Below are 467,052 nucleotides of genomic sequence, written 5' to 3' on the forward strand. Positions count from 1 at the left end.
TTTTTGAAGTACTTCCTCCTCTCGTGTAAATCATGAGTTTGGTGTGAAGGCACTTTCCAATTCACAGCCATGTCCTCATGCCTGGTCAAGAGTTTTGTGCGTCATGTCTCAGTGCCCTGGGCGCCTCTTTACCGACGGGATCTGAGACAGGCACTGACTCTACAGCTTCACACTATCAGTCATGTTACGGCTGCATGACAGACGCACCAGAAGTACCGATCAGAAGAAATGAAAACATGAGTGAAATGAGGGTGAAGATTACGAGGACGCTAATTTTAGTCTGATTCCTGTTGTCTGCTTTTTTGTTTGTTTCATTTGTCTTGCGGTTTTTTGACTTTACTAACATTAGGTTTGTTTATCATAATTACAGTCATCACCTCACTACTTACTGCTTATCCATGATTATGTCATGGAGTCCAGACATCCTTCCTCCCAGCAATGATGGCTCCCAGGTCAAAAGGGGGGAAAAAGTTCCTCCAGTGGGTTCAGGCCTGGAAAACATCCTGAGCAGAGGCCTCAACACGTCTACTTACCCCTTTCGATTTGGATGAGACTGACTTCAACCACCCTGTGCGCGAAACTCGTTTCAGACACTTTTAGCCACAATTTTTCCAGTTTTCCGTATAAATAGCATAGGTGAAAATCTCAAATTACATCTCAAGAACTTTCTTCTTTGGCTCAGATCTTTTCCCCCCAATTCATCGACCAAGAAATTTGAATTCCTTCACTTGAGTCAGTATCCAACATCTAAACTGAAAGAGTTATCCGCCTTTTATTTGTTTGAGTTTTAAATTGTATACATTTATTCTGGAAAGATTGTGCCGTCTCACAAACTTGGCTTTTACCTGTTTGTGAGACGGCACCTGTCCAAAAATGCTCAGATCTTCCAGTGTGGACTCAACCCAACGGCTGAAGTTGAGACAGAGGGAAGATTTTACCAGGACTTCAGCAACTCCTTCATTCATAAAATCCCAATCTCTAAAAGAAAAACTAAAACTTCATGTCCCTTTAAGAGAGATGTGTAGTTAAAGATTGAGGTTCTGAAGAGTTTGACCGAGACTCTTCTAAAAATACACTGGAAGAAGTCAAACTAATCTTATCCCAGCCAATCACCAGCAGTTGGGGAACAATTTATCCAGCTTCCTTTGTTTAAAATGTAAGTTTTTTCAGAAACGCTGGAAATAAGTGGCATTTAACTCAAGCAATCTAAGCATGGTACACTCCTCTTTATGAAAACACATGGCCTCAACCACCTCTGTGCTTGTTCACTCATTTTGAGAACTTCAGTTGTTCAATTGCTTTCAACTGGTGCTGACAAGTTGGCGCAGAACGCATTGACCTTGACCTCCTGGGCAGGTAAACATGGACTACATGGTTCTCAGCTGCATAGCTAATTATCAGCAACTCTGTGAACAGGGAGAGCACCAACATCTCTCTTACTATTTCAATTATTATTATTATTATTATTATTATTATTATTATTATTATTATTATTATTATTATTATTGCCCCAGACTGTTTAAAAATCCCAATATAACAGCTGCAGTGGACTTGTTTTTCTATTAGTTTGCTGTGAGTTAAACTATACATGGCAAAGCTTGGCTTAAAGTAATTTAGGACTTATAGAGAGAGGTGACCGTTCTAGGAAAGCATTCCCATGTGTATTACTGAACTGATGTGTTTTGGGGGCTTTATAATTACTGGTAATACAAGCATGAGCAAAAAAAAAAAGTGGGTGAGTAATTTAATGCTGCTCTTTTTGTTGAAGTGTTTATGTATTAAGGCTTCCGTGACAGTAATGAAAAGGTATGTAATGGTATGTATTGTTTGCAGTGATTAATACGCAGATGGACCTCGGGGTAACACAGCAGCAGAAAAAGTGATGACTCAAGCATGGAAACAGCAGGATTCAGCAGCACGGCGCGACTTTTAGGCTAACCTGACATTCTGCTTTGCATTGTTAGGTTGTGACAGGTACTTTCCTGCTTATGCTGTTGCTTTTTATTGAAATTACAAACAAGATCCTGCTTATTTACAGAACATGTGTGAAAGTCATGTTAAAAATGGCTTTTCTGCCTGGTTAAGGATGACTAGCTCTGTGCAAAGCTCCACCGAAAGATTGTTTTTTTTTTTATTATTTGGCTACACGTCTTGAACAAGTTAGTTTTTAAATCAAAGGTAACCTCGCTAAATGCAACAAGGAATTGTGAAATAAAGATTTTAATAAGGAAAAAGGTAAAAGATGAAAATTACTTCTATAATGTTATTTTCAGAGACAAATTATTTTGTCTTTTCTTTTTTTACAGACTTATTTCAATTAAGCCACATTGGGGAATTTTTTAAGTATGACCAGCCTATTTAAAATTATATATTTAGTTTGTAAACCTAAAAATTTAGTTACAAATGTGCTATTTAGTTAGTGAATGAAATATATTGTTCCAACCAGGTAATTATAGATTACATTTTTTGAGCTTTGCTAGCTAAATAATTAGCTTGCCAACTAAATATTTAGTTTGAAACTGTGACAGTGTCAAACTAAATGATCTGGTGAAATTATGACTTTGAAAAATGAGCCCCTTCTCTTATGAAAGGCTAAATAATCCAAAATATTACTGTTAATTTTTGACTTACAAATTTCACCCAGTATGACTTGGCAGTAGATTTATTTTGATTTCCTGGTAAACAGCAGATATAAAGTTTTCATCAAATAGTTGTCTGTGTCCTATTATTATATATTTTCTTCCATTTGAAAATCAAATGTTTGTTTTTTTTATTATTATTTTTAAAATGAGTTTTATTTGCAGCATGTGAGACAAGCCAGAATAAATCTGCTAAAGAGTAGCTACTTTTCCACCTCACTGTGACTTTAAAACTGCAGTGGTGGGAAAAACTCCCTCATTATTGATTGATGTCGACACAATGCCGCATGTTGGATGGCGAACGCCGTCAGATTTAACCAGCAGCTTCAACGCCTCTTCATATTTAATGCCACAGCAGCACCTTCAGTTTACGCTTTGGTTCCTCTCCCCAAGAAAGAACAGAGCAGGCGGCTGAATGTGTAAACAACTCTGTCTGTTTTCTCTGTCTCAGCTGCTTTGATGTGACCCAAAGGTGATGCCACTGGGATTGACAACACGCACCTACAGGGCTTTTGGATTTGGAATAAATCACCGAGACAGGCCCGACCCTCCTGGTGCTCCGCTTCTGGACACTAATATATCTCCCATATAGCTCCCTGCCCCAGTCACTCCGCTCAGATGAGAAAATACGACGAGGTGCCTCGGGGAAATGAATTGCATGCATGCAATTTACTAATACATGGGAGAAATAACAGCTCATAAATGTCGGTAGGTAAGGCAAAGATGGCGTAGATTTGACAGCAATTAATTTATTCCCAACAATCCGCTGCTTGTAATGTAGGATGAAAATGTGAGACTCTCTGAGCTCTATCAAAAACTGAAATGTCAAAACACCTTCATGTGACACACACGCACACACACTACGAGGGGGGAGATGTTTGATCATACCTAGATTAAAAAGAGACCATCAACCGCAAATTGCAACAACGGGGTCGATTTAAGGTGAGAAACATAAAAATAAATAGTTGCCTGACGATTTTTAATGGTTTCAAAGAGTCGAATCTGAACACAAACTCAGGCATAACAACTAAACTGACGGCGCCTGCCCTAAAACGAGGCGAACCTTTACTCTTTTGTTATGATTGATTAGTTTTTGCGAGGAACACTCGCAGCAGGGGACGGCGTATTGACTCACACCTGGATTATTGCAGAACCGTTTGGCAGATTATTAAAAGGCTGCATCACATCCTATTTCACGGGTAAATAAAGGATCAAGAAGACATTAGAGACTACTTCTCATATTTAATCAACTTACAGCTGAACAATATTTGTGCACACGACAAATAATAAAATGCTTAATTTCCAGAGCATGCTAAAGTATTTATGCTGGGAATCACGTGACCTCTCAAAATATCTCTCTTTTTCATATTTTATGCCTCCTGCGTAATTTAAAGGAGAGAATTAGAGCATAAAATTACTCCGCTGTCTGTTGAGGAGGGGGAACTGCGGTCACACAAACACTCAAACACGACATGCAGCGCGTTCCCTTCTATCAGCACAAGATGATGCCAATAAAAGGGCATTCTGCTTGTTACAACAGTGCACAACATGTCAGAGGTATTCTTTTTACTGCAGATATGTTATATTTTCTCATATTAATTATTCAAACCCAAACATAACCTGACCTATATTGTAACTTTTTGAATTAGGCCATCCGGAGCCCCAACTTCATTATTAAAGATACATTGTCAAATTTCCAGTGGAAAAACCAAAGATGCTAGTCGGCAATAATGTGAAGCGTTTGGTTGGTGAAACGCCATGAAAGATTTTTCCACTGTATTATGTGTTGTCCAGGCACATGTTACCATTTTATAGCACAATCATGTCACTATGTTGCATTTAGTTGTTGTAAAAACACTTTTTGTGTATATATATCAAACATAATTTCAAAGAAATTTGCAATTTGATACCTTGAAATCGGGCCTCTGTCTCTTTAAGAACCAGTTAAAGACTAGATGTTTACTAATGGCTGCTGCCACTAGTCTGGAGGAGCTGTGGAGCTGCGAAGCTCAGCCGGAGGCAGCATCTCCATGGTGGAGTTTTGATTAGAGGCAGCAGATGGAAGCAGACATTCAGACATGCTTCAATGGTTGCCACGGGATATTTAAGGATTTCTCAAACAAGCATGAAAGAATCAAAGAAACACTTCCTGTATGTTTTTCATGAGAAAATAACATTATAATGTGATATAAAGCCTAAAAAAGAAAGTATGGAAAATTAAAATGTAAGTGAATTGTTACATTTTTATTATATTTTGATAGACATCTGTCTCGTTTCTTACCAAATCTGTTTGAGATGTGCATAATACAAATTTCAAACACCCAAGTCCATCATGTCTGTTTTTGGTGGTGCTGGTTTAAAGGGATTTTAGCTGGACTCTCCTTGTACTCAGTGCAACAGATTTCCCACAAAACCACTCTGGATCCCAGTATTGTTTCTTTATGAAAACACTTCACACGTACTCATTGATCAAAAAAAACTAACAGTGACAGATATAGATCAGACGGGATGTTATACAATATCCACTTTGTCTGTTTCTCCAAATAAAAGGTTTTAAACGTGAGAAACTGAGTGTTTCAGGCATGCCTGACATTATAAAAATCACACCAAGAGCTTCTGACTTCCAGCTCACACTCCGCTCCGAGAAAAGTCACAGTCTGCCGCATCACTACTCACAACAAATCCAAATTATAATCACAACTGAGAGGAGATACATTTTCACGCGTGTACTCTCTCTGCGATCTGGACGGCACAAGGACAGCCTTGCTGCATGACAAATGATGCAGTGGCTGCGTGGACACGCTCAAGCACCGAAACCTTAATATTCCTCTTTTGTGCTTCTTTTATGTCAAAAGAGGCGACATGACTGCAGCCGGCTCACTGTGCACTGCAAGAGCACATGAGTGGGGAAACCATTATAATGGATGGAGGAGGGAAGCTGTGCCTCTACTTCAAGCAAACTGGGATTCTGTTTCATTTCTTCACTTAATAAAAATAAAGGTTTGGCACTGCAGTGGGTAGTAGGGAAGCTCCCGTATAAATGAAGCACTCTGAGTCGTGAATATCCTTCTTTGCCCCCGCAAACACAGGCTCACATTAAAGCTAAACGCTGATGCGTTGCAGCTTTATATGGTAAAAAGGAGACCAATTGCATTGACCTCGACAAGGGAGGTTGCTTCTCAGCCTCCCAGAGGTTCTGTCGACCAATCACACGGCAGCATAAGAGCATGTAAAACATGCATGAGTAGCTTGTAACATCGTGGGGGAGAGTTTACAGAGCCAGCCCCGACGTCTCTTATGTAACGCTAACAGGATACACCGTTTGAATCTGACAAGACTTCAGCTGAATCACAACTCCACCTCTGCTGTTTTATCAACATTCACTCCACCGCTCCGCTCCGCCTGCTTCTGCTTTAATGGGAGAAAACTGAACGTTAAAATGCAGCTCTTTGTTAAAGACCAGCATGCATCCTCCGGTCCTCGCTCTGGTGTTTAGAGACATGCATTACCCACACATCATTGATTTTAAGCTGCATTTGAATTGTTTAAATCTTTATGTGTTGATAATTTAAGGCCTTCATTATCCTTCACACATAAATGTAAAAAAATAAAATAAAAGCAGAAAGGAGATTTTTGTGATTGAGATTTGTGTGGTTCAGTTCCAGAGGTGGAATATGATCACATCACTCAAACTCTTTCAAAAAGTAATTTGGGCAGTTTTCTAATTACTTCATGTGATCTGTGCTGATTCTGTTTGAGGGCATTTTGGCTCAAGGACCTGATGAGAGAATCACAGTGCAGGAACGTCGGCTGTTATTTGGAAGTCAACCGTGGTGCAGCTCTTCTAAAGCTCTTAGCCTGAAGGGAAGGTTAAGGATTTTGGAAGTGAAGCTCCGTTAAACAGGTTTAAACAATTAATGTTACCTGCAGTCATTATCTATCTAAGCGTCTTCATTTAGTATAAATCCAGATTAGATTTTCATGGAAGCTGAAGCTAATGGCTACTGCAGACTGAAACAGGTTTCCACCATCTGAGGGATCCCAGCCCAAAATATATAATGTCCACAATGCAATTTTAATCTTTAAAATCATTGCCATGTTTACATTCAGAGGGAATTAGCAATAAAGATGATGATACTTTATATAATCCTTGGAAACAGGATGCGTGCGCAGCCAATTATCTTCCTGTGTGAAACGAACTGAGAATGAAACGTGTCGTTTCTGGCCAAACTAGGTGATGTGAAAGTAAAGCCAGTAAAATAACTTTCATTTAGAACGGTGTGATAGTTTTACTTTTTTGCATTCTTTGATTTCCTGTGTAAATATTCATCTGTTTCACTATTGGAAAAATTTTGCCACAAAATTTACATAACCAGCGTTTGCATGAACCACATTGATATCCGAGCACTGAGTTGCTTTCAGATGGTAGACGTCTTCGTTAAACCATCAGATTGATTCATCCTCCTCTGTGCTAATCTGGAGTTTGCCGTAAATGAAAATGCAAAGAGATTCATCTATTGTCGGAACGATATAAAGGTTTGGGTGATTGTTTTTCAGGTGTTTTCATGTAGCAATCCTTGTAAGATGTGATGTATTTACATTTTATTTCCAGCAGCCACTGGGTCCGGTGACCATAAGGTTTCCTCCCGGCAGATTCCCATTGTAGCATGTTGAGAGTCTGAGCCAAAGAATGGATTTGGGCCCTTGGGCAGGTAGCCTGCAAGCTCCTGGTGTTTTTCTTTGAGGAATGAATGGAAAAACCTGCAGGCAGCCTGTTGGCTGGAATAATTCTGACTCCCTAAAAAAAAAAAAAAGATTAAATAAACAAACAGATCCAGTGGACAAACCTACACATACGTCTACTATTGCGATTTCATGCCAGATTAACAGAAATTACTGGCTAGCTGTGAATTGGAATTAAAATTATTTAGCTGTTTTTTACATTTCTAACATTTGTTTTCAAAGTCTTGATTCTGCAGCACAGAGAAATGTTCGCTCATTCTTTAAAAGTCAGCAACGTTTTAGCTGCATCCATTTATCACCTAATAAACTTGGACTGGCTTCTCTATACCTGCTTAAAATGTGTCTCTCCACAGCACGACACAGAATGTCGTCAGAGGGCCAAAAACCATGATAAGAAAACAACATCAGCAGCCAGTTCCACGTTCTCCTGGTTGATTTGATTGTTTAACCATTTTTGTTTTCTGACATTCATCTTGAGTAGCCAAAAATCTTACTGGTTTTATACAAAATGGTAACATAGTGAAGTGGTATCGTTTGCACTTCACTAAACTAAACAGGTCAAAACAAACAACATCAAAACGAAGAAACAAAAATTAGGATTATTAATCTAATTTTCAAACTCACCTATTTCTGCAGATCACTAAATTATCTGCAAAAATTAAATCCATCCATCCATCCATCCATCCATCCATCCATCCATCCATCCATCCATCCATCCATCCATCCATCCATCCATCCATTTTCTTCCACTTATCCGGGGTCGGGTCGCAGGGGCAGCAGCTTCAGAAGGGAGGCCCAGACTTCCCTCTCCCCAGCCACTTCTTCCAGCTCCTCCGGGGGAATCCCAAGGCGTTCCCAGGCCAGCCGAGAGACGTAATCCCTCCAGCGTGTCCTGGGTCTTCCCCGAGGCCTCCTCCCGGTGGGACGTGCCCGGAACACCTCACCAGGGAGGCGTCCAGGAGGCATCCTTACCAGATGCCCGAGCCACCTCAACTGGCTCCTCTCAACGTGGAGGAGCAGCGGCTCTACTCTGAGTCCCTCCCGGATGACCGAGCTTCTCACCCTATCTCTAAGGGAGAGCCCAGCCACCCTGCGAAGGAAACCCATTTCGGCCGCTTGTACCCGTGATCTCGTTCTTTCGGTCATGACCCAAAGCTCATGACCATAGATGAGGGTGGGAACGTAGATCGACCGGTAAATCGAGAGCTTCGCTTTTTGGCTCAGCTCTCTCTTCACCACGACGGACCGGTACAGCGCCCGCTTCACAGTAGACGCTGCCCCAATCCGCCTGTCGATCTCCCGCTCCCTTCTTCCCTCATTCGTGAACAAGATCCCCAGATACTTAAACTCCTCCACTTGAGGCAGGACGACCCCCCTGACCCGGAGAAGGCACTCTACCCTTTTCCGGCTCAAGACCATGGCCTCGGATTTGGAGGCACTGAGCCTCATCCCGGCCGCGTCACACTCGGCTGCGAACCGCTCCAGTGAGAGCTGCAGATCACGTTCCGATGAAGCCAACAGGACCACATCATCCGCAAAAAGCAGAGATGCGATCCTAAGGCCACCAAAACGGATCCCCTCAACACCTCGGCTGCGCCTAAAAATTCTGTCCATAAAAGTAATGAACAGAATCGGTGACAAAGGGCAGCCTTGGCGGAGTCCAACTCTCACCGGAAACGAGCCCGACTTACTGCCGGCAATGCGGACCAGACTCTGACACCGGTCATACAGGGACCTGAAAACCCGTATCAAAGGGCCCGGTACCCCATACTCCCGGAGTACCCCCCACAGGGCCCCCTGAGGGACACGGTCGAACGCCTTCTCCAAGTCCACAAAACACATGTAGACTGGTTGGGCGAACTCCCATGCACCCTCCAGGACCCCGCTGAGGGTGTAGAGCTGGTCCAGTGTTCCACGACCAGGACAAAAACCACACTGCTCTTCCTGAATCCGAGGTTCGACTATCCGACGGACCCTCCTCTCCAGGACCCCTGAATAGACCTTACCAGGGAGGCTTAAGAGTGTGATCCCCCTGTAATTGGAGCACACCCTCCGGTCCCCCTTTTTAAACAGGGGGACCACCACCCCAGTCTGCCAGTCCAGGGGAACTGCCCCCGATGTCCATGCGATATTGCAGAGTCGCGTTAGCCAACACAACCCCACAACATCCAGAGCCTTAAGGAACTCCGGGCGGATCTCATCCACCCCCGGGGACCTGCCACCGAGGAGCTTTTTGACCACCTCGGCGACCTCATCCCCAGATTGGAGAGCCCAGCCCAGAGTCCCCATGCTCAGCTTCCTCAACAGAAGGCATGTTGGTGGGATTGAGGAAGTCTTCGAAGTATTCCGCCCACCGGCCCACAACGTCCCGAGTCCGAGTTGAGGTCAGCAGCGCACCATCCCCACTATAAACAGTGCTGCAATGCTTCCCCCTCCTGAGACGCCGGATGGTGGACCAGAATCGCCTCGAAGCCGTACGGAAGTCTGTCTCCATGGCCTCTCCAAACTCCTCCCACGCCCGAGTTTTTGCCTCAGCGACAACCCGAGCCGCATGCCGTTTCGCCCACCGGTACCCATCAGCTGCTTCTGGAGTCCCACAGGCCAAAAAGGCCCGGTAGGACTCCTTCTTCAGCTTGACAGCATCCCTCACCGAAGGTGTCCACCAACGGGTTCGAGGGTTGCCGCCGCGACAGGCACCAACAACCTTGCGGCCGCAGCTCCGATAGGCCGCCTCGGCAATGGAGGTACGGAACATGGTCCACTCAGACTCAATGTCCCCCACCTCCCCCGGAACGTGTTCGAAGTTCTGCCGGAGATGAGAGTTAAAGCTCTGTCTCACAGGGGACTCCGCCAGACGTTCCCAGCAGACCCTCACTACACGTTTGGGCCTGCCAGGTCTGACCGGCTTCCTCCCCCACCACCGGAGCCAATTCGTCACCAGGTAGTGGTCAGTGGACAGCTCCGCACCTCTCTTCACCCGAGTGTCCAAGACATACGGCCGCAAATCCGATGAGACGATGACAAAGTCATTCATCGAACTGCGGCCTAGGGCGTCCTGGTGCCAAGTGCACATATGGACGCCCTTGTGAACATGGTGTTCGTGATGGACAATCCGTGACGAGCACAGAAGTCCAACAACAGAACACCGCTTGGGTTCAGATCGGGGGGGCCGTTCCTCCCAACCACGCCTCTCCAGGTCTCACTGTCATTGCCCACGTGAGCGTTGAAGTCTCCCAGTAGAACAAGGGAGTCCCCAGGAGGGGCACTCTCCAGTACCCCCTCTAAGAACTCCAAGAAGGGTGGGTAATCTGAACTGCCGTTCGGCCCGTAAGCACAAACAACAGTCAGAACCCGTCCCCCCACCCGTAGGCGGAGGGAGGCTACCCTCTCGTTCACCGGGGTGAACCCCAACGTACAGGCGCCCAAATGGGGGGCAACTCACCGTGGGCAACTCCAGAGTGGAAGTACGTCCAGCCCCTCTCAAGGAGACTGGTTCCAGAACCAGAGCCATGCGTCAAGGTGAGGCCGACTATTTCTAGCCGGAACCTCTCAGCCTCGCACACTAGCTCCAGTTCCTTCCCCACCAGAGAGGTGACGTTCCACGTCCCAAGAGCCAGCTTCTGCAGCCGAGGATCAGACCGCCAGGGTCCCCTCCCTCGGCTACCGCCCGTAACACATTGCATCCGACCCCTTTGGCCCCTCGGACAGGTGGTGAGCCCATCGGAAGGGGGACCCACGTCTCCTCTTCGGGTTGAGCCCGGCCGGGCTCCGTGGGTAAAAGCCCAGCCACCAGGCGCTCGCCATCGTGCCCCACCTCCAGGCCTGGCTCCAGAGTGGGGCCCCGGTGACCCGCGTCCGGGCGAGGGAAAACGCAGTCCAAAGTTTGCATTCATCATAGGGGTCTTCGGGCTGCACTTTGTCTGGTTCCTCACCTAGGACCTGTCTGCCTTGGGTGACCCTACCAGGGGCATAAAGCCCCAGACAGCATAGCTCCTAGGATCATTGGGACACTCAAACCCCTCCACCACGATAAGGTGGCAGCCCAAGGAGAGGCAAACTGCGGTACAAAAACAAACGGTACAATACAAAAAAAAGGAAAACCCTCAATTTGGTAGTACCTGGTGATGCAATCGATGACATCACACACATGTTAACAGGAAGTGCGGGTCCGGCCCCGCCCATGCAGCTGTTTGGGCTGTAGCATCTCAACAGACAAACAATGGTGAGTATAAAAGAAATAAACACATCATTTACCAGAAACGCTCCTTGTAAAAAAACAACATTCATATTTATCAAATGGTTTAGTTTGCTTTAAAAAAAAACGTATTCTTGGATGTAAACTGCAACATAATGCTACCACAGACAAACTTGGGATAGAGAGTGAAGCAAAGACATGACAGCGATGTTTAAATGAAAGCTTTACGACCAACGACAGAAAGATTACAAGAAGTAAACAAACAGATTTAGCCACTTTGACACAAACCTTCACAGACCAAACGTCACAGCAGAGATGTAACATTGAAGCTCTTGATTGGACTGGATTTTATTTAGATGTAGCATATGTCATATTTTATTGTGACTTCCTGACAGATGTGCAGAATCACAAACAGGACGCTGAATATAAAATACAAAAGAGTTGTTTTTTTTGTTTGTTTTTTGTTTTTTTTACTATGTTTCCAATGAGAAACGGCTCGATTGATAGAGGAGTTTCTGAGTTTGTGGTTCTGCAGCATCTGGAGGAGGAGAGGATAATTAGACTGGGACGAGGGGAAGTGATGGTGCAATTTATCAAGCCGCGTATGGAGAGGAGAATGGCTTGAAGTCAATCCCAATGAAATTAATTGAAATTTGTAGTTGCTACGTAACAGAAGTTTGTGAATGTTTTTACGTGGCATGGTACCTGTCATCGCTTCGGGAAAAACACAAACTCCAGTGACAGTTTTTCTCTGATTACATTAACGAAGTGCAACATTAACAGAGAAGTCTATGACTGTGATTAAATTTGCGGACTTTTTTTTTTTCCCAAGATTTCAGCAAAAATGTGTGGAAATCACACTGAACCGCTACGGCGATTAGTCTAAGTGCTAATCAATGTCAACTATAATTACAGAATGCTGCAGTTTCTGTTGGTGGCTTGATAAACTGTTTTCCCCTGTCTGCCCACACACATCACATTTTATTTTGTGTGTTGCCATGGAGGGATGTAAAAAAAAAAAAAAAAAAAAAGAAAAGAAACTGGGCTGTTCCTTATGAGAGGCGGAGGGCCGTCTCCAGGGAGAGTTTGCAACACACATGATTATCATCCATCTGTTCAATTAGCCGTCAGCTTTCTCAGAAAGCAGTGAAAAGACTGCGAGAAAGAAACCCGCTGATGGAAGTCAGGAGATGAGCAGCGGCTTTATGTACGTGTGCAGGCATGGCCTATAAAAGTGAACACAAAACGAAGAGAGAGAGAAAAAAAGAGAGATCGGACTCATTTCCGATTAGAGCCTCACAAAATATGCATAATATCGATATCTCGCCTCTGACAAGTGATAAGGATAATGAGCTTTTCTCCCTCCTCTTCTGGCTTCAAGGAAATCCCATTCTCTGTAGTACAGATGTAAGTCTCATTATCTGACCTGAGTTTCCTCACTTCAATTCCCACCGTCTGTGCTCACTAAGCGCATCAGGCTGATTAAAGAACGTTTCTAGAAGACTAAGCCCGTTTTATGCACGGGGTCCGGCGTTATCACGCCTCACTCGGGCCCTTGAGTCCTCAGGTTCTCTGCCTGACGTAAACGTGCAGGCTGGGCGGCAAAGCGATGATGCACACCACTTTAGTGGAGCGACGCTGAACAAACATCTTCAGCAGCATCTGGGTTATCACCGAAGCCTCACAGAAAGTATTCACAACCGTTTTTCACACCTTGTAACATTAGAGCCAAAACTGTTGTTTTGTTTTACTTGGATTGCGAAAAGACCAACGTAAACCTCTGAATAGTGAAGTAAAAGAAAAAATTGTTTTGTTTTTCTTAAGTTTTAACAAAGAAAAATCTCCAAGTGTTGCATGCATTGGCATTTCTTCCACAAATTTCAAAAGTTTGATGTTATATTTATACAGTCTGGTTCTTATTTGGTTTATTCGTTCTTATACTTTACCCAGCTCATTTTGTTCTGATGCCATGTCGAATAACAATGAAGATAATCTCAATATGGATCTGAAATGTCCTGATTCAAATTGATATGCAGCAGCTACAAGTAAGTACATTTTATTTATAGAGCAAAAGCAATAAAAACAGAGACATTCATCATACATTTCTTACAAAGATGATTTTTTTTTTGTTAAAAATTATGTTTTACGTCATTCTGGTCTAAACTCAGTTAAATACAATGAAGATTATAGATGTAATATAAGAACGAATGTTTTGCTATGTGTTGTAGTTTGCATTATGAGAGACAAAATATCCACAGTGAGATGAACATTTTACTACATTTAGATCATAATGGATGAGTCATGCTTTTTTTTAGAGTGGTTTTTCTGTGTGGCTGAACAACAAAAAAAAACAAGTCGGGAAGCAAATTTAGTTTTCAAGTCATCCATTTTCCTTCTTCCAAGAAAAAGAAAAATGCTGTCTGAGATCTTGTTTGATGGAGTCAGTGCGCCGTCTTCTTCCGGGTTCCTCGGGGGCAGTGGGAACGGTGTCGGGTCAAATCAGCATCAACGGCAGCCTGGGACCAGCGTGCATCATGCAGCCCGGCGGCTCCAAAATGCATGCAGCGATGCACTTTATTTATCCAGCATGTATGCATATTCATTTGTTATATTTAAGCGTTTTGCATACGCCACCTGAGTATTTCCAGACAGAGCGTGAGACATTTTGACCTTAACGCAGGAACATCGCTTTCAGTGCGTCTTCAGTTCTGCAAGATAATTAAATTCATCCACTTTTCGAATCTGGAAATGATGCCAGTGTTTGTGCTTCTGCAGGAGTCTGCGTTTGGTCTTTGGTGCAGAAATGTTTGAATTTTCCTTTATTACAACAACGCCAGCTGCTTGATGCACAGCGTCGTCCGTCGTGAATAATTTAATCAGTTACCTCTACGACTTGGGTGGAAATCTTCTGTTGGTAACACAAAGGAAAAGACCAAAAGTTTCACCCAGCAGTAAGAGTTTGCGATGTGGAGCCGCACTTTAAGACAGAGTTTTCCACAATTTCAGCAGTAGGAGCTTTATAAGACGGATGAAGCAGAAAATGTACCATGAGGCTGAAAAGACATAAAATTAACCCTGAATAACAGAAAACACGGAAGAATTGTTTATGATATTATATTTTGAAATTTGTAAAGTGCATGATTTTAAGGTGAAAAGAAAATAATTTATTAATGCAAATTAAAATCTAAAGAGTGTGGCATGCATGTTCAGTCCTCCCCTGAGTCAATACTTTGCTAAACCTACAATTATTGCAAAACTAAATAATCGCCAACTAATTTAGTAAGTGATTAATCGTCAAGTAGAGTATCCAGCTTCAAAAAACAAAAGAAACAAAATATTCAAAGAAGTAATTAAGCCAAAACTGTATGGGGGGAAAAAAATATAGATTTTGCATTTAAGAAAAACAATCTGCCTGTAGATATGTTCTACCTAAAACTCATCATGTGTTAGTTTTAGCTTCACCTGGTTCAAATTTTGTAAAATCTTCTTTTAAGCACATTTTGTTGTCCAAATATTAGTCAGTTAATCCAAAAACTAGCTTTATTACACTGTAATAAGTAAAGCAGAAAGAGCTTTTCACATGTTGATGCTAGAAGTTTATTTAGCTGCAGACGCCTCCATTGCTACCAGTGATCAACTGTTCACTAACAGAAATGAAATATTTATAAGAAATTGAATGGTTTGATTATTTATATTTTTGATGTATTTCTAATATTAGATTAAATTTAAGCTAAAGCGGTTAGAATGTGCCTACACCTTAAAATTGATTAGCTGTCAAAATAATCAGTAGGTTACCGCAATAATCATTAGTTGCAGCCCTCATATAAAGTTTCATTTTTGTCATGAAAGAAAAAAACAATTCAACCATATATCGTCATCTTCAATTTCCTGCACTACTTTCTGTTGCTCCATCACATAAAATCCGTCTAAAATACCCCAAAGTTTCTGGATCAAAATATGAAAAAAAAATGAACAGGTACATCTGAGACACATACAAGGCGAGGAAAGTTTTGTTATCAATTAGCTTTATCATCTCGCATGCTGCTTTAATCCTGTTGAACCGAGAACTGATCATCCAAGCCGTGTTCCTCTGAGATAATCGCAGGAAAGGCTGCAAAGTTTGCAGAGATAACTGGAGTTTTGTCACCCGGCCATCAGCTTCCGTCTTGTCCCCAAAGTGTCCCCTGAAAAATGCTTTTTCGGCTGTTATAAATACAGGATGTTATGTGTCAACTGCATCCCTTCAACGCCGTCCTTCAGCAGATTTTGGTCCGATCAGCAAAATCCGCATGCAGAGGAAAACAGGCAGCAATCAATTTCTCCATCTGTCATCCTTATCAGCTCCAGCACATCCTCGCTTTTTTATGCATTGCAGCTATCTTTGCATTGTCAAATGTAGCTTTCTACACTTAAAAAAATAGTGGGTTTTTTTTTATATTTCTTTTTGACAACAACTTTATAAGACAGGTTGTTACCAGGAGGTGGAAGCTGATAACCCCCCCTCCCCTCCCCCCGGCATGCTCAGAGGGTATTATTCAAACTCATGCAGGCAAAGAGCCAGCAGAGATAGGCTGCTGAACAGTCAGGATTTCAAACGGGAATATGAGATCAACATGACAGGATCATGTTTGTGTGATCGCAGGTGCAGATTTATTAATCTGCGGCTGTTGACTGAGGTTTATTTTCTGTTAGTCGACTTATATTCCAGCAGCACGCTTCAATCAGATTGCAGCTTATCAGAGGGAACAGGCTGCGCGGAGCTATCTTCAGACGCTGCAGCAGGCGAGGCTCTCCAGCCACGTGTCGCTCGATAGCCACATTAGCCACATGATTATTGCGGGCCCGCTGACACCGCCTCGGCTTTGAGCCGGCCCCACCTCGCAGGCTTGTTAAATATCTAATTGAAAAGCAGATGTCTCTCTCACACAAGCATGAAAGGAGATTGATCTCAAGGTGATTCTGCGCGCCCCCCTGCTGTGATAGTGTAAAAATAAACAACTTGAACTTTAGTAGTTTTCCATCCGAGCGCCGTCAAACAGAGCCAAATCAAACACTGTTTTCTTTTTTGTTGCTCTTGATCTTTTACAAAGAGAAAGGCGCTCCTCCTATATGTTTTACATCTCTCCGTTTTTCTGCTGTTTTGCCACAGGTTAGGAGGGATAATCCTTTAAGTGCCATGACACAGTTTTCACATCTTTGCCCACAATATTTATAATAGATCTCAGTGCTGCCTGCAGCTGGAATTCATTCGCACAGACGGAGTAATTTTGTCTTGTATGTGTCTCGATAATGGCCCCTGCGATGAGCCCCATGTCACTGCCCACCCTCTCGCTGATAGCCCACTGTCCACTCACCAGCTCTCTCATTTTCTCAGTGCAGGCCTTTGAAACCCAGAGACTGAAATTAAAGATCTGCAGATATAATACCTCGCTTGCAGCACTTTGGTATTCTTTCTCTGACTTGCTCAGCAGTTAAAAGTCCTCAGATTCAGCTTTACAAAGTTGCCTTTATGAACTTGTGTGCATGAAATACCACGAAATATGAAAGTGTAACCTTTGCGTTCTAGTTGTACAGCACAGAAAACAATGTCCTTTGCAGCAGTACAACCACAAACTGTAGTGAGTTTTAGTGGGATTTTATGTGATGGTAAAACAAAAGGTAGTGCATAACTGGAGATATGAACATTATATTTGAAATTGTGAAAGTTGGTTATCCAATCATCTCTGACCAGATTCCCTGTTCCTACAGAAGGAAGCAACCCCCTTACCATGATACCGCCACTACCTAAAGAAAGTGTAACAGGTATGTAGCCTACCTGAGTGAAACACTATCTGATAAATGTGTCCATTGCTTGTAAATGAGCTCAAGTTCAGTCAAACTGCATGAAAAATGTGATTGCTGCAGGTTCTGCAATGATGAGAATCTTTCCATTTTAGTTGGAAGGTGAGTTTCTGCACCATTGTCTATTTAGCTCCTTGCATCTTCCCATCAGTTCTGAACATCTTTATGTCACTGCAACTGATCCCCCTAAATTTATACAGTTTTGTAAATAAACTGTATAAATTTGACCTTATGGTTAATATGTTCATCTTTCTGTGAAAATTGTGACGTTTTCTTTTAAACTTATAAACAATATTTGGCCTAAAATTGTCTCAGTGCTGCCCTCTCTGGGTTGAACTTTGGCTACTGCAGTTGAATTTTCCTATTGGGTACAAATGATGCGTCACAGTCCTGTGTCGTATATCGAACCATCTCGCACAGACACAGTGCAGTGTCAATGCAAACCAAACCAGCTGAAAAAGTAACAAATGTTACAGCTTTGATCCCCGATTGAACCGAGTCTGCCTGACTACCGGGTGTGAGAACAGAGGTGAACCAGAGGTGACCTGCATGTTTTAGGTGAGAACCTTTGGGACTCCATTGATCTTTGCAGCTCTGACTGTTTCCTGTCTTCATCCTGTTTGGAAAAATTCTTCCATCCCTGTTTCAAGTCCTTTGCAGCATCTAACTTGTTGTTGTTGTTGTTTTTAAATTACTTTATATTCAGCTAATTCCATCTCCCCAATCTCTCTCTCAGTGAAGATGAAACATCCCCACAGCATGATGCTGCCACCACCACGTTCCACAATGAGATGTTGTGCTCAGGGGTGTAGTGATAGACTGCACAGTCCTCTGTGGCTCTGAATTGCACTTTGCATGCCAAGAACCACTTCAGAATGATGCACATATTTGTGTTGATCTACCAGCATTCTAATTTGTTTCAGCACTTCTGCAAGGCCCTGAAGACGGGAAAATGTTTCTTCTCTGCTGGTTTCTAATAAAACTTAAATGATTCGCTTCGGTGGGCAAAAAGCAACTTCTGTTGCTCCTAAATCTGTTGAGTTTCCACAGATTAGAATCTTGCTTAAATGACACGATAAAATATCTTTCCTGTCTGCTGGTGCATTTCCCAAAAGCTTAATTTAAGAGCTATTGATTGAATCTGGAGACACATTTGATGGCTTTTAGAATTGTTAATATTGATGGCACCGGAGATTACTATATTGAAATTCGCGAGAATACAAGAAGCAAAATTACTTTCCGTCTCCTGCCATGCTATTAAAAGCACTAAATTGTATTTATGGAGAGCAGGTATGGCTCGTCTTCCTGCTATGTGTTTGAATCAGTACAAGGTCTCATTTAAAACGTCAAAAGGCGTCTCTGATTGATGCTCAGCATTGATTAGAATGATGCCAACTGTCTCCTGCTCTAACTATTGTCCTCTGACATGTTTGAGGAAGCTTTGACTTCGGCGTATGATGACTCGGTAGATTCAAATTAACACACAGATGGATTTCCTCGGTGTGTGCGAGATTGTTTTATATGGACAATTTCTATTTCATTCAAATATGAAGGGATGTACGAATATATTAAAACGTCTATAGAAGACAACATACTGGATTCGTTTAGTCCAAGTTGAAATGACAGAACAGTTGTGAATCTCTACGTATGTGGAGAAACTTACTGTTGTTTAAACACTCATGTTTTCAACTTGACTTGTTCCTCAATCCTCAGCTGTATCATACATGCTTTTTGCATTTTGTTTTTGCTATGAAAGCAAGAATGTGATTAGAACATAAAGGGGAAAGAAGTGATTTCAGAACTACTGGGAATAAAGACAGAGCACAGCGACGTATGCATAGTGCCGGCAGAAAACTGTGTTTAATACTAAAAGCCGTAGCTGGAAGCAACACTGAAGCAGGGTTATGGAATAAACCGTGTGAATGCCACACATATAATAATAATCAAGGCCAACTGTGCCGTGAAGCAGCTCATCAACTCCACAGCACACCAAAGTTGTTGTAAGTCTATTGGCGATACGTTCCCAGCTTTAGAAGGCTAATATGGAAATATTAGGTTCTGTGTTGCTTTTTGTGTCAAACATGGAGCAACTGTAACCTTGTTAAAGTCGTCGCTGAGGCGTTTAAGGACTGAATTATGGGTTTAGTACAGTGCAGGAGAGCAAAAACAAAGAGTTAGTCACAGTTCTTGCCTCATAGATAGATAGATAGATAGATAGATAGATAGATAGATAGATAGATAGATAGATAGATAGATAGATAGATAGATAGATAGATAGATAGATAGATAGATAGATAGATAGATAGATAGATAGATAGATAGATAGATAGATAGATAGATAGATAGATAGATAGATAGATAGATAGATAGATAGATAGAAAGTAGGGCTGTGTAATAATATTGATTTTGCGATATATTTGATATTTTCTTTCCTAGAAAAAAATTTATATTCATCCTCAAGTATCGTAACATCCGACTGTCACCTTGTTCACTCACTGCTTGCTTCACCAGGAGAGTGATTAGGTCATCAGGTTTAGAGTGATTCCTTCAGATGTTAAGTGTCAAGGTTAAAAAGGTATCAAACTATTCAGAGCAGGGTGCTTGGTGCACTTTATTTACTTTATTTACAAATGCATGTTTGCACTGTTTCAATTTAAAAAAAACATTTTTTCTCACTTCTTCTTTGATTTATTTTGTCCAGCTGTCGACTTTAAGTCTGTGTCCAGCCAGAGCCAGGTGTTGTGTAGTTGGTGCTTTTAATCAGTTTTCAGTTAAATTAATTCAGTCCAACTCTATAACAGTCACAAAATGTCACCAAAATCACTCTGTCCCTCAAAAATTTTTCAGAAAATTGCAAAAGTGTATTGAATTGTATCGTTTGCTGAATATCGCAATATATATCGTATTGTGAGCAGAATAACGTGTATCGTATCGTGAGATTATTGTATCACTACAGCCCTAATAGATAGTAAAGAAAGTAACTTTCCTTCACACTGTGCACATCACAGGCTGCAGAAAGCCATATAGCACTGCTGGCCTTATATGTGTGTGTGTGTGTGTGTGGGCGCGTGGGTGTGTGTGATCTTACACATTTTTCCAACAGATACTAAGATGTGAGGACTCACTGCTGCTTGTGATTTATATATTTTACCCTCTATTGTGTACCTGGCTTACCTACAGGTAAATAACGCTCCAGGTTTGCCTTTTTATGCATCTGATACTCAAAGATATGTGACATTATCCCCAACTAAACCATTCTGAAAAGGATTTTTTTGGAGGTTTTAAAAATATCAAAAGGCATGAGAAGCACAATCAAGAGAAGCTGTACATCTGCTCAGTTTAAGTATTCTAGTATTGACCAAATAATAATGATAAACTGATACTTTAATAGTCAGATGTTCTGCTTACAGTGATAAAGATTCAGTTATCATAGCATGGCAGGTGTTTGGAGAGGCTGACTTAGCAGGGGCACCTGGCCTTATTGTTTAATTGATTCAGCTGGTATTCATTTAGCCACTTGGGAGTTCTGATAGACCGACTGTGTATCACTGAACTTCAGCCAGAGATAATGATGTCTCGGCAAAACCTAACTTCTGTCCTTATGCTTTGTCTATTGTTACTCAAGAGAGAAATTGTACATAATGTACCCTTAAATATAATTCTATGTTAAAAATATCCTTTGCTTTGAACATGTCATGGAAGATTTGATTTAAAAAAAGAAGAAACATAAAGAGGATGGTGCTGTTATAAACATGTCAGGAGAGGAATATCCAGAGAAAAAGCCAAAGTAACCATGGTAACTCTGGTGGAGCTGCAGTGATTTACTACTCAGGTGGGGTAACAATTAGCTGTGCAGTCCACCAAACTAACTTTAATTAAAGAGTGACAAAAATAATGTGACTGTTGATTGAAATGCATAGAAATCCTGTTTAAAGTTTGTAGCAATCCATGAAACCTGATGGGAAGATGGATGGTGCTAAATACAAGTCAGTGTCAAAAGATAACCTGGTCAATGCTGCAACAGACTACAGGGTTTACCTCCCAGTAGAAAGACAACACTAACATACAGCCTGAACTGGAACATGCACAAGATGGACAGTAGGTGTCGCTAGAACACCTGCTTTTGTTCTCTGGATAAAAAAAGCCCTTCTGGACGGCTAACGATCCAGATAACAAACAAAACGAATGTATTTGCCTCCAAAGCCTCAGATACAAAGTGTAAAACTTCACTTGCTTCCATTTTGTTTAGGTTTATCATGATAAATCAATGACACCCTTCCTCATTATGTCTTCTTTGATCACCAACACCAGGATGTTTAAAATACAGTCCAAAATGTTTCCACTTGAGCTTCTGACCCCCAAAATGTTTGTGCACATCACTGAGCCTGAGCTACAATGCAATAGGTCAAAAGCATATCCATGTTTCTGAACAGCCTAGTCAAAGTCCAGACCAAGATCTGCACTATTGAAGATTTTACTTCTATGTCAACATTGATGTGATTCATGTGATATTCAATATTTTACACCATCAAATCTGAATGAAATTACAAAGACATACGTATTGTGACAAACACGCGGGTTAAAGGGACAGTTACTGATTTTTATTTTCGCTCCTCCTTCTGCCACGTTTTCTGAAACACATCTTTAGATCCGCAAACAAACAAACAAAGCTAAAAGCTGTTTGGAAACAACTTCTTAATGAAAGACATACTTCGATATTTTATTCCACACTTCAATCAAAAAATAACTAACGTAACGGTTTTGACCACATCCACCAACATGATCATTTATAAAATAATTCTTTCTTTTTTCCATCATCTTCAATTTTGAAACCAGATGTTTTCAACTCGGTCATATAAACAAACCTTCACTGGCTTAAAAGATCATTTTAATACTCTGCATTTATTTTGAAGTGGCATTTTTCTTTCATTTTTTTTTTTATCAAGACAAAGCCTTTAGTGTCACTCCTTTGTGATAAATTTATGCAAATAAGCTGCTGGTAAATAAATAATGAAATGTAAATGGAAGTTAATAGGCACCAACAGAAAGCATGTGTCTCTCAGCTAACTCTTCTAATGATGCATTCCTTTGAAATACAGAAGCGAAATCCGACGCCGCAGGCAGTAGTCGGGAATAGCCTGGGCACGATGCAGTCTGCATTTCAAATGGTCCAATCTGGGTTCTCCTACATTTTGCTTTGCATTTATTTACATAGTCCAAGAAAATAAAAACATTCCGTAAAAACCCATTCCCCTCGCTTGTCATCACCCATTTCTCCCCCGTCTTTATTGGTTTATCACTTCTGTTTGCAAGTATCAGCATGCGATCGCGCTTGCACGTCAAAATAACAGAAATGGCAACCTGCCATAAACAGTAAACACATTCTTCGCTTATTTGTTATTTACAAGCCGCGCGTTAAGTGTGCGGCGTTGTGGGATCGTTCCCCCAACAGAAGGCCGGGTTTAATGATCCTGGCTGAGGTGACAAGGGAAATGATAGACAACGTGATTACTTCAACAAGTAATTTGGTTAACTCGATGCTGAATCATCAAGCGTCCTGAGTGGAGGATTGAGACGCAGCAACAAGGCTGCAGATGGTCGTGTCACCTTTAGATGTTCTCCGTAAAGTCCGGATGACGCAGCCGACTTGGTCTGTGTTGCAACTTCTTTGACCTTCAGCTCCTCAGATATTTTAGAGGTGTGGATTTTATTAGCAGGGATTTTTGTAGCATCCTGGGTTCAAATCCCAACACGGCGTCTTTAATCCATCTGTAGTTTATTTTAAATGTGAAATTGATGTATTTTAGTGTTCAGCTACATGTAGCTTTGTTGAGAAATAAATTCAGTTTTGGCCTCATCTGACAAGAAAACCTTTTTTTTCCACATCTTTGTTGTTGTTCCCATGACTTATGACACTTTAAATGGGCTTTAAAATGTTTTCTTTTAGTAATGGCTTTCTATTTGCCATTCTTTCCTAAAGGTCAGATTTTTTGAGTGCACAACAAATAGTTTTCATGTTGACAGATTCACCAGCTCGACTCCCATCTGCAGTGTGTCTGGAAAGCATTCACGTTTTCCACATTTTGTTATTTTCCAACATTATTCCAAATAGTGTTGAATTATTCTTTTGCCTCTTTTCACAAAAAATACCCCAATGTTGGATAAAGTTCTGTTTTTGTTTTATTTTAAACAAATGCATTAAAAACAGAAAACCAAAAAATAACATAGCCTCGTTTTCTAAGACATGGTGATATTTAGTCCCAGAGACTTGGAAAAAATTCCCTGAAGTGACGAGACAAAAGTCGAGATTCTTGAAAGGTGTGGATCTTTTACACCTTGCGTAAATTTAATACAAACTTTCAGGACAATAACATCAAGCAAACAGTCGAGCATGGTGGATGTAGTGAATCGATCCAGATGTGATTTCCTGTAGTTGGGCGTATGGATCCATAAATTCTGATTTCTGGAAGACAATTCTGACAGAGAATGTCTGACGATTGTTTTGTGACCTTAAGCTGAAGCTCACCTGGGCTGTGAAGGAGAATAATGAGCCAAATGATTGAGAACTGGACTTCTGAATGACTTGACAAAAGAGGAAAGGTTTTGAAGAGCACCAATTCAGATGTTGCTGCATGTCTGAAAAGTTGCTGAATTAGTCTAAAAAACACCTTCACAGCCAGTTATTTGGTTATAGTTCTTGGGTTCATTCACTCCAGCCCAGTTTAGTCCGCTTTAATCAAACTCTAGCTTCTTTGCCTAGAAAGCCTGGTTTGTTTGGGGAGGTGTGAATGTGCAATTGAACTAACTATAGTGCAAGGCATTCTGGGTAAATCCAGCCAAAGCCAACCTGTGTGTGTAGCGCTGGCGGTAGAAATAGCTCGTGATCTTTTGCCAAAGACAAAAGAGAAATCTTACAATCGTTAAAATTGGAAGGCACTCCATTTTGTTTGCATTTTGTGAAGGAAGACGTTGCGCTCAGTGTCGCCTTCAGAGGTTTTGGCTTTGATTCGTTCTTGACCCAAACAGGTTTTTCAAACGGTTCGGTTTGTTTAACAGCTCAGTGTGAAATGTTGCATTTTTGGTCTCCAATTGTATCGAGTCTACCGGACTGTCAGGTGTGAAAACACAATCAGGCCAGTTTGAAAAGAATCCCCTCCCCTCTTAATGTTAAATCTTCTTTCAAAAACATCTTTTTGAATTTTGTTTGTGGACAAATACATTTTCACAGCATCATCTGCTAAACTGTGGTTTTGAATGTTGGCTGTATGTATCCTCTCCTCTCCAGTCCTCAGTTCATCAGAACGCATTTTCATCAAAATACTAAGAAAACGTCAAGCTTCAGACATGAAGAATTGTCATCACACATTGGAAAGGTGCAAAATCTGAACCGTCAGCAAATGAGGCCGTTTCTATTTCCAAATGAAAGTCATTGGATTGAAGGCAAATCATCCTTGGCATGCTCACATGGACATAAATGACAATAACCTATCAGCCGCTACTTTCGGAGCAACGCTTCTATTAAACCTTTCCTATTTTTAGCAGCGAAGAGTGAAATAAATGTGGCTTATTGGCATCAGGACGGTGCTGTAATCATGAAAGCGGGAGTGATTTAGTGTTGCCTTATAAACGCCATCTGAATGGTAATTTAGTTAACCTATGTGGGAAGCCTGATAGCTTCAATCTGAGGGCAGCAACGTTCACATTTTAACAGGCAGACAGCCAGTCAAAGTGGATTCAGCCTATCGGGGCTGCAGCGGGGTGAAGTGGCTTTAAAATGAGCGAGCTGATAGATGGTTAAAACCATGTAACTTAGCAAGTGCTGCCATGCATGTGATCCATCTCATTATCCCCAGAGTTGAGATTTTATCCTGCTGCCGCTGCAAAAGTGTCTTTTTTTTTTGTGCTGAGATGTATCTGCTGGATCCACATTGGCAGAGATAATGCAACCACACACTTCTGCACAGTTTCAGCGAGAGCGCCGAGACGGTGAACCCGCGGAGGAAAGGATTCGTGCAGCTTTTGATGTTGGAAATCAAAAACAATATGTAAAGGGGAGAGTCTTGTGCACAAGAAATGCATTGCATTCGCATTTCTTTAGCTTATGTAATATTTAGAATGACAAAGGCGAAATTATTACTTCTCTGTCAAGATGAAAATACCATAATCCTGTCCTTATTTTGCATATATAGTGGAATATATTGTTTTGACATTTGCGGGCTGCATGCGTTCTCCGTCTTTTATAGTAAACGCGAGCGGAAACAATGTAACTGCCTACATTCCCAGAGATTGGTTTGCTCTTTGTTGGAGCTGGTGGCATTTTTTAAAAGGCTTCCTAAAGAGACCAATTATTTGAAATCTTCCTTATCTATCCAGTAACGTGGGCTGACGTAAATTCACATCACAGAGTGTGTTTGTGTGTGACTGGAAAAGATCAAGATTCAAACACAAAAGGACAGGAAAAACAGCTGAATACACACATTTTGATGATTTACCATTTACATGTCATATCTGTTTGCAGAGCCTTTCAACAGGAGAGTGTATGAACTTTTTTCTCTTTTGTTTGTTTACAGCTGTAAACCTCAGACAAGAATAATGTACAGCAATGAAATGAAAGGAAAAAGGTCCACAAATATGGGTTGCAACGCTTTTATAAATAAAAATCAAAGTGTGATGTGTACATATTGACCCTTTTTAGAACCAGATTTTTCTAAAATAACAGTTGGAACAGTTTTTCATCGTCTCCATTTGCTTTGTTTGTTTTTTTTCCTCCTTGAAACTGAATTTTCTTTCATGTCTGAATGTCAGTTTTCAGATTTGGCTACAGATGCTTAACTGGATTTAGGTGAAGACATTCCCTGAAACAGAAAAGGCATTTATCTAACTGTACGTTCGGTTACCTTGCCCTGCTGGAGTATGAACCATCCCTCAAGTCCTTCTTCTACAGGATTGTCCTTTATTTCACACAATTCATCTTACCGGCTTCTGTTCCTGTTACAGAACATTCCAACAGAATGATGCTGCCATCACCACGTTGCACCACTGGGATTATGTTTGCAATGATGTGACATATTAGGTTTCCTCCACAAATATTGTTTTACGTTTTGGTCATAGCTGACCAGAGTTTGCACATGTCTTTTTGTGCTTGTATAAGAAAAAGTCCCCATCTGGGTTACTGTGATTGGATATTTTTATTTATCCAATCACAGTTTTATCGCACATTGCAGCCACCTTGGACTCCATAAAAAGCTAAATGACAAGAAACTTGACTAAGCAAAGCTGATTTACATGAACTTCTCTAAAGATAAATCCCTGAATGGTTTCACTGAAGTCCAACCAGCCAAGAAAAGGGATTTTATTGCAAAACAAATGCCCCTCCAGAGTGAGGGCATTGAAGACAGTCCACTGCTCCCGGAGCATTAGCGTCAGAGACCAGAGACGTCTCGTAAAAATGCTAAATAGTCTCGGCTTTGGTGGTTTAGAGGTTTTTGTCTCCGATCAGGCAGAAAGTACAGCTGCATACAGGCACCCAGAACCCTATTAAAGGTTAAACTTATTTCCGATTCATTTCACTTTATTGCGGAATTATTTATCCTGGAAGGGACAGTTTAGGAAATGTCACCAAATATGGTCATTAAACCCAACAAATGATGCATTGCATATTTCACAAGGCCGATTGCTGAACTGGTGGTTAAATTTGCATAGTCGCCTTGCAGGAGGACAAATTCTAGGCAGAGGGGGCAAAGGTCAGACGAATTATGCATTTACCTCATAAGTGATCGTGTTTTAAGGTTTTTATCTTTAGCTCCAGAGGTTCTGTCCGTATGATTTGTCCAACACGGAGCGATCATCCGTCAAAGCTGTTGGGAAAACTTGCATTTCTACATTTTATGAACCTTTTTCAGGACCCACTGAGACTTTAATGCTCCAGGATTTACTGTTTTCTAATTGGGATTCATGCTAGAAAAACCCAGAGAGCCAATTTTGCTTCTTTGACTTGTTTCTGAAGAGAAAGAAAGTTCACTGTTGAAAAAGCAGTGTACGGAGAAGCTGCCCTTCTTAATCTGGGACCTTTATCTGAGTGTGTTCACTGTAAAACAGATTAGCTGCCTCATGCGGTGCAGCACTGTGAGGGTTTTCCTTGCTGAGCTGGTTTGTGTCTCTTTGGCAGGTTGAATGGGTCGCCACAGACCTATCTGAAGTGTGCTGCGTGATTAATATCGGGACAGACGAGTTATTATTTTTGCATTTTTAAGCTAATTCCCCGGCTTGCGGGGATGCGACTCCAGCTTCGAGTCCAATAATGAGCTGCACAGATTTCCGGGAGCTGCAGAATTTATTACTTTTGTTCCAGTTCTTATCGCTGCAACATATTTGTAATAATCTGTGTGCCTGTCTGAACCAAATTCGAAGATCTCCTTTGCCTAAGTGATTACTAAGATAATTATCGACCCCTCTGAATCAAGATGCTGTTTTAAAATGATCCATAATTTCTTTATTAAAGTATAATTGCACATTATTAAGCGCTGAGGGGACTCAGTTAGCAGAGGTCCAGCTAAGCTTTCTTTTTCTTGTTTCCTGGTGTTAATTTGATGCATTCAGCTCGAATACTTGCACGTTGGATCATCCTGTAGCGTCTCCTCGGACTATGTGGGAAGGAAGGAACTGAAAGGCTTTGTTTTTGGTTTAATCTGTGTCCTATGATTATCGTAGATAGATTGTGCCTGAAACAAGCAGTAAATGTGGGCTACTTTTGTTATTTTTCTGGGGACAGCTTGGAGAACAGCTGCTGCTCCTCAGCATCAATAAGAGTCAGCTCAGGGCGGTGGCAGTTGGACCTCCAGGGCCGCTGTCCGACACGTTCTAGATGTCACCCCGGGTCAGCACACCTGAATCAAATGTTTGGTTTATTACCTGGCCTCTGGAAAACTTCAAGACAAGTTGAGGAGGTAATTTGTCCATTTAAATCAGGTGTGTTGGAACAAGGACGCATCGTAAACTTGCAGGACGCCGACCTTTAACGGCCCGTTGTAGGGAATTCAGTCATCTGATCAGGAGACTTTCTGCAGACCTTCTCAGGGTTTTCTGCTCATAATCCCACAAAGAAAAGATTACAGAACAGACCTAGAATGTGCCGAGGGAACGTCTATGCGCCTTTTTACAAGAAAAAGCTGTAAGATTCCACTTAACACTTAGATTTCATTTACCAGAATGCTGGCGGTTTCTGTCGTCCTTTCAATGTATACAGTGAAGTTCTTGTAAAGCTGCAGGGCTGCTGGTTCTGTAATGATCCAACGGCTCTTTTAAAAGGCTTTCAGTGTGATTCAGGTCAGGTCTCCCGCTGGCCATTCTATTGTTTTCCTTTCAGCCCTCCTTTTGTGCCGTCAGATCCACATCTGAGTCATTTAATTTATGTGCCTAAAGACCTAAAACCAATGCCTTCACACTTCTTCCTGATGCTTGGTAACAGAATTTACTGCGAAACACGTCAGAATCGTCTCCCGTTTCTTTGATGTCTGCAGCTCTGCAGCGTCATTCTGCAAAGCCCAGTCTGGTCAAAATGACAATCCTCCAAATCCTTGACTGTTTTCTGTCTGCGTCTAAAACTCTACTTCACCGCTCTGCAATTCATTTCGTAATCTGGCCATCACTCCATTTGCACAGATTCATAAATTAGTACAAATTCATCTACAAAACTATAATTTATGAAGCTCCTTCATACCTTCACTCACTCATCAATATTTCCAACAACACCTGCATTCTGCGCTCTAATAACTTCATCAGCATGATCGTCCCAACACTCCATACATGATTAGGTCAATCCTCATTTAATTTCGCTGCACCCAATAATTGGAACAACCTGCAAAGAACATTAAAGCTCACAACCTCAAGTTCAATATCCACTTTTATCAACTCAGGAAAAATCTGCAGCATGTGATCGACACACCTGCTTTTAAAAATAGTTGACTTATCACATGTACATTTAGTCAGTGTGACTATGGTTGTATGATTTTTGTTTTCTGTTATTCTGTTTTCTTCCTGAACATGTCTTTGATGAAAATAAGTATTTGTTCTAAACCAACTTACCTGGTAAAATAATGATTAAATCACCACTAATATTGCTACTTTTCTAAATAAGTGTCATTTTTTTCTTATCAGGCTTATTGTCTCATTGTTTTCACAATAACGTCAACACTTTTCTGATCCTGTGTTTGTTCTAACTTTAATTATCTTGACATTGAACTCTATTGTCAAACTGGTGGAGGCTTTGACATTAATATGTTTGTAAGAGGAAAAAACGAGCATTTGGATGTAATCTGACGGCTCCTTTGTCTTTAATTAGCCTCCTTTCAGCTTAAGTCAATCTCAAATTTTCTAATGCCATTGTCTTACTGCGTAAGCTATGAGTGAACATTCTCATAAAATATTTTCTGTAACCTCATTGTTTCAGTTGAAAGCAGATATTTACACATGATACATAAGAAGATAAGCATTTTTCTGCCTTTCCACACATTTTCTACTAGACTGAGATCAGGACATTGTGATAAACGCTCCAGAACAACGACTGTGTTGTCTTTTAGCCACTTTGTAGCTAATTTGTTGGTGTGCTCTGCATCATCTGTGATTTGGCAGAACCATTTTTCCTGAGCTTTAACGTCCTGGCGTCTGTTTCCTAGCAGCTTGAGGGACTACAGCTGAAAACTAACCTCCACAGGTAACTCTGGGGTGTTTGAAATATGCTGGCATCTATGGTACTGCTAAAGGTTTGGATAACTATGCTAGATATTGTTATTCCAGCTAGAAAACCTACAGTTCAACAAACTGTACCCATCAGTCAGGATAGTGCAAAAACAACTGAAGACAGATGGAATAATACGAACCAACAACAGAGTTTGAGGGTGCTACTAAATTCTCTCAGGACTCTGATATTAGTAATTGTTTATTTGAAATGGTACACCTTTATTCTTACTGTAAAAATATGAAACAAAGTTAATTGCAGTTGGGTTTTGTGCTTGTTTCAAACGAAATAATCATTTGGCCCAATAAAAATCAGACCAATATTTGTTTGTTAGCATTAAAACTGTTTCCTTGTCCATCTCCAGATGGACATTGTTATGCAGGAAGGCTCCTTCAGATCCACAGCAGCACAGGTCTGAGCCTTGAGCTCTGGCACTGTCAGTAGTTCAGAGTCTGTGTATCAAATTTCATCAGCCTGCCTGTAAATCAATCACCTCAGCCGCTCGATGAAGGGGGCATCAGAGTTAAAGCACAAAAGGCAAGGGGCACACCCAAAGTTTGTTAACCTGTTATCTTTCACAAGAGGTTTGGTCAAGCATGGAAGCTGTTTTTCTCCTCCTTCCTCAGCGGATATTTGACTCATGCAGCTCCAGTTGTATCCCGGAGCACCTGGCCCTCATGGGGGGGCTTCGCTCGGGGGCACACTTCAGGAAGTTGACCTTCGAGGAGAGGATTCTATCTTCCCTTCCTCTTCACATTCAAATTCTCCATGTCTTTTCGATTTACCGTTCCCTGTCTCTCGGCGTTGCTGCAGCTCTGACCTTTCAAGGTTTGCAACATAAAATGATTATCTTCCAAATGATAAAATGCAGCAAAAGGAAATTGACAGTATTAATTTATACTGTATATTTTATTCCGAGCTGTGAGAAACAGCCTTGCTATCTTCCGTGACATCCGTGGATTTCCATTTCCTGTATGCGCCTTGTCAATAGACGGTAATACATTTTGGCTGCGAACGGCACTCTGTTGACGTGATTACATTTGTTTAAACCATTTCTTTGGGAAAAGCTTTTGGAAATTTTTCTCTTCAACACTTTGCATTTGACAAAACGGAATGTCAAGTCTTGAGTTTATCTCTGTGATTCTTGTGCGAATGTTTGTTCAAAATGCATTTAGCTGGATTGCTGGTGTGGCACATAACTCACCGATGGGGTGCAGCTTTTCACGCTGCTTTTTCTGTCTGTTTTTCAGAAAACTTTACTCATTCTTTTTTGTAAGAGAAGGTTATTTTTCTTCCATTTTTCATCAGGTTAGTATGTGGGGTTTTTTGTGGAAAAATATGGGATTTTTAGGGTTGATTATCTAAATATATACACCACCTTGCAAAAGGATGTATACCTCATTTATTACAAGTAGAAATTTCAGAGCGTTGATTGGGATTTGTATGAAAGACAAACAATCTAACAAATAATAGTAAACTATACACGTTTTTGGCATTTAAAAGACGTTTTGAAAAGCATCTTGTGATTTGTTTGAAGTCCCTATGAGAAAGTATAACCAGTTACTTTCAGATGTCACATAATTAATATTGATTAGAAAACAACTAGGACTGTATACACCAATGTGCTTAACAGTTAGGTCGGAAATAAAATTATGAAGAAGTTTAAAGGTTTAGTTTATAAACAAGTTCCCAGGATTTCAACATGTAAAGATGATGGCACAGCTGCAAATCCACCATGGCTGAGCAGATATAGAGACAAGCCAAGAGATTTAACATCTACAGCACAAACAATATTCCGTACTTGTAGATCTCCTATCGTCGCCCCATCAGAAAGTCAGGCGGACGGCTGACTGGACTGTTGACCGCACCACGCTAGCTCGCCTTTCCAGGCAGAGTAATAATGGCTCCACTGACTGCAGCCTCTCTGGGTCTGCTTAGCATGCACTCTCTCTCCAACAAGGGTCCACTTATGGTCTTGTGAACGACTATAAATTAGATTTTCTCTGCTTGACCAGGACTTGACAGCAACCTGCAGACACTGAGGAGCTCAACCTCAGCTCTCCACCTGGATTTGTGTACATGTGCCAAGCTCGCGCCTCCGGACATGAAGGTGACCTGGTGATACTTTACCACAAGAAGAAGTAGAAGGTGTCCTCTCTCCATGACTCTCCTCACCAGACATTTGAATCCATTGCACTGAAGGTTCATGGTACTTTTCTCTGTATTTTAGCTGCCGGCCACAAAAACCTGAGTTTTTAAATGAATTTTTAAAAAAGGGAGCACCTCATGCTCCCTGTCTTCAAATGTAATTTTGCTTGGTAACTTTAATATTCACATGGACAATACCGACAACTCTCTCAGAAAGGACTTCACATTCGGTTTGGACAGCCATGGTTTGAAGCAATATGCAGACTACCATGCACACTCAATAGCTCATATCCTAGATCTAGTTTCTTGTGCTGGTGTAATCCCTTCGTTCTTCTTTTGTTTGATCAGAAGCTTGTTTCCTTCCAGGCTAACTTGCCACTCTTCAAAATTGTTCCATCACATTTAGAACATTGATCTCCCGACTCTCTCTTCTGCTATTAACAACCGTCTCCTCAGAGAAAAGGTAACTATCTGTGATGAACAGGTATCTCATTACAATAAAAGCCTTCTGGACATGTTGGGCCCTCCAAACACCAGACGCCCGCTCTCACTCTGCCCCCTGGTACACACCAGAACTACATCTGCTCAAATGTGAGGGCCGCCGTCTGGAGTGGCTCACGAGGGAATCTGGACTTACTATTCAAAATCACCTGTTGAAATACAAAAACACCAAACCTGTTTATCATGCCTCCCTGATTCAATCTAATGAAAATTCACGTTTTCTACATTTAGTAATGCTCTCCAGCCCTCTGACACTTTTCCCCTCATGAATTCCACTACCGTCTGCAATAAATTTATGAACTTTTGTTTACCTCAAAAATTGAAAAGATTCACCTGCAACTGTCTTATTCTTGCAACACAACTGTGTACCCCTCTCCATCTTCTTCTCCCTCACTTCACAGCTTCAGTCTCCCATCCACCAGTGAAATATCCTCAGTCCATAAATCTAAACCTCCACCTCTACTTTGGTCCCTCTGCCTACGAACTTTGTTTTCCCTCAGTCTTGCCTCTTATTACTGACATCATCCATTCCTCCTTCAGCTCTGGTTCAGTTCCTGCATAATTTAAATGTCATTTTATCAATACTTAAGAAACTTGGTTTAGTCCCCATTGATGTTAATAATTTGACCAATTTCCAACATCCCATTTCTAAAGTATTCCCAATCCCAAACCCAGACAGCAGTGGTATGCCCCAGGGCACTTTCCTGGGGCCACTCCTCTTTATTATTTACCTTCTCGCTCCTGGGAACCAGTTTCCATCGCTACGCTGATGACACCCAACTCTACGTCTCCACCAGACAATTTGTCCTCCTTCTCCCTTCTTGGCAGTTTGGTTCTCTCATCAGCTCCTCAAACTTAATCAAAATAAAATTTAAATACTTCATATCGGCCCAAAATCCACATTCGTTGACAACGCCACTGTCCTCCCCTTCCCACAGATCAAGTTGGGGATTTCCTTGGAGGGCCAAAGTTTAATTGGCCAAGTTAAAAAGCAAAATAAACCAAGCTCAAACACCAGACTGCAGCTATGCTAACACAACTATCAGAATATGAAGGTTGTTCTTCGCACTTTCAATTAAATCTTAAATGTAATATTAAATATTACAAACAATGTTTGTTCTTCATCATAATTTTATGTTACTTATCTATTGATCATCACTTGTCATTCGTTCATTTAGTTTTTTGTAATGCTGTTTGTAATTCAGTCTTTCCTTTAACTTTACATTTCCTGACGTAGTCTGAATATAGCCAAGATGAGATTTGTCTGTGTGGAAAGTTAACACCTTGGGTGTTTACAGAATAAGTTCATTTCCTGTCTACTTGCAGATGTTTCTGCAAGCCTGCAACACACCCATTACAAACATGTCCCACACACGGACGTGTATATAAACAGGATGCTTTGAACTATTTTAGAGATGCCCAGACACACACATTTGGTGTGTTTCAAGTCCTTGTTAATAAGTAAATAATGAAGAGACTCTTCATTATTTACAAATTAAAATATTTTAATTTGTTTGTGCTTAAACCACAACATCAAATTTAATAGCGTTCTCATTCTTGAGAAACAAATAAAAATTGAAGTTACAGATTTATGGCGTGTGTTAGCCGTGCAGATGGAGAAGCGTGAGCACGCTAAGAAAAATAAAAAAGCGGCGCTGGAAAGTTGAGTGATTAAAAAACAGAAAGATCTCCAGGAAACACACCACAAACACTTCTGTATTTCATATGTTGCTCTGTTTGCAGCTCTTTTTAATCCTTTGTTCACAATATGTTATGTTGTTGATGCAAAGCAATCTTGAAAGTCTCGAAAGGCAGTTATAAATAAAATTTGTAATAATTACTAACCTGTCACACAAAAAGTTTGCGGTTGTGACGTAAAATAATGTGAAGCAGTTCAAGTCTTCTGAATGTTTTTAGAACTAGCTTGAACATTAAGCATGTTAACCCTGACCATCTGTAGTAATCAGAAGAACCACCGTCCACAAGAGGGAAGTGTTACCACATTCATTTACCTCCCAACTTTACGGCCTTGATCCTGTCCGGATGCATCAGGAGAACAGGATGAAATGCCTGAGTAGGAAAATAAGGAAATGTGGGTGACATACATTTAGTCAGATGGCTCAAGAGGTAAAATATATCTCCACCCATGCACACACGCTCATAATGACTCATTTTTCTGGCAGGAAAATCATTAGAAGAGCAGTCATCTCTTCCTCTGCATTTAATTTACAAAATTCTTACTTTGCTTCGAATATGTAACGGGTCGGATCATAACTCAGCCCCCCCCCCCTTCCCGACTTATTTATTCAGCTTGTGGTTCACATGAACTCTGGCTGTGGTTGCTGCAGGCGCCATTGAGGGGATCTGTGGTGCGTCCCTGCTCACACAAAAATGTACACTTTGTCAATTACTTAATTGATTTGCAGTAAGTGGTGTAATGATTCATGGAGCTGTCATGTGAATGTTCTATTGAATCGGAAAGGGAAGTTTGCAAAATATGAGGCGGTGTAGAGGCTTTAAAAAAATATTGGTAAACAAGCTTTGTGTGAGATTTCAACAGGGCAAAAAAAGTGAGAAGGATGTGCCTTCAATCTGAATTGTTTCCTTTTAATACTGTGAGAAACTCACTAAATCGTAAAATACAGAAGCAAGCGTTTTCTCTGGTCACTTTTGCAAATTAAACTTTCTGAACAGCAAATTTTAGCCTTTGGTTTTGATTTGCATCTCTGCTTTTTGTTTTTTTTTAAACTGAGAAACTAAACCACAAGATAAGAGACGTGGTTCTATGTATGTTTAGGGGATTTTAGCCTCATAAGCAGTGGTGGTTTCTGCATAAATGTGGCCCTGGGCGAGGCCCTCATTCTGGCTCATTAACCCCCAAAAGCCCACCTCAAACGTAAGATTTAAACATTATGTAATCAGTGGAGAATAATTAATTACATAGTGTAATTTAAGGCTTTTTAATCAAACACAGTGCTAGTCTGACAAGAAAAAAGCATTAAAACAGAAATATTTGAAAGTTTATACATGCAAAATGTGATTATTTTGCGTTTTTTCCCGCTTTAAACCTTTTGTAATTTTGATTGTTTCATACCCAGTTATTTCAGTCATTATGTCCATGTCAAACAACAACACTGTTAAGTTCATCTTAGCACATCTGCAACTTCGATTTTTCTTTTTACACAAACCTCCCAAAATGAATAGTCTTTTTCTCACACAATATCTGCACAATCACCCATTTTCCATTTCATAGTTTCCCATTTTAATTATTATACATGTATATTTTTCACTCATTACTAATTTATTCAAATAAAAAGAATTAAAATTCTGAAATCTCATATTTAATTTATATATTTCATCTAGAAACTTTGAATTTCATTCTATTTCAATTTATTTAGCTTTTTTTCTCTGCGTAGGCCAACCAATTTCATAAAATATGCCAGAAAATAAAACAAAAAACACACAAAACAAAGTGTCCTGGTTTATATTATTAGATTCGTTTAACATTACATTAGAGTACAGCTACATAAATCGGAAGAGTGTAGTAGTAAAATTACAGAATCATTTTAAACTGTGGTTGTTGGGGGTTATGAAACGTTTCCAAGGCAGGTACCAATGCACAGTCGGTATGAAATGTTATGCGACTGACGACGGTTAATTTTCAAGCCTAAAAAAAGGTGTAAAATAACCAAAACTAAAAGGCATAAAATGATGAACGGGTAAATTAACATGGATCCTTTCTCTACTTACATTGAAGCCAAACAGGGACACTCAGTCCCCAGTGGGCAAGTAAACAATATCAAATTCATTTTGGGTGCTTGTGACGCCCCTAGAATGTGCTGCCCTGGGTGTGTGCCACGGCAACACATCCTCTTACCAAAAACCACAACAGCTAACATCTTCACCTTCACCTTACAATGTCATTAATTCCTATTCAATCACTCAATGTGCAGCCTGAAGTTGGGGCTCCGTTGCTCGCTGTAATATTTTTGCAGGACAGTCCAGGCTCCTCCCCAGCACCAACGTCACCCGATCCCTAACAAAGCGTCTGCGATAGTCGGCAACACATTGTGGTGGCAGATCTGCGGGGCGCTGCGCAAAGCGGGACCAGCGACGCTGCATTTCATGTCCCCAGAAATATTCCGGGAGACGTGCGGAAGAGCGCATAGAGATCTGTAGAGTCACTGCAACTTCACCGGCCGGCTGTGCTGCGCTGCTCTCTCCCTCCCCACAGTCTGCTGCTCAAGGCTGCTGCGGACCGGAGGAATTTGGAACTTGCGGGAACTGAAACTGGAAAGCGTGATCCGTTAGGTGCACTGTCAGTTTTCGGAGGAAGTTATTATTATTAATTTTTTTTTTTTTTAAATAAACGGCCACGTACTTGGAGTTGCCTTCCCAGTGTTGGAAACTTCCCAACGCAGCATCGATCGAGGTCCTCCCGCCCACTTTACCTCTGATCCACAATACAGGAAGGCGGAGAGAGAGAGAGAGAAGGAGAGAGAGAGAGAAACAGAGAGAGAGAGAGAGAGAGTTGAGCAGCCGCAGCGGTGGATGGAGCAACAAAGGCTGGATGGTTAAACTACAAGAGTCCCTCTGAGGAGAACTCAACAGCGCTTTCTGTCGTCGCCTGATATTTTCTTAACTGGAACTCTGTATCAGCTTGGATCTCATTCCGGGGACCCCATCCAGAGCAAACTCTCCAGAGCCAACCCAGCGGGGGGGGGAATTCGTCGCAGACGTGAAATTGATGCTTTGGCACGGAGAGCCGCGCCGCCGAAAACGTAGTTTTGCGAAAGTCTCCAGTAGCCCAGTGAGGGAGAGGTAGACCAGTCTGCGGCCGAAGTGGGATTTGCAGAAGTTGCATGCGTGTTCTTTGTCGCCTCGAGTGAGTCCCGTCCGCCCGCTCTCAGGTTATCAGAAGAGACCCACCGGGATAGTTGAGGTGCCATGGAGCTGTTCGCGGGGATGTTGGCATTCCTGTTGTGGCTGCAGGTCCAAGGTAAGCCGCAGTAATCCACAGACACCAGCAGGGAACCTGCTGCCTTGTTTCACCATGACCTCCCGTCTCTGCGCGTGTGTGCAGGATGATTGCTCTTAATCACTTGGAGGTGCGAATCGATTTGATTGCATGTTTTGGCAACAAGGTGTTGAAGACTAGTGAGGTGAAAATTGAAAAGTGTTTTTTTTTTTTTTCTTCTTTTTGTCTCTCTCTGTCTCAGAAACCAGCCCTTTTCAAAATAAAAACGGCTGCAGAATACTTATTGGGCTGCCAAATAATGAACTTACCAGGACAGCAGGCAGATGGCGATATGTGCGAGTCATGCAGGCCCAGGCATCCTTAAGTTTCCCAATAATTCATTTTAATGGCCACTGGGCGACATGCAGTGCAGTGGAATGATAATTGAAACGTGTTATTCTTGCCTCCTATTCAGCAGTTAATCGCAAACAATCAAGATTAGATCAAATGAGGGGAATCTTGGGGGGTAATTTTTGGTATGTTGGATTTTTGTATCCACAAAGTTTTTAAATGGGGGTCAAATGGGGGGCAGTAATAGTCCTGAAGTGACCTGTCAAAGGCCAAAAGGCAGAATACGTTTCAGGTGTTTTATGATGCTGCTGTCGCATAGAAGGAGGTGGGAAGCAGATCCAGGAGTGAATGAAGGGGATTTAAAGATGGCACACACAAATAGGAGAGAATAAATAAATAAACAGTGGGAAATACTTTTAAAAATTCAGTATCTAACAAACTCACGCTACAGATGAAGATGAACCACTCAAACAATGATTTCCATTTGTCTTTAAGTTTTCTCTTGTCTGCTAAATTGCTTTTTTTCTCTAGGGACCACAAAAAAAAAAAAAAAAAAAACATGTTCCAAAATACAGGTTGCAGATATAATACCAAATCCAAATGCAAATTTTCACCCAACACCATGGTGGGTGGCAACACTGTTTTCAGGAAAAGAATGACTCGTATTCAGTTGACGTTTGTCTTCCAATCTGATTGATGCCAGTTCTGGAGAAAGCAACTTTGATAAGACAAAGTGCTAAACCAGTTAATTTGTTGTAGCACATTCCATGCATTTCAATTTAATCGATTTTAAATAACATTTCTGAGCAGATATTATAGAAATGTAATTTCTAAACACATTTAGAGAATCAGTTAAATTCCAAAAACAATGTAAATTTAAATCAATGTTCAGCTAAATGTGATCTTCTGGTTTGCCCTCTGTCTTTAAAAATTAGTTTGTAAATATAACAACTTTAAATCTCTTTTAAGAAGTTGTCAGAATAAAATGTGCTGTTCATTAGCAATGGCTGCCTTACAGTTAAGAAGCTCAGCTAGCTTGGGAGATTGACTTTAGCATTAGCCCTGTTGCTAAACTAGATAAATAAAAACTCAAATCCTTGCTCAAACACAGAATTATTTTCAGCCACAAATCTTTAGTCCTTAACTTTTACTTAATTGATATATTAGTTCATACAGCTCATAATAAACATATTAAAAACGCCCTCAGGATTAAGAAGCTTAACTTGCTAGCCAGTATGAGTTTTGCATTAGCACTGTCACTAAGGTAGCTAAAAATTGGTTGGATACAAAGTTAAACTCTTTCTCCAACAAAAATAACAGAACTTTTTCTGAGATTTCATATTCATATGTAGTATTACAACCTATTTAAACATATTAACCTTAGCAAATGAATTATAACATCTTCCCTAAATTTATCAACATGTTTAGTCAGGCTTTATCACCTAAACAAAACATGTTTGAATTTGATAATTCAGCTTTGTTGTAGAGCATTTATGTATGTTTTAAGGCGGGGATAGCTGATAAGTGGATGACTAAAGTGATATTTTGACATTGATCATCTTGACATTAATGCTGCACAAAGTGACTCTGATTATTTCCACACATGCCTAATAGGCCCATCAGACTCATTGGAAGGAGTGTCATTATTCAGGTTGTATTGACAGGCTCTAATTGGAAAACAAAACAGGCCCACGAGGAGACATGTGCGTACGTGTTTGTGGTCCATTATGCTTAAGGGGGCATTTAAGGCTTAGTCGAAAGTTTTACCGGTTTGTTTACACGTCTGGAGCTTCAATTTCAAGTAAGAAAAGGAAGAGGGTCAAGTGTGGTCAAGAAATATCAGATGTTGTTTTGATCGGCACTGATGGGTTGATTTCCCCCCCGATTGGCTGCTGTTTGTACGTGAGGTTTCCATTATCCCCGTTGCATGTCTAATAAATTGTTCCTTTTGGGATATTTTACCTCGTTCAGCTCCCTTTTCTGTAGCTTGAGAACAACCGAGATTCTGACCTTGTTGGCGGCGAGGCTTCTTGTGGGGTCATGTGTTTAAGTCTGATTGAATACTTTGATCAAACGCGCTGTCTGATTTATATTGAGATGATCCCTTTGCTTGTGGAGAAGATCAGGATTAGCTGGGTCTCTTGGGATTCGCGGTGGAAATCGTTTGAAGCTGTTCAATCAAGTGTGCAGGAAATGTCTTAAAAAGTGCCCTCCAAGCATCCTGGAAATTTCCTATTCAAGTAAAGCAGGAGCTGGTATTGAGGCATAATTAAGACGCTGTATAAATACGCTTCATGTTTATATCCTTCTCTTTATTTGATACCAAAGCAGCTAAATAATTAATGTCTGCAGACATCTTTGTGGAGAGAAGAGACTTTAATTTCTTTTGCTACATGAGTTGGTAGGACCCGTTTCTTTTGACATGCAAACACAAGAATTCGGTCTTTCACCCTGAGGTTAAAGGGCGATACCATAAATGCCCGCCTGTCTTTGATGGCCTAATTGATATACAGCATGTTTCAGGCTCTTCCCCCCCAAACCCCCTTATTTTTTTTAAACCAAAGCACAAACAAGTGAGAGAAGGTCGAGGCAAATGAATGTATAGCACCACAGAGAAGCCTGTTGCAGTTATCCACGGGTTGGGAGGCATTTGTGCTTGTCATGGTAATAGCCATTTGTGGAAAACAAAACGGGTCCAAATTCGTAAACAGAGAAATGTTCAGAGCTGCCTGCCAAATAGACTGTCAAATGGAAGGAACAGTGAACATAATAGATCTGTGAATAACAGCAGCAGCTCCGGTCTGCATTCTTATATCAGTGCTCGGTCTCTCCAGGATTCCAGGCTGATATTTAATTGGATGTGAATTGAGTTAGCAACCAGGTGTCTGTTTTTTATGACTTGGCTCCTTTGGAGGGTCATGCTGGTCTTCTAGCCTATATTGATGTAGGTTTGAGCAGTGGTGTAAAAGTATTCTCTGACTTATATTATTCATATTAGAAAGGCTTCACATTTGGGAAATCAAAGTGAATTGCTGAAGTATTCATAGCGCTTCAGCGTTTTCTCATTTTGTCAACCACAAACTTTAATGTATTTCAGTGGGCCTGAAACGAGTGGAGAGCTGTGAATTGAAATGCAAATAATGTTTAGTTTTCAAATCATGTTACAGAAGTAAATTAGAAAAGAGTGTGGTGTGTGTCCTCCTGCAGTCAGCTCCTTGTAGAGACAACATTCCCTCTGGCTGAAGTTGGAAGGGTTTTGGGGTATGTCTCTACCAGCTTTCAACATCTGGAAACTGATTCCCCCCACAGTCTTCTTTGCCAAAAAGGTCAAGCTCAGTCAGATGTGATGGATCGTTGCATAAATAGAGCCTCTGTTGGATTTAGGTCTGGACTTTGACTGAGCCATTCCATCACAGGAAAAGCTTTAATCTAAACCATTCGTTTTATCTCTGGCTGGATGATTAGAGTTGTGGTGAACTTCCAACCCAAATCTTAACTCTTTTTCAGCCTGTAAAAAGTTTTTGGTCCCAATCCCTTAAAAAAAAAAAAAAAAAAAAAAAAAGCAACACGGTGGTGGCAGCAGCATGCAGGCATGATGGTTGATGTTACCACCAACATAATGTTGTCACCATTTTTACAATGTGATGGTAGCAGCACTGTCCCCTATTATGAAGCTGTAAAAGCATCATGAGAGTATGACGCTCTTACCATATTTTGTTAGAAAGAGCCAAAATAAAGGTTGATAATTGATGTCAACTGAGCAGAGGACTTTTTGAGACATTCAACGCTTCTGCCAAAAGTCAACATTAACCCATCTGGTCTTCAAGATGCTGCTGATGTTCTCTAACAAACTTACGTTTTGTTATGTAAGAGTTTAAATGACTCATAAGAAGGTAGGGCATTTATAAAACAATCATTTTTTCCCCCTCTAATTCAAAATTAGGCACTGATTTATGTTGGTCTATCTCAGGGAATGCCAGTTAAACAAGTTAAAGTTTGTGGTAGTGGTACGAACATGTGAAAAAGCAACAAGATTTTTAAGAATAGTTGTTTATAACCGTCTTTTAGTAGTTAGCTAATAAATGTAGCGCTTCTTTACTATCAGGACTAAAAAATAGGTATTGGCGATATTAGTCATTTTTTAACATTGGTATCGGTTGGATTTGCATGTTTATTAACAAACGATATTTATGTTCACCTGGTTGCTATTTGTTTCTGGAGGGGTGGGAAACTGGAAAGGGTGGTAAAATATACAATATTGGTAAATATTGGTCATCGGCCATAACAGTGATAACATCTGTGAATTTTACAGTTCGATATAGCGATTAGGGATGGCCGTAAATATGCTGTTATTCAGTATGAAAACGGATTTATCTGTAGCTTTGTACCTACCTGCTCGTCAGGTTGTGAATTGAGTTTGCTGCAGACTGCGGCAGTTTGTTCAACATGTTTCCTGCTCTTTCTTTCTTTCTCTCTCGCTCTCTCTCAAATTAGTTCCTCTAGCTGGAAGCTTCACCACACATCTGCATTTATTTTCATGTCACTAACCCCTAAACTGTTTGCTCGTTTCGATTTCCATGCGATGTCCCATAAAAGCTGTAAGTCGACGTCTGATGTTTCCTGCTGGATTTGCCGATTCGCTGCTCTGTTGTCGGAAGCGATGAAGAATCGGGCAGCTTGATTTCTGGGCTTGTTGTTGAAAGCCCGACACACAGCACTTAACTTTGACTTGTGACAAATGGTCACATGCTGTGGTGCAGCAACTGTTTGTTTTTTGTAATCTCATTTGAAGCGTATAAAGCACTTTTGTGTTGGGAATGTCACACAGTACAGTTGGATGGATCGATTGAGAGCAGAGGGACTTTGAGGACAGTTAAAAGCTCTTTTTGGAAAAGGGAAAAAATAGATGTTTGGTGATGAGTGCTGAACCAATGTAGGGCTTCTTTAGTTCTCCAAGTGTTGGAAACACTCGTGTACTTCTCCTACATAAGTAATTCCCTTACTTTTTTTTCCTTTGATGAAGGTTCTGTCCAGCACATCTGAACAAATCTCCCCTGGTTGGGTTTGGATATGGTCACTATTTAAAAAAAAAAAAAGAGGCCCAACATGTTTTTTGTATCTTTTTTCCGTATCAAACCCTTCGAGGAGACCTCGTGCCTTTTTGCTGGGAAGGAGGCCGTTCCCATCAGGATTTGGAAAGTGTTTCATCCGTGCTTAAAGATGGACGCTTAAAAGAACTTGGACCTGAAATTTGCCAGCAAAATGGGCGCCGCCTCATCTGGAGCCACCAAATGAGAGCCTCCTGTCGAGTCCTGCCACATTTATTATCCTTCCCTGTTATTTATTAACTAACCGTTTCGGGCGGCTGGTGTGTTTACCCACCTGTGAAAAACTAGCAAAACAGCGTCTCCCTTTGATTCGCTCATATAATCCCTATACTATAGTATTCACACCCCTTGAACTTGCTCACATTTTGCTCCCTTTCAACCACAAAGTTCAGCATATTTAATAAAGTTCTGTTCAGATCTTTTGCACACATAGACACCGAGATTTTTACTCACTTTGCTTTTCAAAATAATTCATTCTCAGTCGACATTTCCAAGCCTTACCACCGACTTTTAATTGAATTTAGACTTTGACTGGGCCAGTTGATCACATGAATGAGCTTTGACCTGGTTTGGGATGTTGAGCCAGGTCTTTTGTTATCGTCATGAGGTTATTTTTCATGTAACATCCCCATGGCATGACTATGCCACTACCATGTTTTACAGTAAGGATGGCTGAGATTCTCCAGCCTGACCTGTGGATCTCTGTAGTTCCATCACTTTACATTTATGAGCCACTTCATTTTCCATCACATAAGATCCCAATGCCAGACATAGAAGTTTGTGGTTCTCACAAACTTTATTATCTGTGGTATTTCCCTCAGATTTCATCATAGTTCAACTATACAGTTGAATTTAGAAAATAAAGTCATTCCAGTTGACTTTTTAACTTTAATTCCCATGTCAGCCCTCACGCTTCAGTCACATTTTCACTCCCTAACGTGATACGAACTTGGCCCGTTTTGTATTTTTCTTCGCATGAGTGGAAGTTAATTGTGTAATTGCAGCATGCGGCACACCTGCATGCATCCATCTGCACTTGTTGTTTCTCCAATCATGTGCTCAGGGTTCCCCTTTAATTTGTCACCTACATGCATGTCATGGAGGGAGCACTGCTGGCCTAAGTCACATTATAATTAGCGTTTTCACTTAGTTTATGTTTTATCCTCTTTGCAGAGGAAATTCTAATTGGTTCTCCGTGGCGTTTTTGTTTTCCTCTTGGATGATATCATGAAATAAAGTGTCTCTCTGCGCATTGTTGGGCCTTGATGGCTTTTAGTTTGAATGCAAATTGCTTTGATCCTCGGCCCTTTGGGGAGACTCCCTTTGGTCCCCACTGAGGAGATGGATGGGTGAGAGTGCTGTGAGTCCTGGGAGACTAGCTGGAGGGAAGCTGACAGAAGATTAAGCTTCGCTTTTGCTGCTGGAGCTAATGGAGGCACTTGGCCACTCAAACTTCATCTCGCACAGCATTTAGCTCATTGTGGTTCTACTGTCAGCTCTTTGGCAAATCCCCCTCAGAACACTGCATGAAGTGTCTCTGTAAAGCTCCGATTTCCTTTATTCTGTCTGTGGTGATTGTAGACATGGAGTGGCTGTTCATTAATTACAGGAGCTGTGTTTCCTCTCTTTTAAGTTTTATTCTATACACTGAATTAGTTGATCAAAGAGGGACCTCTTTTCTTTTCGAGTTCATGATTCTCATCATCGCTTACCCCTGTGGTCTCTGCATGAAGACTGCGTATCACAAAATAGATGAATAAAGCATGGCGAGGAGCACTGGGCCTAAATAATGGAAAGGTTATCACAAAATGGAGCTTTCCTTGCATGTGGAGGACTGAATGAATGTTAAATTAAGATGGTTTTCTTCTCCTGTCAAAGTCGGCTTAGAAAAACACACATTTCAAAAATGTTTGAAATGTGAATTTGACATCATAATCAGTGAAATACATTATCAGGGTCTGGGGTTATTTAAAAATAGATAAAAATCACCCAACATTTTGCATGTAAACCAAGAAATTTTGTTTGACAGCCTTCCGAAAGAAACACTATGTTCACAGTGGAACATGGTGGTGGCAGCATTATGCTTTGGGCTTAGTTGACAGCAAACTAAAAAAAGCCAGTTTATGCCCCCAAACCTTCTGGCAGCTGAAGCTGAAGAAGCATTTTATTTTTCAGCATCATTTTGTTTCACAAAAGAAACAAAAAGCTTCACCAGAATAAATACAGTCACATTTTGAGACGAATCATTTAGTCTACAACTAAATCCTACAGATAAATGTAGGCTGTAGGTCCTGAAATGGGGCCTGTTGGCAAGAAATGTCTTCAAAATCTGGGGCATTTGGAGAGAGTGTGATAAAAAATTAATGTGTGTGATTTTAGTTAACTCTTACCAAGGAAAACCCAATGCTTCAATTGGACACTTGTTTTGGTTTGAGGGTGTGTGTAAGCCTGTCACAATAAGCAATAAGTCACTAAATTGCATCATGAATAAAGATTAGCTGGATAATTTCCATTTGGACAACAATCGTTAAAGAGATGTTGAAATCCGGCATTTTGAAAACGCTGTAAACATTTGACACCCAGTAAGAAGTTGTTAGTTTGCACTCCCCCCCCCCAAGAGTCCAAACTGGGATATTTCCTGTTTTCCCTGTCTAAGCTGAATGATTAATATTTTTGAAAACACATTCCTGGTTACAGAGACTTCATAATTCATTTGGATAATTGTCGTTTCGGTTGCTTTGTTTATTTATTTAGGATATTTAAAAGGTTTGCCAGATCCAGTGTTTAATGTTCTCTAAAGTTTTCTTTATGTCTTTGAGAGGGTGTGCTTGCATTAATATGCCGTTATTATTATTATTATTATATCAGTTGAAAATGGTCACAAAGTGGCAATATTATCATCTATCGCAATCATTTCTGGGACAATTTATTGTCCGGCAAAATGTGTTATGATGAGAGGTGTGTGTGCACAAATGCAACCAGATTATAGCTCATATTTTATTGTTGAAGTACTCCCTCGAAACGACTCGTTTTGTCGGTTTGGACAGAATTTATGTCCCATTTAATGTGTTTGGATGACTCACCATGGTGTTCCTCACAAAAAACCTGGTATTTTAAAGCTCTTTTGAGGTTCATTTAGCTGGTCGTTGTTTCTATGTCTGACAATGAAGTGGCACGAATCCGATCACTTGACACTGGGTGTAGCTATTTTAGGGTGCTGGGGAAGTTTCATCGAGTATCAGCAGTAAAGTTTCTCCCGGACGCTGGTCTTCTAAGGTTACCAAACCTTTTAGTCACTACATAGAGTTTGGTATCAAATCCTGCATTTGCGTTTGGCTCTCGGTCTGTGCGACGTCCTCTCCTGCTCCCTTTCCATCACCTCAGACAGCCATCATGTCAGATCAGGAAGGAACAACACATCTATCAGCAAGTTACAGCTGCAATCCTACACCCTAAATCCTCAGAATTTCTCCTGTGTTTCAATTCAAATCGCAGCATCAGCAAAGAAAATCAATGGAAGGGCTCAAATACAACCCAGAGCCTTTCTGATCGAGTCTCTTCCTTATTTAGCTGATCCTTGTCAGGAGATTAAACGGTTAAATTCTTGCTCTGCTCTTGAGAACTGGAAATGGATCGACTAACTGTTCTCGCTTTGTCTCTTTCTTCCCATCAGTCAGATAGTTAGACGTCTAATAACGGATCAGACTTACTGTGATTCTTGAGCAGATGCAGGTCTCTGATGGGAATGTAAATATTGCGTGTTGGAGTGCTCGTCACAGTTGGCGGCGTTCTCATCAGATCAACTCGTCGTCTTACCATTAACTTGTTCAGTTTCCCTCTTCAGTTACTATAGTTACTACTTGGTCATTTCCACTAAAAGCATTTTCTTCCTTTTCAGAAAAGCCGCATCCATCTCTTTATTTTTCCAAGCTGCCGTGCAAGAAGAGCGCAGCCTTTCACTGCAACGTTTTTTTTTTTTTTTTTTCCTTCTTTTTCCATGCAGTCGTCTTGTATTTTCTGCTTGGCTGCTTTAAGGAGAAGAAGCCATAGGGGTGTACCATTCTTTGCTCATTGTCTCAGAGTTTACAACTAGGACATTTAGTCACGAGCTGATCAGGGATCGAGAGAGGGGATAATTCCCAGCCTTCTCACTCTGAAGCTGTATGCCTTAAAGTACTGGGTATCTAGTAATTGCTGCTCCCACCTTTCACTGTGACAGCCTGAAAAAGTCAGTTTATAGGGACGAGCCGGGCCGATGTGCCCCCATTAAGGAGCAAAGAGGTACTGGGAAGCATTTTGAGGGCATCCCGCAGCGTCTGAGTATAGAGGGGGGGAATTGGATCCTGTACGGTCTTCTCTGCTCTGTTTTGCACCGAGCCAAAAGCATTAAATTTGTAATTAGCGTGACAGGAAACATTGCACGTTCTGTTAACTCGGTATGATCGGTTCTTCACATCCTGGGCAGCTCTCCGTCTCTCTCGCAGCTTCATTTTAAAACCAGACGAACCAGTTGGTGTCGCTTTGCCGTGATTTATTTGTTTTTTGTTTCTTTTTCCGTTGTTTGTCTCTGTTAGATTTTATGCTGACTTTTGCAGTGTGTTGACGAGAGCTGGCCTGAAGCTCTGCCTCAACTCTCTTCAGTCAAACTGATAAATCAGCTCAGCTGGCTGACAAAGTAGACCAGCTTAGGCTGTAAATTAAACATTAGATACAAGATGCTTCCTGGGAACAATAACCACTCTGTACTTTGCCTCTGTTTTATGGTTTTTGATATTAAATCATTTTACGGTGAAATAACAGGAAATTACTGGCAGCGGAGTTATTTTACAGTCAATCTGTTGTAATGTATTTCAGCAGGATATTATTGTATATTGGATTACAGCTGGAAAACTAAATCCTTTACACAATGTTATAGCATCAAGCAGAATTTAAATGTTTTTTTTTCAGTGTGTTAATGTATTTTTGGCAGCAGCAGCACCACTATAAGTAGCCAAGTCTTGTTAAAACAAGCTGAATTACCGCTGCTTTATAAACTGAGGTTGATAAAAATGAATTTCTTTCAAGCTACTTTCCTCTTTCATTTAGGGGCAACATCAAAATGACAGAGCAGCCTGTCTTGTGACTTACTGGCAACACTGGGTTACACTAGCATTGAAGAAACATGCAACATTTAAAAAAAAGGAAAGACAAAATATGATTTGTTATAAGCCTGCAAAATGCATTGCAAACTCGCTATTGTAATATCACACACAATATACATATTGGGGAAAAACCGCCATGCTACTTGACACGTTATTGGTTTGCGTTTGCAGGAATGCCATTCCTGCGCTAATTATGCCAAACTTAGCATTTTTGCCAGCGTTTCCCAGTAGTCATCCGAGTAGAAATAAAAAGTATTTCACAACCTGTAAGTTGTTTGTGTGGCAGCATTTTGAGTACCTGGTAATGAAAAGATTTAAAAAATCAGACAGAATTTCAAGCAATGTGAGAAAATCGCTACGATTCGCTAAGGCACACAAGTTAGCGCCTGTTTCAGAGGACCGTATCTGCTCTAAACTTTAATTCTCCTCAGATTTTTTTTAGAATTCAGTTCAAATTTATTAAAGCTATTATCCTATTTGTGAAAAGACACACAAAATACATTTTTTAATGCTTTTTGGTGTTAAAATGTGGAAGAAAAACCATAAAAAAATGGTCAAAGTTAAAACCTTGACTAGAATATTCTGCACTGATGGAAAATAGTTTGATTTATGTAACTTCTGCATAGAAAAATTGGACTTCTTAAAGTTATAGTTTATCTCCATTTCTCAAGGTCACAATGTCATGAAGCATCACATCTCATCAGCTAGATGTAGCTCAACAAACACAGTGCTTTGTCAGTGACTAAACTGGATTGGAATGCATTCATTTTTTGCTAGATATCCATTAGATCGAAAAGCTTGTACATAACTGGATTTAAGTAGAATAACATAAACTGAATTACACAGTAGTTTTTTTATGAATTTGTTCATCTTTGGATTATAATTAGATTGAATTATAAAACATCTGTACCTTTCCTGCATTGCATGAAGCAGTTGCTTCAGAAAGTAATCTTGCCCTGCGCCCACTGCGATGCACTCATTGTGTCAGAGCTTCGCTAATCTAACATGACAGTAAATAAAACATGAGCAAGTGAACTGTAAACATAATGGAACAAACAAAGACCAACTCGGTGTGACAGGAAAATGTATACACGTGTTATTTATTGTTCTGGTTTAAATGATTACAGAGTATAAATTTACATGTAAATGATGAGTTTTTAATTGTACTTTGCTGTGGATATGAAATGCAATAAGATGTTGTCATTACATTCCACACCAAATTTGCTGTGATGCATTTTCTTTTTTCTTTTTTTTTTTTTTGTTTATACAAGTCTAACATGAACAATGACATAAATATTTGCAATCCGGTAACAATAGATGTTGTACGGATATACAAGAAGTTTTATTTATGAACTGCACATTTTTGAAATGAGGCTTTCAGTGAATCAAATTACAGGTTTTTTTAAACATAATTAATAGGAAGTTTACTTTAATATATTTACATAAATTGGCCAATTTTCCATTGGGTGGTTTTGATTGATGATCTACACTAATACATTTTTAGATTTTATTTTCCAGATACATAAACTTTCATGTTTCTTTTTATATGCCAAAGATTCAAACTCACAACTGGAATGTCACTCACATTTTTAGTCAAATTAAACCATAAATTGATATCATTCTGGATCTTCCTGACATGTTACACATTTGTAAATTGAAGCTGGTTATTTGATGAATCCTAACCGCACTATTTATGTCAAAGATTTTAGAGAACATATTTTAAAAATTCATACTGATCAATGTCATTGCAAGCCTTCAGACTCCATCACTGGACATCTTCTCATCTGAAGTTGAGCTCAAATTTAATCATAACTTGCAGGACATTTCTAAATGGAAAATTTGAGCATTTCTAAAATTTAGCATCGTTTTAGTCTGTGGCTACGAAAAATGTTTCCAGTTAAAGTGTTCCTGAAATTTCCATCATGGTGCCACATAAGTGAAGCTCTCCCAAGTCTCAGAGCTTATCTCCTTCACAAAAAAAAAAAAAAAATCCTTTCATTTCCCTCGTTTACTTTCTACAAATCTTGGTTGTGCACCTACCACCTTCTATCTTTCTTCTCTCCCCCCCCCGCCTCCTCTCTCCGGTTTCCTCGCTCTCCCTTTGAGGATGGCGCGCGCCGAGTGTTGGCTTGGATAGCACTTGATACAAAAGGGGGTTTGTTTCATGAAATGTTTCCTTTTTTAATGAGCGATGGTGTTCGCTCATTTAATATTCCGCACCGATATCTCTCCGGGAGCTGACTGCGCTTCAAAGCAACTGCGTGGTTGTAAACGGGAGTGGGTGACGGGGGTTCTTCAGCAGCGGTTGAATGAAAGAGTTGGGGGTGATGGGGGGGGTTTATAAAACACAAACACAGGTTTATTTATTCTCCCTGACATATAGCTAAGCTTCCAGCGAGCTGCAGCTCGGTGCAAAGCTCCTTAGTGCCCCCGCCCTGTGCAGGCAAACTAGAAAAATATGAGTGATAACAGGTCAGCTCATATTTTTCTCAGCGTGTCTCGCTGCTCCTTGTTTGGATCAACTTTACACACAATTCCTCAGTATAAATAAGAGTTCAGTTGTTTACATATCAATACATATCCTGTTCTTCCACAGGATATGTATCACACCCGGTTTTCTCCGTTAGTGGTGTATGAATTTATAAAAGCACCTCACGTTGGAAAACTTTGATCTTTTTTTAATGTATTTTTGTTCTCAAACTTTGCTCTAAGACAAATGGAGATGAGTGTGGAGGTGGCCTGCGGTGCAGAACTTATCCCATCACTTTGGTAATGTGGTAGACCGTGACGCTCTCTGCCTAATACGGGGAGTCGTTCAGCAGACTGGCACCCAGAACTCATATCCAGGTAAAATTTCTTCCACCAGTGATTTGTCACCCTTGTCATTCTCCCGCCAGTCTGTCTGACACGCTGTCACATTGGTCCACGGAACAAGATGTTTCAATTTCCCAGTGAAGCTTGAATAATTTACTACTGCCTTTGGCTTCCATTGAACTGTGTCTGATCTCCTCTTCTAGTGTTGTTTTGTACTTAGAATGACCTCTGACTTTTAAGGAAGAAATTAAAAGTCTGAATCCCAGCCTGTAAATTGATGTTTCTGCTTTCTCGCTTGCTTGTTATTTAGTTATTATTTGAATCTTCATACAGTTTGGAGTTAAAAATAGTGCAACCATCAGAACTTTGTGCATCTCCTGCTGACATCAGTTGAAGGTATCTTCCTGCGTCTACTCAACAACTTTTTTTTAATGTTTCAGCTTGCATGCACCAAGCATCCTGCATACTGTGCAAAACAAGGTGAAAGAACACATTTTTTATTTCTCATATTTAAAGTAGAAGCACAATAAACACTGTGTAACTCGGACCTTAGTAGAAAATATGCCCACTTACATGTAAAAGTAGAATCAACCAGTTCTGCTGCAGTTTAATGCTAAATTGTTTTAGAGACTGGCAGTCTGGAAAGCAGACGGTTCCAGCAGACATCGTCCTGACCCGTGTGCAGCCTTGAGTCGTAATGTAATCAGTGCTTCAAGTAAAATGTTAATATTTCAAAGCAGTTCACAATTTGTTATGTTATATTTTATCTTTTGCAAGGACAAATTCTTTTCTACTCCAGCAAAAGAATGTCAAAGTTGAGGCTAATTCACTGTTTATCACCAAATGTTGAATAGACAGGGATCATGCATAGCATTATGACCACTGAAAATTTGTTTTCCTTTAAATTATATGGCTAGTAATTTGTTAGGATTTTAATTTGACATGCTGACCCACTGCATCCTTTCATTGCTGTTGCCTCTTAGGACAATTTGCCGTGGTTGAAAGCAAAATGGTTCAGGGATGATTTGAAGAACACGACAATAAATTTAAGATGTTCACTTGGATTCCAAATTTCTCCAATCCAGATCCAGTTGGACGTCTCTGTTCAGATCTGGAGAAACAGGTTTTGCATTTGGGTGCACACACTTCCTGGTTGCACATCAAGGAAATTCCCTGAGTTGTACTTGGGAGGAGACAGTCATGCTTGGGTGTTGGATAATAAAATCTTTGTTGAAGGTCAAAGACAGATATAGGTAATAGTTGACCGCAATCTTATTACCAGCTGGCATTGGCATTTTGTCTTGGCTACTTTGCTGCTTTTCCCTAAAGGTAAATATTTTCAAATCCAGACTGGATGCGTATGAAATGCCTCCTCCGACCCCCCGTTCATTTCAGTCTACGTCTCCTCTTCACATTACGTCTTCCAGCTCAACAACTTCTGCCAGGGGTTTCCACATGGGGGCCTCCACTCTGGCAGCAGCTTTCTTGGCTTTGGGGTTAGCGAGTAGAATGAACCAATCAGCAATCTGGAAAGGGGCTTTGATACCAGTAAAGGAATCACAAGGGGCCATTTTGTAGTTCACAACAGTTGTAAGCTCAACCATTCAACTTGCCAAATGTCACGTCAGGCCAGAGAGGCAGAAAGTTGGGGAGAGCTGAGAAACCACCCCCCCCGTCCTTCAGCCCCCCTAAGGTTTTTGTTTTTTTTGCCCTGTAATAAACGGGCAAACACCCACTCACCCATTAGCTCATGGTCTGGCAGCCGTTTCAGGAGTCTGCTTTTTTTACCCTGGTTTTCTTCTCTCTTCACATAGGTAACATACAAATATTTACCTCTGAAGATTGGATATGCTGCTCTAAATTGTTCCCAGGACTGAGGAGCGTTTTGGTCAGAAATATGAACAAAAGCGTTGGAAATGTGTCAGAAACTGATGAAGTCCCTGCTCTTTTACAGCCTGCAGACTCATATCCCTCAGGGTTGAGTTTCATATCTTTTTGCTGAAAAGACCTAAGTATTGCCTCGTCCTTTCCAAGATGCATGGGGGTGAAATGGCGAGGAAAATAACATCCAAAACATAAAAAAGAAAGAAAAAAAAACGAACTTGAGATGTAAGATTTACATGCAGACCTTGCGGGGATGGGAGTGAACAGCAGTCACGCTGTTCTTGAATAAGGCTATGTTCCAGGGGTGAGTCTGCTTTGACTTGAAATAGTGTTTTTGGCTGACGTTCTGTTTAGGCACATTTGGGGCCTGCTCTCTGGAAGAAAAGACTCAAGCAAGTAAAAGTTCATTCAATTTTTTACAGCTCATTAGGTCTTTTTGTTTCCACACGGGGGGGCCCTGAACTCTTTAAAACCTCCCCACGTTCTCTATTAAATCTATCTTCAAGCAAATTAATGGCTCATTGAATAATTGTGAGAATGCTATTATGCATTAAATAAGGGAATTTGGAATGAAATGGGAAGATCTTCTTGCCATATTAATTAAAGGATTCTTTATTCAGAGTGTTATGCTCCATTTTAAATCAAGTTAGTTGAAGTCGGGACGTAACTGGGTTCCCAGATCTGGATGTAGGAGGATATTGGCCTCTGGACTGGAGTCATATTTTTGAAACTTCTTTTACGTATGCAAATAAGAATAGACAGATCTATTTACACCTATTTTAACAGACATTTCCTTCATCTTGGGAGATCGGTGATCGGCTTCAAACGTTTGAAAATCAACCACCGTCCCCTTTTTCTCTGCTATGAGAGAGTGACTGACTGACAGACCCGCCCACCAGGTCATGTCTGCACTTGTGCCGTTAACAATAGTCACTGCTGGCAACTTGGTGACTTTCTTGCTGTATTTAGCAACTTTTCAGATCAAAAAATTGACAGGTCAGGCTTTTAAACGATTGGTGAACGGCCAGAAAACTGCATCTCCTAATCAAAATGACATTTGTGTTTGTTTAGCTTTCCTCATCTTGACTTTCCCATGTTGTTTTTACCAGCTGACTGGCAATGTGCAGCCAAATTGGTCTTTAAAAAAAAAAAAAAAAAATGAGGTGAAAGTGTAACTACCGATACCCAGAAGTGGCAGCACAGGCCTCTGCTGTTGAAGAAAACTTGGTCACTTTGGTGTGTCATTTCTGTTATAACTTAGGAATGGCATAATATAAAATGTGGAAGGCACAACCTTTAAGAACATTGGCATTCCTTTGCTGACAGGTAAAGGCCGAATAGAACCTGTCATGCCTGAATGCGAGTGGCTGAAATATACCAAAAATCAAGAAGGTTGTCATAATGTTTGATGGTTTTTTTCAGGTAAATGACTTACACTTTGTTGGAAAGGTAAAAGTGCCTGACCTTGCTCAACTGCGGCTTTACCGGTACCAAAAGAAAGAAAAATGTAGCAAAAGTGGTTGGCATGAAACTGCATTGCCAAGGATGTGCTACATCTCTGCTGTTTGTGAGATTTAAAGAGACAACTCGTGTTCGAGTTGGTGATGCTCAAGAGACGGTCGTGCAAATGAGGGGAATGACTGCTGATGTCAGTGCTGGAGAGTCGAAGGGTTAATCCCATTGGGTTGTTTGCTGCTATGCTCGTGTAATTCTGGAGGAAGTTTTTCTGACCGGATTCCAGGTCAGTTTGTTTGTTGTGCGCCGCACTTTGCTGTCTCCCCCCATCCTCTCTTTTCATTCTCACACTACTGATGCTTTGTGACTGCCGTCGGGTGTGTGTGTGTTTATTTTTGCTGGGAAGACTCGGGAAAGGATGCACTGAGGCATAAACGCACACGTGTGTGTGTGTGTGGGCATGTGCACGCGCATGACTGTGAGCACAAATGCACACGGCTGCGCGCCGGCTCGAGGCCGAGGCAGCGCCGCGTTGCCGGCCCTGCTCCCCCCCGATCCTGACCCACTTTCTTTTTCCCCGCTCGTCACTCCCTCTTTAATTGCCGCGCAGCACACTGAGGCCATCTGCTCGGCTGAGGCCTGTCGCCATGGAGATGCTGGGAGGCTTTACGGATTTGCTGTGAACTGACCAACAGGGAAATGGAGGTCAGGGAATGGGGGGAGGGTGTTGGACAGTTGTAGGGGTCCTAGAGCTGTAGTGTTGACTTTGCACTAGTGCAGCTGAAACACACACAGAAGTACACCCAAAAAGCATTATTGTTATTATATTATTATTATTTTCCAGACAGATTTTCCAAATTCCATCCCTTATTGTAGCCTGACATGAAATTTAATAACACTGGGAGCAAGCTGCTAATTCCTGCACCAAAAAACTGAAAAGTTTCATTGTCAGCAATAATTTCATTGTCTGTATGTAAGTGAAACTTCTTTGCGACTCCCAAGGACAAAACCCAGCTTCCTTAATTCAACCAATTACACCGTAGGTTTTTGCCAACAGAACAGTTTTAGACAAAAGGCTATTTGTCTGTGTTAAGATTACAGTGTTGCCAGATGTATATTTAGCGTCATCTCATCTGCCTGCTCCAATCACGCTGAGCTGTGTTCCTTTATCCTTTCGAATGCCTTTGTATATTTTGCTGCTCGTGCCTATTTCCTTTTCAATGACACGCCTGAGCGGGGAAGCTAGGTTTCCAATTAACACTCAGGCGTATTTCATTGCCTTGGACTGCACAGTTAGGTCACCACACTTTCATCAAGCCTGCATTGTGTGTTGTTGAGGCAGACAGATATTCCATTCCTGCTTTGCGTGATTATTTGAGCAAATAGCTAAATGTGGTATTTTACTCTTGGAGAATGTTTTCCTTAAATGTCTCTAATGGAGTCTGGATATTGACCTCTTGGCACACGAGCAGCGCCGGGCTTTGGGAAACACTTTTTATATTTACTCCTCTTTTAAAGGTCAATATTGGTAGCTGTCATTTCTGAAGTGCCATTTATAGGTCAATACCTTATTAGTAATCAGGTGGAGTTTGGATCGATGCAGCTCCTGTCCTGTCTGTGTCACCGAAGTGCCAACATTACGACTTGTAAATTAATAGCTATTCCAATCGCCTGTGACACATTAAGAGAAAGCGTGGAGCTTAGTGGTGCTCATTTAGGAAATGTTTTGGCTACTGATCAATTTAAATGATCTAATTAGAGGTTTGTGTTTCACTTTCCTTCTGTTCTGACAACAAATAAATACCACTGATTCCAAAGTTGAGGTTAGCAGAATATAAATGTATCGTTTTCATTCATGAAAACGATACAGGAACATAAAATGAAATGAAAACGATATACCTGTTTTTATTTAATACAGAAAAGCAATGAGTATGTTCCTGCTTAATACAAATACAGTACATTAAGCTCGCAAGATGAGACAAAACTGTTGATTACGTAAGACTGGGGCGAGCAATATATTTGGAACAATGTTCAGAAATCATTTGGTGTAGAATCAGTCAGTCGAAGAGTTTTAGATTTTAATGTACCAGTAATCTAACACTGAAAGAAAGCACTGAGTTTATAATATTAATGTTGTGGGCCAATAATGTCTTCAAACCAACAACTCTAGAGGTCCACTGGACACATGGCTGTCATGGACCTGTGTTTGTAGATTTCTCAACGGAACGTTACTTTAAATTAAATGTGGAAAATCTGCCGATTCATGTATTTTTTTCATATAAAGAAAGAAAACGCAGTTTGAGAAACTGAAAAAACAATGCTGCTGCTCACGCTATTGGAGCGGCGTTCATTTTACTTGCCATTGATTGGCTTTATTCCAAAGACTTGAAATAATAAAGAACGTAAATGTTAGCTTCTCCGCTAGTGCCAAGATGGCCTCCACTTCACATATTAGTGAATAATAAGGTAAATTTGTTGTTTGCATGATTAAAATGGGGCAGGTGTAAGCATTTTCAGAAGGGGTCACGAATGTTCGTAGGTTTCAGCTGTACAAAATGCTCCCAGTAAGCACATTTGGATGGTATTTTAGTTAAATATAAACCTTTTTCCAAAAAGTTCGTGACAGTATATCATCTGGGACACTGGTTGGAGAGCTTACCTCAGCTTCGTACTGAATAGCTAAGAAATTGGAAAAGGCTGCTATTTTTGTGTGATGAATGAACTGCTAATATAGTCAACCTGTCATGGAAGCCAGACTAAACTATGATGGCAGGTGTCCACCTTTTCTGTGTGTTTCTGTGTGTTTCTGTGCTTATAGTGTGTCTTTTTTTTTTACTAGACTGCCTAACAGAAGTCAGGTTGTCAGAATACGCTGACTTTGATGCCGTCAACATCTGCATAGATGTCTCCGACAGCGTTTTATGTTCCTCCATCACCCACCGGTGATGGAGTAATACAGGAGGCAGTGACAGCGGAAAAGGTAGCCCTGTCAATTTAGACTCCAGTGAGCACTTGATCTCTGAGCTGCCTGAATGTACAGTCAGAGCTGAAGTTAACAAGACAATGTACCCAATACCTGTAATTGGACCGAGCCCTTTTTGGTACTTTAAAAAAAAAAAAAAAATGGTGAGATCCGTCTGTCAGCTTGCACTTCAGTCAAGGTCGTGATGTTGCTAGCCGGGTGTGTTGTGTTCGCCATGGCGCCCTTGGTCCGATCACAGCTTAGCCAGCATCTGCTGTGCAGAGGTGGGGTGAAAAGGGCTGCACACTTCGGATGGTGCACTGGATTATGTGCTTGGAGAGATTAATCAAATCGTATGATGCCTTGCAATAAAATGGTTACCAAGTTTACTTTCATCCAGGCGGTTTAGCCAACATTTTCACCTCAAGATGGTTTGAAGGGTATTTTCTGGGTCTCTGCTGTCACTGCCAAAGGACAGCACAAATATGGTTTGATAAATATGGGCTCAGGGACTGAACTGTCCTTCAGTCAGATTCTATCAGGGAAATGCAATGTTGATCTGTTTCCTTCGGAGCTAGAAATTATCATAGCTTGAAGAACTTTGAGAGAGTTACATGAAACGAATAAGTATTTTTACTAAATTTAACAACTGATTACAAATTGCACAAGCTACAACTAGTGGGCTAAGATGGAGAGTTGGCAGATGGCTCCCCTCTTCATCCAGGCAGATATCCAACACAGATATCCCCAAAACACCATGGTCTCCAGCAGTAACACTTACTTACTGTAAACTCACAAGGTAGGGATTGGGACCAATGACATGTGGTGAAGTCAGAAAGATCTTGTGATATTTCATAGATAAATCAAAAGTTTCTGTGGCATCTTAAATGCCCCTGAAACAGTCATGCTGCTCAGACCCGTGGTGCCTTTGGGAAATTAAAATCGGTGTGTACTTGTTAATTATCCACTATCACCTCCTTCGTTTTGAGAAAGCCTGTAATAAACTAACTTTGGCTTGGATATGAGGAATTTGGCATTTGATTTAAACATACCATGATGAAGTTTTAATGTTTAGAAGGTGTTGAAGTTGTGTAACCTCGGTGTTAATCACTGCAGTCACATGTCAGAACTGGAAAAAACAACTTAGCCAAACAAGTGTCTTAACACGCCTATGCTAGTAAAGTGTAAGTGATCAGGTAAGTTAAATCATTTATGGTCTAAAAAAAGCCTTAAATTCAACTTTGAGAAAACTCATAAAATGAAGTAGCATTTATTTTGGAGAGGTTATTACACATTAAAAACCTCTTGTGGGCCGATTTTAACTACAGTAACAAAGTGAGGGATGTCAAAGGGGTGCAATGAGATTTCGCAGCACGAGATCTGCTGATATTTTGGAAATATTTCTTGTTAAAGTGACGTCTATTTTGCATACAAGTGCTTTCACGTTTGTATTGGCATGTGACTTCATTTAATGTGAGTTTAGGCTATTAGTGTAAGCTTAGTACACTAATACTGAGCTTAGAGGACACGCCTCTCAGAGGTGGGTCCAAGCACCTCTGACCCTCTTATTTTAAAGCAAGAAAGCAGATTAAGACTTATCATTTGGTTACATAAGCACTGAAGATTCCTCCAACATTTAAAAAATGTTTGTTTGGGAACAATTTGAATATTTTGTGCAACAAATATCTGAACAATATGTAAGGACGGTTACTGCTAAGTATTGCTAAAATCTCATCTAATTCTCGGGAACCCATTATCATGTCTTGCAAGCTGGACGTTTTGTTTCATTTCATTTTAAAGGCGTCCTTTCAACCTAACGCTGATTGGTTAACTTGCTTAGCAACAGCCCTCTCAAACAGGTACTTAGATTCACATAATCAGGCAAAGTGGTAGTTTTACAAGGCAAACCAATAGTCTATCTCTGTATACAGATAACCCAAGAAAATCCCTAAAACACTGTTGTATTCATGTAAGCAAAAATTGTAAACACTAAGTTAGCAATTAATGAAAAAAAACTGTCTGTATAATTGCTGGCTTTGACATCATCCACCTGCAGGTTCTTGTCAGAATCCGTGTTGGTTAAGGGTCCTTATATTAGCCGGTGCAACAGAAGTAAATGTTTCTCTTGGACAGCAGCAGAAGGAAGGGTTGTTCACTATTCAGCAGAAAGGCAATCAACTCAACCACTCAATGGAATATTTATTTATTTACCCTCCCGAAGCCACTTTGGTCTGCAAAATCCCCGGAGAGGAAAACGCATTAAGCCACATACTGTATTTACTTGTGTCTGCTTGAAGCTGATGTACGAGGGCAGGCCAGAGATGGAGAATAGGAAATTGATCATCAGTGAATGAGTGTCAGGGGAATCTTGACATCCACAACCGTTTTTCACGCTTTGAGCTCAGAGAATCCCTGAGGCAGGGAGTTGCCACCTTCAGAGAATACAGCTACTTACCAAGTAGATTAGGACTTTGTTGTTAGTTCAGGCAGACGCACTTCAGTGGTGTGCTGTGTTTGATTGTACAAGATAATTGACTCGCCGACATCCGAGTAGTGAACCCTGCTACGTCTCCTGATGCGTTTTCACTCACAAATGAAGAGTAAGAGCATTCCCATGCAAGGTAAAAACAACAAAACATTCACTAAAGTTACAATCGCACTAAAAGCATGTGCGTGCAAATTATTTGGTTGAATTGTTGCCCTAAGATTCTTTGCACAACCGAATGATTTGCAACAGTGCATGCACAAATTGCTGACCTAGAAATTCTCTGCATTTACAGTTAGCCAACTTAAGAAAAAAAAATAAAAATCACAATTTTATTTGCTAACATTTTCAGCTGCAAGACATTTTCTTTGTTTTAGAAAATGTTTAAATAGATTTTGGCATCCTCAATGGACCAGAAGTTCAAACATAAGAGAAAGATGTCCTCAATAAAACTGGACCTTTAAATACCAACAGGAAGTGGTTCTATTTTAGAACAAAGAAAAAGGCACAGCGTTGTATTAACAGCTGATTAAACACTGTGCTCTTAGAGAAACCTCATAGTCAGCCATTTGTTAGGCAGTATTCTTGGCAGATCTAGTAAATGGGACAGTCTCAGCACTAATCCCTTCAGCAAAAGTGTGTTTTATGTACTATGAACCCAGAGAATCTCTAACATTCATGAAGAAAAGTCCTCAGGTGAATAGTTAAGAAACATTCAAGCTGAGGGATATAAAAAACGTAATTTTCCAGGCTGCATTAAGATAATATGATGATTGATGTCTGGTGTTTGGAGGGTGAGCAGTTACTAGGTGCTTTTAAAGGGCCAACACTACACAAAGCTTTAGGCAAAGCTAATTATAAACCATCAACTCCAGTTCAAATAATATCTGCGCTTGAAAGACTACAAGCACCAATGTAATTTTTAGATAATGTTTATATGTTCTATAACAGCCTTTGATATTGTATTTATGTCTAGTTCTCTACTGTCCGTGTTTTTATTTTGTTCCTGCATGTAAAGTTGTTGTGGAAAAATGAGGGAGAACGAGAGGAGAGGAAATGGAACTGCTCCCCCTTCAAAATAAGAGCATGAATATAAACGTTTAACTGTTTGAAGACATCACAGCAGTCGAAAACCGAAACTTCAACACAGACATTGAATTTTATTCAGCTGAAAGTTTAGAAAACATCCATATAAATTAGTGCTACATAATTTATCTGGAAGTATTAATGTAGGGGACGCTAAGCTAATGTTTTCAGAGTTTGCAAAAACACTAAACAAAAAATTAGCTCAGGAATTAGCGCATTAGTGTGCCAACTTCTGGCATTGCTGTACATAAGAATGATATTTTTTAAAAATCCTGCGGTCAGAATGCATTTGGAAGTTATCAACAGAGAAGATTGCGCTTATTTACACGGAAATGGAGGTCGGAGGAGGTTTGCCACCAATGAACTTCCTGTTTGAATCATACGGAAACTCTAACATGAATCCAATGGTTCACTCAAACCTCTGTAATATTCTACTTGTTACTCATAAAGCTTTACTTCAATATCCCAAACTGCCCCCTTATCTGAAAAATACATGAAAAAAAATCTAGCTTAAATATACATGTAACATAAATTTAATCCATGATTGAAAGGATTTTTTTTTATGTGCCTTTGATGCTCGGCTTTCCCACACACCTCAAACAAAGCTGTGATCTTACAAATCTGTCAAAATCTTAGTAGTGGATCAATGAAAACTACCATTAGAGGCTGTGTCATACTTTGAATTGAGGGTGTTTTTTAAGGGATAGAGAACAGGATCTCCCAGGCATGAATGAGCCCTTTGTGCTTCATGTGTGGACTCATTTGTTTGGCTCATCATGCAGAGACGGTATTGAATTTTATGTGGTGGATGTGAAAGTAGACTTTTATGAATAATGAGAGGATTACTGGCTTTGCTGTTTCATGATGATGCAAGTTTATTTTAATCCACACAATTGTCGACTATTTCTCTGTCTTTGCTGAGCCTAAAACGTGATCCCACAAGTTTCGGGGCTGAATGTGTCGACTGCTTCTCAGCTTGCCAAGTTTTATTGTAAATCAAATCCGGTTCCCGTCTGATTTCTCTGGTTAAATTAAGGTATAATTAAAAATTTAAATCCTTCGCTCTTAATTAATTCTTATGCTTTGCCTTTGTACAATTTCTGAAGTTGAAAATGAACATCATTGTGTTTCTTCTTTTTTTTTTTTTTTTTTCTTGGAAATGCAGCCATAGGCAGCAGGGAAGACTTTTTTAGCTAGTTAATTTAGAGGATTCATTAGATTTAGTTAATTAATATTCTTGGCTTGTTTCGTCTTTCAGATTATTCAGCGCCCTGGCTTCCACCTTAAATATATGATTAATATTTATGGAGACTGTCAAGAGCTGTCAGCCTCATATGAATCAACAAGGCTTCAAAACTGAAGAGCCAACTGATGTGCTTATAAATCAAAGGGTTAGCAGGGGAAAATCCCACAAAGATGACTAAAAAGAATCCCATTAGAAATGTGTAACCTTTCTGCAGGCACACATTCGGTGATTTATTAGTTAAAAGCTGTTTACGCTCCCTTCCTTTCCATTAAATGTTTTAAATATTGGAGGAAATGAATATGTCAACGAGAGTGAATGAGCCCAGGCAGCATGACCACAACTCATGCATTACAATGGAGATTGTGCAGGCTTCTCTTTCATGCAAATGCGCCTCCGACACATATACACAAACGTATGTGCGCACATCTGTGGGTTACTACTGTAATTTCCAGTTCTCTGGAGCATCTTGCATGTGCAGAAGTATTTTTAGCAACAAGAAGCGCTCTGATTGTCTAACACAATGTGTCAGGACGACGGCGCGCTAAAAGATTCAGTCAGATGGTCCTCAACGATTTGCCCAGAGCCCCTGCAGAAGGGATGCGTTTGTCGCCAGCGCTGGGAGGGGGTCACGTGCTGACCCCATTGTCTGCACGAGTAAGTGCAGTGCGCCGCATCAGTGTGAAGCCTCCCTGCACATAATGAGAGACTGACTTATCCCAGCGCTTATAGCTAATTGATTGATTTCTCTGGCACAAATACGCCAGGCTGAAAATTTTCTTCTCATATCCACTCAAGTCCGTCAGAGAAGAAAAGGAGCGAGTTGAGAAATGAAAATGGACTCCTTCTTTGAAAACGGAAATATTTAATATTTGTTTCCCTGGAAAGGAACCTAGATGCTTTATTAGTCTTCGCCTTTCCACCCCCACTCTTGCCTGGGAGAAAGCTGCGTGCCACGGCAGTGCCGGGGAAAAGCACTTTGCAGTAAGAAAAACACATGGCTCCTTTGTAAACACAGAGGTTAATGTCTTATTTACAAGCTGCAGCCTTGCGGTTGACACGTTTGCACAAACGCCTCACTGTCTTTTTCGAGTCGGCGCAGGCAAGGGTGATCGAAGACGAGCCGCCTCCCGTGCCATGTGCTACCGCTATGAGAGTCTGGTAGACCCCCTCTGAACTTTCAGATCCTGCAGCTGACCTGCTTCCTTCCCTGGTACATTAACTCCAGCAGCCTTGCCGCTTCACAGGAGCAGATGTTGCCCGGAGAAAACAAAGCTAACAGTTCACCAGGTTAATCAGTCTCATCGAGAAGTCTGCCTCTGTTGCCAGGTGTGTCACCCCAAAGTTCACTTTGCCTCACTTTTGTTGCTGCTCTTTGACCCTGGTTTTTCACACCATTCAAGAATCTGATGGAATCTGTTTCAGGTGGAAAGTGCACGCATGTTTCCAAATCATTCACTTTTCACATTTTGTCACGAACCCCAATGTATTTTATTAGGATTTATTATGGATCAAAGTGAAGCAGCAAATTGAAAATTATAACTTTTCAAAGTCAATGTGGCTGCAGGTCTTTTGGAGTATCTTACCTCTAATGATCCACACCAGAAATACAGACAGAAATTTTTATCTCTTTCTTCTTTTGTAAAATAGCTCAGGGTCAGCCCAATTGTAGAGACAGTTGTTAATAACATCAGATTTTAAGTATTGATATAGATTCCTACTTTGATTTCTTTCCCAACTTCTAAAACATTACTTTACTTTTATCTTGGCCATTTCGTTGCCTCTTTGAACACTTTAAGGTCATCATTCTGCTCTAAAGTGATCCTCCATCCCAGTCTCAAGTATTCAGCAGCCTTTAATGAGTTTCAGTACAGCCTTGCATTAAGACTATCCCCCTAATTGACCTTTGGCAAACTCACAAAGTTAGATTTCTCTGTAGAGGCCAATTTTGTGGATTGCTAATAGTTGTTCTGCCATCAGATTTAGGTCCTAATGTTGGAGTCTAGGGACATTCGCACCATCCCTGTTTAGTCCACTTTAATCAAACTCCAGTTGGTTTGGATGGAAAGTCTGGTTCATTTGAATGAATGTGCAATCAAACAGACCGAAAAAGCAAACTCTGTTCCGCCTAAAGCCTTAGTCTTGGTCCGGTTGGTGTGATTTCTGGGGCGGTTCGATTCATATGTGATTGCCAAGTGGACTGGAGACCACTACAAAAGTAAGAAGTGGATGACAACACAGCAGGGAATTCTGGGTAAATACAACCAAAACAAACAAGTGAGTCTACAAGTGTATCAGTAGCGGGAGAAATGGTTTGTGGTCTTTTACCAAAGACAGAAGAGAAATCCCAACACCGCTAACATCTGACTCCACCTTTGTGTACATTTCGTGAAGAAGGAAGTTGCTTATTTCTTCTTCAGAGAGTTTTGTGTCGTTTCCTTCAGTGGTTCTTGGTGCAGCGCTACCACAGACGACTGGGCAAACAGGTTTTTCTAAGGTTTTGGTTCGTTTGATACAGTGCAGTGTGAAAGCGATCTGCACCAACAGAAAATGTAACAAAGTTACAATTTTCAAACTGACACCTGACTATCAGGTGTGGTTATTTCCCTGATTAATGCTCTGCTTGCGCAGCCTTCCAGTTTAAGTGTACTGCCATCTCCTTTGTGGGTTGGAGTTGTGCAATACTTTCTATTTTCAGATAAAGTATTGCTCACAGAGTTTTCAAAAGCTTGGTTTATTGTATATTTAGTACCAAACCTTCCCTTCAGTTTGTTCACAACTTTCTCCCTGACTTCTCTGCTGAGTTCCTTGGTCTTCATGATGCTGTTTGTTCACTGATGTTTTCAAAAACCTCACAATGGACATCACTTACCAACTCAGTGACATCTGCACGACACTGGTTGGAGTAAAGGTGGTTGAAAACAAATGCTTGCCACACTTTTAAGATTTTCAGTGGCAAGAAAAAAAATTAAACCATAAGATTTTAGTTCTACTTCACAATTGTGCTCTACTTTATGCTCATCTGTCATTGCACCGTGGTTCAAGAAGTACAACTGCTTTTGCAAGGCACAGTATATCTCCCTCCTTCCAAAATGGCAAGAAAGTGAAATAAACAAGGATGTTGAAAGTTCTGAGGTCTCGGATGACGTGAAGATTTTTATTTATGGAAGGAAATGGCAAAGTGGTCATGACATAGCTCAAACAGTTTTCCTTTTGTTTTGACTAAAGCAGTCACCGAATCCTGCTGGCTGTCTCCGAGGGCCAACTTCAGCAAGATGACAGCAGCAGAATAACAGCGCAGCCAAAGAGGAATCTCAGAACACCTTGAGTTTGTTTCAGCTATGCTCCATCTGTGTTATTACATCGTGTCAAAACTTGTTTCTGGTGACTTTTTTTTTCGTGTTGTATTTAACTTGATTTCACATTGTATACCAACTTCAGTTCACACAATTGTTCTGAGAATGTTTAAAAACTCACAAGGGTTCTCAACTTATTTTGGCTGAAGCAGCGAGTGCTTATTTTTTCTCCTGTGCTGATTCGTTCTGTTCCCGCTGTAACTCAGACAGTAGTGCTGCCTTTGACAGAGCAAGGCTAGAGATGTACATCAACATGCCAGGCAGATTTCCTTTTATATCATCTCTTGGCAGCATATTGCCTTTGTCTGCAACCAAAAGGGAGAAGTTTTTTTTTTTTTTTTTGGTTTCCAGGGATCAAACAGAACCAACGTTTGGCACACTTAGCTCATTTTAAACTGGATTTTAAACCTTTTAAAATCATTGTCCCATAACATTTTATTACTCCAAATGATCATAAGAAATGTTTAACCTGGTAGTGAAATTGTTCAGTATTTCATTCCTCTAGCTTCATGTGTATTTGTGTGCTTAAGGTTCCTCTCCTGAATGCATCCCTGAGATGGTTAATGGCTGTGTCTTTTTGCTGCAGTGCTGCAAGCTGACTGTAACGTGATGGCATTTGTTCTGTCTGCCCAAGGCCCGGTCTGTCATTGTGTATCAGCCCAGCCAGTGGCCATGACTCACGCATGAACCCTCTGGGTATCAGAGCTCACTGAGAAGACACAATATTTTATAGTTGGAACAGAAGGAGGGGGAAAAAAAGCAAAAGAAAAGCGGGGGCAGCATTTCAGCGGAGGGCGTGGCACAGCGTGGACGGAGCTGATGAGTTTGTGTTGAGGGCTGTTGTCTCATCCAAACAGCAGGGGATTCAGAGAGGTTTATCCAGATGTGAAACTGTCCTGTTTCTGAGCGCAAGGTTGTGCTAAAAGCTTTCATTACTTGGATAGATTTAGAGAATCTGCATGTGTGTCTGGCTTTGTTCAGTGTCTTTCAAAAGTATTGGTACCGCTTCATCTTTTTCACTTGGTTGTGACAGACCAACATGAGGCGGTGCATAAATATGAGGTCAAAGGAAAAATGATACACCATGTATAATAATAAGAGCTTCAGTATGTAACTTTTATAAAAATATATATTTTTTACATATCTGCTAAAACTTTAATTATGTTGTGACAGCATAAGATGTGACAGATAACCTATGAAAACAAAACATCCTCTGCCTTCTCCCTGTGGTCCTACAGTCAGCTGCAGGAATGCACCACTTCTAATCAGAAACTGCCAATCAGAGCCAGGAGGTGGGCCTTAGCGTCGTCAATCACACTCGTGTGCACGCGCCTGCAGGCTTAAGATTGCTGGTGGTGGAGAAATGTGGTAAATCTCAGTCAAACTGTAAACCAAAGCCCAATTGCAAATCTGTAACAAAACATGAAAACTGACGCCTTCTATCTACTTAGAGTTTCAAATTTGGTGTAGAAAATGTGCACAAACTTTCGCCTCTCTGTGTGTAAAGTTGACAGTGACACATCCCAAAACAGCTGTAAATGCTTCACCTCACAAATGGAACTTATTAAATTTACATACTTACTGATTTCGCTTTAACAAATGAATGCCACACTTTATTTGTTAAAGCGAAATGTGGAAAATCATGTAAAGTTATACTCTACTTTGTGTTTGTCTATCATCTAAAATCCCACTATCATCAACCAAAGTTTGTGCCATGTTTGCTTTTGCAAAGCAGTGCGGCTGATCACTGTGCTCCGTCTGTCACATTGCAGCTGCACGCTTTTACTTTGAATTACTTGTGAGGTTTTCTTTAAGCATGTGTAGACTTGAGCCAGCGAGTGATTTAACTCCGTCCCTGCTGTCAGTAGATGCATGTGCCGGCATCAGCAGTGATGGGCGTCCGCGCTCCCAGGGACAAGCCTGCAGACTACATCTGTAGGGGACTGCATACAACTGTCATGCAGGCTGTGACCACATGACAGCTGTTGACCAAAAAATATCTGTTTCGTACAACTTTGAGGGGGGAAAAAATAGTTTATCTGGTGACAGCAGGAGCCCAGGCTGCAGAGCAGGGCTTCTATCTGCTGCTGAGACAAGTCAAACGGATTTGTTGGCGTTACGTTTTTTTCTCGCCACCGCTCCTGTCAGGTTCAAAGCCTCCGTGTGGGCTGCCTCAGTCTTTAAACGTGGGTTGTGCACCGATGTGTCATGCCTCTATCACCGCTGATCAGAGCAGCAGCCAATAAATACCCGCCGCCGCTGCAGAGCCGTTTGATCTGGGGACTAAATGTGGATTTTAGTCCCGAATCAATCTAGTGATTTAGTGTCCCTTAGTGGTGACAACACAAGCCAGATGTTGGTGTTAACAGACTGTTTTATTCTGTGGGAAAAAACCTTATATTCCTCTTTGCATCCAGCTATTGTTTCCTGTTTTTGCAAGCCGAGCTATTCTTTGTGCTCCATTGTTGGGTTAGATTCCAGCAAACATAAACTTTTACGACTGTGGCTTCATTCCCTTTCATAATATGGAAATTAAGAAGAGCAAAAGCAGCGGTTACTCAATTTAAAATGTCACAATTACTTTTAAACTTGGCCACTCTCACATATTTGGCGATATTCCTCTTCACGTACCCCCCTGCTGCTCTCTGTGATAGCTTCATCTGACACACTGACGCCTTTTCAGAATCATATCCATCAATAGATGTCAGGCCCGAACCCCCACATCTACCACCATTGCCTCCCCCGCTCCCTGACAAAAACACTGGGTCGTTGTATAACACCATCTATCATCCCGGAGCCTTTGTTCAGCATCCTGTCTGATACGGGGGCCAGCAGCCAGTGTGAGGGTGGCATCCTGCTTGACAGGCCAGCACAGATGCTAAATGACAGTGACACAAAGAGGGGGCCCTCCACACAGGTCCTGACAGGGCTGTTTTCCATACAGAAGAGGCTTGACTCGACTTAAAGGCCCAAACTGAAATGTAGATTATAGCTCGACTCTTCAAGCCCCTTTGGGTTACTTTTCCACTTCCAGATTCACCTCAGTGGGAAACAATTAAATGTTTATTTAACACTCACTGGGGTTTTTTTTTTCTGTCTTTGAATTGGTTGGAGTCATCATTTCCAAAATGACATTAGTTCCAGTATCCTATGGTAGAAACAGTCTTTATTAGAATGTACCAACCTTTTGGCCCCGACTGCTGAAGTGTCCTTGAGCTCGAAACTGAACCATTGTGTGTCCCTTTTTCCAAGTCACTCGATCAGAGCATTTGTCAAATGCCTTCAAGAGTAAGAAGATTACATTATTCACCACAGTGTTTCGGTTTACCTTGTTTCCATTTTTCTCTGATGCCCTGAAGGAAAACTGCTCCTCTACACCCTTTTGTTAAAACGCTGAATATAAAGTAGTCTCATATCTGCAGTCACATCTGTTGTCGCTGTGTCGATACCAAGACACATCTCCTTGCGGTAGTCGGATTACGCAGCCCTTGCAAAGTTGTCTTTCTTGCTTAGGTGTGTCAAAGCTGGCTTTTTTCATTTGTATCAGTACTGTTCATGCTTGTGCAGTACACTGTATCATCTGAAGACTGTAAGCTTACAGGATTAGACTTTATAGTTTTCACACTCAGACGCTTGCTGAGCTAAAAAGAAACTAGCTCCGGTTTTTGTTCTAACCTGTTCTTGGGTCAAATATAGATCGATCCAGACGTGGGTCGATTTAACAAGACGTAGTCTGGTGATGCTTTTTAACCAAGATGTGTTGGGTTTTAAACTGAAAATTGGTAAACTGGATTAAATCTAACAAAGAGTGGTTGAAAAGAGGAGCCAGCTACATTAAAAAGTTGCTATTTTAGTCAAATTAACCTCATAATATCATAGCAGCTATTAAAACTAATTTAATCAAACAAAATGAATGACTAACCAAATATTTGGTCAAGATTTGAGCATTGAATTTAGCTTGTGCTAACCAATTAGCACGGAAAGACTAACAATGGTTAATGAACAAAATGTTAAGTAAACCTTCTCTACTGTGAATTTATCAGTTGCATTGTTGATGTTATCACTACTATATGTCTTACTGTATCCACTCAAAGTGTATCATCAGTGAAGAACAGTAAGAACGTTTTCTCCTTTCAAGGTTAAAGTTAGAGGAACTATACCAGTTATATACCATTCTTACAAGAGTTTTCACACGACACAGTCTTAATGTTTGGCATAATTAAACAAAATTAATGACTAACCAACTATTTGGTTGAGTCTGCTGTTTGATGTGAATTAAACAGCAGCTTTAGATACCATTACTGTACAGCATAAATTTACCGTCTTATTTTAGCGACTGGAAGAGTCTTGGAAAAATTAGTTCAATTTTTTTAATTCTCCCAAAATATATAGTGGTTTGTGAAGAATGATAAAAGCACATTTTCCTCGGTTTTTCAATTAAAGAAACAATAATAGATGTAAAACCAGAGTGTTCACCAGCCTTCATGTTTCTGAAATGTTGTGCAAAGTCTCCAAGATGTTTGGCAAGTTTGCTTTTTGGACACACCAAAATCCTCTGTTGTGTCCTGGTGATCAGACATTCATTTAACTGATCAAAAGCGAATCCGTTTACTTTCCCAGTGTTTTACAAACATGTGGCCTGCAAGCTAGTTTATTAGTGGGTTAATTTCAAAGCACTTTGGACTCAACTTTGATGTCCAGTCAGCCCCTTTGTGTGGGATTCATCAGCGAGACGAAAAACACTGCCTTTATTTGCCTCTAGTGAAATGAGTGAAAATGAAATGCGGAGTATTTATAGATCTGAGGTAGCTCTGCGAGGATGTGCCTCTTTGAATCCATCAGCCGAAAGAATACACATGAAAGCAAAGAGCAAAGGACGTGCAGAGTGGTACTATCAAATGTGACAGAATATCCACATGGAGCCGGCGTGTTTATGGATGTCTGGTATTTCTTGAACGGGGGTCAGTGGGATATCTGAAAATCACATTTTACAAATTTATGTGTGTTAAGAGTGGGTGATTTGTTGAGAAAATTCTCTGAGCCGCTGATGCAAAACTCAACCGGAGTTTGAAACCAGGAGTATATGACTTAGAGGTGTCACCAGAAGGAAAAATCAAAAAGTCTGGTCAAAAGGTGAAAAAGGAGACAAATGATGACCTGCAGGTGGTGAATAACATGGAGATAACACTTAACCAAAACCTGAGTCTTTCTCAAAACTTAATGAATGATTATAGATAATCTAATCGTCTCTGTCAACAGGCATTTCTCAGCTACAGCTAAATGGGATCCTGCTACATTCCTCTCAACATTTCCAAACACTCTAAAAGCTGCTCCATTATCCACACAGCCACAGGGCCTCAAAAAACATTTTATGACAAGTTCAAATAAACACAGACTTTTCACGTTTCTCCATAATGACAGTCATTTCATAAACAATGCAGTGGTTTTCTGTTTGTTGATATGACAAATTTTCTTTGTTTATTACCTGGTTCATGTTCACTCCGAATTCTTGAGGAAAAAAAAACAGAAATACTCCAGAAAAAAAAAGGTTATCGACCCTGGGCTCAAACTCTACAATGGCTGCTGTTGTGTAAAAGTACAGATGGCACACACAGAGTATTATTTTTTTCATTTGTTTTTATTTATTTAAATATTAGTAATTAGTATTTCTTCAGGTGATTTTTAGACATCTTAGATGAACTTTTTTGTCTCCGTTTTTACCTTGGATTATTCATTTAATCTTCATTTTAGCATTTTTTTTTGAGTTTGTTTAAAAAGCACTTAGGTTGCATTTTGTTATTGCTAAAACATTTTAAAATAAATTTTTTGTAACTGCTATGATTGAACAATGCACATATTAGGTTTTACTGATCAGTACCAATTTATGGTTTTGTTTTTGACGTCTTATCTGCCCATTTTAAGCTATATTTCACCCAAAAAAGACAAAAAATAAGCTAAGCTAAAAAAGATATGGGCGGTTTCAACTTACTAAGTATAATTGACTGATTTCCATCTCCTTCTAGTTGATTGGTACGTCTCTAATACAAACAAAATCAGTTAATCACATGCAAACAAACTCATTTCCTTGACAGCTGTGAACTAAACACAGCCTTTTCAGGCTAGAGTTTGTCATTTCTGATTATATTGTTGTTCCCAACTAAAATTGATTTAAGAAAGAAGGTAACAAATGAACTGCAGCTTCTTGTTGACCAATCTTATCCGGTCTGAGAATGACCACTTAGCGCCACTCATAGAATCAAAGCACCAAGCTTTTTCTCGAACAGATGAAAATGACAACCAGAGCTAAATATCTTCCTATCCAAAGGCTTGCATTCACAAAACAGGTTGTTTTAACTCACCACACGCCGAGACATTCCTTTCACTGAGACTTGAATTGGTTTAACTACATCTTGAAAAGACAGACTTGCATGTGCGTTGGTGGAATGTCAGACTACTGACTTTTTCTTCTTTGACAACACGGCGGTGCCCTTTTTAACAGCAGCATTTTGATACCATCTCAGGGTATAAGTCAGCTCCATTTCTACTCAAAAGGGTCCTTCACATTTGCCATTAAAGATATGGATTTTAGTATGCAGCGAAGACATCCGGTATCTCTGAGAGAGAGGAAAAAAAAAGCCTCAGTATCTCCAGAGCAGGAACGGAGTGTCAACTTTATCTTTTAGGAGACCAAATGTCTGACATTTACTTCATCATTAGCCACTTCTATCTAACTTTGTGAACTTTGGGGTTAATGCACTTGAAAACTGGATACTGTGATCTTGCTATAAAAATGTTGAGAAACTAACATAAAAGGCTGTTCTTATCCAGTTCACCACAAGAAAGGGTTGCTCATCAAAAAGGGGCTTAGCTTTCTCCTTTGGGTTCAATTCAGCTGTTTTGTTCCCCAACCTCCTTTTTTTAATAGCAGAGTTTCTACACAAAGGTATATACTTTTCCAGAAAAGCAATGGATGGATGGATGGAAGACTAATTGGACTGAAAACATGGATAGAAGGCAGAATGGATGGATGCAAGTGAATGGATGGACAGAAGCCTAAATGGACAGAAGAAAATCAATGGAAGGTTAAAGGAATTGATTAACAAATAAAAAAATGTAATACCTGGGAATGAATGTGTTGAAAAAGAAGAAGAATAGATGAACAAGTGAGCAGATCAATGGAAGACCAAATGGATTGAAGGAAGGATGAATTGAATTGAAAAAAAGGATAGATGGATGAAGAAATTAATGAATGGAAGACCAGGGGAATGAATGGCTTGAAAATGGACGTATGTATGTATGTATGTATGTATGTATGTATGTATGGATGGATGGATGGATGGATGGATGGATGGATGGATACAAAAGTAGAAACACTCTTCCATTCTATTTTCTTTTTCTGAATTTTTCCAAACTTGGTTATTTAAGTCAAATTCCCAACTTTTCCCGGCTGCAGCCTGAACCCAGATCACCTGATCCGCCTGGTGTAACTTCATCCCTCCGTCTGCCTCGTTGTTCTTTATTGCAGAGCTGAAATTTCACCCTCCTCAGAGACCTCACTCCCTCGTTCATTTTTTTATACGCTGCTGCCGGGCGTTTCATTCACATTTAAAGAAACGTTTCTGAACAATTGGAGAGATGATTAATTGAAATCCTTTTCATAAAATGAAGCATGCATTCTCTTTCAGAAAGCGATGACTTTCTTTGCCTAAATTACCATCATGGAAGCCTAATAAGGGGCAGGTGAGACGCAGCCGAATCACCTGCTGCTGAGCACAAGCTGTTTCCTGTGACAGCTTCATCTTGGAGACCGTATTCTCCAAGGGCCCGAAGCCTGCGCAGGGATCACTGAGAGCGTTTAAGATTACATGTCCGCTGGCAGGGAGCAGCAGAATAGGTGAAAATAATTGGCCTCGTCACCAGCCGCCCCTCCAACCCCTTCCCGCCGTGACGACAGACAGAGTGGCACGGCGAGGCGTAAGAGGAGCCCCACCTCGCGACGCCCACACCAGCTACTCGTCTAATCAGCGGCAACGCTCTTACCCGGCTTCTGTGGCGTATAATCAAGAGAGGGAACCCTTCTGCCCCCCCACTGATTGGGTGTAAAAGAGGTTGCAGACCTAGTTTCATGCAATTAGCGGAGGAATGCCAGATGCTAATGGAGCTCAGAAGTGTTGGCAAAGCATTACGACGGGATTGTTGGGGCAAGGGGAGGTAAAGAAAAAAGAGGTCATTTGCCCACAGGAAGAGCAGCGCAGTGTAGAATATGAGACAATAAACCGGAATGGACGTTTGGGAAATTAGCCGTGCTTTTTGGTTGCGGGACTTATCGAGACGGGGCATTGTGGGAATGCGAGATGGTTTGGGATAACAAGATAAATATTATTGAAGTAATGCAGATGGCGAGGCACAGGGGGAAGACTCGGGAGGGAAACAATACTGAATGGGTATTTCTGTGGTAATTACTCACTAATTTGTGTTGACGGCAAACGCGGGGTTGATTCTTTCTGGAGACTTTGGGCCCGTTCTGATTGGTGACAACAGAGGGGAGGAGACCTTTTGTGTTCTGGCAAAACAGCTCAAAAGGGACAAAAGGAATTAACCATGGCAGATTTAAATGTCACGTTTGAATATGTGACCCGAATATACCAAAGAGAAGCGTTTTTATGATGGTTTAAAGGGCAGCGCCATACTTCAGACAAGCTACGTGTTAGGAAGGCAGAAACGTTCTGTGGAATTTATCACTACTGGAGGTATTTTGCTCAGGTTTTGCATTCGCATTACCAGGTCACCCTGATGAAATTGCTGAATTATTACTCTAAACTAAATTAACTGCAGGTTTTCTGTGTTTACGATGCGTTCGTCAGATCGGTGGCTCTCGTTTAGTGTCCTTCAGGCTCCATCATAATTCCACTGACATTTTTCATTTTTCAACAAGTATTTCCAAGCACAATTACTTTGTTAGCAAAGAAAAAAACATGTATGCCCTGCTTTTACCTTGCATTACATAGCAACATGTGAGGCAACACTTTCTTGGATTTCTCAAAGTGACCATTGGGACAATATGATGGAAAATTGCTTTAATTTTGGCCCTTCAACTTGTTAAAATCTTGAAATACATTGGTAACCCTAGCAGGTCAGTGAAAAATCATTGGTATTCATAATGGCAGTAAGACAGAGGGAGGGAGCACTGCAGAGCTCACCAGCACTTCCTGTGTATCGTGAAATGTAGCACAGTAGACCACAGGATTTGTGAAGAAATTATTTGTGAAGAATCCAGCTTTTCAGGGAGTTTTTTTTTATTTTCGTAGGGGATATCTAAAATATTCTAAAGAAAATGCAGCTGGGAGGCTGAAGTACATTGACACAAAGCTACTAATTAGGTTCCTCTGAGCGTATTAATGCATGTCAAGGTGTTTTTGATGACTGAATAGGTTGTTCTGGGTGTTTTTTGGTGATGTTCGCCAATAGCAAAAATGTTAAAAATGTTGATTTGTTTTTGTTTTAAAGTTTTTTTTCTGCTTTTAATTGTTGAATTAAAATACATTTTACACTTGAGTTTATTTGATTTATAGTCTTCGATGGTCATTTGGAGTTGGCAGACAAATGCACATGAGAAATCTAGAAATAAGCTAATTGGTTGGATGCTTCGTTTACCTCCACTAAAACAGTATTTTGATCTTTGCTCAAGCCAGTAGGTAACAATTGGATCAAGACCATTTCTTAATTGGTGTTCTCTGGCTAGCTTCTAATTTTTGGAGTGCTTTGCTTTTTCTAACATCCGGAATGAGTTAATATCACAAAAAATGTTTTAATTACACTTTTTTGCTTCCAAAATGTTATTTTTTTTCAAGGTTTTTCATTAAAACGTTAAACTTAAGAGGAAGAAAAGGAATGAAAAGAAATGTTCAAACCCTTTCAGCTCATATGTATAGAGAGACTGTTTTCTTTACCTGTTTGTGAATGCTAAGATGTTCAATCCGCAGCAACATAAAACCTACAAAAAAAGGTGCATATTTGTTTGAAATGTAGGAGTTGTCTTGGATCACATGCTTAAACACCCTAATAGTTAATTTGGAGTCCATAAAGAGGAAGCCGTGCAATGGGAAGGCTTTGCAGAAAATGAGGTGCAACATAAGGCAGCACACAGCAAGTTCAGATGTAGCACGTTCATCTCTCGCTCCGCTTGGCTGTATTCCTGTTAGTGAACCAATTAGACACACAAACCATCACAGACCACCCAAAAGCACATGCTTAAATTGGGAGATTATTGTAATTGCAACTTATGCTGGTAGTTATAGGGGATTGTAAGTCATAGATCCGAGTAAATCTGCTCTGCAGAAAGATCTTAACGGTTCCTCCTTGCTGTCTCTCGGGTGTTCTGCCATATTTTTCCCCTTTGTTTGCCCTTCCCTGCTCAAGAACACAGCGCTGCCAAAGTGTCACCAGGGTTTTTAAATAAATAATCACAAAACGCATTTATCAGATGACAGCTCTGCCTTCTCTTCAGCCCTCAGTGCGCAGCCGTGCACCCGTGCACGCACTCACATTCTTCTCCAGGAAGTTCAGGTTTGAGCTCTGACAGGCAGGACAAGTCCCTGCCTGCACCTACAACGACAAACTGTGTCTTAGCCACTGTTGAAACAAGGGCATGTAATACCATGGGCTCGGCCCGCTGAATGGGGCTGTTGTTTGGCGGTTGCCATGTGACTTTTCTGTGTGTGAATCATTCTTGGTATTCATCAACATGTACAGTTTACACATCGCTTGACGTCTTGGAGAGATCAGGGAAGATAGTTGGACTCTGGAGAACTGTCACGCATCTGAAGCTTCACTCTGCAAAAACAGAGTCGCTAAAGTATTAACACACTTTTTAGATATTTTTTCATATAAAAACTTCGATGTATTGGGACTTTAGATGATGTACCAGCACAAAGTAGTTCACAGAGATGCAGAAAATAAATCAGTTCTGTAAAAAATGCTCAAAAATTTATTATAAAATAAGTTTAAGTTGCACATCTTTGCTGCTACTGTTTGCAACTATACAGCATATACTTGCAATGCATGTCCACTTGTCCATTGTATATGCTTTGAATAAATTTTAAATATTTTTTTAATAAGAAGAAGTCTTAAAGGTTAGGTAACCTAATAACTTAACTTAAAGAATTTCTGCCCAAACCCATTTTCATGTCAATATAAACTGATTTGATACAACATGGAACCTTATGTGATTGTTTTAAATACGTTATCAATTTGTTTACACTGTCTTCTATTCTCGTCATTCACAGAATTTAAACAGAAAAACTGGTTTCTGAATCGAAAATTGTTTCTGAATCAAATCGCAACCCTAAAAACTGGATCAAATCGAATCGCTGGACACTGAAAGATTCATATCTCTAGTAGGTAATAATTTGAAATAGTTTTCACAAATCTAACCTTTGCTTTTAATGATCTCTGACTGGATCTCTGGCACAGCTTCACTGTTTTTAGTTCGATTTATTGATTTATTAGCCATTCGCACATTATGATAAGGATGCGACAATATGAAAATGTGAACCGATATTAATATCCAATATTTATATTGCTTTTATGGCTTTTATGTGTGACTGCTACGTGATTAATACATTCCCATCAGTTTCAATAGATAATCATGTGTTGACAGGTTTGAAATTATGCCGTCTATCCTTCATCTTCCACCTTACAGCTACGCTCTGTTTTGTATTTGTCTGGTGAATAAAACAGGACGGGAGAAAAGGGATTGTAAAGTAACAAAATGTGCAAAAAATATAGGCGTCAATGAGGCCGAGAAAACGCGTGGTTGACCTTGGTGCAGTTGTTGGGTCTCCATGTGTGGTTCTGACCGCCCTGCAGGCGCAGGCAGCTCCTGAGTGGCTGTCAAACCCTGAATCTTGTTTGCACCAAGCGGCGACGGAGACGTCTCGAGCTGGCAGCTGCTCCTGCGGGGTTTCCAGGCGCCTCGTATTGGCTGTGTCGTGGTTAGAAAATGTGTAGAAATTATACGTGACTCTGGCCAGAGCGTAAGCTGCGGCAGGGGCGGCCACACCCAACTTGCCCACATGTCTGCACTGAACCAAAAAAAGGAAGAGAGAGAAAGAAAGAGCACCGTGGCTGACATCAGCTCCGGCCTGAGCAGTTTAACCGGTCTGTGGAAAGGAGACGTAATCCAGAAAAGCCGTTAAAGTCCTCCACAGGTGGCTTGGACTGGTGTGTGTGTGTGTGCATTTGTGTGTGTTTTTGGGTTGGGGGTGGGGGCTATTTGTACAGTGTCTATTGCCATTAGGGATTTGTTTGTTTTGTGGGAGAAGTTGTTGACGCTGTTATTTAGACTCTGTGAAATCTGAGGATTACTGAGGCCGACTTTGCACAAGTGGACCCTGCCATGGCTAAGTCTGTCACAAAAGTGATGCATTATGGAGAGGGCAGTGATGCATCCTTATTTCTGATTCACTGTCATGAGGAAGCGGGGCCTGCTCTGAGTAGTAATCCCGCTGAAAGTCATTACGGTCCTTCCAGGTGAAGGAAAACAAAGCAAGCGAAATAATGGAGCGTAGCCACAAAGACGGGGCTTAAACTGCTCGTGAGAAAATAGCATTTTTATTATTTAACAAGTTTCACAAGAATATGTTATGACAATAAATGATTTAGAGGGTGATGGATGCTGAAAAAAAAGTGGAATAACATTAACAGTATCTAATTTAACCAGAGTTCATGCATCCATCAGGTATATTGAGTCTGAAGAAAATGCTCAGTTTATTCATGTTGTTATTATGAGCTAACCGTCAGGCCAGTTTGAATATATCATTTAAAATTGCTTTATTTAGTCATTATTATTCCACCCACATGGCCATATTGTTCACATGTTCTTAACGCTCCAGATAACAATACATTTGTCGAAAAATGTTTTTCATATGCTGTATAGTATGAAGTATAGATCGCGCCAGTCAAAAACTGCATCATGTAGAGGAAACAAAAGCATATATAAGTCAAAACTATGAGAAAAAGTGAGATGTTAGTCCGGAAAATGCAGTATTTGATGTGACAATATAATATGAGAGAGAACAAAATCAAGCTCCTCTGCCTCCTCCCCACAGCAGAGCCTGTTCTGGATGCTAAGGCTAGTTAGCATAGCCACTGACATGCAGTTTTCCTGCAGAGGTAAGTTGTTTTTCCACTATTAGCACACTGAGGGAAAATTAAATATTTTCATAAAAGTTGCCAACTGCAGGTTTAACGTTTTTTTTTTGTTGTTCATACATTTGAAAAGTACATTAAAGTGCATCTCTTATTTAATCTTAAGACATTTCTAACTTTTAGAGACCACAACTGCACACAAGTATCTAAATCACGCAAATACTTGAGACCTCTTCTAAAAACACTCATGACTGCCTACTTTAATAGTTCAAACACCAAATATACCTTGATGTGCATAATATATGGATGATTTAGACTGCCTCAGAAACTAACATCTCCACTCCGAGGTACAGTCAATCAGCGCCAAGGAGAATAAAAACCGCTCTTTGATTGGCTGCTTTTCAAATGCCGGCCAATTAAATGTTTAGTGGTATTTTGTTTTGAATATTTCAGATTCACTCTATGAAAAAATATACAAATAGGCCGACTTTCCAGGAATAATTTGGAGTTACATTCTACATAAAAATACTCGGATATGCGGGGATCCATTGTACTGCCTGGTCTTCATCTGCAGAGTGTGTTTTTTTATTTTTTCTCTGTGCTCCAGGCTCTCTGGCTTCTTCCAGAAACATGTGTGTTAGGTCAGCTGACCTCTAATTGTTCTTGGGTGCAAGCATGTGTGTTTGTGGTTGTGTTGGACCAATAATGGATTGGAGAGCTGTCCAGGATGTACCTGGCCTCTAACTTAATTGCCTCACAAAAAAAAAAAAAAAAAGGGCTGTCAAAGTCCAGTCCTCGAGGGCCGGTGTCCTGTAGATGTGTCTCGGCCTTAATACACCTGAATCAAATAATTGGGTCATTAGCAGGACTCTGTTGCACTTGACTGTACTCTGTGGAGTTATTTCAACCATGTGAACAGCGGCGCGTGTGAAAGTTGCAGGACTGACGCTCAACAACCCTTACTTAGAAAACGTCTGCTGTTAGACCGGTGTTCCTTGTCTCGTTTATAAATCATTATTTCACTTTGTTAATAAACTTCATTGCAATCATTTCTATTTATTGAAACATATTTTTTATTCCAGCTTATTCACCAGTCGTAAAGTTCTTGTTCTCGCTTTAGTGACTCAATCAAAGACCGCCTTATTTCATGCGGGTTTTTGTAAGTTAATGAACGGTGAGAGATAAAAGCAGAAATGAAATAACAACTGGACAGATGTCCTTGTCTTTGCTGTCATTAAACAGTCTTGCTACGACTCAGCGAGTTTGCTTTATGTCTTTGAAAATGATTGTACCGTGTGCTGTTTGCTCATGCTTTTTACACCCACCTTAAAGCGCTCTGTTTCTTCTCAATGGCACATCTGCCTGCTGCTTCTATGAAACAGGTGCCAAGTCTGGGAAGCAGGTGTGTTGTCGAACATGACCCAAGTATTAACATGAAGCGTCCTCGTTTATCAGACAGAATGCAGCATTCACCCGCCGATGACTGCGCACCCTTTCAGCCTTGCATTATAGTCTAAAAAACCCTCTGAGAACTCAATGAATGCCTCTTGCACTCTGTGGAAAACTCGTACAAAGACGAGCTTTAGGGGGGAAAAAAGCAGAAAAAGTTTGTTGAATTAGTTTTTTTTGTTTCTACCAGGTAACATTTCGCCTCCAGTTTGAAGAGTCCTTATTTAGATTTGTACATTTTGTCATCTGTAGTCAAAAGCGGTCACATTTTTTGACAAGTGCTTAGCAGATTTGGCTCAAGAGAAAAACAAACAGGAAACAGGCGCTTCGCAGCCAGCACTCATTTACAAAGTTTGAGCTCATGAATTCTACCAATTTACTCATATGTTATGTTTTACTTGTGTCTGTGCTTCAGTTAGGCTACCCACAATCCTTTGCTGCGTCACCATCACTGTCATATAACCAAACATTTACCAAATGACCAACCATCTCCACTCCCCGTCCAGAAACAGGCAATAAGATGAAAATGAATATCAGCTGTTAGTGTTTTATTTATGAAACCTATACAGATCTGTTATAATACAGACCGATACTGATGTTGGTGCTGATATATCGTGCATCCTTAGTCATAATCTTCCTGTAGGATTTAGATTTAAGGTTGACTTTGTGTCTGGCGAACCATTAATGAACATTTGTGATAAGAAAAAACTTTTTTTTTTTTTCTTTAGATCACTCAAAACAACTGGCATGGTATGTTTAATGGCTGCTATGGAGAATTTGTGGTCCTAAGATGTCTTTTTTTCTGTGTTGGCAAGATAAATGTTGCCCCTAGCCAAGCCTAGCATCACGTTATGTGGTGGGGGTTGTTCAGGGCACCGCCAGATATTTTAAAGAAAATCACATCCTGTTTTTCCACCAGTGAAACCTGTGAAGGCTTTCCACATCTTGAAGAGGAGTACCAAGAAATTTCTTGTGTCTGTTTATCCCAAGTTCTCAGGTTTAATCACCAAAAATGATTTTTCCATGTGAATGGGAGGTAAGAAGGTTAAAGAGAAAGTAAGAGCTTAAGGAAGTACATAATTCAGACTAGATCGTCCAGTTGGGGACAATCTAGTCTGATAAAGTGTGGAGGAAGTGTTTTTTCTACATTTGCAGAAAGTTCCAGCGCGAGTTTACATTAGCATAAATAGGAAGGGTTCAGCAGTTAAATGTCAAACACATCCATTTTCCATTTGTTTTTTTCCAGCAGCTCATGTCGGAAAAGATGGAGCCACATAAATGTGTTTAACATCATTATGCAACAAATGGTCTATAGCAAGCTATTTATCCATTTTTTTACGGCCTTACACTATTAAAAGACACCATTAAATAGACTCACTATTTGTCCAAGCCTTGGTGGTTCAGGGACCCTGTCACACAGGACATTTTGTTACTGTATTTTGCACATATTTTCTCTTATTTAGATCAGGAAAATTCAAAATCAACTTCCTCCCCAGCAGTGCAAGGACCACCACTGCACAGCTGCAGAAGCAGGCCTTGTTTACCATCAACAGCCCTCTCTGCCATGACTCGATGCTTTGTGAGAACATTTGGGCCCTGATTGCTATGGATACCTCCCAACACCTGTTTACACAACATTTGAGAATAAAATGGCATATGGTGCAACACCGGAGCAAAACTTTCGTGGTAAGCTGGTGCTTGTGTTAATTCTTCTCCTCCATTGTCTATTAATTCTGAAAATGTGCGTGAAGACGGTAGGACGTAGACTTTAATCTGAACGTAATGTGGCACATTTCAAAATAATTGCATGCAAATTAATATATTTTGCATGATGGTCCTTCACTGTCCTTTAATTAGTATAATTAAATCAGTCAAATGCGGTCTCATCATGGCTCTATAAATACGCTGCCGCGGTTTTATGCGGCTGCTCCTCCAGGATGTTTTCTGCTGCTTTGGTTCTATAATGCGGTTCTAAGCTGTGCACTGATGCTCGTATGAAAATTTGATGCACTACACGCTTGGCTCTCCCCCCGTCGCTGCGCTGAGGCAAAAACACGCCGTCTCACTCCCGCACGCCCATTTGATCTGGCATCCCAGCTGTTTCTCTGCTCTCCGTCCTCTCCTTAAAGCTCCCCGGCCCCCTTTTCTCCGTCTCCCCCCCCCCGCGTCCCCTCAAAAGTCAGAAACACATATTATAGGCTTATGTTTGCTTCTATAGCAGTGCGGCGGTGTTCCCGGGTTCCTGAAGGGGCATGTGTGAGGATTGTGTCTCTTCTTCATGAAAAATTTACCCTCCGCTGACCTTTTAGGTGTCATGAATCGCAGGAGCCACTGCAACTTCAGTGTGCTTTTAAGAAACTACCTGGGGAAATCTGCTCCACTGTCCTAAAATGTATTTGCCCTGTTGTGCTCTCCTCTCCTCCTTTGCCAGTTTTTTTTTTTTTTTGTCTTTTAATCCCTCCTATTGATTCCAGTAGCTCTACCGGCTCACTTTCAACGGCAAGACTAAAATTAAACCAGAACACAACACGGTTCTTCCTCGACTGAAATAAAAACACATACTCCCGCTTCTCCTGGTAAACTGTCTGCGAAGTCTTTTTGAAACGACTTTGTAAAGTTCCCCCTCAAACGTTCGCTGTGCTGCACAGCAATTCCTTCATCTGGAACTTTATTGTTTACAGTGTGGGCGTTGTACATTCACAGGGAAGAGCGCAGTACCTAGCTAAACGCATAAAAGCAAATAGAAGCGCCGTCTGATTTAGTGATTCTCAGAGGAATGGAAGCGCTCGGCTCTGTCTTTTTACGTTCTCGTCCCACTGTTTGTCTATTTTTACGTCTCTCTTTCTCCCCCTGCATTGTCTTTTAAACTCCTTCACTCTGTCATCATGTCCTCTCTTTACTCACCTCAATCCATCACCTAGAGGTGAGAGGAAATTAAAACATAGATACATTTTCCTTCGTTAAAAATTAGAGTGTTGTTCTTTTTGTTTCCTCTTGGTGGCCTTGCACACTAAAACCTGCTGCTGACTTGTTTTTTTAACAGAAATACGTGGTTTGCGCTGTCGCTGAAGTTAGTTTTAGCTAGATAGGAATAATATAAGGAGCCTTTTTTGGGTTATACAAACTCCTGATCAGATTTCACTCAATGTCTCCTACAGGAGCAGGTAAATGCTGTTATTATAATATGTTCATGTGAATAGTTCCCATTAATGACTTCATGCTAATGATATTGTTAGTCCTTTTTCTGACTAACAGCAGTAAGCAAATAGCACTGCAATTACCACAAGCTGGTGCCAATTTCTAAAAGCTGAATTTTAAACCAGTTGGCTTTCATAAAATATGAAAGATTATGACCCACCCAAAGAAAACTCCAAGCAACCTCCTGGTAGATTTTAATTATCGGAGAGACTAAGCCACATTTATTTACATTAGACTCAGAGTAGATTATAAGAAAAATCACTTAAATAAAGATCACTGATAGATGCTTGTTGTGAAACATCCTATGCCAGACTGCTTCAGTTTGCACCTGACGTTTGTTTCCACCTGGCCTTTGTCTTCCCGCAGAATTATACTTGATTCTCATCTCCCTTCGCTAATCCACTTGGGTTTTCTCCTATTGAACTGGATTTCTCTGGTAGAATTTCAACCAAGCCTATCAGCAAACAAAAAGGGGGAGTTGTGAATGTTAACGTTGATTTTCTGCACTTTTTTAGAATTTTTGTTTGCCTTATTTGGCAAAGACAATAAAATGCAAAACGTCGGGAAACCCCGTGCCTCCAGTAAACACTCCCTCTGAAACAAGCAATGCGCAGAACGAGGGGCTCGTTTTTACCAAAACTAGAAAAGTGTAAAAATGTGAAGGGAAGCCATGACTGTAACTGACCAGGGTTTATGCTCCACCTGTTACTTTCCCTCTGTAACTTTGGGAAGGATAAAGTGGGGTTAGAAAATGGATAATTGAATAAAAATCTTATGAGTAACTCTTTGGTATTCTTAACAAAAACCACGAGTAAATTTTCGTTCCTTCTGTCCTGGTTAAAACTATGTTACATTAAAATAAACCAGGCCTGGACCAGGCTTTGTACCAAGCACTAGGTTAGCAAAATATCTTAAAATTGACTGATTTGAACTCAGCAGTTTTAGATTGCAGATGATCCATGCAGGGGAGGCCACAGCCAGTGTAAACATGTACAGCAAGTCTCGGGGCGGTTGTCTCAGCAATGTCAGTCAAGGACATTGTTGTCTCAGTGCAAGGACACACGCAAACGCACGTCTTAGCATGCAACAATGCTGAAGCGCTGTTTTATTCTGGCTCTCACTGTGTCGTACATATTGAATATTTTGGCAGGATAAAATTTAAATGTGCTTCCCTGTTGTATTTATTCATTAGAGTAAGGAGGAGGACAAATGGGTCAATGAATTCTAAACAGAGGACCCTTATTGTTAGATATTTCATCTTGTTTGTGTTTTATCTTAAGGGTTTTTTTGTTCCATTAAGATTTTTCTAACTAACAAATGAAAGACGATAAACACTAAAAGTATTTTATGCAATCTAAGTTCCTTTCTCTTCAGAAATGTCATGTTTGTTTTGTTTTTCTTTTCAGACAGTAGCTTGGTCAAGGACGTTTGTTTTATTTCCAAAGACAAACTGCAACAGTTATGTGAGCGAAGCGAAAACAAAAAGACCCCCCCCACAATGAGAGCACCTCAGTTTACAGCTCGCTGCTCCAAAAAGGTTGAAATATGTGGGAGGCACTGAAGTGTCAGGCAAGTGCTTGTCAGAAACTTGTCTAATTACTTTAAGTGTCACTGCGACTAAAATAAAAATGTCAGCTCAGTCTGTGTCAAATTGCTGCCTCAGATGCAGGATGGATTCCAAACACCGCAGCTTTACATAATTGATGGCTCACTTCTACTTTTAGGGGCATCCACCGAGCCAAAGCAAGCTCGGAACCGCACTGCATCTCCCAGAGTTCGCTTGTGAAAACCGTGTCGGAGCCCAACACTTGAGAATCTTTTAGCGCTGCCTCACTAACTCAGTTGAGGCCTCTGTTGATTAAAATGCAATAATAATTTTGGCATTCTAATCATCTGTATAGCATTTAATAAGAAAGGCTTTCATGCTTTATGAGTTAGAAATTAATGTCTTGGGAGTTACTTGGAAGGTTTTAGAAAGTCAAGATTCCTCAGATTTTCCTTTTCAGCTGCCAAAATTATATTAGCACCTCTCTTAACTACGGTCATTTTCAATTCGCTTTACAGCTGAAATTTGACAATGTGACCAAGTAAAACTTTAAATGTAGCTTACTGAGGAGCAGAAAAGTTTTGTCAGAAATGTAAATGTGACAGGAAATCTACATTTACATTAACAGGAAGCAAAAAGGAGCTTTGTTTGCTAGATATATATTTTTTGCATAGACAGATATGTTCATTTGGTACATGCTAGCTTGGGACATGTTAGCTCAAAAACTATTAGCTTGGTACATACATGTTAGCTTGGTAGCATGCTACATGTTAGCTGGAAATAAATTAGCTTAGTACATCCTTGCTTGGTTTATTTCAGCCTGCTAGCTCAGTGCTTGCTACCTTGATACATGCTCCTTTAAACCTGACTATATACGGTCAGAGCAATATTTAAAAAGTGACAAAACGAGATTAGATAAGGATGATTCTGTCTGGAAGAGCATTGGGGCCACTGAAATAAAGGATTCTGACTTCGTTTTTATTTCTTTTTTCAGAAAAAGTCCCAATTTTGGGGTAGAAAAAAAACAGATTTTGTTTGTAGTGTCACCAAGCAGAGTGAGGAAGACTAAGAGAAGGAGGAAATTGCCAGCATTATGAGAAGGGTGCTGCTTTTATATTGCTTCTTTTTAAAACAGAACCATACACATTTACTGACCACCCAATTGTTACCCAATCCTCTGCAGTCCATCCTCTTTGCTAATTGTCTTTGTGGCTCTTTCTCTAATTGGTTTATGTTGCCAGACCAAGAAGCAGTGCAGACTGACTGACTGCTAATCCCCTGACAGACAGACAGACATGCTCAGTTTAATAAATAACCTCCCAACAAAAGAGCCAAAAGATAAATGTTATAAACTTTAAAGAAATCCAGCACTTCTCCAGTGGATGTAAAAGACCAGTTCGAGGTGGATGATGCATCAAGCAGCTAGAACAGACAATAATATTTATGTTTAGACGTAATTTCTTTTTTAATTTATGACTGTGATTTGTCCCGTCTTGCACCTTTCACGACAACGCCTGCTTCCTCCTTATCGCACTTGATTTCATTAAGTGAAGTGTGACAAACTTGAACGTGTGAATATTTCCTGCAAAGCCTGAATATTTCCTGTGAAGCCGGTGCGGACATCCAATACTCCGACGGGGATGTGAATCTGCATAGCAACAGTTCCTGTGCCATATTTTATCTTGTTTGCAGCTATTAGGTGTCATTTCCCATGAAGTGTCTTTTTGTTTTTTGGTTTTTAAAAAGGCAGGTTGAGAAGAACTTTGGAGCAAAGAGAGAAATCTGTTGTTCATGCTGTAACACGAAGACGAATTCATAGTGTGGGAATTGATCTCTATTTAAAGCTGCTCTCAAACTGCTGGGGCTGTGACGGCTTCTCCTTGCGGGGATTTTGCCAACCTTTCTGCATAAATGTACAATTTTCTCATGCTTGCCTTTGTAGACTTGGGCGGTGTGAGCATTTGGAATCACTGTGGGGCTCTATTTCAGAAAACCTGAAGGAGCTCTCTTTATGTACGGCGGCGACATGCAGCTCTTGGTGTAAAGAGTTGAAAAAGCGGGACAAACCAACAACCCTCGCAACACAAAGGAACCCCTTTTAAAATGTCTCCGTTTAGAGGGGAGAATTATCACCAAACTACCAGCAGAAAGCTCTGTAGTGCGTTTTGAGACCTGCAAATGGTCTAGTTTGGAGTGAAATGGCCCATAGAAGTGATCTGAATAATAAGTCTAACAGAAAAGCAATCTCCTTGCACACACGGATCGGCCCGAACCCCCTTGTTTGGATTGATTTGTGGAACAAGTTCCCTAGAGTTTGAGTGCTTTGTTGTCTGCAATCACAGCTCTGACTCATTTTAAGGTGTGCATGGTAAATCATGTCTGGGCAGGTATGTGACGTTGTTTGTGCTCTTCTTGAATTGACACACAAGCAGCTGGCGGCGTGAGCTGCAACTCTTACATCCTGACAGGGAGACAGAGAGGATCCTTCAGGTGCTCACTGGAGCGAATCACGCAGCGCGGCTGAAAGTCGAGAGCCATCAGCAGAGTTCAGCATTGTCTCACACTTCCAGTCTGATTGGTTTCTGCGGTTTATTATAACAAGGAAAAGAAAAAAAAAACAAAAACCAAGACAGTACTAACAACCTTGGAGTTGTGTCTCGTCACAGTTCACCAGCCAAGCGCGGTCGAGCCAGCTGAGCTGCGGGAAGGGAAGGGAAAGAGCGTCACCTCGGCCTGCACGGGCCTGCTCGTCCTGCAGGGGAGTGGCTGAACGTTAACAAAGCGGCCAAGGAGCAGCCGCGGTTTTTGTCCTTCATCCGGCTAATCAGCCGAGGAGTCGGACACAGACCCGGCCGCCCTCGGATCCCTCTAACAAACGGTCAATAAGGATCGGAGTGCATCCCGCTGCTGGATGTGGCGCTTTCTGCTTGGCTGGTCTAACGGATAGAGGACGGGCGCGGCCTTGTCACGGGGCTCTCCTTTAACTAGGTCACAACAAGTTTCATTTTAGTGCAGCCAAGCGAGATCTGCTTGTAGCCAGAAAATGGCTATATTAATATTTAACAGTTTTTTTTTTTATTCCTGTTTTTGTTCCCTGTCTCCACAACAACAGGATTAAAAGGGAGAGACATTTGTATTCAGAAAGTGGATTGCATTACAAAACTATAAGCAAAATTACCATAAGCATGATAATTGCTCACTGTTTGGGGAAAAGGAAGACAATACTTTATTAATTGCTGCACATCAGCGATGTTCCCACCTCTCTGCAAATGAAAGTCTTTGATCATCGCTGGAACGAAGAAAAAAAAAACATACATTTAAATCCACATTCATCTGCAGTATGGCAGTTTGTTGCTTAATCTTGTCTGATTAGCAGCAATAAGGTGATGTTTTAACAAAGTGGGGTTAATTCAGAGTGGGTCATGATTTATACATTTGATGGTGAAATATTTCCCCTTCTGTTCAACGGACAAATCTTCTGCCAGCTGTCGCTTTCTTTCCCCTTCTAACAATTACCGCCGATAGAAAATTCAAAGAAGAGATGCAATTAAAAGCAGTCAGATTTTGCATTATTTATTATTCAACATCACATATTGGATCGTGTAAAATGCTTTCATCCCCATCCTTCATATTAGCATGATTAGGAACAACATAAACGGAAAGGGAACTGATTATCCTAAAACATTCAAGCCCGTGAAAATATTGAGGGAAAAAAAAAAAAAGCCTCCTTTGCCTCAAGCATGTGCGGCTCCATGGACACGGATCCATCTATTATGTATGAAGGGTCGGCTGTGTCGCTGTGTTGCACGTGAGGACACGGCGCAAGGGCCCCGACTCTGCAGAGATCTTTCAGCACAAGACGAGCCGTCATCAATCTGGGTTTTTTTTTTCCAAAGCGGTGATCTGTCTGAATTGTTTGAATGAATATTGTACATATTTCGTGTTTGTCACAGATTAAACCACAACAACAAATTCTGTTGGACGATAAATTGTCCCAAACGTTATTGTGATAAATGATAATATTATTTTGAGACCATTGTCAAGTGATGGAATGGTAATAATAGCGTAATAATTCAAGAACATGCTCTAAATATCCAAAACAAACAGAAATAACAAATACAATGAATTGTTCAGGCTCTGTAAACAAAACAAAACTGAAGAGTTTCTCATCCAGTTTTTAGTAGAAAGAGAGAGAAAAAAACGATAAATAGTTTTAATTTATCATGCAATTGATTGATTTATTTCTTATTGCGACAGGCCTAATCATAACCATCATCACAACATGATTTTGTTCTATGTAAAATCACAAAAGACGGTTTTGCTGTAATGTTTGGTTGTTAATGACGTTCGATATTTTCAAAGGAAAATATTTGGCCACTTGGATGGACTTTTCTGTCGAAGGAAAACCAACTGTTACCAGTTGAAATAACGGAAAATAAATAAATTGGAGAGTAGCAGAAGAAGAAAGTGAGGATTAGTGGTCAGTTAGTCCTGAGACCAACAACAGAGACGGGCAGAATCAGGTTTCACTGTTATTTTCAGCAGGGAGAGGCATCTAAATGCCACTTTTTTAAAAAAAATAGAGAATTATGTATTATTTTCATTCCTCTTCACAGTTCTGCGCTACTTTGTCTCCGTCCATCACATACAAAAAAGTTCAAGGGCTTTGAAAACTCATTCAAGGCGGCATGTTCTCTATAATTTAACAAACCCCAACAATCTTCAGTCGCCCACTCACGCCATTAACATGCGTCTTGGGTGATTCACTGACAAAGAGACAGATCCAGGCAAGCCGGGTTGGTTCTGGCTGATACCGGCGCATCTGGACAGAGATTGTTTGGGTCTCTGGGGGGTTTCTCTGCCCGTGGGCACGTTACCAGAGGAAGGAGTTCTTCTTGTGCTCACACCTTTACTTAAAGCTTCCTGCTGGAGATGAGATCATCTTAGGCATTTAGTAACTCCAGGTGTAAACAGAAGCTGACATTCACACCTTCATCACACTGTGTCTGTTTGCAGCTCAGCACTTCTTCACTCCATCTTTTTTTCACTGAAGTACTACAGTGCTTTTCTTTTTTCTTTTTCCATGGATACAGTCCAGTGTCGCACTTTGAATCACTGTTTGGAAAGACTCGTCAAAACTCCTGGATGTTCTCCCCCCTTTTTGTTTTCACGTCCTCCAGTCCTCCTCCTCTCCTCCAGAGCGTTTGCAGTGCTGGTCTGCAGTTAGTGGTTCATTTATAATCAGTTCCTGCTCCTTTGACTGCCAAAGTGCTGGCTCAGGTCCAGGGGAAAGAAGTGGAGATACAGTAGCACCAACTGTTTGTTTATCCAGGGAGAACAGCTTCACGTCGAGGAACAGGAGGTGGTTTTTCAGAGACCAGTCTAAACAACTAAAACGTTGTAATCACTGTGTTTATGTTGCACAGTATTGCATCTGTTTTTCTTAGTTTGTGGGAGAACGATAAAAATCTGAGCTCCTATATGGCTGCGGTGTTGAAGCAGGAGGTGCATGAGCTTGTTGAGCCGTTTGTTTTCCTGCCATGTCGTCCCGTGACTTTGCGTTCGTGAACGCATCCCGACGGACCACACATCTGCCGTTTCATAGTTCCCGTATAAATCCTGTTTTCAATCACAAACACTAGTCAGACTTTGGCACTGCTGGCTGGCAGTGCAAACACAGGTTGTTTTTTTTACTGCAGCCTTTATAATCTCAACTGGGGATATGAAGGGATCCGACTGCAGAAAAAGAAATAGGACGGATCATCTGATGTCTCTAGATAAACGTTCTCTACTTGGTGTTGAAATGTGGAATATGTGCAGACGTTTAAAGCAAGGTTAAGTTAAAAAAAACAAAATCCCAACCTTGAGAAGCATATGTTCTGCATCCACACCAGCTCTGTTTAGTCCGCTTTAATCAAACTGTAGTTTGTTTGTCTAGAATGTCCGTTTCGTTTGGAGAAATGCTCAATCGAACTCTGACCCGGATCACAAAAATGAACTCTGGCCCCCCTGTAACAGAAACCTGGTCTATGTTCAGTTGAACTGAACTCTGATGCGGTTTGAATGCATCTATAAACACCAAATGGACCAGAGACCGCTCAAAGGGCAGGAAGAAGAGTCCAGCGCAGGGCATTCTGGGTAAATATAACCAAAACAAATGCATGACTCCGGGAAAAATGGCTCTTACTGAAAACAAAAGAAAAATCCTACGACTAAAATCTGATGCTACTCCATTTTTGTTTATGTTTCATAAAGAGGGAAGTTGAACTCATGTCTTCTTCAGATGTTTTTGTGTTGTTTCCTTCAGTGGTTCTTGGTGCAGCGCCACCACAGGTGAGAAGGGGAACAAAGGGTGTTTCAAAGGGTTTGGTTGGTTTGACCCCTGAGTAGTGTGAAAGACAACCACACCAGCTGAAAATGTAACAAATGTGGCAGTTTTGGTCCCCAATCAAACCGAGCCTACCGGACTACAAAGTTTGAAAACACCCTTAAATTCAGCCCAACCTGTTTCTAGGTGAGCGAATCCACAAGAAGAATACAGCTGCTGAAAGAAAGTCACAAGTATCTGTAATTGACACAAACCGTGGAAGGGACACAGAAAAGTGCTTCATCCTAAATACATCAATGTAATTAGCCTGGCAGCTAATGCACTATGCACTCGACAATTATAAATAACTTAAATCAAGATTAAATACATGGTCAAGCTCACTAGGGACACACCTGCCACAGCTGACTAGCTTTTATTTCACTCCAGGTTTTGCCGTGACTCGTGTCGCTACATGTGTCGAATCCCATTCCAGCATCTATTCACAACACAACACCACGAGCACACAAACGCTGCCTTGTCAGTCGTCCAGACACCCGCGCTGGGCTCATTTGTGCTCAAACATTTCCGACCGGCCCTTTGAGTGCATGAATCTGTTAGTGTAGGAGTGGAGGGAACACTTGCGATCTGTGAAGGGCACAGCGAGGATGGGAAATTTTCAGCCAAGCTATCATTTCCCAGCAACAGATGTTCACTATCTAATGCAGCATGGCTGAAAAGAAAACATTCACAATCCCGCTGACTGAGAGTGTTAGCTGCAGCAGACGAGCTACAAGATGGAATGTGGATTTTAGTAAATGTTTGCTGCATATGAAATAAACGGGAGTGGTTATTCTTTCATTTAAAACTGCAAAACATTTTTTGTTTTAAAATACATTTGAAATTCTTTCTAAGCTTTTCTTACAAATCCTATTGCTTGAAAAACTTTTGAAATACTGGCAAACAAACAAAGAAGATAAACGAAGACTTTGAGTCTACAACTTTATTCCGTGCTTGCCTCCGATTCCTCTTGCCAAACACATTCCATATCCCAACAGCGGTCAAAGAGCAGCTGCAAGCGGAGATGTGACCTCACACTTCACCCTTCCTCTGGCAAAGTCACTTTCACAGCAGCTCGAAATGCTTCTGTCAACTCAGTGTCTCCACAACTTCATTAAAGATGTAGATGTGATATATAACACATAGAGGAAAAGCATGCACGCTTCAGCAGCACAGAGCATATTGGCTGCTATTCACCGAGACAAAAGGTGTCTTTATAGTCAATCACTGAAGGATTTCTGTTTTATCTGTTTTAATTAAACACACCGACAGTTCCTTATCAGTCTTTTTAGCGAACAATGAAATTATGACATAAAACTGTAAGAACGTGGAAATGAGCTTGTCTCCCTCCGACAGTCTTTGTTTGACGTTGTGTCTCTTTTTTTAAGTCTGTGATTTTGTTTTCTCGGGGGAAATGTGAAGAAGACATAAACCGTACTGCTCTGATAACAACGAAGCGTAGATTGCTGCTGTGCTCACCGACTCTGATCTAGGAAACCATGCAGGTGACCGAAGTGGGGAGGAGGGGTCGGTTTCAGAAAGTCAAGCGAAAGCACGGATAGCGGTGTGTGTGACACGTAGTTCGAGATATCTTTTTGGCAAAAGTCAGCCGACCAATGAGCTGTAGCTGTGGCATTAGGTTTCTTTTTTCTTTTTTTTTTTAGATTTTGTGAGATACCGTGTGAAAGTAGAACATTTCTCCTCTGCAAACCCGAGAGTGAGAAGCAGCGGGGAAGACATCGGTTAGGCATCGCAGGAGAAGACATCTAAACTTACTAATCTCCAAATTCGGGCCAAAGTAAAATGTGAAACGTCCATTTCTGGGTTCTGACTCCGCACACCGCCTGCACCCTCCCTGCTTCTTCAGACACTTATTTCAGAGATTAAAAAAATGTGGCTGAGACACTATTCATTTTGTGATTCGGATAACATGTTTGGAGAGGCTTCAAGTGAACTTCAAACATCCCTTTAATGATCTGTAATCCTTTGGCAAATCTTCAGTGGGCAGCCTCTTCCGGAGTTATTTTTAACAGAAAGTGGATGAAATTTGGTCTGAAGCTATAACAAAAATAGGGATTTAAGGATTTTTTTTTCTCACTGTCAGACATTAAATTTGACTAAATATTTCCTGTTTCGGGCTGCACAGTGGCGCAGTTGGTAGAGCTGTTGCCTTGCAGCAAGAAGGTTCTGGGTTCGATTCCCGGCCCTGTTCTTTCTGCATGGAGTTTGCATGTTCTCCCTGTGCATGGTGGGTTTTCTCCGGGTACTCCGGTTTCCTCCCACAGTCCAAAAACATGACTGTCAGGTTAATTGGCCTCTCCAAATTGTCCCTAGGTGTGAGAGTGTGTGTGCATGGTTGTGTGTCTCTGTGTTGCCCTGCGACAGACTGGCGACCTGTCCAGGGTGACCCCGCCTCTCGCCCAGAACGTTAGCTGGAGAGGCACCAGCAACCCTCCCAACGACACTGAGGGACAAGGGTGAAAGAAAATGGATGGATGGATGGATTTCCTGTTTCAGGTCCATTTGGATTGTCAGCTTTAATTTTACTTGCTAGGGCTATGCATTATTTTTCAAATTAATAGCTTTAAGCTTGTCATAACAAATTTTCAAGGATGGTAATATGTCTCCAAAATTCAGATAAATAACATTGTTACTTTGAGACCATTTTCGACTATGTTGATAATAGAATAGCAAAGTAAATTTGCTCTCATCAAAAAACATCAAAAAATTAAGAAAAATAAAACAAAAACCACACACAATCAAAACCATAACATAACATTGATCATTAAGTAAATTCCCTTCCAAAAAATAATAATCGCCAAAATGAAAATGATCAAGCTCTTTTTAAATCAACCTCAAAACAAGATGTGGAGACGTTTGCTGAAACTGGTCAGGCAGTTTCGTTATCCAAAGTGAAACTTGGACTGAAAGGCCAACCAGCTGGGAGGACGTCAACGTCCACGAGACAAAATTAAAAGGCGGATTACAGTTTGAAAATGCCCCTTTGGGACGTATCGTGTGATCTGCTGAAACGAAAATTAAAGGGTTTGTTGATAATGAGCATCATTACATGAATTCACCATTTCATCTGTGATGTATAGAGTTGTTATGTTGGTGTTTTGTTGCTAGAGGGATTGTGTGAAACAGATGGAGTCATAAGGAAGTAATTTTCTGTAAATATTCAGGAAACATCTCAATACATCAGCAAAATGGGATTTTAAAATTAGCTTACAACTAAATTAAACTGGACAACACATTCAAATGATACAGGAGATACCAAATACTAAGGAAATGTATGCAAAGTTTGGAATTTAAAGATTTTTCTCCTGAGTTTTGTCCATTCAAATATCAGTTTCAAGTTTCCTTTTTCTGATGTGATGTAATCGAAATGCAGGCGAAAGGAAGTAGAATTACCTATGAGGTATTTGCAAGCCAAAGCAGCGCTGTCGGGGGTGGGAAAAAAAAGGAGTAGTCCAGGTTGAGTCTTAATGGAGCCATTGATCCAATGCCAGTGGAGGACACACCCAATAGGGGACTGGCTCACAGCGAGGAGACAGGTGTTCGCTCGATATCTGTCCCACTTCTCTGACCTTAAAGCTTTTAATCAGCTCTGCCAGGGAGCTTGTCAATCCTGTCAAACAATGAGCAGGCCACAGTCTATACACAGCGAGGGAGGGCAACTCGAGGGTAAGAGCTTTAAACAATACTCCCGAAGCAGGAAGGGAAGAAAAAAACAACAACCGTGTGTACAGTGTGCATCATATACGACTGGGCTGCAGCAAGATGCTGTCATGTAGGGAGATTCAGCAATGGTCAGCATTTTAGAAATGTTTAGGTATCAAACAGTGCAAGTTGCTGGTGGCTGTAAAACTCTAGCTCTGACTTACAAACTGTCACTTAGACAGTCTGCACAGAAACCTGAAAATAAATGCAACTTTTATTGCAGTGGCTATGAAAATCCAGACTTTCGTGTAAGCACATCTTTCAGACTCCACTGTTAAGAAAAAATTGACTAAAGTCATAATTAACACAAATATGGCCATCCCTGCTTAAAGGGGTTTGTCTAATAGGACGGTATTTTGTCTACTTAGATTCAATGCATGAACAGACAATTCCTCTCTACACTGTCCAAAGTAACCACTCATTTATTTTAAATAGATTTTTTCAAGATCCTTGTTCTTTTCATTATATTGGCATCACTCTTGATACACTAACACTATTAGCTAACTGGGTTGATTTGATTATACTCTTGAATCTCCATCCTGTTGAATAACCCAATGAGGACCCACTTATTAGATATATATTGAACATAGGTACAAGTCCCAGCAGTGTTTAGCAAATAGAACAATGAAAATTTATGCCTGATTGCATTGAAGGTAGTGTCTTATGGTTGCTATGGTAACTTTAGTTCGTTTACTAAGAAAGTCCAGTTCGTTTGGGGAGGTGTGAATGTGTAATATGGTGTAAAAAAGCGAGCTCTCGGTTCGGATGAAGCAAACTCTGGTTCAAATCCCTACATGAACGCCAAGGCTGTTCCAAAAGCAGACTACACCATACTGCATTGCATTCTGGGTAAATACAACCAGAACAAGCATGCATGTCTAGCGCTAGCGGGAGAAATGGCTCCTGGTCTTTTGCCAAAATCTGACACCGGTCAGATAAAGGCTCCATTTGTGTTGCGCTCATGTCTTCTTCATGTAGTTTAATCCAGTGGTCACCAAACTGAAGTACATTGGGAAAGCAAACCACACCGGCTGAAAGTGAAACAAATGTTTCCATTTTGGTCCCCAACAGAACCGAGCCTACCGGACTATTGGGTGTAGAAACACCTGTATTGCGTTTAGACGCCACTCCCTCCCCATTTACTATGTGCGCTGGCAAGATAAATATTGGTGCCGGTCCAAACAAGTGAAAATCAAAAGAAAGGTATTGCTTCAGCTGTATTTTAAAGGCTTCAGCTGTTAGTGGCCCAAACGGTTGTGCTACGTGTGATTTAACAGAAAAAGTCATATCTTGGGAATTCTCCACCACTGAATAAATAAACTCAAATTAAAGGTCAAATTTTACTAAAACTGTCACTGTGAGCTACTGCTAATACAATTAAAGATGGAATGGGTTTATTTTAAAGACTTTCTACCCATCTTTACAAGGATAGCCAATAAATGTGGAGGCCGCTATAAAAAGCCTGAATGAGCTGCTGAATCTCCCTGCGACTGCCTGCTTACTTCTTCCTGCCGCTGATCAATAGGCGCACGCTATCAGCGTCTGTCAGCCGTACTTTTCCGTCTTTGTTTCGTCAAAGCCCCACGAGTGATAATTTGTTCCATTCTCGCCGGCTAACTTCACAGCGCCTTCTCCTGCTTTTCAAGTCTTAATCTGTGAGGTTCAACTACAGAATATCTTTTTTTTTTTTTTTTATGTGGAGGGTAATTACGGCGCTGGTTTGATTGCAGCTATTAGCTCAAGCTGTCAGACGAGTAGTCACACAGCAGTCACACAGTTACAATTTGACCACAGTCAGATTGCATTGAGCCACATAATTATCTCCAGTGTTTTCTGGCGGTGCGATTTGGTATTCATTTACACATTTTAATGCACAGATGTCTAGTAAAAGGCTGCTAATCCCAATTATCGGACATACGTCTCGTCTGCGCCTGTAGTGAATGGAGGTGTTTATTGTCACTCTTGAACTCTCAAACACACGCAGTGCATTTACAGGAAGGAAAAGAAGTAAATATTATTTTCCTGGCTAGGTAATGTCATGTTTAGCAGAATGGGTTTATTGCATCATGCTGTTCAGTTAAGCGCAAAAGTGTGCAATGTTCGGAAGTTACTTTTATTTAAAGGGCAGAAAGCCATTTTTTGTTGTTTTTAGCTTGCAGCTTATTTTCAGGAAGAGATCAGAAACAATGTTGTCTGAGTGCAATAGCTTGGAGATTTAACAAACCGACACCCTGCAGAGAGATTTAAAAGCTATTTGTGGTGAGCCAATGTAATTGTAGCAGTGGGTGAATTATCTCTTGGGAAAAAAAAAAAGTTGTTCCAGTTCTGACCAGCATTTTTACTCTTACACCTATAGAATTCAGAGCAACATGTGGGGGAAGGGCAGCACTACTGCACTACATCCAGCCAGATAGATCTCCAGTCAGCCCAGCACTTTCTCTGGTATCTCATTTAAGGGAAGTGAAACTGAGACATGATGAAAAACTTAGGTGTGTATTTTTTTTAAAAAAACCTCTGTAAACGTTGACATCAGTAACCACCACATTCTTATTCCCGACTTCTGTTTTGCGTCAAGACCACCCAGTGTGAAGTTTTCGAACAAGGCTTAAAAAACAAACCTTTCGCTGTTTTGAATCGAAACAGTTAATCCGAGCTGCTTCTCTTTGTAGCCATGTTTTTGGGATCAACTGGGTTTTCTTTCTTTTTGTGTTTTTGCTAAATTGCTTCTCTATTCCAGCTTTCCATTTCCAAATACATTGTTTGACATCTAAGGACTAATGGAGGCTGGAGTGACTCGCACCACCCTACTTGGTTTCCAGCGTCTTCCCTCCCCCCGCCGCCACTTCACTGTGGCTTTGTGGTTCACGATGCCATGCCAATTGCTTCTCTCCTAAAACACCAGTTGCAAACTGCGCAGTGCTGTTATTCCATTCGCTCTTTTAAAGCTCTCCATCAATAATGTCACAATAAGACGACAGGGAGTTACAGAAGCCGGAAAATAATCCTCCATAAAATTATTCCTGCTAACATTATTATTAAGTGTCTTACTTCCGCGACTGTTCTCTAATTGCCGGTTGTTTTGCGTACAAGAGTCGCGCTGCGTGATGTCACGTATACGCTTGATGTACAGAAAGCGTGGAAGCTTGCAGAGTTGTGAGAATGTGTTTTATGGGATGAAGCTCAAAGGCTGGTGGGAAAGACAATACTTGATCCCAGCTGGAAAGCACATGCAGCAGAATATGACCGTAATCCTGAGATGTGGTGAGCATTCCAACCCTCGTATGTATGTGGAACATGGAGCCTGGCTCCCCTCGGAAAGAACGGGCTGTGGTCGTGGTTACGGAAATGGTTCAGCCCGGGTCTCGGAGTTCTGCCGAGAACCGCTGGATTTCATAAACGCTTATGATCCAAACACACATTAAAAGCACGGGGAACTGTGACAAAGACAAGAGTCCAGAATTCATCCCGAAGCTCGTGCTTTTCCCAGGCAGCCATTTTGCATTTGCTGCAAAATCTCGCGCCTATTTACAGTTTATTTGTCGTCGATGCGAAAAGTTTACATACTTTTATCAAAATATGTGGGTTTTATGGTGAAAAGAATGGACTGAAGCTGTTTGTACTGTCATAATTTGACCTGTAACATGTTCAATTCAATATAAATTGTAGGGAAAATAAAAACAGTGTTCACTCTGTTTAGGTTGAAGCCCATCATCATGGCATATCTTGCTTTTCTTTGCATCACACTAGTCACATGATCAACAACCAGCTGTTTCCACTGTGCAAACCACAAAGAAGACGGCAACAGGAAGTAGAGGATAATGGCGAGGCATGTTTTATTGGCTTATTGCGTGAAGTCAGTAAAATTATGTGTGATTTCAACTGTTTTTCTTATTTAATGGAGACACTGCAATTACAAAATTGTGTTTTTCCCACCATTACTGAATGTTGACAAAACAACACTCATGTTGGAATGGAATTATAATTCTTTCCACTTTGACTAAAGCCACATTATATGCTACAACTGCTTACCTTACAATGTTTCTTCTCATCTCTCCTTCAACTTTTTGTTGTTTTTTTTTTGTCTCCTGACTGATACCTTTAGATACTCCCTCTGATTCTTTTCCTTTCCGTCTGTCACTGGAAGCTCTCTGTAGATCTGGAATTATTTTGTTTATTTCACTAAAATTGAGTCGTATTCAGATTAAAGGTGGAAAAAGTTCTGAAATGGTCGACGTTATATCTCATTTATTTACCGAACAAAAACCAAAAAGAGGGTTTGCAGACATTTTATAACCGCTGTAAGTCCTTTGATTCAGTTTCCTCTTTGGATTTAAGAGTATAGAGAATTCATTGCATAATGATGGTGGAAAAAAAATATCTTTTAGTGACTGCAGAGCAAATGTCACAGTTAAACCACTGCGGGTAACGCTTATTAAAATGTACATGCATTACCAATGTGAAAAATAATTTACATAACAAGATAAGATAACACGTTAAGGGGGGGTTAGGGTAGCATATCTAACATTATCAGCTTTAGCAAAGACACACATTCATTCCTCCAGTGGTGACATCAGGATACTAATCCATGCCTTAATGATGAGACTTCAGGGCAAAATTCCTAATCGTGTTTGTCTGTGTTTAACCCTTTGTAGGCATGCACATCATTTAGCTTTTACCAGGATAGATGTGTCGTTTGTACGAAGTCTGACGTGAAATAAAGTACGGTAAAAAAAAAGTTAAAGAGCAGCTTTTGTGGTATTTCTTTTGCAGAAATGTGCAGTGCTCTCTGCGGCCCCTGGTGATCATGACTCAGACACATACTAAGTGTGCTTGTTAATTGATAGCAGACAGGGGCTTCAGCCCACTGCCCACTCCAGCTGGAGTGTGAATTCCCTCCCCTGTATGTTAATGGATCTGCTGTACCAATGCCCCGTGCCATGCTGGAGAAAAATAACTCTTGCCTCTGCATTCCCTTTTCTATCGAGCTACAGTTATGGATGCACTTTGATGAAAGCCATTTCTGCGCTTCTTTTCCCTCCATGCATTCATTTAACTGTATGATATGTGCAACATTCATTAATTCAAAGAAATCTATTGAGGCCATACCTCAGAGCTGAATTTTCTTTAATCAAATATTGATTGTTTAGACTCTTCTACGGTTTAATAAAGCAGCGGTCATGCAGCAGTGCTTTTCACCATGCTTATAGTGGAGCTATTTATCCAGAATGCCTTCCACTCTCCATTCTGCATGCCTGTGAGATATCCGCTGGCCTTTCTGGAGGGAAAAAAAACCTCCACCAGTAAAGGTTGATAGGGGTCAGACACCAAAAACGATACTCTGCGCTCTCACCGAGTATTTGTAAAGGTCACCTTGCATGCTGTTTACAGATTTACACTCATTTTGTGCGGTTTTTACTCTGCATCAATTACCCGTGTCTGTCGTGAAACGCACAGCCAATGATTGATCATCCAGTTTCAGCTGAATAGTTGTTTGATTTTTTTGAAATCTTAATGTTTTATTATGTATCCAACACAAGTGCTTGGCATAATCATATGGAAATATCCAGTGTTTGTACTCTATGCAAGACTTATCTTTACTTGTGGACAATGGAACAGATGGTGTGAGAGAGGGATTTGTCATGCATGACTGTCCAGGGCCAGACTCTTTCTCAGCACTTTTTGGCAGGACTTTACATGCATTTCATGGCGTATTTACTGAGTGCTTAGCGGAGGTATAGGGTACTGCTGTGGTTCTGGCTCAAGACGCAGCCAGCCCCCGTTCCGATACACCCCACCAGCGTTTCTATGGATAATCCTCCGTGCTTTATTGTCCTGCACTTATTCACTTAAGATGGTTCATACTTGTGAAAAACAGGACGTTAAAAAACGGCATTGATGCCGACTAATGCAACCAAATCGACAGCTGTTACAATCAGCCATCAAACAACAGGTTTTCAGACGTGATGCGCCTGGTGGAAGTCAGAGTTTTTGAATTTTGTGACATTCCAACCATAAACTTCAAGGTGTTTAAATAAGACTTTATGCATGAACCAATATAAAGTAAATACATGATAATTGTTGTTCTGACCTAACAATTATTGGTGTTTCACATACATAAAATGCATGATTAGTTTGTGGGATAAGTTGACAAATAAGTTAATAAGTAAGTTAAATAGGCATGAATGCCTTTGCAACTTAGGAGAATGAAAAGTGTTTCAAAGCCTAACATCAGGTGGAAAAAAATATAATATGCCTGTAAAGTAAATGGAGAAATGTTACATTTTTGGCCTTTTCTGAGATAACAACAATAAGTTTATCTTTAAGACTATTTCTGACTGGCAAAGATCTGGGAGGTCTTTCTGCCTCTCCTGCGCCTTTATTTTGGAGCTGCATTACTCTGACGTTCTCTCACCTGTGTCCAAAGCGTATGTGGACATGGCCTCTTTGTCACCCTGTGCTAATACAGAAATATCCACAGGAGGTTTGTTGCCTGCAGCAACGTCTCTCCTCTGCTTTAATATCCTGAGTGCTGTAATCTGCTCTCCACAGCTGACCCTCCGTGTGCCACTCTCGCTGCTAACTCCTCCTCCTTAACTCCCCCCGAAAATCCTCTACATCATATTTATGTAACCCCGCCCGTTAACTCCTCGCCACTCCGCACCTTCAACTGCTGCCAACAGGGTTCGTCCTGTCTGGAGCCATAATGCATCACTGCGATGAGCGCCTGTGGCCCTCGTCTTTTTTTTTTTTTTTTTTTTTTTTTTATTGATCGGGCCCTTTGCTATTAAGACATCCTGCAGACGCTCCCCGTTTGAAAGCCCGGGGAAACTTTTGCATTATTGAAAAATAACCCGCGCACATCAACGTGTGCGTTGAACCCATTCGGCGGCCGTGATGCTTTGTTGACTAATCGTCTCATCTGTGTAAGTGCTCCCTGGTGTTTTGGCTCTGGGTCGTTCTGATAAAGCGTGTTATTACATGGCTGTTATTGCTCTCACGCCGCACCGACGTTTTATTCCTTCAGCTCACATCACCTGGCTCAGTTTCTGGCTTTTTCCCTTTGATTTTCAGTGACACACACACACACACAAACACACACAACTGTAAGGATTACAGTCACTCATTGGCCAGGTGGGGGACTATCCCTGCCTTTCACTCATACCCAGATCTCTGTTTACTGACATTTGCTTGCTCTCGGGTATCAGCGGGTGATGTCATCCCTCCGTTTGGTCAGGTAACGTCAGCCTTGTTTATTTTGTGTCGTAGAACCGAAACTATGGTGGCCTTGTTTAGTTAAGCTGCAGGGCGATGGAGGAGGGTCAGAGCCTGCTGATGCTGTGTTTACACTCAATATGAGGCATTTCTCCCTCCCTGCCTCTCTCTCTCTCTGTGTCTCTGTAGGGCAAAAGCCTTTTTTTTTTTTTTTGCCCTACTCTATTTGTCATTGCCACATTCAAAGACAACTAAAAATGCTCGATTCCTTCTAGGGTGTTATTTCATTAGGTTAGAATAACAAAAACATTAACAATGACATGAAGTTCAAAAGGACTTTGTTATTAATTTGAGGTGTAAAAACATGCCAGTTCACCAGATCATGATATTAAAATGGTAATAATTCCAGTAAGTCACTTAGATGCATGTTGCCTTTGAGGAAATGCCTATAAGCTACATTACAGAGAAGCTCAGCTGGTTCAAATTCTTACCCTGTTTGGACGGTTTGACTTATAAAATATCAAAAACCCCTGATAAAACCAATAGAACTTCACCTTTTCCCAGCCTATTTCTTAAAAAAAGAACTTAACTTTAATGATTTCTCTCTTGGCTTCTCATGAGAAGGTGTGAAGTTTTCTGCCATCACTGGAATATAAAGTGGACCCCCATCTGTTTGGTATCCTCGGACAATTTGCCCATAGGTGGACGTATTAAAAACATTTGAAAGAAAAAGCAGCTCGGGAAGCTGGAATATATGTGTAATGCTGCTTGGCAGCCAATGCTATTGGCTGGCGTTTGTAAAGCAGTCAATCCAGGAACATCGACAGTTTTGCTTTGTGTCGATTGGCTGAACTCCTAAGTGTGGAGATAAGAGAAGCCGCACATGCTAGCTCCTGCTGTAGCGCTGAAATAGTTCCAGTTCTGCGTATTGAGTTATACTTCATGTTTTAACTGTCAAAATATTCAACTTTAAGCGTTGTTAGTGTGGGTTTCAGTCATTAGAGATCCTTCAAAATAGTTTGTGATTAGTGAAACTTTTACTGTATTTATGAAATTGAAAAATTAGTCCAGTGTTGTTCCTTGTGAACGTGACATTGTGTATCGTCTCATCTCATTACTGTGGCTTTCTTTTGATTTACTGGTAAATACAAGACATAATACATTCAGAAAGGCAAATAAGTGGTTCCCGAAAGCGGGCGTAATGAACTCCACTTTGTCAGCTCGATTTGGTTCTCAGGACCCGAACAGTGGGGGTATTGAGTGGAGGTGTTTCATTTGAGGATGAATCATTATCTTGCTGAACTAAGATGAAAAGCTCTCTTGCAGGGAAACTAATGCAATCCCCCTGACATTTCAAACACCTGAACACTGGCTCCAGGGGCAAAATGTGTGTGGACTTGTGCTCTGAACCTCGTGTTGCCTCAGAAACAGCAGATGCTGTGACATTGGGTGGGAATCGCTGCCAACCTGAAAGTTGTAATTTTATAGTTCCCATGTGGGAAGGAGGGAAAAAAAGAGAAAACGCTGTACTACTGTTCAATCTCTTACGTTTTTGTCGCTCTGTGAAATTAAGCCATTGCCATCAACTCAATGAAATTCACAGCCGCTTTTCATGGAGCCTTCCCAGATTGGGAGGTTGCCTAACGTAATAAATATTCCAGATAATCATTAATGTTTACAGCGAAGCAGATGTTACATTGTCCGCAGCGAACGGGCGTGTTGTACAAAAGAGCATTTCGAATTTGAACCAGATAGTGGGAAATTAGGAGCAGGTCTACTAACCATCTGTTCCAGCGAGGTTTCGCTTGCCGCTGCATTTGAATGTTTGCTCAGAGAGACAGAGGGTAAAGAGAGCTGCTTTGGCAGGTACACTGTTATTTACCCAAAGAGGCCTGGCCCAAGCGCCGTGTAATAGTGACTGAGTGTAGATTAAAACAAATTCTCTGCCACATTACGTTCCGCACAAAAAAAAACAAAAACTGAACAGCCACTGTCATTAAAAGCAGGATATAGGAGCTCCTGCTTACATCAAATTCAATTAAATAACCTTCAGCTACACTAAAGAGTAATTTATTGGACAAAGTGTTATGAAAATCTTTTTTTTTTTCTTTTTTTATTGCCATATATAATGTAAACACAATGCCACAGGATGAGCTCTAAATTACTGCAACAAACAAGAACAAAAGGACATTCAAATGGTTCCATCAGGGGTATAAACAAGCGACTAATGAGAGGTTTTGTGTATGAAACAGTGAATTTGGACCCCCTCCTCACCCCGTACCCATAAGCATCTCATGTGTGGTCATGAATGGGGGGAACAGAGGCCTGTGCCATCGCTGTGGGAACTGTGACTACATTAAACAGTCATTATCCCCACAGACTCAGGCCACGTTTTATCTTTCAACACCCAACTTAAGTAACAATGAAGTAACCAAAGCTTGACAGATGATGATGAGGGGATTATGCCTTAAAGTTGCACTTTGGCAAGATGTTTTTTTTTTTTTGCAGCGTTGAAGATTAGGACGCAGAAACTCTTCCTGGTATCGGGAAGTGGGAGCTTAGTGCTCCATCCACTGAAAAGTGAAACACGTTTTCGTCTCCTCCCCCTGAAATTGTCGGGGGGAAAAAGACATTAAGGTCTAAACAAAATGTGGTTTATTGCCATAACTTTACGCATTCTCGAGGTTTTGAAGTTTCCTGGAGATGCCTCTTGATGCCTCACTGCCTTTTAGAGTGCCAACATGTGCGGCGGGGCTGTAAAAAGAAGACACTGATGATAGCTCCTTGTTTAATCTTCCCCTTCCTCCAGTTGGAAGTCATTCACAGGGAAATCTTTCTGAGACTAATTTGACCTTGGATTATGGTTGAATCAATGGGTGAACGGGCTTCACCCACTTCAAAACAGAAACAACGAGTAAGTTAGCACTTTTGAATTAATATGGAAATATTAGGGAGAAGCTCAGAGCGCTAAACGTTTCAAAGTTAGCAAAAAAGCTAAAGCGCTAAATGAAAGAAGAGCCTCACTGTTGTGAATGTATCCAATCACAGATGCACACAATTTATACCCATAAAGAATAGAAAATATATGTAAGATGATGACCCTTGAATAAACCACAACAACTCTCCATAACCTCTCGCTGGTGGATGTTTATTTGAGTCACAAAACTACTTTGCAAACCAAGAATTTGATGGTATTTTTTATTCTACTCACAGTGAATCACACTGAAATGAAATTATGTGACTCAAACAAATGAAATATGCCGTCAGGAAATGGTTCTGAGTTACTTTAGTTTGGACTGATGCAGTAATTAGTAGGGAGAAAATGGCAACCAGCTGATAGGAAATTTTTTTCCAAACTGGCAAATGTGGAAATAAAAAACATTTTTAAATGTATCTTTGCATGACTGTCAATAAATGTGCAGCAGAAATTCAAAAACAGTCCTGTTGATCATTTTAGATACTCCAATACACCTTAGTATTGTGTTGTAATCCACCCTTACTGGGTTACATATGAGTTGTTCTATCAGATCCCAAATTTGTGGGAAGGAGGCTTCCTCAGATTTCGGTTTTCAACTTTGAGTTTTACGCTGCTGTGATTGGAAACAGCACAGACTGAAATAAACGAGTTCCATGTTTTTGTTTTCACAACAGTAGAAACAAAATGCAGATATGAAATGTTAATGTGATTGCACTTTCATTTTGATTTGTTACAGAGAGAAATCAATGTTGTTTTATTATTCATCTTTCTTTTCCCAGCAGTGTCATAAAATATCTGAAAGTGGCTAATTTCAGTACAATCAAGCTTTTGCGGTTTTAGTGATCGGGACCCGTTCCAGTGGAAGCCGCGTTGCTGCTCTGTATTTTCCTGGACGCTGTCCACATGCCGTAAGAAAGCTGAAAGCTGTTAGGTCCCAAAGTGCCATATGCAAACAACACAAAGCACATGCTTTCCTCTCTGCCTGACAAGCCAGGCTTTATTACAGTTCAGCCGTTTTGTGCGCAGCTCTGTGCCGAGGCCTTTGGAGTCTGTTGCTATCAGTGCAGGGCCAGACGGCACAGCAGCTGTTTTAATAGTGCCCCCTAATGTCCCCTCTGATCCAAATCAGCTCACCTGGTGTGAATCGAGTCTTTTTTTTTTTTTTTTTTTCAATTTCCGCCATACTTTTACCTCCGTTTGTTTGTCTTGTTGCTTTTCTTTTCAGAAATAGCCTTCCTTTTCTCCCTACTTGCCTCACTCGCTCTCTGTCTGCCAACTCTTTAGCCAGACAGAGAGTTGCCTCAGGTGTATTAGAGCATGACTGTCCCCCCAGTCACCCTCTTGTCAGTGCAAGAACAAAGCTCCAGCTCCACAAATGATAATGCCATCCAGGCTCAGACCCGCAGCGCACCTACAAATCTCCAGAAAGCTCCACCTTTCTCTTTGTTCCACTCTCCCTTTCTGCAGTTTTGCATCTCTGCTACTTTGCCTATCTCCCTCTTGGTGTGCTCCACCTCCCTTTCTGCACCACTGGTTCCTACAAGCCTCCTGAAATCTATCACATTAATACCTCTTGCATGGTTTGTATGTGCTCTTTTATGGGTTTGAAATGGCGTAGTGCAGTCTATAATTACAGTTCTACTAAGTTATTGGCCGAGGAGGACATGGTTCTCAAAGCAGGGTCTCAATGGGCGTCCCTAGACTTTGATTAAAGGGTTTTGGACCGTGTGGCTGGTTGCATTTGTTCTCCTTTGTTTTGTTTCCATTTGTATGATCTCATTTTTTTTTATTTGCGCCTTTGCACAGACCTTCTGTTTTGGCGTTTTCTGACCACACTTGTGGAATCAGAATCAATTGGAAATATTTTAATACTGGAAAAAAGCCTAAATTAATGCAAAATAGTACTCAAAAGATGATTTTATTTATTCATCTAAAAAAAAAAAAACACTTTGCACTATTTAAAAAAATTTAAAAAGTAATCGTCCCCCTGTGACTGATCGCACTGCACCCAGACTCGATTACCGTTCTACTTGTAAAACAAATCAAATGAATAAACAATATTAAAAACTATAGAATATGCTTTGAAAAAGAAACAAATGCATTCATATTTGTCAGTAAGTCCCCAAAAATTATTGATCCTCATAAAATATTCTCCGACGGGCAAAGTGAAACTTTTACGTTGGCGATAATATAATTGTTTTGAGACTATTTTTAAGTAAAAGCAAGTAAAGCATCTCAAAGATCAGTCAACTTGGATTTATAACAAACATTTAACACCGGAACTGAAAGACATTTTAAATATCCCAAATAAGTAAATCAAGTCTCTGTAAACAAAACTGTGCTTCAAAAAAGGGGCGAGTTGAGACCAGAGCACCAGACTGAAGCTTTTTGTCATCCAGTGTTTGGAAGAAAGAAAGACATGAGAAAAACAAACAATCATGCAAATGGAAATTATCGAGCTCGTTTTAATTCATCATGCGATTAATTGATCTATTGAGAAAGGCTTAATTGGCTGCACCCCAAACAAAGACTGTGGGTATTAGCTTCTGTAGCACTAAGACTGTTTCCACTGTGTGTGTTAAGGCTTGTTGAGGTATATTGGGTGTTTGAAATATTTTAACTGGCACCTCCAATTTTAATTATTCGCGGACAGTTGTGGTCTTATCTCTGTCTTATCTAAAATATGCAATAGTGTCAAAAACAATTTTTTACAGCAATGTAAGATGGCGGCACCAGACCCAAATGAAGGACCGGCAGAACGAGGAGGGAGGAGCTGCGGGTTTTGTGTGCCGTTATTGTTTTCTCAGCGAAGCGGCTTAGATAAGACCCGGCACCCATCTATGGGTTTTTACAGCTCCCCCGCTTCGCTCTGACTTAAGATTAAACTTTAACTAGTGTCGCCCAAAAGTAAATTGTGTTTGCTGTTTCGGAAAATATCACACTGTAGTTGCCGTAACTGGTAATCTAAGCCGTGATCAAATGGGAGTAAAGCATTGCCTCGGGCTGTACGAGGACACAGGTGGTTCTTAAGGTACACATGACAAGGTTGCCAGTCCTTTCTGTCAAACTGTATTAGTGAATCAATCTGTCATCAGAAGCCCTTTTCTGATGTGTTCAGACGGAAATGAAAGATGATGTGTGCTCAGCAACTTCAAAAGGTTGTCAGTTTGTTTTATATGATTTGAAGTCGGCTGCAAAGGCTGGGTTTGACTGAAAGCATATAACAATAGATTGAAATTGCCTCTCTCTCATAATGCGCTGCTCTCCAGCGCTCAAATCACCATGAGGGTTATACGCCCACTGTGAAAGATGGTATATAAAAAAAAAAAAACCAACAACTCTGTTTATCTTAATAGTTTTCCACCCAGAGTCTGCATCATTTCCTCACCTTCGAGGCTGCGTTGAGCCTCGGTGTCCTTCGGCTGACTACCTGCGGTTTTTACAAGTCGAAATCTTACCATAACAACTGCTGCGTCTGCTCGAGATAGTTTCCTTTGTATTCTTCTCAGATTGACAAAACCGGATATTGTTTTAGAGCATTGGATCTCTTTTATATACATTTAAAATCCCCCCACCCTGTGGAAACAGGAGGTAGCGATTATCCATCACTGCGGCGCCGTTGCTCCCTGTTAAAGAGCCACTCTGTTTGCGGCCTGTGTGTTCGGGCCTCGGCTCTTGTCACTCCCAGACATATTTTCTCTCGGTTCACGACTCGTGGCTTTATGAGGCCATGGTGATTAACAGAGAAAATCCCAGCCTCTCTTCCTGTGGGTCCTTGTCTATCCATAGGAGATAATTATAGCTGCGGAGGGTTGTAAATACAAGCTGGGCCGGGGGCTGTCGGATGAGGAAATGGGACATCACCAGAGCTCACCTGGAAAGGGACGTAAATCAGAGCCTGGGAAAACAAAGACGCGACGAAGGCAACAAGAGGCAAAGGCCGTCTAATGGCACATCTGCTCTGATTTCACTCCCTACAGAGTCCAGATTTAAAATGATCCACAATATAAACAGCAGAGGAATTCACTTGAACGGGGTTTAAAATGGTATAAAATTCTCTCAACAGCTTCTTTTGCCTTGTTAATGACTGAAATCCAAGATATTTGGTTTCCATTTTTAATAGCAAGGACAGAAGTCGTAGAGGAGATGCACCATGTGCAGACGGTCCGGGGTTCGATTCCCAGTCACGTCTTCCCCTTCTCTCTCTGCCCTTCTTCTTCCTGTCCAGCGTTTGTTGAATAAAGTCCTTTAGTGCCAACAAAAAGTCTGCTGTTGAGCCTTTTTCTTTCCCTAATCACACACAGTAAGCTTATTACTTTATAAGTATCTATCACTGTACTGTTTTAATACACATCTAGATTTTGCAGTGCATGCAGTTGAATTTTACTCTAAACTAGACTGCAGGAGATTTTTGAAAATTTCCAAGAAAACCTATGACACTTATATGCTTTGTAAATGTTATAGCAATAATCAAATAATGACATTTATCTTCATGTTATGCTATGCAGACGCTCCTTCTGCACTGATGAAAGGGCTGCTCATTTTGGCACGTTGAATTGTTGACAGTTAAGCTCGACCTATATTCTGATTAATTGAGCTAGTATTAGTTCAGTTATAACAAACATAAAAAACAATGCAAAAGCAGCTTTAAGAAGTTTGGTTTAGTATTTGTTGAATAAACACCCTGATACATGAAGTAAATCATCTTTCTTTAAAGAAAACCTGCCGTTTTCTAACAGTCAGGTTTGGAGATTTTCACTCTTATCATCCTGAAAACTCTTCCAGTTGGCACAATAAACTTAAGTTTTTATTCATTTTTATTTAATCTCCAGTTATTTTAGTATATGGGTAAATATGTCCTTGTATTTCTAAGATCAAGCGTTTGCCTTTCTTGAACGGAAAGCTTTCATATTTTTAAGGTTCACCAAGAGAAGTTGACCTCCTGAAACATTTACATAGAACAACAAAGGCTTCAGTTGTATTTATTGCATCGTAATAATTGTTGCAGGTGCCAATAGAAGAATAGCAATTATTCAATTAATATTCCCCTCCCGCCACTTAATATACTCAAATTAAGGATTTAATTTCCCAAAACGTTTCTGCTGTAATAAAAGCCCACGCCATTACATTTTTATTTCTACACATTTTTTTAAACGCAAGCGTCCCAACAAACGCAGAGAGGGAACCGCGTGCAATAAACTCCCAAGAACAGATGAGGTTAATCATCCATCCTCGCTAACTGATTGTTTTCCTTTCTGCTACCAACCTCCCTACGGGCAAACCCAGAAAGGAAGAGGTGTGTGATTGTGGAGTTTTTATTGTAGCTAATGCGTGCCTTCTCATTGTTTTGCCCGGACTCCACATTGTGTCTTTTAATAGGAGCTCCAGGCAATCATTGAGGTATTTGTGTGTAAAAAGTAATTAAAATTACAATGGGCTACCCGGCGCGTTGCTGGGCGGGATGGAGGGGAGCGCGGCGCTCGATGACTTGGCTCCAACTCTCTGCCCTTGTACTTGTTCATTAGCGATGCATTGGTTCTTGCTCGACCCGCCCATCTCATCAGAAGCAGGAGGCTCGCAGACAAAGACGAGGCTGTATGGATGTGCCCATTATGATAATAGCATGTCCCCAACTTTTTTCACACAGGTATAGGGAATAGATATATCTGGCACAGAGGAAGCGAGGTGGACTGTGGATGTAGTTTCCAGGAGGCTGAATTGACTCTTTGACTTTCAGTGCATGTACTTGCTATTGACTGAAGAGCTGGTGCTTGGCCTTCGACTCTTGTTAATTGTAATTAATTTTTTTCTCTCTCCTCTCTTTCTTCCCCTCTCTTTGTGCAGCCGTACATGGACAGAGCGTACAGATGGACTCCAGTAAGTCCGGCTTTGTGGGCACACAAGTGGAACTGCGCTGCATCTTCGTCAACAGCAATCCGCCGGTGAAGATCTCCCAGGTCACCTGGCAGAAGCTGTCCAACGGCACCAAGCAGAACGTCGCCACCGCCAACCCCACCCTGGGCGTGTCCATCCTGCCGCCCTTCAAGGAGCGGGTGGGCTTCAAGCAGGCGGCCGCTCTCCAGCGCCACCAGATGGAGGACACCACCATCGTGTTCTCCAACCTGCAGCTGTCCGACGAGGCGGCCTACATCTGCGAGTACACCACGTTTCCAGCGGGCAACAGGGAGAGCATGGTCAACCTCACCGTGTTCGGTAAGGAGCCATTAAGAGCCCCATCGCCAGTCGGCTTGATTTTGAATTGAATCCAACTGCAGCCGTTGTTTTTGTTTCAGTCGGTCCTTTTTCTTCAACCAAGGCCTCGTCTGATATTAACTTCTATAGAAATAGTTGCTGAATTAAAAAAGTGGTTCTGAATAAAGTGTTTTGTGTTCAAAGATAGGTTTCTTTATTTAAAAAAGACCTTTTTAAAAGGGTCGAAAGCATTTTTTTGCTTAATAAGGTCTATTTCTTTGCCCCTTAGCTAAACTTCAGAGGGGATGTGTTGTTTATATTCTCTTTGCTTGAGTTGGCTAATTGATGTAGATGTTTTCTATGACTGTTTGCTTTGGTTAAATTCACATTTTCTTAATTTGCTGAGAGTTCAGTGATCTCTTCCGACATTAATCTCTCAAATTTAGACAAGAAAATCATCACAAGAAAACCTTAACTCCTTGAATCTGATGGAATAAATTTGGAAAAAGGAAACGCATTCAAACCGCAGCCTGACTGCTACTACAAGCTTTGACAAGTTGTTGAACAAATGCAGATTTACCAGAACGTAATTGTGCAACTGTTATTCTGAATCAGACGTTTTAATCCAGGAAATGAAACGGGTTAAACATCTCAACATCAGTTAAGAAGGTACTTCTTCAAACGGTTTTCTTTACTTATCTGAGGTGATCTGACATCTGTAAACAAATGAGGTTTCTGTTTGACTTTAGACAGAAACTGAACAGCACATTTTTCTGAATTACATAATAGTGTCAAGTCCAGAGATTTCCTTTACAGAAATCTCTGTCTTACAGGAAACCTGATTATATTTCAGAGTATCATCAGATGCTCCTCATCTGTTTTGGCATCTCAGAAATTTTCCTACCCATTAAAATTTCTCACATTTTGTAAAATAACCACCAGTAACTATGTTTCCACCCAAATGTCAGGCAAATTTTTAGCAAACTTTTGAAATTTTGCAAAGAAAATATGAATGTGGCGCGTTTCTATCTACTGGTTCAGAGGGAGTCAACCAGACTAGAGACAGTTCTCCCCTTCGTTCTGGAGGTGTTAGAATTATTATTTGTTTAATCTTACTTATATGAAGCTTATAGTGTTATGCCACTTTTAGAAGTTTGTTCTGTCTGTTGTTTGTTCACTTCTTGTGTTGCAGAAGATAAGCGGCAGTACAGGAACACACTCCAACGACCTCGAGGAGAATGTGCTGTTCAGTTATCTTATATGGATAAGAGTTTGCTGTGTCAAGCTCCAACAGAGTATACTTCCCCCCCCCCTTTAGCTTCATGTAATTAGGGCATTCCTGATCTAATAAAAGAGCGAGGCGAGCAGAGAAACTTCAGAGTGTTGGTCGGAGATTGTAACTGAAGCATTCTCTGCGCACTCTCCTCGCGAGTACGAAACTCATCACTGACTCTTTGTCTCTGTTTTTTGCAGTGTGTAAGAAATGTCTAGTGTTTGAACCTGACATTTAATTGGTCCTTCGAGCCGGATACCGATACACCAGACGATTCCAGCGGGTGAGTAAAAAAACCAGGAAGCCTGTGCACAGCATTAAGACCCTTTCCGGGACTGGTTTTTTCCTCACGAGCTGGAGTCCGACGGTTGACGGTTTTCCTCAGAGACTGGAGACACAGTGAGTAGTTTCAGTTTAAAAACCAGTTAAAGTCCGCGGGAGGGCAGACTCCTCTAACTATAAGTTAAAATCTGTGTGGGACGGCGGCGTCCTCTGGTAAGAAATTAAAACCCTGAGAATCCTAGGCACTATCAGGTAAAATAAAAGCAGTTAAAGTCCGCGGGAGGGCAGACTCCCCTAACTCTATCGATCAATCAATCAATCAAATTTTATTTGTATGGTACATTTCGGCAGCAAGGCATTTCAAAGTGCTTTACATTATTAAAATAAAAACAGAAATAATCAGTGAGAAAGAGAGAAATAAAAATAATAATAATAATAATAAACATTACATCATTAAAACGTTGAAGAAAAAAAAAAAAAAAAAAAAAGGTTAGTTAAATTCTCTGAGTTAGTTAAAGTCTGTGTGGGACGGCGGCGTCCCCTGCTAAAGGACGACGGGAGTCCTCTACTAGGTAGTTAAATTCCGCGAAGGACAGGAGCGTCCTACTTAAAAGTGTGAAAGTGTGTGAGTGAATGAAAACTGATTATCACTAGATAAACAGTTTTATACCAAAACAACGGGAAACAAATGGTGAGATTTTGTGGATGTTTGTAGACAAGAAAACTCCGCTCTCTGAGTTGAAGTGAGTTTTACCACAATCTATTTATCACCATCCTGTTGAAATTTCCAGTGTTTAGAACACAGCAGGTGTTGAGACCACACTGGACTAAATTTAGTTCAAAATGGGTACCGGGGGAAGCAAATATAAACAGAAGGTCTTAGAAGACCTGTCCAGTAAAGACTGGAAAAGAGTTGAAAAAATAAATGAGGATGCAGCAAACCAGCTTTGTTACTGGGTAAAACAGTACGATTTTAATGGCAGGTTAAGTACCACAAGCATAAAAGAACTACAGCAAAAAATTAGAACAAAATGTAATGGAAAAGAAAAACAAATGGCAAAAGAGGGTTATGAACAAACAAAAGTCTGGCTCCAAATAGCTGAGAGAAGAGAAGAGGGAGAAAGAAAGGCTAAAGATAAGAGAGGACAGGAAACGGAGGAGCAGAAAAATAAGGCGGAGGGGAACCAGTCATTCTGTTCACAGCCGATGTTTTTTCAGTTTGTATTGGAATAGTTTGTTTTTGATATGCGGAGGGCTCCATCCTAATCAGACGTCCTTGAGCCTGTTCTTCTGTAGCGATGGTCACATTGTTGTTCTTGTTGATAAAATGAAAAATGTTTGCAGTGAGCAGCCTTATTCCGTGTTTGTTAAGATTGCGTCCTCCTCTTCCAAAGAGGTGAAAGCGCTGCCAGTAGATCCAGAGGTTATCGATGAAGGTCACTGAGCTGGCAGAGCAGGTTTTAATCAGCCATTTGTTTATCATGTCCAGCCTGGAATGTTTTTCGTCTCCCCATTGAGGTGATGGAATTGGACCACTGAGAAATAACTTCATTTTTAATTTTACCATAGTGTCCAGAAGAATATTAAAGTCCTTTTTCAGAATCTCGGATTTTTGCTTTTCCAGATCATTGGCTCCAACAGGCACAACTAAAGTCTCCATGTTTGGCTGATCAGTGGTTATAGAGAGCACTTTGCGGAGCTTTGTGCGGTGGATGCGTGGGTTTAGCCTCATTGCTGATGTTTGAAGGTGGATTTTCACTCGGGGGCTCGTGCTGAAGTGCAGAAAATCTGTTTTTCAGTGGGATTCCCACGGAGTCAGAATGTTTTGAGGCTCGGGCTGGTCGCTTTGTCCTTGGGAGTGGGCTCGGTGTAGTCGTTTTGGTTCCAGCTACTTGTTTGTTATTCTTTGGCGAAGCAGGTGTTGAGGTTGAAGGTGCGTTTCTGCTCAGAGCTGGCCACACTGATTCATCTAGGTGAGGGGTTCTCCCCGTTAGTCGTCTCATGGGATCTGCAGTGTGAGACTTTTGTTTTGGCTTGGCTCCCTGAGCGATCCAGGATGAGCTGTTTGGTGCGGGGTGTACGACCTCTCCGCTGATTTGAGGAAGAGTTGTTTCATATCCACGGGTAGCGTTGATCTCAAAGTTCACCTCCAGCCGTTGAATCTTTGTTTCAAAAAACTGAAGTCGTTGTAGAATACTGCTAATGTCCTTGGGGTCGAACGGGGGCATTTTGCCCTAGTTCAACTTGGAGGTGAAGAAAAGTGAGGTAAAAATAAAAGTGAGAAAATCTCCTGGTCTTTAGGTTTGAAGTAATCCAGTTATGATGTCGATGCAAAAACAAGCAAGCAAACTAGAACAAAAAACCTGGATAAAAAGTGGAGCAACTGTAAAAAATGACTTATACATCTGACCAGAAGGAAAACCAATCCTACCAAAAAATCTATACAAATGGGCAGCAATATTGAGCCATGGGAAGACACATGTCTCAACAGGAGGGATGGTAGGATTAGTAAATCAGCATTATACAACCTATGGTTTTAATCTATATTCAAAAAATTTTTGTAGAGCTTGCCTCATATGCGCTAAGCACAACGCTCAAGGTAATCTACGTCCAAAGCGAGGGAGGTTTCCAACACCTAACTATCCTTTCCAGAGTATACACATGGACTTTATAGAACTAAATCAAAGTGAAGGGAAAAAGTACTGTCTAGTGATCATAGATTCATTTTCAAAATGGATAGAACTGTTCCCAACTAAAACACCAGACGCCCTAACAGTGGCAAAAGCCCTATGTAAAGACATAATACCCAAGTATGGAATACCAGAAAAAATCTATAGTGATAATGGTACACACTTTGTGAACCAAGTGGTAAAAAACATAGGAACTGCCTTCCACATAAACTTAAAAAACCACTGCAGCTACCACCCACAAAGTGCAGGACTGGTAGAAAGAATGAATGGTACTATAAAAATAGATTAAAGAAGTGTATGGAAGAAACAGGAAGGCCCTGGACACGGTGTTTGGACCTAGTTAAAATGTATATAAATATCACTAGTACATCAGGGCTAACACCTTATGAAACACTATTTGGGAGACCATACAGACTTCCATTATTTAAAAAAATGGGAAACAGAGGATGAACCTAACTTAGCAGACTATATGAGAAAAATGTTGGAAAGACACAAGAAAGAAACTAAGACTGATGAATCTGATCCTTCTGTGTCTTCACAGGACGTCCCGTTAGTAAACCTGGATAATAACTCTCTTAGTAATAGCCTTCACTGCTACAGTATCGCTAAGTGTTTTGGTCATCAGCCTTTTCTACCTTTTATGAACAAAGTTTTGCCTACCTTCAGTTAGACCCCCAGAGGAAGCCCGTGGTACAAAGGGAACTGTATTTCTAGTATACAGTTGTCTCAAACCGGTGAAGATAGTCCACAACTCTGCCGAGGGGTTCTTAGGAAGGGAATCAAAACATAAAACATGATGACTGAAAGAAAAAGGGTGATCCTTGGTGTAGGAGCTACGGTCATAATTATTGCAGCACTTCTGTTGTTCTGGTATGAAATAAAATTAAAAGAGGAACACATTACGCCGAGGAAAAAGAGGTACGATTCCATCGCGGCCGATGCGGAGTTTGATGAGTACGTAAAAACTACAGAAGGTTCTAAGGTTAGGAACATAGAAAATCCATGCAACGGGTCAGGTGAAGTGGTTGTAGATGAAATATACCTGTGTGTTAATGCATCTAGATTGGCAACTGTGGTTTCCCTAGACCTAAATAAGATCGAGATAGGGGGCTACCCAGGCTCTGCCTGGGCAGGTTATGATTGGTATATGGCATCACGGGACTATAGTGTAAGCTGGAACGACGTTTTTGCCTATACGGGGGATAGCTGGAGGCCAAATCCAACGAACAGATACCAAGCACAGTACTGGGCTAAAGTTATGCATCTGGGGAAAATCAATAAAGAGCTGAAAATAATCATAAACACCACAAACAATCCGATTCCTTTCAAAAATGATGTTCCTTGTTTCTACTTCTCCCTATGGATCGAGAAAAGTGGAAACGACCCCTATAAAATGTTTTCCCTGTGCCAGAACTTCACAGAGTCAAGTAACACCGCCCCAGGCATAGTAGTGGCGGGCCCACACTCAACCAAACTCGCAAGTTCTGAAATGACTATATTCAATGCAGATGATGATGATGATGTAGATGAGCAAATTAGAATAACCACAGGAGTTACCAGCCGAAGCAACAACTGCAGGAAATTGTTCGACTATAGTAAATGTTACTCGGTACTTCAAACCATTATCCCGTAGTGACATCTGGTGGTGGTGTGGAGATAACAGGTTGTTTGATAAACTGCCATTAAATACTACTGGTTTGTGCACTGTAGTGACTCTGATGTTACCTGTTTCAATATACCCTATGACAAGTGCCACAACTACTTGCCTCACTAGGTAATGTGCTTCCATCAGTGTGGCAGCAGCGTCAGAAACGCTCACTGAAAGATGACGATGATCCTACCTATATAGACAGTATTGGGGTCCCACGTGGTATACCTGATGAAAATAAGCTGGTAAAAAATAAATAAAATGTTGATAGAATAAAACTACATCCACTACAATGTCCAGATGTTAGGTAACAAAACAGAGCAAGTTTTCTCAGCCGTCCACGAGCAACTGTCAGCTACCTCCCTGATGGCTTTCCAAAACCGCATTGCTGTTGACATGTTTGTTGGCTGAGAGGGGTGGGGTCTGCGCCCTTTTTGGGGAGCAGTGCTCCGCCCTTGTCCCCAACAACGCCGCTGCAGATGGCAGCCTCACAAAGGCCTTGGATGGGTTGAGGGCTCTAAACAGCAAAATGAAAGACCACTCTGGAGCTGATACAGAAATGTGGGACGTTTTGGGTAATGTATTTGGCCAATATTAACAACTAATAGTCTCTGTCTTAATTTCCATAGCTGTGTTTGCAGCAATACTGGCCTTGTGTGGATGTCGTTGTATTCCCTGTATCAGAGCTTTAATTCAAAAGCTCATCACCACTGCCATCACTCCGATGCAGGAACAAGTGTATTCTCTCCTTCCTCCTGACGACAATAAAAATGTAACAGATGCTGGGTCCAGTGATGAAGAAGATGAAATGTCTCTCAACTTTCCAGACTTGTATCCTGACTCAAATGTTCCTATGTTGAACTTGTAAATACAATGTTATTGATGTAAGGTGTGAAATGTGTCCTTTTCCCTCTGAGTGTACCTGTTTTGAACCACTTAATGAATTACCAATAGAAAATCGAAAGAAGTTATTGAGTAAGGACTAGCTCTGGCTAAAAATGGCATAAACAGGAGGGAAATGTTAGAATTATTATTTGTTTAATCTTACTTATATGAAGCTTATAGTGTTATGCCACTTTTAGAAGTTTGTTCTGTCTGTTGTTTGTTCACTTCTTGTGTTGCAGAAGATAAGCGGCAGTACAGGAACACACTCCAACGACCTCGAGGAGAATGTGCTGTTCAGTTATCTTATATGGATAAGAGTTTGCTGTGTCAAGCTCCAACAGAGTATACTTCCCCCCCCCCTTTAGCTTCATGTAATTAGGGCATTCCTGATCTAATAAAAGAGCGAGGCGAGCAGAGAAACTTCAGAGTGTTGGTCGGAGATTGTAACTGAAGCATTCTCTGCGCACTCTCCTCGCGAGTACGAAACTCATCACTGACTCTTTGTCTCTGTTTTTTGCAGTGTGTAAGAAATGTCTAGTGTTTGAACCTGACAGGAGGTTTGAACTTTGAAATTTCTCTGAGTTTTGTGCCTCTGGTAAGCCACAGACCCACCAGCACATGGGAACTTCACTGTGTCACAACTTATTTGGCAAACGCTTTTTGCACATTAACTTATTCTTGGAAAAGGCAAAAACCACCTCAAGGAGTTTTTTATTATTATTATTTTTGCTGTTTCCATCAACAGCTTCTAATGCGATACTTCATAAAGTGCATAAAAGAAACGATGGGATTTAATGAAATGTAATGAGAATTTATGTCGGATCCACACAATGTGGTACATAGCTGAGAAGAAAAAAACTTTATTTTAATATTTTTTAAAAAGGAGATATACAGGGATTGCCTTCAGAAGTCACCTAAATATTAACTAGAGGTCATAGTTGAATTACACAGTAAATAGGGATTTATTGTGAACCATTCAGATGGTTGTTTGTCTGATCTGAAATTGTCTACTTTGTGTTGGTTTGTCCCATAAAACCTCATTGAAAATTCTTGTTGCAACAAGACAAAATGTGGAAAAGTTGAAGCGAATCATGAATCATACTGTAACTTTGTCATGTACAGTGAAGGCCAGAGCATTTGAAACAAATTTCCAGCCCAGTGACCCAGTCGGTCTCCCAGGCCCTCATTCCTCTGCAGAACACACTGTACTTGTTGTGAAGATCACACTTCTAATGTGATGATAGGCACATTAACACTGAAACCAGATTATGAAACAGGAAACCGCAGCAGAGAATAGTCACTAACAATGAAAGGTGGGACAGGAATCAATAAGGCCACTTCAGAGAGTGTAATTTGGTTTGAACTGCCCCATCCAGCAGGGAAAAAGCAGCACTGGAGATGTAGCTTATCTTTAAAAAGAAGCAGTTTTGAAAAGGTTGTTGGCTAACTCAGATTAGAGAGTTAATTAGTAATGAAGTGCTGGTGTATTTTCTATCGAATCCCAGTAAAAAGGAGAAAAAACACTCGACTTGAGTAGTCCCTGTTGCCTGAGCGCTTCTTGCCAGCTCTTAGTTCACATTTTACGCCGCTCTGCCTCCCCAGGACTCTTCAGGCTGCGTCATAAACGTCAGGAACCTACATGCAGATAACCAACCATCAGTGTTCAAAGGGGCTTCTTCGTTGCTCGCTTTCAGTTATGCATTCGCTTAAACTCAAGACTGCCTTTTGATGTGCCGAAAGTAGATTGCTAATTGGCAACCCACAAAGGACTGAAATTGGATGACTGCGCATTTGGGTAGGCAAATCTAGCTTTGACAACTCCTTTGCCTTTGAGGAGAGAAAGAGGCTGGATTTAACACTATTTTCATCCCAGCCCTTTAGTTTCTTCTACTTCATGCTTGATTGTAGATGAAGTAGTCGCTCTTCTTCCTCACTGAGATTGTTTAATAAAGATCCACTGATCAGAGTCCAGTTTACAGCTATATGAAGCCTAGATGTGCTAACGCTAACCCTATTGTTATTCCTCGTTAAGTACTATGATTACCCAAATTAAAACTAATTTTCCCGTAGCCTCCCTGCCATGAAAGTTTATTAACTGCTAGCGGACGCCTGGTATTTGCGAGGGTCAGAGTCTGCAGCTGCCTGTGAATAGCTAAAATCAGCAAATAATTGATGCCTCCTCTTAAAATGCTTATAACTATACTTATTTTAATAGTTCAAACAACAAATGCCAGCCAACAACGTGTCAAGTAGAATTGCGTGTAGCTGTTTCAGCTTCCCAAGCTGCATTTATTTAGAATATATTGATATTTCCACAAAGAAGCAGAGTTTTTGCAAATAATTACGGACTACAGAAAAACATGTAAATTGTGAATACTGAACCGCTAATGCATGAGAGTCCACTGTACAGATGTCACACTGTAGGCTACAGATTAGTTTTTGTCAATGAAGACAAAATAGGTTGACATGGTGTCTTTACCTTAAAATGCTAATGATTTTACCTGGCTAATTAACATGCTAACCCTGCTAATTATGAGAGGTTAGCACAACTACTGCTAAGAGAATATACACTTTTACTTTTTCAGAGAAGTAGTTTTCTTTGACGTTTATTTCATTACAGCTGCTTTCAGTCCAAAGTCTTTTATCGTTGATATTTTTTAAATGAAAATAAATTGGTGAGGTCAAAGGTTAACAGCTCGTCAAATAGAAAGTAAGTTGATTTTGTGAATTAAAAACAGCTCAAACTTATAATATTTGCATTCTTTGGATACAAGTGGTATTAAACATGTATGCTTTCACAAAAAAAAAAAAAAGTTTTGTAGTCTTTTTCTCAATTGTTACGATGCTAAATCTACCAGTCCACCAAGATCAGTTAGTTCGTATCTTATCTTCCAACATGGCGGTCGTTTCATTTGTTTCCCTCTCATTCAGCTCGACCGATGACTCGGATGACCCTAACGAGCCCGACGATCGTGGCCAAGGGTAAGAAGCGCAACATGACCGTCGCCACCTGCACTTCGGCCAACGGGAAGCCTCCAAGCACCATCAAGTGGAGCACATTGTTGAAGGGCGAAGCCACCTTGCAGGAGACCCGCAACCCGAACGGCACGGTGACGGTGCGGAGCAGCTACGTGGTGGTCCCGAGCCGCGAGACCCACAAACAGAAGCTCACCTGCATCGTGACGTACCGGGGCGAGAGGATCACAGACAGCGTGGTGCTCAACGTGCAGTGTAAGGAACCTGCTTTTGTTGAAGTTTTTTGCTTTTCTCCCAACCAAAAGTTCACGTCGTTGAGCGGCAAACAAGCTGACAAGCTTTTTATTTCAAGTCAAAAGTAGTAGATTAAACATTCATGCAGGAAAGAATCTAGACTGAAACACCAGGCTTGTTATCAGTCTGGAGCTGACAGTTTCCTGAACTTTTCTGCTATTATGATTGGAAGACTTCATTCTTTTAGCAAACTTGACACTATACTATTTCAGTTGTTTACATGCACCGTATAAAAAGACGCTTAACTTTTTAGCCAATTAACGTCTGACATCAATTCAGGCTGAGCGTTTCCTGTTTCTGGTCAGCTACCAGCAGCATGCCAGGGATTACTTTGCCTTTAGGCACAGTTGATCTTGTGGTTTTGTGTGCTTCTGATTAATTCACCTAAGATTACCATTGCAGTTAATTGGGAACACACCTGTGGGTGTATTTAGAGGCAATGCTGCTTTCCTGTGTGACATCATGGAAAGAGTCAAGAGGAAACTACAGAAATGTCACAAAAACAATTGTGCATCGTCACCAATCTGGTTTCTCTGTCATTAATCTCACATTAAGCAAATGAATATTGCCTGAATGATCATAACTGACTTAAAACAGGATAAGTTTAGTGCGATTAAATGCCAGACAGTAAAAAAAAAAGAAAAGGTTATGTGTCTTTTAACACGGCGTATCATTTGGTTGGAACTTGTTTACTTCTGAAGTTTTATTGCGATTCTGCAGGGTTGAAGCAGTGACACAAAGTTTTATTATCACATTCTGGAGGCGTTGAGCTGACATCACTGTGCCTTCCTTGCAGATGAACCCGAGGTGAAGATTGAAGGGTTTGATGGAAACTGGTACCTGAACCGTCAGAATGTTCAGCTGACCTGCAGGGCCGACGCCAACCCGCCTGTGACGATCTACCAGTGGAAACTGTGAGTCTGACTTAAACCCGTCACCGAACCCCTTAAAGGCTCCGAAAACAAGATGTAGCGTGACTGCGCGCTGTTTCTCTCTCCTTAGATTTGTGGGGGGGAAACAAAATCTTGTTGTTGAGGTGTTGCTGAGGCACAGGAGGGTCATTTCACAGAGCGGGAATGCTGAGCGAAAACGCACTTTCCCGACATTTTTATACACGAGAAACCAATCATCCGAGATAGAAGCAGCAGCCTCGCGTTTTGTTGTAAAATGTGTAATGAAGATAAAACCCCAGGCAGAGTACAATGGGCCTATTACAGCGGCAACACACCCCCCTATCTACCTGCCGGTCACAGATACTGAGAGATAAATGCAAACGCTGCACACGTTATGCTTTGTGTTTGCTTCTTTTGCTTTTAAGTCTTTGGGCCAGCATGCAGGTGAGAGAGCGTTGTTGTTGGCACTGTTGTGTTCTCAGCAGGACGCAGCGGCTCGTCCTCGACTACTGAAGCCGAGAAGTCGTAGATTAAACCATCATACCAGCTGAGATCAGTATTTCTGATTCGGTGATGATCAGAGCGAAGGCAAAAGGAAGAAAAGATACAGATGAGGGTGAAATTCAGAATAACCTCTCAGAATGAGATTCCAGAACTGATAAGTAGGAAATATAATCCGAAAGGTATGCAAACAATGCAGGTAAATTTAGATATTCTCACCATGGGCATGACTGGGTGAGAATAGATGTTGATTTTGGACCATCAACACTTTTTAATCTGAAATAATAAATAATAACAACAATAACACATCAGTTATTTTTAAATAAATGTTGAGTGCACACGTTTCAACTTATTTGGAAAATATGTCATTTAGCAAAAAATGAACAAGATTATTACGCAAACTTGTGGCTTGACATTTGACAACTCATCTGAGCAGAAGTTTAGGGTGCGTTCAACCAGCTCTGCTTAGTCCACCTTTGAGGTGCGAATGCACAATCAAACTCTGAACTTCGGTCCGCCTAAAAACCAGGTCTCCATTCGGTTTGAGTAAACTCTGGTGAGGTTTAAATTTCATATGTGAAGGTCAATTATAGATGCAAGATTGCTCCAAAAGCAGGAAGCAGACTACAGCGCAGGGCATTCTGGGTAAACACAAAAAAAATCAAACACGTGATTCTAGACAAGAAATGTCTACAATCAAGCTCTTAAATCTGACGCAGCTCCATTTTTGTTAACATTTCTTGAAGAAGGAAGTTGCTCTCCTGTCTTCTTCAGAGATTTTTGTGTCGTCCCCAGTGGCGCAACTACACATTATTTAGGTGGATGCGAACACATACATCTGCTCCCCCCCCCCCACCCCCAGAAGGAACGTCAGGTTGAAGGAGCGACGCTTACTCGCTCCCCCCACCCACCCGAGGCGATGATACGTGAAAGGTAAAACTCGCTACATTTACCTCATTATGTGCGCGAGGAGAAGGAGCGTTGGCGCGCCGCCCCGTCCAGACTGGGTTTTGGCGCCCCCTCTGGTGCTGCGCCCCTATGCGTTGCATACGCTGCATACCCACTTTTTGCGCCACTGGTCGCCCCCTTCAGTGGTTCTTGGTGCAGCGCCACCGCAAGCGAGGAGGGGAACAGGTTTTTCAAAAGGTTTGGTTTGTTTCACACAGTGTCGGGTCAAAGAGAACCAAACCGGCTGAAGATGTAACAAATGTTGCAAGTTTGATCTCCAATCGAATCGAAAACACCCTTAGACTTCTCGGTTTCTGGAACTAGCAATATTTTCAGGGCTAAATGTTGCCTGTCTTTTCCATTCTATAAAAGACTTTTGATTCAGGCGTGGTACCATTTTCTATTAGAACACCAAACAAGTGTTTTTCTGACCCAAATTGTCACTTTTAGAGGTAAGAAAGTCGGTTAAAAGGACCAGGAACATTTTAGCTAAATGCAAAAGCTTGTAAACCTGAAGAAGCAGAAACAAAACAGTATGAGCTGAGAGGGTGATCATACAAACAAAATATGTACTGTTGTTATAATTTATTATTCCCAAGACTTGAGTAAATAATTAATTAAATAGTTTTAAAAACCCTTTAATCTTTGGCTTGTGAAAGTGAACACAACTTGTTGCTGCAACAGGTTATTATAATCACAAACAAACAGCAGTTTAAATTCATGGATATGATTTAAAAGCTCTGCCTGTGCCAGGAAACCAAAGTGATTTAAATGAGCTCTATCCAATTCTGCCAAGAAAAGTGGCCAGATCTGCTGCCAGACTTCTTCCCAAAGCTTGTGGATGACTAGAAAAAAAGCATTCAGTTCCTGCAAACAGCTAAATTATAAATTTTGCAAATATCAGCCTGGGTTTTGAGCTTGTATGTCTAAATGTGTGTGTTTTTTAGGGTAAAGTTACAATAAATCCCATCTTGTCCATTGAAGTTGTTTCCATCCTAAAAAAAAGCTTTGCTGTGTTAATCATGCTAATTAATATGTAACAGCAAAAAAAAAAAAAAAAAAAAAACAACTTTGAGTTGGATTTTAAACTGGATGCATTTAGATCTTTATATTCCCACATTACGTTTCGAAACCAAGAGATCAATGTTACAATGTTGCCTTTAATTGCTTTATGAAGATGAAGCAATTGTAACTCCAATGATTTTGTGAATCATTAAGTTTGTTGTTTCCATCTTACAAAAAGAAAGGAAGCATTGTGCTTGTGTTAATCAAGCTAATCGATTCGTAACGTCAAAAATAAAACTAATTAGAGCTGGATTATAAAATGAATTTACTTAGATTTTTATATTCCCACATTATGTGTCAAAACCGAGAGACGAACGTTGCAATGTTTCCTTTAATTGCTTCATGAGGTTGAGGGCAGCATTCCTGGATCGGAGGTGAATTAATAGGCCATTGTGAATTAATAGGCCTCATTGTATCTATTCCTGCAGCAACAATGAGATTTTAATAAGACATACAGATTTTCTCCCCCCGCCCGCCTGACACATCTTTCAGAGAAGAAACCCAGATGTACACACAAAATAAGAAAGCAAGATAATGCATTTTTTATATTTATCTGAAGCAAGGGGAGATGGGAAGGGAAGAGTAGGAGGAGATGTGATCTGGAAAGACGAGGGCACGGGGCTGACGGATCGGAGAGGACGGCCATTGCCGCACAGAAAACGAGAAGCCAAATCTGTTGTGAAGGTTCCCCTGGGCTCGGCTGTGGAGGTCAGCGCCAGGCTGCGAGGGGACGATGGAGCAGGACGGCATCAGAAACACGTCCAACAGGAAGAAGGTGTAGCCAAGTCTAATCACCACTGCTACAAATACTCATGTTTTTTTTTCCAGACTTCCAGTTGTAGATTTGAGTTTCTTTCATTACTGTCCCACTTGCAGTTGTTATTTTTACCATCTGCAGATATTTTTTCCTTCATAATTTCTTTTCTGAACCTTAAAATACACGCAGCTCTTGCAGCTGAGGATAATGGTTAGCGGGCGGAAAGATCTGTTCTGTTTGAACTTTATCGTTTGTTTTGAAAATGTTTTCTTCTTAGGGCGTCCTTTAGTTTTCTAAGTGGGCACAAGATGAGAAAATGAGGCTCAAGAGTTCATTATTATCACTTACACCTAAATTACTTGTGTGATAAGATTTCAGACTTTATAATTTTCTTTTTTTTTCCCCTTCCCCTTTCATTAAAAAGCTATTTTCCAGCAGACATGAAAGCCCCGCCGCATCCTTAAAGGCATTTTCGGTTTCTCAAAGACAAAGCCCTGCATGAATCAAGAAATCTGTATTTTGTTATTAATGCATTTCACAGTCTGATTACTTCAAACTCGGCTCTAATTAGCTGGCTTGCTTATCTCTGTTCTGAAAATTAGATTCTATTAGTCATGTTGATTAAAGGCCACAATAAGACAACTGTTTGTTAATTTCTTCAGTCGCCAGTAGCAGTGGCTGAAATTCACAGATACTTAATAGCCTTTTAAAGGGATATTCAAACCTCAGTTTGTTTGAAAAAGTACAGCCAGTTCTGCTTTCATGGAGGCCACAAAGGCTTTTAAGATCCCTTTGTTTAGGCAGTTGTAAGTGAATGAAGAATTTGGTGACCCACCAATGCATCTTTAGAGGTTGTTGTTTGCCAAACAACCGTTTTTTTTCCCACTTAAAGTCTGTGTGAACCTTTTTAACTCAGGTTCAGACTATAGTGATATTGAGTCAGATTAAACTTTTCTCTCAACAGAAGCCATGAAGTCCTCAGATTGTTATCAGGCCCAATAAATACCTCACTTATTTCTGTCCTTTCTAGACAGTATTTTGAGGCCCCTGGCTTTCCTCCTGCCCACAAAGACATTTGAGATTATTTTGTAACTCGTCTCGTGGCAGTAGGTTTGGCAGATCGACTCAACTTGGCTTATTAATATGTGCTTTTTATAGCTTTTCCTTGATACTTTGCAGAATCTCAGATGAAGAACTTAATGCTTTTTGGATATCCCCACAGTTGGCCTCTTTACAACCACAAGCAGCACTGCAACCCAAATGCCACAATTGTTTCTCCATTTGCATCAAAAGATTTAATGGACGTGTCAGATTTAAAATATATACTTCTTAGCGTCTTTTAAGATTTGCTATGTTGGAAAACAGAAATCCTAATTGTGATGTAATGGGTGCTTGGTGTTTTTCCACAGGCTGGTATTAAAATGTTCTTGGTCCCCCTTTTTTGGATTCTGCTTTTGAATTTGACAATTTATTTAATCCAGAGTTCACACGAGAGGAGGACAACAAATGTGAGCGAATCTAAAGAATAAACTTCCAGTCAGCAGATTTTTAAGTAACTTCTGCATTTTTCTGTTACGTATAAAATCATTAGGATGGTTTTATTACCCGTCTAGACCGAGCGTGTCAGCGTGACACAGTCAAATTTGCAGAGCCGTAACTCTGCGCTGTCTTAAAAATTACAACGGTTTCTGAACGGGGAGACGCTGCGCTTTCCATCCACTATCAGGTTATTACGGTAATTTCACTCCCACCGTAGCAGGGAGTGAAGTTAATACGAGGGGAACTCTTAATAGATAAATAGTAAATTGCGAAAATAACTTCTGGATATTGAAAGTTCCAGTTGTTATGGATAAATGGGCGATATACATTTATTCACTGGACATTTAAAGAACTTCACACAATTAAAATAATCCAAAATATCCAGGTGGAGATTTGAAACTTGGGACTCAAAAGGGATAAAGGATGAGTTGTTAGGATTTGTTCTTTTGATTGTATTTAGAGATGGACACTTACAACATGCTGTAGCTTTGTTTGAGACTTTTATTTTGGAGTAAGAAAGGAAGTAGCTCTTGAGTTCCCTTGTTGTGTTGACAGATTTAGCTAATTAGGACTGTTTATCAGCTAAATCCAGCTAAATGATCGATTAAAAAGCCCCCACTGTTTTTTGGGGTTCAGTAGAACAATAAAAGAAGATATAAATATATGCATTATTAGGATATTACCCATGGCCTAACTGTTAGCTGCTAACGTAGCTAAGCGTAGCATCCCCTTTATAGCTTTGTAACAGTGCAAACAGTTTGAATTTTGTCCTCTCTAGTGAAAAATCTGAAACAACTGGACTTCATTAGGTTTTGCTTTCCCACAAATATCGGCAACATCTTTAGTCGTTTTGTTTTGAAGGACTCGTTGTGTCGTTTCATGTCGTTAGCTAGGTGTACCGTGACACTCCTACTGATAGGAGCCCAAATACTGTGAGAGAACGAGGCAACGCTCCATGTAAAGGAGTTCTACCTTCAATTACAGAGTATATTTTCCCTCAGTTTTTCCTGCTAAAATAATGATGCAGTTTGCACTGACACAGAGATGTGAGGCTGCTGCAGCCTCCTCACATCAACATCTGCACACAGACACTGCATACATGAGGAGCCCAGCCAGTCATCAAAGAATCCGTATCGCTCTCAAGCTGTTTGTTAGTCTTTTATTTTGCAGCCCCTCAGGCTCCATTCATGCCCACACAGTCACTCACTCACGCACACACACACACACACACACGCACGCATGCATGCATTCACTCATGCGGGCATTGCTGGTCATGGCAGAACCAGTGGTGAATCGCAGTTTGCAAGCCTTTCATTTCTACAGCAAATCAATTGAGCTTTGCAGAACTCAGCATTTGATGGAGGTTCACAAGTTAACTGATTATTGAATCGTGACATACTGTATTGAGGGTTGTTTGCCGTCTCGCTGCAATTGCCTCACTAAGGTGACCAATGAAAAATCTACTCAAGCTCAGCTTTTTCTATTGCTTTGTGCTCAGAAGTGCCTTCGAACCACAAAGGTCCCACACAGTCGGGTAAAGTCTGAACTTTGTATTTATAGTATTCCAGTTTTATTCCCCTTCTTGTTAATCCATCCATCCATACATCCATCCCTCTCTTCATCCATCCAGCCATTTTCATTAGTCCATCAATCCATTCTTCTGTCCATCCATCATCCATCCATCCATCCATTTTTCTGTCCATTTGTTCCTCAATCCATCCATCCATGCATCCATCTCTCCACCTCTTTTCATTCATCCATCCATCCAACCATTTTTATTGATATTCCATCCATCCATTTACTGATCCATCATCCTCCATCCATCCATCCATCATCCACATCATCCCATAAATACATACTTCCCTTTCTTCATCCATCCATTCATCTTTCCATCCCACTGTCCAACCATTCAACATTTTTATTAGTTCATTCATACGTCCTTCTAGCCATTATCCTTACATTCTTTCTTTTCTACATCCATCCATCCATCGATCCATCCATCCATCCATCCATCCATCCATCCATACATGCATCCAGAAAAATATAAAAATATATATATTTCTAGTAAACTGTAATAATTAGCTTTTAAGAAGGTAAAACAAAGAACAGAGAACTTTACTGTTGTGGGTGTCAGAATGTGTCTAAGGTTTTGAGCATGAAACAGGTGAAGGAACTCGTTTCTGATTTCATTTTAAACCGTCCTGATCTGGATCTTGTGATATTTCCTGTAGCAATACGTTAATTACGCTCCCTGCCCCTGTCATTTAAGAGCCTCGTTGGAAGCACAGCTCAAGTGCCTGATTTGTGACCATTGTTAGCATGAGGCCTAATTTTGTTTTCTCTCTGTAATCTCATCCTGTTTTTCTCTCACTTCAGTAAATGGAGCGCCATATTGTTTTTAATGTCCTCGCACAGCAGCGCCTCTCGGAGTCTCTCTCTCTCTCCCTGTGACCCAGGAGCGATGACAGAATATCTCTGCAGCCGCCGTCCTCATTGTCACCACAGTCAGGCTGGAGAACTATTCAGCGCTATCGCAATTGTAACTCTTCTTAAGCCGAGTCCATTCAGGGCAGCCGATGAAGCCGATCGGGTGGAAGGCGACGGGAAGCGGCTAATTGTCCTGAAAGTGGAGACCTCTTTTGAGCCTGCGGGCGCTGTGAAAAGTCGGCCCGGATAATAGAGTGGACGGGTTCCCGTGCTCGTGATCTGTGACCTTAAAGTGGGCTGGCCTGATCAAAAGGACACGGGCGAGTCTGAGCGCAGCAGAGATAGTGAACCATAAAGGCAAACACCTTTAGGCAGGAGGAATGGGCAGTCTTCAATAAAAGCCCGGCATTTGGTGGAGTCTGTATTTATCGCTTGATCAGCTGCCTCTTCTGACAGCTCCCTTGAGTTTTAAGTTCAGCCATGTGAGCTGGGCTGCAGATGAGAAAGACGACCCCCTCTTTTCCTTTCCTGTCTGTTTTGTATTCCTCATGCCGGAACAGCCTGTCTTCCAGCATCAGCTATATCTTACCTGTTAGGACCTGGTGGGATTCCCTGTCCTCATAATTTTGTTAGGACTTGATGGATGACATCTGAAATACAGCGCTGTCAAATATTCCTGGTATTTATCTCACCCCCACATGCAGGGTTGTTCACCACTCCACATTTTTTTTATGTCTTGAAGAGATTTTTTTCTCTCTGTGTGTTTCTTTTTGTGGCTTGGAGTAATTCCCTCTTTTTATGTGGTCTGCATCATTGCCTTTTTTCTTTTTTTTTACTTTATTCTTTTCGACAGGCTGAACGGCTCGCTACCCAGCAACGTGGAGATCAAAAACAACACCCTGTTCTTCAAGGGGCCCGTGACCTACGACCTGGCCGGAACCTACGTCTGTGTCGCCATCAACGGCATCGGGACGCGCACCGGAGTCGTGGACGTCAACATCACCGGTAGGAGAAAACACGGCTCCCGTTTCCGCTCGCGCTCTCTCTGTTCGATAACTCTGGCATGGCTTGATCAATACAGTATCCATCAGACAGCAACACACAGTGCTTTACAAAATAAAACATTTTTATTCACTCTGATACCTAAACCAGAGGTTCCAAACTCAAATGAACTGGGAGCCACTGTGGTCATCAGAAGTCCACTTTAGTTTCATATTGGCATAAAAATCTAATATTTCTGAAAATATAGGCAAACTGAATAGTAACAACACAAAACTGCAAATTATGCACAAACATTTTTCCTCCTCGTTAAATAAATTAATTGAACTAAACTGACAATTAAACAAACTGGTCTTTTCTTTTTGTCCAACAATATGACATCACTTCTACAATTTGCTTTATAATGATCAAAAATAAGTAAATATATTATTCTTACCCTTCTATCACTGAGCTAACAATGCCAGTCCCTCACTATAGTTGGGCTTTTTGCTCACATTTTCTTAATGCTACAACAAAAATACATTTTAATCATCCTGCTTCTTTCCAATCTGCTTGTACTGTACAATTAAAAATCATTTTATGTGATAACATTTTGAATCAAGTGACTGCAACTTAAGGGCCACATTAAATTAAGTTAAACTTTTTGGCCCACATGCAAAACTCTTATTTGTATCAGAAAGCGAGTTCTGCCAATTACTGTGAACAGGCCACATCAAGAAAAACGTTGGCGCGGCGTCGCCTTGCTGTGGGAACGACCAGAACGTTGGTCAGAAGGGCTGTGAAGAAAAGCTGCTGCAGAGGTTGATGTTACAACTAACAGAAACATTCATCAAAGCATGTAATGTCTGAGGATGGCCCACTCAAAGTCTTGACGTAAATCTAATTGGGGAGCAGTGGGGTTAAAAGGAGTAAATACTAATGCAAGCCACACTTAACAGATTTTTGTTTTTGCAACGGTAAATGAAAACCAGGTTTTCTTTAATTACGCATTACTTTGTGTTGATCTATTAAAAGAAATCCCCTCAAAATACACTGTGGTCTGCGGTGGCAAAATGGGCGAGAAAAACACCGAGACGCAGGAATACTTCTGCAAGGCATTGCAGCTGCACACACGAACAGACCAGTTGATTGTCACAAATCATCTGTGCGTCTCGGTGTCTGAGTATCAGAGTTCCACACAGCTTGTTAGAACAACTCCCATCACACATCCAAACACGTGTGGGAGCAACGAACACAGGTCTATTATCAGCGCCCAGAATAAACCCACAGGAAATTGGGGGGTTTTTAGGTGAGGGCACTGTATTGATCATAACTTGCTCAAACTGCTCGTGCCTCTTCTGCTTCTTTTGTCTCTTCTGGGGGGAAAACAAAATGCTGAGCAAAACTGATTCAGTTTTCTACCCTTCCACATAATTGCAGGCACACATACTCTGTGGTTCCTCGTGGTTCTAACCCTTAGGAGACGGACAAAGCCTCTGCTATCCATTACAAACCAGATCCCGCTATACATCCTAAAGATGAGGGGATCTTCCTCTGATTGGTAGCAGCTGTGTGCGTGGCTCTGGGGGACTGTTTCAGTTTTGGTCTGGTTGGACTGGAAGGACTTTTCTCTCTCTCTCTCTCTCTCTCTCTCTCTCTCTCTCTCTCTCTCTCTCTCTCTCTCTCTAAGCTGCTTGGTTTCAGGGAATCTGGCGTGTTCTAACTTGCATTGCTTTGCATGTTAACTCGTGTCTCTGGAATTGCTGTGCTTGGTGTGAAATGAACAGCTGTTCCTTACAGTGGCATTTGCTTCTGCATCCTCTCTTTCCATGTCTTATTTCTCTTGCAGCAATAAGGCTCAGGAATAAAAAGAAAAAAACAAGTCGACAGATGTGGCGACATTGTTTGCAGAGTGTAATAATATATATATCAGAAACTCTTAAAGAACCTTTAGAAACTCTGAATCAATGTGGACCAGCTTGCATCGGGTGTTTAGCATAAAGAACTGCACAAAGCAAATGCACCAAAGTAATTTTTCCATTTCTCCTTTTTCATTGATCGCTTAAATTAACAAACCACAATGCTGCGGTCCCAGTAGTCTTTGCTTATTCTCCTCATTTGTCTGCATAATTTTTATTGTGTGAGCAAAGTGAACAATGCGTGGGTACATGATTGGAGTGTGCTCAGTTTCAGTTTGTCTAGTTTAAAAAAAAAAAAAAAAGACAACGTATTTTAGGTTTGCAACTGTTTAAAGGCTTGCAGATTTCTTAAGCAGCAGGTGAAACAAAATGAATAATGAATCTGTGAAATCACTCCTTGTTTCTTAGCAGGAGGAAACAACAGTGGCAACTTTCTGTGATGAACAATCTCAGGTAGTGAATTGCACATAATTAGGAACCATAAAACGGTGCATTAGGATCCCTTTTCCTGCAACCTTTAGGTTTCTTCAAAGTACAAAACAACAAAAGACATTTCTTCAGAGCTACTTGTTGAGGCTTGTCGTCCTTAACTTCATAAAATCAGTGGAAGATTTGCATAATTGTTGCCAGAGGCTTGTTTGACTTGTTGTCAAACAAATACTGAGCAACAAATGCACTCTGTCAGGATCAGGCTGCACCCAAATGGTGTGGCTTTTAAAGAGGCAGGAGCCAAACTGGACAGTGTGCTACAGTTCCAATTATTACTACATAACCTTTAGCTACACGAAGTTCCTAAATTAGCAAATAAAACGCTGTTATAATCATTTTTACTCAAGCTCACATTCACAACTTTAAGACAGCCACGCACTCGGGGAGATAACTTTCATCTAGGCCACACCTCCTTTTGGAAATATCCCAAAAAGGGGTGTGGCCTTCACAATTGAATCTGCGAGATTCAGTGTCATTTTAATATATCATTTCATATGTTTCAGCATGTCATATTTTTAGTCTGACAGTCTGAAGGCTGCTTTTATTTCCACTACAAAAAAAAGAAAGCTCCATCCTTGATATGTGGAATTACATTCACTGCGAAACCTGTCCTGAATATTAAACATCACACAGCACCTGGTCGTCTTTTTGTACCCTCTGAAGTAATAAGCTGGCTGGAAACAAGCTCCAAGTGTTGTTCTATACTGTTACATGGCCAGGAGCACTGAATTTCCCAAAGGGTGCCTTACAAGCCTTAAAAGCACGTTGCCGGTTCCCATAGTAACACTGTCAAGTTAAGGCGAGAACAGCCAGCCTCTCCTCCTAATGCACAGTTCAGAGGCTCAGCTCCAGCGTGGCGCCCCGTCAAATTGCAGAGCAGCTCAAAAATGGCTGTGGATGATCTGAAGCGGCAGAGTTCAGCGCTTTTGATTCAAACTGACTGGGGCAGTGCAGTTTTATCTTTATGCTGGTGCAGAATAAATCCCTTTATGCAGTCATATTTAATAAATTTGAATATTTCATCAAAGTTCATTTATTCCAGTAACTCTGTTCACAAAAGGAAACATATTAAATAGATTTATTACACAGGATGATGTTTTGAAACATTTATTTGTGTTAATTATGATGATTTTTTTTTTGTGCTTACCACTAATGAACACATGAAATTCAAGATGAGAAAAGAACAGATATTTATTTTCGTTTTTAACCTTTCCATCCAAAAGTCAAAACCACACATTGCTGAAAAAACAAATGGAAAATAAAACAAAGAAACAACAATTCACAGAAATAGATAAACAATATTTATATTCCTGTCGATGTGCAGACTGAAAAAATGTAGGTGGAAGCATAAGTTGTTTTTATCTTCATTTTTTATATATAAAGCATTATGGAAATGAAAACAGCACAATCTTTTCTGTATATTTTTCTAAAACTTAACTCCAAGAAACTCGAGCTAAACCTTGTTGTATTTGTTTAGAAAATTATTTTTATACAATATTTTTTTTAATTTAAAAACAGTTTTAACTCATTACAATTATTTTCACATATGAATCTCATTAATCGAAGTACAATTGTTTCTAATATTTGTCCTGACTTTTAATTAAAGTGAAAAATCTAAACTTGATTTAAATTTGGCTGATACCTGCTTAAGGGTTGTTATTGTCAGTAAATCTCATCTAAGCACTTATTCAGTTATTTCTTAAATATGACTGCAGGTTTCATTCCTGTGCCTTTTGTGCTTAATGTGAATTTTCTTCAAATCGGTTTGAAGAAACCGAATGAATGAAGATCCGTTTCAGGCAAAATTCAGGTTTAACAAAATACTTTCTACTGAAATTCAACAGACTTGTGCCAACTTGACATGTGCTGCGTATAATTGGAGCTGAACAAACTGCTGATGAGTCATTAACCTGCAGGCTGACATGGTGTTGCAGTCTGCACACAGTGAGGTCTAGGTATCGCCACCCAACTGCCCTTTGCAGCGCAGGAAGGTGACGAGGCAGCAGCCTCCATGCATTTGTTCAATAATTCAAGGAGCTGGAGGGTTGGAAAACATAAAACACGCATTTTTCTTCTTGTTAAAGTCTAATTTTAATGTTTTTGAGACTTAGAGGCTCTCGACGGAGTTGTTTGAGAATCAATAACTCAGCCAGATGGTCTCTTTAGCCTCCAGTCAACTTTAACAAAGTAACGACAAAAAGTGAAGCCCGAGCACTCAAGATTCAAAACTTCCCTCCAGCTCGACTTTTCGCTGGGATGTGCATGATTTTGGTGGCGGCTCTTTTTTTTTTATTATTATTTATTTTTTTTTTTGTTTTCATTTCCAAGTTAATTTTTTAGATTGACAGGGTAATGCGCGGCACACCTGTCGGTTAGCCAGCCCCCGCCACCTGTGTCAGGGAGATAAAATGTCCTTGACAACTTGTTTGTATGGGAGGAAAAAAAGCTATTTTCTCACTGTGGGATGCAGCGCTGATGGAGCTCTTAAAGGAAAGCGCATTTTAATCAAGCTTCTTTTACTGACGGATTTGCAGGTGCTGCGGCGCCGCAGATATCGGCGGGGGCCACGGCGGGCCTTGTTTCAATTAGCTCAGGGATGGCGCTCGCAGCTCGGATGGCGGCGACAATAGTAAGTCGCGCGGGTGACGGCGGCTTTCCACGAACGACACGTGTTCTGCAGATACGGTGTCAGAATCTAATGAAGCACTTCTCGGTTTTTAATCTGTCCCCGCTCTCAGGGAAGAAAAGGCGGAAGAGGGAGGCGTCATGTGATGCTTCCCGCCTCATTTTCATGCAGTTCAGAAATCTCCAGAGATAAAGTTGACGAGTCGTCAGAAATGATCAATCAGCTAATTACCAACAGGCTTCAGAGGCCGCACTGAAAAGTAAAGACAATTAAACCAGCGCCACTACGGAGGTTGTTTTTTTGACCAATCACTCTGCAGCGTTTCAAAGCGTCTAATAGGAATGCCAGTCAAGCAGGCGGAGGAAGCCGCAGGAAGAGGGGCTGAGTGAAGCGGTTAGACCTCAGAGATCGTCCTCCAGCTCACCAGAGCTGAATCAGTCTTTCATTAGGATAATCAGCTTTCCACCACCGCGCTCTGTTTTTTGTTTTTTGTGTTTGAAACAAATCAATGCCGCCACCTTAAATTTCTTCCCAGCTCATAATGCGGCGTGATGAATGGCCGTTTTGTCGGGACGGCCTTACAATTATGTCATTATCGCCTCTGAGAAAGCAGATGTGTGGTTTGGTTTTTCCTTAATTCTTGGCAGTTAACAGTAAATTGACATGTGGGAAAGTTTTTGCTTTCCGTATTCTTGGATATATTTGTTTACCAAGTTTGAGATTTATGCTCTCGCACATAAGAGCCGGTTTGTGTGAGAAAACCGTACGAAGACGGCGCATTTATTCAGGATCAGCTGGAAGGATGTGGGATCTGTCAGGGGGCATCATGTTTGTGAACCTTTCAGAGATCAACCCCTCCGCCCCCCAACACTCATGGATCAGCTGTACTTCTCCATTTGTGTCAGTTGTGCTGCAGGGCCTCACCACACGGGTTAGACTGGATGGAGCGCTCTCGTAAGTTTAGAGAGAAGGCAGGAGGACGGACGCCTCGGAAAACACAGGACTATCGTTGCCAGCTTCTGCTCACGCCTGCCTGAACAAGCAACAGTCAGCTTCTGTTTGGGGAAAATCAAGTTACCAGAGAAAATGGTAAAAAAAATAAAAAATAAAACCTCCGACATGTGGTGAAAATGAACCAAATAAGTCGGGAAACGTTCTGTGGAAATATAAATAAAACACGTGATCGCATGAGATGCTCCAGCGAATCTGATTTTTTTCGAATTTAGCCGAGTAGCGAAAGATGGAAGGCAGAAATAAGCTCCGAGGCAAACAGCATCTGGGAGCGGAGCAGAGGTGGAAAAGAGGGCAGAAGGCTGTTTACATGACTTTACGTAACAGCCTGTGTCAACCGCCGCTGCTTGCTGGATGTCGCTTTCTCCATCCTTTAATTCCTACATTTCACTGATATTAAGGGGATAAAGCACAGAGATGATGAGAGGGGGTGAAAAACAAACACACACAAAAAAAAGGAATTACCTAGAAGATAAACTCGCACTAAAATCTGTGATGGAGACAAATGGCGCAAATGTAGAACAGTAACTGTATCCAAATGCTTAAAATGTCACGTCTCAGTGTAAATATCACATCCAGAAATGGTGTGATGAAGCAACAACAGGAGAAAATGGTGATGCTAAAAAAGCACCTGTCATAAATCCTCCAGATATTCACGCTGTCGCTGTGAAGGTTCATTTTAGGGATTTGACTGATAAAATCTGATCAAATCTGGTCCATCAGATAAAGATTTTATCATACTGGATGCAGCATCCCTGACATCTAACGTGCTGCTGCAAGCCCCCAGAACGACTTGAGGGCACTCCTGCATCGATTCTTCAAGTTGCTAAAACTCTACTCTGGTAGCAGAACGCAACTTCCCCTAACAATATTATCATTTTGAATCACAGAAAACTTATATTCAAGAGTTTCTGCAGAAGAAAACGTCTCACTGTAAAACAATCTGATCACTTTGGCCTTTAGCTTATCAATTCAATTTGAGAAGCTACATTTGATGTAGATATTTTAAATTTTAGTGTAAAGTTGAATACTTGGAGGAGCTGCACCGATCCCAGGCTTAAATGACAGAAAGGTTAGCCTAGCTGCTTGTTAAATACTTTGCAAACCTAAGGAGTTATATCACAGTTGTTGCAGGAAAACCATAGAAAGTCCAGTTAGGATTTTGCCACAAGTTGTCACCAAAGTTGAACTTTCAGGCTTATGTGCAAGAAAACACAGTAAAACATGGTGGTGGTGGTATCATGATGTGGGAATGTTTTGTTTTTGTTCCATACCGGAGTGTATGCACATCCTTAACAAATGTTAAAAAGTCTTAAACTCATGGATGTAAAATGAAGCTCTTAAAATGTCTTTAGTTTTAAGAAATGTAAATTGGTCTTAAATATGCAAATCAAAGGTTTTACATGCTTTGGTGACGATTCGATCTTATGTTTTGCTTTTGCTTGTGAGACTTTTCGGTCGGGCAAAAGTTTGACTCACACACAGACATTTTTGTTGCTGTTATACTCACGCTAGCTAGCTAGCTTTTTTTTTGCAGCTATCGTGGGTAAGGACAAATGTCACCGTTTGGCTGGATGTTGTTCATTTTTGCCAGTGGCTCACTTCTGTTGTCAGCCCATATGAGTCAGCAGGGCTCCTCTATTTATAGTTTTTAAAGTCTTAAATTTAATTCAGGCTAGCATTAAAAAGGTCTTTAAAAGTCTTAAATTTGACTTGATGAAACCTGCAGATACCCAGCACCTTGTTTTACACGTTTAATTTGCTATTTGAATTACTTTCACACTGTGTGTTGACTTATCCCATAAAATCCCAGCAACCAACCATGGAGTTTGAGGTTGGCAGACCTGTTAGACCCTTTACCACAGGTCTGCGTAGATTTTGCTACGGTCTATGTTGCCTGTCTCAAAGTGACGTCACATCCATCTCTCTGTGTTATAAAGACAACGGCAAGAAGATCCTTGAATGGAACAAGTAACGCACCATATATTACTGACATCTAACAGCGGTGCTTCTCTGTTCAGCCATTTGTCTCTTTCTGTTCCCAAACAGAGATGAGAGACGTTACGATGTCAGCTTTGCACAGGGTTCCCTTTGCAATGTGAAATTTGTTTGTCTTTCCCTGTCATCCGTCTCAATCTGCGCTCTATACCATATTGCGGCGTCGCCGTCTCACATCGCCGCCTGCATTATTCATAGACCCAAAGGCCACATGTGTGTCTTGTGTGTTATTACACTCTCATTTGAAGCTGAGCAGACATTTGAGGACCCCCCCCGCCCCACACACACACACGCCTCCACCTCCTCCTGCGTGTTTCTCATCACCCTTGAACTTTCTGCTTTGACATCTACAAACCTGCAGGCTTTCGCATCTTTAGGATGATGAAGCGACTTCCTCGCCCCCACGTCTTCGGCTGCTGGCGCGGGGGTTGCCTGCGTCTCAGATCCTGCCAAGATCACACCTCATTATCCAAATGAGACATTAGCACGGACTGCTCCCGTTGCTCGGGTAGCGCAGGCCGGCCCTTGAACCCTACGCGGCGTTGTTCCGTGCCAGAGTAAGCGCTGCGTAAAATGGAGGAGAGGGATGCTCCCTTTTTCTCCGGAACGGACGGGTTTTATTTCACCGTTTGGAGAAGAAGAAGACGCAACGGCCTGACTGGACACTTGAAATGCAAATGTCACCGGGGAGAGAGAGCATGTGAGAGAAGAGCAGCTGAGATCGAAGTGATTTATCTTAACATTTGTTTCTGCATGGCTTGCCGTTTCTGCTCTCCGGAGGATATGCAGAGGAGAGGGATGTGGCAGACAGATGGAGCGGCGGGGGGGGGATTGGCTGAGCCCCCTTCGGCCCATCTCACCTCCTCTTCCTCATCCTCCTTCCTCCTCCTCCTCGCTGTCCAGCCGTGTGGTGTTGGATCTGTCACGCCTCCCTGAGAGCCTGATGAAGTAGGTCACATGCTGTCCCAGAGTCTGACCGCTGGCTCCAAAGCTGCTCGCCGATTCGCTCGTTACGTTCCCAACGTAACAACCGGGCAGCAGAAATAAAAAAATATATACATAAAAACAATTAGTGAAGAAGTTGAGAGCAGGACAGTTACGGTAAACAAACGGAGCCCTGACCTTTTCCGGCTCAACGCATCCTAATGTGCGGATCCGTTTGCTGCGAGCCGCTGACCCAATAACAGCCTTTCCGCTCGGCTTTGGAGCCGCATGCAGCCCGGCAATAAAGGGAGAGACGGTTTAATAATGCTGCGTTATGAGCAAACATGTTTTTAAAGGAGCACTGGTGTTAAGATGCTGCTGTAAATATTCATCGCTCATTAAAAGTGCATTTAAAGTGATTAGAAAAAGGCCCCTGTAGCACAAAGTGATTATCTACAAGAGCTCAGAAAAAAAAGAAAAAAAAAACACACAAAGAAGCGTTTCCAACCTTAATGTGGCGTTTGTGTTTACGATACCCCGGCTTTGTGAAAATGGCTGTAACTTTGTTTATTCCTGCTGTGAATCAGCACATTGTGTGTTCTGACCATCGGTGAAGAGCAGAGAGAGCAAAATGTCTCCAGAAGTATTCACACACTTCACATTTTATCACGTCACAACCACAAACGTATCGAGTTATCAGGTATCACACAAACACAAAGAGGGGAAATTACACCCCGTCCATCTTCACTGTAACTCTGCAGCTTCCCTCCATGTTTCTCAGCAGGTGAAGTGTGTTCTGATTGGTTAGTTCTCCTTTTGGTCTCACCTGATTAAACCAACAACCTAAATTCATGTCTGCCACAGATTTATTAATCTGTATCGAGTCAGAGCTACGGATCTCTGCAGCAAGATTATTTCAACAAATTTGCCGATTTTCTGTGGAACGTGACCACAAATTGATCTGACTCAAGATTTTTTTGTTGAGCATATTTAAAATATTTGAAAGGTGCAAAGCAGCTGATTCTGAGGCGGTATGGTTATTTTTTCTTACCACTGATTGGCTGCAACCCCTTCAGTGGAGATGAGGATTGTAGATGTTGGCTTCAGGCTAATCCCAAGACAGTTTCCACTGTGTGTATTAATGCCTAATGAATTTTGTGCTTGAACTTTTGAAACAGGCAGATTAATTGCTGCGTACAAAGCTAGTTAACATGGTCACACATGGTGGCAGATAAACGGTTTTCCTGCAACTGCAAGATGTTTCTCAGCCGTTAGTACAGCTGCAGCGTACACAAGCGTGATTGACAGCGCTCGGACACTCCCTCTGATTCTGATTGGTTGTTTCGGTGAATTTCTGTAGATGGCAGTAGGACCACAGGGTGGAGGTAAAAGAGCACATATGTCAATACTGTCAGGACATGTTTAAGAAACATATAAAAGAAAACATATACTACCTACTTCAGTTATGTATTTTACATTTTTTCAGACACTTACCTAAAACATGAAATTTTTCATGTGTGATTATGTTCAATTTCACATAAAGCAACAATAAAATACGTAGAGTTTTGTAGCTGAAACACGACGACATGTGAACGAGTTTAAGGGTTTCCTTCCGTCTACGCGGCGCCGGAAGAGCAGTTTCGACAGAACTCACGCAGCACCCTGCTGTGTTCCTGCGACAGGATCGATCCTGCAGGTTGCCGCATGTTCACACATGCGGAGCAGAGATGATGTCACCGGTGTTTTGATGAGAGCGTTTCGCTGCGTTATCTCCTCCAGCACGCCCCCTCTTCCCACTTCTGATCCACTGGCCGTTTGGAAGAAAGAAACTCAATTTGAGTTATGGGTTTGAAGGTTTTAGTGCAGCAAGTGGCATTTACCTGCTGCGTATGAGGTGGGCTCTGCTCCGTAAGTGATAGTGAAATGAGAAGTATTTTTGACAAATGGCGAGGAAAGGAAGCGTGGATGTGGAAGAAAGAAATCAGTGGCGAGATTTGCCTCAGCTGCAGCTCCCCATGAAGCATGTTTAATTCCCGTCAGTGACGAGCTTTTATTCGTTGTGGCAGAATTACATTTCCATGACTTCACAACTACTGGCAAATTCAGACAGGGGAAGTAATGAGGATCTCTGGATCCACTGAATTAATGCGTCTTCTCCGATTGTCCCCGTCGTCATTCGCTCATTATGCCACTCTTTATTTGCCGTTGTCACCGTCGCCGACTTCTCCAAAGCGCCCCTCTCCATCTTCCTTTTTCCCGCCTGTCAACACTCCCCAACTTCTTCCTGCATTTCCTTTTGATCCTCTGTTGTCTGCTGCTTGTTCCTCGATTAGTCACATTATTGCACCACTCCCTGCACCGCGCTTTGAAATCCTTTTCATTTTCCCAGCCTCTGTCATAACCTTGTCCAAGAGATTGTTGCTAAGTCTCAGGAATGTTCAGCTCCTTCTGTTTCGCCTTTTTGTCGTGTGCAGACACGACTGCAGCACACCTAGAAACCTGCAGGACAGAGTTGGGAAACAGCTCCTTTCTCGCTCTAAAAGGCCCTTCTGCGTCAGACGCTCCTTTCCTTCAGCATCTTTGAACATTCGGCACTCCTGCTGTTTGTTTTATGCTGTGGCTTCCACTGAAATAAAAACCCTTGCTCTGTATCTAGTCTGCTGCTTTTCAGAAGCCGCAAATCATTTCCACTACAAGATCTCCTTCTTTCCTTTTTGTTTTTATTGGGGTTGCACTTGTTTACCGTTTTCCTCTTTTAACGATGCGCCTGCTTTACAACGCCTGGCACAGCTAGTCACGCTCCTTAAACTTTTCCAGATTTGTAGCCACAAACTTCAAATTATTATTTATGATGGGATTTTATGTGACCCCACTCAAAATGGCTCATTAATGTGAATTAAAAATCAATAATTCACCCATTTTACCAAAGAAAACCCTGAGAAATGTAACCTACTTTTGGATTTACTACGTTAAAGCCTCGAGAAGTCATATTTAATAAAAAAAAAGAGTCCAACTGTATGTAATTTGATCTCAGAATACGATAATCTGTTCTGTGAAGATCCCAGACAATTTTTGAAAAATTGCACCAAAGTGGGCGGAGTCAAGATATGCTTGGGGGCGTGGCCAGGTGTGAGGCTTAGAGGAAGGGGTTAATTGAAGCTCAACCCAAGAAGACCAAGGACACATCTATCAACTTTGTCTTGTTATTAGAGACTGAGAACATAAAGATACCACCCTTAAGGCTCAATTTATACAGTTCATCTGCCAAATAAAAAGTTGATTTGGGGTTTAGTTACTCTTTACTGCAAGCTTTATATGTTTCTCAGGTTCAACACTCTTAAAGCAAATCTATGGCTTCCTTTGCCTTTGCAGAATTTGATGATATATTCAAGAAATAACTCATTAATTTCAATCATCTGTGTTGAAACTGGAATTAAAGACCAGAATCTCTCTGGCAAGACGTTACATTTGCACAGACGGCCGTCATTCAGACTGACTGTCCTTGAGACGAATAGGCAGAAATTCAGGGAAGGTCATAAAGGCACGTCCCAAAAAATGTGCAGACATAACAAAAGGAGGAAAAGACACTTCTGCAAAGTGTTTGTTTAAAGATTCACAACCACAAATTTTCTCTTCACTTCATAATTTTAGGCTGCTTTTGTTGGTTGGTTGGTCTATAAAGGAAAATCCCTATAAAACACATAGTTAGTTGTTGTAGCAAAGCGGTATGAATAATTTTGCGCGGTTGTGAACACGGCGGCCTCAGATGGATCTGCTGTAAAGGAAGCAGATTTTGCCACTAAAACCTTTGGACCCAGTAAATCATCCTTTCTATCATGTCAAACATTCAGAGCTGCATGATTAATCCTAAACGACGGGGATGCGGCATTAGAACAAGCAAAGCATTTCCTGTTATTCCTGACCTGCATGCATCTATTAGGCCTTTGGGCTGAATTATAGCCCATCACAGAACGTGCTTCCTCCTATTAATCTTAGCTGCACGTCTTAGACGTTGCAAGTCAAAGTTTCTGCCACTATCTACATATTTCCACTGCGCCGCTAATAGACGCCCCCCTTTTTTGTTTACTGGAACAGTATCATAGCTGCTGCTGGGGTCGTCTTTATCTGCCGCTTGGCAGGTGTTGCTGGTAGCGAAGGTGAGCAAAGAGTCTTTGCTCCCTTCTCCTTCTCCTGCAGGCTTTTAAATCACCTCCATTTCAGACACGTTTTGGTGAAAATATTGTTTCTGAAACGTGATTAGTTTGCACCATGGCTACTCAGATTCCTCTTGCGTTCACACAAGACTCTGCTGCTCTGGTAGAGAGTTATTTTCTTGTGATATCTTCATGTTTGCAAAGCCACTGAAGTGACCTTGTGGGGGGGATGAGAGCGGGGGAAGAAGCGGACTTGGTAACAGTCTGAGAAGTGGCAGATTGTGAGTTTTTCTGTGTTGCAGAATAAAAGCTCTGTTCCTCTGCTGCACCCGATGAGGATTAGACGGTGTTTTTCTCAGGTTTTAAAGTACTCCAATTATAGCACCGGGGTTATCGGGGTAAAGCATCCTCACAGCTTTTTGCATTAGCTGTGTTTGCCTGGACAGGTTCTTTCTGGGTGGGAGGCCACCACAAAAATCTCAGAGTGTTTAGAGTTGGTTCAAGTCCGTACTTTATAAGTTTATTACAAGGTTACCACACAACGGCAAATGTGGACTGTGGAAAATATTTTCTTCTTTCCTTCCTTCTACCAGTCTATTCTGTAATTTTCCACGTCCCCTCTTTCTTTGTTTTTTACTTTTGTCCATCCTTTCTCTTTTCTTTCCCTCCTTGTGCCCTGCACCCCTTTATTTGTGTCTTTTTTTAGTCTTCTCTCCATTTTGTTTCCTACATTTTCCTCCTCGCATTTAACCATCTTCCTTCTTTCCTTTTTGCTCAGTTCATGTCCTTCCTTTCTTTTTTGTTTTTTACCTCCTCTGCTTCCCATCTTTCCCTCTTTTGGGCCTCCATCTTTCCTTTTTTCCAGTTTCCTGTTGTTCAGAATCTAAAGCCTACCTGCTGTTGAGATATTATAATTATTGTGTTTACATGAAACCTCTTCCTTCCGTCATTAGTGGTGAAGAAATAGAGTTGATCCTTTCTCGGGGTGGAGATAACAGTGAGCACCTCGAAGGCTGACGTTGGGACCTTTAACTGCCTCTGATCTGGACCTTAACTGCCTCTTTTACCCCCTTTAATGAAAGTTAATGTCTCATTTTAGCCACCTGGGTGAAAATCGCCCTAATTAAGATTGAAATGAGGATTTAAAAGAGCAAAACCAGATCTTAGCCAAGGAGGTCAGCGAGGGGCAGTGAAGAGGATTACAGCCGAATATTTTCCCTTTGCTGTTCGCTTCCTCAATCATCTGGATTTCCGCCGCTCTTCGGGTCTGGAGGAAGGATGCGTTCTCCAGCAGGGGTGACCTGGCTCTGCTCTCCCATTGATGTGTGTAATGAAGGCCTGTGTCTGAATAATCCCATTAGGTGGTCAGATTAAAACCTGAGCTGATATTTGAGACCGTGCCCGGCGCCTCTTTAGAAATTGGAGAGCTTTGCAGCCGGGCCTCGGGAGAAAAGCAGCGGCGGCGGCGGCGGCATTCGGGAGGTTTCTCCTTTTTGGACTGATAGAGTGCCATTCTAATTACAGCAGAAGAAGAAGAAGGCTTCAGTCGCTTCTTAACTTTACCCAGTCCCATCCTTTCATAGCCGCATTATGCTCAGATTCATCGTTTCTAATAAAGAGCAGTAATTATCAAGCGTAACTGATTTGATTCAAGGCTTCAGGTTGATCATTTGAAAAGATTTTCTTTTTATGTTTGAAATTAGTATCTTTTTATAATAAAATGCGTCCCTTTTGTCCATGTGATGTTCGTTTTGATTTGGCTGACTTGCACCGTAGCATCACTGTTTGCGATGCCTTGCATTCATATTCACACCCGTCGACTGTTTCAGATTTCTTTTCATGTCACATGCGTGGTTTTATTTAAATTGTACATTTTTCCAACGTTCAAGGACTCCATGAATGCTGTAGTTAGTTGACTGTAATAGTTTAGTTGATGATTTGATTGATTTTTGTCATTTCAGTTTTCAGCAACAATATTGCAATGCTAAGTTTTCCAAGAATTGTGCAGCACAAGTTACTTCCTCTTATAAGAAGACCATAAGATCACCTGCCGCCATGTTGGCTACTTAGCAATCATGTCAAACAGCAAATGAGGGCAAAATCGAACTTTCTACATGTGGAAAACCAACACTAGATACCACACTGAACACACTATTCCCAGAAGTGATGACATCATGCTGCGGGATTTATTTATTTTTTCTCTGGGGAAAAGAAAACAGGAAGATAGAAGGAGCTGATTAGAAGTCGATTCTCCAGAAAATGTGGTTAGCACTTGAGGCAAAAGCAGAGGTTGATGATCTAATGTTTGAATGGCCTAGTTAAATCCCGCCCAAAACTAGATGCAGACAAAATGGCAAATATTTCCGCATCAAGATTTAAAAACCTGACCGAGACAAACCGGTAGTTGGAGTTGGATGACACGAGAAATGCTTTGAACGTTGTTTCTGCGTTGTGTTGATTTAAAGTCGTTGGTTTTATTTAGGGGTATCTGTTTATACAATCGCATTGAACCTGTGGATCATTTTCTTTCGCATAAACTCCTGCAAAAATCCAGAGTTTGTCGCTTGTGCTGATGGGTTTTCTTTCCCTTGACTCAGCTTGAAGGCGACGCCGATGCAGAAGGCAAGCGAGCTGCGTTCAAGGCGTCAGCGCTCATGTTTATCTGCTCCAGATGAACATATGGACGGCGTTAAAATCTAATCCCAATTACATGAAGATGTCTCATAATAGAGTGGCAATAAAGCAGATATCAAAGCAGAGGCCAGACTAGTAATCATATCAAAAGCGGGAAAGCTTCTCGAACAAAAAGCTTCCCTTTCCTTTGATTCCTCACTCGAATTGTCTGAGTAGTAAATGCTGCTTTTTCCCATGAGGTTTTGTTCTGTGAAAAGAAATGGACTGACCACGATGTCTCACTTTACCCTCAGACATGAATGCTGTGTCATATGCAGCCAGCAGTAAGTTACGTTTATGTTATGTTATTATGTTACATTCTATATTAATGCATATCTTTCATATTATTTCCCTTCTCTCTCTGTGGTCCTTTCTATAAAAACGACACATTTCCTCTTTTAAAGCGATGCCGTCTCTTTGGTGTGTCGCTCGGCTGCTCCGGTGGATGAGCTCCGTGTTTATCTGCTCTTTCAGTGCTTTGTGTCCGCGTTTGCTTGGCTGCTGATAATCATCCCAGGCGGCGCTCTCTCATTTCATTACCTCTGCACAGCTGATGAAGACGTCTTGTGGAGCTACTTCATGTCGGACTCCTCTGTAGTTTGCCTTTCACTATGTTTATTTTAAGCTGATTCATTCAAAAGATGAAAAAGTGTTTTAATAAACTCCCTTTTTTATTATTTTTTTTGGTCACTTTGATGTTTTAAATCCCAACAAATTGAGCTGTGCTAAAAAAAAAAAAAAAGGGTTATATTTTTAGGGAAAAAGCTGTTTGAAACCAAACTGACCTTCTGTGAAATTCAGCTTGTTTAATCATGAATTAACTGTTAATATGTCAATAACCGATAGATAAGATCGGTACCTAATTTTAGGTCATCATGTAAGTATTGCTTGATTGTGTTTTGGTTTGATTTCAACTGCAAATCATTGAACTTTGACCTCTCTGACAACATGAAGCAGGGTAAAAATATCTCAAAAAGTAAATCCTTATCCAACGCTGAAAGGCCAAAAGCATGGAAATGAAGATTTTGGTTAGTCAATGTCCTGGCTGAAATTAAATTGAGATGCTTTGGTGTGACGTTACACTTGGAAAAAAGTTGTTTGCCCCAAAGGTGGGACGGTTAGTTGCTAGAATTAGGGAGCAATTACACCATAAATTGCTGTGTGTGTCTTTGTCTGTTTGAATCAGTTTGATCTGAAACATTTAAGTAGCAAAACAAGAGACGATTACCTTTATAGCGCTGTAAAAACTCTCCTGCTGCTGCTTTCTAAGTAAATGGTTAACATTTCTGGTTGATGCATGCTGCTGAACTTTGACTCTCTCTGTCGGGTCCGCCGGGGGTCGATGTCATTCTGTCCGTGTCTGAACTGCATGTTGTCGTCCTCAACACTGGAGGCTCCGGTGGGACTGGGTGGGCTCGGCTGTGGGCGTCCGGTGGGGGTCCTTCCTTTCCCTTTTGCTTTTCCGTCCTCGTCTCCCTTACATCATCTTTCCTTTTTTTTGTTTTGAAAAAAAAAAAAAAAAATGCACCTGCACAGTTGCACCTCCTCCCACCAGAGCACTGACACACTCCCTTCCATCTGTCTTTTCCTACCCAGACCTCCCTATCAACCCAACACCCAGGGGCAACGGCATCCCTCCGGAGCAGCACAATGCAGGTGCCGCCATCGGGGGCGCTGTGGGGGGAGTAATCCTGGTGATCGTGGCGGCAATACTGCTCTTCGTGTTCCTGCGTCGCCGCCAGCGCACCTTCAAGGGGGACTACAGCACCAAGAAGCATGTCTTCGGCAACGGGTACAGCAAGGCGGGCGCCATGCCCGCGCACCCCCCTATCCCCAAGAACCTCCAGTACCCGGACGACTCGGACGACGAGAAGAAGCCCACCCAGATCAGCAACACCGGGGGGTTCGAGGCGAGTGATCGGAATTTCGACACCGAATCCGAGGACCTGAAGAGACCGTACTTCACTGTGGATGAGGGGGAGAGCCGGGATTACGGGGAGCGGACTCTGGCCTTCCAGTACGACCCAGAACCTGAAATTGCCGACGATATGATCTCTCAAACCGACGGCTCTGTCATTTCTAAGAAAGAGTGGTACGTGTAGAGGCATGCAACCGCCAAGCAACCTGTCGTCCCTCACCTGCATCCCACCTCACCCTTCACCTCCACACCTCCCCACCCTCACATCCACCAACCTGCACCTCCCGCAGTGGCATTTCCAGCTCACCCCCCCTCCCTCCATGCCCCGCATCAGACTCCATCCAACTAATCACTGTTAGAAAAATCAAGGGTCTATTTAAAGTCCAAGACACAACTTCTCAACATGACAGCATTGGTGTCGCTCTCATCAAGTTAATGGGCAAAGAATACAAACTAAGGTATGTAAATGGACTCAATGTGGCTCCAAGGCCAGAAAGGTGATTGGTCAATACTGTTGTGTATTTTATTTTTCATGTTATAAATGTATTAAATGTATAAAAAAAAAGAACAGGTTGAGGTTTTGCTGAGCACATTTGTGAAAGTCCTACACTGGATGTATGGTTGTTTTTTTATTTCACTTTGGTTTGTTTTGTTTATTTTTGTCATTAGCAATTGCATATTTGTCATTTTTATATTCTCTTTTTGTATGATCTGCAGAGAAATGAGAGTTATGTGTCTGACATATTTTACAGGTGGAGCTTAAAGTGTTTAAAAGTTTATGGTCAAATGTTTCAGGAAAAAAGAAAAGGAAAAAAAAAAAGAAAACTAGCTGTACAGACGTGCAACATTTATGGCGAAAGCGCGTTATTGTCCTTCTCCAAAGACATTGTTGATGCTTCTCAAGCCCCATCTTGGACTTTATTTGCTGTTTTTATTTTTAATTAAAGGGTGTCAGTCTACTGAGCCATACAGACACATGGTGGTAACATAATAACATTCAATGATTTATTTTTTTTATTGCTAACGCTTCCATCATGTTAAATGAGTGCCCTTATCAGTGAATCATGAAGTCAGTGGAGGGAAGGGCAGACTTCAGTGTTCTACTTTTCAGTTTGTTGCAAAGGTAAAAAACGCCACTTGAACTTTTCCCACATTTTGTCACGAGATCTTTAAGATGGGATACAAGATGAGATGATAAACAAAATCTATTTAATCACAGCAACAGGCGGCTATACAAAGTAGGAATCAGTGTTTTATCCACTTACAGAGAATGGAGAGGTCTAAGGTTCAGCTCAACTGTGAGAGACTGTACCTTACACACAAATCCAGAAAATCACATTGTTTGATCAAAAAAATATTTAATTTGGCATGAAATAAGTATTTGGTACAATTGACGTTCTGCGTAGTTCAGGACCAGGTTACTTTGGTAACCTTGACCGGATCATCCGGTGTCGTTTTGAGCCGATTCCTGAACTTTCTCATCATCATTGGTGAAATCCTGCGTGGAGCCCCACTCCAAATGAGATTGGACCAACACTTTGTCCCTTTGGTCTCTTTGGATACATTCCTACAGCAGGTCATGATGGTCATACTACTATTTAGTAGCAATCAGACTTTAGTGTCGACGTTTTCAGACTGAAAGTCGGCTCCACGTAGCAACGCGCTGTAATGATGGATGCTACAGTTCCTGGATCAGTTTCACTGCAAAAACTCCAAATCTTTACCAAATATTTTTAGTCTTGTGTCCAATACAAATACGATGTTTTCACTAGAAACTAGACAAAAAATACGTGGTAAGATTGTGTGTTTTGGCAGTGAAGTTATTCAAACCTGGGAGTTAGCGGTGCCGTCAAAAGATCACAACAAAATGGCAGCCAATGAAGAGAAAGCTTTCCTGAGCACAGGCCTTTTGTTGAGTATTGACTGCAGCCTCAGTAGAGAAGTATGTTTAGATGCGCAGTCGGAACCAGGAGAGGTGGGATTGTGATGTGATGCTCTGTAAGTCCAGAATTTTCAGAATAATAATTTGCAGTCATTGTTTACGTCCACATTTATTGCGTCTGGTTTCTGCTGGTGCAGAGTTACGATGCACGTCCCACATCAGAGATGGAATAGTTGAATAAAATGCAACATGAGCGTTCAGACTGCAAACGCTTTGAGAACAATTGGATATGTATCCGAGCTCGGGCCACGCGTGAGTGAAAAGATCTGAATTTGGCTGTTCAGGCTGCTGTAAAAAGTCGAATATATGGGGGGGAAAAAAGCGGGTTTAAAAAACTTTCCCCTTAGTGGAGAGGTTGGAGTCTGATTGGTTTTGTGGACAAGTAAGGAGTGGAAGATAGGAGAGCTTCTTAAAGACAAACTACCGGCTAAATTCCTGCTTATTGGTTGATGATCAAATACGTATTTCATGCAAACTACTTAAAAATAATACAATGTGATTGTGCACATTTTTTATAGATTATGTTGCTTATGGTAAAAATGACAGATCATTCTTTAATTGGAAAATGAACAAGCCCACATTTTCTAGATTTGTGAAATTACGCATCACTTTCCATCTACTCCACCGTTTTGCCCTGGTTTGTGTGGATTTATCCCATAACATTGAATTTTGTGGTCATAATGAGACGAAATGTGTAAAAGTCCAAAAGGTACGAATGCTTTTGTGAGTAATTATGTGGGAAAGACAACCGCTGAGTCTCACAGGATCACTAATAGTGCTCGGAAATGTCATGATTGTCACTTGACTTGAACAGTTTGACCTGTGTACATGCGCTCAGAAATCTTACCACTCTAATGAAACGTCTGGGTGTTTTTTTTCTTTTCCTGTTTTTATGCGTGTGTTGAGCTGTCATAATTACGTTTGGTTCCGACCCCCCTTTTTCCTCAAAATGGATGTCAGCGAAAAAGTGTCTGAGGAATTTCTCAGCAATGATTCTGCCTCTCCAGTTGAGACTGTTTACTGGCTAACATCAACCTCATTTTCCACCAGGAGTCGTCCGTGGACTCAAAGGACTCGGATCGGAGGGGAAATGTCAACTGATGCTTTTATTTACGCTAACAGAGAAAATATTTTAACAAGTAAAAGGGATGTGAAAAAGTAACGGTGGCCATGCTGCAGAGCAAGAAAGCAGCGTAAAAACTTGACTGCTGCTTTAGTGATGGTTCTTCCTTTCTTTCTAAATGAATTCCAGCTTTTTTTTGGGGGGTGATTTTGCAGTAATGAATAATTTTTTTTCCTTAATGTCAAGATTTATTTCTGCATATGGGGACGCACTGACTCTTTATGCCACCGTTATACAGTATGTACCTGTGTCTGTTTTTAAAAATGCTGTTAGCAAGTGCCAGTGGATGCTAGTATAGCAGAAAGACTTTCTCTCCTCCTCGCCTCTGAGCTCCATTACACGATCAGCAAAATATATTTGCTTCAAAAAAAAAATCTCAATGTGAAAAATCAGAGATAAGAGAGGCATTGCAGTAAATCTGTGGATGTAAACAACATATCTGACTGGCTCTGAACACTATAAATACTGTATTAAGCCTTATTTTATGCATGTTTTTTGTGTGTGGGAGTGGAAGTGCATTCGTTGGTATTTTTTTTTCTTTTTCCCAGTCAATCCCAGTGTGTTTTTGTCCTCATTTGCAGCTTAGAAAGACGACAATATCCTCCTTTTTTTTTATTGTCGTCGGTATTGGCAGAGCTATGATTTCATCGGTACGCCGTACCCAACGACAATATTGCAGTTAATACAAAAATACCTATATAAATATATGTTAAAATGATAAAGAACACAAAAAAACACCCCTGTGAGAGGATTTTCTTGCAGATGTGAATGTTTTTCAGTCCATGCTTGTCTACTGTATGCTTTTAGATGAGCATGTTAATCATGAGCCTCAGTCTATATTGTATAATATACACAAACAAGCATTGAACAGTGAGGTTTCTGTTGTTCTTATTAGTAGTCAGTTCCATCCTGTCCTCCTCCGATCCATTTTTCAACGGCCTTATTTCAGTTTTAAAGAGACAGTACACGACTCGAAATAAACCGAGCAACAGTAGCCAGTTTCTTCTGTCACTGTGGACAAAAAAAAAGTTTGGTTTTCTCACACAGGCAGAGGAAATGCTTTCTTGTTTAGTCAGAAATAGTTTGAACCGCAGCGTTATAAGAAAACAAAGCACGTTTTATGTTTTTTGTTCTTTTCATTCAGTGCCTATCAAAGGAAGGAGGGGTGAGGTAGTCACGGCAACCACTTCCTGTTTATTTAAGCTCTTCATTCCCCAAATAGATGAATTAAACGAAACTGTTGGACACAATTCTTGTAAACGTATTCATACTTCTTTTGTTTGTTTGTTGTTGTTTTTTTCAAATAAGCTTTTGTGTGCTTTATTGAGGTTTTATATAGTAGACCAAAAAAAAAAAAAAAAAAGATCCAGAAATGTGAAGTAGAAGAAAAATGTTCAAATCAACCTGTGAGGTTTGGTGCATCTTCTTCTTTTACATTGATACCCCCAAATGAAATAAATTATAACCACCTGCAGACATTTTCATACATTAGATTTCTAAATTGTGAATACTACTTCACAGTGATGCACTTCTCAGTGTTTCTGCAGGATCTGTAAGGATTTGTAAGCTACAAAAGTTCAGCTGAAATTTAGTCCAGATTGTTCACAGTAGCTTCCCGCTAACAGTTACATTTTCAGTTTGTGCTTTTATCCATTCATTTTGTTAAACACATTTCTTATTTTTTCCTGACATGAGCTTACAGGAAGGCAATTAAAGTCAACACATTCTAGCAGCATCATCGTGGGAAAGTGTGTATTTACTCAAGGTTTGGTTTGACAGCTGCAATATTTACAGCTGGCTAAAAGCCGTCGTCCCAAACCGCCAATGATATAACAAAGTCTTTTCTGACTGGGTGTAAAAGCACTGAAGTCAAACAGCATTTCACCTTATTTAAGGTATTAATTTATTATTTAGTTATTTTTTTACGCTGCACGTTGGTCTTAAATTCATGTTGTTTTTCATGATTTAACCTTTTTTTGTGATTTTTTTAATAGAGTTTCAAAAATTCTTAAACATTTCTGAAACTGTAAAAAACTGATTAAGTTAAACATTTGTCCACTAACATTATCTAACCAACATCCCAAAGCTTCAGGATTTTTTTAAGTGCAACACTAGATTTTCTTTCGGGGTTTCAGAGTAAAGGAAGTGAAAACAAATGCACACCTTTCAAAATTTGTATTTGAAAATAAAAATGTATGCTGGGATTTTTCTTCTTCTTCACAATTGTGTCTACCCAAATAAAATCAAATTTAAAACACACTCAGGTTTTTTTTTTTTTTTTTTTTTTTTTTTGTCCGGAACAAAACAAAACAAAAATATCCGTTTAACACAAATGATCGTTTACATGCAGTGGAACCTAGTTAGTCTTCATCCCAGCACTTTACTAACACTGCATACTTGATCACACACACAAAAAAAAATTTAATTCAACAATTGTTGTTTTTTTCTTACTAACAAATGAACACAGCACTCAATGTTGAAGTTCTGAATCCAGCAGAAATCTAAATCCTGCAGCCTCAGATCAGATTGCTGACGATCTTCTAAGCTTTTAAGCACAACAACAGCGACTCTAATCCAGTAAAAAGAAACGAAACTTGCATGTATGAATTAATGAACATCGCCCCCATTTGAAAGCACAAACTTATGGTTTCATCTGACTTTGTTTTCTGCTTCTGTTATGAAACCACTGCCACTACCGCTTCTCGGACAACAACAACAAAAAAGTAAATACTTTGGGGTTAAAATGTATATTGCTAAATATTAACATTCATATTACTGAGGTGTTCTGACTTTCTATTTTATAATAGTGACTGTAACTTCATTCCATCCTAATCCTACTTTTTGTATTCTGTATGTTTAACATTCCACTGTAAATATTGTACATAAAGTTGAGATTATAGTCTGGGTTTAATAGGGAGCCTGTTGTGTAAAATAAACCGTATTTGACTGCAAACATGGAGACTCGGTGATGGATAGATGAAGTTGATGGATAGCTTTTTCCCAAAGTCTCGACTAAAAACTGCTCCTCTAGTACCTTTTTAACATGCCAATAGTGACTTCACTGTCATACAAAGGGGGTAATGCATTACAGTCTGTCAAAATGGTGTCACTGAAAGAATCTCAAAAAGTACAAAAAAATAAATTAATCTGTTTGTATGCAGCCATGTGAATGTATATTTCTGAGGGTGTTACAGATATAAGAATAAAAAAAAAATCTCTTGTTCAATTGTGATGACCCAGTAAAGTAACTTGTATTTGTTTTGAGCATTAAATGAGTTCAATAGTCAACCTGTCCCAGTTCACTGATTGGATAAATGTGTCATCTGACTGAACATGGTCCATGTTTGCAGCACATTTCCGGCTTCACGCGCGTTCATGTTTTTTGTTTTTTTGTTCGTTTTTTGGCAACTGCAGCTTTTTCCCGATAGCCGTGATGTTTCAGTGTCTCATGCAGGTGCTTCAGTTGGATTACATTTTTTTTACTGTGCCTGTAAACTGTCACACCCAAAACATTTGTTCTGTAAATAAATTTGGTTGAACAAAACTGAAAGGGCATTGTGATCACATTTTAGAGCCACGTGTCGGTCAGTCGGACAGAGAAGTTGACCCAAACGTAAAGTGAGCTGAACGATTACATTTTGGTTAAAGATGCTGACTATGGATATTTAACCCTTTCATGCATGAATTATGATCCTTGGTGTCAAGATTTGTTTTCCAATTTTTTTTCTTAAGGCATTAAAAAAAGGTAGAAAAACATTTTTTGTTAAATTGTTTTTTTAGGTGATCAATTGAATTTTCCCCAAATACATAAACACATCAGTAGTATTGTTCTATAGGGGTTATCTGATGTCACAATTTTATATTATTTTTACCTGCAAGAGTCGTCTGCAGTAGAAGGAGGGACCGGGTCAGTCGGCGTGCTTTTTCGTCTGTCGGCCATTTTGGATTCAACAAAAATCATTTCTTGCATTTGCAGCTGATGGCCAGTAGTTGATGGTGTATTTTATGATGCATTAGTGTCCACTAACACAAAAAGCACAAGAAAATGGCTTTTAGATAGCTGTCCACTGCGCATGAAAGGGTTAAATTTAAAAGTGTGGTAGAAAAAAAAAAAACCCAGCAGTTTTGGTAGATTGTGAAGAAAAAAAAAACAATTTAAATGTTTGAAGGAGGTTCAAAGGCGTGAAGAGCAGCTGGAGTCATCGCTTTCACACACAAAATGTCCTGGATTAACATGATACAGAGAGTTAACAAGTTATTTTCCCAGTCTTGGTGTTTTTTTTTGTTGCTGCCATCTTCACAGTTTATGTAACCAAGAAAGCAGCTGAAAGACTCGGGATGCGTTTGTATAACACATCAGAGATAAAGGGATGCCCACAGTATCTGACGCAAGGCTTTGATGGGGATCAGTGTAACTTTTTTGGCTTTAATTGGAGAGTGAAAACTGTCAGACAGCTGTTGATACGCAGTTCAGAGCCTAATGAAGCTGCGGCGATATGATGAGAGAGGCCTAGTGTAGCGCTAGACAGATCTGTCTCAGACTGTGGGACTCGAATGCAGACATCTGCACGGTGCACATTAAGAACAGCCCAGAGTTTGCAGCTGTTGCCATCCATTTGCTAAAAGAGCCCTTTGTAGCCCAAGGGGCTTTGATGGCACTTAGGCTTTTAACATGCATGGCTGTCCAGCTTTTTCTTTTTCTTTTTTTTTTTAATTTATCTATCCATTTCGTTCCGCTTTGTAGAGCTGTGAGAGGAATCCCACCACTTTCCCTCTATAAAACTACCTCCGGGACACAACGGGGAAGCTTTCTGTTTTCAAAATGTGCTCTCTTTGGCTACAAAATTTTTAAAAAAATGAGATTGTGTCAAAATCGGAGAGTAAAACGTGTGATATCAGACTGCAGAGAGCAGAAAATCTGGCTGTCTTTGTTTTTTCTTGGAGGGAAACTTCTTTACGGTAGCGACAGGTTCAGGTTCCGGTTTAAAGGCGAGGAAACGTTCAGCCCCGTGACTTTAATAAGTTTTGTTTCTGTCAGGAGTCGGTTCGTTTTGCGGGTCAGAACCGCCCATTGACTCTGGATAAAAACACATTTCAGACATATTGCTGCCTTGCAGGAAACTTCATGCTGCTGTGAATCGTTGAGGCTCCAGTAGGACGAGTATTGGAAGAAGGAAAAATAAAAAAAAATCAATCCAAATGACTTCAGAGGTGCACAGCCAATAATACGAGTCATTACATTACAGTGATTGAATGGTTAATGGACATGGTGTATTTGCATATCCGATTCATTGAGCTGGATAACAGTGGAGTGTTTCATGCATTGATCAGTGGGGTGCAGCTATCTGTACCACTCTCACATGTTTTTTTAATAAATCTCCCCTCTGTTGTCAAAAGACTAAAAGAACCTCCTGTCTGCGTGAAAAGTGTGTCGTTCCGTCGCAGCTTGTTCGCAGCATAATAACCTTTTGGTAACACGAAGGGTGTGAATAAGACTGTCATAAACATGTCATAAACACCTGTTATTAACATGAATAAGATTCATGAATATTTATGACTGTTGTCATAAAGCGTCATTCGGTAAATTACGACACTTTTAATACAATGTTGACATTATTCAAAATGTCTTTGTTATGACAACTTGACATTAACCAATAAATCATTACTGTTTAAACTTTACCTTTAATAACATAAAGTTACCTCATTTTTAAAGTGCAATCAGTAAAACTTTTATTACAAATTTATATCAGTAATGATTTCTTGGTTAATGTCAAGTTGTCATAACAGAGACATTTTGAATAATGTCAACTTTGTATTAAAAGTGTCGTAATTTACCGAATGACGCTTTATGACAACAGTCATAAATATTCATGAAGGCTTGTTCATGTTAATAACAGGTGTTATGACATGTTTATGACAGTCTTATTCACCCCCCTTCAAATAAAGTGTTACCTAACCTTTTCTTCTGCATAAACAGATTGTTCAAAGTGTCTAGAAATGAAGCTGCCTCCTTTTTCTGCTCTTGTTCTCAGTGTGTGCGTTACGAGGTCGTGTCGGGGTCGCCCATAATAAACGATGGTACTGTAAACCAATGAGTTTACGCCTCTCCTCTCACGGGAGACATTATCACACGTTTCCACCTCAGGGATTGTCGACTCGGGTCTAATAAAAGTCGCTCGCACAGAGACGCAGACGACAGCCTTTAATCGACTCAGCCATCATAAAGGGTTCGCTAATACGTTTCCCCCAAGAGGTCCCAAAAGTTAATGCAGTGGAGATATGTTAAAGGATAAAATACGCCGCTCTAAAATTGAGGAAGTTTGATGTGTTTTGAAATGTCAGAAAAGAAAAGTTTTGCAGCCTGCTTTCCCCCCTGAGGGCTCAACACAGTCACTTCTCAAATTAATAAAACACTTGTAATAAAAAGAAAAGCTGCTATTGGATGAACTTTAACTGGTAATCGTTTTGTTTTGTTACCTACAACCATTCATGTAAGCAAACTTGTAAATATAGTGCACTTTAGTAGACAAGAGATGTTTCAGTCTATGCATAAATATCTATATATAATATTTCTACACTTGGTAATGGTGTACCAAGTGTAATCTGATGATAATCTGAATTAGATTACCATCACAGGTCATTTGTTTCAGTAGTTTAGCTCAAAAAATTGAAACTTTTGTGCAGATTTATTTCCTTTAGATACATTAAAACATGAATCTTGGCTTACAGCGACTGAAACCCCAAAATTCAGTTTCTCAGAAAATTTGATCATATGAGACTTAAAAGGAAAGAATTTAATTATGTCAAAGCTACAACAGTAGTGCTGTATCTAATGGAAAGTTAAGTGGAAGGAAAAAGTAAGTTAAGAAAAAGGAATCTAAGCAACAAGAATAGGAGGGTGTGAAGAAAACACCAAGTGGCTCCAGCAGAATGTGGAGCGACTCCATCCAGTGATGTTGGTCCATTTGGTTTTATCCAGGCCAACGTCGGTGCAGACGTCCACTAGGACATATCTGAGGACAATTTGGTTTTTCTTCTTCTAAAAAGCTTTACGGTCAGAATAATTTCATTTTTATGCAGGGTGTGATGCTTGCCTACACTGCCAAAAGTTCCAGTACTTGCTGTGATCAATCACTGACGTCATTGATCGGTAAATCGGCCAGAGAGAGAGAGAGAGACATCCGATCCAACAATGAAGCGACGTTTCTCCTGGCGCTGATCGGCTCCATGCTACGCCGCACTGATGCAGTCAGTAACTCATATTGAGAGCTTCCAGGAGAGCTGACGCTTAAAAATCCTTGTCATGGTGGTTTTATGTAATTTCCTAATTCAATATCTGAGTATCTGGTTCTCAGTGGCATAATATTATGAATAATTTGAATAAATGTTTGAAATGTGTGCAAAATATGAGTTTCACTTTTTAAATTGAAATAAAAAAATCAGCCATGTTCTCTTTGCTTTGATTATTTTTCATGCATGTTTGAGAAATCCTTAAATCAGCACCGCTTCCCCGTTCCTCAGCTCCTCCAGACTAGCAGCAGCAGCAGCTAACAACCAATGGGTGGAACTGCTGAGCTCATTGTGTAAAATATTTCTCTGTCCAAGAATATTGCAATATTAAATATTGCAGCAAAATGAGAAGCATTTTGATGACAAAGGTGGAGTGCTGGAAAGTGTCAGATTTGATATTTACAGCAATTTTACAGGAAGTGAAGGTAACATAGCTATAACATAAGACTTTGTCCCTGGAAAATAAATAACACCGCCCCTTTAAGAACCTTAAACCTCTAAATCCTAAATCTTAAGCCCCAAGCTGAATCAAGTCAATCAGCTTGACTCTCAGTTTGCTGCTTTTGTCTTTGCACATTTAGTCTCCCAGGCAACAACTGGCAACTAATGCCGACACATTTCGCTCAGAATATCATCCAGATTCAGAATCCAGAGACAAATTTCTGCCATGACCTGTGAAATTAAAACAAAACAGAGAGAAAGTGTGTTTTTGCTTCGTGAACGAGGCTCACAGTGTTCCCTCCATCCTCTTCAGCTGCGTCTGACTGAACGATCACAGCAAAGCCAAGTGAACAGATCCCAGGTGTTTCTGAAACGCCATCAGCATCACTCACACCTGGCTGAGAGCTCTCGCTACGGTCTGAGCTGTTTGGTACCTGACATCCACTCAGGTTTTGTTTTTTTTTTCCTTTTCACTGCCTGTAAATATGACTGCTTCAAATAATCAGGGAACTAAAATGAAGTGAGCTTGCTTAATTTATCTTTTCAGTGAGGAATGTGTGTGATTTCGATGAAGTTCCTCGCTGCAGCCAGAGTGAAACTCCAGTGCAGATGGATGGAGGACATGCGCAGAAGCAGAGTCAGCTTCCCTCCTCCTCCTCCTAAATCAGAGCAGCTGATGGTTAACCTTCCATGGTCCCAGTAGTGTTTGATTGTCTCCCCTGGGATGCAGCAGCATCTCCCAGGGGTCTTAAAATAGCTTTTAAAAAAAAACAAAGCAAACTGGGAAGCTGCTCAAATTAATCAGAGAAACAATCTAGAGACGTTAACCTTTGCTTTCCATCACCTTCCTGGGCGTAAAACAAATTGCTGACTTAAAAATCTCACGTCTCTGCATATGAGAAACTGTTTGTGTTTCCCAGTTGTCCTTTTATTTTAAGGTGAATGCAAAGCAAAATTATGCTGTTTATTTCAACACATACCTTTAATACAAAACATAAAACAAAACTTTCACTTAAAATGAATTTGGTAAAAGAAAAACAATACCACAGAGGAGAAGTACACGTCTGCAGTTTGATACTAAAGTTGGAAATTTGCACAAAAATGAATTCTGGTACAAAAACGATAGTCTACATTCTGAAGGAATTCACGACAAAAAAATTCCAATAACCTGCTAATCTAGAAGATGCACATCTGGATATCTTCCAAAGTGTAAGTGGAAGATCTGGGGAGGTAGATCTATGGTGCAGTTTCTTCTTCCTCACTGTCTCAGGTGTGTATTCTGGATCCTGTCTAAGGTGTGTGTGGCGAGTCATTACAGGGAAACACAGAAACACACAAGACAAGCAGGAGAAAACATGCAAACTCCAAGCAGGAAGAGCCCAGATTGTGATTCTATTCCAGGACTGCTGCAAGGCAACAGGGCTGCCAACTGTTCCTCTGTGCAGACACAAACCGTTAGATATAAATTTACTGGAAGTAGGAATCACACATCAGTAAGGATTCACAGCTCAAACTGATTTGCTTCCACTGATCATCCTGGAGATGTTTCTCCAGGCTAAGTGGAGTCACCTGCAGTGAATTCAGCTGATTGGACTTGGATCTGGACTCTCTGTCTACATAAGGTCTGATGTCAGAGTGCAAGCACCTGTCAACACCTGTCATAATTCACAAGTCTGAGGAAGAATACAGAAAAATCAGTTTTCCATTTTTAATAAATTTACCAAAATCTCAACAGCTTTTTTCCCCAGATAATTATAATGGAGTGTTTGCGAGTACAACGTTGAGGAAAGAGATTAAATTATTAAAACTTGCTGTTGGCCTTAACATAAAACTTGGAAAAGTGAAGCTGTGGATGCTTTCTAGAGGCTCTCCAGTTTACAGGTGATACAAAAACTTTGACACAGGAAGTAAAAGTCCGAGTCGACTCTGAGTAAAACCGTGACTGATTCAGAGTCAGGACCCTGATGAATGTCTGCGCTCGGCTCTGCGGCTCATTGCTACTATTTATGATGCCTGGCAGTCGTATTTTATACCTCCTTGATCTTTCCCATGTTTTTGTCATATATCTACATTTTTCATGCTTCCTTCCATGATGTATGGACACGCTTTGATCCAAACTGTCCGTTTGTGGCTCTGGCTGGATGTTTGGGGTTGTTGTCCCTGCTCCAGTTTCAAACCACTTTTCCTCCTGGATTTCCATGTTTTTAGCTTCATGTGTCTTCCCATCCACATTCCCTGCTGAGGAAAAGGATCAGCATGAGGTTTCCACCACCGTGTCTTACACTGGATATGAGATTCCTGAGTAGAAGTGCAGTTTTTTTTATAACCTCTCATACCGTTTTGCTCTGAATCCAAAACGTTGAACGTTTTTGTCATGAAAGTTCTTCAATGTTTTTGCCGAGTCGTAAAGAATACGCTGGATTTCCTCATGCTGTCGTTCTGGAAAGGCTTGTGAAATGCACATCAACTGCAACCCAAATCCGACTTTTCCACCGCAATCTGAACGACTCGGTTCCGATCTTTTCACCCCACAAAAAGTCTAATCTGTGCCACTTCCATATGTGGTACTAATTCAGATATTTATCCGTTTGCTTTCAAAGTGTCTGCAGTCCAAACAGTCATGTCACATTTTATCCAACTTTTATGTCGTTGAAGTGAGACATGGGTCGTATTTCTTCACCAGAAGAAGCCACACGCTGTAAATCAGTCTTTAAAATGATATTTCTGAAATGATGAAAGAAGTTTGTCGATGAAGTGCATCATAACTCATAGCTCTTCACATCCAAACAAATTTATCTACTAAAAGTCCAGTTACTGCTCTACAAAATATGAATTGCTGTGATTTAGTTTTATTAGCTTCCTCTATGTTGTTATTAAAATCATACCTGGAATATTGGTTTGATTATTTCATGAGAAATCCTTAAATCAGCACCTCTCCCTGTTCCTTTCCTCTCAGCTCCTCCAGACTAGCGGCAGCAGCAATTAGCAACAAGTGGTGAAAATGTGCTTCTGCTGAGCTCATTATACAAACTACTTTTCTGTCAAACCCTCTTAAGAATATTGTATATGGCATCATGAGAAGCATTTTTATGACGTGCTGAAGGTGGAGTTTCTTAAAGAGACAGAGGCCAATATCTAAGCGTCAAATTTCTTTGGATTTGTCTCCGTGACGATACCGTCAGCTCTCATCGCTGAGTAAACTTCTGTTAACAATGCACTGCTGTGTAACGTCAGTGTTCTTCTTCTGCGCATGCAGTCTCGTTGCGGTTTAATTGTATGAACGACCCCATAAAAAACAATATAAATCAAATATTAATGTCTAACTTGAGCATCCAGACCTGTTTTATGGATGCATCCTGTGTTGCCCACCTGATCGATGGATCTCTGCGAATCCTCCAGATTTTCTTCTTCAATGTTCTCCTTGATCTTCCATTTAGTTTATCTGGATTATTAAATAGCATATCAGTTAAAATTGGGTTTAATTCAAACATTTTATTTGCACCAAATGTTTAAAACTTTACATTATTTTTCTTTCACTTCAGAATTAGGCTTTACATTGTGTTGCTGTGTCACATAAAATCCCAATAAATGACATCAAAGTTGTGATTTTCACATTACAAGATGTGAAAAAGTTCCAAAGTAATTGTGTTCTGGTTGTTAGTTTTATCTATTAATTATTCCTCAGTGTGGTTTACTATCAGACTGCCTGCTTTCCAATTTGCTGTCTGTTATCCTGGAAGTTTTACTGCCACTTTCTGCTTAATTTGCCGTTGTTTATAAAGCGTTTTGCATCCGCACAACTTGATCAATTGGACGCTCAGTTTATGCTCTGCTGATAGACAGAACGAGTCAATCCCGTTGCCAGAAAACGTGAACTTACGATGAATTGTCAATTATTTGGATTAACCCAGGATCAACGCCGCGGAAATTATGATTGTCTGTTATTTTGCAAATGAGACGGTTCGCAAACAAACAGCTCAGATCCCATGAATAAATTTGCTGGGTTCTGCAGGGACGCCTGCAGTGGCTGCATGGGGACAGCAGCAGCCTCTCGTTTTCAGAGCCAGACAGGGCAGGAGGCGCTCCGCTATCCAGCTGCGCGTTGGCGTTCTCCAATTAAACCCATCCACCCCGGAGCCCAGGACGGGGCCCAATCCTACTGGGGGGAAAGTGCTGACAGTCCTACTGGAAATAGTGGCTTCCTTTTACTTAGCTTGTGTTGATTTGAGTGAAGAGGAAACAACTTTTCTTCATTGACCAATTATTTCTCTCCAGTCAGCCTGACTCACCTCTGGATTCACTAAAAGCACCGTATTAGTTTTGTGTGCATGAATTTACTCTCTTCATCTGGTGAGAATAAGCAAATTTGTTTTGCATCCACACTTCAACTTGTCTCAAATTAGACACAAGCAAAGTTGTTTTAAACTTCCTCTTAGTTTTGTGTACCGTCTGAAAAAACGAAGTGAAAAATCTTTTTAAAGATGAAATATTGAGGATAAAACAGGATGTGACTGACATTTCTGTTTAAATTCACAGTTGCACCTTAATAGACTCGATGCTTGAGGCTAATGCGTATAGGCATAATATGCCCCAGTTATAGCTTAATATAATATCATTAGCATCGAATATGCTCACATTACCTGGGCTCAGGAAACTGGAAGTTTACATACATCTAATAAAACGGCACACACACTTTTTTTTTCTCACTGACTGAAGTTAAATCAGGCCAAACTCGTTTCGTTTACGGTCAGTCAGAATAACCAAAATTATTTCTTTTTTTATTATTATTGTATATCCATCCATTTTCTTCTGCTTATCCGGGGTCGGGTCGCGGGGTTATTATTGTATAACGTGTGTTAAATGTTTTGGGTTTTCTTCTACAAGCTTCTCAATGTAGTTTGTTGGAGTTTCGTACCAACAGTCACTTCAGAGCACTCAGACTATCGAAACTTCATTACTAAAGTTTGTTCTTTCATATGTACAGAATACAGTTTAAAAACAAGGTGAGGTCTTGGAAAAGAAACAAACCTGTTTAAGACGCAGCAGAACATTGTGAATTTCTCCCCATTGATCTGGAACAGTTTAGAAAAGAAGCAACCGTGACACGAAACGGAGTTTAAAGTATAATCTGTGGAGTTTCTTCAAAATCAGGAATCAGACATTCTTCATCAAAAATAATTAAGTTTATAAAATCACTCTCAGTCCTTGAAAATCTTTGTCCTTGAGTTTTGGTGACTTATTATTTACTGTATATTTGGATGTTTGAATAAACTTCAACTTCCACTTGTTGTTATTGCGTTCTGCAGCTCCATTCAGGTAATTTTACAAGCCCACTGTGTAAAACATTTATTTGCCCAGACATCTTTTCTTGCAAAGTAGAAAACTCTATACCACAACTCCTGTTTGCATCATTTGTGTCTCTTTATAGAAAATCTATTATTCAGCAGCAGCTATGCACTAAGTGTAGTTTTAGCTTTGTTTTGTTTTGTGATTTTAATAATGTCGTTTATCCAGATAGTTTTACAAGCATGTGTGTTTTTTTTTCTCTTTCCTTAGCTTCATATTTGGGTTTTTTAATAGACAACCCTTGTATTATTACTCAGGCAAACTGCAGTTTAAGAGAAAAGGAAAACAGCAAACTGGCTGGAAGGCCTATAAAAAGTTTGTAAAACCCGTCTGTGGGGTAAATAAGCTGATTTAACTGAATTTCTAGCCACAGCAGAGTTGTATTTGCACGCACAAACACACACAATCCTATACCGTGTACACAAATGGGTAGTCTGCTTGGGTGGTGCCTTGCCCAGGGGCACCGCAGCATGTGCAGGAGGAAGCTGCTGAGTTCAGGCACTCGGCATTAAACAGTGTTTGGAGGTCATCCGACCTGGACATGCTGCTTCACGGAGAGAAAACAAAAAGCAAATCTCATGCAACAGCTCTGCAAAAATTTCCTTCACTTGTTCACAATGACTCAATTCCTTCTGCCTGTCCTCAGCGCTCTCTGCCAGACATGCAGGCCGATCTATCCGTTTAGCTTCCACAGAGGTCCAGCATCTGACAAATGGGACAAATGGAGTAAATTAAGAATCCAGTGTGTCCCACCCACCCCCTCCCCGTCTATTGACTCTCACAGCTTCATCAGTGTACATTAGTGTCAGTGCCAGTCTACATTTAGACCAACTGTGAGAGAAGAGGCAGCCCATCAGGGCATGCAGGCACATCCGTCGTCACGCAGAGCCAATGACCCTTTGTCAGAAACAATCCTCATCAGCGGAGACATCAGGACTGACCGCCGCTTATGGCACTGAGACTCCCCTGACTCAACTGGAAGGCAGTGGATGAAATGAAACCTTGAAACATCACTAGGTCACATTTTCTGAGCCTAAACTCATCTGCATCCTCCAGTCTGGATGTTTGGATGATTAAAATTCTTTGTCTCCCAGACAGTCGAGTTTGTCAAAATGCATCATTTGAAAATGGAGTCTGTTCCAACAGCCAGTTTTCATTGACTACACAATTGTGCAAATTGAAATTAAAAAAAAAAAAAGCATAATGAAAACTCAACAGGTTTTTTGATCAAATGTTTTTGTATCATACGAGTCATGTGATCAACAACTGGATGTTACTACTGTTGGAAAAGATAAAAAAGACGACAGGAAGTGGAAGGATGATGACAATGTGACATGTTTTTTAAAGACTTATCGAGAGAACAAACTTATTCACGCGCGATTTCAACTGTGTTTTCTGTTTAATCGAAACGCTGCAATTTCGACATTAGCAGAATATTGGAAAACTTTTGCACACATTTGCAATAGAAGCAAACGCAGCTACTTAGAGACAGAGAGACAAAGATTCAACAGCAGAATTGAAAAGAAGTGGGATCTGATTGTGCTCTGGGAGACACATGAGCAGGTAGCTGCAGCAGTCGGCCGAACCGCTCAATTATCTCGGGGCGCCAGAGATCATCTGACAATGTTTAATTGGGTCCAGAGTTCTACTTTTAACACTGCTTGATCGCTCAGAGAATGTCGCTCTGGTACCACGGGCCCCTTTAGCTCTGGTGTTTGAAGGTTAAGTGATAATTTGCTGCAAATGCATAAGCAGACGTCCACTGATTAAAGTGCAACTGTATATCTGAAATGCTGAACCATGCGAGAGAAAAGCCAATCTAATGAGCTGACATATGATTACCAACACACCACGAATCTAGTGGACAAATTAATGTGCAAGTCATAAGTAGGTTAAATACTCACATAAACTAAAACCAGAGCTGTTAGGATTTAAGGTCTTTTTAATAAGATGTCAGAGGATGGCCACCTTTTCCACACCTCTGTGGAGTTTGGCGGGAATCCAAATTTTTCAGTAATTTGCTTGGATGCAGCCGTCTGTGGTTTACCCTCCTGGTGGAGGGGGTCAGTGTTTCTGACCATGTGTAAGCCAGGAGGTCTGCAACCTTTCTGATGCCAAGAGCCACTTTCATACAGCGAGTCTTAGTGCTCACTTCAGATCCGTTTTTTCCTGAAATCCAATTTATTTATCTATTTATTTGCATCGATGTTAATTTTATTAAATTAATGCGATTACAATGAAACCTCTGTACATGACCCCAAAGCGGCTTGCATATTGTTTCCACTAGGAGTAACAGCCGCCGCCATTTTGGATCACTTCTAAAGTTATTGAGCAACGGGAGCCAACAGAGCTGTCACAAAATCAAAACATGAAAAACAGATCTGCCTACTTCAGCCACCGCTTTCGTCAGGATTTACAGAGCCTGGCTTCTTCTGGTGCAGAATTATGATGCATGTCTCACGTTAATCATGTAAGAATTGGATAAAAAGCAACACGACCTTTCAAACTGCAGACACTTTGAGAACTATCAGACATCCGTCCATCTGGACCGTATGGAAGTGGCACAAATTCTTCATAAATATTCACCAGAGTGGACCACTGGTTTTTGCAGGGGGATGAAATCTATGAATACTTGAGATCCCATCTAAAAGCAGCTGTAACTGCCTGTTTTAGTAGTTCAACCTCCAAATACCCTTTAATACGCATTGATACACACAGTGGAAACCGTCTTAGCGCTGACGTCTTGGCGCTTCAGCCAATCAGTGCCAAGGAAAATGCCTGGTGTAAAGTAGCATTGAACCTTCATATTTCAGCTACATTTTCTTTTATGCACCTCAGGTATGGTGTCCACACCTATTGGATTCAGTTAATGAAATAATTAACTTTTATGATGCCCCTTTTTATTCAGCTGCACCTGTGACAGATGAGTCCACCCTGTCATGTGACTCGACCAATAAACCAGCTAAGATCAGTTTATTAGTCTCCTGCTGTTTCCAGCTGTCTGACGCAGCCAGACTTCCAGTTTAGGCAAAGGTAACGCTTATCAATTATTTTAATTTCTAGTGTAGCCTCATAGCACTCAGTGCGATTGGACAACAGCGATTCACCGCAGTTAGTGAAAGTGTCACACACTTATTGATTGCTCTCACTTGATGTGGGAAAGTGTTGCTGTGGGAGGATCAGAACAATAAAAACATGCAGAGTCAGCATGTGTTAATGAAGACGTCGTTATTTTTATGGGTCTATTTTTATGTATTTTAGTTTAAGTCTGAAGCAAATGTAAAAAAAAATATATTTTTGAATAATTTTTGGCTTTCTGTTTTTTAAAAAAGAACTTGAATAACCGTCTGACCCTTAAAATCACAGCTAACAAATAATAAATGTAAACTCATCATTTATGGTGATTTAGAAGTCATACAATTTGACCACATGACTGGAGATATGTTCTTTCCCAGCAAAATTACAGGAAGAAATCTGTAAATTACGTTTCTAAAAATTGCTTTTCCAAGCAGCAACATGCACAAACTAAAGCCTTATCCTGTGAGAATGTTTCCCTTATCACGCAGCGAACAGCTGCAAACTGGCAGACTGGAAGCTGCTGGTGAAATCAGCCAGACTTTCAGCTCATGCAGAGGTAACACTTATCAGTTATCGTTTTAATTTCTGCCGTACACTCACAGCACTCGATGTGATTGGAGACTCACAGCAGTTAGTGAAAATGTGACACACTCATCGATTGCTCTCCTTTTATGGTTATATAAGGTTAATAAACTTCCACAGTCTCTTCATGCTCGTTTTTTCTGTGTTGTCATTAATAAATGTTTTTTTCTTATCAATGATATTCTTAAGAAGAAAATATGACCTTCATTTGTAAAAAATAAATTAATAAATATTATTATTTTTATCTGTGTACTTATTCTTTGATTCTGTTAATCAAATACTGCGCCACCTGTGCGTCTCTGTTTGTTTTCCTACAGACGTTATTTGATGAGTGTTAGCGTAAAGGAAACTACTTAATCTTCCTCCAGCTTCTTTGATGGCGTCCTTGTCGTCATTAATCTTTTCCAGCAACAGAAGCCCATATGAACCAAAACACAAGAAGCCAATTAAAGCTCTTCCAGGACCGCACAAGGAATCCTGGAAGCCTTACGTGTTGCTGTGTGTGCGCTTCTGTGGGGAATTTAAAGTTGTGGTTCGATTCGAAATAAAAGGTCGGCATGTTAGTAGAAAGGCTGACTCGTGAGTAACGTCTTGCAAAGTTTTGTCATGTTAAAACTTTAAACCTCAGTGTGTTGATATTTAATGTGATAGATCACCAAAGAAGTGCATAATTAGGAGAAGAAAAAATAAGATATTCACAAATAAAAAGCATCTCTTGGTTACAGGATGTCCACTTAGGCTTCAGTCATATAGTAATAAAAATTTTTTATAAAAAATAAATTCATTTTTTAAATAAGAAAATGAAGATTTTATTGTCTAAAATCCAATAAAATATGATTAATTTAGTGAACACTTGGTCATTTGCAGATCATCTGCAGCTAAAAACAGCTTTCCACATTAAACTTAGTGATGTTAAATACTAGCTGTGATTATGTCGTTCGTTCAGCAAAGGGCCTTTTTTGAGTCTAAATACTCCAGCTAATGATTAATCGATTACTAAATTAATTGACAATTATTATTATACCCTTTCATGTAAAAAGCTTAGCTGCACAAATTAAATTCAGTGCAGGGATGAGCTGAGCTGTTGGTAAATGTTTGGATTAACCAATTTATAATTGGATAGCAAAAAGTGATTAACAGGATATTTAATAGCATTTTAAGCGTAAACTACAACTACGCCACTGGAAGAGTTCAGGGTGTAACATATTTACAGTAGTTTTTTTGGTAGCACTTTATTTGAAGGGGGGTGAATAAGACTGTAATGACATTGTCATAAACATGACATAACACCTGTTATTAACATGAATACGCCTTCATGAATATTTATGACTGTTGTCATAAAGCGTCATTCAGTAAATTATGACACTTTTAATACAAAGTTGACATTATTCAAAATGTCTGTTATGACAACTTGACAATCAAGAAATCATTACTGATGTAAATTTGTTATAAAAGTTTTACTGACTGCACTTTAAAAATTAGGTAACTTTATGTTATTACAGGTAAAGTTTAAACAGTAATGATTTCTTGGTTAATGTCAAGTTGTCATAACAAAGACATTTTGAATAATGTCAACTTAGTATTAAAAGTGTCATAATTTACCAAATGATGCTTTATTTGGTCATAAATATTCATGAAGGCTTATTGATGTTAATAACAGGTGTTATGACATGTTTATGACAGTGTCATTACAGTCTGATTCACACCCCTTCAAATAAAGTGTTACCGTTTTTTTTATCTCAGATGCAAAATGTATCTACATATTTTGTACATTTGTGTTTTAAATACTGCTCTGACTGCCTGTTTGAGTCTCCAGTTAACGATTAGTTGATTACTATATTAGTTGACAATTATTTCAATAATCGGTTCATCATGATCAGTTTGATTAATATTTGACTCTATTCAGTGGTTTTCAGACTTTTATTGCCAATTAATTTCACTGGATTTTATTTAGTGGTATCAGATTAACCCTTTGAGTTCTAAATTTCAAATCTCCACCTGGATATTTTTGCTTATTTTAATTGCACAAAGTTCTTTAAATATCCTGTGAGTAAATACAAATTTTCCCATTTATCCATAACAACCAGAACTTTCAATATCAGGCACTTATTCTCGCAATTTACCATCTATTAAAAGACTTGCCTGCTGTGCCAGAAGTGAAATTACCGTAATAACCTGATATTGGTTGGAAAGCGCAACGTCTCCCCTTTCAGAAACGGTTAGGATTTTTCAGATGGCGCACAATGTCGCAGAGTTACGGTACTGCAAATTAGGCAGCACAAAAAAAGGGTTAAATGAAAACTTTCTAGACTTTTGTTTTAAATCACCAAAAGCATGCTGTACTGGAGTATGTTGTCTTATAAAATACCAGAAAAATGCATTGAAGCTGCAAGTTGGTAAAATAAGGGAAAATGTATGGGTATGTTAAAGTGGGTAAATCTACGTCGGCAAGTCATTTTAAAAGCATCAGAGCGAATATAAGTCTTTCAGAAAGTAGTTTGGCTTTGCAAAGTAATTTTCTAAAATAGAAATAATTACCAGGCATTTGTTGTTTTTCGTGTTTGTGGTTTATGACGGATTGGATTTTCATTTATTGTTTCAAGATTTAATTTGCCGATCAAAGTCAGATCCGCTTCAGCATAATTAAATGCTAACCATGTCAGATGACATATTCCTTCATGTCTGTCTTTCCATGACAATCATAAAGGCTCACAGGCTGATAATCGCTTGAGCCTTTCTCCAAAAGGCTTTGACATCTTGTTTTGCTGAGACGCCGGCCAAAGATGCAGCCTTAAAGAGAAGTTCTGATTAATTTTCCTTCTTCTCGCTATTTATTTATAAGTTGGAAATGAGTGGATTGTGGTGTCTGTGTTGTATTATCCACACTCTCTGAAGTTTCATCAGATTACTTTCACAGCCTTTGTACTTTGCCACAACATGAGCGTTTTAAGACCATCAGGGAACTTAGAGGTTTGAGTTTGTTCCTGTAAACTTGGCTAATTGGAAATCTCTCATCAGCTCACAATAACACTTATTTCCGTGCGCATTTCCCACACGAATTTGTGTTGATATAATTATAGATGGCATTGAAAAGCTGGTTTAATCACAGTAAACCCAGTGACACTCGGAAACTTTGGTGCGCGGTCTTGCATGTCCGTCCCGAAGCAGAACAAAAAGATAAGAATGAGTCACTCAACCTGTGCGGGTATCGACAGAAAGACTTCCTGCCTTCAAGTGTCTTGTCAATAGGTAACATGAGACAATTGTGTTGATTTAACAGGTTTTCCTTCTTCTAATGAATGGACTTGTGGGGTAAAAGCTTCCTGTTTGAATAGTCGGCATTCAGCAGCAGTCCGGTTGATTGCTTCACAAGCAATTGTTCTTTGACAAGAACATGCTAAAGAAAAGCAAACTCCCACTTTGAACATAAAAGAAATGTCAGCTAGGCCAAGTCCTTACCCACGGATCAGGTTTCCTTTTCCACTACCTTCTTTTTCAGGCATTTCTTGTACTTTTACTTTCTTTTATTAATAAGATGACGTAAAGTTCTGTGAAGAAGTATTTGTAGATTTTGTTTAATCTCCTGCTGTTGTTTTGTTGTCTTATGTATTTTTTAGATTTGTTTTATAGCACATTCAAGTAACTTCAAGTTGTCATGGAAATATTGTACATATCAAAAGTAACTTAAAAGAGATTTGACGTCATAATATCCGTACCTGGAAATTGGACTCTGTCTCTTTAAGAACCTCTGATCTCACAATGCTTCTCCATGGCCTCCATTAGGCTCAAGGGTTTTACAAACATGCATGAATGAATGAATGAATGAAACACTCCAGGTATGTTTCTGATGAGGGAGTAACATTATGCCATAAAATAAAGCTCAAAAATACAGAATTGTGCATAATACCTGCATTAAACTACCCTGTAATTAGAGAAAAGCTAAACTGAATAAAATTAACCTTCAGTTTTCTAAGAGAATTTAATTAATGTGTTGTGCAAACAAACATGTTCTACCTAAAAAAGTAAATGAAGGGTGTGCTGTGGTGGCGCAGGGGTTAAGCACAACCCACATGTGGAGGCCTAAGTCCTCAACGCAGCTGTCACAGGTTTGATTCCCAGCCTTGGTGACCTTTGCTGCATGTCTTTTCCCTTCTCTCATTACACACTTTCCTGTCAATTAACTATCAAATAAAGGCCACTAGAGCCAAAAAAATCTTTTAAAAAAAGTGAATGAAAACCAATACCTGCTTGTGCCACCCTTTGGTCTGCTCTTCTTCATTTTCTGATGAGCGTCGCATTACAAAATTTGAATCTGATTTACGTCAAGACTTTGACTAGGCCACTCCATAACCTTCATTTTGTGGACTTGTTGGTGTTCTTTGAATCACTGTCCGGCAGAATAACAGACCAATAGCCAGGCCTTCTTCTGCAGGATTTTGTGGTAGAAAGCAGAATAGTAAAGTAAAAAAGCCCCAGATCATCATACTACCACCACCATGTTTGACTGAATTGCTGTCAGTTTTTACATAACACCTTGAAAAAGACAATTCTCCCAAAAGTCTTGGAGTCCTGGTATATTTTTTTACCTTCTGGATGTGTCCAGCAATCAAAAATCTTCATTTAAACCCCTTTTTTTGTATTTCTTCTTATCTGAGTCTTATTTGTTTGATCATACAGTATGATACATTTAAGTGTGACAATATGTAATCTTTTACAGCACTTTTGTAGTAAAATCAATGAAATATGTGTCTTGTATTGTTTATAGAAAGAGTTTAGAGGCCACACTGCATCGCCGTGCTCTTCTGGAACCATTTCAATGAGAGGTTTGAAAGATGTTCTCCTGTAAGGGGCCCCGGGGCCCCAAACTGCAGCACTGCAGGTGGTTGTAGCGCCGGTAAAATACATTATAGAACAATCACTGCAACGCATTTATCAGCGTTCTGCTGTGTATGAAAAGCATCCCAAAACACAACTCGTGGGTTTGCTTTTCTTTTTTCTTTTTTTTCAAAAAATAAACCAATATAACCAATATTTACAATGTCTTAAAAACTCTGAATTTCTCATACAAATAAAATGACATCCATACTCTGCGTTTCAAATATATTCTTAAAATACATTTGTGGCAAACTTCATTTCTGAAAATATCTTCATTTGATTCAGTGCTTTGGGATTCGGAGAGCAAGACTATTATTATTGTCCTATTTATAAGGGCAAAGCAATCCTCTAACAAGCTTAGCATTTTCGCTTTGTAGCCGGGCAAATTATCCAGCCAGAAGAGGTTGCAGCCTGTCCATGAAAGGACGTTCATTATCTGCAACGATGCTCCAGCAGGTGGGATGTGTCAAAGTAATATCCACTTGGATGGCAGGACCTATGTTTCCCAGCACAACATCGCCTCAAGCATCACTCTGCCTCCACCAGCGTGCCGTTCCTCTGCAGAGCATCCTGCTGCTGTGAGTTCCTTAGATAAGCAATGTGACTGATTAGACCAGGCCACCTTCTTCATTAGCCTTTGGCCCAACAAAATGTATTGAAACAGGGTCAGGATGTGAACCCAGACTGGTCCAGCAACAATCTGAGCTACAGAAGTTCATCTGTTACATCAAACCACACAGTCCAGCTGAGTTCTGAAATTTCCCTTTGTTGGATGACTTTGATAAATACTGTACTGGCTATTTAAAGGGGCAGAATTATGTATTTTTACAGGACAATCAGGTCTCTATGTTTCCTTCAGTTGATGTAAAAATGCTATATATATCCAAAATAAGTTTACTTTGCAATTTGACCCCTTGAAATTAGTCTCTGCCTCTTTAAGAAGCTCCTGCTCTTTCTGGCACGCCGCCTTCAGCAGGAAATGACAACATTACATCATTATTCCGTCTACAACTGTTCTTAGGTTGTAAGGACCTAAGAAAGTTGGACTGAGAAGTAGTTTGTATAATAAGTTCAGCAGACTTGCATTTCCTCAAGGTGTTTGCAAATTGCTGCTGCCGCTAGTCTGGAGGAGCTGAATGATTCAGAAACTCCGCTGGAAACTGCAGCTCCGAGGAAGAGTTTTATGGGAGTAAAGCGTTTAGGCACCTCTGAATATTTAGGGATTTCTCAAACATGGTTGAAAAAAATCAAACAGCACTCTATGTATGGTTTAAATGAGGGAATAACGTTATAACATGAGGTAAAACTTAAAAAAGGTTGATTTTACAAAATACCCCCCATTTCAGACTGAAAACATCCCACAGGAGACACTCTGATCCAGTCTCCTAGCCGTCACAATTTGGCTCTTGTCAAACTCACTCATTTTATTAAGCTTGCCCATTTTTCTGCTTCTAACACATCAACTCTGAGGACATCTTCACTTGCAGTCCAAAGCTACTTCCCACCCACTAACATGGGAAATAATGGAGATAATAAGTGTTTTATAATATTATGTGTATACACTATTAGAACGGCATAAGTTAACTGGCTTACATGGAAAATAATAAAATACCCTTTACTAGAGATGTGCTGATCAGGTTTTTTTCCTGCTGATACAGATACCGATCACCCAGGTTGGCCGATCTCTGGTACCAATCACATAGTTATTATTTTTTTAATCATAAGCACTATGGTTACATTATGTGGAAAAAGGAACCATTAATTCACCTTAATTTAGACAAAAACTTGTTTTTAATAACTTTTTCCAAGAAGAAAACAAAACAAAACAGGCATTGTGCAAATTGTCCTGCTATCGGTAATACTATCTTTAACAGACTGATAACATATGGAGGCTCTGAAGAGGCTAAATAATGCAAAGAGCCAAAATAAAACCTCTCAACATTGCCAAAAGATTCTAGTATAAAACTTAACATTCAAAGGCAAATACAGGATCCATTACAATAAACAATCCAGAGTTACTGAATGAAAACTTCCTGTTAGCATGGCAGCTAGCTGATTACTGCTAGTTCTGATTGGCTGTTTCTGACTGAGCGGAGTAATTATGCAGAAAAGGGAGGAGATTGATTATTTTTTCAGAGATTATTTGTCTCATGTTAGAACAGCGAAAGTTTTAATATGTATGTAAAATGTATTTTAAATGTATTTTGTATTTTAAATTAGATGCTGCAGCTTTAAGCAGAGGTTCGGTGTGAGAGTCACTACCAGGTGGAGCAGAAGCGAAGCTCCGTCTGTGAAATATTACTACCTGTAGCGCGTAGCAGCGGTTCAACAGCGAGAGCAGAACCAGCGTCTTACATCGCAGCTCGAAGACTTAAATAATTTTGCGGGTTATTTGTTTAGCTTTCTGACCGTCATGCTAATCCGTGTGAGTGTTTGTAGCTGTGTGCTGCTTTACCTGCTATCTGATCCTCTGTATGTCTTTTTTACTGCAGTGAGCCTCGATGTAGCCAAACTCTGTCAAGTATGGCATTGTTCTTATGCCATATTAGATTCGTAGTGTTGATGCATTTTGACCTGCTTCACCCCACGTGCTTCAATTTTCCGCCGCAACATGCAAATGTCCCCATTCACTCAGTGCGTTATAGTTCCACATCGCTTAGGATTTGTTGCTGCGCGTTTGCGCAGTGTGAAGGAAAGAGGAGACCAGCTGCACAGGCAGGCTGAGAAATGAGATGCAGGTGATTGGTATCGGCAACAAGAGACCGTGATCGGCGATCACCGATCATACACTTTTTCACGGAAATCGGCCGATTATGATCGGTGGCCGATCGATCGGCACATCTCTACCCTTTACACTGTTCAATATGTAAAAATAGAAGTACAGTGTGTCCTCTTTGCTTCCATTAGTTTCTGAATCCTCCGGGTTGCTTCTGGATTTTGTGCAGGTTTGTGCATCGTACCAAACACGTGCTTCTTGTTTCTGTTCCCCGTAAACAATTTAGATTCCACTGACTCATGTTTGAATGAGTCCAAACCGCCATCTTTACTTATTTCATCTAAAGCAACAAATTGCATGTTTTAAAGCGGAGAACATTCTTTTCATTCGCTATTCAAGCTTTTTCAAAGAAGCCCGTAGTTTCAAGAAGGGCTGTCTATTTTTGCGGTTTCATCTCGAAAAGAAAACATGGAAGGAGGCTTGCACCCTGCAATGACAGATAAATTGTTGTGTTCAATAAATGTCCATTCTCACAGACGCAAAAAAGTGGTGGGACACAACAGTGCATCAGCTAAACAACCTCCTCTCAGATGGTGTGACTCAATAACTATACCCTTCAGGGCAGCAGTAAAAATGGTGTTTTGACTTGTTGGAGATGGAGTTCAGGTAAATTCTTTGTGGCTAACCTGACTTAGAACATGTTTCAGTAAACTTTTATTTGTTCAACCCCCGAGGGAAGATAATTTGAAAATCAGATCAAAGTGTGTGTTAATAAATTATTCCTCCGACATGTTCAAGGGCAAACATATAGAATTATTGTTGATGCACAAAAAAATAAAAACCGTATTTACTTCAGGATCAACTTCACTTTGCCCTCCATGCCGTTTCTGAAGCCTGTACTTTGACTGCTGCAGCACTTACTCTCCTGTTCTGCAGTTTCTTTTGTTTGAAGTGGTTAAATTAATATTTGAGTAACCTATAATCTCTTCTCTTTTGGGTGCGCCTCTTTAGAAAGCTCGTTCAGTGCGGCTCTGATTTCTGAATTCCTCTTGTATTCACAACATACAATTTTTTTCACATTATGTGAACAGAAAGTGTTCTGGGTCTGCTTTGCTACCTGGAACACCTCAGGTTATTGAGTGAACCTTGACCATGAGGTTGTGACCTTTAGCTTAAACAAATACCAGGCTATTGATTCATAAAACACCAGCAAGTTCACCTCTTAGTGACTCAAACAAATAAGGTTTTGATTAGGAGCGCACCGATTGCAGTTTTCTGGCCGATCACCAATCTTTAAAAAGCTGACCTGTTGATTTTTCCTGGCACAGTCATTCCTCTACCACAGCAGAGCAAAAGGGGAACGTGGCTGATTTTAGTTCTTTGCAAAGGTTGATGAAATAAATCTTATCGTCACATTTAAGTATTGGTGGATTGCCGATCACCCAGAATTGGCGTATTTGGGGACGATCAGTGCACCCTCAGTTTTGAGTGGCCAAATCAAAGCCTGTACTTAAATCTGATTGATTCTGCAGCACGAACATGACAGCCATGCTAAAAATCCATCCAGTGTGGCTGAAATTTAGACAATGCTGCAGAGTAAACAAAAGAGTATTGTAAGTGTTTGATGACATTTGTTGCTACCAAAGTTGGGGCACTGAAGTATGAAGGTTAGGGGGAATGTTGGTTTACTGCTTTTTTTAGTCTTAAATTTGGGGAAAAAAGTAGTTTTGCATTTGCTCAGGTTTCTTTGCCATTAAAGTTGATTGAAGATCTGCAAAACACGGGTTAAATTTTTTTTGCTACCGGCCACAAACCTGTTTGTTCAGAGACCACATTTATCTCGCCGCCTCACAGTGAGGAGGATGATTTAAACTCTACAAAACTCACCGTTTGCAGTGATGGGTGAAATTGACTAAAGATTTAATTCCATGTCTTTGTTCATTGCAGTGGCGAGTAACATGACTAACATGACAGGTAACAATAAAAAGTAGCTTATCACAGCTGCCTTGTAACAGGATGAGTAATTGTTGTAATTTTTTAACGATTATGAAAAATGAGGGTATAATTTTCCATCACCAACTGTTGAAAAACTGCAACAGCAGCATCTTGGGTTTTCTAACTCGCCATAAAGGCCATTAAACACAAAATACAAGCCTAGAAGTTGTTTGGGAGAAATGCAAGAGAAAAAAGAAAGGAAAAAAAAAACCCTGTCTTGTTCTCACAGACCTAAACATGTAGAGCTGTGAGGTTTTCTCAGATGAGCATTTTAATAACAAACATTCCAGTTTGCTCACAAAACTTGAGCTATCTTCTGTGAAATTGTCTTCAAGGTTTTATGGCTCTTAACCATCTATTTCTGCTAGGTAGCAGTAAAACGCTACACCAACAGGGTACTCACTGGAAGCTAATGCTAAAGCGCTACACCGTCAGGGTATTCACTGGAAGCTAATGCTAAAGCGCTACACCGTCAAGGTATTCACTGGAAGCTAATGCTAAAACGCTACACCGACAGGGTATTCACTGGAAGCTAATACTAAAGCGCGACACCAACAGGGTATTCACTGGAAGCTAATGCTAAAGCGCTACACCGACAGGGTATTCACTGGAAGCTAATACTAAAGCGCGACTGGAAGCTAATGCTAAAGCGCTACACCGACAGGGTATTCACTGGAAGCTAATGCTAAAGCGCTACACCAACAGGGTATTCACTGGAAGCTAATGCTAAAGCGCTACACCGACAGGGTATTCACTGAAAGCTAATGCTAAAGCGTTACACCGACAGGGTATTCACTGGAAGCTAATGCTAAAGCGCTAACCCTTGAGCACCAATTTCATTTTGACATTATAGTTAACATGTTCTATTGTCTTCTTAGGTATTGATTTTATGCTTTTGTTTTGTTCTTTTGCTATTTGTGTTTAATTTTGTTCCTGTGTATTTCTTGTTTAAAATAAATTATTGATGACAAAAAGAGAGAAAGGGAAGAGAGGAAACAGAATTGCTGTGTAAACAATCTGCACATGTTCTAAATTAAGAGGACAATAATAATTCTTAGTAATCAAAAGTTTACAAACAGGAAAGTAAATTATTACTTTAGAATTTATTTTGGCAAATTGATTTAGGGGAAGCTAAGTGCACCAAACGTTTTCAAAGTTAGCAAAAGCACCAACTTATGGTATCTTAACTAGCTTTTGTGACTGGAAAGGATTGTAAGGACTCCTTGCTCCTAATCCTTAGACCTAGAGTTGTTTTTGGCAAAAATAAGTTTTTTTGGGGTTTTTTTTCTATCAGTGAAATTTTTGGGGCTTCACGTTGGTGCGGTTGGTAGCATGGTTGCCTTGCAGCAAAATGGTCAAATCCCAGCCTGGGGTCTTTCTGCATGAACTTTGCAGTCCAAAAGTCATGACTGCTGGATTAACTGGTGTCTCCATATTACCTTCAGGTATGAGTGTGTGTGCATGGATGTGCAGGGTGTATCCTGCCTTTCGACCAATGACCGCTGGAGATGAGCATCAGCTCCTCCGTGACCCTTTATGCTAAATACGGGTAGAGACAATGGATGAATGGATGAATAAATGTACTCAAAATAATTTGTTTATATATATATTTATTGATGTTATTGCAATATAAGATACATTTATTCTAAGGATTTTTGAGAGGTGCCCCCAAATTTGCCTGCCTCTGTAATAAATTTACATATTATTGCGCTCATTTGCCATTTCATCATCTGAGTGACACAATGTTGTATCAGAGTAGAAGAGCCTATTTGAGCTAAGACAGTTCTATTAGTGTTTCGGGGAAACATTATTGTCAAGCAGCCTGATGCGACTTTGTGTACCTCATAATTAAGTACCTGTTCATCTGCCAGGTGATATTTTTTTCATCCTCACAAGGCAGTGCCGCTCTGTGTTTCTCCTGCGGTTTTCATCCATCATCTATTTTCAGGTCAGAATGAATCAGCTTCTGCTCGCTATTTTTGTTCATTTTGACACCCGACAAAACTCATCGCCTCAGAGGGAATTGGAGTTGAGGGTCTTGTTTTGTTCTGGCAGTTCTTTCAGAAATGGCCATCAATCAGGTGATGCATTGTGTTAGAGAGAGACCTTTCTCTATTGAATTCATGACTTGCCACAAAAAAGCAGAAAAAAAAAAGCAGATGCTACAAAGGTATTGAAAGTTTGCAGGGTACATTACAGCCTGACGCGGGAGAGCCGTGATGGAAGACAAGGGCCTTTGCTTCATAATGATTTTGCTGCAGGTTTATATGTCAGAATGAGGTGATCCTGTGGGACAGAGACCTGGCTTTTACTGCATTTCTATTATATCAATATTCTCTCCTGATTATTCTCCGCAGATCATGTTCTGCTTGAGCGATTCGGGCAAAAACAAAAGACTATGCTCACATTATTTGGTCTTTTCCAATGATTGGAAAAATAAATCTAAGATGGAAATGGAGCCCAGCAAGAAATAAAACTATGAGGGAAAATTAATTCCAGCTAAAATAATTGTGTCTTTCTTTTAAGGGCACAATGGTCCTTTTGATTGCAGTTGCTTAAGCAGCTCCAGATTAATATTCCTAAATGTATTAGGAGGAGTTGCAGAGGAAGAGGGCAGTCTTTCCCAGATCTGGTAAAGTGTCAGCAGGCTGTGGGAACAGCAGAGAGCAAGAGCTGGATTGGATTCGAACGTTTCGCCCGATGCTCCCTCTGATTGATGAGACGGGTTGCGGTGGGGGAACGAGAATACAGTTTTTGCTTTAAAGGGAGCGGAGCAACTGGGAGAAGGGGTTTGTGTTTCTTAATTTGTTGGCATTGTCACTCAGTGCCTGTGTTCATCAGGCTGGGAGTGCTCAGACAAAGCATAAATAAAGAGCACGCTCAGTTTAGAGAGTGCAGAATGAAGGAGAGCAGCAATCATTTGGTAGAAATCTTGCCCAGTTGAGTCATTTCTGCACAATGCCCATTTGTTTCAGGAGAAAAAATACAAAACAGAATCTGATGTTAAAACTAGATTTTTTTCTCTCTCTCTCTCTGCAGCTGACAGAATTATTCCTTTAACAAAAATAACTTTTATGCATCTAAACACACAGGGGAAAGTCCCTTCCTCTAATCAGAACAATGTGTTTGTTCCTGCTGTTTGGCTGTTTTCATCACAACCTGTTTACTGATTGAATAATTGATTTTTTTTTTTATTAAAAGACCAGTGATTTTTTTTTCTGTTCAGCTCCTGCTGGAGGATTGTTTTCCCCCTGAAACATTAAACATTTTTGCCACATTAGAAATAACCTTTTGCTTGTTTTATTAACATTTTCCATGACAGAGCAACAAGAAAGTTGTGAGCTAAGAAGGTGATTGATAGTTTTCCGAATGTTTCATTAAAAATTAATAAAAGTGTGTCATGCGTTTGTATTCCCCATATTTTACTGTAATGGCTAAAATAGATTTAATGGAAGCCATTTAATTATTAAAAATACAACTCCGGGGTTTGTTAGAGAACAATAGTGGGAAAGTCAGTGTCTTTAATTAATTAATGAATAACACATTCATTAATTATGAAACAAGCAGTAAACATAACATTTTGTCAAATGCCATCATCAGAATCTTGAAGCAAATACACATAAAAATGTTCATCAATGTTCCACTAATTAAAGGCAACTCCAAGTTTCGTCCAGATTTGTGTTGCATAGAAGCTGAATGCTGCTTCTCCATGTTTGGTTCTGGTTCTGGGGGATGCAGAGCAGAAAACCTTTAAAACACTTAAGGCTCATGGTTCATTTTTCAGCAGCACAACGACCCCAAACCTACAGCCAGAGCTAAAATTGAGCTGCATAGATCGATGCACCTTTATGAGCTGGAATCGTCCAGGCAAAGTCCAGCTCTAAACCCAACTGAGAATCGGTGGCAAGACCTCAGAATTGCCGTCCGCAGATGCTTTCTGTCCAATCTGTCTTGAGTTCGAAGGATACTGGACAAAAGTGTAAAAAGATTCATGCTCCAGATGTGTGAAGCTGATAAGATACCCCAAGATAAATCTGTGGGTCTACCAAGGATTGACTCAGAAATGCTGTAGAAATAAACACGTTTAAGACATGTAAAATATAATATTTTAACAATACTATGTATGTGAAGTTTGTTTGTTCTTTGAGTTCATTTTGTTCAGTCAACAAGCTGTTTCTCCTGTTTCTGTTACTCTGCTCTCGACAGTTGGTGGTTACCGTAGCAACCGATAACTGACAGAATGTTTCCGTTGCCGTCGGTTACTGTGGTCTCTATTAGAATCAACTCTGTGTTCACAAATATTATGTTTAGACAAATTTGATAATAATATGCAGTGTTTCATGAGTAGTTTTATGTTTTGTATATTTTTAAAATCATTATTAATGTTACTCATTTTAATTGTACAAATGTTAACAGCTGCTAACTGCTCATTGGGAGCCATTGCTTTGTGGTTTGTTTAGGGTTATTTATTGTATTGTATTTAATGTTTAGGGGCGGAAGCTGCTCCATTTCCTTCCTCATTTGAGCTTGAATGTGTTTGTCGTGAAGTCAACCTACTGGACCAGAGCCGAACACAGAAAGGTGACACACGTAAAAAGAAAAACAAACTTGTAACATCACAAAAAATGAAAAACTCTCATCACTTTTACAATGAGCTGTTCATCCGTCCTTAAAGTAGATGTTTAGCTATATAGTGAGCACAGGAGCATGATAGCAGTACTTCACAGAATCTATCAGAGAGTTTCAGAGAATTAATGATCCTCCTCACAAGGATGTATTGATTCTGCTCTGTGCATTTTTTATTTATTTTTTGCCTCCAGATATTTGTTATATCAGCCACATGCTTATCTTTCTCAGGCTTTCCCTTTATTAAAAATCCTCGTTGGTAGACTTTACACTTCACTGTAATTATCAAGGTCCTTCATGAAGATGGCAGCCTGCGTCTCTGGTGCTGTCTTATTAGACTGATGCTGAAATGTGGATCCCATCTTGTCCTTCACACATATGTCGGTGCAGCTTTTCTGTTCCTGCCTGAAAATATTTGAAAGAATAAAAGCTTTACCTCGAACCGGGTCGGGCCGGCATGATTCCCACACACAGCGTCTGCTCAGAGGTCTCCTGTGGAATGGTTTTGTCAGCTGTGGGTGTAGGAGCGCGTAATGACATACTTACTACAGATGTCTCTTCTAAGTCATGACAGGCAAACATTAGAGCCCAGCGGTGGCAATTAGCTTCACTGGACAAGGCTCAATTTGAATTTCTGCAGCCTGAATGGCACAAGGTGCTGAATTTGAAAAAAATAATTCCAATAAATTTGTGACTGTAAATGGTAAGAACCAGGGAAAAATTTAAATGTAAGGGATTATACGCTGCCGCATGCTTTTGTGATGCGTAATTCAACCAAAGCTATTCTGGGAGAAATCTTTTCAATGCCTACTTTTATGCTTATTGTAACAACATGGCGATTAATCAAGTCAGAGGACTCCAAAGCTTATTGCACTACATTCATTCACACATTAACAAGCTGATTGTGGTAAGCTACACAGTCACCAGGCGAGGCGAGTAAAGACTCCCACATTTCCCAGTCGAGTGAACTGATTGCCTGCATTTCTTAATGCAAATTTCTTAATTTCCCACAACCTGAATTGTTACTAGCAAGTTTGATGAGCTAGTTGGGCACTTAGACGTGTTTCCTTTCTGCCAGGGCAGCTTCCACATGCCTGTCAGTGCAGCACAAAGTAGTAGTTTGGCTGATATGCATCCATGAAACGCTCAACCCTTTGAGCTCAGAGTTGGATGCAACACCGTTCTAACTCCAACATCAACTAACAGCTCTCTGGTTGAAAGATCATCATCTGCTTCTTCATAATACTGAAACGAAAGTCTAAATTCAGTGCTACTGGACCTGCCCATCTACACGACCCTTCTGGGTAGCAGTAAAGAAAATAATCTATGAAATATTAGGCTTTAACATCGATTACTCATTCACATCGGTGTTTTTGGGCTATCTTCCAGAACATCTCACTATTTTTCTCTTGAACATTTGCCTACTGTCTGCTAAAAAGACCATAACAAAATGCTGGCTGTGCAAAGACCCTCCCACCATGAGCCTCATTATCTCCGTTCCATTAAACTGATGGAACGTATCACTTTTAGTCTACGACTGCTGGGGGAATTTGGTAAGAGACATTGGAAGAAATGGGAGGATTATATATAATAACCAATATAGAACATATTTAAAGTCTTTAATACTCTCAGATCTGTTTGCTCGATTATTTTTTTGATCATCCTGAGACCTGATAACGTTATTGTTGATGTGTATCGTCCAAAATGCCATACAATACACCTTTGCTTGGACGTTAGCATCGAGTACATGTGGCTCTAACCGATTGGTTACGGGACCAATCCACCTCCTCTTGAGCTATTGTCGCCCTGGTGATTGAACACATTAGGCAGTAATTATTATATTTTCCTTTAAATGGAGACTTTTTGAGTTTTATGTCTTCAATGGCCTTTGGTGAAAGGCCGTTGTAAGGTTTTCGATTGGAAAAGGCACTTTCAGGCTCCAGCATAATTTTAAAATACTTGCATTTGTTTTATTTTAAGTAAACTCAGTAGCTACCACGCCGTCTCCAAATTTCTTATCTCTTAAATTTTCAGAAAAAAATAATTGAATTTAACATCTTGTAGAAATCTTGTAGAAATCTTGGATTCCTTTTGTGGAGCCAACTCTACTGAATCAAGTATCTAATGTTTTTGTCCAGAGTTTCAGTGACGTTCTCTGACACAATGTGGATTCTTCAGTACTGAAATGTTAGGCAGGCATGTCTGGGTCGGTTTGTCAGGGGTACCAGGTTCTAGTCGAGTGGCTATCGAGGACCAGAGTTAAAGACCCCAACTTTAGAGTTACTGTTCATCTTTTTAACCATGCAGTTCTAGCGAGATGTCGCCTTAGCCCTCATTTATTTGCTTCATTTGCTTTCCTTTTATAATTTCTTAATCATTTCTTTCATCTCTGCAGTGCTGATGATTTTCAACTTTTTACTATGTCAGTGCCATTTGATATGCTTAACAAACCTGCCTGGTAATTTCATCCAGTTGAACGGCTGCTGACAACTTTGGTCTTTGAGATTGTGGAGCACTGAAACTGATTTCTGAAGGGACAATATTTGATCTAATTTTATCTGTTGAGAACTATTAGAAGACTGAGTGCTGCAATCCTGCATATTGAAACTGAAATAGTTGCTCATCTTTTTCTTTTATCCATTCCCAAAAATGACTGTGATTCTCTTCTACTTGCCTCAGTAAAACTTCCCCAAATTGTGCACAGCCTGTCCTAAAAGCAGCCTTTTGATTTGATCCTCCAAGCGCTACCGTAGCACATCAATAGTGATTGCTCTGAGCTCGCTCCCTGTGCTGAAAACAGAATACAGTTAAAGGTTCTGGTTTGGCTTTTCTTGGTCGTGAACCTTCATACATTTTTGAACTTCTACAGCTGTAAGCCATCGTCAGGACCCAGAGGTCAGCTGCTTTGGGATTTCTTTTTTTTTATCTGTCCTGGAATCAATGCTAAAGCTAAAGGTGACGGAGACATGGCACTCTCAATTTTGTGTCCTTCAATTTAAACACTGTGGAACCAATGAAGCAGCAGAAGACGATTGGTGTAACTTATTTGACTTTACTGGACTATATTTTTTAATCACTTTTTTCTAATTTGATATGATTTAACTTTGTGAAAGATGCTTGGAAGGTGTTCTAAATATATCTAGCTTAATTAGCTATGTACTTCATCTCTCTTGACTAAATATGGACTTCATTTTTCTCTTGCATCTATCACCGTTACAATGATACAGAAGGGTACATTGTAACCTTCAAAACATTTCAACCATATGGTTTTGACTTTAGAAGCACCGTTGGCGTAATTTGCTCTTGTCAAAGAGCAAATGGACCAAATGAAGGTAGATTTTATCCGCCAGTGTTCTGATTTGAGTCCAGTGTGAGATTAAGAGAATTTTCCTCCTTTGAGTCTTGCGAGATGAAGAGTTTTGTCACTCCCAGCGCCCTCAGGAGACTCTGCAGAAAAGATTAGGTTCATGTGCCACTCAATTATCTCTTCCCTTAAAGCTTTTTCTTTGAGGATGAAATTATACAGGGATTGATGAGAATGAAAATGTTTGACACTGTGATGTGGGGCTGGCCACTGGTGGCACTTTCAATTTGGAAAGCTAAATAGATGCCATATGTCCTGGCAATGTTTTTATTTTCATTCGGTGGAAAAGAGTCACTTTCCTGATGCAAGAAATAAAGCAAAAAATGGGAACTGCATGCCCAGAGAGGGGGGTTTCATTTTTCCATCTGTTCAATTAATTTGCTATTTAATGTGGTCCGGCTGCTTTGCTTAAACCTTGTGCTTTTTCCATTGCCACCATTTGCCAGTTTGACTTGAAACATGTTGGACATTCGTTTTTGTTGTTTTTTTGGTCCCTGATAAAACTCCAATAATGGCTGTTAGGGCCCGAGTCCTGAGTCTTTATGAAAAGGTTTCACTGTACACGGCCTGCTTTACCAGATCAGGTTTCCTCCGTTCCCCCTCTGAGTCTCCCTCAGGCCCAGCTGCCTGGCGAAGCATTCATGATTAAATGTGAGACACGAGCCATCCTGCCAAGAGAAAGCAGGAGGAGGGGCGACTGGCTTAGGATGACCACAGCCTGAAATTTCTTTGCTGTTTGTCATACACTGCGAGAAAAATGAAAGCAGATGTAGGAGCAGAGGGAGAGGGCCGAGGAGGGGAGCGAGGCAGTCATCAAAGACAAGAGGTCTCTTAAGCAAGAAGTGCTGTAGGAATAAATCTAAAGCAATATTTATAAAAGCAGTATAGGCTCCACATTGAACAATCAGGTCAGTGGGGTTTTCAACTGCACAAACATTTCTTGTGAGGCACAAACAGCTTTATTGGTTGAGCTAAACCACAGTGGGCCGGGCTTGGAGAACCGCAGTTTTTCTGGCTAACAAGCCAAGTTGCGTTAAAGCTCCACTAATATTATAATTACATGGGAGGAGGTGAAGCGATGTTTGCCTTATTGGCAAGATGACAATGCGCTAATGTGGATGGGATTGCTTAAGCTGATGAACCCACAAAGATTTATCTTTCCATGTTGCAACTTCGGCTCTGCAGCATTTCGCCACTGGGATCTGGTGGTTCCGAATGTCTTTGCTTTGTCGTTTTCATACTGGTGAGGGAGAAAAATGTGGCAAAAAAAAAAAAAAAATAGCGAGTTCAAGAAACGGGTAGTGTGCGGGAGTTTTGCTTTGCTTTTCATTTTCTGTTTCCTTCAAACTGATTTTAACAGCAGCACTTCCAGTTGCCCCAAATAACAGGATCCTCTGGCCTGATCCTAATAAAACCGCAACCAGGCTACCTGCTGTGTGCAGAAGAGCAGAAAGACGAAATGTGAATGACAACATGGTGAAGAAGACAACATTTCCAAGGGGATGGAAAATACTTTCCTCAGTGAATAGTACAGAATAAAACAGAACTTAAAGTTACTATTCAGATGGTGAAAAATGAGCCTTTAGTGGTCAAAATAGTTTCATTTGGATGGATGGATGGATGGATGGATGGATGGATGGATGGATGGATGGATGGATGGATGGATGGATGGATGGATGGATGGATGGATGGATGGATGGATGGATGGATGGATGGATGGATGGATGGATGGATGGATGGATGGATGGTACTTTTTATTTTAGAACAATTAACCACAGAAGACTCTTTATATTTAATAGTATTTTTTAAAAAGTTGCTAGAAGGTTAATTAGTTGGCCTATTCACGCAGATAGTCAGGCTACATTTGGCTGATTATTGAGAAACTTGCTAATTAAGGTCTATTTTTGAGACCAGAAAATATTTCTGAACAACCAAAAGTGTCTTTTTTCGTAGCCAGTGGGAAGTGTATTCTTTATCCTTTCTTTCAGCCAGTTGCTGAGCCAGCAGATGGGTAAGGTGCAACTGTGTTTTACATTAAGGAAACTATCACGTCTCAAGTCCGAGTTCAGTAAAGTGCAGTGAGGACGGCTGAAAAATGGAGATTTGCTGCAGATTTTGAAATAGCATTTAAAAATTTGACTGCTGATCCAGATCCATTTGAAATTGTGCAGAAGGGCGTTGGCCTTGGCTGACGGGACGCTCTCTCAAACTGTCCTTCACACCTCTGGATCACGTCCTGCTTCATATTTTCCTGTTTTTCTGCCTTGATGCAACTCCTATGGTGATTATTTCTTCATTCAATGCCTCTAAAAGCAGATTTAGTGTAGAATCCTCTACACATGTAACACCATGTGAGCTGTTTGTGCCTCAGTCTCTCTGTTCTGTCGTTTCTGCTGTTAACGTTGGTTTGACTTCATCATTTCGGCTCCAAGAACGACAAAAGGACAATGGAGGATCGTTGTTTAAGTATCATATTAGTCTTAGTAAGCTCGGTTTCTTACTAAAATGGTGAAAATTTAGAGCTTGCAACATATTATGCTATAGGGTTGCAGCTTCTCATTCTTTTCATTGGTTTGACATTTTGTGTTTACTTATGATTTTGCTGCTAATCTATATGAGTCACTACTGGATCTAAAGATGCTGCACGCGTTGTGACTCATTCCAAATAGTTATGCGTCACGCAGAGCGAAACACGTGGAAATTAAACACATTTTGTGGAACATCAAGGTTAGGCAAGGCAATTTTATTTGTATAGCAAGGAAAACAAAATAACAAGCAAGAAATAGATATCACATTGTAAGAGGAAACAATAGCAGGTTGAAAGAGAGACTACAGTTTGAATTTTCAGTTCTTATTAATCGAAGGCAGCTCTAAACAAATGGGTCTTTAACTTTGACTTAAAGGAGCTCAGTGATTCAGCATTTTTGCATTTTCTAGAATTTTGTTCCAGATTACAGTAGCATAAAACTGAATGCTGCTCCTCTGTGTTTGGTTCTGAAACAGATGGCCTGATCGGACCGGAAGGTGGATACAACAGCAACGGGTCTTTAATGGACTTTGCTGCTCAGACATTCAGTGATTTATTAACTAACAATAGTATTTTAAAGGAATGCTACTACGCTGTAGCCACAGCTGCCCTGGGGCAGTTTGATAGAAGCTAGGCTACCATGCACCAATGACAACGACTGAGACAGACAAAATGGGAATTCTAACCAGCAACCCTACCACTGTCACTCCAGTACGCCAGTTTTTTCAACAAGTGCCCAAAAGATTGTGTCTTTCAGAAACAATGTTGTGCACTATTTACTTACATTGGCCTGTCTTTGTGTGCAATGAAAATGTACAGCAAACAGCAGTTTGATAGGAGCAAATAATCACCATAATATCATCTGCAGCTCTCCACCATTTAAGATTTTATCACACGCGAATGTAACAGCACAAGAAGAACAGAAAGGAAGAAAATATGTTTTTCTTAAATAGTAATGAATAGTTTAAAAAAAAGAGCCGAAGGAAAGTATTCACTAATATTTCAAGACAGTTTAGTGCCTCTGTGTTTCGTTTTTAGTTAATTGCTGTCATTTTTGTTTCTGCTCCAACAACCGCAATACCAGAAAATGCACTTTCTGAATCCAAATTAATTCAGCGTCATCTTTCGTGATCGTTCCTCTTTCACTTACATCTTCTCATACAATCACCCTCCAGATCCGAGGGCTTGAACTTGCAACTCGCCGCTTTTTTTCCACAGCTTTGTCAAACTGAGCAGAAATCTGTCACAGCTGTGGCTTTCAGTTTTCTAAGAGAATGAAGAGACACAAAACCTGATAATCAGTGTTTTTATTTTTGTTTTTGTTTTTTCACAGACGGATGGATGCTACAGCGTATCTGCATTTGTAACGTGTGTGAGTGCAGTGGGGAACCAGATGTTTCAGCATTGTAGAAAAACAAGACTGCTCAGTTCCACTTGCGTTTAGAGGTATAGGAGAAACATCGAAGATTAATACTTTACTGCAGCAGCCAGAAATGTGATCAAGAATTATTTATGTCCTCCATAATGCTTTTATAAATCTCAGGAAAGGACAGATTTTTCTTTGCTCTTTAATGTTTTAATCAAGATGTCTGCTCAGGGAGAATGATTGACGCGATGTGAGCTGCATTTGTGTCTAGAAAGTGAAATCTAGTTTTTCATATCAGTTTTGTCTTTCAAACATCTTTCATTTTGCAAGTAAGAGACTAACTTCTTGGGAATTTTAAGCTTTACACAGTGACTACATTGTTATTGATATTAGAAACTTATTATGAGACAGATTTCAGTTTAATTCAATTAAAAAAGAATTAATTGATCCCAAAGGAAAGTTAAATGTTGTCATATTATCCAAACGTCTGAATAGTTGTGGACGCTAAAGACAGGAAGAATGTCCTGTAGCAGTCAGTCATGCAACGATTCCGAAGAGGCCTCTGACTGAAGACACGCTAACAGTAGGATAATGATTTGTCTTTTAACATAATCCTAACCCCAAAGTGCACAGCTAAAATGAGATTAGACGTCAGTCTGGATTAAAAGCACCAATAAATTAACGTTTGAGGACCTGAAACGAGCAAAGCTTGTAGAACCCAACCTTACAAGAGGTTGTGATTGTTTCCATGGTAACTTCAACCATGGGTTTGAATACTCATAAAACACTAGATTAGCAAGATTTTAGTAATATAACTACAATATTCCTTCCAAATAAACAGTTTTGACTAAAAACTGGTTACATTACTACTGTGTGTGTAGTAAATAAGTCACTCAGAATAGACTAGAATAATGTTTACAATTAGTAAAAAGTTAAGGTGTCAGGTGGTGATGTTCTATTTGCAATCATTCCCATGAAGCTTTGGAACAATTACAGAAAACATTTAATTAATTTTGTGGGTTGTTGAATTTGATTTGGTAGGAGGTGCATTTTTTTATTTTTTTTATTTTTTACACCTGTGGTGTTTCGGTTAAGCTGTGCATTGTGTTGCCAGGAATACATTCTGCAGAAGCCTCGCGTCATTGTTGCTGGGATTTAAGAGGGAAGAGAGACCAAAGGGAAGAGGAATTGTTAGTGAGACAAAGGAAGAGAACAAGCAGCACTTTCTGATTGAGGTATTTGATCCAGGCTGCGTTGCGGTTTAATCATTGTGTCGGTGGAAAGCCAGCGGTGTTGGGGCTGTTTCATAAAGAAGAGATGGTAGTGCAAGTCCTCTCTCCAGGACCTAATTCAATTGAAGAATAAATGAGTTCTGTTTGTAATTTGGAGATAACCTGTGCAGTGGCCGAGCTTAAAGGGCGATAAGAGTCGACACAGAAACGAAGACAAGAAAACGAGACAATTTTTCACTCTGCCAATGCTGAATCAAACTTTTCCCACTCTGCCTCAAACTTTAATTAAATCACACACTTGCATGCACATTGTGCACGCAGGTTCACACAATCAGGCTCAGGCAGTCTAACATCCGGCAGATAATCCAGGTGGAGCAGTCAAGTTGTTTGGAAGAGATCAGTAGACAGTGAGCGGTGGAGCTAATTGGAACATACTGTAGCTTCTCTATCTTTCCTTTTGTTGATGGGATTAATCTGCAAGGTGCACTCTGAAAGTCAGCAGTCCCTTGAGTTGTGTAGCCAGGAGGAGTAGTGGAAAGTTTTCAAGTATCAGCTTAAAAAAACAACATATAAACTAAGAGTTTTGACATTAGTATTGGTAGCGCACAGCAAATATGTCATTTTGAAAAGGAATAAATGAAAACAGAACAGAAACGTGTTGAGTAAAGTCAGTTTTAGCGTAAAATATGTTTGGAATGCAAAGGTTTGTTCAGCATGGTGTCGATACTGGTACTGACCCAAAAGTCACTGGAAGCAATGAGAAGAAAATGATCGCTGCCTGTCAACAGAAGGGAATTGACCTTAACAGGCAACAAACTGATCAAACAGGAAGTGCAGGGAATGTTGTGGTCGGGCAAACTCACAGTAATCAATCTGCAGCACACAGATTTAGGGTTCAGGGGGTGTGATTCCTTCTGCATTTACCGCTGATGGGAGAACTGATGGTGTTTTTTCAGTTCTCCCAATCCGAGGAGAGATTTCTGCAGAAGGGACTGAGCACCTTGGACAATATTGTTTTTGTGTCATGGCTTTTCCTACATTGTAAATGCAAAGCGACATGACTGAAAATTAGGTGAAATAATGGTAGAAAGTCTACCAAATATTGGTCCTAACACCTAGATTTCTGTCGACCTTTCCACGTTTTTTTGTCATGTCTGATCAGAAATGTAAAAATGACCACAATGATGGAAGTAGTAGGGCGACAAATGCATATAATGGGTACAGATTTTGTGCTTGGATATTCAGAAATTAATATGTTTGCTGAATTCCTTTTGTATCCCATTTCAAAATGGGAAAGTATCATGCTTCTTTATGCCATAAAAACCTTTCTTTCTGTTTGAGTTTAAACTTTTCTGCGGTTTTCAGATGTTTCTTTTCAGTTTCACTAACCATTTGCTTGGGATTGGGGTTTTGATTGTTGGTAAGGTTTTGAAAACATGTTGGTTTACTGTAAACCAGGCCTCCCTAAAAGCAGCCAACACATGTCCCCTTTGAGAGACTCTTTTTTTTATTCAGGCAAACCAGGTGATGAATGCCACCACATCTGGAAAACCCATAAATGTGCTGCACACACAAAAGAAAAACCTTCTACCAAAAAAAAACAACATTTCTTTGAGAGCTTTCTGAGGTTTGATTTTTGTGTAATGTTTTTCATGAAAGAGGCTTGTGGACACAAAAGCTCCAGGGCTGCCGCAGCGATCTGATTTCCTGAGATCGCTGAAGATTAAAATTTGCAAAATTGACCAGACGCTACAGACATGACAGAGGAGTGAGGAAAATAATTTGGTTTTGCTTAAGCCTCAAATGTCTGTAACATAGATTTGTTCAGCCAATAACACAATGAAGCTTTCAGGCTCTGGGGCATAATAAACCAACTATCAACAATCCAAACAAACTGCTGCCAAAAGCACACACTCAGTCATAACACAAGTCGATATGAAAACTGGCGTTTGGCACAAGCAACTCTCTTTGTGAGTCGCAATGTGATAAATTGTATTGATTCTGAATTGTTGCACTGCTTTAAGAAGTATTGTTGCACGTTGCAGCATGCAAAGCAGACATTTGGTTCTGTTTAAACTCAAGCAAAACGCAGAGATGAATCACCAAACTCAAAGTGTGAAAACAGCATTTCTTTGTGCTTGATTTCAACTATTTATAGAACCGTCACGAAAACAAATCTGAAATCTCGCAAGCTCACTCTAAATATTCATCTGAAATGAACGGATAATGTGTGCATCTGGTTTTTAAGAAACTAGCTGCCCACCCGGGTCTTTTCCTCCAATGCTCCTTGAAATTACACTATTGCAGCTCCACTGGAACTGAACAAAGAAACGTTTGGTCGTAAATGGCGCTGGAAACCTCCACATGGAAGCAGTTTTGCGGATGGGGTTTTTTAGCAAGTTGTCTGCAGATCAGTTACCCCCTGATTCTCGCATGGTAACAAGTCAAAGCCCCACTTTAGCAGCATCATCTCCTCTCGCAGTGTGATGCGATGCTCACTGGCAGCACTTTGATCTGTAATTAATTCAGACTCAAGTCTTATGAAGTTAGAGCACACGTTCACTTCTTTTTCTCTGGAGATGTTTGATTGCTGCTACTTTGGATAATTAGTTCATTATCGGAATGAAGTACTCTTTCTTTTCAGAGTAAAGATGTAATCCAATCTGATCTGTTTTACTTCCCAGATGCAGACAAAGCCAGGGCCGGTCCAAAGATTAAGTGGGCCAGCCAGGGGCCCCGAGAAGGCCTACGCCCTTCACAAGATTAATCTCAAGACTTCATATTTATGATCAGGTTAATTAAGAAGAATCCTACTTTATAATCATTTTATGTTTCCTGAAAAACTAAATGTAGCTGGAAACGTTACCATATTCACTGTGAACACCTTTAACACTTGGCCTGTTTTTCTTAAACCTTCCAGTTTTAGATTGACTGACTGTTAGCAAGTCAGATAAAAGAAAAAGAAAAAACATTTTTTGCACAGTTTATTCCCCACTGTGAAGCAGATTGAATTGTTTTAATCATATTCCCGAAAGCAGAAAATCTTAGAAATTTGTATTAATCTTTTAATGTGTTAATTGAACACAAAGTGAGAACAGACAGTTTTGCATAATTGTCTGCAGATGTTAGTGGCTGTGAGGCGCCTGCTGCTAAATGTCCCCACAAATCAAATCCTGGTTTGAGCCCCATGCAAACTTGAAGTCCCAACATGTTAAGTAACTATCGAAATGTTTTGCTAATAACAGCAGAGGATCAGTTTATCTAAACGCACAATAGGATGAGAGGAGTCATAAGTCACAAAACGACTCCTCCTCTATCAGGTTGGGGATAAAGTTCGACGTGTTTGTTTTGGATTCGGGGACGAGCTGCATGAGTCGGTGGCGCTCGGAGAATAATGAAGTATGTTTTTACTGGGGCCTTGCTGACATCTTTTCCTTCCCCCCCTTCTCTCCTCTCTCCTCCTGCCGCAAGTTGGTGGTTTCCAAGAGCAACAAACTGCGCTCAAAGAATGCAAATATGTAAATGTTTAAACCTGGTAGTTTCTCCAAAAGTGTGCACATGATTCTGCTTATTTTCTAAATTTAACTGCATCTATGTCAAAACAATACCTCCTCTGACCAGCATTCTTTAATTTCAGCTCAGCTTGAGGTAGGAGTTCTTGCAACGATGATTTTCCTTGGACTCCGCTTCCCTTCCTTCCAAGAACTTGCACAACCTTGATCGTGGGGCACGGTCTAATTTTCCTCGTCCCCTTCTCCTCCCCCTCCACCTCGCTCTGATCGCCCCACCGCACATCATTTTCAGCGGCCGCAGCAGAGTCCTGAGATTCCCCTGCAGTATTTAGCGGTGGACGCACTGCAACTAGTTTCAGCAGCTCGATGAAAGCAGCAGCCTTTGAAAGTCGGCTGTCAGTCCGAGCTGCTGCAGCTACGGAAGCAAAGCTGCCTCCGACTTTGGTGAGTGGGTGATGGTATGCGTGCAGAATCACAATAGTCACCCCTGTTACATGGTCTGTGGCAGATCTGAGGTCAGGCGGCTTCTCTAAGGGAATTTTCTCCTATATATGTGGTGAAGAGGATACACCGCCTCCTTTTAACTCCAGACCCTGTGGCAAACGTCAGAAGGAAGGTTACGTTTATCCTCGCATTAGCCACAAGCCGTCAAACAATCGTGGAAAAACGGATGCCTCTTTAATTTTTAAATGAAAGGAAAGCTTGGAAACCTGAATCCCAGGTTAAGATGAGTGAGTGACCTTATTTGGCCGCCCTTCATGGCAGAAATCTTTGCGAATAGCTCTCCTCTTCATTGAACATTTAAGCCATAAAATCGTGGTTTGTGGTGATGGCTAACGCTAATGTCTCAATGGTCACTCTTTGCTGTGTCAGCAGAGTTTTTAAACGTCTGTAACTGGCTTTGCTCCACTGCTCCAACCTGTCAGATTCACTCGTGTTGCTTTTCTCATTTCTTTATAAACTCGGCAGCTTTCTCAGAGTTGGAGGTGGAAGATAATAAAAAAACGTACTTTTTTTTCCCCCGCTGTTGTTCAAGTTTGATTTATTTTCTTTTATTGCCTGAGAAATCATTGCGCCCCCACATGATGTATTATTCTCTCTATGAGAGCATGGGATCCAGGATGAAGGCATTTCATCAGTGTATTGATTGCCCCTTCCACTAACAGTGCCACATCGTGTTTCCACTGAAATATCAAGTGCCGTGGAAACAGCCCACCGTGGCGTCCTCCTTCTAGCAACCTGGCTTTGCATAACCCAAAATGAGCTCCACATTAGTGCCAGTTTGCAGAAGCTGCTTCCCCATCAAACAGCAGGGAGTCTCTATGTACAGGAGGAATTGTTGTGGTTCAATATTTAGCCTGCAAATTGATTGTGCATGTTTTATTATGCATACAGATGGATTGCCTTTAATCTTCAGCTTTTACTTTTGAGAATCTCTTGCTACAAACTCCCCGTTTTTATTTTATTTGATTTGTGTGTGAGCATGACTGACTTCTTTCTGCAGACTTCCTGATGGTAAATCTCATCTCACTCTCTTGCTAGGCCTGCTGGACATAAATTTCTAAACCTGTACTTCTGGATTACAGTCTGCTGGCACATGCAGTACAGATTCCTGTGGAGCCAGGATGTTTTTTAGGTTTTTTTTTATCGTCCTGATTGCGCTGCCCGATGACGATGCTAAAACTTTTGTTCAAAAAGTGGCGCTAAACATATTAATTATGTGACCTAATTTGCTTTATAGCTCCAGACTTTACTGAAACCTTTTAATTCTCACCTTTTGGCACATTGATTAGCACATAATCAATGATTTAGACTGAAAGCTAACTACAAACTTTATAGAAAGGCATAACAAACTCAAAATAAATGTAGGTGATGCAAAGTTCTGCAGAGCAGAGAAAAGGAGCTTTGGTACCCTGCTAGCATTCTCAACGGTGGAAGCTAATGGTGAAACTGACAGCTTGGCCTACCTTTTGATTAATCTGGCAACACTAATTTCTTTGAAACACTAATTTAAATTAATTTTTTATATATAAATGTCATGTCTAAATGTGAAAAATAAATACATAAATACAATGAGAATGTAAATTAAATCATTACAGTAGAAAACAGTGAAACTGATACAGACGCACTTTTCAGAATGGTGACACGCTTCAAGGATGTCACAAAACTCAGTTTTACACAGAATTTTTATCTCCTCCTGTTCAGGCCAGGATACATGGTGAGATAAAGAAAAGGCTTTAAAAAATGTTAAATTGTTGTGTATTTATTATCTCCTCCGGTGAAAACTGAAACTGCAAGCTTCAACTGTGATTGTTTTCATATTTCCTCCAAAGTTAGCTGAATTTAGGAATGTTAACACTTCAAAAACAGCTCATTCTTATTAGAGGAAACCAGGTTTAAAGCTAAAACATCACATTTTAAATATGGCATAAAATATTAATTTAAACTGGGAGATAAGTGAAACATGACACAGGGAACAATCAACCGTTAGGAAGTGTTTACCTTCTTCCCATAACAAAGCCAAACTAAAATGCTGCCAACCTATCCGCGGCGTTGTTGTTGTTGTTGGGTCAGATTCCCTGGTAATCTGATTTGGCCCTATGGCTGTGTAATAATATCGATTTTGCGATATATATCAATATTTTCTTTCCTAGAAAAAAATTGATATTCATCTTCAAGTATCGTAACATCCGACTGTCACCTTGTTCACTCACTGCTTGCTTCACCAGGAGAGTGATTAGGTCATCAGGCTTAGAGTGATTCCTTCAGATGTTAAGTGTCAAGGTTAAAATGGTATCAAACTATTCAGAGCAGGTACTTGGTGACTTTATTTACTTTACAAATGCATGTAAGCTACAGTTTGTACCGTTTCAATTAAAAGAAACGTGTTTTCTCACCACTTCTTTGATTCATTTTGTCCAGCTGTCGACTTTAAGACTGTGTCCAACCAGAGCCAGGTATTGTGTAGTTGGTGCTTTTAATCAGTTTTCAGTTAAATTCAGTCCAACTCTATAACAGTCACAAAATATCACCAAAATCACTCTGTCCCTCTAAAATCTTTCAGAAAATCGCAAAAGTGTATTGAATTGTATCGTTTGCTGAATTTTGCAATATATATTGTATCGTGAGCAGAATAGCGTGTATCGTATCGTGAGATCATTGTATCACTACGGCCCTATTTGGCCCAGGATCCTTTGAACACAACAGAGCAGGTTCCTGTAGTGGAAAACCAAACTTTATCTCTGGGTGACAAACGCTGCACTGACATCTTAGCAAAAAATGTTAAATAAGGCTTCAGAGGTGCACAGATGTAGAAAAGAGGCATAAAGAGAATAAAAACAAAGACGAGGCAGATATTGGTAGAACCTAATTTGAGTTACATATACTTTTATTTTATCGTCTCAATCAATGTTTTCTTTTCTATACACATTTTTTTTTTTTTTATTTCATCAGTAACTCAGAAAATTTTGCTGATCATAATTAGCGGGAGCAGATGGTTTCATATTTACCACATTTAATCTGACAGACATTTTTAGGTCACCATGAGAGAAAACCCAGCATCAAGCAAACTAACTTCCAACAAAATCACACTATTTACATTCATTTTCCTGCCATTACAAATGGTAGTTTCCCACCAGACAGACAAATTAAAATGCCTTCTTCAATAAATTTCTGGCTTCTAAAGACGTCAGTAAATTAATGAGTGAATTTCACTTATTTTCCAGCTTTTAGGTGGATAAAGATCTTTTGCAAAGAGATAAGCTTCTGCATAGATAACAGAAAATGTAAAAACTCCTATAAATAGAATTGGAGGGGAATCTTTCCAGGGCAACATCATTAATGTGTTAGCCTGTGAATAATTCAGGAAATATGTTACACTTCGTGTCATGTGACGCCTCCAGAGTCTTTATGAGCTCGGGTGAAAGATGCTATTTTCGCTCTTAAATTGAAGATCAAACTTCAATTTGAGTCGAGGAAGAATCCGTTCCAAATATGTTCCCTCCACTTCCAAACCAAACAAGCAGAGAGGTCTCCTCGTACTTTTTTTTTCCCTTTTCTGTTTGTGTTTCAACTCTAAACTTACAAAGACAGACAAGATGGTTATCGTTGGGATGGTCATCTCTGGAGTGGTTTTTCAAGAAGCTTCAGTTTGGTTTTAAAGCTGTGGAAGAGCCCAGAGGCGTGTTGTTGTTTGGGCCTCACTTTGGTGGAGATAAGTTTGTTTAAATATGGAAGCAACATTTGCAGACTTTCCCCTCTCAAAGCTTAAAATGTGTCCCAGAATGATGTTTATTTACTGTTTCACAACTAGAATCCTTGTAGGCCGGATATTTTACGCTTTACTCTGTTACTAAAGGTGGGTGATGTGTGGACTTTAAATTTTATCGCAATATTTTGTGGTACTATTGTCATAATGATATTTATGACGTTTTTTTGTTTAGGTAGCTGTATGACTGTGACTGCTCTTCAGAAACATTGCATCTGTGTGATTTATATCACTAACTTGAACACAGTAACTACATTTATTTTCTAATTTACTGGTATTTACTGATGCCCTCATTGTAAACATAGTGGAAAAATAGTAATAAAATAAACAATTCTGATAGCACAGACGTGTTTGGGGGATTTTAAACTTTATCACAATGTTTTAAATGCCCACCTCCATCTTGTGCCCTTCAATAAAATCACTTAAATGCTTCCTAAGTGGAGAGATGGACGCAACAAAAACCCACTGTAGGATGCCAAACACCTGAGACTCACCTTCGAGAGCAACAACGTCTGAAAGCATGAAACTAGAACAGCAACATAATATTAAAAACATTCAAAGACATTTTCTTCCAGTAGCTCTGTCAGATAAAATCCCAGTAAAATTAAATGGGATAGTTTACAAAGTGGCATCAGTGACACTGAAAGTGTTTCAGTGACGGCTGTGACCAACGCGATTCAACATTTATATGTAAATCAATTAAGGTAATGTTTAATTATGAGAAGGATAATGATTTTGAGTAATGAAGTGGATTGTTTTCATGTGTTAATAACCTTAGCAACCACTCATCTGCCCGCGTTACGAAGAGCATCAGCCTAATGTCAGTTTCATGAGCAACTATTCTCAATAACAGTGCGTTATAATCTGCATCCAGAGCAGCCAATTCATTATTTTACATGATTAATATTTAATGTAATTAAATGTGAAAGCTCAAATTTTTTCAGCATAAACTGCAGCTTTTTTTTTCCAGCTATTTTAATCGGTTTCTCTTTTTTTTAGGTGTCAGTTTTGCAGACAGGGAAAAATAAATCAAATGCTTTGCATGTAGTTCCGTTTTCTGTATTTTGTTAATATTTTCAATGAAACTCCTGGAATAGAAAATCATTGTAAAAAGTTAAAAACATAAGAGTTGATGACCGCTGCACTGAAGCTGAAAGATTTGGTGTTGTGAGCATGAAAGCTTGAAACGTCAGACAGAAGCGAGTTGAAAAATCTGAAATCCTGACGTCTGCCACTGTGCATCATTGATCATTTTTCAAAGAGAAAACAAACAGTGGAGTGTTGGACCACAGACACAGCTTATCAGTGATAATCTGAATACATTTACGGAGAGCTGAAACACCCTCTTTGCAGCCGGGGCGGTTAAAAGAGAACAGCCAGCGGGACGCGATCTACAGAGTCCCCAGACGACGTATTTGTTAAATTGAAAGCCGACTTCTGAAAACATCCAGGCGGAGTGAGTTCGTTGCTCTGTCAGCTTTTAACTAGGCGAGGGAAATCGCAACCGTGACCTCATGGCGCTTGCAGGGAAAAGAAGCGCAGGGATACGATGAGTACAAATGCTGCAGATCCTCCAGTTTGGACCGGCGACCAGTCAGTAAACCATCATCCAGCTGATACAGGAGCTCAGCTGGAGGATGAAAGAGCTGAGAAGCATGAGAGCAAACTGGAGGCTGCACCAGCAGCTCTTCAGCTCTTCTTCTTTTAGTGATGCTGAAAGACATCTGAAGTCTCAGATCAGCTGCGGCGTAAATATACATCTATCTCATGAGATGAGTCGATGCAAAATGTTTCGAGTGTTGTTGATTTTAGCAACTATTTGGGGAGAAATTTTCACATTGCAAAAAAAAAATCTACAAATAAACTATATTTTCATCTGTAAGCAGGGAAGAATATTCTATTTCAGACTCAACTCGTCTGTTTTGTACTTCTCTAAGTCTCTAAAAATTCTCTACGTTTATCGGCTTAACAAATATTTGTTTAGTTAATTTTAAACTATACATGCATCACTCAATGGGAAGATTATGTTAGCAGCATTAGTGTCTAACAGGTATTTTTACTGTATTTACAAATCGTTAGTCACTCTGTCAGGTTTTCTTTTTTAGCAAACTCTGTCAATACAACAGAACATCTTTCACTTCCTCTATTACTTCAGAATAAGAGTCTCAAACATGTAGGCTACATAGTTACAGGCTGTAAACTCTAAAGGCCTCCACACACTCAGACATACTTCACTGCACGGAGGTTGACATGTACGGATCTCTGCGAGACAAATGCGCGCAAAACACGTTTTTATAATCGGTGTCCACATCAAACTGTTGCATTCAATCGAGCTGGTAAGATTTAGAATCGGAGAAACCATTTGCAAGGACAAACATCGGCCAGACTCCCTCATTGCGTCGCAGTAACAGGTGAGCGGTGGAGAAGAGACGCGGCTCGGCGCCCTGTTGGCTCATCAAACTTGCTGTTATCCGTACGGATTGTGGGAAATGAAGGAATTTGTCACAATAAATGTATGTAATTGGTAAGATTGGTAAGAAATCTTAACAGCTGTTCCTATTGTGTTATTGCCTTCTCCGCTTATGTCTTATATTTGATTGTACCACTGTTAAGTATTTTACTTATCCTTCTTTGCAGCCATCTTGAGGAAATGTGTAATATAACTAAATCTGACATCGACATTAACCATCCAAGGACAGTGTTTGCAGCTCAGAGTACGAACGGCACGCTCAAACGTGGAAGTTGTCTCTCTGCAGATGTCAATACGGATGTCCTCCACACACGTCCGCTCAAATCAATCTGTGACGATGCCGTACATGTACTCTGTCTCGGCAGGAAACCGTGTTCACATCCAACCGTTCTGCACGCGACATTTCACTGATACGGATGCACAGCAGCCCGAATGCGGCTTTGTGCAGCACTAACGGTTGTGCGGTGACTGACGGAGAAGAAACGAGGCTGGACGCCCAGCTAGCTCTTGCTAGTTTCCATTCTGACTGTGGGAACTGAAGGAATCCCTTCATTTTATGAACACACCAAATCTACTCATCCTTACAAAACCAGCCACCTCTCAGACAATGTAATAATTGCTATATGTTTATATATGCTTCTAATTAAAATGCTTGAGTGTGCAGGCCATCGAGCAGGAAGAATGAAAAGTTATGCAGCTTTAAAAATAAGCTATTACCTCCTGACATCGGCTACAGGCATCCTGGAGTTAATAAATGATCGCAATTCACTTCCTGCAGCAATGTTGCAGTTTATTCCCCCTTTAGGAGGTAGTGGTCCACCCCTTCCAATCATCCTTTAATTAGAGCTGTTGTTATTTGGGCTGTCACAAGAGGTAATACCTCATGACAGTGTCAGCATCAGCCTGGCATCCTGCAATCTCATATTCACTGATGGCAGGGCTTTGGTGCTCGCTTGCCGTCGATTCGTCTGCCTCGCCGGACGCGGCGGTGCACCAGCCATCAGCATAGGAGCGAGCTAAGTGATTTTTTTCTTAATTATTGAAGGCTGGTGATTACTTCCCCAGATTGGCCTGATGTATCACCGAGTCACAACATGTTTACACAGAAATGGAAGTGGCTATAAAGAGGAGCAGAATGCCTCAGCAGACACGTATCCAGTCATGACAGCAGTATCCATCCATTACTGCGCCAAGTGACAATTAGGAAATGTAAAGCTGAAGTTAAAGCATAAGGCAGAGTGAAATAAAAATGGCTACGAGGTCACGTGTTTTCCAGGCAGCACAGCAGGCGCACAGTGGAAAGAGTCTGCTTCCATCTTAAGACACGCATGTGTTGACAATTTGCATTTAATGAAGTGCTGCCCTCTGTGGGGAGACTTCGAACCCCCATCATCCTCGGCCCGGTTTGTCCAGGAGTTAGTTCTGAAGACCGTCGGTGTGAATTCAGGCGAATGACGACGGCAACCTGCTTGGGAAACGAAGGCGACGTCAGGATCTGCCGCTCCCACAGGGGAGAGCTCTGAAAACGCTGAACTTTAACGAGATTACCAGCTCAGCGTGGGGGAGGAAAAGGAGACGAAGCAGCATGCCCCGCTTGGAGTTACCAGCATGAAATACAGATTTATGAACTCCCATAAACCACATTTCTTTCTCTTTATTAAGTCTGCTGATTTCACCCAAAGTGGAAAAACTTCCTGTTAAATTACTAACAGCTTGGGGATTTGCTTCTGCATAAGGTGGCTGCAACACTCACGAGCTGAGAGATAAACGCGAGCTTGACTCTTACACTTTGCTGGGTTACTGGCAACCAGTCGATGTGGTCGCTGGGAGCAGGTGGTCGTCTCAGACTGGCTTTGCCGGTGTGAAGCTGGCAAAGGTTAGAAGCCAGACTCTCAATCTGTCCACTTGAAAAGTCCCCAGTATTGCTGGAAAGTTTTCTGCTCCCCGTGGAGGACACGGCAATTACAATTTCTGATGGGATCGACGAAAAGCGCCAGGAGCCACAGCACATTCCTGGAATATGATCAGATTTATGCCTGGAACATTTTAGCAAAACTCCACCGCACAAATGTCCTCCTAATACCATCAGTGCGGCGTCTCAAATATAACACGCTGCCTTTTTACTGTCGTCTACCTGATTGCCAGGGGTCACTTTACATTTAATGACATGATTAGGCTGTGAATTGTCTTCACTGAGCCGGGGCTTGATGAAGCACAGCAGGTATGTGGCAGAGACACCTTAAAATAAAGCTGCTTCCATTTAGCCCCCGCGCCGCCGCCGCGTTCTGAGGCAGATTGGGCTTGGAGCTGCTCTGGCATCCTCCAGCTGGAAAGGACCCAACCTTTGACCTCCCACCTCAACTCTTCCTGCTTTGGAATGTGTGACTAACATGTCCTATGGAGAGCTGGTAAAAAGAGAGCGCACATGTTTTATCTGCCTCTCGGTTTGCCTGTGATTTAACTCACGGACGGCCGTGACAGCGGATCTCTGCGTCAGACCGCATGTGGAGCACATTTACTCAAAAAAAGGTCCGTAACTGAGATTGTGATCCATTTCAGGGTCTTACGGTTAGTTGCTCCTTTTTCATTCCGTCCCACTTTGATGGAAACACGCATCACAGTTTATAATCACTGCTGAGGAATGAAAAACATCAAAAGTGTTTGTAACCCTGGATGTTTTTCACGTACAAAACACAAATTTATTTTTGCACAATTTTGTTCGACAGACCAACACAAAGTAGTGCGTATTCATGAAGTGAAAGGAAAATTACACATGGTTCTTTCTGAAAAGCCCTCTGATGTGACACCCAGTGGTGGTAACACTTACACTAATCTGCTAATGTGTTAGCAGTGGACAAAATTGTTTGCTTGGTATTTTAGCATTTTTGCTAACTTTGAAAATCTTTAGCGCAGTTAGCTTCCCTTAAACTTACTTTTTCAGATAGAAGCTAAAACGCTAATTTATTTGGCCGTTTTGTAAACTTTCTGTTGAAGTTTTGGTTTATCAACAAGTAGTAAACTGTTTATATCCATGCTCTTATTTTGAAGTGGGAGTTTACAAGCAGTTTATTCACAGCAGCTAAGTAAATCAACACTTTTGAATTTATCTGTAAACAAATTATGCTGAACATTTTCAAAGTTAGCAAAAGTGCTAAATGAAAAATAAGCTCAGCTATTAGCACATTAGTACCCACCACTGGGGGGCAGCAAATCCTGCTGTGACGAGGCTTTTCTTGCACCATAGATGATCAGAGTAGATGAATGGATGTCAGTAACGTCATGGGAACGCTGGAGAAAAACCTGCCTGAGTTATTAAACCTACAGTAGGAAAATGTAGATTATAGTTGGAATATTTGTGTGATGAAATTGTCCAAATCTAAATCCGAGGTTTCTAAGTTGTTTTTCACAGAAGCTCTTTCAAAATACAACTCTGGAAGAAATGAAGAGGCTGCTGCAGTGAACCCATTGAAAACCTCCTGGTTTTTCCACCAAATACTGATCTCTGAACTCTTCCTGAGTTAAAACATTATTATTGTTGTTTCTAAATGCATATGAACTTGTTTTCTTTGTATTATTTGAGGTTTGAAAGCTCTGCATCTTTTTTGGTGTTTCTACCATTTCTCATTTCCTGCAAATAAATGCTAAACTTTTGCTTGGCATTTTGGAGACGTGCTGTCAGTAGTTCCTATAAAATAAAAGAACAATGTTCATTTTACTCAAACATTTACCTATAAAGAGTAAAATCAGAGAAGCTGATCTTTTTTTTTCCCAGAGCTGCATGTTTATACAAACTCTTTAAGACATTCATTTGTAAGCAGTTCTGAAAACCATGCGTCACTTTTGTTTCCCTTTACAATAATTCAAATGTGAAAATGAAGGAGTCAAACTTGCTTCGCAGGACAATATATTTATAGTCAGAATAAAAAATCTTGACAAACCACAGACTGGAAGCACACCTGTTGCTTTCTGATGTGGTCTTGATGAATAGTCAGGGAAATCTGATTCCTCGTTAGCCACCAGCTGATGTGAGTCGGATACTACAAAGGCTGTGGGAGCTGACAAAGGACTGCATGAAGGCCGGTGACGCTACTCTGACTCTGAATCCTGCAGAGCAGCGGGAAAAAAACAACAAAGCACATACATCTGGTACAGCTGAATGAACACTGGGGAGTAGAAGTGACAATGAAGGTTGCCACCACATCAGAGGGAGCTGGAGCTACAAAAACCCAAGGTCAGGTTTGTCATCTTAGATTTGACACAGTGCTGGACAGGCGGCACACACACAGGGAGAGAGAGAGAGAGGGAGAGGGAGAGTGGCTCCATGGACGGGTGCTTTACACTTATTGTAAATCAATAGCAGCCTTTCAGTGGCAGCCGTGAGACATTCAGCATTTGAAGAGCTGCCTTTAAACAATGTTTTGGTCAGATTTTATGGAAGTTGTCAGCTTTCAAACTTCAAGGCTGTCAAAGTTGTGTTTGATTTTACAACTTTGATTTGACAAAATTCATACTCTAGCTCGTTTTCTTACATTCACTTTCTTATCAATAGGGAAAAAAAGAGTCTCCATTAAATCTTTTCAAATTACAAAATTAAATTTTGTATATTTTTTAGTATTCTGTGTGAAGGTCAAAACAAAAGTCTGAAAAATGTACCACCAAAATCCACTCCTTTTCTGTTTGCATTGAAGAAGGAAGTTGCGCTCAGTGTCTTCTTCAGTGGTTTTCGGTTTTGGTTCCATTTTTATTGCAGCGCCACCACAGGCGAAGGAGTAAACAGGATTTTCAAACGATTTGGGTGGGGTTTTTTTTGTTTTTTTTTAAGCTTTTTTTAAGTTTTAAGCAAACTGCACCAGCTAAAAATGTAACAAATCTTGCACACAAAAAAGCCCAATCAAACTGAGTTTATCAGCTGTGAATGCAACTTTATTAGCAAGCTTGAAATATTACAATGTAAGTTCAGATGTATGCCATCCATCCATCCATTTTCCTGCACTCTTGTCCCTTAGTGGGGTCGGGAGGGTTGCTGGTGCCTCTCCAGCTAACGTTCTGGGCGAGAGGCGGGGTCACCCTGGACAGGTCGCCAGTCTGTCGCAGGGCAACACAGAGACACACAGGACAAACAACCATGCATCCACACACTCACACCTAGGGGCAATTTGGAGAGGCCAATTAACCTGACAGTCATGTTTTTGGACTGTGGGAGGAAACCGGAGAACCCGGAGAAAACCCACGCATGCACAGGGAGAACATGCAAACTCCATGCAGAAAGACCGGGGCCGGGAATCGAACCCAGAACCTTCTTGCTGCAAGGCAACAGCTCTACCAACTGCACCACTGTGCAGTCCTTAGTTTAGATGTATGTTTGCAATCATATTGGAAAATCAATTTCTGTTTATTTTTGTGTTTTCTATCATTTAACTCCACAATATCACACTGAAAAACTAAACTTCTATGCTCAAATCTTATATCTTGAATATATTTTCACCATCAGTCCACCATAAAAATATTTTAGCTCAAATGTAAAATGAGAACTTTCATTATTGTAAACTGTGTATGCAAACTTTTGGCAGTCATTCTATACGGAAGCTGTACTCTGTGGAACAATCCGGCTCAGTAACGCTGCAGTGGCGCATCCTCTCTCGTGTTTACTCCTGCACACAAATCTCTCACTATCCACACCTAAAGCTGCGACATTTCGTTAGTTGGTGGTAAAACGTGAAAACAAAAAGAGAAACCTTGATGAGTGAGATGCTTTAATGTGGAATTTACGTCCAGAAAATGAAAGCTTGAATTTTTGATGTTTCTCCAGCTACATAGGAAGCAGCCAAGGAGCTCAGGCTGTGCAGCAGATGGCTCCCCCAACTTCATGTGTAAGGAGGTGACAGTGTAAATCCCGTGCCTACGGCTCCACAACGGGGGAAATTGCATTCTGATCCAGTCCTCTCCTCTGTGTATTAGTGTTATACAACACACTATTGTGTCTGGCATTTGCATTAGTGGCATGAAATTCAGCCCACTGGCTTTCATGATGTAGCGCGATGAGACAACAGTAGGAGTTCTGGCTTATCTGTTCCCTTGCTGCAACATCACATTCACACTCGCTCCTCCAAATCACTCCACTGCCTTTTCTTTTTTATGAAATAACTAAAAAAAAAAAAAAGTTTTTTTTGTATTTTTGTAGCTACAAAAATAACTATTTACTTTCTTCCACTGCAAGGTTTTGACATGATGTTCCTTTTAGGAACAAAAAGACAGAAAATTAGATCAGCCAAGGCAACCGTAGCATGACAATCTGATAGACATGATATATAGTCACTGGCTGTGTCAGTGAGTGCTGCTGGATACAAGGTGGGCTAACGTGCCTGCCATTGTTCGGCTGTGTGTGAAGTAGTCCTCTGTGTATCCATCATTATGAGTGGTGAATCAACCGAGCGGGGGCCGTCGAGAAGAGGCCCCCTGGGAGCGAGGCCTTGTCCTGTCGCTACGGGGAGGGGCGTGCAGATAATAATGGAGACATCATGAGGGCAGCAGATAGGCTTTCCTCTTCAAATTGGAGGATAGTGAGAATTTTCTCCGAGCCGATGATTGTTCCCTGGCAGCTTCAACTGCTCTTGTCAAAGAAAACAGACACCAGAGCTGTTTTCCTGAAGGAAAGAAAATTAATTATGGCTCTAAGAGGCGACGACTGTTCTATTTTTGTAGCACCTGACATCGGCTGAAAAACAAGAGATTCCCGCGAGGCCTTCAGTAATTTAGCCTTTTATCGAAGAGACAACAGATCTTCTTTTATTAATATTTGTGCTAATCACATTCATCGCGATTTGTAGTCATTAGCACTTGAGTTGGTGAAATCGACAGTGTTTTGTGCAATTTCTTCCTGCATAGTTAGTTGAAACAACCACCAACATTTTCCAGATCTTTTCACTATTTTGTATAAAATCACAGTAACAGTTGAACTGATGCTTCTTTATGTTAAAGCATAGCTCTTAGTGAAGCATATATGTAGGGCAGTGGTTCTTAACCTTTTTTGAGGTACCGAACCCATCAGTTTCATATGCGCATTCACTGAACCCTTCTGTACTGATAAAATGATTATTTTTTTTCCAAATTCAAGACATATGGGTGATTTATCTTTAAGAAGATCACTAAGTCTTCTTAAAAGGTAGAGTCTCTGACAACAGTTCTTCAAAATATGGTCAGTGTTTTCAGCAAAGTTGAGCTGACTGTCCAGGAACGAACCAAGGTATTTAAAATTTGCCACAGTTTCAACAGGTTGGCCATCGAGAGAAACTGGAACCACTTTAAGGTTTTGTTTAGATCATTTAATTAGCTCTACATTCTTAAGATAATGAAAAATTAATAATAAATAACAAAGACTTTGCGGTATTCTTATTTAGTAATGTAATTATATTAGTTGTGTTACCACCCCCACGCCACTAGAGGCAGTAGCAACCCCGAAAAGATGCAACTAAGGAGCAGATTTAGAAGTACACCGAAAGCTACAGAATTTGGTAAAAACTGTGAGCTTTGCTGAAGTAATTAAGGACACAAGTTCAAATCCATGCTGAGAGTGGAGCTCCTTCGATCAGGGCTCCTCCGCAGCTCTGATTGGCTAAGCAATGTAACGTGATCCTCTGATTGGCTAAGCAATGTAACGTGATCCTCTGATTGGCTAAGCAATGTAACGTGATCCTCTGATTGGCTAAGCAATGTAACGTGATCCTCTGATTGGCTAAGCAATGTAACGTGATCCTCTGCAGCAACTGATTGCAAAGCGGGGCGTCATCACGACTTTACACAAGTGTGTCTACCTCCACGGCACAGGCTCCATCGAACCCCTGGGGTTCGATCGAACCCAGGTTAAGAACCACTGGTTTAGGGTATAGATGCAATCTGGAGCATCTAACGGAAAACAACGGCGAGAGTGATTTATGAATAGAGCGTGGCTGACACGACACGCCTCCACATAGACTATGAATGTAAACCAGACGTGCGAAACACGAGGTGTAGAGCAAAATGTCAAGGTTTGCATTCAAAGTGCACACATGTCAAACATGAAGCGTCGGATGGGTTTGGTGTGAACGCAGCATAGCGTTTGTGTCTTTTCTGTTTATGCTTCCTACTGGAAACCCAAAATGGTGGCAAACAAGCTATTTAAGAGTAGTTCTGGCATTTTCTATTTCAATTTCATCAATCAAAGGCATGCTAGTGCTCACAAGATCGCAGTCGCTGCAATGAGAAACATTCTGGTATTTTAATACCTTGAGATCTTGTGTGATATGATCTCGTTACAAATCTTCCGCCACATCCTAAAAAGCTAAACATGATTAAGATCCAGCGACTGTAAATAGCCATACAGTGAACTGTGTTTCATGTCAACATGTTCTAATATTTCCCAACCCTAATGTGGGTCATTACGTTTGATAGGCTCTTTAGAAACCTTTACACATCTAAATGTAATGTGAAGATGAAGTGCTGGACGAGCTCAGCTTCTGCAAAACAGACTGCATCAATCTTTGGAGTATAATTGCAGTTCCTGTGCCAAAATGAGTATGTTCTACTTTATCAACAGTACAAACACGGGGAAACAAGGTGCGCAGAGCAACATCAACAATCTGCAATGTTTACCACATTGGTTTGGACCCCTCTGTCTCCCTCATTAATCAGCTGAAGTGACAGTCTAACATTTACATGTTTCTCATTCAGCAGAATGAGGCCCATTGTTCCAGTGCAATGCTGGAAATACATGTTGCATTTGTAGCTCAGGGATGGCAGGAAGTTCAAAATATAATAGCTTTGTGATGCACTTAAGAGTCCATTTTGGGTTCACTGTCAAGCCGGAGCCAATTCAGGCTTCTTTGGAACAGTTGATGGAGCGCGCATTAAAAATGCAGCAGCGACAGCAGCTGCTGAATGACCACAACTATGTGGTATTCATGCAGCGCCAGGGAAAGGCAGGACAATGGTTTTCACACTGAAATAAGTGTCTGAAAATAGTATTTGGATGTGTTTTCATGACACAAAGACTGAAGCCGGAAAAAGCTGTGTCAAATGGCTCGCAGAGATTTTCCTTTCAGAACACGTCATTGTTTCGTTCTTTTTAAAATGCACTTCTGTTTCCATGTTGACATGGTTTCAACAGGTTTGCAGGGCTGAAATTCTATAAAAAAATGTTTTTTGTGATTATGGATTTTAAAAATATCCTTCAAGGTCTATGGCACTGCACAGGTGTTTCAGAATGGCTGTTTACTTCTTTCTAAAAATCTGAACTCATTTAGCTGGAGTCAAATTTAGACACAAATGTGCATCACAGTATTCAGATTTTTATTTGTTAAAAAATATATAAAACCATTAACTTTCTTCCACTTCCAATTGTAATGTAACAAAGTGTCAAATATGTAAAGGAGTAGTGTCCAAAATTAAGCTGAAAACCATATTTTTTCTTAAAGTTAAAATTATATTTTTATCTGCTCAATAGCAGCATTGAAATTAATAAAATCAATTTTTGTAGAAAAGTTATTTGTAAAATCTAATCTGTTATTCCACAATTGTTTTTATTTTAAGTGATACACAATTTCTGACATTTTGAGGTTAATTTATTTTTCCTTTTCCAATTTTAGCTCAGCAACAACAATGGGATAATGGCCACTCTGTGGTTCCATTTACTCAAAAACTAAGATGAATGCAGAAACCTGGTTTAAAAAATGTAATATTTTTTGTTGCACCTAACAGTTTTTCACTTCAGCAGTCGTCCAGGCGCTACACTTTGGACGCTCCTCATCTAAAAGGGTGTGAATACTTTTGCAAGGCGCAGTATGTGACATTAATCCCACCACTTCCTCCCCACCGCCAGCTTCTTTTCCTGCCTCCTTTCTGCCAAGTAGCACCATCAATTACTCAACGAACACCCAGGCTGACACTGTCATTTCTTCTCTTGTCTGCAGAGAAGCCGATGCCTCAGGGTCCCCCAGGTGGTGTTATCGGGATCCTTGGAGGTGTTGTTGCCATTGGACTCATCATTGGTGTGGCTGTTACAGTTTTCATGGTCCATCGGCGGCAGCAGAAGACCCGCACAGAGACAGATAATGACCTGTGAGTACCAAAGCCAGAACCGGAGAATATTACTGGGAGGGGATTGGAGGGGGGGTTACGCCGGACAGGTTGTAAGATTAGGTGGGCACTCTTGTCGGGTGATGAAAGTAAAACTCCTTTTCATCTGAACTGTTTTCAGACGGAACATGATTCAAATGTGTTTCCCCGCCTCTGTCTCATTTATTCTAGAAGTCAATAATCTCATTTCCTTTGCATCTCGGGGTGAAACGTAATGTAATTACAGTCGTGCTCAGAAACGAGTGGGGAAAAAAAATAATCATTTTCATTTTCAAGAGCAGATAGAATCAATGATCATATCTTCTAAGAAGCTTCCTGATTATAATGTGGGCCTGAAACACCATTGTTTTAATCAGGACTGATTGCAGTAACAGACGCTGCAGTCTCTTCTTAAGAGAGGTTAGCTTGCATCGGATGCTTATTATACCATCACACTGACTTCTCATAGCTTTTTAGCTGGACTGGGAGTAAATTTTATCTGCATACACTTCATTACATTTTGCAAATAAATTTTATTTGAAATCTATTTCAGCAGATGAGCAATCTGAAAACGGGCATGGATAAAATCCATGCTGTTAGCATCACCAACGATGCAGTGGATACCGATTTAAATATTGATTTGACCCAATCCAGTAAATGAAATGTTGTAAAAGTTTACATTTTCTGCAGAAAAGGAAATAAAAACTGATTTCCTTTGCAGAATCAATTACTCTTATGAAACTGCTGTTGAAGGCAGATTGTTGTTTACTTCTGCAATTCCACCTCCAGCCAGCTAGGTAATTTTGTTGTGCCTGCAAACCAAGGGGCCATGACAGTTTTGAACATTGCCAGCTGCTGCCCGTCCACAGGGGGGAGGAAAACAGACCACTGGGTACAACAGAGAGAACAACGAGCAACAGAGCTGCAAAAATCTAAATTAACTTTTGCAGTTATCTCAAAGTGTGTAAACCCTGGGAACGACTAGCTGAAGAAAGAAAGAGATGCACAGGCACGGCCGATAGCTTAGAGGTTGCCAAGTTTTTTTCATGATGCACTTGGGCAAATAGTGCATTTTCAAGATGCAAACCCAGTTCCCTTGAAAATTACTCTGATGTGGGAATGGACTGGTAAAATTGCCTAAGCTTCACGAATGGGGCGGTGCAGCACCGAGTTGAGGGGACAGGAGAGCCTTTATGAGCCTGGAAGTCGAGATTGTGGAGAATATTAGAAGCCGTCCTGGCAGTCAGAAGCCACTCTGGCAGCTTTCTGGTTTCCACCTGAAACCTGGAGACCAAAAAGGCTGCATGTCCAACTCTGAACCCACAATGACCCAGAAATCCCACTTCTCTACCTCTCAGCAGCTCTTTTTTTTTTTTTTTCAAGAGAGATGAATCACACAGACTCTTACCGCCCCCATTGCTTTCTGTCTCTTTCTCCCTCCTTGCTAATCTATCTTTCTGTCTCGCTCTGACGCTGAAGTAACTGCTCTTTGTTTCCCACTCCACTCCCTCAGCATTGCTGTTGCTGCTGTTGCTGATAGTTGTGTGACACAGGCTCCAGAGAAGCCAGAGTCCCCCACAAGGAAAGTAGAGGCACCTGACCCCAGTCTGTCCCCTGCCGACCCCTGCCCTCCTGGATCCTCTATTCTGCTGCCTGCATGTAACGGCGGCCTGCAAGTGACATATTTGAGCACGCCATTGTGAGCGCTGAAAGCTGCAAACTTTCATCGATCACGACTCGGAAGCACTGGACTTGATGTGTTAATAAGAGATTTGTTTTGATGCATCTATAAAGACTTCTGAACTCGTGCGTCTCCATTTGACGCAGGAGAAAAGAAAAGAAAGGAAAAAACAGAAAATATCCAGCTCCATGAAATAACGGCAATGCCTTTTGATAAACAATTATGCAAGAAAATGAAGCTTGATTAAAAGCAGCTCCAAGATTAATTAAACCTCATCAAAATTAAAAAGATGAAGCGTCCAGCTCCACTTGATCAGATTCACGGAGCTGAATAGAAACAACCAAGATGAGTGGAGATTTTAAAGTAGATATAAAATTCTTAATCAAAGTTGAGCCTTTAAAGGGACAGGTTGTATTTTAAAGTGAGTAAGTTACCTGTACTAGAAACGTGACATATCGCAGTACCTTTGTTGAAAAGAAAGGCAGATTTCAGCTCATTTTGGTCTCTAACCTGAAGCTGATTTGATTTCATGCGTTGAATACAGACGTTAAGCATTCACTTTTACAAAATACTTCATATCTAATAAGATCACATGAAAATGACCCCAAGCAGAATATTGATGAAAATTTGATACTAAGGTGCATGCTAATGGAGATCCTGCACATACAGAGAACTGTATTTGAAGCCTTTTACTGCCATCTAGCGGTCAGAGTAGATACTGCATCAGCTTGCGATTTTGAGTACTAAGCTGCAATGGAAAAGCTTTGTACATAAACTTATGTTGTAATACAAATTCAAAGCATAGACTGCATAAAATTGCTAAATTTGTTTAGGTACTACAGCTATGCCTAATGTTGCTAATTTGCATCATACCATGGAAAATTTGTATCAGTTGAATGGAATGTTTTCAGAGTAACAATCTCTGTAATTTAGGATCTTAAAATATAAAAGAAAACCTCAGCTGAACAAGGTCTAATTTACCAAGCGTAGACAGTTTGGTTTAGGGCAGTGGTTCTTAACCGTTTTTGAGGTACTGAACCCACCAGTTTCATATGCGCATTCACTGAACCCTTCTGTAGTGATAAATAAAATATGATTTTTTTCCCCCCCAAATTCAAGACATAGGGGTCTAGTTGGGTCATCCCATGACCCAACTAGTTGGTGACCCAACTAGAGCCTAGTTGGGTCACCCCATGATCACTAAGTCTTCTTAAAAGATAGTCTCTGAGAACAGTTCTTCAAAATATAGTCAGTGTTTCCAGCAAAGTTGAGTCGACTGTCCAGGAACGACCCAAGGTATTTAAAATTTACCACAGTTTCCACAGGTTGGCCATCGAGAGAAACTGGAACCACTTTAAGGTTTTGTTTAGATCATTTAATTAGCTCTATATTCTTAAGAGAAGGAAAAATTAATAAATAATAAAGACTTTGCGGTATTCTGATTCAGTAATGTAATCATATTACATTACTGAAGGGGGGAGGTTACCCTCCACCTCCCCCCACGCCACTAGAGGCAGTAGCAACCCCAAAAAGATGCGACTAAGGAGCAGATTTAGAAGTACACCGAAAGCTACAGAATTTGGTAAAAACTGAGTTTTGCTGAAGTAAATAAAGACACAAGTTAAAATCCATGCTGAGAGTCGAACTCCTTCAATCAGCTCCTCCGCAGCTCTGATTGGCTAAGCACTGTAGCGTGATCCTCTGCAGCAAGTGATGGCAAAGCGGGGCGTCATCACGACTTTACACAAGTGTGTCTTTACCTCCACGGCAGAGGCTCCACCGAACCCCTGAGACCGACTCATCAAACCCCTGGGGTTCGATCGAACCCAGGTTAAGAACCACTGGTTTAGAGGAAACAGGATGAACAGTTCTTATTAAATGCTAATTATCAGTCCACTGATGGACAACCGTCCTTCCAAACATGCAGATGTTTAATATTGTAGGCTGTATACTTTGATAGCAAATAATTTCAGTTTGAGCTGTTCAAAGTAGCTTAAATTAGCTAAATAGGAGTCAATCTGTTAGCCTAAACATTTCTCCCAACAAACTCACTGCGATATTACATGTTTCTACTGCAGGTTTGGGAACTACTGTTGATATTATGCAAAAAATGGAATAACTGAACTGTCTCTTTAAAGCTTTGTGACACTAAGACACAATATTATCCATAACTGTCCCCCTTTTCCCACCTTTTCCCTCTGTCTCCTGCTCTTTTTTCTCCCGTTTTGTGTGGACGACTCCCATCGAATCTGCATGACTTATCGTTTTCTCAGTACTGTGACCGTTGTTGTGTCTCACTAATTTTGGCATGGATTGCTTCATGTAGTGAAATGTGGTGAAAAGCTCTGTGTGTGTTGTTGTCAGTCGTGTTCAGTGTCATATTAGAAACTTGTTCACTTCTTCTAATTGAAATATCTAATGATATAAAAGCTGATAAGGTGCAGGAAGGGAATGCGTCGCGTTTGTTTAGCTGCAGGATCACTGTAAAGAGATTCATAGTTTTATGTGAGTGTGTAATGTCGGGGTAAAGGGGAAGCGTTTAGCCAGACTGTTTAATTCTGCATGTTGATGAGCTGTTAATCAAGCTTGGGCATTTGATAACATGCCTGACTGCACCGCCAGTCACGCCTCTGTTTGCCCTCACAAAGCAGCACATGATGTGACTCAAAATTGGTCAATCCTAATAAATCACCGGGCTCCTTTTGGAGGCTACACTGGCACAATAGTCAACTGATTATCAAAATAGATAGGCACTGTCAGAGGCGATGTTCTCCCAATAATGTGTTCATCGCTACGTTTTGCCAGAGCTTGATGTATGACCTCCAAAATGCCGAAAAGCACAGCCAATTATAGCAAAGTGGGGAAAAAATGATGTACAGCTTGGTTCCTTGTTGTGGTAAATACTCGCTGGTATAAACTACTTTGATGCCAACCTCCACCATGCTGTCAGCTGCGTAAGAGTAAAACCATAAAGCTACTGTCACACTGTTTCTTATCTTGCTACATATGCTGGCATACAGATGAAGGGCATAAAACTTAGTGGGGGTTTTTTGGCATGGAGTCACTTTATCTTTTTTTTCTGTTTTCTTGTGCAGTATCGCACATTTTTGTATCAATTCAACACCAAATAAGTCCAACGATACCGATACTGATACCGATACTTTTAATTATTTAAGTATGATATATCATCAAGCCGTCAAGGTATTCTTGTGGTTTTTTCTTTGACTTTTTTTGTTCAAACCTTCAACAGAAATTGAACAAAGTTTATAAGTATCTACAAAATACTTTAATAACATGTTAAAATGGTTTCTGTGCATTTTTCCCACACAAACGAATGCAAAAAACTATCAGAGAACAAATCAAAACAATTTCTTTTCTGAGGTAGAGTTGAGGGAATCTGAAACCAAAGCACCGCTAATATCAGTCTGATACAGACCTGGTATCAATATTATCAATGTCTGGAATTAATCCACCAAACTCTACAGACCCTATTGAGATTAAAGTTCAGTGCTTTATCCAGATTTGCCTGCAGTAGAGCTGCATGATATCATGGCTAATATATCATAGCCATGATGTCAATTTGTGCAATATTAATATCAGACAATATTGTTTAGATGCAGCGCCATTGACTATCATTACCAAGTATCACTAATTCACATTTCAGTTTGTTTGATGGAGTTTAACTGCAAACTTTATGGAAAAATTTCCCTTTTTCTCTGCAAGCCAACGTTCCCCTATGTGGCCCATGCAACTAATACCATCATCACAATAATTAGTGGCAATATTACCGTCGCAAGATTGTCTAATATTACAGTTCTCAGTGGCTTAAATAATGCCTCAGAAGACAGGGCCAAGTTAGTTGAGTGAATGTTCACCAGCGCAGACAGAGCATCTGCATGGCTTATAATGAGATTAGTCCAAGTTATCAAAAGACTGCTACTATATTTGTGTAGCATTTACTTAAATTTTGTACCAGTGGTGCCTGTGTGTAGTAAATAATCTGAGAGTTTAACTGGAAATCAAATTATGTACTCTATGGTATCAGACGACATACTGACAACGGTACCAGGCAGATATGCAATAGTGTGACGGGCGGTATTAAGTACATCCAACCACAAGGAAAATCACTAAAGGGTTATAGAGCATTGCTATTATTTTGGAAGGCATTTGAAGTCACTGATGGACAGTAGTCGTGTCGTTTAGCAGCACCTTTAAAGACATATAATTCTGGAAGAAGTAAATCCAAGAGATATAACTTGTTCTTGTGTACATTTTGATTTGTAAGATGGTCATCATTACTATGTGAAGACCTTTTAAATGTGCTAAATGGTCAATTATTGTCGCACATCCTCTTGCTTTAAGCTGTAACCAAAGTAGGATTGTCTCTCATGTGAGTCTTTGAATATGGATTGTTAATGTACTGGGTGTCAATTGAAATCTTTCATTTCTACTGTCAGTAAATAAAACTGGTGCTTTGTTTTTGCTGTATAGAATGTGCTACATGCGTTTCAAGTGTCTAGGGCAATCCTCGTCTTTTTTTTTTGTACATCAGAGTACATATGTGTACAATGTCTTATGTTGAAAACACACTAGAACCGAGTGGATGTATGACTGTAAAGTATTATGTTTTTGGAAGCTAAGCTTCTCTCCTCAGCAAAAGAAATAATTTTTTGATAAACTTGTCAAAGAACACAAAAGAAACACTTTGCTTGTTTCGTTCTTTCCCCGCTCTTTCTTCTTTTGCAAGCAAAGAAGGAAATCTGAGTTCTGCAGAGTAATTGTTGTCCGCCTTCTGAAAAAGATCGGAGCTAGACAAAGCATGAAAGTAATTGCCTCCTAAAGATCAAATCACATTTATCCCGTCTTGCAATTAAAAGTATCATTAGCATTTAAATTGCCAAATAAGATTGTGATCAACAGAAATCAATAGGAGTGCCAAGGATCAGCTCCAGCACTTCAGGTTGTTTTCTGCGGGTTGGGCTACAGTTTTTAGGCGGCCTCTTAATCCAAATGCTTCTGGGGATGCAACACTTTACAATCTCTCACCAAGCTGGAAAGGGGAAGAGTGTTTTCTTACTGTAAAGCAGAGGGACATCTTAACCCTGATTGAACACAAAAAATGAGTCTCACCAGCACAACAGCTTCTAATAGGAAGGTCACTTTTTTTTCTGATTGCACTGTAAAAAGTTGTTTCCTTTGCTGTAAATCTTTCCTCTCAGATTACTCTTCTCAGTTTAAGGATTAGTTATGTTTTCTCATCGCTATCCCCTTCAAATCTCCCCTTAAGCTGCCCTGAGCCTTTTGTAGCCAACCGAGCGAGGAGGAGCGAGGTCTTCAAGGTGGATGTCTGTGTAGGAAACAAAGTGCAAAGCCAGAGAGTAGCTTATGGTTCTCTGCCCACTGCTTTCTGCTCCCCTTAGGCTTGCAGCGCCTGTCAGCTCTAGTTTGTGTCTGCGTCTCACACAGCCGACGCCCCCATGCTGCCAGCATCGCGTTGGGCTCTGAAGAAGCCTGCGCGATCACACAGCTGAGATGCACATGAGGTGATCAAGCCGAGGAGAGCATCATTGTTTCTGACTAATGACTGACAGAACCAACGTCATGAACAAACAGACACATGAGCTTAAACATGATTGGTGTAATGAAAGCGTTGGAGACAGAAATGTGTCGGGCTACAAATGTCATCCATGAGATGTTTCAACTGAGAACAGTCCAAATAATTATTTTAGAGTATAAACATAGAAGCATCTATTAATAGTTTCTTATTTGTGATTTTAGGTTTTCTGCTAAATATAAAAAGTAGTCATCAGTAATTGCACACAACTATATGCAAATAAAATGTTTACATTAGCTTAAAATGCCAAAAGGGGAAATATGCAGTTGGGATTAAGACATTTGGTTTTACATTTGGATACATTTTCATTCCAAGAAACCCCAAGTCACAGTAGAAACCACATAAATATCTGCAGCAACAGCATCAATCTGTCAAATTTTGCTGGTTATGTTCTCTATTTCTTGTTTTAACTGGAAAAATTGGGATTTTTCCCACATTAAAGGTCCTGAGACTTACAGACTGTTAACACTGGGTTAAGGTAGTGATGGCCAACTAATTGGACGTTGTGGTAAATAAACTGCAGAACAGGTGGTGACAGTAGAAAACAGCAATGGGAAGAAAAAGTAACACAGGCCACTCCAAATATACCTATTTGGAAGAAATAGCAAACATGTGGAAAGTGAAGGTGACATGCAGTGCCTTTGGTAAATGACATAAACTAAATTGTGATTTCCAAACTGCGAGAGCGACTCAGGCACTTTCAGGAAATGACACCAGAACTGTTTGTCCAGATGCACACAGCACTTTCAAAGCCTAGCCGAGATAAATTGTAGAGCCTTCTGGAGCCCTGAAGAAAAACCACTAATCCATGATGAAGTCTGTTTGGTGAGAAGCCGACTTCTCATCAGATCGTGATGGTCTCTGCATCAATCAGGCATCACAAACCTACCAGCATGACATTACTAATGGACTGCATAGTTGATTATTTGAAAAGTCACAATTCTAATATATTGATGTTCTCATATATAAAAGCACAATACTTTTTACATTTAAAAAAAAACTCTTGTATTTGTTTTTTTCCCCTATGAATGTAGTTATACCTTCAAATTGCCAGTTGGGTATAAAACAACTCATCAAGCTATTATAGTCGCCAGTCGGTCGCATGACATGAGTCACAAAGGACAAACAACTGGACAAACTCACACCTAGGGAAAATTTAGAGTGACCATGCTTCTGAGATGTGGGAGGAAGACCCAGAGAAAATTCATGCATGCATGGTGTGAACATGAAAACTCCACACGTAAAGATCCCAGCCTGGGATTCAAACCCTTTTCCTCTAAAGCTTTGAATGGATTGCGCAGATTTAAAAAATAAAAATTAAAAATGGCGACCTGCCTAAAGGTTTTTTAGTTGATTGGAAAATTACAACATATTTAGGCCAACATGTTGAACAAATTGTGGATCTCTTTGTAACTTAGAATTGGGGGTCAAACATTAAACAAACCATTTGGGTTTAAAGGGGAAAAAAAATCTAGCAATTGCTTTTTTTCTTTTTTAAGTTATTGAATGCTAGTTGCATAAAAATCCAAAATTAAGAAATAATATCCAGTTTAACAGAGAGCATGGTCCAATTATTTCTGGTGGCAAGACATGAAATTATGCAGTTATATGAAACCAGGTTACTTAAGTTAAAGCTTAATCTTCTTCCTCTGAGAAATCTCACTACTGTAAAGCCCCCATGCTGGAGCTACCAACACACTGTAACTATTATACCTTTTATGGGGGACTGCCTGTGAAGCAAGCATTTTCTAAATGACTTAATAAATGCACTCTGCTAAGCTTTTTTTACCCTCTAAGGAAAGTAATTAATGGGTAAAAATGTATACCTGTAAGACCTGCTGTAATTATTTCTGTGTTCACATACGCACATTTTCTCAATTCACAGTTTGCGTATGTTGTATCATGTGTGAAAATTCACTACTGTATGCTAACCTCTTATTACCGATACCAATGTGAGTCACTTACAAACATTTGCAGATGTTAAATTCAATACAGTTTGAATTATTTATAATGCATTAATTCACAATGTCATGTAAAGGTACATTACAAAAAGTAATTTTAATTCAGTCATAAGTACATGCTAATTTATCTTTTCTATCAAACGGAGCATTCAGTTCAGTTAAACATTTAAATTAGCTTGTCTTTCAGCATTCCCTCTTCCTGAACAAGCACAGAGCAACAACAGACAATTCTTTGACTTTACAGCAATCCCTCATACCAAGGATGCCTGCAGCGACAGTGGAAAGGAAAAACTCCCCTTTTAATAGAAATAAATCTCCAGCAGATCCTGGATAGGTACGAGAGGCCATCTGTCATGACCGACTGGGGGTTTTCGAAGACAGAGCAGATACAGAAAACTGACCGCTAACTTTCAGGACAATGACGTCTCCAATTTTTTTTAACCGTCGAAACTGGAGTTTCTGTAAGAAATGTTGCTACATTAAGAAAGTTATTATGTTCTGACATCACCAAAAACATTCATAGCTTTTTCCAAACATACTGTTAAATCTCAACGAATCCAATCTGCCGATGTTTTCATGTGGAGAAGTATGGTGAGCGGCTAGGCTAATGCTAGCATGTTTATGTTTTAATAGGACTCATTGATAATTTGATTGTTTCAAAACATTCATAAACGTACCTCTTTCCCTCAAACATCATACTGTTTACTTACTACAGTGTCAGCTGACATTAAAGACATTTGTCACTGCAGCTGTGATGTTATTTATCATTAATTTAACATCATAGCAAAGAATTAAAAACTCCCAGATTTGTTAGATTAATGAAACAATGTCTAAATTCTGTATCATAAATTTTGTACATGAAAAAGGATGTGCTTATTGTGTTGTCATATTTATATTGCCCTTCTTGCTGTAAGTAATATAAACACATATCAGAAGTTAAGTTAAGCCAGTGACTTGATGAAGACCCTGATTTTATTAAACAGTAGTTTCAACTATTATTTCAACTTTGTTTTACTGACATGGCTTTAATTTACTCGATAAACTGCAGATTATTAATGAACCAATCAAAGCCTGAGACATCAAACAGGGTAAAATTATGCTAAGATATGATTTCATTTATTTGATGAATATTGTGGATAATGATAATGGAAAGTCAATGTTAACACTTCCACTCATTTTTGAAAAGACACTTTGCTTTGTGAAACATGCTCAAAAGTTTGATGAATAGATATAAACATGCAGTAGATGAACTTTCGTTTAAAACAATACTTTTGAAAGAAAATCATAACGTTTCCTAAAATCCAGTTTGCTTTGCTTCATGTCTCTTTTTCTATTGGTTATACAAATACGTTAAGGTAATCAAGCAGCGTACATCTAGAAACTTGAAGTTTACTTGCATAGCAAACAGAGGCTGTGTGTTTGTCTTGGCATCTGCTCGCCTGTGCTCCAGTCTTACTATGTATTTGTACTCTCAGCACACACACCACTTCATCAAACACTGTTGCTGCTTTCTGCTCCCTCCTCCCAAGCAACGTGTCAAACGGGAGCAGCATCCTGTGCTACACACTGCTGCTGCTTGTGTGTAACACGATAACAAATGTTGCAGGATTCAATCGAGAATGGGAGGTATATCGCGGCCGACGTGACCGCTGTAGGGATGCAGCCATGAGATGAGTCAATATCCTTGTGTTTGGTCAAATTTAATAAACCACTCTGCATGTGGGGGGGACCCCTGCAAACTGCATATTTGTCCTGACTCCCTTGCAATGAAACGCAATTGCCGGAGTTTCCACAAGACCCGATGTAGGTAGAAAAAATAAAAATTGCAGGCTGAAATGGAAATTTCCGTTCATAAATATTGCAGGATTCACCTTGTTTGAATGAATTTGTCCACACCTGCGGACACCGCGGTTTTACCTTTTCACGAGTCAGAGTGAGAAATGTGTCTGGATTAGAGAGACTGATTTTACAGCAGGGGGGAGCGTATGTATGGAACCGATGAATGTTTTTCTCAGGATATTTCGGTGCGATTCACAGCAGATGTTAACAACCCAAGTAATCAGCACTTCGAAAAAGATCAACACAACTTTGTCCACAACTCAAGTTATGAGTAATACAATAGAATAACACGTTATTCATTTAGTACAATATAATCCTTTGTTGATCATCTTTATTTTTATATTTTTTCATTCAATCTGTGATTAAATCTTGCAGCCTCTTTGCTCTCAGGTTTTTTTCCATAGATTTTTAATTGGATTGAACTCATACGGTTGACTGGATCAGCTTTATTTTCTTCCTCTGAAACCAGTTAAGAGTTTCTTCGACTGACAGTTTGAGTGCATTACTTGTCATTTGCCTTTAATAAATTATACCTGCTAATTCAAGGTCTTGCTGGAATGTGGTTCTTGATTTTATTTTTACTCCTCTGCCCTGTCAGGAGCATCGGTCCATCAGTGATTTGTGCTAAATAATCACTTTTCCATTTTCAGATTATTTCAAACTTTACTGTTCAGAAGTTCAGACATACATCTGCAAACAGTACTAACAATATCGTCTTGAGAGGGCTCTTTACCTATCACTAGATGCTTCTTTTATTATCCCTTGGTATCAAGAAATCTTTTTATAGGCCTTTAATTAGGATGAGGCCAGACAGCATTTATTTGCCCTAATGAAGGTAGGCACAATTGCTTTCAAAAAGCTGACAGGTTTTCACAATTTTCTTGGCTTTCTCTGCATTTTTGCGCCTCCTTTTCAACACTTTTTTATTCGGTCTTTTTACATAGAGGTTTATTTATAAACCTACTTGTATTGACGTTTTTAGATATGCGGATAACTTTACATCTATGTAAAAAGACGGAATAAGAGGGTGAAACCTTTTGTCATTCCATCTTTTATTCCAGTTTTTACATAGAAGTTTATTTGTATTGATATTTTTGGATATGTGGATAATGTGGGTTGGTACCAACCTCTGGTTCTGGTGTGAAAATACAATAAAATTGTGTCAAGATTAGTGAAACATCTATATTCTCTGCCATGCCTCAGTAGCTGTGTTTTTATTGAGCATATTATTGTGCAAACTGGAATTATGAAAATACTTCTTTCTTTTTTTTTTTTATGGGAACATGCCAATTTTGAAAAAAAATATATATTTTTTTTTGATAAAACGTTTTTGCTCTACAGTCATTGGTTTTTCAACTGTATCAAAATTTGTGTATTTTGCAAAATTGCAGTAGAAACGGAGCCGTGTTAAATAATCAGATGTTACCACTAGCAGAAAACACAAAGAAGATGACAGGAAGTCGTAGGAGGATGATGGTGCAGCTTCTGTTTAACTGCATTTCTTATTTAATGGAAACGCAGCAATTAAAAATTTGTATTTTTGTGCCATTAGCTGCACATCGACGATGTTTTGCGCACATTTGAAACAGAAGCGCAGCGTTAGCTGGCACACAGAGAGAGGGGTTGAAATGCATTCTTCGAAACACCATTACGATGTTCGCCGTGAAACCCTTTTGAATTTTTCCTGGTACTGATATGCAGTCTGTCATAAGACATAAAATACTTTTAATGAGCACGGTGCTGCACCTGTGCAGAATGGATTCCTGTAAGCCTGATATTTATCTATCTCAGAGAAAATTGTAGGTTCTGGCTTGTCGAGGAGGTAATGCGCTGAATGCTGCCTTCCTGTGTGATAGCTGTGCCTCAGTGCTGCAGGCAGGCTGAGTATGGTGCCACATGAATCTGGCAGGGGCACTGCAGCCCCGTCTGGAGACAAGGTGATACGGACCGGAAATAATGAGCGTGAAAGAAAGAGTTAAGAGGTGCACTCATGCACAAATTTTCTGCACATTAAAACGCCAGCATGGCCTTGCGGAAAGGTCATGTTATTCAATAAGGACGTGAACCAGTGCGAATGGGAGGCGGGAGGAGGTGGAGATAATGCGTGTAGGTACACAGCTTAGTATCCGTGCTGCACTTCATTATCTTTGATCACTGCTGATATCATGTCAGCGAACGACAGATGACATCTGACTGCCGGCGTGTTGGAGGGAAGAGGTTTTCTTTGTAACTGCTGCATGGCGGCAAACCTTTTTGTCGGAAATAATTATCCAAATTCACTTCAGATCAGTTCAACATAAAGCTTTCAATTACGGCTGTCCATCAGGTCCATAAACCTAATTTTCTATTAGATCACGACACGGCATTTTTATTGTTGATTTGCTTTAAGAGGATGTGACCTACAGCGTTAAACAAGATGCTTGTACATGGAGCCTAAAAAGAGATGCAGCCGTGTTTTTATTTCACGATCTGACTCTGAATCAGGATTACAAATCTAAAGGCCAGAAAAATGAAGGGGTAAGTTTTATTACTTTTTTCAAAAAACAGAGTTTCTCATATGCTACGATTAAGCAGTCTGGAAAATACCTATTGATTTTTCAATATTTGATAAAAAAAAAATATTGAGACACACTTATTATTCATAATTTTATGGTAGCTCCTCAAAAACATTGATTCCTTGTGTGGCATCATGGGAAATCCAAAGGAACTCAAACAAACCTCCAGACGCCTTTTTCATAGTTGGGTACAAAATGTCCAGCTGTCCTAACCCTAATGACCGCCGGCAAACCTAAACATTTGCACCAGTTCTGTCTAGAGGAATAAACCACATTTCCAGCAAACCATTCAAAGGAGACTGTGGGAAAAAAAACAACTAAAAACAGAGTTTCACCAAAAACTAAAGACATTTTTTGAACACTTTGAATTTTAAGAAAGAAAAATATCTAATTAGTTTGGCGTTTAGATGGGCAGTATTGTGTGAAATCAAAATATTTTAACTTTGCATCATTCTCTTTGCTCTGATTTTCTTCCATTCATATTTGAGGAATCCTGCAACCAATTAGGGTTGCCAAGCGCCGGCTCCCCCACTCAGCTCCTTCAGACTAGCATCAGCAACAGTTGGCAGACACCATTGTTCAAACTACTTTTCACTCCTCAGAACGAAGATAAAGGGTCAATAGAGGAGGATTGCTGTGATGATGTGCTTGAGGAAAGACACAGAAGCCCAATTTCAAGGTGTAAACTTTCTTTTACATCGTGTTTCATACATGCAGCATATTTCTAACAACTGAAGGCAGCATAGTGACTTGACTGCTTTAATATGGCACTACGTGACTGGAAAACACAGACATGAATAATTTGGTCATCTTAACTGACCTAAAGCAGGAACATTTTTGTTTGACCAGACAGTGAGAAACAACATGTTGTTTGTAAATATTTTGCTGCACATGTAGCTTTGAGTTGTCGCCGGTTTGTTTTCCCCGGTGTGGCCTCGGAGGGGAGGGTTGAGTGCATTAGGATGAAGGGTGTTGGTGCCGGTGATTCAGGTAAAAGCGCCCGCTGAGCTCTTTGTGTCACAGCTCTGAACGGCATGTCAAACAAATGGTCACTGCACAGTAGGCAGGGTGTTTGTCCACGTGGCACTCTGGATGAGGTTCAGTCCAACCCTGAGGACCTGACTCACACATGCCCTTCTCCCTGCCCTCTACACCCCCTCCATCCCTATCTCCTCACCTCAGTGTCCAATTACAGCCCACTCTCATTAGCACAGTGTCTCTCCAGCGAGAGCCTTTGCAAGGGCAGGGATGGCTGCGGCTGCAACAAAGCCACCAACACGAGATCTATCAAAATCCAAGGAAAGAGTGAAAAAGGCAAGTGCAGGCAGGACTTCTCATTATAGAGTGCTGTAGAAGGTGAGGGACGTGAAGAGCAGCCCACCCTGACTGTGCTGAGTGTCATGTTGTCTTTTCGATCTCTTAACAGGACTGACCTCCCACCCGCCCACAAACCAGCTCCCCCGCCTCCCAAAAAGAAGAACAGCGACATGAAGGGACACTTGACCTCCGACGACATCCAGGTAAGACTTTTAATTATCTGCCCAACTTTAAAGTGAACATTTGCAGCTTGGACCCGTTTTAAAAACGAGGCATTTATCTTTAAATGAGAATAAATTGAAGTAGCGTTGAGCCTCTGCCTTTTGTGTTTTCTTGAAAAAGGTTTTAATATGCATCAACTGGACTTCAGCTGAATCCCATTTCCCAGGGTTACCTGAAATTTCCCCTGAAGTTTTCTCAAAGTGCCCTTTTGTTAAAATCCTCACAGGCTGGTGCTTAAAATGTTCCCCGGTGAAACGGGACCCCACTTTGAGAAACCTGCAGCACCTTCAAAATGTTTCACAGACCAACACAAAGTAGACCATAATTTGAAAATGGAAAATATGTTCATGTGTAGCTGTTTCTACCAGCTGTGCACATCTGATGGATGTTTATTCTGATATTTCTTTACTCAACCACAGTTAAATTGAGAAGACAATGTCTGAACTGTGAGTTTTGAAGTCTCGCCACAGATTTTCAATGGGCCAGTTTGAAACATGATTTGATCTAAACCACGGCTCTTCAAATCCAGGCTTCAAGCAACTTTCAGACGTGATCCAGGTCCAAAGCATTTTAACCAAATGAGCGAATCACATCCTCAGTAGGTAGCCAGGTTCTGCCAAGTCCTTCAGATGACCTCATTGTTTGACTCGGGTGGCAGCATCATGACGTTACATTACTGATCCAAAACCAGCAGCAGCTAATTCCAGTCCTAAAAAGATGATGGTCTGCATGTGTGTTCTTGCACCAAAACATCTCATCTAATTAGTTCAATTATTTCCTCATTTTGAGCTTATTTAAATTTAGGGATGCACCGATTGCAGTTATCTGGCCAATTACCGATCAGTTAAAAACCTGACCTGCCGGTTCCAATTTCGGCAGATGCCAATTTTCGTTGTCTGAAATGTTGCTCAACATAGCAAGAAAGTTGCTGAATTGGCAATATGGGGGTGCTTGTTGTAAACTGCAAGCGTGCAGACATGGTCTGTCCGTCAAACCAGCGGTTGATTTTTAAACCTTTTCTGAGGTCGATAAAATCGGCTTCACCTGTAAAAATCAGCCGATCGCCGGTCTCTCAAAAATAAGAAAATAAATCGGTGCACCATTCTTTAAATTTGTTGTGGTCAAATCTAAAACAAGCCTGACACTCATCAGTTCTTTTGGAAACAATTCATCCTTAACAATTGGAAAACCCTCCACAAAGTCCCTTTAAAATCATTTAAATTAACCAAATGACTATGCAGTTTATGCATATTTTTAAATCTGCATAGTTTTAAATTGTCATGCTTGCAAGAAAATCTACAATAAATCCAGGTGCTGCTTTTTTTCTGAGAACTGATTCTGCACAGCAACGTCTCACAAAGTAGCAGCGGCCCGATTTTATCATACAAAACGTCGATTTCACGCCGTCCCAAAATATTAAGGGATTATTTGAATTTGAACTCTAAATCATGACTCTATCTTCATTCGTGTCTTCATCCACTTAGCTGGCGAGTTCCTGCCTGAAAGCCTGTCAGTCATCATGATGAGCAGTCTCCTTAAATGACACAGAGATAATCAGCACAGCCACCAGGCAGCTTGTAATGACACAGCTCTAATTATTGCTCTCCCTACTTTTTGAACTTCTAGAGGTTTTGCCTTAGCAAAACTTTATCAAGTAATTCACTGTAATTTATATCTTTTTTTTAGGATGCAGCAATAAAGCAGGTTTTTCTCGTATCCCCACCTTTCCAGACAGTCCGTGCTCACATGGCTCCGTTACAAGGAGTCACTACCGAGTCACAGCAAAGTGTTTTCAGGAAGTGGCAGGCAACAATGCTTCACGCGGGCGGGCAGACGTCAAAACAAAATCCATATAAATGTGGGGAGCCAAGATTATTCCCTTCAGCTGTCGTGTGTTTTAATGTGTTAATGTTGCTGGGACTCAGGGAATTTGTTTTTAAAAAGAAAGGAAGAAAAACCGTCTTCTGCTGTATTTTCTAAAATATGAAACTGAAAGCTTTAGAGCAGCAGCGTCCAAACTGCTGCCCCGGGGGCCGATTGCAGCTCTAGGAAGGATTTTCTGCGGCCCCTGACAGTAATTCAAGAAAAGGACGAATATGAAGAACCAACACAGGCAGTTCATAAGATCCAACCAGCCTTTTTGGAGAAAGAGTGAGCCATATGCTGTTCTGCTTGTTGAGGATGACATTTTAGGAATTAAATGCTTTTCTTTTAGGAAGTGTGACTTTTTAAATTACAGATCAATTCTCAACAAAAATCAATTACCTATTGTTTTTTCATAGACTATTCTTTGTGTAGTTTTTTTGCTGATCATCTAAAATTGAATAAAAAAGATGTTGAATTTAGTTGAAGTTGTTTCTCTAACGCAAAAGAAGACAAAACTAACGCAGAAATAACTTTACAACAACATATACTAGCTTGTTTTAAGTCAGTAATTCTTGATTGTTGATAAAAGTTCTGGTTCCACTTGCAGATTATTTCACTTCTGACATGGAAAAAATGAAGGAATCATTTACTTAAAACTAGCTCTTACATCTTGGGGAAATGTTACTTGTTCATTAGTTTTGAAGACAAAACTAACGAACATTAGTACATTAGAAATAAGAATTTCTAATGTACTAAGATATCAGCTTTAGAAACTAGACCAAAAATACTTGGTAAGATTTTGTATTTTTGCTGTGCAAATGTTTAAAAACTAAAAGTTGGGCAGTTAAAAGTCTCTGTATTTTGTATGTACAAAAATGTTTATAAATTGTTTTTTTTCCCCTTTTTTTCTTTTTTCTCTTTTGCATTTGCTCAAATGTGAGGCATGTGAGACGATTTTTCTGCTAAATGTCCCCAGAGTCCCTCTGCAGCCGACTGGAAGCAGCTCAAACATTTATGATCAAGCAGACTAAACGCAACAACTACTGCGCCGCTGGCAAAACCAACCATTCAGGAAAAACAGACTAGACAAAGCAGGCAGGAGGAGATAAAGTGCATCGACGAAAGCTCTTATTCTCACCTCTGCAGTGCCTTAATAATACCACAGATATGCTAGGAAGACGAGATGCTCCAGCGCCAGAGCCTTCTGTGCAGCTGGCCCTAAATGAAATATGTATACCAGGTGGAAACCGTCCAGTTAGCCTGGATGTTTGTTGCTCTGAGAGCCAAATAGAGAACAACCATCGACAAGGCTGGAGCATTTTTTTTGTCTTCTTCTTTTTGTTCGAATAAGTCTTTGTACCATTTTATTACATCTAAAGTCCAGTGCTCAGCTCTCTGTATGTCCACTGAGGCATTAAATTCTTCACCTTTTGACATAAATAGGTTCACAGTGCCAAGAGTGTATTGACTGGAGTTCAGCTGCTTCTGCTGACTGGAAGGAAAATGTGAGTCAAACGGCAGTGGGCAGCTATTTGATCCCTCACATTGAACAGCACGTTGTTGCAGAGACGAAACACTTTTCATTGTTTTTGGCTACTTTGGTGACTTTCAATCACTTTTTTTACTTTTTATTGGAAAGTGAAACAAACATCAGTTAATATCTCTGTGTGTTGAGTACGTAATGTGAGCAAACGTCCTTAAAAGCTCGTCTCTGCCAGAGGCCTTCACCCTGCAGGTGGATATTTATCCATTAGAAACACACAGCGGGGTCGTTATGCTTCTCGTTAGCTGTAGATACGTACAGCTTTTTTTTACTAAATGTGTCATAATTTTACAAGCTTAGCAGGGAAAACGAATCCTTGGGATACATACATATTCCTCGTAACTGCTGTTTCTTTTTATTTTTCCTGAAAAAATAACATTTTTCAGGAAAAGCGATACACGCTTGTTGATTTAAACATTGCTGTTTTATCACCCAATTGAAAACCGTTTATATAATTGTTTCAAAGTTAAAAAGATTAGCTTATTAGTTAGAGGTGGAACAGTGACACGCAAAAATATTTAATTCCCACAATACAACCACAACGTAAGATGTGTATTAAAGGTAGTAGTGGTGAAATAGAAGGATGGTTTGCACTCTTTCTTTCTTTCTTATAAATAAAATATGAAACATCCATCCATTTTCTTACACCCTTGTCCCACAGTGGGGTTGGGAGGGGTGCTGGTGCCTCTCCAGCTAGTGTACCGGGTGAGAGGCGGGGTACAACCTGGACAGGTCGCCAGTCTGTTGCAGGGCAACACAGAGACACACAGGACACACAACCATGCACACACACTCACACCTATGGGGCAATTTGGAGAGACCAATTAACCTGACAGTCATGTTTTTGGACTGTGGGAGGAAACCGGAGTACCCGGAGAAAACCCACCATGCACAGGGAGAACATGCAAACTCCATGCAGAAAGACCGGGGCCGGGAATCGAACCCAGAACCTTCTTGCTGCAAGGAACAGCTCTACCAACTGTGCCACTGTGCAGCCCAAAATATGAAACATGTTCTGATTATTCAGTTTTTGCCAAATGGCCTGTTCTTCTCTGTGAGTCTGATTGGTTGGTTAAATCCTCCAACAAACTTTTGCAACTTCCACCAAGTTTTCCTCCAGTTTAACTTCCCACATTATGATGCTGACACTGTTTTTTTTTTTAGCTTAATATCCAACTTGTAGTCCAAAAAGCTGCATCTTGATCTCATTTGACAGGAGGACCTTCTTGTTTTTCTTCTTCTTGTGTCTCCAAAATGGCTCCAAACAAAACTTTGGAGATTCAACATTTTTGAAAAGCGTAGATTTTGTTTGAGGTTTGTGGTTGTAACATGATGAAATATTACGGTGCAAGAGGCTTAAATACTTTTACAAAGCGATTTAAACTGCGTCAGCCAACGGTCAGTTGTTTCTCTCTGTGTTTGCCAATCGAATCCCACCTTAAGGCATGAAATAAAATCCCTGTAGCCATGTTGTGCCGTTTACTTTCAGCTTTTACGTTGCTGCTCAGCTATTTCAGAGATTTGCATCATGCGTTTCTCTGATATGGAAGTCATTAATTTGACAAAATAACTGGTGCAAGAGTTCAGCACTGCAACCCGAAAGTTTAATATACTGTCAAGCTGCAATCCTTGTCAGATCTTAAATTAACGGTGCCAGTTTCTTCTCATTAGAACCACAACAAAAAAGGAGAGGAAAGCTGCATGTGAGCAAAATAAGTCAGAAACGGTTAATTTAACATGTTTCTTTTCTTGCTGTCTTGTTTCTTTCAGCTGCTGTACATCCAGTAAAAAGTTGGAGGGCTAATTGCATGAGGAGCTCTTGTCATGCTGACCTCCTGCCGTTTTGTTGCAGGTGGTTCATCTTGACAAAGATGAGGAAATGCAGAAGCTGCCTCTGCAGCCCCCGTACTACGACATGGCGCCCTCTGAGTCGACCCCCTTCACTGATAAACCGGTGAGAGCTGATTTCCACAGGAACCGCTGGGTTGTTGCCATTAGGTGTCGATTTTAGACAAAAGGGTGACCTTTTGTCATCATTATGCTTGGAGTTGGTAATTGGTTTACGATGTTAAAAGCCTCTACAAAGTCACTAAGGAGCTTGTTTTTTTTTTTTTTTTTGCTTGCTTGGTGTTAAAAGCGAACGCTGGCCGGTGAATCCGCGAGGGGTTTCGTCTAAGCTTCTTACCTCATCATCTCCATCGGCTTCTCTCATCTTCGGCGTAAACGTGGCAGCCTCATCTCTTCCTCTCTCTGCATCATCTTTTGTTCTGACCTCGCTGCTCTGAACCTCCTGCCTCACCTGTCCTTCACACCATGTAATCCCCCGTAATTACCTGTGGGTTTTGCCTTGCTAGCATGTGCAGATTCGCTGCAGAATGGCGGCCTGTATGCAATCACCTCCATTGTTAATTGTTTGGCTTCGTGTGTGTGCTTCTGCAGACCTGAGTGGCTCAGATGAAGAACATTTTCTTGCTTTGCTTCTACAGAATACATGCGTCTGTTCAGGCCTGCGTCTGCTTGCTGAGAGCTTTTTTGTGGATGCTTTCTGGAGCAAACATATGGCAGTTAACACAAGCCTCTTTCTTTGAATTATAATTACCGATTCTGGCTGTAGAGATGTCATAATGCCATCAAACATCTGCTGTTGCAGTGGATGGGAATGTATGAATTGCTTGTACATAGACTGAAGGTAATGAGACCCAGATGTCGCATGAATTGTCAGATGTTCTAAAACTGCATTTTGACATGAAATTGTCCCCTCAGTTTCTACCTCTTAAACTTTTGCACATTTTTCCGTGTTACACGATTTAATATATTCTGGGGGAATTTTACGAGACGCGTCGATAAAAAGCTGCACGCAACTGTGCGGTGGAAGGAAAACCAAACATATTTTCTAAACTTTTTTTACAAAAATAAATCAAAATGTTGCGTAAAAGTTGCCTCAATGTTTCCCTGTTGGCGCAACCAGCTGCTTTTATGACTCTGAGTCCGTGTCGTCCATCGTATTAATTAATCCGAGAAACGGTTTAGATCAGGGGCGACAAACTCATTTTCGTTTTGGGCCGAATCACAATCATGAGATCAAGTGCTCTTAAAGGGCCAGTTGTGCCAGGATGTATTGATAAAAACCTGTTCAAAAATTAAATTAAATAATATTATTGAACATCTTTTCAGTTCCTCCAGGATTTTGTTTCTTTTTGTGTTTTTTTTTCAATAAAAATCAAAGTGTTTGTGGTACTAATTTGGAAATATTTGTGATATTTGCACTTATTATGACGGTAAATGCGACTTTTCATTTCTCGTTGTTTCGATCATGGACTATCCAATAGAGGCTGAGGCCGCTGTTTAGTGCAAGTAAGAGTTTTTGAGAGAACTCACTAATAAACTCCCAATTATTAGCGCAAGAAGGTTTGGGGATTTGATGAATTTCCACGATAATTCTCAAGAAACTGGAGGGACTGATCGACATAATTTAGCAGTAAACGAATAAAAACTGCATTGATTTGATTGAAACATAATATTTAAGCACACTTAATGAATCCAGAGGGCCCATAAAAAGCTACGGTGGGCCGGATTTGGCCCACGGGTCTTGAGTTTGACATCCCTATGTTTACATTTACTCTGATGTGCATTAAACGGTCACAAATTGTCACTTCTTTGTGTTGGTTTTTAACAAAAACCAACACAAAGTGTTGGTTTTTGTCGTGTTGGTTTTAACAAAATGTTAAAACCAACATTTTGTGTTGTGTTGTGTTGGTTTTAACAAAAACCAACACAACAAAATGCATTAAAGCTTGTGTTTTTTTATCGTTAAAAAAATTGTTCAAGGGATGGGAATACATTTGTAAGAAAAAAAGCAGGACTTTAAGTTACAAACAAGTTTAAAACTCTAGAATCTCCCTTTTTGAATGTCCACAGCTTGAAACAGGAATGCACCAATTGCCTGTCATTAAAAAATCATCAGTTTGTAAAACTATAGAATACTGATGCTGAAAGCAAACCACCTTACATACTAATGAAATCCACTCAACTGCGGCAGCAAAACGGGTAAAATAGTTTTTGTGGATGTGAATTCAGAAATCATTTCTGTGTTGGTTCCCCTAAATCATTCATGCAACGTCGGATACCTCCCCCCCTTTCAGGTTGGGAAGCCTTTTTGCTCCAACACTAAACGAGAATCTTTTCTTTTCAAGCCTGAGTTTTAAAGTCGCATAATGATTTTAAAAAAGAAACGCGAAAACAAAATCAATAATTTACAAGAGATCCGAGCTCTCAACTGCGTTCTGCCTCCAGTTTTTCTTCTTTCTTTTTTTTTCAAATCTGATTATATTCTGTGTGACTTCTTAATTTTTAATCTTTTCATAACACATCTGTAAAAATAACCCAGGCTCTGGTAAGTGATTTAAAACTGAAGCTGGAAGAAAGTGGGCATAAACACAAAGCTTTGAATAAAAGTTGAATAAAAATGAAATGTTTTGAGATGAATATTAAATTTTGTTAATTTATCTAAGTGTCAGTCAGTTTATGGCACCAGAGAGACATAAAAACTGATTTCAAGTTGGAGTAGTTGCATAATTACTCGTACTAGGCGATGAGTTTGTGTTTGTATTTACACATTTAACACCACAGCTTAGAGAGTCGACAGTCATGTAAAACCTAGGCCTGTCGCAATAAATCAATTAATTTCTTTTTTCTCTTTCTTTCCATCAAAAACCGGGTGACAAAAGTCTCCAGTCTGGTGTTTTAGTCTCAACTGGCCATTATTTTGACGGACAGTTTTGTTTATAGAGACTTTATTATTCATTTCATTTGTTATTTCTGTTGTTTTGTTTATGTATTTTGGATATTTAAAATGTTTTCATTTATTATTATGATTATTTGCAATAACTTCTGTGGACAATTTATCGTCCAGTAAAATTTGTTACAGTGACAGGCCTAGTCAAAACCCATTGACTGTGTCGTGTCGAGATTAATCTTTTTTCTTATCACTTTCTGCCATTTTTCTTTGTCCAATGTTTGGTGCTTTGTTGTAAAGTCAAAATGGGAAAGAGTTTCTGCAGTTGGCATCAGTGAGGGTTTATTTTGGGTTCAGGATCATCAGTCGTCTTCCTGATCAGTCTCTCTGGTTGTTTTCACCTAAGTTGCTACATTTGTTACATTTCCAGCTGCTGCGGTTTGCTTTCAAACTGCTCTGTGTCAAACAAACCAAGCCCTTTGAAAAAGCCTGTTCCCCTTCTCGCCTGTGGGGGCGCTACATCAATAACCACTGAAGGAAACGACATGAAAACCTCTGAAGAAGAGGCAACTTCCCTCTTCTAAAAATGTAAACAAAAATGGAGTGGTGTCGAATGTTAGCGGGTGCAGGATGTCTGTTTTGTTGTTGTAATTACCCAGAATGCCGCAGTCTTCCTGCTTTTGCCGTTCACATATGAATTCAAACCGGCCAGATTTCACTTCAACCAAACCAAGACCTAGATTTGTAGGCAGGCCAGAGTTTGTTTATTTGGTCTGCATGAGAACCAAAGAACAAATGAACTGGAGTTTGATTAAAGCGAAGAGAACTGATGAGAATTTCACCCTCAGATCCTTCAATTCAGGGCAAATAAAAATCTTTTGAATCTCCAACTTTTTGTTCACCAAACCTTTAGGACAGTGGTTCTTAACCTGGGTTCGATCGAACCCCAGGGGTTCGATGAGTCGGTCTCAGGGGTTCGGCGGAGCCTCTGCCACGGAGGTAAAGACACTTGTGTAAAGTTGTGATGACGCTGCGCTTTGCCATCACTTGCTGCAGAGGATCACGTGACATTGCTTAGCCAATCAGAGGATCACGTGACATTGCTTAGCCAATCAGAGGATCACGTTACATTGCTCAGCCAATCAGAGGATCACGTTACATTGCTCAGCCAATCAGAGCTGCGGAGGAGCTGATTGAAGGAGTTCCACTCTCAGCATGGATTTGAACTTGTGTCTTTAATTACTTCAGCAAAACTCACAGTTTTTACCACATTCTATAGTCTAAATCTGCTCTTTAGTCGCATGTTTTCGGGGTTGGTACTGCCTCTAGTGGTGTGGGGGTGGTAACACAGCTAATATAATTACATTACTAAATCAGAATACGGCAAAGTCTTTTGTGTGTCGGGAGGGTTGGTGGAATAAGAAGGGTTCGGTGAATGCGCATATGCAACTGGGGGGTTCGGTACCTCAAAAAAGGTTAAGAACCACTGCTTTAGGACATCTTAAGAAATGTAAGGCGACTGTCTTCCTGCTGCTATCCGCCCATAGCAGCAACGACGCATTGAGAGAGGCCCTGCGTCTGCAGCCCAACAACCAGCAACATTCAAAGTCAAAGCAGCCTTTAAGGCGCTTTGGCTTTTGAATTTCTGAATCTAAGACTTTTAGATTTCTAAGTAGTTTTTGAACTTTTTAGGTCTAATCTTCATAAATGTTTGATCAGCTGCGGAATAGCCTGTTTGAGTTAATGTTCCTCTGTACTCCTTTCTTTTTAGAGCCTTTCTCTACCAGATTTTTTTTTTTTTTTTTTTTTACTTTTTTTGATGCATGTTTTTAGGTCAAAACGTAAAGGATTAGAAATATCTGTTGCTGGGCATCAGCTTAAAACTTCCTGCTTGGTGTTGTAGTTGCAGTCAATGCGACAAATCGTCAAGTTGCTTGAACGTGGAGCGGCCATGTTTTGTGCATTTCTCTCTTGGATGAAGGAAATAGAAACCATGAAGTAAATAACACTGGAAATTGAGCAGCAACTCCGTCTGTGAAACTTTAAAATTTAACATGCAACGCTTCCCCTGGAGGAAAATCAGTAATACCAGTGAGTGGATGGAGGTGTTTGTGAAAAACACAGTGGATGCTAATAGAATAAAGACTTTCCAGGCACAGCTTGCTCATCCTGCTGCTGCTGCTGCTGCTGCTGCTGTATTGACAAACGGAGGAGCAGCTTCTTCCCTCCGGCTGTGAGAATGAACTCATCCTCCTCTACACCGTAAAAAAAAACAAAAGTTTTATTCTTGGACTTGATTATTTATTCATTCATGTATAAATAGTTGTGGGTGTAATTTTTACTGAGCTGCATAATGACTCTTAAACTGAGTCTTTAATCTCGAACCTTGAACCATTTATTTATTTTAATTATCCTGCAGCTTTGCCTCTCAGGTTTACAAGTTCATTTAAGTTTTGCAAGTAAAGGCGACGCCGTTTTATCTGTTTGTGTTATTTTTGAAATACATTATAAATTATTTAACCCGATTGCTTGTGTTTCAGCAAAATGTATTTCCTTTAATCATCAGCTTTGAAAGATTAAAAAATGCATTCTGCATCGACCCAGCTTTCTGCACCTACAACGTGCATATATTTAGCTTTCCTCCCATTGATGCTTTATAAATATGACTCAACCTTCTCAAAATACACGCAAGAATAAATCAGGTACTTTTTTTTTCTTGAGCAAGTGGGTTTTGATTTTCTGTGTACAGTACCCGTCTTCATTTTCAGCGCTCAGAGAGAGCAGGTGTTTAGTTCAGGTAATCCGTAGGAACCGAGGGTAGATTTTCTTCAGATTAATTCCTTATCACCTATAACATTCCACTCAAAGTGTAGTTTAGGGCTGCACTTAAGATGAATAGGATATCAGTGAGGTTCTTAAAACGCTATTTGTGAGGGACACGCATTGACTGCTGAGCTTCAAGTGTTACTAATGATGATTTTCTCTCGGGGGGGGAAACACTGTCTGAGAGTTTTGAAGGCGATGTGGCTGTAATTTTCCCCCTGATTGCACTCTGGTCATGACAAATATTCCATATATTTAAAAACCTGGCGTGTGCCGAGTGTTGGTGCACAGGAAATATGCAAGAGGGAGATTGGAGAGTAGATTTAAATTATTAAGATAACATTCTGCAGTAGCTTCGATCATTTCCATGTAATTTGTTCTCGGGTGAAAATAAAAACCTATCAATGCAAATGGGGATACAACAGGTACCGTAACAGTGGAGATCCTCTCCACAGGCCTATCTGCAGAATATTTAGCATATAGGCTGGACGGCTTCCGTCTTTTGAAATCAGCATCTTCTAACCTCTGAGATTTTGTTCATTTCTAAACAGAGTCTTTATTTTTTTAAAGAGAAAAATTACATTCCTAAAACTGTTTTCCATTTTTAACCAGTTGATGTCTGTGAAGCTTTATCTGCTGTACAACTCTGCAAGTACATCCGTTCATTTTTATGTTTTTTTATTTACATGATGCTCGGGTGGTTTCAGCTAACGTCCGGTTCATTTTCCTGAGAGTATTCGAGTGCGTTTAGTACTCCAACTATCATCAGTCCTTCCAGGGTTTCATGTTTGTTTCTGTGAGTTTTTGCAATCAAATTCACTGGTTTTGTGGTGCTGCTTTAGAAAAATTTGCAAGGAATTTTACAATATTCTTTCATAAAAATAGGAAAAACGATGGGAAAAATCTAAACATACAAACATTTTTATTCTTCCAATTTAGCGTAAGTAGCTAGGTGTTTGCTGCTGGTCACACAAGAAAGGCTGAGGCAGCAGTGGAGTAAAAGTAAGAAATACTGCCACCTGCAGGTGGGAGTTGGAAGTCATAAACACAATGTTTTGGGGGTTTTTATGCAAAATTTGCAATAAACTCACAATTATATATTCCACCAAAAAAAAGTCGAGGATTACTTAATTTTGCATAAATTAAGGCGAATGCGAAAAACTAAATTTACGACGTGTTTTATAAAATAACATTGAATAAAAATATCCTTCACTGTCCAACAGTTTGGAAACTCAGGTAAATTTATGATAAATAAAAATTCTGCATATTTACACATCCAGTGTAGAGTTGCCACTCACTAATTCATCAGTTAATCTGATGAATTAGTTCAATCATAAACTTCTCCTCGAAGCAACAAACCCAATTTATTCTCTACTGTTATTTTGAACCTCAATTTAAAAGCAACAAATGAAACGGCGCCCTTGTTTAAACACAGACGGATGTGTTTCAGTCATGAAGTATTTAAAATAAAAACGATGTTTCCTTAAAGATGAGATGTGAATTGTGATATTTCCTGATCCAGAACACTTTGACCTAAACAACCTTCCTCTCACTGAATGACGCTGACGACACACAACCTGAAATATGAAGGAGGTGCACACTGAAAAAAAAGAAAACGTGATCCAACTTAAAGATAAATAGTTCATTTGTTCCAAGTAATCAAATTAAGTTTATACGAGTAAATATACTAAATTTATTAAGTGGTCATGTCAAACAAATGTAAAATAAATTCACTAACTCAAAACTTTTCAGTCGGAGATGAACTATAAACCTACTGTCAGCTATACTGCTATTTACATAAAAGCTGTTAAATCTGGAGAGCATTCATGAGGATGGGTCCAGGTATCACAACTGAGTCTGGAACCTCATAAAAAAGCTTCTGGTGTCTATTTTAAAATTTTGGTGAAATGGTCTGAAGGCCTTTGTACCCAGCAACAGTGTTACTAGGTAACAGGAATGTAAACCTCTGATAACCTGTTTTTCCTTCAATGGTCATTAATGTAGCAGCGACGGCTACATTATGCTGTGTGTCAGCCTGATGGGTGGACAGCTCAATAAAGTGGGAGTTTCTTATAGAACAAAAATAAATCACATGATACGATACTATGTAAGCTTTTTATCAGTGATGTTCTCATGGCTGTAGCAGCAGCACATGATCGCCGCCTCGATTTGGAGAATTTGAAAAGGCCGTCAACATTTCAAAAACCTTTATGCTCCACGAAACACTGAATGTTCAAAGAACAAAATAAAACCGTTCTGAGTTCCAGTTAGCCTTGGTGCTGCTAGAGGTCCTTGTTGCTCTCCTATAGAGCTCCAGAATGGTCCTCTCACTTATTGCCACTGTAATTTTCTTGTCATAAGAACTAAGTTTCACTGAAAAAGTTGAGCTGAGCAGGCAGAACTCTCCTTTTGCAGCCGACAGGCCTCTGCAGACTCAAGTAAACATGCATCTGTTGGTGCTTTTCAAACATCTGCTCATGCATAATTTATGAGTTTATAATTTATAGCTTAAGTGTGCATTATTATTTTTGGGGTGTAATTATGTTGTCCGGATCAATGGATTCACAAAATTCCTTAATTTAAATCAGGCCTACCTCTACTCAAATGTGTACAAGTTGCTAAAGTAAATCTGTTAAATCACGTGATATTGTTGACAAAATGGGCGACTCAAGAGACTTTTGAGTGTCTCCTAAATGAAAAATTAAAGCAAGTATGCAGTAAAATAACGTTAAAAAATTACCCTGTACATACTTTTCTGGCTTTTAAATTACGGAAAACACACATTAATCCCTCAAATTTTACATTTTTTAAAATAAAAGCTCTTCACAGCCTAGTTAGAAACAATCATACATTCATGAACTACAGTAAAGTTTTTATAAACATAGGACTGAGTACATATATCTGTATCTGTTAGCTTAGGAGGCCACACGGCTCACAAAAAGTTCAGAATATTTGACTTTCTGGTCAAATTTATGGAAAATGTAGCAGCAAAAAAAAAAAATCATGCTACAATAATATTATCTAATGGCTAATGTCAAACAAAAGTCAACATCAGTGGTGGGTATGCCACAGCAAAAAGCTCAACACCATTTGACGTTTAGCATCAATTACAGCTCGACAACGACGTCTCAGAAAACTGCAAAACAGCCGAAACACCGAGTTCCTCTAAATCAAGGCTACGTTAATGTAACAATGTAACATTAATTGCTACATTATTGTAACAATCTTACAATAATCTAACATTGTTACATAAAAAAGTAACAATGTTACATTAAAAAAGTAATTTCTGTATTTTGCAATAATTTGCGCAAAATCTAACAATTTTATTACATGCACAGCAGAAAATATTGCAAAATGCATTCTAGTATTTTATTACATAATTATTTTATATTTTTTAATATTGCAGCATTAAAGAACTGTTTAGTCACCTATTCTGATTGAACCAGGACATTTATTGGTTGATTGATGATGAAATGCCTTTTGTTAAGTCGGGTCATGTTTCTCTTGTAGCTCATTTCAGCAACAAGGCAGTTCAAAGTGCTTTACACCATAAAAACACAATACAGAAACTAATTACAGAACATTTTGTCCAATGACATAATCAAAATATCCAAGCAGATTTCTAATCAAATATGTTGAGCAGTTTTCCAGTTACAAGGATTCAAAGGCAAGTTGTGAATTATGCATGAAGTCTGGTTCAAACGGGACGATTTTAAAATTGTTGGCTGATTTTTAAAGCCTTCAAGAAACGAAAGAGTTGTGGAAAAAGGTGGACATGTGAATTCAAAAGTTTAGGGAAAGTCACTTTAAGTTTACTGGTAAAGGTCAAAGTGCATTTCAGTTTCATCTTGAATATCCACCCTGAAGCCAAACATCCCCAACTTTTTGTGAGTCGTGCATCCTGTCAGTATAAACACCTGTTGATAAAACTCTCTCACACACTGTAAGCTACACACACTGCAGTCTTAAAGTTATCCTGCCAAGCCAAGGTGTGTTCAGGTCTCATCTAAAACGGGTTTGGAGTGGAGGATAAGTCAAAACACACACACACACACGCACACACACAACTCACACTATGTTTGTGCATTTGCTGCTGTTAAAAAGGCCTGAGGCACATAAACAATCTGGGTAGTTCTATACATTATGAATTAGTAGTTTGGGGTTCAAAAATATGTCCTGCATTAGAGCTTATCCTCTCACAGAGTCTGTCACACACTGGGAGGAAATGTTCTTTGGCTGAGCAGGAGTGAATGCCAGTTTCTATATGCAGCACACACACACGCACACACACACACACACACACGAGTGTGAGGAGAGAAACTTTCCTGGATCTCACGTGAAGAACCTCACGTCCACAATTGGGTCCCAAAAATGCATAATAAATGTATCGTTTTGCAGCATTATGCTTAATATGGATTTGTGTATTACACACATGCACTCCTGCACTCTTCCTACCATATATCGATAACTTTAGCCAAGATGTTTTACTGCTATTTTAAAACATTTGTTTTATTCTAAATTATTCCACTGGAGCTCCAGCTGCATGTTTGGGGTTTTTTTCTTCAACATGGAGGAAATTTGTGGGTTTTTTTGCTTATACAGACAAAAATAAAACGATATCCAGGATTAATAATGATAGAAAGTATACATTTTATTTTCCTCATCTTTTCATTTATGTTTACTGTTACTGGTAACAAACATGTAGCCTGGCTGGATTAAGGTTTGTACTGTGATTTTATTATCTAAACCATTTTTTTTACTTGTGGCTGTTTAGAGCGATAATCTTCTGGAAGATGAACCGTCACGCTGGTCTCTGTCGTTGTGCAGCTTATAACTCTTTTCCTCCAGGCTTGTCCTGGATCCAGTGAACTCTAAGACTCCCAGTTCCCACAGCATGATGCTGCCACCGCCACGTTAGAGGTGGTGTGTTCAGAGAGATGTACCGCGTCACTTTCACCTGATTAAGTTTTTATTAAAAGTGGATCTCAGGAAAAAGGCAACAAAGAGACACTAGCGGTGCACCGATTACCGATCTTTAAAAAGCCTGACTGATTCTGGCTGATACCTTTTTTTTTTTCTTTGTCTGAAAGTTTGCTAAGTATAGCGACTATTGTTAACTGCAAATGTGCTGACATGACCTGGTGGGCCGGTCTGTCAGTCAAACCTCTCACTGACTGACAGAAGAGGTCAAAGGTTAATTTTTAGGCCTTTGCTGAGGTAGATGAGATCAGCGGATTCGATCGGCTTCATAAGTATCAGCCGATCACCGATCTCCCAAAGTTAAGGGAATCGGCGCTGATAAATCGGTGCACCCCTAAAAGAGCCTCCAGTGTCACCAGTAAACTTTTATCTCGAGAAACAAATTTATCTCCATTCCCAACATTTGTGTTCTTACACGCTGTGTCATTTCACACAGCTACTCCAATGAAGAAACGTTAGAATTGGCATCATTTCGCTTGTAAGCATATTTTCTATAAACCAGTGATCTGAGTAAATGTTTTATTGTTACATACTGACCAGATGTTCATCAGCTCACTCCGTTAATCAATCATCCAGCTCGTTTTTAGCAATCAGTGATTAGAAGCTGCTCGAAGTGTCTACATGCATGCTGATATTGCAGAATATCAAAGGAAGCAGCCTGTCCATTAAATTGCCTCTGGGCATGTCTCCATGTTTTGCACAGCAGCCTCGGTCTCTTGGATTCTGTAGCGATCGGGACGCATAAATTACAGTCCTTGTGGTTTGAAAGATTGTACAGACATGCATTCACCATAATTCAATCATTCAAGCTGCATGCACCCAGTGTCTGTTTCATTTGTTTAGTTCCAGGTTTTTTTTTTTCTTCTTTTATGTTGTTTACATGGCCATCAACTTTAAACACTGCATACATCCTGAGAAATGCACATTAGGGTGCAGACGCAGCTCTATGTGTTTATGAAAACACTTTAATTGAAACATCTCTTTTCAGTTTTCTGTCTAGGAAAACATAGAGCATAAATCCAACATTGTCATTGAGCACAAAGAACCTATTCCGTCTCTAACCCTTTTGTTTATCACTCCATTTTGATTTGTGTGCTATGTTTTCTCTGTGATGTCTCCATCTTCTTGGCTTGTCACTTTTGATAACTTTCAGACATATTTTCTCATATATGTTCCACGCCGGCACGTTTTGAAATTCCCCGCTCCCACCTTCAGTCAACATTGCTCTCTGTCGGGGTGTCTGTCTCTCTCACTCTGTGGTTGTTTGGCTGCCTCACTCCTCACACACCTTTCACCTCTCTTGTCTCCAGAACTCTGGCCACAAGGACTGCGATGTCCAGTATGCGGAGCTGGATACTGCAGCTTTGGCCTCGTCTCCCAGCCCACGAAGCTCTGCTCACACTGGCCCTGGGGACCTTGTCGAGTATGCAACCATCCAGCCTAGCTCACACTAGCGCATGCCATTATAGGCCTTTCCCCCTCAGACTTTGGCCTCCAGGTACACAGACTGACGCACTCCAACCTTCCGTTCGTGCCCTCTTTCACTTGCACTAACTCCCCTTTATGTGATCCACAAGGTTCCCTTTTCTGCTTTCCTCTTTGGTCTTGGTCGTCTTTTGATTTCCCCTCTTGCTGCTGTGCAGAAAGTTTGATTGAAGCCAATGTATATATATATATTTTGTCAGGCTGTTATAAAACATATATGAACAGCGGTAGAAAGATGTGAATCATATGTGCGAATGACAGTGTGGAGCTTAAATGGCAAAGACATAAAGAGCACTTCAGTCATATATAGATCACATGTGTCCAACCCGAGGCTCGTGGGCAAAATCCGGCCCGCCATAGAGCTTTTTCTGTGGCCCTCTAGAGTCTAGACTAAACACTAAGTTAACTTAAATATTATGTTATCAATCAAATCAATGCACTTTTTATCTGTTTACTGCCAAATTATATCAATCAGTCCCTCCAGTTACTTGACGATTATTGTGGAAATCCCTGCACTTTGTGTGCTAATAATTGGGAGTTGATCGCAATTTCTTTCTCAATAATTGTCAAAAACGTTCTTACTTGTACTGCACAGTTCATTATCCTGCTGGAAAATGAACAGTTTCAGGTTTTTTGAAGCCTCTACCAGATTTTCTTCCAGTATTACCTGATATTTAGCTCCCTCCATCTTCCTTTCCTAACAGCCAAAAAGAGACCATCATAATGCAGACATGTTGTTTCACCAGTAGGGACACTATGTTCAAAGTGAGGTGGAGTATTATCTGACACAGGAAGTGTTTTCCAATGAGAACCTAAATGTTTGACTTCAGTCATGTCTGACCTGATCACCTTTTTCCACATCTGCTGCGTCTCCTCCATGGCTTATTACGATGTTTAAGGAACAATGGCTTTGTTCTCATAAAGATCACATACTTTCCACTTCCTTTTCACAATTACAACCACTTGGTGCTGGTTGGATCATAAAACCCAGTAAAAGGAACAGAAAAGTCATGTACCATCCCAAAGTCAGACTACTTTAGCTTACATGAACAGCCTGCGTGCTGAGAGATGTGTTTTCCTTCTTCTTCTCCCCTCTGGCATTAACTGAAATGATTGTGATTGTGTCGTCTGTACTGCAGGTGCACATATAGCGAGGCTAACAGGTAGGATTAGGCTTATTATAAGCTTGGCTGCAGATCCAAAGCTGTGGGTGATGCAGCAGCTCTATATGTAGCATCGCGTTGAACTGAGGAGACCATGTGGGGTTTTTTTGTTGTTTTTTTTTTTTTACAACAGTTTGGCTCAACATGATCTCTGAAGATCGTTGATAATGAAATCTCTGCATCCTAATCTGCCCTGCGCCGCTTAATTAACCGTTTCCATGTGTTTTATTGACGCTAGATTTTCCACTAATCCATGCAGGTTTCTCACACCTTGAATGTTTCTCCCCATTTATGCAGAAAACAAGGAGGAGTTTTAATAAAGCATGAAAATAAATCAATCAATCAAGTTTGTTTGTACAGCATATAGCATGAACTGCAAAAACACAAAATCATGCCAAGTATTTTTGGTCCAGTTTCTATTGCAAATATCTTAGAACACTTGAAATATGGGCGACTAACTTAAAAGTAACTTTTATAGAAGCTAATTTTAAGTAAATAATTCCTTAATATTGATCAAAAAGCATTAGGTCCATTGGCAGATATAACATGGGAAACATGAAACATTCTGCCAATGGAACAAGGACTTTAATCAACATGAAGGAACTTTTTACCTAAATCAAGTCAATATGTCTTGTTGAAAAGTTGCTTTTAAGTTAGCTTGTCATGTTTCGAGTGTACTAAGATATTTGCACTAGAAACTAAAACTACAAATTTTTGTGTTTTTGCAGTGAACTTAACGTCATCTAGTCAACGTTTGTTTAAACATTACATTTTGTTAGAATCGTCCTTGTGCCTTGAATATGTTGATTAATGTTTCATTTATTTTGGTCCAAAAGCAACTCTAAGCAGGTTTAGTTTAGATTTAAAGGATCTCGGTGTTTCGGCTGTTTTGCAGTTTTATGTGAGTTTGTTCCAGATTTGTGGTGCATAGAAGCTGAATGCTGCTTCTCCCCGTTTGGTTCTGGTTCTGGGGATGCAGAGCAGAACCAGAACCAGAAGACCTGAGAGGTCTGGAAGGTTGCTATGACAACAGCAACAGATCATTAATGTATAGTGGTGCTAAACCGATCAGTGATTTATAAACAGTATTTTAAAGTCTATCCTCTGAGCTACAGGGACTTTAGAACTGGGTGATGTGCTCTGTCTTCCTGGTTTTAGTCAGAACGGCGGCAGCAGCGTTCTGGATCATCGACTTTAGGCAGTTCTATAAAGACGCTGTTGCAGTAATCGATGCGACTGAAGATAAATGCATGGATGAGTTTCTATAGATCTCGCTGAGACGTTTGTCCTCTTCTGGAAATGTTCTTCAAGTGACAGAAGCCCGACTTTGTAACTGTCTTTATGTGGCTCCAAAGGTTCAAGTCAAAGTTCATCACTACAGATTTCTAGAGAAAAAGTCTTAATACACTTGAAATGAGACAAAACTAACTTTCAAGTAACTGTTCAGCAGGATTTAGGAGGTTGTTCCAATTCAATAATTGCTTAATATTAATGAAAAAGTTCTAGTCCCATTGATTATAAGTGGAAAAATCTGCCAATAGAACGAATATTTTTTTCCTAAATATTAAGGAAATATTTGCTTATAATAAGTTTTGTCTCATTTCAAGTGTACTAAAATATTTAAACTGTAAACTAAACCAAAAATACTTATTTTTGTTTTTGCGTGTCTGGCTAGTCGCTGCACCAACAAACATATTTCGCCCTGAAGATACTTAATGTGAAACGGTGTTTATCTGAACAGTCACTAATATTTTAAACGTGTTCCTCAAGTGATTGGACCTCTTGTAAACCCTGATTAGTAACGGAGCAAAACATGGCCTCATCTACGCGATTATGCCCTGATTTGTCATCTGAACCCCACAGGAGAGAGCCGAGCGTGAACCTGCTCCTCAGCATCACTTCACATCTTCAGAAACATGCAGCAGAAGAGGGAAGTAAAGCAGTGCAAAGGATCCTGTTGCTAGACCCGTTTCCCTGGTTTCTATGGCAACCAGTCAAGTGTTTGGAGCGGAGACGTTTCCCATTTGTAGATACAAAAATACACAGAAGAACCAAGCTTCAAAATATAACTATTTGGGCTTGTTTTGTACAAACAGACTGGCTACTGATGCACAAATCAGTACAGAATCACGAAAATTTGGTTTATTTATAAAGCAAACCGATAATTGTTCTAGATGGTGCGTCCAGCCACTTTACCTATGAAGTGGGAACCTCTGGTTGGTAGGCGGAGTTACACAGTTTACTGTTGAGATTATTGGCAGGTTTTTATATTAAAAACAAACCATATTAAAATAAAAAGCTCATCAGGAATTAGACCGCGTCAGAAAATACATTTTGAGACGCCTAACATTGTCAACCATGATGATCTGCTACACCATCCTCCCACTTTGTTTTCATATTTGTAGCATAGATGTGTAAAAAGTCTTAAATCCAACTTTTATTTTAGAAGCATAATCACATTCATATAACGTTAAAAAAAAAATCCAGTTTTGTCCATGTTTTCAGGAGCGAAAGAGCATTTCGCATCAAGCTGTTAATTTTATTTATTTTTATTTTTACAATTATTTTTACTTTGTATTCATTTATTTTTGTTTTTTTTATTAGAATCATGAAGGACAAACATACAGTCAATGATTTTTAAACCCTTTTTATGTTGCATTCAAATCTTCCTCCTGTTGAAATAACCTAAAGAGTTAATGATGCTAAGCAGGCTAACAAGAGAAATTATTGCCTAACAGTAAACTGGCTATTGACCCTTAGCAACTTTATCATTTAAGGCGCCATGATGGACGTCAGAAATGAACTGAGCTTCTGAAGTTGTTGTTCCCAAGTTGTTTTTGTCAGTTTATTCATGGCTTCCACTTGTTCCAGTCATTTTATTTTGCCTTTGAACGTAACACACCTGGTTGGGGCTCAGAGACGGCAGCTAGAAACATCTAGCTTAGAAACCGACCCGAACCTCCTCCCTCCTGACGTGTTCATCAAATTATCAACTTTGCCTGAATTCACACCACATTATTTATATCATTGTCATAAACGGCATTTCCCCTTATACCGGTTCAGCCTTAAAAACATACAAAAACCGAGATGCTAACCATTTTTTTCTCCGGCTACATGACACTGCGACATCGTCTCCATGGTTACTAATAATTAAACACGCACATTCTCGATAATGCAATATTTAATATCTTTCTAATAATACTTATAAAATACATGAACGTTAAGTCTTCTTACCTCGTAAAAAGTGTTTGCTGTAAATCCGTGATCGCGCTGTGTCATGATGACTGACTTTCCATCTTTCCTCGTTAAAAGTTACACAGTAAAATGACAGTTTGGTTTTCTGTCCTTGTCTGTTCGTGCAGCTGAACATGCAGCGCCCTACGACCAGTTTTACTGAAAAACCAACTTAATAAAAGCGATATTAGGGTCACCACATGAGCGCTTTGTTAACCGCCATGTCGGTTGTTTCCATCGTGGCAGAGCGAGCCGAGTTTTAAAGCGAGTGACGTCACGTTTAAAGTGTCAAAAAGCACAGCAGGTATTTTTCTGGCATCTGAAGATAATCTAAAACCCGTCTTGCTTGGATGGTATGTTCTTTTCTCTTTCCCATTTTGAATAGAGGCTTGGAGAAATTGCTCTCGGAGTAATTCCATATTTTACCCTGTGGAAACAGGAAGTCATGGATTACTGTTCTGGTACTGATAGATCCAACAAATGTGCCACAGGGGATTTTGTTAACTCCTAATGTGGGACGTTTCCTGCTGAGATTTCACCGCTGCAATTAAAAAAGCCAAAACTCTGCAGGTTTTCTTCGGGGTTTAGGTGTGTGCTTTGAAATGGTCCTTGAAGTGTAATTTTGTGTCTGGTGAGGCGTTTCTGTATCGATTTGCTGTTACCTTGTAAAAAATACTGAGGGGCAACACATTTTCATTGTGCAGGTGAAATCCACCAGATTATAGTTTTTAAAGAATTCCATTTTAAATTGGAATTTTAAAGAATTTATCAAACTATGCTGTCGAACAAAGTTAGGATCTTGGAGGAAAAAAAAACAGGCCCACAGCATGACGGGTCCTCCAACCTTGTGGTTTGAAATCTGATACTTACCTGCATCTAATTCTCCTCTACAATAAGAGAAAAACAATTGCAAAAGAATACAGAGTTGTTCTCCCTGAAGACGGTATTTGGTTGCCAGGAGACGCTTTGTTTTCTGCTTGCAGAAATGACTTGCCATGTTATGACTGGATGAGTCGCTGATTCAAACTTCCTCTCTCCTCCGTCAATAATGAAACGCCAAAACAAAAGTGAGTTCATTTAAAAATTATTCGACGTGCATGAAGAATAAGAATAGAGCAGATACATCAAACTCGCCTTTTAAATAGTAAAAATGCACAACGTCAAGAAAACACGTCCGTCAGCAGGTTTACAGAGAGCAGATTTATTTATTTACAACCTGCAACTTCAAACTGAACCTTTTCCAAGATAGATTAGGGGGTAATTATGAACAATCAAGCCTCCTATAAAATCATCTGCATCCGTTTTTGTATTATTAATCACTTTAACCACTGGCTGACATTGTCTGCTGGAGGACAAGCTCTATTTTTATACCACAGATGTTGCAGACAACACTGCTTTCATTATTGCTACTTTATTGGGTAAACCATTGGAAAACGTGAAAACACATCCATTTTTTTTACCTCAAACTATAAAATGGTGACGTAGCGAGGGATAGAAATAAACTTTTCACAGCAAAGTCGTCAGCTGCAGGTGGATGATGGTTGCAGTAAAAGGCTAATTAAAATCTGTGTGTGACTCGACACCCCAGCTGCAGTTTCTAGCAGTTTTATAAATTAGCAGAAAAAGCAGCATCCTCGAAATCTAATGGAGGCTTTATGATTGTAGACGGTGACAGGAACGCTGTTGTTGCACGGATGCGCTGAGATGCGTGTGTGAACATGTAGAAGTTGCCGGGACACCGTGTTGTGCCAAAGACCGCAGATCTGTGTAGATCCTACATGCCGGTGGAATTTCGCTGCAGGGCTTTAGCACACCGTTTCCAAAAACAACTTTTGATAATTGCGGTGAAGAGTTCTTTATTATATCTCGGTTTGAAATCTCCAATATGTCATAAACCGGGCTGACATTTTACGTGAAGAGAGATAGCGTGTGATTTACATTATTTTCCTAATCAGCAAATACTATCCTGGCCCCCAAAGCTCAACAAGACAGAAATGTTTCATCACAGAGAAATTGGTTCCTGCTTAAATATTCAGTGCTGATTTCTAGTGACCTTTCCCTGGAAGGAAGCGAGTAAACATCATGGCAAGATCTACCGGAAGACAAATACAGCTGCTGATACCAACACTTGTCACTTTTCCAGCCCAGGCAGTTCATAATCTTTCCTACATAGTCAAGTTTTCATAATGCTGGAGGTGTTATGTCATGTTTTTTATAAGTTTGTCTTTCCAACTTTGGCTTTTCTGCATGAAAAAATAAATAAAAAAAAAAAGTTTTTCTCCCACTTTTCAGTTTGAATAAACAGAAAGTTGCCGATAAGTTTTGATATTTACCCGATTAATTAAAAACAAAACAGTTTTGACAGAGGACAATATGTACAAATCAATGAAATGAAAGGTAGCAGAAGGAAGAAAACAATCTTATAATATCTGCCACTTTTATCCCAAAAATACAATCGAACAATAGAGATTTACAAAAAATAAATAAAAAACTAAACTAACACAACATGAACTCAAAAAAACTATTTACACCAGTAGATGGGATGAAAATGATGTCAGGTTCTTCGCTACTGCGCTGCTTCAATCATGGAAGAAAACCTTTTGAGTTTTTTTTTTAGAGAGTTGCTGAATAAAACTAGTTTTGATTTGTAAAATTCATCCAGCTGAGGAGATGAGACATAAGATAAGCAAAGATTTTCATCAGTATGTTGGAGAAAACTAAATCACAGTAGCATAAAGAAAAGCATGTTGGTTTGGTTTAGTGTTATGTTGATCACCAGAGAAGAATTGCAGTTTGATAATAACGTTACTTAATCGACAGTTGAAACTAAATATTAAACTTGATATTTCAGCAGCCAACTGTCTGATCACTAGGGCACAATTACAGATATGAAACAAATAAATAAATACAACAAACTGCAGGATTATGACAAAAGTAAAGTATTGAACATTTTAGATTCCACACTTTTGATCCTGATACACATGCTCTATTCAATCCAAAAGTGGTTTTTTTATGCTAATATTTACGGCAAAATAGGAAACAGCATCTCAGAACTTTAAGCATTCACATGCATTGTGAAGAATTTATTACTGATGAGTGTTTGAGTAGTTCATATTGGAGTTAAGGTGATATTAATGCCATTAATGCATCAGAAATGCTCCTTTTATGCATTTTCACAAATTACAGTTTCATTACTTCCAGTCTGTGTCTTAACAAATCCCTGCTGAACAGTGCAGAAGCATCCAATCGTTGCATTTATTTTAGATTTTGAAGAGGAGATGAACAAATCTGCCTCAACCCATGAAAAAACAGTGCAATGGCCCTTTAGTGTCGCTCAAACTGGAAACCAGCAGTAGCATTGCTGGAGGCCAATGGTAATCAATCACAGTAATCCAGCAACGCATGCAGGTCATTCACGGTTTGTTGGTTTTTGTTTCAGTTATTTACTCTGTCATTGAAGTAAAGGAGTCTTCTTCAGTGCTGCTTGTACCAGATTATCAGCGAGTGGATTGTCAACCCCACAGGTTTTCAAAATAAGAGTCTGATTTAATCGAAACAATAGTTTTTTGTTGTTGTTTTTGATTAAAGATTGATGTAGAAGCCTTCACCATTTGTGCAAATATCAAACATAGGATTAAAACTCTGAGAATTAAAATTTGCTGATTTTTGTTCTACTTACTAGAAGAAGAAACATTTTTTTAAAATTACACTGAAAATGGAAGAAAATCCCCAAAAGTTAGCATCCTAAGCTAGCTGCTGCTGTCCTCAGGTTGTGTTCTGCCCACACTATTATTTTGAATTTTTGTATAAAACTCCACCACTCCTCTGTATACTACTAGGAACCTAAATTTACATATAATATGATATAAGGAGGTTGTTGAGTTAACTTTTAGTTGTAATCAGTGAAATAAAATCAGCAAAGTCTTAATCATGTATTTCCTTTGCATCCTTTCATGGTGAAAGTGTTATTACATTATCAGATATAAAAACTTATTTCCCCCAAGGTTAGGTTATCTGCTTAATGTACTGCTACTTAAAATGGCTTCAAGGTGAGTCAGATTTCATTTAGATTAACCCTCACTGCTAAATGTATGCATTTGAGTTGCTGCTTCTTTTATCGCTGTTGCATTTGTGCAAAATTGAACAGAAATGCAAAAGCTTTTTTACATCCAATCTGACTGGAAGGTAAATATAATGTACTTTAATTAGAGCTTAATTTTGTGGGCTAAAAATGTGACTCCTTGCCTTTTGGGTATTCAAAGCCTTGTTAACGTTCTGCTCTGTTTTATTCACAAAAAGTTTAGCTGAGGGCCAGAGGAAGTGCTCTGCTGTCGTCGTTTGGATCAGTGGTTTTCTTATTTTAGCTAAATTGTTTTGTTGTGCTTTCACAGCAACCGACTGGTCGAAAGCGACGTCTTCAGGGAGCAAATATAGGAAAGCTACGACACAGACCAGCAGGAAGTCGACCTTTGGCCGACTCTGCAGCTGCAGTGAAACGTAAAAATGTCTTCAGATGTTAAAGCAGGGATGTCGAACTCGTTTTCGTTTTTGGGCCAAATCAAAACGAAAAGGGCCGGTCATGGAAAAAGAACCATCAACAAACTGTTAAAATATTAACAAATACCTGTCTCTGCATTTTAGAAATATTTCTTAAAATTAAAATTCTTTTCACATTGTTCGGTCCCTTCAGGATTTTGCGATTGATTCTGTGATTTTTTTTTCTTTCCTCTATTTACAATTAAAATCACAAATTTTGTGGATTTAGAAATAGTTTCAAGGAATTTTGCAATATCTACATTTATATATGACATTATTTTTTTTTACTTTTTGGCAAACTTAAAACTTGACACCAAATAAGTCTGAGGCAGCGGTGATGTAAAAGTACAAAAATACTGCCACCTACAGGTGGGAGGTGGTGGTGAGTTAAACCCAACGTTTTTGACCATTTTATCGTTATGAATTAGCGGGAAAAAAAATGGGAATTTATTTTAACATGAATTTCCACAAACGCAGAATCACAGAAAACTGGGTGGACTGATTGATGTAATTTAGCGTACGGAGTCCAGAGGGCCTCACAAACAGATACAGCGGACCAGATTTGGCCCCTGGGCCATGAGTTTGACACACATGTGTTTATTAGCAGCATATAGAAACATTCTGCTGTTTCCTTCCAGATAGTTTCATTTTTATTTTTTTCGCCTCTTAACGCCCAAACAGAAAATAATTGCACTTATTCCTGATGGTATCTGACAGGATCCCGAAAAGGCTCGTCACACAAAATGTTTACGTAACTCGTCTGTTTTATTTTACGGTGGAATAATTAGAAGGTCGTTACTGGAAATGTCTGAAGTCGCTGTCATTTTCTGTGGAGCTGTGAAAGCAGAATATCTGCGCTGCCGCAGAACGCGTCTCATGTCTGCTTCGCTTGTTGTTCCATAAATTCAACAGAAACATCGCAAACATTCAGTGCAAGGCAACAACGCCGTGCTGTGAAAGGAAAAGTCCTGGGTGACATTTTGGAGTTTCCAATATTTTGGCATCATTAGATGATAAAGATACATTTATTAAGGTAAACGATCAGATATGAAACTGATCATTTCATAGCAACATGAAGTGATTTCATCTAAATCTTTTTCAGTAATTTGATCTCATTTGTAATAAAAGAAATATTGTTCAACATATTTCCTGTGGCTCAGTAGCTTAATTTATCACCTTTGCACCCTTTTTTATTTTGTTACATAAACATTTTTCCTAAAATTAATATCCAAACGTTTAGTTTGGCTGTATTGGTGAAAAGTTTGGTGCAAAAGGATTAAAAATATATTGATTTTATAATGAGAAAATTGTGATGAAATCCTCTTTCTAGTCTAAAACAAAGCAGGAGAAAACATTTCAGGTTTAATGAGTAAATAAAGTTTTACTTTAATAAAAACTGACTGGGTATCAAATAACATGAAAACACAGATTATCTATTTTCAAATTCTCTTTAAGTCAGAAAAACTTTTTTCATCCAATGTTTTTCGGTTTGAAGTATTGAGATTTTATACTTTAAAAGTGAAACATATTTGTTTTATAAGTAGGGAAGCAGAAGAATTTGTCGGCTTTTAAAGTGTTTTCACTGAAAAGACATTAAAAAATTGCAATTAACATCAGACCAGAATCCATCCTGATCCTTCACCAAATGCTGTTTTATGTCCTTGAATGCAGCTTTTAAACGGTGTAATAAAGTTGTCACTTTAACTTAACCCGTTATTTTTAGAGAGGATATGGTTTTGTAGCACTGAGAGCAAATTAAATAAGTTCTCTGTGGATATTTCAATCCTGAGTACAGAGAATTTAACAGACAAGGTTTCGCTGCGTTAGAGGTTCAGTCCGTTCGGTCTTTACTTTCTATTTTCAGAGAATATCTATCAAGTGTCCTGTTACACACTTTTTATGTCTAAAATAATCCTGCTTAAAAGCAGAAATCTCACCTTGTACCGATTTACTTCTTACATTCAAATGCATCTTTGAGCTTTTGCCTAAAAGATCTACTATGCATTTTATTTCCTCATCAAAAGATTTTATGCGTGTTGAAAAAGGCCAATAACCCAAATCAGCAAAATTCCTGGGCTCCCTGCCCGGAGTTTGATGTAGTGAAATGTTCATCTGCCCGGGATCCACCTGAGTCCGTCCTGCGTTCAGGCTGCCGACTGACCAGGTCCAGCAGCAGCGCATGTATCTTTCACCAAAAATAGTAGATATATGATAATACTGCAACATATTTTGGTTAATCACCACCGGTATTTTAAAAGTCTTAACAAAAGCAAAACGCTGATTATGTTTATCTCACAAACTCCAACTGTAGAGGTAATTTTTAACTAATTTCTTACAAAATAAAAGTAGAAGAATCTGGTGTACATATCTGCAAAAACAATCAATAATCATAAACTCTAGTTCTGCTTACGCTAAAGCTCTAAACCAACATGGATTTCAGCGAAAGCTAAAGCGCTAAATTCAACCATGTTGATGACCACCGTGCGTAATATCGCCCTCCACAGGGTCACTTTGGTATTGCACACCTATTTTCACGGCACTTTTACCAACTCCTCAGCAAGGAAAGCAACTATTGGCTGTTCAAAACGTCTCCGGATGACGTCACTGCTGAATTTGCATATTTGATCACATGGGATATTAACGCAGATGTGCAAACTGGAATTATGAAAATAAATTAGCTTAATGGAAACGTAAATTTTGGAAAAACTCACATTTTGCAATAAAATATTTTTGAGTTGGCATGAGACGGTTTTTCAGCTTTATCAGAGTTATTGCATTTTATAAAACGGCAATGGAAACCCTTTTTTCGCATCACACGAGTAAGTGTTACTACTGGCGGAAAATATGAAGGCGACAACAGGAAGTGGTAGGAAGACCACTTCCTGTCGGCAAAGTTTATGGCGAATTGCGTGATCAAACTTAACGTGCTATTTTCATTCTATTTCTTATTTAACGACTAAATTGTTTTTTTACAACATTAGCAGAAAACGTTTTGCAAACATTTGTAATGGAAACTGCTGAGATCTTCAGTTACGTGCAAATCTGACTAACGAAACTCCTTCCTGTTAGAAAAGTATCTTTTAAGGTTGGTTGGTTGGTTGGTTGAATCAGATATATAACAGCTCTTTAGATTTAAACACACTTGCCAGCTACTTATAGTCTAGAAATTAATATTAAAATGTAAACAACAGATGAAAATGCAATGAGTAGTCGATGCCGTCTGCAATCATCAAAAGATTTCGCCGCATTAAGCAGTCTTAGAAAAGAAGAAAAGTTTCCAGGCTGAAGCTTTAAAGATGAAAAAAAAACAGAGCAACTCAATAAAACTGAAAAAGGAAATAAGTTTTTATTTTTTAAATCACAGCACATAGAGAGAAAACCTTAGAAAAGGAATTGGCAAAGCATAAAAATTGCAAAAGATGATTCATAAAAGATATTTAATTCATTTAGCTGCCTTTTCATCTATAGATTGATACAAATAGTCAATATTTTACAAGAACATTTTATGATGTGTTGGACTTTGGCAATCATTTTCTATTCGAGGTTTATTTTCAGAGATTTTTCTGGTTATTTTAAGGTTATTTTACTTTCTTAATTCACCTGGTTTCAAACTCTCCTGCAGCTGGTTGTCATTTGCTCGTTACTCAGCTGTTCAGCGTTTCACTAATCAAGCTCACGACTATAAATACTTCCTGGTTTGGTCATTTCACGCCCTCATTTTCCTGCCTTCAGTCTGGATTTGTCTGTTTTCCTCAGAATAGAGTTAATGGTTAATCTAGAATAAACAACCAAAGACTTGCAAGATAAAAATTTGACTCAGAGTCGTGTCAGCACTTTGTATCTATAGATCTAAATCCCAGAAACGAATAAAATGGCCAACCTGCACCTCAGACTGCTGGTTTTAATTTAGGACTTCTCAGAGACATTAATAACCTGACAGAGGAAAGAGTTTTCTTTCATCTGACCTGAGACAAATGGGCTTTTTAGTCTTCAGTCAGCGTCTCCGGCGTTTGTCAGCAGCAGTTTTGTTAAAAATCAGTTCACCTTTCACAGAAGCTCACAGCTCCTCGTTTGTCTTCCTCAGATCCGCCGTGTTTATGTCAACATCCATCCGTCATGTTCTCATTCAGCGTCCCGACTCCGTTTTTATTTGTCTCCTTAAGTGCATGTGTAACACTAAATCTAATTTAATTAAACAGCCATTCCTTTGCTTTGCATTATTTCCCCCAAACGTAACCCTTCAACACAACATTTTGTGTAATTATGTCCGGATAAACATTTGTTGTTTTTCTTATTTCTGCCTTTCTGTGGTTCATTTGCCTCGCAAAACGTTCTCAGAGTCGGGATCATCGTTTTCGTAGATGTAGAGATGCTTGAGGAAAACTCGTGAGTTTCATTTCACACTCATCTTCACCCCGGTTTGTTTTTGCATGTCCACCCGTCATCATCACTGTCATTTCAAGACCTTTACCCTTTTCTGCATGTTTGGGCCCAGAAGTGATGGAGAATCTTAAGTTTGGATGAATAATCCAGGTCAGTTTTTTTTTTTTTTTTTGGATTAATGTTAAAACTAATTAATGTTTTATTCCACTAAGTAGAACAATTCAACCTTAAATTTGATGGGGGAGATGTATTTTTTGACTAAAGACCTGGTTCTGTAGCTATAAGAGCAGCTGCTACCCAAACGTTGTAAAATCCAAGAGGAAATCTCCTGGTTTTCTGCTACGACGTTTGAACAAAGTTGGAGACATTATTATGGCCTCTCTATTATATTTTCTTATACGTGGTCTCAGCCTAGTGATTATTTTTGTGTTAAAGGACTCAAATATGAGCCAGTTTAATTTCACCTGTAGAGCTTAATTTTACAGATGTTTTGGGTTTTCCTAAGATTTCATGATGCCGTGCACTCCAGCCAGGTTTCCAGGACTCCTGGAAAGGAAAATGTTAGACAGCATCACAGATTATCCATCATAAGCAAACCAAATATTCAAATAGTCAACATATTTTCAACAAGTTCATCCTTTTTCCACATCCAACCCGACTGGAGGATTTATTGGCCAAATCTCTACAAACCAAAGCTGTTAAAATGCCAGTAAAGTCCAACAACCTCCACATGTTTACATAAAGCTCCTATTTACTTTTTTTTTTCTCCCATCCCTCAATAACTGCTCATGAAGACGATATTTCACTAACTGTTGCAGTTTTCCAACAGCAGGTTTTGGCGATATTTACTTTCCTTCTCAGTGTGTTGAGAAGATTAATGCAATTAAATAAATTCTTATTTGTATGGCAGCAAGAAATTTCAAAACAAAAAGATACACCGACTCCAATTGGATAATCACTGAATAGATGGTAAACTTAACTAATATCTTCAAGATCCTGTCACTGTGGAAAAGATGCTAACCTCCATATTAAAGGTCAAATCAAGAAGAGAAAACATTAAAGGAGAATGCAGAAATTATTCAAATGCATTATAAAAAACTGGAAAGAAGGGAAACAATAATTGACTTTGACAAAGAAATCTGGTTTAAAGGAAAAACCCTGAACGATCACGAAGACCTGAGCGCTTACAAGCAATGTGAAGGGAAGTTACAGGGTTGGACCTGAACGGTTCATAAAACTCCTGAGGCTCAAATTTGCAAGGGAGCTTAAAGATTAAACTCTGGAGTGATGGAAAAAGTCACATGATCTGATGGTTCCAGATTTACGCTCTTCCAGAGAGAAGAAGTAGGCAGCCGTTCGCCCGTCATGCCCAGCGCCGGTTGCAGCAGCGTGTGAGTGCAGATGGTCAACTCCAGGTTCAGCAAACATCCATCCATGAATTACTTTTTCACCAATGTGGAGACGATGCTTCCACAGAAGGACTGGCCTCCACAAAGTCCAGAACTTTACCTCAGTCTGTATCTCTGAGTTGGGCTGGACATCGTTTTGGTCGTTTGTCGGACTCAATTAGCTGTCAGTAGCTTCTTCACAGACCCGATCCACGCTTTTAGTTATGTACTGTGAGATCATGATTCTTTGTGTGTGTGATTAAATGCATATAAAAGTGAAAAATAATGCAACACGTTGGAAAAGCTTTTTGAAACGAAGTGAAGGCGTCACGCAATCAAAGACGAAGACGGTCCAATGAACTTCCGAGGGTGTGAGTTTTTGTTTTGACCAAACGGTGTAGATATGGATCATCATGTGCATGTTGATGAAACAAATCTGCAGGGATTTTATTTTAAATGGGATGTTCAGAACTGTCGCCCTCCTCCTCAGCTTTGTTTGCTCCTTTGACCTTCCCCATTGTGTGCTGAACCATTCAATAAGTGCTGCCAGGTAAAACCTCTGTGCTGCCAAAGAGACTCTTCTAGCTGCAGTAGATCGCAAGCAGGACCAAAATGCTTCCATTGAATGTTGTACAAAAGGAAAAAAGGCAACGTATTAAAATCTCATTTGAGAAAGATGTTTGTCTATAATTGCGCTTACTAGCCTTACTTTAAGTAATTGAGTTTCTGTCATAAATTTGTGGTGATTCAGTGGACTGATTAAATTTGAGTTATAAAAAGCAAAACACACCTGAGAGGAGCAGGAAGCGTTCCTGATGTCAACAAAATACAATTTACTGTGTTGGAAATTTGACTCTCCTCCTACTTAGGGCTCTGTTACTAAATTTAATTTAAAAAGCCAGCAGAAAAATTAACTCGATGCCTGAAAAACCCTGTGAAGAGATGCGAAGTTACTGAATTTAACCTTTCAAACAATTCATACATGGAGCCTCTCAAGTGATAATGCAGTAAAAAGTCTGACTTTAAAGAAAAACATCTGCAAGATGATTATGAATCCTTTTTATTTTTTAGATGCATCACATTCAGAGAACGTTTCGATCCAGCAAAGAAATGATGCAACAGCAATACGGGGTTCACACCTGCCAAAAATCACGCAAGAATAACATCGTTTTTGAGGAAAGCAAACGCAGGATGTAATCTAGGTTTTCATTTTGATTTTAGTGGAATTTGAATCGGTGACAAAGGGCAGCCTTAGCGGAGTCCAACTCTCACCGGAAACGAGCCCGACTTACTGCCGGCAATGCGGACCAGACTCTGAGTCTGACGCTCTCACTGGAGCAGTTCGCGGCCGGGATGAGGCTCAGTGCCTCCAAATCCGAGGCCATGGTCTTGAGCCGGAAAAGGGTAGAGTGCCTTCTCCGGGTCAGGGGGGTCATCCTGCTTCAAGTGGAGGAGTTTAAGTATCTGGGGATCTTGTTCATGAATGAGGGAAGAAGGGAACGGGAGATCGACAGGCGGATTGGGGCAGTGTCTACTGTGAAGCGGGCGCTGTACCGGTCCGTCGTGGTGAAAAGAGAGCTCAGTCAAAAAGCGAAGCTCTCAATTTACCGGTCGATCTACGTTCCCACCCTCGTCTATGGTCATGAGCTTTGGGTCATGACCGAAAGAACGAGATCACGGATACAAGCGGCCGAAATGGGTTTCCTCCGCAGGGTGGCTGGGCTCTCCCTTAGAGATAGGGTGAGAAGCTCGGTCATCCAGGAGGGACTCAGAGTAGAGCCGCTGCTCCTCCACGTCGAGAGGAGCCAGTTGAGGCTCGGGCATCTGGTAAGGATGCCTCCTGGACGCCTCCCTGGTGAGGTGTTACGGGCACGTCCCACCGGGAGGAGGTCTCGGGGAAGACCCAGGACACGCTGGAGGGACTATGTCTCTCGGCTGGCCTGGGAACGCCTTGGGATTCCCTCGGAGGAGCTGGAAGAGGTGGCTGGGGAGGGAAGTCTGGGCCTCCCTTCTGAAGCTGCTGCCCCCGCGACCCGACCCCGGATAAGCGGAAGAAGATGGATGGATGAAATTTGAATCTCAGTAGATTGAAGTTTTATTATAATTTTGTTACTAAATAAATAAATTTCTGAGCTATAATCTGATGGCTTAACTATTTATGTTCAATGAGAGTTGCTTTCATTGATTATGATCTCTACAAATGTCGTATCGTACTCGTTTGTAAACCAACCGTTTCTTGGTTTTTCATAATTTTCTCATAAATATTTTCAGAAAATGCTGCTTCTGCTTATGAGCTTATGTAAAAGATTTACAAAAAGCTATTTATCAGATTACTCATGAATGATATCTGAGAAAATTGGATTTATTTTTTACCATTCCTTTTATTGCCCTAATAATTTAGCTCTGCTGCAAACTGTATTTAAATTAATTATTTAGGAGAATGTCTGAGACCTACATTTAGTTATTCAGATGTAACTAAAGGGAATATATTACATGTTGAAATGTTGGGGCTGAGATAACAAAATGATACAAAAGACTGGAGCAAATATCTATTTATTTACACAACTGTTATAATTGAAAAGGTTATATGTGATCAGAAACTGATGATTTAAAACATATTTTCTCATTAAATCTATTTTACTTCTTTTTTCTTTTTTTGCTTTGATATTAAACGCCCTCAACTTGCTTCAATCAGCATTTTTATTTGCGACTACAGTTTAATTTATAAACAATCCGCCCCTTAATTGCAAACAGTTTGGAGCCAATTATGCACATATGTCATATTTCTGCTACATCTGCTGCTGTTATAAAGCTGCTCTAACAATGTGTATTTATTGGAACATAAAACCAAATGTGTATATTATACAATTCCCACCGGCTTTGTAAGCAGCAGTTGGTTTAATTAACCAGTCAGGGTTACTGAATAAAATGTAGCAATGCATGATGGTCAGAGGTTTATTTCTGTTTGTAATGCTTATCTTTATAATGTGAACCAGTGTTTCTTGAAGGATTGTGTAAGAGTTTTGTAAATAGTTATAAATAGGTTGTTGGTCTCTTTGTTCTTGGCTCAAACTGGATACGGTGGACCATCCTGTTCTTGGAGAAACCGGTTTCAGCCGGTTCAGACCATCCTGTTCTTGGAGAAACCGGTTTCAGCCGGTTCAGACCATCCTGGTCTTGGAGAAACCGGTTTCAGCCGGTTCAGACCATCCTGGTCTTGGAGAAACCGGTTTCAGCCGGTTCAGACCATCCTGGTCTTGGAGAAACCGGTTTCAGCCGGTTCAGACCATCCTGGTCTTGGAGAAACCGGTTTCAGCCGGTTCAGACCGACCCCTGCTGCTTATCTTTAACCCTTTCATCCATGAATTATGATGCTTTGTGTCAGGATTTTTCTTATTTATTTTCTTAAGGCATAAAAAAATAGGTAGGAAGAAAATTTTTGTAAAAAAAATTTTTTAGGTGATCAATTGTAATTTTCTCCAAATACAAAGTTATTTGAAAAATACAACAGTAGTATTGTTCTTTAGTGGTTATCTGATGTGTCAATATTTTTTTTTTTACCTGCAAGAGTCGTCTACAGTAGAAGAAGAGACCGGGTCGGTTGGCGTGATTTGTTGTCTGTCGGCCATATTGGATTCAACAAAAATAATTCCTTTCATTTGCAGCTGATGGCCAGTAGTTGATGATGTATTTTATGATGCATTAGTGTTCACTTCAGTGGCATTTATAACCACAAGAAGCGCAAGAAAATGGCTTTAAATAGCTGTCCACTGTAGTGACCACTATGCATGAAAGGGTTAAGATTCTGTTTCTATAACCAACCTCCGCCTCACTTTGAATGGACCCAGGCTGCAGCAGGGGGGCGAGTTGGAGTTGTTTTGAGGAACAGCTGTGGTTTCGTGACGCTCTAACTCTCCCCTGTGTGGCTCTTTGTGTGTTCAGGTTCAAACACCCTACAGATTGTTCATCTCATCTTTGCAGGAAACTGGGAAGCAACCAGAAGAGCTGTTGAACCCGGCTGAATACATGAGCTACCAACGAGCCTGCAACATGGAACAAGTCCCCGAGTCCCAGTCTGCTCCGGCCTACCCGCCTGTTACTTTCCTGCCTCAGCATCCCTACGCTCAGCACCCAACCAACGAGCCCATGTACTCCAACACCAGCTTCCCCGCCCACGCCCCGCGAGCCGGATTCACTTTCCCCAAGGAGCAATCCGTGTGACCATCGGCAGCGTACGCTTCTCCGATAGCGAAGAAAAAGAGACGTGCATCCGTCCCTGACCTTGCTTTTATTTATTACCTGAGCTTAGAGTAGTTGTGGGCTCTCCCCTGCCTCTGACCCCTTGTGCATTGTGTGCTGCTTGCTCCACAGAAGCTGTAGGACGTCAGTCACCTTGTGGTTTTAGCGTAGTCGCCACCGAATGCCTGCCTCCACCACTCGAGCCTTCACCCCGTATGTGTGCCCACACTTCCTGTTTGTTTTGATTGTTCCCCCACCTTTACAGTGCCTTGAAAAAATTATTCATTCCCCTTGAACTTTTTCACATTTTGCCACATTGCAACCGCAGTATTTATATATTTGATGGTGGCTGTATGGTATGGTGGACACACAACAAATATCGCAATTTATTTTATTTTCTTTTTTACATTTGACGACAAAAAGTGTCGTGTGTTGCATTCAGCTTCTTTTCCTCTAATCTTTATAATGTTGAACATCTGAATTGTATTCATTTGTAAAATAGACGTTATTGAAAAGTTGGAAGAAAAAAAACGTTAAAAAGTTATAGTCTTGCTTGAAATTTGCCATATTCTGCCATCTAGTGGCCGAAACAGGTACTGCATGTGCTCCAGTCAAATGAAGCCGTTTTGAAAGCCAGATATACTGTGAAACATGGTGGTGGCAGCATCATGCTGACACTAGTTCAGCAGAAATCAGGTAACAGTTGATTGAAAGATACTAAATGATCTGGAGAAAAACCTCTAAGACGTTCCAAAACATTTTATTTTGTGGGATCAGAGCGAATGGTGCTGACTTAAAATGTTTGCCACACTTTTCAGACACTTGTTTGTGAAATTCAAAATCTTCCACTTCACAATTACCTAATGCAATGTGTTGGTTGATCATAAAATCCGAGTACAACACGTTTAAGGTTCTGGCTGCAACGTGACAAAATCTGGAAAAGTTCAAAGTATGAATAATTTTGCAAGGATCTGTATTTTGTTTTTTTGCCAACCATTCAATCATGTACAGAAAAAGTCACTGAAGATTCCCTTTTTCTTTTTTTCTTTTCGTCCTCGTCCTCCCCGCAGTTGTCACTTCTCATAGGAATGTGCTTCTTTTGGTTTTGGTTTTGTTTTGTTGCTTGCTTAAAAGTCATACTATACTGTAATTGTGATTGGGTGTTTCTTTTGATGGAAAGAAGGGGAAAAAAAAGAAGTAGAAAATCTGAGCTACGACATGGACCACCCAATCAAATACCACCAGAGGTTTCAATTTGCAGTTTTCCAACAGAATCTCTCAATAACATTTTGAACTGCTTTGCTGTTAAGGTCTGCTATTTTGAGAGAATTGGAACTAGAGATGCACCGATCAGGCTTTTTCTGACTACCAAAATGGCTGCCTGTCTTGATTTTTGACTTTATTTTTGAAGAAATACAGCAAACAAGGGAAAATATGCTCCCAATTTGTTGTTACAAAATGAAGGAATTACAATTTATTCTTTTTTATACACAGTTCCCACAAGTCTGACACAGAAGTGATCTCAGCCACTGAGCCACCATCTTGGTAGGCAAACGCCACGGCTTTGACACCAACAAAAAGAAAGCATATTGAAAAAAAAAGATTGATGTGCAAGAGGAAGATATATCGACAAAATATCTTGACAGCAGAGAATGTGGCTTGTTTGTTGTTGTCATAGCAACTCCATGGCAACCTCCATGACAGTTAAGAGCCACTACTACCAAAATGGCTGTCAGTTACAAAGCCCCCAGAAGTGTGACATCACATGAGAACTATATATGGACCTAAATAAACTGAATCCGTTTATTTAGTGATTCCATTTTTTTTTTTTTTTTTAGTTTTGACTCATTATTAAATAAATAGGAAAAATCGGACAAAACTGGTCAATTCTGATCTGCAGCCGATTGATCGGTGCGTCTCTAATTTGATCAGAACGTTTTCCTCATTAACCAGAACAACAAAGATCAAAGGGCTTGAACTCAACAGCATCTGCTATTTCCCTCATGTTGGCGGTACGATCCACCAGATTGGCATTTCATCGATATCTACCAGTAGTTGCCAAAGACATTTGTTTCAGTCGGTTTTTGTTAATTTGCTTCTCTTGCCAACGTTTACAGTAGAGCCACCTTATATTTTAACGGCAAACAGACAAACTGCTGTTGATTAGCGACGCCCTGCACAATCCCAGTTTACATGATCGCTTTACCATATGCTGTATTTTCCATATCTTTTGTGAAGTTAGCTGAAGATGTTGAGGCTCGTTTCTCTGTGGGTCCTTTGCACAGTTATCAAGTAACAGGAGTTTTCGTTTAGCTTTTTTCCTCAATGCAGGAGTAATACGTGAAGACAATCACAAACCTGGCTTGTCCTCAGGAAAACCAGCAGTTTCTGGTTTTTACTTTGGCTATCATTACTAAAGAATTGGCTTTTCCAAGGACAACCCACACTTTTAACGTATTTAACTGTCTTTGTTTTTTAATAATTTGTTCTAATTTATAGCCTAAAGAGTTAAAACTAGTCTGTGGTAGAACTAAACTGTATTTTTTTTAGAGAATGCTTAGGTATATAAAGTAACACTCATTTTCAGAGTCCATTTTACAGTGTGACTTTTCATTTCAGACCATGTATAAGCTAAAATGCTAAAAATGTTAGAGCCAGTTTCAGGATGCACACAAGCCCTCCAGACACACAACATTTGCAGAAAAGCTAAAAAGTTTGCACCGTTTCGCCATGTCCGACGTTTGTGTGGGGAGGAAAAAAAATCCGTGAAGAAACTTCCTGTGTTTGTGCTTGACGTGAAATAAATAAAAAACAAAAAATCCTGACGATGTTGAAAGGTACTTTAGTGTTTACTCTACCGGTGGTTATTGGAATAGAGTTAAAAGTTGTGAGACTTTCTCCTGTGCTCACCTTGTTGTCTTGCGATGGCCTGATATGTGTGCTAGCGTTTAGTTTAAGCGGTGGTGTCTGCTTGGAACCGCTGAAGGACTTTGATATTTCTGTACCTGCTGTGTGAGATAAAAAAAAAGGAAAAAAAAAAACACTGAAACACATCTTTGTCTTTATGTGACACGTTTAATATTAATAAGCCCCTCCCTTTTTATTAATATTTTTAATGTTGTTAAAAATGACGCGTAAGTGCTTCTATTTGCTGCGGAACATGCTCACAATGGCATTTACATATAGTCGTCCGTCTGTACTCCATTTTAAATATAATAATTGCCAGATACGTTTTCACTCAACGTTTTTGTTCAGGATTTTATAAGATTGCAAGGTTTGCATTCTGCTATGTTTTTTTTTTTTATCACTTACAAACAGCGGAAAACACATTTGTTTTCAGAATTTGAATAAATTCTAGATTTCTGAGACATTTTATGGCCCAGGCTTAAAGGATGAAACTGTGAAACAGTTTAAAACCGTTTTTGTTCGTTTGCTTTACATTTTTTCAAGTTATGTTTGATGTAAATATGAACATTGTATCTAATATGTGGGGGAAAAAAATCATGCAGTTTAACATTAAACTTCACAAACTACCCATGTTTTGGCTGCCATTTTGTTTTCTCCACAGTGGTGGTTGACAGAACCAAACTCAATAATGAAGATTTGGGAGCAATAAAGTTAAAATATTATTTAAAAAAAATGCTACTTGTGTTTGTACCTCCAAAATAAGAAAAAGTTACAAGAAAACGAACATTTTTCTACTTTTGGAAGAAAATCAGGTCTGTTTTCTTAAAGAAAAGACAATTTTAATTTTATTCACTCAACCTGAACTATATTAACTAAACATAACACATAAAATTCTAATGAGCAAAGCGCAGTTTCACTCTGACAGTACAACAGGTGAGAGGACTGTTCATAATCACAGCTTTTATATTAGAAGTGTGAAGCAAAAGCAATTATTTAAACATTATATATACTAATGACAGATTAAACTGAAAAAAATATGGAAAAAGAAACATAAGAAAAATAAATTAGATGCATTTAGAACCATAGAGTAGGTGTACCATCCAGATTTCAATTCAGAAATACTTTATAAATCCTCAAGAGACGTTAAAAGATTCTAAATCAAAGATTCTAAATAAACTATTTCCAAATAAGGTCAAAGGTCCAGAAAAATCCTTTTTATTAAGTTTGCCATTGGTTTGTTTTCTTTGGTAGAGCAGCTGCACAATTTGACATTAAGAAAATCAATTTGCTAAGTGGAAACATGTCAATTTTGAAAAAAAAACTCAGTTTTCAATAACATTTTGGTGCCAGGATCATGTTTATTAAACAAAATTGGTTTATTTAGCAAAACTGCAACTGTCACACGAGACTCCAACCGGATGTCGTCGCTGGCAGAAACCACGAAGAAGAACAACACAGGAAGAAGTTGGAGGATTATGAAGCGCCATGGCTCCTAATGACTTATTATGTGAACAAAACCTGGTTTTTATTACTTTCAATGGAAACACTGCCATTTTGAAATTGTGGGAGTTTTAACAGGAGCAGAATATCAGCAAAGTTTGGCACATTTTTAACGGAATCGCAGCTGCAGAACGTTTATCAGATATTTCCACAAGCTTGGAAACATTTGAGCTGATGGTTTCACGCTCTGGTGATCTCTTCTTGGTAAGTGATGCATATGAATAAAAACTTACAATCAGCAGATCAACATCCAGGCGGCAGAGATGACTCCTCACAATACTGATGGATTACACCATCTGTTGTTTGTAAACTCTGCTAATCCACCTTCTTGTCTTTTCCCGCTCTGCTTTAAATCTTTATCTGCTCCACGTTGCCGCCGCCATGTCTGAGTGAAATACAAATATTCAGCTTTTTCCAACTTGGATTTTAGACTTTATTGTTCCAAGAGGCCCAACAACAACACAGCAAAGTCCGTTACCAAAACTCTGGCTGAGTTTTTGTTGGGACTTTGACTTCATCCAGGTTTTTTTTTTTTTTTGCCAATTTGCAGTCTTTGGTTGAACTTCCTCCTTCTCTTCTACTCAAATGAATTTTTTTTTTTGGCTTTAGTCGACGTAGTTTTTGAACTTGTGAAATATCAATTAGCTGTTTCCTTGTTGCCATGGTTACGCAGCACAACGAACGTCCAAAAGTAGACCAGCATCAGCAAAAGTCCTCCCAACTGCACATCGTCGAGAACAGAGGGAATAAATCTTCAAAAAGCAATAATTTAGACCAAAAAAAAGAGGTTTTTGTTGTTTTTCTTTAAAACAAAGTAACATGCTGCCTCCTTTTGTGTCACAGTTCTAAAACTGAGAGGTTACACCTTTTGATTCTGGTGCAAAATCTTGCACCAGACCTCACAACTGACCTCAAATCTTAGCAACTTATCATCATCAACACCCACACAGCGTCCAATTAATCAGCTCCAGCTTCCACCAGAATATCTGCGTCTCATTTTATTCTTGGCATACTATTCAAGTTGAAAAGAGTAAAGAATATAGCTTGTTTGTGTTTTGAACTGAAGCTGCATATCATGTGGGCTGAATTGCTCCTGACATATTTTAAGGCCAATAAAGGAGCTGCTGAATGTGGCAGAATATCATCATACTTGTGATGCTCAAAAAGCTAATTTCCTCATTACTGAAGGACAGGTTAATTCGAGTGCTTTCTTCTGGGAGATGCCAGAATTGCTGGAGAACTCATCCAGAAAAGCCCACTTGATTGGATTGGGTGAAGTCTGCTGGAACAAATCCTGTGTCTCACTTTTGTGTAAGATGTCGCTCTGCTCCTTTTTCTTGGCTTTAATTTGTTTAGTCTAAGCTATCTGGGCAACTCTGAAGCACAGACTTCTGAAACACCAATTAAAGCAACAGAAGGGAGATTTTCAGGTAGCATTTTTACATTTTTCTGGTCCAGGGTTGGGGATCAAACCAGGGAACGCTGCGTTGACAACAGTAGCCTCCATCCAGCTTGTTTTATTCTGTGTTAGCTTGTTCTTTAGTTTCTTATTCCCCACTGACTTTAGAAGCAGGTTTCCTGGATCAAATCCTGGAACCAAAGTAATAAATGGACTCAGCAGAGGAAAGAGGTGCACAATATACTGCAGCCTTGTACAACATCATCACAGCCGCCCTGAACGGTTCTTATCGCCTCCCTGAAACATTACAGCCGGCTGCTTCCAGACAACATAAAAATGGGCAAAGCCTCATTTATGGCCGAAACCTGACCAGTGAAAGGAAAGAAAACAATGAATGGCTCTCGCAACCGAATAAAATCATCCGCTGGGATTAGACTTCCTGATTCAGATCTACAAAAGAAAAGTTTTCAATCTGAAAGTTTGTCCATTTAAAAAGGAAGTTATTCTCACTTTTAGCGAACATACCAGGTTACAATAAATCTGAAATCAATGTTCTCATATTAATTTTTGCAGTCGTTTTAGGGCGTCTTGTTGGCCACGCCCCCCAAATCAACGTTTACACTCACACATAAAAGCTGCTGCGAATAGATGTGTAAACATACAACCGTACCTCTATGAAAAGCAGAAGTGGAGCCTCCTGCACTACCAACAAGAACGCAACAAGTGGTTTCTGGGTGGTAAGTCTACAACAAAACACTTGTCTTTTCCAGCAGCCATTGTACCGCTCATTTTCCAGACACTGAGAGACATTAACTTATTCCCAAACAACGGCTGGGCGGTTGTTGTTGTTGTTCTCCTTTTCAGACCTTGGGCTGGTTTTGGAAGCAGTTGAGACCCAAATGGAAGCATAAAAACGTGGAAAAAGTGAATGTTTCATAACAGAATACATTCTGCCTAGTTTAATTCAGTTATTTTAAACTTCTGCTTATTAATATCTAGTCTAAGTTTTGAAGAATAAACACCTACGGGTGTCAAATAATGCCCAGATTACAAGACTCTGTCGCCACGTTCTCCTTCAGGACGAAGTCAGCAGCTCAAAGTGTCAGCTGTTGTTTCCAGGTAAAACCTGAACATGGCTGAACATTGTTTTGCATTGAATTTGACAATAAGTAATTTACTCTGAATATGAGAACAATGATGGGATTAAATTATATCTTTGGATTTAAATTGATTTGTTTTGGAACCTCGAGGAAACAATGACACTCCTGGCTCATATTCACTGGTACATCTTAGTCAAACAGTTGCTCTTTGTCTCGTTTGTTTTAAACACAGACTTGCACTAATTTGTCACAATTGTGATAAAACTACTGCTAGTAGCTCTGCTCTTTTCAAACCTGCTCCATATGTTGCACATCTTTAGCACAATGTGCCTCTTTTGGAGCGATTTTGAAAAGCATAGGCACTCTCCTCTTTTCTTTGTGTTTTATAAACTGTCATTATTCTTTACTCAAGAGAAATTACATTAAGTGGCCATTTTTATAGGACACCGCAGAGCCGTTGTATTGTGGAATGTATGTTAAGCAGAAAGCTCTACCTTTTTGTGGTACACCTGTACCTTTTCAAATGGATGAAATTGCCAAGAATCTGTGTGGTTGTTTAGCAGGAAGTAAAGCCAAGCCTGGATCTGCTGCGTGCGTGGGGGGAAATCAGCTCACCTGCTCTGCATCTGTGACCAGCTCTGCTGCCAGACTCCCGGCGTCACGGCTTTAAAGAGATATGTCACCTAGAAAGTGAAAGACAGGAGTGACAAGGCGCATAATAAATCTCTGAGGTGGTTTTTCTTTTTTTGTTGTTGTTGTTGTGTACTGGAATAACCAAGGAGAAAGCATCAATTGTGACAGATGTTTAGTAAATGCATAAACAATTCCATCTCATTACTTCCTCGCCTTCAATGAGTTAGGCAAGTCAATTTCCTTTGAGCAGCCGACCTTTTAGACAAGCATATTAAATGCATCTGTTTTGCTTTGCACCTTTTCTCCTGCGTCATGCAGCACATTCACCCTCTGCTGAAACTACAACACTCACAGTCAATTGAGTTCATGTGGAAGCAGCGGACAGCGACAGGAAGTGGCTCAGATGGGCATCACGGCCATTTTTCCTCTCATCAGCGCTCTGCCATATTGTAGGATTGAGTTAAGCTCATTGGGATGCATTGAAACGAAGGTGGACTGGAAGGAATCTGACTGATTTGAAATGGAAATAAATCCCATGTGACAATCTGTGGCAAATGAAGAAAAACCCTCACAGTTACTGTAACGAAAAAGTGTTAAGCCACAAGATTCCTGGTCAACTAAATCATTTTCTCCTTTCTTCAAACCAGCGGCGTCCAAACTTTATCACAACATGGGCTGGAAAAAACTCGTGAGAAATATTATTTTTCTATCTTGAAATGCAAAATGATTTTGTTGGGATGTTAAAAAAAATCTATTCAGCAATAAATGAAACAACAAAGAAACAAAGTGACAATTTGTTTTTGTCTTACTAACAGGCAGACGATTAGAGCCACTGGGGAAAACAAAGGACTTTTTAATTTTTAATTTAATTTTTAATTCTGGAAAAAAATTCTGAGAAAAAAGTTAGCATTTTTAGAAAAAAATCAGAACTCTTGAGAAGAAGGCAAAATTCTGAAAAAAAAAAAATCTGAATTCTGGGAGTAAAGTCAGAATTCTGAGAGAAATGTCAGAATTTTGGGAAAAATGTTACAATTATGGGAAAATATTCAGAGGAAGAATTCGGAACTCTGAAGAAAAAAAGTCTGTTCTTAGAAAATCTAAATTCTGAGACAATTTTCTGAATTCTGAGGGAAAAAAAGCTGAATTCTGAGTCAGAGTTCCTTTTTTTTTTGTGGCCGTAATTCTCTTCTGTTTCCTAACTTTTCAAATATTTTTTCCATCTATTTGGTCTACAAAGTCTTTCAGTCTATTTCAACCATGAAAAAAAGTAGAAATAAAAACCTCCTCTTCTGTTAGCCAGGTTTAATAGGTGGATTAATATTAATGTGCTCCAGGCCTTGTTTTAGTAAACCGTTGCTGGATATTTCTATCCTTACTTACTGTGAAGTTAAAATTAAAATAAAACACTGATATTAAAAGAAAACGCTTTGCATACAACACCTTCCGTTAATGAAGGATTAAATTTGCTATTGAAATTCTCATGTTGAAAATTGACAAAGTGCCAAACGAAGCACCAAACTGCTGCCTGGGGCCGCACAAAATTTTACCAAGGGTCACAAATGGCCCCTGGGCCACACTTTGGGAAACCCCGCTTTAAACAGATATTGTTGGTTAACCAGTTGGATAATTTTTCCTAATTCAAAACAAAAGATAAGAACCTTTAAACCCTTTAAAAGAACCATGTGGTTAAACATCTGCATCCACAGAGCCCTCTTTCTGCTTAGCTTTGTGTTGGTTAGAAATTTAAATTTGAATAATCCTTCCTACTCAATATAACATGGAATGCAGAGCAAACAGGAAAAATACAGGAGAGCCATTTTATTACTCAACCTCCTATTACAGTCATTTCATGCTTGAGGGAAAAGCAAAATATTGTGTATTTCTTTTCAATTATTCTGTCCTAATTAGTTAATCACATGCATTTTAAAACACATTACTGCTTTTATTATGAACAAAAAACAATATATTTTGAATTGCCTTGCTAATGAGGTGATCACTGACAGACAAAACGAAACAAAAAGTCCGACAGCAATAAGAAAGTCCAGGTTTTAATTTGACTGCAGCAGATGTGTTGTTGTTCTGAAGGTCGACACAGAGCAAAACCATCGTTGTTGATGATCATTTGTAGATTTTAATTATTGGTTTTCCAGCAGATCTCATGCAGTTGTTTGCTCTGTGAACGAATTTTACTGCTTTTATTCTTCGGTAAAATACACAAATTATTGTTGAGAATTGACTAGCAGAGAGTTTTTTGGCAAACGCAATTCAATCTGGACTCAAATCTGCAAAATACTTCATGTCTATTTGACGCATCGATTCATCCAGTCTGACTGAGCTCAGAGCTTTTTTCAAAATGAGTAAAAAAAATTAGATTTAGAAGTTTATAACTGTTGTCAGATGGATAAAAATCCTTGGTATTTTTCAGATTTTTGTTTGTAATAAATATTTTTTAATCTGTCTCATTACATAAAAAGGCCAAAAATATTTATAAAAATACCCAAATTTAAAATGGCTTTATAAAAGCATGGAAACATCAATAACCTATTAGAATATGTACACTAATAAAAAAACAAATTTTATTCAAAAATATACTTTTTCACTCCCTCCTTTCCAAACAGTAATCTAAGTATAATATATACAATGTGAATGTGTGAAATTAAACTGAGTTAAATAAAAAAAAAAGCTTTTCTACTTTATTTCTGAATTATTTTAAATTACGAACAAGTTCTATACGTAACATTTATCAGATATTTGTTTTCGGAATAAACTTTTCAAGATAAACAACCAAGTAGTGATTTATTTTCTGGACTCCTGGTGTTATTTGCTCTGATAATAGCATTAATTATATTTTATTAAACTCTTTCTTGTTTTATCTCCAACTATTCTTCCGACTGTCAGTCAGGGTCGCAGCTGCAGACAGGAGAGTGGCAGCAAATGCCTCTCCCATAAATTTGGGATCATATACCCATCTCCTCTGGGATTTCCTCTGACAGCAGCGGAAAGAAAAATTGCTTTAACAGAAGAGCCAGAGAAACTAATTTATACGACATCAAAAGCATGAAAAAGTACTTCTGTGGTGAGATGATAAGCTTTCAAGGCCGGTGCCAGAACCCTGGGACCGCGCCGGGGTCTGCGGCATGCGGACTCCGTCTCCGACCACCTGTGTCCATCATTGTCCAAGAGACAAGCCGCGGGGATGCTTTAACAGGACTGCCAGAGCAGCGGACAAATGGAGAGCAGCAGATAAACAAAACGCAGCCGGAGATAAAGGGATGGCCAGGCTGATGCCTGCTATCCAGTAAAACTCATTTTCATACATTACTCTTCAAAAGCTTTAAGTCAGGTGTGTGTGTGTGTGTGTGTGTGTGTGTGTGTGTGCGTGCGTGCGTGTTGGAGTGATTTTTTAAAATTCTTCACACATACAGTGGGTTTTCTGCCTTATCGGAGTCACGCTGACCTTTAACCTTCATTGTGTATTCTTAGCCGCCCGCTCTGTCAGAGTTCAAGGATTTCTCCCTCTTTATACTTCATGTAGTATTTCCATTCAGCTGCTTCGTCAAACTGATGTGATAAAATGAACCACAGCTAAACCTGGCCGCACGCTGGACCACGTGTGTCAAACTCGAGGCCCGTGGGCCAAATCCGGCCCGCCGTAGCTTTTTATGTGGCCCTCTAGGTTCTAGACTAAACACTGAGTGTGCTTGAATTTTATGTTATCAATCAAATCAGTGCAGTTTTTATCTGTTTACTGCCAAATTATAGCAATCAGTCCCTCAAGTTTCTTCAGAATTATTGTGGAATTTCATGAAAAATCAAAAAATGTTTTGCATGAATACATAAATGGGAGTTAATTGCAGAGTTTTCTCTGAAATGGTCAAAAACTTTCTTACTGGTACTAACAGCTGCCTCAGCCTTAATTGATGTCAGATGATCTACACAGCTGGTAAAAAAAAAGGTACTTTTACCGTCATAAATAAGTGTAAATATTGCAAATATTCCCAAATTAGCACCACAAACATTTTAATTTTTTTATTGCAAATCACAAAAAGAATCACAAAATCCTGGAGGAATTGAAAATATGTTCAATAAAATTATTTAATTTTAAGAATTCATTGATGTTTCATCAATACATTCTGGCACAACCGGCCCTTTAAGAACACTCATGATCTCGATTTGGCCCAAAACCAGAACGAGTTTGACACCCTGGACCTAGACGGTGGTTTCAGAAGCTGCACTCAGCCCAAACTGTACGACTACATTCGGTTATTGCTGAATCACAGTGAAGGAACTTCTGAGAGATTTTGGATCAGAAATGTATCTTTTTTTTTTTACTGTGGCATTTTACACCAATGTAGAAAATGACTGGCAGGCTTTTATATAGCAGAACATCGCACTGTCAGCAGGGAGTCCATATGAAGAAACAAATGTCAAAACATGGCGACATTTGATGGCTCCTTCTTCTTCCACTCTCCAATTCTGTCCGTTTTACCGTATCAGCTGCTGACATTCAGTCTGTAGAGAGCGAAAAAATTAAACGCCACACAGATCAAATAAAAATGTCTGTTTAAATCTGTCTGTTCTTGTGCGGCTCGTCTCTTTTTTTTTTTTTTTCTTTTCCTGGTCATTCTGACGCCCAGCCTGAGCTTCCCTGTGTGCACGCTGCAGGAGAGCTGGCTCCAGCTGACACTTCACAAAATGCTTCCTTCCCAGTTAAACTCTGATGACTCATTTGAAGGTAATATGAGGGAAAAAATGCTCAGAATTTGGCAGAAAATATTAAGATCAGGTCTCCATTAAAACGCTGTGAAAAATAGACTCATTACGCCTACTAGATCTCTCATTACATTTATTCAAACTAACGAGACAGCTAGCTATAATGTAACCCTTGATCAAGATATCTGACACACTTAGTTCATTATGTTTTTATTCATGCAGACTCGGCAAGAAAAAGAAACAAAAGAACAAAGCATAATTTTACTTTGAAAACCACACTGCTTAAGATCTGGATGCAAACGTCCCTCAAATAATTAAAAAGGGTGAGAAAATGTATGTTTAAATAAGGTTATTCCTGAAAGGTGCCGTCGCAGCAGAACTAAAATTCAATTAATGTATCCATCACAATGACAAAGTGCTCATAAAATAAAAAAAACTGAGTCATTAGAAATAATAATGTACCACTGTTAAAGTGCAGGTAATTAGTATAGTAGAGATTCTGTCACAGAAGTTCTTGAAAAGCCTCATTTAAAGGTGACCTATTATGCTTCCATGAACAGGTTAGGATAGGTGTATGGCGTATGCAAAGCATTTTTATTACAGAATCATTCTTGGATAATCAGGGTTAGTCTGATTTTAGCTCCTTTCAAAATGAGCTGTTTTAGGGCGTCCTGTCACTTTAAATCCAAATAAGCTGCTGCTGACCACGCCCCCTGAAACTCAACATCTGCACTCGCATGTGAAAATGGCTGCAAAACATATGAGTAATTATACAACCATAGATCTTTGAACAGCAGAGGACTGCAGCAAGTCTTTTCTGGATTGTAAGTAAACAACAAAACACTCGTCTTTTCCAGCAGCCATTGTACCGAGGTAAAGCCAGCAGAAAAAACCGTGGTGGACCTCAGCTTGTGTTGCTAGGTAATGAGGTGGGCTTCGTTCGGGTTGCTGATTTGGAACTTTACTTTCCGCAGGCTTTTGAAAGGAGTCATTTTCAAGACACGATAAAACTTCAACTTATTGCCCAGATATGTCTGCGTGGGTTTTTTTAAGCAGTTGGGTTGTTTTTAGAAGCAGCAGAAACCCAAATGGAAGTACAAAAACATGCTAAATGTGAATGTGATCTTTTAAACCCACTTATTCTGACAGCTAGCATTTATCGCTTCACTCTTCTTAAATCTACATGATGTTGATGTAAAATCAAAGAAATTTGCTAAAAAGCGACAACTGTGTTTAGGGCTTTGGGAACAAACACTTCATCGTGTGAAGAACTCAGAGCCTGATTGTATTTTAGTTGATGTAACGTAAGGTCTTAATGTTCTTGTCTGGAAAATGTTGCTGTCGTTTCACAGCAGATGCCTCCATCGGCTGGAATTGCCAGTGAAAATTGAATGACTCTTTCTAAACATGGATGACATGTTGTAGACAGGAAAATGAGACTCTTAGCAGCCCGTCAAGGACGTTTTAATTACCAGCCTGTAACTGTGGATTCTGGCGCCTTCGCTGCTCCACTGCTGTTGAATAAAACTACAACCTTTTGACTGGAAGCGCTTGTGGTGTAAGTTAAAGTTATTAACTGGGTTTTCAGAAGTAGCGGATCATGAAGGTGTTAAGGGAACGTAGCATGCTAAATTCACATTTAGCATGTTTTTTGTACTTTCATTTAAGTTTCTACTGCTTCTAAAAAATATCCAAAGTGCTTAAAAAGAACAACCAGTTTTTGACAATAAGTTATTGTTTTATTATTTGGTTTGTTTGGAAAACGAGCTGTTTGAAAAACCTCCAGGAAGTAATGTCATAAATCAGCAGGCACTGACCCGTTACCTAGCAACCCGAGTGAAGCCGTCACCTGGCAACTCGAGCTGAGTTCCAGCAGGTTTGGTCAGCTGGTTTCACCGCTGTATGCTCTGTACAATGGCTCCTGGAAAGACGAGGGTTATTTTTTAACCTATGTTGTTGACATTCATGTTGGTTGTGCAGGAGGCTGCACTTCTGCTTGTCAAAGATGCACGGTTGTGTAATTACGCATACGTTATGCAGCCATTTTTAAGTGCAAGTGTAAACATTGAGTATTGGGGGTGTGGCCAGCAGCGGCTTATTTGGATTTAAAGTGACAGAGACCCTAAAACAGCTCATGCTGAGACACGCTTAACGTAGGCAGAACTGAGCAGACTGAAACCAGATTATCTAAGAATGACTTTGTGAAAAAAAAATTATAAACATGCTTTATATTGCCTATTGACCTATCTTATTATGTTCAAGGAAGCATAATAGGCCACCTTTTCAACTGGTTTTTCTTTTAAAAAAAAGAAAAAGAAAGAAAATCCCTGGCTAAATTAGGCCAATTCTGTATCAGCATATCATGTAACCATAACCAATCTTCTGATAAGTAAAAAAAAATGAAATATAACTATTTATTCCTTATAAAATTGACTTGATTTCATTAACCAAAAGTTATTAGAGATTTATCTTAGAAGATGTGGTGTGATGGCCAACAGGACATTTTGCAGAACTGGTAGGAAAGTAATGTGATGTGATAAATCTTTTATCCCTCTGCAGTTTGAGGCCACGGTGTGTTTTGTGAAATTCAAAAGACACAAAATGAAGGCCATGATCGAGGCCTGTTTCTGTCGTTTACAGCAGACGTCACAGAGAGTTTTTACCGTGTTGTTCCAGATATTTTATTCAGCGTAAAAGTCTGTCAGGACACCGACTGTGTCCGTTTCTGATAACAGATGATCCATCATTCCACTTAAAAACACAATTAAGTCAGGACCGTCTGATTTGAACATGTTATGACTTTCCTGAGACAAGATTTATTGAATGTAATCTAAATCCGTCATTGTAAAAAATATAGATTATGAATTGATCTTGCTGTTCATAAATTTCTCTGATGTAACAAATACGTCTCTGTTACGGAGAAAAGTTGATTTTACACAATTGAAAGTAGTGCAAAGTGTTAAAATAAGGCAATTTACTGTTTCAAATTTTCTTTTTAAGTACAGACGCCTTATAACTCTGGGAATGTTTTCCAAGCAGGTTTAGTTTCAGTAAATGTACAACTTCAAAATCTTCTTCAAATAAACTTGATGTTCCTGTAGATTAATTGTAAACAGGCAACTAAATGGGTTCATAGCACCATTAATTGTTTTTAATGCTCTTTCCTCGTGAACTGTAAAATAATCAATATGATGAGCTAAAATGACACATTTATGAGAAAAGGACCTTATATACACAAGTTAATCTAAAAATTTATATAAGTAATACACTAAAAAGTACGAATTATTTAAAAAAAACAAATGAAATACAGGCGTCAGGAACAATATACTGGATCCTGAGACTATTGAAACTTTCATAGGCCAGCAGCAACAATTTTAAAATCAATCTATGAACCCGACTTTCACAAACAGGGAACAATGTAGTTCATTTTTCTAGTGTTGATCAAAACTCTGTCATCTTTTGCTCCATTGAGTTTAATTAAGTATTGATCCCTAACATAATACAGCAAAGACACAAATCTTGGCTTTGGTTCCCAAAATGTTATGTAAGAAGAAAATCTGACTCCTCCACTCATTTATATTTTGCACACTCTGTTTCAGTGAGTCCATCCAAAATTCAAAAGTGATTTTTAAACTAAGAGTTTAAAAAAATCTCATGAGATGTATAACAGAGTATGATCTTCACAGCAGTGATGTGACCATCAAAGAGCCCTAAATCTGAACCCTGAGGAACCCCGCAGTGAAGATGTTTGCAGTAGATCCATAACTTATCCTTCTGATCAGATCAGAAGGATGTGAAAGATTTGAAGAAAAGCAGTGGACCTTCAGAGACACATAAAGACAGTTACAAAGTCGGGCTTTTAGAACATGTCCAGGATTAGTGGACTAATGTCTCAGCATTAGAGAAACTCGTCCATGAGTTTATCTTTAGACGCATCGATTTCTGCAAGTGTCTTTATAGATCTGCATAAGCTGCAGCTGATTCAGAACGCTGCTGCTGCTGCTGCAGCTGCAGCTGCAGGTGTCCTGACTAAAACCAGGAAGTTAGAGCACATCACAGCAGTTCTGGCTCCCTGTAGCTCAGAGAATAAATTTTAAAATACTGTTAGTTTATAAATCACTGAACGGTTTAGCACCACAACACGTTAAAGATCTGCTGGTGTTTTATCAATTTCCCCCATTACATAATCCTGATTGAAATAAATGAAGAATTCTCTACTAACCTAAAGCACAATTATTGAGAATATTCTCAATAATTGTGGAAAAAATATAATTTTGAGATTTTTCTGGAACAGGGTGGATGAGATGATTATTCAAAAAAACTGGGATTCGAATTGTTACTTCAAGGCATTAACTGTCTGAACATCCACTTTTATTGTTGTTGGATAGTTTAGGCAAAGAAATAGCAATAAAATGATCCAGAATACCAGACCAGGCAGGAACTGGGATGGCCAAAAAGACATCTGTCAGAGAAATATTATTTCTAATCTCAATGACTTTTCAAATTACAAAAATTACATCTTCACAGTTTGTCAAATGAGAAAGGAGCAGCAGGTGGAGATGGAGTAAGAGTGTCACTAACGGTGTTAATGCAGATTACCTCTGCAATCAGAAGCCAGGCTGAAGGAGCAGAAAGTTCTTGCTCCTTTAACAGGACGGTAAAAGAAACTAAAAGATCGCTCAGATCTTTTAGTTTGAATGAATGTGCCTGTTGTAAAAATCACTTTTACAACAGGCACATTCAGCTTTAAAAACACGAGTATCTGAAGAGAAACTGAAAACAAAAGTTTCGATTGATCAGATTCCCATACTCATTTATATCCACATATGCATCCAGTGGCGGTTCCTCATATGGGCGACATGGGCAATCGGCCAGGGCGGCATTTTGTGGGGGGCGTCATGAAAAGTAGTCAAACTGTGAGGATTTTATGTGATTTCTTTAAACTCAACATCATGTAGATTTAAGAATAGTGAAACAATAAGTCATAATGTGATTTATGAGCAGTTTTTTAAGAGTCTGTTTCACTCTACCACTGGCAGTGTAGCGCACACTCGTAGGTTAATTTGTCCTTCTCAGTGTCTGACAGGTTGGTGCGGTTTGCCCTGTGTATTGTCTGGAAGGCATGCCGCCAGGTTAAACTGTGGAGCAGACTGGTTTCCCGTACACTTGCAGAAGTTTGTGAAGCTAAGTTATGCATGATAAGTAATTCCAAAGAAATAGGTGTTAAGAAGTATTTTACAAAGCTTGTTCATTTGTCTAGAGTTCATTATTTAAGGTTTGCAGATTACGTTGTTTATTCCCAAAGTGAAAGTAAAGCCAAGATTTAAGTGCTGAAGTCCTTAAACGTTACAATTTAGTAAATTAAAAATATTGAGCATGGTCTGAGACTACTGTAATTTACACTATGTCAGCATTGTAGTCTAATTTCTTATATATTCAATGTTTGGTTGATATTAAATTGGAAAGAATGCGATACACGATACTTCAGATTTGGATGTTATGAACAGGTTTATTTAAAGACACTGAAGTGTTTGGACATTTTAAAGCACTCATGTTTCAGTTATCAGAGACTGACGTTGAGCCTGAACGGTGGTTCGCCCAGGGCGCCAAACAGATGGACCGCCTCTGCATGCATCCCTAATTTTTACCCTTAATTTAGTGACTTCAATAATAATGATTAAGTAATGAAGCATATTTTTCATGCTGATGTTCAAACACGAATGTTTCCGAAGCAAAACACCAGCAATGATGTGACAGTAAAAAAGAAACTTTCATGTTTTTAAAATTTTATTTACGGAAAACTAAGGAAGTTAACTCTGTAAATCTTGACTCGCTGTGTGATTATTTCTCATATTTTCCTGAATAAAGGTTTTACTCTTCACACTTTTCTGTTGTAAAATCCATGACAACCCAATTAAGTCCTGTCAGGTGGCTCACCTCCTTTTCCAGCGTCTTCTCCCTTATTATCTCTGACTTGTGCCTCCAATAGTCGCCTCCTGGCTATAAACAAAACTGTCTTAGATCTTTTCAGCAAAGTAAAATAATATAAATAATTAAATCTGGAATACAGATTGAGTGTCAAAATTAAGATTTTGTTTTTTGCTTCTCTGTCTCTATTTAGTAGCTGGATTTCACATCCAGAAAGCCAATTTTAAAAGTTTCTATCTTCCCGCAGACAAACTGTCGGCTCTCAACAGATTTGATTAAAATAATATTTAATGCCGTTATTGAATATGAATTATGTAGAAGCCCTGTTTTCACGCACGCAGACACACACAAGTGCTTAGATTCAGGGGTTTTCAGATAAACTCCATGTTGGACTGTGGTTTTAACTTGTATTGTGTATTTTTCAGTGATGTTGTAGTTGGATTTATTATATATTGTTATGCATATGTTGTTTGTTGCCATGGTTTCTTTGTTTTGTTCTTTTTTCTCTCTTTCTGCAGAACTAGAGGAACCCAGATTTCTGGGTTGTTTCCGTTTTCTTTCTCTCAACTCTTACCTCCTTGTTTCTGTTTAATCATTTCTCCACCTTTCTCCATTTCTTTTCTGTTTTTGTGTTCATTACATTTTAATGGATGCAAATAGTTGTGTCTCATTTCTAAATGCAGTTGTGTCCACTTTGGTGGCATGTAAGCGGTCAGACGTGTCACTCTGTCTTGAAATTAAGTGGCTGGAGAAAATTATCAAATGTCAAAGAGTGAAGAAGAAAGCTTGAGGTCATGTTTCTTTAAATAACTAATCAAATCAATATTTTAAACCACATTTTCACACATAGTGACTCAAAACTGTCAAGTCCACACACTGAGTGCAAATTGCAGCTGTGATGAACACAAAGGGGGAAATGTGGGACTTTAGTTTCCTGTCTGAGTTTAATTTGACAACAGTGCTGATAAAAACTGAAGATAAAGCACTGATCTCTGGATTAGAGAATTACCTGCTCTGCCTACCAAGTCACAGGTTTGTCTAAATGTCACTGGAATGGCATGTATGTATTCAGTAGTAAACTACAATTCTGAGCAAATCCAAACGCTTGTCGAAACGGGACTGAAATAGCAACAAAACAAAAAGAGAATGTAAATAAAAATAAATGCACAATATGTCAATGGTTGTGTTTCCATCACAAATTTGTGCAAAACTTTGTTGATATTCTACTAATGTTGAACAAACACAAATTTAATGAAATTAAAATCACACACAATAAGTTTGTTCATTAAAAAACATGCCGCATCATTATTCTCCTACCACTTCCTGTCGTCTTCTTCGTCTTTTCCGCCAGTAGTAACATCCAGTTATTGATTGCATGTGATATGAAAAAAGTGTTTCCATCGCAGTTTTCCGAAATAATTATATTTTAATAATTTTATCTACTTTATTATTTATTTATTTATGGCTCTGATTGCATTTAAATGGCTGGAAATTGCTACTTTTTGGTCTTATTCCTCCAACAACAAGAGATGCATTTCCTCAGTTTCTGATCAAACCATTAATCTAATCAGCTGACTTGTCATTGCATCTCTAATTTAAATCACATGCACAGCAGTGACATTTTTCTGACGACCTACGGCTGTTTTACAACTTCTCAATGTCCTGCTTTTTTGAAAAATGAAGATAATCCTCATATATATATATATATATATATATATATATATATATATATATATATATATATATATATATATATATATATATATATATATATATATATAATATATTATATATATAATATATTATATATGTGTGTGTGTGTGTGTTTTCCAAGAACTTCTACTTACTGAAGGTGAAATGACAAGACCTATTAACGTCCTATAACAATGCGAAACATTATGAAGTCCAATTTGTCTGAATAAAACATCCAGGAAACATGGTTTCTTGCATCTAATAAGAAGCCCATTTAGACCCTTGAAGTACTCATTCATGTCAGTCTCCGTTGGCAACAACAACGCTTTGACACAGCTCATCCTAACCTGCAATTAAATCCCCATCTTTAACAAGAGATGAGTAAGCCAGATAAATAGAGCCTTAGCTCCACCATTAACTTAAGAGGCCCTTTGTCATTTGCTCTCTGGCACGAGGACAAAATGTGCCGTGTCGCTGCTTCTGCTCTTAGCTCCAAGCTCTATCTCTGGAGCTGTAAACATGAAGAAACGGAGGGAGGAATTATTAAATTCGGTCATACATTACACTGCCTTTGTGCAAAATTTCACCAAATATATATATATTTTTTTTCCCCATCAACTTTGTGGCAAGGACAGATATCCCTTTTTTTGGCTGAATCTGTAGATGACAGACCCCTCCACCACAAAACCTAAATGCCAATGTGAGCCGTGCCGAATGTCAGCAACACTGAATCATCTCAAATGTACGAGTGGATAAGTGGCTTTTTTTAAAGCTGGACGCACAATAGCTCATTCTGAAGCTGCAATCTGTGGGCATATTGGCTGTGTCACCCAGACAAATGCGGCCCAGAGAGAGGTGTTGTTTCGCTTCCTTCCTGTGTCTGTGATATCAGGGATGTTGCTCAATGCATTTCATCTTTTTTTTGCCCTTAAAAGAGATACTGCAGTGTATCGGTGTATTCCAGGAACCAAGTCATTGCAGACTCTTTCCCTAAATAATAGGCTTGTCAAGCATATCTTCTCCCTCCTCCTCTCTCTCCTCTTTCTTTTTCCTCCATGGTGGCTTGTAAGCAAACAACACAATCCTGCAAGTGGATTCTAGGTGCTGGAGGTTAATGTACTTCATTAGAGGCTTAGTTTTGCATGTATGCCTTAATTCAGTGGGTCGAAAAGCCTCGGGACAATTCCTGTGACATTTTAAGAATGCCAAGGCCTGACAGAGGTGGCTTTTATTTGTTTGAAGCCACAAACATAAAGAGAGGAAGGGATTGGGAGCGGCTGCCTGCTAATATTGATGTAAAGCCTTGAGACGCAGCTCACAGACGGAGCCAAAAAACACACAGTTGGGATGAGGAGACCGAACTCAGAGGGAAAGCACAGCCAGGAGGACAGGTGACAGCGCCAGTCATTCAGACTAAGCTCCAGCTTTCTTCTTTTTTTGGTTTGATTTTTACTTTGTCCACTTCTGACAGCTCTCCCTGCTGTCACACACCAGAGATGCTGACTGATAACTGTTTTCTGTTCATTCTTACTATGAGTTTACATGTTAATCGTTGGATAGTTGGAAAGAGCAGGAGCCTCTTAAAGAGACAGCGGCCCAATTTCAGATTCCAAAGTCTTTTAAATCATGTTTGTTAAAAAACTGAAGGAAAGAGCTACTTGATTGTGTTATAAAATGATAATAATTAAAACATACAACACTGGGAAAAGGGAAAGAAACACAGAATCCAGTCTGGTTGAATACAGGGTGACGTTTCTGCATTTCCATTACAAATGAGCACAAAAAGTGTGAATATTGCAGTAATGTCGAAAAACACAACTTTGCAATTGCAGTGTTTGTTCACATGCCAATTCATGATTCTCTAACTACTTCCTGTTGTCTTCTTCTTCTTCATGGTTTGCCGGTTGTTGATCATTTGGCTCACCTGATGTGAAAACAGCGTTTCCATTGCAGTTTTGTGAAATACATAAATTTTGAGGTGGAATAAAACACTTAATCCTAATGCCAAAACTTTTAATTAAGAGGGCCCCTTTAAATGAGGGGCCACTACAAACACGATCACTTTGCCCTTAGGTTCGATCCAGGCTTGAAAATTCATCATTATGAATTTACATAATTACATTTTATTGACATTCTAACCTATTGAGATGCACATGTGTTTTTAAGAATAATGTATTCAAATTAAATTCAACCATTTATCATTTCCGTACATTTAGCCAGAGAGTATGAGAAATGAAATGACTAAACCGTGTTTTCATAAGATTTGCTGAAATGTGGTTTATTTAGCTCTGAAACATATGCAGCATTAAGTGACGCATGGTCTGTTTTTGTTAGTTTTCTCTCTTTTGAAAGCTGAACAAAATAAAGAGCTTTTATTTTCGCCAGAGTGCCTCATGACGTGCTGTAAAAGCTTTACTCATAAAGGCCGACGGCAATAAAAACACATTTTTTTGTTAGCCTCCGCTGAGACAATTCGGTCAAATTTTTATATATTCCAAATATATTCTTTATGACACGCAAGCAAGACCAGAACCACCGAAAACTTTTTCAATAAATACAAAGAACTCATTTTGTAGCCTTTGGGTGCAGAAACCACAGGCTACAAAGAACGGGAAAAAAAAGCTTAGTAGCCAGATGTCATGCAAGGAAAGTAAAGCAGAGAAAGTTTTTCTGTGCTGTTGTCTTGTTGATTCACTTAAAAATAAATAAATAACTTGCTTTCATTGTTTGCTCTCAAGTGTTGCACATGTTCATTTCACACCAGTGTTTTTTCTCCTCACTTTATGTTTTTCGTTTAAAATTACTTTAAATTACATTTACAAACAGCCAAATAAAAGAAGCTAAATATCATAAATGGATGATCAGTTTTTAGCCTACAAAAAAAATCTTAAGGTTAAAATTAATTTGAGGTTTGTTTATTAATGGAAGTTGTGAAATATTAAAGTTAGTTTAAGTGACTGAAACTCCACCTATTGGTTGGAGTTTTAACTTTTCTTTAGTTGGATATAACGCCGTGATAAAGAATTTATTTTGAGGTTTATCGGTAGCTGAAAATAAATGTGAACGCCTCTGTAAGCAGCTCCTGCTTTTTCTAAAATAACGATTTTCAGCCACTCTTTTCCTTTAGGAAGAAATAAGTTTGCATTTTTTCCCTCCTCTCTTAAAAACAGAACAATTCCACACTTTAATTATTCATAATCCATAAGCTACACAAGTAAGACTATGTAAATAGAATAAAAACACTTTTAACTCATTTATATGAGACTGCACAGCAACTGTAGGTGTGTTATATTACACCCACCATATTCTGCATCAGCGTGCTTTAATACTGTTCTCATCATAATTACATCTAAACTGCTGAGGCTCTGCTGTGATTAAGCTGCAGCTTTAATCAAGTGCAGTTATTGTCAGCCTAAAGTCACACTGATGGTCATCTGTCTTTATATCGGTCTGTATTTCACTTAAAGGGGGGAAAAATTGCTCACTGCGAGGAGTTTTCTTCATTTCATGAGTTCTTGTGGCTTAAATTACACATATTACATTTTGGATACATATCTGAGACTTTTCAAGGTTTTAATTTACACAGTTTTGCATCCAGCTTCACTTTACTGTATATTTTTCTTTTCTTTCTTTTTGGCAATAATAAGAATTGTCTTATTATTTCACAGCTGATTGACTAAGCGCTTAAATGGGAAACAGGGGAAGGAAGGACACAGACACACTTTTTCTTTCCCCACAGTCTTTATGCTGTGAAACAATGTTCATGATTACCTGCAGACATTTAAGTAACTAATGCATTTTTGAAAGAAAATCTGAAAAAGGAAAAATGCACTCCAGAAAACAACTGCTGAGAAAAACACACTGTGAATAAGTGCTTCATCAAGATCACCTGCTTTTGTGTTGATATATAATTCGCTAAATTAATAAATTAACCAACAAAAAATGCAACAAGTATTTAATATCTGTACAAAACGTTGTTGGGATTAAACCCTGCAGACGGTAAACCTTTTAGCATTAGAAACCAAAGAAGAAGAAGAAGTTTAGTACGATTGCTTTTAATCTTTGTGGCTTTAGTGTCTTAAATTATATTTTCCTTTTTAAGGAAAGAGTTTTGTTTTTTCTCTGTCACAAAACATTTTTTGAATATTGTGTGGAAATGGACTGTTTCCTACTTTGAGCACAAGTTGTACAGTTTTGATTTCAAAATAATAATGGATTTGTATGTTCCCAGTATTTTAAATGGTCAATTTTACTGAGATTTACTGAAAGCGAGTGAAACTCCCACAAAAACCAAAGTAAAAAGCTAAAAGCTGGAGAGGTAACTCCACCTGGTTATAAAAAAAAAACATGCCCAATGTGTAGTCAGGGGTGAGGAAGCTCAAAGGCTTCAAGGTGAGCAGAAATCAGGCTGATGGAACCGATGAGCTGCACATGTCTTCAGGCAGGTTCTGCTCAGGAGGAATCTCACTCAGACCTCCCATATCCTCCCCGAACCCGCTGCATTCCTGTCACATCTCCGCGGCTACATCACCTCCCTGAACATCAGGGAACAGTCAAATCCCTTCTGTCCGCATGTCTGTCTTCTACAGCCAGCTTAAAAGGCAGCAGCAGAAAGTCGTGGGATTTCTCTGCTTCATCAGTTGTAGTCCGATTCTCTCTTCCTCTTCCTGGTGTCCAACATGTATTGTTGTTTTAAATCTTTGCGTTTTGTATTTCTCTACATGAATAAACCTGCCCCCGGACAGTTTTTGAGCGAGTCCAAGAAAGTGGGCGGAGCCAAGAAACACATAAGGGGCGTGGCCAAATGTAGGGGCGTGGCCAAATGTAGGGGCGAGTGAAGGGGGTTAATAACATTAACAACACTGTGAATCATAACTCATTAATGGCTTAAAAATGTTTAAAAGTGCAGCTTGTAACTTGTATCATTATTTGTTTACATTTTCACACAGTACACTGCAAAAACAAAATCTCACCAAGTCTAGTTTCTAGTAAACTTAAAATAAGACAAAACTAGCTTATAAGGAAATTTTAGCAAGACATAGAGGCTTGTTTTAAGTAAATAATATTAATTTTAAAAAATAAAGTACTAGTTACATTGGCCAAAACAATTTAGTTTTTAAGTCAAGTTAATTCATCTGCCAATGCAACTATCCATCCATTTTCTTTCACCCTTGTCCCTCAGTGGGGTCAGGAGGTGCTGGTGCCTCTCCAGCTGACGTTCTGGGCGAGAGGCGGGGTCACCCTGGACAGGTCACCAGTCTGTCGCAGGGCAACACAGAGACACACAGGACAAACAATCATGCACACACACTGACTCCTAGGGGCAATTTGGAGAAGCCAATTAACCCGACAGTCATGTTTTTGGACTGTGGGAGGAAACTGGAGTACCCGGAGAAAACCCACACATGCACAGGGAGAACATGCAAACTCCATGCAGAAAGACCAGGGCCGGGAATTGAACCCAGAACCTTCTTGCTGCAAGGCAACAGCTCTACCAACTGCGGCACTGTGCAGCCCCCAATGCAACTAGTACTTTTTTATTAATTTTAAGGAATTATTTACTTAAAACAAGCCACTTATATTAACTATATTATATATTTATATAATGAAAAAATTATAGAGGTTTCTCCCTATGAAAATGTAAAAAAAACCATAAAAATAAAATATAAGAATAAAGTCTAGCTTTATTCTCATAATACTGCAACTTTATTCTCTTACACAGCAAAAAACTAAATCTTACCAAGTATTTTTGTTCTAGTCTTTAGTGCAAATATCAAAGTGCACTTAAAATAAGACAAGAATAACTTACAAGAAACATTTTAACAAGCTATAGAAGCTTACTTTAAGTAAATAATTCCTTAATTAGAAGAGCTCAAAAAAATATCTGATTAACACAGATTTAATCAGATTTTAAATCTGATTAAATCAACAAATTAATTTTATTTTAACAAAAATTGCATACTGCAGCTTTGAATCATTATAACATTATTATGAGTTGTGGCCAAGTGTTGGAATGAGTGAAAAGGGTTAATAACATCTGCAAATCCTACTTTGTTTAAAATATTTCTGAAGTTTTTGTTTTATTATCATTGAAAAATGGTTAAAAACATGTTTAATGGCCCAAATTATTGTGACATTTATGCCCATACTGAGTCTCTCTGAACCTCTGGCTGGAACTGGATATTGACACGTGTATAATGAGAGTAATGGCAGCATTTGTGCTGCAGCTCTGACATTTATTAGGGGAGACAAGCAGCAAAACATTAGCATTAGCAGAATTAGTTTCACTGTGATAAATGACATTTATTTTCATTTCGTTCTTTCATTGCTGACTGAAACTGTATCATTAGCAATTAACCGGGGAAAAGTGACTGATACTATTTTTTCTTGGAATCATTTCACATTTAAATTTGCAAAGAGAAAATTATTCAGATTGTGTATTTGTACATTTTGCTTTTCCTCCATTTTTTATTGTGTCGATTATTAAAATCAAATTGGCTTTCTTCTTTTTTTATGCTGCATAATGTTACATATTTTCTACTTTTATCTTTTGTGTTTTTATTTCTGTTGTTGCAAATCATTTTGTGGTTTCTAATTTATTCTCATTCTGCTGGTAAACCTTAACTTAACTTTTATTTAATTTCTGAGTTGAGTCCAAACTCTTGAATTTTGTTTTATTTCTAAATGAAAAGAATAATTTAAAACCAAACGACACATAAAAAAACATATCCAAATTATTATTATTCTACAGGTATCAGGTGTTAAGTTGCCTCAGGTCCAATTTATTTAGCTTCATTTAATACAGATTACTAACCGGCAGCATGTTTCCATTGACTTTTAGCAAATGTTGATAAAGATGAAACGTGATTTTGACTTTTAATGGTCTGCCTTTTGCCATGTAATTATCATTTTAAAAAAAAATCTTTGTATTAATATTAAACATTACGGCTTTCATGTTACCTTCCTTTTATGTTAAAATAATAAGAAAACATTATATTTAGGTGTCCCTTTTCAGTGCTGACAAAACCAGCCAATAATACATTTCAACCCAAAGCTATATCTGAAATTTTTGAGATAATATTTCATGATTTTGCAAAAACAAGATTACTATACCTTTAAATATTTCTGAAAAGCTTGCTGAGAAAGTTTGATGTGATCCACACTTGTGGATGTATTTTAAGATGACAAACACTCTTTTTCCTTCTGGCAAGGCTTCAAGAAGAGAACCGTGAATCTCCACAAGTCGGAGTTAATCTTGGGTACAATTTACAGATGCCTAAAGGTGTCATAATATTTTGTTCAACAACCCACAACTTTAAAGCACAAAGGGAAGTCAATGGAGTTCACTGTTCAGGAGAAATGAATGATTTAGTCCAAAGAAATTAACATAACTGATAACTGGCCAATCAGAAAGGAAGGAATTTTATACTAAAAGTGTAAAATAAAACTGCAAATGTATTCTGTGAGAAAGATTTAAATTTTTACATCAAGTTGGAGTCGGGTAAAACTAAAATAAGGTGTTTGTCTCTTATGATCGTCATTTCACATGTAAAGGAAAAAAGAGAGAAGTTTCTGAACGTCAACATCATCGTAGCTGTGATGCATCAGGCGCACCGCTGCGTTTTGGCTGGTTCAGGTTCACAGTCATTTACTAAATGCTTTCTCTGCTCTTTTACTGTGACGCTGATAAAGCTCATTATTCTGACACTGAACAAATAGAAAAAATAAATAATTTCGTCAATCCTGCCCGACCTTAAATCAGAAAATGTTTACCGTCAGAAAATGAGGAAATTGTGTTGTTTTTTTCTTCTTTTTAATCAGTGTTTCTGAAAATCTGATTGCATAAATAAGAACTGTAATTAATTGGTGGATAGCTAATGACTGCAGATGATTATCTCTATTTTTTTCAAAGTGGAGATTTTTAGTCTATAAAACATAATAAATCTGTCAAAACCAGATACAAGTGTAATTCACAAAACCATTAAATTATAATTCAAGTATTATTTCTGATTATTGTGGCTCGAAGCTAATTAAAAACCAATAATTCTGTTTCTCAGGAAATCAGAATAAAAACCAAAACAAAATAATTTCTATTACAAAATAAGTTAAGATGCACACAGTCTGCAAAACCCTTCTTGAGAATTAATAGGGTTTTATTTTAACAAAAGTACACATGTGAAGTTAGTCGAAATGTGTTTATTTATTATTTGAATATATTTTGTTTAGTCAACAAGTTGCTTCTCCAGACGTTTATTGATGTTTTAAGTTCCCTTACACTGCTCTTGACGGTTGGTGGTTACCATAGCAACCGGTAACAGACAGCTCCTCCCCCTTTTTCTGTTGCCGTTGGTAACTGTCACGTGAGTCGGGATCAGCTCTGTGTTTTCATTACAAGTATTATATTTTAACATATATCGTAGACAAATTTAATCATATTAAGTGTTTCATGAGTAATTTTGCTATGTTCTATGTATGTTTTTTTTTACTGTTATCATTATTAATGTTGTCTATTTTAGCTATGTTTTATTTTACAAACTTTAACCGATAACTTTTGCTAACTGCTGCTAAATGCTATTGACTTCTCATTGGTAGTCATTGCTATGTAGTTTGTTCAGGGTTATTTATTATGTTTTATTTAATGTATTGGACCAGAAGCTACTGGACATTTAGGTTCAAGTTAATCACCAACTTGATTTCCTCTTTTGTTAGAATAAATACAGCTAACCTGAATGTGTCTGTCGTGAAGTCAGCCTAGCGGATCTGAAAGGAACATAGAATGGATTCAGTGAGGTGAGTTCTTAATTTAATCAAAAAAATATAGAAGAAATAAACTTATAAAATTCTCATAAGGAGTACAGGGCATTTTGTACGGATAAACCTACAGGCAGAACAGAGGTAGGTAGCGAGGCAGAGAACAGGTGGCTGATTACAAACAGGATGCAGCTGAGAGAAACTAAATAAAAAAGAATGAAGTACCAAACACAGATTTAAAAATAAACAGCTAAAGAAAGACTGATCTAACATGAAGCAAGGATGACATGAACAAAAAACAGAGAGTAACTAAGACTGAGTGCAAACGAAAAAGAAAGCAATCAAAAATACAAACACTGAAAAAAAAGACATGTATATGGAGAACATTGACACTAAAACATACTGTAACAAAGCATTACTGTGCAGAACGTTTGTTTAAAAATTAGGACTAAATATGAATATTAATTTAAAAAACTAGGTAGGGGAGAGGTGGGAATGCCTGTTAAAATGCAAAAGTGCCAATAAATATTTTACAAAAAAATAAATAAAAGTGAAACTAATTAATTTATTCAAACTCAACAAGACTGTAATTGATATTTTGTCACACTGAAATTACAGACTTTTTCTGTTACTGGTCAAGAATTTACATCTTTTTCACACTTCACACAAAAATTTAAATCTCATTTTTATGGGAAACTGACTGAGGCTGTTGTAGGTTGTAAGAGTTAACCATACTCTGACTTACATAACAGAGCATGTATGTAGTTTCATTAAACAGAGACTGGAAGCAGAATTAAAATAACCAAAAAGACAAAAAAACATTCCCATGTGATGATTTCACAAGTCTGAATTACGACCAGAATGACTAACAAAGTCATAATGGTACGTCTTGTCCTCCATCTTCAATAATGCATTACCCTGCCTAATTAATTCAGGGAAGCAGAGAAAACATGATTTCCATCTCTGTGTGTCATAATAGAGGTGACTTTCTTCACAGTAAAGTTACAATTCATAATGATAAACCCCTATAACGGGCGCATTATGGAGACTGAACCAAAATAAACAAGACAGAGCACCCTCAGGGTAATATATATTTCATTGTTTTACTGTAGAATAAGCTGTCTGTTTTCCTCAGTGTTGACTTTGCAATTTAAAGAGATGAAGCCGGAGGTGTCATGCTGAAACTGCAGAGCAGGTAACACCAGTTCCTCACAGACAGATAAATCAAAAAGTTATTTATATGCATGAAATAATAGTCATAGATATGTCTTTGCTCCCAATGATATAACACTAGCTGTTCTCCAAAACAAGGTTTAGTGGTCTGAAAAGTTTACTTTCCCTTCAATTTGGAAGAATATTTAACGATTGTGCATTTAGAATTAGAAAGCCCATTCTGGGTTTGGTCAAAGTTACGTGGCAGCCTCATAAATAGCAAATTATCCTGGGTGGCAAAAATGGAAATCAAGATTGACCTTGTTCAAGTGCAATGCAGAAAGACAAAGAAAAAAATAATGACGCAGAAAGACAAAGAAAAAAATCATGACAAGAAGCTGCAGCACCAAAATCTCTGAGAACATTTTTTGAGAAGACGACAGAGCAGAAAAATATCCACTGCTCTTTTAACAAACTGAAGGTCATTTCTTTTATTTGGCAAAGTTGAACAGGAGGGCAGCAAACTTATTAAGTACAAAAATGTCTTACATGACCTGGTCTGCAAATCTTTGGAGAAATTACATTCATTTTTCCTACAGGTTTAATTACTTACTTAATGTACATTACACAGCAAAAACTGTAGTAAATTACAACATTAGTTTTCATAAATATGATATATAACCACTTGTTTGAATAAATATAAAGAGACTAAAACAATATTAAATGAAACAAGGCTAATTTTCTAAATGTTGGCGTATGAAACCTTAACACTTAAAACTAAACCAAAGAAATATAGCAAATATTGGGCAGAGTACCAAAAAAATGTACTCAAGTAAGAGAATCACTATACTGCAACATATTTTTACTCAAGTAAAGGTAAAAAGTAGCCGTCAGGAAAGAGTAAAAAAGTATTTGGTAAAAAGTACTGAGTAACTGATCAAATTAAAATCCTTTAATACTTAAAAAGTAAATCACATGGACCAAAATATAAAGATAGGTGGAAATTTGGGGATTTTAACAATAAATATCACAATAATTTATATAAAAAAATAACAAAATCAGACAAAAGAAAAACATTTTGAAATCAGTTTCTTTCAGTAGCAAACTTATAAAACTTTTAACACAAACTGCAGGTGTGTGTCTGTGTCTGGTGAGTTTTTTGGTTAAAACATGTTTGTTTTTCATTCAGTGGGTAGAAAATCCAGAAATTTTACTCAACTAAGAGTAGAAATACTTCATAATAAAATTACGCAAGTAAAAGTAAAAAGTACAAGAAGTTACTCAAGTAAATGTAATTGAGTAAATGTAGTTAACTTGGCAAACAACTGGCATGAAGTTCTAAGCTAAAGGAGTTCATTTGACCATTTTATTGTGTTTTGAGACTATAGTTTCTTCTCTATCTGAAAGCCAATTTGTTTTTTTTAATTCCAGGTGAAACGTCCAGGTTTTTATTTTCAGTAAAATGTTAAACTCAGAATAAACTTACTAAGATATGTGATACTCTGGGATTTTGTTTCAGAACAGGAAGTTCTGCTTCTCCTAAAATCCTCAGTGCTCTGATGAAGCTGACAACAAAGATCCTCTCTGAGACAGAGCTCACACTCACACCAAAATCCTGATGTTATTGTTCCAATATTAGAGCGGAAAAAGTCCAGAGACACCTCAAAACTTGACATTTAAAATGAGAAAATGTTTTTTTGTGATTCTGTAATTTGGAACACTCTTTGTGTCCTTTTATGCAGAAATACACCAATATTAATTTAAAACTTACATTTAATCTTCACACATGTAATATATCTAAATTCACCAACTGAGGGGTAGAAGTTATTTTTTAACCTTGGTGGACAGGAAGTGAGAATGTGTAGCCTTTCAAAATTGATCTTTAAGAATTAGATATGCTTCACATGGTTATCAAGCCGGGCAGTCAACCATTCAGTGTCGTGACCTCTGAGCTGAAACAGTGAGTGGATCAAAGTCCGGGCAGAAGATTCATAACGGATAAATAATCAAAACAAACGTCTGCACATCCATTTTAACTCATAAAATGGTATTTGTTGGGGGGGAAAGTCCCTCTCAGGGGGTAAACACACGTTTCTGTGTGATAATATTGATATTGGTTCTGATAATATCAATAACAACTCTAACTGAAAAAGTTATTTTATTTTGATTTGATCTCAAATCAAATGCTCACAAATTTGATCTGTTTTTCTATTTTTTTCTGTTAGTATGTTGTTAAAGTATTTCATAAATACCTATAAACTTTGTTCAAAATTTGTCCTAAGTTTTAACAAAATAAATCAAAGGAAAAATCACAAAAACACCTAGGAGTCAGAGGTTACACCAAACACAAATAAAAAAGCACATTCATAATTTGTTTATATCTGAAATAATTTATTTCACATCTTTGCAGAGTTCTTTGGCTTTTTTTATTGTTTCTGGATTTTGTTGAGTTGTTCAATTCTGCAAAACTAATGCTTCATATGCCAGCTGCTGTCATCAATAAGAGGAATAATAATACCTTGAGCGCCACTTTATAAAAGATTAGGATGATTTGCATTCCACAACAAATTAAAATGTAGGTAAGTAAATGAAGTATTTTAAAATGTAGTGCATACCAAAATTGTCACATAAATCTTGGATTAATTTAACCTCTTTCTCGAAAACTCTCTTCTCCATAAGGAGATCTAATCTGCTCAGAGGGTTAAATAACTTCATCATAACTAATACATTATTCTTCAAGTAAAAATAAAACATGTCATTTCTTTACATTGCTTAAGAAAGGATCTCATTTACAGATTCCAGCCTGTGATTGCACCAAAGCTCAATCAAATCACGCAAGCGTAAAGGTGCTGCTGTCTTTTATATTTGGCTCACATTTCACACTGAATATTGGATCTACTGCTGACAAAAATACAACTATTGCTTTGAGCATTTTTATGAAAAGCTTATTACGTCAAAGAGAAAATAATTGTTTTTAAGGAAATCACCCATGGTACGAATGTTTGTGCTGCTTTAAAAGTATTCCCGCCTGCCAAATGTTGTTTTTGTCACACTTGATTTTTTCAGACCATCAATAAATGATCAAATCAGATACTGAGAATCTGAGTAAACATAAACTAGGATTTCACATGAAGATTTCACTTATAACGGGAAAAAATGCCATCCAAACCCGTCTGACTGTAGGTGAAACACTAACCGTCCATCACGTGGGTCAAACTCGAGGCCCGTGGGCCAAATCTGGCTCGCCATAGCTTTTTATGTGGCCCTCTATGATCTAGGCTAAACACTAAGTTAGCTTAAATATTATGTTTTCAATCAAATCAATGCAGTTTTTATCTGTTTACTGCCAAATTATATCAATCAGTCCCTCAAGTTTCTTAAAAATTATGGTGGAAATTTATGGAAAATCAATAAATCCCCACACTTGTTTGATACTTGATGGTTTATTGGAGATTTTTCTCAAAAATCGTCAAAAACTTTCTTACTTGTACTAACAGCTGCCTCAGCCTTCATTGAAGTCAGATTCCATGATCTATACAGCTTGTAATAAAAAGTTGCATTTATCGTCATAATTATTTCCAAATTACGAAATCACTGAGAAGATGTTTAATAATACTATTTAATTTTAAGAATTCATTGATATTTTAACAGTTTGTGAACAGATTTTATCAATATATTCTGGCACAACCGGCCCTTGAGGAGCATTCATGATCTTGATTTGGTCCAAATCAAACATGAGTTTGACTCCCCTCCTGTAAAGGAGTTTAGACCAACGTTTCTGTGCAGGATGTTTTTAACTCAGACACATCGGAGGGTTTCAGAGCATGAGTGGCCTTTTTTAAGGTCATGCCACAACATTTCAATCGAATTTCACTGACCTGTCTGACCTGCATTCTTCTTTTTTCTTTCCGATTTGATTTATGTGCTGTTATTTCAACTTTTAACTTTGTTTTCTTTCTCTTTCGAATCAGATGTGACGCCTTCCTAGAGGAAGCAACTCAACTTTCTTCTTCTCCTGCCGTAAACTTCCCACTTTTCTCTCACATTGAGTCAATGCTTCAGTTTTTGTGTGTGTGTGTGCGCGTGTGTGTGTGTGTGTGTGTGTGTGTGTGCGTGTGTGTGCGTGTGTGTGTGTGTCTGCTTTTCCTCCCCTGTTTTAAACAGATTAGGTTTTAATTTTGCATCTACCTGCTTTTTAAAGCTCTAAAACTAAACTTTAAAATGTTCTGACTGATGATGTGAGGTGTGTTTTTGAGGAGCTGTCCTTGGTCCTGATGCTTCCTGTTAAACTTCCTGCCGCTGCTGCGTCTGTGTTCAGACAAGTAGATTCATTAGTCGCACAAACGCTTTAATGACAAAGTTTGATTAGCACTTCTCAAGTGGAATAACCCCTTAAAGAGGAGACATAATCATAAAACATTTAAATTAAATCAGACATATTATGGTTACTTCTTTCATGAGCTCTGAAAAGAAAATATGACAAAATATTTATATCATTCTACTTTACAAAGTTCTAGTTTAACTACTTTCTTTTGCTACAGACAGCAGAATCATTAAAATTCAATCCACAAGCTCTTACTGCAGGAAGCTTCATGTACCCTGTTGGTTTTTCGTTTTCTATGAGAAGTACTGCTTACTTTAACTTTGTTTTATCGTTAAAAAAAGACTGATATTGACTGATGTTAGCGGACATCAGCAGTTATGAAAAGCTACAGCAAGAAACCTTTTAGGATTGTTTGTCTTTGGGAATTTCTGAAACAAAATAAATGTATTAAAACGGCAACAGAAACTCAGGGTGGAGAAGAGTTTGGTACGGAAGAGGATTAGGATTTTAATCTCCGAATTATGACTTTTGATCTCAGAGGATGAAAATGTGAGATTCAAAGGAAGAGGTCAGAATTGTGATTTAGCCCCGCACCCCTGAATTCTGAAATTAACGACAATATTCCGATTTTATAAATGTCAGAATTCTGAGGAAAAATCTGAATTCTGAAAAAAGTTCAGAATTCAGAAATTAAAGTTAGAATTCTAAGAAATGAAATCTGAATGATGAGAAAAAAGTCAGATTTCTGAAATTAAAGTTAGAATTCAGATTAAAAAAAAACAGAATTCTGATTTTAAAAAATGTCAGAATTCTGAGAAAAAAAATCTGAATTCTAAGAAGTCAGAATTGTAAAAAAAAAAAAATAGAACTCTGGAAGTTAGAATTCTAAGAAATGAAATATGAATTATTAGAAAAGAAATTGAATTATGAGGGGGGAAAAAGTCAGAATTCTGATTTTTAAAAAAGTTAAAATTCCGAGGGGGAAAAACCTCAAAATTCTGAGAAAAAAACCTGAGTCAGAATGTTTTTACTCAGTGTCCCTAATCTTCTTCCGTAGAATCAGCTTCTCTAAAACTGAGGCGAATGTTTTCCACTGGGCTGGGAAACAGCGGCTTTGCTGCCTGGCTCACACAGCAGCTGGTCGATCTCCGTCTCAAGCACAAATCTTTAACTTGGTGCTTTGTTCAAGGTGAGAATGGAGTGAAAAATGGATTTATGGAACAGGACCTTGTCTGCAGGGATGCAGATGCGACTCCAGGTGAGCAAAGCCAAAATGTGAAGTTCTTAGACTGGAGGTCTATTTATGTTTTGTTTATAACTTATTGAGCAGGCCTAGAAAGACATTTGTGTTTGTGTTGTAAATAGATGTATGTAAAATCTACTTTTTTTAGTTTTACATCAGGTTATAATGTTGTTCCCTTATCAAAAACAGACCTGGATTGTTGCCTTCATTCTTTCATGCATGCTTGAGAAATCCTTTAATCTCCATGGCAACCGTTCAGCTATGCAAAACACTTGGGTGAACCAAGCCCCGCCTTCCAGACGCAGCTCCTCCTCAGGGCTGCAGTTTCCAAGTTTCTGAGCCTCACAGAGCGACTCCCACCCCACTCAGCTCCTTCAGACTAGCCAGCAGCAATTAGCAAACATCTGGTGGAATAACACCACATCGTCTAAGCTCATTATGTGAGCTATTTGTCAATGCAACGCTGGTAAAAGAGTTGCTAAAGGGTTAATAGGGGAGCCATGTTGTTATTACTTCCTGTCTCAGAAAGACCAGCAGTTTTTAAAGAGACAGATACCTAATTTAAAGCCGCTAATTTACAAAGTTAAATCTCTTCTATGTCATGTTTGATGTAGCATTTTTGTAACAACTGAAGTTAACGTAGTTGCTTGATTATGCTATAAGATGGAAAACACGTAATACCGCAAGGTGTGTGAAGGTGCAACCCCACATGTTTTTTACCAATTATTACACTTTCATTCTTCCACAGCCAATCAGTGAACATTGACTTCACCCTTGTTAAAATGTCAAGCCTTCTCCATTCAGGCACCATTTCCTGTGGCCATGTTTCTTCCTGTTCATTTCTCCTTAAAAGCCGCTCACTTCAAAAGTTTTTGTCTCTGTTTTCTGGAGCCAATATTGTGACTGTTGACAATAGCTGCGTTGTCTGCTTGGCTGAGAGCTATGATTAGTCAACTCATTATATTGTCATGCTCTGGTGCTCTCTTTGCTCCCAATCTGTTCACGCACACAAAGACGTGCGACTTCAAAAGCCTTATTGGCACTCCTCGCCGTGTCCTAGGCGTGAAAAAACGATCGAAAAGGCAAAAGTGAACAACATCTGAGAGTCTGTGTTTTTCCCATCAGAGGAAATTCTGCACAAACACAAAAACCTTTTTTTTTTAATTATGTTTGTGAATATCTCAAAACGTGTCTTCTGGCATATAGGAAGAATAAAACAGGCAAAAAAAATAACCAAATTCAGAAAAAAGAAAGCTAGTTTTGGGCAGCGCGTCCTCTCCAGGGCTATTATGTTTGGTAATTGCTGACTGTAACGAGGCCTTCACTCTCCATTACACACCGTGGATCATTTGACGTCTCTTCAAAACTCTCCGAGTTGCTGTTGTTCCCACCCACCTCCACTCCCACTCCCTTCTTTCCAGCTCTCACCCTCGCTTTGTTTCCAGCTGTGAGAAACTCATCACATGTTTTCATGAAGCTTTTTTTTTTTAATGTAATTTGTAGTTACTAATTAGCATTTTCCCCCCTCTTTTGTTTGTAGCCTCTTTTCACTAAACACTTCTCACCAGAGAAGCAGAGGGCACAGCTGCAAATGTTTAACCTTGGTTGCACATCCAATGTTTATGCTCTGAGTTGTATTAATTGTAGCCACAAACCAACATGGCTTCCAACGGTTGCAGGGTTTAATTTGTGTGTTGCACCGACTTGATTGTGATAAAAAAAAGAAATAAAAAAAAGATATGTAATTATCAAATAAAAATGAAAAACAATCGTCTGGTTGCGTTTGGATCTCATCGGTGGCCGGACTTCACTTCCTGGTGCTGAGGTCAGGAAGAGGCATCGGCGCGAACGGAGAGAAAAATCTAATTGTCTGGAATCATGTCAGCTGAGCTGGAGGACACAGCTTGTGCTTGTGATTTATCACCAAAGCGTCGCCGCATTTGCCGATAGGAAAACAGTTTCAGTGGCGTCATGGTGATATACGGAGATGGATGAGGAGAAAAATTGAATAACATTTCTCCCCGTTCTCACCAGTCCGCTCTTATTTGTGACTGGGAAAACAACAGCGGGTTTCTTTTGACTGCTTCTGGATGCATTGGGTTTTATTTGTAGATAATTTATTTTCATTGTTGTATTCCGGTCTGCTTCCCTTTCAGAATTGCTTTATTCCTCCGTCGCTGTATGTTTGCAGCTGTTGCGCTTTTAGAGCAGAGGTAATATCTATGCCGATTTCTCCCGGCTGGCTTTGTGGTTGCGAGAGCAAAGCATCGCTTCCTCTCTCTCTCTTTCTCGCTCAAAGAAATGTGCTTCCTCTGATGTCCGGAGTGACTCTTCTTATTTCCTCTGTTTCATCGCAAAACCCAAAGGTCTGGCAGGTTCGGTGTCATGTATGTGTGTGTAACTGTGTGTGTGATTGTTGGATCTATACTCTGCAAACAAAAAGATCTATATTTAAGGTCATAGCATTCTCCAGACAAATAGAGAGAAGATACAGATCTTTGCCAAAATACTGAACCCTGCTGAAGCTTTTCACACATTTTATAAACTATGTTAATCCAGACCTTCACCATTTATTCTCAAAGCAGTACAAATTATGACATAACCATCCAATAGATAGGTTTCAATATTCATTAATATTTTAATAATTTATAAAATAGCCGATAAAGTCTGAGGCTGTAACCTAACAAAATGAAAAAGTGATTATAAGAAGTTTCAACAGGCTCTGCAGTACAGCTATGTTTAAATGTGAATTCAACCACAAAATTAAAACTCATATCGTAGCAATACATTACATTCACACAAAAAAGCTAATCCAACCCTAATATTAAGATTGCCTGGTTTTAGATTTCCCTTTCAAACAGAAAAATACAATGTTTTCAAACAGAAGTGAAATTAAGTTGCTAAAGTTCTCACAAAGGCTAATTGAGTCTGAAAGCAAAGCGTTCTCTGAATCCCTCAACATTAAACGCACAATTTTACATTTTAAAGCTAAATATGTAGTAGAGATAGATCCTCAGGAAGCTTCATCTGTCTGTCTGTCTGTCTGTCTAAATCGGACTCCCAATCCGTCAAAGTGCCAGAACTCAATTTAGAATCCTACTCTCCTATATTTGTATTCTGAAGAATAAAAATAATGTCTTTGTTGAAAGCAATTTTCTCTATAATATGTCCCCTGAGGCCATCCCACCTTTTTAAATTCTCATTAAGTCACAGTGTTTTTCCAGTTCAGCCTACACAGAGCGCCCTGCTATAGACGAAACGCAGAATATGTGGCTGCTTTACAAAAACATATGACTACACTCCTTTAATAACATTCTTAAAGATCCCTGAAAATGCTCATTTGGACTGTTCTGGTTTTATGTTTCTGCTAGAGATTAAGTTTACACAAATCATTAAATGATTTCACTTTTTCCATTTTTGCTTTGCTGTTCATTGCTTTAAATAGTGATTTTGTCAGTGTTTTCTTTTATTTACTTATTTACTCAACATATCAAAACAAAATAAAGCAACTTCCAATAAAAAAAGTCAATCTATTCAGCCAAAAAAAAAGCTTTCCTACAAATGATGTTTGTATTAAATCAGGAACTTTCAGCTAATAAATCCTCTGCATGGATTGTTTGATCTACTAGACGCCGACGCGTTATCTCTTCACAGACAAAAGTGGCAGCATTTCTATGGAAATGTGGCATTTGCTTTGTTTCCCACCATCTAATGAGCCAGTTAACATTCAGTTGTTCACCCTAATTGACTCCTGCACTAACCGGATGGAGGCACAGAACTCCAAATAATTACACTCTTTATGAGCCAGAGTCTAATGAATTTAAGAGGCAGATTTACCAGCCGATTGATTCTGGGTAGAAATGATTGAATTAAAAGATGGCCGCCCTGAACTTAAGGATGGATCTGTTAACTTGTTGCAGCGTAATATGGATGGGATTTTCAAGGAAAATGGCATTCACCAACCAATCAACCAACCAACCATTATATGCGTTTTTAATTTCTAAAGAATATTCTAAGATACTCTACATTGTAGAAATAAAGGAATGTGAAAGAAATTTAGAAAGAATGAAGGTAATTAAAGTGGATCTATTAAAGTGCTTTATTTTACTGTGGTTTGGTTATATAAACAGCCTGCACAGTGGCGCAGTTGGTAGAGCTGTTGTCTTGCAGCAAGAAGGCTCTGGGTTTGATTCCCAGCCCGGGTCTTTCTGCATGGAGTTTGCATGTTCTCCCTGTACATGCGTGGGTTTTCTCCGGGTACTCCGGTTTCCTCCCACAGTCCAAAAACATGACTGTCAGGTTAATTGGCCTCTCCAAATTGCCCCTAGGAGTCAGTGTGTGTGTGCATGGTTGTTTGTCCTGTGTGTCTCTGTGTTGCCCTGCGACAGACTGGCGACCTGTCCAGGGTGAACCCGCCTCTCACCCGGAACGTCAGCTGGAGATAGGCACCAGCAACCCTCCCGACCCCACTGAGGGACAAGGGTGTAAATAAAATGGATGGATGGTTATATAAACACCTCTGGGGAGTCAATGGAGTTGGTGGAAAGTTGAAGGGAAGATAAAAAGTAAAAAAAACTGAATCCAATGAAATTTGAAATCAAAAGTTTTAACTTACATTTTTAAAAATCAGTTTTTCAATCATGATTTTAAAACAAATTAACTTACTGAAAAGCCTTCAGTAAGTTAAACTGGATCAAGTTTTTGTAAACCACACTAGAGCTCCCCCTGGTGGATGTTTTGTTACATTGTTCGGTAACGCTGAAAAAAAGAGAGAAGAAAATAAGAGATCCAAGATGGCGGAACGTAATCCCGGCGAGTTCCTAAATTAAGGCGATATCACCTTCATACCTTGTTGATTTGGATGAGATTTGTTCGTAAGTATTGGTTAATGATGAAAATAATACTTGTCTGTTTGTTTTGTGTAACAGTGGTGTGATAAATTGTACATTCTAGTCATTTATGATTTTTTATTTTTTTTTGCAATGTTGGTTAATACTTTTTCATGTGTATTTCAGTTTTACGCTGGTCAGCGGCCATTCTTCAATAAACAAGCAAAAAGAAAGGTAAGTTTGGTTAATGGAGCGTCGTTATCTTGCTGTTTATCAGGTGAAAATTGAAAACGGCATAGCCATGCTCTTCTGTATGATTAGCAGCCAGTCAAATTTATCAAACTGCTTTGCTAGCATAGCTAGCGCAGCATGGAAATGCTTTAAGTACTGTGAAGATGAAATAAAATTTCATGTGCGATTAAATCTGTAATCGGGTAACATGACATCAATATCGGATGAGTTTTTTTTGCAGTTTTGCACTACAAAACTCATGGCTAACTGAAAACAGAAGATATGGGGCAACATTTATGCTAATTGAACGTAATAATTATTGTATAGTGAATAAAAGCGAGGAAAAAACATTCCAAAAGTTGATATTTCTTTGCATATTTTGTATCTCTTGGTTTGGAAAACGTGGGAATCCCTGTCCTAGTTTAAACTTTAGTTTTTTCGGTTTTGAAGCCTTTTGCCCACCTGATGCCCATCAGCTGTTAGAGAAATCCCAGCACCATCCAAACCCTGAAAACTTATTTCTTCAGCTTGACAGTTTTTTTTTTTACAGCTTTATAATGATAATAATAATAAAACTTTATTTCACCAGATGTGGTCACATGCTGACAGCAGCTCGATAGTGGTTTGTTTTAATAGACAGGATGTGACAAAAGTTCCTTGAAATGTCTGCTTTTTAATACCTTTTGTTGTTTTTCTTTGGGGTTTGTGCAATATTTCATCTTGGTCTCATAGTTATTAATTGTTTTAAAAGCAGGAAATAAAATCCTGCAACCTCCCTGGGAACAATTGCACTGTAAAATATTGACTTTTCCTGAACGAATCGTACCTACTATAATGAAACATATCAGGATATATCCTACTGTAAACTAATTTCTGTTGTATTGTTGTAACAAACGCTCAAACTGTATCATGTATAAACAACTGTTAATGTAACATTTTTTCCTAAGCTGTAATCCAAAATACAGCAATGAAGTGTCAAAATAGCTAATTGATAATACTTGGACTGTGAAATGGGAAGCAGCCTGACGTTGCTGACGCCTTTACTTCAGTGTTTTTTGTTTTTTTGTGTATGTGTGTGAATCAGTAGCTGTACCTGACTTTCCTGTGCTCCAGCAGCTGGTCCACCTGTAATTAATGCATGCCAGTCACACTTCTGAGGTGACGAATGAAGAAACGTTAAAATGTTGCTTCAATGAACACTCCATGTTTGTCAGCCAAAAAAAAAAAGAAAAGTGGGGGGGATAAGAAGTCCAAACTGCTCTGCTTTCCATGAGATAAAGGAAAATATCTGTGAGCTGCTTGAAGAGATCCAAGTTTAGTTCATGTTTGGCTCCGGTTGTTTTGGACTGAGATTAGGTAAAAGCTAATGTTGAATATTGAGCCAAACATCTGTCTAACATAGATAACTTCTCCTGACTGATTCTTCCTGCTGATGGTGAGTTAGTTTTTAAGTTAGTGATTTCTGCTTCCATTGGAAAAATACCGTTTGTCTAAAACATCCATTAAAGTACAAAAAATCTGTATAAACCTTTAAAAGATTATAATTAATCTTCATCTTAGCAGATTTCGTTATAAGCCATATAAAAAGCAATATCTTGACTTATTTGTTTAAAACTGTTGAAGGTAAACTATATTGTCTCTACTCTAGTTAAAAAAGACAAATTTGCCAAGTTGTCTTCTTTTAAATAAATATTGACTTTGTTAACAGTCATATCGCCTTTCTAAAGTATTCATGCCTCTTTAAATGAAACATTATAGTGTTTTATTTGCATTTTATGTAAAAGTCTCAAAGTGGTGCGTATATTTAAGGTGGAAACAAAAGGATGTATGATTTTCACTTTTTTCTCTTTTCAATCTTAATGGTGCGGCGTGCATTTACTCTTAATTGTTTCTGGGCTCTGCATCTTGCTCGTACTAAAACCACTACATTTTCTATAATTAAGCTTTGATAAATATGTTTTAAAGTGCCCTGGAACTTAAATGTTTTCTTATTTTTATAAGAAAACAACCATATTGTCTCTTGTTACATCCACGCAATCGTAACAATTGTACAAGCGTGAGAACAACAACTAGTCATGTCTAAAAAGAGACTTGGATAAAATGTTTTCTTTTAGGAAACCTTAAGAAGTTAATTCATGGAGACAACTTGTCTCTTGTTGTTAAATCAAATTCATGAACTTTAATTTCTTGGTTAAAACCAAAACTATTTTCTTGTTGACATAAATTGCATTTACAGGACAGAGAAACCTGCCAAAGTTAATGTGAAAATAGATGAGCAGGAAGAAAACATTGTGGTTGATGTCACTTGCTAGCATGACATCAACCCTAAACTTACAGTCGGAAAGCTTTTCTTTTTCCTTCTGACTTATATTTACTTGATGCTTTTTGTTTTCTTGTAAAAATGAAACAATAATACAGTGAAGTATCTGATAAAAGTCGAGGCATATGGACGTATTGAAGGATGCCGTAAACTCTTGTGTGAATTAATAACTTCTAATGTTTGAGTTTGGAATCACATTTTGTTTCAGTAGTAACATTAAAACTTAACACCATTATGCTTTTCACAGGACCTGCCTGCTAATCCATAGAAAAACAGTTTATTCACAGCTTTCAAAATACAGTCTGCTTCTACAAAAAGCTCAATAGAACCACCATATGTACATATGGAAACTAAACGGTGTAAGAAATGCTTACATTATTTGAATTTATCCTAGACTTTGATATGTTTACATGCTGTAAATAATGTGAAATGACTGTCAGAGAACAAGTCAGTACAGAATCCACAAAGAGAAAAACAATCATATACAGCAAAATAGATGTTAAAGATAATGTAGTGGCTACAGTTTTTTACAAAAAAATAATTCTTAGATAGTTAGATTTTAATCTCCTCAGTTCTGCCTATTTTGAGCTGTTTTGGTCTCTTTGTCACTTTAAATCCAAATAATCTGCTGATGGAAGATTACTGTCATACTCAACATTTACACACACATGTGAAAATGGCTGCAAACAGATGTGCAATTACACAACCACACATCTTTGAAAAGCAGAAGGAGAGCCTTCTGCACAGCCAATGAGAACGCAGCAAGTGGTTCTTAGAAGTCGTAGAAACGCAAGTGGAAGTACAAAAACGGGCAAATTTATGGCGATTATAAAAAGTCGGGTAAATCTAATCTTTTGAATTTTAATTTTTGAAGTGATAATTGAAAATCTTGGATGCTGGAAATGTCCAGTTTCCAGCATCCAACCAGCTTCGTGTGGGTGAAGCTCGGATCAAAACAGGTCAGATTAAATTTGCTCACAATGTTTCTGCATATTTCACAAACATTCTTGATGTGGCTTTTTGAAACATCCCTGCACTCGCAGCGTTGCTGAGCGGATGAAATGTTGGATGAGCCTCTTTAAGCACATCGCAGTTTCCTGTAAAGCCTCAGCAAAACGTTGAGGTGCTGCGTATTCTGGACCTGTGTCAGCCGGGTTTAGATGTGCAGCAGCAGATTACTGGCGCTCAGGTTTCTGCTTCCTACTTTACAAAGTTGAAGGTTGTTGCAGGGCTAAACATTTCATTTCATTCGTCTAACGTTCTACCCTGTGAGGGAGAAACCTCATTTCAGGGCATTCATTGTAATAATATACAGTATTACCATGGAAAGTTATTTCTTTCCAAGCTCAAGTCGTGTCTCCATTCTTTGAGGGGCAAGTCAAGTTAGAGTGTCAAATATTTGCACTCGATTTTATTTCTATGATTTAAAGTTCTGCTTGAAGCTCGGCTTGAAAGCTCTGTGAAATATACAACTCATGTTGCTGCATTTTCAAAAAAGGGAAGATTAGTTTTTTTTTCATTGCTACATCTTGATTCAGGTTGCTTTAAAGGGATGTCAGATGTCATTTTATGTGGCTCTTCACAGCCATATCAGAGTATTTTTCTTCAGTTTGTACAGAAACTGACATGGAGTCTTCCTTGCAACTTTTCCTCTTTGTTTACAGCTGAGCATGGTGCCTGTTTTATTTTGTTTTGTTTAGAAATACATGTAATAAAGTGTGTGAAATACTGTTGTTTTGCAAAGCTTCACAGTAGGGTGTGTGGTCTAATCAGGAGGAAAATTAGTTTCATAATTATTCAACAAAAATAAAAAATAGTAATTTCTATCAAAAATTAATTGGGATCAAAAAGATTAGAGTTTTAATTAAATGTTTTTGTAATACAGTTTTAAATTTTTTGTAGACAATTTTTGTTCTCAAAATAATTATTTTTTCTTATAAACATTGAAATTTATTAGCACATGTCATACATCTTTTTTTTTTAATGGTTCTTCCTTATGGTTTTCAGTGCTGATGATATAAATATCCTAAAATAATAAATTAATAAAGTAAAATTATTGATTTTAATTTTTAGAGCATGTGTCAAACTTGAGGCCTGGGTGCCAAATCTGGCCCGCCGTAGCTTTTTATGTGGCCCTCTTGCCTCCAAATTACATCAATGAGTCCATCTAGTTTTTACAAATTTTCAAAATTCACACAAAATTAACAAATCCCCACATTTTCTCTTATAATACAGCAATTTTTTTCAAAACTGATAAAAAAATGTTGAGTTTAAGTGACTGCCGCCTCAGCATTACTTGATGGTGATTAAAAAAAATCACCTTATCAATAGTAAAAAATTCCTGACAAGTATTTCAAAATTAGCAACCAGCCCTTTAAAAACATTCAGATTTTTGATTTGGCCCAAAATGAAAATGAGTTTGACTCTGCTGACTGAGACAAGAGGAGAGCAAAACCTGAAAACTACTGTCATGGCTGCTGTGTGACGCTTTAGCTCTGGGGTGTCCAAAGCCAGTCTTAAAGGGCCGGTCACCTTTTTTAATTTTAGATTCAACACACCTGAATCAAATGATGGCTAATTAGCAGTGCGCTGACGGAAACCGGCCCTGCAGGACTCACTTTGGACACCTCTGGTTTATTTTGTAGCAACAGTCTAGTCAAAGTCCAGGCTTAAATTCATCTGAGAGTCTGCACTTGAAAAGTGAACTTTGCAGATTCCTTTCATCAAGCCTGACTGAACTTGATGACGTATTTTGCAAAAAAAGATGTAAAAATACGTTCTGAAGTGGAGATAAACTCTTAATACGATTTTTATTAAGTTTTATTTATTTCAAAGAGAAAAGTGTGAATCATTTTTCTTCCACTCAGTGACTGAGAAAAAAATCAAGTAGTTTTTACATTTTTGCCATGCAAAGCTTTTGAATTTGAAAATAAATGCTGCTGCAGTACGAATAACGCAGAGCGAAACTGGAGTGTGACTGCAGCTTTAAAACAAGCTGGTCTACGTGTGGGAACTCTATTTAAAGATGAGGTATTTTTATATGTATAGATTTTTGCCCAGGTTGTCTGGCACCTTAAAGAGTTTATGCGAATAAAGTTGCTGATGCCATTTTTTTTTCTGCAAGTGAAGAAAATACCCTGAGGATGGCTGGATTTTACCGTACGAAGACAGAAAGCGAGATTTCACAGAAAACCACGAGCTACTAAACTAATTATCGTCTTTATTAAGACTCATTCCAACCTGCATTCTGTAACTTAAGGCCATTTCTTTGGTGCGCAGAAGATAAAAACGCATTAGATAATGTCCCTGTGAATGATGGTGGAGGCTGAAATCCAGCAGCAGGGAGCTGTGGGGGTTTACCGGCAGAGGCAGCAGGCCTTCGCTCCTCTCCTAATTACTCAGAGAACCTGTCTGAGCCTCCGTGTCAGCACCGACCTCACGCTGATCCAGTTTGACCCCCGGCCCAAACAAGGTGGTCTCTGGAGTCGCTGCCAGTAAAGACGGGGTCAGAGAGTCCTGCCTTGATAGTCATCGGTTGCAAACCGTCACCAAGGGACGATACATAATCCTTATCATTTATCTTACAGACAGCTAATATAATCACAGCAGGGGAATCTTGTTTTTTTTTTTTATATCCTGGAGCTGCAATGTGGTTTTTCCTGCTGCTGTAAAGAAATGTTAAATATTTATTCAGCTGCTGCATGTTCTGACATCAAGCACAATATGTTAGAAATTGTTTTAGATGCCAGTTTTAATTGCGATGTTCTAGAAAACAATGTGCTGCTTCAGAAGGCAAATGTTTGAAATTTGTATTTGTGTAAATGGACAAAGCATTGTCAGTGTTTAAATCATTTTTACATCATTTTTAAAGACGATGAACTAGTAATAAATGACAGATTGTTTTATACTGTAGATTATAGATAAAGTTGAAAACATAACAGAAGATGTCTGCACCTGGGTTTGATTCTAGTTTCATTGCTATTCTGTGTTTCTTAGTCTCTTTCTTTGATTAGACCATCTTTGTTTTTCGTTACTTTAGTTGTATTATGTTCGTTATGTCTGGTTATTTGTTAGTGTTGGATCCATTTTCCTAGTTACCCAGTTTGTGTACTCTCACTCGCCCTTGTGCCATTTTCTCTCTCTCTCACCTCAAACTTGCGATCCGGTCCTTGTTCAGTAATCAGCCTCCCCACTATATATGCAACTCATTCTCAGTCACTCCTGGTTGGTTCCTCCTGTTAAATCCAGTTACTTCCCCATTTCACCCTGCTAGTTTTTGGTTCCTGTTTTTTGCTCGGCTCTGGCTCCCTGTGTTCTCTACGGTTTTTGTAAGTTTTGTTCTCCCTTTTTTCACTAAACTACAAAATCTACTTGCCGCCTCCGTCTCATGACAAAATATATTTATATTATTGACGTTTATGCCTAAAATTATCCACAAATCTTCAAGATTTGTGTTTTTATAGAAAAGGAGGTCCCTAACCTTTAGTTGCATCCAACAGAAACTTATCAAAGTCTTTGTGCAAATCCAACATTTTGTTTTCGTTCTGAATAAATATGTTCATAAGATTAAAAAGAAGTGAAGGCATGACTTAGTTTTCATTATTTAAAATTTGTTTTGATTTATTGCAGTCATTACTTTAAGAAAATAGTGTTATTCTGCCACAGAATAGAACTTTTTCTGTTTCAGATAAAAACTTTACCAACTCCTGAGTATGTATCAATTAATCAGTCAAGTTATCAATTAATCAATCAAGCTGTATTAAAAGTTTTAGGTTAATGGTTACACATCTGCACTTGTGGATTCATTTTCTTTTATCCTCCATGTTTTTGCATCCATGAATAAAATTATGTTTTAATCAAAAGCTACATAAAGGCAACAATTTATACAGTTGCTCTGTGTTTTTACAAGATTACAGCTCAAAACATTGTGTGTCTCGCTTGCAAGGTATTGTTCTGTGCTCCCTTTAATCCCAGCAGGAACCTCAGTGGGGGATCTGCGCGTTGAGACATGTGCTAAATGTTAAGCCCTTCAAACCCAAAGTCTTTCTATACAAAGCTGAATATTACATCTTCTGCTTAAAGAATCATCAAAACAATTCAGCTTAACAAGCCACTTTTTTTTACCTTGTGTTATTATCACTGAATAGATTGCAAAAATAGATTGTAAACAGCAATTTGTGTTAGACGGATTAAGACATACTCTGCCTAATTAAGCCCATCATTGATTATCTCATGGTTCACAACATGAAAAATGGCTGAAACCTGTTTGCTGTGTTCTTGCAAACCTTTGTTACTTTGATAACTTCCAGGGGCCTTCCAAAGAAAAGGCAAGGACTTTCACCTTTCCCGGCACTTAGGAATACTTTACATGGATTTAATGAATAATTTAGGACTGCAGGTGATTTTGCCCTGCGGAGGCACCTCACACGCTCAGAATCCAACATTATACTGCGTATAATCAAGGACATATGAGGGTTTGATGGTATCAGGGGCCCAAGCATAATTTGCTGCCTCATTTAACCTCCTCCGTCTCACAAAAGATGTCGGCTTCAATCTCCAAAAAACCTAATTTTAGATATAGGATCCTCACAGAGTGACTCCTGTGTGTTTGTTATTGCGCTGGAGTGTGCTACAGATTAATAGCTCTATTCCACACAGTTACTCTGTGCACATATAGGATCTGTGAGTCATCTCCGAGGAGCGTTGACTGGCAGATGGAACATTTGCTCAGACATGAGTGCTAATTGTAAATGTCACAGGATGGGTTTCTGAAAGCAATCAGAGCCAATTTTGCTTTGGAGACTTGATATAAAGCAACTTAAGTGCAGTGGTGTTCTGCTTTTCTCCCTTTTTGGTTTAGTTTCGCCAACATTTGTTACTTCTTAGCACTAAATAAACAGCTTTAGATATCTGGTACATTGATAAAACTTTCTCCTTGTCGCTCTTATCTCAGTCCGTCGCTCTGCACGCCGATCAGGCACAACAATATAACCACTGACAGGTGGAACCATTAAGACTGATTATCTCGTCACCTGTTGAACAACTTTGAAAAAGGACAAATTGTAGAAACTATGTTTTCACGTCTGAAAGCTGTCAGTGTCTACCTAGAGCTCTTCAAAGAAGGAACAATGATGGGCCAAAGATGGGAGAACATGGTAAGAACAAGAAAACATGTATATTTAGCATATTTTAATATGTAAATTGCAGATTTTGTGATTCCCTTTTTAAAAAAATGCTGTCAAAGCTTAATTTTAAAACTTTTTAAGCATATTAATTAACATTTTCACATAAATATGTGAGATTATATAGCCAAGTGGCTAATTTCCATCTCTAGTCCCATTGACTGGTTGCCGTTTATGACGTTTAATAATGATAAGAAAAGGCAGCATAAGACTACATCACAACAAAGGGAATCATTAAACATCCATCCATCCATCCATCCATTTTCTTCCGCTTATCCGGGGTCGGGTCGCGGGGGCAGCAGCTTCAGAAGGGAGGCCCAGACTTCCCTCTCCCCAGCCACTTCTTCCAGCTCCTCCGGGGGAATCCCAAGGCGTTCCCAGGCCAGCCGAGAGACGTAATCCCTCCAGCGTGTCCTGGGTCTTCCCCGAGGCCTCCTCCCGGTGGGACGTGCCCGGAACACCTCACCAGGGAGGCGTCCAGGAGGCATCCTTACCAGATGCCCGAGCCTCAACTGGCTCCTCTCGACGTGGAGGAGCAGCGGCTCTACTCTGAGTCCCTCCCGGATGACCGAGCTTCTCACCCTATCTCTAAGGGAGAGCCCAGCCACCCTGCGGAGGAAACCCATTTCGGCCGCTTGTACCCGTGATCTCGTTCTTTCGGTCATGACCCAAAGCTCATGACCATAGATGAGGGTGGGAACGTAGATCGACCGGTAAACCGAGAGCTTCGCTTTTTGGCTCAGCTCTCTCTTCACCACGACGGACCGGTACAGCGCCCGCTTCACGGCAGACGCTGCCCCAATCCGCCTGTCGATCTCCCGCTCCCTTCTTCCCTCATTCGTGAACAAGATCCCCAGATACTTAAACTCCTCCACTTGAGGCAGGACGACCCCCCTGACCCGGAGAAGGCACTCTACCCTTTTCCGGCTCAAGACCATGGCCTCGGATTTGGAGGCACTGAGCCTCATCCCGGCCGCTTCACACTCGGCTGCGAACCGCTCCAGTGAGAGCCGCAGATCACGTTCCGATGAAGCCAACAGGACCACATCATCCGCAAAAAGCAGAGATGCGATCCTAAGGCCACCAAAACGGATCCCCTCAACACCTCGGCTGCGCCTAGAAATTCTGTCCATAAAAGTAATGAACAGAATCGGTGACAAAGGGCAGCCTTGGCGGAGTCCAACTCTCACCGAAAACGAGCCCGACTTACTGCCGGCAATGCGGACCAGACTCTGACACCGGTCATACAGGGACCTGACAGCCCGTATCAAAGGGCCCGGTACCCCATACTCCCGGTGTACCCCCCACAGGGCCCCCCGAGGGACACGGTCGAACGCCTTCTCCAAGTCCACAAAACACATGTAGACTGGTTGGGCGAACTCCCATGCACCCTCCAGGACCCCGCTGAGGGTGTAGAGCTGGTCCAGTGTTCCACGACCAGGACGAAAACCACACTGCTCTTCCTGAATCCGAGGTTCGACTATCCGACGGACCCTCCTCTCCAGGACCCCTGAATAGACCTTACCAGGGAGGCTTAAGAGTGTGATCCCCCTGTAATTGGAGCACACCCTCCGGTCCCCCTTTTTAAACAGGGGACCACCACCCCAGTCTGCCAGTCCAGGGGAACTGCCCCCGATGTCCATGCGATATTGCAGAGTCGCGTTAGCCAACACAACCCCGCAACATCCAGAGCCTTAAGGAACTCCGGGCGGATCTCATCCACCCCCGGGGCCCTGCCACCGAGGAGCTTTTTGACCACCTCGGCGACCTCGTCCCCAGAGATTGGAGAGCCCAGCCCAGAGTCCCCATGCTCAGCTTCCTCAACAGAAGGCATGTTGGTGGGATTGAGGAGGTCTTCGAAGTATTCCGCCCACCGGCCCACAACGTCCCGAGTTGAGGTCAGCAGCGCACCATCCCCACTATAAACAGTGTTGGTGCTGCACTGCTTCCCCCTCCTGAGACGCCGGATGGTGGACCAGAATCGCCTCGAAGCCTCGAATCATTAAACAGTTATTTACAATTTGCATTCTCTAATGGTTCAATAAGTTTGACTAAGTTGAGTAGAGTTAGCACAGCAGCGCTAAAAATAGAGTTGTATACAGTTAAGCTATGCTAAGCTAAACGTAAGTTAAATCGTGTTAAAAATTAGCTTGTGCCTTAAGCTAGGGGTTCCCAAACTTTTACATTGTCCCCCAAAGAGCATTAACTTTGGGCCGGGGACCCCCCTTTCCAAGCCCACAGATAACACTACAAAATTTGTCAAGTAACATAAGCTTTTACAGTGTCTTTTCTCACTTTTATTCAATAATTTTTACACTTTATTTAGCATAAATGCAGCCTCAGACCTTGTCTTTCACAGCAGGGCTTCAGGAGATTTCCTTTGGTCTTTTTACTGACAAAAAATTGTCCATTTTGCGTTTGCTATGCTAGCTTGTGAAGCAAAGCCACTGTTTTTGTATTGATGATTGAAAAACATTAGATTATGACCAGAAATTTATAATTAAAATGCATTAGACTCAATATTTTAAATGTCTTTTCATATCTTCCCTCTTGCTTTCTGAGGCCCCTCTAGCGTTCAAATCTTCTCATTAAAACCAAACCTTTTAGTCTCATGGTAATAAAATATTGGTACTCATGATTCACTTACTGGACAAGGCATTCAATAAAGCAATGCACAGATTTCTCTTTGAAATGATTCAGAAGTGAATCTACAACATAAAACACGTTTCAAGCGTTGATCTAAGAGTAAGGAAGAGAGAGTGGGTAAAGTAATTTAGGGGGGCAGTGAACTCCTTATTAACACGAACTGAAGCTCAGTATGATGACAACCAAACTGGGTCGTAATTTGGCTTTAATTAGAACAAGTTTGTTTTCCTTTATCCTCTTAATTTTATTTTTAGCCAAAATCATGAAGTTGACCTCTTTCTGTGAGCCTTTCTCCAAGTTGAGGAAAAGTGCTGCACTTTAGCTACAAACCAAAATTACCTGCCATTTACTCTGGCAAGAGCTTTTTAGCCAAACTAAAAGGTTTTCTAAAAGTGTTGGTCATTCAATTTCCCCAGACTATTTTGAAGACCCATGACCAGGAGGCAGATTAGTTGGTTCCCCCTCATCTCTGCCGTCTGCAGGCCTTTGTGTCTGAAGGACTGAACTCTCAGCAAACAGAAATGGTCATAAAATCCCCACTGTCCGCCCTGTTGTGAAAGTTTGGGTCAAATATGATATAAACTTTTGCGAGGTAATGCAAAAAAAAAAAACAACCCATGTCCCTTATAGGGCTCCGTACAAAATCAACTCTAATCTGGTGGGTTTTTAGTCTAGATTTAAAGGCACTCAGTGTTTTGGCTGTTTTGCAGTTTTCTGGGTGTTTGTTCCAGATTTGTGTAGCATAGAAGCTGAATGCTGCTTCTCCATGTTTGGTTCTGGATCTGATGCAGACCAGAACCAGAAGACCTGAGAGCCCTGGAAGGTTGATATAATGACACCAAATCTTCAGTGATTTATAAACTAACAGCAGTATTTTAAAGTCTATTCTCCACAGGGAGCCAGTGTAGGAACTCTTGTCTTCCTGGTTTTAGTCAGAACTCCAGCAGCAGCGTTCTGGATCAGCTGCAGCTTTAGGCAGTTCTATAAAGACACTGTTGCAGTAATTGTTGTGACTAAAGATAAACACATGGATGAGTTTCTAACATTATATGTTACTGTTTGTCATCCCAAAGCTACTGATTTTATCAACACAAATCGACAGCTGGAAATAAGGATTTACTCTATTAATGGCTTTTTAAAAAGTTTTACGCTTTACGTTCCACATTTTCAAGTTTCACCAATGATCGCTGCATTCATTCATGCTCATTTCAGATTTTTTTTCAAGAATCACAAAACTACAGAAACCCCCTTTTTGATTTTCATTCCTGCTCGTCTGAAGCAAAGTGTTTTATTTATCAAACGATTCTGATTCCAGTGTGACCGCTTTGCTGCTTGAAAGAACAGACAATTCACTTCCTTTTCTCCAGCCCCCAAAATGTTGTTTGGAGAACAGAGAGAAATATTTTGACAGAGCAACAGATCCATATTGTATGATTTCCTTCAATCAGGGAACAATACAAAAAGCTAACCCCTGGTGGGAAAGCACAAAGCCTTCATCTCTAGTTTCTGTGCCCACTATTTTTCCTCCCTAAGTAGAGTTTCCCTCTCATTTAACTTCCAGTTGTATTTTGCTTTTTATGCTTTATTAGGTTTTCTGTGTCCGGTTCACTTCTTGCTCTTCTTGCACATTATCTGCAAACATGGTTCTCTACTCGTTCTTTCTAGTTCTCGGGCTCCTATGGCTGACTCGGATGACGTTTGGTCAAAGCTAATTGGACAGTAAAATCCAATCTACTCAAAAGTGAGGCAAAAGATTTGAGAAATCCCATTAACATATGGTTAAGGGTGACTGCATTTCCGTCCCGTTTGAACTTCAAATGTCATCCCACTACCAATTACATCCCAAATTGCAATTTACCTCAGTTAATTAGCCTAATTAATATTCAATGGAACAGCAAAAAGACTCCTACTTGATTTGTTCCAGTTTTAATCTAACATATCACGGCTGATAATCTGGTCATACAAAATAGATCTCCCTCACTGGGTTTATGCTTTTCAGACTATTATATGGGGGACTTTTTCTGCCATAATTTGAGAGCTCACATTTTCAGTTTGTAAGCAGGACTTCATGTCTGTCTTCTCAAAACTTGCAATGCTTGTACTCAAAACTTTGCTCTCTCAAACCTTTCTCCTCACGCTCAAAACTTGTTTCTGCTCGGATCTGGAATGAAAGCGTTGTACTGGGTGCGTTTGTTTCCTTCTAGCGGGTGTGCCTGTGTGGCTACTATCGATTGTAGCAACCTGCGCCACCCAGTGGATGTAGGGAGAAACAATGACGTCAGCTTTCTGCTCCGTGTTACACTAAGCATCCTCCAGCAGTGCTACTGATCGCCAACAGCTGCTGATCTTAGACAGGAGTTTGTTCACCCAACCAAGGAAAAATGGTTCCACAGATCCAACAGTGTTACAACTTAGTCACATCTATCTGTCTCCCTCTCTCTCAGGCACACCCACCAGAAGGAAACAAACACACCCAGTACAACACTTTCATTCCATTGGCTGAGAGGTTGCTAGGCGACATTACTTTTTGTTTCAACGGAGAGCAGAAAATGTTTCGCACGTGAGCAGAGAGGTTTGCAAGTGGAGATTTGATCTGAGCAGAGACGAGTTTTGAGCGTGAGGAGAAAGGCTTGAAAAAGCAGAGTGAGTATTTGAAAGAGAGCAGACGTTTTGAGTACAAGCATTAAAAGTTTTAAGAAAAAACATGAAATCCTGCTTTCAAACCGAAGCTGTGTGCTCTCGAATTATGGCAGAAAAATTCCCCCTTACTCTTACACAAAAACTAGACTTGAGCAAGTGAAGGAAAACCATGCCCTTTGGAGTTTGTTGATGTTTCCTGTCAGATTCCAATAAAAGACCAAAGAAAAACAAAAGCATGTATAATAATGGCAGCGACCAACATGAGCTGGCATCTGTAAAATCGCTGCCACCACAGCAGGTGAGTTTTTATTGCAGCCTTTTCACAAGTAATACCAGCTCTCTTTGGGAAACTTTGGCACTTTGAGAAAAGTGGTTCTTTTTGGAAATTAGCTCAAATGAGTGTTAGCTCCACTTCAGCATCCCTATTTGTTCCCCCTGTCAGCTCTGCAGGCAGGGCTGCATTTGTCTGTTCTGAGCCCACGCGCCTGCGGGTCAAACCGCTGACTTTCACCAGCACTCTCCAAAAAACAAAGAGGAGGGTTTTCACAAAGCGCTCCAATCTGCCTGATTTGTTGCAGTAGTTTGTCATGAACTATCTGCTTTACTCTGTGGACTATAAATACACCAAACACACACGTCGAACACAGAGCTTAGCCGCAAACAGAGCAGGTGCAGAGAAAAAGAAAACATTTAAACAAAGCATTTTAATTAACAGAGATGTCTACATGCTGGCTATTCCAAATAAGATTAAACATTTATTTTACTTCACAATTGAAGGCAAGGAATATATCTTGGCATGATTCACTCAATGCTTTAAAGCTAACTACTCAATATTAGATCACTGCTAATTTTTTTGTAAAGCCAACAACACATTAGTCACTTATTTTACCTTAGTTATTCTCTTTAATCCATTATAATATTTTTTTTTCCAGTAATCTGTTTGAGAGAAAATGTTCTGGCCTTTAAGAAAAAAAAAAAAAATAATTCAGCCTTTTGTAAGAGAAAAATATGGGGTTCAAATTTCATCCATTCCTTTATGCCACAGCTTAAAGCTGAATATTTAATTAGCAAGTTCCATATTTAGAAGGAAATAGCTGGCCTAAAACTAAATATTTTGTTTGCAAAACAATGTTTTAGCTTCCACTGATTGACGCATAAATTGCAACCTTGCCTGCTAAATATTTAGTTAGGTCCAAGCTAAATGTTATGTGTTATTTAGTTTAGAGGTAAATACTTATCTTTAAACTAAATATCACCCTTTCAAACTATATATTTAGCCAGGAGAAGTATATTTAATTTGCTAACTGAATACAGTTTAGAGGTAAATATTTAGCTTGCTAATTAAATATTTAGTTTGAAACTGACATCTATAAATGACAGAATAACACGGTGAAAATGTGACTTTGAAAAATGATTTTTTTTCCTATTTTGTTTGGCTAAATAATCCAAATTATTGCTGTTAATTTTTGACAGTGTACCTTAACAAACTGCTAGAAGACTTGATGTGTTTTGGTTTTTCAGGCTCCTGAGGTTTGATCTAAGGCACAGTTCACGTCATCCTGTGGGATCTATTTAGGCCTCAACAATATTAAGTACAGGTGTGAAGGTATTTAAATGGATTTAGGACAACAGCTTGGCCCAGGAGGTTATCTGGATTACTTCTGCAAACAGTCTAAAGACTCGTTTTAGTCCTGAAAACTGGCCTGACTCTCCAGTAAACACGTCTGTTTCTTCATATGACAAATGGCATAAAAATAATCTGCTTTATGAAATGATTAAACAGCTATCTGTGGGAATATTTTTGGACTGAATGTTCAATCAGCTTCTTCAATTAAACACAATTCTTCAAGGATTATATTCTTTAATTTGGGGATTTCTGGGGGGTTTATTGATGAGGGAGTTTTTCCTGCCAAGTAACATTTATTTTTGATTGTTTTCTGGGCTGACTGAATCTGCTGTGGTTTCTGCAGCAGCATAAAATGTCCCGTGTCAATCATAAAAACCCGAGCGGTGTGTGGCAGCCTCTTTTCTGAAGCGTTGAGGTTATGAGCTTGTAATGTTGTGTAGAAACAACTCGGCGCTCCAAGCAAGCTCTCGGGTGTTTTTCTGAACTAAAGATTTTCAGTGTCTTTGATTTGATAACTCTGTTCTGTGCAAGTAATTGTTTGCTATTTCTATTATGTGCTCAAAAATACAAAATAAAGCCTAAAATTAGATATTAGAAGAAGTTTGGGATGTGTATGACCAGGAAATCTGCAGAAACTGGATGACAGTGGCTGAGTTTCCAATTGCCATGTGAAAAAAATTGGCGCCAGGATGAGGTGTTTTTTCTGGAAAATGAAATGGATTTATTCACTGCATGTTTATGTCTGTATGTGTAAGGTTGAGATGGAACTGCAGGAAAACGGCCCTTTATTAACCATTCAGACCAACACAAGAAAGACACAATCAAAACCGTCAGATGTCTTTATGACCCGTGAAAATAACTAAGAAATAGTCCAAATAGTTTGGAGGTATTTGGTTTTTTTCCCCCTTCTTACTGAAAGTTTATTGGAACAGAAAGTCCATGTTTGACCTGGTTTGCTTTTGCATTTCTGTTCTTAAGAAAAATATGAAAAATATATCTCTCAACATATCAAGGTACGTGGAAAAATCTACGGAAACCTTACCATGGTAGAAAGTACGGTGGCCATTGTAAGAAAACGCAGAAGTTTTGTGAGAGAAGAAAAAAAATCCCCATGTCCCCTGGGGGACTCCATAGTTTTTTTTTTTTGTTTTTTTTTGTGGCTGAATTGATTTTGGTCAAATCTCACCGACTGGATGTTGCCACTGCTGGAAACCATGAAAAAGAAGACAACAGGAAGTAGTTGGGGGATGAAGGCGCTGCACGTTTTTTACTGACTTATGTGAACAGACCTGTGACATTTACAAAAGTTTTCCCACATTTTGCTACGGAATCTCATCTACTGTCATGTTGACATGGACAAAATGTATATTTTCAGATTAATTTGTCACAGGGGCTTAATTTTATTAACTCTGCTTTGTGTAACGTCCTGTGCGACACATTTAAAATTTTCACTCCTTACGTGTTAACTCCAAACCTTAGATGGCAAACGTATTTGCATACGCATAAAGACACACATCAATGTTCAAATTTACATTTAGCTCATCTCTGTACTGAAGTGATAATTTGTTGCACCTCCCTTCATATTTGCACCTTTTGTTTCTCTCCTCCTAGAAGGATGTTTTTACAGTGCCGCTGGATTTTCTTTCAATCCTCCTGCCTGCTTTTACAAACTGTTATTGACATATAAAGCATCAAAGCTTCACGTTGCATTTGTTGGATTTAGCCTTGCTTTCTCCCCTTCTTTCACATCGCGTCCTTGTGTCTGATTTCCCAGCTCCGAATCTTCCCTGTCGTCATCTTTCTTTTTCTTTTTCCTGGTTTATATCTGATTTCTTCGTTTAGTTTGTACATTTTCTCAAATCTTCTCCTGCTTTCATTTTCTGCCAAAATATTTTGTATTTGTGTTTCTGGATGCAGCTTCTTCTTAAAAGATAAAATAACATCCCTTACCTTTGCTGTATTCAGAGCCTCGGCTGCATTTGGACTGTATTACCAATGAAACACACGATTGCAACTTTAAATTGTGTCTCCATAATCTGGTCTTAATCTTGACATTTTGATTGGCAAGACTATTCAGGTGTTCTTTGTCATTGTTCTATAATCTTCACTAAAATTACTGCTGTAAGATGTAATTTTCATAATGTAGAAATCCTGATGAGTGGAATGGTATTATTCATTTATGAATTATTAAACTCTTGGCTGGTCAGCGGGGTTCCCATTCTGCTGCTCACTTCACTCCGTCACTTATGAACTCACAAATTCAAAAGTTTACTTAAGTTAGAATGACTTTTTACTCCTTTTTTTCTTCAAAAATGTGCACCATGTTTGAAGGATTTTTGATTGACAAACTCTTCTTGTTTCAAGTCACTTTAAATAAAGTAATTTCCTTACTTCTTAACTAAAACTTTACTGTTTCAGGTTTTTTAGACTTTAACTTATTTCTGTTTTACTAAATGCAAAAATGAAGAGTTTCCATACACTTACAAAGCCCCGTAAGTTTCTAATGGTTATTAGTAGAAAAATCAGCAGATGTATTTTAAGATTAAACACGCTAATTTTAATATATTAAAAATCATCCAAAATGTCAGGAAGTTGCAGAGGATTTATTTTATGAAACTTATTTATCCTAGGGAGGAAGGTAAGGTAATTTTATTCATATAGCACATTTTCATCTCAAATTGCTTTACATGAATTAGAAGGAAATACAAACCAAACAAAACCAAAAGAAAGAAAAGTATAAAACTGTATATTGTTTAATAAGAATAAACTAATAGACGTTTCTCTGGATTATTGTTCTGATAAAACTATTTGTTCTCCATGTTTGATTCTTGTTCTGAGTTGCTAAGTAAGCTAACAGGAGTTTCTCTGTTATATTTAACTTTATATTAAAAGTAATTTTTTAAGGTAATGAACTAAAAAGTATAAAACTAAATGTTGGTTGGTTCTCCATGTTTAATTCTTGCTGAGCTTTTAGAAAGTACCATCAACCCAGAACAACTGGAACCAACATTAAGTTTTATACTTTCTAAGTTTGTTATAGATTTGTAAGCTAACAGGAGTTTCTCTGTTATATTTAACTTTATATTAAAAGTATAAACTTAAATGTTGGTAATAAGCACTCCACAATTTTTTAAGGTAATGTACTAAAAAGTATAAAACTAAATGTTGGTTGGTTCTCCATGTTTAATTCTTGCTGAGCTTTTAGAAAGTACCATCAACCCAGAACAACTGGAACCAACATTTAGTTTTATACTTTCTAAGTTTGTTATAGATTTGTAAGCTAACAGGAGTTTCTCTGGGTCGCAAGATGCCACATTCAACTGTTTAAACATTATGTGAATACGATGGGATTTTCCATTCATTGTACCTTTAAGGAAAAAGATTTGCTCTATCAAAGAGATTATTTTATGTCGTCAACCCCTAAAAATGTGGGGGAGAAAAGACTGTGAAATGCTGGAAAGAGAGTTTCATTATTCATATTTCAAGAAATCCTGCACAGACATTGGACACATATTCTGTGTCCCCAATATTGAAACAAAGTTGAATTGTTTCATCATAACGATCATTTTTATAGTTTAGCTTGTAAGCATCAGAGCTGTGAAGTTTGATGGCGGCAGCATCGTGTGGAGTTTTGCTGCAGGAACAAGAGGAGGAACACTTCACAAAATAGATGGCAGATGAGAAAATGCAATTATGTGGGATATTGAGGCAACAATTCAAGACATCAGCCAGGATGTTAAAGCTTGAGTACCAATAAGTTTTCCAAATGGTGGCTAATCAAACCGCCAAATAAGTTATACAAATGCATTAAGGACAATAAAGCCAGTGTTTTGGAGAGGATGTCATGAAACCCTTATGTGGGCAAAGCTTGACAGGAAAGTGAAATATATACTATAGTAGTAATATATGATCCAAGTCACATACTTTAATGGCAATCCTAACAAATGACAAGGAAAAGTCTGCAAAGTGGCTTCAAAGAAATGGAAGAAAACGTTGTTTCTCTTGTTCTTCTGTTTAGCAAATGAATGGTTTTGGTCATTTGTTTTTCTGTACCATGTATGTAAATATCTGGCTTCATCTGTAAGTGATGAATAAAAAATAAATGTATCAGAGTTAAAAAGAATAAAAGATTCAGTTTGGAAGAGAGAGAAATATTTTTTGGAGCTAATGATGGCAAAACTACAACAAACAGAGAATCCAGTCATAAACACTGAGGTTTCAGCTGAGAAATCTGAGGCAAAAAGCAGGAATTCATGTTATTTTATATACTCTACATAATGTATACTCAAAGATTCAGGAACTGAAACGCCATCTGAAACTATCAGAGGAAGGATTTTTTTTTTTTTTCTCGAATCACTTGCAGGTTAATAAATCAAAGGTTTGAAAAATATGTGGAAACATCTGCCACAAATACCAAGTTATCAAGCTGATGCATCAGCTTAGCAATTTCTTTTCTGCACATTTTAGCTGCTAAATTCTCCACCACAGTGAAAAAGTCTGATTTAGAAGCTGAGCTGATAATAGACAAAGACATTAACGGTGTTCTCATTGAAGACAGACGCCTGCTGTGGCTGCAAATTGAAAGATGAAACTTAGCTAGATGCTAAATTTGTTTCAACTCAACAACCTGCTCCTGGCTGATTGTTGCTCTGAGACAAGGGTAGTTGTGAAGAAGTAGTAGTTGGACGATTTAAAGATCTCAGAAGTTCACAGATTTGTATATTTCTTTGCATTAGACAACCCTTTAAAATGGTGGTGCCCAAACTTTGGGGCAAAACTGTTGCGTTGAAAGCATTTGGGGCAAATGTAATATTTTTTTATGACATATGACACTTTTTGTGTCTTTTTTAGTTTATTTTTTTTTGGCTCAATGATAAACTTAAAAAAATACAATTTTATTTCAATCAAAGTAATCAGATTTTCTTTGATAATTATTGTAGATACGAAACATAAAAAAAACTCGCTAGATCGGATTAGCATAAGATATTTTGGGTTGCTTGTTTTCTTATTTGGGCTACAAGATTTGCTTTTGAGTAAATGGATAAGAAATAAGATGTATGCAAAAACGTGGTTAATAAATGAGAAGCCATTTTTTGCACTATTTTTAACCCTCCTGCATCTTGTGCTGCATTCACACCGAACACGATTTGAGCATCAGGGGCGTCTGGTTAGATTCAGTCTACATGGCCGCGATTTGTGCATCTAGCGCTACGTGATTGAAGGGATTCTAGTGTTTGACGTGCGCCCAACGCTGGAGTGGGAAAATCCAAACTTTTGCCGCTCAACGCGGAGCATCAACCAATCAGTGACTCTGCTATGTGACAATCACTTGTGCCCAGCTAGCTTGTGAAACTCAGAAAACTTTTAAATTATGTGGTGAATTCCAACTTGTTCCCCACGGCGACATTCTGTTGATTTCAGTAAATAAAACTTAGATACTCTCTCAATATTTAATCCGCCATTGTTCAAAGCAACCGGGAGAGTAAAAAGAGGCTCCAACGCGCGTCGTGACATTATCAGCTGTTGCTTGTTCAATAGAAACTGAGCACAAAAACATCTGAGCCTCCTTTATGGCTGCAGAAGCTTTCACTACATAATATTTTGGCGACGCTCTCACAATTTCATCCACCATTGTACAAAGAGACCGGCAGCAAAGGCTTGTCCCAACGTGTGTCTAGAACAGTTTTGACAAGTTTCAAATTTGCGTCTAGAGCAAAATGTCAAGCATCAAACTTCAAAGTGCACACACGTCCTACTTGAAGCGTCAGATGAAACGTGTTCGGTCTGAACGCAGCACTAGGAGTGCGGCAAATGTCACGGTCGGACGTTGTAGGAACTGACGTCGGGTCCCAGAACCTCATAAAAGCGCACACAGGGTCAGTACGACCCCGCTGGACCGCACACAGACTAAAAACCTCATGGGATCCAACATACCCCATCACTGCAGGGCGAGGTAAGATGTTATCTGTTAAAAAAAAGTCCTAAAAGATCAAAGCGTGTCCATCTGCATCAACTAACTGTGCTAGCAAGCCAAATTTTCTCAAACCTAGAGCTGAGGTCAGATAGTTTGATGTTTCTCCCTCTGACTTCATGCAAACCTTTTGTTCCATTTAGTTACAGCTTGTTTCCCGACAACAGGAAAACACGTTTCCGCAGTCCTTTATCAGGGCTGAGCATGGTCACTGTCATGTATACTGATTTAACCATATCACAATATCCGGCATGTTCCAGTTACAGGAGCGCGCCGTCATGGGAAACGTGACAATGGCTTCGTTTGGCTGGGAAAGCGGCGGCAACCAGCAGAAGGGACAGCAGAGAGGGACATGCTCTGCCAGGCAATATGAAATTGAATCCTGTCTCGCTTAGTGCTTTTCAAATGATGCGTCTCTTGCACTTGTGCCTGAACCTGTTTATTCTCTTAGCCTGTTTGCTTTTCAATTATTACACTCAGGGAGAAACGTCTCCAGGTTGTCAGGCAGAATGAAGGCAGCAGGATGTGCAGGGAAGGCCTGAAGATGTTGTTTTAAACTTCAGCACAATGTTTTTTTTGGCGAAAGCGTCATTTTTCTTTCTGAATTGTATTCTTTTCACACTTGCATAACTAATTTTATTGTTTTTTGTGCATTGCTTAATTTTATCTCGGGTTTCTTTTTGAAGCTTAAATCTAAAAATAACTTTCGCAATTTAACTCCGAGGTTATAGCAGGTTTCTGTTTTCATTTAGAAGAAAGCAGTTTTAGAAGGTCACAGTTTGAAGAATTGAATGCAGATGGAACATACTCACACATATTACTGTTTAGAAATCATAATACAGTTTCAGAAAACGTGAAAGTTATATTATGGCACAAATAAAAAAGTAATTCTTTAAGAATGTAAAACAAAAAAACGAAAGGCTAAAAGAAACACTCTAATCTGATTATAGTCCTTATGTGGTTCATTCCCTTTACCTATTAAGTCGGATCTGGGAATTTACTGTACCATACAATTCTACTTTATTTCTAAAACGCTTAGAAGTGCGGTACAGAAATATAAAAACAAAAGGCCAACAATGAAACAATAAGACAACTATAAGGAACATAGAATTAAAAAAAGTACAACATTAAAACACAGAAGCTTGCTCACTCTTGGTTAAGAAAAAAAAAGTGTTTTTAAACCAGTTTTAAAAACAGAAAGAGATTAAGCCTGCCTGACCTTCAGCTCATCCCACAATTTAGGAGCCAGAACTGCAAAGGCTCCATCTCCTCTGGATTTATAAAGGGTATCTGGGACGGCTAAAAGCATCTGGTCAGACGATCTAAAAGCATGTGATGGAATATAAGAGAGAAGCAGTACAGACCAATAAGAAGGGCTAAGACCATTTAAAGACATAAACAAACAAAATTAATGTAAAATGGATTTCAAACTAAACAGGAGGTAAATGAAAGAAAGTCAAAACTGGAGCTATGTGCTCTTGTTTACCTGCATCAGTTAAAAATTATGCAGCAGCATTTTGTAGCAGCTGTAGATGTGAGATGGAGACCTGGCTAACTCAGATCGAAAGAGAGTTGCAATAATCTAGATGCGGTAATAAAAGCACGGATCGATGTCTAAGTGGTGCTTAGAAAGGAGGGCTTGATTTTTGAAAGGTTCCTCAGCTGAAAGAAAGACGGCTTAACTACGGTGTTTAGACAGCAGCCAAATTTCAGGCTGGGGTCTGTTTTCACCCCTAAATCTGTGACAATAAATTTTTTTTGTATGGCACCAAAGAGTAAAAATCAAAGGCAGGGATACTGCGTTGTATTCCCACCATCTATAATTCGGTGGTTACCTTAACCTCAGTCTCTTTTTTTATTTTTATTTTTTTATTAAAATGGAGGAAATTCAGTGCCATCCTTCTCCTGATGTCATCAAGACCGTCCAGTAGGGACTGAGTGGAGCCATTATGTTTCCAAGGGAAGTAGACTTGACAGTCAACCATTTAGAAATGAAACTGCACAGCATGCTTTCTGAAAATAGAAGATAAAATGGCAGAAGATAAAATGAGAACAGGAGAGGTCCAAGAATTGAGCCCTGGGGTACTCCCCGGAGGGGGCAGCAGAACCGGAGGTAACATGTTTACAAACTCAATACATTATTATATACATCCTGATGGGTACCATTTAAAAATAACAACCTGTTAGCAGGTTTTAAACATACTTTTATTAAGCCCACGTTTCTTTTTTTTTTTGTTAAATGTTTAATTGATCTGATGTATTCTACTTTTAACTATGTTTTCATTATCTGCAAGTTGAAAATCATCATACTTAACAGATTGTCTAAAATATTAATTTCAGACTAATGAGGCTAAAATATAAATACTAATAAAAAAGTTGAACATTTTTAAATGTAAATATAAAAGTAAATTAAAGTAATATGGGATAAAAGCACAATAAAATTTAGCTAATTTATTATTCATAAATATATATATATTTAAATACTGTATATATACTAGTATAGTTTGTTTGAAACACACATTTAAAAAATGTGTCCTGTTCACAACCTACCTAACTTGTTGTGCTGTCAATCTTGTATTTTCTTTTATTTCATTCGTTGATGTAAACTAACCGAATCATTTGCGTGAGGGCGAAACCTAAGTGAAGGAGAGGTGAAAGGTCATGTTAGCCTGTAGGATTCGATCGACATGCTATGCTAGGAGGCTGAAAAGGGTAAGATAAGGCCCTTTTCGCACGGCAGGGTCCGGCACGGCACGGGTTCAAAGTAGAGCCGACCGTTTTTGCATTAGAACTTCCGACCCGGTTCTTCCAATCGGGCCGGCCAAATGGGGCTGCTTTGAATTTTGCAGCTGATTGGTTTAGAGTCAGCCGTTGATTGTTTCAGCCGTTGACCGGTTCTAGCTGGCTCTCACTAAACTGTTCTTACTGTATTTTGTAAAGAGTGCTGTTTTTAATATTTTATTAGTTTTGTTTTTTTTAATTAGCAATGAATTTCTCCGCTTACTCGCTGATGAACGAGTACAGAATGAGCTAGATCGGTCAACGAGGAAAGAGAAAGTTTTCCGCCGCATCTCTGAGGAAAAGTCTTCGGCCGCTACATCGAAACCATTGGTTAGTTTCAAAAATAATGACGTCAGGTTCAGCTTCGATGCAAACACAACCGGGCTGCAGTACGGGTGGAACCCCACCGAAGCGTGCCTTCCGTTCCGTGCCGGACCCTGCAGTGCGAAAAGGGCTTTAGAGGAAACGGTCGTAAATTACCTTGGTCTACATTCGTGTTTTGGACTGTTTCACCTTATGATGAGTGAGTACTCGATGTAAGTGATATCTGTGCTTGAATATATGATGCTAACTGCAAGATAGCATTAGCATTTTTGCGCGAGCTGTTGGTAGTGTGTATTAGCCTTAGCCAGATGTGTGAAGCTAACAGAGACTTTTATCACGCAGTGGACCGAGAGGAATTATCTGGACTCTTCTGCTGTGGATAGAAAGGTGGAGTTTGCCGGATTTTATTTCACGTGGCCATGATGTGAAGTAAATTCAAACTCACCTGTCCAGTGGGGTCTGCATGGCTACGGACGAGGCCTCATCCATCCTGCACACCTAAGAGAGTTCAAAGGATTTGTGAGTAAACTTTATTTTCTGCTTGGTTTCAAGTTGTGTTTTTGGGTCACAATGAACGCAAGCTATGAATCAGACCTGCAATGTTTTTTTTAGTTAATATTTCAATAAGAGGCTTTATTATTTAAATGGTCACGTTCTGACCTGAATTTAAAAGGGAACTGTTGTGGGAATGTCATTCTGTTTTTGTTTGTTTGGACTAATACATTTTTGTATGTGCTAATCTTTGATTCACTAAATTCTTCTTAACGTCAAACTTTTTGAGTTGTATCCAAATTTTATTTATTAAGACAGGTGTAGATAGGCCTGTCGCAATAAATCAATTAATCACATAATACATTAAAATGAACTCAATGATATCCATTTGCAGTATTTATTGTTTTTTTTCTTTTCCCTCCATCAAAACTTGATGACGAAAGTATTCAGTCTGGTGCTTTGGTCTCAACTAGCCAGTTTTTGAAGGACATAATTCATTTTATTTGTGGTTTCTCTTGTTTATTTATATTGTATATTTAAAGTGTCTTCCAGTTTCAATGTTAAATGCTCATTAGAATTTAAATATTTGAGAATGTTTTCTTGCATTGTGCCAGTGCCATTATATTACTTGAAAATGGTCTCAAAACAATGTTATCGTTTATCCCAATGACTTCTGGGACAATTTATTGTCCAGCAAAATCTATTGTGACAGCCTTGGACAGATAAGGTTAAAAGCTGAAATTAATTGTTTTTAAAACAAAGTAGCTCATATTTTGTCTTGTTTGCTGGAGGCACTGCTATAATTAAAGATCATAAATAAGTATAGACGTTCAAAACTGATTAGTACTTAGTTTCTCCTGTTTACCAGCAATCGATTATTAGTGAGTACCACCATCACCTTTACAGAGTCGATATCCAGCTGCTTATATAATGTTTCATTTTGTGACAAAGCTCCTAATATAAATTATATTTTCTATACTGTTCTAATTTATTAATGTGTTTGTACATATGTGTTAGATTCTTTGGGACTTAGACTCCTAAAAGAAAAGGTAAACCCTTTATAATAAAACTTTAAGGCACAGCTGCCGTATTGAAATTCAAGGTCAGAGGTTTGTAGAAATGTTTATTCTTATTTTGAATATGAATTTCTTGTTCAACTTGGACCTTTTACAAAAAACAAGCTGACAAAAAATTTCGAAAAAAAATCCAACTTATGCTGTAGATCTGTTTTACACTAATTTGAAAACCTAGTATTTAGAGAGGCTATGTTTAACAAAATGTTTGAGAGTCTCTGTTACACGTCCAGCTCAGAAGCTGATGCATATCTTAGCACCCCCAGGAAGTAGATCTCTGTATTTGTAATGCTAGCTTTCTGTCTCCTAACTTTGATCAGGTCAACCCTTCTTCACGTGTGATATATGAAAAGAGATGTTTCATTATTAGGAGTGATAGTATGTGGATCCATTTTCATAAAAACCTTATCAGCACAATGCAGCTGTTCCTCGTCTCCTAAATAACCTGCCATCTCCTGATAAACAAAGAAAACATGTTTGCGACGGACACATTTTTCCTCTGAAAGGGCTGCAGTTCTGCTCATGTGTCTAAAGTATTACAGCCACGCGGCAAGGACGGCGATCTGTTCCAGTCACAGTCGTGATTGAGGAATCATTGTACACCTGAGTATTCCGGCTTGCAGTTGATGCCGTCACTCACTGCCTGTCGCTGTCGATTACAGTTGGACATGGAGAAGTGTGGAAATCCAGAAGTCCCATGTGGTGATGCTGTGCGTCTGCACGCCCTTGCCCAAAGTCAAGCCAGTCGCTGTCCTCTCCGATGAGATGGATGATAACTGGACTTATATGTGGAGACAAATGTCATTTTCTGGCTCCTAACACACAATCAATTTTTACTTTTAGGTTATGAGAGTGCTAACACTAACCTTAATCAATCTTAATATGAAGTGGCGAGATATTAGAAGATATACGTAAGACTCTGTCAAAGTGGGTGTTTAAGAATGAACACATAACTCACAGATACTGAATTTATATTTTATTGGCACTGGGGCTGTTGTAAACAATTATTTTAGTAATCGAGTAATCAATTATTCTTACGATTAATCGAGTAATTGGAATAAAAAAAAAATAGATGAAATAAACATGGGTAAATCTAACATAACAGCAGTGTTCCTATCGCATATCAACATCCAGGCTCACAAATATGTTTATAAAAATGTCTATACTGCAGCTTTTGGTTTATTCATTTTCAGTCAATTTAATAGACGGAATTTGGCACCTTTGTTCGTCACAAACAGAAACTCCTCTACCAGCTACGTACCACCACGATGCGCTCCACCACCCATTTGTTGACACCGGGATGATATAAAATTCATTTTCCGGTTTGTCCGTAAAACTACATGTACGCTAAGCATCTGAAGCAGAGCAGCCCGCAGTGTTCATTCTATCCGCCGACCTGTATAAATACTCTCGCTGCGCTCTTCCCCGCTGTTCGCTCTGAACCGGTCACCAGGAAGCAGCTCCGGGACGAGAAGAGCTGCCGTACTCCAAGCATCGCGCCAGTCATTTTAAGGATGATTATTGGTCTCCCGAAAAGCATCCAAAACCCAGACGTTATCATCTATCGATCCTCCCAGGTTGAAATTCAAAATTGGATGTTATGCTGCTAGCACTTAGCTTTCGTCAACAACTCAGGCGAAAATGAGAGCGCTGCGCAACACAAATAACCTGGTTGGAACACGGTGTGCTAAATAATAAACATCATTTAACAAAACTTTGAGGCAGATAAATTTTTCTTGGGGAATTTTAATAATCGAGGTACTCAAATCGTTTTAACCCTCATAGGCACCCAGGGTTTCCCCCAGTGTATTGTAAGCCTGGCGGGCCACCAGGCTTAACCTGCCCTCCCAGGCTAATGATGCATTCACACCAATCGTGTTTGCATTCAAAGTTTATGTGGGGGGCGAGTCGAGGGCCTATCGCACCGCATTTCGAATGTCTAGCTCAATGGGTGATCAGTATCCGAATAGGCAGGAAAAAAAACCTGATCGGAGCATCCATAACAGATATCAAATTAGGTGTGTGGCTACACACACGTAGCCACAGGGTCCACATAACTGCTAACGACCGCCTTAGAAAGGGGCTCTGTCTATTTTTATTTTTTTCCTGTTTAGTTTTTTCTCTTCTGAGGCTAGGAGCATCTTCCTGCAGAACTACACAGGTCAGCCGGGGCTAAAGCCAGCTTTGCATTGAGAAAGAGCCTCAGGGAAGATGGGAAGCAGGGATGTATTGACACACAATTCAGTCTGCAAATGGAAAAATCCCATGTGGGGAATGCAGAAAAACCAACTTGCCTGAGCAGAGGCGCTGATGATTTTTTTTAAGGGGTGGGGGATTTCATACACAAATGAAGAGTTTTTTTTGTTGTTTTGTTTTGTTTTTTGTTCAGCTTGTTAATTAAGCACAGATACGCAGTAAAGGTCTTCCCAGGGCACCGTAAATGATTCACATCTCAAACTTACTATTAAGTTTCCATGCGAATACAGACCAAGTCAGTCAAGACTTTTCCAAAGTTCATCTTGAGTGGGAGGTTTGTCAAAAATGAGACTCAAATCGTGAACTGGAAGCAGCATACAATAATTTTTTTAAAACTGACAGAAAATCATAAAACAAAATGTAGTATAGTAAAAACAAAAAAAAAGTGTGTTAAATGTGGATGTATCCATTTAAAGTTTACAAACTGTTAGATACTGAATAAGTAAATATGAAAATTAAATGGCTCTTTCAAAGGTTATTCCAATTTTAAATTTTATGCAGCTAACAGATTAAAAGTTCCTTTTAAAAATCCCTTTTTTATTGGATATTAAATGATTATTCAGCTCACATTTAGTTGTATATCTAATGCAATTTTAAAATCTTATATTATGATGTTGCCATGATTACATGTTATATATATCAGGTCAGCCAAACCCACTTCAGTTACTGTAAATAAAATCTGTTGAAAATATCTTAATGAAAAAAACGGCATAACTGGAGGCTCACTATGGGCCTCATTGCTCAACAGTGGGGGTAGAATTGGTTGCAGTAATGGTTGTGGATTCATCAAACCACAGGTAATCTGGCCAATCCCAATGTGTGGCCAAACAGACCTGGTGGCTGGAAGCCATCTTCATTTAATACCACAATCCCATCTATTCATGGTTTCTGTGACCTTGCCTGCAGAGTTCCTGCAAATTTTCTGTAATACGTTTCTATTTGACAGTGTAGTTGGAAAAACTAACGATGCCTTAATCTGAAAGCGATCCCTCCTGTTCATCTGATTGCAGTGCACCTGACTAAAACTTCATGTCCAATGTAAAAATTTAGCAAATTTCATAAACAAGAGTCTTCACGATATTTTTCGTGTTTTCTCAAGATGATCAAAGTCTGACATCTTCACTTTCACTGTCCACCTCCCAAAACGGATCCAAAAAGCATTTAAGTCCACTTCCATTGCCATGGCTTTTCAGCGTAGGGTTTTCCTCATTTAAATGCAGAGAAAGATTTTAGCATAACTCCACGCAGACACTTCATAGCAGATAAAGTTGACTGAAGTCATAAAAGTCATCAAGTGATAACTTTGCATTTAATCTCCTTCGAGAGAGCCAGAGCATTTTTCTGAAGTTTGCTATGAGAGATCTGCAGCCACATAAATCTCCATACACGCTGGTCCTAACCTTGCTGTGTTTAATGTTTTACTTAATTGTTCAGCCATCAACCCCACACAGAGTCCAGATTAAAAATAAATAAATAAATTTAAGTACAGCAGCCATACACCTGAGAGATGCTTCTTTTTTTAATCTTCCATGTTTCTCTAAGTAGGTCCTACTTAGAGGTTTACCTACATACATGAAACAAATTGGTTTTTCTTTGCTCCTATTTGACCTATATACGTTTTTTTTTCACTGCAATCTGAACGACCCAATTCCAATCTTTTCACCCCTAAAAAAATCTGATATGTGCCACTTCCATGTACTAATTTGGGTACTATCCGATTATTTTCAAAGCATCTCTAAACCAAACGGTCATGTCATGTTTTATCTGACTCGTATTTCATTTATGTGAAACATGCGTCATCATTCTGAACAAGAAAAAGCCAGACATGGGAAATCCGGATGTAAACAAAAACTGAAAATTAGGATTATGAAATCAGTCTGTCACTGAAGCGAATCAGTCAATGTCCTATAGAAGGCCATTGTACGTCAGATTATCAGGAGCATGCTAACAAAAATCGTAATAGTGCTCAAATACTTTTAAAATTACGGCTTTATTCTTGGAATGTTTTGCTTTCTGTTACTTGGGTTCCTTTGTGTAGACTTCCATTTTTGAATAAATGTTAAAATTGATTCATTATTACATCAGTAAGCATTACGCTGTTGCAAACAGGGACTCCTGCATTTGTTTTATTGGAGTATTGCACAGAACTATCGCTGCACCTGACCCACAAGAGCACAACCACATCCCCAACGTGCATCAAAACCAGCAAAAATCTAAACCACACATAATGCTCAGGGCCCACATATTTAACTGACATTTTTTTTCTTTACAAGTTATAACAAAGACAGGAAAAACCTATCTGTGTGATCCATGGGAGGTGGAGGATGGAGATTCATAGGTTCAGGTGATGTGTTTGAGACCATGAAGCATCAATGTTTGATTAATTTCTATTCTTTTTGGAAAAGTTTTGACTGGATTAATTATTGGACCCGCCTGCAGTCTTGGCATAAGACTCGGGAAGAGCGCTCCAGATGTCACGGTCGGCCATACAGATGACCTGTTAGCTCTTCAGTTCGCGAAACCACAAAAAGAAAAAAATAGAGTGGGGACCAGGAGCGACGGTAAAAAGCTCAGGCAGGTGCACTAGAGCTCTCTTAAACTACGGGAGGGTTCAAACTCCGCTTATTCATCATTAGCTAGCTTAGTAGCTTACAAAAAGCCAATTAAAAGTATAACTGACCAATAACATGTATAATAGTTAAGATGGTTAGATAACAAATCCAATAATTACCTTTTTTTTTTTTTTACATAGTTCAAAATCTCAAGGTGCGTACAGCCAGACAGCTGCAGGCGCTTCTGCCTGTGAGCACAATCTGAAACCTGGCCTCCGACTCTCGCATCCTGTCATACGCACCCTCCGATAAGTGAGAAAATGACCGCACGCCCATTTTTAAACTCTTTGCACGCCTGATAAATCAGGGCCAATAATTTTTTTTCCAGAGTAACAACCTACATTTTTTTTTTATTTAAATGAGCTCCATTTGAAGGTAAATCTTAGCAGAGTGGCTTGAAATGTGGCTCCCACCATTGATTATCTGCCTGGGATCCCCTGGGGAGAAGGCCAGAGCCGGGAGGAGTGACAGCATTGTCACTCAGTGCATCATGGCCTTGGAGGACTATCAGCACTCTGCAGGATGATCCCGATAACATCTGTGTTTGTCTCTGGCCTACCACAGATCCTGACCTCCTATCAGATCACAAGTCTAATCATGTAGTCCCTTTGCCTGCAGCGCTGGGTCCCGCTGGGGCTCCCCACAGAGCCAGAGTAAAAACAGTTTGAGAGCTTTCTCCATGTGCCGCTGCAAAGAATACAGAAGATTTGTCCTTGGAGACGCCCTCAAAGTATAATGGTCAACATTATCTGTAGCTTGTGCTGCAAATATTTAGCCCTTTGCTATCTGCATAACAGTCATACACTTGGGAGCTAAACTGCAGCACAGACTGGGAACATAAATCCCCAGCCCTATAATACGACATATAAAAAAGCTAAGCTGACAAAGTGTTAACTGTAATTCATGGGTCTGTTGTGATGTCCAAATAAAAGCATATCATACAAAAGCATTGTGAGAGAATAGCCTTGAGCTGTGTGTGGGATGTGTCCCCATGGTTCCATCTCTGCTCTAACGCTGTTTATTATTGGGCTCATATTGCCAGTTGTGAAGTAAAGTGACTCATTTTTTTTTCAAGCACGGGTCTGGATTCATCCACGAGAGGAAGGTCGGAGGTGCATTACTGCTCCCCTAGCAGCACGGTTCAGGATTACACCTTTCTCTTGATTTCCATGTTCTGTTGTCACATCAGTGACAGAAATAATTATACTGTTCAGAAACCAGTCTCATCATTTATAGCTACAACAGGGAGAATAAATAGCGAGTCTGAACATACATTCTCACTGTACGTTGGTAACAACCCAAGAAAATGCATAAGTTGGTAAGTTAAGATATTTAGAATAAAGGGTAACGACACAAGAAATAGCTGAGAAGATGAGATGGGTCAGGTGCAGTGATAGTACTGTGTTGAACTCTCGCTCGCCCAGAAAATTTTTTTCATTTTGGGAAGAATGAATGTCTAATCTTACTAGGAAAATAGTTTCTTTTGCATTCCCTTGCAATAAGCAAACACAAATAAAGTTGAGATGGAACTGCACATGAAAACGGCCCTTTATTAACAATTCAGACCAACACAAAAAAGACACAATCAAACTGTCAGATCATTTTGTTACCCCGTGAAAATAACTCAAATTTTCTTTTTCTGTTTATATCTTAGAAAAAATGGAAAGCCCTTGTTTGGCCTGTTTTGCTTTTGCATTTCTCTCCTAAAGAAAGACATAAAACTTCAGATATTTCTCAAACAAGGTATTAAAATACATGGAAAACTTACGAAAACTTTATATTGCAGCAGAAAGTACGGTAGCCACCATAAGAAAGACATAAAATATTCAATTATGCCGCATGAACTGATCAGTACATTATCGCGAAGTAACGCAAAAGAAAAAACAAATCCTCCTCTCCTCTAGAGTGGTCTCCGTATAATCCAACTCTGATCTGAACCACAAAAGTTAACTCTTGTGTGCCTAATAGCCTCGGTTTCTGTTTGAAGTGAACTCTGGTGCGATTCGAATGCACATCTGAACTCCAGCCAGTCTGAATACTGCTCCAAAAGCAGGAAGTGGACTACAGCGCAGGGAATTCTGAGTAAATACAACCAAAACAAATGTGCATGTTTAGAGAAACGGCTTGTGGACTATTACCATCGACAAAATAGAAATCATACAACTACTAAAAAAATCTGATGCTTCTCCATTTTTGTTTATAGTCTGTATCATCTTTAAAGGTTTTTATGTCGTTTCCCTCAGTGGATCTTGGTGCAGCACCCCCACAGGCGAGGAGGGGAACTGGTTGGTTTGACAGACCAGTTTTAGATTTGCCCCACAAAAAAATCTACGAATAGGTGAATTTTCCACAAATAATTTAAAAATATCTGAAAAGCTGAATGCGCAAATACTGAAACTCAAATGGGGATAAGAGAGAATTTGCTAAGGAAATAATAGGAGCCTATATTCTTTAAATCTTTAAAAATCTTTAAAGCAGTGGCCTCAACCTCTGGTGTCATGTAACTTTTGGATATCTTCCTTGTTCTATGCAGTTGAATTAAATGCTGAAATTGCCTCACTAGCATGCAGTCAAGCTCTACAGATCTCTGCTAATTAGCTAATATTGGAGCCAGGTGTGATGAGGCAGAGCGACATCTAAAAGTCACAAGACACCGGCCCACGAGGACCGGAGTTTGAGATTTACAGTCATAGCACACACCATGTTTGGAGGAGACATCTTTCTGAAAACACCATAACGTTTGAAAGTGGAATCATGGTGTTGTAGGACACATGATCTTACTGGAAAACTTCATATGAGTGAATGAAGATGTATACAAAGATATTCTTGATGGCATTCTAAAAAAAGAAACAAGATTGAACTTCTCTGCAGGACAATAATTCCAAACACACAATTTTATGAAGCTACAACGTACGCTTTCTGTTTTATAATTGGTGAAAATCCTTCAGTGGACCAAACAAAGGGTTCTCAGAAACTTCAATTAAATCGGTAGTTATATAAATCACAATGCCATTCTCGGGTGGGGGGAATCTACTCAAGGATTTCTCATCCATTGACATATTTTCTAGGTCAAAAATACTTTTAATATACAGTAATTTCCACAACACTCAACAATATTCAAGACTCTCTTTTTATGTTTTATAGTATTTATATGATTCAGCAAGAGACTGAGTGATATGCAGTAGAAAGACGATATATATTTTTTTATGTATAATTGGTCAAAAAACTTTTGTGTGCTCATAAAGTGTTCTTGAAAGTTCAACACAATCAGTAGATGTAGAAACCACGTTGTTCTTCCCAGAAAAAAATCTTCTCAAGTATTTTTCATCCATCAACATTTCCAAGGAGAATTAAAAAAAAACTAAAATATTTTTAGTTTTTGCTATTTTTTCCTCTTCTTTGGTACATACATCAGTGCCCATTGTCTTTAATTGCAAATCCCAAAAACTAACGGAGACAACATTTACATTTTGTAAAATCCTAGTTTTAGTTTAACAAAAATATGAAATGTAAAAAAAAAAAAATGAAGTTACTGTTTAAAAACTTCAGGAGTTAGTCTTTTCCGCTGTTGGTACTTAGTGAAGAAAATGCAGCCTACTTTGGATATGTAAGGTTGTTTCACTTCGTCTCTGCAGTCTGTGAGAGCAGACTGCAAAAAAAGTTGCATTAGCAGCTTTGGAAACTCTTCGTGTCACTCTTAAATTACAGTGTTGACTGTTGGCTTCAAAGTTCAGAAGAGAATGGGGGGACAAAACATGTGATTTAGCTGTCTCAGGCAAGTGACAAGTGTGGCTGCATTTCTTCTAATGGCTGCCAAGAAAAATCCACTGATGTCAAACGAAAACTGCTCAGTTTCCTTCTCTAAAATATATATCTTTTGTCAGTGAGAAAAAAGTTCAGCTTGTCAGCTTTCATTTGCTACCTGAGAATTTGGGGGATTATTTTCTGATGCCAAAGATGGACAGCAGTTTAGGAAGATGACTAATCTGATAATAATCTGATTTTCCTACAGTGTGAGGTCAAACATGGAGGATATCTTCCTTCTGCAGATAATAATGATGCTATACTCACACTGCGGCAGTTTTACAGTCCAGGTCAGACGTTTAAATGCATCAGTCAGGGTAATGGATGTTTCTATTATGTTGGCTGTAATATCTGATTAACTGTCAATTAGGTGTTTGTGCTTCATTCTTTTTGTGGTATTCTGGCTTTATTCTTCTGAATACACTGCAAAAACACAAAATCTACCAAATAGTTTTGGTCTAATTTCTAGTGTAATAAGATAAAACTAACTTACAAAGTAAAATTTTGCACGTTTTAAGTCAACAATTCCTTAATATTGGTAGAAAAAGTAGTTAACTGGTTACATTTACTAAAATACATTTACCCAAGTAACTTTTCTGAAAAAAAATTACTTTTATTACGCTGTGATTTTTACTGTTGGTTCAGTCATTTTATTATGAACACTTACTTAGGTAAAATTTCTGGATTTTCTACCCACTAAATGAAAAACAAACATGTTTTAAACAAAAATTTACCAGGCACAGACTCACCTGCAGTTTTTGTTAAAGTTTCATGAATTTTTTTTTATTGAAAGAAACTGATTTGGAAAAATGTGTTTTGCCTGTTTTTCTTTTTTGGTTATTCATATGAATTATTGTCATTTTTGTCATTAAAATGCCAAAATCTCCACTTGAGCTTATATTTTATCTCTTGAGATGATGCAATTTCTAAATATTCAATTATAAGTTGATAAGTTATTGAGTAGACTCGTTACCAAATCCCTTTTTACTCTTGAGCAATTTCTTGCTTACATTTCACAATTGAGTAAATTTATGTTAAGGTAGTGGTACTTTTACTTGAGTATAATTTCTAACATGGAAAAAATTTTGTGAGGAGGCCTGTTGCAATAAGTCAATAAATTGCATGATTTCTATGTACGTTATTTACCGTTTTCTCTTTCAACCAAAAACTAAAAGACAAAAGTCTTCAGTCTGGCTACTTTGGTCTCAACTAAACCTTTTTTTAAGGACAATTTTGTTTACAGAGACTTCTCATTTAACTTTATTTGTTGTTTTGTTAATTTATTTTGGATATCTAAAGTGTTTTCCAGTTCCAGTGTTAAATGTTCATTAGAATTTAAAGGCTATTGATCTTTGCCAATGTGTTCATACAATATTATGCATTATAATCGGTCTCCAAACAACAATATTATCATTTATTGCAATAATTTCTGGGACAATTAATCATCTATTAAAGTTTATCGCGATAGGTCTAGCTATGAAATAATCTGCTACAATTTTTTTTCAGTATTAAGGAATTATTGACATATAACAAGCTGATATATCTTGCTGAAAATATAGTTTTCGTCTTAATCAAGTGTACTTATGTACTTATAATAGAAACTAAACCAAAAACATTTGGTACGACTGAGTTTTTGCAGTGTGGTAATTTCTTTGAAAGGTCTGGCACTTTATTCTCTGATTTTATTACACATCCGGTGGAGAATTTGAAAGTACTCAAGCATGGAGTAAATATGTTCAATCGGCTTCAAATTCTGCTCAGGATCCCACAAAAAAAACCTCCAACTGCGTCTGTTAAACGACATGAAAGAATGACGGCGTAAAAAAAATCTATCATGATCCCTTTGATTTAGAAACAGAAGCTTGAATCAAGTTATATGTTTTCATTAGTGTTGGGAAAGAAGCAGCAGCTGCAGCATATGTAAAATGAAAAAAAAAAAACTCGTTAAGTCTGACAATTTGTCTCATGCATACAAACACACATGACCAAAGTGGTCTCAGTGGTTTGTAATTGTATTTCTTAACAAAAGCTTTGCAGGATGTGCAATGAAGCGTTAAAGCCCCCGAAGTTCAAAGGCAGCATTTCAGTCAGAATCAGCAACACCTGTGCAAAAAAAAAAAATAAAAAGCCTCTACAGTTTGTGGGGAGATTTATTCCCAAGGAATGGAAATGAATGTCAAAATAAAGTTTTTCTGAAGTAGCTTGTTTATTCAGGAAGTGGGAGACTTCAGAAACACAGAAGTAGCTTAACTCACATCACCACACTCATTTCCACTCCGCTACAATCTCTCCTGATAAAATGCAGTGACAGCGCTTTATACATTGGGGCTTCTTGAAAATGTGCTATTTCTGACCCGGGCTGTCCATGTCAACCTATTACGAGCACTGTGAAATGACAGAACGTATATTTATTTCACTTTTACACTGCGTTTCCAAGGCCAAAACACGTCCTTGTGGAATAAAGAAAGCGCTCAGAGATGCATCATTTAAGAGCCTCCTGCAAAATAGCAGATTTCTCAATGTTAGAGCCACATAGTGCAGATTTATCTCAAGGAACCGCACTGACGGGCTACTGGATTTTATTCCAACTGTATAAACCACAGGGTTTCTATCATATAGTCAGTTACCCTGAGAAGCTGTGAAGGTTTCTGTTATTACACACAACATTGCACTTAAGGGCAATGTCGCATCAGAGGAAGGTGATAAGAAAACGTAGAGAAACTCGGAGAACGGATCTTAATAACGCCTGGACAGTTTGATTTCAAAGCTCCCAAATTTCTAATTAGGATGTCTCACTCTGGATTGTTTTGTATGAGAGGAAAACAATTTATTTGCCACCTGCTGCTGGAGTTATTGTAGAGTAACATAATTCAGAGGAAGCCTCCAGCACACATGCTGTCAGTGCCTCCATACTCCCCCACAATGTTTTACATAAGCATCTTGCAAACCGGCCTGGTGATATAAATTGCTACGGTGATATGGCATGTTGTTATGAGAAAACTGCGACTCCACAAGGACTTTTCTATTAAACTTGACTTGATGTACAGTCCATTCTGGAGTGGAGAGCAAAGGCATGCCTCGCTGCCTCTCCTCTCCTCCCTCCATCAAACTCCAAGACGTGCCGGAATGAAGCATGACGAACATTACTGCAAAACTGACCAGTGCTTGAATAACTCAATGCCATTTCTTTACCAGACTGATGAAGTCATTACTGTTATGTATGTCATGTCTGAAAAGGACCGTGATGCATCGGAACCGGAGTGCAGGTTTGCATCCTTTAAAATGAAGACGAAGCCTCCGTCTCTGCAGACTTCATTCAGACATATGCTGTTCGTTCGTGATGCAGGCAAAATTAATGACTTCTATGTAGCGATGCACAATATTATTGGCATCGCATCGGTATTGGCCGTTATTAGCTGTAAAATTTAATATCGGACATTCCATCAAAAATAACTCGCCAATCTAAGGCTGTGTTCACACTGTAGGCTGAAATGACCCAGTTCAGATGTTTCTTGACGTAATGCGACCTGCATCCGATCTTTTCATGACAGTCTGAACAACACAGGTCAGATTCTTTTTGAATGCAACCCATATCTGATACGTATCCGATTCAAATGCGACCTAATGTCCAGGTTGCATTCATCCGAACTGAATGTCACCGATTCTCAACAAATCTCACTGTTCTGCGTCCTGATACGTACAAGCGGGGAGAAAAACGCCAACCATGACGGATTATAATGAGGATTAAGTTGTTAATATGCTGCTCCGGCCGGTCAACAACTTCAAATATGTAAGCTAAGCTCCACCGTTAGCCTCCATGTTTACTTCCGCAAACACTGAGCATTTCTTCTTTTTATGGCGGTTGGCAGAACACTGAGAACACTGACGCTATTGCGCCCTCTCCTGCACACTTTCAGGTCGTTTGCCCATTCAGATTGCAGAACACATAGAGGTATGAGTGTGAACGGCCCCGGCAGAAAGATCAGATTTGACAAAAAAATGGGAATTGGGTCATTTCAGGCTGCAGTGTGAATGGAGCCTAAAAGGCCTATTTATGACAAACCATTGAAAATGACGCCTGCAGAACAGCGCAACGTCAAATTTGCACTTTTTGAGTGTCATTGTCTTGGAGAGCAAATGTGATGAATAAATTTGACATTAAGCATATAATGCAAGTTGAAAGTGTGCCATCATTTTCAGCCTCCTTCTTAATGCAGTATTTCTAATCCACAGTAGAGAAAGCCATAAAGTTTTGATAAGTAGGTGAAGGGAAAAAAAAAAAAAATTGGTATTGATGTTAGTTATTGGCCAAATGAGTTTTATTAAATCGACATATCGGATATCGACCAAAAATCCAATATCGTTCATCCCTACTTCTATTTAAGACAACTACTTACCAGTTTTCTGCTGCTTAAAGTTTTTGTTTATGTTTATTTTTGCTTCGTAGAAAAATGACCACCAAGCTTGTCTGAGTCTCTTTTCTGTCCTCTAGTCTAAACTCAATACACACGGCTGTTCATCCGGAAGAGGTTTGCTCCTCTTAAAAAGGAGGTATTCCTCCCCGCCGACAAATTTTCCTTTGACAAGCTTTCTATTACAGTCAGAATTTATCTCTTCTACTAAATCCGTCTGTGTTGTGTGAAACACTGGGTGACGTTTCAAATAAACCTTAATCAGAATCGATTGGTGTTCAAATTAACTGAATATTTTGGATGCAAATTGGACTTGATATTCTCATAAAACACCCTGAGATTACTTTTGTCATCAATTGATATAGAGATAAATGTCATTAAAGCTGCAGTAGGTAATTTTTTTTATTTATAAAAATGATTTTTTTTGACACATTTTTGATTATGTAGTGACAGTATACGATGAGAGAGATGATCTGTAAAATACTTTGAGCTCCTCTTCCTCCTCCCTGCGGCCGTACTGCTGAAATGCTCCCCTCCCTGTCAAAAACAACCAATCAGAGCCAGGAGGTGAGTCTTGGAGTTGTCAATCAATCTCATGTACATGCTGCAGCTGTGCTAATGGCAAAGAAACAACCTTGCGTTACGGGAACCTTGTCTCTCTACCATGCTAGCTAGTCTCTCTACCATGCTAGCTAGTCTTTGCTTTCATGGCAAGGAGCTGTAGCGTAGCAGAGCAGGTGGGAGGGTGTGTACACTAGCATGATTGTCATGGCTCTGATTGGTTGTTTCTGACCGAGAGCAGTGTATTTCTGCAGATGGCAGAAGGACCACAGGAAGATTTTTTTCAGATTATCCAGTTCATATTATACTATCATGCCATAGTGACAGTTTTAACAAATAAGTAAAATCTCATTTTTCTTAATAAACTACTTACTGAAGATTTAAATTAAGGTAAAAATGAATCGAATAGTTTGCACTTAAATTATTTTTTTAGGTGATTTAAGAAATGCTGAATTATTACAATAAGAAATAAATGTCAAAGTTCTTGTGAAAATGACCAAACTTAACAGCATGTTTTACTGCATGTGTAAAGATATCAAATTTAACTTTAAAAAACGGAATACATTTCATATTTAGGGACATTTAAAAATGTAAATGATTATTAATGACATTAAGTGTTTGCATAATGTCTCTGACTCCAACATTTTTACATAGTTTTTGTCTTTGTTTAAAAGATTCTCCTGCTTCTCAGTTGTTGAACTGATCCATTAACACATTTATGGCGATATTGATTGCGACAGCCGCAACCACACCGAAGTCTGCAACAAGAAAATAAAATTCTCAGACTTCGAAGAGCAGATCTTCATCTTGTACTGCGGCTGGAAGCCACAAAAGAATTCATGGTCGGATGAAGCCAAATAGACAATATCATCCATGTGTGCAGCTGCCCGAAGTGAAGAAGTTAGAGTATCTCAGTGACTTATCCACACACAGCGATAAACAGGACTGTGAGATGGAGTATCTGTTCAAGCCTTTTGTTGAAAGCGTTATATGAAGAGCTAAGCCATCAGTAAAACTCAATTTACTGGTCAATCTATCGTCCAGCTCCTTTGAAATGCTTCAGTCGACCTCAGTGGAATCAGAGTAGAGTCTAAAAAAAACAACTTCAAACTGTTGGAAATAAAATAATACAAACAGCAATAAATTCATTCAGTGTTTATGAAATAAATAATAATCTACAGTAGAAATTAGGCCAGTATTAAATGGAACTAAAGCACTCTGAAAGATTTTCGGCTTCTCTGTTAAAGAAGTCTTAAAAATAATAAATTAATCTTTAATTGCAGTGGCATAAGCTCCTTCTGGAAAACGTTTAATGTAATTTAATCATCTTTTTACGTGTATTTAATATTTATTCCCTGACTTCCTTTACAGTTGCAAGTTGTTAAATTTATTAATTTTGTCAAACCTCTAAGAGTTGAATACTCTAGAATTTTAGAATGGAATAGAATTCAACTTTGTCATTGCACCGTCACAAGTACAAGCAACAAAATGTAGTTTGCATCTATCCAGAAGTGCTATACAGGGTATAAATATGTATTTACAGGTGTACAAAGGTTGTTATAAAAATAAAATGTTCAGTATAAAAATAATATAATATAAATAAAAAATATGGGAGCTATGTGCACATATACAGATTATACAGAATATACAGAAATGTTAGGAATGAATTGTGTATGTATTAGTAGATTTACAATACAAGATAGATAATGGCAAATAAGATTTCCAGATTATATACAGATTATGTATGAGTGTGAGGACAGTCCATATGTTGTTATTGTATGGGGTGTTGGGGGGGGTACAGTCCTTATAGTTGTGTCAGGAGGCGTTCAGGGGCGTGACGGCTGTGGGAAAAGCTGTTCCAATGCCTGGTGGTTCTGGTCCGTAGGCTTCTGTAACGCCTCCCAGAGGCCAGGAGGGAGAAGTTGGCATTAAAAAAATGACAGGTGGACAGGAGTGGGAACCATTTCCCAGAATACTTAGCGGCACTCTTTTGTATCCTGAGATGGAAGTGATCTGACTCCTTCACACTAAATGTTTTTCAGCAGAACTCATTGTGATTTTTAATAAATTTAATTATCGGATCAGAAATGTTGTTCATGCAATTTGAAATAAGAATTTAAATAATTCTAAAGTAAAATAAGTTATTTTAACTCAATATTGTGAGTAAAAATAATAGAGAAATGTCTGCTCTTTAACTAGGTGAGGGCAGCTTTTTCTTGGATCTTGTGAAATAATTAATTCACAATATCCAGACACAGTTGTGTGTTTGTGTGTGGAGTAAAGTCGACTCAGAAAGTGAGCAAAAAGAAGTTGAGTTGTTTGTCTCCTACTTTTGTGTTATTTTCCATTGTTTTTCATCTACAGGCTCTCTAAAAGAGCCGAACTTCTCATCACTAGTATGGTTTTGTGCACATGACTCCGTAAACGCCAACGGCGCCTGCAGGTATACATCACACCAGTATAGCGGTTGTAGACGTTGTCCAATCCAATGACACTTCCACTTAGCCATTTGGTGAAGCTCACTTTTTGCCTGGCGATTTATCGACTTTGCTAAAATTAATATTTGGTTTACTTGGATTCCCTTAAATTCATTTTTCGAGATTAATTTAAGGCATTGCTGTACTTAGCAGCTTTGTAAATTATCAATTGAATTAAGCTCAGCAAGAAAAGAAGAGACGAGATGTGATTGGTTGATGCAAAAGGCTAATAGTGGCTAGCTAATGGAGCGCTACTGGCTTACTGCATGTCGTATCACAAGAAATGATTGGTTGACCCAGTTGTGGGAAGCTAAATATAGCTTTCTGTAACTCTCCAGTTCTTGCTTTCAGCTTTAGCATTAGCTTCAGCTAAGTACCATGTTGGTTTAGTGCTTTAGTGTTACCAAAGCTAGCGTTTTAGTTAGCAGTGCCCATCACTGCTGTATAAAATAATTGTTTTTAAGATTAAAAAACACTAATTGACAAGAAAAACATTTAAATAGACAAATTCATACAACTTTATTTCGTAATGGTTTAATGTAGATTTGAAAAGTTTGCAAAAAGCAAAGACAGCTTTCTTTGACAATGATCTCCAACTTGTCAAAGAAAATAACATTTTCTTAGAAAATTCCTGAAATGGTGACACTTTGTCAAAAAAAAAAAAAGGATTAAAAAGGATTTACATGTTTCCCGGCATCATGTGCTGTAGACCAAAGACGGAAACCACCGTCAGCTACAGGCTCTTATCAGCAACAAGTGCATGAGGCGAAGTGTGTAATGCGTTTAAGTGTCCTTTAAAAAAATTACAATACTGTCGTGGTAGTAATGTAAAAGAAAATATTCAGATTTTTAACATTCATAATCCATCAATCCAACATTTTCATTAAAGATGTACATGTCTTGCTAAGTAGACTGCTTTTCTTCGAATAACTGGGAAGCAAGGCTATAATTTTCCTTGGTTATTAAATATATAAAAGCAGGAAAAAATAGCCGGATTTCATCACTTACAGCACGTTTCCTCTGATCTCCCTAAACAAGCACACTTGTCTCTCAAAGAACTCATTTACTGATTTTCTGTGAAGCTGTAGAGATAATTTCCCTTCCGTCTGTCTATTGTCATTTTTCTTTTGTCCTAATAAATAGACACTTTGGTCCCATCTCTATACAAAATTGCAAAGAATTAGAAGAGCACTTCTACAATGAATCTCGATTTTCTGCAATGCTTTTTCACATGAAAAGTTTGAGATTTTTACTGGAAATCTATTTCAAATGATTTGTTTAAATACCGTACTTTTGTCTTTTAAACACTTCTGAGTAATTTCTGTGATTCATCACTTTGCCGTACAATTACGTTCAGCTTTAAAGGTTCTATACCTTTGAAGATTTTAACTTCTGGCATTTTATTTTGTGTTTGTTTGAATTTTCAAAGGATTAGCAGAACTCTCAAGTACAATAAAAGATCTGAAAAGTGTGGCGTACATTTGGATTCAACACTTTGTTAAAATATTTTAGGACGTTTCTCACCATTGCAAGCTGCAGATTAGTATCAATACTTTGACTGGGCCATCTTAACACAGATATATTTTTGGTTGAAATAATTCCTTTGGGAATCTGACAGTTTCTGTTGCAGAAAATCAGAAAATGCCACAACGTTTTTCATGTGAGCCACCATGATTAATTTTTATTTCTTCTGATTATAACATGTTTTCTGTCACTTAAATGCGAGAAAGTTAAAAACAGCGCTTTGGAGCCATAACTCCCGTCTGTCCTTACTCTTTTCAGCAGATCTACGGTCTTTGCTGTAATTCCACAGAGACTTAGTGTGGAGGTCGGTGTCTAATGCAGACTGACCAGTGCTGATGAGAGGTCCAGGTTTCGGATCAAACCATTTCGCCAGGGTCCCCTTAGGTCAGCCAAAGAAAAAAGAAAGACTCGGTAATCCTGGAAAGCTCCAGTTGACGAGTGTCAAGCGTCTCGACACATGTAGGCTCACAGTAAACGGCCGAGTCGGCGTCGGCATGTATCATCTCAACCAGCTGAATGTCTCTTCAGTAAACGGTATCAGCTGTAAGAAATGCCATCACTAAGCTAATAGAGCAATGTGTGAGGTTTTGACTCCAATGTCTTTCATCTACCGGCTCTCCTATTATAAATTAACATTTTGAACATTTTTGTACTAACATTTGTGTTTCTACTGCTTCTTTTTTTTTTTTTTTGGTATCTTGAAAATGAGCCGTTTCAAAAGCCATTTATGATGCAACGTTACAAATCTGCAGGCACTGCCCGTTACCTAGCAACGCCAACAAATCCCAGGCAGTTACCTAGCAACCCCAGCGAAGTCCACTCTGTCGCCTAGCAACCAAGCTAGGCCGCTGTATGCGTAGGTAATAAATCAATTATTCGCATGGTAAATTAAAACAAGCTCAGTTCCCATTTGCATTGTTTAACTTTTTTCTCTTTTCTTTCTTTCTCATTAAAGACAAAACGTCTTAAGTCTAGTGATTTGGTCTCAACTAGCCCTTTTTTTCCCATGGACAATTTTGTTTACAGAGACTTCATAATTCATTTTATTTGTTGTTTCTGTTGTTTATTTTGCATATTTACAATGTCGTCCAGTTCCAGCTTTAAATGTTCGTTAGAATTTAAAGCTTATTGATCTTTGAGAATATGTTCTTGCGTTATTATGCCATTATTACCATTCTATTATTTGAAAACGGCCTCAAAACAACAACATTATCATTTATCACAATGACTTCTTTATCATCAAGCAAAATTTGTTATGGTGATAGACTTATGTATGTGCTCTGCAATGGCTGCTGGAAAAGACAAGTACTTTGTTGTAGACTTGGCATCCAGAATCCACTTTCTGAATTCTTGTTGGTTGTGCAGGAGGCTCACTTCTGCTTTTCAAAGATGCACAGTGGCATAATTGCACATATGTTTGCACTTGCACATGAAAATGGTTGCAAATTGAGTTGGGGGAAGGGGGCGTGGCCAGCAGCATCTCATTTATATTTAAAGTGACAAAACGCCCTGAAGCGACTCATTCTGACAGGAACTGATTGGATTAAAATCTAATTATTTAGGAACAATTTTGTGGAAAAAAAAATGTAATGAACATGTTTTGTGTAGACCTACTCTAACCTGTTGAGGGAAGCATAATGGGTCACCTTTAGGGATCATTTCTGTTTAGCTTTTTGTTCTGTGACAGAGGCAGAAAATGCAACGGCTTCGCAGTTATTTCCCATCCCATCTATCCACATCGAGTGGTGTTGGTGTGGAAACGAGAGTGGTGGTGGGGAGGGGTCAGCACTTTCAGCTTTGATGAATAAAGCAGTTGAAAGATGTACAAGATAAAGAAAAAAGGTTCACATTTCTCCTCCAGACAGCAATTCCATTTGAGGTTCAGAGATTGCACACGGGGTTTTGAGAGTATCAACTAATACTGGAGTCCTATAGCGTCATGGCATCTGAAGATCTTCACCATGCAGGCCAACAGCAGCATGAAAAGGGGGATGCATTGATCAAAATAAATAAATAAAGCATGCTCTCATAAATACTAAATCAAATGTGAAATGATTTCTTTTCTTGTCAGTCAGCAGGGGCAGCGCTGTAGCTGCTGAGCTCTGAGACGTGTTTTCAAAGGCAGGTGTGTGGAGCACCCTCAAAGCCTCTCTGACAGGAAACAGAATTTTATGCAAACATGCCTGCAGAGATTATTATTTACAATATACGGTGGATTGGCAACTGTCGTGCTTGAAGCAATTACGGATGAAACTGAAAGCTTAACCCATCTGCTGTGCTTTGGTTCCTGTGATTACTTACAGGTGTTGAATCCAATCCAGTGTCTCACTTTAAGAAGAAGAGGTTTAACAAGACGGCTGTTTTACATGCCAAAGAGATCAAAATCCATAAACATTTGCTCCAAAGAAGTTTCAGGTATATTCAAATCCTCGGTTGGCGTTTATAGTTCCCTATTAACCCTGAGCGTCACTTAAAGAAAATGTGAAAATATATTCTGATTTTTTTTGTTTTTAATCATAATGTGTGTCAAAGGTTTAATGTTTTCAAAGCTTCAACTTCAGACATTTATAGTTGAACCCAGATATTTACACACATCATATACAAAGTAATTTCTGTACTATTGCTGGGTTCCAGACGCATGACCCGCAGATGGGGGTCAGGAAATAGATTTCTCCTGTTCAAAATGGATCACAGCGAGTACGAAAAGGTCCTGAATGGGCTGGAACAGAGGAGGTATCGCAATAAAACACGCGTATATTTAGGATATGATGCATATTATCTCGGTAAAAATTACGTCATATAATCTTGAGGACTTACTCGGTGTACTAAACGTAACTAATGTCTAATTTCGTCTTATTTAAAGTGTACTAACTTATAAGTAACTTTTCACCAAGAAATATGAGATTGTTTTAAGTCAATCATTTATTAATATTGATATAAAAACAGTACTAGATCCATTGGCGGATTATTAACTTATAACTACTTTTTCATCAACATTAAGGAATTATTTACCTAAAACAAGGTCTTGTACTTGCTGAAAAGTTACTTGTAGGCTACTTTTATTTCATTTTAAGTGTACCGAGATATTTGCCCTAGAAACTAGACCAAAAATACTTTTTCTCAGTTTACTATTTTTTTAACAGTTTGTTTGCAAAGTGAAATAATCATATTCTCCAAAACAAAGTCTGAATTCTGGAGTGTTTATATTTAATTTATATGTAAATCATTCCATTTTCCAAAAGACTGAATCTTAAAATTATTATTTTGAACAGATGCATGAATTCATAGTCTTTTAATTTTTAAAGAAGAGTTTTTGTGAGGAAGCCAAACACAGGAAAGAAAGTAAAGAGGAAACTTGTATCTCATGCCAGGTGAAATTCACTTCTGACACATGAACAATAGCCAAACCACGCTGCAAAAATAAAACTTGCCAGCTGCTGTCGAGGAGGTAAAAGTATGAAATTGGCCTTGTCTTATCTCAAGCAAACAGCAGAAGCGCGAACCAACGTCTCACCTAACCTAACCCATACATTCCTGTGATTGTTGCAATATCGGCAAACACTTCTGATTATCCGCTACCGGCTCTACGTCTTGTGCTTGTGCTGACTGAGTCATCCTAAAACAAACGCTAGGTAAAAAAAACAACCCAAAACTTGAGCTTTGCCCAAAGGGCAGAAGAAACTGTTTATCCTCTAGGCATTCTTCCTCTGAGATAACGCGCGCTCAGGTTTTAGGCTGCTGGAATATTTTACAGTAAGAATCCATTTAAGGTAGAGGCGTCTGCGGTGAAAGCCGTGTGCTTAATCCTGAACAGATAGCTTCATTAATTGTGTTCATCCTCCTCTCTGTTGCGCCAGCTGAAGGCAGGAGAGTTGAATAAGTAATGGAAGCTGAACTGTTGAGTGACAGGATTTTACCCTCACCTGTCGACGCGCGCGCTGCTCTGAGAGCTTTCTGAATGAATCTGTCCCATCAGTCAGAAGCTTCAACCACTGACATGTTGTGTCGCTCTAAATGGGAATTTGTCAGGAGGCGACGTGCAGACGCTCTGAGGTCTGGGAATTAAAATTCGGATGCTGCATGTATAATATGATTTTGTACTAAAAGGTTAAATGATTATTGCTCACATGCAAGAACTGCCAAATAAATGGATGCAAGCTGGCTTACAACCTAAAGTGAGTAATGGATGTCACAAAAGCTGCAACGTGATATTAAAATATTACTAATAAAACAGATTTCATGACTTTAATGTGAAGTAAATACTGACTGCAGATATAGTCTTGAAACTGTTGTAGAATAGTCAAGCACAAACTTTAAATCGTCCGTTTTCTGTGACTATCAGAGAAACGTTTTAGTTTAATTGGATTTGCAGGTGTTGGTTTATCACAGCAAAAAAACAAAATCTTACCAAGTATTTTTGTTTCTAGAGAAAATGTCCAGACAAACTAACTTACAAGTAACTTCAGAAAAAAAGCATAGTCGCTTTATGTCAATAATTTCTTTATATTGATGAAAAAGTATTACTTCCCTGAAGAATATTTTACTTACAAATAAGCGGCTTTCAGCTTCTATGCACCAAAAATCTGGAACAAGCAGCTGAAACACGGATCTCCTTTAATCTAGATTAAAAACCTGCCTGTTTAGATTTGCTTTTGTACCGTAACAAATAAAAAAACGAACCAATATTTTGATGTGTACCGATGACACTTGGAAAATGTTCTTGTTTCAATTGTTGATTTTTGTGTTTTTATGATGTAAAGCACTTCAAATTGCATTGTTGTCAACATGGGAAAAATATATTGTTATAAGTGAAACAATCTGATAAAGTTTTGTGTTTTTGCAGTGTAATCCCAATGTAATCGGGTGAAGGTCTCTTTGGCTGGTTTACTGCCACGCCGTTATCTTTTTAAGCTGTTGTGAAAGATTTGAATAATTTGGAGTATACTCGATTATTCAGTCTGGGTTAAAGTTCAGCTGACATCAACCCTCCACTCCCATGCTTCACGAGTTTCATTTTTGCAAAATGTGGCTCAAGAATCTATTTTGGCCTCATAAGATACTGAATTCTTGGATTATGTTAGATGGAAACCTGCTTTGTTCTCTTGAAATGTAACTTTTAAAATGTTTGAAGTCTGTAGATTCTGGGAGAGAGCTGTTGAAATTTGGCTGTAGAAAAGTGAGAGACAGAAACGAGGATTGTTATGACAGCGCAAATACACTTATTTTATATCACAGCAGAGTAGCTGATTAATCCGGCTGTGAAGTGTTTATTGTGTTCACCAGATGGAGAAAGAACGGAGAAGAAACTCTGTGGCTACTGGTGCTTCCAAAAAATGCTCTGTAAAAGCTTAAACTGTTTGTGTCCTGCATGTGTGGGGCCTGCAGAGATGTTAGCTGCCCTTTTCCTAACCTTAGGCCTGCACTGAATGAAACTTTGGTTCTTGAACTTGGCTTTGTAACCCAAACCAGATTAAACTGCAGGAACAGTTGCATTGGTCAGTGCCGTTCTCTTTTAGTCAAAACTCCGACATTTAGAGACGTGATCATAGTTACTGATGGTAAAAATGATTTGAATGCATTTAATTAACTTTTACCATTAAAGCTGCACTATAGAATGGAATATACTTTTTTGATCCACAAGGGGAAATTGTTTATTCTTTGACAAGCTACTCAACCTAAGATGTCAAATATTAATAAGACAAACATAACCATAAGAGAGAGAGTTTAGTGTGTGTGTATATATATATATATATATATGTATATATATATATATATACACACACACCTGAGTGATGTAATTCAACACAACTGAATATAAATAACAAGCATGCACATGCAAATATGTTAATCTACAATTAATCTATAAATGAGTGCAGAAAAAATTTGATTAAAGTTGTATGCAAAATGTATGTAGTATTTAAGTATGTAGCTTTTACAAAAATATGTTTATTTTATTAAACCTCCTCCCAATGCTACTATTGCAAAAATGCACCACTCCTGGTCAAAAACAACCAATCAGAGCCAGGAGGAAGGTCTTGGCGCTGTTAATCATACTCGTGTACGCTCTAGAAACAACTGACAGTTCCAGGAAAACTGTTGATCTGCTGTCACTGTTGGGATGCTAACCAAACTTCGCATTCTTTGTTGTGGTGAACCAGCTGTATCATAACAGAGAGCAAAGGGGAGAGAGTGAATGCCATGTACATTAGAGTGATTGACGGCGCTAAAACCCTCTTTTTGTCTGATTGTTTTTTTTTTCCCCCACAGGTTTTATCTAATGCCGTCACTACACACAAATAAGTAAAAAAAATAAAATAAAAAAAATTAAAAAAAATCAACATATTATGGTTTTAAAGCCGCATACTGCCACCAATTTAAGCAACTAGGTTGGATTCAATTGTTACACAACTGACATTCATGGAAAGTTTAATTTCCTCATGGCTTTAATTTGACTGGATGCTTCTAGATTAACTAATTGCTTCAAATTCCCCCAAAGGACTCAACTTTTCCTGAAAACGTACCAAGTTTCAAGTTGTGACCTTATTCTTGCTGCCCTTCTTTTGTCCTGTAAGAGTCGGATAAAGGCCAGCAGGAAAAGAAAAAGAACCGTCTTCATTTCTGAGGAAATAGCTTTACTACTTAGAGGGAAATGCTTGTTTTCCAGAAGCTTCCACTCACAGTAACCTGTATGACACAGAAATGCTAGTTGGAAGCTATTTAAAGCCTAAACCTTCCAGTCACTCTCTGATTTGTTACAGCGAGAACTCGCAGTGTTGCCAGGCGTCGTGTGTCATGCCAAGTAGGAAAAGGCTGCCAGTTTAGAAATCCTAGAAATCCCAGGTCTAAAGGTTAGAGATGTGGGCTTGCAACCAGAAGATCATAATTTCACATCTGCTGCTGGCTGAGAATGTGGAGCGGAGATAGCGCCTGGGCTGAATCCTTGTAAATAAGCGTCGTACACACCCTTGACCAAGGCAATTTCAGGAAGAACACCAATAAATTCTTAAATGGTTATTTTTAACCTAATAAAACTGAATCTATTCTGTAATCATCACTTTGAAGCGATTCCTCAGTTCTTCCCCCTCCTCTCTAATAACAGGCTTCTGGTGAATAAAGGCGACAATTTTTCAGGACGACTGTCGACAAATCTTAAACAAAAGAGGGGGCACCGGGTTGACCCTGTCAGGAAGATCAATATAGTTTAAACTGACAGTTTTCCAAGGAAAGAAAAACACAGGTTAGGCCTGCATGTTAATTTAAAAGCGACATATAAATCGACTGTGGTGCAAAGTGAGCAATCGAATTCTAATTTTTCTTGGAATTCTGACGTTAATCCGAGAATTCTGATTTCAATCTCAGAATTCTGACGTAAGGTTTTGAGAGTAGAATGTGAGTTCGGTTTCTGAACAGAGATCGGTTCTGATTAGTTCTAACCTTTGGGCTAATGCCTATAGATGGAATAGTTCTGTTAGCTCTACTGACTCATTTTTTGGCGGAAAAAACCCAAACACTGTCACTTTGAAAAGGTTCATAGATGTCAGAGCAAAAAATAAAAAATTTAAAATTGTGTTAGAAAAAATGTAGACCTGTTTAGCTGATCCTGAAAAGCGTCATAGTTTAAAAAAAAAAAAGAGAGAAGAGAGCGTGACTCGACCTCGCAATAATAAGCAAAGCGTTTTTACAAGGTGTGGTAACTATAGAGATCTTTCCATATTTGTTCTGTCCTACCAGATGGAGACAACAAATAAATTCAATCTAAAGTGTTGTTTAATATTCAGGCTGCACAGGCTGTTCTCTGATGACAACACTCTTTCTGAATAGCAGCAATGATGAAGTTTAATTTGTTTCCCATGAAAGAAAAATGGCCAGTGTTAAGAATCAATCATAATTTCCAACCAGAACTGCTTGCCACCCTCTAACACAGCAGCAATACTTCTGCGGCTGAGCTACTCGTATTTCAAACATGATGCAGCGATTTAAAGAATATCTCTGAGGCAAATAAGTGTCAATATGGTCACAATTAAATTTATAGCTGACCTGGTGAAAATTAGCTTTAGGAATGAAAAAGTTCTGAGTTCAGATCCAGATCGGATCACTTATTGATGCCAATCTTTGCTAAAACATGTTCATGCTGCAAAAAAACATCTAAGAAACTATTTTAGACTTTAGAAACATTTTGAAAAAAACTACATTGTAGCCAACCATTTAGATATGCATGAACAAGGAACTGAAGTGCAAAATCATAGTTATTTACTACTGATGTTCTGATTTGAGACCTAATTACCATAGCAATACACTTCATAATTTTTCAGTATCTTTAATTACGATATTTTATTTTTAAGCTCTTAATTATGAGCCATTGGTTCTTGGATTGAGACTTGTTAATATTTGCAGCAACTTGATTTTTATAAAACAGGATATTTTAAGAACCTTCATTTCAGCAATGTTAAAAACAATATATTGATCCATCCATCTTGTTCTGTTTTACTCACACGTATCTTTGTGCACAATGGCCCTAAATACAATCCAGTACAGCTGATTTTCTTCACAAGTCACCTAATTAGTAAAGAGAATCCACCCGGGTGTCATTTAATCTCGATATAAATACAGCTGTTCTGTGAAAACCTCTGAGGTTTGTAATTAGTGAAGAAATATCATCATAAACACCAAGAAACGCAGCGCACAGGTTAGGAAGAAAGTGGTGAAGTTTCTGCTGCTTTCGTTTTAAAGATATTAATAAATGTTTCCTGAGGTCACGAAAGGTCAACAGGCCACCCCACGTTTACAAAATCAGACAGAAGTGGTTTGTAAGACCTGGGCTACATTTGATCTGGTTTGTGCTGCTTTTTGTTCTGAAGATTTTAATCAAAGTTTAAAGGTCAACCAGCCGCCTTCACCTAAACTAAATCAAGCAAAATTGGTGTCAAATATTTGTGCTGCCTTTGTGCTGGTTTGTGGTACAAAACTTTTTTGTTGTGCCGCTATTATTTTAAAGATATTCATAAAGTTTCAATAGGTCAACTGGCAACCACACTTTTACAAAATCTGTGTACATCATTCTATATTAAATAAAGTTTCCAGAGGTCATCAGAAATCAAAACAAAAGCAGAACAAAACGGACATTTTTGCTGCACAAACGTAGCAACAATTTTCTTTGGTTTGGCTGAAAATTATAAGTGAGTTGAGAGACTGATATTTTCATTTCAGGTTGCATTAAGATGTAGTTGTATTGAGGGTGAAAAAGTTTGAGAAACGGCTTTAAAAGCTTGATATGATACAAGAAGAGGTTGAAATAAGTAAAGATCACAAGCAGGACAGGCCAAAAATCGCTTGCTATTTATATTCACTTAAAAAGTAACAGAAGATTATTATTGTGCCATTGATTAAAAAAAACACACAAAGGAAAATGCTACCACCATTTAACTGTGACCAGCAAAAGTCACAAAGGAACTTTTAATGAAGGAATTGCATAAGATCAATATCTTATCTAAGACTTGGTCACATGAGCCGTGACAATATTAACTGCTTAGTTTTGTCTTAAATTTATTCAATTAATCTCAGTTTATTGATATGGGCCTTAAGTAAAACAAAAGTTTCAACAAGATGGAGTGATGACAGAAAAACCGTTGGAGCGGGAGCGAGAAAATGAATAAAACGGCAACATGGAGACAAAGAGTTGCTCGGGGTCATCAATAACCTCAACAGAGACCACGGCGGTCTGTACATTTCAGCCTACCTAAACTATTATCTCCAGGCTGCAACGTCTACTTGGAGACATGCCTTTGCCTCCCTTCAAAGTCGATTAATATTGATTGTGCGCTTGAGCAAGCATGTGTGTCTCTTCAGGTGGAACCAAATTACTTTGAAACAACCCAGGGGGGGATCTGCTTGTGGGAGAGAACTAAAAACCATTAGCTGACTGGACTGAGAAAATCCAACTAAATTAAGGCAAATAAACAATAATAAAGAACGTGCTGTTTCAAGCATAGGAGAATTAGTCCAGAGTAGCCAAGAAAAGGCTGGAGTAATGTAAAACACTATTGGATGTTTGGGTCAGAGGAGCGTGCAGCTTTCAGTTCATCCATGTGAACAACTGAAGAAAATGTCCGCTCTCTAAAGCACAATAAATATTTGTTTTTAGGTTGAATAACAAGCTAGAATACAAAAACACAATACAGCTTGTCTGTTTCTGAGCCAATCAGGCTAAACTACTAGATCACATGTGTCAAACTCGAGACCCGCGGGCCAAATCTGGCCCACTGCAGCTATTTATGTGGCCCTCAAGACTGTAGGGCAGGGGTGTCGAAACTTTTTGTCACATGGACCAAAAAAAAAAGGGAATGAAAACCAAAACCAGACAAATAAAATGGTCAAAGTTTTTTGTTTTTTGTAGAAGTGGGAGGTTATTCATTGTAGATCCTAAACATAAAAAGGGCTTTGCAAGTTTGCTATAGTTATATATAAAGAAAAGGCATGTTTTCAGATTCTCTTGGGCTCAGTATAACAAATTTATTCTCTGTTGTAAGAGCAGAAGCTGGGGTCACTTTATTTTAAAATGCTTGCTATATTTGGCAAAATTCAGTTGATTTTGGTGCAGCAAAGTCAGTAAAAACCTCTGGATAAATGTGGATCTACTTGTAATAAAAACCTGGCTATAAAAAAAACAACAATTTGAGTTGTGCATTATGAGAATTCATAACAATGCATATCCATTATGAGAAAATGATGACAATTTAATCCTGATGTGAAAATAAGCCAGTTTGAATGGGCCAAATTTCTGATTCTCAAACTGCTTTTGGGGGCCACACAAACTCACTCCAATGCCCACAAATGGCCCCCAGCCCTCACCTTGGACACCCCTCTTTAGAACGCCATAAAAATCTAATTAGTTTATTGCACAGTGTCAAATTACAATGTGAAAATATGTTAAATATGTAATTTTAAGACACACTCATATTTTGAGATAGCTGTAACTAACAGTTTTATTTAAGATCTTGAAGTGGCCCAATATAGAAATGAGCTTGACACGTCTGTATTAGACCAAATGAAACCATGTGAAACGGAGCCTAAACACGAAAATAGCAAATTATGTCGGTAAATATATCGACTCTAAAGTTTGAACATGTTTTTGGGAATTAAAACCGTTCAATCGTTAAAACATTTTCCTCATAAAATGTGACATTTCTTCTCAGCAAACTCAAATGAAAACTTTTAGTCATTTACAGCACTGTTTTTTATTTTTATTTTATTTTATTCAGCCCTGCCATCAATTACGCCGGCTCTGACCTGAAATAAAGTTCAGCTGTTCCAGCAGGATTTTCCTGACATTTACTTTTCTGCAGTCTTTAGCAGAAGCCGTGTTTTGCAGAGAGGTTACAAAACCTTAAACTAACCTTGTTGTGCAAAAATAAAAAGAAAGGAGAAGTGTGCAAAAGCTCAAACAGTATTATTTATACACCATGGCAACCATGAAGACATTACAAAAACTGGTTACATCTCCAAAATCATTAAAATGACAATGAGGAGAATCAAGGGGTTTTACCTTTTCAACATTTTTATATATCGCCAAAAAGATACCATGATATATTTTTTAATACCTTGATCACAATATCAGATAATATTCTGTATATACATTTTGATATTCCTTTATAATTGAAATGTAAAATAATTTAGCTAACAGTATGAAATCAACTACCAAATGGAAATAAAAATTAACTTATAGTTCGACATTAGTTTTACAAGATGTTAAAGTGTTTCCCTCGTTTTTTTAAATGCAAACATTATGTGCAAAACTAAGAATCTTGTTTAATGTTTAAAAGAAAATCTTCCTTTTGTCACATAAACAGTAAAAACTTGAGCAAAACTTGAGTTTTTATTGCTTTACCAACAATGAGCAAAGTTTATTTTATATTTTTCCTAAAGTATATCTGATTTGGGATGCAGAGTAATAAGCACCTTCAACTCTCACTTCCACTGATTTATTTTAAAGTTTACGAGTTAGCAGACGTGGCTAGCTGCAGCTAGCTAGCTCCTTTTCTCCGTTTCTTTGTTGTAGCCTTACGGTTCCAGTCAACCAAGTGCTGACAAAACGGTCAGTAAATATTTCTCCTGTTTCGTATAACTCAAGTTATTTTATTTTTATGGAAGGCATCTGTGTTTCATGAAGTTTTTTTGCTGCGGCTGATCGGTTTATTCTTTCCGTGTGGAGAGGAGAAGTGAGTTGATGCAGTGCCGAGTTCTGTCTAAACGGGAGAAGCGGCCAAAACACCACTGAAGCTACAGCTAGCGCCTGCAGCTTTCTGCTAAATGTGACTAGTGAAGCCAGCTAAAAACGAATAATTTTAACCTTCCCGTAGTGAACCTGGCCTAATCTTTTTACCGTGTGCGCGATCCTGGTGGAGTCGCTGGTTTATGAGCTTTTTTTGTGGATTTGCAAACTAACCGTCAGCCAACCGGACGAGCTGACGGATCGCCCGGTTGGCTGACCGTGACATCTGCTGCGCTCTTCCTAAGCGCTGTGCTGAAACTGCAGGTTAAACAGGTAAATCCAATAGAGATGTTGCCAAAGAGTAGAAATCTAGTAAACATTGTTGCTTCACCTTCTCCTCCTCCGGAAGTCTCTGAGACACGATAAAGTTTATTTTCTCTAGCAAGTTTTCTTTCTTTTTAACCAGTATTATTGTGAATATGATATGTTATGATATGATATGGCACAACCGTATATAAAAGTAAAAAAAAAAAAAAGTTCCAAATCAAGGTGAGTTTTTACTCAAAACATCTTGTCTGCTAGAAACCTGAAGATGAAGAGGGATTTTTCTGAGAGTTCAACTCTCAATTCCAAGCCGAGTTCTGTCTGAACAGAACTCGAAAAATGATGTAATGCGAGTGAAATTAAAGTACTGAAATGATCTAGCCAGTCTCGAAAACTAAATTTGATGAAAAATCTGCAGGGTTGTCTGAGGAGAGTCTAAAAAGATGAGTTGCAAACATTTCCAAGTGAACAAACGGGTGCAGCTCAAAAAAACTGAACATTATTAATACTTGCTTAACGGTTATTTTCAAAAAGTCCTTTTTATTTGAGAAAAACCCTGATTGCATTTTCCAATTTAGATGCACCTGAGCTTAGTTTGGCTATTTTGGTTGTATTGAAGTTTTAGGTTATTAGTGTTTTATTTACACTAAAACATGTGGAGGTGCTTTAACTTGAAAATGAAAGCTCACCTACTTGAACAAGATCACATTTAATATTCATTTCATTCACAGTATTATTTAACGTATTACCATTTTAATTTAGAATTTAAATTCACATTTTTAAGTTGAGAATCTAAAACTTGCAAAGTGTCTTTAGTTTAAGTACTAAAGGTTAGACTACATATGGCTGAAATGTTTTACGTTATACCTTTATTTCCTGCTCTTCTTCAGCTGTTTTCAATCTCATTTATTCACCTGCGTAACATCAATAAATACTCCGTGATTCAGTTTCTCCAATATCGGATCCTCTGATGGCCTCACTCTGCTTTTCTGATAATTAAATTATCTTTTCCACGGCTCCTAATGTCCTCGTTTCTGCATTTGAATCCCCAACATCATCAAACCCTGACAGTTTTTCTCTCCTTCTATTAGATTTTTCCAGTTGATTTGTACTGGATAAATGTCAGATTTTAGACGGAAAAAATGTTTTGAACTGATGTGAATAAGCTTGTTCGCACAATAAATCATTAAGAATATCACAAAACGTCTACCATCTTAAAGGAGCATTTCCACAATTTAGAATTAAGAACAATAGTTAAATTCAAATATTTCTACTAGTTAAGATTAGAGCCTTGTCGCAATAAATCGGTTAATCACGTGATAAATTAAGCTCAATATTGTTTGTTTATTGTTTTTCTCTTTTTCTACCAAAAACTGGATGACAAAAGTCTTCACTCTGGTGCTTTGGTCTCAACTAGTGATTATTTTGGAAGACGAATGTGTGTACAGACATCATAATTAGTTTTGTTGTTTTGTTTATTTAGTTTGGATATTTAAAATGTCTTCCAGTCCCAGTGTTTAATGTTAATTAGAATTTAAAGTTTATTGATCTTTGAGAACGTGTTATTTCATTATTACCATGATATGACTTGAAAATAGTCTCGCAATAACATCTGGATCAGTTTATTGTCCAGTAAAAATTTTTTTATTGTGACAGAAAAGTGTTTTGTTGTTGACTTAACCATCCAGAAACCACTTTCTGCATTCTTGTTGGTTGTGCACAGGGCTCCATTTCTGCTTTTCAAAGATGTACAGTTGTATAGCTGTGCATCTATTTGCAGCCATTTTTAAGTGCGAGTGTAGACGTTGATTTGGGGGGCGTGGCGTTGTTGTGACAAGCCTCGTTAAGTTAAAGTACATTTAATTTCTTGCGTTTACACCTTAAGTGTATCACCAGATTTTTTTTCAGTCTTGCTGCTACAAAACTGGTAAATTAAATATTCACACATCCATTCTATATTTACTTGGGTGTCATTAGTGTAAGAATGGCAAAACTTTCCCAGTTTCTGCTCTTTTGTAATCCATATGAGCTCTGCAATCATTCACTGTGCAATGAACAACATAAATAAGCAAAATTACAACAATATTGGTTTTTATTAGATCAATATGAACTCCTGTGTTTCACTGCAGCCAGTGTCTGCTAGTAAGAAGATTTTCCATCTTACTTTCCATTGTCATTGGTGTAGTTCTGGTATCATGCTATCATTAATAGAGAGATTATAAGTACAACTTCTCATGACCCGCTCTTCTTTGTGATCATTCCTGTCATCAGTTTTATATCCGTTTAACAAGTGAAGTTCATCGTGACACAAAGGCTGACATTCTCTTCAGAAAACACCGTGACCTACTCAATAATATTTGGATTACAGGTTCTATTATTTAGAAAATAATTAGATTTTCTGGAATTTGCACATACATTCATCCCAAGGTTAAAAAGTTTTGAAATCTAAAGGTATTTCAAAGCCTGAATGCTTCTCAGATAATGAGAATTTGAGTGGATATTTGAAGCAGATTAATTTAAACCCTTCATTTCTGTTCAATACAGTCATACAATATCAGGTTAAGTGATATAAACATGGCTTAGAGAGTAGATGTAACTTTTAAAACCAAATATTAGCAGCATTTATTACCAAGTGAAGTGTTCATTCAATTAAAATTTTTGTCCTAAGTTCTGGTTTGAAGGTGATATAATAAAAGTTTGGATGCTCTGTGCAAACAATATGGTGGGTCTGGTTGCCTTCCAGTGTCAAAAGGGAGTAATTACCTACTCTTGTTGCATATTAACTTAACAAAATTAAACGGTGGCGCAATTGGTAGAGCTGTTACCTTGCAGCAAGAAGGTTCTGGGTTCGATTCCCGGCCCCGGTCTTTCTGCATGGAGTTTGCATGTTCTCCCTGTGCATGCGTGGGTTTTTTCCGGGTACTCCGGTTTCCTCCCACAGTCCAAAAACATGACTGTCGGGTTAATAGGCCTCTCCAAATTGCCCCTAGGTGTGAGTGTGTGTGTGCATGGTTGTTTGTCCTGTGTGTCTCTGTGTTGCCCTGCGACAGACTGGCGAAATGTCCAGGGTGAACCCACCTCTCGCCCGGAACGATAGCTGGAAATAGGCACAAGTAACTCTCCCGACCCCACTAAGGGACAAGGGGTGTAAAGAAAATGGATGGATGGATGGATGAACAGACTACAAGCATTGCAAATACACAAAACAAAAAAACGATGTTAAAATAGCATTCTTAACGTGACAGTAGCTATATTTCCCTTACAAAGGTGCACAAATCTTTACTATCTCCTACTAATTTAAAAAAATTAAGATCACATGAACAATTAAAAATCATAGCTGTGACAAATGTAAACAGTTACATTGAATGCATTAATATTTCAACCATGGTGCTAGCGCTCGTCGTCTGTCAGCCACCAGAGGAGACGTTTGTCTTATTTAGGCCTTGGAGAAACAAACCCCTTATACTTAGGAGAAACTACGCATGCGGCGTCTTTGGGGAAATTGTAGAGCTACAGATTCAACACGTTAGAATGACAACTTTTAATGAACTACATGAGAGCTCTGGTGTAGCCAGCTGCACATTCTGAAAAAACCCCAAAAGAAGCCATCATCCTCCTACCACTTCCTGTTGTCGTCTTTGTATTTTCCTCCAGTAGTAACGTGACTTGTGATGCAAAAAAAGTGTTTTCTGTTGCAGTTTTGTGAAATACATCTATTTCTGTATGGCTGAAAAACCACCACATCTTAGCGCAAAAACTTTAAGGTAAAACTTGATTTGAAGGGGAGTGCATAAATATGATATAACATCGGTCATGAACATGAAGGATTCTTTATGAATCTTTACAGTGGTTTTCATGAGGTGTCATTCAGAAAATAATGACATTTAATGCAAAGTTGCACTAAAATTTGCATTAAAAGCCCATTAAAAGTGTCGTTATTTAGCAATTGAAACTTTATGAAGGCTCCATGTTAATGATAGATATGTCGTGTTTATGACAATGTTGTGTCAGTCTTACGCACTTCAAATCAAGTGATGCCAACTTGATATAGAAAAACTTGTGGAAACTGGCTTGTTTCCATGAAGCAAATTTATTTTTGTAATTTAAATTTGTGCAATTCTACAGATAATGTAAATACAGGTTGTGAGAGGCTTCCTAAGATTGAACACAAGGACAAAAATTGCAGCAAAATTGGGGAGATGTTAGACTTGCACAGTGTGAACCTCAGGGAATACAGAGGTCATGACCCTGACACGTTAGCTATAAAACAATCAGTTCAGGATCCTACAGACCAATGCCTAAATAAAACCTTTACCCAACCAACGACCAGAACAAACCACACGCCTCCACTCACTCAGTTTTATTAGTTGTAACTTCTGTCGAAGCTTCTACAATTCCTTTCAAATATTTTATTGCCGGTTTGTTAATCAAAATACCAAAACTTTCTTACCATGATAGTTTAGCATAAACTCCTTTAAAGCAGAATCAGTACATAATACAGTTCTGATTAGCTGCCCCTGTTTTAGATGAAGGTCCTGTCAGATTCACAAAAAAAAAGAAATGGGGACAAGGCTTCAGCAGATTGCCGCCTCTCAGTGACATCAACGGCAAAAAGAGAAAACCTTCATCACAGTTTTGGAGAAAAGCATCTGCTGTGAGCCTCGTCATTGGCCAATCTGCTGCAGGTCCAACTTGCGACGACAGACTAGGTCAACTGGGCAATCTGCTTCGTGATCATCGCAGTAATTCATGCCAAAAGTGGATAATCCAGGTCAAATCTCATTCTCACTTCTCAGTTATTGACAGTCGTTGCATACTCACTGACGCCTTCCCACGCTCATATGAAATGAAGCATCTTGAGGGGAAAAACTCGACCACTCGTTACGAGAGGCTGATTATCAGCCAGAAATCATCCTTTTGCAGAGATGGTGCTTTGCTGATGAATAGGAATCGCTTTCTCGTTTATTGATAATGCAATCAAAAGCCTCTCTTTGAACTGAGACAAGCAGAAGGAGAATCTGACTGTAAAACTTAGTGGATATTCCAACACATCTCTGCTGCATTACACACAGATAATGAGCTCTCTTTGATCAGTGGAGCATTATTGTTTGAGTGTGTGTGTGTGTGAGAAACAGAGCCTCATGAATATTCAAGGGACTATATGCAGGAGGATCCCTGAGGAGCAGCGTGCTTGTTGTTACAGACGCTGGGGAGGCGTGCGACGCACCTTGTCACCATCACAACAGTTTGAAATACCACTGGTGCTGTAAGTCACAAAAAGGCCTCCTTAACGGGGACCTGTTGTGCAAAACTCACATTTGTGTACTTCCATTTGGGACTCGACTGCAGCTTCTAAAAATAAAGACAGTTACAAAGTCGGGCATGAAGAACATTTCTAGAATTAGAGGACTAATGTCTCAGTAAGATCTAGAGAAGCTCATCCATGTTTATCTTGAGCCGCATTGATTACTGCAACAGTGCCTTTACTGGTTTCCCCAAGCTGCAGCTGATCCAGAACGCTGCTGCGCGCATTCTCACTAAAACCAGGAAGATAGAGCACATTACCCCAGTTCTTGTTTTTGACTTCCCATCCAGAAACCACTTGCTGCATTCGTGTTGGTTGTGCAGGAGGCTCCCCTTCTGCTTTTCAAAGATGTGCGGTTGTATAGTTGTGCCTTTGTTTGCAGCCATTTTTGCAGGCAAGTGTAAATGTTGAATTGGGGGACGTGGCCAGCAGCAGCTTAATTGGTTTTAAAGTGACCAGACCCCCTAAAACAGCTCATAGGCAGAACTGACCAAACTAAAATCTCATTATCCAAGAATAATTTTGTGCAAAAAATGTAATTAACATTTTAATAGTTCATAGATGTAACTTCTTCAAGGAAGCATAATAGATCCCCTTTAAATGGCTGAGTACGGGGTGACATGATTAGTTGTAAATAGCTGAAACGGAAGTAGTTGTGTGTGCTAATTACATTTCAAAGTGTAATAATTATGCACGCAAACAGACAAGAAGTGGTGGAAAAATATCCTTGTGTCTCTCGAGTTTCAAAAAATTACCAGACTAATTGTGTGTATTTTTACTTGAAGGAAGAAATGCTTTAAATTGTGTTTTCTTTCTCCTGTTTACTACTTCACCACAGCCGTTACCTAAGGGGTCAGCCACCACAGAGGATTTATCATCTGAGTGCAGCTTCTACTATTACCAAGGCAATAATTATATATAAATATAAATTAAAGCTGTGTGGCGATAAGTGGCTGCGGTCTGGGAATCGTTTTGTGTAACCTCTGCATCACGCGGCTCAAAGCATAAAGCTGTTTTGTCATGTCTAGTTGTTTCCCATCAAGCTGGCGGAGTAACAAAGGAAGTGGCACAGCTTTGTTTTCCTTCCAGTCTGTCTCCTGGGAAGGTCTGGACCTCTCTTCATCTGTTGCTCAGTGACTTATAGACTAAACCTTCTAACAATTGGGCGGACAGTAACTCATCATTTTTGCTTAATAACCTGAAAAGTTTCACATGAATGAAGATTTCTTCAGGTTTCTACGGATAAAATCTTTGCAAACCAGTCTGGCCCAATGTGAAACGATTGTCCCCTCAAACCCAATAACTGGTTGTTCTGGTCTTGACAGATAAAGCTCATATAATTAAGATTTAAAAGAGTCCTTGCATGAATTAGTAATGATCCTGAATTTTGGATGAATTTTGGACGATTTCTGTTTTCAGAATTGCATTGAGATTTCGAGTGTAATCCGACTGCCTCAGGTCGTACAACATCAACCCAGTCAGATTTAAATCCACTACTCGGCTGTAAAATCTTTCTTTTTTGTGTATTAGCTGTTCAGAGGGGGATTTGCTGTTGTGATTGGGATCAGTCTGCGTTTAAGTGTATGAACATAGAAACTGATGGCTTGATTTTCTACATAAATTACATTTTCATCACCTATGGCTAGTCAACACAACAAAAAATGACTAAGGGATCACTTTCTGAAAATAGTGTTAATTTTACACCAATGGGACACACTTCTTTCGTCAGCCAACGAGATATTTTCTAAAACATTTTTGGGGAAATGGCACACTGTGTACCTGGCTCCACCAGAGGACTCTCAGTTGAGTTTGTAATTGGAAAGTGTCGACTCCATTTCTATTCTGTAACAATTTCCAAAAGATACTACATGTAAAAATCTGAAACCATTTCTCACATCTACATTCAATTAGTCTGAATAAACTGTAGAAACACCTTACTCTGCCTTTACAGCTGCAAATATTTTAGGGTTTTCCTCTTAAAGCTTTACACACAGCCAACACTGAGGAAGGTGTAGGCCAACACAAATAACCCTGGGGAATCTGCTGCCAATTCCTGATTCACACCAATTGGCTACAGCAACTGGATGCAGAACAGCAAACACGAAGCCTGATGGCCCTTGAACTTTTCTTCACATTTCGTCAGATTACAACCATCCTTTCTGTCCATAGCACTTTCTCTCAAGTGTTTGTTCCCTCCTGGGCTTGTGGCAAACTGCATGAAAACATGAGTTCTCTTGTTGTTTTTTTGTACATCTTTTGTTTTATATTTTTCACCCATGGAGGTCGCCATTTTGTCACCCCATGGGTTGATGATGCGTTTTGGTCTGTTCTTTACTGGAGTCTATAGAGTAAACACAGGAAGGCTAACCTTACCCGAATACTTGTTTATCATATTGCGTTTGACTGGTGTAATTTTACATAATGCCACACTGTGTCACTATTGGCTGTAATTTATAATAAGAAAACAAAAAAAATCGGACTTGAATCTGCATCGTTTCCCACATAAAAAAAGAAGAGTGCAGTGGGAGAGAGCCAGATCCGAACACAACTTCCAATTTGTGTTCTCAACATTTCTCTCAATAAGACTTTGATTCTTTTATACGAGCAAAACTGACAAAGGCTCTAACAGGTGAACGTTACGTTAAGGAGATGAAAATAAATGTGTGCTGCCGTACTGAGACAGGAAGAGCTGGAAGCCTCTTTGAAATGCTGATGGAGATACACTGCCTCTGGTACTAAATCCACCGATCCAGCGGACCAAGGCCACGCCAAACAACTGTTACTGGACTGGACACAGAGCTATAGACGCTGGGAGAAACATCAAAGATGAGCTGCACTAACGGAGCTATTATTACTGGAAATGCTAACGGTACTGAATGTGAAACTACTACCGACACCGGAGAAGATCGGACCCTAAACAGCTTTTGCCAAACTGCTGGTAAGAAGTACTTACCGGGTCACACAGTCTGACCAGAGTGTCATTCATTGTTTCATTTAAGAAGCTGAAGGCAGCAGCAGCAACAAACACCAGCTCCTACGGTCAACTCCGTCGTCTTCCTCCGTTTGGTCCTCCTCATCTTCATCACCTCTTGTGATTTCTACGTTCCCATCAATTTCAACAAGCTCCGGTTCAATTAGAAAGGCTTAATAACGTTACTCATCACCGTTTTGGCTGGACGGAGCTGGCGCTGTGGGACCTTTAGACATCATTTACCCAGAATGCATATATTTTATATTTTATTCAAATGTATAAAAACTAAACAACCTACAGTATTATTTCTGTATTGTTGTTACATATACAATAAATATCTCTCTAGTGAAGTCTATTGTTACAACTAATCACAGAGCCTTTTAACAAGGCTCCGGACTTTTTCTTAGTACTGTTTTGCTAGCTGCGTATTCTTGTGCCCTACCAGAAGTCACTCCAAAGCTGCATCTCCACTGGACCAAGACCATCCATCTCCACTTATAATGTGCATTTAATAAGAATTAAATTGCCGGCTGGATAGATGGGGCATGGGCTGTGTGATAATGACAGTTTGACATTTCATGGGTTTGATATGAGGATGACAGGCGCCTGTAAGGCCTAATGGAGCCGTTCCACCAGCATCTGTTAAGAATGCTTCATTGAGTTTACAATTAGGAGAGGCCACGGTTCACTGGAAAGCTGCACGAACACTGGGAGTGGAGGAAAGAAGAAAAAAACCTCAAAAGATTTTCGTTAACACTCGCTGTGAGCAAGAGCTGGAGACTGCGTGTCGTGTGATAAACTTGTCAACGACACTGTTTCCTTAAAATGTCACACCGGCTGTAATTCCTATTTTTGCTCTAGATAATTAATTATTTTTATTTAAAGTGAAAAATGATGTACTTGTCATGAACTGTAGGGTGTTAATTTAACTCATAGTTTCTGCTGATGATGTTTTGAGCCAGGAACCTTCTACCTTTTAAGAATTGCATCTAAATTTACGAATAAGTTGACGTAGCTTAATTAAGTTTGTGGGTTTTATCTGACGACTTGGTGACTGAATGTATTTTTGGCAGTGTTGTACATGAGTGAAATTCACATTTTTGAGCACTTTGAACCAAACGACACCTTTTTTAAATGGGGAAACATGAAGTGAAGTGAACTTGCCTAATGTAATTTAACAATCTGAAATGTTTTTTTTTTTGAAGTCCAACATTTAGTCTATGCATCTCTTCTTGCTATAAACTTTCCTTTTCTGCCTTCAACTTCACTTTGTCAGAATATTAACTGAAAGGTCATTGCTACATCTCTTTATAACTAACATTGGTCTTGTTAATCATTTATGGGACGTGAGTCACAACAAAGAAGCTGTAGCTGCATCTTACTCACTGCTGCAGGTGAGCAGCCAAAATAGCTTTTTATTTATTTAAGTGAATAAAGACTCAGTCAGGACTTTTTTAAAATAGGAACATAATGATCTTTTACCAACAAAATGGCTATCTGGAATCATCTATTGATTTGTTTTTGGCTTCAGAATCAAAGAAAATGTGCCAAAAGTAACAATTTGCAGGAAGTGCTTGACCTTCTCCTGACATTTTCCATTTAGCCGATATCACTGAGAAGTAGTAATTTTGCCAAAGAGATTTTTCTGCTAGTTAAATTAGCATGATTACTTGATCAGTGAGCGTGAACGCCTCCAGAAAAATGCTAATGTTGCTGGTCAAGAGCATCCATATGTGGTAACACTACTTTTTTGCCCAGTTTGTAAAAACATTTACAAAGTATATCCACAAATTGAAAACATTCCCAACACTTTGGCCCTCAGGTCAAACATTGAAATACTAGGAGAAAACATTAGGTGTTTCTGTTTCTGATATACTGTAATAATATAACTGGAAAACGGTTTTAATGGAGAATTTCTGAAATGATAGCAGATTTTATTCAAATGTTGTTTGATCTGGAAAGACTAAAGGTAAAATGTCTTAGCAAGTTGCCTAAATTCCTCTGTATTAGCAATGTGTTTTATTGTCAGATTTGTGGCCATCAGTTCAACAGGTGATGTTTACCTTTTACTGGACAATTACCTCAAACACAGCAGCAAATCTATTAATAATTGTCTGAAATAGGACAAAAATTCAAGGCGTTGCAATGAACACATCAAAGTCCAGGTCTCAACCTGACTACAATTCTTCATTAGCTGTGCAGAAATGTCTGAAAACTTACTGATTGTTGATGTAATTACAGCTGGAAATGATTCTGCAAGTCATTCGTTTGAGTCCCTGCAGGAACTATTCACAACTATTCATGCAAATTCACTCGTCATTCACAAATTTTGCACAGACCTGACATCGTCACCACTCTTCACGTTTCTACAAATCCCAGCAATCACCTTAACGTTTCTTTTTAGTATCTCATTCTTTTCTGACCAATCACTGCAACTCAGCAGACTGTTGACCAATCACCTCAGCCTCTGTCTAATTTGACTTCCTGTTTCACGATGTCTGCTGAAAGTCGAACCAGCAACATGAAAGAAAGCTTGTGTGATGCTAAACGGTACGATTTTCTTCCTTTTGAGATGAGTTCACTGCAAAACCATAAAATCTTACCAAGTATTTTTGGTCTAGTTTCTACTACAAATATCTGAAATGAGACAGAACAAACTTACAAGTCAATAATTCCTTATTTCTATTTTTTTTAAGCGTACTTGTTCCATCAGTAGATTATTTCACTTATAACGAGACATTTTCCCCATGTTACAAGTGAAATAATCTGCCTGTGGAACTAGAATCTTTTCATCAATAATAGGGAATTATTGATCTTAAACAACCTCCAATATTTAGCTAAAAATAAAAAAATAAAGCTTAAAATGATAAACTTTTGAAAAAAATCATTAATTTTAGGCTTAAACAATTGCAACAACACGATTTATGAGACATACATTACACTGGTTTTCATGGTTTTCCCACCCAATATTGATTTCTGAACTCTGAGTTAAAACATTAGTATTGTTGTTTCTAAATAAATGTGAACTTGTTTTCTTTGCATCTTTTTCGTCATTTTCTGCAAATAAATACAAAATTTTTGCTTGGAATTTCGGAGACGTCAGTAGTTCATAGAAGAAAAGAACAGCATTCATTTTACTCAAACATAAACCTATAAAGAGTAAAATCTGAGAAACCGATCATTTTAAGTGGTCTCTTAATTTTTTTCCAGAGCTGTAGAACAATCTAATTTCATTTTAAGTTGCCGTTTCTGCCCTCTCTTGCGCTCTGACGTGTAAAACCTTCGGTTTGAAGGAGGACGTCCTTCTTCAACCTGTTATTTGCGCAACAGGTGATCCGGCGAGTCGGGGAAAGTGCAGCGCACGCAGCTGCCTCCATTCCCATTCCCCCCCGCTGACACCGAAACCAGTCAAGTGAGACAATCGGGCCGCAGCGTGGTGAAAGCAGAGAGCAAGCACTTCATCTCTCACCTCAAAATCATTATTACCTGATTAAGTGTGATTAAGAGAAGATCATTAGCAGCTGCATGTCCTGTCAGTAATGATTACTGTGACGGGTGCGTTATGCGCGCTGAGCTCATCTGCAGGCTTAGCCACTTTAATGATTAGGGAAGCATTGTTTAGCGGGGCTCCGGGATGAAAGGTTGACTCGTTATCATCTGAGCCGAAAGTCAAAGTGAGGTGAACGTCCCACAAGTGCTTCATAATGAACTAAATTGTTCTACAAGGAGGATGACATTGGCAAAGTTTGAGCTACTATTCTTAAGCCTTGTATACCTGTGTTAGTCGTGTTCAGACTAATGCTAATCATGTCTCTTTGTTCGCTCTACGTAAAGAGGAAAAATTTCCCACTCACACCTAATGGGGATAAATGTAGGCTAACGCAGGAAGGAGGACTGGAGAAATGACACAATTATGTTACTGTTAATTGGAACTAAATCTTTTTTTCCCCCAAATTGTCTGGTTTAGTTGAGGTGACGTTTGATTTCTACTAGAAAGTGCCTGGACTTTGTGTGCTCAGATTTCACCTTTTTAATTTAGTTTAACCAGAAGGGGAGGACATAAATCCTCAGACACTTAAAATATATTTAATTAAACAGATATTTCAGATTAAATGGAATTAGTTATTATTAATAAAAGACTTTGTGGAAATGGAGTGAAAAGTAAAAAAAAAATTGCTAGAAAAAAACCCCTCAAACTTTGATATTAATGTCAAAAATAAAAAGGAAAATTGAGTGTGAAAAGTTGAAGGTTTTAGAAAAAACAGAAATTTTTAGATCGATTTCAGAAATAAGAAAGCAGAACATCTGAGTGTGAAAAGTTTAGAATTTGCTAGAAAAAAAAACGTAAATTTTGATATCAAACTTAAAAAATAAAAAAAAGGAAATTTGAGTGTGAAATGTGTTGGAAAAAAAATAAAAGTTTGAGATCAATCTCAGAAATGTTCTATAAGACAAAAAAATAGGTAATTTTTGAGTGTGAAAAATTGAAAGATATAGAAAAACCCTCAAATTTAAATATACTTTTTGTGCTCATTTTTTTATTAAATGCCTCTTTATTTCAGTTTAACTGGAAGATGAGGACATAAATCCTCAAAGACAATACATTTAATTAAACAGATAACATTTCCTATTAAGTTGAATTAATTATCATTAACTTTGTGGAAATAGATGCAAGTATATATTTCAATTTTTTTTACAGCCTCTGATTTGTACGACCTCCGTCTCTGAAGATGCAAATATTTAGTTGAAATTAATAAACATTTTTTCCTTCAGTGGGAGTGAGATGAAGCTGGGGTACATGAGGTTCTGCACAGATATTTTAAAGGTTTGTTTATTTAAAAACTTGAGTCAAAGTGCACAAAACGTGTACAAATCACCTGAAATAAATATCTTTTATGAATAGGAATAGCTTTTTAACCTGCAACATCTGCATTCACTATTACAATATTTCCCTAATTAAAATAAAATAATAGGAAACCTTTTAAAGAACTTAGTAAAGTTTAGTGACTTTGAGGGTTTTTTGTGTTTTTATGGTTTGACTGAAACCAAAAATAACAATAGGACAATAAAATGGTGTATAAAGAAGTCCCACTTTAACATAAGCTGCAGATGGGTCTATTTTTCCAAAGCATTTCTGATTAAAAATATGTTTCTATGAGGTTGGGGTCTGAAACTTGCCAAAAAACATGACCGTTTTATATTTCACTCTGTATGAAGAATTTTGAGATTAATCGCAGATATTGCAAGGAAATTTCAGAATGTGAAACTGAGATCAATCAAAAAAAAAAAAAGTACATTTTTGAGTTGGAAAAGTTGAAAATTTTGAAAAAAAGGAAAAAAAAAACGACATTTTTGAGATCAATCTCAAAATTTAAAAAATAGTAAATTTTTGAGTTGGAAACGTTGGAAGTTTGACTTTTCCAACAAAATTTCCTCTTTTTTCTGTAAAATTTAGCAGAAATTCACTCCTTTTTTTCTTGTCTAGTATACTGTTGTAGATTTATTATCATTCCACATTTGAAAAAGAAAAGCTTAAGTAGATAATTTGAGTTTTACAGATGATCAATCTGTTATTGGAACTGTTTTACTGCAATCCCATTTTATCTGGCTTTATTTATAATATAGTATTTTTAGTTTTGTCTCTTTGACGTTTAAACCAGGTTGTATACAGGTCCTTCTCAAAAAATTAGCATATTGTGATAAAGTTAATTATTTTCCATAATGTAATGCTAAAAATTAAACTGTCATATATTTTAGATTCATTGCACACCAACTGAAATATTTCAGGTCTTTTATTGTTTTAATAAAACCCAAAATCCCTGTCTCAAAAAAATTAGCATATCATGACAAGGTTCTCTGAACGAGCCGTTAACCTCATCATCTGAATCAACGAAGTAACTCTAAACACCTGCAAAAGATTCCTGAGGCTTTTAAAAACTCCCAGCCTGGTTCATTACTCAAAACCACAATAATGTTTAAGACTGCTGACCTGGCTGCTGTCCAGTAGGTCACCATTGACGCCCTCAGGCAAGAGGGTGAGACACAGAAAGACATTTCTGAATGAATAGGCTGTTCCCAGAGTGCTGTATCAAGGCACCTCAGTGGGAAGGAAAAAGTGTGGCAGAAAACTCTGCACAACCAGAAGAGGTGACCGGACCCTGAGGAAGATTATGGAGACGGGCCGATTCCAGACCTGGGGGGACCTGCGGAAGCAGTGGACTGAGTCCGGAGTAGAAACATCCAGAGCCACTGTGTACAGGCGTGTGCAGGAAATGGGCTACAGGTGCTGCATTCCCTAGGTCAAAAGTCAAGCCACTGTTGAACCAGAAACAGCGGCAGAAGCGCCTGACCTGGGCTACAGAGAAGCAGCACTGGACTGTTGTTCAGTGGTCCAAAGTACTTTTTTCGGAAATCAAGGTGCCAGAGTCTGGAGGAAGACTGGGGAGAAGGAAATGCCAAAATGCCAGAAGTCCAGTGTCAAGTAGCCACAGTCAGTGATGGTCTGGGGAGCTGCTGGTGTTGGTCCACTGTGTTTTATCAAGGGCAGGGTCAATGCAGCAGCTATCTGGAGATTTTGGAGCACTTCATGCTTCTATCTGCTGAAAAGCTTTATGGAGATGAAGATTTCATTTTTCATCACAACCTGGCACCTGCTCACAGTGCCAAAACCACTGGTATTACTGACCATGGTGTTACTGTGCTCAATTGTCCTGCCAACTCTCCTGACCTGAACCCCATAGAGAATCTGTGGGATATTGTGAAGAGAAAGTTGAGAGACACAAGACCCAAAACTCTGGATGAGCTTAAGGCTATCGAAGCATCCTGGGCTCCATAACACCTCAGCAGAGCCACAGGCTGGATGCCTCCACGCCGCATTGAAGGCTGCAAAAGGATTCCTGACCAAGTACTGAGTGCATAACTGAACATAATTATTTGAAGGTTGACTTTTTTTTGGTATTAAAACACTTTTCTTTTATTGGTCGGATGAAATATGCTAATTTTTTGAGACAGGGATTTTGGGTTTTCATGAGCTGTATGCCAAAATCATCAGTATTAAAACAAAAGACCTGAAATATTTCAGTTGGTGTGCAATGAATCTAAAATATATGACAGTTTAATTTTTAGCATTACATTATGGAAAATAATGAACTTTATCACAATATGCAGATTTTTTGAGAAGGACCTGTATTTCTACTAAACTTGTCTTTTTTTCCACCAAATTTTTTCCTGCTTTCAACTTGACCTTAAAACAAAATCCCAACTGTTGTTTTGTCATCTTATTAACTCCCTTAAAAGCTGTGGAGATTTTTTTTTTTTTTTTTAAACAAACAAAAACAAATCTGCAGATGTTTCTGGTTTTCATTGATGCTTTTTTGCTGCGCCTCTCTTGTTCTGTGGCAGGCATTATTTCTGAACCATGTGACGGTTTTCCACTGCAGCCCCTCTCAGCTGCTTTGTCTCGGCGGGATAAACGGAATCGGCATCTGAAATTGATTTTACTCTCACAAAATGTAAATTAGCAATTTTAGTGTTTTGGCCTTATTTATATTTTGTAATTTTTCTGAAACAATAATGCAATGGCACTGAAATGAGATGAAAGTGATACTCAAATGCAATTTGGCTGATATTGAAGATTTTTCTGTCCATTTTAATCACTTTGACCATGCATCTTTGTTTACATGTCTTATGTGTGTTCTATATCACTTTTTTTTTTTTTTTTTTGCAGGCTACTTAAAGCTGCAGGATTTAATATTTCTAAATAGTTTTATAAAGTAATTATAAATAGTTACGTAATTTAACAAATATTCACAGATTGTAAATACAGAAATGCACTGCTCTGCCAAAAACAATCAATCAGAGCCAGGAGAGGTGTCTTGGAGCTGTCAATCATGCTCATGTATGTGCCGTGGAGTCACTTTGATCCTTAAACTTTAATCAAACTTTGGTTCATTTGGTAAGGTGTGAATGTGCATCCAAACTTTGATGCAAACTAAAAAAAGTGAACTCTGGTCCACCTTCAAACCTCAGTCTTGTTTTGGTTGAAGGGAATTCTCGTGCGGTTCGAACATATGTGAATATGTGAACGCCAAGCGGACCGGAGACTGCTCCAAATGCAGGAAGCGAACAACGCAGGGCATTTTGGGTAAATACAAGCAAAACAAACACAAATGTAGGAGAGCCCAAAGAGAAATCGTACAGTTGCTAAAATCTGATGCCACTCCATTTTTTAGACATTTTGTGAATGCCGTTTCCTTCACTGGTTCTTAGTGCAGCGCCCCCACAGGTTAGGAGGGGAAATCTATTTTAAATTTTTTGGATAGTTTAACACATTGCAATATGAAAGCAACCAAACCAGCTGAAAATGTAACAAATGTTGCAATTTTGGTCTCCGATGAAACCGAATCTAGCAGATTATGAGGTGTCAAAACTAAAAAATAATTAATTTTTTATCATTACTACGAGGTCAATGTCAGTCTTGTTTTTGGGTTCCAATAAATTTACTCAGCAATTCCAGAATCTAAAGTATGGGTTGTACTTGACAGCAAAAAATATTTTCACGACCTGTAACTCTTCAAGCCCTTATTAATTTCTCAAAAAAATGTAATAAAAATCACATCTACTCTGCCTGACAATGTTTCCACGTACAGCTGTTATCTGCCGTGCTATGCTAATGCTAGCATGTTCACTTTCCGCTTTTACATGACTGAGAACTCGGTTTGAACAACAGTAAAAAAAAAAAAACATACAAAAGAAACGCAGACAAGAAAACACTTGAAAAGAAAACAGAGAGCTGATTCTAGATACCACAGTTACCAACACCAACAGAAAAAAGGGGCGGAGCTGTCAGTTACTGGTTGCTATGGTAACCAACTGCCAAGAGCAGCATAGCAGAACTTAAAACACGAATAAAATGTCTGAAGAAACAACTTGACTAAAGAGAAATAAATTCAAAGACTGACATTTTGACAAACCTCACATCTGTAACATTGTTAAAATAGAACCCTGTTAGACGCTGTTATGTGCTTCGGGCACATTATAATTTTTTGTCTATTTCTTTTCCTTGTTTTCTTATAGACTTTAGTTGAATGACCTTTTGTTAATCTATTTTGGAGTTTGGATGATTCCTTTGTGATCATTTAATTACGTTAATTTGTGGCGCTGTTGGTCCGCCTATAAATAGGCTGGCTTTCAGCATGTTGAAGAGGCCCGCCATCTTCCTGCATGAGCTCCACCTTTCCACCCTCTTCCGCTCGCTCCACCCGCGCGGTGCGCGCACGTCCAGTCGCTGTGGGCCGCAGCTGACTTTCCAGCCTGCCATGTGGTATTTCTGTTGGCCTTTGTTTGCTTTTCTTGTGATTTTGGCCTGGTGGGACCGGTTGTCCTGTTTTCGATCTTTCTTTTTATTAGATTCTCTTTTGCTTTAGTCCGGTACATATAGGGGCTTCGACGGCCCTGTATAGGGTTGGCCCCCTGCTGTACCGTTTTGTTCTGTTTGATCGGCTCACCAGGTCCAACTTTCTGTTAATACTTTTGGGGTTTTGTTTTTCTTTACTTTTTGGGACACGAGATCTGAGGGCCTTAACGCTATTTTCTTCGCAGGAAATCAGAAGAAGCTGACTTAAGAAAATCAAAGTGAAGAGAATTTATGAATAAAACATTTTGTTAAACCCTCATCTTTTGTCTCGTGTCCTCAAATATGTTGTGTCCTTGGTGGACGTAACAGACGCTTTGAGCAGATCACGCTTCATCCAAAGCTCCAGTAGCAATTAGTCTTCATGGGTCACCCCTGATTTGGCATATCAGTGAAATAAAGTGTTCAGTTTACAGCTCCGGTCATGGCAGCACCACCTGCTGAAATCTGGACTCGTTTTCTCCATTTCTGATTATTTTAAAACTGTATCAAACCGCACCGGAAATCTGGAACAAACCTCCAGAAAACTGCAAAACAGCCGAAACACGGAGTTCCTTTAAATCCAGACTGCATGAGCTGTACTTTTTTAACTAACAAAAGATCACACAATTATTTGCATTACATCAGGTGCCGTTCTGAGACATTCTGTAGATCTTAAAAAGGCAAAAACAATTAATTTGGGTTTTGATTTCTGTCTGGATGCAGTTAATTGTTGTTGATAATCAGTTCTGGCTCTGTCATCTTGTGACTTTTTAAAAATGCGTTTTGAATTCTTCCTGTGTTTATTTAATTTTCCTGGATGTCGTGATGGTAAAACACAGAGGAGCCTCCGATCGCTAGTGATTTTTGTGAGTTGCATCCCGGCCTTGGAGAACCAGTGGAAATGGGGGTCATGCAGGCAGCGGCTCTGAACTATTTCCAACATTTCCTCTATCAAACATCGTGCCACCATTACAGTCACTAATGGACCTCATTTCGTCCATTCCGGCGCATATATTTCAGCGCAGTGACTGATGTTACTCCACCTGCTTTTAATACACACCACAGTCACCTGAAACATGAAAAATGTTTGAAAACTGCAGCATACGAGGTGCTGCGGGTTCAATGTTTAATGTCACACATAAAAGCATTCCTTTTAAAGTTTTACTGCTAACGGTGGGATTTATTGCTTCTTTTTTATCATCTATCTATACCCAATACTGCATAGAAATTGTATTGTTGAAAAGCCTTAGCTTTCTTTGCATTGCATACTTAAAGCAACATTAAAATGTTGGCCTGTTTTTCTAATGTTTTGCAACAGAAATGTTGTTTTTATATTTCATTATCAGTTTGGGAGTCATAATTGTAACAAATACCATCAAAATGGAAAATTATAGTAGCTTTTACCAGCAGAATTAGAGCAAATGAACTCTAGAGAAACTAGAGAAAATACAAATTACAAAAAAAAATTTTATTCCTGCTTCAAAAAAAAAAAAAAAAAAAATATATATATATATATATATATATATATATATATATATATATATATATTTTACTTTTTTTTTTTTTTGAAGCATATATATATATATATATATATATATATATATATATATATATATATATTTTACCATTTGAGTTTTATTTTCCAATGCACAGAGCTTTTTGTGAGAGTGTAAATAACCATAAGATCATTTTATTTTTTGAGTTTTTTAATCTAAAAAATGAAACCAGAATCTGTTTAGTTGAAGATTAGCTCAGTCTACATGTTTGGTATATTTTATTTGATTACATCTTTCCTTGAATGTCAAGATTAATGATTTGGAAAAACATTACAAATTTGTGTTTTAGAAGATTCAATAACTAATAAAATGAGTAATGTGAGCTGCAAGAGATCTTAGTCGTCCAAAGAGAGTCCAGCAACATAAAATAATGTCTGCATTTCTGGATATTTCAGGTATTTACAGCATTTTCCTCTCCACCAATCGGTGCCCGAATAAAAATGAAAAAATATGTAAGACCTAATTAGGTACAAAGTTTACGTACTTTCATATAAAAAAATATTGGTGGCTGAAAATTTTCTTTTTATTTCTTTTTATTTATTTAAAATTAAATACACATTTCAGCCACCAATAAAATTGTTTTTTATAGAAATTATAATTTTGTAAAAATATTTATATAAAAAATAATTAAATGGGTGGCTGAGAATTATTTTTATTTACAAATAAATAACTTTCAGCCACCAATATATAAATTATTTTTTACTTTTACATAAAAAATAATGTACTGAAGGCTGAAAATTATTTTATTTCATTTGTTTTATTTAGTTAATTAAAATAAAATGGTTTTCAGCTACTAATATAATTGTATTTTATATAAATGATAAAAAATTTTTTAGTTGTATAAAAAATTATATTTGTGGCTGAAATTTATTTTTGTTTTTATTTATTTAAAAGTAACAATTTTCAGCCACCAAAATATTTATTTTTTACACATATCATTACAATAACGGTTTTAATTTAGAAGTTAATTTCCTCCTTCCTTGTTTTTTCCATTTAAATCATCTGGCGTTCCCCATAAAAACACATTGGAAAAAGGGGTTGCAGCTCTTTTGCTTCTGTTCTCATTAGTTTGAATCTAATTAACTTCGTAAAGTAATGAGCCAAGAATGCTTCAATAATTGTCTTATACTCTGTTTGAAACCCTCTGCTTTGCTTGCATATTTTATTTTCCAGCTGAAACATGACGATGCTCAGCTGATACGTCCCGTTATATGACCAAATTAAACATTTAAACGTTGAGTAATAATTTATTTTGACGGCACAAAGAATTTCACAATTAGTGAAGCTCATAACAAGAGAAAACATCCAGTTCCAGTGAGATTATCTGCACTCATGAAAATAAACTTTTATTTTTTTCCAGGGTTGAATAATCCTGAATTATGCAACTGCAACAGAAGATCTGGATGCAGAAGTTTGAATTTATTGGTTTTTATCTCTAATTCAGTCAAATTTCAGTGAATTATTATGAATCTGCTTTGGGTGGTAACTTCGAACGTCAAACTTTTAAGGTGATTACAGCTTCAGATAAAGACGGGCTCTTTTTAGGAACCGTGTGGAAATCTTCCAAACGGTAAGATTACTTTCCAAATTCCTCCCATCAGACACGTTGAGCCCACTGGCCAATTACTCCCTCTCTCAATTAACCCTGCAACCAGCGCCGCCGTGACTCAGCCAGACAAATAAATTTACCTTTTCCCGTCACGTCGTCGCAGCTGATGGAAACGGACAGGAAAGCTCTGTGCTTCCACACCGACTGAACCGAATATCGCTGTGCAATGCAAACCAACGCCGATGGGATTTACATAATCCGTGAAAGGGAAACTCGCAAAACCTGTTGCGATGTGACACAGACTTAACTGAAAAGAAGCAACAACAAAAATAAAAGGTTTTGCAGGGAAGTGGATTTAGTTTTAATTTAGACTTGTGTTGACAGGTTTGAAATCTCTTAAACAGTTCTTTTACATATTAAACAGTTCAGTTGTCAAAACATGTTTTGAGCCCCATCTCATTCCCAGAGATGCTGAGTTGGAAAGTTATTCAAGCCTTAATATCGACTTGGATTTATTTTTGTACTTTCTTGGTTATCAGGTGTCAAACTTGCGTCCCGCGGGCCAAATCTGAGCCGCCAGAGCCATTTCTGTGGCCCTCTATGGGCTCCCTGCATGCTATTGTTTATATCTGGAAATTTCACGCATATGCACAACGCTGGAGGGCAAAAAGACGATTCTGAGCCGGACTGCCGCAGTAGAACTAAACAAAATGAAACCTGACGATGTAAGTATTATTAATTTAGTGCAATGCGCCACAGCAAAGGGGGGGGAATAACTGAGAAAAACTATTAAAGAACAACTCAAAACCACTTTTTTTTTTTATCACTGTTTACATCGACTGTGCTACATGTAAACTAGTTGCCATAGCAACTGACAATAATGCCACTTTATGCATCAGGACTCAACACCAAAAAACACTCAAACATTTCCCACACAAATAACAGAACATTCAGTCCGTTACAGTTCTATGTCTTTAGCCTTGATGTTTACCTCTGTGGTTGATTAGCTGCCGCTGCTATTAGCTAAGCTAACGCTGTGGTGATTGATTAGCTAATTTAAACACCTTCTCTACAGATGATCTGTCAGATATTTTTTATTTTGTAGCTGAACACTGAATTCCACAGCACATCTACATGTTAGTTGTCAAAGTCAAGCTAGCATAACTAGCCTACTTCCCTCTCTCTCACTTTTTTTTTCTTAATAAAAACTCTTTCCTGACTTCATCTCGTTTTCAGAGCAGCAAAGCACTACATCCCTTTCTCTTTTATATATCAGGCCTACATTTAAGATTCTACATGTCATTGACAATTTAACAGCTAAAACGAATGCTAGTCATCGTTGGCAAGTAGCGTTTTGCCCTCCAGCAGGGAGATGAGGGCGGGGTCTTGCAAAAAAAAATAAACAGAACAGAATAAAGACTTGAAAACAACAGTCTGTATATATATATATATATATATATATATATATATATATATTCATTGTCATGCACTCAGGAAATTGAGTTACTAAAATACATGAAATCTAAATTATTGAATATGACGCTAAGCTAATCAAAATGCATAAATCTCTAGAATTTGAAGAGTGTACTTTCTTTTCGGAGTTCCCCCAAAGGAAAAAATAATCCTCGACTTGTGTATGAAATTCCTCAGCAAGTGGCTTATTACCTCAATTTACACTTAGCAGCAAGAAATGAGCCTCCATCACCATTAAAGCTAATCTTTCCCTGTGTGTGGAAATCTTGCTGCTCTCCACCTTCTGACCTAAGATGCTCAATTATTTTTGTCTCACCACCTATATCACTTGCCGTTCCTCTTACAGACTCGCATGCAGTTTTATCCATTTAGCTCATGCTAAGAAGAACCGCATTGCTGGGCTGCTCAGGGGCATTTCAGCCGTATATGAGGTTATTAACGCAAAGTTAGTTGTTGTAGGAATAAAACTTTTCAGCTATAAATGCGCATATAAGCAACTACTTTAATTTACTTTACAAGATATAATTAAATGTAGTCATTAAAGCACATATTTTATGTTCTTTTTACCGAGTTCCTTTGAAAAGCAGGGATCTGTTGTAAATGGTTCTTTGTTTTGCGGATGACCAATGAGACTTTAGGCGACTCGGAGGGGAAAAGAGAAATGTTCCTCAGCTCTTCTTATATTACCACCATTTATTTAATAAGCAGGCTTTTACTACACCTCTGGCCCAGTTGGTGTTGTGCCTGCAAGTAATCTGGATTGTTTAAAAGCTTTTGGATTTTACATCCTTTAGCAAAACGGATGCAGCAAAAATAAAACATCCAATAATGCACTAAAGCTGTTTCCACAAAGGAACATTAATCCCACAAACGATATCTGATTTTTTTTATTTCCCCCCCCCCCCCCCCTCATGTTGAGCACTGCCTAAACTTGATCTATGGATTTCATTATCTAATATAGCTCTGTGAATTTAATTTGTTCGCTGAACAGTGGGGCTTATTACTGTCAAATGTAGTGTAAATTGTTTTACAGTTGAACCCAGAATGCATCTTTTGGTGACCACAAACCATCATGAATTTTACAGCAGAGAAAGGCTGACAAAGAAATATTTAAACTCCTGTGCAGTGCAAAAAAACAAAGTTTACAGGTACAGGAGTAGAGATTAGCAAAGATGTTTCTCTTTAGAAAACTAAGGACATTTACCTGGTTTTTAATTTTTTATTCTTGGTTTTTGATCATCAGAAAGGACGGAAATGAACCACTTAAAGTGCAGTTACCCTAAAGAGTTAAACAATAGAAGATAGACAAACGTTAAAAATGTAGGGATGTTTAAAGTTTCTGAAGACAAAAAAATAGTGACTATATTTATCTAGTTAGCTAGATAAATAGCTGGCTAGATACCTGTTGCTAGGTAGCAATTCTTACCTTTCCTGACTGATTTCAGGTTCTTTAGTCGTTTCATTGTGGCCTACTGTGAAATCTTTTTATTTTACAAAACAAAAGTGAGGATAATTGTGTGTAATTCATGTGAAGATCCTGGAAAATGTGTGACATTAATGAGAGTGCATATTTATTCAAGCTAGCTGTCTAGCTAGCTCTCTATCGCTAGCTAGTATTTTTTACCTTTCCGGATCAATTTCAGGGACTTTAGTCATTTCATTGTGAGCTACTGTGAAATATTCTTATTTTATTAAACAGAAGTGAGAATAATTGTGTGTAATTCATGTCAAAAATTTGAAAAATGCACGACGATCATTGGGGTGTGCATATTTATTCAAGCTCTCGATCGCTAGCTAGTATTTCTTACCTTTCCAGACCAGTTTCAGTGGCTTTAGTCAGTTTGTTACCTACTGTGAAATATTACTTTACAACACAAAAGTGAGAATAATTGTGTATAATTCATGTCAAAATCTTGAAAAATGTGCAATTGTGAGAGTGTGAATATTTATTTGAGCAAGCTAGCTAGCTGGTTAGATGAGTGCATTAGCCCAGTGGCTGATCCACAATAAGAATGTCATCAGTATTATGTCTGATACCAGAATCAGTTGAGGCTCTATCGTTTTTATTCTTTTACAATATTCTTTAATTTCTGTGCGTCTTCCAGGTGTTGGAGGATTTCAGTGCAAAGAGTCGCCATCTCTGAGATTAGCTGCTCACAGAAAAAGGTTTCACATTTCTACCGGTTCTGGGCCGATTTCAGGGGCTTTCATCATTTCATTGTGACCCACTGTGAAATCTTCTTATTTTACAAAACAAAACGGAGAATCATTGTGTGTAATTCATGTAAATGTATTTGAAAAATCTTGAAAAATGTGCAACGACCATGAGAATGTTGCTATTTTATTTTATTCTCCTTTTGTATTTCGGCCCCGTGAAGCATTTACAGCTCCGTTAATCAAAACACGGACTCCCTCAGGTAGTCGGTGACAGCAGCCCTGCGGCAGACGCAGCGTTAAGAAGTGCAGCCTTCATTATGACAAAGCACTGTTTGTTAAAGCCATTATGTAAGAAATATCCACACTGAGGTCCTGGTAATTAATACGGGTCAGGACTGAGGTCAGAAGCTTGTACGAGAAATACAGGAAGTGTAAAATCACAACCCACAACTTAGGTCGGTAAAATCCTTTAAGATTTTAAATAAAATATCTCCTGCCAGATTAGCTTAATTTCAGTGTCTTATCAGGTATATATATATATATATATATATATATATATATATATATATATATATACACACACTGTAAAACATTTGAGTTGCCTGCTATCTTCTACACTTTAAGTCAACTAAATTTAGCAAGTTTTAAATTTTTAACCTAAATGTGTGAGTTTGTGAAAGATAAACTTACAATAGTAAGTTGTGTTAACGTTTTATTAACTTTGTCAAACCTCCAAGAGTTGGATAAACTAGTTTTTATGTTAACACTTAAAAAACTGAAAGAAGAAAAAGACATGAGTGGGAACTATTTCCCAGAGTGCTTAGCGGCGTGTTTTTGTATCCTGACTGTGTGTTTTAGTAAGAAAAATGTTTATTTTATGCAATTCGTAGTTTGCAAAGCTTGAGGATAATGTACTGCTCACACTAAATGTTTGAGCTGAATTCATTGTGTCGTTTATTAATAAAATTCATCATCAGGTCAGAAATTCTGTTCATGCAGTTTAAAACAAGAGTTTTAATTATTCCAATATAAAATATGTTGTTTTCTTTTTTATCTTGACGAATGAGAATAGTAGAGAAATGTGTGCTCTTTAACTTTTTTTTTCTTTCTTGTGGAATATTTATTTGGTTTAAATTGCAGCATTAAGTTAATACTCACAATTAAAGATTAATTAACTTAAAAATATATTTTTAGACAACTTTTCTCATTATATTCTGAGTTAAAACCTAAACAAAATTCTCGCTGACTTAAATAGCATTTTCAAGCAGGTGACTTTCATTTTAATGTTTTACAGTGTACTTAGCAAGCTAAATATTTAGTTTGAAGCTCTTTATTTTCTTTAAAGGTGCATTTACATGAAAAGTCGACCTATACTCCATCTTTCATTTTTTTTAGTTTTCATAACTCCCCACTCAGTTTCTTTATCTGGTGTTGCATGAAAAAAAATCAAATATGCATTCTGGGGCCATAAACGAAGGCAAGGCCATGTCTTTCATTGAAAACTCATTGGTGATGCTTTCACAGAGGCAGCACCAGTGATTAAGCAGCAGCTTTAAGCTAATGGCTTCAATAATTGATGACACACTCTACATAATAAGCCAACATAGCTTTATGTGTGTGATCCGAAAATGTTATCATCATTTATTATGACGCTCTAAACCCTAGCCCCATATTTTTATGCATTGTTTATTATTTATTAGGCAGTTTATCACATTATAAAACTCAACCTGCTAAACTGTAAACTCTCCAGCGTGTCTGCTAGAGATGCTGCGGTTGGCTTTGCTGAGGAGAAAACACAGCGTAGCGTAATGTGTCTGTTTCCCGAAGGCATCCCTTGAGACACTGCAATTATCCGAGGGTCATGACATCCTCTATCGTCTGCATTGTGACTGACACAATTGCTCATGAAATGATGATGTCATGGTGCGCACAAAGCCACTAAATGCCCAGGGCAACCGCGCGCCTTCATCTCCTCATTTGAATCTGCTTTGTAGGTTCTTTGTGCGGTTCAGAAAATTGTTGCCAAACATTTTCTCCTTCCTGTTGGCAAGAACAATGTGCAATCCTTGCCATGGAGGGGAAAGCGTATTTCACACCCATGCACACCTACACATCAAGTGGCACAGATTAGAGACAAGAGGCTTAGGGCATGAAAAGCACAAATAAGATCTTGGAGCATTCCCATAGTGAAGCATGCTCAGGCATCTTAGGTTCCCTTTATTGCCAGGCTCGTATGTTTTCCTGCTGAGCTTTGTGCCGGCTGAAAGCTGGATGACAAATACTGAAGGGTGAGGAAAGCAGCGCAGGGCTAGCATGGAAAATGGAGGCGAGCATTATAGTTTTAGCATGTTGACGCAAGCTTTTGTGTTTACTGAAGGAAAGCAGGACACATTCCTCACCGAGAGGAGTGTTGTAAGATACATGAGCACCAAGGGAGTCAAACTCATGCTTGTTTTTGGGCCAAATCAACATCATGAACGCTCTTAAAGGGCCTGTTGTGCCGGAATGCATCGATAAAACCTCTTCACAAACTGTTAAAATATCAATGAATTATTAAAATTAAATAATATTATTGAACATCATTTCAGTCCCTCCAGGATTTTGTGTTTGTCGTTCTAATTTGGAAATATTTGCAATATTTGCGCTTGTAACCCCCTCCTATGTTAATCTCAGGTCCAGTAGGTTGACTTCACGACAAACACATTCAGGTTCACTGTACTTATTCTGAGAAAAGAGAAAATCAAGTTGGTGGTTAACATTCTGCCCCTAAACATGAAATAAAGCAAAAATAAATAACCCTAAACAAGCTACAAAGCAATAGCTCCAAATGTGCAGTTGGCAGCAATTAACATTTCTGACATTAAACATAGATAAAATGGAAACAATTAAACTAAGTTTACATAACATAGCAAAATTACTCATAAAATACTGCATATGATTACATTTGTCTAAAATATATGTTAAATATAACACAGAGCTGATTCTAATACATACCACAGTTACCGACGGCAACAGAGAAGGGGGGGGTGGAGGGGCGGACCTGTCAGTTCAGTTACAGGTTACTATGGTAACCACCAACTGCCAGATGGTTCTTCAAGCATTTGGCATGCTGAAGTGAGTGAGTCTTTATTAATGCGGACAAAGCATTTGCAAAGCTTTTAATAAGTGGTGGGAATATTTTTATTACAGTCTAACATTACAGTTTTTTTCTTTATTTTGTTGTTTATACACTTTTTTTTGCAGAATTAACTGGTCTGAGCAGCACTGAAGGTTTTTCCCTGGAGACGATAACCTTCAGAGGTAAAGCACTTGCAAGAGTCTCGCTCTCTCTTCAGTGTTTTTTCTTTTTTTTTCACCCTTCGAATAAAACTGAAATATTGTCAGCTTTCTGGTAGAGCTTTACTCTGACCTGTTCAAGAGTGTCTGATTTTATAAACTCTCATATTACACACAGAATATTAATCAACATCACTGAAGGATTTTCACCTGAACAATGCTTGGTAATCATTTTTTTTCCCCACAACACACGAAAACACATATCTTCATATTCTCTTAGAATAAAATGCATATATGCTATAGAGAAAAAATGTTTGAAAGACTTGAAGTAATCCTTAGATGGCCGAAATACCAGATTAGTAAATGTCTTTATTGAGCTCATATATCTATTTATTCAATAATTTAGCAGCAAAAATGGTTTTTTGAAGTAAAAATATTTTTGTTGGTTACATGATTTTCATTTAAAATGTACAGATTTTGGATTAATAATGGACCATTCTATTAACGCAATTCAGAATTAGCTTTTTTTAAGCTATTTTAAAGTCTTCATGTTTGAGAAGAACAAAGACGAGGTGATTAAACATGATCTTAATTTAACGCGGATTGGGATTTTTAAAGGAAATGTGTAGTATAAAGTGTAAATCAAAGTTTATTCATTCTCTTCCAATGAGAAAAGGCTCTTGTCTAATCTTTGTTGAAAGTGGACTTAACGTAGCTCTCTAAACGACCTTCAGAGTTTTATTTACAATTCAGAGGCCCCTTCTGTTTGGCTGGAAATATTGAACTGCTTAATTGTTTTTAGCAGCCGTGCTTTCATACTCCTGCTCCTCCATTTGTTTTCTCCTAATAACATTCTTATGTTTGGATCAATGGACCCCAGGTGTTGTGTTGCAAGCCATTGAAGAAACAGGACATGTTTCAAAGGAGGATCTTTGAAGAAAGCCGCTTTTTATCAGTGAGCAAACTCCCACAACTTCAGTCCAGCACCCCGAGACGCTGCTTGCAGCAAGATTCTCAAGCAAAGCACATCCCTCCACATAAATATTCCTACATCAATACTATGTACATCTGAGCTCACTTTGCCTGTGGATTTGTGACTAATTTAAGACTAGAGTTATGCTTTTAGGCATTCGATTCTCTTTACGATTTGTTTACTGGTGTGTTTTGCTCTCCATTTAAATATTCACTGTTTACAAAGACTTGCTGTACAGCCTGAATTTTCATTTAATCTGAGAATCAAACAAACATTTTGACCGTATTGATTTAAAACTGTTGTTCTGTTCCCAAACTGTGGTCCCCTTTCGCCCCCTGGTGGTCCACACGGTACTGCATGTAAATGACTGTTGGTTTACTGTGACGTCAGCTCAAAGTGCGACGCTACAGCTAGCTTATTAAAGGATTGTTTTTAAAAATAATGGTTGATAAGTGGCTTAAAAGCGGGCCGCTGAAGATATGAGTGGAAGGAAAACAAAAGCAGGACTACTTATGATCGATTGGTTTCAGTCTCAGTTGGTTAGAACTGTTCTTTGTTTTTTACAACTTTGCTTGCTTGTAATGTTCTGCTTGTATGTCAACAGCTATTGTTTTTATCCAATTAAAAATGAGCCCTAAGATTTTATCAATGCTCCCAACACTTGGTAGTAAAGAACAACTTATTTTTTGATTATGCGTTTGGCATCATTGGTGAGCTTTCAGAATCTGTAAATACCTCAAAACACAACAAGAAGATTTGTTTTTAACAAAGAACACAAGAATAAGTGAGGCTGTATATATTAAGATGTGTTATTGTGGGGCAATTTGAAGTTAGGTGGTTTTATGTTAGTTTTTATGATGGTTTTAACATTGTGTTTAGAAATGATTAAGTGCCAATTCTTGACTTGCTAGTACAAAACAACATCTCTGACTCTCGAGCTCCCATTCTCTGGCTCTCAAATGTGTTTTGAAGTCTAATAGCTATTGTTTTTGATGTCAGAAAGAGATTTAAAGGCTTGAAAAAGGCACAGACTTGGATAATCCTGCTTCTATGCATTGGAAAAAAATTGTTTTTAACTCTTAAATGTTTTCTGTCTGAATATTTGACTTTGAAAGAAGCAACCTTGGATGGAGGGAGGAAATTGTAGACAATCCGGTATTTGTGTTTGAACGTAAAATTACTAAAAAATTATAAAATAAAGGAAAATCCAAGTTTCCAGGGCTATTTTACAGCTTGTAGATATTTTATCAAACGAAAACATGGCTGAAGTTGTCTTTGCTTGATGGACGTATCCCGCCCTTCATTCACCGATAACAACCAGTCCCTTGTGACCCCTGCCAGGTTAAAGTTGGTATAGAAAACATGAACAGATGGATGGATGTTATCCTTTTTTCTGCTTCCCCCACACACACGGTTGTCAACACCGATTTTCACACCTGTCTTCCTACCGTCTTTAGTCCTTCACAGCGTAAAACCCGTCTTGTTTTCAAATATTTCAGACATTCACAATAAGAAGCTTTTCTCCTTCTCACTCTGAGTTGACAAATGTAGGATCTTATTATGAAAACATGTTTTAAATCTGCTTTTAAAACTGTTAAGTCCATATGGGGAAAAGCCCCACGATACACGGGGGACATTGGAGATAGAAAAGAAAGGAGTAGAAAATTTCTGTCAACAGGTCAGAAATTTTCTAGAAAAAACGAGGACATTTCTGAATAGGAAAAGTCGAAGATTTGCTAGAAAAATTATAAAAATTAATCTTCAGACATATTCAGGGAAAAAAAACATGTACATTTGTGAATTTCAAGTCAGTTTCAAAAAGTCAAATTCGACTTTTGAAACTTAGAAATGTTTTTTCTTAGATCTCAAAATTTCTGCTTTTTTTTTTTCTTTCTTTTAAGAAAATGTCTTTCACAAGATTTTCAAAAAATTTTTTTTAGATTAATCTCAGAATTTCAGAGTTTTTTCTAACATTGTTGAATCTTCAAACTAAAGAGTGTCCAATTTCTTCTGGAAAATTTCTGATATTAATCTAAAAATTTCAGTGCTTCTAGCAAATTTTTGATTCTTCAAAGTAAAAATAAATCCCATTTATCTAGAGAATTTCTCCGATCAATCTCAAAATTTCAGAGTTTTTTCTAACAAATTGTTGAATCTTCAAACTAAAAGAAATCCCTTTTTAATGTACATTTTCCTGATACACTATCGTAGAAATGCGTGTAAATAACTTCACAGTTCACATTTCAAACCCAACGCTTGTGATCTTTTGTTTCCTGCCATTTAAAGCCTGACCCAAAGTGCGTTTAAATCTTCTTTAGCCTTTTGTCTATGAGCTTTGGGCTCATTTTGTTTTGTGTCGCTGTGTGTGTCTCATCTCGTCTCCTGCCTCCAAGTCCGTTCTTACAAGTCACTAAAACAGTCATAAAATAGGAATATTTAGATTTATGAAAATATCAACCAAACTTTGCTTGGGAGTGTTTACCTGCTGGGTAAGTCAGAGATTTTGATTCAATGTGAATATTTACATTCTCTTTTATTGTCAAGAGACAAAGCAATAGAATATCTTCAGGATTAGTTTATTTAAAAAAAAAACTGCCAAAAAGTACTGACGGGTAAAAAATACTGAAGTCTCACTATCTTACTGCAAATTTCCTGTACGTTGCTAAATAAAATGACAAGTTTGGTTTCTGTCCTTGTCTGTTTAGCGTCCTATGATCATGTTTAAAGTGAAATAAACTAAATAAAGGCAGTATTAGGTTACAGATGTCTGTTTTTTGATGGGCTTTATCGAAGCAAATATGTTGTTTTGACGTCCATCAGCCGGCGGGACGTCACATCCGAAGGGTCAATATTGGACATGTTATTTAAAACTATTTGTTAATTTCTGGCCTTTGAACCCCAACTCATAAATATTTATACCTGAATGTGTAATTTTATCGATTCTATGATATTTTGCGATTTTTTTCCCCCTCTCAAAGTATTGATTTTTCATCTGCGAGTATCGATACATTAAATCCTACTTAGAATTTTATGTCAAATCCATATGAATTAAATGACAACACAGATTATATTCTTTACCCAGTTGCACATGTATATTAAAATGACATTTAATGAAGCAACCAGTTACAATTAATTAAATAATTAAATGAAATGGATAAATTACATTATCTAATGTAAGTGAATAAGTCAAAAAAGGTTCATTTTCTGCATAACCAAATACACAAAACCACACAATTAACATTTAAACAAAGCAAATGTATAACAAAAACAATATTTATTACAATATTTATTACACCATCAGTTCAATTAATTCAAGTCTATGGAACAATCACAAAATATCACCAAAATCACTCTGTCCTCTAAAATCTTTCAGAAAATCTTAAAAATGTATCGAATCGTATTGTTTGCTTAATATTGCGATATCGCATATCGTGAGATTAGTGTATCGCTACAGCCCTAAATGTCACCATAAATCACTATAAATACACATTTATAGTTACTTTCATTACTGCATGTTGGCTGAATAACTGAGTAGGCATAAGTATTGACCCAAATCTAATCATCATGATTATCTCATGTAAGTCTGTAAAGATGAAAAATGATAATAAAAAAAAGTGAATCTGAAAGGACGGATCCGGCCGCGGCATCAGAAGCAGGACCTTCAAAGGGTTTGTGTTGCAGTAAATCACCGCACTCAGCATCAGCCATGATCAAAGGCTGGAGGTGCAGCTTGCTTTCTCTCCCTCTTCCTTTCTGATCTAAAAACACCGCTGGACCGTATTAATCCATCCGCCCGCCACACGGTTTGTTTTTTTGAACATAATCACAGAGCGCGCAGTGTACTACTTTAACCGTCTTAATGATTGCCCCTGTGATTTACACAACTTGACACGAGGCAGCATGCATTAGCTCAGCAGGGAGTCATTATTGCCCTCTTTCTTCTTGGTTCCTAAAAATGTTGAGAGGTTTACTTGAAAACAGAAACAACATAAAAATTTTTTAAAATGTTTGGCTACCATTCAAGATTTGATATATTTCCAGGTGTTATTCTGAGACAAAAAAAAAAATCCAACTACTAACGCTAATCTGAAAGTAATCCATATTATTTTCAAAAGTAGTTACTTTAATTGTTTAGTTACTTTTCAAAAAATCAAAGCATAACCTGAATGAACAATATACCTTTGACAGTTTCCCCCAGAAAACGTGCTAAACCTGGTGGTTGGGCTCTAGGGCAGTCATTCATCGAGCGGCCCGTCGTCTTTTTGAGTTAAAAATGTTAAAGGTGACGGGAAATTTCAAAATATCACTTGACAATTATGTGTTATTAAAAGATTGGAAGATTAATACCTGAACACCAGCTATAAAGTCTTAAAAATGCAAACATTTTAAAAAGACTTTAAAAAAGTCTTTTTAAGTAAAGCACAGGCTTTACTTGTGCCCCTGGTGGGGGCACAAGTAAAGCCTGGTGGCCCGCCAGGCTTATAAAACACTGGGCGAAACTCTGCCTTTCAGACTATTTCTAATTCCATCACATAAAATTTAATCAAATGAAACCATCTCTTCTTAAAACTTGTTTTGTTTTGCATCATCGAACATTTAATGAAATTCAATAGTCTCTGATTTGAATATTATTTCCACACATTTCAATATTGATTTAATAAAAATCAAGTATGTTAAACTATATTTCTTTTTATTCCACCAACTATTTTTGTTTTTGCACTCCTTCATTCATTCAAATACATAAGTAGAAAAGAGAAAAAAAGATAAAATTTGAATCACTCTTCTGGCTCTACTCAGCATTAGTATTGCATATTTCAACAGCTGATGAAGTGCAGAGAGGAGTAATAACGAGTTTTTAAAAAACTTTTCACCTGTTTAGCAGGAGAAGGATCGTTTAAGCACGATGTCTGGCATTGATCTACGCTTCTGCCTGTTACCATGACAACCCACGCTCGTGCGATTGTCATGAGACACTCGCAAACAATGTCACGGTTTCATAACGTGTGGATCTGCTTCAGTGGACGCAACAGTAATCCATTACTTTACTTGTTAATTCAGAAAAGTAATCAGATTACAGTAACACGTTACACAACACACATCTTGTGTAGCGTTTTTCTTTTTTGTCCCACATTTTTAAATATTAACATACTGAATTTAGTTTAGTGAACTAAATTAAATTTGCGTCATGTTCAGTAACTATCCATGCCACACTATATTATATGTATTATTATTTGCATTTTTATTCTAGATTTTTTTTACATTTATTTTCTCTTACTTGCACCAGGAACACTTTTATAATTTTGTATGTATTTACAGGCATACGTATAGTTTTTCCAGTATTTTTTCTGTGTACTCAAGTAGCCTCAGTCGTCTCTTTTGTGCAATGACACTAAAGTAAGTCTAAGTCTAAACAGCAGAGTTTTCTTCCAGGTGAGCAATATTGTTGCTTTCAGATTGTTAGATTAACGTGGTTATTTAATCCATACCGGTACATCAAATTAAGCTCATCATGCGTACTACTGTTACATATTTTACTTCCCTTACTACTTAGTTAATGCCAGGAATAATCCCAGTCAATCTATACATATTTAAAATAAATCTTTATTGTCACAATATAGGTCGAACCACATTATGGCAAAAATAAAGCTTGGAATAATTTGCAATTTTGAAAAAGGTGCAATAATTACAAAAACCATCCTGAAGGAATTTATCTCTGCTCAAAGAAGCATGGCGGATATATCCATGTTTGTTCAGCCTAATTATTGCCTCAGTATCGTTTCTTCTTTGTAGTTCACCTTAGCTCTACTCTTTCTAGGACAAGGGTGGAGTTATGTTTTAATTACCAGTAAATTAAATGAGAAAACTAAAACCAGCAGCACAGTTGGTCCATCTCACCATTGTGTCCATATTTACTTACAGATCACAGATGGGCTGGCTAATAAACTTATGAATATTCTCATATGTTCGTCAAAGTAACACACAAAACGCTCGTGGGATTTGAAAAAAGTGCGCATATGCACATTTCCTCTCTCTTTAATCTCCCAGTTTTACGCTTCAGGTGGTTCTCTGTTTACTCGTCATGTGGAGGAAGGATCCGGTGGGCAATGAAGGCATAAATTAGTGTTAGCCCAGGGTTAATTGTGTAGAAAATAAAGGGATAGTTTCATAATAGAAAGCATAATTGCATATGCTGAAGTTACGAGGCGTCTCCGTGAAGTGGCGCCTATTCATATGAATTGTTAGGCTGCTGACATTGTCTCACACCAACAGTAAATATTTACCAAGCCAGCATCAAAACAGTGAGTTTTTCAACCTTGGCAGAGATATTGCTACACATACCCCCCCCAGCCCCCCCTTAAAGTTGTCAATAAAAGTTTTGACTTTTGAGCTGAAAAGTTTGCCAAGTACGTTCATGTAATTTTAAATCAAACACATCCTCAAATCAACAATGTTGATGGATAACAGAGGCAAAAAAAAAAGTATGATTTCATTTCTATCTTGTAACTCTCTTTGGGATCCAATTTAAATTCTGTCAAGCAGCAGATGAGATGAAACTGATGTTCGTTTTAAAGACCGGAGATGCAGCCCACAGATAGCCAATCAAAAAGTAATGCTTCAGCTTTCCTCTTCTTCTTCTTCGTCTTATTTATACAGCTTTCGCCTCTCAGAGCTCTGGAAGACAAATTAGGCTCCCACTCATTCATCTTTTTTATTTCTTTAACTTGACAGAGAGCTTCAGAGATCTTATTTACCCTTCAACTTAATACTTCATAAAACCTCAATCCTTTGCATCACTGCAGAACCAGACAAATCGAGTTGAAACCAGATATTATTTTCACTGTCTGACTTTAAATCTCATTAGACTTTTCCTGTTTTCATTCATTTAGCATTACAAACATTATTGCTACTCGCTAAACGGCAAAATTATTTTTTTTGTTGTTTTTTTACCAATGTAGAATGTAAAAGTTTACATAAATTTCTTGGGTGTTGCATTGGAAACCACATGATTTGAATATCCTAACACAAGAAATGACAGTCAGCTCTGGCCACAACTTTTCTATAATAGATTTTATGACTGAATTTGTTTTATTGCACTGAAAAAACTAAACAGGTGATTCAACTTAAAAAAATGCATTAATTTGTTCCAAGTAATCCAAGTAAGTTCTCATCCAGCCTCCTATATTAGCTCTATTAAGTTGTCTTCTTAGTCAAATGTAAATAAATTAGACTTATTTTGATTACATGATACAAATTAACTCAACTTTTTAAGTTGTAGCTCCATTCTCTTTTTCAGTGTCGCCTTAACTGCTTTACAACAAATTTGGTACTATACTTACTTTGTTTGACCACTTGGAATCCCTCTTTGTGTCCAAATTAAAGGGTTTCTTAAGATGTTATTCCTATATGTTTCATCTCTTGAACAGATTATCTTCACCTTCCTGAATGTTATGATGGCTGGACATTCCCAGATTATTTGTACTTTCCTAACAATTGTTTAAACAGATAAATGTGGCATCTTCATGCATCTGGAAATTGTATCATTGTGTATATTTGCTAACTTCTTTACTTTGGACTTTTCACCAAATGTTTAAAGGCATAATAATCATAGTGTTTGTGAAGAAAAGCAATAGTTATAAAAATGCTCTCTTGTAATCTCAAATGAACTAAAACTGGAAAAGGTTAGGCAGCTTAAATCTCATACAGTGACGAAAAAGTAATGTCGTCTTTGTTCATCTCAGATCTATTGGGTTTTATTTCGGCGGTTGCATGAAGCTCACCACAGCTTCGCATACCCGAACGATCTGATCCTGCTTTTGGCAGCGCTGCACCCGCCTACCTACAGTTAAAATGCACAAGATTAATTATGATAGCAGCAAAGTTACACGTGAAACCCTGTATTGTAATTAAATTAGTGTAAAATACATGTTAAAATATAATACTTGTAAAGCAAACACGGAGGAGCTGTCAGTTACCGGTTGCAACGGTAACGCCGACTGCCAAAAGCAGCACAACTGTTATACCAATAAAAGTCAGGGGGGAAGTAAACCTTTTGACTACACAAAATGAATTTGAAGAATAAACCAATTTTGAAGCTCACCATAGCTTCGCATACCCGAACGATCCGATCCTGCTTTGGCAGCGCTGAACTCGGATTAGTTTTGTCGCCGTTATTCGGCTGTCCATCATTGGGCTAGCTGTCAAATCACAGGATTGGAATAAATTGCATTGATAAAATGTGCTTATAGAAAGAGAGCAGGTGTACAAGCCAGGGAAAGATGTTAACACGAGTCAATTAAGTGTGCCTCCCACCTGTGATGGAGAGCAGATTCATTTCTATTTAACAACAGAGGAAATGAAAGTTCATTGGGCAATATTGTTGTGAGGAGCGGCCAGATGGGACATGTTTCCAAAATAGCAACAGCCAACGGCAGGAAAAGAATCAGAGGAGGGAATTAGTCCATCACTCGGTGACAGTTTAACTCGACATTGTGAAATGGATGTGTTGGGTTTGCTGGAGCAATCATAAATTTGTTAGATTACTTTGTTTAACCTTCCCTTAGCCTTTACTTGAGAAAATAGCCCAATTAAAAGTGCCAGCATCTTTCCGTGATTTTTACTTTCTTTGAAATGTTGTTCTCTATAAATGTGTTTACTGATTCTTCTGCTTAATCAAAATTAACTGGCAACTGTTTCAGCATTATTCACATTTTTATTTAAAGAACGCTTAAATAAATATTTCAGCTCTGCAGGAGGGATTTGATTCATTTCTTTTAAACATGACTGTAGGCGTGATATATTCTGTGTTTGTGCTGTTTCTTCACAAAAAAAAAATCAATCTATTTGGAGATGTTTGGGTGTCTTTTAGCTGTAAGCTGAAATTGGACATGTTTGTTTTTTAATATGTGCTGGATGTTAGCTCAGTTGTTTCAGATGTTTTTTTATTTCTTATGTAAGGAAGACCAAATAGTTTTTCTGTTTCTGACTACATGTCTGCATGTTAAAATAATCTTAAAATGCTTGGTGAAAACTCGCTTTACAATTATTTATCCATAAATCCATCCAAATAAATTGTTTTCTGAGATATTGCATCTCCTATGGAAAAATTGGTCTATGCAAGGTCACAGTCTGTAAATAAGTAGCCCTTGTTGCAGTTTTTCTTTTTCCAATGATACATGGAGGTGCATCTTAATTGGGAAGCTACTGATCCAGCATCGGCTTTCTGTGAATATAATACAGTAAGACTGCACCACACATTTTGGACATTTCCAAAAAATATTATGACATAATCAATATAGCTCAGAAATATTCAAATGTTGTTGCAATTATCCAATAATAGTCATATTTAATGTTATGAAGTGCTATCTTGTTGCTGAAAATTATAAAGATTCACTCACCTCGGGATGCAGAATGCTTGAAGTGACTCCAATAATACGACAGTCCTACCCACAGTGATTTGAACAATTACAAAAGGGCTATGAAAGTTTGTTTTTTATGACTACGAGCAAGCACATGGGTACAAATGTCAGTAAAACAATAAATAGTATGAACACCCCTGCTTGTCACTCATTATCTTGTCTTTTTTGCAGAGTTGGACCTAAAAGTCGCCTCTGAGAAGCAGCGACGTTCCTGCTTGCACATTTACATATTTATTGCCCATAAAAATTATTTTTCCTTTTAGTAGATTGTGGTTATCATGTTGGGTCCGTCTTCATACTGTAAAAGATTTAGATGCAAAATTATTTTCACTCGGCCAAGAAGTTTATTTCTGACTAGAACCGAATGGGTTGCTAAAATAAAACAATGTAAAACCAAGAATACATTTTGAAAAATCTATTATTTTTCTTTCAAATAGCTCGTCTAAAATTGTTTGTCTTGGCAATCGATGTAAAAAATGTTGATTGGTAATACAGCAGTCAAACATTTCTTACACTGTAATTGCTAAGCAGCTTTTTGAATGTTTCTAGATGTATTTTTGCTATTAGTCTCTGGTAATAAGCTACAAAGTCAATTTAACTTTAAAACTGAGTTAGGTTTCTCCACACTAACATTTACATTATTTCCAGTTAGTTACAATAAACATGTTTGTAAGGCTAAAATATTACTTTAAACTTAAAATTCTTAAACTACTTTAATCTTAAATGTAATCGTGTGTCCTATTTTTTGACTATCTTGTGAAAAATCAGGGTAATAATTAGTTTGGTTTGCTCTGATGTCCTTATCAAGCAGGCAGAAATGTATTTATGTGTTGGGGGGGGGGGGAAAATAAGGGAGATTTTTACTTATACTAATAAATGCGTAATAAAAGTTATGTTTAAGCCTTTAAAGCAACTTGCAGAGCAGTTTTGTTGTTGAAAGTTTGTTTTATAATTTGAAGACAATAAACAAAATTAATAACGGTTTGTTGTTCGCACAAATCAATGCTTTTCTCAAGAAGACAGCTGCAATGAGTCGATGTAAACCTTCAGCCCATTTCAGTGTCAGTTGTGGAGCTAATTTTGCCCCGTTATTGTCTTGGCTCATGTTCATTTCATCCTGTAAATGACAGTTTTATGTATTCATCCACTAAGCTGAGATATCTAAATAAATTGGTTTGGTTTGTGTCTGAATACAGAAGTTGTACGGGGGGTGATAAATTTCATAACAAACTCAATAAGATGCAGAACATTAATTATATTCAGAAACAAAGAAGTCACAATAAATTAAGCGATGTAAAGCGGCGAAAAGGTGGCGAGGACTTAGAGTTTGTGTGTGTCGCGGCTAACGAGAAGTGCCTGATTATTTCTAATTAGAGGCGCACATTCATCAGAACTCGATCCAGACGAAATCCGAAATGAGAGTGCGGACCTAAAAATAATGGCATCAGGTTCGGTGTCAGCTTTGTTTTGAAAATCATTAGAAATGATTTGCTTTTCCACTGCATAATGAGCTGCAGACCTCGCCTGCGGTGGCTGCATCTAAAAAAGCGTTGGTGCGCTCCGCTTTCCTGGCCCCTCACGCTGTGAACAAACCACAGCAATTAAGGAAGGCAAGATACAGAATGTACAAAAGTCATCTGTGATGGGTTATATTTGGAGCGCTAAGTCTTCCTGTACAGGAATAACGAAGGTTATGCTGTTCTCTGCTTCTCAGCGGAAAAACAATTAAGTTCTGGTTTTCAGGAAGAGAAAAAACAAATTCTCTTTCTGATCTTATTGAGGGAATTTCTGTTTGCTTTCCAATGAAGAATTACTCTAAAAAGACTTATGAATTCTCACTGAAGGGAAGACAGTTTTATAATTTAAATAATGTAATATTCATGTTATGATATCATATCCTCATCATTTCAATACTAATTTATATTCAGTAGATTTAACTGTAATCAGACCTTTCAGTCCCACCTGTGCTTCAGCCTCCAGGCTCAGTCATTCTTTGTCATTCATCACATTAACATATCAATGCTGCGGCGTAAATCTGACCAAAAAGAAAAAACTCCAGACAGATTTTATAATCGCTATTTAAATACTCCAATCTGTTGGCTATTTACAAAGATTATGGATTTGAAAGACTAAATAAGGAGCAAATAAAACAAAAGCTTGAAAAGTTCAGGAGGCTAAAGTGAGAAATTAAAACAGCTCAGTGGATTATTTGAATAAACTGAATGCCTCTTATTTATTAGATGATATGAAATAGTAGAAATTAGACCATAAAGAGCTGTATCTCCTTCCTTTTTTTAGCTGCACACATTTAGAAATGGGGAAAAATCCATATTATAAGTATTTTTTTTTTAGCAAAATCACAATTTACAGCAATTTTAACAGCAAATAAGAGAAAAACAGTGGATAGTTTATTGCATTGACTTTGCAGTGATTCCTTGTGCTAGACATGCATGTGGAGACAGTGGAAAAGAAAGTTTCTTTTTAACAGTAAGAAACTTCAACAGATCCTGACTTGTTGAAGTGTCATGACACAGAAACCCAGGAGTACTTTCAATGTTAAAGAAAAACTTAATGTCCGTTCCTTTCTTTATCTTGTAGAAAAACAAAGCTAAACACACAAGCTAAGGAAAATGCAGTCCAAAAGATGCTGCAGTCTTCTGCGAGATAAACTGTCTTCTTTTTTATTCTGCTACTTTGTTCTCCTACTACTCTCCAAATTGCATTATTTGCCATCGTTTCAGCTGTTAAGTGGCACAGCTAACCAAAAAACGACGTTGGATTTAACTTCAATGAAAAGTAAGAAGAGAACATGCGTTAAACTGAGCAATAACAGCCAAATGTACATAACTGTTGAGTAGTAGGAGAAAATGATGAGTATGATGGCACATTAGGGCCATTGCAGATAGGAAAAAAAACTACATTTTTACCAAAAAACTCAGAAATATTCAACACAAGAGTTTTTATAGCAAATTTTCAACCTTTTAAAGCTAAAATATTTCCATGTTTTTTCTAGAAAATGTCAAAGTTTTCCTAGCACATTTTTTACTTTTCAAGCTCAGAAATTTTCTCATTTTATTCTAGAAAACATCAGATTTTTTTTCTAGTAAATCTTTGACACGCTCAGACATTTCATTGTTTTTTCCTTGAACATTTCTGAGGTCAATCTCAAAATTTGAGTTTTTATCCAGCAAATTCTTAACTTTCCCATTTCAGAGTTTTTTTTTTTTTCCTAGAAAATTTCTTAGATTAATCTGAAAGTTTCAGAGTTTGTTTTGGCTGAAATTAGCATAGAGATGAAAAATGGACATCATATTTTCCAGGAAATCTTAAACCTGTAGCTTTAGCATCACGTAAGAAATTTTTCAAGGTAGCCTAAGTTTGAACAAAACCCGAGTTAAAAAGAAAGATTTTAAGCGAAGTCTAAAAAGTAGACATTACAGGATCCACAGGACAAAAGCCTGATAACAACAGACATCAAACAAATAAACCATGAATACAGAAAAATGGAAGTGGTCGGCAAAACTTTGATCAGGATGTAACACCCAAAGCTCACTGTTGGAGAACCGCAGCAAAGAGTCTCATCTTCGGTTCACAGAGACTCCGTGGTAATCATTAGACGCTATAAACACGCCAACTGGCGATTTGGGAAGCATGCCAGGTAGGAAAAAAACTCTTCTTGCAAATATCTTTGTACATTTATTGATTAATCATAAAATGTAACTGACTCTCACTTGTTTCTTTAATTAAGATTGGTTAAAGGAAATTCTTTCATCTCTTCAATCCCACGCAGCCTCAATTTTTTTTTTGTATTTTTTCCCCTTCATTGTAAAATTTCCAGTAGGAATGTAGTAATTTCAATTTCCATCGAAGGCATCGTAGCAAAATTAATTAAAATCCTGGCATTAGGTTTCCTCTCATTGTGTGGCAAAATGTTAATTTGGTTCCCAAGAAGATACAGAAGAGTTTCCATCTAAGCAGTTTGAGTCAGGAAAATTCTTGTTTTTTTCCCACATCTTTTGATAATATTCCATGATTTTTGCACACTTTAGAAAGATTTATTGTACATTTTGTTTTGTTGTGGAGGTCTGGATCTGCCAGAGCTTTGGGAGACAAAAAAATAAAAACGTATGAGAATCCTCCCTGCAGGTCCAACACCGCCGCTGACCTCTCTTACCAGGGTTACATTGTGGAGATCCAGTAATCTTCTGCTGTTACAGGAAATGAATTGGAATGGCACTGGAGTCAAAGTGGGAAATCAGACAGGATGGGTGCATCTGACAGATGGTTAAGGTGCAACACAAGACGCTTAAAGTCTTTTTTTCCCCCTTTCTTTCTTGAGCTTGTTTGAGACAAAACCAGGACATGTGATTGCAATCAGGGGGGAAACGATGTTGGGTGTAATAACTGGTTTTATATCAGCTGTCACTGGCAGTGTGTCCACCTTGGAGGTTGATTAGTCGGGTCCCAGCATTGGGGGGTGAAAAGGAAGTGAGAAAAAACCTGGTTCCTCTTTAACTGCATTCTAAGCAGCAAAGACTGGCGGCCGCTCTGCTGTCCTGCGTGTTAACGCTGAAACTTGTGGAGATTGATGGTTGTTGTGCTGCCGTGTGCTAGTAATAGCGGCCTATCTCAAGGCCTGTCCAGATTCAACTCAAACAGATCCCTCCCTCAGGCCACAAGATAAAAATCCCATCATGGCCGAAGATGAAGACTGATAGAAAAGCCGCCCCGGCTTGAGTCTTTATTTGGCTTTCGGCTACTCCGTGGGGGTCTGTGTAAAACGCATCCGTCTTTGACTGCACCACATCATCTACATGAAGTGCTTGGGTCCATTATGTCTGCATGGTTCAGCTGATTTTGACGATAATAGCTTATATATCATTTCTCTTGCATTCATCCCAGCATAATTAATGTGTGTAATTAAGATTTCCATTACAACAGAGCAGCTGCTGTTAGCTTCATGCAGATAATGGACTTAGATCGGACTAAGATAAATTTGCTTTGTTGATTAGGTTAGGAATTGCTCGGCTTCGTGTTTTATGTAATGTAAGCAAGCCAAGCAAATGACAGCTCTTGTCTTTTACATCTGTTTGCCTACCTCAGATTAGTTTGAGAAATTAAAATATTAGGCCGTGTGAAACTGGGTTTTATTTTAACATTATAGATATGAAGCTTGTCAAAGTTTGTTTATTTATTCTTCAAATTTGTTTGGTTTAGTCAAAAAGTTTATTTCTCCGGACACTTATTGGTATAGAGCAGTGGTCCCCAAAGCCGGTCCTTGAGGGCCGGCATCCGGCATGTTTTAGGTCTCTCCCTGGTTTAACGCACCTGGATCAAATGATGGCTCATTAGAGGCCTAAGGAGAACATTGACATGCTGAAAAGATTGTTACTACCAACAGGGAGAGAACTGAAACATGCAGGATGCATGTTTCAGTTCTCCCTATACCAGGACCAAAGTTCAGGATCGACTTTGGGGACTCCTGGTATAGAGGGAATATTTGTTTGTAAACACAACTTGACTGCAGCAAGAACCGGCCAGCCTTTAAACGCTCACTGGTCGCCATGGTTACCTGCATTTATCATGCTGTTTTTAACATTAGCTAGCATGTTGTCGACATACTACAACTGCTTATTACAGTGTGATAAAATAAGTTTTGCTACGAAATTGACTTTAGAGAATGAGTTGCGTCTTAATGAGCATCAAATGCAGGTGATTTGACGCCGCAAAACTACGTGCTGGAGTTACGCGGGGCAAAGAGAGGCGACCTGCCCGGGCTGCCAGTTGTAACTTATTTCATTAGCCTGATTGTAAATAGTTTAAATAGTTAGAATAATGTATTGATGCCTGCAGAAGGCGTGCGGCACGCGCAGTAGAGTGGCTGCTGGAGTAACGACGTTGGTTACCGTAGCAACCAGTAACTGACAGCTCCTCCCCTTTTCCTGTTGCCCTCTGTAACTGTGGATCAGCTCTGTATTTAAATTTTAACATATAGACAAATGTAATTATATAAAGGGTTTCATGTGTAAATTTGCCATGTTTTTTTTCTGGATGTACAGTTACAGATGTACCCTTGGTTGTTTAAAACCGGTGTAAAAACTGTGGAAAGGTGTTCCGGCAGGTCACAGAAAGTGCTCGACAATCCCTCTGACCCGAACGCCACCGGTAATTACCCTGAATAAAATAATAACCCCAAGCTTTCATAAGAACCACTCCAAAAGCTCTAATCAGGCAACAAATTCAATTACCCATTTTCATTTAATGGCATACAGAGCAGGGCAAAGGTTTTTTTTTAACCGCTAAAAGTAAGATAAGGGAACATTCAGAAATGTAAAAAGGAACATAAATCAGTCAGTATTTTTTATTAACATCAAAATAAGTTATTTAAAATCACACCAACACTCGCAGATGCACTTTTCAAAGGACTCGGCAGGTAGGTTGTTCCAATCAGAGGTTGCTCTGCTTCTTCCTTGGATTTAGGCCTTGGCCTCTTCATGTAATTCTAAACTGGCTGGGGGATGTGGAGATCAGAGCTCTGGAGGGGGCAACACCATCTGCTGCTGCAGCATCCCATAACCCTCATATTCCTCTGCTGTATCAGAACAACTTCATACACAGTTTCTTGCAAAAGTATTCTTCTTCCGCGAAGGTTTTTCTCAGTTTTTCCACTTACAACCAGAAACAAAATGGTATTTAATCAGGATTTTGAGTGATAGACAAATAAAAAGTAGATGGCTGTAAATAAAACTTAGTGAACTGGTTAGGATAACTCAATGGGATATACAAATCATGTTCATTACATTTTCATCTGAATTCAAGCTCTTTTGAAAATGAGCTTTTTTAGGGCCTCGGTCACTTTAAATCCAATTAAGCTGCCAATTTAACTCAACATTTACACACGTACCTGAAAATGGCCACAAATAGACGCACAATTATACAACCATATGTCTTTGAAAAGCATTCGTAGAGCCTCCTGCAAAACCAAAGAGAATGCTTCACATGGTTTCATTTTCAGCTTCTGAAAATGTAATAAATGTTGCAACTTTGGTCCCCAATCGAACCAATTCTAGCAAACTATCAGGTGTGAAAACTAACCCTAAATCCAACGTAGCATTTGTATTAATACTTTGAGTATTAACATTGTTTATGGACACTTTTAATACATTCTGCCCAAGTTTGACTTAATTAACAAAGAATACTGGACAATACTGTAGTTTTTTGGTGAGTAAAAGACATAAATCCGTAATTTGAACTAAATGTGATTCTAAGAAGTATTGGGTTGGGGGACTGACTAAAGATCACACTTTCTAATAATTCCCTTATATGTCACAGTTGTGCACTAACTTGCTTTGGTCTTAAAATCCCAACAGAATTATAAAAGTTTGTGGTTGTAGTCAAATATGAAGATACTTTGTCAAAGTCTTTATACAGTATGTGCACCTTACTGTGTTTATGCTAGAGGTGTCAGCATGAGGCTTTTGTGGCGTTTCATCTTTTGCTGCAAACTGCATTAAGCAAGCCTGCTTTCATGCTCCTTAAAATCAACCAACATACTGTTTGTTTTCTTAAAACGCCGTGTTCTCCTGATTGCATCTATTTAATTATTGTCCAAAAGCTTAAACTTTAAAGCTTTAAACACAAACTTAGGAATCAAAAACAAGCTTTGAATATTAAATTTAGCAGTCTTCCAGTGACGGCGTGATTTGTGAAGTGTTCAGTTTCATAAATAATTGTTAAAATAAATGTTTAGATTAATACTGTGCTTGCTATTACTGCCAGTTTTCCTCAAATCCCAGCATGCAAGCAGAATATCTTTAGGCAAGTGACATCCCGTTGGCAATTAAATCACAGTTTCTGTTTCACAGGCTTTAAGTGCGCAGTGAGAACCACAAATCTCCTTTGCCAGGTTTAGTGAAACAGTCAGCTGCTAAATTCGGGATCATTTCATCTCAAAATACTGTAAAATGACAGAAAAATCATTATGGTTTAATTAGGCGGGATTTGTCACTCTAATACTGTCACATGCAACATAATTTTGACAACTATGGCTCACAGAACAAAATGACTTCCATATTTAAGCTCTAAATTCACAATTTTCTCTTCATATAACCCAAAAATTCACTTAAACCACAATAAAGGTTGTAAAAAATTAATCCAGTCTGAATATCAGACATCCTTCAATATATGCTGTATATTAATGAATTTTTGGGTATGAATTTCTCTTGCAGTCCACACGTTTGATTAAAAAAATATACAATTAAACATTTCATGATGACTAACCTGTTATCTTTGGAGAGCAGACTTCCTGCTCACACCTGGAAGACAACATAGGATACATAATAACAGCAGAAAAATGTCAGAAAATGCCAAGACTACAGAGCTAATTAAAGTAAAAGGTGTGATCCATTTCATTTTACTGCCAATTTCCTGTCACTCATAAATATATGAGAAGCATTTTCACTATTATTTTAGTAGCTGGATCCTATAAAATCTTCAAATATTACAAATATTGACAATGGGGTAAATTAAACACTCACATTGCATGCATACAGTTGATATTGTTGTATAATGCATCATATTTTTCAGAGATGGTGATCAGACACTATCAGAATTAGATGTTTCACTACAGAAAAAGGAGATTCTTGGTTATTAGAAACAGAATATTATTATTATTTTAAGAATCTGTCCAATAAAATATGCACCAACCTCAACAAGCAGCCGATAAGAGCAGAAATTCATTTCATATTTTCTCTCATATTAATTTTTAAACATAAATCCATATTTTAATGCATTTATTGAATTTTACCGAATGTGAGCAAATGGCCAACCTACATTGTAATAAGTTTTCCTAATAGAAAATGCATTTCGTTAGAAAATAACTTGTTAACCAACTCAAAAATAGTTTTTGTATCGAGTTGGTGCTTGAATATTGATCTTGATCGAGTCACAAATCCAAACACAGATTGTCTGGTTTGGTTAGTAAATGATACTAGTAGGGCTGTTGTAAACGATTATTTTAGTAATCGAGTAATCTATAGATTTTTCTTACGATTAATCGAGTAATCGGATAAAAACAATTATGAAATAAAATATTGGTAAATCTTCCATAACACCAGTGTTACTATCGGATATCAACATCAGCTCCCGGCATCGCGCCGGTCATTTTAAGGATGTTTATTGGTCCCACAAAAACAATGAAAACCCGGAATTATCACCAATCAGTAAAATCCCCGCGGGCCGAACTTGAAGATTGGACGTTATGCCGCTAACACGTAGCTTCCGTCAACAACTCAGAGGCGGAAGTCAGAGCTCCGCTCAACGCAAATAATGTTCCGGCTGAAACACGGTGCGCTAAATGATAAAACATAAATTAACGAAGCTTCGAGGCAGGTCAATTTTCCTCGAGGAATTTTAATAATCGAGGTACTCGAATCACTCAAGGAATCGTTTCAGCCCTAGATACTAGACAGAAAGTTGTTTCAAACTTCATGTTTTAGGTCCAAATCTTAACGCCAGGTCTGGAACAAATGGTAGCAAGAAGTGGAAAATTCCTTTTATTAAACCTTTATACATCTAATTAAAAATAAATATCCCTTCAAGCTTTAATACTGCTTAATAAAACGTATTAATGTAAACTTTGTAAAATTGTGCCTGAAAGAATCAACTTTTTATATAAATATTGCCTGAAGCAACGTAGTTTTCACAACCACCAATAAACTTTTCAATTTGGGTTTAGTTTAAATTTTAGAGAAATGTTTATGCGTTCTTTTGTTTTGGGGTAAAAAAAAAATAGAAATGCATCTAATCTGCAGAAAAACATTCACTGAACTCAGCTTGTTGTGAGTTTTCACCCATAAGTTCTTCTAATGAAGGATTAGATAGTTAATCAAACTTGCTAGTTCTTATTAGGATTGTGTGAAATAAAGGAATTTGTCACAAGAGGATTTTAGGTAAGCAGTACGTTCGAGTATGAAGACCCAACCAGACAGTACGCGCTGTTCATGGAATGCACACAGTTCGCCCGAGTGCGTGGGGGCCTTTAGACTCACAGCGGCACGAGAGCGCCCCCACTGGCAAGAAGATGCATGCAAACACGTCTATATACATAAGAAAAAAAAGAAAAATGAAGACAAAAGACAAAACCAATTCTGATTTAAAAATAGGGGTTGTATTTATTTATTTATTTTTTTACTATTTCTCAACCCATTACATGCGTTCTATGTACTTGTACACCGACTACAGGATTTGTTTGGGATCTTCATCCACCCATCCTTCCTTATAAAAAAGCTGTTTGATTTCCACTTGATAATGGCTGAGCAGCTCTGCTTGTTGAGGATTTTGCCCTCTGTTGCTGGATTTTCTTAATTGACCTCTACAGGGCTTCGGTCAGAAAGCACACTGGTCATTAGGTGTTTAAATAGGTTTACTGAAGAATTATGTCAACTGCAAATAAATTGAGGCAGTTTCTGAAAATACAGAAATAATAAAGGTTAAAAATTACTATTGCAAAAAAATTTAATATAGCAATTCACAAGTAAGTAAAAAACATCAGGATTAATTCCCTCTGTGATAAGGGCTGTTTAAATTTAAAAGATGCAAAACTTGGAATCAATCTAGCTCTAACTGGTCAAAGCTCAAAAACTAGTTTCAATAAAAATCAACTACATTAAGAATAAAATAGACATTAACAAAACTATAGAAATATACCAGCAGCTAAACAACTCTGTCAGTAGTGATAATTAGCATCCATCTAGTCGTGTCACATGACTAATACCACTACTCATATCATCAATGACTGCACCATCTGTATCAACAGTAAACAGAAAACGGATCAGCTGACAAACGTCAAGAAGAAGAAATAAGCAGAACAAACCTCCTTCAAAATAAAAGCACAGACATGAGACCTCAAACTACTTGAAGAACTAATAACACTGCTGGTTTTGAGTTGAACAAACCGAGTGGAGCTCGTCCCCTGGTCGATGGCACCAACCAGCGGGCCATGTAGACTTTGTCTTTGACCTTGACTTCTGCTGTTCTGATGCATCTATCTGGACTAGTAACAGTCTTGACAATTTTCCCGATGGGCCATTGAGCTCTCAGAAGTGATGGGTCAGTGATGTTCTTCGACGATGTTTGCCACTTCTAACGGGTCTGGAGGTTCGGCAAGTAGTTATTTGTGAATTGGAGCCAAAACTCATCCACTAGTGCCTGACAGTATCGCCATCTACGTCGGCCGATACTGGTAGCATAGGTCACTGGAGGCAGAGTGGCATCCTGCCGCCCCATCAGGAGGATGTTTGGAGTGATGGGGCCCAAATCTGCTACATCAGCTGACATGTACCCTAGTGGCTTTGGATTTAAGATTCCCTCTACTTCCACCAGAACCGTGTATAGAACATCTTCTGAAACTGATTGATTGCCGACTGCAACTTGGAGGCCAGATTTAATCGAACGTATTTCCCGTTCCCATGCTCCACCGAAGTGGGGAGAGCTCGGTGGGTTGAATTTAAAGTCAATCTGGTGTTCTATCAGTTGATCTTTCAGTTGTGGTTCCATGGCTACAAATGCCTCCCTGAGTTCTTGTCAGCACCTTGGAAGTTGGTACCACAGTCTGATAAAACATCCTTTGGTTGACTTCGACAGTGCTCTAACTTCGTCGACCAATGGAGGTTCACGTTTCATTGGAGAAACGTGATTCGAAGAGGTCTGTCAATACTTCTGGTGTGATTTTGCCTCAGAAAACCTGACTGAAAAATACACGGATACTCATTATCTTAAGGATATAATAAAAGGTAAGGTTAATAACAGCATTTAAATGTTAGATAACTCATTGTCAATTCACCATTCTCTGTGTATAAAATAAACAACCTCTGATCAGAGAGTAAACCAGCTAGCAGCAGCTTTAGCCACAGTTAGGAAAAATATACACCACTGCCTGTTAGTGCTGTAATGTAAAAAGGTTAACTTTCTGTATTAACTTTAATAAAACGGTATTTACGTGTTAGATAGCTTTTATCAGTCATTGTCAATTCACCATTCTCCAACTGTATATAAAGGAAACAGCCTTCCTCCGATTGGAGAGTAAACCAGCTAGCAGCAGCTTTAGCCACAGTTAGGAAAAAATATACACCGCTGTCGGTCGGTGTTGTAACGTTTAGAGGTTCACTTAGTGTATTAATGTAAAATCACTGACATCTTCCAACACTGTTGTTTGGAAAAGCATTTTAAATATTGACTTAAGCGCTATATGCCAAATAATTTACATATTCTGATGTGATTCATAATTTCTCCATTTGTTTTGTTGTCCATCTTTCTCAACAGTAGAGGTGCATTGGGATCAGCTCTGTGTTGTCTTTACAAGTATTACATTTTAACATATATTTTAGACAAATTCAGTCATATATGTTGTTTCATGAGTATTTTTGCTGAGTATTTTTCCCTTAGCGTGACGTCAACGCTGAGGGAACGTCGACGTCACGTTCCCTCAGCAGTACACCAAATGACAACATGCTAGCTAATGTTGACACAGCAACATTAATGGGTAACCATAGCCTGATAAAAATGCTGATAGTATTTAATCATCTCGAGTAGGGCTGAAAATGATTGTGAAGGCACAGAAACATCACTCACATACACATGGTCGGGAGCAGAAAGGTAAAATCACAACAGCCTTTTCAATTGAAAACACACTTTGCAAAATTCTGTGATCCAGTGCTTGTCTGTAAGACTTTCAAAGTCTGTAAGACATTGAATGGCATTAGGGAAAATATTTCACTACATTTTTCATATTAATTTTATGAAAGCTTTATTATGAGCCTTTTATTTTTTTATTTATTTATCAATAAACTCTTTTAAAATGTATTTTATTGTAAGTACTGTAGTAAAGAAGCTTCCCAACAACCATAAACAAATGAACCAACGAGTAAAGAGCTTTATTGTTCATTTGACATGCAGCATCCCTTAAAGGCTTTAACCTTGTGAATTGGTTTTTAGGTGATTGATTGAGGTATATGTTTGTTAGGGTAAGAGTGTTTTTTAAGCTGTGTGCAAAGCATATAAACAAATGCAAACAGTTAGCGTTAACTTTCTGACTGTTGAGTGGTGTAACAAATGAAAGCAGCTGCAAACGGTAATTATGGACGTCTATTTGTGTGACGAATTAAGGTGCATTTAGTAACCAACCAACAAATTTTAAACACTGTGAGCAACACATGCACAATATTACGGCAAACGGGACACGTTTGGGACAGTTTGCTAACTTGAGTAGCTTTCCTCTCATTTCCTTTAACAATCTGAAATTAATTTACTGTTTTTTTTTTTTTCATATATTCCAAAGTCAATATATACTAACATTAGAGGATGATCTTGTTAGCTCACCCCATTTATCACAGAGACGCCCTCGAACTGATGAACAAACACCAGAAAAATGTGGTGTTAAAAGTGACTTCATCTACTAAACATAATTAAGCTTACAGGATGACAATTTGGAGGACAGCACATCAGCAAACAGACGATCACCATAGAGAATCTAAATAATTTATCTTTTGGAGCGCAGAAATTGTATAGTTCTCTCTAATTTACATGGACTTTACTTTTTCTCCCTCTGCACCATATGAGGGATTAGAAACATCTTTAGCGAAATTACGTTATCTGTACAAACAGTAACATCTTCTTTCTGTTAACTAATGGATATTTGAGCAACACAAAAAAAATACTGAAAAAAATATATGGAGAATTATGTTTCAGTCTTTGTAGTTGAGCTTTGCATTGGGATTGGGATCCTGTGGGATTTAACGTGGTATTTTAAAAATACCACGGCCAGAAGGCTTAAAATAGACACCTGTGCTAAAACCTCCTTAATATCAGACATTAAAAACAAACTTATTTTCAGCATTCTATACAAGAGTGAAACTTTTAGCACTTTCTCCACTTAATTTGACATCTTTGCTTCTCAGTTTCAGGCTGGAATAACATTTTCAGTGACATTTTGCACTTAAATATTGAAAATTTTGAGGGTAAATTGAGAGAGCGTTAGTAAGTTCAAGATGGACACAAGCTAGAAGGAAAACTGGTTTAACATGGAAAAGTGTGCATGTGACCTTTCCTAATTGAGTGGTAACAAAATTCTGGAGATGACATTTCCAAACACACAAAGCATTATGAGTGGTCCTTGGATTTTAAATGAAATCCACTCAGTATTAAATGTGTGTCAAATGCTGGCAGAGTTCACAGCTCTAGCAGAATGAAAGTCATGTGTGAAGGCATCTTGGCCACTAAAAGAAAAATGATTGTGATAGTTAGCATTCCATGTGCATAAATGTTAAATCAAAAAAGAAATCTGGTGGGTAGCAAATGCTTCGCAGAAAAAAGGGTTGAAATCCCATACATAAGACTTTAATAAGATTTTTATTTGTCATTATGTTTCCAGAATATAATTGAGGGGAAATTGAGAAAGTTCAAGATGGACACCAGCTAGAATGAAAACTGGTTTAACACGATGGGTGGATGGGTGGAGTCTCAGTCAGTCCTTAGGGTGCCTTCATCTAGTAACCCCAGCCTGTTTCTTAGGAACTCCAGCGGAACTCTACCCGTCACCTAGCAGCCCAACCTGAGCTCCAGTACATTTGGTCAGCTGGTTTTACCGCTGTATGTGCTGTACAATGGCTGCTGTGAAAGACAAGTGTTTTGTTGTTGACTTACCTTCCAGAAACCATTTGCTGCATTCTCGTTGGTTGTGCAGGAGGCTCTACTAATGCTTTTCAAATATGTACTGTTGTATAATTGTGCATTTACTTGCAGCCATTTTCACATGTGAGTTTAAATGTTGAGTTGGGGGGTCATTTGTATTTAAAGTGACAAGGGCCCCTCTAACAACTCAAAATAGACCAAAATCTCACTATCTAAGAGTATTTTTGTGCAAAAATGTAATGAACATGTTTTGTATAGATTATAGACCTATTCTAACCTGTTCTAGGAAGCATAATAGGTCACTTTTAAACTAGTCATACTTAAAGGTGTGTCTCTGTGTTGCCCTGGCGACCTGACCAGGTGAACTCCGCCTGTCGCCCAACGACCCCTGGATATAGGCAGCAGCCATTTTATGACCCTGCATGAAAAAGAGAGCGTAAACAGTGGATGAATAGTTAGCATTCAGAATGTGTGTTCAGGAAAATATAATAAAAAAAAACATCGGTAGGAAAAAAAATAAAACACCAAAACACTTTTTATTTCCTGGTAAAAGCAGGTAAAATAATTCTGTGTCCTTCAAGTACCTTCCAAAAAAACGTCTCAATAGAGTTTTTTTTTTTCTCTCTTCATGTCTTCATAATTGAAGTCTGAAGAGGAGAATGTCTTCTTTTTTTACAAGAACTTCAGACTGTAGTTATTTATTTTTTATCAAAGATGAAAATACTTTTAAATCTCCTTTGAATGGGTCCGAATATTTCTCTGAAACCACTTGTGTTTGTGTGAGAGCAACATCTCCTGCACAATGCAACTGGAGATAAACCTAAATAATTACTTGACAATTTTCTGTAAACAAAACATCTTGGCTGCTTCTTCCTGACTCCACAGACTGCAGTAAAACGCTGGACACCAGCATGACTGCAGACCTTAGTAACTCAGAGAAATAAACTCGTCTCCACAGCTTATTTACTGCTATTGATTTAACATTAATGTGAAGGCCAAAAAAATTTATTCTCTAAAGTGGTCAGTTTAATTGCTGCCTGACAAACGATGGCAGTGGTGCTTTATCTAGTCGCTGATGGCCCTAACTAGACGCTTTATTAACCTAACATGCATATTTCTGGACAGTGTGAGGAACTCCATTATGCAGAGACAAAATACCTTTTCTGCGTCGTCGTGGTTATAAGCCAAGGACAGAAGAAAAAAAAGGTCAATCCCTGCTGTTTTACAGTCAGAAATTCACTCAAATATTCATTTTATAAGGTGAATATATATATATATACTACAATGGCAATGGTGACAAAAATACACTAATATTAATATTAAGGAATTATTGACTTAAAATAAGCTCTTGCTGCAGTTATTTATAGCTGAGTTTTGTCTTATTTCAAGTGTTGTAAGACGTTTACGCTACAAACTAGACAAAAATACTTGGTAAGATTTTGTGTTTTTGCAGTGATGTATTTTGATGAAAAATAAACGGCACACTTCAAAAGAGGGAGAAACTCAGCACGCAACAGTTTAATAAAACAATACCACCGAAGAAGAATTGAGGATGACCACTGTGATTACACTGCAAAAACACAAAATCTTACCAAGTAATTTTGGTCTAGTTTATTGTTCAAATATCTTAACGCACTTGAAACAAGACAAAACTAACTTATAAGTAACTTTTCAGCAAGATGTTTTAAGTAATAACATGAAAGAGTCGTGTTATAAGTTAAATAATCTGTAAATGGAACTAGAACTAAAATCAATATTAAGGAATTATTTAAAAACAAGCTAAAACTTTATGGCCTTTTTTCTGCTCTGCTCAATTTGATTGGTCTGACCTTGGCTTTCTGTGATGGTTAACAAATTAAACAATCTTTTATTTAATGAGACTGACAGTTTAAATAATCGCACTGTTATATTATTACAACAGACTAGAATAACTGTGGTTTGAGCATATAATTTCCTACTGTAATTGATATCTTTCACATTTAGTTATTTGAATTGATAGGAACACTGATTCTGATTCTGGATCAGGTAGAGGTAGATGGATTAAAATTAACCTAACTGAAAACAATAAAATATGTTATCTTTATTTATTTCAACTACAACTTGTAATTATTGATCAATTATGACTCATTTGTCACTTTGCAATGTTCACTTTTTTTTATCTAAAAACTAAATCTTGATAAAGTTACACTACTCCACTTGTTAGTGTTTCTCAGCCATATTTCAGGTTATTTTATTGCAGTGTAAAAGAAAGAAAAAACAACTAAAAATAGTTTCCGGCATTCCTTCTTGTTTAGTTTATTTTATTGTGCGCAGGTGTTTCTGCAGACGGCCATCATCTGTCACCGCAGTCTGAATGGGTTTTCTGCTGCTTGCAAACATTAACTGTCAAACCGCAGCAACTCAAAACTCCTCATCTGTTTCCCCCTGATTGTCATTTTAAATACACAACGAATGTGCTACAGTGCGACTGTCTGCCGGACGGTTTTAATGCTCTGCACTGAGCATCCAGGTTGAGCACTCAACCGGAATAAAGACCCATCCTAACATCTTCGTAAAATTAGGAAAACGGGAAGATTTCTTGTTTTGTTTTCCCGTTCTTTCAGACGCTGCGATCTGCATCCCAACACACACAAAGACGGACCCGTTTGGTTCCTTTTATTTCTGTGCGCTGGTGTGCACTCACTGACAGTTTGGGGCCACCACTGACGAATCCACTGATGGCCTTGAGTAAAGCTGTCACAACCTGAGACAAGCAGAAGTCCTGTACAAATAGATTGTGAAATTAACACTGACAAAAACATCGTCCTGCTTGTGTCTGTGTGTGTGTATATAAGTGTATACATACATGCATATATGCACTGTGGATAAAGAGGATAAATGAGGCGTGTATTCAGAACTGACTACCCTTGAACGTTAAGTGCACCCAGAGTGATTTTCTTTTCGTCACGTCCCCCTCATTCAGTCTGGTCTGTGTGCAGCATTCTCCCAGTAACAATAGTCACCACCAGTTCAAAACGGGAAGATGTTTCAAAGGCGGCCATAAACTCAGGGAGGTCATTATGTGAAGACACCAGAGATATGTCTAAAAATTATGAATTAGATTTGTTGCTAGGGTTAAGGACAAGAGAAAGAAGAGTCAGACTTTATCAGATTGAGTTCAAAGTCATAATTCTGACAACAAAAAATAATAGTCAAAATTCTCAGAAAATAAGTTCAAATTTTGAGCAAAACTAATTCCAAATTCTAAGATTAAAGTCAAAATTCCGAGAAAAAAGTGAAAATTCCGAGAAAAAAGTTACAAATCTGAGATTAAAGTCAGATTTCTGAGATTGTAGTCAAAATGTTGAGGGAAAAAAAAAAATCTAAATTCTGAGATTTCAACTCAGATTTATTATCTAAGAAAAGTCACAATTCTGAGATTAAAGTCAAAATACTGAGGACAAAGTGAAAATTCTGAGATTTTAACTCAGACTGACCTGAGAAAATAAGTCAAAATTCTGATCAAACCCCAATACATACATGCATATAGGCACTGTGAGGATAAAGAGGACAAATGAGGCGCGTACTCAGAACTGACTACCCGTGAACGTTAAGTGCGTCGCGCTGCTTCGGTGCCTTTCGCTGACAGGAATTAATGCCTCTGCTGGTGAAACCTCGAGAGAAGTGATGTTACCTCCAGTGCCTGGGAGGGGAAAGCAGCATTTCTCTGAAAGGACACTGACAGAAATCACTCCATCATTCATTTACTGTGTTTTAATATCAAAAACTCCACATGTCCGTCTGTGTGGGCATTAAAATTTGACACACTTCTGAATCATAATCATTCCTGCAGCAGCGCTGGCGTGTGTTAGTGTTGCGTTTTGTGCTCTGTAGACATCCATCATGTCAGGCAAAAGGAAGAAGCAGGAGGAGCAGTGTGCATGTTACTCATGGATTCAGTACGTTTTATGATACTGTAAAGCCCTTTTTCTAAAATAAAACCCAGAGACTTACTGGAGCACTTATCTGGTGGAAAAATAAAATCCAGAATTTCTTTGTGTTTAATGTTCATATATGGCTTGAACAGCAAGAGATGGAAGATACTCTGGAAAAGCTCCCACATGTAATAAACATCTGATTAAGTGGTTTTATTATTTTTTTTATTTTTTTTTTGAGTTTACATTATTACAAATTCAAAATGATATTCTCACTAAACAACTTTGAGCTGAATTTAATTGTAGAAAAGGTGATCATATGCAGTCATGGAAAAACAAGGAAGCCGACAAACAAATATGACAATACCAGTTTTAACAATGTCACAAATGGCATAAACAAGTAATATTGACAATAAAAAAGTGAAGAAAAGGCCCTTCTGAAGTTTTCTGAAATTTTATAAAACCTAAATACGAACCAATCACATCAAAGAAATCTTTGTTCTGCTTATTTTTTGGCAACATTATATTACTCTACAGTAAGCGGCACAAAGCACGCAGTTCCAAAAGCAGGAAGTGGACTACAGTGCAGGGCATTCTGGGTAAATACAACAAAAACAAACATGCTAATCTAGCGCTAATGAGAGAAATGGTTTGTGGTCTTTTATCAAAGACAAAACAGAAATTATATGATTGCTAAACTCTGACGGTACGCCTTAGTGTCTTCTTCAGAGGTTTTCCTGTTGTTTTATTCAATGTTTTTTGGTGCAGCGCCACCACAGGTGAGGAGGGGAACAACTTCAAAGTTTTTTTTGTTTGAAAAAGTTGTTCGCAGCAACTGAAAATGTAACAAATGTTGCAGTTTTCTTGCAACAACCAAACCAAGTCTGCTGGACTATCGGTATGAAAACACTCTCAGTCCTCTTGCCTGCTGACGTTTCAGAATTTTGCTGCAAGCTGCAGTTTGCTTGTAAAAAGTAGAAAAAAACTAAACCTAAGGAGAAAAGTCAACGAGGAAACACAACAAGAACAGTTGAACTGTGAAAAAATACATCAGCAGCAACCTGGTACACATGTTCGCTCACAAATGACGCGCAGTGGTAATGGGGCAGGAAGTTGAAAATGTGCTTGCTTGTCTGTTTTCTGTGGTTCGACACCAGGCTGAAAAAGGTGAAGATCGGCTCCAACTTGTCACTTTAAATGTGAATAGGGCAGCAGAGACGAGTGAGACATGTCACTCCCCAAAGCTGCGGTAAAATCTGACGGTACCTGCGGACGGGCAGGTGAGCTGACGGTGCTTTCACTGCCGTTTGATCACGAGGGGCAAGAGGAAGTTGCCATACAGTTTTGATGTTGCTGTCAGTTCATCATGTTGAACAAAACCAGAACAGCAGACAGACAAACTCGCTATCCCCTCATGACGCACTTGACAACTTGAGTTGTCTGTTTTGAGGAAGCAGAAAACAAGGAACTCTGGACACCCGTGGCGGGAAACTGTCTGAAATACTAAGTTACTCCGCTGCAGATATATTATTTGTTTCCAACTGATCTCATTTACAAAATGATTGGTTCTTGCATGATGACTGCATGTCATGCTGAGAAGCAAGAACTGAGACATGCGGCAAGAGTGATTTTCTTTTCGTCACATCCCCCTCATGCAGTCTTGCATTGTGTGCAGCATTCTCCCAATAACAACAGTCGCCACCAGTTAAGGACAAGAAGGTTTAACAGGCTGCCAAGAACTCCTGGAGTTCATTATGTAGAAACAGCAAATATGAATTAGGTTGATTCGCTGCTGGTAAAATTATGGAAGAGGATTAAAGAAACTGAAAAAATGACTTTAAAATCAGAATTCTGAGGTTAAAGAAAGAAAAATCTGAATTCAGAGGAAAAACTAAAAGAAAAAAGCCAGAACTTTGAGGAAAAAAATATATTGTTTTCCTAATGGTACTGTTCTTCTCCCGTAATTACTTTTTCTGACATTAAATTTTTTTGTAAGAATTATGACTAAAAATTGTTACATGAAAGAAATTATTTAGAAACATTTAAGGGGAATTCATAACAAGAGCTGGTTAAATCCTCTGTTACAGAAAAGAGCTAAATTTTTCCCCATTATTGCTTATTTTTTAATTTACAAAGATGATTGATGTGTGAATGTCCCATCCAGTTATTTTGTATTGATTTTTCCCTTCATTTGCTCTAATTTTCACCTACCTTTTGATTCAACCTTTATAAAACATTTATAATCATACACATGCGTTATATGACGTCTGTATTAGACGTCATATAATTTTTTTTTACTTCAGAGTGATATTTTTGACCCGTTGGTCCTGACAGCAGAGTCTTTGCGCCAACAGCAGCTGCTCTGCCAGCCACTGTGTATGATCCGAGTGCCAGCCTGGTTTTATCATCGACCTTTTCTCAAGGCCTGTGCTCAGAGATTCTATCAGCTTCATGAAAAAGGGACAAGTGGCCAGTTTAAATTTGATCTGAAATTGCCTTGATATTGTCTTAGCTTTTGAATGGGTTATGCCGTCGGGGAGTTGAGTTGTTTTCTCTCTTTACCCTTTTCTCGCCCTTCTTTTTTCTTGTGTTTTAGAGGCAATTTTTTATTTTGCAATCATTGCTTCCTATGAGTTTCGGTTTTTCTGCCCTTGAAATCCCTTTTCAGAGAGGGATTCTGTACTTTCTACACCAGATCAGTTTGCAATATCATGTATTTTTCAGGCACATAGTGGCATTTTATAGCACAATCAAGTAGCTATGTTACCTTCAGTTGCTATAAAAGTGCTGTATATATCAAAAATAACTGAAAAAGTATTTGACTTTGCATCATAATCGTATCTGACACCTTGAATTTGACCTCTGTCTTTCCTATTCTTTCCCCTTTCAGCACGTCATCACAACAGTGCCGCTCCATGATGCCAGTAGCCATCATTCTTAGTGTTGCACTTTTGGTGCATTCACACCAAATGCGTTTCGCATGTCAGGCTCGTCTGATTTACATTCAAAGTCTTTGTGGAGGGACATCGAGGGCCTGATGCGATGCGCTGGAGCATGTTGAGCATTTGATGCGTAAGGCGGGTTCGACAAATAGGCCGGCAACAGAAAACGACTAGCAATTTTTGATGCGTCTGATGCGCCTCCACATAGACTTAGAACGTAAAGCAAATGCATGAAAGGTGCAAATTGCACACGAGTCGAACAGGCGGGGTGTGAAAGCATCATGAGAAAGTAGTTTGTATGATGAGCTCCACAGATGAACATTTTCACCAGGTCTTTGCTAATTGCAGCGGCTAGTTTGAAGGAGCTGAGTGGGAAGAGTCTTTATGGGACGGGAAAAAGGCAGGACTGAAGATCCAAGAGGGAAATGGGCGGAGGTTTGTTGAAATGGGCGGAGCTTTGTTGAAATGGGCGGGGGTTTGTTGAATAATCGTTTTTGGCGGAAATGGGCAGAGCTTTGTGAGATCAAGCTCTTAGGCAACTTCGAATGGTTGCCACAGAAGCTTAAAGGATTCCATAAACATGGATTAATAATTAAATCAACTCTCCAGGGATGTTTATATTAGGGGAACAATATGTGATGTAAAGCTCAGAGCTGATTTTGCGCAATACTTCCCTTTTAAACTGTGGTAACTAAATATATAAAATATTTTTAGATATATTTATAGAAACTGTCATAATGTTGTACAACCTCATACAACACAACGGTGTAAAGGGGCAATTCTATTTTAACTTGACATAATATATGTTGAGATGCTACATTATGGTGGAACACAATATGGCATCATATGATGGAACAGGTCATAAAACAGTACGTCATGATGCATTATAACAAGATATAATAATACAACATAGTAACCAAAATTATCCAACACAATGCAATATCTCATACATAGCTGAGACTATGAAAGGCTGCAGGACATAAACAAGGAAAAAGATGTGATTTGTCGTCTTTTTTGTGTTTTGTGTCTTTATAATCCCCTGCTGTGATGTTGTAATCTTGTTTTTCCTTTTAAACCAAGTAAATACCCCAATCACATGAAGCTAAGCTGATGTCTTTTTGTAAAAAGGGAAACGAAGAGCTCAGACAAACCGCTAAATAAAGAGCAGCTTTTAACATTTACAGCCAGGCCTCTGGATCTAAAAGCACTGAAGATGATCTCATCACGATGTACGGAACATAAATACTCTCAAGCAACTTTGACGAATATTTCAATCAATATTCAAACGTTGTTTTGGTCCAAACTTTTGCAGTCCTGGTCTTTTTATGACACCTGGCCCGTTTTAACCTGCTCTTCTTCTTCTAATAAATCATTTCCTGGTCAACCTGAAGCACGAGTGTGAGTGCTTTTGTGCAAAGAAGGTCAGAGGACCTTGCTGTAGGTAACGTCAGACTAATTTACATAATGTTTCATCTCACATCTCAGAGCATTCAGACGAACATGAATTGCCGGTGTTAAAGCTCAGCACCTGTGCCCGCTAATGCAAATGAGAGTGTATATTAGCCGTTATTATTGATTCTGTCCTCTCTATTCATTTAAAATGGTCGAGACACAGCACATTGGTTGGAGGTCAGAAGTAGTTTGGGATTTACTGTGCACATATTCTCATTAATCATTAGGAATCAGAGGTTAGCAATTGGAATTTAGTTAGCATTGCTATACTTAGCGTAAGGTAGAAAATGATATAACATATATAAAGAGAGCTTCAGGAAAATTATTCCTAACTTTATTATATAAACTGAGTAAAACTATTTACCTTCTCAGCGCAAAGCATAGATCAGGGGTGTCCAAACGTTTTGTCATGTGGGCAAAAACTGTAGAGTCAAAAGTATTCACGGGCCAAGAAAAAAAAAAAAAAGTCGAAGATTTGTTGTGTTGTACCAAAGGAATGTTATTCAATACAAATCAAAAACTTACAAAACGATTTTACACATTTGCTGCATATAAAGAAAGAAATATTGTTTTCAAATTCTTAATTGAACAAATTTATTCAATCATAATAACAGAATTTCTTTCAAAACGATTGCTATATTTAGCAGAGTTAAACTAATTACAAAAAACCTGATTTAGGTGCAGCAAAGTCGGCTTTTGCGTTAAAAATCTCTTGATAAACTTGATAAACGTGGTTGTACTTATTATTAAAGTTTGGTTGTCAAAAGACAAATACTTTTTCCACTGCAAGAAAATTATACATAAAAGCTACATTAGCTAAGCTAATATTGCTAGTTCGGCAGTAAATTTTACCCTTCTGTGTATTACACAGACTTTTTAATGGAGTAATAAAAATTGTAATTAGCAGTTGTAATCTACTTACATTGTTTATAAATTAGATACAAACAAGATGAGAGTAAGTTCTAAGCTGCGCTGGTTGTCATAGCAACTCCATAGCAACTACCTACTTCACAAAAAAAGGCGGGAAAATAAACATATCGGCCAAAAGCTCACCTTCTGAACTCATCTCCTGGTAATTTAACGTATTTTTCAGTGAGCTCTGTCTTTTGGCAAGCGCAGTTATTACTGTAATTAAGAGAGTACCTCAAAGGCAAAATTTCTTTAAAAAATCACTCTTAATAAATAAAGTGGCAGAATGTTGGTTCACGCGACAAGTCAAGTGGCATTACAGGAAAAAGACGTATTAAGAGAATCAATTTGAGATTTTTATGAATTGATATCAGGGAAATTCAAAGAAAGATCTATTCAAATCATATAATCATTTTTTAAACCCAAGTCAACATTTAATATAAAGTTCAGAGATGCGAGTAACTAAGAGCAAGTCTTTAAAACTCTTAAACAAGTAATTTAACAAATGTAATGACAGAGTAATTATTACAGAGTGACAGAGTAATACTTTATGTTTTCTACAGTTTAAACGTATTCACAAGATGTTTTTTGTTTGCCAGAACCACCAGGAAGTTAACTTAAGGTGTGAACTTACATAAACATCAGTAACAAGTACTGAATCAGCAGCTAGATCATAAAATTCAACAGCAGCACAAAGTCTCTGAGTAGAAAAAATGTTTATTTATGTTCATGTGTTTTCATTTCCGAAACAATAAGTCCACTTTATTAAATAAATTAATCCTCTCTCCAGTCTCCTCCTTGCATCTTAAAACAGCAGCAGCTATGCAAGAAGACCTCTTACTCCACATTGTATAATCAGGTTTTTTTGTTATTTTTTTCTAATAATAGTTTTATTATACAAGAGTTAATTTATCTCTGTAATAAATTACATGTAGACGGGTAACACTGGGCTAATTTCCTGGATAAGGTGCAGGTCTGCTTGGTCTCTGTTAATGATGGCATTTCTATAATGTCTCCTTCTCACTGGATAAATCTGCATATAAATCTTTGCCTTATGAGACTTTACTATATATAATCCATCCATCATCTCTGCCTCATTATCCTCCCAGCATGGAGCATCTGTAAAGTATTAACAGATAGGTATTTAAATATGTTGTGTTTAATTTGCTGTCAAATTAAACACAACCAAAAGTTTTCTAAAGCACACTTTGACATTTAGGACATTTTTAAAATCTTTTACAAGAGATTTATTTTGTATGATGGTGAATGATGGTCATTGTAGATGGAAAGAATAAAGTTTCCGCCAAAAAACCCAAACATTTAGATTAAGCTGAGAAATTTCCCATAAAAACATTAAAACTTGAAAAAAAATTTGGAAAATCTCTGTTTCAAATGTCAAAAATGTCCAACCTTTGAAACTCGAGCATTGTTATATTTTTTTCTGGAAATTTTTTTTAGATATGTCACTTTTTTTTTAGCCAATTCTTGACTTTTCAAACTCATTTTTTTCCCTACACAATTTTCATAATTAATCTCAAAATAAATTTTGAGGGTTTTGGCAGAAATCTACTCCTTTTTTTCTGCCTACAGTGGCACAAATATGCCCTTGTAATTTACATTTAAAGGACTTTTGTAAATTTTCAGTTTCAAAAGGGAAAATTTTGGGACTTGTGAAATTCAGAAATGTCCTTGTTTCTTCTGGAAAATGTCTGATTAATCTCAACATTTCCAACTTTTTCTGGAAAATTTTCTACTGTTTAAACTTAAAATTCCTTGTTTTTTCTAGAAAATGTTAGTTTTTTAGTGGAAATTTACGCACTTTTTTCTGATATTAATCTAAAAATTAATAATAAAAAAGAGAGAAAAAAATAATGTATGTTCTAGCAAATTTTAGATTTTTAAAAAAATTTTTCTAACGAATTAAAGTTATTTATAGCAGACATGTGCTCCATTTTTTCTATGTAGAATGGTCCTAATATGCCATTGTGATTTAGTTTAAATTTTGAGAATTTCAGAAGTCTAATATTTTAAACTGTTTTAACTCAGAAATGTCCATGTTTTTTCTAGAAGATTTCTCAGTATAATCTCAAAATTTCAGATTTTTTTCTGGCAAATGTTCTACTTTTGAACCTCAGAAATTTCCTTATTTCTTAAAAAAAAACTTTACTTTCTTTGATGGACATTTGTGTCTTTTTTGTTATATTTTTTTAAATGGCCCTTTTACACTTTTGTAGTTTAATTTAAAGTCTTTAAATGTAAATCAAACACCATACAGAGCGTAAAGCATCCTAGAAACATTCTGCGTTTTTTAGCCAGTTTTTCTCTTCACAAAGTGCAGATCTTGTATTTTCTATTAGAAATTATTCCAAAAACTCTGAGCAAGAATCCTTCACAGTTAAGTGAACAATGTTCTTTTTAATGTGTCTAGATGTTGGTAAATCAGTTTCATGTAGATGCAGTTTGCTGCTTGTTTGAGCCGCAGCGCATATGGAGTGTGCATCTCTCCGCCGCAGCTCATCTGTAGGTGAAGGCTTTTGGAAAGCAGCAGAAGGTAACGGAGCAGCTGGAGGAGACTATTTATCAAACTTTGGCTTTTACTCATTTCTGTCTGAACGTTTAGCTAAGAGGATGTCATCCAAAGTGTTTTATAGCTTGTTTTTAGGCTCCCCCAGATGGCTGAAGAGTAAAATATTGCAGGGAAGCAAGTGAGCACTTAAATGACCTAAATGCATGAAATTAAAAGAGAAAAATGACTTTTGAAATACTTTTCATGAAACACACCTTCCTTAATGACTATGAATACTTGTGTAAGAGCATTAGGGCCACTGAAAAATTTAAATAATTGTGACTTTAATCTCAGAATTATGACTTTAATTTCAGAATTTTTTCCTAATTCTGATCTGGTCTGAGAATTCTGACTTTTATCTCAAAATTCTGACATTTTCTCAGGATTCTGACTTTTGATCTCAGAAGATTAAAGTTCTAATTCTAAGAAAAACATCAGAATTTGTTTTTGTTTTTTCAGTGGTCCTAATCCTCTTCTGCACATATTAGTATGGTTGGATTATTTCTTAAAGTAATATTTTGAGCTGCTGCTGCTGTTCTTTATTTATCACCTTTTTGTGCTATGTGCATTTGAGACATTTTGCAAAAAGAAAAAATCCAACCAGATTTTTTTTTTTTTCAGCGCGCCGCTATCCCATATTAGCTTTCTATATTCATGATGTGAATGAAGAAATATATTCATGGTGAAGCTGCTTCCCGGGAGGAAAAAAATGTCTAAAAGGCTCTGATAACTGCTCTGGTCCATTACTGTGATGGAAATGGAAAAGATGCACTCACTCCACCAAAAGCTTTGTCATTTATGTGCATAAGGTTTATTCATTTGAACAAACTTATCATGTTGAGGGTTTTTTTGCACTTTTCATGTGCACACAGTCATTTATGGCCATTCTGACTTTAACAATTTCAGCTGTTTAAATTCATTGCAGGGGAACTTAATATTTTCACTCAATCATCCATACAGGGGCTTTTATTTCAACAGATTTGTCACATAATTGCTTCCTGGCGCCACATGAGCCACGTCGATCATCCCACACTCAACATGCCCTGACATTTCTTTCCTCGCAGCGTTTTGACACGTCAAATTTTTTTACACTCAAGGCTGGAAAAATAGATGTAAATACATAGTCGGTATAAAAGTTAACAGAGCGGTGAATGTTGTGGCTCACACTCTGCCAGAGGTGGGTCGTAACTAGTTACATTTACTCAATTACAGGTACTTCAGTAACCTCTTTGAAAAAAAATTTACTTTTAGGAGCATTTTTACAACTCTGTACTTTTTACTTTTACTGTCTGGATGTTAAGTCAACAACAAAACACTGTTCTTTTCCAGCAGCCATTGTGCAGTGCATACAGCTGTAAAACCAGCTGACCAAACATGCTGGAGCGCCACTTGGGTTGCTAGGTTACTGGCAGAACTCTGCTATGGTTGCTAGGTAACTGGCGGAATTCTGTTGGGGTTGCTAGGTAACGGGCAGAGCCTGCTGAATTACAGAGTTGGTTAGTAACTAGTTACATTTACTCAATTACATTTACTTGATGAACTTTTTGGAAAAAATTTACTTTTAGGAGTATTTTTAGTATTTCTACTCTTGAGAAAAACTTCTGGATTTTCTACCCACTGAATGAAAAACCAACATGTTTTAACCAAAAATTCACCAGACACAGACACACACTTGCAGTTTTTGTAAACTTTTTAAAGGTTTTTATTGAAAGAAATTGATTTGGAAACATTTTCTTTTGCTAGAATTTGTTATTCTTTGCTATTTATATGAATTATTTTCATTTTGGTCCTTAAAATACCAAGATTTCCACTTAAATGTATATTTGGTCCGTCTGTTAATGTAATTTTTAATCATTAGATGATTGATAATTTGATCAGTTACTCAGTGCTTGAGTAGACATTTTACCAAATACTTTTTTACTCTTGAGTAATTTCTTGGATGGATACATTTTACTTGAAGAAAAATATGTTGAAGTTCTACTCTTGAGTACAATTTCTGGTTACTTTGTCACCTCTGGAATCTGCATAAATGTTCAATAATCTGCAGCAGATGATGCCTCAATACTGGAGTTAATGCTCTGAATATGGTCTTAAGTGAAGCAATATAATCTTATTAAAACGTTCAAGTGGTTCATAGCGAGGCTACCTCATCAGTCTCATAATTGCGTTAGCATCAAAGAGTCAGAGCACATATGGAAATGTACAGATTCCTTTGGTTGAGCTGGGTACCTTAAAACACAGAGCTTTACCTCCCACAGACATATTCCACCTCAGGCGAGTCATTATGCAGCAGAAAGTGGACCCGCTTTCCCAGGCAAAGTGTGCTTATATGTGCCGTTTGCACTCTAATTCAAAGCCGTAGAGATTGTGAGAGAAAGACAAGGCCACTTAAAGACCCTTTCGACCTCTTCTGACAGCATTCTGTTTTCTCTCAATTACTGGGAGCCGTCACCAGAGGCTACAGTGACCCCACTCAAACCTGCAAAGGAAAACCAAAAACAAGAATCCTTGAAAAGAAAAAAAAAACCTTTTTGGCATATTGCAAATTATGGTTCTTTTTCCTTTTCTTTTTTTTTTTTTTTTTACATCTTTTCTCTTTTTATAAAGCCAGACAAAAAAGAAAAAGGTCAAATTTAGCTCCACATAGTTTCAGCTCTTCAGTTCTTTTATGATATGTAAAATCAACTTTTTTTAAATTTATGTGATGTTATAAGGTTGACTCTTTAAAAAACATGCCTGACTAGCAGCAGCAATTAGCAAATTAGCAAACACTTTGTGAAACATAGTTGCACTCAGGAAAAAAAACATTTGTTTTCTTTAAAAAGAGCACCATGTTTAATGCATTTATGCTTTGATTATGACTTCATAATTCAAATTAAAACAAATGCCCCAGAGCATGTCTGAATTATGAAGGCAATCCATGGCTCTCTAACCAAACCGATAGTGATATTCTTGATTACTTTCTGTCTACAATGGTACAACTTCAGTTGTCTGAGGTCTGTATGAGACATTTACTCATTTATTTCAGCCACTTTTCCTGGGACCTGATATTTGACTGCTTCAGGGCCGCTCTGGTGTTTTTTATTATTTTTTAAATGTGTGAGCATGCGCGTGTTCAGCTCTTTAATTTTAAGAGAATGTGAGAGAAGCTGACGTTGTAAACTTGGCCGTTGTTTCTACCAGACGCGGCTGTAATTGTTTATAGTTTGCCAGCATCTGCTCCAATACATCACATACATTTCTCTCATCAGTGTGTGAAGCCGGTTTGTTCTTTGCTTTGAGGGCATTGTGGTGCTTGGAAGCAGATTTTTATGCAGCTCGTTTGTTTCCTGATTATCAGATGTAATTTCATCAAAGCTGAAATATGTTCCTTTCAGAGGCAACCTTTTTGGTGCAACATATGTGATCTTTGGGGCAATTTACAGAGTTAAAGCTTCAAAAATGGCATTTGATTTTTTTTCCCTTTGATTCAAAGCGCTGTAGCATAAAGCTAGTTACTGCTTTTGTTTTAGATAACCACAACGGAAATAACATTTAATTCTCTCTCTAAATTACAGCAAAATGTGACAACTTATTTAGTACATGATGAAAAAAATATGATTTTAAACAAAGAGATGCATTGTGTGTTTATGGTTTGGAAAGCTTGTTTCCTATAAAATACACTTGAAGTGTAGACTTTTTGTTCCACTGGAACAAAAAGATGTTTTGGAAACGGCTCATTTTCCAGACACCAAAAATCTTTAACCTATTGCCAAAAATCATCTGGGTGGTTTTTTTAGTGCTTGGTTTGCTTTAGAAGCTATAGAAATCCAAATGAAATCCATCCATCCATCCATTTTCTTACACCCTTGTCCCTCAGTGGGGTCAGGAGGGTTGCTGGTGCCCATCTCCAGTTAACGTTCCGGGTGAGAGGCGGGTTCACCCTGGACAGGTCGCCAGTCTGTCGCAGGCCAACACAGAGACACACAGGACACACAACCATGCACACACACACTCACACCTAGGAGCAATTTGGAGAGACCAATTAACCTGACAGTCATGTTTTTGGACTGTGGGAGGAAACCAGAGTACCCGGAGAAAACCCACCATGCACAGGGAGAACATGCAAACTCCCCAAATGAAATCATAAAAAAAAAACATGCAAAATGTAATTTTTGCATATCAAGTCCCTTTAAATCTTTGCGTTAACCCCTTCATCCTGAAGTTTTTTTTGTGTGCGTTTTTTTAATCTTTTGACCCTAATACAGAAAAATGACAGCCTACACCTCTCACAGAGTATCAATTTCTCAACATAGTGCTGTGCCGAGAAAAACTGATGCGCCTGGGACTCCATAGGACACTGGTGTCAAACACCACTCGTGTAGGGCCGGCGTCCTGCGGCTTTTAGATGTCTCTCTGCTTCAGCACATCTGAATCAAATAAAATGGTCATTAGCAGGACGCCGTGGAACTTGGCTTCATGCTGAGGAGGTGATTCAACCATTTGATTCAGGTGTGTTGGACCAGGGACACCAACCACACAACCCCTATGGAGTTTGCACCCATATTGATTATACCTGCTTTATATTTCAGTCTAAATCAGAAAAGAAAGACTCAAGGCATTTGATTTTCTGTGTTTTTTGGTTAAACTCTACTGACACTCATGATCAAATCTTACTCAACTACAAGTTAAAGTTGCTCAGCCTCAAGTTTAAAGTACAGAAGTACCAACTTAAAATAAGTATTCAAAAGTACAAATTATATTTTTAAATACCAGTTCGTCGCTGCATTGTTTTCTGAGTGCTTTTACAGAAACTTGTAACTCGCTGAAACCACATAATGACTGCTAGCCTTAGAAAAGCATTAGTAGAGCATCCTGCACAACCAAAAAACATTGACATGTAGAACCACTGGAACAAAAAGTCTACAACACCTGTAAAAACTACAGCATAAAAGTACAATTAAAAACTAAATCTTTTATCTAAAGCATATGGGGACATTTCTCTCAGTTGCTCAGTACTTGAGTAAACCTTTTACCAAATACTTTTGAGTATTTGGTAAAAATGTATTGTATGACTACTTTTTATATTAAATATAATATGTTGCAGTAGTACTAGTCTTACTTGAGTACAGTTTTTGGGTACTCTATCCACCTTTGCACACAGTAAGAGGATGAGCGACGCCATACAAGTCTGTGATTGACAGCGCTAAGCCCCGCCTCTCGGCTCTGATTGTTTCTAGTTAGCACTGGGAAAAGGCCAATGAGCTAAATTTTTCACAGATTATGTCTCATAACATAGTGACAGTCTCAACAAATATGCAAAAAAATATATATTTAATAAAAGTTACTGCAGCTTTAATCTTCTAATCTGACGTTTCCCATTCGGTGAACCATTCTCTAATATTATTTCATGTTTTGTAACTGGTCTTTTATTCTTGTAATCACACAGTTGCGCACATCAGCATCTTTTCTCGTTTGCAGAAACCTAAAATGGCTGAAGAAATTATTTCTTTGGCAATTGCAACCATTGAGGAGAAGTCTTCAAACTAGTTTGGGGGTAAATTGCAATACAAATGAAGATGCAGCCGCTCCATTCAAAAAGCTTCAAATATCCTCTGTGATGTGTCACTTCCTAAATTGTGTTACATTTTCTGTATATTAGATTTAATTTGCATCAGTGCTTTTATTGTTTAACTCTTAATTCCTTTTCGAACACACCTGGGATCGAAGCAAAACGCTTCAACAAACAAGAGGAATGCCGCCTCATCTCATTATATCAAACCAACTGGGAGCATAACTGTCTCACTAAATTACATCTCTGCAGAAATGACACAATAAAGTCCCTAAAGAAATAATAATAATAAAAAAGAAATTATCCCTGTATCAGTGGAGGAGAGAATCAGTTTGCACAATGCTTTATTGCAACAAACCATGAAGCAAGATGATATCCCCGCTCAAAGAAAATCAATTTTGGTTGAAAAATATAGAAGTGAAGGACACTTTCTTTCCCTCGTGCTTTCTGTTTCAATCTCTCCTCCTGCCACAGAGTCTGACTCATTTGCCACGAGAAGCGCTACGCCTTTTCTACTTTCTGATCTCACCCAATTTGCAGCAGAGACATTTCCGATCGCGCTGGAAGGGGATTTCATGACAATTATCACACACCTCTCACGTTTTTTAGAGGTCAACGGCGGGCCATTTAAAGCTGTTTCATAACAATTCAGTCCCGCAGAGCCGGCAGAGCATGAATAAATAAAATCCTCCTCATCGTCTCCTGGAGGGAGCGTCTCCTGATTCTGATTCTGTGCAGATAGGTGGAATATTAAATATGTGAGAAACAAGTAAACAAGCCCTGAAAAACAGGAGGGGAAAGAATAAACCCTCGCTGCTTGATTGCAACACAAACTCAACGTGGGGCTGCGTGTGCGCGTGTGTGTGTTCGTGTTTCAGGGTTGATGTGTGTGAGCTTTTTTTTTTTTAAAGGTGTGTGTGAAGATGGGAGATGGACAAACCCAGGGGTCCGTTTATCTAAGCTGACAGAAACAATTTACAGCGCTGCCAAATGGGGAGCGAGAGCCCCTCACACGTGGAGTGAACTGGAGGGGAACGAGATGGAGAAACAGAAACAGGGAGGTGGACGAAAGAAGAATGAAGCTGCAAAATTAGCTTTACCTCAACTCTGTAAAGACTGAAACAATTATATATATTTTTTGAAAAGTATTGACTGTTTCATCACCCAAAAGAAACCATTTTTGACTCATCGCTTTTTTTTCTAAAATTGTATCGTATTTAACACATCAGGCTTTTTAATCATCATAACCATAAAACATAACATTTTTGTGCCATAATAAAAATAATTTAAAATGATACTTTAAAAGCTTTACCAATTAAAAAAATTATATTACAGATTTACTTATTTATATTTTACTTAACATCCCAGTTGTTTCTGCGTTTCTACTATATTTTTATATTTACTGAGATTAGAGGTGTTCCGATCGATCGGTCACGATCATAATCGGCCAATTTCCGTGAAAAAGGGATCGGTGATTGCCGATCACGGTCTCTTGTAGCCGATCACACAAACCGATCACCTGCTTCTCATTTCGCAGCCTGCCTGTGCAGCTGGTCTCCTCTTTCCTTCAAATCCTAAGCTATGTGGAACTATAACGCACTGAGTGAATGGGGACGTTTGCGTGTTGCGGCGGAAAATTGAAGCACGTCAAAATGTATCAACACAACGAATCTAATATGGCATAAAAACAATGGCATACTTGATGGAGTTTGGCTACATCGAGGCTCACTGCAGTAAAAAAGACATAAAGAGGATCAGATAGCAGGTAAAGCAGCGCACAGCTACAAACACTCACCTGGATTAGCATGACGGTACGAAAGCTAAACAAATAACCCGCAAAATTATTTAAGTCTTCGAGCTGCGATGTAAGACACTGGTTCTGCTCTCGCTGTTGAACCGCTGCTACGCGCTATTTCACAGACGGAGCGCCGCTTCTGCTCCACCTGGTAGTGACTCTCACACCGAACCTCTGTTTAAAGCTGCAGCATCTAACCTAAAAAATACATTTTACATACGTATTAAAACTTTCACTGTCCTAACATGAGACAGATAATCTCTAAAAAAATAATCGATCTCCTCTCTGCTCTGCATAATTACTCCGCTCAGTCAGAAACAGCCACTCAGAACTAGCAGTAATCAGCTAGCCGCCATGCTATCAGGAAGTTTTCATTCATTAACTCTGAATTGTTTATTGTAATGGATCCTGTATTTGCCTTTGCTCTTTGCATTATTTAGCCTCTTCAGAGCCTTCATATGCTATCAGTCTGTTAAATATAGTATTACCGATAGCAGTACAATTTGCACAATGCCTGTTTTGTTTTGTTTTCTTCTTGGAAAAAGTTATTAAAAACACGTTTTGTCTAAATTAAGGTGAATTCATGGTTCCCTTTTCCACATAATGTAACCGGTAGTGTTTATGTTTTTGTTTTTTTTTAATTATGTGATCGGTATTGGTGATCGGTACCGGTGATCGGCCCTCAGTATCAGTATTGGCAGGAAAAAACATGATCAGCACATCTCTAATTGAGATTAGGGGTGTAGTGATACAATAATTTCACGATACGATATGACATACGATATTCTGGTCACGATACGATATGTATTACAATATTTGTTGAGCGATACAATTCGATACGATTCAGTGCATTTTTACGATTTTCTGAAATATTTTAGAAGGACAGAGTGATTTTAGTGACATTTTGTGTTCCATAGACTTGAATTTAGTTAACTGAAAACTGTTTAAAAGCACCAACTACACAATACCTGTTTAGAAACTCTGATTGGACAATCTAACAGTCTGCAGCTGGACAAAATGAATCAAAGATGCAGTGAGAGAATTAGTTTCTGTCATTTAATTCATGTGGACTTGACATAAAACTCAAAAGTTTAAACGGTAATCCAGGAGCAGAGTGGGGAGGTTATCAGGCTCTGTAGACTCTCAATATGCAAATGATTGCATTTATGTTTTTTCTTTTGGACACTGTGGCTGCATTTAATGCATATCAATTAGCAGGAGTATGAAAGACGTAAAAATAATGAACTATAGCATATTAAGAAATTATATGTAATCCTCTGTGCTACATGAATGCAAATTAAAACATTTGCAACAAGTGAATCAAGTAAATTAAGTCCAATATTAGGTCTGTGTGAGCTAAACGTGAGAGTGAGACGTTTTATATATATATATGTAATATACACACACACATACTGGCATATGCTGCCACCCCTGAAAAAATCCCTGCCACCATCTTGCCACCCCATAAATATTTTTCTAGATCCGCCCCTGAGGCTTTTATATGGGGTCAAATGATAAGTTACACCAGAAATAAGACGAATAGAAACTTTATGGAGATGATAAAACTTGAAGAACAAATTAAAGAGGCTGAGCTCGAGATAAATGTAAAGGATTCTAAAGAAAAGCAACAAAAACTGCTAATATTAAGGGCAAAATATAACAAACTATCTACTACCAAAGCTTCATCAGAGATATTCAAGCTGAAACGATCCGACTACGATCAAGGAGAAAAGGCAGGAAAGCTTCTCGCCTGGCGCATTAAAGCTCTGCAGAATGAAAATACTTCTGATACTCTAAAAATTAATGATCTCTTTAAAGATTATTACTCAAAATTATATACATCTAAAGGACACATCACAAATATCACTAGATTCATTTTTTAACTCTACATATCCCCACACTTAGTGAAACGGTTAAATCAGAGCTGAATATCCCGATATCTATAGATGAACTTTCAAATGCAGTACAAAAATTTAAATATACTTCCCGGTCCGGACGGGATCCCTTTGGACCTTTATAAAATATTTAAAAACAGACTACTACAGCCCCTCTATAATATGCTTGCAGAAAGTTAAACCCTTAAAGAATGACCTCCTTTTCTACGAAATGCAACCATAACAGTACCACCTAAACCTGGAAAACCTCCCACCAGATGCCAATCTTTTCGACCAATCTCTTATAACATAATATCTAAAGTACTAGCACTTGGGCTTGAGAAATGTTGACCATCTCTTTCTGAACCTGATCAGAACGGATTCATAAAGGGGCGGCAAGCTAAATATGAACATCCCGATACAGCTTTACTTTCACTTGAAGCAGAAAAAGCATTCAACAGAGTGGAACATAATTATCTATACAATGTTTTATCTCAATTTGGCTTGGGTAGTTATTTCATAACCTGGATTCAAATAATTTATAATAAACCCACAGCCTCAGTTATAACAAATAATATTATATCTGATTCATTTAATCTAGCTAGGGGAACACGTTAAGCATGTCCCCTCTCACCCCTCCTCTTTATTCTGGCAATTGAACCATTGGCTTTTGCCATAAGGAACCATCAAAACATACAGGGTATCAGAATAAAAAGTATTGAATCTAAAATTGGACTATTTGCACATGACATTATTTTAATGTTGTCTAATCATAAGTCCTCAATCCCTCAACTACTTAAAACCATCAATGAATTTTGGTTATCCATCCATCCATCCATTTTCTAACACCCTTTGTCCCTTAGTGGGTCAGGAGGGTTGCTGGTGCTGATCTCTAGCTAACGTTTAGGGCAAGAGGCGGGGTCACCCTGGACAGGTCGCCAGTCTGTCGCAGGGTAACACAGAGACATACAACCATGCACACTCACAGCTAGGGGCAATTTGGAGAGGCCAATTAACCGGAGAGTCATGTTTTTGGACTGGGAGAAAACCGGAGTACCCGGAGAAAACCCACCATGGACAGGGAGAACACGCAGAAAGACCGGAGCTGTGAATCGAACCCACAACCTTCTTGCTGCAGGGCAACAGCTCTACCAACTGTGCCACTGTGCAGCCTACACACACACAACTAGGGACAATTTGGAGAGGCCAATTAACCGGAGAGTCATGTTTTTGGACTGGGAGGAAACCAGAGTACCTGGCGAAAACCCACCATGCACCGGGAGAACATGCAGAAAGACTGGAGCCGTGAATCAAACCCACAACCTTCTTGCTGCAGGGCAACAGCTCTAACTGTGCCACTGTGCAGCCTACACACACACACTCAAAGCTAGGGACAATTTGGAGAGGCCAATTAACCTAAGTCATGTTTTTGGACTGTGGGAGAAACCGGAGTACCCGGAGAAAACCCACGCATGCACAGGGAGAACATGCAGAAAGACTGTGGCCGTGAATTGAACCCAGAATCTTCTTGCTGCAGGGCAACAGCTCTAACTGTGCCACTGTGCAGCCCCCAAGCTAAATCCTATTTTTAAATTAGTCTGCCTCGAATTTAATAAGGGGACGATGACTAATCTTGGTCAAGTTACTTACTCAAGAAATGGAGCAGCAATACTCGCTGTCCAACAGGTGTGGGTTGTATTTAGCCCTGTCTTCGCATGTTGGGCAGGCGGCGTATTTCGATGTGAATGGAGCTCGAGCGCCGTAAACATCTTCTTCCTTTGCCCTTTTTGCCAGGACAGAAGTTAGCGTCTCATAGTCTGGCCTCTTTCTAGGGCAAACGTCCTCAGCCGAGGACGTTTGTGGAAGATTGTCCAAATCTTCCCCTACGACTGCCCTGTCTTGAGACCGGTCTTGTAACGCCACTTCTGTCAGAGCAGAAGTTGAGGATTCAGATCCAACAACCTCTGCTCTGCAAACTTCCCCAGCCGGGGAAGCTTGTTTGGCCACCGGGGAAGGGTTGAAGAGATATGCATCAAACTCGTCATACTCATTGGAGTCCTCCCTGTGACTGCTTATGTCAAATGTTATGTTCGGGAGAATCGAATTAAAAATCTTCCTCACTCCGGTTGTGATAAAATACCCAGCACCAAGAGTTAAAGGGAAAAAAACTGTCGCTACAACCTGTTCCATTTCTAAAATCACTAATAAATACAAACCTGCAAGGCGAAGAGATGATTGGATATAAGCTCCTGTTTTGAGAGCCAAGCATTCATAACCTCAGATGTTCTTTGATCTATGTCATAGAGGGTGAGGTCATAGCTACAATGAGCTCACTGTAGTTCTGGGAGAATGTCTTGCTTCTGATGGTTGCTACGGAAACGATCAAATCAGTTCAGCATGACCAAACTATTATGGAGAGCCATTTCAGCCAAAATTAAATAAATGGGTAAAATAAATATAAAGAGTAAAATAAATCAGAAAATGAGTGAAATAAATAATTTGTTAAATAAATAATCTGTGCAGAATATGGACTGGAAGCCCCGAGATCAAAGTGGGGAACACCCCCAAAAGTGGTGGAGAATGACCGAGCTAAGATCCTGTGGGACTTCCAGATCCAGACAGACAAGATGGTAATGGCGAACCAACCGGACATTGTGGTGGTGGATAAAGAACAGAGGAAAGCCGTTGTGGTGGATGTAGCAATACCAAGTGACTACAACATCAGGAAAAAGAAGCATGAGAAATTGGAGAAATACCAGGGCCTCAGGGAGGAACTGGAAAAGACCTGGAAGGTGAAGACCACAGTGGTGCTGTGGTCATCGGGGCCCTCGGGGCAGTCACCCCCAAACTGGAGCAGTGGCTCAAACAGATCCCAGGAACAACATCAGACATCTCAGTCCAGAAATGTGCAGTTCTAGGCACAGCCAAGATACTGCGCAGAACCCTCAAGCTCCCAGGCCTCTGGTAGAGGACCCGAGCTCAGAGGATGAAACAGACCACCCGCGGAGGGTGAGAAGGGAATTTTTATATATATATATATATATATATATATATATATATATATATATATATATATATATATATATAGCCACCCCTGAAAAAGTCCCTGCCACCCCATAAATATTTTTCTAGATCCGCCCCTGATTTTGGAGTAAAAATGCAGCCACAAATGCAGTCTTTTGGACTATGGGGAAAAAGCTTTTCTACCTTGGCTCCCGGAGTTAATTGGCCCCAATGTTCTTCCGTAAATGTTCTTCCATTGCAATTAGAAGCAAGAATTTAAATTATTCTAAAGTGAAATAAGCTGTTTTATTGTGAGTGAAGATAATACAGAAATGTGAGCTCTTTAACTAGGTAGTTGGAGTTCAAGATTAATGGACTATCAGAACTTGTTTCTTGTTAAATCAACTTCATGAACTTTAATTCCTGAGTTAAAAGCAAAACAATTTTCTTGTGGACTTTAGTTGCATTTTTAAGGCAGGAGGTGGACTTTCATTTTCAATTTAAGCCACCTTCAAATGTTTTACAGTGTACAAGTTGTCTTTTGTCCATGTTTACATTTTGTGTTCAGAAAATAAACTCTTACCAAATTTTTAGTCTAGTTTTCAGGGCAAATGCCTTAGCATACTTGAAAAAAGACAAAATTAACTTAAAACTAACTTTTCAGATTGTTTTAAAGGGGCAGTATTATGTTAGTCTTTCATCATAATCACGCCTGTAGTATTGCTTTGATTCTTTAAAATATCTTTCATCTCCATGATAACCACTTAGCTGTTCAAAACACCTGGTTGGGCCAAGCCCCGCCTTCCAGACGCAGCTCCTCCTCAGAGCTGCAGCTGCTTCCTGAAGAACTTCCTGAAGACGCAGTTTCAGAAACAGCAGGAGTTTTTAAAGACACAGAACCCCAATTTCAAGGTGTTAAATCAGGAAGTACAATTCCTTTTAAGTCATATTTGATATATATTACATTATATATTACATAAATATTACAAGAACTGAAGATAACAGATTTTCGTTATTATGCTATAAAATTATAAGCAAAACATAATATTTCACCTTCAAGCAAATAATTCCTTAATATTGATTTAAAAAAAATCAATACTACTACACTGGAAGATTAATTAGCTAATATCAAGGCATTTTTCCCATGTTACAAGTGAAGTAATCTGCCTTTTTCATCAATATTAAGAAATTATTGGCTTAAAACAAGTTTATGATGCTGAATAATTATTTGTAAGTTTTGTCTTATTTTAAGGGAGCTGAGATGCTTGCAATTTAAAAACCAGAATAAAAACCACTTGGTAAGATTCTGTGTTTTTGCAGTGCATATCGTTGACCTCTATTTTATGAGACGAGGAGATAAATATAACATCTTGGTTTATACTTGTTCTCTAAAAAATATATATTTTAAATCACTTTTCCTCCAAGATGCCTTCACAGAATGACTGCAGCTTGCAGCACATTAATTAATGCTGAGTTTAGAAAACATTTGCTGCTAGGAAAGAAGGTTCAGCCATAACATAATGATAGCCGAAGGGCCACAAGTACTCTTAATCATCAAGTCCCTCGTCAGCTCTGGTTATAGGAAGTAAATCCTTCATTAAGCCTGAGTTTCTCGCAGAGGTAGCATATTAACACTTGTTTACCACAAGCCTCAAAGCTCTCAGAGGCGCCGGTCCTCTGCAGACAGGAAGAACTGCTGGACCAAATGTGAAAGGATGAAAGTGATATTGTTTGATGCAGCAAAACTCGAGGGATTTGTCTGTCTGGCTTTGTCTTTTTTCTCCATATGTACATAACACCGGCACAATGATCTGATATTATACACTCATGCGGAGGCTCGCGTGGGTGCACACACCGCTGGGACTGGAGCAGAATAAAGGAGCAGTTTCTCTCACTAAGTGTAATTTCATACACGGACAGAAGCTTAAAAACAGCTCCGCTTTCTCGCTGATGCTCTCCAGTCCTTTCTCGTGTAGCTGTTAGATTTTTGTCTTGAGGGCGTACAACTCACCATTTTCTGTCTATTTCTGTCTTTGCTGCGTTTTTCTTTTTTTGGCTGCGCTGTCCTCCACCCCCTCCAACATGCGGCGTGTAAAAGCTGAAATGAGGTACAAACTGAAGGAGGTGTGAATATTGCATCCCACAGCGAGAGATCACTGCACCCAGCTCTGCCGAGGTTTGTGCTGCGTTCCTCTTATCATGCCCCGCTAGAGGAACCCAAACATCTTTGTGTCGTTTCAGTTATGCAGACGTAAAAAACAATTCCTCTTGAAGCAGCATCTTTACTTTATGATTGTCCAAAATTCAAATGATTCCTTCTTCCTTCAAGGGGAAAAGAAACCTCGTCAAGGGATTTCTTTATTCTTGTCTTCAAAGCTTATTGGTGTTAATTTTTGAAATAGTCTATATCTAGACTATCAGTAAACTGAAGATAAGCATAAGATGAAGAGCCCACTGCACTGCACCCCATTGAAAACCAACTGGTTCCTCCACCAAATACTGATTTCTAAACTATTCCTGAGGTAAAACATTAATATTGTTTCTAAATGAATATTAACTTGGTTTATTTGCATTATTTAAGGTCTGAAAGCACTGCATCTTTTTTGTCATTTTGGAGACATGTCAGTAGTTCATAGAATAAAAGAACAACGTTCATTTTACTCAGATATAAACCTATAAAAAGTAAAATCAGAGAAACTGATCATTTTAAGTGTCTCCAGAGCTGTACATTTTTTGTAATAAAAAATTCTTGTTAGAGGATTCTTCCTTATAAACATGCTATATTTTGCAAATATCTCATTACACTTTAAATAACGCAAAATTAACTGACGAATAACTTTTTAGTAAGATATACAGGCCTGTTTCAAGTATAAAGTTCCTGTATTTTGATGAAAAAGAACTAGTTTCATTGCCAGACTATTTAACTTATAAGAAGTAATTTTCCCATATTATAAGTTAATTTATCTGCTTATGGAAACAGTATTTTTTTCATTAATATTAAGGAATTATTTACTTAAAACAAACCTCTATCGCTTGCTGACAAATTACTTTTAAGTTAAGACTTTTAAACGAATTCGAAACGAAATAAAGCAAACGAATATTTGCTTTATTTCAGGGCAGAAATAAAGCAAATATCTGCTGCAAAAAATAAAAATAAAAAGTTGTACAAAAACTCCCAAGTACCTTCAGGAAAGTCAGAGAAATACTGTATCAATAGAAAATCCTGAAATTAAACAAATTAATAACAAATTCTAAAATTAAAAAACAATCATTAGAGAACCTAAAACTGGAGTGGTTTGAGTTTATTTAGCCAAGGAGTAAATTAAAACAACAGTATCAGAAGTAGATATATTAATGTTTAATTATCTAATATATTAAATTGTTTGTTGTTCAGTAAAGTGGTGCTCTTCAGCTCAGGAACCATAAAACAACAGAGGTAAAGTTTTACGACCTGATTCAGGCGCCCCGAGATGAATTATAATCCCATTAAATAATGACAACAACACAAGCAGCTTCAACCACCAGCAGAATAACTATCCATTCATGACTAATGTTTTAATCTCTTAACTATAGCAACAAAAATGCTGTTATCAGGTTATTTCAGTGACTTTTTCTTCCAGCTTTTCATGTTTCATTTTTTGAAAGAGTATACACCCTGATTTTGTTTCATGTTTGTTCTACTAGTTATTAAGAATTTAATAGTATTTCTCCACCTGTTACTAATGTTTCTGTATCTCAAACTAATAAGAATTTTTTTGTCAACAATCAGATCTTGTCACCTATTTTAAGCTTGTATGATATTTATGATTCCACCTTTTTGTATGCAGTGCATTTATTGAGATTATGCAGAATTTACAAGGTACTTTCACACTTTAAAAGAACAGAGTAATTCCCTTTTGTCATACTGTAATTTTTCTTTTTAAACTTCATTATTGCTTCACCATCTTTCTGAAAGTTTAATAGAATTTAGCACCAACTTGTGTTTTTTTTATTAAGAATTATTCAAGGGGACAAAAAGTTGTATTGGAAGCCATATCAAGCCTTGATTCAAGGAGTCTTCATCAGTGCTGACTGAGTGTCTGCATAGCTTAGCATGAGGTTAATTTATGGTCTTATTGAGATATTGTTGCAACATTTGAGCAGCACTTGTTTAAATTCTACCACAGTGTTTCATATGAACAACATGTATTATGTCTTTAAATTATTTTTCCATAAAAAATGTATGCGCGTCTGCTTAACTGGGTATTAAACAGCATAGTTCTAGATGTGTAAAAGTTTGATACTTTAGTGTTACTTAGCTAAACCTGTGTATGTAGAAAAAAATATATAAAAATTTTAGAAATCTTGCAATTAATCTCTGTAATTTTTCAGAAAAATCATGGACATTTCTGAGCTTGAAAAATTGAAAATGTACTAGAAAAAACTCAAATTTGGAGATGAAAAACTTGGAAATCTGAGCGTTTCAAAAGTCGAAGATATATTGCTTCTGAAAAAAAAATTAAGTTTCACAAGTTTAAAATGTTCAGAAATTTCCAAGTTTTTTCTAGCAAATTTCTGAGATTATTCATATTTTTTTTTTTTGGCAGAAATGTACTCCTACTTCTATCTAGAAGCACCTTAATGCACCGTCGTACGAGAGATTTAAAAATGGCCACACGAGAACATGAATCTGGCCTCCTTAAACACTTTGGAACACCGTTAAAAAGTTATAATTTCTGTATCCGTTTGGACGCACAGCCTAAACGACAACAAACTTTCCCGGTTACACTTAAAATCATCTCCGTGTGGATGGACCTTTAATCTGTTCACTGGGGAATTATGAAAAAAAAAAGAAAACAAGTTCAAACGCTGCCCAGTTTGAAATGGCACCATAGTGGAGGTTTTTCCGGAGTGTGAATTGAGTCAGAGATATCGACTGGTGACTGGGAGAGTGGAAGAGACCTCGGGGGCCACTTCTAATCCACGCTGACCTACTCTTATCACGCACAGCCAAGGTCAAGAGTCTAATGAGGATAGGACGCCATTAGAGCAATTAGATGGAACTACCTTGTTTCTGGGGCATGCAGAGACACAGGAGAGCAGGGGGACGGCGCGGCGGGGACGGGGGGACTACAGTAAGAGACAAAGTGACGGTCTGCCCAACAGCTGCCTCTGCAACACTATCCAGACAAACAGGCTGCGTCACAGCGCTGCAACAGTGACACTCGGTGGCAAAGATTCTCCCTGACAGAAGAGGCTGCAGGCGATGCACAGAACAACAGACAGCACTGCTGCTGGTTTCAGGGTGATGTTACTGACAATACTCAGCAGAAACAGCTGAAAGAGATTACATTTACAGCAAAAGACTGAAAATAGTTGATTTTTTCAGTTTGTCAAATGGTGATTTATAGGTCTGTAACACGTTTTGCTGGACGATAAATTGTGATAATATTTTCAAGTAATAACAATACAGTACTTATAAAGTGTTTTACATCTTAAAAACGCAAAAATAAGAAGTCATGCAGTCAACAATTGAGAATGTAACCCACGTGACCGCCATGACCCACCCACCTTCCCTTTAAGCTCTGGGATCCTCATGTGTATTTCAGGGTTTTCCACTGTGCTGCTGCTCACTGTTTGGTTGTGGCGTCGGTTGTTCATAAAACAATTTCCAAATCGACTCATCACTGAACAAGTTAATCCCTATAACTTGAGGATCTGCGGTGAGTTGTTAAATACCATCTGACTTGACTTTGTATCTGCGATAGCAGCGCCGCTAATATAGCCGCTGCAATACTCACCAGGTTGGGATTGGTTGACGCCTGGTACATGCAATGTTAACTTGATGAGAACACGTTAACATTGCATCCACCTCCTCAGACAATCCATTACTCGATGGTGAGTAAATATCATTCATATATATGATAGGGCGTTATTTCCACAATGCTCCACCAGTTGGCATTAGCTACCAACTCGACAATCAGTTGCCCACATCGGTTCAGTCCACTTACTAATGAAAAGTCACACTGTTAAAGCCGAATTAAAGACCACACCTTTAACATTTAAAGGCTTCCCCTTCAACTTTAGATTTGATTGTTTTTCATGGTTTCTTTGTTGTTGCATTAAATGCTGGTGCAGCAATGAAGTCTGGTACCCAATGATTTTGTTTGTAGCTACTTTGATCAATCACATTCTTAAGTTGATTGATTTGATTTATTATTAGTTGTTGTTTGTAGCAACTGCTAATTACTTTATTTGAGAAATTTTGAATTTGAATTATGAAGTGCACTTTGTAAAAGGACTTTTTTATTATTTTTTTGAACGCATTTTTATGAAATGGTTGTCAATACATAGTAGTATGTATTTAATTGTTTGTTTTTTTTCCCCATTTAACTTATATAAATGTTATATTTATATAAGTATATAAACTTAATGTATGTTTTCTGGCCTTTCAGGTCAGGTTTTTTTTCCCCCTTCATCGACTCACTTGATGACGGAGGATGGTGAGCTACCCACACACCACCTGGTGGTAGGAAAACGAAACAACACTCTCCACACAGGAAACAAACTAAACTCTAAGGGAGTATCTAAAGGAAAAGAACTATTCTCCCCTTGCTCTTGGACTTCTTTTGAACTCTATTTGGTTTTGAAGTATCACTGATTATTATTATTTCTTTGTTGGTTGGTTTGTTTTTTCCCCCCTCCTTGTTTCTTTTGAGCAATATATTTTTGTTTAGTTATTGTCATTATTATTATTTCCACTGCAATAAATAGCAATATAAACAAACCTCTTTACATCAGTTACATCAATTATCCACCCAATCATGACTCCATGCCGTACCTACTTCTGATTCTACAAAGTGGTTAACACTAAACCTTGCAGTCAGACCTGCGCATTTAAAAAGAGCGTTACAAGAAACTACTGACAAACATTACATTATGACGGGTGCCATCATGAAAATCATCTATCAAATTAATCAATGTTCCATTTGTTTTGGTGCAAAAGCAACTCTATACAGCCTTGATTTAAAGTTACTCAGTGTTCCGGCTGTTTTGCAGTTTTCTGGAAGTTTGTTCCAGATTTGTGGTGCATAGAAGCTGAATGCTGCTTCTACGTCTTTGGTTCTGGTTCAAGAACACATCTTCAAATATCAATCAATTTTAAATTCTAATAAACATTTAACACTGTAACTGGATACATTTTAAATATCCAAAATAAATAAAACAAAACAACAGAACAAACAACTAAAATTAATCATAGAGTCTCTGTAAACAAAATTGTCCTTAAAAATGGGCCAGTTGAGACCAAATCATCAGACTTTTGTGATCCAGTTTTTGATGACAAATAGAAATTACTTTAATTTATCATGTGATTAATCGATTTATTGCTTTAGTGACATGATTGGAGTGATTCATACCAATCCTACTTGCTTTTCGATACCGACCATAAGCTTTTAAAAGTTAATGACGTTCTAAACTAGATATGAGTGAATCAAAACAGATCATATTACGTACAAGAGCCGATGCCAAAGAAAAATATCCATTAATCAACTTTTTCATAGGAAAATTTCTCCATCAATGATTTAGAGACCACCTTAAAACTTCATGTACTTTAAGTTTGAAGTTAAGAAGAAACTGATTATTCAGAGTTTATTTGGACTGCATGGATTAATACTTGAGTCCATCTTTGGAAAATGGATATGCAGGAAATACACACGGACCTCCTTCTTGATCTTAAATAACCCCAAAATTATCCCCCCGTCTCGCTCTGTTTGTTTGCAGTACTTCTCCAGCCTCTGACCGTCCAGGGAAAAAATCTTCTTAAAAGTGCACACAAAGCTATCCTGCAGGCATAAGAATATATTTGCTGGCTGAAAAGATAAGCAGGCTTGAAGACAGTAATTTCCACCTGGAGGTAGATCCATGATGGGACACCCTAATTCCAGGCACCCTGTGGGAGTCGTCCGGTCCTCCGAGCTTTTCAAGAGCCACTTTGATGGAAAACGGGATTACCGACACTTAATGCGTGAAACGCTCTTGAGGTGACCGCGGATCCACACAGGCAGAATCATTTGGGTCGGGAGGAAATGCTGCAGAAAGAAGTGAAAAGTAAGTAAGTGAAAAGTTGAAATTACCAGCTGAGTTGTCATGTTACAAATCAGAAGGAAGAACTGTCCGTTACCTAGCAACCCCGGCAAAGCCCTGCCGGTTACCTAGCAACCCCAGTGAAGCCCTGCCCATTACCAGAGTGTTATTACGCAATAGTCAGCCACACCCACAACTCCTCTCAGACTCCTACTAACTGACTACTGACCAGCTCTCCGACTAACGGGTCCTAGAAGCCTCTAACTCCTGAGTATTACTACAGATGAGTGTATAGAGGGTATTCTGTCTAAGCTGGAAGCGAGAAAGATGCGTCTAGACTCTAACCACCTTCAGATCCTGAGATTATGACCTTTTACAGTTAATGAGTCAGACATCCAAGTAGCCAGTGGTTGCCTGACCCCAGAAACCACCCAGTAGGTAGAAACTAGTTACATCCTCTTGATTAACATTTAGGAGTCTTTGTACTAGTTTATACTTTTTAGTTTTGGTGTTGCTACGCTTACTGGAGTAAACTTTCTGGATTATCTACCCCCTGAATGAAGAATAAGATTGTTTTTAGCGAAAATAATTCACTAGACACACACACACCCGCGATTTTTGTGAAAATTTCCTCCCAAGTTTTACATTGAAAGAAATTCATTTTGAAAATTCTCTTTCATCTTTTGGCATTTTGTAATCTTATTTATTTTGGTTTTTAAAAATACAAAAATTTCTACATAACTTTATATTTTTGTCCCGTCTGATGATGTGATTTTTAAATATTGACTGATGTTTTGATGAGTGACTCAGTATTTGAATCATCTTTTTACTCTTATTTCAGTAATTTCTTGGACAACTACTTTTTACTTGAGTAAAAATATATTGAAGTACTGCTACTCTTACTGGAGTCCAGTTTTGGGTTTTCTGATAAATTGGCTGGCCGATAAATCGGTGCACCCCTAGTTATTACATAGAACCTTTTCATTTGGTTACATGCATGTCTGCATTGCTGTTCCTCTTCTGTTAACAGAGAAAACAAACATTTATGTTGATTAACTTTGCATTGATCTCTTTCGGACCAGTCGGTTCAGCTTCCTGTCGCAGACTGCTGTGGCCGGAGGGCCCTAATCTTTTCTGACAGGACCGAATGTGTGTGTTGTTGTTGGGCTGAAGCATCACTTCAGAACGAGTCCGGTGAGTACTCCCCCCATGAGGGATGAACCAGTCTCACTCTGGGTAGCCGAGGAGAAAACGATGTTTGCTGTCTGTTATTACGGACAAACTCCTCCACCCTCTCGATAACAAAATGTCAACGCAGTAGAGCACTTTGAGTCGGCGGCTCTTTCCACTGAGGCGTGCCGAGAAGCACTTCAGGAGTCCAACTCGCTGCCCTCCACCGCAGCGCTCCGTCCCTCAAAAGTATCTGCTGCTAACCCTTTGTTCTTCCCCATCCATTTGTCCGCAGTCTGTCATTTACTTATTTCTCAAGTGGGCTGAAGTGTCATTTCAACCCCTCGCACCAGAAACCGTCTCTTTCTCCTCCCATCAAACAGAAACTCAGGCCTCCCTCCGTCTGTTGGACGAAGCAATGCTCCAGTCTTTGTTTTTTTTATGCGAAAGCTTCTTGTAGATCTTCAAAGTTATTGGTTCACAGAGTTTTTCCATTATTGACAGCTTCACAGATTAGTCATTCTGCCCCCTAGTGCCCACTGGGAGGCATGTGGCTCATCTACAGTCGGCTTCGCTGAGCCAACAGCGGTGACTTACTGCGTCTCATCTGTCCTTGTTATCTGTGTTTACTATTCGTGGCTCTCTTTGTGGTAGATGCTTTTCAGTGAAACTGATTTAGAATCAAACTTGATTTGAGCGTCGCTGTTTATCCCATCCATATGGCAGGCATTCATGATCCCTTAAGCATTGCCCAGCTTTTGCTTTAGTTTTTATTTTCTCTTTACCAAATGAATGCATTAGTATTGTGTCCGTTATGTAAAGATTGCCAAATTACAGGATTTTTGCAGTGAAATTGATGCCACACTTGTTTAAACTTCCTTTTATTCCATGAAAGTCAAATGCTGTTATTTTGCCGGTGATGTTGCCGGTGATAATTTCCTTTTTTAATTTCAAAATTGTACACACCTGGAATGCTACAGTTGTCGTTCTGTCTGGAAATGTTGTTGATATCCATAATGTTTTCATTACAGTATTTGTGGATTTACCTATGCAAGTTGTGAAATCTTTAAAAAAAAATTATGCAATGAAGTTTATCTTTATAAATAATGAAATTGCAATAAAACCACAAAGGTAAATAAACAACAAAAATTTGTATCCTGTACCTAAATGCGGGCAGGGAACCAATCATGGTGGGCCCGCAGCCTCAAAGAGTGAACCCACAAAACCTAAGTAGTTGGGGTACAAATTACCAAAGAGGTGAACTGAACTGGTGCAACTTAAAACGGACCTATTATGCATTATGTTACCTAGCAACCCCAGTGGAATTCTGCCTGTCACCTAGCAATCCCTGTGGACTTCTTCCCGTCACCTAGCAACCCCAGTGGAATTCTGCCCGCGACCTAGCAACACAAAGTGAATTTCAAGACGTTTGGAAAGCTGGTTTTACCGATTTATGCTTTTCAATAGTTGCATAATTGATCGGCTGTTTGCAGCCGTTTTCACATTGCAGTTTAACGTTGAGTTGGGGGGCGTGGCCAGCAGCAGCTTATTTGGATTTAAAGTGACAGAGGCCCCAAAACAGCTCATTCTAAAAGGTGATTGAAATAGGCAGAACTGAGAATACTACAATCTGATCATCTAAGAATAATTTTGTGTAAAAAAAAATATGTAATGAACATGTTTTGTATAGCCAATAGATCTATCCTAACATGTTCAAGGGAGAAAAATAGGTCACTTTAAGGGTTAAACCAGAGCAGTGTCGACATATAACAGCAAAACTGGTAATGAAATACTAAAAAAAAGCTAAATTAGATTTTGCAGTATCTTTGGTATTGTTTAATACCAAAGTTAACTCGGATCGGGATACAGAGAACAGTATTGTAGTACCAACAAGGTCATTCTCAAAGACATACTAGTCGAAAATATATCATACTGTAGGTGACCGCCTAAATGGATGGTGCATCTCTCAGGTCCTGTTTCAGGCCACATTTATCACCAAGCACATGACTTTTAAGAATTTTAGCCCTAAAATCATTTTGTCTTCAATTTGTTCACTTTCCATAGAGACCATATACTTTAAAATATGGTGTCATAATCGGGTTTAAGACATATTGAGAATAAAAGAAAAGGTGGAAAAGCAGCCAAAGTTTAAAAATAAATCAATTGAGAGACCTTCAGAGAGGCAAGGTCAAAACACTTTGCATGAGAGAAATACTCACTTTGGTTCATAAAATCCCCTAAAGGTTGGAATCTTCTGAATGTAATAAAACCACAAGCTTACAGAAACATGCGAATTCAACATGTCAGAATTGGAAAAAGTGTCAAAATTTAACTCTCTAATAATAAAAGGCATTTTTTCTTTGCCTGTAGATTAATATTTACTTACATGTTGCATGCTGTTCTTTAGGTTTTCTTTCTGCGAGCTTTTAAATCGAAACCTACATTTACTTAATGTCATCTTCTGCATATTTATATAAGATCACTGCACTCCATCAGCTGGCCCTGCAGAGATAATGGAGCATGCAGCAGCCATTAGGTGACTAAAAGGTTAAACAAACACACCATTCAGGTCGCTAAGCAGCTCCTCAGTAATTTTGTGCATCACATATTTGCATTTAACACCATGTATCATCTTAAGCTTTTCTTCTGAATCTCTTTATAAATGATAAACTTCAAGTTTTTTTCTTTCCATCAGCTGCTGATCTTCTTACATATTAAAATTGGGTAATATTAGAGTTACAACTAGTGGAAAAAAGCATTTATTACAAAAGCGGTTACACACACTTAATATAATAGAAACACTGCATATTGATCCATAAATGTACAATTATAACACTTTATACAATAAAAATAATTAAGGAAAGCTCTTTTAAAAGCTCTCGCATTGAATGAAGGAAGTGAGTTTCATGTTTTTAATTCCTCTAAAAGTAACAAATGAGCTGGTGGAAGAGTAAAACCAGCTTTTAAAGCATAAATGTCCAAACTTTTTACCATGAGTCGTTAAGTTAAAATCACTTCAGACTGCAGAAATAAAAAAGAAAAGCATTTCTAGAATGAATTTCTGGCACCTGATTTTATTTTATCTCCTAAATAATTAGCTAAGCAATTTCAGTTTTAGTAAAATTAACAAAATATTCAGATTTTTGTAGAAAACAGATATGTAAATGGCCTCTGTTTTCGGGTTTTATTCTTAATTTCAGAAGTCAGATTTGCTTCTGAGAAAAAGTCGATCAATGTTTTTGTTTCCAGTTCCTCCAAAGTTAAGATGAATGAAAAAACTTTAATAAATGGGAATCAGTTTTTTGTACCTGATATTTTTTATTTATCTGCAAAATAATTTTTTAAAAATTTGCTCTAAAGATGAAAATGCGCTGTAAGGAAAAACATCTCTAATTTACGGTAAAATACCGACAGTCGTGGCTGCCAGAATTTTACCGTATTTATACGCTATTTATAATACGGTATGAATATGAAATATGATTAATTTAGGGTTAAATGTAAATATACCATAATTATTCCATAATTACCCTAAACAAACATGTATAAATACAGTATTTATGGTATTTACCATACAATGGATAAATGCCCTATTTACGGCATATATACGGTAAAATTATGGTAACAGCAGATGGACACAAAAAAAAACATATCTGATTTATGGTATAACATTGTATATTTTACAGTATTTTACCACAAATGAAGTAAATTTTACCATAAATTAGAGACTTTTTCTCTCTTAAATCCATCAGGTCAGATTTGCAGCATTCCAGAATTGGAGCCACACAAAATCCTTCAGAGGGCCACAAATGGCCCCGGGCCGCACTTTGGACACCCCTGTTTCTTTTGTGTAAAGTTTGGCCTAATAAAAGCCGACTATATAAAACATTATGTATCTTAAATGCAACAATATTTCTTAAACGCCAACCTAGTGACTTGTGGATAGTTTTTGTATTTAGAGCAAAGAATTGCTCAGTGTGAGTTAAATATCTGTAGATTTTTGTTCAGATCCTTTTAAACATTTATTTATAAAAGCAAACCAATTTTAGGCTTATCTGTTGTACATGATTGTAAGATACAAATAAATCCTAATCCTGGGTGGGACAGATGTTCCCGAGGGCGAACGCCGTTGAAGCCGAGGCGCCTCTGAGCATCTGTGGCGTAAACTGAGAACGTGTTAGCTGTTGTTGCATCTGCTTTGCATGGAAGACTGTTTAGCCAGGAGCAATTAGACACAGGCTGGGTTTTCTCTGTGCAGTTTGACGACATGGGAACATGGCAGAGTACTAAACTCTTCTTCGTAGCAGGAGGATTTTCTTCAACTCGTTTGTGATTTTGATGAAAATGTCTCTGAAGGTCTTTTCACGTGTTTTTCCTTTAGCTGTGACTGCTTTGTTATTCATCCTTGTTTGCTAAGAAATATTGACTAAGACACCTTTAAGAGATGCTGCTTCATTCAGCAAAATATCAAGAACTGGGTTTTATTATTATTTATTCAGCAAACTGTGAGGACACATAAAAGACCTCCCAAAACGTGTTATGTTCTTTACAGCAATGTTACAATCCAAAGTTAATTTAGGGGGATTTCATAGACTAGATCACATGTGTCAAACTTAAGGGCCGGGGGCCAAATCTGGTCCGCCGGGGCTCTTCATGTGGTCCTCCAGACTCCAAATGACATCAATACGTCCATTCAGTTTTTTTAAATCTGCAAAATTCACACAAAATCAACACATCCTTACATTTTTTCAGATTTTATGGCACATTTTTCTCAAAATTGATCAAAAACATCGGGGCTTGGATCACTTTGAAAAGTCTTTATAGATTAGCGCCACAAAATCTGTGATTTTGATTGCAAAAAAAAAACCACAAAAACAATCAAAATCCTGGAGGATTTCATTTTGGTTTTTGGCTGCAGTTTGACATTTACATGCCAAATTTTTTACATTTTAAAAACTGGTAACTCTCTCTTTCGCTTACTCTTCTGTGACGACCCCGGATGAATTTGTTACAACACAAAACCGACCAGCAGGGGCTTTGAAATCTGAATAGCATAAACAAACAGATGAGCAAACAAACGGGACGGCGCTCCAGTGGCAATCTGTGGCTCAGTCTCTGTGTAATGATCTGCAAATTGCTGGACGCTGAGATAAAATTCAACTGAAACCACAAGCTGCCACTTGGCAAACAGGCTGTTATAGTTTCAACCAGGAATCCGGCAAGAACCAAACACTGAAACTGACCTGCAGGGTTAGAAAGTCCAGCTAAAGGAAGGCAACAAGCTGCTGCACTACCAGAGATTAAAGTAGAAACTGTTGAGCTGATTCAATGGCGTCTTTGTTGGTTAATAGCATGGAAATCTGTTTTTCTTAAACAGCATTATTGCTCTGAATGCGGTTTTGTTTGCGTTCTCATTGCTATCGTCCTGGAAGATCTGGCAGGGAGCTGCTTTAAAGATTAAGAGGAGCGGTCAGACCTTGTGAGGTAGATGCAAGTAGTTTCTCTTTTTGTTCTCTCTGACAAAACAATCCTGACCTGAACTGCTTTCTTTGATCCTTTTTCCTCTTCTGTAGTTTTCAACCCTGGGTCTTTGTAAGCATTTGACATTCACTTAGTTGTCAAGGAGATGGCTTTATTGTTACACCTGACTCCTTTTACCATTTTAAAAGTGGTGTATAATCACACCCCTGGCCTCTGAATTACAATTATTTGAACAAAAAGTCCAATTACCTTTCTCTTTCTTCTCCTTTCACAGCTGCACCGTGTAGACATCGGTCCACGCAACATTTCCTTTTGAGAAAACACTCTGTTTATAGGCTGCATTTGTTTGGGAAATGCTCAAACCTTTCAGCGCTGTCAGACAAAATGAAGCAAGCAGAAAGAAATCCCAGTTATCTGCGGAGTTTACTACAAATCGACTGTAAGAGTGAGGAAGAAATGCATGAAGTTGCGTTAGATTTTCAGAAGATTATGGCTTCAATTCTCACAATACTCTCATCTGAACCTTTCTGTCCAAGTTTTGAATAATAAAAACAAAATAAATCTGTCATGAATGTCATTCTGCAGCATTTAGACGTGTTATAAATAATATGTTTACACATTTTAGGAAAGAGTGATGGAATTGGTAGAACCTGTGAATTTTGCTAAGATTTTCCCAGAAAAAACATCAAAACTATGAAGTTTTTCTACTAAAAGCTGAAGTAAGAGGCAAAATGTTGAAAATCTGACTTTTATATAAATACATTTATTGTTAGCCTCACTGTTAAAACTTGATAGTTTTTCTTTTTGCCACCTGAGCTTCATCTTCTGTTGCATCACCAGCAATAAATCTGTAATCATTAAATTTTCTTGTTTTTTTTTTTTCCTTTCTTTCAGGTTTTCTATTGTTTCTTCCTGTAAAAAACAAAACATTTTAGAAAGTTGTTTTTTTTTTTAGATTATTGTGCAAATATCTTAGAATTACAATAAAACTAACTCACAAGTAACTTTTCAGCAAGATATCAGACTTTGTTTTAAGTAAATAATTCTTGAATTTTGACAAAGTTCTATTATTTCACTTATAACAGGAAAAAGTTTCATTTCAAGTGCAAAAATCTGCAACTAGCACTTTGTATCAATATTCAAGAATTATTTAATTCATCCAGGCAGGATCTTACATGTGTGATGTCACACTGCAACATTAACATACTTTAATCTCATTTGTGCAAATGATAAGAAAACTATTCAGGAGTTGCAGGGAAACAGTTTCTATAAGTTTTTTATTATTATTATTTTGCCCCTTTTTTTAGCTTCAGTTCTTCAATCCCAACAACTTTATTAAAACTCATTTGTAAATACTGAAGAATGAGAAGAATCCTTCACCACAAGGTTTTCTGACAAATAATAAAAGATCACAGATTCATAACAATGAAACTGATTTCATAAGATGAGCTGCTCTGAAAGCACCTTATAGTGAAGGGAGGTGAAGATGAGAATTATTGTTTTTTTAGCAGAATATGTGAGAAAACACACTGCAGGTCAAAACCAAGCAGAGCTTTAAAGTCTTTCTGTGTCCAAACACATAAATTGGCTGAACTCAAAGATAAACTCTGACCTGAAACTGCCTCAGGGTTACTGGGAACCTTGAATATTGATTTATTCTTAAATACGCCGACACGTTGTAGATTTAAGCAGCCTCTGTAGGCTAAATATACCCAATACATATTTTTATGTAAGGTATAAAACACAAACACACATGAAAAAAGTTATTTCTGACGTCTGACATTTTTTTAATTTCTCCATCTTTATTATTTTGGGTTGAAAACATCCAGTTCTGAACCAACAGGGTCACAATCTGTCGCTTCGAAAAGGGAAAACAGAGACAGAAACACCCAAAAAAACTACCAGAGCTGTCATGAAATATTCATCAAACTTTAGATTTCAGAGTCCTGATTCAGCTTTCACGCACTGAATAATAATTACTATTAAAGCGACGTAGAGCTAATGTTAATTTATAGTGCCCAAAAAGTAAATTTTCTGAGATTAATCTCAAAATTTGAGAATTTTTTCTAGCAAAGTTTCAACTTTTCAAACTTAGAAATTTCAAAGTATCTTTTTAGAAAATTTCTGAGATAAATGTCAAAATTTCTGAGTTTATTCTAGCAAAATTTTGTCTTTTCAAACTCAAAACCTTCCACAGACAAAAAATAACAAAATCAGGCAGAATAGTATTTTTTCCAAATCGGTTTCTTTCATGAAACTTTAATAAAAACTGCAGGCGTGTGTCTGATGAATTTCTGGTTAAAACTTGTTTGTTTTTCATTCAGTGGGCAGAAATTTCCCTCAAGTAAGAGTAGAGATACTTCAAAATAAAATTACTCAAGTAAAACGTACAGCGTAGTAAAAATAATCCTAAAGGTAAATTTTTTCCAAAATGTTACGCTACTAACCAACTCTGGAAATCAGCAGGCATTCCCAGTTACCTAGCAACCCCAGCAGAGTTCCGCCAGTTACCTAGCAACCCCAGCAGAGTTCCGCCAGTTACCTAGCAACCCAAGTCAAATAAAGTAAAATTAAAAGTACTCCTAAAAGATTTTTTCAAAAAAGTTTCTCTAGTAAATTTAATTGAGTAAATGTAAACTGATCATAGTTGCTTTAATAGAAAGCTACTGGACGTCTTTCTTGTTTTATGGAGGTTTTTCTTTTCTTTCTTTTTTATCTTTTTTCTGGAGGGATTTTTCAGTTCTGGTGACTGAAAGGAGACCTGATGAGGTTTTATAGATGAGAGATAAAATCGTGACCTGAATGAACGAGACCCGACACGCTGCGCTGAAACTCAGGAGCCCGACCGCCTGAGGAGTTTGACCAGAACTCACCTCGACGTTTGGGGAAATCTAACTGAAGAAAAGTAGCAGAAGAGCAACTTTTAAAGTTCATGTTACATTTGAAAATTAAATAAGATCAGTTCCACTCCAGCACAAGTCAAACATCTGAATAAACCACTCATCAGCGAATCTGACAGGTTGCTTAGAAGAATATGAGGCAAGACTTTTTATTCCATTACAGTTTAATGAGATTATGATTAATTCAAGTCAGATTCAATAAGTAAGAACAATTTAAGGGTGAATTCACACCAGCCTTGCTTAGTCCTCTTTAATCAAACTAATTCTTTTGCCTCAAAAGTTGGGCTCAGTTTGAATGCATGTGTGCGTACATGAGCATGATTGACAGCGCTAAGCACCTCCTCTTGGCTCTGATTGGTCGTTTTTGGTCGGGATCGATGCATTTCTTCAGATGGTAAAAGATCTTTTCATGGATTATCTGTCTCATATTGTCGTATACGGTTTTAACGAATAAATAAAAAAAACATTTTTAAAACAAAACTTGCATACTGCAGCTATAATTATTATTTCATAAATCAAATCAAAGCATTTTTTATTCCGTTTTATGCTAATTTACATCAGTTAGTTCCTCCAGTTTCTTGCGGATTATTGTGGAAATTCAAGCAAAATCAGTAAATCCCTGTACGAGATTAAATCTAAGTGACCGTTTACTCCCACCTGTAGGTGGCAGTATTGTTTCTACTAAACAGCTGCTTCACTTGATGTCAAGTTTCTAATTTAGTACAAGAAACACTTTGATTTTTATTGCAAAAAAATCCCCCAAAACAATCAAGAAGTCTTGGGGGGACCGAAAAGATGTTAAATAGTATTTAATTTTAAGAAATGATTTACATTTTAACAGTTTGTCAACAGGTTTTAGCAATACATTCAACCGGCCCTTTAAGAGCATCTGTTACCTTGATTTGACCAGAGAGCTCTTCAGAAGCAGGAGGTGGACTCCAGAGCAGGGCATTCTGGGTAAATACAACCAAAACAAACACGCTAGGCTAACGCTAGCAGTAGAAATGACTTGCGGTTTTTTACCAAATAACAAAGAAGAAATTCTACACCCACTAAAATCCGATTACTTCTCATTTTGTTTACATTTTGTGAAGGAGGAAGTTACGCTCAGTGACTTCTTCAGAGGCTTTTCCAAGTATCAAATCGATAAAACCTCAGATATCGGTATCGGAAGAGAAAACTGTGGATCAGTTCATTCCCAGTAAAAAAAAAAAAAAAACAAGTTGATGATATTAAAATAAAACTTAAAATTGACACAGGTTTGAATAATTGTTGCTTAAATTGAATAATTTAATTTATTGTGGAGAAGCTGAATAAAAACAAGATCCCACAACTTCAGCACTAGAATAAAAAATGACTGATCCGCCTTCGCTGTCAGATACGACAGTTATATTTAGCATCAATTACAAAGTAGTTCTGCTAATACAAAGACAGTGACATAAATTTTAAAAGCACTTTGAATTATTTAAAAAATATATGCTCTGACCAATAAAAAAAATACCATCTTGAGGAAATGAAAGACTTTAACATCAGAGGAGGGTCTAGTTCTAAGTATCCACCTTGTTCTTCAAAGTGAAAGCTCTAATCATCTGACTTTGATGTGTCAGACGTCCCCACTTAATCTTAATCTACATAAAAGCTGCCTGTCATTAATCCTCTTTTTCTCCACTCAGTCAGATCAATGTTTCCCTTTTCCTGAGCAAAAATAGTAATTAATCCCAAACCCAACAGAGCCTTCAGGCATGACTATTCAACAAAGACTGATCAATGCCTCAGCCTTTTCACAAAATTACTCTTTTTTTTATTGCATTACGCTTTACATTTTATCAAACAGAATCGATTTATTCCCACAGAAACCAAATAATTGATTCTTCCTGAAAACCTAAAAACGTTTCAACATTTCCGCCTTGAAGCTTTTGCTTAAAGTTGCTGATTCGGATTTGTTTCAGGAACAACCAAACGCTGTATATCTTTCCACTTAATTTCACACCCACTGGCTTGGCATTATTGACGATGAATCGCAGATTTTATTAGTGATTTAACTTATTTGGGAGAGGAAACTCCAGACGTGAGCTCAGCAGAGAGCAGTCTGCGCTCAACAGATAGGAGAAGGAGTGAAGGGGCCACTGCCTATTTATCAGGAGTAAGGTGCATGAAATTGGCTCTTAACCCCACAGTTAGAGGGTTTAATTAGAAATCATGCTTTTGCAACAGGAGAGGCGGGGGGGCGAGTTGTCCAAACAGGGTGATAAATGACTTGTGGGACAGAAGGTTTCGGAGAAACAGGAGGAAGTGGCGAGAGCGAAGCGCAGGTGAAGTCTCGGGTCGAGGCGAGAGGTGAGACAACAAGTTGAAGCAAACAGGAGATTGTAGCTGAAGTGCAAACCTTCACCTTCACCTCAACACAGAATCAAACACTGTAAAACAACTGGGCCGCGGTCAGTTGTGTCTACTGGCTTATACTCTATAGAGATGTGCCGATCAGGTTTTTTCCTGCCGATACCGATCACCCATGAGGGCCGATCACCGATACCAATCACATAATTATTATTATTTTTATCATAAACACTACCGGTTACATTATGTGGAAAAGGGAACCATGAATTCACCTTAATTTAGACAAAAACTTGTTTTTAATAACTTTTTCCAAGAAGAAAACTAAACAAAACAGGCAATCTGCAAATTGTCCTGCTATCAATAATACTATCCTTAACAGACTGATAACATATGGAGGCTCTGAAGAGGCTAAAAAATGCAAAGAGCCTAAATAAAACCTCTCAACATTGCCAAAAGATTCAAGTATAAAACTTAACATTCAAAGGCAAATACAGGATCCATTACAATAAACAATCCTGAGTTACTGAATGAAAACTTCCTGTTAGCATGGCAGCTAGCTGATTACTGCTAGTTCTGATTGGCTGTTTCTGACTGAGCAGAGTAATTATGCAAAGCAGAGAGGGGATCGATTATTTTTTTAGAGATTCTCTGTCTCATGTTAGGACAGTGAAAGTTTTAATACGTATGTAAAATGTATTTTTTTTTAAGTTAGATGCTGCAGCTTTAAGCAGAGGTTCGGTGTGAGAGTCACTACCAGGTGGAGCAGAAGCGGCGCTCCGTCTGTGAAATATTACTACCTGTAGCGTAGCAGCGGTTCAACAGCGAGAGCAGAACCAGCGTCTTACATCGCAGCTCGAAGACTTAAATAATTTTGCGGGTTATTTGTTTAGCTTTCTGACCGTCATGCTAATCCGGGTGAGTGTTTGTAGCTGTGCGCTGCTTTACCTGCTATCTGATCCTCTTTATGTCTTTTTTACTGCAGTGAGCCTCGATGTAGCCAAACTCCGTCAAGTATGGCATTGTTCTTATGCCATATTAGCTTCGTCGTGTTGATGCATTTTGACATGCTTCAATTTTCCGCCGCAACACACAAACTTCCCCATTCACTCAGTGCGTTATAGTTCAACATCGCTTAGGATTTGTTGCTGCGCGTTTGCGCAGTGTGAAGGAAAGAGGAGACCAGCTGCACAGGCAGGCTTCGAAATGAGATGCAGGTGATCGGTATCGGCAACAAGAGCCAATGATCACCAATCACCGATCATGCACTTTTCATGAAAATCGGCCCGATTATGATCGGTGACCGATCAATCGGCACACCTCTACTCTTTAAGTCAAATAAGTTTAGCGAGTTTTAAATTTTTAACCTAAATTTGTGAGTTTGTGAATGAGAAGCTTACAGTAGTAAAGCATGTTAGCTTTTTATTAATTTGATCAAACCTCCAAGAGTTGAATAAACTACCGTTTTTAGTTTAGTACTTAAAAACTTGAGAGCGCAGCATGTTTCATGTTTTTGTGTCCTGCGTTGCACCTCGAGTAAGATGGAAATTCACCTCCTGATGTTTTATTCTGGCTTCCTTCACTTATACACTGTAAAACATTTGAGCCACATTTAGTTGTTTACCATCTTCTACTGTTTGAGTCACATAAAATTAGCGAGTTTTAGATTTTTTAATTGAAATGTGTGAGCTTATGAAAGATAGACTGTAGTAAGGTGTGTTAGCTTTTTATTAATTTGATCAAACCTCCAAGAGTTGAATAAACTAGAGTTTATATGTTAGCACTTAAAAAATTGAGAGAGCGGCTTGTTTTTTGTATTCTGAGATGGAAGTGCTTTATTACATTGATCTGACTCTTTTTTTTAGGCAAATGTTCATTTTAATGCAACTAAATGTTCTTGTTATGTTCAATAAAATTAATTGAATTTGAATTTTTTTTGTGCAATTTGAAGCAAGAATTTAAATTACTAAAACAAAATAAGTTGCTATTTTAACTTCATATTGTGAGTAGAATAATAGAGAAATGTGTGTTTTAACTAGCAGTTTTTTTTCTTGCATATTATGAAATAATTATTCGGTTTAAATTGCAGCATGAAGTTAAAACTCACAATTCCAGATTAAAGAAACAATGTTTAGACAACTTGTGTCTTGTAGTTAAATCAAATTCATAAACTGTAATTTCTGAATTAAAACCAAAATGATTTTCTTGCCGACTTATAAAGCTAATACTGTGTCATGATATTGAAAACGTAAAAAAATTACAACAAACTTACACAAGAATCAAGTCAAAATAATAAAAAAATAAATTAATAACATCAGGATAATCATTATATTGCAAGAATAAAAATTTACTAATGCGAGAATAAAGTCAACATGACGAGAACTAACTTTTATTAGAATAAAATTGTAATATTACCACAATAAGTTCATATTATCAGAATAAAGTTGTAATATTACGAGTTTATTCTCATATTTTTTACTTACTTTCTTTTTATTTTCTTGGCATGGATCTAATGCCGAGCCACGTCATTGAAAACATTTCAATTCAACTCTGAAATTTATGCTGCAAATTCATTTAAACATGACCTGATTTTAAACTTACTGTCCAGATTTGTTGCCGTTTTTCTTACAGTCAACTTTCTTGAACAAACTTTTACTTTTTGCCAATCCGTGCTTGAAAAACGGTGACCGAAGCCTTCGCACACAACTTAGATGATTTGTTCGGCGCACCAAAGGCATAAAATCTCCGGTCCATGTCTGTGCAGAGATCTTGATTAAAACTTGTAATGAGACTTAGGAGGGGCTTACAGGATTATTAAAAAACGCACAGTCTGCTGAGCCTCCATAAACAAGGAAATTAAAGCTCTGAAAGAAAAAATAAAAAATAAAAACGCACACTTCGTTTGGCATCTCAGTAATTCTCCTCCAGCCTTGTCCTCTCTTGGCTTAATTCCACCTTTAAAAAGCCAATCTCTTACTTTATTATTTACCAGAGGACACATCCTTGACTAAATGCCAAAGAATAATTTTAAAGTCTCCCATAAATCTGAGCGTTCAGGTGGTAACAGAGGGGCAGTGATGACTAGGAGGAAAGTTACTGATTTTGATATAAATATCCGACTCTGTGAACTTCCCCGCTTTCTAATTATATTAAGATTAATTGCCTGGGGTCTGAGGGACTCTGGTTACTGGTGTTAGACTATCAACGCTCAGCAAACCTTGTTAGACGTGCTGCGGTCCGTCCTGAAAGACGCTTAATTAGGCCGGAGGTTAGGTGTGATAAAAGGGGAGCAAAACGCCAACAGGTCACCAAGGTCGACTTCACGAAAACCAACAAAATATCAAAAACTGAAACGGGAAACTAATTTTTGGTTAAGAAAAATAAAAAAATTGTATTTAATGAGAAAAAACTATAACAAACTGGAATAAAACCAAGTAAAACCTACTAGAACCAGACAAGTAATGCACTTTGTTTTTGTGTTGATGTTTACATAATCACAATATTTTTGACCTTTTTTCAACCAAAGTATGAAAAAAGTAAAATTACTTCTACAACTCATAAACATTAACTGAAACTAAACAATATCCATCTAATATATTAACTAATTTATTTAACATTTTTGGTTAAGTAAAATAAATGAAAAATGGTAATCAAAGGGAAAAAAAACAATAACTGGAACTATGTAATAAAACCAACTATAATCAAAACACTTTGACTTTTTTGTCAACCAAAGTATGAAAAAACTAAAATTACTTCTACAATTAATAAGCATTAACTGAAACTAAACAACATCTAGCTAATAAAAACTAAATAAACACTCTAAAACCTAACTGAAACTAGCTGAATTATTTTTGTCTATTTTGTTGAGACAAAAAGTCTCAACAAAATAGCTTTAGCGGCTAATTGCCGATGTCCCAACCAGTAATGTATATTAAAGGAGAAATCCTACAACCGCTAAAATGTGACGGTTCTCCATTACTGTTTTTGGGAAGCAGGAAATTGCACTGGTCTTGAGAGGTTGTGTTGATTTCTTCAGTAGCTCTTGATGCAGCGCCCCCACAGGCGAGGAGGGGAACAGCTTTTTCAGTCAGTCTGGATCGTTTGACTCGGCGCAGCGTGAAAGCAAACCGCAGCAGCTGAAAATGTAACGAGTTTTGGTCCCAAATCGAACCGATTCTACCAACATCCTACAACTAAGTGAAATAAAGAAAATGTCACAAAGAAATAAAACTAAACTTTAATGGAGAATCCAAAAGGACTCTAATGCTGGCCTGGACCTGTATCGCTCTGAGCCACATGCTGCTTCCCGTCTCAGAAAGAGGCTGACAGAGAAACTTTTCAACCACAGAGAGAGAGAGAGAAACCAGCGTCTCCACTAATCTCCCACCTGTCCGATTGATTTACCTGGAAGAGCGTTTTCCCCGTCACCTCCTTCAATATGTATCTGCACAGCTCAAAGATCTAATGTCTGTCGTAAAGTTAAGCATCGGCAAACCACATGGAGATATTTAATGAGGCTTCCGTGCTGATTTCACGCTCCGTATCTGTCCTTTTCATTTTTCACCTTTTTCCACGCTCCCTGGTCTCCTCCTCTATCCCTCAGCAGCGTGAGAAGCTCTTACCATCAATCAGCTCTAAGCCCCTGCGGATTGAGACGCTGTCACGCCGGGCTCTGCCGGTCGCCAGATAGGACCGCCTCGTCCTCAGCTTACCCCGGCGCTTCCACTACGACACCCTTGGTATTTTACTAGCCATGAAGAAAACTGGAGAAAAAAAAAAAAAACACCAAAGTTTAAGGAGTCTGAGTCCGGGGTTTTGAACCGTGTTTTCTATCAGGGCTTAAATCGAAAATGGCCGACTCCGTCAGTCAGTGATCGCGGTCATTCACGGAGAGAACTCCTCTGATGCAGCGAAGCAGGAAAATGTTTCATCAGAGTCAGTCGTCTGGTGCGCAGAGATGTCATAATGTTTCAAAAATAACGGATCGGGAGGAAAAACAGGGTTTATTTGTTCAGCGGCTAAACATGGATAAAGCTTATAGTGTCACGGCAAAAGAAAATCACATTTAGTCGATTTTATTGGGTGTTTGTGTGACAAACACAAAGATGTGCAAATTTAGAATGTGGAAGGAAAATTATGCATGGTTTATAAAATCTGGAAACAGCAGCACACATGTAAAAAATAATGGCTGCTGAAAAAGACGTGTTTTGTTGACTTGCAATCCAGAAACTACATTCTGCATTATTTTTGGTTTTGCAGGAGGCTCCACTTCTGCTTTTCAAAGACTGTATTCTTGTAAATATCTGATTTTTTTCATCTTCTTAGTATGGCTGAAATACTCCGTAGCAATGGCTGCTGGAAAAGACAAGTATTTTTGTTGTTGACTCGCCATCCAGAAACCAGTTGCTGAATTCTTGTTGGTTATGCAGGAGGCTCCACTTCTGCTTTTCACAGACTTTATTCTCGTAAGTCCATTATTTCATCCTTGTATGTTCAAGCAGCCAATGTTACAACAAAGTATTAGGGCTACACTGGAAATATATATACAAGCGTTTTGTTGTCAACTTATCATCCAGAAACCACTTATTCTTTTCTTGTCGATTGTGCAGGAGGCACCACTTCTGCTTTTCAAAAATATACTTACTCATCTGTTTGCAGCTATTTTCATATGCGAGTGTGAAGGTTGAGTTGTAGGCCAGCAGCGGCTCATCTGGATTTAAAGTGACAGGACGCTCTAGAACTGCTCAAAAAAGGCAGTACTACACTAAAATCTCATTATCTAAGAATGATTGTGTGCAAAAAAAATTAACAAACTTGTTTTGTATAAACCATAAGAAAAATATTTAATTTGCAAAACTAAATGTTCAGTTTGTAAACTAAATGTTTAGGTTGGACGTAAATATCTAGTTTGGAAATGGTTTTATCATGGTTAAAATATGATTGAACAATGAACACCCATTTTTTTCTTTATGACAGACTAAACCAAAATATTGTTAATTTTTTACTTTACAAACGGCTCCACATAACAGCATAAGGATCTTAGGTAGATTAAACTAGTTTTTATTACAAAACAAGACTTTGCTTGTAGCAGGAAACATGACTGGTGACCGTCTTCAGGCTCTGGATTGGCACAACTCCCTGTACCTGTTAGGCAGCGGCGCCATCTTAGGTGATTCTGCCACAGGTATCTTGTCTGCACATCATGTTCCCGTGACCTTGAGCACAATCTGATTTTGGGTTTCTGTCATGCTGCAGAGGAGAAGATGCAGCTGAAGGGATTTCAGTCCAGAACATCGTAGATTTTTAAGCTTTTAATGATGTCCAATTATTTAAAAAATTATGTATAAAACACCCTCATTCCTCAAGTTACTGATTTGACTAAATAACCTTGTGCTTTGCCTGAAGCTGAAGACACACTGCATGTTTTTTGCTCCGTTTCCACCCCAGTCGGAAACTCTGCGTCAGGCTGCATTAGCTTTGGTCAGTAGGCAGATCGAATCGGCACAAAAATATGTTAGTGTGACGAAGGAGGACGACTAGAATCTGTGGGAGGGAAGCCGACCTGACCCAACTTTAGCTGCAGCCAAATAAACATGCTTGAATGTTTTGAGGCAGATCTAAGAACTGATCACGCTACAAAAACAAAACATCTTACCAAATAGTTTGTCTAGTTTCTAGCAAGGTTTCCCCCAGAAAACCTGCTAAGCCCTTAGGTTGGGCGCCAATGCAGTCATTCATCCAGCGACCCGTCATGTTTTTCAGTTAAAAAAATGCTTAAAGTTGGCAGGAAATTTGAAAACATAACTTGCTAATTATATGTTATTACAAGATTGGAAGATTAATACCTGAACACCAACTATAACGTCTTAAAAATGCAAACATTTTAAAAAGACTTCAAAAAATAAGCAATGCTTAGCCTGGTGGGGGCACAAGTAAAGCCTGGTGGCCCGCCAGGCTAATAATGCACTGGTGGAAACCCTGTTATAATGAAAATGTCTTGGTACATGTGAAATAAAACAAAAATTATTTAGAAGTAACTTTTCAGAAAGATATCTGAGGTTGTTGAAGTCAATTCCTTAATATTGATGGAAAAAGTGGTTCAATAGGCAAATAATTTTAGTTATAGCATTGGAAAAATGATCTGCCAATGAAACTGGCACTTTTGTTTTCATCAATACTTTGGAATTATTTACTTAAGCTCTTATATGTTGCTGAAAAGTTACTTGTAATTCAGTTTTGGCTTATTTCAAGTGTACTAAGATATTTGTAATAGAAAATAAACCAAAAATACTTTTTGCAGTGCAATGCCAATGAAAACCAGACATTAAGGCTGCATTCACGCCAGTCCTGTTTAGTCCACTTTAATCAAACTCTGTTTGGTTTGTTTATGCGCAACTGAACTCTGATGCGAACCAAAACTCTGGATCGTCTACAAACCTAGATCTCTGTTTGGTTGAAGTGAACTCTGGTGCAGTTTGGATGCATGTGTGAACACCAAGAGGACCAGAGACCACTCCAAAAGCAGAAATAAGACTACAGCTCAGAGCATTCTGGGTAAATATATCCAAAACAAACGCACTAGTTTAGGGCTAGCAAGTGAAATAACCCACTGTCTTTTACCACAGTTAAAATCTGACACTACTACATTTTTGTTTGCATTTTTATGAAGAAGAAAGTTGCACTTTTGTTTTCTTCAGAGGTTTCCGTGTCATTTCCTTCAGTAGTTTTTGGTGCAGCGCCCCCGCAGGCGAGGAGGGGAACAGGTTTTTCAATTAGTTTGTGAAAGCGAAACAAACCAGCTGAAAATGTAACAAATGTTGCAATTTCAGTCCCCAGTCGTACCAAGTCTACGGGGCTTAATGCAAACTATTAACTAATTACAATCAAGCAGTAAAAAAGCAAAACACAGAAATATCCACGATTAAAACACAGTAAATAATGAAAATGTGGGATGTTTGGATTTGCTTGCCAACACCTCCTAAATCAAGTAACTGCTTCTCTTTTTGTTCCGTGTAAAACAAATTTAATAAATCCTGCATTGACTGATATAGCAAAGCTGGAGTGGAGCTGATCTTTTAAAAGTAGGAAAAGAAACAGGAAAAAGTACAAACACATGATCATTTCTTACTTCTGGATGTTTTTTTTGGCAGCTTATGGAGAAAACATGCAGAAGCAATAAATCAAATGTTCAGATTTTAATCTCAATAAACCTTCATGAGTCATAAATTGTCTAAAAGCTTTTGTACGTGAAATCACTTCCCCTCTTTCTTGGTCGTTCAAAGCTTTTGAGAATCCAAGATGCCTAAAATATTGTTTTGGTTCATTTACCAAGGAAAGAAGTGATGGAGAATAAATCAACATATTTTTAAAACCACTGAAGGTCCACCAGTGTCCTCCTCACCTTTGCTCCTCCTCCAGTTTTAACCTTCCAACCTGACGCTCTTTTCTGAATTTAGTTGGCAAACTGAGAGCATTTGCTTCTCCACGGGTCTGTTTGCCCTTTTACACTTTAACTTTCTCTATCAGCTTATAATATCAAAGCTAACTTTTTGTTTTTTTCCTCCAGTCTCTGTGTCAGTTTGCAACTTTTTGGCATGAAGGGATAAAACATTTGTGTCAGTAAAAATATCTGAAGCAGAAAAAAAACTAAATCCCAACATTACTAAGGGATGAAAATAAAAGCCGAAGGGTTTTAAAGACGAGACTAAAGAATCAGCATTAAAACACTAAAACGGAAGTCACAAATGTTTGGGCTCGTTTATGAAATTGACTTCTTTCCAGTTTGGATTTGAAGCATCTTTTTATCTGAAAAGTATCAGAAATTATTTAAAAAGCCGTAATTTTATGTAGAAAGATTTTTCTTACTTTTATGTTGGAAATTTCAGATTTTTGTGAGAAGATGTAAAAATCTGTGTGATTTTTGTGCTTTCTTCATCTAATACATATGCATGTCTGATACTTTTACTTCATTGTTTCATTTAATAACTTTTTCACAACAAAATGAAACAAGTGCAGAAAATTACTTTCAAAAACAATATTCATAATTCCTCTTTAAAGTCTAACCAATCCCTTTGTGAATGCTAGGCTAGTTAGCAATTAAATGATTTTCCTCCATCAGTGTTTCTCCACTATTAGCGCGTACACAAGGATGATTGACAGTGCTAAGATCCGCCTCCTGCCTCTGATTGGTTGTTTTTGGTTGAGAGTGGTGCATTTCGCCACGCTCTCGGGGAGGAGGTTGATCTTTTCACAGATTATCTGTCTCATAACAAACTATAATGACATGGTGATGGTTTTAACGAATATGTAAAAAAAGAAATATTTTTTATAAACGTTACATACTGCAGCTTTAAGATAAACCCAGTTAGACTTTTAAAAATCTCTACTCAGAGGTTTAAGTGAAAGGAGTCATTTTGTAAAATGTTTTTCATATTCCAGTTTCCCTCAGCAGTTTTCCCTCGGAAGCGGATTAGAGCCACTGGGAAAAAAAAGTAGTAATGATTCTGACTTTAATCCCAGAATTATGACTTTAAAGCAAATAGCTACCTGGAGAAACTTGCTTCAGTGACAAACATGCAAATTGTGAAGAAGGAAAAAAGCTTTGTGGAGAAAAATGTTGGATTTAAGCCAGATTTTCCACGGCTGAGGGGGTCACTGAAGATGCCATTTCATTAACAGGAGAGAAAAAGGTTTCCACTCAGGTTCCCATCTGAATTCTGAGATTAAAGTCAAAATTTCGAGAATAATTCTGACATTAAATTAAGAATCATGGAAGGGGGGAGTCAGAATTCTGAGAAAAAAATACTGAATTCTGAGATTTGAGTCAGAATTCTAAAATTTAAAATTCTTATTAGTCAGAATTCTACGATTAATGTAAGAATTCTGACAAAAAAATCAGAATCTGAGATTAAAATCAGAATTGAGTAAAAAAAACGGCAGAATTTTTAAATTATCAAAATTCAAAGATTAAAGTAACAATTTTAAGATTAGACTCATAATTCTGAGTAAGAAAGTCCGATTTTTTAGATTAAATTAAAAGCTGATATTAAAATCATAATTCTGAGGCTAGTCGGATTCATTTTTTTCAGTCTTCCTAATCCTGATGTTGCTGTTCCGGTGCTAATGTACAGATTTCGTGGCTCTTACTGTAACATGCAGATATCAGCTTCTCCTGCTCCTGATTTCCATTCGCTCGTCTGATCCGTGTTCTGCCACTGAAGGGAAACACGAGGCCCGCCATGCGACCCGATCTGAAACAAAAGCGGCATCAGATGCGGCTGTCATCCTGACACAGTTATCAGATTGAACCCAACACTCCGGAGGAGTTCTGCCCCGATAGGTAAAACCATCACAGCGTGTCTGACAATTGATTTGGCATTAGTTTTCCAGGTCAGACCAAGTGGAGGTAATCAGCCCCCTGCTTGTCTCCTCGCCTCATGCAGCCGCTGATTGCTCCTCTTGATCTGCAGCTATTTTCAGTCCCAGTGGTGCAGCCGGTGGATGGGGCTTCCTAAACGCACGCCGTTTTATCTGTGAGGTCTGCCAACGCCGCCCCGTCCCTCCGTTCATGGGGGCTCAACTTTCTTCCAAGCTGTTTGGGGATCTTGTTCTGGTTTTGTTGGTTGTTTTTTAGAGGTTTTGTCTAATTTAGAGCAGTTCATATCAGCTGATGTTAATAATATTAATGTTAATGGTGATTATTTTTGTTTTCAATATCTGAAATGCTTCCAAACTGGCGGCGTTTTTAATCCACACTTTTTTATTTTTTTTATTTTTAAGCAGTATGGAGGGAAGGCAGTGAAACCTGAAACTGCACTGCAAAAACAAAATCTCACCAAGTATTTTTAATCCACTTTCTAGTGTAAATATCTTAGTGTGCTTGAAATAACGCAAAAGTAACTTAGAAATAACTTTTCAGCAACGTGTGGGAGCTTGTTTCAAGTAAATAAAATCTGTTTACAAGTTATTTTTGTCATAT

The 467,052-nt window shown here is 38.8% G+C and overlaps 1 protein-coding gene and 3 long non-coding RNA genes across 10 annotated transcripts; 3 read left to right on the forward strand and 1 right to left on the reverse strand.

Annotated features, from left to right (window-relative positions):
- Window positions 1–31,538: 31,538 nt before the first annotated feature.
- LOC103475045 (uncharacterized) lies at window positions 31,539–37,280 on the reverse strand. The gene is made up of 2 exons (XR_535273.2): window positions 37,185–37,280; window positions 31,539–37,093 (listed from the first exon to the last, which is right to left on the reverse strand). It is a non-coding gene; the product is annotated as an uncharacterized LOC103475045 (long non-coding RNA).
- Window positions 37,092–266,261, forward strand: nectin1b (nectin cell adhesion molecule 1b). Of its 6 annotated transcripts, none has more exons than XM_081614638.1 (11): window positions 37,092–37,802; window positions 111,108–111,476; window positions 121,165–121,464; window positions 122,300–122,417; window positions 130,487–130,638; window positions 211,020–211,167; window positions 212,678–212,744; window positions 226,239–226,334; window positions 231,615–231,716; window positions 243,611–243,723; window positions 262,471–262,619. In XM_081614638.1, exons 1-11 carry the CDS (start codon window positions 37,751–37,753, stop codon window positions 262,499–262,501), a joined length of 1,548 nt encoding a protein of 515 aa, XP_081470764.1. In that variant the 5' UTR covers window positions 37,092–37,750; the 3' UTR covers window positions 262,502–262,619. The 6 variants fall into 6 exon arrangements, with proteins under 6 accessions (XP_081470764.1, XP_081470763.1, XP_081470762.1 ...); XM_081614637.1 differs by having other exon boundaries at window positions 243,611–243,798; window positions 262,471–262,567; XM_081614636.1 differs by lacking the exon at window positions 243,611–243,723 and having other exon boundaries at window positions 262,471–266,261.
- LOC103475043 (uncharacterized) lies at window positions 181,956–195,361 on the forward strand. The gene is made up of 4 exons (XR_535272.2): window positions 181,956–181,978; window positions 182,203–182,292; window positions 193,511–193,619; window positions 194,464–195,361. It is a non-coding gene; the product is annotated as an uncharacterized LOC103475043 (long non-coding RNA).
- A 31,398-nt stretch (window positions 266,262–297,659) lies between the features above and the next one.
- On the forward strand, window positions 297,660–444,902 carry LOC103475047 (uncharacterized). Of its 2 annotated transcripts, XR_535275.3 has the most exons (4): window positions 297,660–302,944; window positions 303,086–303,133; window positions 327,964–328,140; window positions 442,563–444,902. It is a non-coding gene; the product is annotated as an uncharacterized LOC103475047 (long non-coding RNA). The 2 variants fall into 2 exon arrangements; XR_014090464.1 differs by lacking the exons at window positions 297,660–302,944; window positions 303,086–303,133 and adding an exon at window positions 327,048–327,820.
- Window positions 444,903–467,052: the final 22,150 nt, after the last annotated feature.

This window comes from Poecilia reticulata, chromosome 13 (genome assembly GCF_904066995.2).
Source record: "Poecilia reticulata chromosome 13, P_reticulata-male-v2, whole genome shotgun sequence".
Classification (NCBI taxonomy): Eukaryota; Metazoa; Chordata; class Actinopteri; order Cyprinodontiformes; family Poeciliidae; genus Poecilia; species Poecilia reticulata.

What these genes read in the sequence shown, in the direction of transcription:
- nectin1b (XM_081614636.1), top strand. Translation starts at nt 37,751, where the DNA reads ATGGAGCTGTTCGCGGGGATGTTGGCATTCCTGTTGTGGCTGCAGGTC. An exon ending in ACGATCTACCAGTGGAAACT is followed by an intron (nt 122,418 to 130,486) that starts GTGAGTCTGACT and finishes TCTTTTCGACAG; the next exon opens with GCTGAACGGCTCGCTACCCA. An exon ending in TGACCTCCGACGACATCCAG is followed by an intron (nt 226,335 to 231,614) that starts GTAAGACTTTTA and finishes GTTTTGTTGCAG; the next exon opens with GTGGTTCATCTTGACAAAGA.